The sequence below is a fragment of the Chamaea fasciata genome, unplaced genomic scaffold, assembly GCF_029207755.1.
Source record: "Chamaea fasciata isolate MVZ Bird 193981 ecotype frontalis unplaced genomic scaffold, bChaFas1.0.hap1 SCAF_2, whole genome shotgun sequence".
Classification (NCBI taxonomy): domain Eukaryota; kingdom Metazoa; phylum Chordata; class Aves; order Passeriformes; family Sylviidae; genus Chamaea; species Chamaea fasciata.
Genome location: NW_027094087.1, coordinates 76288138 through 76766744, shown reverse-complemented (window position 1 = coordinate 76766744; position 478607 = coordinate 76288138). Strand labels below are relative to the sequence as shown.

The window sequence follows — 478607 nt, the reverse complement described above, 5'->3', positions numbered from 1 at the left end:
TCCAGCAAGTAATGTCTCCTTAGGAGCCGTGGGTCAGCTGTCATTACAGCTACCGGAGACAGGGTCAATACAGATAGTGGGGTCTGGAGAGATTTTCAGGTGGCCAAATGAAGGTGTCTGCTTTAGGATCGAACTAATTGCTCCCCAGGCTCCACCAAGGGTCAGCATTGATCAGATCACCGTGAGTTCTAATGGCACATCAGACTCCAGCTCTCCAACAGCATGGTAGGCACCCAAGAGGAGGTGAGCCAAATTCCCGATTTCATAGGAGATACGGTATCAGAAGGCTGAAACTAATTCGGCACCAAATTTTACTGGCATTTTCAATGAAAATAAGTCATGCTAGGCATTTATAAAGGTGACAGTGCTTTGCAACACAAGGTGTGTGCGCTTGGTGTTCGTGTGGTGATGGAACTGTGGGCCTCAAAGTCACATTTACCTTACTGCAGTACAAGACTCAAAACAAGTACCACTCTGGAACTGCGAAATGTGACTTGTCAGCTAGGTAACAATTTTAAAGTAGGCAACTAATAATAATAATAATTTAAAAATAGGTAAGTCATATATTTCTTATGTTCCAAAAATTTTGTTATATACCATAAAAATGCATTTTAATACCTGTATTCAAATGCAACTATTAGCTAGCACTCAGAAATGCTGAGTTCCTTACTCTTTGTAAACAGAATCTCTTAAACACTGCCAAGGGGTCATAAAAAGACCTTATGCTTTGGTCCACAAAGACTTCAGCTATGGTCAGCATATCAGCATGTGTTTTTAAAATGGCCAATTTCCAGAACTAACTTCAGATTTCTGTTGCTTACTTGTCCTCTGTACAAGGCCTGCATCAGACTGGTGGGATTGGAACTCACAATCCGCTCACAGAGCAGGAGGTATGCCTAAACCAGTCAGGAGGAAGAGACAAAGAGATAGCTCATTGGAAATCCTGACTTATCCCAAGCTGAGGTTCTTTCCTCCGAAAAGAATCTAAATTGGATTCACAGCATGAAACCTATAGTGTACTTTGTGTCTTTGGCTACGGACAACCAGCCTATTCTCTGCTGTTAAAGCACAGCTGGAAGAAATGATTTGCTACAGCAATTTTCCTTCTTTCTTTGAAATGCAGATGACTCTGGCTGGTGTATGCTACATATGCAAACTCCTTCTTCCGAGTGCACTGCTGAATATCTGTAACCCCACAGAAGTGACAGGCAACCCTAATTTCTAAGGAATGGAAGGTAGAGAAGAAGGTGCAAAGCCTGCAAAGCTTGTAATAGTTCCAGTGTGAAACCTCTTTGGGAAAAGCTTGGGTGCCTCCTGAAGCTTTAGGGATCTAATGAGGTACTCCTGATTTAATTAATTACCATTTTGAACTTTTTTGACTAACCTCCACTTAAAGTAATTAAGCCTTTTTGTGGATCTGGCTTTACTATAGGTGAGGATAAAACCTGAAAACTCTTCTAGTATTGCCTGTGTAATAGGCTTAGGAATGTTGTTTCAGTGCTGAAGATAAAGCTTGCTTTTATTTTTTGTCACAGTCTCACGCAACTGAGTGACAGAGCAATCATTATTTAGAAGTTTACAGTCCTAAGAGCCAAGACCTAGTGTTTTTCTGTTTCATAGGCTCTGTTTTGAAGATTTCCCTAGATTGATGTCCTGCAAGGTAATCATATTAGAGGGATTCTCCTCTGCAACGTCAGGCGCTGGAATTGGATTCAAGTCATAATCACTGAACATACTAGAGACTTAGGCATGTATTCCACTGAATGAGGATGCATTTGGGAAACGTTTAACGTTGAAAGCAGCTCTGTGGACTTGTTATCATTGACAGATACAGCAAAGCTGAATGAGTAGCAGTAGCTGGCAAACTTCTCCCAACAGCAAACCGAAACTCTTGCAGATTTGTCAAAACTGCTGGAATACAGGGCGCTGGCTCTCAATTTATTTTTGCCCTCAGTTATAGTGCCAAGCAGAGAAGTATTTTTATGACAACACTGTTGCTGTCAACTGGTAGCATGTCATAAGAATTAAGCAAATTATTTACATTGTTTAAGTATACAGTGTTGACTACTTCGGAGTTAAATGAAATCATCAGTCCTCATGCTTGCCTTGGAACATATCCCAGAATAGGAAGGCTAGCACTTATCTACTAATCTACTCAGAACAAGCTTAGAAGGCTTTGACACTGCTCAAATGTCAGCTTGAATATCTCCCATTTGTTTATTACACGTAGTTAGTGGGGTCAATGTGGTATGGTCAAAAGAAAGTTACTTAAATTTCCTGCTCAAAAGAAAATCCGAGCAGACTGGAATTTAGATTTCTAACTATTTTCTAACATGATTAGGTTGCTTTCTTCCCTGAACTTGTGATGTTTCTGAAGCATCTCCTTATTACTAATTAATCTCTAACAGTCAGATGCTCCTCTGGCATATAGAATGAAGGACAGCAGCAGAGTAAAACAGGGTGGAAATGTAACACCTCACTTAGGAATTTTCTGACTAAACTCAGTGCAGGTTAATGATGCTGCAGGTTAATTGCAAGTGTGTGTTCTCTGTCTCTTTGACGTCTAGGGTTTCCATGGCATTCATAGTAGCTCTTGCAGTTATTACAATGACCTGAAATTTTGACAGATACATAAAGAGAGGTTAATGCTAAATTTAATGATTTCAGTAACTTCTCCCTACAGTTTCTAACTTTTGTGTTCAGTTACAGAAGATGTTAAGGAAAACAGCTGTGCAACGCAGCTGTGCAACACACATACCCTGCAGAGGAAAATTCAGCAGCAGTGCAGCTTGCTGAGAGCATCTTGCATTGAAACAGGAGGAAGGACAGAAGGCAGAGACTCACTGGGCTGAAATCAGACTGATTTGACCTGTACCTTTCCAGAATTAGTGAATTTCTCTCACTCCTTCAGAAGTGAACAAAACTTTACACAGCAGCAGACTTGCTGTCCTCTTAAATTCTAGTGTGATCATTTTATTACAGAGTTTTGGGGGTTTTTTTACTGTAGCTAGAAGATACAAAACGTTTCCTAGCTTAGTTCTTTCCATGTAGAGCTGGTAGGCTTACAGTTAATAAGGAGCAAAGGAGTGGCTGAAGGAATATTGGGCTTTGTTGGTTATTTTTGCAATTGATTTTGCATCACACTATTATTAAAAAAAAAATTTAGAATACTCAAACATGTTCCATTAGTTAAGGTTCTTGCAAAACTTAAAATGTCATGTTAAACCTGAATGCCATCTCAGTGTCTGGTAACATGAATGTGAGCAACTATTGCTTTAGTAGCTCCAACACATCACTGTCTTGTTTTTCAGCTGGACCCCGTGAGTGGCAGGCAATGACAGTGCAGTAGCAGTTTAAGGTACTGGCTTCTCTGGAGCTGAGCCACATACACTTTTACACTGCAGGTCTTAACCATCACTTCCCGTTTAACCATCGGTCACGTGATCCTAAGCACTGGCACCAAATGCACCCAGATTTTGGCAGCACTGTGTCCAAGGTGCAGCACCAAGCAGTTGGTCAGCAGCTTGGTCTCTAAGTACTTGTAAAACACTGCCTAAAGGTACTTAAATTCCGTGTTGCATTTGTTTTCAATAAATTTATTTCAGTAAAGGTTGAGATCCTGTGAAAAACAAGAACATATGGCAGGCATAACCAGGAACCAGATCCTAATACAAACGTATTAGGGAAGCAAGGTTAAGGTAGAATATTAAAAACTCAAATTAAAATCAGCAATTAAGAAGCATCAGAATAAATCTGCCTATGTTCATGTTTTATTTCACTTAGATGAGATTTCTTGTGAGAATTAAAAATACACTGGTCCAGCTGCCCTTGTTTGAGCAGCTATCACTGCATTTTAGATTTGACGGCCATTAATTTACTGCAAAGTAAATTGTGAAACATAGTGAGCATTAGCAAAATGATAATGTTTAAACATAGTGCTCAGAAGACCCAATTAAGGAATCCATTAGGAGGGCAAATAATTATGTGTAGCATTGCATAACACAATGTACTTTGCTATCTGTGTTTTCTGATGCATACAAGAGATCAAGCACTAGTCATCTATTTCAGACTGAATTTATGTCAAAGAGTACCTTTGAGATCTGGAGCATATGCTAAATTACCCAAGATAACTATCAGTGATAGCAAAAACACTTGAGCCTTTAAGATGCAGAAAATTATTTGCATTGTTCCACATAGGTATGACTGTTCTGAAATTGCCTATTCTGAAAATTAGATGTTAGAAGATATTTATTAGGTTTTTAAGGGCTTTCCTTCTCCCTGATACCTACCTATATTTCTCTGTTTCTCAGATATCCTCATCCTCTTGCTTCATATCCATATTGTAATGCTATCTGTGTATCTCCACACAGTGCAAAGATTATTAATCACCTGTGTTTACACTTGGAGGCAAATCTATGTTTAAGGGAATACTTGATGAGCCACATCATGATGTTATCAGACCTGCAGGATAACACTGCTAAGGGATTAAAAAAAAAAAAAAAAAACAACTTTAAGCAGTTCTCATTATCTCATTTGTATTTCAGTTAGATTTGAACATGGAATAATAAATTTGAACATGGAACAAATAGTCTTGTCTTTTTTTCACTTAATCACTGAAATCAGAAGAAGTTTGTGTTCATATAATTTTATTGAAGTACAATGATCTCTCAGAAGAACTTGCAAAAAGTTAAAGAATGTTCACCTCAGGCATGTACTTGCAGAATATTTGCAATAGAAATATGTACACCTACACGAAATAAGCATTCCCAGGTTTTCATTTCTCCTCCATAAATGTTGGTAATGGCAAAGTTAGGTGTTAAAAAGCTTTAGCATACAAAAGTGTAAAATTTTGCCCAGCTGTGTCCTTTAAATTGCCATCAAAAAACCAAACTGCTTTTCATTATCAGAAAGAGGAAGTACTGTAAAAACAATCGCTCTATTCAAAAATAATGTTTAAGTACAGTAGGGCTCTTAAAATCCAAAAAAATATGGTTTATTACAATTATTCTTGATTCTATGCTATAATCTTTCCAATATGGACCATAATCTGTTTGCTGCTACAGACATTTTAATGCTAGGTAGATTTCTAAAATTGAAGATTGGATCTAGTCAGAGACTGAAATATTAAACTAATTAAATGCAAAAATTGGCATTCTTATTGTTCCTTTAGCTGCCTTCTCTGTACATAGGAAGTATTTCTTGTTTTACTTGCTGAACACAATTTATTATACTAAATATATTTTTAAAATACCTAGAGCACTTTATAAATTGGAGAACTACAAAAATCTGTGGCTGTGAGGCTAGTTGTAGTAGAAATCACCGGCAGTGGCAAAGAAATCGTTCCTGGCATGATGACTCACTGAGCTGCCATTTTGGGCTCTTCCTCACCTCACCCAGGAGGTGGGACGGTGTCACCTTTGGGTCAGCTGGAACCACTGTGAGAGCAGTTTGCCACTGAGCTCCCAGGACAGACTTGACTGGGGTGTTAAACCAGAGAAATGAGCACTGACATTTCGTGTCACCACAATTTTGGAAGTAAACCCCAAAACGCCTGGCTGATGCAGCTTCCAGGGGATCTTCCCACATGGCCTTCAGCCTGAACAGACCAGCCTGGGCTGCAAGCCTCACTGCTCTTGGGTGGCTCTTCTGAAGCAAATGCAGCTGCACTGAGGAAAAATGAGACAGCTATTGGGATTTCATTGCAATTCCAGAGGAAGAACTGGAAGGCCCTATTTGAAGAGCTGTGTAAAACACACAATTAATCTTTTCTATTTTACATGTGCTGGAGCTCTTGCGACAGACTCCTCTGGGAACACAGGCAATGTTGGGTAGCTGGGTATCTGGAACCCAAAGATGTCCTGCTGGCTCATATACTGATCTGGCAGTTGTGCTAAAGGTTGTGTTGAGGCCATTTTTGGCCTTTAAGAAATAGTTATGAAATACTAAATCTGCTCATACTAAAGCTCAAGTTTATTGCTTTGACTCTACTGTAAACTAAGCAAACTTTTCAAGTGGGAGAAAAATAAACCAGAAAAGTCAATACACTCCTTTTTATGTACCAGGCATGCATTCATTGCAGCATTTGTTCCCTTAGTATATATTTGCTGTCTGACTATTTATACTAGTAACTATATATTTTCCACATGTCATGTTACACAGGTGACAAGAAAGGGTTAGTACACATACTTCATGAGTACTGGACAGGACACTGCTGTTGATTAATTTTGTATGTGAGTGTATACTGTAAAGAAAGTTTTCCCAGCCATTCTATGGTTTTGATTCCAGATTTCATGGTAGTTAGTCCTTCCACAGCAGCATGCTTGAGGTCTCAATAAAAAATGATTTGAACATATTGTGCAGTCAATATGAGTAAGATCTGATATGTTTGTGTATACAGGAGAAGCAGCTTTTCAGCTGAATTCAGCATCAATGATTTTGCTGGTGACAAGTACATTTGGGGGCAAAAATTTGGCATTTGTATCCTAGGCTACCTCATACAAACCCCAGAAATTTTGCTTGCTTGTAAGTTAACTGCTTTTTTCTGAAGGTCGTTGTGTAGATAGACACCATGCCCAGGAAAAGCATCAATTTGGGGGTTAAGTATCTGCATTTGATGCAACACTTAGAAGCGTCAGTACATTTTGCTGTGAAACAGGAAAGAAAGAAAAAAAAAAAAAAAAAAGAGCATGTCAGCCCCAGGTGATTTATGGCCTGATTCACAGTGCCCTGAATTCAACAGCCAGAAGCCTGGTATGTCTTCAGCAGACTTTGGCTCAGATGGGTGCACTTTAAACTTCCAAACCGCAGACAGTGCAGCAGCAAGCTGGGGCAGATGGAAAGTGGCCATCACAGCCGGGATGATTCAGGGAGCAGATGGGCTCTGCCGCGCTCCGGCTTTGTTTTGAGAAGAGAGCGGGAGGATACAGAGCTGACATCCAGTGGGAGGCCACCTTTGCTCTACATGGACGGCGATGGCATGAATGGAGATACCAAGGCGAGAACAAAAAGAGAGAGGAAGGGAGTGGTCCGACAGGAAGGCTGGGTGGAATGTGCGGAATTAGCGCAGGGTGGAGCAAGAGACAGGAGAAAAAAACAGAGGCACACTTGGGGTTATGCAATTTGGCAGGTCTTAACCCCTGACACAGGCGGAGGAGGGATCCATAAAAAGCTCTGAGGAGGAGGAGTGGTAAGGGGGATTGACAGGAAAGGTAACACCAATAGTACGGAGCCCAGGTGGTCTGTGCAGGGTGGCGTGATGACTTAAAAAAGGAGAAAGAAAAGCTGAAAAAGAAAACGAGATAAAGTGAAATACTAAATGAAGCATTACTGAATTATCTTGAAGAATAAGCCTCTTTCTTTTCTGTGAGTTCATGCAACAAAAGGGTTTTCTGAGCTGCACTAACTAGGGTGTTCTGTATTCTGAGTAACTTCATATTCCTCACAAGGTACAAAAGAAGTGCAAAAAGTGTCTTTCCTGTGTAAAATGCAAATATTATAGAACCTTCTGAGTGTGGGTGTAGGCAACACGCAGCAAAACCCTCCAAATAACGGGCAGGTAGGTAACTTTTCTTGGAGAGTACTTGCCAATAAATGTTTCATGTACGTGCACACACAGAACCACAATACACACAATCCATAATCTGCAGGCTAAACTGGGGGGGGGGGGGGGGGGGGGGGGAGAGGGGGTGCTGGGAGGCTGCTAAAGAGATCAGGGTACTGCTCCAGCAAAAAACCCCACAGTTTAAAACCCTCCTGTAGTTTCGTCTACAATTGGTACTTCTGTTGTAGAAAGTGCTAATGAAAACCTGAGCTGATCAGTGACTGTCACAGTAATGGCACATGCTAAAAAGCCCTATCAGCAGCTTCAGCCTATGAGAATGAACCCTTCCCTGATATGAGCAGAAAATGAGATCTCTGTGCTATGTTAGGAAAATTCCAAATATAATTTAAATCTTGATTGTATAGACTTTGAACTGAAATTTGATGAGTCACTGGTGTTTGGGTGATTACTACAAGCACTCTTAAGGAAGTTCTTTGCAAGTGAGAGGCTAATACTTTTTAAATCCAGGGGGCATGAAACTCGGCTTCTCCCTTCTCTGAAAGAAGCACAAGGAAGAAAATCAGTAAGTAATCACTTAATTCAAGTGACATTGTGCAACCAGCAATGGTAAGAATGTGGGGTGGGGCCTGAGAAACACTATTGACGTGGAAAATTATAAAAGGTGTGTGTCTTTCATCACGTATTAGGTTTCTTCATTTTGTCTTGCTGATATAGTAACAACAAAGATGATCTTCTCAGACATAGCCGTAATTAAAAAGACATTGGCCTGGATTCAAGATGAGAATGTTTTAGACTTTGAGAACAGAACTGAGATCCAAAGGGGTAGTAGATTAGTCACTGCAGAATTAAGAGCTTCAAGGATTTAATTAGAGTGTGGAGAAAAAAGTCATATAGACTTTCACAGTGGGTAGAGGTAAGGGTAGAGTATTTTCTCTTTCCTGGGTTGTCACATCTAAGAGGTAAGCTGAATTCATGAGAAAAAAACAGACAACTTTGCCAAAACCCAAGTGTTAATATTGTCTTGGCTAAACCACAGCAATTATGGTCCCTCTGTCAGCACCCTGGCTGGCTTTCCCACAGATCTGAGGAATGAAAGAGATTTGAATAGATTTACAAATAATAATTTACCCAAGGAAAAAAGAAGAAAAGCAAGTATGTTTAAAAGGAACTCTAGATTTTGGCCTATTTGAGAAGATGATTAAACAACAGATGTTCCTGTTTCCTACAAAGCTTTATTGACCAATAACCCTGCCCCCTTAAATCACAGTGTACAAATGACTGTCTTGGTTTTTATTCACAGTATGATAACAAAATGGGGTAGCCTGCCTGCTAAATCACTTCTAGGCCTAGGAATCTTTGCCAACAGCTTTCATAATCAAACTGTCTTCAGACCCAACAGGGATTATTTAATCTCTTTCCTGCTGTGACAGTGCTCATAATTTGACTAATTGGCTCTGCATATTCCCACTGCCCAAACATGAGGAGCGGGCTGCTGATATGGCTCTGTCACAGTTTCTTTGCAGAGATCCCTGGTCTTTCAATCAGCCATGCTGCTTTATGGCAATAGAGAACCCTAGTTAAATTGTGTGGGCTCAAAAGAATGAAAATGGAGGCATGACCTCAGCTGCTTATACCACTTAGACACACATAAGTTTATGGGGCTGGATGGGATCCACCCAAGGGCACTGAGGGATTTGGCGGAACTTGTAACCAAGCCATTTTCCATCACTTACCAGCAGTCCTGGCTCAATGGTGAGGTCCTGGTTGACTGGAAGTCAGCAAATGGGATGCCCTAATTACTAAGTGTAACACCCATCTACAAGAAAGGCTGGAAGGAGGATCTATGGAACTACAGGCCTGTTAGCCTGACCTCAGCGCTGGGGAAGGTCATGGAACAGTTCATCCTGAGTGCCATCATAAGCTATTACATAATTAATATTACTGTTCTCTCTTGCTCCCCTGCAGCAGGTTGTTACAATCTCTCTGGTGATGGCTGCCAGCACCACAACACAGCTGGGAGAAGAAACATGTAGGTTGGCTATTAGGAAAATTTTCTCCACAGTAGGGGTTGTCAAGCATTGGAACAGGCTAGCCAGGGAAATGGTTGAGTCACCATACCTGAAGGAATTTAAAAGACGGGTAGATGTGGCACTTAGAGAAATGGTTTAGTGGTGGACTTGGCAGTGCTGGGTTAATGATTGGACTCAAGGATCTTAGAGCTTTTCCTCAACCTGAACCATTCTATGATTCTGTGATTCTATGATTCTATGATTCTATGTTCTATGACTTAAGTGCCAGGGGCCAAATGCCTCATCCACTCTCCTCCCATGTGAAGTGTCTGCTTTTTTAAGGCTTCCGGTGTGGAAACTCTTGTGCAATTGCTATGAGACATAATTAGAGTTTAATAATTATTTAATATCTGCCCTCTGCATGGACTTTCCTATTTTACAAGAAAAGCTGTCTTGAGGTTTAGCATAATCTAACGCAGAGTAACTTTTGCACACAGAACACCGGTAAGAGACTCAATATTATCCCTTGGTGCACAGCATCTTTCTAGCACTTGTTGTTTCAGGCTTTTCCTTCATGTAAACACGTTTGACAGAAATTTTCATACCTTGTGCTCACCAACCAAGAAGATGCTGGGAACAAGGCAGTGATGGTAAAGAGGCTGCTCTCCAGCCCAAGATTACAAGTGGAAATCAAATGTGGGGCTAAAGTGCTCACTCACCAGTCCACCATAACCTACATCAATACTACCTCCAAGAGAAGCATCATCTTGCACAGGAGCCGAATTGTGGTGCTGTCCTGCTCAGCTATTTCATGTTTTACACCACATGACCCATGAATATAGCACTCAGATGGGGTTATTTCTGCAACCCGGGTCAACAGCTTGGATGGTTATATGAGATTTTCTCCTTGTCTCTTAGTCCCATGATGAGGTTATATGCTGATTGTACTTACTTCCTTTTCAGTTTTGGCTGTCCTTTGTGTAGACAAATACTCAAAAATGATGCAAAAGTAAAGGTTTGATTCTCCTCTCATGTTAATGTGATTTTAGATTTTGTTTTTACACGAACAAGCTGGTAGCAGTGTGTGTTTTCAGTGTCTGCCTTTGCCATTCTACCTTAGTACTGCAGGCACTGCAAAATAGAAAAGCAGCTCAGATGTATTACACCGTCCCATAGCTTTATTGTGAGATTTAGTACCTTCTGTGATCTTCTTTTATGTGATATCCAGATTTTTTCAGAGAATTCCTACTTTCATGTTTCCAAAGGAAAGGCTTTGAGGCCTTAACATTGCAAAGAAAGATTTGAAAAATGTGATGCAAGTTTGGCCAGAGATTCAGAAAGAAAACACCAGAGTTAATAAAAGGCACTTTATTGTCTCTGGAGGCTTACTCATGTGTTTTGGGAAATGCAATTAGCAGTATTTTGTAGGGTCACCTCCACCCTACTTCACCTATGCAAACAACTGTACCCATAATAATAATTATAAAGCATTACTACTCTTAATTTGTAAAAGTAGCAATGCTCTCTCACTCAGACCAGCTATGCAAAGGATAGAGCAATAATTCTGTTTTGTTCTCTTGAAATTCTTGGGCAAAGTGATAGTGATGTTAAAACATAGCTAACTGACACAGCTCTTCTTTGAGGACATCAGAAGGAGTCAGAAGCAGCAGATCAGAAAATGATTAGTTTTAAGAAATTCATTGTGGCTGTGTACCTTCAAAATAGCCTAAAGTAGGCAGAAACTCTGTGTTCAGACTATATGTTCACTTCTCTAGGTATTCTGGGCAATATCATCCAGCCATTGTCTTGGTGTGCACAGCTGACATCCTGCTTTCTGTGTGCCCTTCTTAAATGGAAACAGGGAGGCAAGAACTCTTCAGAAATAATAAAGATGCCCGTGGGGGCCATTCACTTAAGAGCTGAACGCAAGGATCCTTCTGGATCCTTTCCAACTCAAAATATTCTCTAATTCTTTCTCTGAAGCAATTCAGTTTGGATAAAATGTCAAAAGAATGAGGTACTTTTAAAACAAATCCACCAGCCTCACAGGATAAAATACTGCATGACTGGAACAGCGAGCAGAATTGTTCAATGACATGGAAAATGAAACAATATAACAAATCTAATGGAATTGGCCAACAGTTTCTTTAATGAGTAAGCAAGATTGTATTCAAAACAGCCATTCTCTCCCCACCTGTCAAAATTAATCTCCGAGTTGAAAGTCTCATATATTTGATGTAGATCATTAGTTGGATTAAAAAAATCTGGCTCCATCCATTCATTCCCTTGAACCAAAATAACATAATTGCAGTTTTCACTCCAAAACTGAGAAAATATATAACTTCCTCTTACCACTTTATACAAAAACCATCTCACTTACAAAACGTGCGAGTTTTTAAACTGTGTTAAAGTTTATTTTGTTTAGGCATGCAAATCTCTTTCCTGAACACAAACAATATGTGCAGCTATAATTTTCCTCGCAACTAATTCACCCTCAGAGTTGTGGGTGATTAAATGTCTTTACCACATTTGATTGGCAGAGAAATAAGCACTTTTAAATACATTGTAATTGGGCTTTGGGGTTTTTTTTTGTCTAGCCTTGTTAGAAGCTTAGTTACCTTCCTTGGAACTGATTTCATGAACACACTAACTAAATACTTCTCCGAGTTGTTTTGTTAAGCACAGCTAATTAATGCAGTGAAGTACAACTGAGTTAAGTAGAAGAATCGCAGCTCATAAATAAAGATAAGAAAATTAAAAGAGGCATGACTGATATGCATGTAATTACCTGCTTGGGAGGCAGCCTGATCTGGAAGAACCTGAAGAGATTTGAGAGGCAGGAAATCCTGTCTCATAAACCTCATTCCACCCATGACTTGGGCTGCCACAGGCAAGTTGCTCTGCCTCTCCTTCCCCAAAAGGTTGTCACTCAGAGACAGTCACGTAAGGATTTATTAACAGAATAGACAAAGCAGCTGAAACCCTCAAAGTGTGATTTTGGTCTTTGGTGAATATTAGAATCATAGAATAGTTTGGGTTGGAAGTGACCTTAAAGGTCATCAAGTTCCAAACCCCTGTTGAGCAGGAACACCTTTTGCTAGACAAGGTTGCTCAGAGTCCCACCCAGTCTGACCTTGAATACTCCCAGGAATGGGGCATACACAGTGTCTCTGGGCAACATGTTCCAGTGCCTCATCAGCCTCAGAAAGAAGAATTTCATTCTCAAATCTAATCTAAATCTAAATCTACCCTCCTCCAGTTCAAAACCATTTGCCTTCGTCCTATAGCTACAGGCCCTTGTAAAAAGTCCCTCTCCAGCTCTCTTGTACTCCCTTTTAGGTATTGGAAGGCCACTATATGGTCTCCCCAGAGCCTTTTGTCTTCCAGGCTGAACAGCCCCAACTCTCTCAGCCTGTCTTCATAGAAGAGATGCTCCAGCCATCTGATCACATTTATAGTACTCCTACACACGTACTTGCTCCAACACCCTTCTTACCGTCGGGATCCAGAGCTGGATGCAGCATTCCAGATGGGATCTGACCAGAGCAGAGGGGCAGAATCACCTCCCTTGACGTGCTGGCCATGCTGCTTTTGATTCAGCCCAGGATATAACTGGCCTTCTAGGCTACAAGCACACATTGCCCAAGTTGAGATTCTCGTTCACCAGCACCCCCAAATCCTTCTTCTCCAGGCTGCTCCATATTAAAGGAGCTGCTCCAAATTTTCTTGCACCATTCTCCATATCTTGTCCAGAAGTGTGGAAACAGAAACTCATAACTTCTCCAGTGGTTACTCCTTGAATGTTAAAAAATTCTGACTTTTGTTACTCTAAAGTAATGGATAATGAAACAGATTGTAGGAAAGGAATATTTATGGTAATGTGCATGATCCTGAAGAGAGTGTTGCCAAAGAGCCGCCAATAGCATAGAATCCAGATTTCATAGGTCTTTCAACCATGAATAAGAAATTGGTGTCAAGCCTCAAAAAAAGAAGAAAGTTTCATGTCCCACTTATTGCCAATTAATAACCAATAAATCTGATTTTATAACTCTATGTTAATCCAGAAGTTTACTCAAAAGCAATGTTTATAAAAGGATCTCAATGCCTGTTTTGTGACATTTCACTCCTACAATAGACAGAGGAAACAAAATCTGAAAATGGGGAAATCCGAGAGGAAGTAAACTGGAGGTTGAGTCAACACTGTAACCTTGCAGTCAAAGGGTAGGTGTAAAATCCTGAAATGCACACATCTGCTTCAATGAGCTTTGCTGATCCCAATCCACATGCATTTTGACAGATATGGGAGATTCCAATCATTTCTACAGCACGCCTCAATATTCAGACTTTGCTGTGTGTGAGGTGTCTTACAAACGCAGCTGGAATATCCATGTTTTCCCATGTTACAAAGGAACTACCAAGTCGTAATACTGTTTATATTGTCTCATTTAATAACACCTTAAGTCTGAAAACATCACCTTTCTAACCTACTGGGGTTTGGTATTGATCTGGTGAGAGGATTCCTGTGCGAGCTCCTTCCAGGAGTCAGTGCACAGGTTTTAGGGCACAGGAGGAGGAGAAACACCTTTTCAGGTTCCTCACAGCACAGTCTGTAAATGCTTTCTCTTTCCAGTCTATTTAATTCAGGGAAGATTTTAACTTCCACTCAATTAATCTAATTTATTTAGGCCAAGTCACCTTGCATTTGTGCCAGGCCATGGCACTGTGGCTTCTCTTGCCGCTATAACTCTGTAACATGCATTCGCAAAGAAGTCTCGAATTTCCTGTTGGGGTGGATAACTGCACCTTTAGAAGGCTGGGAAACAAATAGGTTGATCTCTTTCAGAGTTTTCTGTTCTGAATCATCACTGAGCAAACAAACACTGTAGTGAAGAGAAGAAACCAAGAAAATGTCTGAGCAGGACAGAGAAGCTGCATATTGGTCCCTAAATGCTGAAAATGTCAGGAAATGTAGAGGATAAGCAGGGATTTTTTTGACCTTCATCTGAGAGGAGAAATCAGAGGTGTCTGTAAAAAGTCAGAATAATGAAAGTTATTTTGACTTTCTTGTTACAAAATTTCTCTCATCCAGGTACTTGAAAGATAATGACTGTAACAATACTACAGTTACAGCAAATGGAAACCAGCCAGGTCCTGGCTTTGTTTCTGGCAAGGAGTTGAAGCACTTTGTACCTTTGATACCGTTCCATGAAACCAGGGGGATGAATCATGAAACAGTATTACAGAATGTGAAAATGCAGAAGTTACGCATGTTTAAAAAACTCATTTCATCAGGAGGTAGGTAAAGAGGGTAAAAGACAGGAGAAGGTTGACTGGTCTCAGGCTGACTGTTTTGAACAGTTGACTCAGATGAAGCAAGGTTATTTGGATCGGGAACATAAGACTGGAAAGCAGGAAGACTTGGGTTAAATGCTAACAAAACTAGAATTTGTGAAACAGAGGAAATTACCTAGCCCAGCTGGAACATACAAGAGGAAGGGCAAGGGCCTCCATAGATGCCAGACACAGAGATTTCAGAGCTCTCCAGCAGAAAAACCAAGAACCAGAAAGCCAAGCATGGATCAAATTTCAAATCCTTTGGGGGAAAAAAAATATTAAGGAGCCATACACATTGTAACAAACAACACGAGCCAACACAATATCTGGCATTAGGATGGTGGCGTAAGATCTGCCCAGGATTACATCACTCTGCTTGAGCTTGCCAGCAGAAGCAGGTTGCTCTCAGCAAGCTCTGAGGGATGACAGCAGCCCTGCTGGCTCACAGGAATGCTTTGTGCTGCACAGAATGCCAGGGGAATGAATGAGTGAGCAAAGCAAGGGAGGAAAGAAGGAAGCATTGTTTGGAGAACAAATGGGATATTTGCACTCAGGTGTGTGAGCCAGTGTGATGCTAAAGGCCACTGGTACTCAGGAACATCTCCAGCAGTAAAAGTCTGACAAGGGAAAAAAATCTGTTCCCACCCTGGCTAAGCTGGTCATCAATAAGAGGGATGCACTACCCTGAGGAGAGTGGCCTGGCAGAGACTCAGCCAGGACTATAGGACGGTTGTAGCAAATCCAAGTCCCTCCTTGCAACAAGGACTGCTACACTGAAAGGCTTTAAGCAGGAGGCTAGTGGTGTATCCATTGATTTTTACTGTTCACTCTCTCTCTAGGTGAATTTGGAGCCGGGCTAGTTGAAGAGAAACGTTCAGTAACATTTATAAAACTGACCACTGGAGGGAAATTCCTGGAAGGAATTTCCTGGAGGGAATTTACCTACTTGCTGCTGATGGCTTTGCAAGCATCTGTAAAGCCGGGGGTGGGCAAAAGGGCTGGCATCCAGGGACTGAATCCAAAACTGGAAAACTACAGGATTACCTCTAGCAAGAGGGAAATGCATAAAATACCTGCCACGAGAAAAGTGCTTTTATCAAGGTTGGTGAGGCTACAGTAACAGTGGTGGGCCCAAGCCCTCAGTGATACTAATCAGCAAGGGATAGGATTGCTGCAGACTTAACAGGATCTCTGGCATTGCTCTGTGCAAGATGTGTCATTTCCTGTATTTCATAGCAGCTGGCAACTCTTGGGGACTGTCAGTAAGCAGCTTTTGTATCTAAGTGGATAAAGGGCACAAGTCATACCTGCAGTACTGCATTCAGCCAGCCATGTGTTGTGCCCTGTGTACCTGACCTGCGCAGGCCCTGTAGCCTTGTAGCCACCCGGACTGGCTCTCCATCCCAAGGCACTCAGTTGGCCAGGCTCACTCTTCACTCAGGCTGTGTAGACAATCCACACAGGATTGTCGGATACAAGGCAGAGTGAATAAACATGGCCTTTGTGAGTCACTGTGCATCCCAAGAATGGAATCTGTGGAGAGCTTTTCAAAGACCCACAGTTATTGCAAGAAAAGCAAAATAACTCTTTTGGATTTTTTTCCTGACCTCATCTGGATGTGGATGTGACCAGCCCTGGCTTCTGTTCAATGTAGCCTGAAACAAAACTATTTGTCCCATGAAGCCCTGTCTAAACTCATGCTATCACAAGTATAAGAGCAAACATTTTAAACCACGCTTACATTCATTTCTTTGACATACCCTTGGACTCTGTTGTATCAACTGCTGACAGAGTCAAGGACATGACACCTGTGTAGAGGTGGCCTTTCTTGCTTTTTTTTTCTTTTCTATTTTTAGTATTTTAGTCACCTACTAATTATCAGAGCTGCTAACCCAAGCAGATGTGGTTGTCTCGGCTGTCACCGGGAGGGAAGTGGCATTGTAAATAACAAGATCCAGACCAAATAGCACTTTAGAGATCCAATTGCAACAAGCCAATATACAAGTAGTGACAAATAGGAAGCCACTGCAGCCTTTCAAGCATCAAAGCAGAGCTTTCACAAGGACTATCACCATTGTCAGCTATTTCATTCATACCTCTGAGTACCATCTTACATAGAGTATGCTGCAACAGATCCTTCTCAGAGCTGCACGGTCAGCTTTAATGAGAAAAGGAAATGGTAGGCAGAAATAAAGTAATTGAACTGCCACAGTTATGGCAACCCTAAGAGCAGCTGAATCAATGAGGAGGGAAAAAGTGTATTGAGGGTAATGAAGACTTTGAAAAGGAAGAATGTCACTGAGAAAGGCAAGGTTAGATAGAAGAGCAAAACTAAAGCTAGATATAAGGGGATAAGCCAAGGCTTGGGCAACCAGAAAGAGATCATCTTCACAGAATTAAGCATATACTTAATTTGACTTCTAAACCAGCTTACACTTAACCAGTTTTCCAGTATGAATAGTAGCTGTTCTTATCACAGCACATATCCCCTGAAATTTTGTGTCAGCATCCACTGAATGTCAACCAACATAGAAAACAGTTCTTTCAACAAAATCATTGTGCTTTTGATATCTAGAGAAAAGTGACTGACACCTACAGCACATCATCTGTTGGTAAGAGAGTGTTTGAACTGCTTATTTATTTTACAATTGGACATCAATGTTAAATCAAGTCTGAATCTGCTAGCAATTCTAATACCCAAACTTTGCAGTTTTTAGGATTCTTACCATATTTTCCAACAAAAATTTTCATTTCAAGGGGGCTTTTCAGAAGCACAGTGCTTTTTATGGCAAGTAGAACTGGCAATACTCTTAAAATAGACTTTAATAGTAATCAAATCACTGATTTTGCTAGATGTCATTGAATATTATATGACCTTTCATTACTTTATGTAATAACTTACAGTTCCTTTTTCCATGTTATGTTAACAACTGTAAATTGAAGTACCATTTTTAATGTATTTATTAGAACAGGAGCTAGTTCTGAGTAGAGATAAGTCATTCTTTGACACTTCTGTTAAAAGCTTAGCAACAACAAACTGTATTATATGAAGCCCTGTTTCATTTAACCAGTCAAATAATTGAAGTACATGTAAAATACTTTAGAGCCTAATGTTATTAAACTGTACAAAGTATGTCAACAATCCGCAGAATTCTATTGATTCAAATACTACCTTGAGTAACTTTCCTACCTTTTTCCCCTCCCCTTTCTTTTTAAGTGTATGAAATCCAGGCCTGATCTAAGGACTCTCAAAGACTACATGGCAAGGGTGTGTTGTTAGTGTGTATTTCTGAGTATAAAACAGAAGAAAGTTTATTCCACAGTGCATCTCCAAATGAAAAGTACAGAAAAAACCAGTTTGAAGTGTCAAAGGAAATTACTACACAGGAGGAGTTCAGATCACAATCCTGTATTTGTTTTGTAAGGAGTATGGGTTACATGCACTGTCCTGACTTCATTGACACAACAATCAGGAAGAGGTGCTACCCTGTGACTTTAAAACTCATTTTGATTGTACGGTGTGAGCATGTCTTATCAATATCCCTGACAAGGTTTCAGTTTCACACTCTTGTCCTCCTCAGGCTACAGCTTGGGAGGGAATCTCACATAGGGGAGTGGAGGGGAGGAAAGTTAGGTATCTAAAAGATGGATGTCCATATCTACACCAGTTGCATTTGGCTTCCTTTAGCACTGAGGATCAGAAAGGGACACCTGCAGGGAGCAGCTCATCTCACTCTAAGGCAGATGGCTGAAGTAGATCCAACCAAGTGCCCTCTGGAGATACTTGTTGCTGTCCTTTATCTACGTGGTGGGGTTTAGGCAACTATTTAGGTGGTGAATTGCATGTACCCCAGCTTCAATGTCTACGTTGTTTTGAAAACATAACCAAACCATCTAATCTGCTTAGGCCTTCGCTCCATGGAAGTCACATGCAAAGCCTCTGGTGGGATCCCAGGGTTACTGGAAATTTGCAGCTTCCTCAAGACTGCCGATGTAGCTCTCCAGGACTCAGCATGAACCCAAACAAGCTCACACCTCTTCTAACGTACACCTGGGTATTGCCATAGCCAAGATGGTCTCTGACTGTGCTGCTCTTAAGGTACTCTGGTGAGGCATGCCAAGGGCATTCTGCCAACTCTTTGCCACCTGAAAAATAGTTACATGATTATAAAAGACACAGGTTTAACAGGCTTTGTTACCCCGTATCTGAAGTTCAGATTTTGCAGTATCCAACCACCACAGTACTTTCTCCTTAACATTTTTCAGCAATACACCATGTCTGGCACAACCCAGTGCCTCTTCCATGGGGTACTGCAGACCTAACTGACTTTTCCACACTAGAGTTTACACTGGCATTGCCACACCTGGAGATGACACAAGGTATAGCTTAAGGGAAGCTCAGCCTGTGGAAAGGCTCCTGGAGAGCTGTCTGGGAATGCCATGCTGTGGTGGCAGCTGGGGGGGTGTGTATTGCTGGGGGGAAGGATGTTGTGGGGCTGCCCTGGAGCGATGCTCACACCCGTGCTCAGGGAGCTGGCCACTAGGTTTCATTTGGTCCTCTGGCTGCTGGAGCAAAATATTCTCTTGTGTGGAAAGGAACAGCCTGATTCCTAGCACATTCATTCTGTTCTTTAAATCAGAGTTATTCACTCCTTCCTGTCTAAACCAATAGAGTTGTCGGCAAGGGAAGTGTTAATTTTCAAAGCAGAGGTGACACAGGGCAGTAGTACTATTACCATTTACCGTGATTCAGTGGAGCTTTATAATACCCATTGTGATGTGGTATTATAAAAAATGGACTTAATTCAGATTTCAAGTTCATTTTAACAGCAAGTAAAATGTTTGGCTTCCAAAACTTGCCTTTCTGTAGGCTGAATGTGCTTCCGTGCTAGCAGCTTCCAGGAAACTCTTAGGTTACAATTACAAGAAGTTAAAACTGCAGCAGCAGGATTGTTAACTGGAAGTCAGAATTTCCTTTACACCATTCCTCTTATGCTTAGTCCTAAGGCTAGCTTAAATGCTTAAATACTTTGTTTCTTTTCCTTTTCTGTTACATTGTTTTGGTATACTTGCAACTCTCTCTCTCTTTTTTTTTTTTTTTCCTCTCTCGCTGGTCCTAACCTCTAACTGGTCTTTGGTCTGTATATTTCACCTTACACTGGATTATCTACCTAAAGCAGCATTTTCCAACAATTCTTTCAGTTTATGGCACTTTCTCTTTTAAATTTATTATGAACATGTCCAATTCATTTCCTAATTGCATGGATTTTTCTTAAAATGATATTTTAGACAATTAAAATTATGAGTGAAGATAACTAGAGCATAATAGAAAATCTAAAGAAACTGAGGCATGATTTAGTAAGTCTCAGCAAGCAAGGAATCTAGGGATGATACTTCAAGACAGATGGTATTCAAAACTGAGCTGCGCTCTGCAAACTTACATGACCTCTTTCCTTTAAATTAAGATGCAAGGAGATGACCCTGAGAAAGTGAGAAAGTGAGAAAGTGAGAAAGGACAGGGCTGGAATGCTGACTGAATGAGCCACAGGGACAGAGGACAGTTTGTTTGATCCTCTCTGTCTGTTATTTGTACATAGATCTGAAAGATGATAAGGGCTGAAGACGCTGCCCAACATATTAGGTTTTTTGTGGGTTTTTTTTGAAAATAAATGCAAGGCTTGTTGAAAGCAGGAGCATTTTTATTTAGTGGAATTTTACTCACTGTTACGGGATTGAGCAACCATGCTGAGAAATGGAAACAAAATTTGTCAGAAGAAATGACAAACACAAGATTTTATGTTTGCTTACTTATTATATATGTAAAATACATATTTGTTCATATGGTTGGTTGCATCCCAAATGTGAGGGTTTTTTTACAGACAGTTTACCACTGCTGCAGCCCCTGGAACGTGCCAGGAAATCTGTGGCCCTGTGTCTCCTTACAACTGCTTTTGTATTTGGAATATAAGCCATGTTAACTCCTGAAGGATTTATCAGTTTAGAGGACAGCTGGGAAGTGTTTAGGAGAGAACCTAAGGACAACATGGCTCCGAAACAAATCCGGGTTTGGCTGCTCCATCTTCTGACACGTGAGACTTTTCTACAGAGAAAAAGACTCTGATGGAGGAGACAGTGTCTTCCAGGGACCTCCAGAAATTACTTCCCCACTCTACACCGAAGGCTTTGAAGGCTTTTTTTTTCTGTGAATTTCTCTTGCCTAACAGAAGAAAAAAACATAGTATATTAGTGGATGAATGGATGGAATATGTATTATCAAAAAGCAGCCAAAACATTCCAGCAGACACACATTTTTCCGTGAGTAAAAAAAAAAAAAAAACAACAAAAAACCCCAACAAACCCAAACAAAAATGTATTACTCACATTGCTTAATAGGCTGCTGGAAGGCTCTTAAGTTTTATGGTTGCTACAGATACTACTACACATAACAAGACAGCTGTGGCTTTCAAAAAGAGAGTAACCCAATCATTTTGTTGACAACTAATTTTGATCACACATGCAATCAAATGCAAGGCCTGTTGGGTAGTTTTTGGAGGACAGAAAAGTAATATTTAAGTGATGTAGATCTTATATAGCAAGCAAGATCAGTTTTAAATGCAGATTTCTTTTCTGTTTGTTTGTTTGCTTTTTTGAAACAACATAAATACATACCAAACAGTACATCAGGAAAGTCTAAGAAATCAAACCTAAAATGACCTTTTTCCTTTGTCCTCGCCAAGGAAGGCTGACAAATGTTCATGAGTTTCCATTTATCATATTTCATAGGAAAATAGGAGACAGTGGAATGTGATTCACTCTCAGGGATCCTCCTCCAAGACCAGTGTGCTTAACAACTAAACAAATTTCAACTGTCCTTCTAAGAAATCTGATTTTTATCCTAAGTCACATTGATCACTGATCACATTTGAAAGGTTTTGAATAAGGATTTGAATTATTATCTTGATTAGGAGATATTGCTTTTACATAGTGTTGCATCAGGTTATAAATTCAGTCTGTCATATAGTCCAGGATTGATTATGAAGTATTAAACTGTCTTAGTATTTTTATTTCTTAGAAAGATGTTTGAGTTTCCCCTTCTGTTCTGTACTAGTCATGATAATTCCAGCATTCCATTTTACTATTTTCTTATCTACTCCACATCCACAAATTCATTCTTGCAGCTGTTCCTCATGTGATTATTTCTAGTAGTGTCATTGTAGTTCCCCATGTGAATAAGGCTTATTGTTGTGGTGTACCATCATAGGCTACAAATATGCAAAAATTATAAAGGCACAGGAAACTTTCAAACACTTTAAATATTTTCTTTTGGTCTTGGATATGTACTGTTTTTCAGGTTTGCTTGGCTTTTTTTGTTTTGTTTAATTCTGTTTTAAGATTGCCCTGCAGCTATTTACAAGTTGCTTTAAAAAGTTTAAAAACTGCTTCCACCAAGTTACTTTATGTAAGCCAACCACAGCAAGCAGTTAGCAAGTAGTTTCAAAATCTGCCAAACCAAACCCTTTGCCAGTAGAAATTAGCAATTGTGCAGTTATTTTTAATAACTGCATGTTGTATTAAAATATAAATCTTTACAATAAGATATGCTGTAATATTTTTATTTTATGACAGTATACTGCATTTATTTGTGACAGTGTTTCTTATTGTGACTATGTTTATTACAAATGACAGCCAGAAGAACTGGCAAGGAAGAAAGCACAGGAACCAAAGCCTATGATTTTAGAGTATATATTTATACCAGAGAAACAAGCTCCTAAATACACTACTTGAACAGATACTGGACAAGCATGCAATATACAAAAAAAAAAAAAAAAAAGTTTTCCTTTTCTTGTGAACAACATATGGTGAAAACTGTTCCCTGGTGCCAGCAAGGATCTCTGCTACATCAGTTCCTCTGCCATGGAGGTAAAAACTGTGAGCTTTAGGACTCACCTATAGTGTAAACAATCACTGCTCAGTTGCTTTGCTGAGTACAGATCATGTCCTACTATTTATTTCTCAGGTAATTTATTTCTCTCCCTCTTGGAACTGTATCTAAACTGACCTCAAAACAAGGAGCACTTATCCAAATTCTTTGAGTAGGAAGAAGTTACCTACTCAGAATGGAAGAAATGTGAGCTATGTCAAACGAAGGGAATGAGCAGGCAAGTCAATAATGGAGGATTTGTGTTCGCACAGACTACTTTGAATTACAGTGTCTGCAGGAGACCTTATCAGTACTTTTGTGTGTTAAGAGGTTATCAGCCATCTCCTCTATGCTGCTCTAGTTTAAAGTGGGTGGGGAATCACAAACACTAACACTGCAAGAAATGAATTACTGATTTGTGTAGTAAGGGATGTAGTCTCATAATAATAAATACTGCACATGAACACTGATGAAGTAGCAGAATTATTCTGCAGTTTTAATGGAAACATCTTTGACAACATCAAAGAAGGACTGATTACAGATAAGAAATCCGGGAATCAGCATATGGTCTGGCTTAGCTGGAAATCTCCATCCCTACTGAGAAGAGAAATCCTCTTCTAAAGGTTTCAACAATTCTTAGACTGATATAAAAGAAAGATGTATCCCATGGCAGGCTCTTAAGCAGCTGCTGGTGGTCATGGCATGACATGAAACATATTTTTAAAGTAACACAGCAATTCTAACAGCAGTTCACAGAAAGCTGTGAAGGTAAATAAACATTTTAAATTGTAAAAGTTAAACTCTAAATAATTTAAAAATATGAGTTTATTGGTACCAAACATTATGCATCTATTTTTACTTTTGTTGAGTGTAGGCTTTATTAACTTGGTCCAAGAAAAACTGTCTAAACTGAGTTTAGACAAACCAAAATAAACTAAAACAAAATCAGAGCAGCCATGTAGAAGTCCTGCATCAATTTTCCATCAGGTTAAAAATCCCACAGTTGTCATCCTCCATTGGATATAGAAGAAAATTATGTGGAACTCAGTTCATATTGCATGACTAACTCTCCCAAAGATGTTAGCAATACTCATGGGTAGATTCTTACAACTAATGCTGAAGAAGGAATATTATGCCAGAAGCCTGAATGAAACTGATTGACTGATAAACTGAAAGAAATGTCATAATTGTCTTAGGAGTCAGTAGAAAAGACAGAAAGTGAATTAATTTGTATCCTGGTGAACTTGCATAGGAATTTATTTACATGGAACTATAGTTAGCCTGGTTGGAGTTCAGCCAGGTCATGGGAGGTACCATCACCTCCGCTTTTAAGAAAAAAAAGAGGCTGCATTTATGCTGTGCATCAGTGCAGAGAAAGATTTTGTTTGCTTATATTAATTCTGTAATATCTCTGGTGAACATTAGAAATAAAATTGAAAAAAGAGCTTTTAAAAGTGCACATGAATGGGTTGAAAGTTCATGGAATATTTACTTTGTCCTTCCTCAAGTTTCTAGTGGCAGAGTTACAAGAACTAAGCCTAAAGCACAGAGTTCCACTGAAATTAATTACATCATTCTGCAAAGCAGGCAATGGATGTAGTTTTATGAACAGTAACATGCTGGAAATTACCAAGAAACTTCCACTAAATGCTTCTTCCTTTCACCTCATGATATACCCAGATTTCCAGGTAAAGAAAAAACCAAAATAATTTTTGCATTTCCATTTATGAGCAGTAGAAACCTGTATGTGCACTTTTTTACTAATATAATCAAAATAACCTCAAAGTAATTTATGGTGTATCTCCTCAGTGGAAATACATATTTATTCTAGCTTACACTAAGCAGCTGTTTTCAGGTATTTGCATTTAGGATGAACTTTGTAGACCTAGGAACACCATCTGCAAAAAAAAAAGATGTTATTTTAAAAAGGCAGATTATGGATTTCATGGGGGAGAAGACATCAGTGTTGTATAATCAAAGTAATTTTTAAATGCTTGTACCTTTCTGTACATAAACTTTGGCACGCTTCTATGTTCCACTGGGGGCGGTGGGGAAGAACTAAATGCTGCTATTCAGAAATATCTGTGTGGACTGCTTGTATAATATTTGGAAGGGTAGATTAGCTGTATCTGGGACAAAGTCAGTCTTAGCCAAATGCAGCAAAAACACTCCACTATTCTTTACAGGCTTTGGGAGAATTTTAAAAAGGAGCTCAAATGAACCTACTCCAGCACATCATTGAATGGGTTAATATGTTTGAAGATGCTAAAAAATCTACCTATCAACAGTATTGTTTTAATTTAACTTTTACAAGTATAGAAAACTAGTAACTCATTTTAAATTACAGATAAAATGCTATCAAAATGGAGCTTTTTATGCTTCTGCCTTTTAGACCACCAAAAAAAAAACAACCCCACAAAAAAAATCCCCAAAAAACAACAACAACAACAAAAAACCCACAAAACCCCCTACAACTTCTCTGGATTTTAACATCCATTCTTAGGTTGTTTATTATTTGTAAAACCTCCAGACTGTCTGCTTAGCTAATATTAAGTGAGTACACCCTTGCTTCCTCTGATCTTTTAGCACCTATTCTGGCCATATCACAGAATAAGCTGAGTTGGAAGGGACCCACAAGGATGATCAAGTCCATCCTCTGGCCCTGCACAGGACACCCCAAGAGTCACACCAGGTACCTGAGAGTGTTGTCCAAACACTTCTTGGACTCTGTCAGGCTGGTGCTGTGACCACTGCCATGGGGAGCCTATTCCAGTGCCCAGCCAGCCTCTGGGTGAAGAACCTTTTCCCTGATATCCAACCTAAACCTCCCCTGACTCAGCTTCATACTGTTTCCTCAAGTCCTGTCACCAGTCACAAGAGTGAAGAGATCGGTACTTTCAGTGACCTTTAGCTCCACAGCTCTTTCCCAGCTGAAAGGATTTTCAGGCCAGAAAGGTTATGATCATCTTGACCTCCGCAGCAGCAAGAGCCAAGAAATTTTATAATGTGAGCTTTTCTTTGAGTCCATAACTTGAGGGACGACTTGGATCACAGGATTTAGAAAAGCTATTGAATCTTAATTTAAAAATTGGGAAATAGAGCTTAGTGAGTCCTTAGGGATAATAACAGATAACTCCTCTTGTGGCTAAAAGAGAAGGATGTTACTCTACATGAGAATAGTTTCACCTGCCATTTATTGGTTCTCACTGTCATCTTAGCTGACAGATTAAAGAGACTTTTAATATTTGAAATTCTCTTGCAAATCCTAGTACATTATGATCAAGGTTTTGTATAAGCTAGACAGATGCTTCTTCATTCTCTCACTGCAAAGCAGATTTTCCTGGCTTTTCCAGTTTGTCAATCATTTGTGTTAAAATGCAATACCACTATTTCAGTAAAAGTTGGACGAATGACATATATAACATCAACATTACTACTTCTTAATATTCCTTCACTTTTAAATCCAAAGTTTCTACCATAAGCATGAATCTTTTTGAGTTGTTCATAACCACACTATAACACCTCTATAATTTGACTTTAAAATATTCTTTGTACTTAGATGCCTTTCTTTCCTATAAATATTTATAGCTGCATATATATTTTTTTGGTTCAGATAAAGCTATGTTGCAAGTTTGGTATAAAAATATTTTTGAATAGAATATTAGCATTCAATAGAATATACCATAATGTTGTCATAGAAACTCATAATTATACAGGGATCCTTGCCAGGTAAAATACTAATACCATTAAGCAATAGGCCTAAATTTCAGCAAATCATGTTGATATTAGAAACTCAATAAATCTTTAATTCCTACATGTGATTCTTACTTTTGACTTTCATGATTTTGCCAAATATTCTCGTCATGTTATTTTAGCTCCAAACCTGCTTTGCTTTCCACTTCTAATGGACACAAAATCAGCTTCTCTTCTTCATTTCTGGAAAAAAACACAGCTCAATTATTACCATGAATGATTTAGAATCTGATAAAATTCTGTGCCATAACTTAGTTGGTGTTGAAAGTTTAAATGTTTTAACCTTTACTGGTTGCTATTTAGCACCCTTACTAAGTACTGATTGAATAAAACATTTGCAATTACATCCATGAAGTATTACTGTATAATCCAGGTTTCTATTAAAAAAATAAATGCTTTTATGCATTGGCATTGTTACTGAAAGCTGTGTATTTCAAACTAGCAGGGAAACTGTGCCATTGTCTAGATTTTTTCTTTCTTGATTCTTTATGTTTTAAAAAATTTATTCCCCTTGCCCTTTAGGCAATGATCCAAGACTTTTCATTCCTATATTTAGCTACTATTAGTCATTCTCATTGTTTCACAACTGTAATTTATTATTTCTGCTCATCAGCTTGCATATTTTTCCTTTTGTTTTATACACAGAATTGTCACTTTCTTTTTCTTTCTTTGACTGAATGTGTTTCGCTGAAAAGAAACTGATGATTGTCATAACCTCATTATTGGGGTATCCTGTATGGTTTTCTTAAGTAAACAATCATTTACCTCTTTTTCCTACATATACAAGTGTCATTCAGAGTTTTTTCAGACTTGGAACACTGTCTCTTTTCCAGGAAAATGCATAATATACATGAGAACTATTTATAGATAACAAACATAGTTGCATTGTGCCATTTTACATTCAAGCAACTGTTAAAATCTCTAGATTAGACTATTTTTATCTTGGTCAGAATTGTCAGAATTTAAAGCACCTGAGAGCTCTGAAAATAACAAATTATTTAATTTTAGAAAATAATCATCTATTATTTATATAAAATCTAGGGCATGTTTACTTGTGGAGGTTTGAGATCTAGACATATCCTACAGATTGAGATACAAAAATTAAAAAGGTGATCGTAAGATAGCTCATTTTAGCCAAATGTTTACATAGCAGCTCATCCAGTTCTGTATTCAGATAATCTCTCTCACCAGTATGCAATTTTCTGATTTATCAGCCCAAACATTGACTCATAAATACACCAGGTCTTGGACTTGTGAAAACAGAAACTCTAGTGATCTTTACCGAGCCTGGCAAGTCACACTCTCCACATTATGTCTTTCTCAAGGTATAAACTAGTTTGAACACTCAAGTTGTGACAGACATCCTACTAAAAAGTCCCAGCTCGTGCATTTGAATAAATGAGCCTTTGATGCAGGTCAGCAGAGTATCTGTAGGAAAGATCCTTCAAGGACAAAAACTCTATGTAAGATACAAATTCGTGCATTTGAACATTTTTTACCCTCTGTCTTTCTGAAGGAATTACCTCAATTACTTGGAATCTTATTAGTTACAGATGTATCTGTGAAGCAGCCAAAAACGTAGGCCTTTCATCCAGCAGGATTTCTTGAGTATGCATCCTCCTAACACAAACACTTTGTGCTCTTTTTTTTCCACCTGAAAGTCCCTTTACTCCTCGTCCACAGCACTCAGTCCCTCCCTCCCTCCCTCCCTCCCTCCGTCAGTGGTAACCTGTATATTCAGTGTAGAGAAGTGTTGTTAGTTTATATAAAAAGGTGCTTAAGAAGATAAAGGTGCACAAGCTCTAATGCTCTCCAATGCTCCAGGCATTTAAACATGTCTAATGCCTGCATACCTTCCAGCAGTGCTGCCAGCCAGGCTCTCAGCGGGAATTCATGGTAATTAAGCATGCTAGAGGCATCCACACTTTCACAGAATCAAATCCTTAGGGTTGGAAAGGACTTCTGGAGATCATCTAATCCAACCCCCCCGCCAAGACAGGGTCACCTAGAGCAGGTGACCTCCCTTGGCAGCCTGTTCCAGTGATCTGCCACCCGCAATGGAAAGAAATTCTCCCTCATTTTGAGGTGGCAATTCTTGTGTTTATGGCCATTGCTCCCCATCCTGCTGCTGGGCACCACTGAAGTGTCTGGCATTATCCTTTCAATATCTGCATTTGAGACATTTATATGCATTGATGAGATCCCCTTGCAGTCTTCCTTAGACTAAACGGGCCAAGCTCCCTCATTCTCTCCTCCTAAGAAATGCTCCAGAGCCCTCATCACCTTTGTGGTTCTTACTCAAATAAGGACACATGTGCAACTTTACCTACAAATAGATACTATTTGTGAGGGCAAAAAAACACAAAGGAAAGCCTCAGAGAAAAAGTTGGATGCATGAGCAATGTACATGCTCATGTGCTGTGGGTGCTGCAGCTCCAGCACCCATTTTACCAAGGTTTTGGACTCTTTCACTTGTACAGCTCCATGCGCATGTCTGTCTACAGGTACAGAACCATGTAATGGAGAAGGGTGAAGGGGACCACAATGGGACACCTGATCCAGCCTCCCTCCTCAAGCAGGGTCACTCCAGAGCACAGGGCACAGGACTGCATCCAGGCGGTTCTTGAATATCTCCGGTGAGCGAGAATCCTCAGTCTCTCTGGGCAACCTTTTCCAGTTTTCGGTCACACACACAGTAAAGAAGTTCATCCTCATATCCAGGTGGAACTTCCCGTGCATCAGTCTCTGCCCGCTGTATCTTGTCCTGTTGCTCAGTGCCACCGAGCACAGCCTTGCTCCATCCTCTTGGCACTCTCCCTTCAATTCTGATAAATATGGATGAGGTCCCGTCTCAGTCTTCTCGAGGCTGAACAGGCCCAGCTCCCTCAGCCTTTTCTCATAAGAGAGATGCTCCAGTCCCTCATCATCTTTGTTCCCCGCCGCTGGACCCGCTCCACGACTCTCTTGCACTGTATTGGACACAGCACTCAGATGCGGCTTCACTAGGGCCGAGCAGAGGAGTAGGATGACTCCGTCGCCTGTGCAGGTACAACCGGGAGCAGCTGCCGCAGCGCGGGCAGGCAGAGCCCGGCCGAGGCACCGCGACGGAGCCGCCGCCGCCGCCGCCGCTCTCGCCGGGGCGGGGCCGCTGGGCAGGCGGCAACTTCCGGCTCGGGCCGGCCCCGCCCCGCCGCGGCCCCGGGCCCGCGCCGGGCCAATGAGAGCGCGGAGCCGCAGCCGGGCAGGTAACCCGGCGGCCAATCAGGGCGGCGCTGCGGGAACAGGTGGGCAGGGCGAGGCCCCGCCCCCCGCCCCGCTGGCGGCCGCGCCAATCGGGGCAGGGAGGGAAGCGGGGAAGGAGGGAGGCAAGCGGGGAGGGAGGGGCTGCCCGCGGCACCCGGCGGCGGCGGGGCTGCGCTCCCTGCCCGCCCCCCGACGGCCACCCCCGGCTGTCCGGCTGTCCGTCCGTCCGTCCGGCGGCCGCGCCGGGAGGGCTGCGGCGGCCCAGCGGTGAGGGAGGGAGGGAGGGAGCGCGGAGGCAGCAGCCATGGCACTCGTGGCTCCGGAGACTCGGAAGTTCACGCGGGCGCTGAGCAAGCCCGGCACGGCGGCCGAGCTGCGGCAGAGCGTCTCCGAGGTGGTGCGCGGCTCCGTCCTCCTGGTGAGTGCGGCGGCGGCCCGGGCGAGGCTCCGGCCCGGGGCCTCGCGGGGCTGCGGCGGCGGTCCCCGAGGAGGACACGGGCCCTTTGATCCCCGCCGGGCTGTCACGGCGGCGGGCTTTGATCCCTGGCGGGCGTGCGGCTCCTCGGCCGCCCCGGCGGCTCTGCGGCGGGCCGAGGTGCGGTGCGGCCGCAGGCGGGGCGGGCGCTCCCGGCCCGGGGGGATGCGGCGCCCGGCGGGCACGGCTGGGCGCTCCCGCCCGCCCCCCGCAAACTTCACCTGTGGAGCCAGCGGCTGGCGCCCGGCCTGACGGGGCCGAGTCCATTTCGAAAGAGCGGTGCGAAAGTGATTTTTCATCTCGCTGTTCTCTGCTCTCTTTACAACTAAGATGCAGTTTTTTTGTTGTGTCGTGCGGAATGGAAGATGAGCGCTGGCAAATGCAGCAGGAATGTTTTGGCGTGTTGTTTATCCCGGCTGTCCTGTACCGTGCTAGCACATGGTTGCTGCTCTCTCCAGTGTGCGGTTGGACGCGTTCATTTAATTTAAAGTGCTGAAAGTAAATTTGTGTAAATAGTTGTCTAAATCGGGCGTTTTAGTCTAGAGAAGGCTGAGAGGAGATCTTACCATCCGTGCACGTAAATATCTCAAAGGCTGGTGTCAAGAGGATGGTGCCAAACTCTTTTCAGTGGTGCCTAGTAAAAGGACAAGGAGCAATGGCCATAAACACAAGAATTTCCACCTCAAGATGAGGAAGAACTTCTCTCCATTGAGGGTGGCAGACTACTGGAACAGGCTTCTCAGGGAGGTCATGGAATTCCCCTCTCTGGAGACATTTGAAACCCACCTGGGTGTGTTCCTATGTCACCTGCTCCAGGTGACCCTGCCTTGGCTGGGGCTTTGGACTAGATGATTTCCAGAAGTCCTTTCCAACCTTAGCAATTCTGTGATTTTGTTAGATGCTGTACTGAGGAAGCAGGTAATGACATCTTAAACAGCTCCAGTAAGACTTCAGGGTTTCTCTCCTGGCACTCTTATTCATGGTATGCATTTGTTTTCTTTGTGGTTTTGTTATCTCCAAGGGGAATGTTTCAGTAAGCGTTTAACTCTTTGTAAGTGAAGAAGTTTTGGTGCTGGGGTTCCTGGTACTGGAAGCTGATCTGTCGTTTGTTCTTTGCTCTTGCTAATGCTAAGTATGATCTTGTCTTTTTTTAAACCTCCTGTTGGGACAGTGTCTTGTCATAGCTGTGTGTTGTGAGAGTAACAAATGCTCTAGCTGTGATTGAAAGACAAATACCTTTCTTTTGAAAGACAGCTGCTCTAAAATTGAATTCCTCTACTTATCTATGGGTCACAGAATTTATGAAAGACCTAATATGCAGGGTTTGGAGTCTACCTGGATGCTGACAGCTTTCCACAGGGTGCTAGCACGTATACGTGGAGTGAACATCCAAATATGTTTACAGTTCTTCAAGGATCAAGTACTTATTGGCAACTGTGGAAGAAGACAGAGCACAAAGGAGATTTAGGTGTTTTCATGGCATAAATGTTTCTTTTGCAGTAGTCTGCAACCCTGCCATTCCCTCCTCTGCCTTTAGAAGGTTTTTCCTTAGCTCACTTATGACTAGTGTTAATGAGTTGGAAAATATTTATGTGCCTCTTCAATTAATTCAGGTTGATCAAATACATAATTGGGTGATAGCACTAATATCCCAGGTATTTTTATGCTGTCACATAAGCATATGTTCTGCCTAGTCTGCAGAATTTTATGGAGATTAAAGAAGTGATGGTGTGAAATGGTGTACTGACTTGATCTTATTCTGGGTAAGGTCTTCATCAGCATTTTAAAAAGCAAAAGGAGTGACTTACCATTCTGGTGACTTAAAAGGATCAAAAACCTGACATGAATGTTATGTTAGCTTGATGCATGATGCTGAATCCCCATCTCTCTCACACACCAGTTTGTGCTGAAGTTCACCTTCCTATTTCAGCTATATTATGCCCTGGCTGCTATATCTCTCTTAATATAAGTGCTGTTCATTTTATCACTGAACTCCGATGTTCTTGTGCACACACTGTTTAAGTAGTGAAATAAAAGGCTAATTATTACAGGTTTACATTTACGTTTTCTTCCTCCTGTTAATATACTGTAACTCTTTTTGTTGAACATTGATGTTTGGGATGAAATAGTACTTTTTAAAAGGAGAAATTTAGGTGGGATAGTTTTTTGCTATAAAAGACTTAAAAAAAATTCCATCTGTAAGTTTGACAGGTTGACCTGTTTCTGATTTGTTGGAGTTCCTGGGTTTTGTTATCTGAAAAATCTCTTTGGCTGACCTGGTGAAAGTACAAGTCTTACCAGTGTTATAGTAGTTGTGGAATACTCAGTTCAGATGTGGGTCTTTAAAGTAAAGGAGACCCACTTTCCTACCAAAACTGCCTCTCAAAGCTCTTTGATATAGCACTTACCCAGGATTTTTTCAACTGAGTTGTCAACAAATTGTCTTGCTTAAAACATGGTTCAGCATTGGTAACTAAAGGGATCTTACTGTCATCACTTGCTCATGAGCAGGTGCTGAGGTTTTCCAGTACTGAAAAACTGCAGAAGCTGTTTGCCATTGACTAGTCTTGCTGTGTAAAATCTGGAGGTAGTAATCAATAGTAAAATCTGGAGGTAGGAAAGAATTAATTCAAACTAGTAGTTCATGGTGGATGATCTGTTCAGATCTTTACAATCAACTATTGCTTTGGACTGTACATCTCTGCAGCAGAACGTACTAAGCAGTGATGCAAATCATCCAGTCATTGCTTGCACTAGCAGATAAATGTGAACTATGAATATCTCTGAGCTTGAGTAGATTCTATAAATTGCTATTGTGGCTACTGTTTAACAGTTCCATCCATTTTTACAATCAACAATGTATGGCTAGATTAAAAAGGGAAAAGAAAAGCTTTGCCCATCTTTAAATGAGGCTCATTAGATAACATAACTGAAATGTGCTTTTTATTTTTCCATTTTATTATTGTCCTTGAGATTTTATTGATGAAAGAAAACTGAAAACAGCATATCAGTAGGATAGTGTGGTATATCTTTAATTTTCAGATTGCTCTTCATTGGATCTAAAAGTCAAAGACTTTCAGCCAGCTGACAGACTAAATAACTGACTGTGTAGTAAAAAAACATGAAGCAGATGTAGTTTGCCAAACTAGTTTTCATCACTGAATGAAGCAAGCTCTCTTGTCAGCATTTGACATCTCATACATTCTCTTGGTATAGATGTAGTTTGCTGAACCAACAAGTACAGTTTGGTTGGCTGAAATGAAATCTTGTTATTTGGCAATCAGCTTTTCACTCTGTTGTAAGACACATAATGTATTTCTTTATTATTTGGATTCAGTTTTTACAATTTTCTGCTTGACAGTGGCATCCTTGCTGAATATCCTCTTGTGCATTGTTGATGTTGTTTTGACTTGAGACTTGTCATGTGATTTAATTTGATGCCTCTGGCCACCCAAATACATTTATGTCTGAGAGGAGAGATTATGGGGATGACAAGTGTGTCTCTTAAACCAGCAATCTTGCCAAGAGCAGTTTTCAATGCAGTTTTAGTATTATGCATAATTGAAAGTGATGTCTTTAAGTGATGATGAGTTACTCGAAGTGTGTTGCATACAGATCAGTGTCTTGTTCAATAGTATGTTAATGGTAACTCATCTCAGTGACAAAATTACTCTACATTAGGGTTATATGTAATAATATACCTATATCACAGCTGACATTTAAGGATAATAAGCAATTAAGATAATGTTTGGCACACGAAATTTGATCTACTTTTGCATAGCTGTCAATAAAATGCCTTTGTTGAATATGCAGATAATGAAAATGTTTAAATGTGCAAAATAATGCAGCAAAAGTTATTTCCCCCATGTCATAATTAATTTTGTATGGAAGAAACTTGCAATACAGGAAAAGAGGATGAAATATGAGAGATTCCCAAATTGCTCTATACAGTTCTTCTTTTTGATTTGGATATGTAAAATGGATTTTGATTATTTAAAGGCTAGAACTGTATCTTAAGACAGTCTTGGGCTTCATACTTAAGTTCAGATACCTGATGGAGCCCTTGAGTTCTAAAACTCTTCCACAAATTCACCTTTTCAGACATGGTAGAAAATCAGTATATCACAAAGGCAATGCTTGGATCTCCTACTGAGTCTTTGATCTCAAATTCACTCGTATTCTTTCTTTTCTTTAAAAGAAAACTTTTGTCAGCTTTGTCCTTCCAATCCTGATCTCTGCTTCCTGTGACTTCCTCAACTCCATAAGAAAAGATGGAGAGGTGCACTCTATGCTGTACTATTGCCAAGTTTTTAATAGAGCATTTCTCCAAAGGGCACTAGGAGGATTATTTAGTATTTATTTTGGGTTGGCATTTTCCTTTCTGATTCCAATATCATTTTATATGGCGTGTGCACAGAGGGTTTGCATGCTTCTCTCCAAAGCAGCTTGTCTGTATGTGATCAATAGAGTATTTGGATCCTCATTAACTCCCAGATTTCAGTTGTGGTGTGTCTAGAAAACAGAGTCAATGGTTTCCTTTAGGAAAGCAGGAAATGAAAAGTGGTAAGCAATGCTAAAGGGATGAGGGAGTACTGGGACCTTTTAGAGCTGATGGGCACAGAAAAGCAGAAAACATGGATAAAGCTTGAGCTTTCTGCACATGGAATGTGAAATTGTATGCATAAGGAATTTGGAAGCAGCAAATTGTTATGAATGGATTAGTGAAAGCAGGGAGATGAGAACTGACACTCATGATTTTAAAGGAAAAATTGTTGCTGACAATGAACGTCACTGTAACATATTTCATCTGGTAGGAACGTGCTAAAAACGGTGATGCTAATTTAGTCACTCTGAACTGCTGAACTTTCTTTACTTGGGAGAAAAAGCCTAGTTCTTGACCCTAAGAAGTTATTTTAGTTTATGGTGTGCACTGCTTACCTGTTGTAAATGCAATAAAAATTCTCAGAGAATAAGATCTTCTTAATAAAGGTGCTAATTTTATTTTTGCAAAGTGCAGTATATAAGCCTTTTCATTGGATACAAGACGATAGTTAGAAAACCTATTTCTGGGAAGTCTGATACTGCAAAGAAGACTTATTGGGTATGATAGACATTACTGTGGTTGTAGAGATTTGGAGGCTAGACTACAGTACTGAAGTTTCTATTAGGAAATACCATTAAACTTATTTGAATTTTAAAGCTCTTGCTCAGGAAGGCAATTTAAGAGACAAAATACAGGACAGTTGAGTTTCTGTGTGAACAGGTAGATGTTTAAACTTTCAACAACATTAGAGCATTATTGTAAGCTGCAATTTCTTTCTTTATTATTTTCTAGAAATGTTTCTTTCCTGCTAGACAAGGATAATTACGTTTAAGGTAGAAGAATAAGTGCTTTATAAGTGGTTGTTTCTAATACTGCAAATGTCAGATGTACATGATGCTGGTTTGGGTTTTCCGTCTTATGCAACATGGGATGCCACAGCACACCTTATCTTTCCTCTCTTCCTCCCACTCTTGCCCTTTAATCCTCAATCCAGGATGTTTCTATCTCAATGGAAGTAGAACTCATTACACCTACATTTAAACTTGGGGCTTTCGCAACTCTGTGATTATTATTTTTTTAAGATCTTGTGCAATAAACTTAAAAGCATATATCTCACTTAAAGTCATTGATTATGCTACATTATGCTTCAATGCAAATGCTTCAAAAAGGTCTGTAACCCTCATCTTGAAAGCTAGACCCTTAGTGTTTTTTCTGTTGCATAGGTGTGAATGCTCGAGTAACTTGTAAACTCATGTGGTCATTGAGCTCTCTGTGAGTAATGTGTGCCTGAGATCAGCTGACCATCAGAGATACGAATGTGTATGCAAGATCAACTGTTTGGGAACTTGTCAATTTCGCCAGATATTTGTAATTTTGAGGTAACTTGGAGATTCTGCCGAATTCGTGTGGGTCTGCTCCAAAAATAATGAGAGGTTATTTGTAAGTTGTTGAAGCAAATAAGGGGAGTTCAGTTTTCAAAACAGCAGGTAGCTTGATTGTGGCCTCCTGAGAAATGTAAAGTCTATATTGCTTTTATTTAAGAATTTTTTGTAATTGTTAAAGGTGTTTGGATGCCACTGGTTCTTTATGGAGATAAAAGGTGTTATAACATCTTCCATGCTGGTGTCCAGGAAGCTCTCTTTTAGACCTGAAGTTTCTGATGGTGGGCTTGGGTACTCCATCATTTTTACGAGAGTAAAGACAAATCCATTTTCCCTTGCCCCTCGTTAGATTGTCTGTGTCCATGGAAAACATTAATTATGTAAAGCAGAAAAGTTGCACAAGTAGTCCACGAATGACATAACCCTTTTCTCATTGAAGTATTTTTGAAATAACTTACTTCTAAAGACAAGAAGATTCTCCAATAATTCTGGTCACGTAGCTTATTCAAGACCTTAATTTAGAAGATAGATAGAGAGATTGATTGATTTGTGGAAGGTGGCTTACATTCTATCTTAGTCCAGAGGCACTGATGTCTTTGGCCTCTTAAATTTAAAATCTATGAGGTAGTGGTAGGTATTGCATCTTGAGAAAGCTATGGGGTTTTGGTTTTTTTTTTTTTCAATTTTATTTTACTGTAAGTAAAGTTCTTTTTGTGAGAATGAAAGTGAGCATGTATTATCTCAAAATAGAGATTTTTTCTGGCACTAAGAATGCAATAAATAAACACACTTTAAAAACTAACCCTTTTAACATTATGGACTAGATTTCTTGTATTAAGCAAGGGCTAGAATTTCATTGGTTGGATGGACTCTGCTTTGGAAAAAAAGTGCTAGGTTGTCTGAAGGTCTTCAGAAAGTTGCTCAGAAGCTCTGAACGGGGTTTTATGAGGAAAAGTCTCATGGCCCACAAGGGTTTGGTCAGAGAAATCCAACATCTGTTGCTGGTGTTGTCTTCTACTTATACTCCCATTGTGACTAGTTGGGAGAAATAGCAGCTTTGCTACAGATACATTAAGAAAATAAAAAGTCTTAATCTGACTGCAAAGAGTGAGGGACGGGATTCTTTGCTAGTGTGAGGATGGATTGCTGCATCTGTTAGAACAGTTTGTCAACTCCTCATCTGTGCCCAATGAATCAGATATAAGAGGAGGAATGGGGAATCTAGGCTCTGTCTTCTGCATTCTACTGCTGTGTCCAGAGATTCCTGGCAGTTCAAGTGAGGGGGAAAATGAGGAAGAAGAAACCAAAAACCCTTGTTAAAAAGTCTGGATCTGGCACCTCAGGCTGGTGAAACTAACCATTCCATTCTGTGACTAGGGCTCCGTGCAGTGTTACCTTGGGCCTAGTGATGAATATCCAGAACAAAAAAAAAAAAAAAAAAAAAAAAAAAAAAAAAAAAAAAAAGGCAGTGGGAAAGGTCTCTCCAAGGGATGGGATGTGAAGGACTGCCATGGTTCTGTCACATAGTCCCAGGCTGCCAGAGCCTGGTAGAGACCTTTGGAGGTCATTTGATCCAACCCTCTGCCTCAAGCAGCATCACCTAGAGCCAGTTGCCAAGGCTGTGTCCAGGAAGCTTTTGAGTATCTCCAAGGATGGAGACTCCACCACCCCTCTTGTCTGCCTGTGCCAGTGCTCGGTCACCCTCACAGTGAAAAAGTGCTCCCTGATGTTCAGAGGGATCCTCCTGTGGTTCAGGTTGTGCCCGTTGCCTCCAGCCCTGTCACTGGGCATCACTGAGCAGAGCCTGGCTCTCCCTGCAGGTATCTATATACATTGATGGGATTCCCCTGAGCTTTCTCCAGGCTGAACAGTCCCAGCTCTCTGATTGTCCTCATGGGAGGGGTGCTCCTGTTCCTTAATCATCTTTATGGCCAATTGCTGTGCTCTCTCCAGTACATCTGTGACTCAAGCAGATTGCAGGCTGTTTCAGACTGGGGTACTTGATGGTGTCAATGTTAATGGAGGCTTTTTCTGGAATTCTAGTTTTAAACCTCTGGGTCCAGGCCAAGTTTTAGGTTGGGGCCCTCTCTGAATAGATAGGCCCATTCCACTACAGAACCAGCTACATTTTCTTTTTCAGCTCGGTAGCTGATGAAAAGGATGCCAGGTAGCTTTAGAACAAAATTTTGTAATTCAACCCCTTCAATTGTGTAAAAAAACCCAACCAACCAAGCAAAAAACCCATGGATGTTCTGGTTCATTTTTCAGTCTGAAGACTGGGAAGAGGAAGAAAAAAGTCAGCTGAGACTGCACGTTGCCTAAAAAAATCAGATTCACAGTATTTCTGTGGAAAGGCTAAATGCAAAGCAGACCTTGTTCTGTGCAACGTTCTCAGTAATGATAGTTCAGAAAGAGTGTCAACTCTTAAAATTCTGAGCAAATCAAGGAAACGTGATTTAGGCTGGCTTTTTTTCTCCTAACTGTATTTATAGTACTCATGGAAAATTTCTTCTAGTAACAATTCTAGGAAAGAATACTGGGAAATAAAAAATGTAGGACACTGAATCTACAAAAGTAGTCACTTTTCAAAATGATACCTTACTCTTCTGAATTAGCTTAAAGTTTTCAGGGAAGAATGAATAGTGTTACAGTCCTTAGAAGTCAAAAATCAAATAGTCCCGTCAGAAGTTTCTTATGCTAAGAAATGTATTTGTTCATGCAGTGGAAATATCAAGTGACCTCACATAAAATTAGCTAAGCTACCTAAATATGCTTTGAAACACCACTTTTCCCCAAACCCAAAGAAAACAAGAGAAACAATGCCAAACCACCCAAAAAACCCAGGGAAGGCGAACACATAAATGTAGTCACAACAAACCTGAGAAGGCGTAATGCTGATCCATAGCTGCTAGAGTTCAGAGAAGCCTGTAATATAGATCCATCAGTGTAAATAAATAATCCTTAGCTGCTGCTTTGTGTACTTCTGGGTGCTTTTTGATACTCAGGTGTAGCTATTGACTTAAAAAGAAGTGGCATGTTGACAGATACTGATCTGGGTTTGGAAATTTGAGGCATAGATGAAACTGTTTTTAGTACTTCCAGGTACTCTGTAGGTGGGGAGGAGTTGCTTGTTGAATTCAGAGATAAGACAGGAGCTTATATTTTGACTGCTATAAAATTATTCTCCCAACAGAGTGGGAGAATTTAAACCAGAATAGATAGATAATGCTTGCATAATTTGAAGTAGAGAAAGCATTTAAAGATCAGGTTACATCAGAGCAGGTTGTAATACATTTCACTTGTTATAACACCCAAATTGTAAAGTAGTTAATTTCAGGAGCCTGGAATTCAATGTGGCTGAATTTATAGACATAAAATTTGGTTTCAGCCTGCAGATCCAGAGCCTTCACTGCCTTTGGATGCTTTAGTTTTGGCATGGAGATAGATGATCTTGCTACCTTACTGGTTACCCAACACACAGCTGCCCTTCATAGACTGAAAGGACTGCTAAAACATGAATGAGAAGGTAGATGCTCCACAAAAAGAGCTCTTTTTTTTCCATGGAGAGGTAAGTGTCAGTAAGGTAGTTCTTGTTCTCATTTTAACATGTTTGTCAAGAACTCAAAAGTCAAATGGAAATGCTGTGTGTATCAACATACAAAAAAGGGGCTTCAGTTCTAAGGTAATAGAGGGGTTGTCATCCATTTTCCAAGTTGATCACATTGACAATACTATTTCACACTCTGTTCTTTAATGTTGCATAATGGTCTTTATATCCCTTGGTTTCAGAAGAAGTCCTGTTCTTCACCAGAGTGCTGATTCTGACAGAGAATCTGCTTGCCCTTCGCTTGGTACCTTTCTGGGCTTGTTAGCCATGTAGCCATGTTGGTAAGAGACTACAGCCAGGCATTAGAATGGTACAGAACTGAAGCTTTGTGAAAATAAGATAGAAAGTGATCTCACCTAGCCCATGTCTCATTTTTCCCAGTACAGTGATGTTGTCAAGCGGTATTTCAGGCATCTTTCTGCCAGGCATGTTTTCACCCACTTGCCCTGGCACTTATATGTGCAGTGTCATGTTGTCTGATTTGGTAGGTGGTTTATGTGAAAATCGTAGTAGTATGTTTGTCTTTCAGGTTTGTTCAAGGAGGCCACACTGTCACTGTTTGCTAGTCCAAAAGGGATTTTAAATCTGTGTTGGTCCTCAAACGTCAGTGAGTTTAAAAAGAGCATTCAGGTTAATGAATAGATGGCACACATCATAATTATTTGAAGGATGCTATTCTGGTTTGCTTTGGAAATTGTCTTGGGATTCTTGCTTGCTAGGCTTGTTATCACATTGGAGTTATTTGCCTGGTGTTGTATATGGCTTAATATGGTTGTTATTTTCATTTCTTCCCAGCCAGAGCATACAACATGGTCCAGTAAGTTTTTCCTCACATTAAATATGAGGTTTCTAATAGGAAGCAAAATCAAATAATCCTGCTGTATACAGTCTTGCTCATAAAGTTCAAGGGACAATACATCCAGCATAATATTTTGGCATCAAATGATCTCCTGTAGGGGAAGTTGGAACTTGTTCCTGGCAGAGCTTGGAACGAAGGAAAGGAGAAAGACCTGAATCTGAATGACCTTAGGCAAATTAAAAGTAAAAAAAGGATGTCCGAGCCTGAAGTTTCTTCTGCTCTTACCTGAATACAGTAAGCTTGCTAAAAAACTAGATTTTAAATTTTTTTCCTAGTCTTCTGTATTGTTGACCATTATTTATTCCATCATGGTTTCCTCAGTGTTTTTAAAATAGTATCCTATAATTACTGTCTTGGTTTGTATCTCTCTAATGGTAATAATAATTTCCTGTTATGGTTATTGTATCAGTTACTTAAAATCACAGAATAATCACTTCAACTTTAGAAAGCTGAAAGTTACATGACCACTAGATGGAGTCCAGTGAGCATATTTCAAAATCAGAAATCCTGCGTTATGGCTTGCAGTGTTAAAAGGGGTAGGTGTTTTGTGCCTCATGCTTAGCAATAAATGCTCATTTATTCAGTTTAGATTGGCTTGGACAGCTTCCCAAAGTTCTTTGGGTTATTCTTTGTATGTCTGTCCTCAAGGTAAATTTGAGTTAAATTTGAACTTAAGGCACAGAACTAGCAGATCCTGTTGCTCATGTGTAGATCAAAGTGTATTGTTACTCATGTAAGAATGGACCTGTAAGAAGACTGAGCTTTCTGCAGCTCTCAAATATGAAACCTAAAACTATTAGTTAAGATGTTTAGCGTTTTGCAACTAGCAGGGCTATAAATCTCTGTGCATCTCTCCATCAGCGCCTTTGTAATACCTGTCATACATGTATGTAAGATTTGAAATACATTTCTTAGATTGCTTAATTTATGCCTCCTCCCTTCTCTGAATATTTAAAAGGCATAATAGACACAAAAAATACCTTGTCCAGGTAGGACAGACTAAATTGCTCCAATTTTCTATGCATTTCCTTTTGTTTTTGATGTAATCTTTGATATTCGAATCTTGTATGAATGATAAAATGCCTCTGATCTTCAGCCCGGTGCTATACTCAGTATTTCTAATGTCATGGTAGCTTTTAGTTTCTGTTGGATGAAAATCTCTCCTTAGGGTGAAGAGTGCACAGATGCTCAGTCAAAATTACTGGGAGTTTAACCATGCTGTTCTCAAGACTACCTCCTGGAGTAACTATACCGGCTTTCTTCTGAAGGACAGAATTCTCTTGGAGCTTTTGTCTTTCTCTGTTTCAGTGGTTAGTCTGTGGCTATCCAGTGTACCACCACAGATTCATGGAAATGCACTGACTGAAATGTAGAGCTCTGGAAGTCACCTAGTGCAATCCCTTGCACAAAAAGATCTGGTTAGAGCAAGTTGCTCAGAGACTATGACAATCTGGTTTTAATATCCACAGAGATAGAAATACCTTAACCCCAGCATCTGTCAGTCTTCAGGGTTAAAAAAAAAAAGAAAGTAAATAAATCCTTTTATGCAAATGGAGTATTCTATGTCTGTTTTCTCCTGTTCTGTGCCTGTATCTTCAAGAAGAGTCTGGCTCTTCACTCTAACTTCCCATTAGGCATTGCAACAGCAATAATATTTCCTTTTAGCCTCCACTTAAGGCTAAACTATGCAAGATCTCTTAGATTTTTCTCATACATGAAACACCATGATGGCCCTCCATTAGAGTTAGTCCAATCTGTCAGTATCTTTTTTGTACTGAGAAGCCTGCTCAGCATGTTCAACTTGCTGTTCAGCTGGGTGTCATCCTTGTCCATTCATCCATCCTTATCCACTGATCCAGACCACATCTAGCTAATTTGGGTACAAGGACGCTATGGGAGACTGTCAAAAGCATTCTTTACTGACAGTATTCAGTGTCCAGTGCTATCTCCTAGTCCACAGAACCAACCGTCACATCATGGAAGACAAACAGGCTGGTCAGGCATAATTTGTCCTTGGTAAATCCATGTGGTCTACTTGGAACTGATAGACGTCTCTTTATATGTCAAGAAATTGCTTCCAGGAGGGTTTGCATCGTAATTTTCCTGGAGGTTGGAGTGAATCTGACCAGGTTGTAGTTTTCCATATTTTCCTTATCATTTTGGAGAGCCAGATATGTGGGTTACTAAGGATAATCTGTATTCAAACTAGTTTTAACAAATCAAGTCCTTAAGAATTTTAAGACAAAATAAAACTTACGGTTGTGGCCACAAAGAAACTTACAGCATAGTTTCTTCTTTCTGAAGAAACGTTACTTCTTGAAGAGAATTACCTGGTAAAACTCTTCTATGAAATCTGCATGCAGCAATCATTGCAGAAACAGTTTTTGCAAAAACAACCAGCACCTGAACTTTCTGGTCCTCTGTGAACACTCCTATTAAGTATGAAATGTTTTATATACACTTCTTTTTACTCTTGCAGGGCGATTGGATCTTCAGGTCTTTTCTGCAGTACAGCTTTTTCAGGCAGAAGGGAGTATATTGCCTTTGAAATACTGTCATTGGATTGTTAAGGCACTCCAAAAATGCTGAGTGATGTTGGTTTTCACCTGTGGACTGAGGAGGCTTTAGGACCCCATCTGTAGTGTTCTGAGCCAATATACAGCCAGCTGCCAGATGAGAGGTAGTCCTCCACCTACAAATGCTGTCATGTTTTGTGAAAAGCAGAATTCAGTCAGGATGTGTTAAGATCTCTAAGGAACCAGACATTCAGTCATGTCAAGATGGCATTAGTTTGGGCATTTTAAATGTCATGGGCAACTTTGTAGGTAAAAATACAAGTACCTGCTTCTAGCGTTTCAAGAGATTAAGAATATTTTTGTGGCTCTTATGCTAGGACTTAGGTGCTTGAATCCTCCCTGAAGTACGTTCTCTTGCAGATATGAGGCTGTCTCTTTATGAAGTGTTTTCCTTTAGTAGTGGCCTTTCTCAAGACAGAATGTTTTGTAGTAACCCATTCAATTGGAGGATCTCCCTAGTTTGACCTCTATCCTCTTAACTGTTCAGTTTCTGTCTAAGAGTCTCTAAGTTCTCATTTTGATAGTGAGAATTTTATAGGATGAGCTGAAGATTTTATATCAACCCAGACTGATTCCCTGCCTTCGTATATGTTAAACATTGTCAAATGGAAACTTGTAAACATTGTTTAGAACTGTCTAATTGCTATCACACATTTAATTTGTACCTGTGTCATTGTGCTTTCTTGGAACTCACTTGGTTGTCAAAGGATTGCTTAACATGTTGATTTGAAATCCTGCAGTTCCCAAGTGCAATATGATTATTATTCATTTACTGTAATCAGAGGAGTGGTTAGGCCCTTAAAGCAATTTTGCTTTTTGGAAGGAAACTAGAACTTAATACTTTTCCAAAAGAACCTATCTCAAAAATATATGATTCTGAACAATCTGGAGCTAACACAGCCAATTAATTTTTTTTATCCTCATGGTGCAGTCAGTACAGATTGAATGTAGTGTATAGCAGGGAGGAGCTTGTTGTTCCCCATTAAATGAGTGGTTTGGCTTAGGGGTGTAATATTTGCAATGTATACTAACAAATAGCTCATAAGTCTGCATGCTTTCTGCTGCAGGCCTGTTTTCATAAACCAAGAGCAGGCAGGCATTAGTGTTGTCTCCTCCCTATAGCCTTACATTCCTCCCCTCCACACTCTGCCTTATGGGAAAAGACCTTTCCATAACCCAAGCTCAGCTAAAGGCAGTTTGCAGTGGCTAGTTTGCTGCTGCTATGTACAATCCTGGCTTCTTCATATATTGATTTGTTCTGCTTTGGTATTTTTGCCATTGGATTAAGACTTTTGCCTACCTTGAGCTGTCTTTAGCTCTCTTCAGTGGGGAAAGTGCTGTCGGACCTTTGTAGAAATTTTTCTGGCCTCCCATTTGTCCTGGTTCTGGCCAGGACAGGGTTAATATTTGCAGTGACCGGGAGGGGGCATGGCAAGTTCCCAGAGGTTATTCTCTACCACCTTATGTCGTTTTCGGGGGACAGGAGAAAGGGACTGTTGCTGTGGGGTGGTGTGATGGTGGTTCTGGTATTACCAGGGGCGCGTGGTGAGCACCTGTGTGAATCGTTCACTTCTTTCTTGTTCACTGTTATTAGTACTGCTGCTGTTACTGTGTTTTCTTATTTAATTGCTGTTTCCAGTAAATTGTTCCTATCTCAACCCGTGACCTTTACCTTTTATGCTTCCAGTTCTCTTCTCCAGCCACCCACGTCATGTAAGAGCAGGGGGCAGTGAATGAGGGGCACATGGTTTGGAGTATTTGAGTGGGAACAGTAAATACGGGAATACCTTTACTAAACCATGACACCATTTCACTTTGAGATGTGATACTGAAGTGAATAATATTGCTGCCTGGATGATCACTGCTTGTGCAGCGTGGTTGCTTATTACAATTGAAGGAATTTCCTTAATGAAGCTGGAAACTTTCACTTTGCACCAAATTAATAAAAAGTCCGCTTGTTGGCAGACTTCTTTGCATTGTATACTATTCAGATTTCTCCTGCTCCCTGTGGTTTCTTCCCACCCCTCATGTTCCTGTAATTATTTCCCTTTCAAGCTGTATTTGGAATCACAGAGTCAGAGAATAAGCTGAGTTGAATGGGACCCACAAGGATCATCAAGTCTGACTCCTGGCCCTACACTGGACCATTCCCCAGAGTCACACCATGTGCCTCAGAGCATTATCCAAACGCTTCTTGAGCTCTGTCAGGCTGGTGCTGTGACCACTGCCCTGGGGAGCCTGTGCCAGTGCCCAGCAACCTTCTGGGGGAAGAACCTTTTCCTGATATCCAACATAAACCTCCTCTGATACAACTTCAGGCCGTTCCCTCAGTCCTGTCACTGGTCACCACAGAGAAGAGATCAGTGCCTGTCCCTCCCCTTCTCCTCATGAGGAAGTTGTAGACTGTGATGAAGATGATTTTCATGGTGGTGTTACCATGGTGTTGATCCATGTAAGTTTCACTTGCAGTTTCTAAAATACTTTAGAAACATGATGTTAAATTTATTCAAAATACCTTTGGAATTAAATTTTCTCTTAATTGGTTTTGAATTAGAACACCTCCCAGGGTTATTTCCAACCTGAGTTAGACCGTGGTGTTTGTCTTTTCAAATTAATTTTTTTTGTCTTCCTGTTTCTCTGTAACCTACCTAGTATTTTACAAGTAAGGTAATTTTCTAGACAATGGGGAGAACTGTCTAGTGCGTGATAACTTCTTGTTAGCTGACCTGTTTTTCTCACACTCTCTTAAGGCGTAAGCTACTTTTTCTTTACTTTTTTTTTTTTTTTTTTCTAGAGGCATTTGCTGTTATAAAGTCTTTGAAATTGCATGGAAAACCCTCTAAATAGTGCTTTCTTTTAATGATCTCTTAACTTTTGATACCATGTTTGTAGCCTGAACTTTGTCAGGTCTGTAATCCTACATTTCAGATGGGAATGAAGTGGGCTTCTGCACTAGAAACAGTTAACTTGAATGTATTTTTGGAGAATGCCTTCTGTGGTAATTCCCATGGCTGTTTTCCCTTGCATGTTTGCAGGGATGTCTTTATCCAGCCTTAGTGAATGGAGCGCTGCATTTCCCTCACTGACCTACTTCTTCTTTTCAAAGAGGGTAGGATAGGTAGGGACACGTTGCTGTGCAAGGTTCATGGTTATGTATGAAGTGTCTCTCTGTCCTTCATAGTAGAATTTTTTCTACTAATAGAGCTGAATTCTTCACCATGACTTTCTTTGTTCTCCCTCATGATAAAGCTATTCATTATTAGCAGAACTGCCTTAAAACAATTGGTATCTCTCCCAATACGAGAAATGGTCTACCTTCTGCCTTTGTGCATATGGGACTGACAGGAACTACTTGGATCACTGTCAAATATTGTTGGGTTTTTTGTGGTTTTTTTTTTTTTAATTGATGTTTCTGCATGTTATTATTTTATCTAGGTTAGAAATGTAATGAGAAGCATATTGACATGTATTAGCTAGACAGATGTTAGGGAAAAATGCTATCAAGTCTGAAATACTTCTTGTAAAGTATCATTATAGCTTGCAAATATTTCCTTGAGAAGAAAACTTGCATGGGGACAAATCTGTGCTGACATCTAGAATCTGTTTATTCCTTCCCTCCATGCTTTTAATTTAGCTTGTTTTAACTCCATTGCAACAATTGTGATTTTGTAAGATCACTTTTTTCATCCAGTTTTACAATTTGATAAGTTAATAAATAAATACATCTCAGTGCTTTCAGTTTAGCAGAAACATAAAACTCACCAGCACTCTCTGACAGGGTGATGCAGCACTCTTGTGATGTGGATTGGGACAGTTATTTTTTTGCAAATTGCTTGCCTTTAAAAGTACTTTTAAAAATTCAACATTTCTTCTCAGTGTCAGTTAAAGATATTTATGTACTTGTACAACAGATACTAGTGCAGTATGTGAACCAGTGCCCTGTAGTGATAAATTCAGTCAATACAGGTGTGAGTCACTATAAAACCAAGAAATGTATGGATTTTAAATTTCATTCTGTATTTTTGTTTCAGAGGTGGATGTTGATCTGAACTAGATAGTATTTTGTTTTCCTCCTTTTATGACTATTGATTATTTGCAATCAAGGACTAATTAGTTCAGCTTTTGGCAGGTGGGACCTGACTTTGCCTGCAAGAAGGAAAAGGAAAAGTGAAGACAGTCTTCAGTTCCCTTGTGGTTTGCCTGAACTGATAATAGCATGCTCTGACGTACAGATTTGATTGAAAGAAGTGTATATAGCATGCTGTTTTCTTTGCATAGCAGCAGTGATTTAAGAATTTTCCCCTCACATTTTCAGGTTTTTATATTGAAGCTTTTTGTTTCAGACCTTAAAAAGCACATATAGGTCAAGTAAAGAAGTGTTTGCCAGTACGAACTCTGTGCTAAGCATTCTGGGAGACTGCTTTCTTGCAGCAGATGAGGATTCTTTGTGGCTGGCAGCAGAAACTGCAGCAGTATCTTTGCACTTTCCTTTCATCTTTGATTGTGTTCTAAGGATCTCTGAATATAGGAGCTCTTTCCATAACCCCTTGGAATATCTTTTCATCTCTGTGGTGGAGTACAGCACATGCTTAAAGCCTCCTATCTTCTACAGCTGAGGTATCCTTTGCTTTTCATCGCCCTCTGATTTTTTGTCTTCAGCAGCTGGATTTTTGGCAGTATTTGGCTTAAGCAAATAGGATTACATTTCAGTAGCTGATGGTTTCTAGTCGAGGAACATACTAAATGTGGGACATAATGAGGATTGTACAAAGAAATATTTCTGCAAAGCACAGGAAAATCACTCGAGTCGAGCAACGGAAGAAGACATTCTGCAAATGCAATCAGGGCTGCTAGAAATGCAAAATTCAACAGATTGGGAATGGGTTGCACGACAAGTGTGATTCTGTTTAAAGGCATTCGTACAGTTTTTGAGAGAAACTGTGGTTATATATGCAAACAGCAAGGGGAAAACAATGCCCTTGAATACACAGCATTCAGCTTGCCAGATGAAGATTCAGAAATACTGATTCATTCATTCCTGGTAAATAAAAACTTGTTTCATTAATAATTTTATCTGCTAATTGAAAGCTGAACTAAAATCAGAATAGCATGTTTATTTAACATCTGCTATGTACAGGCATGGATATGTGTCTTGTCCTGATATTGTAGGATGTTAGTGCATGTCTGTGGCATGTTATGTATGTGTGCATGCAGCTGTAACGTTAAAGCTTACAATTCATATTCCTTATATAATTTAGATTTGTATTGATAGCTCTGAAGAGTTTCCACTCCAATTGTTATAGAAGATTGTCTGCTGTTAGATCTTTCTAAACATACTCTTGGAATGTATTTGGCACTTGGACTGAAGAAGAACTGATGATTATGTTATTTGAAAAAACTAAGGAAGGCATTGTTGAGGAAACAGTAACCCAGCATTTAAGGTTTATTTTTTTCTTATGGATTTGAGTGTATTTTTTTTTCTCTGAAACCGTTTAACTATTATATTTCTGTTTAACTTACTGAAAGGGATACAGGAGCATTCTAGAAGGAAAAAAAATGGTTAAAGGGAACACTAACTGTTTCCTGATCCTGCTTTGCTCTCAAATGCTTTTTAGGTGTTTCCTGATGTAAAGAAACCAGGCTTTAAAGTGAGACTGTGGTCTTTGTACCCCCAGGTTACTGACGTGTTTGTGCGTCAGGTGTATTACATTTAGGCTTGAGGGGGTGGAATTGCAAGAGCTAACTAATGTGCATGGCTTGCTTCACAGTTGGGCTAGTTAAGGATTTGAGTATTAATTCAAAACAATTTGAGTTTGCTTGCTAATTGCTTTGTCACTGGCTCGGCAGTTGGGATAAGAGGGGCGTGGTACACTGAAATAGCTGGACGGATTTTGAGCTTGTTATCTTGCTGGCATACCCATGCTGTGCAACTGCAGCTATGGAAAGTCTCTAGAAATTTCATAAAGCTTTTGTTGCCTTTGTGCTGTTCAGATCCTTTTTTTTTTTTTTTTTTTTTTCTGAACTGAAATTTAAGGGAAAAAAAGAGGTGTGTGGTTGCACATGTGTGAATCTGTCTATATACATGTGTGTATATGTATGCACACATATGTATATTTCTCTACATGGATATACACACAAGCTTCTAGAGGAGAACACAGAATGATCTGAACTGTCTTCAGATGCTTAAAATAACTTAAAGTATGTATATTACCCTTCATGATAGAATTGCATTTGCTTAATATGGTTTGATATTACAAATAAAATGGCTTCCTCTGGGTATTAGAAGCCTTTTTACACTGTTAGTCATTTTTAAGTTAGCCTCATACAGAATATTGCTAGAAATTTGGTAAATTCTGTGTAATGAATACTTGCAATAACTTCGGTGACCCATTGAGTTTAAGACCTGACACCGTTACTGGCCTGGAATTCTACATATAGTTAGGCAAGTGAATGAAGAAATGCTTCTTTTTTTTTAATGTAATATGACTTACTGTAACTTAGAGTATGCAGTGAAATTTTTTGTATATATTTCTTCTTTGTTTCACATGGTACTGTTCCAGCAATAATTTTTCTTTAATTTAGTCCCACAGAATTGGTACCAACTGGCAAGATTAAGCACAAAACGTGTTTAATCTGCCATTTACAACTGAAGTTCCACATCTGTCTCTTAGGGGATTGCATTTTTTCCAACTCCAAAATGTCTGGATGGATTTTAAATAATATTATTTTTTTTTGAATTTTCCTGTCTGGCTTTGTTAGCTTGGTTTAACTGGAAGTAGTGGATTAAGATAAGATATTTTCCTGGGAAAAATACCTGAAGGTTAGTAGGGAGGAAAGTGCGGAATCGAGGGGTCAGAATGACGTCCTGTTCATTGTACTGGACCAGTGTAGTCCATAAGAATAAAAGTCAGGGTTTTACAAGAAGAAACCTGGATTGTGTTTAAAGGTCATGCTCTTGATAATCAGAACTGGCACTGGCTATTGCTTCCTTAGGTGTTGTCTGAGGCTGGGGAGCAGTTGCTTCAGACTTAGCCCTGAAGATTGGGAAGTGGGATTCTCTGAAGAATGGAAAGACAGGGAATGGTACTGCAATCCTGCCAACAGTGACAAGTGATTTTATGGAACTTGTAGAAGATCTAAGGCTTCTATATCTCTTAAATTACATGATGTCTGTACTCTTTGCTATGAAAGCTAGCTTCTCTAGCTCTTTCTCTTCCAAAGTGGTGGCTTTCCGGGGGAGAAATCATATTGCTCCTCACCGAGAAGCTGGGTCTTGAGGTGAAAGCTCCAAGAATCTCATCTCTGAAGAGAACCTGTACAGCCAAGACCAAAAAAGTGACACCAAAAGCAGTGTCGCTTGCTTGTGTTGTTTTTTATTTTGGTGATTGTTGCAACAGATGCAAGTGGGTGTGTGGTTTCACCTCTTTGTGCTGTAACACATACCTGAGCTGCAATGTCTTCGCTTAGCCTATTTGGCTGTACCTCCTCTATTTAGCCACTTGGGATCAAATATCTCCTGATACAGAGCTATTGTCAAAACACCAGTGAATTTCAGGGAGTCCTTTCATTTAACGGCACACTGACCCTATTGTAAAATCAGTATTGTAAAACCTGAAAATTTCCAGTGAATAGGAAACTCTCAGGAAGTAGCTTCCCTTGACGGAAAAATCACCTCCTCTGAGAAGAAAGTAAGGAGGCAGAGGCAGTTGATTTAGCATATGTTTTTCTTATTTACCCTTTAGCCCAGATGTCAGGAGGTTAATACAGTTTTATCTTAAGAGGGCCTGCTCTTTTGATTGCTTGAAGGAAAGATAAAGTCTATGTGAGAATGTCTTCTCAGGAGTACAGTTTATTTCTGTCCGTCTCAGATCATTCAAACTTTTAATGAAAATGCTAAATCTTAGCTTCAGGAACATTTCTAACCTTTCACTTTGTATTGCTTGGAACACAGGATCTCATAGAGTCTTTAGGTTCACATGGATGAGGATCTTTATTTTAATAAAAGATTATACATTTATGTATAATGTTGTTTGAGATGTTAAAAGTTGCATCAAAATTAATGAAATTTTATTTTCCCCAAATGCCTGTCTTGGGCATATTTATTTTTGGCAAGTGTTGAGAAAACATTTTAGTGTACTTAATTTTATAGTAAGTTGTAGGATATAGTTTCAGAATACTAGCTTGGATGCTTATCTACTTTACTTAATTTGTCTTAATTTTACTGTAATTTTTAAAAAATTAATTTTCAGAATGATATGGCATGTTATTTCTTTTTATATTAAAATTCCTTTTAATTTTTTTTTTTTTTTGTTATCACTGTATAAGCAAACATTATCTCAGAGTCAAATGTTAATGTACAAGTTAGGTCAAAACCAGCTGTTTTGGGTGGTTGACAAAGGTGGAAAATGAGCAAGGGTGAATGATGTAGTGATAATAGAACTAGCAAAATTTAAAAAGCTGGAGGCTTGCTAACAAGCCCCTTGAAGTATTCAGGGATAGAAGAAGCTGGGGTGAGTGGGCTACCTGCACCCGGAAGAGCTAGAAAGTTCTGAAGTGAGACAGACTGAGCTGAATGACATTAACTTTTTTTTTTAATATATTTTTCTGGAAATTGCAGAAAACAATTCCTTTTTTTTCCATGCTTGAAATGCTTTCTGCTCAGTTTGCTTCTAATGGCCCATTCAGTGCTGCCATTTCTCTCATTAAGCTTTAGAACCTTGCAGTTTGGTAAACATACTTAAAATGGTATGATAGCTGTAGCTCGTGCAAGATGGGGCCTAATAATTTTAAGTAGTCTTTAAATTTGTTATGCCTGATGTGGAAAATACTGTTACTTGAATTGCACTTGCACAATTTCTGAGAAGAAATGTGGGGCATTTTGGAATGGTACGTGTACAGCTTTTAATGTGGTAGATTCAGGTGTTGGCTGGAAACAGAACCTGCTACATTTTAGTAGCTGCAGTGTCTCGGTCTGTGTCACCAGTTGACTTGACAGCAGCGTCATCATTAGGTGTTCCTGAGTCTTTTGGTGACTGCTTTTCCTGTGCTACTCATGAGTCATCTGGTTTATTAATAAACTGTGACATCTTTAACATACACCAAAGTCTGGGCATGTGGGAAGATTGTCTAATGACAGCAGTGAGCTACATCATTCTGGAAATAAATGCACAGAAGACATTCAAGTTGCAGATATTTTGATTTCAACATAAACTATATATGGATAAATTTTTAAAAATACTCTTTTTCATTTAATATGTGTTGTGTTTTAAATAAACCTTAAAGCCTTCATTTACTCAACGGCTTATATTAAGGTGTGTTCTTGCTGTCTGAATTTGCAAATAAATATCAACTTGTTTATATGAGGTAGAAAGGTTTGGTAGAAATTAAGTAGAAATATAAAAAAGGAGAGAGTTCTAAGGAAGTAATTGTGCTGAGTAAGTGGAAGTTGTTTTATTTTAATATGCTCAAACAGCTTATGCAGCAATTCTGTGATGGTGTGGAGACAATTTGTATGGGTTAGTCTGTTGTTACACTCCCATAACTTGCTTCAACTTGTAACTGTATTACGAGTGGCTTTTATTCATCAGCAACAGGAGCATTAGGCTTCATTAGGCCTCTTAATGAGGAAGAAACAGATATGTATGAGTACAGCATCTAACTGTGGATGGGGTTTTTTTCATGAGTCGCTTGAATTAGAGCACTTCTTTTATCTCCTTTCATCTCCTTACTGCTCTGGCTGAATAAAAACCTGGCATCTGATGTGCTGACTTGTAGTTTTGGCTAAATCTCCTAATGGTTTCTGTAGATTTCTTTTGTTTTGACCTTTCATTAGATTCCTTTGGGAAGAATGCTCGAAAGTCCATCCCTCTGCCCTCTTAGCAGGGGAAATTGCAGCTCACATTCACCAAGCACGTGGTACCTACATCAAATACACGTCTTTGAAAGATGCATGAGGGGACTATCAGGGACAGGTTGGCAGGCATGCAGAAAATAAGATCAAGGATTTTATCTTCAGGAAAAAAAATCTTTAGGCCTGGGGATAATATCAGGATAGTTGGTCAAGTTTACATGTGTAAATCATTGTTCATCCATGATAATATATGTTGGACTAGCACAGAAAGATATCCAACCCAAAAATATGACACTAGTTTACATCCAGGTGGAAAACATGTTCCCTTTGAATGTAGCAGAAAGATATCTTGTGATGAAAGAAATCAAAAGGTGTGGAGCTAAAAAAACCCCAAAGAACAACACAACCCCATCAAACAAACAAAAAAACCCCAAACCACCCTGAAAACCCCATTAAAAAAAAAAACTCCTGAACTCCCCCTGTAAAGTGTTACATGGATTTAAGGAATAAGAAGACTTCTGTGGTGGAGAAGCTGCACGGGTGGGGCTTTTAAGACTAGAGTCTAGACTTAATGAGCATATGGAAAGGAGCTCACATCTCTGCTCCTCTTTCTCAATTAGTACTTCTATCCACTTGCTTTAGGAACAGCCTGAAGTGCTCATTTGACTCATCTATAGATGTAGGTACCCTATTCTGTCATGAAATTAAATGCAATTAAAGTAAGTCATAGAATCATGGACTTGTTTGATTTGGAAGGGACACCTTCCACTAGCAGGTTGTTCAGAGCCCCATCCAACCTGGCCTTGAACACCTCCAGGCATGGAGCATCCAAACTTGCCTGGGCAATCTGTGCCACTGCCTCACCACCCTCGCACCTGTGAATTTCTTGCTAACATCTCATCTAAACCAAATTTCCAGTTTAAAACACATTCCCACTTGCCCTATCCCTACAGGCTCTTGTAAAAAGTCCCTCTCCGACTGTCATCGGCCCCCTTTAGGTACTGGAAGGCTGCTCTGAGGTCTCCCCAGAGCCTTCTCTGTTCTAGGCTGAACAATCCAAGCTCTCTAAGCCTGGCAGAGAGGTTCTTCAGCCCTGTGGCCTCCTCTGGATCCGCTCAACAGGTGCGTCTTGTGCTGAAAGGCAAAGCTGGGAGCCGCCAGCTAACATGCAATGTTCTTAAAACTCTCAAGTGTGAAGTCCGAGACACTTCTGTATTTCAGCTGAGGGTCAAACAAAAGTGTAGTCTTACTTCAGCCCAAGGAGAGAGGTGAATTAGCATTCTCCTCTAGGAGCAAATTGTTCTTGGAAAAAGTCATGTCAGATTGATGCTACACGGTGGGAAGCCCCCCCACTCCACCCCCCCCTCCCCCCCCCCCAGGCTTGCTTTGCACAGAATTGCACAGAACTACTTCCATTTGAGAGATCTTCAGACCTGGGGGGTTGATCCACTTTTTGTGTATTTGTTCTGTCCTGTTAGTTTCTGATAGTCATGAAGTCCTGTCCAGTTAGGAAAAAAGCCATCTTTAGTCCAATACTGTTCTCACAGTCAGTCTGCTGGTGTATGTCCTGTCTGTAAGGACATATGTGAGAACCATACTTAATTCAGAAGTGCAGTTTTAATTTTGAACTCTCCTATATGAAACTCTACTGTTTTGTTTTCTTTTTATTTTTTCTGTGGGACTTTAAGGAGCGGTTTTGCCTGAAGACAGATTCCTACTAAGGTGGCATAAAATTAATTGCATTACAAGTTGATACTTCATAGATAATGGTATGCAGATGTGTGACATGGACAAAAGTTGATCTATATTTTGTTTTGCTCTACTGTGATTTTACACTTGTTTTGGTTTTTATTTGCCACAGTGTAAGAGTGTCCAGACTAAGCTACTGTATAATGAGATATGCCGTGTTTGTGTTGACAACTTTAGCCAGATTTTTATTCTGTGAAATAAAGCTTTTAAAAAGTGCATTGTGCAGAATCACTATGGACCCAATAGAGATGCTCACTGGAAGAATCCTTTAAACTTATACCACTATTAAAAGAAAGGTTTTCTTATTCCAGCTTCTTGAGTGGTAGTACAGACCTTTTTTCATTGATGCAACCTACCCATGATTGAGATCTCTTCTGTGTAGTATCTCAGCATTTCTGTCCTATCCAGGCTACTTAACTCTCTCCCTAATAATAGTGTGTTGAGAGTAATCTTACCTGCAATGCAAAATTTAAGATTGTATCATTCATACTGATTTAGAGATACCTCTACAAAGAGGGGTTGTTGTTCTCCCTGTTACAAAATAGGCTTGTTTCTTGCTTTGCCAAAAAAGTGAACACGAAAAGTTGCATAATGTGTAGCATGCTCATATCTGTGTCTTACACATTTTCTTTTCTCATCCCTGTTTCCAATTGAGAATGTTCTCCTTATTGGTGGGACCGCAAATTACACGTTTGTAGTGTTTGCCACAGAAGGAGTCTTCCTGAGTTTTATATTACTTTTTCTGTTTCATCCGACTGTAGCATGGCAGGGAATTGCCAGGTGAATTGCATGCTCCATTCCATCTGCTATCAGCCTTTTTCTTGAACTTGTGAATATGTTCTTCCAGGGAAGGGCTTATCTGCTGGTCACTTGTGAAACTTGGCAGCATTAAGATATGTATAGCTGCAACACTGAATCTTCCAGTGACTTGTGAAATGTTAGCCTTGAATACAGCTGCAAGGCAGGCTGCCAAGTGTGGGAGGGCAGTGCTGGAATATCTTGTACTAATACAGACAAGAGCAAGAAGTACTGGCTTTTAATGGTCCTTGTCACCCCGCTAAAGTGGGTCCATATTTTCAGATGAGCTGCTGTCTTAAAAATCCAGCCCAAACCAAAAAAACCCCCAAAAAACCCCAACCCCCAAAGCCCTAGCAAAACAAAGCATCAACCCCCCTCCAGTTATCCATCTTTCTCATTTTTGAATTTTTTTTAGGAGATGCTGTGAGTTGCCAGGGAATTTAGGGCCACAAAGTAGAGAGTGTAGCCACAGAGCAGAGAACAGGTGTAGAGTTTTAGCAAATAATACCACATCCTTCTCTTTTCCTGTATACAGGACATGCAAATCTATAGTAATATTATTCCTTCTCTTGCTCCCTGCCCAGCTGCTCTAGATTAAGGACAGTTCTTTCCCCAAAACAGGTTACAGAGGCAAGTTTGATGGCTACAATTATAGCTAGTAGGTTTAGTGATTTGATGCAGACTTTAAGTAGGACTTGAAGCAAAAGAAGGGCCATCAAACCAAACTACTTAGATTTTAGGTTGTTCCTACAGGGAGGTTGGGAAGTCATCTTTTCTTCCATTAAAGTTCAAAGGAAATTCTCATATGGTGCCTGTTCCCTTACCATAACTCACTTTTTATTGTGTGATATTGTGATTAGATAAACAAGTTCTTGAAGTGAAAAATGATTTGAAAGAATAACATAGTGTATGTGAGGAACTTGTCTTTTGGTCATGAATTGGCTGGATTAACCACTAGGATCTGCCAGAAATACTGAGAACTTTGTACGTATGTAATTTAGTAATTACTTAGGCTGTTCCTTAGGAGTATATGATGCAAGATGGGTGCCAAATGTTTGGCTGTTGGAAGTGCTGTGAAAGCTACTGTTGATAGAAGTACCAGGTGAAGTCCTTCAAGACACTATGCTTGTAAAAAGATGAATTGCATTGTTTATATAATACTGTGAGTTATTTTGCAGATAGGTCTCTAACTGGTATTTTCACGCAGTTTTGGGGGCCATGTTAGAAGTGCAGTCCGCTTTTGTACAGGGACATTTTTGTGTGTGCATTGTTCTCCTGGATTTTCTGTTGATCGTTATTGAGGTAGCTAACTGTGTGCCGCAACAACTTGAGTACTTTTTTGTTACTTTTTTATTTATTGCAGTTAAGGAGGCTAAAACTACGTGACAAGATGTTAAAAATTTCATGTCTTAAAGTTCTGGTTTTCATCTTTCACTTTTTGAATTTTAATGTGTTATCAGTAAATTGTTTGAATACACTACTTTATTAAAGTCGCTTAAGTATTTTGTCTGTGTGATGCCTGGATAAAAAAATACCTCTTGGGATTTTTTTTGTTTGATTTGCTTTGATATTTTTGCTGTGGTTTTTCGTTTGTTTGTTTTTTCCTCTCTAAGTATTTTCAAATTAATTAAATTCTTGAGATAATCACTAAGTCCTCAGCAGAAAATAAATGTTAGAAGTACTCATTAGTTTGGCAGTTAAGGTCTGTTTCATGCAGGATACAATCCAGAGGTATTGCCTCACACTTCTGTTTTTGTTAAATGAAAGAACCTCTTCTAACGGTATATCTGTGAGTGAAATGCAAGCTAGAAATTACATTAGTCATTTGTAAGGAAAAATGGCTTCTATACTTTTAAAAAAATGTCATAAAAATGTTAGCCTGTTTGCTTTCTTTTTGTCCCTCGTCACATTTTGAGAAGAATAGGAAGAATGGCAGGGAAAAAAAAAATCACGTTTATACTGAATTAAAGTAATTTAGATGCATTCAGGAGAAATACCTGACCAAGGTAAAATAATATTGCCATTTAGAAGAAGAATCCTTTGTTAAGTTAAGCAGAAGAAATACTATTTACAATATATATAAATTTTAAGTTTTTATTAGTGTGAGTGTTCAGCCTCTTGCATAATAAGATTGTGCATTTCTGGTTGCAGTTAAGTATAATTGCAGACCATCTCAATGAAACAAATTCCTGTTTGGCAGCTGCATCCTCAAGTAATGGTGTAATTTAGTCTAAGCTGTTCTGTGCTTCCGTTCTCTGAAAACAAAGGGGGCTGGTGCAAAATAAAAAGTGTAACTAAATGTTCTAGAACTATTGTCTACCTTGCTTTACACAGGAAGATCTGTTTTGTAAATTTGACTAAACTGCTGGTTTCCTTCTTAGCTCTTAAGGAAGCTTCATGAAGTACTGTTTTCTGGAGTTTGGTTTCTCAGTATGAGAGCGGCAGCTTAAAAAGTACATGGATTGAACTTGTATTTCCTAGAGAAAAAGTCAGAAACATAATAAATCATTATTGCGTGGACTAAAATGTTATTATTTCTTTCAGTCCACTTCTTAGAAATGTACTTGCATTGTGGATGGGATGGGCAAACTCTTGTTCAGATTCAGTTTCAGGAGCGGAGGCTGAAATAGGAGAATGTTATGCAAGTGTGAGAGTGGAGAGAAGGGGAAGAGAAAAAGGTATCAACGTCTTATGTTAGGTCTGAAGAATAAGGAACCTGTGCTTGAAGTTGTACCTTCTTAAAAATACTAGCAATAAAGGAGGATGCGTGTGCTTCTCCACAACTTCATCTGCTTTCTGCAGTTTAAGGTGACTTTCTCTTCTATTAGGGAATAGATAAAAGTTTATGCCAAGTTAAATTTAGGATGTGAGTTATATTGAAGTGAGATAACTAGCTGTCCCAAGAGAACAGAGAGTTGAATGAAGGTGGTGGCTTAGTTTCCACAGCTGTCTGGTTCCTTAGTAGAAAGAGTCTAAAATAAGGATGTGTTTCTCTGGGGAGCTGAGTTTTCTCTCAGATGTATTTTTGCTTGGTAAATACAGCTACTGAGGTTTGTGAACTTGGAGGTTGCAACTCATTAAGGTTGAAAAGAAACAAAAGGAAAACCAAAATATTTCTCTCAAAACCTGGAGAAAACTGCTCATCACAGTTCACTTTTTTTTTTTTCCCCCTAGAGGAATTTAGCTAAAACTACTGTGTGGGGAAGTTGGAGTAATCAAACCTTAAAAATTTCCAAAAATGTCAGCTCACTATGTTACATACAAAATTGCTTTGCAATTGCACAGAAATGATTCCAATAAAATTGCTGCTTCTTACTTTGCCACTGTATGTGTGTCCTGAACAGAGTTTGTAAATAGTGGTATGGTAAAGAGAGTAGGCTGGGTTAAAAAAGCAAAGTTGAGGCATGACTTGAGTTTATGTTGTAATTAAGGACGGGAATGAAGAGAGCAACCACTGAGCACTGTTGTAGCCTGGATATCTTGAGGCCAAGAGACACTTCTGCAAGCTGTTCACAAGACGAGGGTGACACCCTGCAGGGTTTTGTACTGGCCAAAGGCAGCAAGTGATGGCTGGCTGGTCTTCATGGCTGCTCAAGGTTCTCCCGCGTGTCTTCTCTCAAAATGTGTAAGGATTTTGTTCTTCATTGTCTTCTCTGTGTTTTTTGGCTGCTGATCAGTCATGGACACCTACAGTGTTGAAGGGTTTTGAGGAGTGAGGAATGAGCACAAGTAATGTGCAATACAGGAGCGAGCTAACTGGCTGAAGAGAGGAAAGAGGCAGAGGGATACTGGTAGTTGAAGAGTTAAGTTTTTTGAATTTTATTTTGAGTTAACACCTTTGTAGAGTATGTAAGATTTTTACTGTGAAGGCAATTTGGTGTTAAGCGAAACTTTTAATATGGGTTTAGCACTAAGATAAAAAAGGTCGTGCCTACTGTACCCCCAGAAATGAACAGTGTACCTTTTCAGGGCATTGATCATGGAGAATTTCCTTCGTTGGTGGTGGATTGTTGATAGCTCCTGAGTAAGTGACATTAATGTAAAAAAATGTAAACCCCACAATACTTAGGGTTTTATACTTCTAAAATGACACAGTTGACAATTAGTGACTAATTCTCACACTAGCACTATTTTTGAATTATTGAAACCTTGATTTTATACATGCTGTAAAAGACTCACCCTGTTTTACAGAGTAATTTTAGATATGCACATTCTCTTTTGTGTTTGGCTCATAACCTTAAGGCGTTAAAATGGATCCACCTTTTTTTTTTTTTTTTCCTTCCCCAGAGGAATACAGCGTGCTTAGGGGCTGGCCTTTGTCTGTCATGCATTCCCAGTGTAACAGATTTAGCAAACTGCAGCTGAGAAGTTAGGCTAGTTTGTTCTTTGTGCTGCTCGTGCCAGGGAAAAAGCTTTTGTTTTCACTGGATCACTGGCATGTCGATTGCTTTGATGCCAAAAAACATACAGTTTTGCTGCTGTCTGTATTTTCAATGAAAGAATGCAGGCAAGGACAAACAGAAATCCTAAGAAAGAGCTTACTGTAGAATCTCCACAGAAGGGCAAGGATGCAGGTCCTTGTGAAGTACAAGTGGAGAGTCCTGTGGTTGTGCTGGTAAGAATTCTTTAAACAAGCTGTCTCTTCCCTTTAATAACTGCAGTTTTCTCTGTCAATGAAAAACTTCTTAATCTGATGCCGATCAGAAGTTCCAGCATTCTTACTTGTGCATAATTTGTATTTAAGATTTAGGTTTGACTTTTTGTGTGTTGTCTGCCTTTTAAATGGGTTTTTGCTGTCCAGATCTTCAGTTGTCTTTAAGTGTGACTTTGGAATTTGGCTTTCAGACTAGCTGCTTTTCAGTCTCTTCTGTCTAGCATATTTATACAGCTCTTTGAACCTAGCATGAAAACTACGTATGCTTTAAAACTCTTTCTAGCACCTCTGTTTTTTAATTGCCCAGCATATCTCCCAATTAATGTATCTTTGAACTTCCTGAAGTGTGTATTTAACAGTTAAATTTTACTTAAATGATCAAAGAACTATCTAAATAATTAATGACTACTTCTATTAAAGTATCTGTCTATCTGTTAAAGGACTTAATTTTAAATTCTTTCAATGCACTTTATTTAGGAATTTGAAGTTTTAAACTAGCTTCTAGTGAAGGAAAAGGGAAATTTTCTGTATGTGGGAGAAATAATCAAATAAGAACTATTTTGTCTGAAACACTGCTAGACAGTTAGTTCTGTTGGAACTTCAATGGTACAGCAAGAGAACATAATAAGTGAGGTGTAGTGAATCCACCAACTCTCTTCAGAGGAGGATTGGTAAACTACTACTTACATATCAGTAGAAAGTAGAAGTGCTTTGATACTTCTTACTAAAATTTCAATGTTACTTAGTATTATTTCATGCTTAAATGCTGCTGATGAGGGTCCTCTCTTTATTTTTCTGCCTGTAGTTGAAGTTAGTGGGGTGATCCTCAATTTATGGTGTCCCCCCTCCCTCTTATTTGAGCTTCACCCTATGCATTTAAGAACTGAGCTAAAACATTTTGGCCATCTGTATTTAGTAATACTCATCTGTAACTTTTTGGGAATTGTTTCTGTATATAACTAAAAACTTACATGTGCGCTAGTAAGACAAACTTTCTTTTCCTTGTCACTAGTTGTTTTTTTTTTTTTTTTTTTTTTTTAGTTTTGTTCTATTCAGAGAATTGTTAGTAAAGTGTGAGGCTTTTTGGATGGGTGTGTTCCGATTTCTGGTCCAGATTTTCATCAGTACAATATGAGCTAATCTTGTGTGTGCTTTCCTGCCTTTGGAATGTTTAACTTTATTTAGAATTGTTTTTATTCCCCTATGAATACTCAGAGAGGATATTAGTGTTTCTGCAGATACTTGGAGTACTGCAGCTAATCAGCAAGGCATATGTGCTTGTTTAAGAAGAAAAAAAGTATAAAACAATACTGTGTTTACTTATCACCATTTATTAAGTACCTCCTTATAATTTTTCAAATCCCACTTAATTTAATGTTCATGGAATAATACACCTCCAGTGTTTGCTCTCAATTTTTCATTTTTGGACGAAGCGCATGCATTCAACACAAAGGTTAATTTTTAAAGGGAAGAACATTTAGGTTTTGCATAGGCCCCATTAAAAATGTATTCATTGTCATTTCAGTTGCTATTTTGGTATTAATCTGTTTTTAGATATATATATATATATATATATATATATATATATATATATATATATATACACACATACAAGTATATATACCACATACTTATAGATCCCTTTTGTCTAGTTATTAAGGAAGGCTAGATGAAGTAGTGCAAATAACCTGCAGCAAGTTCCAGACACAAAGCACAAAGTAAGGTGATAGGTTTCATTTGACATTGACATTTGAGTCCATTTTTATTTCATTGGGCTGTGATGTTGCACTACATTTTTAGTGGCACAGTGAAGGTAGGTACCCTGTCGTTGGTGCAGGGTGCAGTAAGGTAATAACTAAGACTGAAAAAGTTGCTGCTAGTTGCTCTAACAAATTTTAAACAGCAGAATTTCTTGTTTCCTGGGTTTAAAACCCGGGGATTACATTAGATAGCAATCCTCAAAAGCATATGGAACAGTAGGTTTCTGGTTTACTCTGGTAATACTTCTCATTGACTCTTGTCTAAAACATTCTCTCAAGTGTGGATGTATTATTCCTTTAATGCAAATATGATGTGATTTGCCCAGCACTCAATTTAAGTATTTTTTCTAAAGATGAGGTAGAATGAACTGTCAGGAAGCAACAGGTTTTTTTGTTGTATTACTTTATGTCGTATTAATTTAATTTTTTTAAATGTAGTTCACTGAGAGTCTGTTGAAGCATTGAGGGATCTGGGTATTTATAACTGTAAGCATCCCATATGTTATTGAAAACAATGTTATTTGATTGAGTGCTGTGCCTGAATTAACTTTTCCTGATTAGGTGGGTGGGTTGACAGAAAAGTCATCTGCTGCTCTCAGTGCCAGTATGTCAGTAAGTGTGCTCTCTTGTATCTCTGTGACTTGAGTTACATAGTGTCGTAACTTTGCTCTTGAGGTTAACAAGCCAGAGCCCATGGGAAAAGCATTTAGATTTTCCAGGTGGTGCCTCAAAACCCTCCTTGGGATGAGCTGCTGTTGTGCTAGCCCTTGTAGAAGTTATTGGATGAGTATGCCTGCTGTCCAGCTGCATTTTGATAGTCACAAGTAGTAAATGCTTATCAAAACAGATGATGTTTCTGGGAAGTTGCATCTTTTGGAGGTCATCTTTCTGCTTGGAAACTTGCTAGCAGTATAAAATGTAATAGTTAAAAGTAAGCTCTAGGATACAAATAATTCCTTGAATTAATTTTTAAAACCTCAACCCGGACAATTTATTTTATGTTTATTGTGGGACAGTAAGATACATGGAGCTGTTACCCATGTTTAGTATTAAATAATCTTGTTGTATGTCCACAGTGGCTTTCCTGAGGCCACTATTAAGAAATACATAACACCTATTCATCTATTTATACGCTGCTTCCTGATGGTGCCTGTAGCTCCATTTTACTCCTTATGGGAACTTGTTAATTTGCAGGTGTATAAGCCAAACATGTATTTATAAGGTAAATAATGTTTTGTAGCAGGAGGCTAACAATATTCAGTGTGCTTAGCCTTACCATCTTTTGTTTTCTGAGAAGAGAATTGGACAATAACAGTTGTCTCAATTTAAGCATGCAAGAAGACATGTACTGTGGGTTTTTTTTCTGTAATATGTAATGTAGGCAATCACTGAACTCTTAGCTTAAAATCTTTATTTTATCAGAGGAATTTTGACACTGCTTGTCCAAATATATCAACTGTATTCTAACAGATTAAAATGCTTGCTTGTGTGGGTGTCATGACTGCTGTTTTGAAATATTTCTTATTTCTGCTAAGTTTCCATGCTTATAATACTCAGGCAAAACCCTAAGTGGTACAACAGAATATTTGCTCTTTTATCTTTCAACAAATATAGCATTTGCTGGCTTGAGACCAGCCATGAACCCCTATGCTCTTAGCATTTTCCTAGATTACAGAAATAAAAGTGTTGTTGGCTGTACATTAATAGGAAAAGCTAATCCTTATTGGAAAGACTGATTTTAGTGCCTATAAACTTGACATTGCATTTTTGACTGGGCTTAGTTTTATCTGTGTCAGCTGATCCCTAAATCGTATTTAACGATCCTGTAACTACCCAACATATTTTCTTTTATGTTACATGAAATAATAGACTAGGTTTTTGTTGGGGTTTTTTGGTTTTGTTTTGTTTTAATGTAGAAGAGCCTGAGAGAGAATCTGCTTCCTTGCGCTGTTTTTTGTCTGGCTAAATGCCAGTGTCAGTGTGTTGTTTGTTGTTTTCTTTTTTCATATCTGAACTAAACTGATAAAACATCCTCTTCCTTTTGAATCTGACAAATGACTAAGAAAGAAATGAGTAGCATTTAGGAGAAACCCGAGGAAGCAAATTCTTCATTAATTTTTACATAAATGATATTTCTGAAAATCAAGTACCTTACTGATTAAATAGGAGAGGTCTGTATTTAAGACCTCAGTTGCAGTGAGCTTTAGATTCTTAAAAAGCTTCTCATGAGGGAGGATTTTTTTTTTTTTTTAATCTTGTGTTTACAGCATGCAAACAAAATGTAAGCAAAGCTTATATTCTTTTAAGATTCCTTTTCATGAATTTTATAGTGGCTATAAGCCAGTTTTGTGACTACAGGGCAAAGAGAGGTGTTTGCAATTAATTGGATGATTTTTAATGCTGCATTTTTGGGTTTTTAATTAGCTGTGTTAGACAAGTGTGTGTGTGTGTTTGCATGCCCATGAAATCATTTTAGTAGCATTGTATTTAAAAGTAATCCTTTTCCTCTGATTTTGCTGGTAAAATGAGAGAAGCCAGAACTAACTTTCTTCCAGTCTTCACCTATCATCTTCCCGAGAGAATTAACAGGAGGGTGGATGTAGCTCTTCAGCACCAGGGAGAAGTGGATGAGAGTGCTGATCTTGTGCAGCACCGTGTAAAAATCCATTACCCATTCGAGATGACAGCTTTCCCTTTCTACCAGGCTGTGGAATTGGGGCTCTGATCTATCCACTTGCTAGTTCAGATAGTAGATGTCCAGGTGTGTGAGCTTTCTGACAATATTGACCATGCACGTGTTTATTCTTTCTTTTGAAAAGCTCGCACAAGTGGTCTCACAGCCATCTGATCAGCATTTCAGGCACAATCTGACTGTAAGGGCCCTGGGTGGAAGGACCTCTCTCAAGCCAGATCACCTTCCAATCTGTCACAAAAACTCTGTCTCACTTGCTGGTCTTAGTATGAGAAGGCTCAGAAATGTGCCATGAAAGAGGGGAATGGTCTTTCTAGTGTCAGCCCTGCTTTTAATTCGTTTAAGCCAATTGTGAAGCCAAACCTTTTAAGCTAACTGCAGAGACTGACTGTATACACAAATCAAATGGTGTATTCTTCTCTGCTCATAATTTTTTAGGCACAGTTTAATTTGCAGTATTTATTTTTGTTTCTCCTAGAGGTCAGTCATCCTGCGCCACTCTCAAACCAAGCTGTCACTGCAGCATGCTGTGTATAATTTCTCATGACAAACTCTTGAGAGGGAATGGTCGCATTGGAAAAGCAAACTTGACTAAACAGTGACTGAGCCATGTTACTCTAGTAATCTCTAAACCTTGCTTTAACTAAAGAAAGAGTGTATTGCATCGGAGCTCAAGCTCAGTGGTTGGCAAGAGGGCATCTTGCTTGTCTGGATAGGTGGAGAGAAACCTGTTATGCTGAATGTGAGAGAAGGGTGAGCAGGGGGTGTTTTGTTTTCTGACTGATGTGTTACCTTGTACTTCATTTATAGACTAGTAGTGTTTGAAATGCTCTTTGTATTCCGTTATCTCTGTGCTTAAGGAAGAAAATTTGTAATGGACAAATGCCTTAGTGGAGAGTTGGATGAAGTGAAGTTCCTGTATTTTATTTGGAATCAGAACTGGTTATGGCAATCTGTTAGAATGGGGCTACTAACCTGAAATTTTGTGACGGGGTAATTTTGCAGTGCCAGTATATAGGAAATATTTCAAATAGTTGGGTGGACAAGGTGTTAAGGAAGTGTAGAGCACATAATTTCATTAGCTTGGGATTCACTGCAGCAGTCTGAACACTCAAATACAAACTTGCAAGCAAAATACTTTGTGTAATTAGTACATTGAAGAATATGTAATAATTTTTTAGGTTGTGCTTGCCTCATGCTTTTCTGAGCTAAATTGTCCTACCATTCCAGCTACGGATGGGTGCATGAACATAAATTTAAGCCTTTTCAGATGGACACTGACATTAGTTCTTGGCTTTGAGGCAGTAGCTGGGGTTCAGGTGGTAAGATCTCAAAATGTGTCAGAGTATAGTATGGAGTGAACTGAACAGCCCTTCTCCATCTCTTCTGAGGAGAAAGATGTCAAACAACATAATAATCATGGCTCTTAGAAGTATTGGTCTGTGAGGAGTATGTTGTTACATAGCTGATGAACTTCTAGTAAATCCTTCCTCTGTGATTGTAAATGGTAGCTATTTTTCTTACTAAAACTACATTTTATTTATAATTTTTGGTAGATTTTTCGAGACTTCGCTTTTTTTGCCTCTTCAGCTGTTATGCTTAGTTATGTTCCCACATTTTTCTTGCCAATAAAACTACTGTGTGGTACATATGGAGGAATCTCAAGTAGCTTTTGAGTACCCTGTGAACTAAGCCTGAAAACTTTGGTAACTTTCTCTGACCAAAGCTTTACTAATTCCTTGAAAAACAAATTTATTTGATTCACTTTTGGATGAAGAAAACACCTGTAGGATTTCTCATGAATATTATTATTATACTAGTGATTAATAGGAGTTACTGATATTTTGAGATATTTTTTCTGTATAGGACAATTAGAATTTGGAGGGTTATTGTCCTGAGTTATACAGAACAGTATAAAAAGCTTGTCTCGTTATTTTACCTGTAATAATGACAGAAGCTGGTTTTACTGCTACAGTTATCTTTAATTGTACATTACCTGTAAATCGGTACCACTGATCTTGAGGAAGTATAATTTGTAAAGTCTCTTGTGATTGCTGCTTGGCTTACATAAAATGTAATTTTTTGTCTGGTACTGTGATGCTGAATTTTAGTTGCAGAAAGTTCAAGCTAGATTGTAACCTCATCTGTGCATTAGCTTGCACTCTCCAAGGCAGAGCTGCCTTGTTCAGAGCTCTGTCTAAACCTGCTTTGCCATCTGACCACTTAACAGAATGTTAGGCAGGGTGCAGGTTTTTCTCTGTCTGATTGTGCAGGGGCAGCTGTGATTCCTCATCTGCAGAAAAGGTTTTAATGTGGAATCAATGCACAGTTACTGAGAAAAGCTACTTGTGCAATTAAGAGGGAAGTAGATGGCCTATGGGAATTTTGAAAAAAGATATGAAGAAGGAGGAATGTCAATTAGCCTGCCCCTGCTGCAGGTTACTGCTGAGTTAAAACACAGCTCAGTCTTTGAGCTAAGGTTGTTTTCATTCCTGTTAAACCCAGATCGGAGCTTCCTGGGCTGTATCAAGCAAAGGCAACCATCAACATAAGAGACTAGTAATTTTTTTATAATTTTTTTGCAGTGAAAATACATATGTGATTATGCTAATAAGCTCTGGCTTACTGGATTTTGTGAAATAGTTCTGAGGCAATCAGCATGCTTGTCTCTAATTGTCACTTGCACTTCCCCATATGGTGTAATATGACAAAGTCTGCATTTTGAATACTGTATGTTTTTGATGTAGATGCAATATAATTCTGCCAATCTTTTTAAAGAGTACCTTCTAAAATAAGTCAACAACTGTAATTTGCCCTCAATATACCGAATTTATTTTGTTTTTTTTTTTCTTTTTTCCTGTAGGCAAAGCCAAAACTTATAGAACCAATAGACTATGAAAATGTCATTGTTCAGAGAAAAACACAGATTCTGAATGATCCTCTGCGTGAGATGCTACTGTTTCCTTATGATGACTTCCAGGTAATTTAATCCACCCTGGTTTTGTTGTGGGGATTTTTTGTTTGTTTGGGGTTGGTTTTGGGGTTTTACGACAAGTTTTTAGTAGTAGTAGCCATGAGGTGATAACTTCCTATTTCTTTGTTTCTTAACTCTCTTTAGTTTCAAAAATCCCCACGAAGTCTTTGCCATGAGTCCCATTACCTTGCTTGATTTATTCTCCTTGGTACAGAAGAAATAACACAATTTCCTCATCTGTCCAGATTATAATATCTACTTCTGCAACTCAGTGATTTTACTGCCTTTTGAAGTAGATGACCAGTCACTTGTAGGTATTCCCCCTCCCTTTCCAATGTAGGAACTTGGAAGAATCCTGTCTGTTTAAAAAAAAAAAATCTGCTTTCTTTAATTCTTAAACTGATTTTTTTGCTCCCATTCTTAATAGTGAAGGACATGAACCTGCTCAAATGCAGTCTGCTACTCTTAGCTGCATCATCCCAGCCAAAATTGTGTTCTAGCAAAGTACCCATTACATAACAGAGTTTCTGACTCGATTAAGCCAGAGTTAACCAAGCTTTGTCATAATCTTTTTTTATTTTTTAAATGACCATGTTTATCGAAATAAATAGTTTATTTAAGTACACTTTAAAAATTTTTTTTCCTGTAGATCTGGTTAGGATAACTATCAAGCATCTTAGAGCCTGGAGTTGGAGTAAATAGTGAGAAAAGTCTCTTGTCCACGTGCCCATACCTGCAATCAAAATGTCTATTTGAAAAGTATGCAGACATCTGAACAGTCTGTAAATTAATTTTATTCAGCCAAGTAGTTGAAGTTAAGTTTGTTTACTGTGGGAAAAGTTGATGATGAGTTTAAATATTTCTACAGAAGGACATCTAAAGTCCTATAAATTATGTGCTGTATTTATAATGAATTTTTTGTGGCCTATTAGAGTGTTTACCTGAGTGCAGCTGGACTCTTTTTAATACAGTCTGGGGGCTTCTTTTTCCTTGATTCTGACACAAATAACTACATGTAGCCTTCCCACTCTGTGCTAAAAAATTTGGGGTTTGCGTAGCTACAGTTATTTAGAGAGGAGTTTGGGCTTCATGTGTTCACAGCCATGCATGGAAGTTTATAGGATGCAAGTAAGAATTCTTGAAAAGGATGTTGTACTGATACAAGTTTTTGAATACGGAGTCACTCAGAATGATTCCTGACACCAGGCGTTGGCTTCGGGACTGAAAAACATAAGTAGGCTACACCATCCAAATCCCCTTCTGTAGTGTGTCTCTTCAGCATCACAGATCAAGAGGAATCCAGGTTACTTCTGCTAAGTGTGCTTTTATCTGATTGCCTAGTTCACTTACCGGGGTCATTCCGGTGAACGGCTCTGAATTATCGATGGAGAAGAAGCATAGTTAAGAATATCCTCAGGCGTTCTGTCTGAGCAGTCTGGGGGCATGACTGAAGTGTTTAACTGCTATTTCTGGTGACCTTCTGCAATTCTTATCCTCAGGCCTGTATGAATGAAGCTAGTCCATAGTTCTCAGTCTCATCCTTCGAAAGGAATGACTGACTTTTGTCATAAATCGTAATGTCTTTTGTCATCCTTTGTTTGCATTCTGTCATCAGATTTTCATCAAGGCAGGCATTTAAGTGTGTGTTACATCGGAAAATTTCCTTCAAGTAGTCACCGTTTTGGAATATAGTCAGCTTTTCTGTTTCTTTATCCCTCATCAGTACAGTAGCAGAACAAATTTTCTGGGTTTCCCCAGTTTTGGCACTCATTTCATATGTGATTTGCATGAAGACTGGTTTATACTATCAAACTGTATTATCAAACTTTTATTTCCTAGGAAGACTTGCTGGCACAAACTAACTCCAAATATTTTTGTTGAACACATAACTCTTCTGTACCACTTTGATATATTAAGCTTGTTTTCAACAACATAAAGTATTTAAATCTGTCATTCAATGTATTAAGAAAATATTCCCAAGTCAGAGAACAGAAAACCCTTAAGTGCTTATTATTTTTTTTTGAAAATTAAACCTTTTAACCCTGTTCAGTTTTCCATAGCCATATTTACAGGTTTGAAATCACTAGTCATTATATAGTTGCCAATGTCATTTGAATAATTAAAAAAAAAATTAAGGCATATTTTTTGTGTTTGCCATTTGGCTTTGCATGTATTTTTTTAACTTCTCTTTCTTAACTTGTGGCTGTCACTCAGTGTGTGAGCAGCTCTTGGGTAAGCCATGGCTCAAATGTTTGATACTGGCTTTATCCCCCTCAAGAAAAAATTGGAATAGGGAACTAGAGCATTTAGAACTACCTGTAAACACACTTAGAACTGTTTATAGGTGGAAACGCCTACCATTGTCTAGAAACCTGTTCAATCTATTTCCTTTTAGAGCATTCAGTTTTTATCTTTACAAAGTTCTTCCTCACACTTGAGTTTAATTGATTACAGTCTAAAAACCTTTGCCTGGAAAGGAAGCTCAGCAGTGTAAATTTATAATGACATTAAGAGTAAGGCTATTTTGTTTAGCATGGCCCTAAAACTAGCACTTAAAAGCACAGAAAATACTTAGCTTGCACTACTAGATATCACTTCTAGAATTTTTGGAAGATTACAGAAGAAACTGCATGTTTTCAAAGAAGCACTGTTGATGATACCAACATTGAATTTCTGTTAAAGTGTAAATTATTTGGAGAGAAATTGGAAAGAAATATTTGTGCTTGATTTGGATTTTTTCTTTTTCAGGTAATGCAGTTAGACAACTGAAATTTAATTTATTAGGTGTGAGAAGCTAGTTCTAAAGGCGAACTAATACTAATTCTTACTCCATATCAGAAATAAAAAAGCACAGAAACTGGCTTTTTTTGGACCACATATAGCTTTCCTCTCTTCCTCTCCTCTTCCTCCTGATGAAAATTATTTGTCTTGTGAGAGAAAGGGGGAAAAAAACTGTACAAAGGGGGAAGATAACTCTTTTTCTGTTCAGGTGTGACTGTTCTCTAAACGTGCTGTCAGAAGCAGCTCTAAGCTCAAATCACTACCAAAGAAACATTTGAGCAAGGATGGAGAAGAAAATGCTGCAGTCTTGGAAAACTCATAAAGTTTGAAGGATTGTTCTTCAGCCAGCTATCTTGTTACAGGAACCTTTCCAGATTTCCACTTAACTGCATTTGCCATTGTCCCAAACGTGGTTAGCTGAGGTTATGAAGCATGTTTTCTCTCTTTTTATATATATTTGGTAGCAGTTCATTTACTTTTCAGAAGAACATGATTTCTGTTCTGCTTTGTGCAGAGCTTCAAATCCAAAAAAGTAGGCTTGTAATTTTTTTCTGTCAAGTTTTTTTTCTTCATGCTATTATATCTAAATAGTAGCAAGATTTGCTTTTCTGTGGTTACCAGAAGAGCTCTTAATCAGCGACTTCCTCTTCATATACTGAATCTTTTTAAATTTACCACTTGAAGATTGTTACAGCTGCTTTTCACAAGCTCAAGCTCTGAATTTTCTGCCCTGAAATCACTTATCAGGTTACTCCCTACCTTGTTCTCAACAAATTTATAGGGGAAGACGTGTTTGGAGACATGTTATGCTGTTGGCATCACTGAGTTTGCTTTCATTGTTAGTAAGTGAGGTGTCGAAGCTTTCTTCATGCTTTGTAGTCTGTTCATTTTTAGCTGCATTTTTGTCCTCTTTTTCATTATGGTGCCTATACAATGTGTTTGTTAATAATGATGATAGAACCACTTTTCTGCCACCCATTGGAACTTCTCTGTTAATGTTCTTGCTACTCTCAGTCGCAATGCTGCCAGTTTTTCAAGGCTATCCCTCTTCCAGCCTCTTGCTGGGAAGAGCCATCTTCTTTATAACAGTGGATGACTATATCCATTGGATACTCTTGTATCTGAGTTTGTACCTCTTCATGGCTTGTTGGAAATTTCTCACCTGAGTTTCAGTAATTTGCTCAATAATGAAATGGCTTCTTAACTAAATAGCATTAGTTTAAAACAGGCCACCTTCACGGTGGCGATCACGTTAAAGTCGTATGCTCAACGACTGCAAAATTGGTGATGTTAATTGTGCAGAGGGTAAATAATTTAAACAAACCTTAACCCAAAGCAGTACTATTGTGTACTTGGCCATAAGTCACCCTTTATCGAAATCATCCTTTTTTTTAAAGTTCAAAATACCTAACTTTTGATTACTACCTTAATTTTTAAAAGACATTTTAAAGGAAAACATAGAACCATAGAAGGGTTTGGGTTGGAAACGACCTTAAAGATCATCTTGTTCTAATCCCCTGTCATGGGCAGGAACATCTTCCACTAGAACACCTTTCTCAGGGCCTCATCCAACCTGACCTTGAACATCTCCAGGGTTGGAGCATCCACAGCTTGTCTGGGCAACCTGTTCCAGTACCTCAGCACTCTCACAGTGAAGAACTTTTTCCTAATATCTGATCTAACCCTGCTTTCTTTCAGTTTGAATCCATTCCCCTTTGTCCTGTCAAATAACGTGAATGCAGGCTAAATTTGCTTGTAGCAAATGAAATGTGGGTGCATTCCCACCCATATTAAATTTGTCTTTGCAAAGTTATTGCAGTGTTATTTTGAAGGCAGTTTGGTGCTTAGCTTAGACGTCATTTCACCTTTGTTATTTTTGGGTTTGAGCCATATGGATTTAACATACTTTCCCTTAAAGCCTCTTAGCTTTTATTTAATGTGAGTTAAGTACTTCTGAAAATAGATATTATGCCAACTTTGCAGAAGTAAAACTAAATCCAGGTCATTCTATGAGAAGGCACATCTTCAGTAGAGGAAAAGCAAAATGTCCAAAAAAGAAAAAAAAAGGCCTCATTTTAGAGAGCACAAATTAAACCAGTCAAATAACTAATTTTGAAATGTTTAAAGTAATTTCTCTATTACTTTTTCCCTTTAAAATCTATTTTGTATTTTTCCTTAAGTCTTTAGCCAGCTGTTGTGAGTCGATTTTGTTTGGAAATTACTTTATAATACAAGTTCTGACACTTCCCTTGCAAAGGTTAAGTCATTTCTGATACATGGTTGTTTTAAGGGCAGGAGCTCACATACAGCTTGCCCCTTTCCCCCTGAATCTTTTAGAACAATTTCTCTCTCTGCGTCTGGAGCATGAGCCTCTGTGGTAACAGTCTCACTGACAAACCCAACCTCGTGACAGAGAGAATATCCATTGCAGTCTGCACTCCTTGTGGACAGGTTCACTATCCATATTCCATCAGGTTTTTCCTTGGTTGACTTGGTGGAATGCTCTTGCTGTTGTGGCCTATTCTGAGACCTTAACATCCTAAATCCCTGGGACTCAGTCAGAAAATTGTCATTAAAAGAGTCTGTGAACTGTGTGCCTCAGTAAGTGCGGGTGAGTCCTGGCTCCTGTTAAAAGTGGCCTTCCTTAGTTTTGACAGCAGAGTAATTGAAAGGGTTTTTTAATTTTCTTTGAGAGCATGAGCCATATGCTTCATTTGTTCCTGATGCTGCCATGAATCAAATGATCACTCAACCTCAGAGAGGTGAAAAGTTTCATTTCTACAAAACAGTTCAGCCAATGTAGTTGTGAAGAGAGTTTGTTGAGAAGACGATCCTTCCTTTCCTAATTTTTCTTTTGGAATATAATGTATATTTATGTGCATGCTTGCTTTTAAAATACTGTGTGGCTGCTTAAGTAGTTATTTTTAGGAATTTGCTCTAAATCACAGTACTTCACTCATTGCATTTCCTGGCTCTTCAATGCACTACTGCAGCTGATGGATGTGCTGAGGAGACGGATGCATTAAGACAGTTACTAATATGGACAAAATTGACAAGTCAGATTCTTCTGTTTTGTCACTGATATTGATGCAGTACTAAGATAAAAATCTTTCTTTGTGTGAGCAACTAGAAAAAAGCCCTTACTATTGTATTGATAGTTGTGTAGTGTGGGTAATATTAAAGGTAATAAGACCTTTAGAAATCTGTGAAAACAAGCCCCAGAAAGAGACAGCTGAAGAATTTAGAATCAGCTGTAACTGCAAAGTTTGAAAGTAAGAAAAGTTACAATAGTACAGCAAGCACGGACATAAAACAATAATCTGAGTCTTAGGTTTGGCTAAGATAGGTCTTATGGCTGCAAAAAAATATGCTTAGCAAGATAGTAGAAAGTTTTAGGCTTAATAATGGAATATTGTTTTTTGTTAATAGAAACCACACAAGTAAGCATTGTTTGAGGCAGGTGTACGTGTGCTGTCTGTGACTGGTTAGAACAATTATCTGTAAGCTTTAACAAGGTGTTGTTGGCTGGAAAACTTTTAAGATGCTCTGTAACAAAGAAATCTTGGGCTGCGGCTGGCAGACATGACCTGTTGCCATCCTTTAGCTCTGTAAAATCCTGTTATGAGACTGATGCTGCAATAAAGCTTTGAGGAATGCCTAGCAGTAGTCCTGTCCCATTCGTGCCTGAAGACCCAACATAGTGTAGCTGGGTAACAACAGCAGACATTTTAAAAGTATGTTCAGCAAATTCAATTCTACCAAATTATGCTACAGGGTTAAAAATTGATTGATCAGTTCATGGGTTTCCCATGAAACGTGCCTGGTAAGATGCCACCTTAGTGTCTGTTTTTTCTTAATATAATATTTCTTAGGAAAGCATAGTATAACTATGGTTGTGGAATATATATAAATTCTGCATGTAATTTTTCTATATCATATAAAGTATAAATACTTTCTCATCAAATATCAGACTATTTCATTGAAATAGAATAGACTATTTCATTGTCCAGAAATTCTGGTCTTAAGGTAGTTTGTACTCTTAATAGAAGTTGTTTATTTTCATAGCTTGTGAGAACAAATACTTACTATGGTATGAAGATATTTCTAGAATTAAGAAACCTTCATTTTTAAAAGCTGTTAGCATGTAAATGTGTACCTTCTTGCAGTTTGGTTTTTTGTTTTTTAACTGTATTTTGCAAGGTTCATTGGTTCCGTGAAGTGTTTTGGGATTTGTGGTATTTGTTTTTAATACCTTCCCACCTCTCCCACCCAAGGATTTAGCATTGTCACTCTGGACTAGATGAATGAGTTGACCATGACTATGGGATTACTTTTTTTCCCTTTCAATCTTTTCTGTAACTGAATACTTTTACTTGAATACCCTCTCCAGTTAATGGAGTGAGGCTTTGGTAATGACCAAGATAATCAATCACCTGGTGGATCAGACTCACAACAGAGATAAGTTAAGGTAATGTACTTATGCTCCCTTTGTTTTTCAGCATAACATGTGGAGTTTTGCTTGTCACATTTTTATCTGATCCTTCCTGGATGTGTGGAGTGTAACTAACAGGTGACGGACCACAACCCCCTTCCAGGCCCTGGCTCTGTAAACTCTCTTGTTCACCTCTTGTTCACCTTTGATAGGAGATTCTTTTCCACATAGTGCAAAAACAAGTTCTATTGCTGCATGGTTATTTTCATTTGTGGTCCAGAAGATTTTGTTAAGTTTTCATCTTTTTCACTTTACAAATGTAAAGTATCCTAAGGCTTACTTCAGCACAGGTCTGAGAAGCAGAATTTCATGGTCACCCAGAGATTTCCTGCTCTCTGGCACCCTTCCTTTGCCTCTCTGAGTTCTGGCAGAGGATAGGAATAAGTTCCAACTTGGTAGGCTGTAGTGTATATGGACTTCAGTGATCCACACTTTCTCTCTAAACCTGCAGTTAAAGAGTGCTAGTCTCATTTTTTGTCACTTAAGATCTGCAGTTAAATTAGTCTTTTATTTTGGTGTGGTTTTCTTACCCTCCTTGAATAACAGTTTTTATGTGTAGTAATAACACTACCTTAATGTCTGCCTTCAAAATGTTGGAGTTATGTTGTCATGGTAGAATTATTTTTACCTAGTATTTTCTTCCCCGTGTTGACAATGAAGTGGAAAAAACTGTCCTATGACATCTATTTCTCACCGATTCCAATCTTGCCCTTATTGTGAAAGAAGGAACATGTTGCTTGAATGAAAGCAAACTCTCACTAATTGACTATTCTGGAACATCATATTCATAGGATGTTTTCTGCTGAGCTTTTCTTCACTGTAATAGTTTAACTGAGTGTGGCTGTAATGTGTCATCTTCCCTTTAAATGCAAGTTTCATTAATTGCTTTTGCTGTTTATCAGACAGCATTATTGCAGCGGCAGAGTCGATACATTCGTTCAACAGTTCCTGAAAATGCAGAGAAAGAAGCTCAGAGCCTGTTTGTAACTGAGGTAATGCTGTAGTTGCATGTGTGTAGTAACAATATTATACCTGACTTGTTTTTCTTCTCCTTCATTTACTAAATAAAACAAACAGAAAAATAAGCCCTGGAAAAATAATGAAATATCTATTGCCATTTACTTGTCAGTTATTTCAAGCCAAATTTCCAGGAAAACCCAGTATTAAAACCCATTTTTCCATTGATAGCTGGAAAAGAAGTTTTACAGGATAGCTTTTAATTATTTTGTTTGCGTCATTGGCTTTTGCAGATGGTTCTCCCCCACCTTCATTATGCTTTTGGCTTTTCCAGATGAACGTGGGTGATTTCAATACATAATATCCACTAGTAAATCTGGAATGAATCATTGTGACTTGTTTTTTCTGATAAAGTGTCTCACACCAGCCATTCTTACTTTGTTCAGAATAATCTTGTACAGATTGCTGGAACAGAGGTATCCAGAACTGTAACACTTGTGGAGGCCAAAATTCATTATGACTGAATTCAACTTGTATGCTATATGTAGACGAAACATCCTCATCCCTAAAGTTTCTCAGAATTGCTTGCTTACGTTGGCATTCCTTTGGTTTTGTGAGGTTGCTCTTCGTTTATTGTTATCTTGAAGCCTTTAAGGAATTTAAGGTTCAGTTGTTTTTCCTTTTTTTTTTTTTTTTTTGTATTATCTACTGGTTTTCTACTAACATGCTTTAAGCTGATATTTTAACATCTGAAACAAGTAAATGCCTGTTGTAACTCCAATAAAACTGAAGGAGCTCCAGATGGCTGAATCTATATCAAAGTGATTTATCCACACTGATACATACTCTTAATACCTAACCTAAACATTTCTGAGATAAATTTGAAGAGGATAGACAAGAGGAGGGAGGAGTATTAGAGGTAATTCATGAAGTTTAATGAGTTTCTGCTGAAACAATTGCTTGGCAAGTATTAAACTCGTATTTTGAAATAGAAAGAAAATATTTACGATTTATTGGATGCTGTGTTTGTGTATATGTAGCATAAAATTTTGCATGGAATGGTTTCTGTCAACAGATCTTGTCAGTTTTATGTTACTTTGTTTAAAGCCAAGATAAATCAGTACTTTTATGTTGTAACAATATGGGTGGAGTAAAATGGTATTTCCTGTGATCCAAATCAGAACTTAATGACATAATTGCTTTTCAACCACTGCAAGCATACAGTTTAAATTTAAGTATTAATTTAATTGCACAGGAAGTATAAATTCAAGGAAAAGATGTTTCTGGCTTTCTGTATCAGTATGTACACAATGGAATATTCTATTTTAATAAGATGTCTACTTTTGTGCTGAGTTGTCTAAGGGCTCAGTCACGTTTTCAGCTTCAGCTGAGTTTTCTAAAGGCTCGGCCATGTTTTCAGCTGCAATAAAATGCTGGTTTAACTTTTTGGATCACTGAAGGTGCTTAATCCAGATGCTGAGTGCATTCACCATTTTCTGGTTTTATTAAATACATGTCTAGCAGACGATAACATTCCACTGAAACATATAACTTGTTCCAAAAAGCTAGATTGCATTAGATTATTGCAAAAGAAAAGAAGTGTACAGAATGTTCAGAGATTGATATGTAACCATAATAGTTCAGAAACAGACATATCTTAAGAGGTTTTCTTGTGCTCTGTCCATTGAATGCCTTTAATCCTCTTCCAGTTAATACTGATACTTGGTTTTCATTTAAACAGTGCATCAAAACCTACAATTCGGACTGGCATATTGTTAACTATAGATATGAAGATTACTCAGGAGAGTTTCGACAGCTTCCAAAGTAAGTACGTTATGTTTAGTAGTAGGATAAATTGAGATTGTGAAAGAACCTTGCATTTAATATAGACTTATTTATTAGAGAAGTATATTAATATCTGTAATATGTAAAGTGAAATATGCTATATCCATGGTTAATGGTCAGTAGAGATGATAAAGACTTGTTGGATGGAATTGATAAACTTGAATCTATAATATCATGTTGAACCATTTTCTGGGAAGGTACTGTTATAACATTGCCCTTATTAACAGGCAAGTCAAAACAAGACACTGACAATGTGAATTTAAGTATGACAGTTAAAACAGTCTAATGTTTAGATGAACCTAAAATGGTAATATCCTGTTTTCATCACTGCAAAAGCAGCTTTTGGAACTGCCTTTAGGAGCTTGGGGAATAGAACCTAACTGAGATGGTTAGAGCAGCTTTTCACAGGATGATTCAAAGTAAAAGCCTAACTGACATCTGTTACACTTTCTAAACCATCTGCTAGAAAAATGTTTTTCCACTTTTTCAAAATTTTCTAGGAAGAGTGCAGAGATTAGAACGTTAATTCTAAGAATGTCTGAGAGTAGCTAAATACTCTGAATACCCCAGCACTGGAAGATCTGTGTCTTCCCTAACTGCTCTCCTGCATTTATCAGCTAAGAAATAGTTACCTTGCCCTGTGGAGCATTTTGATCTACTCACAGGTTTTGTACAAGTCAGTACCTGTTTTTCACTAGCCCTGAACAGAAACCACAATAGGAATTTAAAAAAATGCGTTGTCCTGCAAGGAGCCAGTGGTTGCAGGTATGAATTCTTACTCATAAGAAATTAGGAGTGCAGTGAATGACAAAGCATTTGTTCTCTTCAGTTACACATTGGGACAGTGACAAGCAGAACAAAAGGGACATGGAGGCCAGATGTACTAATGAGGAAAATTGCTTGTTAAGAAATGGAATTAATGAAAAATACATGATTTTACTTCGTTATTCTTGTGCTCTTTGTGCTTCAGCAGGAAAAGAACATCTTAATTTTTGCATCAATAAAATATGTAACTAATCACAAAATTCCTAGTACTTCAGAAGCTTTTTCTTTTGCAGTAAAGCGACAAAGCCAGACAAGCTTCCTGTTCATTTATATGAAGTGGATGAAGAAGCAGATAAAGATGAGGTGAGTTAATAGCAATTCCTTACTTTCTCTCGTTTTCATTAAAGAATGTTGGGTGTGTAGAGGTTGTGAGTCTGGTTAAGTGTTGATGTAAGTAGATGAAAACAGAGATTAAATTGAACCACCTTATTGGGAAACAAATCAGTTATTTTACCTATCTCCTTTCAAATAACCTTGTTCTCTTGAGATCTGTCTCCAGAGAAAAAGTTTTGACAGATAATAAAATCGAATTTTAGTACTTGATGACATATAGTCCTTCAGCTGTCATAAAATATGTTTTATACTGTGTCTATGTAGACAGGTTTCCAGAGAGAAATGTTTCATGCAGTTTAATCATGGAATTCAGTAAAATCATAGGTGAATCTGTTCCAGCACAACAATGGCACACACACTTCAGCATGGATGACAGTGTAGCATACAGTGTGAGCTAAAATCAGTTCATCACAAATTTGAGTATAGGGTAAGACTTGGAGAGCTTTCATGAAAACAAAAGCTTAAAAAATTGACTAAAACTCCAAGATATTTTCTCTTGTGTCATTGACTTAGGGAAAGGAGAGATGTATAGTGTCAAGCAATTTTCAAGTATATTTCAAATGCCAAAGACTTTTTTTTCAGCAACAGCCTCTGTTATTTTTGTGATTTTTTTTTTTTACCACGCCCTGTTTCAAAACACACTTTTAAATGCCACTGTTTTCTTTTCTTATGAGTACTTGACCTCTTACATCTCAAACAGGAATCAAAATAATTTTTCTATTTTGTGGTTTTTACCTCCTTTTTACTTTACTTTTAAATTCCTGGTGTTCAGAACTGCTGCCTATGAAATGAAAGGATTAAATATGAAGAAGTTGTTTGGCAAATTCGTCTGAGTAGATAGATTACCAATCAGAGAGTCCCAGGCTGACATTTATCCAGCACTGCTATTAATCTGCACTGTGATATCTGGGCAAATAGCTTTAGGCATCTATATCCAAAACTACCTATTTGTAGGATGGGAATAATTATGATTATTATTATACTGACATTTAAAAGACTTGGCATTATTTACTGTGATAATACTTCTGACAACAGAAGTGTTTTAGAAAACAGTGAGTTTAACACTAAAAAATTAAATGGATATATAATTGACTATAATTCTTACCAGGAAATACATTATGGGTAGATTTAATTAAACACTTAAAAATATAATTCAGCTATCAGCAGGTAGTATGTGTTTTGCTAGGAAGTGTAAGTAGAGAGAACTGCCTGTCCTCTCTACTTACAGGAACAGGGTATTTCTTTCAGAAGTACAATCAGTGGAGGAGAGGTCTGCTGCTCTTTGAGGAACTTGAAAAATAAACACAAGAAAAAGACATGCTAGGAGGAAAAGGGAAGTTAGTGGGACAATAGAGTGGGGGGACCATAAATTCTTTCATCAGGAGAAGACTTAATGCAAGAGGTTTTTCTTTCAGACGTTAATATCTTTCTATGCCAAAAAGCACAGATGCAAACCTTAGATTGAAAGTTGTTTGGTGTTTTTTTTTGCGTTTGTTTGTGTTTGAAGAAAGCTGATTTATTAACAGAATGATAGAAAACAAAAAGCTACAAATGATTAAAAATTGAAGGAAAATCAGATAAAGATTAGTTTATTCATGCTTCACTTAAAAGGAGAAAATCACCTATCCAAAACTAATTTGGGCTATCAGGCCATCAGGTTGATGTTTGCAAATGGAATTTTTCAATCTGGTATGGGATCAAGATATGGGATTGTTTTTGTTGTAACAGTTGCTGTTGAAGTAAACTTTGGAGCCAAGTTTGTGGGAAAGATCACTTTAAAAAGTTCAGCACAGTGTGCAGCAGTAATGATAAAAGTGAGGAAATTACCTTACCAGTTGGAAACAGGAAGTATGTTTTCAGTGTAAGAGTTGTGTGTTAACAACTGGATCCTGGGTTCCTTTGTATTAACAGATGGTCAGCTGGAAAGATTCAGTAGCTTTTTGGCTCTGTAGGCAGGAATTCTGCCTGACAGAAAGAAATGGTGTAACTAGAGAGGCCCAAATGACGCTCGGTTTTATTGCTAGAAAACAGCATGCAGCTCAACAGAGTTGGGAAATTGTGCACATCAGAGACTGAGAACTGGAGTCTTAATAGAGCTAAATCTTAATTTTTCTTAACTCAGGTAATGAATGAATTTTAGTCATGTGAGGTGATCCTATGAATGGTTTGTACAGTTACAGAAAAGCGTTGCTTGTTTTGTGCCAAGTTTTGGCAGTAACTCATTATCTACTCATGACCTTACACTTGTGGAGATGATTTAAACCCACCCTTTCCTTGGGGATAACTCATGCCAGGGGAGGTGAAAAGTCATATAGAGTCACACTGGAAACCCAGTGTTTTAAGTTGTGTCTGTGTCTTTTTTCTTGTACAAGAAAGATAGTTATGTAGGTAACAGAACAGTGGTGGAGACTAATTACTTGAAAATACGAAAAAAAGGTGACTGTGTTGCTTGGTCAGTGAGACTCTTTCGGACACGTGAAAATTTACTGAGTATTTCTATTCTATGCCTTTGGGCCATTATATCAGATGCTCTGATTGTTGATTACCATGTCATCCTTACTGGGCTTACTTCAGTAGTACAATGCTGACTATAAATTTTGAAAGGTCAGATTGATGCATCTTTTGCCTTCTGTTCACAGTTTTTTGAAGTTCACATGTGCATATGCTTATGAGTATGCAAGCTAGACAGACTAAATAAGTTGTAAATCAATTACCTAGTAACTTTTTAGAGAATGTTCCTTGATTCAGTTCCAGAAGCATATTCATATTATTCCATGGTTTGGTTTAATGTTCAGTTGTTGAACTAGTGCCTGTTTCCCCATTATGTAATCAGTTTTTGTTGCATGTTTTCTTAACAGCCAAGAAAAGGAATGAGAAAAAGTACTTGAGGTACTCAAAGATGTTTTGTGAATTTGTTTTCAGCTGGATGCTCAGCTAATTCTGAATGTTTCAATAAAAAATTACCAGGAGTATCTCTCCTCTAGATGGATGAAAATCCTCCTACATGTCTAATTCATTCATAGTTTTGTTTCAAAATGGGCTGCATCAACTGGAAACCATGGTAATGTCAGCTTCACAGTACTCTAGAAGATTACTTGAAATTGGTGATTAGTATTTATTCTGTGGCAGTTATAAATCTCTTTTTGTTCTGTTTTGATAGCAGAGTGCTGCATTTTGGTAGTTGCTAACATCCTAAGTTTTTTGATGCATTCAGTTCCCTCCACTGGCAGATGGACGTGGTGTACAGGCAGTGGGTGTGATGTGTGATGCTTGCATTGCATCTGCTGTTTGTGAACTCTCCATTGCTGCCAAGCTCAGTCTTGTTCTCTCTGCAGAGCCTGGATTCTGATCTGTAAAAGGGCAGATCCAATTCAAGAATTAATTCTCTGCAAATTCTTAAGAAAGTAAGGCCTTTGAAGTACTGTATATAGAGCAAAATGGTTTGAGAAATCTTAATTGACATCTTGGATAAGCATGTGTTTGCATTGTTCTTTCTGGCAGTAGAAATTGGTAAAAATTCTAACACTCTGTGGAAAAGGTTACAAGGTAAATGTAAGTAAATGTTTTAAGTTTTGACTGTTTGCTCGTTCCCCTGTTTCATTGGGATTTGTCTTGACAAACATTTAGCTATCTATAGGCTGGATCATCCTGTTGGCTGTAGATAAAGCCTGTAGAAGTGGCCAGATTACATTTTAAAAGTTAGATGAGGTCAATCTCATCCCTGGTCTTTAAATAAAATAATGGAAAAGCTATAGAATTTCAGCAGGGACTCGTGGTACATTGTTATCATTATGTTATGAACATAGTTACCCAAACTTCTAAAATGACTTCTGAAATTATTGATAAATACTACATGGACCGTGATGCAAAAGTTTACTTTTTTCTTCTTTTTTCCTTTTTTCCTTTCCCTGTATTCCTGTCTTCATCTCCAGGATGCGGCATCTCTTGGGTCTCAGAAGGGTGGAATAACAAAACAAGGATGGCTGTACAAAGGCAACATGAACAGTGCAATCAGTGTGACTATGAGAGTAAGTTTAAGAATACCTTACCAAAAACTGAACAATGATATTAAATATCCCTGTGCCTTGGAGGGCTCAATTTGGGGTATGTGGTTTAGTTCTGAAAAATAAAAAAACTGTATGAAAAGAAAGAGGGAAGCTTGTATCTACTTCATATACCTGAAACCTTGCTTTTGTTTTATTATATGTAAATCAGAAAAAAAAAGCCATGAAAAATCTAGTGTGTGGGAGGAGTTAAATTTTCCTAACTGTATCCTGGTGTGATTTTAGTGGAAAAGGAACTGTGTAATATGGGGGTAAAGGGATGGGGTGTTATTTGTTTGTATTATTATGTTTTATATAAAACTATAATTTTTTAATTTGCCTCATGTATATTATAGAGTCAGTTTTAAATACCTTTCAGTAGGTCAAAAGTACTCTCAATTGATATAGTACAATTGTGCTGCAGATATCATAAGTTAATTTTTTTAATTAATAGTTTCTGTTTTCCCTTCTACAGATACTGATTATGTTATCTATAAATAAAAGCTTTTTTTGTATTACCTACTATGTAAATAGCACTTATGAGTATATAATATTAAGCTAATTAATACTAGTGTTGTCACTGTTCTTCTTCTCTCCTTTCTTTTCACTAGTCATTTAAAAGAAGATTTTTCCACTTAATCCAGCTTGGTGATGGATCCTATAATCTCAATTTCTACAAAGATGAAAAAATATCAAAAGAACCTAAAGGATCAATATTTCTAGATTCATGTATGGGAGTGGTTCAGGTAATTATAATTCTTCTGCATGTTTGCTAATTAGTTCTGTATTTATTAGCAAGTGAAATTTTATTTAAAATATAGATTAGTGTTGTTGAATGTCGATAAATACCTATTATGCAGAGGAACAAATAGGCACTTGCCAAAGCAGTGAGCAAGGTTTCAAAGGGCAGGAGACTGAATTTTTGAAATCTTTCTGAAAAGACCATAAATTACTAGTTGATGTCAAGTATTTAGCAAACCAAATTCTAAGGCAAATGCACAAAGAGCCCCAAACTTGGCAAAGTAATGACAGCATAAAATTGAAGTTTATTTCAGTTAGATTTTGTGCTTGCATGAGCTGTAAAATGTTTTTCATAGCTTCTTGTGTGGGATTTTTGTTGCGAGAATTGTATTGAATTCAAACACCCTTCCAGATGCTTTCGTTTGACCTTTATAAGGTTACTTTTCTGTGCTTTTCTTTATTTTGAAAAGTTAAGGACTTTGGTAAAATGTTTGTCTGTAGAAGGTGCCAAAGAAAAGATTATGTTTCTTTTTTTGTGTGATTTTGCTATGTATTTATAGTACAGCATGTAACTGTTCTGTTAGGCACAGCATACCTGGAAAAACCCCATGGGTCTTAGGGGTTTTTTTGACTTGTACAGAAATAGGCAAAGTTTAATAAAAATGTATTGCTTAAATAATTTTTTTTGTAGTATGAAGTTGTTTGAAGATTTACTCAAAGAGATAAGACAACTTTACAGAGTATTTCCCCCCCCCCCCAAATATCGTAGTATTGTTTTTTTGGCACACATTTAATACGTAAGTCCTATGAAAATCTTATAACTGTAATAAATGTTATCATTTTGCAAGTTCTGTATGTAATTTTACAGGAATTACTTTGCCTGAGAGATACAATTCTGGCCAGCTCCACTGAAAGGAATTTGTGTTTTTAAAACAAGCCAACAGACATAAAAGTGGTTCCTAAACATGGCTGTAATCTCATCAATATATAAAAATACTCATGGAGGGTGCAAAGAGGACAGAGCCGGGCTCTGCTCAGTGATGCCCACTGACAGGGCTGGAGGCAATGGGCACAACCTGAGCCACAGGAGGATCCCTCTGAACATCAGGGAACACTTTTTCACTGTGAGGGTGACCGAGCACTGGCACAGGCTGCCCAGAGAGGTTGTGGAGTCTCCATTCTTGGAGATCCTCAAAAAGCTTCCTGTCCACAATCCTGTGCTAATTGGTTGTGCTTGAGGAGGGAGTGTTGGATGAAATGACGACCAGAGGCCCTTTCTAACTTCTAACCGTTCTATCATTTTAGGATTTAAAACCTGAAAATCTCTTTACCTCATACACATTCATACTGTTCCATACTTTCTGTTCTATGAATTCAATCCAATTAACCTCAAGTTTCCTCAGACTCTGCCAGAAGCTTGCTTTTTAAAACAATGTATTACTGTTCCTTTGTTCTTCTGCAAGTAGGGCTGATACAGTCATCTTTAACTAAAACTGTACTTTGGATTCTTTAAAATTTAGAGTTGACTGTGTCTCTAATGCTATACTATATTGTACAGTACCCTGTGTTCATCTTGGCATCTGGTCTTCAAAACTGCATGTAAAAATTTGAGACTAGTTATGAATTGGCATCAGGTGCAAAATCAAAACCAGTTAAAGCTCACTTCCAAGAAGCCAAGTAGTCATCCAGTGGGTAGAATAAAGGGGTTTGGAAATAACTGTTTTCTTCACTTGAATTTTTGGTGGGGGGCAAGTAAATGCTGATTTAAACTATCAAATATTGTACATAACGCCCCTAATCCAGACATGTCATCTTATTATCTTATGATATGTTCTATATCCTTTCTGGCTGACGTTATTGTTTTACTGTTACTTATTGGTGTTAAATTAACATTTAAGAACTCATACAGGAAAAAGTGGTGGTGGTGTCTACACAGTAGAAATTGCACTTCCATTTGACAGAAGTGGAAAATAAAGGAAAAGATTTGTAAAGACCCCAGCCATATTACTTTTTAAGTAGTCTGACATGGAATTCATAGGAATAGTTTTTCTTAGGTAGTTATGCTTCCAAGCTTTTGTTCTCAGAATGAAACTACTTATTTCAGAGTCAGTATTTTTAATGAGGGGTGATAAGTTCCTATTGCATTGCTATAGCACTTTCCTGGTTTGTGTTCATTCAGTGCATTTGCTTACTTATTTTTTCAAAGACACTAGATGCCTGAGAGAAAAATACTGACTTCACTTATAGACATGAAGTTAGACCAGAATATGCTTCTTCATCAGATCTTGTATCAGGAGGAGTGCTGAATTTGTGCAATAGGGGGGCTTTGTTTGCTTGGGGATTTTGATTTTGGTGTATTTCTTTTTTTCCCCAAACTTAAATAGAGACTGGAATTCTTGGAATTCTGTTCGGTGCTTTTGGATCTGGTTTTGTTTTGTTGGGGTTTTGATTTTAATATGAAATTATATAGAGACTTTTCTGATCAGAGATGTGGAGTGCATCATATATGCCGTGTATCTATTCACACATCCAGCCATATGTATAGGTATAGTTGCTCTAATTCAGTGTTTTCTGAAAGCTGAGATCTGTGACATCTACTGCCTGTATCAAGGCTTTATACCATGAAACACAGAGGTTACGTTTCTCAGGCATTTATTTCAGCACTGATTTCAACTGGTGTGATTGACTAAGGTCTGAAGTTCACACTTTTGTTTGTATGCTTGACAAAAACTCAACTTTGGTAGAAAGCTGACTGTTTTGTCAACACGTAGTTAGTCTGTTAATTGAAGAATCTGAGATACAGTGAAAGTAGAATGTAATTTGGCATTTAATTTAACTTAAACAAAAAATCCCCAACCATTAAGCCTGTCTTAGTGTTTAATGTTTATCTAATGCATTATCTATTTCTAAAACTAAATTGATGATAATATAGAATTTTCATTTAAGATTTTTGAATTCATTCCCAGAAACATGAGTCAGACTAAGTAGCATTTGAAACCCTGGTTTAAATTGTGCAAAGAAGGATGACAGAAATGGTTGAGGAAAGAAGGAGGAACTGATTACCAGCTTTATGTATATCTAAATGACTAACAGTATCAGGGCATTTGGGGTTGATGTGGGTTATAATTTTACCTCCAGTATAAAATCCCAGTCTGCAAACAGTTGTCACTGAGATATAATAGCGTTTCGTGCTTTTTGTTTCCTTTTCTTTTCAGTAGGCCTTAGTTAGCTTCATTTCTAGGTGATCTGAGTACATAAAGAGTTGGTATTTGGAAACTGCATCTTTTGGGTTTTTATAAAATGATTGCAAGCAGAGTGGTGACTGGCAACTGGAAGACAGGCTGTTCTCTTTCCTACTTGCCCTTTTTGCAGTGCTGCAAATAACTTCAAAAGGTCAAATGTCAGAGAGCAAAAAGTATCATGATGATACATTTTTCAAAATATCAAACTATTTTTGTGTAGAATGTCTGAAATATGTATAACTTCCTTTGATGGTGGTTAGACAGTATGTGAAGTGCTACATAGGTCTTTTATTTTTTTATAGAACAATAAAGTCAGACGTTTCGCATTTGAGCTCAAGATGCAAGACAAGAGTAGTTTCCTTTTAGCTGCAGACAGTGAACTTGAAATGGAAGAGTGGATAAACACTCTGAACAAAATCCTTCAGCTTAACTTTGAGGCTGCAATGCAAGAAAAAAGAAATGGCGAGTCCCACGAAGGTAAGCAGGGTTTCTAGCAAGGCTAATGTTATGTGACCATGTCTTCTTACATGCCTTTTGGAAAGAAAGGCTTTAATGTGGCTGCATTTTTTTTTGTTTTCCTTGGTCATAAAAATTACAGATCTTTCTATTGTCCGCTTCAACTGATGTGCATTTTGACCTGGGCTTTAAAACAGTACTGTTCTGTATTGATTCGAGTTGAGTCAAGTCCAGAAAATAATTATGCGACTGATTGAAGTCTAGAAAAGTAGAACCCACAATGTGAAATCAGGACCGAAGCAATGTAAGGAAGAAAAGAAACTTAGGATGGGCTTATTTTGAATTGTGTAAAATGCTGCTGAAAAAGAAATACTCTGTTCTGTGGTACTGTAGGTAGAAATCGTGATTACAGCATGGGGCTTAAATTTAAATATAATTCCTTTGACCACAAATATTTCCTGCAAGTATTAAAATAGACTGCTTGAGTGTAGAATCCTCTCTCTTGGAGCCCTTTAAGAATAGGTAAGGCAAGTATCTGTAAGGAATGTGATGTATGTCACCAGTATTTTAGTGGCGAAAGGGTAGTCTGTATGTCCTCTCATACACTTTTCTTCTTGAGAGTGTATGGGGAGGGAAACTGGTGTGAAACCAACTGTATGCATATCCAGAAGAACCTGGAGGATATTATAGAAGGTTGGTTTTTTTTTTTTTAGATAGTACAAAGTACCAAAAGGGATCATTAGAGTTTAAAATGAGATATCACAGTCTTCAAAGACTGTCAAAATTTAGTGTGACGTTTGCAACAAAAGCAAGTCTGCAAAGGAGAAGCATCTAGCTCTGGGAAAGACATTTTAGTCTGTGTTCCTTAGTTGACCTTAGCACTGCAAGATGTTTATAGCTAAATGAATGGCTGCTTTGTAAATCCAGTAACTGTTGGTGAGTAGAGCTGGGAACCTAATGAACAGAGGGAACTTGTTTTGAAATCAAGTTACAATGCATTGTGGAAAGTGTAATGGAAGTTTGTGCACTGCGTATGTGCTTGCCCCATGCAGATATCAAAATTAAACTTAAAGATGTGTTCTGGTAAGATTAGAAATAACTGCTACTTTAATGATTTTTGTAACTAGTTAGATCTTTCAAGAAATCACTGCATCAAAATGATGCAGTTGTCCACCGCCTATTTATGTTAACAATTGTCATTTTTGAGGGGGTAGGAGATTTAAAAAGATAAAATTCTTTTGCTATGGAGTTTTGTGAGCACTTTGGAATTTTTATATCTATTTTAAAATGAGGTTTTATAATTTCAGATGATGAACAAAGCAAACTGGAAAGCTCATCAAGTAGTTTTGATAACTACTATCCTGAAATTGCCAAGGTAATATATATTGTAAATGTCAACTTGGGATATAAAGTACTAAATAAAAGTTAGCCACATGAACTTTCAGTAAAGGTAAGGCATTGGCTTGTAGCTTTCAGTTGATTTGTGGTGCTTGGAAAGCTTAGAAGCTCTTTTGTGAATAGGTGTGGCTATTAAGATTCTTTATGTTCTGCTTTTGGAAGGAAACAAGATACTGTCTTGAGGTTTCCTACATAAATCTTAATATGCTGTTTAAATGCAGCACGTCTTACTATTTTATTATGTTGTTAATTCATTATATTTTGTATTGGTTTGTTGCATTCAGGTAAGTGTTAAAGTGTTTCTGTAGAAATCTAGTTATACTAAAGACAAGTTTTATTTTTAGACTTAAAAATCCAGAGCAACTTAATAGCAGTGATGAAGTGAATGTATTTTAAGATGTTTGTGTTTATAATGAACTGGCAGGTCCATGGATGCTTCCTGTGTTGCCATGGTTCTTGCTTTTCAATTTTGTTCGTAGAGAAGTGTGATAGAAACAAGCATGAAATAAAATGCAGCCTAATAAAAAATAACAAAAACTCTTCCTCAGCCCATTTGCAGACTTTAAGTTAAATCAGTGAGTTGTGTGTTGCAGTTGGTTTTGTAAGGGAGAAATTTTTGTTAAATCAGCCAAGAACTGAAACTGGTGACCTTTATTATTGAAGCTGCAGAATCCAAACTCTTTCCTGTCACTTCCTTACCTTTTTTCTGTGTGGTACAGCCTGGAGTATTGAAACTTTTCTGGAACATTCTCTGGAATGTTCTCCCTTTCTTTCCTGAGGATCTGCGTGACCTAGTAACTCCTCCTGAAGGTAGTGCAGCTTATGAACTGAGAATAAGCAAAACAAATTGTATCTACTACAGTAGCTAACATATGAAAGGATCCAGTCAGAAACATTAGCAAGCTTTTAGTACCTAAATTGGTTGGCTGACTTAATTCTTTCTGTTACCACTTTGTAATCTATTTAGCACATGTACTCCAAAAGCTGTTATGTGATAATCTGGCTCCAGCTGTGGCTGTACTTGGAAATTATTTGGGGTTGTGGTGCATATAATCAAGGCTTCCTTGGAAGGGCTGTAAGCATCAAACAGCATTTTTGCATGAGGCTATGAAAATTTATTTCAGAAATAAATATGAAATTAGATGCTCTTATTGTGTGGAAGATTCTTCTTTCTTTATAGTCGGTTATTATAGTGCTTATGGTCCATATTCCTTCCAGAGGGAACTTTACTTCAGGGCTGCAGCACCTGCTTATAGTTTTAGTACTACAGTTGCCCCTTCCTGTTTCCATAACTTTTGGATCAGAAGCACGCCGCTCTTAAAGCTCGTTATTTTTTACAATTATTATTTTTGTGCAGCTCTGTAAGCACTGGCATGTTTTGTAATTATTATTATTTGTTCCATTGTTATAACCTATTTACATTTTTGTTTCCTTCAAAATATTTTTTTTAATTCCCCCTCTAATTCACCTTTACTAAACACTGCCTTTCCAAATAATTTGCTCTAACGTATTTTCCTAGACTTTTTCTTTCCTGAGGAAAATTGCAGGGAAAACTCTGCCCATTTGCATTACTCTTTGTGTCTTAACTTGATTGCTTTATATAAATTATGTTTGTCTGGAGGATTTTTTTTGTCCTTTATTCTTTCTTGCCTTGTCTTTTCAGCTGTTGTTTGGATTTGGTTCTTTTTTCACCAGTGGAAGCCCTGCAAGGCGTTGGGCTTTCTTTTAGAAGAGTTTATAGCTGCTTTATTATTTTTGTTGGTTCTAGGAGGAGAATTTCACAATAGCTGACCTCATATCCTTATGAGGAGAGAGAAATTCCTTCAGGGGTGATTGTAGAGCACCTGACAGTAGGGGAAAAAACAGACTTCCTAGGAAGGGTTTAACCCTTGTGAGTACATACATCTCCAAGCCTTCATTTTTCTATCAACAGCTGGTAGTTTACAACATAAACTAGGATGGTATTTTTCACTTCAGTGCATAGATGCGCACTCATCTATCTCAATCTGTCTTTCCTTCCTATTTCATGTTCCATTTATCTGTACTGTAACTACCAAGAGTGAATGAAAGGGTTTTTAGTAGATTTTTTTTGTGGTTGGTTGGGGTTGTTTGTTTTTATTGCGTTTATGAATCTTGAAATAAATTAGACCTCTGAAATGGCTATGACTGTCATGATCAGTGTTCTCAAGCACCTCATTTACTGTTATTGGTCCCAGAATATCTTGAGGTGGGAAAATATTGTCTCAGTTTTACAGATGAGGAAATAAAATCACAGAGCCACTGCTGTGCTATAGACAGGGTTCATGGTAGCATGCATTTTCAGTTCTTGAGTTCTGACAACTGCCCCGATCTGTCAGTCAGAAATGCGTATAATCATCTGGTCTTCGTGCACAAAACACTAAAGAATCTAAAACTATTCAAGATGCTTTAGCTGAAGCAGTTTCTGTCTAGCTCCTATGGCTAGGTAATCTTCCTCCTCAATTCTTGCCACTGAATATTACCTTTGCAAAATATGCACACAACTTTCTTGCCATCCTTAAACTTTTTCACATTTCCTGTATTTCTCAATTATACCAGTTGTTCAACAAGCTAATTCTGCCTGTACTCTGCTGGTATTGAGTGTCTGGGTCGTCTCTTTCACAGCAACTCTCCTCTTTTCTTCTTTTTGTGTTAAAGTCAACGAAGTAAAGTAAATGAAAACCATTGGAGCATTTATTTTCAAAACAGCAGCTCAGAAGTTTTTCTTCTGTAATACATCCTTTAAGCCAAATTCTTTCTAAAATTCCTGTTATCCACCTAAAAATAGGGTTATAAGCTCTTAGAGATTGTTCTTTTATTTTGCTTTGTTTTTTCTTTCTCTTGAAACATAGTAGAAGTTGCTTCAGTTTCCAGCAAAGCAGATGTAGACAGTAGATCGCTTCCTGCTGATGGTCAGTGATGAGCATTTTGGGTTTGTAACTTCTTTTAACCCATACAGGCTGATCCAAAAAGAAACACCTGCCTGTAATGTAATATTTTGCATCCTTGTTTAGCCAGCTGCTAATTTAAGAATGGCATTTCTCCTGCATGGGTAATTTTGGTACATGCATCTGTTCATTTGTCATGTCCTGTGACTTTAAAAATCACAGAATGCTCTTTAAGTAATACCTTTTTCAAGCAAAGGTAACCTATGTATACCATCAGTTTTCACACTCTATTTTTTTCCACTTCACTTTTGTTTTACTGTTAATAGGTGGGTATCGACAAATCCCAGGCAGCGTACAGTGAACTCTGCAAAGTAACTTTTAAATGTGAGGGGTTTATCTTTTGCAAGTTTTTTGGGTTTTCTCCAACTACCCACAGGAAAACCACTTCTTTGGCAAGAGAGCTCAAGAAAAGTTAAAAAAAAAAAAAGCAACCAAGAAAAAGAATAAAGAAAGCGAGCTATGATGGTGTTTCTTAATTTAGATGATCTGTTGTTTCCTGAGCAATCTTACGGTCTCAGGATAGCTCTGAGCTTTAACCTGCAGTCATACGATGTGTTTTCATTTAAATAAAATAGGATTATGAAAGTTATTGTTTAAGGAGGCAGTTATATAAATTACACTGAAGTGTACTTCCCGTGAGCTTGGAAGGTTATATGTTGCTGATGTAAGGTTTTATACTTCTAGAGCCGGAGAAAAGCATTAGAAGAAGCTCTCACTTTGTGCTTAGTCATGTTTGATCAATGTAAACTAAGGAAGTACAAAGCTCAGTAAGGGAGAAATTAATGCATGAATCAAAAATGTGTGGAGCTTTGAACATCACACAAAAAGGCGTGAAATTGAAGCCCACTTCAATAGTGTGATATCAAGACTTTTTTTCTTATTTTGAACAGAGTACCAGAGAAGCAGAAATCAAGCTGAAAACTGAAAGCAGAGTTAAACTTTTTGCCTTGGATCCAGATGCACAGGTTAGACTTCTTACAAGGAAGCAGGGGTATTTTATGTTGATCCTTTCGAGATGAAAGCAGACTTACTTAAATTTTTCTTTTCTCTTTTTAAAGAAACTTGACTTTTCTAGTATTGAACCAGAAGTGAAGCCATTTGAGGAGAAGTCTGGAAAAAAAATTCTTGTAAGGTGCAATGATTTATCTTTTAATTTGCAAAGCTGTGTTGCAGAAAATGAAGAAGGACCAACAACAAATGTAAATAATTAATCTAATTACTTTCTGTTAATTCAGAAATGAATGTCCTAATGTTTGGGTGTCACTATCCTTAATGGCAGGGATTCCTTGCTGTGATTGAGAAATTTATATTATGGGGATTTTTACTCTTTAAATCAAAATGAAGGCCTAAATCCTACAAAAAAGTAACTTTACTGCTAATAGTTTTGTTGGGTGGTGGAGAGAGAAATTTTTCTTTTACTGTCTTTTAAATGTTGACTGTAGTATCTTGGGTGATGATGATATGCATTCATGAAAATGTTATTTATCTTTTTTCAATACACATTTTTAATATGATCTAGATGCCAGCACTGACGCCTGATTTTTTTTTTTTTTTAATGTTTAGGTAGAGCCTTTTTTTGTCACACTGTCACTATTTGATATTAAAAACAACAGGAAGATTTCAGCAGATTTCCATGTTGACTTGAACCACGCGTCAGTAAGGCAAATGCTGTCCAGTGCATCTCAACAGATGATGAATGGCAGCGGTGATAGCTTACACAGAATTCAGGACATTCATGAAACTGTCTTGCAATATCCAAAGCAGGTAAGAACTAGGAACCTGAAGAATTAGTAGGATTTTGGATACAAGTTTCCTACATGATTTCATTGGCTTTCTATTATGTAATGTGAAATGTGCGTTTTCCTTCTGTATTTATCTCTTGTTTTATTTCTAGGGAATATTCTCAGTCACATGTCCTCATACTGACATTTTCCTTGTGGCTAGAATAGAAAAGGTATTACAGGGAAGTATTACACATTGTGCTGAACCATATATGAAAAGTTCAGATTCATCAAAGGTATGTTATTTTTCTTCTATGGCATGAAAAAAATGCTGAGGAAAACCAGATTGATTTCAAATTAATAACTATAAATCAAAATCTTTGTTGTTTTATAGTAAATTCATGTAACTGGATAATTTGATTTAGTAAGTTGTAGTTATTTCTAGAAACTATTAGTACATTATAGATAAAGGAACATTTTATTGGAAATATTTATTTCACTTTTTGTAATTGTGACAATGTAATTTTTAGAATGTCTTTAGTGTAAACTGTTTTGACAAGAGAATATTGGACTTTGGTGTGAAAGTTGAGCTGAAAATTGTTGAACAGTGAAATACTATATATAGATCATAACTGCATGTCTCTCTTAGTTAATGCATCTTACTTAGTGTAACATAGTTGACATTTTCTTCCTCTCACTTTTTGGTGACAATAGTTTGCTGTAAATTTATCTGCACCCTTGCTGGTTTTTTCGTCCAGAACTGTTGAGATCATTAAGCTTCTGGTTTTATGTATAAAATGCTTTGCAGATTTGATAGAACCCCAAAAGACTTCTGGAAATAATCCACTGGAACATCTTAAGTTTCCAGGAATCAAGGATGGCATAATTTTTTGATGTTCTCTGAAGCATATCTGCAAAAAGTTTTGTTAGTTGCTACTTCTCGTTTGTCAGTAGAGAAGCAGAGGTTCCATTTTTTTTGTTTTACAGTTGTGCTTAAATAGCCAGACCAGCATACAAGAGACAAATGTTTTTGTAAGAATTGCCAGCCACTGTTGACGTTCTGCCTGTTTTCAGCTAACAAGAAGAAGTTAACTTTCAGTCTCTGCAGGGCAGCAGTGTTCTTTTTTGCGAATTTGATGCTATCTATGCTGCATATAAAAAAAAAACTATGTATTTTTCACTTGGTCTTAATATAGATCACCCTACTGATTTGTTTTTCCTGGAATGTGTGAGGTTTTTTTTTTCCCCCAGCTATTGTTGGAAAACAAGCAGCTTTGTATTTTAGGAGTCTGGTTTTGATGTTGACTGTTACTGAGTTAAAATAAACCTGAACTGAGTGTAGGTGATTTTGGTGTCCTTGGGCCTGAGCCGTGTGGGGAGGTTAAGTAAGCCCAGGTGTTCCCACATTTGATGCTGAGTTCTGAACTTGTAGTTGCCCTGTATGATGGAAGTAGACAATAGGAATGCTCATGGTTGTATTAGCTTATGCTCTCTGGCAGTCAGTCACTTATAATTTGATACAAATAAACACTTAGTTGGAATTTTTCTTCTGTTCTTGTTCTCAAGGACTACACTGTATTAATCTGAAATAAAATAGAACAGTACCAGCTATATAGGCCTCCATGTGGGTCTAGTGTAGGGAGAGAGCTCCAGTTCCCTGCCAAATTACTACTCTGTACAAGAAAGAGGGAAAATGGAAGCAGCAAATTCTATAGCCAAAAAAATTTTTTAAAAATCACTTTTTCTTCCCTTAAATGTTGAATACAGTGATCTAATGATCATTGTTTACCAAGGTTTTGTGCTTCTGAATGCCATTTCCCCCTTTTTACAGGAAAGGGTAATGAAGAGTTCTCTCAAACACACGAACAGAATCAGCTCTTTATAATATCAACAGCACAGATCAGGGATAATATTCAGGAAGTTTCACTCTGTAGGTGGTTTTACATCTGGCAAAGAGTTTTGCTCTGTGTGGACACATGGGAAAAGCTGATTTCTGGAAAAGAGAAGGCCAAGTGGTTCAGCTCAGTGTTGAACATCTCAAAGCAGTGGGTTTCTGACTCTGATTGTTGTATGTGCTGGTTCTGGATAGTGGAGCTTTTTTGTTTATTTAAATGTTAACAAAATGAAGAATTTAAACTTTTTATGAGAGCAGTGTTGCAATGTCCATACAGAGGGTTGTCCATGTGATCTTCGCACAGCTCTTCCCCACAGTCTGTGTGTATTTGTAGTACAAGTCTTGCAGGGTATTGTACCACTTACTCTGCAGGAATGTGTTCTGGTACATAGCATGAGCACTGGATATAGGTGGGGGAGCAAGTGAGAGGGGAAATGTTGGGGGTTTTTTTTGGAGTTGGAGTTCTATTTTTAAAAACAGTTTGATTTTGCTCTAGCTTTCCATCTGTATTCTGTCTACAATAATATTTCTCATGCTTAATAAAATATTTCTTATCAGAAGTGTAGATGGGTCTGTTTTCACCCACAAAATGCTGTGAAATCAGCCAGTTGTACTTAACCTGAAGTGAATAGTTAAGAGGCATTATTAATTGTCTTTCCCCTCACATACTTAGGATTAATCTATAACCCTCTAAAGAAGATTTTCTAATTCATATCAGTGTCAATATATGGGTTTTTTCTTGTGTACTAATGGTTCAGAAAAATGTAGCTTTTCAAATATGGCTATTTCTTATGTCCTTTGTAGGTTGCACAGAAAGTTTTGAAGAATGCTAAGCAGGCATGCCAGAGATTAGGTCAATATAGAATGCCTTTTGCCTGGGCAGCTAGGTGAGGACAAATCTTGTCAATCTGTATTTTTTTCCTAACTTTTCTCTAACATGGTTTTTTGCATCTCCCTTCTTGTAAAACTTAATGGGCTATTTGAATTATTGCTTTTTTTTTCTTTCAATTAATCAAAGATTTCCAACAAACTTGCCCTTCAACTCTGTAGTAGGAAAAAAGTTTTGAACATTCATTACATTATTTTTCAAGCTGTTGATATTGCCAGCTGTTTTCTGTTGTCAATATTGTTTGTTATTAAGGATGAAATGGTTCACACTTATTTGTTAGACTGAGCTATTTATATGTTAAACTCACCTACAATGACAGAAATATTCAATGCTTAATTAATATTAGTGAAGGATGGTGCAGTATATTCTGATTTTTAGAAAAAGTTTTCCTGAAAGGAATTTCAACACTTTCATAAACTCAGCTGAAAGCAAGATTTTTACTTTCAGGACATTGTTTAAAGATGCCTCGGGAACCCTGGACAAAAATGCAAGATTTTCTGCTCTCTTCAGACAAGACAGTAATAAACTCTCAAATGAAGACATGCTGAAATTGTTAGCAGATTTCAGGAAGTAAGTCTGATTTTCCCACTTGAAGAACCAGAAACAAACCAACCTAAAACCCCTCACTCCAGCCCTAGGCCACACCATATTTTGTTATAGTCTTGAACTGCAACATCTAATATTTTGATGTATGTATATATACATGTCTTTCACATCAAATATAGAATCTGTATAAATATAATTAAGGCCTTCAAATAAGTTACAGATCTTTATTTTACACTGTTTGGGGGCTACAAACTGGACTGAAGTATAATCAACAGGTAGCATGCAGTCAGCATCATATCCTGAAGTTTCTCTGTGCTAAGAGTTATGTTTGCACAATATGCTCTTCTGTTTCTCAAAGGAAAACAAGTATGAGCATAAATCATCTGTTCCTTGACCTTGGACAGGAGGTGCTGGCTCTCAGGGAAAGGGATTCAAGCGAGTCTCCAGTCCATCTTCCTTGGGAATGTGTGTGTCTCAGGATACCTAAATAACTGAACATTGATTATCTTTTTTTTTACAAAGTATTCTTAAAGACTTCATCAGTTTGTGTGCAAGGCTTATGAGTATATAACTGACAGATGGCCATGTTCATGAAGTCGTTAAACCCCTTACTGAATAGGATGTAAAATAATAGAGCAAGGAGTTAATTGCAGAAGTGCTGTTAACTTGAACAATCACTAAGCACAAAAGGCATGGGCTATAGTTTCTTTCTTCTTGCTTAGCAAATCTGATAAGGAGATGAGGTTTATAAAAGATATTTTAGCTCACTTTTAGCAAGTGGCTGAAGGTTTTGTTGAGCTTGACACAGCAGTGAAATTGCTCTGTATACTGATACTCCTTGCCATAAATGATGTTACTGGAATTGAAACAAACAGTAAATTAACCTGCCACACTATTTGTGAGTTAAGGGAGTGCTTTTGGTTATTTCAGCATCCTGTTTGTGGAACCATGTACAGTATTTCACTGGAATTACAGTAAGAAAGTGGTTCTAATGTCTAAGGCAAATCTATTGGAATTAGAATCCTGCCTTCAACCAGAAGTTTGCTTCACACCATGGGATTCCTTTTTGGGAAAACTTTGCATCCACTCGCTGTGAAATAATTTTAAAAAATCATGCTGCTGACTGTCTTTACTGTTAAAGGGTTCTGCATGGTTTTGGCATGGAAAATACTTGTACTTCATGTTTCTGAAATAGCTACATGATAACGTCTGTAGTGGGTGGGTTTTGCAGGGTGAACTGTTAGTCTAGAAAAAGGAGGAGATAGAAACTTGCTGATTTCTCTTCCCCAGGTTTATCCTACTACCATGAATGCTTATCACTGTCCACTGAGATTTAAAACTTCAAGGTTCCCTCTTTGATGCAAATGATAGTGGGTTGCTACATGGCAAAAGTTGCCTTTGACAAAGTGTTTCATTTTGATTTAAATAAAGAAAAAGTCAAGCTTTTCTGTGACCTTTGACATATTGTGTGTCAAGTCTTTTTTTTTTTTTTCCCTCAGAATTTAAAAGAAGGGAAAACTGTGTATCTAGGCAAAAAGCAAGACCAGATCAGTCATGCACCCTCAAACCACCTTTCCTCTCATACTCCTATTTCAGGATATTACTTTTGCCTCTGTTTCCTATTATCTTTTTTTCTGGCATCTGATTTGCGTTTAGCCTGACTTTGAGGTGGGTTTTTTTTTTTTCTTTCCTTCCTACAGACCTGAAAAGATGGCCAAACTTCCTGTTATTTTAGGAAATTTGGATGTTACAATTGACAATGTGTCACCAGATTTTCCAAGTGAGTATTAACAAACACTGTTAAATGGACATTCAGGCTTTTTCCTCTTCAGTTCTTTATTTGTTTTTTTCAATGTATTTTCAGATTACGTTAACTCATCATACATTCCCATGAAACAGTTTGAAAACAGTACCAAGACACTCACAGCATTTGAAATAGAGGAGTTTGTTCCCTGTATACCAAAATGCACTCAGCCTTTCACCATCTACAACAATCATCTTTATGTTTATCCAAAGCACTTAAAATATGACAGTCAGAAGTCTTTTGCAAAGGTGAGTAGAAGAAACCTGTACCACCTTCTTTCTTAGATTTAGTTAAGATTGTTTACATATTTGTTTCTGTGATGATCCTAAAGATTAATTGATTTGGTTTATGTTTTTAACTGCTGCTTTAGGCTAGAAATATTGCAGTGTGCGTTGAGTTCAAGGATTCTGATGAAGAGGATTCTTTGCCTTTGAAGGTCAGTCTTTTCATTTTTGTGGCTGACAGAAGTAAATAATGAGCAGTTAACTAAGTAACACTAGTACTGGATTAATTGATCTAGTTTGGGATGGTGGCTTGAGAGTAACTTCTGGATGGCTTGCTTGTTTCTGATAAAAGAGATTTCTTAAGAGTCCTTAGAGCATTTCATGTCTTTAATATTTTTTTTACTAAAATTCCAGGAATAAACTTGTTGCAAACAAGGGTAGCTTATACTTACTCCTCAGTAAGTTAAAACATTAAAGATTTATATCAGCTGCAGAGCCAAGTTCCTTTTTATGAGTTATCACAGTGTATAAAAGGTACCTGGAAGAACAGAAGTAGAGAAATGTAGAGACATCCTGAAGTGAAATCGCTGTGTCAGCTCTACTGCACAGCAGGCAGACTAAACATCATGTAAAGAAACAAAGTCAAACACAGGTTAAAATATTTTAAATTCTGGGTGAGACATTCTATGCTGAGAGGAAAAATGGATCACAGGGTCTTTTTGTTCTTTTTTCCTTTTCTTTATTTGTAGTGTATCTATGGTAGGCCTGGTGGACCAGTGTTTACTAGAAGTGCATTTGCTGCTGTTCTGCATCACCATCAAAATCCAGAGTTTTACGATGAGGTAAGCTGCCTTTCTGAGGAAACTTGTACCAGGTCCAGTACTATGTAAGTTTCAAAATATAAGAAGATATTAGAGGATTGCAAAGTTCTCAGTTAAATCAGGTCCTCTTTCTAAGGAATTTTTTTAAGTTTTGTGTGTTTGATTTGTGGTCTAGCTTCAAATAACATACAGCCCAGAATTGCTTTTAAAATGTAGAACCAGTGACATATGTCAGTGCTCTAGCTGAAAACTTCTACAGAGATTTCTTTGCCTTTCAGATTAAAATAGAATTGCCCACTCAGTTACATGAAAAGCACCATTTGTTGTTCACCTTCTACCATGTCAGTTGTGATAATTCAAGCAAAGGGAGTACAAAGAAGAAAGATGTTGTTGAAACACAAGGTTTGTACCCCTTTACTTACTAATGCTTTGCTTTCAGTAATTACTAGGGAAATTTTTTGAAGTATGCCTATCTGCTAACGCATAATTTTTGTGATCCATATATGTATATATATTGCTTTCTAATGACATAGTACTGACTGAAAGATTTAATAAAATATTTCTTCTAATTTAAATGTTTCAAATTTTGGTTTAGAGTGTCCATCAAACGTATAGTGTTTTTGATAATCAGCAGCAATTACTTAGTGCTTTCAATGCTTTGTGGTTGTTTGAGTTCAAATCATTTGGCCTTTACCAATAACATTTTCTGTTTTATGAATTACATGCCAGAATTATTTGGTAAGACTTTTGTTGTAAGGGTGTGTGTGAAGTTTAATAATATTTAAAATTACTTGCCTTTTATGTTCTGTAGTTGGGTATTCTTGGCTTCCTTTGATAAAAGATGGAAGAGTGGTCACCAATGAACAACAAATCCCAGTGTCAGCAAATCTTCCATCCGGCTATCTTAGTTATCAAGAAGTGGGTATTGGAAAGGTACGTTGTAGAAAGCAGCTCTAATCTTAAAAAAGAACCCAAACATTGTGGAGAGAAGGTTTGGTTGTAATTCCCCAGTCTGCTGATAAGATCAAAGTAATTTTGTTGTAGAATTTATTTTCTTTTATAGTTGAAATGGAATGCTTAGCTAAAGTCAGATGTCTGACTTAAAGGAAACAAACCCAAAGAGACATGGGAGACAAAAAAAATGTATTAGGGCAGGTTGAATCAAATTCTTGTGAAAGTCAGAAAGTTAAGTTGTTACATACTTACTTCTGTTATTATTTAGCTGATATAATTAAGAAATGCTTAAGTTTCATTTTCTATAGTAATAATTAACTAGAAGTTACAGTAATTTTTAAACATATAAAATTATTTTGAGTTTATGAAGGTATGCAAATAATCTGAAGTCCTTTACTAAATTTCTTTTAGCATTTCATGCTGTCTCCTTTCAGTAAGTCCTTTATTCCTGAACAAGTCTTATTCTCACATCTTGATTTTTGTGATCTCTATACTTCACAAGTAAAATTTATGGTTGTATTTTTCAAAGCAGAAAGCTTGCATAATTGAAGTAATACAAATCATACCAAGGAGGATACAAACCAAAAATGTGATAGGGAATTTGACAAAGAGATTGAAATGCAGAGACAAAATTGACTAATTTTGGAGGAAGAGACCTAAAATCAACAGCAAGAGGTGCTGCTCTCCTCCTCTTCTACCACCTGGTCTTTTTTAAACTCTGCTGTAAGCTTTCCAGCCATCGTCTCTTTCACATCTTTCATCTTCTCACGTTGTAGGTGTATTCTTTATGCCTCTGCTGTTTGTCTCTGCTCATGCCCATGGGTAGAAGGTCAGGACCAATATGACTAGGTGTAGATTTAGCAATAAAATCTTTCTTTAACTGGCTGTCAGGGTGAGCATTCTCATTCTCAGTTCTTTGGAAATGGGATGAGAAAGAAGGACTGGCTGCTACCTATCAGTGACCTATGTTAAGTTTTAAACTTTGTGAGTATCTGTGGAAATCCTTGAGTTATTTTTCTGAGAAAACCAGTAAATATTTCTCTCTAGTCAGAAGTTTCTTTGCAGTGGTGTTAGGGAAACATGAAATCTGTGACTCGCAGGGAATCAATTTTGTTAGCCATCAAGGAAAATACTGTGGGACTTGTAAAAAACATTTTAAGCTTCATAAATGCTTTTGGAAATATTGCCTGCATAATTTTGCTTTTTTTATAACTTTATTCATTGCACACTGCATTTCTTCAACCTGTTTTTTTCTTTTTAAAAGAAGTGTTGTTAATGGTACTGTTAACTGTTTTACTTTAATATACTGCTACATTATTTTACTTTTCCCCCTCATGTGTGTGTGCAGCATTCTGGTCCTGAAATTAAGTGGGTAGATGGAGGCAAACAGCTGTTAAAAATATCCACTCATCTGGTGTCAACTGTGTATACACAGGTGAGTTATAAAACAAATTTAATTAGAGAACTTTTTAGGAATGATGCATGTTTATAGTATGCATATACAATATATGGGAAGATTCTTAAACTCAGTACGCTCCTCTCTTTTTTGTCTCTTGGGCTTTTCTCATGGTCTCTTTCTTTTATATCAGATGTGAAAAAAAGAAGATCTTAAATGGAAGCTATTCAAAACATGAGCCTTTTTTCTCTTGTCATCCATTCCTGTCTGAATTTTCCAGTTAGATGAGAGGTCATAGTTGTCTAAAAGCTGTTTACTGACATGTCTGCGAAGCAATGAGTCCTCTTAGACCTTTTCATGGAAGACATATTATGATTGGTTGGGATAATTAAGTATGCTATTTTCTGCATGTCAATAGGAAGCAAATGTAGGTGGCATTTTGTATAATGGGTATTCAAAAAACACTCAAAATTTCATTTAAAAAAATAAGCCTTAATAAGTCTTCAGAATAGTGCTCTTCAACTATTATTTTTGAAAATTGAATCTATGGACAAAGATATGCATTTATACATATAAATATTTTTAACGGATTATAAATATTCATGTTAGATATTGTTTAATTTGTTGTTCTTTATGTCTTTGACAGGACCAGCACTTGCATAATTTTTTTCAGTACTGTCAGAAAACAGAGTCCGGAGCTCGTGCACTAGGAACTGATCTTGTAAAATATCTTAAGGTATAAAATGGCAGTGAATAACAGATTATATAATTCATTTATACTTTTGCAAAACCTTGGAGCTTCAGACATTTTATAGGTGTCATTTTTCAGTGTGAGAATTAGTACTGTGACTATGACTCGTATTAATGGAATATGCTGTGGAAAAAACCCCCGAAGATACTTTCTGCCTTAAATAAATTTACAATTGCAGTGGAAGAGGAAACCACAAAAAACTAATGAGACAGTATTGGTCAGGCTTATGTGTGGTAATTTCAAAACACTAATGGTTTAGTTTGACAAAATAATCAAATTAAACTGTTTTTCTAAAATTTTGCTTAGAAGATCGTCATTGTCATTTCTTCAGTTCTCTTTGAGGATTAGATCAATTGAGTGCGTGGTTTCCATTTCAGTTTTTTCTGACACAGATCACATAGGAAGAAAGACCATTTTATGTCTTGAATAGTGTGGATGTGCAGGCAAACAGTCAGAGACAAGACAACACTGAATGGAAATGTTTGACATTTGTTGTCTGCATGCATGTTCATCAAATACATTCTTTTTGTCAAATTCCCTTTCATTCCAGGGAATTTTGTGGCATAATATTTCATAGGATAAATTTCATACACTGCCTTTTCTGTTAGGGATTAATGGATTACATTCATAGGATCTTTTAAGTGTGATGGAATGCAAAGGCATATCAGGAAGAAATTGTCTTTAATAATTCACTGTCTCCAATTTCCATTAAGTTGTTAGGGATTTTAGTTCATCCTGTGTTTTAACATAGTTGCTAGTTTTTTGTTTCGCAGTAACTAGTATAATTAGTATTGCACTTAGCACAGGTAAGAAATCTGCATGTTTTTGTGGAACTTCTGTTTGCTAAATGTCTACGTTGGTGGATGAAACACCAAAATATCCCAATGTCAGACTCAGTGTGCTGTTGGGTGCGTGGACAGACTTTTCACTGAGTCATTACCTGGAGTGCATTTCAATGGAAAAGTACAAAAAGCACTTCTAAAATGCTGTTAATAACTCCTAACTTGTATCCCTAATTTACTTTCCTGTAGCAAACATTTACTAAATATTTATATTGGAAAGTAACCTCAATATTGCTTTCTATGTCAAATTTTCAGTGATAAACACCAAGTGGTGCAAGCAGCTTGTATTTTTGGAAAAAGACTTGTAATAAATTTTATGGTTTCAGGTTTTTTGATTTAAATGCTGTTGATTCACAGGAATGACAGTATTGCTACTCTGTTTTAGAGCCTTCATGCTATGGAAGGCCATGTGATGATAGCTTTCCTGCCAACTGTTCTAAACCAGTTGTTCAGAGTTCTCACCAGAGCAACTCAAGAGGAGGTTGCAGTCAATGTGACAAGGTAAAGAATTTTAAGTGGTTCATAGAGTCTATATGATGACTGGGTTATCACATAAATCTTTAACTGAGGAGCATTTTTGCTGTTGCAATCATAGTTCTCTTTATAGGTTTACTTTTTGTCTGACTTCTGTTTAGGGTTATTATCCATATTGTTGCTCAGTGTCATGAAGAAGGCTTGGATAGCTACCTGAGATCTTATGTAAAGGTAGGTAAAAGTAAATTGAATTTTTCCTTTTTTTTATTTCCCTAAGAAAGAGTATATTTAAATTCAGTTGCATCTATTTAGTATTATGCCATAGTTTCATATTTAATTCTGTTTTTACTCCCCTAGTATGCGTATAAAGCAGAACCCTATGTTGCTTCTGAATATAAGACAGTACATGAAGAGTTGACAAAGTCAATGACAACAATTCTAAAGCCATCTGCTGACTTTCTTACAAGTAACAAGCTGCTTAAGGTATGTGTTGAACTGTGTTTAAATATGTATTTATAACTATGTGTTCTTATCTAGTCATAACTGAAGAACAGGAACTAAGTGTATTGAAATAGTTGTTGTATGCATGTGGCAATCTTACTGAATGTTTTCTTTTCTCTACAGTATTCATGGTTTTTCTTTGAAGTTCTGATAAAGTCGATGGCTCAACATTTGATAGAAAACTCTAAAGTGAAGGTATGTCAACTTTTGCAAAAAAAATATTCACGGGAAGATCTATATGGTCTCTTCTTTCTCCAGTCGCATTTCTTATTGCATATTAGAAAGAAAGGGAGAGAAAGAAGCAGCAGGAGAAATCAGTTGAAATATTAGAAAAAACTACAGGGCTGGATTCAGCATCAATATAAAAGAATAGGAACTCTTAAAATCCATATAGTAGAGCAGTCTGTGTAAATCATCAGACTCTCAATTAGGAATTCGTAATTCTTGTGGTATGAAGAAGTTGGAAGTAGTAGATAACACTGTGGATTTGATGTAAGCACTATCCAAAAAAATGTGGGGTTTTTCGTGAGCAGTACTGTAGATGTGATATTAAATGACCCTGAGAACAGTGAGTCATGAAATTTACAGTCTTCTGTATGTAATAAGAGGTATCAATATTTAATTTTGCGTTCTCTCCTACACTGAAAGGAGAATGCTAAAACGTCAGAAATGCATTTTTCCACAAGCTTAGCCTGTAGGTGGTGTTTTTTGCATTGGTGACAACTTTTTAGTTTATTTACTTTCGGATTGAAACAAATCTTGAAAGTTCCAAGTATACAACATAGTCTCAGCTGAGTAATGTATCAGGTTGTTGTGATATTGTTGTCACTATTTTCACTGTGCATTTAGAATATAACTGGAAGTCTGAAGTACACGAGGGAAAAAATAATTGTACAATGATCAGGAAAAAAAGCTTTATAGTTCTACACTTAATACTGTGTGGTATGATCAGTAGAGTTTGAGTCCCAGTTCAACTAACCTCATTGTCACCTTCTCTTTAATGTGAAAGAGAGAGAAGCAGAACTTAATACAGTTTGAAAGTATTGTCACTCCTGAACATTGCTTCTTGATTTACAAGCCCCTTAAATATAAATTATTTAGCTGGATTTTTTTCTCTCTTACTAGATAATGTAATAAATGCAATATGCACTCAGAAATTTCCTGCTTGTGATAACTGACAAAAAGAGGCATTTCTATGTGCAGCAAAATTATTTCTATGGCAAGAATTACGTTTAATTACTGTCCAACAAAGACTGAGCTACAATGGCATTGTAGGACACTGGCATACTCACCAACACAATATTTAGGTTTTTTTTTTTTATTTCATGCATGAGAACTGTTTATATTTATAAAGGGATCTTTTTCAGCCTTAATGTCTATTTCTTAATTTTTTTAAAACCAGAGCTGGAGATTTTGGGCCACAATTCAAACACAAAGGAAGCAAATTATGTAACCATTGATTTATGTGGGGCTTTGACAATGACTTTTTCTGTCTAGGAATGTTGGATTTAGTGCAGTTCAAAAAACTATTTAAATAAAAGTACTTAACCACATGTATGCTTTGATTTCAGTTTTCAAAAAGAAAAGACATAATGACCGTATAACTGAAACAATTTTTGTCAATGTCATCAGCCTCACACCACATGTCATTAAGTCTCTTCACACGAAAGACAGAATCTTTAGTAAAGGTTATAAGATGTAGAGAAATAAAAGAGACTCTGCAGTGCCAAGAAGCTGAAGAGCACTTACTGCCCAATATTTGTCAGAGTGTACAAATTCATTGACAAAGATAATATAGGTGGTGAGTGGAAAGAAAGAAATTATGAATGAAAAGGAAATCTTTTAAGCTTATTGGCAAACTACCCAACAGTATGAGAAAGGAGTTCTGATTGTGGAAACTTGAAAACACAGAGAGTAAGATTTTGATGCCTGAAGAGCTGAGATTTTGAAGTCGCTGAGGAATAAGAGAAAGAAAGAAGCATGGATTACAATTTCCTCAATGGTGAAAGCTGTTATTACCAAAATAGTTGCAGAACAGCAAAAAAAAGGAGTTTTTTTCAAGACAGAAAAGACTGTCTGATAATGTATTTAGTATATGTGAATCAGCTGGTGTCTGCTTTGGAGAGGATGATGGATAAAATTAAAAGATTTCCTCTTAAGCTTGTGGTGTTTATTGCAGTATATAAAAATATTAATACATTATACTTAGAAGCTTTTATATGTGTGATTTATGTCATTAAAGGCTGCCTTGCTTGAGTTTCAGTGCACGTTAGAATATTTTATTTTAAACAAATGATCCTTCTCCCCCTTCAGTCTAGAAAATGAGAAAGTTCAAAAGCTGTTTCCTCTCTCCCTGTCAGGTTATCTATATGTTATCTAAAGTAAATTTTCTGATATATTCTAATGTTATAAACCATATTTAATATTGCATCTGAATTAATTTCTAGCTGTTGAGAAACCAGAGATTTTCCGCCTCCTTTCATCATGCAGTGGAAACAGTTGTTAATATGCTAATGCCACACATCACTCAGAAGTACAGAGACAATCCAGAGGCCTCAAAAAATGCAAACCATAGCCTGGCTGCCTTTATAAAAGTAGGTACACAAGAGATTTGGACTCTGTGGTTATTCTTTCAATAATATTGCTTCTGTATGGATTTTATGGAATCTTAAAACCAACTTATATAAAGCTGAATATGCATAAAGCCTCTTAAATATAATTTTATATCCATGCTAAAATGCATTGAAGTATAATTTGCATCTTCTGTAATCAAGATGACATCCATTCAAAAATTTGGTAATTTAAGAAATGAATTTATATTTTATTCAAAATATATTTTGATTTTTCTTTTTTTTTTTTCCCTTTAAAAATATCATTTGGGTTGCCTTCAAATCCTGCAAAGGTTTTCAGTACTGGTTTATTTGCATGCATTTTATGTGGAAAGACTTTCAGTGTCTTTCATTTTTCAACCAATAATATCTACAAGGGAGAAAAAAGGATGGGAACTGAAATGGTAGATAAAACTTCTAGTGGCATGACATTTTCATTTCTGTCAAGATAGAGTTCTTTTTAAACTGCTTTTTAATTGTGACTTAAGATCAACACTTTTAAGGAAAAAATTGGGTATTCATACATGTACACATATATTTTGTTTGCTTATTGTTTTTTTTATATTCAAACTGAAATGTCTATAATGTTTTTGGAAAATAAACTCCTTAAATACAGAAAATATAATTACTGAATGCAGAGACAGTAGTAAATCAATTCTGTCTTGGTTTTACTTGTTCTCCCCAGAGGTGTTTCACTTTTATGGATAGAGGCTTTGTTTTCAAGCAAATCAATAACTACATCAGCTGCTTTACCCCAGGAGATCCAAAGGTACTCAGTGTTTTTAAACAAGCTATTTTTAACTGTTTTCTCTTCTTGATGCATGGGGATAAAGTCCTGCATTAAGTCATCAGACCTTTTCTCTGTTACATTAGAAGTCCCTGCTCTGTGCCTAGAGCATTTTTTTTCCATCAAACCACTGTTTCCTATTTCCCACTGATTCCCATCTTCAGGTGCAATTTTGCCACCGTAGAGTGTATGAATCACAGAAGTAGTAGGATGTGGGGGTCCACCACTAAGCAGATTTTTAAGCATGACTGCAAGAAGTCTGAAGTTGGAAGAGTTGATATGGAGTATCTTAAGCTACACTTACTGGAGTGGGTAAAGCATGTATAAGATGCCCAAACAATTTCTTCTGTGTGTCCAAACTTTTCTTACATCAATACATAATAGGGTTGTAAACTTTGGACAACGGGAATAGTAAATAGGACCATTTGTTATGTATGAGTTATTCTGGATTTATTTTGTGCTGACATGTGGAACTTTGACAGGTTTATATCCAATCACTGCATCAGTTCTTTAATTTATACTTCCTTTTTTGCAGGCTCTTTTTGAATTCAAATTTGAATTTCTTCGTGTAGTCTGTAATCATGAGCACTATATACCTTTGAATCTACCAATGCCATTTGGAAAAGGCAGAGTTCAGAGATACCAAGGTAAATTCTTCCCAAGTAGTGTATGGGATATTTCTTGTATGTCAGCTTTTTTATTATTAGATGTGTACACTGTGTAACTCAGGTCTGTGAGATGATGGAAAGCTTGAAATTGTTGAATGGAAGTCTAAAGTTCCAATCCTTCCATTGAAAGTTAAAGGAAGTGCTTAGGTAGCGGAGTAATCTTTCCGAAGAAAGACATGATCAACTTTTTTTTGTACATTCATTCAGGTTTAAAGGGACTTGAAGAAGTCTGTAGCCCAATTTTCTGCTTTGATCATGTTAGGCCTTCCTTTCTCTAGAAGTGCTAGTCCTTCCACAGCTGGTGCCATTGCAGGAAGTTTGTCCATCCCAGGTGCAGAATTTTGCATTATTCCTTATGGAATTTGATTGCCATTTCTGTAGAATCTACATTCTTCTGAAATGTGGCTCTGCCCTTTGAGCAAATGGACTGTACCTGTCCACAAGCTTCATGAGGGTGTACTCTATCTCTCTTTTCAGGTTGTTGATGGAGCAGTATTAAGTAGGATAGTCCTTGGGAAACTCCTGCGGGTGTCTCCAAGTGGGGTACAAACCATTAACCTCCAGCTTTTGATTCCAGTGATCCCACATTTTTTTCACATTTGGGTGTCTCTTCACCTAGACTGAAGTGTCCCAGCTTGAATACAATCACCATGTCAACATCTGCTATTCTTCCCTCAAAACAGACCAGTCTTAAAACATTATTTATCCTGGGTAAATTTGTTTTGGCCATTCCCAGTCATGCTCTTCTCCTTCACTTGCTGAAAAATTACTTCACCATAGCTTAACAAGGGGGATAGTGAGCTATCTTCCAGTGGTATCCGTTAACTCTCTTAGCATCTCATCTGGTGGTGTGGATTTGCATCTCTGCATCTTTGGAGGTCTCTCAGAAGATCCCTGACCTGGTCCTTATCCACTTGAGGATAGTCCCTGGACTGTTAAGGCCTGGAATCATGTCAGCAAAGGATAAAGTAACGAGGTTATGGAGCACTTCAGCCTTACCCGAGCCCGTCTTCTAAATCACAGTCTCCATTTAGGAAATATCCCAAGTTTTCCATATTCAAGGGTTTAATGCTAATGTAGTGGTAAAAACTCTTCTTCTTGTTGTTCATGTCCATTACCAGTTTCAGCTGTAGCTGAGCTTTGGCTTTCCTGGCACTCTCCCTGAATACTTCTATATTCCTCTTTTGTAGCTTGCTCTCGCTTCCACTTCGTGGTTCCTTTTTTTTGTTGTTGTTCTGTGTAGAGCTCAGTTGTGAAAGTCCTCTGTAGCCCAGCTGGGTTTCTTGTACATCCAGTCTTGTGCCAAAACAAGTAATATGTTAGCTATTGCTTCTGTGGCTGTGGAGACACATTAATTTCTTCCAGGCACTGAATACAGCAGAGATCACTAAACAGAGGCAAGGAAGGTGCTTTCACAAGGAACAAGTAAGCCTGCCTAACATATTTTTGTAGAATAGGCTTCTTTTTCTGGAATATTTATTCAGTAGAGTCTGCTAGTTAGTAAAGTTGGGTATTGCTAATTAACACTTGCATCAAGGTAGAGCAAGATGAAGCAAGATTTGAGACCACGAGCTGAACAGCTGCTTAGAACTTCTTTCTATCTTTGGCTTTTTCAGCCTTCAGGAGTGTCTTGGAAAATAACGCTGCATAAATATTGTCATAGAAAAGAGACTATGAGTTGCTGGCTTAGGGAACCTTAAAAATGAGCAAAACCAGAGAAGACAGTGTTTCCGATTGCACAATAAAGAGGAGTATAAAATGCTCCCTGGGAACTAGGAGTTCAGCCAGGAAAGAAGACCTTTATGAGAAGTGTTTCTGGCTGTGTTTTGCTGTGTTGAGCAAAAGATATCTCAGGTGATGTGGCTGGCTCTTAAAGTGAGTTACAAGAACGCCTGTGAAATGTCTGTATAATGGCTGTGCTGTCTCAGATATCCTTCTTTCTGGCTTAAGGGATTCCCTTACTGAGAGAGTTCTTTGGGAAATGAAAGTGCTTTGAGATTAGCATCTGGTTTTTGATTGTGCAATGACAGTGAACATGAGAAACTCTTGGACACCTCAGCTGACATTGTAAACATATATACATTCTGATAAATTCAGTTTATTAGAGCCGTTCAAGCTGAAGTTTCTCTTAAGATGTCAAAAATTCAATACATAAATGAATTGGATTCTTTTATTACATGAAAAGTACTTTGAAGAGGGAGCAGTTTGCTGTGTCTGATGTGCTGTGTTTTACTTCAGCCTTAAGTTGATTGATAAATTGATTTAAATGTAACCATTCCTATGTGAAGTTTGTATTTTACTTCCAGACCTTCAGCTGGACTATTCATTAACCGATGAATTCTGTAAAAATCACTTCTTGGTTGGACTGCTTCTAAGGGAAGTGGGCAATGCCTTACAAGAGTTCAGAGATGTGCGGCAGATTGCCATTAGTGTGCTCAAGAATTTGATGATAAAACATTCTTTTGATGATAGATATGCTACCAGGGTAAGTCTATTGCTATGCTAGTAGTACAAAATATTAAATATTAGGTGTACACATGTACAGAAAGTTTTTTCTTTCATAGGAGTAAACCCTTGTAAATTTTCAGCAAAATTGTTTCTGTTCAGACTGTAGGGAAAATTGTATCAAAATGAATCTGCACATTCCATCTTTTTACCAAATGAAATGACAAAGCACCTTTTAATATAATTATATGTGGGTTTGCTTTTTAGCACAGTGCACTCTAACTGCTGTGCTTAAAGTAATCATATTTTTACAAGTGTGTCTTAAGCTCTTCATTTCATTAAATATTAGCTCTTAATATATTGCAGCTGTCCTTCCATCATCTATTATTTATGAAATGGGTATAAGAAAAACTACAAGTCATGGTGGTAAATTTTGAGCGATTTTTAATTTTCTGACTCTTTTTAACATCAGCAGTGCTGGGGAGAAGCCAAAAAAATTGCAATGAAAAGTATCATTAATTCATCGAGCTAACATAATATTACTTTACTTGGTTAGTCTTAGCTGAAATGAAATTAATTTTGTAGTTTTTCTTCATTATATTGAGACAGTAAATAAAATGTGCTGATCTTCTGTAAATTAGAATGAAATACATTGTTGATCACTGCTTTTGCTATTGATGAATTTATGAATGTGAGATCTGGCTTGGCAAATATTTATTAAGTGCTTTCTTTTTGTGATTTCGAAGTGAATAGATTAAAACTAGTCAGTGATTAAAAATTAAAACTGTAATTTTTTAATGACCTGTTAAACCTTATTTAGGGCCATCAAGCAAGAATAGCCACTATGTATTTGCCACTCTTTGGTCTGCTTATAGAAAATGTTCAGCGGATCAATGTGAAAGATGTATCTCCATTTCCGGTTAACCCTTCCAGCAATGTGAGTGACAATTCCTGTTTGGTATTCTGAATTGTTTATATCATAATTTATTGGTAACATGTATATGAAACACTGCATACTCCTGGGAAAGGAGCTTCATAAGCTTCAGAATTCTGCAATTTTTCAATGCAGTCCAACACTGAAACAAATGGACCACAAAAAGACTGTAATTTTCTAGAAATTAGAGAAGAACTTAACCCTAAAGGTGTCTGATTTTGGAAGAGCTATAGTAGAAGAGGGCTACAGGAGAATTAATTAAAATGTAATTTGTGAAGGGTGTATATTGATATGGTTGCCCACAGTTATTTAATCTATGATTTAAATATTCGTGTATTTTACGTTTGTCGTTATCTTCTTGTGTTCCATTTAGTATTAAGAAAAAAAATCTCACAAACTCTTCCAGCAAGATAAATATTTGGGTGTTTGAAATAAAAGCAATGTGAGTCTTTTTTACGTATCTGTTTTATAATGTTTGAAATTCAATTGAATACTCATTTCTTCAATGTTTCCTGAGGTATCTTAAGTTCTAGGGAATCCCAAGCTTGTGCAAATATGTGAACCACCTCCATTCTTTTGAGCATATTTAATAGAATTTAAAATTCAAAGAAGAAATACTTAACAAATATTTCTCTAGAAGATGTGTCAAATTCACTAAGTCCGTAATATAGGAAAATAATCACGATTTCCTCTCTTTTCCAAACAGAGCACAAAGGATGATGCGCAGATTTTGCCGACTGCAAGTCAGTTAGTAACACCACAAAAGTCAGGAAACACATTGGATAACAATCTTCCTAAAGATCTGTTTGGTGTTATCTCTGGCATTGGTAAGCACTATAAAAAAAATAAAATAAAATAATTAAAGAGGAACTGTTTTATTTTTTCAGTCTGTGCATGAAATCTGTCTTTTGGGATCTTTTGGCGTTTGCTCTTCTATGTGAAACTAAAGCTGTTTTCTGGAGCAGGCTGCTTTTTTTTTCCCTATCAAAGGTGATAGTTAAGATATAAAAAATAGGAAAGGGCTTTTTATTATTAAATAGACATTCTTCTTCATGGAAATGTGTATGTACTGTTACAGATGTTTTTTTATGCATGTATCTACATAGTTGTACATAAGTCTTTGTATATGTGCTAACATATATAATTTGTTGAAATTCTAGAATAAGTTTGTCTTCATTAAAAATAACTAAATGGAATTAATTATTTGCCTTCTTAAGAAATATATGGTGATTTTAAAAGTCTGACTGAACTATGGAGTGACTTGTATGTATTGTTTGAGATTTTTATGTTGTTTGTGGTTGTGGTTTTATTTTTTTTTTTTAGCTTCCCCATATACCACATCAACTCCAAATATTAATAGTGTGAGGAATGCTGACTCAAGAGGCTCTCTTATAAGCACAGACTCGGGAAACAGTCTCCCAGAAAGACACAGTGACAAGAGCAATTCTCTTGACAAGGTAAATAAAAAAAACCAAAACCAAACCAAGATAAACCCTAAAAGTGTGTTTCTAAAATTTCATCTTAAGTCTCATAGAAGTTCACTTCTCTGATCTCCATTGTGAATGGGCTTTCTAGAATAACTTCAAAGCAGTATTTTATATAAATCTTTTGTGGAAATAATTATCTTGTGAACTCCTTTTACGTTGCATTTACTGAGCTGTTTCACAAAAAATGCAAACAGATTTTCAGTGCAGAGACAAAAGCAAGCTGTTGTTTCCTTTGCTAGAGAAAGGCACTAGATGAAGTGTATTGAATTTTGGAGAGGATTGAATTCTAGTTAGAACAGCTTCTTTGATTTTGTGGAGACCATCACTCCATCCCTTTCTATGCTCAATATACTTAGCATTTTTAGAATGTTGAAAAGGACAGTTGTTGTGCTTTCTCTGGGTGATTTCTCTTGTCTTAGTTCTGACTTTTCTAGACCAGTTCACTTTAAAGCTGTTACAAATTAGGAGCTCTGGCTGCAGTAGCTATGAGGTATTCAGTTCTGTCTTTCTAGAGTTTGTGTCAATACTGATCACGTTTCATTTTCTTAGCTCTGGTTGTGCAAGTCACAACATGTTAACTTTTTCCCCTTGGCCCTGACATGCCTTCGTGTGGCAGAGAGAGAAGCTTCTCAGAAGGCACTCTGCTCATGCTTTGCGCCCAAACGGAGAAGAGGAAGAAAATTCTCACCCTCCAAAGAAAAACCGTGTTACTATGGATTTTTCACTTCTGACAATCCCAGCTTTGCCAGAGAAAATTTTGCATACTACTTTCTCTCTTCAGTTACAAGAAGTATCTGGTTTTTGTGCTTGGTATAGTTAAGCTTCTGAGTGAAGTGTGTGGTCAGTAGTTTTGCCGCTTCTTTGCAACAGTTGAATCTTAAACTCAGTATATGCAATTTGACCATGTAAAATATGTTCAAATGTCAAACTGGAGTACATGCACGTGATCTAGTTTAAGTATTAAAAATCCAATCAGTTTAAATAACTGCAGAATTTGAGTCTTGGAGTCTTTGACAGACCTGAAAGTTCTTCTTTGATAATGACCAAGGTAATAAAGAAATATTTTGATATACACTGTTGCTAAATGGCAATGCTGTCATCTATTACTTAGTTGTCATGTTGTTAACTACTAATGTGTAGTGTTTCCACTGAGTAAAGGGATTTTCAAAGGAGTCAACATCCTTTGAAAATTCTACTCTGGTCTGCCAGTTTAGGTAACACAGGATTTATGTTTTGCATGCTGTTAATATTTTCCCCAAATAAGACTTGATCCTGGCTTCTTATTTGTTGCTTTCTGAACTTTCTTTCTAGTAGATCAGTTGTTCAGTGCATGATATCTCCAAGTTTTTGCTCACTGCTTGATATCATTATAGTGAAGAGCCATATTTTTGTTCTAATTTTCTTTCAGAATAATCTGTAGCATTATGCTGTGGAATCAGAATAGACTGGAAGGATATCACTTTCTATTTTAATTTGTGCATACTTTATAGGTTATTGACATGACTTTAAACTAAGCTTCTGAGTAGCTGTAGTCCTATTTTATCCATGTATATGTTCAACAGTCTTAGTGGGACTATTATCTAGTGCTCTGGGCAGTTTCTGAAAGTGTAGGAAACAGAAATTCTGTTTCTGCTCTGTCACTCATTGATTGCCTGCTCTGTTACAGTATCCAAAAAGCTGTAGATTAGCACCTCCTTGTTCACCAGAGATATTTCACATGAGGTCTTTAGAATCTGCAGTTATCAGGCTTATAGAGGTGTCCACCTTCTCCTAAATCACAGTAACTTCTAGTATTCATCATAATCTCACGTTCAGTTTCACTGTGCATCCATTCCATGACTAGTATGTGATTTACACATTTACTGGTATCAGATTTACACAGATTGTTTTAGGAGAGGAATTCTTTAATGCAACAAAATGCATAAAAAGGGCTCAGCAGTCAATGGCTGTGATTGCTGTGGAGTGTTTCTTCATGGTTAATATGTCTCCTGCTTTCAGTTAGGAGTATTCCAGGAAGGGTTGTTCTAATGTCACTTCTTGCTTTGTTTGCAAAACCAAGTGCTTTTCTCCCTTGAGTCTACCTTTGTATTTGTAAATTTTTTTTATAGTGAGAGTTGTACAGATCAATTATACCAGACTGTTGACTTTACTGAAAACTTATTAAATGTCTGGTTCATTTTCAATTTGCGTAAGTGGCATATTGGATGTGAGAATTAGGCACTTTGAAGGGCATAATTATAATCTAAACAAAAGTTTATACAGTGTATCTATAAAAGCTTCTGACTGAGGATTTTGTACCAATTGACTGTGTGTAAATTATTCTTTTACAAGTCTTTGCCCAAAGTTCAATTTATATATTTTTACCATTTTTATTTTTTCATTTTGTTTGGTGGTATATGATTTGAAAGACCAATTATAGAGCATTTTTCTTTTTGCACAGATGATGAAACTGTGTGTTGCTGATAAACTTTCCACAAGTGTAGGAATTACATTAAAAAATGAAACAGGGAGAGGGTTTTGCTTTTGGTTGGTTTTTTTTTTTTGTATGTTGGGTGAGGGCAAGAGTAAGTTACTTAGTATTAGTCTTCCAGAATACATATTATTGCCTTTCATGTATGTTTTTTCTTGAGGTTCTTACATCTTTAAATGGAATGAATTTTGTAGAGGCAGTCCTGTCTACAGTTCAACATAAAGTCTCTTGAAAGGCAGAAGAGCATATATGTATTACCTAACAGTAGCATTTGGTTTTCAAGTATTCAAACTAAGCAGAAGGGGCAGGCTTTATTTCTACTGTGTGAGTACCTAGGTATAATTAATTTGTTTAATAATCACTCTTAGGTGACTTTTCCTTTTACTCTTAGGGGAAAAAAATATACCTAGAAGGAATTAAAAACAAGCAAAGCAAAGAGGCTTAATTTGGTGTGTGTATCGTGTGTTTTAGTGACCTGTCCCTACATGAAACATTTTTGTGTTCATTCTGAGATCCTTTTTCTGTTGCAGGAATTATTAAAGCAATTGAAAACAATTTATTTTGTTATCAGGTTAAGAACTCTTCAGCCAATATACATCTGTTTGCTTTTCAGAACCAACAGAGCAGCACTTTAGGAAGTTCTGTTGTTCGATATGACAAACTTGACCAAGCAGAGATCAAAAGTCTGCTCATGTGTTTCCTTCATATTTTGAGAAGCATGTCTGATGGTAGGTAATTCCTTCTGCTTTTTATAAATTCAAAGTAATTTGCTGGATTTGTGCCTGTTATTTCAATAACTTTTCAAAATCAGCAGAATATTTTAGGTGTAGGTACTATGATTGCTGTGTTTTACAAATATGTGTGATCACTCAAACCCTGACTGAAAGCTTGTAAGCATTAAGTACTCATTATTTATTCAAAGTGTGAGGTCAACTACAGGACTTTTTGAGAAAGTGAATATTTGTGTGCAATTGTACAGTTTGGTTTGGAAAACAGAGGTGAAGAATTATTCATTGTTCTGGAGAAGTGTCTTGGGCTAGTTCATTCCTCCATTCTGCAGAACTTTCTGTATTACAAGGAACTGAATGATTTGTTTGTTGTATATATTTCCATTTCTGGAATATGGAGGTGTTAGTGCTTCTTCATTCTCCTGGGATGTTTGTGAAATGATCCATTGAATTTTTGAAAGAGTCATGTTATCCTGGAGAAGGTTATAGAGGTATAGAAATATGGCATGAATGGCACATCTTACTTGTTTGTTAGGATCATGCATCTTGGAATCATCCCTGTCTGTGATCAAAGAAAAAATAATAAATTTTAATTAAAAATAAAATGTTGTGACCAATCTGTAAAGAAGCAGATTATAGGACTAACAGTCTGAGATATTCTGAAGTCTTACATTGTTACAGGGCTGTAGGCACTACAGGCTCTGCAGTTATTACTATGTAAAATATGAAATTGGATGGGAATATTATGGGTTTGTTAATTAACATCATATTGCAGAAACTCATTTGGAGAATTGATATGTACATTTGTATAATCAGCTTTAAGGTAAACTTCAAATAGTAATTGTTATCTTTTAAATTGTTATTGATTTTCCTAGATGCATTGTTTACATATTGGAACAAGGCTACAAAATCTGAACTCATGGACTTCTTCACGATTACAGAGTAAGTTTTTGTTGTGCTTGTCATGCAGCTGTGTCTTTTGCTGTTCCATTAACAACGTGAGTGTGGATATAAGCATGCATAACTGGTTGGTTTTTTGGGGGGGAGGGGAGTTGTTTTTTTTTTAAATAATGTTGTCCTGATCTGTTCAGAAGTCTTTAACTGGATGTTCACAATTGCATGTCTGTCCAATTCCATGATATTCTCTGGAATCAGACTATGCAGAAGGGATGTCACTCAGGAAGTTCTTGAACAAGTAGTGCTCAGAGTATTGCAGTGCTCATGGAAGAGGAACCAGCTGTCTTGACACCTTTCTGCATTAAGCTGTGTCTTGTAACATCAGCTGTTAAATAGTAAATATATGGTTGCATAGCAAAAATGATTGAATTGCATAACTTCAGAACCGTGCTCCTAGCATTCCTCATGTGTCCTCTGCTATTCTCTACGGGAACAGATACAGGATGAGTCCACTGTTTGTTATCATCAGCTTACTCTCCATCTGAAAAACTTAGAATCTAAAAGACAAGAAGATATCAGAAAGGGGAATTGAGGGTTTTTTTGTGCTCAGAATGGCAAGTTTGGGGAAGGCAAACACCATTCTGACTTTACAGGTTGAAGGCAGCTAAGCTACTCAAGGTCTCAGTAAAAAATGGAGCTGAGTTGGAGAGGCACTAAGGCAGTCTTTCCTCTCATTCTCAGCTGGCACATGGAAGACAGAGCCTGAAAACTGGCTTTCATTTTGGCTTTACTCTTTAAAGAAGAACTTTTAGAACATGTTACTGGAGGAACAAGGGATGTTGCATTGTTTTCTGTATTATTGGAATAAATATTTACAGAGTGAAAAGAGTAAAATAAAATCAGTATTACAGCCTCCACTCACACCACTTCTCTTGATTTGAAGATATGACTTCTAGTTAAATTAGTCATTAGTGTTGTGCACTTACCAGTAATATAGATTTTTTTTAATGAAAATTTTTTGTTGTTAATTTGTCTTTGTTATCATCTTGTTATAAAAGCATATTCCCTTTTGAAAATAGTTCTTTCAGAAACCCTGTTGTTATCCTAGAATCTGGAGACATTAAATAAAATGCAACAAAATTTAAAAAGCCAATTTGTAACCAAGTGGGTTTGCCTGCCATGGGGGGAAGCAAAATGGTTTGCCCTTATTTTGAATGTTGACATACAATTTTCAAATTTTATATAAATAGGCAATGTCTGGTTATCTCTTTGCTTCACTCTTCCATGTTGGTTACCCTGGCTTCTTGTCCATTTGTGGATAACTGTGACTGTGAGACACTTACCTTTTCTTGGCGTGGAGTCTAGAAGGGAATTTTAAGGCTAGGAGAAATAAAGAACTTCTATGATGTAGGAGTTTAAAGTTAACAATAATTGTTGAATAATTCCAGCATACGTAAGTCTAATAAGGTTTTTTTAAGTGTGGGTTCTCTCATTTGTGTTATCTGCAGAGTGTGCTTGCATCAGTTCCAGTACATGGGAAAACGATACATAGCCAGGTACTGTGTGGAATTTAAATTTCACTGTCTTGAGCCCTAATAATTACACTGCATAAGATAGGCCTTGAACCTCTGTAACAAATAAATTGCACAAGTAGAAGACTTATTGTGAAATGATGCATAAGATTTTGAAGTAAGTAACTGGTTACCATATTAACAAATCTGTATCCTGTCTGGATGTCTGGTGTTTGTTTAAGAATGATCTGTGAGCTGTTTGTTAACCATGACTTTTAAATCCACTCCTTACATGCTATCTTTTACAGTATTTTTTTCTTGAAATAATGTCTTTGGGAAAGAAATTTTATGATGCTTTGTTTATTCAGTTGGCCAGAAAACCACATAAATTGAAATGTTTTAGAAATTTTGTATATATAATGTTTTTACTTGAAGGTGAGTAATGAACATTCCAACGCTGCTGTTTTTAAATCTCAAGTCCAAAGAAAATCTGTGGAGTCAGAAACTTGTATTAATTTATTTTAATATCTTTGCATTAATTTTTTTTAATGCAAAGTGGTTTTTAATGAAGTAAAAGATAGCAACTTCTTTAGGCCTTACACTGTGGTTGACAGGGTAATACTGTTATAATTAAACTGGTGTGGTTAAAACACTGGCCCTCTTGAACGCAGTGAGAAAGTTGTTGCTGACTTTGAATGGTAATGCATTCTAACTATAATGTTAGCTTTTTTGGTTTTAATTTAGATAATGTGAACCTTCTTCTACAAGCTTGACTATCTCCTTGGAGATTTTTCTGGGAAAAAAACCCAAAAAGGTTCACATAACCTAAAAAACTCAAAAATAAATCTGGCTTTCTGAAGGTTTTGAATATAATCTTTGTGTTCAAATGTACGTCAAACTCTGGATTTACAGGAGTAAAAAAAAAAAAAAAAAAAATCAGGCTTTTTGTAAAACTTCTTCCAACTGCTTTGTTTGACTAGTTTGTAGAGAACACTACCACACTTCCTTTTTGTTTACTGATCACCTGGTCTGTGTGCTGCATGTTAATGTTGAAATTGTTAAGCTATTGAAAGCATCTGGTGTTGTGAATTTTCCCGGGAAATGTAACTTTCATGTCTTTCACATTGTCACTACACACAGTGATTGCACGTACTCTTAAAATACACAAATGACATAGAATGAAAGAGAACAGGGGATTCTACAATTCAAGCACTGGTTTTCATCATCTCTGGTGGTGGTACACAATAGGAAGTTAGCCTGTACTGATTGCTAACACAGATCACTTTTCTGTTTTCTTCATTTGATTGCTGCAAATTTAACAAAGTCTATGGCTCTTCTCCCTTCCTGCTTGGGTAAGAAGTATTTGATACTATCTCAGATAATTCCTGCTCTCCTGTTGCATGTGTGCTTTCTAATTCTACTGCTGTGTGTCCTAACTTTTTTGCCAAAATTTTGCAATCAAAATAGAGAATTCAGTTTTGGTTTCTGAATATTTTCAGAATATTTATGTTTTCAAATATTTTTTTCCCGAAAGCTCTGAAATAAATTTGGCACTTTAAGAGTGGCTGCTTGTGTGCTTTTGCTTTCATGCTTTGAGGTTTTAAGAAAGAGTTTGCTGTGACGCCTTTTTTTAAGCTACCTATTTTTATTTTATAAAGAAAACAGTGAATAGGTTGCATTATAATTCTTTCTGTAAAACTTCTTGTGCTTAACTAACAGCACTTCCTGTCTTGCTGCAGTTTGACATGTCTAACTTTTGCTTCTATCCCATTTCACCCATCTTGCAGGAACCAGGAGGGGTTAGGATCCATAGTTCATGATCGAAAATCTCAGACATTGCCTGTTTCCCGTAACAGAACAGGAATGATGCATGCCAGATTGCAGCAGCTGAGCAGCCTGGATAACTCTCTCACTTTTAACCACAGTAAGTCTCATGACATGATAACATCTGTCATCCTCAACCAGTACCACAACACCAGAGACAGGTCCCAGAGCCACACCAGTGCGTCCCAATGACTTTTACTGTTCCAGGTCAAATGAATAGCTGGAAGCAGTCGATGGTCTGTTCTCTGCTTTGTGATAGAACAATCACTGCTGGCTGATGCCATAACATGGAGCATGGTTAACTACAGTGTACCTTAAAACTGGATTTTAATATTTGATTTTAGTTGCGTATGCCTGGAATTTGTGCTGCACATAGTTACAAAATTTGCTTGGTTTTTTTTCTATTTGCTTTATTAAGCTTCAATTTTTTTCTCCTGTATGGTCTTATAAATTACTAGTCTAAAATTAAATATATGTATTCTGACCGTATCTCCATGTTTTGACATCCCCTAAGAAGAAGTGAGTTTCTTAGAATTTCTACAAAGATTGTGAGCCCATGATTTAGTTTGTCTGGAAGTGAAAAAGCGTCCAATAATGAAGTGATTTTTCTGTTTTCAGTGTGAGAAAGATATCAAGTATTCTTGGAATTTCTGTAGACAATGGTAAGATTTAATCAGGTTGAAGTCAGCTTGTACAGACTGCTGTATTGAAAACTAAATCTGCTTGTGGCCTATCTTTTTAAACATTCTGCTTCTAAATTGCAATATACTGTATGTAAAGTATTCTAAAGCATCATTTTTCGATTTTCAGCTTCAAAAAAACAATGAAACTGGTTGACTAATCCAATTAAATACAACACTGGTACTGAAAAGAACTGTGTGCAGTAAAAAAGTTAATTTGAGTTAACTGTATTTTCACTGTGTTCATTCTTTGATTTCTCAAAGCATATCTAACTGTCCCTTAAAATCTTTTAGCTCTTTTTCTGTAATATAAAGCAAAACATAGCTTAATTGCACAGGACTTATCACATTGTCTTGTATAAAAGTGAAAAAAAAAGATCCTACTAAACCTCTCTATTCATAAATGCATTATGACATCCGTTTAAATGTAAGAAATGCAATTGCTTGCTTTTAAAATGTCAGACAAGTATGTCTGTGGAAATTACTTTTTTCTTCCCTTACAATCAGTCTGCTGCTGCTGTATCATCATAATTTCTACATGGTTGTTGATACACAAAAAAAAGCCATTACACTATGTGGCTATGCATTCAATACAGTATAATACTTTGCAGATAAAGACTGGTTAAAAAAAAAAAAACAACCTGAAAAACAGATAACATGTCCCTGTGCAAAGAGATTTCATGCCTTCAGAGCTCAGCAATGTTTACTGATGTTTTAGGAAACAGTGAGCTGAAAGATTTTAAAAGATGCATGCTTATATGTAAAAAGAAGCTTTCTGTTCTTTTCCAACTGAAGGAAATTATGGAGGAAGGTGTCTTATTCAGATAACTTTGTCTAAACTGATGATAGATGGTTTTTTATATGAACAGTTAATAAATATCAGGATATTACACATTGTATTGACCAAAGTTTTACAAATTGAAAATATGTTGCTGTAAAAACCACGTCAAGTGTGAAATTGGTTTTTGAATCTTTGGTCTTTTTGTTGTTAACTTTCAGTTTCGTTTAGCTGTCAGTCTGCTTCTATCATGTATCCAAAGCAGCATTCAGAGCTTGAATAATCTTGAAAATGTTTTGTGTGGGATACATAAAGAAAGGAAGTGTCTGGTGGAAAACGAAAGGAAGTGTCTGGTGGAAATAGTTGCTTTACTTGTTACTAAAATCAAGATTCTTTGGCAAGATTGTTGTCTATTAGTGTAAATTATGAACTTATTTTCTCCCTTTCTAACCACATAAGCTAGAAATAGAACTGAAATACTGAAATAAGTGATACCCTTCATCTCTGAGAAATTTCAGTTTTGTGCTTCAAGAAAGAACATATAAATCTAAAGAAACTGGTGGTTATGGGTGTACATGTGTAGTTCAGACAGGGAAGCAAGAAGGTGTGGAAAGAAGTGGCCAAGCGTCATTATAAAAGAGTATGGCATTTCTTCTGTTCTTTACTTGATCTCCACAAGTTTGTCATCCTTGTCATTGATTTAGTGATGCTAGGTTGTCTGTAAATCTAACATATAAACGTGACCCAGACCAAATTTTTATAAAACAACCCAGTCACGTTTATCAATCTGGTGCTTAATGACCAGTGTTAGGGAACATAAGTGACACATTATTATCAGTGCTGAAGCAAAATATGTTTTTAAAATTATTAAAATACACTATGGAGCTAGAAGTGATAGAGTGCTTTTACTAAATACGGAGCTATTGCACTGTATTGCCACAAGAGCAGAATTCATTACTTGGGTGTTAAACTGCATATAAGTACAGAATTGTATTCCTTCAACTCTTACTTTTTTGCATTTTTGTCCTGGTTGACTTGTGACTAACTGAGAGACCATTGTAACATCACTAAATTGCCAGAATTTCATGTTTTCAGCTGTAACTTCATCCTACTGCAGTACTTATCAATATATGTGTGTGTATATATATATAACTGTGTAGCTTTATATATATACATATATACATGTGTGTATACATGCACATATATATGAAATATCACATAGTTTTTAACTGTTTAATGCTTCTATTGTTGAAATTCTTACTTCATGTATTTTATGATCCTGTGCAAATTATGTTAGAATAATTATCTGACTACATTTGAAACTATTTAAATGCATATGAATTATTTTCCTGTATTGAATACTAACTTCTGTCAGGCTTTTTACTTGTTAATCTTTTCCTAGTTCAGCAAGTCTTTTGGAAATAAGAAACATTTAAATGAGTGTATCCAGCACTTACCCTTCATTTGGAATTTCTGTAGGCTATGGCCATTCAGATGCAGATGTCCTTCACCAGTCTTTACTTGAAGCAAATATTGCCACCGAAGTTTGCATTACAATTCTGGACACTCTATCATTATTCACAATGGCTTTTAAGGTTTGTTCATGACTTGGTGTTAACTTTTCCCATAAATATCTTTGAGAAGAAATACTTTTTAAGATGATTTTTAAAATTATATTTTTATAGTCTAGTTAAATAGCATTGCTATTTTTAGCTTCTCTAGCTTTGTCTTTTATTGTTTTCATGTAAAACTGATAATATCTCACAGCAAAATGCTTTGGCTTCAGCTGCACATCATATACCAGCAGCAATCTGTGGGAAAAGCTCCTTCCTCAGCCCAACTTAAAAATTGTTCTAGAAGCTTTGGTGTCTACCTAATATTAATGGTAATAGTGGCTTTTAAAGGCCATGTGAGATGAAAGATCTATGGCAAAACCATAATTGGACACTCTCAGACTTTCATATTGAACTTGGTGGCTTATTATAGCAATGCGCTCCTTAATAGTGATTTGTGTGTTCCTCTTCTGTAACTTTTTTCCATTTGTCCACAAATAAGACTTCTTTTAGTTGTATCAGTTGCTGTAGCTCTCCTGTGGAATCTTTATATAGCATACCCACTTACTTATCCCTCTTGGCTGTTTTTCTGAGGTTTTCCAGTCTTTAAAATCGAAGCCATAAAAAGGAGAGATGATAACTCTAGCTTGCTTCTCCTCTTATTAAGCAGTGTATCCAGATTCTTGCTTGAAGATTTAAATTTAGTGTCTTATCTTTAATCTAGTTATGAAAACATGAGCTTGTTTACAATGAGATTCCTTTTTCTGGTAATGTAATTAATAGAGTTTAGAGTCAGTTCTGTCCACAGACCTGGTGACAGAATTGAGAATTAAGATACGTAGCTATAAAGATTTAAAAAGGAATGAACACTAATCCTTTAGTTATCAACCCATCATGCTTGGAATGGCAATCCTTCAAGGTTCTCTGTGTGTTGTACATTGAGAAAGTAGGCAAGAGTATGCCAGAATAGTCTCAAAGATCCGAACAAAACAGGTAGGAGAATCAGGGGATATACAATAAGCTGCACTAAAATACATAAAATCAGAGTCATATGATGTTTTGGGTAGTAAGGGGCTTTCAAGACATCATCTAGTTCAACCCTTCTGCATGGGCAGAGACAGCTTCCCCTAGGCCAGGTTGCTCAAAACCCCATCCAGCTTGGCCTTGAAAAAACCTTCCAAGGAAGTGGGCAACCTCTACTTCCCAGGGCAATCTGTCCCATTGCCTCAGCACCCTCAGTGTAGAAAAGGTCCTCCTTATGTCCAGCTGAACTCACCCTCTTCCACTCCTTTGGAGGCTTGTATACAGTAATGACACGGAAGAGTGGAGGGCACCGAGGTGAGTTGCAGAATGGGCAAGACCTTGTAGAATCAAGTTGTAGTAGGAGATACTGCTGTGAGAAAATTTCCATATGAGCTGCTAAAGCCAGTGTAAGCAAAGTCTGTGAGTACTTTGAGTGTGCCCTTCAAAAAGCTATTATAAGTAATGGATTTAATTAACAGCTGATAAAAAAAATTGTGTTCTGTAAGTCTATTTAGAGGACACTTCTTTTGTAAGCAAAATTAAGTGTTAGAAATACCTAATTAGAATTCAGGTATGTGTGTGTTATTAAACATCTTGGTAATGCCATAGAGGTTATATTTTTTAAATGTCCTGCTTTTTGATGACCTGTATATGTTCTTAGATTAGTATGAATGTATTTCTGTACAAAACTCCTAAATTCTTGCTCTTGTTTTAAAGAATCAGCTACTGACTGATCACGGACATAATCCACTGATGAAGAAAGTATTTGATGTATACCTCTGCTTCCTTCAAAAGAATCAGTCTGAAACAGCATTGAAAAATGTATTTAGTGCTTTAAGGGCACTTATTTATAAGGTAAGAAGTTTTAAGAATTTCACCCTTAAGTACTTGTTCAGTTCTTTAGTTAACAATATATTGGGTAAGAATTTAAGAACGAACATCCCAAAATAAAATTGGTGAATAAGGACTGCTCTGATCTCAACAGTGTGGAATGCTTGTCCTTGTATTTGCTGTAAAAATTTCTTTGTGTCATGAGCTACTCTTAACTCTTGGTTTTTTCCACAATTTGAGGACATGAATTTATTTGTGTTTTTCTCGACATGCTTATTTTATCAAGATCTGACTCTAGTTTTGAAGAATAAAAACTTTGTTTTCTTCTTTTTCCTCAGTTTCCTTCTACATTTTATGAAGGTAGAGCTGATATGTGTTCTGCACTGTGCTATGAAATTCTGAAGTACTGTAATTCCAAGCTGAGTTCCATTCGTAATGAAGCTTCACAGTTACTGTACTTTTTGATGAGAAATAATTTTGACTACACAGGGAAGAAGTCTTTTGTTCGAACACATCTGCAAGTTAGTATATATTTTCTTTTGTTTTCTTTTTTATTTAATATTATAGATACACAGTTGCATACCAGTGTGCAAAGCTCTGTCAGATAAAGACTTAAAAGAATTTATTTGGGGTTCAAGCAAGGCTGGTATTAAGAGTAAGAAGATGGCCATAAAAATATATTCAGTACAGGGAAATACTTAGAAACAGTTGGATGACCCTGTGTTTTGCAGGAAATAAATTTTGTCAGTGCAAATGTTCTTTTTTGTAGATGTTATTTTGTTTGTCAAATGGGTGCACCCTGTTGCATCTGAAGAAGGAAAAGAATGCAGCAACAAGCACATAAAAGTCTAAAATAAAACAAATCATTAGAAAATGGTGTGTCCTGACAAAGCTGGGAACAGTAGTTTGCCAGTTTAGTGACCTCTGCCTAGTTCACCTAGCAGTCAGTCATGTGTCTTGAATTTGCACAAGCCTGTTTTATCTTGCCTATGTTATTGTACAAGTAATTGGGAAAAAACCCACAAACATTATTTTATTTAGGAGAATGATTTTTCAATTAAAAAGAACAAAACTTCCTTTGTAATTGCCTCACAGGTACATCTCAAGAGTATTTCAAGAAATATGCACTAACAAGATATTTGTTTCTGTCAAGGTTATTATTTCAGTAAGCCAGTTAATTGCTGATGTGGTTGGAATTGGAGGAACTAGATTTCAGCAGTCTCTTTCCATCATCAACAATTGTGCCAATAACGACAGAATTATTAAGGTCTGTTTTTATTCCTATTTCCATACTGTAGAAGGATGCTTGGAGACTCTTCCATAGCATCTTTTCCAGTCTTGTTTTATCCTTTTCTTGTGCAAGGACTAGGAAAACATAGTGGTTAACCCGACTTTCCCATGTTTTAGCACACTACATTCCCTTCTGACGTTAAGGATTTAACCAAACGGATTCGTACGGTGCTGATGGCTACGGCTCAGATGAAGGAACACGAGAATGATCCAGAAATGCTTGTAGACCTCCAGTACAGCTTGGCAAAGTCTTATGCCAGTACACCTGAACTGAGGAAGACATGGTTAGACAGCATGGCAAGGATCCATGTTAAAAATGGAGATCTTTCAGAGGTAAGAGAAAAAATAAAATCAAATTAGTTTTAGCTCTGTAATAAGTTTAAGTTTATAGAAGGGGAATGTACTATATGTAGTTGTTAGCATGTAACATAATAAGTATTTTTAATCATTTTTAAATTGTTACTGGATTGCTTTCAATAGCTGTTAAGTTTTTGTCCTATCCAAGTACATCTGTAAGTAATTTTGGGTTATTAATGTAAGGAACATGTTTAACTGCTATAGCTGACACACTGCTAGGAATGGAATGCACAGTGCAAGCCATGGAAGAGAGGCCTTTTGCTTAAAAATATCTTTTTTATTACTTGCTTAAACACTTGAAGCCACTCCTTGAATTCCCCTCCAGTTGCCCTTACAGAATTAGCTTGATTTTATTCCAAATTACTTACTAAAACAACTTATACTGTTCTTAAACCTGACAAATAATTTTTTGGGTTGTTTGAAAAAAAAGGAAAGCTTTCTGATTTTACTGTGCTCTTAAAATATTCAGTTTTAGGAAAAAGGAGAATAGGGTGTGGGGATTTGTTGCATGTCTTAATGAGACATTGACATTTTAACTGGATACAGATTAATTTTGTCTCTTTCTGGAAGGTTTTTCCTTCTGCAAGTAAATTGCTTTGTATGAAATCTTTGCATTTCATAAACATCTGTTAGAAAGAGCATCATGTAGGCAAGTAAAGATCTCCAAGATATGGAGGGTGCTATTTTCCTAACTCAATTCTTAGTACTAGAATTCTCTTCTTCCAGATGGTAGCAACACAGAAGGCATACACATTACTCTGTTACTAGCTTGTCTTTTGTACTGAACAGCTTCAGCTAGCTGAGAAGACAAGGTCTTTCAAACCTTTTCAGTTGTGTTATTTTTTTTTAATTAAAATCTTAGAATATTTGACTATGCAACTAGATGAGGACATCTGCAAATCATTAAGTTCAACTTGATACAAAATATGAGTTAGAATTTCTGGTCGATTCTTACCTTTTTCCTTCACCTCCACCATTTGAGGTTGTGCAACTTCCATATTTAAGCTGTTCAACTGATACTTACAGTTAGAGTAACCTTTTGCTGAAAGCCTAAGCCTTTTTAATAAAACAAGACTCTCAAATCTTTTTTTTTTTTGTGCTTTCTGTGGAGGAAACTGGTTGGTGTCAAATCCATTAAAAAATCTCAGATATCTGAAAATTATTGTGTCCCTCTTTTTTTTTTCTGTTTTCCAAACTGCAACAACCAAATTCCTTCAAATTCCATTCATAGGTCAGATCTCTCTTGCTGCTTTCAAATGGCTTGTCACCAGTTTCTTCTGCATTTTTCTTGGTCTGGAGCCAAAAAGCAGACAAAACAGGTTAGCAGTAGTGTTACCAAATGTTGAGTAGAATCATTAAAATACCTCCCCCCAGAAAATGAGATTCGCTTGTTTTTATTACAGCATGATGTTCCTACCTTGTGATTTGTGACCCAGGGTCATTCTTAGATTGTGAACTGCTGTCCATGCCACTCAGTGCTCTGGTTAGGAAGGAGTGAGTGCACTTGCACTGTTACTGTTTTACATAAATGAGGTGGAGAATTCTTACACTTGTCATAGAACATATTCTGCAAAGCAGCAAAAAGGAAAACTGAAGAAATTGTCTTGTACTGTTGCTCACCTTATACCTTGTTTTTAATAGTCCCATTTTGATTGTATTTTAAAAGATGGTTACTATTTCTGTTTTAGGCAGCAATGTGCTATGTCCATGTAGCAGCACTGGTTGCAGAATATCTCACACGAAAAGGTATGATTTCAAAAGCTTATTTTAATGTATTCAAATATATATATTTTTATTAGAGTTTGGGAAAATCAATCATTTCCTTGAGGAAGTTGTAGGTATTTCCGTGTTTGCCAGGGAAAAAATTCTGACTTAACCAGGTAGCATACTCATGTACTTAAGAGTGTACTTGCATATCTAAGGGGCAGCATTTCAGATGAAGTCAAAGTAATATTTTTGGAAAGTAAAATTTTTTATTTTATACCAGAGCTGCTAATAGCTCAAATCAGATCCTTTCTAAAGCAAAGTTATTCAAGAATATTCTTGTTCTACAAGCAGTCAGTCTCTCACTGCCTCTTGGGAAACCTGGCATTGCCAGAGGAGTCAAAATAAATTTGTACAAATTTTCAGATGTTCAATCAATAATAATAGTGCTGAGGATGTTTCACCTTGTTGTGGTATCTTCTGTGCCAGCAGCTATTTGTAAAAGTGGATTTTGATGACCCTTGAGATAGGGTAGAGCACTACCTTTCATCTATAGGATCAGAAGAGTTCTCAGTCAGGGATTGGAGATATGGCTTATATTAACAAAAAGAGCTCTCCTGAAGAAAATGTCAGGAATGTGTTAAAACTGATTTTGATGTTGAGACAGTGTTTTGGATTTGTGGGCACATTCATATTCACAACTTTTTAGCTTTGCCTTTGCATGGCAGTTCAAAATGAAGCAAAATCATGAGTCTAAAAGATGCCTTGTCTCTGTACTTGTTGAGCTTCTTGCCAAATGCTTGTGTCGTGTATAGGCTATTGTCACCAGTAGGGACATGGAAAAACCACACTCACTCAGGTTGAGAGGTGAGCAGAGAAAGAGGAAGTTTATTATGATTTGGGGTTTAAATAGGATTTGGAGTTTGATCAAGGATTGGAGGACAAGAAGAACACCTTTCTGACCCCAGTGGTCAGTTCAACAGTCCACCACAGACTGGTATGAAAACAATCTACTTGTTTATGTTACATTTGTGAGAGACTCCACTAGAAATATGTAAACATCATCAGAAGGCTTGAAGAATTAGGGCGACAGGCTATTTTCTTTGCTCCAGTGATTTCAGAACCTTCTCTGAGACCAAATCTGAAATAAGCTGCTAGGCCAAGTCACTGTGTCCAGTTGGAAGCCTGATGATACCTGAGAACTAGTGATAGTCTCTATCAATTTGTGAGTCCTTTGGGTGTTCTGCTGTTTTTGTATACTGTCATATAAAATTTATTTCCTCTCAATAATACCAAGGGTCAGACTTCTACCTGTGGTACTTCTAGGAACAGAAAAGCCCCTTGCGTTTGAGGCAATCATTCAATAAAAACTCTGATGGTCAGAACTGAGCAGAAAGAATCTATGTAGGAATGAGTTGTAAAATAAATATGTGCAAATCCTTATGCTTCCATAATATTTACTGATTGGCCTTGAGGTTTTAATTGATACAGAAAATGCTGTTTTCTTAATTCAGCAGTCTGATGTAATCAAAAAAGAGCTAAACAGTATGAGTTAAAGACATGGGTTTCATGTTGGAACATTCTATACTCCATTTTTGTTAAGTATTTTTTTTCAGTAAAGGGAGTCAGATTGGTATTTAGTTAGTTTTTTTTCCTGGTTTTCTGTGTTTGAATAATCTGCTTTGCCACCCCTTGATCATTTTTTATGGTTAATGTCATTCATATTGTTCAGACTGGAAAGAATGACATGCCAGGTCCTGCCCCTGTACGCAGTTCCAGCATGACTTCATGGCAATTTAATTAAATCCTGTAAAAGTTACCTTGAGTACCTTAGACTTAGGGTGGAGTAGATTAGACACAGATTTAAGATAAAGTGGGAAGATTCAGACACTACTTAGTTTGATAGGTAAGGGTCCAGATATTAATGTTTTTGGGGTTTTTTAAAACCCAATTGTACATTTACAGTAATATAAGGTCTTGTATTTTAATAATGCAATGGGAGGCTGATCTATTTCTTTATTTATTTGGTGGTAGGTATATTTAAACATGGCATCTGCTTTATCCAGAATCACAAAATGGCCCAATGTTATCCTGCTGGAGAAAATTAAATTTGTCTATATTTCTTTTTCAATGACAGGGATGTTTAGGCAAGGTTGTACTGCTTTCAGAGTAATCACACCGAATATAGATGAAGAGGCTTCAATGATGGAGGATGTTGGAATGCAAGATGTTCACTTCAATGAAGTAAGCAAACATAAAAATGTTAACATTTACATACTGAAAGGACTGGGGTTTTCTACAACTTTAATGTTTCAGTCTGGACAATTACTGATCTAAGGGATATAATAATTGTTTTCTGATCTGCCATTCGTACCTTAAAGCTGAAATAAAAAAAAAATCTGTAAGGTGTCCCAGATTTAGAGAATTTACTATATACATGTATTACAGTGCTAGCATATCAATTCAACACCACTTGCAGAATAAAAGCAAAATGGGGTTTTATGCTAGTTGCCAGGATGAACACTAATGTGAGTTAATTATTAGAGTTAGCAAAATCTGTTGTTTTGTAAAACAGACATGGATTTAGAGTATTACTGCACCAGAAATCATCAAAATGTGTTCAATGGTTTTTGCTGTTTGCAGTTTCCCTGAGCAAATCTGCCATAACAATGAAAGTAGTTTTACTGACACCAGACTCGTGTCTATGTGTTTTTTCTGGCTGAAGTTTCACTCCTTGTGTCTTTGCTGATCCATCTGTCCCGGCTCTAGAGTTAATTTTACTAGTAAGCAGCCTATATGAAAATATTATGAATAACCTTCCTCATGAAAAACTATGTCTGCACTATGTATGTGCTGGTGTAGTTGTGGAAGAGAGGGACAGACCACTACTGGCAGCAGTCATGTTAGAAAACGCCCTGGTTTGTAAGCGTAATTGTACAAGAAAAGTATTTTTCTTTGGCATTTTAATTAGTGTATGGTAAAGCTGTATGACAATATTATTTGACTGTGCAAATTGTTTTGTGGTTTGTATTTTTTTTTTCAATTTTTGTGCTGTCTTTTTTAAATCATTGATGCTTTCTGATCCAGCATGAAATATAGCATGTTACCCAAAGCAAAATGCAAGTTGCTCTAAGTTATTGAAGATCAGGAATTCTAGTGACTACTGCTGATGAAAAGTTTTGTTGGAAATTTCTGTCACTGTTTTCCTGCCAGACCATTTGTCAGAGTTAAATTGTTATGCATTTTTTTTTAAATGGAATGTCTTTATTCTTTTTCTCATTAGTCACTCCCTGCAAAAGGAATATACTGCTTTTTCTGGGTCATTGAACCCTACACAAATTTATTTCCATCTCTCAGTATTTCCGTGGAACAGAAGTAAGCCAAGAGTGAAATTATAAGCCTGTACAGCTTGCAGAAGGATCAAACCAAGCCAAATTTCATTTTTCCCTGCATGCAACCCTTTCTAAACTTAACCATGTAGTACTCTAAATGATGAAGTATTGAAAAAAGTTACTATTTTTCAGATGACTTCTGAAAGTTATCTGAAATATGGGAAAATGATTATAGGGGAGAAGTAATAATAGTAATAATAACATGAGTAACAGTAGGGAATAAATATTTTGCTTTAGCAGACTAAAAATCATTTTAGAAGCACTTCAGAAAAGGTAGTGCAGTTCCTTCAGGAATAGGAACGTACCCATAAATGGATTTTTTCCTCAGTGTCTTCATAAGTAAGCAGAACTGTATTGTCTGAGAAAAAAAATGAGATTAATTTGGTACAGAAGTCAAAAAGCAGAAACATCTTTCAAGCTGTATTTTGCTACTACTTTAAAAAATGATGCTCTGATGAGAGTTCTTCCTATACGTGGTAACAAGCCATGTTGAATTTCTTCCCGTAAAACTTGAGATTTCCCTTTTTGCTAGTTATTTTAGAGTTAAATCTCCAAAGGAGCATTTACAAGTATTGGAGGATCAGAGAGAATTCCTTCATGTTTCCGAAAGGGACAAAATATCTTTCATATTCTCCAGTTTATAAAAACAATTCCTAATTAAGTGAAATCTTTCTTAAAACTTTATATAGTTTCTCATTTAAAAAAAAATTAAATTTGGGGATTCTCAATTTAGTTCTCATTTTAAAAGAATTCTGTCTGATGAAAAAACCAAAATTTAGGGTTTGGAATTTTCCTTTTTAACAAGGCTGCTGTGTGCATTTCATCAAAACAGTTGTTTGCCTGTGACATTCCATGAGAGGCATTATCCTGACTTGCAGATGGGTAAATGAAAGAGCCTTACAGGAACACAGTGTCCTCTCAAGGCTGTACAAAGAAAAACAAAATCTCAGTTCAGGCTAAGCAGCAGCTCTGCAGAAAGACCTGGAAGTTCTAGTGGACAGCATATTCAATGGGAATAATCAGTGTGGCTTTGTGGAAACAAAAGCCAATGCAGCCTCTGTTGTGTTTGAGAGGATTGACTCAAGAAGCAGAGAGAAGTGAGTTTTTTCCCTTTTATTGTGGCATTTGTAGAGCCCCATCTCTAACCTTGTGTCCAGCACTGACCCTCAAAAGTCAAGAGAGGTGTCAACAAACTGGAAAAAGTCCAGCTCCTAAAGTGGTTAGTAGAAGAATCAGAATTTTCCAAGAGCGCCATTAAAGAGCAAGAGGCTGTTCTCGCAGGTGTCAAGGGAAACTGATTGCATATATGGAAAAGAGCTTTTCCCATGGGAATGGATGAACATTGCGACGTGGCGCAGAAATGTTGTGCTCTTTTGCTCCTTTCTATCAGCTGTCCCACTTGAAGCGCGTGCTCTTTATGTTCTTTTTCTTTTGTACACAATTTTTTCTCTTCTTTGCTGCATCTGGATGCCCTCTGGTGTCTGAATTAAGAGTTGAGTCATAAACCAGTATTTGTGTACCAGCCCTTGTGGTCCAGCAGTGACACTGGTCTGTCATTTGTCACCACTTGGCTGCTGAGAATGGAGATTGTGGGGAGTCTGCACAGCCCCATAATTTACTGGGGGAAAGGAGGAAATGTTTTAAGGTCTGTTGCAGCACATGGATAAGGGTGCCATTTTTTAGTCTCTTTGCTCGCAGTATTAAAAACTGTTTTTCTTAGTGATGTCTTTAAGCTGACTTAGTCCTCAACCAAAGGGAAGAAGGAGGTGGAACAGAGTAGCTTCTAAGCATGAAAGGAGTTTTTTCCAGCTTCTGGCCTCATCACTGTGATGCAAGAATTTTAGAAGACCCAAAGAAGTTTGAAGAATATCTAAAAGAAACATGCTGTTTGTAAATACAAGGAGTATGTGTGTACACTCAGACCATTCTGTCTTGTTTTGTTTTCTTTTTAGCAATTTTTGATTGCCACAATAACTTAAATCAGTAAGTGTAGATAATTCTGTTTTGAGGCAAGATTTCCCTTTTCACTGGGAAGAGCTTTGGTATAATTATTTGCTATGCTTTTGATGAGTACTTGCTTCACATTTTCAAATATGTATCCAAATCTAGGATGTGCTGATGGAATTGTTGGAGCAGTGTGCTGATGGACTCTGGAAGGCGGAACGCTATGAACTCATTGCTGATATATATAAACTTATAATTCCCATTTATGAAAAACGGAGAGATTTTGAGGTACTTAATTCATCAAAAGTAAATTTGAGCAAGAAAAAAATCCTGAATTTTCAAGTCAAACTGCATGACACATTGGACATCACATAATAATTTGAATGTGTTGAAATATTTCATTTTAATTTTTTTAAAGAAAGTAAATATTTAAATAATTAAAAATTAGTCTTACATACTGTCAGTACTTAATACTACCATTCAATAAAAGAATGTTTTCAGTTGTTACTGGCTACAGGGACATCATTTGTTATTTTAAGACAGAAAAGGTCTTTGTTCTTCTACCTCATTACTGTTTTCTTTTATTTTTAGAGGCTTGCTCACTTATATGACACCCTTCATCGAGCATACAGTAAAGTTACAGAAGTTATGCATACAGGCAAGAGGCTGCTGGGAACTTATTTCAGGGTAGCATTCTTCGGACAAGTGAGTGTTACTTTCACTGGTCTGCTCTATGCAGTAAAAAAAAAAATAAACTGAATTTATTTTACAAGGTTTACTCTTTCATCATCTGTATTGATACCGTGACATAAAAAGCACAAGGAATGTGTTCCATATGAAATAAAGAAACAGCATTTACTTCTAAAACATTTATCAATTCCAGTAAAATTCTTATAATTTTCCTCAGTAAATTTTTTGCCTTTTTTCCTTTTTTCTTCTTTTGTTTACTACCTTAAGGCAGCGGTAAGTTTTCTGTAATGTCAGTTTTTAGCAATGTATTGACTTAATGTCTGTAGTGCTACAGTGTGGTTTGCAAGGCTGCTTCTTAGATTGGTATGCATTAATAGCCATTGCAAGTCAAAAAGTAACATCAAGCTCCATTTAGAGAATGGATCACTCTTTTCTATGCATCAGTACTGCATGCTTCAAACTGAAGTTCTGGCTGTGTATTGGGCAGCTTCACATCCTCTGGTACGTGTCTAGAATGCCTCTGTATCCCTATGGTATCACGCAGTATCAAGTAATACACTCTCTACATGCATATAGCCCAGTTGCTTAATTGTCCAGCTGAGCATGGAGAATTGTAAAATCCTCTGAGCAGTATAACTTCACATGTATTCTGTTGTCTTTTATGACTTTATAGCAATACCAGTTTACAGACAGTGAAACAGATGTTGAGGTAATTACAGTAACCGCTTACAAAACAAACAATGCAGTACCAACTACTGCATTTCACCTTAGCTTGGTGTGGGTATTTTTGTCAATCTAGCCTGTGTTTATACATGATATGTTGTGCTTTTCTATTTTGTCTGTTTTGTTTATGATAAAAATATTTATTTTCTGGTTTCAAACATGAACTCAACATGGCTTGTTGTTTTAAACCAACAAACTGTTTCACTTCCCATGGACTGTGCATTTAGTTGTGGTTTTAAAAACAGTGGTATGTAAAATAAAATAAAGAAGTATATACCAATAGACCATCATAAAATTAAAATCTTTGCATTATTAAATTTCATCTTATGGAATTAATTTTTTATTATTACCTAAGGAAAATTTTCAGATTATTTTTATGTAAACTTTTGCCAAAATAGTCACTTGTGAATCAGATAGTCCTGTTGGGCAAGATTACCAGTTTTGGCAAGTGAAACAGTGCTGCAAGTTCACTTTTAAATAAAAGTGAAGGAAACTTATCTCAAAGGCTTGGCACACCATAGAACTGCTACAAACTTTTAAAATTTAAACTCTGTGTTTCCATTATCTTTCACTCATGTTGTAGTAGAGAATTACATTTTTCTGTTGTTTTTGATTCTCTTAGGAAACCTTTTTACTTTGATTTTAATTTCTGTCTATTTATGTTTGCTTGAATACTAATGTTAAATGTTTATATTTCCTTTGAACCACACACATTATGTCTATCTTAGTCATTGCCTTATGTGTTTTATTCCCCAAGATTTTGATTGCTTCATTTTTTACAGGGTTTCTTTGAGGATGAAGATGGAAAGGAATATATCTATAAAGAGCCTAAACTCACACCTCTTTCAGAAATTTCCCAAAGACTCCAAAAACTCTACTCTGACAAATTTGGAGCTGAAAATGTCAAAATGATTCAGGATTCTGGCAAAGTATGATTTTCATTCTCTCTAAAAATTCTAATATATTGCTTTCACTAGTTTACTTGAAATACTGTGGGATCACTGTCTGTTACTCATTTGGCACACAAGCATCTGCATCTAAAAACTCTGCTGTTGGAAAGGCATGAGAGGAATATTGTCTCCTACTAAGTATGCCTTTTAGAACAACCAAAAAGCTTAATTTCTGTAGTGTTACCTCTCAAAATAATAATTGTATCTTAGAAGAAATTTATGGTGATTTCCTTAGACTTTATGATGATTTCCTCTTGGTATAATTCCGTGGCTCTTTTTGTTCCTTCATAAGGATCCTTTTGAATCCTTGATTCAAAAAATTCTGCACTTTTTGGCCTTAAAGTGCAGCAATGGTGGGGATTTCTATACTGGAACTTTAAAAGGAGAGGAGAACTTGATGAAAGTGCTGGGTTTCATGATCACAAGTGGTTAAAAAAACCCCAAAACCCAAACAAACAAAAAAATCCACAACATGCTGTAATGCATCTGGCTGTCTTTCTTCAGAATACTTAAAAACTGAATACAGGAAACCGCTCTGAAAGGACGAAAACTTCCCATGTTTTCAACAATTTAGACGTTAAGAGACCAAATTTAATTTCCGGAAGTTGTGTGACTACTATTAGATCCATTTTATTCACAATGTAGCTATTTGATTTTTTTTTTTTTTGGTCCTCCTTTTAAGGTAAATCCTAAGGATTTAGATTCAAAATACGCATATATTCAAGTCACACATGTAGTTCCATACTTTGAAGAGAAGGAGCTGCAGGAAAGAAAAACAGATTTTGAAAGGACTCATAACATTCGTCGCTTTATGTTTGAGATGCCTTTTACTCAAGGTGGTAAAAGACAAGGAGGGGTGGAAGAACAGTGTAAGCGACGGACTATTCTGACAGGTATCATTTTTATTCTTTATTTATTATGGAATGCTTTGACTGGAAACATTAGTTCAGATGGTCTAATTTTGTTCTGTATGGGTTTTTTCATTTCACTTAACTAAATCCTTTATAGCTATCAGCTAAAATTCTTTTCATATTTTTGGCCACAGCCAGGTTTTTCAGATTGATTTCTTCAGTGAGGAATCCTCAAAATTATTGTCTCTTTTTCCTTAAGCTTCCAGAATTCTGAATCTGGAGTCTGGCTTTCCTTTTTCTTAGAAAAAGACTATTTTGTGTTTTCTCTCTCTTAAGTATGAGTTTCTGTATTAATATAGTTATAAAAACAAATAAGTGACTTTATAATAGGGAAGTGACTTTATAGTAGTAAGGGACTTTATAGCTGTCCATGGCCAGTACTTGTGAGGAAATAGAAAATACAGCTTCACTATTTTTGATTCTTCTCTTTGAGATTTGTGAATGCTAAGCAATTCTTTTCATATAAATTAAGTTCCAGTGGTTTATTTCTTGGTTGTTGTTAGTAGCAGTAATGACAGTGATCTTTCTTTGCTGTAATGCATGTAACGCTGTGCATATTTGCATTTCAGTGTCTTGTTTCCCTGTCCATTTGGTAGTATTTCTAATTATAGAAGTTATTAAATTGGGCAGCTAATTACATCAAAATGAGATTTTAGCATGAGATTCTCTCAAAGCACACCTTATTAAAAAACCTTTTCCTGATTATGTTGAACTTGTTTCTGTCCACAGCTATACATTGTTTTCCATACGTGAAAAAGCGCATTCCGGTGATGTACCAGCACCACACTGATTTAAACCCAATTGAAGTAGCCATTGATGAAATGAGTAAAAAAGTTGCAGAGCTTAGGCAGCTTTGCTCTTCAGCTGAAGTAGATATGATCAAATTGCAGCTGAAGCTACAGGGAAGTGTCAGTGTTCAGGTAAGACCTTTGCCATGCAGCTGTTTCATTGGCTTCTGTCCCTGAAAAATGATAGAAGTAGCATTTTATAATTGGTTTCTATTCTGTACGTTCAAGAGTGTCCTAAATTAGAAACATGCTCACTGTCTGCAGCTATTTCCTAAACAGGAAAAGCAATAAAAGTATTTCATGTAAACAACTGATCAGAGACGGTTACACTAAAGAATTAAGATCCGTCTCTGTAATATGTTGCATTCCAAGCCTCACCAGATTTTGGTGTAAAGCTGAAACTGCTAGAAGGTAATAGATGAACCTGAAGATAAATTAGAGTATTTTGCCCAGCTGTAGGTCAGCACACAGTAGGTCTGGCATATTTTTGTAAGAACCCTATGGAGATAAAGAGTGAATGATAATATATAGGAAGGAGATAATAGAAAATCTCATTGTGCATGCTTTTTTGCCTAAGGCAGGCAGGAACTGGAATGTATAAAGAAGCCATCAGATTCACCAAAATAGGGTACCTGAAGCAGGTCTAGCATGTAGAAGTGAATATGGAAAGGATCTTCAAAAAATGCAGTGACAAAAGTGCTGCTCTATAATTTAAAACTGATTGGAAACAAAGGAACTGTTAACGCAGTTATCTGATATGACCAACTGTCATATTCAGCAGAAAAGGGAACAAAACTAAACCAAGGTTCCAGAATCAGTAAGTTGTCAAGCTAGTATTTGGGGTGAGGAGGGAGAGGCTCGTATTGGTGAAATGAAGGAATAATAAGGATGAGTCAGAAGTCACTGAAACCACTTCTCCTGTAGCTGCCATAAGGGCACAATTAAACTTCTGCAGGTTCTTGCAGAATTCTCAGCATGGAAAACTGTTTTCAATAGAGACACAGACCAAACAGTATTGGTTTAGCTCATTTTCCCACCCTAATTTCATAAACAGAGGTGACAGAGTGGCAATATCTGCAGTTACTTTGCCATATCATTGAAGTGGTTTCTTTGTGCCAGGACAGGTTTATAGCACTGGAGAGCTCTCACTGCTCCAGTGCTCCAACTCCAGCAGTTTTCTTGTTTTCTAAGTCCAGCTTTTTTGAAATCAATGTATTCTCATAAGAAAATCAAATCTAGTAGACACCTGTGGCATCTGTTATTGCTAAGAGAGGATGTCAGATATCTGACTGGTTTTTAATTCTTGTTCTTTTTAGGTTAATGCTGGTCCATTAGCATATGCAAGAGCTTTCTTAGATGACACTAACACCAAAAGATATCCAGACAATAAAGTAAAGCTCCTAAAAGAAGTTTTTAGGTATGGCATGGAAGGTTTGGGATTTCTTGGGTATGGGGAAGAGGGAAGAAAAAGATGGACCTTTTTTCTTAGACTCAAAAAAATTCTTTTTGAATCTTTCAACTTTTAAAGCGTTCTGATTCATTAAAAACATACTTTAAGCTGACATTTTAAATCAATCTTTTGGATTTCTATTTGAAAACTTCCTCATTTTCTCTAAATCAGGCAATTTGTTGAAGCCTGTGGGCATGCTCTGGGTGTAAATGAACGACTGATAAAGGAAGATCAGTTGGAATATCAAGAAGAAATGAAGGCCAACTACAGAGAAATGGCAAAAGAGCTTTCTGAAATAATGCATGAACAAGTATGTGCTGAAATTTTTATGCATACTATCATTCAGAATGTTACTATAGTGTGAAAAGAATAGGGGAAATGAATGTAATGCTTTACACGAAAGGATTGTTTCTTTTTTTCCTTCTATCGGAATATAGGCCTGTCATGAAATTGCAGACCTTCATTTTTTTTTTGCTTCTGTATTTCCTTGGTACCAGCCTGTTTTTTAGTAGGCAAGGAATATTACGATAAAGATAAAACAAATGTAATGAAATTAATATATATGATCTACAAGCTTAGCCCTTTCTTGTTTGATTTTGGAGGCATAAATAATTGCTTTTGCAACAAAGAGTTAAATGTCTTTCAAGAGGTATTCCAGTACATTTTCTTGAGGGAAGTCCAGTACTGACTAGCTAGAAATATGGGGGAAGGAAAACCAGAACTTTTGTTGAGTGGGATGTACCACTCAACCTTTGCATCTGGGTTCCGTGGTAGAAATGTCTCATGACTTCAAAGGCAAAGATATTATTTCCAGGAGGACAGGAAGAGCTGAAGTTCAGTGCTCGATCCCTGCCTTCTTTACATTTTTATTCATCATATTCATCACTTCAGCCCCCTTTTCTTTCATTCACTGTTACTTTTACAACCTTTTTTCAGAACCACAGAACAGTTTATAATTCTTAAGAGAGATTTGCCTTTATTCTACCTTTGCTTAGATGATACCCAAAACTTTTATGGCAACTTTTTTCTGTTCAAAAATGTGCCACTTGTGTAAAGTTCACTTCACACGCCTCCTTGCTTTCCACTATTTCCCAATGTGGTTTCTCAGGTACTGTATTCTGAGTAGCTCTGTGATATTATGTAATTATGATGAAGCACATTGGCCTTATTTTCTTTCACCTATTTTGATATCCTGACACAGAGAAGAGTTTATGACACAACTAACTCTTTTAAAGTATCATCAATAGAGAACATTGTGAACCAAAGGTTATAGGAAGTGATATCATTTTTCCAGAATTATGTGGTTAGCTTTTTTTAATAAAAAACAGTAGTAGAAGAAAACAGTTTTGAAAGATTTGTGGAACAGAAAAAGAGTTTGCCTAGCTAACAGAAGTGAGACAGTTTGACTGTATTTCAATGGGATTTATTGATCAGCAGAGGAGGGTTTGGAATGGAGGATAACTGATTGAAAAGTTGATTGAGATGAACGAGGTACATGAAAGCGATAGAGAATACCCCCTTGGAAAGGAGAGGCAAGTGTTTTGGTCAAAAAATTTAATGATGAATACAAGATTAACATTCCCCTGGTGCAGAAAAAAGTAAAAGGATATAATGAAAATTTGTACACAAGAGAAAGTACTTTGAACTCAGTGCAAGATGTAGATGTTTAAAAAATGCTGAAGTATGTGAGTTTCCAAATATTGCTGATAAGAAAAAGCATGTCATGAAACATCAGGAGTAAATCACATTGCCCTTTCTTCTCTTGGTTTACATTTAGACAAACAACTGATATCCATGAGATACTGTGAACAGAATATGAAAGCACAGCACTGACTGCAGTAATAATGTACTATTAGCCTACCACTGTGTTCTTATACAAATGTAATTAGTTTTACATAATTAAAACATGCAATGTTGGTGGTAGTTTTGCTTTGCTTTAGGGTTGGTGGTTGTTTTTTTTTTCAATTAGACTGATAGCCTGAAGGCTTAGAAACATGAAGGTCTTCACTTAAATCTTTAAAAATGTCTCTTTTATGTACCTGCCTATTGCTGTTTTGGGAAAAAAGAGCTTTGCATCGCTGAATAAACTATTAGCTGTAATGTAACACTGCAAGGTCTTAACAACTGCAAAAAAAAATGTTATAAAAATGCATAAAAGAATCTTAACAGATTTTTTTTTTCTCCTCTGCTGCTTGCCAATATGATCAGATGGGATGGTAATTAGTTTTCTCTGCTTTTGTTCTCTTAGTTTGTCTAATCTTTATATAATTCCTTTTTTATGTTATTTCTAATTTTCGCATCAATTTGTTTATAGCTGTTAAGAATGAAATCTTTTCGGTGCTTTGATAGCTTTTTGTAAGAAATGCTCAAATCATACCTCTAAGTCAAAAAAGGAAAACCAAAAAATGACAAGTGAGCTTGTTGTCCCTATGAAACTCCTGAAAGTTAACAGGAGGAATGATAGAAACTGTCCAAGCATCCTCTACAGGGGACAGCGTAATATCTGAGTTAGGAGAACTGAAATTGGAGAAGTAACTTCTCCTGAGTTTAGGAGAAGATGTCTGAAAAGAGTAACCATTTCCGAAAAGTTTTGTGCAGTTGAAAAAGTATTGGGAGGCTGAGTCGATAAGCAGCACATCAAGAAATTGGTTATCTGTTTTAGACATGCCTGTGCCATTTTGTAACATTTTGGTAAATCTTTCATTTTAAGATTACTCCGGTGGAAGAAAAGGCCAGTGTCATGCCCAACTCGCTACACATTTTCAACGCCATAAGTGGGACTCCGACAAGCACAACAGTTCATGGGATGCCCAGTTCTTCTTCAGTTGCATGATTGTTTTGTAAAGGAAAATATGTTTGCTTCTTTTCAAGTTTGTGGATTTGTTTCTTTGTGTGCAAACTCAGGATGACCTTGAAGCTAAATGTTGGGCACATGCAAACTGCGTAGTTCATACGAATGTCTGAGCACACTTAGCAAATAGCAGTTACTGGTGATAGTCTTTTAGAGTAAGGGAGGCGCACATATATATTTTTTAATCTTGCTGGTAAAATTTAAAAGTGTTCACAATGTCATTGCAGAAGTGCGTGTTGGAAAATTATGAAGTTGAAGTTAGCTTCTGTTTTTCGTTAGAAAGTATTATTAAAATGAATTGCACATTATAAAAAAAAAGTGTTGTGGGATGTAATTTTGCAGATATATAACATTCAGGTGTTCTTTTTGTGTATGGCACATAGAGATTCCAAGTACAAGAACTATTTTGGGGCTAGACAGAGACACTAGTTTTTGGGGTTTAATGCAACTGACAATAGTAGTTTTTGTACCATTTGGCAAATTGTTGTGCTTTATTTTATACCTTGTTGCATTTTGGAGGTATGCGAGCTTAGGTCTTACTCAACAACTAAATACAACCAAAGGTCTGTATTAATGAACACTGAGTTATACTAAAATATCAATAGCAGTAAATTGTTATGTACATATTGTTTGTTAATACAGTCCGTACAGTCTGTACATAAATGTATTACATTTCTAAGCATTTTTTTAATATTCATACCAGCTCTTACCATTCTGCTTTCAGTTTATTTTGAAAATTTGCTCATTCCAAGTATATGCAGACTTTACAGTTCATTTATCCCTGTATATAAATAAGTGCAATATAAAGATGTATACAGTCTTTGCTATGTTAGGTTTATATGCAGTTATTAAAAGAAAAACCTTTTTTGCCAAAGCAATGGAGTATGTAATTGGTAATCATGGTTACTGTGGTAAATGGTGGTATAATTTAAAGCTTTTTCCATATTCTTATTCTTTTAAGACATTAATTTAGTAATTTTATATTTGGGGAAAATAAAGGTTTTTAATTTTATTTAACTGGAAGCACTGTCCTGCTGTAATTAAACATTCTGTACTACATCTATATTAAAAGGAAAAAGGTAGTGACTTTTCTCACTGTGTGCTGTGGTTTTTTTTTGTTGTTGTTTTAGATTCATCCCTGACATTTGGGAAAAATGAAAGCTTGATTTTAAAAATTGGCTTTTTGCATCCTGCGTATGAGATGCAGACACTTGTAGATCTTATTTCATATTCCTTGTGTATAAAGGGAATTAAATTATTAGTTAAGACATCAGTTTCAAGTCCCTCACATTTGACTCTAGTACCATGTCACTGTGACTACAGGTTATTATTCTCCAGAACAGTAAGTATTAGGAAGTCTTCAAAACTTTTCATCACATGACAGTAGAAATCATCTTTTCTTTATAACATAAGGTTTACTGTCATTTTTCTGTAGCACAGCATGAAACACATATGTTGCCATTACTCATCAAAGGATTTTTCTAAAGCAGCTCATCCTGGCAGTGAAATGCTGGATATACTCTGCTTTCTCTATGTTTCTGAAACAAAATTTCTGGTTGTTTAAAATTCTTTTCCTTACAGAGGAAAAAAATCATACACTTCTAGACAGTGAACTCATAATGCTGTAAGAGGCAGACCCTTTTGGTCTCCTCTGCCCTAAATACTTCATGCTTTTGTTCATCTGTGGAAACAGGTTTAGGAACACCTACCTCAAAAGGTATTTCATTATCGAGAGAATATATCCTGTAAAGCTGTTTTGCCATTTGGGAAGACTTCTGTATGCATGTATTAGAGGTACTGTGTAAATCATGACGGCTTCTTTAAATTGCCTCATTTTTTCTGACTTTTTCCACTTTGCTGTGGGAGCAGAAGTGACAGTTTCCCATTTGCACTGAGACCTCAATTGGATGATGACTTATCTATAGATAACTAACCTATAAATGTAGTATGTATTCAGAATTCAATATATATATTTTATATATATATATATATGCACACACACACCTAATTATATGTGTAACTGTTTTGCTGAACCTTGGCCTATGAAAACCAGCGAACTGTAGTTGACATTGCTGTAGGTTTACATGGGGTTAAATCATTAATGATTAACACATAAACAGTGTGTCTCTAGACTTAATCTCTTGTGATGCATTCAGATGAGGGGACACACCCTTTACTGGTTTAGCTTTATATATATTAAGATAAAAAATGTGGGTGTTTCCCAGCTGAATAATTCCTTCTGTACCAGCTTCCCTTCTCTGTTGTTACTTCTGTAACATGTAAATTGAGTATCCAATGTGGGTCAGTTTATTTAGAAACACTTGGGCTCTCTGCAGGTTTTTGATTAATTTTCTTTACAGTAACTGATATGGAGCTGTGTTTTGGATTTGTGCTGCAAACAGATGTTGATAACTCAGGGATGTTTCAGCTGTTGCTGAGTAGTGCTTGCACAGAGTCAAGGCTTTTTCTGCCTCCCAGCCCACCAGGGAGCAGCAGGCTGGGGGTTACACAGGGATCTGGGTGGAGGGGACACAGCCAGGAGAGCTGACCCCAACTGACCACAGGGGTGTCCTGTACCATATAGGTGTCACGTGCAGCAATAAAAACTGCAGAGAAAGTTTGCCAGAGCAGCACTTGCTCAAGGACTGGCTGGGCATTGGTCAGCTGCTGGCAAGCAATTGAGGGTTTTTTGCATAATTTCTTTTTCTTGTTTGGGGGGGGGGGGGGTTGGGTTTGTTTTGTTTTGTTTTTGTTTTGTTTTGTTTTTTCTTGGAGTTTTTTTTTTTTGGTTTTTTTTGTTTGTTTTTTTTTTTAACTTATTAAACTATCGTTATCTGGACCCACAAATTTTCTCACTTTTACCCTTCTGATTGTGTCCCCTATCCTGCTGCAGAGGATTGAGAGAGCAGCTGGATGAAGTTGAATCACAACAGTCCTATTTTGGCACCCAGCGTCAGGCTTGAAGGGTTTGAGATAACAGATTTGACCACTGCTTGTTATAGAAGGAACTGATAATTATTATTTGTTTGACAGGTGTTGGTCACAGTGTTGATTTACTTGTTCACAGTATTATTTTATCTAATCACTGCCACGTTCCCTATTTTTTGCTGTACATCAAATTTGAGAGCTTGTTAAAGGCTGAATTTGCACTGTATCATTTGGTTGTGTTTTGTCTGTGAGAACTATGATAAAAGAGTTGGCCTTTAGCCTAATCTGGTATTTGGACCTTGCATTGTTGCCTTCCCTGCACTTTGGGAACCATCTCATTAAGGCAATGAACAATTAGACATTTTCCCTTTTCCAAGAACCACTTGGTGGATGAAACAAAGAACGGCACCTTCCCCTTCTCTTCCTGTGGGGTAGATATTTTCTCCTGTTTTACAATAACTCTTCAGTATCTTGAATACCTTTTGATAACTAAAGTATTCCTACTGGCATGTTTCACGTATATTTTCCCAGCTTTTCCTAAGGTTAATTCAAGAATATCACATCACATGGGGGTATGTCCCATGGCAGTATGGTCATGGGTAGCCAGGCATGTGGGAGAATATGGGCAGGTGACAAAGTTTGTCACCTCTGACAGCCTAGGACTTCACCACAGAACAAGTGCAGGGCCTTGAGGTGATCAGATATTTGGTAAAGAAGGATAACCTGGCTATGGCAGAAACACAGCTTAGCACTCTGCCAGGGCTGACATTTGGCTACTGCTTGGGAACCTGGAGGGGGAGAGAGGGTCTGTGGATCTGAGGACATACAGACTCTGGCCAAAGAATAAAGAGAGACCCCTCCACTCGACTGACACATCAGTCTGGCACAGCCTGTCGTGCTCTGCAGGGAACAGGAGGCCAAGCCACAGGAATCAGGGGGCAGGTTGGGCTTAAGGACAGTAAAGATAAGGAGGTGCGGGGACAAATGAAACTGGACCTTTCCGATTCATACGCTTCAAAAACCCTTTTTTAAGGGGCTGAGCGTGCCCTGTTTTACTGTTGCCACAGTTACATACACAGCAGCAACTTGTAACAGGTCATGGGGGTCTTTGCAGTTGGGTCTGAGGATGGACCTGATGGTAAGCAGTAAATGAAACTTAACAGAAAAAGTTACAAATATTGTATTAAATAATATTTAAGTAAATAGAATTCTTTCAAATAAAACAGTGTTATTTAGATGGACCTGGCTCTTAATGAAAATGCCTAGTCTAGTAAGTCAGGCAAGGTTTTTTCTTATACCCAGTTTCTATTATCTTTGATTTCTTCATGAGAAGACTTCAGTGCATAGGAGGCATCTGAGTCACTGTCTGTCACGAAAGTTGGCTGTTAAAATTTGTGAAGACTGCTGTTCAGTGGTTTGTCATGAACTGAAAAATTCTGTATTTAATTGTGTTCAGACTATGGGTCCTGGAGCTTCCTGGGGGAAGAAAAAATTGAAAGCTTTGGCAGATAATGACAAAATTCAATTGCTTTTATGATATTTGTGGAAGTGACCATTTTAACATCTTTAAAGTATTTGGATGGTGGGGTTTTTTCATTTCTTAAGTATTATAGTGAATATATGAGTTATTTAAAAGCTTTTAGATTCTAAATAATCCTTTGGTCTCAACACAAATAATGAATTTAAATTATATCTAGGGACTAGGCAATATATCCCTTTCAAGTTAACTGTAGTAGATACTAGGGTTTTTTTTCTGGCATTTTCTGCTTAAGAAGGATTTCGTAATTTCTTTTCTCAATGCAAAACTTGCAACTTTTTTTTTTTTTTTTTTCAAAAACAAGGTGTGATGGATACTAGTAAAATAACTTGGGAATGCTACACCTTGTTTAACTGCTCCTTGTTGTAAATGATGAAAAAAGCACTGAGAGTTTTTCTAGCTGCATGGTTCTGTTTTGCAGCTTGGATTGTGCTATGAAAGATTACCTGGAAAGATGAAAAGAGTGGGCTGAAGGGATTTAGGTAAATAACCTTTCACTGTGAATCCTTAGAACGTCTTAATTTTTTGTACATCTCTCTCTGTCCTGTAAGATTCATTGACACCAGATACCTGAACAGCAAGTGCAGCTTCTTGGGATAGGGGTTTTTGTAGCTAGTGCTGTATAATCTGTTTATAACTGTGATATCTGACTCCCAAAAATGTGGAAGTTTGATGTGACTGATTAAGGTGGGGAACATGAAAATTGTGAACATAATTGGCAGAACTGCAACTGAGGCCTTCAAAACACACTCATCTCCCAAAATAAAAATTCTTTGAAGTTAGGTTTGTTTCAATTTAATATTTTAAGAATTTGTGTAAGGTTTAAGCATCTTTATACAAATGTAATTTTCAAATTAATTGAAGTAACACATCAGATTTTTTTTCCAAGTGTATAAGGGAAAGCAGATGTCTATGAGTCTGGGACAGTTATCAGACAATACAAGAAAATGCTGGTAGCCACTGAATAAGTAAATTTCAGTTAGCATTTAATGTTTGAAAAAAAAAAAAAAGATTCAGAAGCCTGAAAGAAGTCTGAAAAAAAAGTGACTGCATCATTTTACTCCAGATTACATTATTAGCACCAAGATAGAAGTGAAACCTCTGACAGAGCTGGTAAGTACTCTGGGTTTTTTCAGTGTCATGGACTTTAAAAGGAAAAGATAAGAAGTTCCCAACCATGTACAGGTAACTGTAAGAAAAGCACCTTAGTTCAGCAAAACTGTTCAATTCATTGTTCATTCCATACCTCTCAGAACTGCATGGACATTGCTTGGGGAAGGACAAGCCCAGAGCTGTGTTTCATGTAGTGAAGCTTTAGTAGCCACGTTACCCATAGTAATCAATAACAATGCACTAAGGGGACCAATGCCTTTTATAATTGGTGTAATGAGATGGAAGAATTGTCAACATGACTACTTGGACTTTTTAAAGGCCTGTGACAGAAAAGAAAATCTCTCTTCATCAACAACAGCCTGTTGAAGGGTTTTTTTTTCTGATTGCTTAAAGCTTTTTTCTCTCATTGTCACCAGTGTCGGATCCTTGTTCTGCATCCGTAATTTGAAACAGCTGAATATTTTCTCATCACAGTGTGCTAGGAGACTGCAAAAATACACAATACACTGTAAAGCCTTGGAAAAAAATATTGTGTGCCTAAACAAATTATGTGACACTGACTTTTATTTTTTTTACTTATATAGATGACAGAGATAAAATAGAGGAGGTGACACCCTACGCTAAAATTGCTTGTTGTCTGTTTTGGAGATACTGATAATTCCAAAACGTAGGAACTGAAACAGAAATGAAGGAATATACCAGCTGGTAAAGAACGAGGCAGCAATGTATTGGTGAAGAGCTGTACTGTTAAAATGTGTTCTCAGAAATGGAGGATTAACTTGCCTTGCACATCTGCAGGGGAAAAATGACTCACAGCCAGTAGTAAAAAATGCTTATAGAAAAAGATGCAGGATGAAATTAATGTGACAAAATTCATCTCAAGGCCAGAATGAAAGGGAAGTTGGTATTTATTTAAACACAACCCATGTTAGACAGTCATGTTTAATCTGATAGATTTCACCCAGCTCTATTTTCACACCCATGTGCTCACAAGCACCAAGAAGCCCATGCCAAAGTAGCCACTCCAGGCAGGTTGGAGGTCCCCGTGGGAGAAAAGGAGTGGTGACCCTTGAATAAATGCCATGTCTGGGGTTCTTCCTTGGCAGTGGAAAACTTGTTCGTTGTGCTGGTTTGGGCTGGCATGTTGTTAATTTTCTTCACAGTAGCTGGGATGAGGTGTTTTTCATTTATGCCTGACACAGAGATGGTCACTCAGGGATGTTTCAGCTGTTGCTGAGCAGTGTTTGCACAGAGTCAAGGCCTTTCCTGCCTCTCAGTCCACCAGAGAGCAGGCTGGGGGTGCACAAGGATCTGGGAGGAGGGGACACAGCCAGGACAGCTGATCCCAAATGACCATAGGGACATCCCACACCATATGACATAGAGCTTAGGAATTAATCTGGAGGGGAGGGAGGTCAGCCAGAGCAGCAGTTGCCTGGGGACTGGCTGGGCATCTGTCACTGATGTGCAATTAGGCTTTTGGCAACACTTTTCTTGATTTAGGCCTTTTTTTATCTTTCCTTGCCTTTTTTTAGCTTGGCTTTTTTTTTTTTCTTTTCCTGTTTGTTTGTTTGAAGGGGGGCATGATGGCAATTTGGGGTTGGTGGGGTTTTTTGTTTCGTTTTGTGTGTCTTAGGTTTTTTAATTTATTTATTTGCTAAATTATGTTTATGTCAAGCCCACAAGTTACTGCACTTTTACCCTTGCAGTTCTCTCCCCTGTCCCACTGAGAGGGGGATGAACATGTGCCTGTGTGGAGCTGAGCTGCCTGCCAGGGTTTAACACCAGATAAAAATAGCAGAGCCACCCAGGTATTTGTATCCTTCAGCTAGTACAGTGTGATGTTCCATCATGATCTTGCTTACCTCATCACCCATAAATCGTAGGGAGGGTTGTTACCTGTGTGTGTTTCCTTGTTTCAGTAACTTTATGGCCTTTTCCCGTGCTGGGGTAAGAAGCAGTGGGCAGACACTGTGCTGGAACTCTGCTGCCATCCTCTTGCTATCAGACCTCGAGTCCTCTGCTGACAAGTCATCCTGCCACAGCCTTATCAGAGCTCAGGCCACCTGGTTTTGATGTAAACAGCACATTCCTCAGCATTTACTAGTTTAATTGCTGTTAGTCATGTCCTCAGTTATCAATTCATGCTGTTCCTTGAAACTGCTGCTACTGCTCGTGCTTTCACATAAATCTTACTCATATTTCATTCAAACCATTCTTAATGTTTCTGTTTCAGCTCCCTGGAGCAGTGTGGCATGAGCAGGGCTTTATAACAGAGCTGTGTCCAAATGTTGAAGTGCAGCCTGGCAAATGTTTTTAGAGACCATTGATGGAGTCTTTCTACAAGATTTCCCAAACATATTGGTGTCATAGTGGTACTATTCAACATTTTCACTGGCATTCCAGAAACAAATGTGTCAAAACCCTGCCTTATTTAAACTGCATGAAAACTAAGGTAGTGGTTTATTTTTATCATACCTTTAAACATAGTATGCTAGTGTCTATTGCTTGTGTTATCACCTACAAAGTCATGCTTCTAGGAACAGGAAAAAAACTTAAATACACACATTATGTCTTGGTAAATAGCACCAGTGAAATGGATTTAGGGAATCTTCTGAACATGGAGCTTCCCATAAAAATGTAATTCTGTGGCAAAGAGACTACTGCAGCAAGTGGATGTAAACAGAATGTGTTATGGTGGTTTTATCCCCTGTCCTACAGAACCTCTGAAAACACTGTTAAACCACTCTGTTACTGGGTCGACACTGGGGCTGAGGTTTTAAAATGTTGTACTGAAGAATTTATATAAGAGCCACAAAAATCCATACTCAAGGAATACGTGATAGGAGATTCAGGGGACAGCGCTTCAACTTACCAAGGAAAAATTTGAGGAGTGTACAACCCAAAACCAGTTTTTACTAAGTGAATAGAGAATGCTGCAAGGTTTTTTAGTTTGGTTAAGGAAGATGTAAAGCTAGGCAAATTCAGATTGGAAATTCAAATCAGGTTCTTAATCCCTGTCAACAACTACATGAAGCACTATCAACAGTGCTCAATTCCAAAAGTATTGAGGTGGTGTTGTTTAATTACAATTTTATTTCAGGTATGGTTAACCTGTGGTTCAGGGCTAATGGTCACTCTTAGGTCTAAGTGCTAAAACCAAACCTTGAAATTCTGAAATCATGAGCTGTCTTAAGCTACTGTTAGTTACCTTTAACCTGTTCTGTTTCATGGCTATTTTATAATAATGGTCTGGAAAAAAACAGAGGAATGCAGTCTGTAACATGATTATTTTAGAAAGCAGTCTTCTGTTAACTGGGTTTTGACTCAGGACAGCACATCAGTACTTACCGTAAGACTTGTGTTCAACAGCCCAGTTTCAGCCTGGCATTAATCACAGCAGGAACTTGCACCACAAGCACTAGTGAAGCAGTTTCCAGGCAACTACACCCTAATATTTCTAGTGTTTGAAGTGATTTGAAATTTATAAATGATGAAGTTCCTGAGATGCTGCTTTGATAGAGCAGTGTCTTGCATGAATGCTCTAGAACTTCAATCTTGTTCCTTTTCTCTGCCTCCACTTTACAGGTAGCAACGAGAAACTTTATCTCAGTTTTGGGTGGTACTTATCAGCTTCTATAAGACAGGTATGTCATTTGGTCCATGCAGCATGAAAGTTGTATTTTGTCTCATCCTGTCAAAAGCAACAAAGTTGTTTTTGAAGTTCTTAGAAGTTCTGAAGGGCTGAAGTTCTTAGAGGCTGGAATTCCTTAACTGAATTTCACCCATGATGTGTCTTGTGTCCTGATTGGTCATTTTAAAACTCTTCAAACTTCATATAGCCATTTGGTGATGTGCTGGGAATGGCTGCATTGGAGCTGTTCTTGTTCTGGCTCAAGTTCTACATACCTGACTGGGCCTGTACTGCAAACTGAGTTAATTTGAATTAATAAGCATGTGACAGAATTTTCAGTATACTTTGTTGTCTTCTTTAGTTGTAAAAGTTGTTTATTGAGGTGTGGTCCTCCTGGAGCTTGTAAATCTTTCATTTGGGCTTTTTTTTTTCCCTTCTACCAAATTGCAAGTCAAGTACACTTGATACTACACTGGAGTTATCCGTCAAAAAGTTAAATATTTGATAGAAAGCATTTCAATTTAACCTATTTCAACACCATTTGCTTAATCCATTTATTTTGTATATTTTAATTATTTTTATTTCTTTCAATTAAGATTAATATGTATTAGCTTGACTCTATCCTAATTTTATCACTATATGTAAATTAAGACGTGAACAGATCTCCCTCCTTTCCTAGCAGGATGTGTTATATTGCCATTGAAGTTTACAGATTCCTGCCCAAAACCTGCACTAAATTCTTCTTTGCCTTTTTTATATATTGCATGCAATTTACGTGTACAGTTGTCATCAGAACTATTTTTCAAGTCCTGTATTAAAGAATAACTGGTAATTTTTTAATTTATGTATTGGCAATATTAGCATCTTACTATCATAGAATATTTTGAGTTGGAAGAGACCCACAAGGATCAAAAGAGAGATCATCCATGTTCCTCACCCTGCCTCAGGCCTGGCTTCTCCCTTACTGAAACCTTAATTCTTTAAAACATCTTTGCTAGGAGAACTGAACCACTATATAAAAGATTGGCTTTGTTTTATCATCTCTGTTCCTTCTGTCTGTTCTGGTTACCAGATATGTCAAACTGCTGTTAAAAAACAAACAAACAAAAACAAAAATAAAAACAAACCCACAACAACAAAATAGTGAAGTAGTACAGGGAAAGTTAAATGGCACCTCTCTATCCCAAATAATTTAAAACACAATTAATATGATTCCAGCTTCACCCCGATACAAAATGTGGCAGCACCTGTTGGGAGGATGTGGCAATGGTTTCATACCATGCAGCTGCATTGCATAACAGCAGGAGTGAAAAATACATGTTTAATCATGAGAAGGGAAAAGATAAGTCACGTGCAGTGTGTCCCTTCTGCCTGGTCTGACCTTTCTACCTGACTTTTGGGTCAGCTCACTTTCAGCAGCCTGGCTGCTGAAATGTTTTTGGTTCTGTCTGTATCATTGCTTTCTTTAGATCAAGTCCACTGGTCTTTCTCCTCACCAGTTCATCTGCAATGCCCAGTCTCTGAACACTCCTTTTTGGCCATTTTCATTCTTTTCAGATCCAGTGACGTTTCAGGGAGGAAAAAAAGGATGTTTTCTTCCCCGTGGATAAGCCATTTAGCCACAGTCCTTTGCTGTGTTCAGCTGCTCTTTTCAAAGCACATGTCAGCAGCATTGATGTTCAAACAATAGTTATGGTCAGCACCAGACAGAACATCTTCCTGATATGTCATGGTTCATCTCATTGTGTTTAAGATGAGCTAGACACAAATACGTTGAACTGTGCAACTGTACTACAATGGTGTCCTAAATCTCACCTCAATCCATTCTGAACATGAGCATCTTGCACCAGAGGTGTCTTCCTGCTTGTTAATAACCCCATGCAGCAAATGGAGGGTGTTAGTGAGGATTCTTGGTGGGACAGCATCCATCTCTGCACAAGATTTCTGAATATACTTGGGGTTTTTTTCTGTATTTGCCCTATGAAAAACATCTGGGGTCTCAGCTGAGTGCAGTTGAACACTTTTTTTTTTTTTTTTTTTTTTTTTTTTTTTTTTTTTTTTTTTTTTTCTGGAAAGGCTTGTTGGCCTTCAGAGGAACTCATCAAGGGTTATTGGAGGGAGCATTTCAAGCCCCAGGCAGATACCCAGCATCAGCTGTTACCAAGTCAACCATAAAGGAAAAGGTCAGTGTGAATATTAACAAAACCAACTCTGGCTGAGAGGCAGTGTTAGAAGTTTGAGTCATCTGAGAACAGATAGGAAGAATAGGAAGTCGTTTTAGTAGAATGCAGGAACTGCTCCTTGTCTCCAGGAATTGTAAGTGAATGGATATGGGAGCAAGAGGATGATACTTTGTTCTTTAACCATATTTTCTTGTTCCCTTTTAAGAATGTTCTCAAAACCCAGATAAAATCTATCTATTTCAATATGAGGCTTAATGCATCTGTGGATACATCTTTTTGGGATACACCAGTAAGTAACAGAGAGGTGATAATAGAGCAGCAGTGTGATTTTGTTCTAGCTTTTACCTGTAACTAGCTGGGAGTGTTTTAAACAGCTTTGCCTTTGACCAAATGTAATTGCTTGTTTATGGAAGAAAGCACTACATTGCAGGCTAATCTGTTCTGCATCATTTTCCAAACAAACAAAAAATAGAGCAATTAATTCTGCTTGCATGCCCTTCCCCTCTTTTTTTTTTTTTCTTCTTTTGCTTTTCAGTATAGATCATAGGGAAAGATTGCTCTGCTTTTGCATTGTGAAGGGACTGCTGTTATGTTTCCCATATATGTAGTGTATCTAGGCTAGGTTGAGCAATTTGAAATCTTTCTTTTACAAGGTTTTCGTGTAGCATGTGTGTGGGATCACTAGATTTACAGTGTGCTGATGATCTCATTATAAGCAGACTTGATATTTTAGAATACAAGACACCATCATATTATATAGCTTTTTAAGGGTAAAGAAGTAAAAAAATAAAGTGTGAAAATCTGATTAATATCTGTAAGATTGATAGCGATTCTGTTTTTACAGATGGAAAAGTTTAGATGATTCACTGAAGTGTCAGTGTGTCAATAGCAAAGAAAGAAACAGCAAAGCTGAGAGTTCTGAACTGCTGTTTTCGATACCAACAGACCTGTTACAGTCTGATTAATAACAGCTTTTTCTGCAAAATTTGTTCATTTATAAAAATGCACATTCAAAAAATAGCTATACACGCTGCAAAATTTGACAGCTCAGAAAGCAGTGAAAATTAAGTCTTGCTCAGTGTGTGGAACAAGATATAACCTTTGATTAGGCAGCATATTATCTCTAAATATTTAAACTACTATAAAAATAGTGATAGGTTTTTGTGATCATTACCCTCTCCATACCTAGGAGCCATGCTTACCAGAAGAACCCTGGGCTCAATTTTGTGTCTCTTGCTACAATAAAGATATTGAGGTGCTGGGGTGCCTGCAGAGAAGGGCAGCAGAGCTGCTGAAGGGTCTGAAACCTGCATCCCATGAGGAGTAGAGGAGGGTTGTTGGATTATTTATCCTGGAGAAAAAGAGGCTCAGGGGAAACCTTCTCACTTCCTACAGCTGCTTGAGAGGAGGTTGTAGCAAGGTGGGGGCGGTCTCTTCTCCCAGGTAACAGGTGGCAGGAGGAAACGGTCTCAAGTTGCAACAGGAAAGGTTTAGACTGGATATTAGGAAAAAAATCTTCACTGAAAGGGCAGTAACACATTGGAGCAGGCTCCCCAGGGAAATCATTGAGTCACTGTCCCTGAAGGTATTTAAAAGATGGGTAGATAATATGATTCTTAGAAGTGGAAACTGCAAGAGCTCAATCATACAAGAGCTCAGTACCCTTTATTCTCCTTCCCATTGCAACCTTCCCTCAGCAAAAGGATTTTAGGCAGAAAGAGAGAGATGGCAATTTGATTTTCAATTTAATGAGAGGAGGAGGGAGAAACAAAGATAAAAAGTCCCACTGGTGGAAAGGAGCCCATCGGCCAGGATTAGAGTTCTTTTAAACATCTGAAAAGAGATGTTTCCAGCCTGAGCTGCCAAAAAGTGAGTCTCTGCTCACTCTTTTCAGGATAGCTTTCAGCACCAGCATTGCAGTAATTTTCATTAGAGAACTAAAATTTCTGTGTTGCTGATGCTACTTTTTTGACGAGGAATATGCTACAAGGCCATAGACAATCATTTATTTGTTGGTATCTCCAGGAGATGTTTCTGACAAAGGGAACATGTTTCAATGCATATGAATAAACATGTACTTAAAAGAAAGAAATGGCTGGGTGTATTCCAACGAGTGTAGCCTGAGCAGGAAGAAGCCCAATCATTTTGAGGAGTAGTCAATAAACTCCCAGGCTTTGCTTTTGTCCTGACATGAAAGTATTCTTATGGCACGTGTTCAAGTATCTGTGGGGTCTCCTCTGAAATCCACACTCCAAAGTTGTCAGCCTAAGAAGTGTATTAGTCTGACTGTATTTACAAAGTTATTTGTAAGTAGAGGCTGAAAAAACTCTTGGTACTCTTTGGCCCTTTACAACTGGGTCCCCAAAGAAAAAAACGCAGTTGCTGAAATGCCTAAATCAAACACACTTCACTTCATCTTTAGAAAAAACATTAACCTTCATGGTAAAATTCTTAATGATTTCCTAAAAAAATATTTCCCTGTCATTAGATGTGTTCCCTATAATTCTGCATAACAGCATTGCTCAAAGGGAATATGCTGCTTCTCTTCTCTCTCTGGTTCCTCTTGGAAGACAGTTTCCTGCTCCTTGGAAAAGATTTTACAGTGAGGGAAGCAGCAAGTGACCCAGCAACATGTTATGCTGACAAGTAGATTATTTATGTGCTGCAGTTTCAGTTTATGAAATATATTGTGTAATTTCAGGTGGTTTATGTACTGTCATATTGTAACCTTTGTATTGAATGCATTCATTTTACCCAGATGCCTTTGCAAGAAGGAAAAAGCTATCATTGGCTGGATTTCTGTTGTGGTGGTGTTTGCCTTTTTTGTTGTTGTTGTTTTTGGTTTTGTTTGGGATTCTTTCTTTCTTTCTTTCTTTTCAAAATCTCCCACTCTTCTAAGAGGAAAATGGGTTGACCTATTGCATTTGTTTACACTTCCTGTAAAGTAATAGCAGATCCTGGGCTTTCTAAGTGTGGGAAAGTAAGAGGACCTCCTTGTTCTAGAGGCTGACAGAACAAAGTAATTGGATTGTGTTGTGGCACTTTTTGGGAAGTGTCAAGAACAAAGAAAGTAAGACTATAACGACATAGATCAATCCTAACATGTCTTTTTGTCCAGTAATTTGGACAAATATCACAAAAATAAGGAGACTACCTAGAGAAGGTTAGAGGTGTTACTGGAAAAGACCAAAGAGAAGTAGAGACGCAGGGAAGCACTCAGGGGTACTGCAGTCCACAGGTGAATTAATCCAATTAAGCCCTGGATGCTGTGATTTTTCAATAGCAACAGAACTGACCAAGATTTCTAAGATGAAATACAAAAATTGACTTTATAGAGACTTCATGAGAGAGCAGCGAGATAAATGAATTTGTTAAAATCCAATTGCACATTAAATTCTGTCAGATACTGCTGTTAAAGTTTTAATTTAAATCTGAACAATACACAGGACAGCTCTGGGTAGTGAAAAAAAGAAAGCTTGGTAACCTGTGGGGAAAATATGAATGTGTAAATAACATGAAAATCCATTTCAGGAGGAATGAGTCCATCTGCCAGCTTCTAACAGGGCTCCAACAGGTAGACAGTGTCAGCTCTTGGTCTCCAGCTGCAGAACTTCCACATTGGAAAATCTGTCTCTAGAAAATCATATGATCTTGTTCTGTTACCTGAACTCAAAATATGTTATTTCCGCTGTGGACCTTGATGTCATCCGAAGTCAGGTCTACTTTGTACATCAGTGCTGCCTCACCCACCTCAAAAATGATGTGAAAATCAAAGGGTGTTAGGATGCTTTCCCTTGAAAATGTGAGCATCCAGTCTTGAAGGATGGTTTATTTGGGGGTGGTGTGTGTGGGGGGGTGTGTGTGTGTGTGTTGGGTGCATCACTTAAAAATAATCCTTTAAGTATCTTCACAAGTTAAATACAAATCTCTCATCAGTTCCTAAATGTTGTGTCAGTTTAACTCCAGTCTTTAACATCTGCTTGAGTCAAAACACAGATTGGTCAAGAGATGACACTTGTACTTGCGTGGTCCAGTCAACAATATGATTCATGTTGTAGGGCTGGTTGCATAAGTTGACAGGATAATCCAGCCAGCTCTACCTAGCAGCTGCTGTGTTGCTGACAATCTCATGTGCTCTCCTTATGAAAAAAAAAAATGAACACAACTTGTCTAAAAACATGCTAGAACTGAAACTTCAGTGGACACAATGCAATGAGAAGAGAAAAAATTCACACAAAAATGTCAGGTCTCACAACACAGATCTGAAGTTTCAGAAGAATAACACTGTGACAATACAAAGAAAAAAAAACTGTTGAAGAGATGTTTGGATTGTTTCAAGATCTGCTTTGAACAACATTCAGCCTCCTTGAACTGCCTTAGGTGAGAGAGGGTGATGCTGTGAGTAGGCAAATTCAAATTTAATATGAAAAAGGCAGTAATGCATAATTCAGAATAAAAAAAAAAGCTTTCACCTTCCAGTGAAAGGCTTGAATTCTAGCTTGGATGAAGGATACTCATACACTTGTTTGTTTGTTTTTTCTTGAATACAGTCATATACTTCAAGGGTAGAAACAGGTGTTTATCTGGAGTAGAAAGGAGTATGTAAAGGTTTTGAATCAGGAGCTCTTCTGTTCTGCCCTACTTCCCCTGCCAGCTGCCCTTAATACTTATGCTAACAGTCTTATTTGTCTTCCCCACATACCTGCTGGGAGTGCCCTCCCTTGGCAGGGAGAATCTCCAAGCCTCAGAGATGGGTTGCACAACATCTGACCATAAATCAGCATCAAATCTGGGATTACTGTGTGTGTTTCTGTTCTCCCTGTCTCATGCATTGCAATAGCACACAATGAGTGCTCTGCATTTGGTTGTGCCTGTGGTACAAAGATTCAGGCTGAAGGCTGGATCCACAAAGGCCTTTCAGGGCTGGAAGGGATGGTCATATCTCTAAGTCCATAGTGAAGATTTTGAACCCCTCCTTGCAACTCAGCTAAGGCTGGTTTCCATACAGACCTGGATTTCCAGAACCAAGGTTCCCTATTAAATCCAGGCTTTGCACAAAAGATCCCCTTCAGATTCCCCAAGGGGAAAACCCATGGAAGGAAACAGCAGCAAAGGTGGTGTCAGGATGGAGATAGATATAAAGAGAATTGGACAAGGGGTAAATCTGGCTCTACCGAGGAAACAATGTTATCAGAGTAAATGAAGGGGAAACAAAACAGAGTTATCAACCTCAAGTTGTTTTCGGCAAACATAAAAGGAACAAGCTCACATCTTGGCAGGAGTGATTCACAATGTACTGTTTACTATTAACTCATTAGGTCTACATCTGCCATATTAGTTAACTTTGCATGTTGTCACAGGCAGTGGTAATGAGCCAAAGACTTCTGCCATCAGTGTGGGGCAGCTCCAGGTAAATAGAGTTCATTTATTTATTTTATTAAGGTACAAGTCTGCGCTCTAGTTCCCGCTCCCCTGCTTTACCCTCCACCCACATTCAGTTTGTGTACATAAACACGTGCCAGAGAAGCCAAGTCCCTTGTGGGACAAAGCACATGAACTCTTTTCCTTTTTCTGGAGATGATTATTTTGAATGCTGCTGGGCTGGGCTGGCAGGCTGGGTTGGTAGAACCCTCTTTCTCTGCATGTCCCTGGTCTGGTTTAGCAAACTCCTGAAGAAGCAAGTCCATATGCTTTGGGGCCAGAGTTGCTTCTTGCATGCAAATTGAGTGAGCATCTCAAATACCAACCTATGTGTGCACAGCAGCCAGTAGCTGGACTGCTGCTGCTTGAAAGCACCTGAAACTGCTGCAGACCATTCAGAGACCCCTGGTGCCCTCCTTCCCAGCAGTCGCCATCTCCCCTAGACCATTCCACCTATTTTATTTGCTCTGCTAGCAAAACATGATGCAATGCATGAGAAATGTCATGCTCAAAAGAGCAAACAAATCACTTTGCCCCCCGAGATTCCTTATCTGGAAAGCAGGAATAAACTTTCCTTGAAAGGATGTATGATCTTGGGAGGAGTAGTTACTGGAAAGTGACAAGTGCTAGTGTTTGGCTACTACTGTCGTGAAAGCCAAATGGATTGTGGTTGTAGAGCAAGATCCATTAGCCTTTGTTTAGAATGAATGAATGTACAACCCCACTCAGTTTGCAGCATCCAATGCAATACTGGCTATCCCATGATTGAGCTGCACACCTCTGCAACTTCTTTATCCTTATTACAAATCTTCCAATCTAAAAAAAAAGAGTCAAAACCATCTATTAATGTTTTTAAGACACACACAATCTAAACAGATTTGCCCTAGTAATCTGCCCTAATTTTTCTTTAAAATACTTCAGTTTTAATTCAGGTTGTTAGTCCTTAAATAATGAATAGTTGTTATCAACAATTCAGTGTTATGGACTCACCTCACCAGCTCCTCTGAAAAGATTGTGTTCTTCCTACCTAGGAGATGCAAGGAAAAAATCTTACAGACTAAGCTACAATCTTTAACTGAGGAGTATGTGGAAGGATCCCTTGTGTGGAAGGATCATTACAGCTGGGGACACACAGCCTGGAAGGTTCCTGCAGAGCACTGATGGCAACTTCTTGACACAGAAGGTGGAAGAGCCATTAAGAAGACCTCTGCTGCTGGACCTCGAACTTTCTAAGAAAGCAGGACTGATTTAAGATATGAGAGCTGGGAGTAGCCTTGGTTGTGGTGACCATGAGATGATGGAGTTCAGGATCCTGTGTAGAAGAAGCAGGACAGTATTTTATTACACCTTAAAATATGCTTCTGTGAGTTCAGAGTTTTGTAGACAAAAAAGCAGAAATGCATTTCTGCTTTTTTTTTTTTGATGAGTATTTAACAGCCTTGCTGTGCTCAGATTCCTCCTAGAAAGGGAGGCGAACTGGGAAACTTATATCCTCTGAGAACAAATTCTGTCCCTGCAACAAGTACAGCCATAAAATAGCCCCACAGAGATCAATCCTGTGGCATCCACTTACCAAAGGACAGCAGAAGCCAATCCACCTCAAAAATAGCTGTGAAGCAATTGTGTGTACTTTTATCTCTTTCTGTGGGACAAATTAAAATGTGTACTCATCTGGGTGAATTCTTGGTGGATTAATAGAGACCTTGAATATTGAAAGATTACCTGAGTGAATGCCAGGGTGGTCCAACTAGCTCATTTATCCACAACTTTTGAGAAAACAGGTGTTTTTCCTTAATTTCTGCATCCCACTTGCATGTTGCTTTCTAGGAAGAAACATCAAAGGCCTACTCTCTGTTTTCACTAAATGCATGGGTCTGTGTAAGATGTGCCTGGGAACTAACCTTTTACCACCACTGGTCATGCAATGGGAACTTTCCCATTATTCAGGAAAGAAATTACATCTTCAATTCCATGCTTTAACAGAAAATGGTGGTAATATCTCAATTATTTCTGTAGATGAGTGAGCCATCAGAGGTTTCAGCATTCTTTGCTGCACTACAGATTGCTTGTTTTGCTGGAGTAACCATAATAGAGAAACGCAACACTGCCTGTGCTGTGTGGCCATATATGTATATCCCGCTGAGAAGTGATACATGACTAGCATCAGCTGTGTCAGTGGAGCTTATACAGCAAGATTTATGTTTCTTACTGGAGAACTTGCTATAAATATAGCTATAACCACCTACTCATGTTTTATCTTAAAAAATCTATTCACAAATTTTTACAGTCAAGGATACAGGTAACTGCTAAGAGGTTAGAGCTCCTTTGAGTAGATTACCCCCATATAGATACAATTTAAGAAATCCAGGTTCAGCTGTAGCTCTGTATCACAAATCAGAGCAGCCTTCTTTAGCAGCTGAAGTGGTGACTGTAGATATTCCAAATTGCAATGCATTGCAAAGCTTGTTTGATTTGTACCCAAGACAAAATGAACCTGTTCAGCAGCCAGGTAATTATTAAGTGGATGCAATAGAAAATGCTATTGGATTGGTTGTGTAAACTAGAGTGTATCACTGTATCTTCAAATCTCAAAGAAGGAGTCCATTGTTCTTTCAGAAAATTCTTTTTTTGGCAATGTCTGCTAATATTTTACTGTTTCTGCATTCTGAGTTCATTCAAGTCTTAGGAACATGTAGCTTCGCTTACCTACTCTGCTTGTCAGCCCGGCACTCTGGCTCTTCTTCACATGCTAAATTTCTCATCCATTTATTTCACATACATGGCTCAGTAAGGTGCATGTATGAAATGTACATCATGGTGTATTGTTGTGCATTCTCCCAGCTTTCCCCATGGCTTGGTGGCACAAATGGCACATGGGACGGTCTGCTGTGGACTGACTGAGTCGAGAGCAAAGTGGGTCATGGAAACACAGACTCACAGAATGGTTTGGGTTGGAAGGGACCTTAAAGTTCTTCTAGTTCCAATGCCCTGCTTTGGGAATGGACACCTTCCACTAGACCAGGTTGCTCGAAGCCCTATCCAGCTTGGCCTTGAACACTTCCAGGGATGCATCCACATCTTCCCTGAGCAACTTCTCAGATGCATCAGTCCATGGGAGCCGCAGGTCAGAATCACATGGGAACCACGAATCGCTAGAAACTGGCGGCAGCAGCAGTCTAGGAAATCTGTTTCCTTGGCTCGAGAGGAAGGAACAAGGCAGAAAGCTGCCCTCCACATAGCATGTATTCCATTTACTTGCTTACTAAGTTTTCCATCACGCCGTGGACATCAAAGGGACAACGTGGAGCTGACGGCACTACACAGCGCTCGGTTCAGCTGGTGACACTGCCTCGGTGCTTCCTGCCGGCCGGAGAACGAAGCAAGCCCCAGCAGCAGGTGACAGCCCTCGTTTGGCAGCCGTAAGGGGAGCGGGCGGCAGGGAGGAGCGCTGGGGCTCCCCGGAGCGCTGCGCTCGGGCAGCCCGGGCCGATGGCGGCGGATCGATGCCAGGCGAGCCCCGGGCCGGCTCGCCGCCGATAGCGACCCGCGACCCGCCCCGACACCTGCGCGGCGCCGCCCCGCACCGCCCGGGGCCAGGCGGGGCCCCGCCGCCGCCCTTAAAGCCCGGCCGCCCCCGGCGGCTTCCTTCCCTCTTTCCCTGCCTTCCTCCTGACTTTCAGCCCCAAGCGCTCCGGCAGGACCTCGCCGGCGACATGGGTAGGTGTGGCGGTGTGGGATGGGGCGGCCCGGAGTGGGTGGCGGGGTGGCGGTGCCCGGGCCGCGGGAGGGATGCCGCCCCGGGATGAGCTTCCCTCCAGCCGCTTCCCTTCGAGCCGGGTGACCGTGCCGGGTTGTGAGCTGGCAGCATGGCCAAGGGTCTCACCCGGCCAGGGCTGGCTCTGCTGCTCGGTGTCGGTCTGAGGAAATCCCCGGCAACTCTTGGGTCTCTGCTCTCCTCTTCCTCCGGGGCAGGTCTCCTTCTGGCAACGCTGTGTCCTGGTTTATACCGCCCTGCCTTGAAACCAGAGTGAGAGCCGAGAGATGGTGCCTCGGTCTCTGTAAGCTCTGTGAGCTGAGCTCCTGGCCGCTAAGGTTTATCCTATACTACAATTTTAAGGCATGTGGAGCTTGAGATCTGACCACAAGTTAAATGGGGTGTTCCTTGCAGATGTTGAACAATGCTTTTTCACTTAGAGTGTTTGCCTAGGGTTGACCTAGTGTTTTTTAAAATACATAGATACACAGTTGGAAGATTCAGATAAGGGTAGAACTCATTTATCTAATTTATCCTGAAGAGTTTTTCCTGTCTAAACTGCAACACCAAGTAGTAGAGATACAAAACCAACTTTTTTGCAATGTATCTCTCCTTTGCCCTTTGTTGGACCTTTGGTCCTGCAGTGTCTGAGTACATTGATGTCTCTCATAGTAAGCAGTTTGTGGGCTGGAGAAACTTTGTCTCACAGAGAAGGAACCTGGAATGCCCAACCTATATCCTATAAAAACCCAAAACCAGCCCATGAAAGTGCCATTGCATCTTCAGCAAAGCAAACCTGTGTTCTGGGGACGAGCAATCATAGTACTGAGCAGGCAGAACTTGTCAATGGTGCTACAAGGGGTGAACTGGGGTCTTGCTGGCTTGGGCAGACAACCAGGAAAATGGTGATAGCTCTGTGAAGAGAAAGAAATGGGATGCAGCTCTGTCTGCTCATTCAACATCAGGCTTGCTGCATTATAGATTTCCTTGGATGATGTTTGTTTTGGTGTTTTTCTGGAACAGCAAGGTGTGAAGCAGGGACTCCTGGAAGGGGTTGTCCTGATGGTAGCAGCATCCTTGTGAAGGTGCTGTGGGGGCTGCTCCAGGGAGCAGAGGCAATAAGTTTATCTGTGCCCCCCCAAGTCAGGTGTCAGGTCTGTAGGTTTGCTTGCTCTGGAGCCAGAAACATCCTAGATGACAGTATGGGTGTGTACAGGAATGTAGAAGGAAGCATTTCATCCAGGCAGAGCTGCTGTCATGGCTGCATGGGGCGAGGCAACGTGCTCCCATCTTGTCACAGACTGGGAGCTGCAAGAACTGCAGCATCCACTACATCCCTGTGTCTACAGGGAAGGAAGCACACTGGTGGGAAGGGGTTGGAGCTATAAGCTAAAGCCTGCCCCACCTGACCTGCAAGGCTGGGAAGAAGAGAATGGCCCACTGGTAATTATTTAGATGTGGTGCTGAAGCCAAGAACTGAGTGGCTGCTGGCTTTACATGTCTTAAAAAATATTAAATATCTTAAGGGAATACAAAGTGCACAACTGTTTAGAGCTTTCTATGGAAAAATGCAGAGCTCTTGGGTATTTTGTGGTGAAAATGAGCAGTTCTGCAGGTCATTCTTTGTGCGGAAAGAATAAGAGGGGCTGAAGGTTGCCCCAAGGAGGGACTGCTCCAACATGCCTTTAGCAAACTTCAGATATATCACCGAAAATGATGCAAAATGGTGGGTGCTCTGTGCTTTGTAGGTCAAACCCTGAAGCTGCCTGACAGTGGAGTCGTCAGTTTAGGTGCCTGTGTTGAAAGGCTGGCTTTAATGCTATCTGGAGTTTCCCCAACCTCCTCTGTAAAATGAGACCAGAGGGCTAAAGTCAAAATTGTATCTTGTAAACATTGAAGTAAGATGATGTTGTCTGAAAAAAATTGCCTCTGTGATGTCCTCTGTGTAAGGTTTCTTGCAGAGGTGATACTTTTGCCATCAAGAAAGCAGAAAAAAATCCAATCCCAACCAACAACCAGATCCTAAATATTTTTTGCCCAAGACTTAGCTAAGAGACAAGAGTCAGCTGCCCAAACTGTTTTTCTCTGTACATGTTATAAAAAAACTGGCAGTGTGATGCACATGTGCTGGAAAGGCCAACAAGTGGAAATAAGGAGCTGATATAAAACTGGGCTATTGCTGACACCTCAATGTCCATTGGCGTATCTGCTCATGTGGGTTGTGGAAGGGACATTGCCAATAGCTTAAACAACTTGTGTACCTGCATGTGCCCTGAACTGGGTATGTTAACACTTTCAGAATGTTGCTTGCTCTCTAGGAAAATACATTCTTGAATCACCTGCATAGTACTACTGTCTCTGTTGTTAAGGTATTTGTCCACAGCAGTGAAGGAAGGAATCGGAATAATCTATTTAGTGATTTCTGAAAATTACTTTATTTAGTATCATGTCAAACACTACAGTGTTGCTGTCAACTGTTTTCATCTGTTGTGAACTATGGACTAAATTAATGATTTTCATGAACATACTTTTCTTACAGAGATGTATTATGACCTGAATTGATTTACAAGCAGGGATTTCAAAGTTCACTTCTTGTACTTGGTCTTATCATAATGATAATGAGCTTGCTCATGTGCTTTCATGGGAAAATGTTGACATCTACTATGTGGGCATGGGGCCTTTATCTGACACAGCAAAAGCTCAGCCTTCAAGCCTCTCTCCTGAGCTGAGGAAGCCCTGCAGGGCTCTACTTGGAGCGTTGCCGGGGTAGATGGCCTGCCGAGAGCAGCTGGGAGTGACTTCAGGGCTGCAAGTAGCTGTCTGCTCTTGCTGCCCTCAGTGGGACCCCCCTGTGCTTCCAGGTTTTCCCAGGTTAATATTCTGGTTATGGGAATGCCTGCTAAAGTGAGTCACTCAGCTGGGGCTGTATATTCAGTCCTCCTTTCAGGACTTGACCTCCTTCCCTGGCAGGGCATCTTGAGTCCGTTCTTTATCTTGACTTGCCTTTAAGGTAACATCCCCAAGAGAGAGTTGTAGCAGGACTAGTCGTCTGTGGGTTGGTGGTTTACCACCACCTTGAATGATGTGTGGTCAGCAGCCATGGGATGCTTTGACTTATCTGTCCTTTTGAGCTTCTCCTGGGAGTGTACAAGTTTATGTGCACCCTGAAAAGCCAAAGCCTATCAAGGGAAGTTTTGCCTAATAACTGTGGAAAGTCTCCCTGCAATAAACTGAAAATTTACTCACCATGACCAGTACTGTGTTTATATTTCACTATGTAATTAGAGTTAAACCTTTTTTGAATCTTCCATTGATTTTAAGGGAGTATTACTTATTAGTTGCCATTAACTTGTATTTTGCCTTTTTTCCTCCACAGGTGGAAAAACTGTTGGCAAGTCGGTAAGTATTGCTTTCCCTCATAAAAAGTTGCTCTACTGACTGTTTTTGGGTTACATTGTTTTAGTAATGTTAGTTGTGCCCAAAATAAAAATCAGCCTATAAACATACATTAAATGTATACAATAATGACTTACTGGCCAACATGTGCAAAAGCAGCCTAGTAATTTATTAAGTTCTAGCTAAGCATTAGTTTACTCATCTCTGTGATAAAACATCTGAAGAGCCTTTGCTGACTGAGCAGACATTGGTAGGGTGGAGATTGGTCCCTGGAGCCCATCCTGCTTGTGGCTGACTTATCATCCACTGCTCTTGAATCTTTGAACTGTTAGTGACATGTGTCTCAGCAACCCTAACTCTGCCTTTGCATTTCTTATCTTGCAAGCTTTTACTTGCCAGTGGCTTTTACTCAGCTTAGTGGCTTCCACAGCAGCCAAAATCAAAGCTGTGCAGCAGGGTGGTGGCATCCCTAGGGCAGGGCAAGGTTACAGAGGGCATTATAAAACATAACCTTCAGGTTACCTTTATGGTGGTGGATCTGGTGTTCCTGACCAATGAGGGTAACAACAGAAAAGGGTTTGGTAGATATGTGGTGTATGGGCACATGAATACTGTAACAGGGGACAGTAAAATGCAAAGCAAGGGCAAGTACACGTCATATATTAAGCAGGATGGCTGTCTCTTCTTGCTTGTAGCATCTAGTAAAAACAGAAGGCCTGTCACCTGAGAAAGATCCAGTTGCTTTCTCTTGCCTGCCCTTGTCCATGCTCAGCTCCAGCTGTGGCATGCAGACCCCCTCCAGTTTGGGGGCAGCCAGTAAAAACCCACCAGTGGCTGCTGTGCCAACATGGGCAGGCAGGACAGTTCCACCAGGCAGAGAAGCACTAGTGGCTTGAAACAAAAATCTAGCCTTGCTGGATTGTGACCTCCTAAGATCGGCGTGTAACACCCGCCTAAAGAATGAGGTCTTGGGTAGGGTGATGGCAAAACATCGGGGAGGTTTGTGAGAACCCCAAGTAGTCAAAAGATTTTAGTGAGGTTTTTTGAAATTCGGATGGAGATGGGTCCCACCAGCTCCTGGGCCAGGACTGCTCTGTCTTTCTTTTCCTCTGTAGGCAGGACAGACATGGGGAAGTCTTTGCTCTGCCTCAGGAAGAGACATTCCCTCCTCTCCATCTGGGCCATTCCCAATTACAAGTCACGCAGCCTGGGTTACTGTTTCAGTAACTAATGTGCTGAACCAATGCTTCAGTGTGTGACCCTCCATCCCATGACCATTTGCATGGCTTAGGGGAATGCTCTGTGGACAGGGCACAAAGCACTCTTCTGTGTGAAGAAGAGCCCTCCAACACCTGTGTCCAAGCTGGGAGCAGCTGTCTTAATCTCCCAGTGCCTTCTGCTGAAGGAAATGGGCAACTTCAAGAGAATTTTATCTAATTCTGGGATGCATGTAAATAGTCTTCCTTTGGAGACACCTCTTTCTGCCCAAGGAGGATGTGATAAATCAAGAGTGACAAATTTAGATTTAGGACTCAAAACGTTTGTGCTCTAAAGCTACAGGAGCCCCACCTGGCTCTTGCCTCAGCTGAGATTGGGTTCTTGCTGTGTAACCTGTTATCAAACCGCAGGTAGGATAATGCAGTATGTACTTGGTTCTGCAAACAGCAAAGCTCAACGCTGTTCAGGCTTCTCAGGCATCCTCACGACTGAATCAGATCAGTCAACAATGCTCCTGCCTCTTATTTTCATTTCTTTTACAGAATTCCCCAAAAAAGCCTGTTGTAGCACCCAAGTCTCCAAGTGTTGTGTTGTTTGTTGAGACTTTGCTGGAGACACTGGCTCTCTAATTTACTTGTGTCAGGCATGATTAAGGTTTTTCTTTCCTTTTGATCTGCAAAGTTAACTTCTTCCTGTTTCACACAAAATAAAGACGAGTTTCATTCCTAAACCTTTGCAATCCAAACACTGCCATTTTTAAATTAACTGTGTGCGTGGAGAAGAACTGTTTTGCCTCCGGAATGTTCTGAAACATCTTTAAAATCTGATTTTTTGCTACTTGTAGGATTAAACTCATAAAAAAAATTCAAAGGGAGGATTATGTTTAAATTACATCCCCATTAATTTTAATAGAAATTATATAATATATTCATCCACTCTACAAAGACAAGTAGGTGATCAGAAATTAAACTTCCAGGTCTAGTGACCATATCAGATTTGTACTTGATGTATGCCTTTTAACCATTGTCTCAATGGCAAGAACTGCTTGATGATGACCATGGATGTGCCTGTTGCAGCAAGTGAAGGCTCGGTGAATATGGCAGCCAAAGCCATGCCATTTTAGGTCAGGAATAAAGTCCATTCTATTATCAGGTCTGAGAAATGAAGGATTCTTCATCAAGCAGAGTATTTTTAAGGATAAAGAGTTTTCCTGAGAGATTTGTTTGAATGAAAAGTTTAAATGTTTATTTGTTTTAATTACAGGCGCCTAAAAATAACCCCAATCTTCTAACTGGTATACTGCAGGGGTTTGGCATTGTGCATTTTTGGTTGGCTTCGGGTTTTGATTTTTGTTTTTCCAAAAACTTTGGCTTTTTGAATATTTTTTGATACCAGTCAAGATTGCTGTAAGGGTTATGTGCTGGAGACCTCAAAAGTCAATAGTGCAACACTTGAAAGTCGTTTCTAGCCTTGCTAAAGGTCTCTTGCAAAGGGCAGGTGAGAAGTGTGCAGACCTCTGGGGACCAAGAGAGTAAAGTGAGAACTGACTCCTGGTTCAGGTAAACTACTGTCATGCCACAGAAGCCTGTGCAGCCTCTGGACCCTGAGTACCTACTAACACCCACTGAGTCCATGTTGAGCTTGCTTAAGCTGTGGGTTGCAGTGAAGAGTGTAAGTCTGGGTTGCGCAGCTCTGAGCTCACTGGTCTCTTGCCTCCAGGTGCTCTGCCTTGGCTTCCCTGTGAGCATCTTCTTCATCGTCATCAATGAGTTCTGCGAGCGGTTCTCCTACTATGGCATGAAAGGTATGTCCCTTGTCTCCTTGTGCTGAGCATTAGCCAGGCCTGACCTGGGTTTGTAACCCGTTGCTTTGTTGTTCTTCCTACAGCTGTGCTCACTTTGTATTTCACACGTTTCCTACACTGGAATGACAACTTTGCCACTGCCATCTACCACACATTTGTTGCTCTGTGTTACTTGACACCGATCGTTGGAGCAATCATTGCGGACTCTTGGCTGGGAAAGTTTAAGTGAGTGCTTCCTCAGAAAGCAACCCATGATCTTGAAAGGTCACCTGAAATCAGTGGTGCTTAAACCATCACCTATAACTGCAGCTGTGAAGAACAGCCTCGGTGCTAGTGTTGACTACTCCAGGATAGTACTTTTTTATTTCACCAAAGCTTGGGGTTTTAATTGATTCAACTCAAACTTGAAACTGCACTGTGAATTAACAAATGTTCCAGTTCTGCTAGTTGGTTAAGCGTGGTAACATGTTTTCCCAGCATGTTGTATGTTTTTCCTCTCACCTGGAAAATATGTAAGCAAACCTGAGGAGAGTATTCACCAAGCTGTGCAAACAGGTACTGAGCCAGTCTCTTTACCTGTTGCAAGGGGCCAATGAAATAGTGAATTGCTGTGTTATCTGGTGTTAACCGGGCCTTAGAATAAGTTTTAAAATCCTATGTGATTTCAGAATTGACAGATTAGTGGGGGGTTCTTACTGAGTAGCAATCCTTTCTCTAAATGATGTCTTCTGTGTCTTTAGCTGCAGGCTAGTTGGTCAGGATAGTACCACTGAAGTGCTTTGAAACATAACCAGATTATTTCCAACAGCTTTATCTCCCTTTCCTTTCCTGATGTTTTGATTCTAAAAGTGTTTACTTTGCTTGAAACAAAGCACAATGAAGATTTTATGGAGGGTTATGAGCCATGAATGTAAGCAGACTTGCCAAAGGTCTCCCAGAGATTAGAGATGTGCAGTCAGCTGCACTGTCTTCTTCTGCTGTAGTGACAGCCCCTGGGAGCCCAGGGCTGTGACCACGGCGCTGTGTGCTCTGTGCAGCTGCTCTGACCAGTGCAAACTCACTGCAACTAGCAGGATGTGTTACAGATTGCAGCCTAAATATATTGTGAGCTCGCTTGTTTAGATGCTGTGGTTTATTTTTGAAATTTATTTTGGCTTTTACTTGTTTTATCAAGATGAATCTTTGCAGACTTTGCATCTCTTCTCATTTGGTACTTGGATATGCCAGTGCCACAACTGAAAGGCCCACACCTTTAACAAGGAGCTTGTTAGGATGACTTAAACAAGAGCAAACATGCTTTAGGGTACAGCATTGGGGTTTAACACCCAAAAATGCAGCAAAGTGTCATGAGGAAGGCTTAAACAAGAATTTAAAAAACTCTAAGATGACAAGAGGAAGAGGAAGTTACCTTAGCACTGTTAAGCACTCTTAAAGGAGAGACTCCAATCTTCCACAGTCCATGTACTTTATGCAATGTCTGTCAAGGAGCATGCTGGGACCCACTCACATATTGTTGGATCTGAATTTCTTGGGGAAAATAGTACAGAAATCACAGTTATTATTTTTTTAAATTGTGTGCCATCAATGCACTGCCAATTATGTAAGTCTTTGCAGTGGCTTTATAAGCCCAACAAACAAAACGCGGAAGTTTCTCTCCTGATCAGCTCAGGTTCAACTTCAATTGGAAACTTTTTCCCAGGTTGTTAGGTAATTAAAGTAACTCTATGAAAGTGCTATTAAAAAAATTACCCATTCAACTGTATCTAGTAAATACCATTAAACAGCAGACTTCTATTTGCCCCACTTTATAGATTTTTTTTACTCTGCTATGGGCAATGGCAATTTTAAGTCAGAGAAAGCTTGTTCAAAGGGAGGGGAACTCAATATCCCTCTTGTGTCAGGGTGCTGCTCCAAGCTTGCTCTGAGGATATCTTGCCTATGTCGAGTAGCTGGATTTTTCTAGGTCTTTGAGCATTGTCCTTCATGATCAGGCCTTACACTGGGTTTGGGACTACTCCTGAAAACGGGGTTTGTAAATAATTTCACGTCATTGCATTGTGTTCTTCCTGCTTTTACTCCAAACTGGAGACCTACGTCTGTGCCCGTTGACCAGAGGCCCACCCAAGGACACAAATGAACATGGGTTAAACTACAGCCACGTACTTAAGGTCCAGCAAAGTTAAAATGGAATGTGTTTTTACTTACAAAAAAGAGGATTGGACCTGAAGGCCAGGTTAGGGGGGCTGATGATTATGCAGTACTATCATCCTAGGCACCTCCTGGCAGAGGAAGTCCGGCTGAAAGCCTGCAGCCTGCACTCTTCAGTCTTGTTCTTACTCAGATCTGAGTGTAAAAATGTTGGTGCACTTACAGCCAAGACAGTGGGGGTATAGAGTTGTTATTCACAACAGCGTTTCAGGGGAATTTCCATGTTTGACACAGATTTTTGATTTTTCTTTACTCCTGGAACTAAAATATAAAATAACATAGCGAATGTCTAATGATACTTAAATCAGTATAAATTTCAGATTTTAGTTTTGCAGAGTAGTCCATTTGATCTTCAGCATATAAAAAATATGAAAACAACATTATTGAGTCAGTCATTAAATAGGCAACCACTGAAGATATTTATATATTTCCCATGACCTAGTGATACCTATAGAATCCATTTGTTATCTTGCCTTGCTTAAATAATTAGAGGCTACCTAGAATAATTATAATAATAAAAAGAATAGAATTATTGTGGCAGTGATGTGTGGCCAGATTTTTATAGTAGCTTCTGACAAGTTCAGTTCATAACTTACTGGATCTGTTAGTTGTTTTCATTACCAGGAATCTTTAAAGTAAGCAGAAGTCTGCATTAGCTGTGTAATTACCTGTGTGTAAGTGTGTTAACATATCTAAGAATATGTATCTTCTCTCTTGACAACAGGACCATTCTCTACCTGTCCGTTGTCTATGCAATTGGGCAGGCAGTGCTGTCTGTGGGGTCCATAAGTGACCTGACGGATCGTAACCAGGATGGCTCTCCTGATAATGTAGCAGTGAACATGTGAGTTGCCTTGTACACCTATTTTTTTCCCAGGCTGGTGAAGGATGGGACAATTTAAATTTATGCTGCTTGAATTTCAACTGTCTTTCAACCAGTCTATTATGTATGCTGTAAGAACTAACAGAAAATTATTTTTTTTTTCTTTTCTCCTTTGTTCCAGTGCTCTGTCCATGATTGGCTTGATCCTTATTGCCCTCGGTACTGGTGGGATCAAACCTTGTGTGTCAGCATTTGGTGGAGATCAGTTTGAAGATGATCAGGTAACAATGTCTTCCAGATTTTCAGTTATACAGACACTCTAAATAATGTTTGATTATTATAGTACTCTAATAATATGCATGTTTAGCCAGGTGCATTACTGCAGGGTTTTCCTGAGGAGCTGAAGAAGGAGCTGGTTAATTATTTGTCTTGAACTTTGAAACCAGAGGTGCTGATTTTTTGATCTAGGTTCATCATTGTGGTTGTGGCTAAGCCTTTCTAAACATCTTTCTGTTTTTACTGTAGGAAAAGCAAAGAAGTACCTTCTTTTCTCTCTTTTATTTGTCCATTAATGCTGGAAGTCTCCTATCTACTCTAATCACTCCAACTCTCAGAGGTAAGGTCACATGTTTGTTGACAATTGTTAAACACCAGAAAAGGAGTGTTGGATTGCAGTCCAGTTAGGTTTAAATTAAAGTTCTGTTCTCTGACACACTGGAGTTATCTAGCAAATAAGTCTTCAGTGTGTCATCCAGCTTCTCAGGGATGAGGTACTCTCAAAAACAAGCCAGCTGAAAACCTCAATTGCCTTTAGGATCAGAAGTACTAGATCTGAAAAGACATGCCGAAGCTAACAGCCTCTATGCCTAATGCATGTTTTAATTCCACAAAGGTACAAATGTGTCAGCTCTTCCAATACCTTAAAAACTACCACACTAGAAAGAGTTGTATTGCTTCCTAAGAAAGGAAGGAGAGAGAGAGCCTTCTCTTCTGGAAGCATGCCCTTGCTAGTACAGAAGCATCTGTGCATGCAGGAATATATTAATCTGTGTGAGAAAGTAAATAATTTTTCATATTGTTAAATAAGAAAGTTATGTTCTCTTTTGCTTGTAAAGAATAGCATGATCCTAAACAAAACCCAGCAATTTGCTAACCTATATGCACAGGGATTTCTGTGACAAGCTTGCAGAGGTGGTGCCGTATGGATGCACTTGCCAGCAATTTCAAAAGGCTGCTTTTCTCAAAAGCAAAGGAACAGCATGTGAATTCTGGAATAACCCAAAAGCACTGGGCTAAACTTCTGGCCTTTGGATTTCTTGCCTGGAAAAGACTCTGTAGAAGAGTTTTAGATGTCTGCTTAATGCAAATTCTATCCTTTCCCAAAAAAATGAAGTAGAGATGGATGACGGACAGCATGTAGTTTACTTCCTTGCTGATACAGGGTGGAAAATACCTTGGAAAAAAATGACAAATTGAGCTGAGGGAAGTGATTAATTGTTATGTCCTGCAGAGGTTTAACCAGAAGAATAATACAACTAAATCAAGACATTAATTATCTGCTAGCTAATTTTTTTTTCCAACCATACTCTAATGCTCCTCTTAGAAGAAGTATGGTGAAGAATGTAATAATTTTGTTTAGTCTTTTATTTTATATTGCTGGTAGCTATGTTTGTACTTGGAGCATCCCTTTAGGATGTGTGCTTGAAGTCGATAGAGTCAAATCTGTGACCGGTGCCAAGGAGGGGAGGGGGCTGGTGATTGGGATTTTTTTTTTCAACAAACTACACTTATGTTACTGGAATCTTTATTTATGAACGTAGCCCAAAACTTTTGTAATCTAGTTCCTTTCTCACTAAGGACATGCTTTTGACCCTTCTAGTGTAATTCTTCATGTCTCAGTGTAAAGCTAGATATAAATTTCCTGTGAGGAGATCCTGAGAGGCATTAGCCTGTTTGCCCTGGAGAAAAGAAGGCGAAAGAGGCATTTTATCAAAGTGCAAAAATACCTGATGGGAAAGAATAAAGAGGACGGAGCCAGGCTTTCCTCAGTGGTACCCAGTGTCAGGTCGAGAGGCAATGAGCACAAACTGAAACACAGGAGGTTCCCTCTGAACATCAGGAAATGCTTTTTCACTCTGAGGGTGATCAAGAATTGGCACAAGCTGCCCAGAGAGGTTGTGGAGTCTCCATCTGTGGAAATACTCAAAAGCCATCTGGACACATCCCAGACAACTGCTTCCAAGTAGCCCTAGTTCACAGGGCACTTGGCCCCATTGATGCCCAAAGGTCCCTTCAAACCTCAACTGTTCTGTCATATTTAATTCCTCTTCCCAATAATGAAAGATAAGTTGGATACTGATCCTCCACTCTGACAAGGTCAGCAGACAGGTTTGTTGTTCCCCCATGATTTAACAGTGAATGCAAAGAACAGAAACCATATGGAAAATATCAGCAGTGCTGACTGGGACTTTTATTTGATGTTGCTTTTTGCTTCAGCTTCACAGTGTGGCATTCATGCCAAACAGGAATGTTACCCACTTGCTTTTGGAGTTCCTGCGATCCTCATGGCTGTTGCCTTGGGTAGGTGAATCTCTTGCCATCCTGTTGCCTCGGTAATTAGATGATAACAATCTGAGAAAAATGAAGATGTGATAGAAATCTCCAGATATTGACCTCTAATACCTGATCATTTCTGCAATTTTTGACTTGTATCTTTTTCTTGTGTGGGGAAGTGAGTGGGATTAATCTGAAGCACTCACTTTTACAGAAGAGACTGATTTACCAGGAGAGTCAGATGGGGCTGGGGTGAGGCATGACTATATCTTTGAATTATGTACATTATGTAAATTACTGCCTATGTTTCTTGGATTACTGGTGTGTTCAAATAGATCTTTTGAATGTAGGGTGAGAACTCTCAGAAAATGTGTTTTGGACATTATGTCTAGTCCAGGATTGTAAACTGTATGAGATGATTGTCCCTGCACTGGAGAGATCCCATACTTGATATGTCAGTACTTCGCAAACACCTGATTTTTTACCAGCTATACTACGGGTCACTCCCTGAGCCTTACTGTTGACCAAGAAACTGGGGGTACCATTATGTACTACAGTATCCCTCATGGTCCTTGTCCTTTGAGCCCACCTGGCTACCAGTGACCTTGCCTTGCCCATGAGCCTGGTCCAGGTTGGACAGCGGCTGTGGGGGGTTTGCCTGTGTCCTGCCCTACATGTGGGACAATGAGGCCGAGCAATGGGCCTGGGCCTGGGAGCAGAGGACACCTTGGTGTGTCCTGCAGTTCAGGTGGAGCTGCAGCATCCTGAGCTCCTGAAATAGAGCCCCTACAGCAGGACCAGAGTCAAGGACCTAAATGGCCCTTGTCTGGACCATCCCTCAATCAAGCTCCCACTGAGAACTTACTGTAAGGGTTTCCAGATTTAGTTCTTTTGTCTTGAATAAAAACAAACTGCTGGTATTCATTTGATTGGTTTTACTGTATGATAGTATGTGAATAGGCAATTGCATTGCTTCTTAGGAGGCTTATTCCCACCCTGATTAACTCCTTGACTTACTGTTTCCATACCAAATTATTTGCCACTATTTTAATTTAATCCTGAGTTGCTTTTGGTTTCTGTTTGCATATTGTAGTTGTGTTCGTAATTGGAAGCAAAATGTACAAGAAAGTTAAACCACAAGGAAATGTAATACTTGAAGTTTCCAAATGTGTTGGAGTAAGTACTGCTTACATTCCCCAAACCCCTGGCAGCAATTCTTAAAACTGTTCTGTAAATGTGCCTAAATCAGAAGTATGTCTTAATATAAGGAAAGTTTCTGAAGTTTTTTGCTTATTACAGAAGGCTTCTTACTGACATCTCCAGATTTAGACTGCCTTTTTATGCATATCTTGATTTATATGTGCATTTATACACCTAGAAAACAAAATAAGGTATCATTGTTATGTAAAAGCTTATCCCAACTTTTGGGAATCATTCCGTCGGTGTTTGCACACCTTTATGCGGAAAGAGACAAACATGCCTTGAGTCAAGAGCAGAGCTACTAGTACATCTTATCAGCAAAATCTTTTTACTTTTTAAAAGAACATTATTTACAATGTAGAGGCTTATTGATCCCCACTGTGTTAAGGAAGTTCAGGGGGTTGCACATCAGTGTGAACCTGCAAGGAAAGGAGTGGAATCTACATGAATAGCACAGCATGTCCCAACTTTGGAGTGCCTCCCTCAACTTTGAGATCACATTCATGTACGAGTTTCTTCATTGTCCATTGTTGTGGTTTGTCATTGGCCAAATGCCAGACACCCATGAGAGTCATTTGCTTAGCTTTTTTTGCTCTAGCTGGGCAAAGGAGAGTGAAAAAAATTGACAAAGGGCTCATGAGTTGAGACAAGGACTGGGAAAAAAAAAAACACTCCAGGGGCAAAACAGGTTCAAATCTGAAGGTATAAAATAGATTTACTGTTAACAGAGGTAGAGGAGGACAGCGGGAAGCAAAATTTAGCTTTTAAAACACATTTTCCTCCACCCAGTCCCTCTCTCCTTCTCACCGACAGCACAGGAAGACAGGGCATGGGGTTCTTGGTCAGCTCATCATTTGAGGTCTTTTTCCATTCTCTCAGAGAGAGGAGTCTTTTTTCTGCTCCGCTGTGGGGTCCCTCCCACATGCAGTCATTCCAAAATAGTTGTGGCATGGGTCACTCATCCACAGGGCGCAGTCTTTTAAGGATAGGTTGTTCTAGCTTGGAAGCAAGGGCTCTCTTTATCTCTGGCAGCAGGGGCTTTCTCTCTCTTTTCAGATCTCCCACTAGACCGCAGCTTTCTCTAACATTCACCTGCTCCGGTGTAAGCACTTTCCCCATGGGCTGCAAGTGGATTTCTGCATCCCCTGCAGGCTTGATGCATCACAAGGGGACAGTTTGTTTTACCATAGTCCTCACCATGGCTTGCAAAGGAATCTCGGCTCTGACACTTGAAGCCCTTCCTCCCCCTCTTTGCTCTTCGTTGACCTTGGGTGTCACCATGTTGTTTCACCTCATGTCCTCACTTCCGTCTCTTTTCTGACTAGAGGAAAATCTGTTGCTTGTAGGTACCATTGCCAACAATTTCCAGTAATTCAAGGATTGTTGCAGGATCCCACAGCACAGAGAAGTTGATCTTGTCTAGGTCCCGCATTGGGGAATTGCTTGTCATGCTTGTGCTGTCAGCCTGCGGTCCTGCCACCTTTGTGTCTGTGCTGGTTGTGCTGTGGCACTGGTGTTATTCCAAGTCTCTTCATGCAGGGCACTGAGGAGGAGAAGTTGCTGCCACCTCCCCTGCCCTTTTCACTTGCAGTGTGGTTAGTTAGGGGCAGTTAGGCAGGGCCACACCGAGTCAGTGCATTGCTGCAGGGAGCACTGACATAGCACCTCCCCACCACTGGGGAAAAAACCACACGTGTGCTGTTTGGATTTTCTTCTTAAATATGTCATCACAGAGGCATTACCAGCCTCTCAAATTGGGCCAGTAGCTTGTCCATCTTCAGACCCATCAGAGATGGGCTCTGTCAGACATGGTGGAAGCTGTGGCACTTCCCCACTACTAAAATATCAGGCTTTGCCAAACCAACACATCCCTACAGATCTGCCAGCTTTATACAGCCCAGCCTATTGCCTAACTTGTAAGCACTGTCAAAACCAAATATCTGTAGGTGACTTTGGCCATTGCTTAGAGTGCTGCTCCTAAGGCCCAGCTTGGCTGTGCATGTTATTCCATGCAGTGAATCTCAGGAGCTTTGTGGGACCACATTTCTGTATATTCAATGTCAAGGTATGAGACATACCTACAAGATGGAGCTTCTCCTAGTAAAATGTATTCCTACAGCCATTCATCTCTGAAAACCTGTGCATATGACACTACTCTGTTTACTGTTGTACATAAGTAAATCTGAAGAAGGCAGATCTTCCAGCTTCTAAAAGCAACCTACATTGAGAGAGACTGCTCTGGGCTGTTTGGTCCACCTATTCCCAAGTACACGTTTTTGTTGTGTGAGGCCTTAAAACAACATTCCCCATGATGATTGGAGCAGTTAACAGAAGTCAAGTCACCTTTAGCACCCTCTAAACACAAGCAGTCAGGAGCATCATCTCTAATGGCAAAGCAGTTTATAGTTTAAAATATTTCTAGCCCCATTAAACATAATTCTGTCTCTCCTCAGTTTGCCATCAAAAACAGGTTTCGGCATCGCAGCAAGGAGTTCCCCAAGAGAGAGCACTGGCTGGACTGGGCAAGTGAGAAGTATGATGTAAGTACTGGTGGGGCCTCCTGTGCTGTGACATATGCTGACCCTCAGCTTCTCTCTGTCTGCTCTGATCCATTGCCTCATGCACTGGGCAAATAGTTTTGGGCTTCTCCATCGTTCAGTATCTGATCTGACCAAAGGTCAGTGCTCTCCTGGCATTGCAGGTTTTCTCCTCAGCTCCTGTGGGAGAATGCAGAGTGACTCAATGCTCTGTGTAATCATAGGCTGTCCAAGGAAATTCAAGGGAGATGTAAAAAAGACTTTCCCTTGCCAAACAAATACAAACATTTAAGTTTTTTGGTTAGAAAAATAGCAAGCATTATCTTTCCTTCTCTGCTTCCTGTATCTCATGGCTGCAGAGGGGAAAAGGGAAATGGTGCTACCTGTCATGGTTAATGCACAGGGCCATACTACTTGTCTTGGTATGAAACATCAGAATTAGGTTTTGGAATTTCAGTTTAAGTAGGTAAACACTGCATCACCTCCAGCCTCAGTAGAATTGCTTATCATGATTCTCAAAGCCCATAGTGCCCAACTTGTCCCTTGCCTGCTATCCACTCTGCCCTGTTGCCAATGGCAGCACAAGCCTTAGCCTGTCACCTTTATTTTCCTTTTGCCTATATGCTTTGTTCTTACGTGAAATTCCTCAGTTGCCTATCGCTCAAATGCCCTCTTCCTAGAAAAATAACGTGGCACTAAGTGCTGACTCTCATGCTGCCAACAGTGTACGTGCAAAGAGGCCCAAGTCTCTCTGGTATCAGTCACCTTTAACTAGCAGCCCTTCCCACACACACGAGCAGACTTTGTACTATTTTTATAGAAATCATCAGATGTATCCACATCATGCAAAGTTGCATGTGTGGGTAAACATGACATGATGGGTCCTTACCTGTTGCTATTATGTGAGTACCAGTCTGGAACTGTCTTTTTTTTTTTTTTTTTTTTTTTTTTTTTTTTTTTTTTTTTTTTTTTTCCCTACTTCCCTTTTTTAAACCAATTCCTCTTGTGTACTTTTTTTTATTTTCTGCAGAAACGACTGATTGCTCAGACAAAGATGGTGTTGAGGGTGCTTTTCCTTTACATCCCTCTCCCCATGTTCTGGGCAGTTTTTGACCAGCAGGTAAGTAGAAATTGTTTGGCTTGGTAATTAGAGCTGTGCCATGTCAGTCTACACACTCTGAGGTCATGAGACATAAAAGGTGCCTATGGGAGTGTGGAAAAACAAATTCTTTATCCTGGTTTTATTGCAAAAGGGCAATCACTGAGTCATGTCAGTACAAGATGATCTGCAGCCAGGGGCAATCTCGGTTTATCTGAGTACACCCAGGACAGATTCAGTGACTGAGGCCTCTCCAAATCCTGTATCAGCCTGGGGCTCAGGATAAATCAGTAATTTAAAGCTTTCTTAGTGCTGTTGTTTCTTCAGTTGTCAGTTGAAATTTAGGGTCCTAGTGTAAATGAGACAGAGAACCAGGGTTTAAATGATCTGGATGTCAGTTTGCTTAATCACTACCGCCTTGTTATAAATACCTTACACCTTCAAGCGGAAGTATAAGCCTGTAATTCCTGTTCACTTGGGGGACTGGGTGCTCAAGACTCACAAAAGCAGTGTTCATAGTTAAGCACTGAAGTATGAATTTAGGAAGATACTTGAGAGAACCAGGGGTTGAAAGCTGGCTTGGAAGTTTGGTCCAGACACCTATATCCTACTACTTCAGTCCAATGCCTGTAAGCTGTAGCTGACAGTGTGACCTGTTAAAATTAGGCAGCTCTGCTATGAAATTCAGAGCTCAATACTCATTCCATGGGTAATATCTCAGACAGTGCTGTCAAAAACCTGCCAAAGGTTTTTGACCTGCTGTCAAAAACCTCTGTCAAAGAGGGCTGCAGGCAGGTTAAGCCCTGGCTTGTCTGCTGGCTCTGGTGTGCGTGAAGAAAGGATGGATGTGTGGGCTGCTCAGGCTCAGGCCGGCGGCACATGGGCCCCGGGGTGCCTTCTGTGCACAGCAAACAGCAGTGCCCTGCACAGGATGGCCCTGCCCTCTCTCCAGCTGATTTCTGCATCTAAGCTATTTTCTGCCTTATTTTATAAAACAAGTAAAAGAAGCAGAATGGGCCATGAGGCTCACTTTGTTCAAAAGTTTACACTGCAGTATAAGAATACTCCCATAGGAAGCTAGCTTTACTTTTTGCTGTATTGCATGTCTTTTCCAACCCTTCATTTATGAAAACAATTCAAAAGGAACTTTAGAACATTGATTTACTGTGACATCTAATTTTTTTTCTTCTCTTATTAAGGGGTCAAGATGGACACTGCAAGCCACAGCAATGAATGGGGATTTTGTAGGTTACTTTTTATTCATTTTCTCTTGAAATGACACTATTCAGACCCATTTTATTTGTTGTCACAATATTAAAAACTATTTCTTTTTTTCTTCACCAGGGTTTTCAAATTCAACCAGACCAAATGCAGGTACGTTAATTTTCTATCTGGCTATTTCAAGCATTTCTGAAAGATTATACACATATTGCCCTTACTTATAAAAAGCATTTTGAAAAATACTTAATTTTTTCTCGTGTTCATTTTCCCCAGATTGTGAATCCAATCCTGATTGTTACAATGGTCCCAGTTGTAGATTCTTTGGTTTATCCTTTAATCAAGAAATGCAAGCTGAATTTTACGTAAGTTGATGCAAATGTCTGACTTCAACAGAGGCTCATTTTAGTGGTTTCTTTAACTGGCTTTTCCAGCCCTAATGTAACAAGAGCAAGCATTCAGCTAAGGATGAAAGACAAGTGTATTTAAAATGGTTTAATATTTTAAAGAAATTAAAATATAAAAATCCAGAATACTGCAGATGGTATGTAGAGGCACCACAGACTAGAAGAGGAGAATCTAATAGAAGAGTAACAACGCTTTTCAGTTAAGGACAAAATCTTTTGATCGCAGGAGAGATGATCTTGACTGTTTTCCGTATCCCCTATGTCTACCCTCTCTCCTTCCTGAAGAATAGGAGGTAGAGATGCAACATACATCTAAGCATTTGCCATGTTTTGGGCTTAAAAGTAACTGAGACCTGAGACATTTCCCCTTCAATCTCAGTTGGGAGTCTGGCTCACTAGATCTGTCTAGGTGGAGCTTTGGGGGCATTACACATTATTTTTCGATATTGGTGATGAAGTGATTAGCAGTTGTAAAAGTGCTTGGAAAGGCAGAAGAGAATAAAGTTCTTAAAACAATTTTCAGAGAGCTAAGGTGCAATGGTGTTTTTCTGTATAGCTGTGAAAAATCTGGGGTGGGTGCTGTGCTGGAAACACTGTCATTCATTTGTGGATATTCTATGCTGGATAAATGATGCCACAAATGAAATAGATACCTAAATCTATCCTTACAGCTTAACTGCATGCCAGTAGATGTCTCCTAATTCAACAAATTTCCCTGATGGTTTTTGTTCAATCTTATTTAAACACAGCGATGTGGAGACAAGTTGTTACTCTTTTTTTTTTAAAGGCATATCTTCTCTCTTTCTTGTTTTACATCCAACAACTGAATTGGATTGGGTTTTTTCTTCCCACAAAACCAGATTTTTTCAGGAACCTAATAATTATGGTCAGTCAGTGTTTGAGCACAGCAGATGCAGAGTAACATGGTATTAAGATGCTGCAGGAAAGATGTATGTCCTGATGGTGTACCTACGAATTGAGAGGTACCTAGCTTAGCAGAACACTTTCTGTAATAACATCAGCCCTTCAAATGGTGATAATGTGCAAGTTGTGGCCTTTTAAGTTTCCCAGAGTGGAAGGAAAAAACAAGCAGCTGAAGGTTTGAGTTGGCACTTCCCTTAAGTCTCACATGTCTTTTGTTGTACTAGGCCCCTGAAGAAGATGACTGTGGGAATGTTCCTCGGCTCTATGGCTTTTGTTGCTGCTGCCCTTGTGCAAGTTCAAATAGATGTAAGTTCAGCCACACATGAGTATTTACTATTAATATTTAGTTGTTAATTCAGGAAAAAAGGTGTGTTTAAGGGGAAAATGAACCAAGACTCCTAAATTTGGAGCCAATCATATAAGCATAGAAGTAGAAGGAGGGGAAAGACATTGCAATACTGTGGTTGGTGTAGTCAAATTAACTTGCAATGAACACCATCCTGCAAAACATCACATTGCAGTTAATACAAATCATACATTAAAGGCAACCTCAATCTTTAAACTGAGACTAAAATCTGAAAACCACACACTTGCTTGGCCTACCAGAGGACGACTTTGTATGTTTGACCTCTTCTGATATTTAGAGTGGAGGTGAGGTATTACAGTCTGGAAAACATCATCACAGCAGGAGCAAAGATGATACTTGTTGAAGGAACAATTTGCCTCCCCTAACCTTCCTTGACCCAAAGGGAGCTGCCATGCCTGAACCCGATGAAGCTTTCGCCTGTAGCTGGGAGATTGGCAACACCTCTGGGTGCCAATCCGTTGCATCCCAAGATCTGAACAGCTATCCAGAGGTGTCTGTTGTGGATGACAGACTTCTTTCCTAAGGCAGCTTGTGAGACTAGTAACAAAACCTGACTCAAGTTTCTTTTCTTCTGTCCTATAGAAAACCTATCCAGTTTTCCCTGCAGCTGGGCAATCTCAAATCAAATTAATAAATCTGGGTGCTGTTCCTGCAACAGTTCAGTTCCAGCCTCAACTTCAGACTGTGGATGTAGCACCAAATGAGGCAGTAAGTAAGGGGAGATGAGAAATATTTAAAAATTAATTAAAATTAATTAAGCTAAAAAAAATCTACTGGAGTAAGTCGGAGTCATTTTTAACTCACGGTTCAAAATGGATGGAAACAGTAACTATGTCAATATCTGAAGTATTGCTACTTTGTTTTGTCAAGAGTAGGTTTTTTTCCAAGAAACTTTCATAAACTTAAGTGACTTGGAACTAGTTGAAAATTTCACTCTTGTTAAAAAGGTTCCATTTCCTAAAAGTAGCTCCTTCCTTCAGTAAATATACAGTCAGCTCTTGTGAGTTGCTGCTATTACTGTGAGGAGTGACTTATCTGAACAGGGAGCTGCTTCTGTGGCTACATCACACATTAAGCTTCAGATTTTGCTGCCAAAGAACTTTTTCAGGTTCTCATACAGCACAGCATTGGTAGTTCTGCTGACAGCAAAATTGGGTGTTTCTGATGGATGCTTTTGATAAGGGATCTTAGAAAGTGTGTTCTCTAATAGCCTGGAGTTCCATTTCCCTTTAAGAGGAGAGATCCTTCTCCAAACTCCTCCAGATTTGCCTCACATGGAAACAGTTGTGAGGAGAAGATAAGGTCACCCATACTGTATACTGACAGGGGACTGATGTAACCATGGTAGATACATGAAAATGAAAGTTATAGAATGCTCTAGTCCCTATTATATACACTTTACCATCCAGATGTGGATTATAAAGTGCTTTTGATAATCCTATAAAACAAAGGGCCCATTTTAGTGTAGCACCAACATGTTTATTAATGGTTTAAGTATTTTATGTTGATCAAATGTGTTTTGAATATTTTAAACATGTCACTTCTACTTTTTGGAAAATAATGCATCGCATCTCATGCTAGTGCTACCTCTGTGGCTAAATAGAATTTCACTTGGTCGTTATGGTAAGCCTGATTTATCTGGAGCAAGATACAGGAAAATGTAACAACTATTCCATAGTGCTTGTGGGAAGCTCATGTAACTTTGAAGCTTGTGTAACAAATTAAATTAATAAAAAATAACGATCAAATGGAATTAATGCTTGATGTAGAAAACTGATGAAAAATGAAAGTTAGGGTATGTTCATTATCTGTGACACTTCAGAAGTAATGTGTAAACTTCTGACCCTCCCCAGAGCCCATCACATTCCCTCAAAAGTGTAAACAAATATGCAGTTGCACAGAAATCCATAGCAATTTGTCTTTGTAGACTGGCTACATGACATTTGAGACTTCTGAGCTGCAATCATTACACATAACTTCTGGAAATGTAAATGAAACTAAGCCTTTGGGGCTGCTAAAGGGAGGACGTCACACTTTGCCATTTAAATGGAGTCTGACGGCGATCGATGGTAATTTGGTAAGTCTGCTTATTTTTTAAGATATATATCAATGTTTTGACAACCATCTATGTGGAGTGTGTGAACTGAGAGGACAAGCACTGGATAGCTTTTTCCTTTGCCTTATTTTCTGTGTCTGCAGTACCAGTAAGACTGGTGAGCTGCAGAGAGCACACGAGGATGTCATTTTAAAAATTTACCAATTTATTATGTACCTTGACAACTACCCTTCCACCAAGACTGGGATGTGTGGTCATATAGTGTTTTCTAGTAGATGTGTGCTAGTAGGACCCTAAAGAGGAAGGTCTGGAGTCCTCCTCTGAAGCCTCTGTTAATTCCCACTGCTGTGTAATGCTGCATGTTTAAGCTGTTCTTTGATGCCAACAATATATTTTGATAACGGTCTTTTCCTCCAGACACATGACAACATCACATCAAAACCAACAAGCGGAAAAAGTCTTGTCAGGTAGAGGTTTTTTTGTGTCTAAATTTTGACAGTAGTGTGACTCTCTCTTCAATCTGTCTTTTGGTGGACTCTTCTTGTTGAAGTGTAGTTTTCAGTACTGTAGGAACTCATGTCTTGCTGCACAGGTCACTTGATGTTTTAGGGGATGGGATAGCTTCTGAGTTATGATTCGCTTAAGTTATCTTGCACACCTGCTTTGGGTATAATTTAACTAAAATTGGAAGTGTATGCTTCATCCCATTACCTAGACTTTTTTTATTGGACAAATGGCATGGATTACATATCTATACCTCCTTTTTAATCTTAGGTAAGAAGTATCTTCCTACTTCTCCCTTCTTTGCTTTTCTTCTACATCTCCCACTTGTAGATGCATTACCTACTGGTTGTAGTAGTGGCTGGCTTTTGATGTTCTCTGAAGGCAGTGGGCTCATGAGGGGGTCTAACTGGCTTTCTGTATTAGCTACATTTCTGGGAGATTTAGAGTTGTTTCCAAAATGTTAATAGATTAAAAAAAATAATATAAAAAAGAGTGCATTAAATGGGAGGACTTGATACTTCTTGTGCTGCCAATATATAATTAAAAGTAAAACCTGTATTTTTTGACTTATGCATGTTTTGTGTAGTATTTAATCGCTCTTCTGTTTTAAAGGTTCATAAACAATTTCCCTTATACTGTCAATGTTACTATGGGTGACATGGATTTTGGACCACTGGAGCCTCTTTCTGTCAGTAATTACAGTGACGTTCCAAAACCAGACATGTAAGCATTTTCCTTTATCCTAATTTAATCTCCTAGACATACGTGTACCAGGGAAAAGGGCACAGAGCTTTTTCTAAATAAATAATACACACAATTGACTACACCTATGGTCTGAACTGTGGGGTTTGTGTTTTTTCTTTTTCAGGGTATATACCATTAGTATTTCAGCGCCTCAGATGCCGTATTGTGAAACTGTTTCAAAGACATTTGGATATGGCGGTGCCTATACCATTTCAACAGATGATGTGAGTTGCCACTTGTTGGATGGCCAATATGAGTTACTTTCCATGTTGATACTTTTCTTTAATTAAAAAAAAAACTTATAGAATTATTCCTCTTGTCTTTAATCCTTTTATTTCCTCTTGTCTTTAAGTATACATGGTAGAATTCTGGTATCTTAAACAGGACATAAAACCATTGTTAAGTATAAAAATAATCATGGTTATGAAAATAACATAATGCAAGAATTCATGACCACCACTAATGGCTTTAAATCTTTAGCCCTGTTAGACACTAGAGATTTGCATGACGACTGCTGTAAAAAAGCTATGCTTTATAACTCGGTATTCAGTGCTTTATATGCAATATTTATTTACTCTGAACTTTCAAAATGATTATAGAACTGCTTAGAATGCCTTAACTGTGCACGCTCATTATTACTGTTCCTAACATGCTATTTTTATTTCCAGTGTGTTGAAAAGGAACTTAAAATAAAATACTTTGAGGATATGGCACCAAATACAGTCCATATGGCTTGGCAGATCCCTCAGTATTTTCTTCTTACATGTGCAGAAGTACTGTTCTCTGTCACTGGGCTGGAGTTTTCATACTCACAGGTAGGTATTCTTCTTCTTATGTTACGAATCTTGGTGCAAGTTAAGATCATCTTTGATGTATTGTTTTTTAAGTGGTGGTTCTGTGCCGTTGCTTGGATCAACTCTGTCCCTCACAGCTCCTAGAAGGTTTGTATAGACTGATGCAAGTTGGCTCTGTTTCACTAAGATTTGGTGTTTTCCATGAAGCTATGCTGAATTATATGATTTGAAGACTTGACTACCAGTCCTCAAATTTCCTTCTCACATGTGACTTTCCATTGAAAATAAGTGCAACTGTACTGCTGCTGTAAAACCAAACTGGAGAGCTCTCAAATATAAAATGTGGAAGTTACGGGCACTTTATCTCCATACCAGTTTACTCCATACAGCCTTTTTGTTAGCTTTTTATTAGTGTTTAGTTATACACTTTTAATTGCCTTGTCTTCTGACTCCAGTTTATTAGCTGTGTGTATTTCTTCTCTTAATTCTGAATCTAGAAACTGCAGTGATGGAAATGTTGTGAGGTGTGGTTTGCTAGGTGATGCACTCAATTTCTTCATGTCACGTGTGCCATGTGTTCCTGAGATGTAAAATATGCCTGTTAGTTATTCAGTGTGTATAAACTAAAAGGTGTTAGTGTGCTAGTGATCTCTTGCTTCTCAAAGCCTTCTCCAGACCTGTTTAGCTCTGTAGCAATTTTTAATGTCAAAAAATAAATAAACAAAAAGCCTCAACCACCACCAAAACCTACCAAACCATGAAATCCTCTTCCCTGCAGAGAAACAGTGTTTATTGTAAGGTAAAGAATGCAGTAAATGCATCAGAAAATAAGTGTTACCACCAAGACTTAAATGTCTGTCTCTACAGGCTCCATCTAACATGAAGGCAGTGCTGCAGGCAGGATGGCTGCTAACTGTGGCTGTTGGTAACATAATTGTCATTATTGTGGCTGGGGTGTCCACAATCAAAGAGCAGGTAAGCATGCAAGCAGTAGGTGTGCTATTATATTACGCAACGAGAAAGCAGTTCTAATCCAGGGGGGAATCATGGCAGATAATGCAAAATAGCTTTTCAGCAAAGGTTTCTGCTTACCTGTTGTTTGTCATCTTTAACTCTTGTTGTCAGGCTCCTTTGCTTGCAAGCAGCAATTTCTAGCATCTCTGCAGTAAATTTCTTCTCACAGCATAGAAAGTCTGTGAACTTTTGAGCTGAAATTCTGCATGAATGGAATCAAAACCTACCAAAGTTCTGTTAATTGCTAATGAGCCTTCACCTGCATACCACAGCCTTGCCATATCCCTTCTTCTGGCTCTGCTGGTTTCAAACCTCATTCTTTGTGGCATAAAAGTTGTGGCTGTCCTGGTGAAGAGCAGTTGTACAAGACTATATTTATTACTGATGTTCTGTAATGAATTAAAATGGCTCTCTGAGAGAGGGAAGAGCTTGTCTCTGAAACAGTTCTGGCAGTTTGAACTAAATTAAATCAGAAAGAGCATGAAACAGAGATGTTGAGGCTTTTCAGTTTCCGGTCTTGATCTCTGCCCATATTTGTGGTCACTAGGTCAGCAGCAAAACTTTTAAAGTGGAATTAGAACAGTGCCAGCCTGGTTTAGAGTGAGATTATCTGACAAAAGGAGGGGACTGAGTTTCCTTCTCAGTCTTTCATTCAATTCCCAGTTCCTCCAGGGAAAGGAGACTGCAGAATTTTTCAGCATTCACAGAATTTTGGCCTTTCATTGAAGGTAGAAATGCTGAAAGAGCCTCAATTCTGAGTTGCTTTATTATTTATTAGATGCTTAATTAACACTTAATCTTGTAAGCCATGTGATACTTGTTATGTATACTCAGTTTCACATTCTGAGTTTACTTCCTGAAAATACTAAAATGGTGTAATACTCTTGACAAATGAATATTGGTGGATAAATTCTTCTTTTTTTTTTCTTTTTTTTTTTTTTTCCAGTGGGCAGAGTATGTGCTGTTTGCTGTCCTGCTGTTGGTAGTTTGCATCATTTTTGCTATCATGGCTTCTTTTTATACCTATGTTGATCCAAATGAGATTGAAGCCCAGTTCAGCAAGGAAGAAAAGGAAGAAGACAAGAAGGATCAAGATGTCAATGAAAAGGGAGCTGAAGCTGATTCTCGAATGTAAAAGGTGTATACAAGGAGTGTCTTTAAATTATGGAAATCCCATTCACTCTCCTACAGTCTGAGGAATCAGGGTATCAGTAATAACACCTCTGGATTACATGTCTGGTGGGAGACATTTAGCAAAAATGTTTTAACTTAAAGTGCAGCCTCTTTAAGGAAGCAATAGGAAAATGAGTCTCTCTTGTACTGAATGTGGTATCCTGAAGAAACTCCAGCAGAATTTGCACTCTTAATGTACCTCATTCTTAAATATTATAGCATTGGAATATTGAAATCAGACTTGGAACTATTGGACCTTTCGAAAAGATGTATTTTTATATTGTATTTCAATTTTATATTGTGAAAGAAACAAGACTTGCCAAGAAGTGCAATTGAAGCCAAGCTCTCTGCATGATCTCTCTAGCATCACTGTTACTTGAAAACAGCAGGTCACACGTACCTTAAATTCTTTTGTACTTCCTTATAGATAATGGGAGCAAAGCTCTGGCAGTGATCAGATTAAAATGTTGTTTGTGTTCCAAGTAACTTGGATGTGCACTGTAATATAATGCTTTATCTGCCTGTTAACTACTCATTTAACTCATGTTATGTCTTTAATTAAAATCAGAAGTATCCACTCACTTAAACTGATATCAGCAAATGACCTTTGGAACAAGCAAGAGCAATAATACCTGTGTTATAACAAAACAATGAAAGTATTTTAAGAATATGGCTTACAGTTGCATGTTAACAAAATTCAATACCACCTCCCTGCTGCCTTTATCTACACACTCCATCACTTAAAGCTAATGGATCAGTGCTGTTTCTTTCTATCTTAATATACCATAACAGTTACCAAATTTATCCTAGGGGAAACTAAATTTTGCTGCTTAATGGGACTTGCTCCTGTAGTCCTGTGCTCCATGTTATGGAGTACCAGTGGTGTGCATGTTGTTTTGATAATTCTCATTCTTTAGGGTCTACATACTACACTTTTTCCAGTAGCTTGGACTCACTGGCCCCTCCAGTAGCCTGGCCAGACTTTCAGCTGCTTTCATATCTGTCTTCCAATGCTCTTATCCTATTTTACAGCAATTCCATTTTGGCATTTGCAAATGATGACACAGGCATCCATATTCAAGCAATGGGTGTTGTGCTTGCACTGGATGTGCATGGGCCCCTGTGCTCCCTGTTCCCACTGGAGTTGCTGGCACCTAGGCTTCCATATGCACTGAGAACAGAGTCCCTCACTCACAAAGATAGTTTCAAAAGGCAAGTCCAAGGTGCTCTTTGCTTGTGTTAGAGGTAGTCCTGTTACCCCGTAGCCTGTAATCCCCTCTTGGTCTCTCAGGTCATCTGGGGAGAGCCTTTCCCATGGATATGTGATACTGCGTGTCACCCAGCCAGTGGAACTGAGGGTCTACTGTAACAGCCACAGGAGCAACTGGCTCCCTGCCATCCTCTGAGGAGTTAAGGGAATTTTAATACCAGCTTTATTTATGGCAGACTAGCCAGCATTTCTTTTGCCATGCAAGTTAAGCAAAATAAATTATCTCCTAACTGTATCCAATAGAATAGCATCTTCTACCTAGTACTTCATCAGTGCCAGGTGGAATGTTTATTTATCATTTTAACACTACCTTTTATTCCCTTTGGAATACAGTTCATGTGTCTAGTTTTTATACAATAAGCTGCTGTCCCTTAGTGCTTTAGCAAACCCACTAACTTGTCTACAATATGATGGATATGGTTTATGTCCAGAAAGCAAATAATACTGTAAAATTAGCTAGAGAACCTTTCTGATGAGGAGAAAACTATCTGTAAGGTAGAATGGGGACTGTTGTGTGTGACAAAATTTTAATCTCATTTTCAAAAGGGATTTAAGTGTTTAAAATGCCTGCCTGGGTAGCTCAAGTCAGCATGGCTGTGACTGTGTCCAGAAGTCGTGTGCAGGGAATTGGTCTTTGGGCTGAAATTGAGTGTTTTCAGTTCCTTAGTTTTAAGCATTTAAGAGGTACAGTTAACCTCTAAATGTGACAGTGTTTAGTTTAGCATGCTGCTGTCTAGACTATCAGACTTGCTGAGAGAGTCTTTTGCATATAATTTTCTGTTACAGAGAAGACAGCCTGAAATGAATCAAATTAACAGTTGATCATTCAAAACTAACAATATGCAAGAGTAATGAATTATGAAATCCTGTTCTAGCAATCTAATCTGCACTCATGTAGGGCCAGGTAGATACAGAAATGTGTATGTCTGCGTGCTTAATGGTATTACAAATATACTGTAAAGCTTCCATGTTTTTTCCATATTCCCCTTTAGCTCAGCCTAATGGCACTTGACTTAAAATAGTTCAATATCATATTTCTGAGCTACGTGAATCCATCCTCTGCCATTTGCTGTTCTTAAAAATTGGCTCATTAGCAGCATAATCCTTGGAAAAACTTATCTGTAGGTATAAACAAAAGTATATACAAAGTTGTTGGGTTTTTAAAAATTTCCTGGAAGCAATTGCAAGCCACCTATACGTACTCTACAACTTGCTCTTAGCTCTTTCTTTCATAGCTTGAAGTAGTACTTTAGCAAAATATTCACTGAGCATCGTGCAGAGATTACAATACTGGTAATAAAACAACTTGGTCTTGCCTTAAACCGTGAAGGGGAGACAAATTAGCAAAGGGGAATTAACAAGTAAAATCGTTCTCCTCCACCAGGAGGTTCAGGAAAATCAAAGATGCCTCATTTCCCTGTAATTCAATCAATACTGTTCTTCCTACAGACACCACTGCAAGACAGGATTTTGTGTAATTTAGCACAGCACAAGGGTAACATGAGAGCAATTCAGTGGGTTCTCTAGTGTTGCTGTTAGATGTTATCCCTTTCCCATGCTCATTCCTAATCCTGAGTCAAAGCTCTGCATAAACCACCTTAACTCCAGAGGTAGGCTTTAGTCCATGTCCCAGGGAATTTAACAGCTGCTCTGACTGTACAGGGGGGACAGAGAGAGTACAGGAAGATGAGCAAAAGAGGCCCTGTGCTTTTCACACAGTAGCTGTGTGTTTACATGAATGATAGAATCATTAAGGTTGGAAAAGACCTGCAAGATCATCAAGTCCAACCTTTGATCTACCACCACCCTGCCCACTGAACAATATTGTGGAGTGCCACATTCAGCTGTTTTTTGAATTCTGCCAGGGATGCTGACTCCACCACCTCCCTGGATGGCCCATTCTAATACTTAACCACTCTTTCAGTGAAGAAATTTCTCCTTACATCCAATCTCAACCTCCCCTGGCACAACTTGAGGTCCTTTCCTCTCATCCTATCAATGGTTGCTGGGAGAACAGACCGATCCCCACCTGGCTACACTCTCAGGCAGTTGTAGAGGGTGCTAACATCTCCTCTGAGCCTCCTTTTCTCCAGGCTAAACAACCCCAGCCCCCTCAAATGCTTCTCACAGGACTTTTGCTCCAGAGCCTTCCCCAGTTCCATTGCCCTTCTCCAGATTTGCTCCAGCACCTCGATCTCCTTGGAATGTGGGACCCAAAACTGAGCACAGGACTTGAGCTGTGGCCTCACCCAGTGCTGGGTACAGGAGGGCAATCACTCCTTTGGTCCTGCTGACCACACTATTGGTGATGCAATAAGCAAAAAAACAGGATGCTGCTGGTCTTCTCGGCCACATGGGCTTGCTGCTGGCTCATGTTCAGCTGGCTGTTGACCAGCACCCCAAGGTACCCTTCTGCCAGGAAGTTTTCCATCCACTTGCCCCTAGCCTGTAGCGCTACAGGTGCTTGTAACCCAAGGGCAGGACCTAGCACTTGGTCTTTTTGAGGCCCACTGCCCATGGATCCCTGATATCCAGATTCCTCTTCAGAACCTTCCTACCCTACAGCAGATCAAGACTCCCATCCAGCTTGGTGTCATTTGCAAACTGACTGAGGGGGAATTTGATCCCCTTGTCCAGGTCATCAATAAAGATATTAAGCAGGACAGTTTCCAATACTGAGCCCTGGGAAACACCACTGGATGTAATTCCATCCACTACCACTCCTGACTGTTTTTTACCCTGCAAAAAGAGTGCATCTGCCAAAGCCATGGCCTCCCAGCTTTCCCAGCAGAATTCTGTGGGAGACAGTGTCAGAGGCTTTATTAAATTCTCAGTAGATAACACCCCCAGTCATTCCCTCATCCAGTAGGCAGATCAACTTGTCATAGAAGGAAAGCAGGTTGGTCAAGAAGGACCTGCCTTTCCTAAACCTCTGCTGACTGGGCCTGAGCCCCTGCACGTGCCATGTGATCACACTCAAGATAATCTGCTCCATAACCTTCCTTGAGCACTGAGACCAGGCTGACAGGCTGCTGGAATCCTCCTCCTGACCTTTCTTGCAGCTGGGTGTCACACTGGCTAGCCAGCAAGTACTTCCTAATTATTGCAGATGCTAATCAGACAGGTTTGCCTTTGCTGGCAAAAGATGAAAGAGCTGGTTTTCTCTTCAATGCCAAAATGGTCACAAGACCTTCTGAAATACTCATAAGGAGAATGTCTGTTGTGAAGGTGGCTCGCTCTCTGTAACACTATTGCTGTATTCTGGGGGTGAGGGAGAATTAAAATTTGATGATGGAAGATGGAGGTGGAAGATGGAGGTGAAAGATGCATAACTAAATAAAATGATGAATAAAAAAACTGTGCAAAAGCTAAGCATGAAAAATTGAGGCATTGTCACAGTACCCGTTCTCAAACTGCTGTTGCAATCCCTCATTTGGTCTGCTGCTGCTGTAAGTGGCAAATAAAACTCTCATGGGATTAAGATGAAATTTCAGTTGTCTGCCTGTAGCCCTCGTTTGTGCCTGAGATGTTTTAATTTTCTGAAATTCTTTTCCCAGGAAGTCTTCTGTAAACAAGAGAACTGTTTTTGTACCTATATTTACATTCTTTCCCTAGGAGGGACTTCTTTATGTCCCTCTGGTCTGACCAATGTAATTAAAAAAGTTTTTTCACCAATCAAATTGGTCTGTGTAAAAAAATATATAAAAGAAACACATCCCAAAAAATTAAAAAGTCATTTTAACCTTCTGAAATTCGGAATCCATGTCGTTGTAGTGTACAACAGTATCATCTGGTCATGTGGAAATGTGTTTATCCTCCTCCTGTGAGATTCAGAGGACTGCAATGTATGTCCCTGTCTGAGCTTCTTTGCACCTTAGCCCATAAAGGGCTTTTTTTTTTTTTTTTCTTTTTTTTAATTCTAAGTTGAACATAGTCCTTTCCCAGCTGGGAAACATACTTTATTTAAGCCTTGAAAACTTAAAAAAACCACCAAAAACCCCCCAAAAAAACCCAACCAACCAACAAAGAAAAAACAACCAATGCTCCCACAGCCATACCATCCTTCATTGGTAGAGAAAACGGGAAATATTTTCTCCTTAGATGGGAGTGCTATTTCCTAAAGGTCTTATTGTACAAAAAAATAATTCAAGCAAAGGTTAATTCAATTTTTTCAGCTCTTTCAGGCTGGTACTTTAGTTCAACAGAGTGCCTGAGGCCAGCTCTGTAACCACCTAAGTGAACTAATGTTATTGAATGCATTTTCACTGAAATCTGATCCCAAACGTGGGTGGGTAGGAGTAGAACACTGCTACACAAGTGTACTCAAGTTAGAGCCGTGGATATCCCAGGGTGAAAGGGCCTGGCTGAGTGCTGAAACTGGAGGGGGAGATTTTGTTTAAGAAACTGAGCAAGGAAATTGGGATGGGTGGGAAGAGAGAAGCTCCAGATTCTCTACATCTTCCCCTGCTGTCTTGCAGGGAGCAGGAATATGAGACTAATAGTCATATTCTCTGTCGTAGCATAGCAAGATGTTACTTGCACAGACCATCTCCTCCCCCTGTTTTGGACCAGGCTGTGATCACTCACCAACACATTCCTGACTGAGTTACAGAAACTCAAGCTGGGGTTTGGCATCTTTTGGTTGGTTGGTTTTCATTTTAAGATGTTTATTTCATTCATTCATTGCAAGTGTGACTCACGACTTCTCCACTACAGCTTCAGAGCAGATGGATCCTCCAGCACCCACAGCACACAGGTGATGAACTCTGCTCCCTCCCTGATTTGCTGCCACCCCTGTTGTAGGGGGCAGACCCAAGATGCTGTTCTGTGCCACCTATTTCAAGCTCAGGGAGCTTGGCGGAATCAGGAGGAATTAAAGAAGTCCAGAGCCATTTCCCATCTGGCTTGAGGCAGCTTGTGGAACAGGAAGGATTTGTTTGTTTTGCCCGGACTGGGCTTTTTGCAGTGAAGCGCCAGCCAGTGACTAGAGACTCCAGGTAATATTGGTAGATATAAAATACACGACTCTTTCCTACCTTTATTTAACCTTTGTTTCTTTGTCAATTTACCCCTTGTTCGGGTAAATCTTCCCTAAGTGCTGCCCGGGATTGCTCCCCAGGACCTCATTTTCCACCACCAGGTGGCAGAAAAATACAGTGGCAGGGAAGGTCGGGAAGGAGATGCATATCCAGAAACCCCACTACATCATTAACTTAATCACTTTTCGCTCGCAGGTATCACAAGTTTCAGATTATCCTGTGAAAATACCTAGATCACTATTGTATCATATCAGACACATAGATCATAGTATCGCTTTTGGAGACCATAGGGTTGCTGGATGTTTAGGAAAATCAAAATATTTGGGCAGATTTTAGCAAGAGAGAGTTTCTTGCAGCATTGGTGGAAATTGCCTCTCTTACAGACTTCTAAAAACTTATTAAAATTGCCAAAATCCCACGTGGTATTATAAAAAAGAGACTTTGATATTGAAGAATAGAAAAGAACAAGAAAAAAGCTGATTGTGCTGCAGCAACCCAACACTCTTACTCTAAAATATGATAAAATCACTGGTTACAGTTTCATGTTGTGCTTAATCCAATTTAACTGAAGGACTCAAACACTAGGCATGAAACTATGCCCTAAGAAACAAAGTCACAAGCAAGTTTAGGGTTTGTTTGGGGTTTTTTTGTTTGTTTGGTTGGTTGGTTTTTTTTGTAACTGAGCAAAATGTCAGTCAGGCAAAGCAAAACTGACTTCTGTGGGCATAGCAGACTAATCCCCAGAGAAAACAGCCCCCCCAAAAAACCAGCACCCTATTAAATAGATGGATGGGTAGACACTTCAGCAAGCCATTATTTTAAGTGGATACAAATTTGGGCCGAATCGGGCTGCATTTCATTCTTACAGACTGAGTATGCACTGATTTCAGATTCCTGTCTCCTGCATGGCTTCCCAGAGTGTTAATCTGTTGTACAACTACTCAGCTCACCCTGTCATTAACAAGAAAGCCATAATCACTGCATTTGATAGGAGCCCTAGCTCTCCAAGATGACTCTTTGTGAGGCCATGCCAGCTAGACACTGTCCATTAAGGGAATTTTTTGGAAGAGCAGCTCATTCCTGAATAACATTCAGTTTCAGACATCTTCTTAAGTGTATACAGATGCAGGCTTTAGAGCTATCCTGCAAACTTCAGAGTTAAAGTCGGACATGCTTTGGGTATAGAAAGAAAAGAGCTTTGGGTTTAGTCCTTGAGAGGACAGCAAGGAACATCCATAGCCTGTGGGGCTAATGGCTGCTGCTGCTGTTGTAAGTGTTGAGAGAATTTGAGATCAGCCCCTGGATGGACCCTCAGGCAACTGATCCTGGGGAGGTCATCAAAGCAGAAGGGATTTGCAGTGAATTGTGATTTGGATGGGAGAGCTTTGGGAGGCAGGACTGCTCAGAGGAGATTTGCATTACACAAGCATCACATACTTGAAATAATTTGGGAAGGACTGATGTGGACGTTTGAGATGCTCAGTGACAAAGCTTTGGGATGGGAGGAGTTAGAAAAGTCACTGGATGGCAGCTCCTGAGGCACTTCTAACAAGATCTTCAACTGGGGCCAAGGACCTGTGTGCAAGGACTGTCGAGGCTGCTTCTTCCTGCTCTGTCGTCCACTGTGTCTGCCCCATGGAAAGCAGAGGAAACTTCAGCTTAGGATCTCTGTAGGGGAAAGGTGTGGTTTCCAGCTCAGATTAAGGCAACAAGAAATGATGCTAGTGCTGAAGAAAGACGTAATTGTTGGGAGGGACAGTCTTTGAACAGTTAAACACTCTAATGATGTTGCACCCTCATCTTCACATGGACTTCTTGAGGAGCCTAGAACATAATCTTAAAGCTAAACTGAAATGCGTTAAAAATAATCTCTGTAGAAGTTGGTTGAACACTCAAGTCATTAAATAGAAACACTTCATATGTGTAAAGATCAGAGACGCATCTTCTGAAAGTACTTCTTGGCTTAACAGTCAGAACATAAAAACTATGTGATCTTGTGTTTCTGCTGGAAGAATGATATGAAGACACATGGTAAAACCATGAGCTATAGTGAGGAAGAGGTTAGAATTTTTTTTTTAACTTTCATAAATACAAGTAACTGCAAGCATAGGGCTGTATTACATTCTTTGAGAAAACTGCTCATGGAAATGAGTCAGTGACAATAGTGTCAACCTACATGCAGGTAAAAAGGAAGATGTGCCATGGGCTGAGAAGCCTGTGTACTATCTACAAACATCAGAAATCAAGAGTCCAGTAAAGCTGATGAGAATCTTTGTGCTGACATCAGTATGATATCAGTGCACAGAACCACATCACCTTATATATATCTCTGATTTTACATATGTATACTTATACACATTATATGTATATATGTAGAAATACACATAATGTGTACACACACACACACACACACATATATATAAAGATCTATAATACCTGATCCACAGTACCTGTGAGTTGGTACTGAAGAGTTTGTCAAGAGAATGGTAGGGAAGGTCATGAATTGCACCTGGACAGTTAGGGAATGTGCTCTTTGGGGCAGGATATATTCCAAGGTCCAAGATGCAGAATGAGCTGAACTGAGAGTAAAGGTCTAACAAAATTGCAGTATTCAGATAAGAAACTAGAACCTCTAGAACCTCATCCAGGAAGAACAGACTGTGAAGGTGAGTTCTGCATACTGAACGTAGCACAAATTTGCATTTATCCCAGTCTGTACACAAAGTGTCTAGAAGAGTCATCTCTGTATTTCTTTGTGATGGTAATTCTTGGTAGCAATTTCAAGGGCCCATATGTGTTTTTCTCACTTAAGCTTCAACAGAAAAAAATGTAGATTTGTGGCCTTCTGCAGCTGTGATGTTGAGGCAAACCCCTCTGCTGTCAGGAGACAGTGGGATGGGAAGATGTCAGCTCTGCTACTCCACTGAAGTATAAATAGAAGCCTACAGCCCATAGTTCACCCGATAAACTTGCTTCTGTGCAGGGAAGAAGAGTAGTGCTGATGTGGAACAGCACGATCTGCTCTTCCTTGCAATAAAAGCATTAGGTAGCCACTGCCTCAGCTGGCAGAAGAGATATACTCAGTCCAAAATCCCCAGGAAGCCTGCAATCATGAAAAAGACAGGAGGAAAACTGAGCTGGCAAATGTAGATGCCAAGGGAGTGCAAGGCTCTGGGATCTTGCCAAAGGTCTGGTGCAAGTGGAAGGTTGCAGCTAATTTTTGTGAATGAGAGGAAGTCTGCAGGAGGAGGTGGAAGATGGCTGGATCGTGTCAGAGCATAGTGAGCTCAACAGGAACTTACTGGGTAATTACTTTTAGAAAGCTAAATGGAATGGGAATGATGGGCAGAGTAGGAAGGTACATGCACAGGAGCTGGATTTTTGTGGGGCACAGTTACAAGCTGTAGCTGTCCCCCACATATACCTAGTGGGGATGATGGCAGATTCAAGTGCTAGAAAACAGCTCATGGCCTAATAGAAACCTTTCCAAAATAACAAGATCACTTTTTATGAGGGTATCTGATTTCTGGCTTTTCCTTTTTGGGTGTTAAATTTTGGGCCATGAAGGCTGCAGGCTGAGGGTCTCTGATTGCCTAACAAAGAGGTTTATTGTCAGCCAAGTCATCCCTCCACTGTTTCCTTCCGTATATTCTCTGTGAAGACTGGTTGCTATGAATACGCAGCTCTGGGCTTAAACCACAGGCAGGAGCATTCATTCCTGCAAGCTGAGAAGGTGGCTTTTGTGGTATGACAGAACTGGAGCCACCATCCCACTCCATAGAGGACATTCTGGATGGAGTTTCACCTCCTAGCTCATCTGAGCTAACTGTGGGCTACCAGAGAATGGGAGGTGTTGGCCTCCCTCCCTCACTCCCTCACATATGGTGTCCCTGCTGCATGACACCCAGAGACTGCTGCCACAGGAGATTAATCCTGCAGGATGTGGATGCATTTCCCATGGGATCAGTGAACTGATCCAAATCACCAAGCGGGCATGTGATTGCTAATGCAAGGACCGGAGCCAGGGCTGGGAGAAAGGAAGAGTGGGATCAGCACTTTGGCAGTAGACTGAAGTTAAGTTGGATTAAACACAGCACAAAGCTGTACTCTGAAAAACTCATCACATCATGATGATTTCATTTGGTAACAACACCCCAGAGTGACAACTAGTACTTGCAGGAATCCATATGTTCATTTATTCAGCAGATGAATACAATACACTTCTGTCAACACAAGGTTTTACAGGTAACAGCTGGTATATAATGAAATTAATGAAGAGTAAAAAATGAGATAATCTTTACATTAAAATAGTCAAGTAGTGCAGTCAGTTGTAAGACTGCTACTTATCAGTTATCAATGAGATACAGTGCAGCTTTTTCTGCTGGGACAACCGTAGCCTGCAAGTAAACATTTCACAACTGCGTTGACATGGACTGTCCAAGGTGCGTGTCTCAGCATGGTTACAGGGTCACAGAATCACAGAACAGTTTGGGCTGGAAGGGGCCTTTAAAGGTCATCTAGTCCAACCCCCCCTTGGGGACAGGGACATCTTTCAATAGAGCAGGGTGCTCAGAGCTCAGTCCAATCTGACTTTAATGTTTACAGGGATGTGGCATCCACCACCTCTCTGGGCAACCTGTTCCAGTGTTTTATCACCATCACTGTAAAAAACTTCTCCCTTCTATCTAATCTAAATTGATTCTATTTTAGTTTAAAACCATTAAAGGTCACCCTTAATGGATCCATTTAGTCCAGGGAATTTGCTATTCTGCTGTCTACACAGACATTAACCTGAGATAAGAACTGATGTCTCCGTTATAAAATGTGAAATGTGAGAAGAAGACAGAGAAGGTATGTTTTGTTCCCTTTGCATATGTTTGGCTTGTGTGACAAGGGCATAAGAAAAAAGGCTTACAAAAAGCAAGATATAATGCAATGATGGTTCTCAGGGGCAGAGGTATAGGACAATAAAATCAATCTCATGTTTCTTAATGAGCTCTAGGTCTCCATCTAATTTTAATTGTCTGCCTGGAATACTAAAATACTTTCAGGCACTTATATTCTGCTCATTATAAACAGCATATAACACTCAAGATGTTTCTTCCATTTCCTGCCTCATTCTGGCTTATCCATTATGATTTTCAGTACTACAAGAAAGTGAACTTTCTTCTATTATGAATCTCAAAACCCTGCCATTTTCTTCGAATGATATGAATATCATCACTGCAGGAAGGGAAATATATATACAAAATGGCATGTTTTATACAAACATAGGGGGGAAAAAAGGCTTTTTCTTTGGGGAACGTTATTTAATAAGCAATTTTTTCCCCTTCAGCATTCACAAGACCTAAAGTAGAATGCCATTGTTTGAACTTCCAGCTCTACTTCTGTAATTGACAAAACTATTTTCTGACAAGAGGGTTGTTGAACCAGAACATAAATGCACAGCCAAATCTAGCTGTGGAAGGCAAGCTGTGTGCTTTTGAAACTACACAAGCTTCCTCTGCTGGAAGAAATACACAGCTGCAGGGTTACCCATGGCATCTTGAGAGGAAGAAAGGCTCCATCAGGAAGTTTGTGGAAGGAACACCTTTTCCAAATTGAAATTGAAACTGAAATTTTAAAACTTTTGTGGAAACAGAGAAAGCCCCAATGTTTTGTAGGTGTATCATTGCTGCATAGTTTGGAAGTACAATGGAAACTAATCTTGTGGAGCATACACAATCAAAGGCAGGGAAAATATCAGTCCTGGACCACACAGGGATATTTTTTGTTATTTACAGAGAAACGTGCTTTTTATCACTAAACATATTTTTTTTAAATAAAATTGCATTCTGCCCTTGTCTGGTTCCTTGGCCCATTCCTGGGAGAGTAAGTTGCTGTTTGAGCAGATCTCCCAGTAAGGAAAGCCAAAAGGACTGGGCATTGATCTGAAAAGAGAAGCCATAGTCAGGATGACTCAGTGTGCAGAAATGAACGTTAATTATACCTCTGGGGTTTAAGTCACTGATTTAGGTATTTCATGTTTATAAAGTTTTCCCAGAAAGCTGCTTTTCTGTAGGGTCACATTGAGGATATTTACAGCACTTATATTCTGACACTCTTCACTGGTGAAGAAGGACGTTTTCAATGCTGAGCCCCCATCTGCTGCTGTATCACTCAGCAGTCACTCACTCTGAGATAATTTTCAACTCCTTGGACTTTGTTTTAGTTTCTGCCTCATGATGATTGGCAATATGAGACTGCCAATTTTCTTTACTCTCTTTCCTAGCTCATTCATGGATATATTGAGCAAGATGGGTCCCATATTGGTCCTGCTACAGCCTACTGGTAACACCCCCCACTGTGAAAGGTTTTTGTCTTTTTCTTTCCTCTCTGTCATCAGTTAGAGACCTTCCTGAGGACCTCTCCTCTTGCTTCAGAAACACTTAAATTCTTAAAGGTCCATTTGTGAAGAGCCTTGTTAAAGCTGCTGTGCATTGTGTGATACAGACAAGAGTCACATGTTTACTTTTTTAAATTAAAAAAGAGCTGGGTGACTGGTGCACCTTTCATCTTAGAAAACACCAATGACCTTACATTGTTCATTTGAGACGTTTCAGTCTTTGTCAGTAAGGAAAACATATTTTCTTCATAGATATTTACTAAGCAGAAGTTGACAGTCACAACCTTTACAATTATGTAATTATATTTTTCTTTTGTAACTCTTTTCTTACTGTTGGAGACTGAAATGTTATAATTTATGGCTTAAACATAATCAGCGAGGCAGAAAATCTCTGCATATTCAAGGTATCATGTTAAATTGAAAGTAAACCAGTTATTGAGAAGTTGACACATAAAATAAATTGAATCTTTGAATGCTGGGAACATCTGGCTTCAAAAAGATATATCAGGGAACTGTCTTAATGATAAGAAGTGTTTATTTTTGAAGTCTCAGTCATTGTATTGGGATGGTTTGCTAGCATAACATGTAATCATTCTATTTTTAATAAAGATTTCTGTAATACTAGCCTTTCTTTTGACTATAATACACAAAATCTTCTTTTTCTCATAAAAGATTAAAAAAAACCAAAAACACAAAAGGTTGAGAAAAGGAGAGGAAAATCTGAAAGGCTTCTATTATTTAGCCTGTGAGATGGAGTTGAAATTTAGACTGAAAGATTACCATTTACAAGAAGAACAGCAAACACACACATTCATTATTTAAAAATTATATTCAAAATTATTTTAAAAAATTTCTACAAGTCTTGGGAGAAATTGGAAGAACATGACATACAGTATAAAATTTAGAAGCTGGTAAGATATTAGACCTTCTAATACTGTGTTCTGACTTCATTAGAACTTAACGTGGACTGGTATTTGGTTTATGACTGAAGAGTTTTGAATCTACTCCTTTGTTTTCCTGCATTTGACAAGTGAATCTGCCCACAGAGTTTATTCCATGGCTCAAACAATAATTTTTCAAGCACAGAATCTTATTCTACATACAATGTTGAACTTCAAAACCTTGAGATGAAATAAATCCATGATGGTATACAAGCAATAGAAAGACCACACGGTGACCCCAGGCCTGGAGCTTATGTGGTGGATATCACTTCAGAGCAGCATGGGAACTTGTTTGTCCCTATGTGCCTTGAGCTAGAGAATCTACAACCTAAATGTAGAAAGGGAATTAACAAGATAAGCCAGAATCATCTCTACCAAATCAAGTATATATTCCTTGTGAAAATTAAGTCCCAAAGAATATATTCACAGAGAGAAAGTTACAGTTGTACACCTTTTATAATACAAAAGAGAAAACTTGTGTACTTCTTTTATTTTGACTCCACACTGAATGTGCAACTGCAGAAAAAGTAAAGCAGCTGATAAAATTCGTATAGTAATGACTATATACAAAAAAACCCCAAAATAAAACTCCATAGGCAATGGTAAAACTGACATCTTCTCAATGAGGATTTTTAATATTATGTGATGTAGCAAAAACTCAATGGTATTCAGGAGACAAAGGAAAAGGTTCACTTGTAGCCCACTGACTCTCTTCTTAGAAAGCTAGAAAAACTGCAAACATTGGAGGAACCATGTAGATATTAAACTTAAAAAAAATTGCAAAAATGCTTTAGAAAACAATCTCAATTGAGAATTTTGATACTGATTCTCATGACTGTTATTTGATTTTTCATTGAGGTAGAACACAAACGAAAAGACTTTATATTTCTTTGAAAATTACATACCAGTAAACGGTAGAAACTTCTTCATATTTCCTGAAGACAAACCCCACAGAATCTCAACTCCATCCAAGCGTTAAGGAAATTATCAACTACTTCATGAACAACTGAAAAAAGAATTCCAGTAATTCAATTTTCTATACAGACTCTAGCCACTGTCTTTTTCTGTTTCACTGTACTCAAGGGCCAGTATATTTAGTTTATTTTCTCAGGTAAAAAACCAATGTGCTTGTGTGTGGGCACACTTATTTGCCTGCGTGAGGCTGTTGGCTAATTTTATTTGAATCATACTTCGAGGTGGAGGTCTTAGGAACATTTATTTGTCTCCAAGTTTCAGGAAAACCAGATTGTGTAGCATTAACTCAGCTCACATAAGACAACAAAGGATATCATAACTATAGGGAAAATGTCAGCGGAAGTTCCAACCACTTTTCAATCAGACCATTTTCTATTTTCAGCTGTTTCTTGCAATTAAGAGATTTGAACAAACTCTAGTGAATTATCTAACGAAAAGCAACTTATGCTGCAGTGCATGCTCACATCATTTTAAAAAACCGCTTGAAAAGACAGCGAACCTCGCTGCCCAATGGAGCCCCACGGGCTGACAGGTTTCAAAGACTTTAACACTCATGAAACTCCCTAGGCTTTTTTTGCCGGGGCGGATAAAAAGAGAGAATCTTAGGGCATTCCATGGCACATGGGAAGCTGTGTGACTGAGCTCTTAAATTCCACTTGTAACAAAGAATAGAACATTGTCGAGTTCTCTAGGGACTTGCATGTACGCAGAACTCGCGTGTGGGAGAGACCTCAGTGCTGACCCACTCTGCTCCCGCTGAGGAACTGCAGGAGAAGCACGACTGGCATTTTGGGCTGGGGCTTCTGCAGCTTCTGACAGGAAGGCAAGCGCTTCCTGGCAGCGCAGCCTTTAGTGGAGCGCCGGCGTTGCGGAGCCTTCCCCGGGGCGCCGGGCGGCGGAGCGACCCCGGCCCCGGCCCGGCGTGCGGAGCTCCGGCCGCGCCCATGGCGGCGGGCGGGCAGGTACCGCGCCGGGGAGGCGGGCCCGCCGCTGCCGCTCCGCCCCCTCCTCCTTCGCCTCCTCCTCCCGCCTCAGGTTTGTCATCTTGTCGCCGGCACGGCACGGAGGAGGAGGAAGAGGAGGGGTGAGGAAGCTGCTGCCGCCTTTGCATCCGTGACGGGGGCCTGGAGAACCCGGGCTTGGGACGGCCCCCTTCCCTCCGCCGGCGCCCAGGCGCTGCTCGCCCGGGGGAAGGGCCGGGAGGAGGAGGAGGAGGAGGAGGAGGAGGAGGAGGAGGACGGCGGCGGTGCTGTGTGTGAGAGAGCGTGGAGATGAGCTCAGCTCTGTGCCCTGGAGCCGCCTGAGACCCGGCTCCCTCCCAGCCTCCCTCGCCGCCGCCGCCATGGCTCACTCCCCCGTGCAGGCGGGGCTGCCGGGGATGCAGGTGAGCAGCTGCCCCAAGGGCAGGCACGGACACGCACCTCGGGCCCGGGTGGATGTAAAGGGGGGGATTCCCGGGGCTGGGGGGGGGGCAAGGAGAGAGGAGAAAGCGCCTCTTGGCCCTGGCTCGGCCGCGGGGGTTGGGCTGGGGGCAGAGGAGCGGGATGGAGACGAAACGTGCTGTCAGCGCTTGGCGTGCTGCCCAGCGAGGTCCCTCCGCCCGGTGCCTGCCCCTGCCTCCCTCCCTCCCTCCGTCCGTCCTCGGCAGCCGCTGTGTCGCTGCAGGCGTGCGGAGCGGAGCGTGGCGTGTGGCCCCCTCCCCCGGCCGGGAGTTCTCCTCCGTGTTTTAATTCCTGAAGCGAACCGCGGCTCAGTGGGCGATTTTCGGCCCCGTTAATTTGAGGTGGGTAGGGAAAGCGTACGTGAAGCCAGTCCGTCCAAGCGGGGCCTGGAAATGTTGACCTTCAGCGCATGCTGCAGTGCCCATGTCCGGGCTGCTGCTCTGAGGTGGGTGCTCGGAGATCGCGTTTGCCTGCTCTGTTCAGTTCCGAGAGTTGGTCAGCTCCTGTTGTTATACGGTGGAATTTGCTCGTTTATGTCTTAACTATATATTTGAAATATCTAGTGCGGTTTTGTGCTGACTGAGCTGGCTTCCCCCCCGCCTCGTTTTTCTTGGTTTAAATGGAAACTGCTGCCAGGAAAACATTAAGGTCATTGGTATCTGTGTGTTGTTATTCTGATATTTTTCCACATTTGATTAGAAACTTTCCTGCCCTTATCTCCAAATGAACAACGTACGAATGACATGTATGCGTTTCTCTCGGTTTGTCTCCTGGATTGAATGTGTTTGTGCATCATTTGGTTTAAGTATTGATTTACCGTGGTTTGTTTTATTGTGAGTCAAAGTTCTAAGTCATGAATCTCTTTTATTTGCAAAATCTGAGTATTTGAATTGAAAATGTTACGTGCTTGGGCACAGCACGAATTATATGCTCATATGTAGTACTGGATGCCCCGTAGCCTACGTAGGCCCAGTCTCTGAGCTAATTAATTTGTTGCTGTGTAGGTGCTGCTGTTGGGAGTTCAAGTTCACCTTCCAAATATGAGCAGTTTGCTGATTGCCAGAGACAGAGAAATGAGAGTTTCTTGATTGACTATGAATATTGTTGGGGCTTTTTTTTTGTTTTTATTATTATTCCTGTGAGACATATTAGAACCAAGACAACTGCCTACTTTGAGACAGACTCTATAACGCTTTAGCATTTAAAAGTCAGATTTGTAACTGCTTGGAAGTGAGAGAATGAAGATTTTTTCCATCAGTTTGCATATACTGATGATGTATGTCACTGCATGATCTGAGGACCTGTGCTTTTCATTGACTTGATTTATTATTTAGTTTGTAGTACTGTTAGCTGTACTAAATGGGTGGATCTTCAGGGTTCTTGTTAGTCCATGTAATTTGGGACTTCGCTTCAAGTAGTTTTATTCAAAATGGCATTATTTTTCTCACAATTTTTATTCTATTACTATGAGAGTTGCTCAAGTTTCATAGTCTAAAAAAACCCCTCTGAATACCAAACTAGAGATCTGCTGATAGGTAGAGGCATAAAGTCTGTGAGCAGTGTGAATGCTGCTCACTAATTTTCTGTGCCTAGTTCAAGATGTCTATATCCATTTCCATCCTGTCAGAATTTATAATAGTTTTATAGCGGTCAGTTTTCAGTACACGATTCGCTTTGAATTTACTTCCAAATGAAAGTTCTAAGAGTCAAGTACGTACAATGTATAACATTTGCTTAGATAACAAAAAGATTCGGAACTTTGTCCATTGTGTAGAAGAGAGGAATAGAGCTTAGTTTTCTGAGTTATAATTAAATTGCCTAAATCATGGGACGCTCTCTTCTTTTTCTGTAGTGTGATCCCTCCTCCTCACCTACCAGTTTCTGCCACAAATGGTGGAAGCAGTGTCAGTGACAAGTTTTGCAGCTTTCTCCGACATCTTTTGCTGTGCTTACACAAGAGAGCAGCCATTGTGCTTGTGTGAGCAGAGTAACCTCTTGACCCCAAAAAATCATTTGGAGGGACATCACTTATTAATGCTGTTTGGTGTGAGCACGGTAGTGTCAATAGAGCAGAGGAATGAAGGATTAATGTATTTCTCCCTGAACAAGAGGCCTGATCGATGTTTGAAGAGTGATGCATAAAAAGTGAGTGGGTGCAGAGGGAGCCAAAGGAATGAGAAACTGTGGAGGAAATGTAGGATGGTGCTGGAAGGTTGTCAAAACCTGAGATTTGCTGTCTGCTGCACAGTGGGCATGTTGTAACCTGAATAAAAACAGACTTGGGTTTTGACCTAAATTTCTGTGTGTGCAGTTTAAGTTTGGACTCGAAGTTTTTGCTGTTGTGGTTTCAAGGGCTCTGTGTAGAGATATGAGTTTGAGTGTGCAGGGTGAAGCTGCATCATTACTTAACTGGGGGTGTGTTGTCTTGCTTCTTCATGCCTTATGGAAGTGGCCTGAGGAGGGTGAGTGTTTGCTTGTAAATGTGTGAGATTCCTGCAAGGCTGGCTCAGAGTAAGTGTCTATGACCTTGATTTTCAGACTGGCCTGCATTTCAAGGCTGTGGTAAGCTTCTGGAGCTTCTTTATGGAAGCTCTATTTTAAATAATCAAGTACTGTGTTTATAAATTTATGGTAATAAATTCCTGTGGTGCTTTTGAAATTCCATAGTCTTTAAGACAAGCCTCTTCTGTGTGATAAACGCCTTTTTTATCTTCCTCCCTTTTCAGGTTTTTGGGGTTTTTTTAGCAGTAACAGTGTTTATGCAGTAAGTTATTTTTATTCATTCTTCATTGTGTTTTCAGTACAAGAGCTACAGGTTCTTCATGCAAAATGTAAATAAGCATTGACATTCAAGCTGTCTTGCTTCAAGAAATGCTAGAAGTTTAACTAAATTTAAGTGGGAGCTTGACAAATGAGCAGAGAAGGTTGTTAACTATAAAGGCACCATTTCTGGCTCAGAAAGTGTCTAAAGTGTCAGTTTGCTGGAGACTGGAAGGGTGTTTTGGGAAATCCTGCTGTTGACTTGTCTATTTTTGTGCTGTTCCCAAGATGTTCACTTTTGACTGTTGTAGGAGAAGTGTCCTGGCCTTGGAGGATCCTTTGTTCTCATCTGGCATGGCTGTTCTTTGGTGGTTACACGCTGTGGGTGTTGCTGTCTCCCTTATTGTAACTCATTCTCCTTTTACAATAAACTGTTTTAACTACTTCCTGTGTGAGCTCTGTGTTTGGTAATTGCAAAATATTGTGTTACTAAACCAAAGGCACTGTTGGAAAGGCCACTTAGCTTCTCCTGCTTTCCATTTGCAGCTTCTGTGCAGGGGATTAGCTTTCCCCAGTTTGATTTTTTTTTTTTTTTTTGAGAGTTTGTGCTCACTCTTACTGTTTATGTTATAGTTTGACAGATACTTTGCTGTGACTTAGGGCATTTAAATACTGGACAGGACAGTTATGATCTTGGCTAATCAGTTTTAAAATATCCTGAATACAGATATCATGGTTCTGTGACATATTACAAGCTCAGTCCTTGGGTGCCAGGACAGAGGAGTTTTAATCGATGGAAATGAAGTGGGCTTCTTCTCACTCTGGAGTCCAAGGCTGTTTCAGGGCTATGTAATAGATGTATGGAGCTGTTTGAGAGGAGTCAGAAAAACCTATTTCCATTGGGTGGCCTTCCAGAATAGGTAAATAGATACAGTTATGGTGACTGTGTCTTTCAGGATCCTCACAGACGAGTCAGGCTGGCCCTGCGTCATGGCACTTTTCCTGTACCAGTTTCATGTTTGCGTAAGGTACCCTCTTGGCCAGCTGGCATCTTTGTTCCCCAGAGAGACAAAAGGCTACTGATGTAGCAAACACATTTAAATATCTGGCCTTGTGTTATGAGTGGTGTACAAGGCTCTGATGTCAGCTTTTACATAGTGGCATCTTTTGTGTTTCTGAAGTAGAAAATGTAAGTATGTATCTTGGCTGCGTTTTCAGAATTTGGTTAAATTCTTCTGGTACTCCCTTTCTTGGGGGTGGGGTGGGAAGGGGAATAGAAGATGCACAATGCTGATGGACAAAGTCAACAAGGCATCTAATATAAGGTATTAATAATATGAAATACTGCATCCATCCTATAATAATTTGGTCCCTGCTGTAGAAAAATAGATGTGGACAGCTGTAGAGGGTCGAGGGAAGGGCCACAAAGATGACTGGAGGATTGGGAAACGTTTCACATGGGAAAGGGCTGAGTGACCTGCATGTGTTTAACCTTGAGGAAGGACACCCAGGATTGAGACATTATCACCGTTCCAGTATTTAAAAGGTGTCTACAGAGAATATGGAGACTCCTTTTTTACTAGGAATCACATGGAAAGATGAGGGGTAAGAGGTACAAGTTACCCCTGGGGAGGATTCTGACTGGACACAAGAAGAAAATTTTTCACAATTAGGACAATCAGCCACTGGAATCATCTTCCTGGGGAAGTGGAGGATTCCCCAACGTTGGACTCCTTTAGGACTTGCCTGGACAGAGTGCTGGGCTGCCTTGTCTAGACTGTGCTTTTGCCAGGAAAGGTTGGACCAGATTTCCCTTGAGATCCCTTCCAACCTGGTATCCTATGATTCCATGATTGAGTTTGATCTGGTCATTGCTTTTGTGATGATACATCTTTTGTGGAGTACTGTTTAATTCAGCAGTGTTCTGTGTGCCTAAAAGTAATAATTCATGTGGATACAGCTATATAATCAAAACTGTTTTTACTTGTATACTCTTTGTTGATCTGGTTAAGTTTCCATGTGCATGTGTGCACAAATGTGAGACTCTGCTGGTTAGAAAGTACCTTTAGCCTAAAAAATACTGAGAAACCATAATCCCATGCTTTTATCTGATACATTAGATCAATAAGAAAGTATTCTAATTTAATACAATTAAACCTGTCAGCAATAGTTATGCACGAAAACCAGATGTATAAAGAACGAAAATGGCAAAACCAAAGAATACTAACTAGAATACTTAGTTCTCTTAGTATAGAACTGAGAGCCTTCTGCAGTGTAACTTGATAAAAAGTAAGGCTTGAATCAGGAGAATTTATTGTATTTATGGTTGCTCTGCTGGGCAGCTTCTTGAGGCAGACATCTGGGTTTTCTGTCAGATACAATGGGTGCAAGACGAGTCCCCTCTCAAATTAGGGGATTGCTGTAGAACCTAAAATTTGCTATTTTCCTTATTTTTCTCAAGTAGTATTAATGCAACATAACTTTCTATTAGCCTCTAATAGCATTCTTTATTCAGCCATTTGTCATAATGATGGGGTTTTCCCTAAAGAAAAACTACTTTATTTTTCTTTTTATCAGTAGCTTAGCTAATGAAGAGTGATTTTTACAGCGTTTTAGCTTTTTAACAAGCGTAAATAAGTGAAACATTATTCTGAAACTGTTTTTGGGGCATTTTTCCTTAGCCTCCTTCCTCTTGGTGTCTAAAATACATCTTGTGTTTCACTGCCATACTCTGCCTACTGTGGATACTTGTGTGTTGTTTTTACTGTGTGCCCAAGGCATGGAGGGATTTTGAATTGCAATAATTTACAGTTTAGAAGTGTAATGGATGGAAGGGAGGAAGTCAGGTACAAGTTATGAAATTTTTTAGTGATGTTGCACTAAAAACTGAGAAACTTCAGAAACTAGGAATAAATTCCAATTAAATATGCTTTGTGGAAGCAGGCTACAGTTAGGTAACTATTCACTTTGGTATTAAACTCTTAGGATTGTACACTAAGCAGCTTTCTGAATGAAAAATATCAGAAAACTTCAGACTGATTTGTGCAGGGGACATTGCACCCAGAAAATGGTATTGGTTAATAAGAAATCTGGAAGCATGCTTTGTATTTTTATGTTACTGATAAAGAATCAAATATTTTATATTCTGAATCTAAGATAAGTGCACCTTCCTTGAAAATAAGTGGAAAGAGAGTAATACAAGGGCTGAGGGACACTTTTATGATAGGCTAACTTTAGGCAACTTTTTTATTCCTGCTGGAAATGCGCTTACACCCTGTTTCAAGCTAGGTAGGAATCAGAACAACAGAGTTGAATTTTGTGACAAATATGAGTATTAATAGGCCATAGTGATTCATGCTAAATGTTTTTACCTTCAATGTTGAGATGCAAGGTTTACAGCTTTATTTTTTGCTTCCTGTCTCACCTGTTTCAGCCCATGGGAGTTTCACAGCAGAATTTATGGCAGTTGTTCCTTTTTCTCAATAGTTTAAGTATCGCTATTGCTAAATCTCTGTATTTTTGGTATATTGTATTTCTCCCAGGGAAAAGCAATTTCCTTATGGTAATGTGTCTTCTGAATTGAATAATTATAGTGTTGGCGATGGAAAGTGAGAAATATGGAATGTGTATGAAGGAAAAAAAGAAAACAATCACATGTTACTTTTTATAATTGACAAATTCTCAGTGAAAGAGTTGGATCTTAGTTCTACACCTAGTTATTACAGATAAATGCTTTCATTTTAGTCTTTGTACCTCTCAGTCAATGTTTTGATTATTTTTCTTAAAATAAAAATCAGTTGTTGCTTTTCATGATAATTATAAGATGGCTATGGTAGTTTGTCTCATTTTAGTTTATTATTGATAAATAAGACTGAGAGATGGCTCAGATTTGGTTCTGTTTTAAGGCCTCTTAAAAATGTCTTTTTTCTTTGTTTAGATAAAAGTCACAGACTATAAATCCAAATGCTTGATTATGTTTTGTCTTTTTGGGTTAGTTGGCTGCTCTTTGAAAGTCTGGGTAGGAATTGATAAAACTGAACCACTGAACAGTTTCTAATCTGCCTACTGCCTCGATTTTATTTCAATTTCACACCAACTGCAGGAAATAATTTTGTGTGTTGTATCCATTATTCATATATGGTGTATATATCTTGCTGAAAACAAGAACTTGTGAGCTTCTGAGAAAGCTGAAATGCTGGATAGTAAACTTTAAAGCTTCTCCTTCCCAGAGGTAGTTTTTTCCCTGATGCAAAACCATCTTATATGGGTGTTTTGGGGAGTTGGTGCTTGCTTATTTTTTTTTCCCTTGGTCATGGGTTTATTTCCTGCCCCTTGCCTTAGTAGCCCAGGTTTGTGGGAGGGCTGCATGATTTGAATTTATGCAATTTACCCAAATTTACCCATCTCTACTACTGCCCCCTGTGTTGCTAACTTTGTGGGGATCAAAATAAAAGGGGGAGGTGAAGAGACTTCAAATGGTTTTTGAAAGATTGCAAGTTGTGATCTAGGGAAACCTTTGCAGTGCCTTCTTGAAATGAGGGGCTGTGTGAAGGGGAGTGACATCAACTGTGCCTGCTGTTAACTCTAACTGGCTTTAGGCTCAAAGTTCTCTGAGTATGTGGAAAAATTTCCTGTGTGAACTTCTTTGGCAGATTTCTGTTCTCTGGTTTGACCAAAGAAAAAAGTTAAAGAAATTATGTGCTGCAGTGGTTTCTCATTTCTGAAGAAAATTGAAATTAGTGCAGTAAATTTAGTGGCAAAACTAATTATTGATGTGATAGAAAGTGCATCACAGAATAGCTGAGATTGTAAGGGACCTGTGAAGCACATTGAGTCTACCTCCTGCCCAAAGTAGAGTCATCAGATTGCTCAGGACACATCCAGCCTAGTTTTGAATACCTAAAGGATCCGCAACCATACTTGGGCAGTATCTGCATCCTAATCTAGTGTAGGATTATCCTTACATTAAGAAAGGCTGGGGTTTTGCCTCTGTGGTTTTTTTGTGTTTCTTTTTTTTTTTTTTTTTTTTTTTTTTGGAAGTTTAGATGAAGTTTCCTATAACTCAATTTCTGGCCATTGCATCTTGTCCTTCTGCTGGACACCACTGAGAAGAGTCTGGCCCAGTGTTCTTTCGTCTTTTCCATCAGGTATTCACACACAATAAGATTTCCAGTGCCCCAGGCTTCTCTTTTCCAAGCTAAGCAATCCCCAGAAATCTCTGAACCTCTTCAGATTATCATATTTTGGGCTCAGTTTGGATAGGGAATGAGAACTGGACTGACAAATTGGAAGTTGATTTGATGAAATGAAAAGTATACAAAATGAGGTGTTAAAAGATGATTGTCTTCTTCGAAGAGCTGCATACAGAAATTACAGTTCTGCAAGTAAAATCAGTTGCACAGTTAAGCTTAATAACTTGAATTATGGAGATGCTTTATAATTCTTGTAAGTTAAAGAGAAATATTTTTTAATGCTTTTCTACAATAACTGGAATAACTCTTTATAAAAAGAGGTTAGAAATAAGATCTGGAGTGAAATGGGGAAAAAGACTCCAAGCTGTATCTTCTCAGAAAGATTATGGATAAAGTTGGATCTAGCTAGTTTGAATTACAGTAACATTTTCTATTGAGCTTTAAGGGACAGTTAGTGTGGATGGGAATTGGGGAGTCATAAAAACAAATATGTTGCAAGATGTGTGTAATCCTGGCTTTGAGGAGGGTACTGCAGGGGTGGTGTCAGAGTGGCTGATGCTGCTGGTTTCTCCAGGACTGTTCTCGACAGTTGCTGACTGAAAAGTGACCTTTGCATAGAAAAAGGCAGTGCCTGTAAAAGACAAAATTTAAAGGCACCTGTTACACGTGAGAGGCAGTGCTAAAGAGCTGTACAGCCCTGGGGATTGGAATTGCTGAACAAAACAGCGTAAAGTACAGCTTGTCATAAGTATGAGTATTACAAAGAGCCTTTGCAAAAGTCTGGGAGCTCATTAGTTGAAAATGCAGAGCATTAGGAAGAGGTGATTTGATTTAGTTGGTTGCAGCTGAATTCGAGCCATGAGGCCAGATTGAACAAATAGGATCTGAGAATGTATTGGACTATTTTTAATCTGTAGAAGTAGGCAACAGTGTTGTTAGGTACTAAGAAGAGTTAACTTTAAATGGAGTATGTTTTTCTGGCTGATTAAGGTCAAAAGTAATGAATCCAATGTGGAACAAGTACAGAGAGATTACTCAAATTATTGTATGAATAGTGGCTTTGCTTATGGTGAAAAGGACTTTGTTCTGCATGGCTGAACAAGCTGGACAGTGAGACAAGATGGTTGCAGTTTGTGTTCAGAAGTGTGAAAAAAAACATTTGAAATAAAAAGCAAAGTAATCCAAGTGTCTATGGAAATTGAATGTTCTGGAATCATTCAATCTGAATGCTCCATGGTTTGTTTTTGAGTTGTTGCAGTCTGTATTCTGTGACAAGCTTTTAAAAAAATGTTGTAGTGGTAGAGATCTAGTTCTTTATCAAGGTGATTGGCGTTACCCATTTGCAGTAGATACTGATGTTCTAATCTGTGGTTTCTAGCAATATTTGATGTGCTCCATTACATGAAGGTTCTTTTATCAGTTCCCATTATTTTAATATTAGTAGGAATAAACTCTATGCTTAGTAAAAGTTTGCAAAGAATAGAGTCAGCAAAACCATAGTGGCAGTATCTGGAAGTAATTTTCTGGATGTAGTTGTGTAGAGAGAATATTTATAAAGCTTTTTGTTTATTTTGTCTCTGTTGGAAGTATTTACAAAACTATACACAAACAAATTTGGCAAGAATCCTTTCCAGATGTGATCTTGGAAAAATGAGTGGGAATTGGCCACTCATGAACGTTCAGATTCAAGCAGTTCATTATGTATCTGGAGGCCTGATCTCTATATTTTTGAATTTTGGTCATTAAAGAGACCAACTCTTAGTTTTTGCAAAAAACACAGGTTGCCAGTAGTTTAAGGCTCTCATTTCAAACACCTGGTGTTCTGAGAAGAAAACTGAGACCTTCTTACAGAGCAAGAGTGTGTTGTTTGGGTTTTTTGAAACAACTTATGTTTTTTGAAACTACCTCCTGTTGCTCAGAAAATTCAGGAATGGAGTTTTAGAACAAAGGAATGAATTTACAAAAGTTGTGAACTGGGAAGGAAAGGTTTGTTTTTTTAGTCATTTCACAGGAAACTTCTGAAATACATTATTATTGATAATGATTTTGATCCTATTAAGTCCTGTTATTATTGAATAATTAGCATTTCAGAATGGCTGCAAAATTTTGATTATAAAAAAATCGAACAAACAGATGTTCCCTTCTTCTTGGATCTTCCAGGAACAGTTATCTTTCTCACTTTTCTGTAATTGTAATTCTTTTTTACAGAGATTTGCCTTGTAAAACTGCCAGCCTACTTCTAGAATCCCAAGAGCTTGACACTAAAAAAGAAGCTGTGAGGTTCCTGAAAGTCTCTGAAGACTATGGTGTTGTGAAACAAGGGTCTTTGGTATATGATAGTCATAGATTGTTAAGGGGAAAAGGGAAAATAGGGGATGTATACGTACAGCCAGCATAACTTAAATAAGCTGCTGGCCGGTACCTCCTGCATTTTCTCCATATGAACAACTGCAGTGCACTGCAACTGAGCAGCACTAGCTTTTTAGTCTCAGGAGGTGAAACATGGAATTTTTTAGGCAGCTGCAACTGGGATTGATTTGTGACTTACCCAGATGCCTTTGTAAGGATGTAATGCTCAGATTCCTGTGGCTAGTGAATGAAGCTAGAAGGCTTGTGTTGGATGGGTTAGGTGTGCACAGCTCTCTACAGCACATCATCTCAAATTCCAACACAGAATGTATGAAAGTGTAGATAGATAATTGTTTTCCATGAGGGAAAATATCTGATACAGGTGTTAAAGTTATTTTTATTCATGGAGAGTTCTCAGAGAAGGCTGGTTTAAATATTGACAGCAGAGCATTCTGTGAGGCATGAGAAGAACCAGTATGCACAATTTGGTTTGTAGTTTTGTGATCTGTTAGAAATTGCCCCTGGAAGTGTTGGTAAGGGTTAATGTGCAACTAAGGGATGGCTGTTTGTGGGAAAACATGAAGGGCACTGGTCTGGTTTCCAAGGGGGAGATACATATATATACATATATATTGTGCATGTAATATTCAATACTGTGTAATAGTACATTGTTCTCATTACATTGAAATCAAAGGAGGAACAAGCTGCTTTTGGTGGAAGGGATGTGGATCTTTTGCTCCATTCCTTTAATGGCAAAAGGGTGATGTAACCCCATGCCCTTCTGTTTCTTTCCCAAAACTGTGGATAAAAGGATGGATCAGTAAGATGTAAAGCAGGGGGAATTTCTTGGGGCTGGTAAAGTCTTGCAGTAGGTACACTTGCAGTATTTTTGCTTTGGGCTGATCTCACCAGTGATGTGTTCCTGAAATGATTATCTGGAAGCTGTGATGTCTTATGGCTGACTTTAAAGTGCTAGAAGTTGTTATGTACTCCCAGTTCATGCCAGATGATGATAAAATGCTCTGAGATCCAAGTGGGTTTATCTTTGGGTTCTGTCAGTGCCAGCTACCTGGTCCTCAAAACACCTCTTTCAGCTGTGAAATTTAGATACCTCCAGAGAAACTATGTTCTAGGCTGTCTTCCTCTTGCAGCTCTATGGGTTAATTATGTAATCTTTGAGATGTGAGAGCAGAAAAGTATAGGTGGGAGGTGCTTTATAAGCTAAATATAATTGTTAAAGAAAATGTTATTTCAGTGCTTGTCAGTGGTAACCTAGAAATTCTCATTCCCCTCTTCATGCCACTACACAGTTGGGCTAAGTATAAACTGTGGTTTTATGCTTATTTATATATTACTGAATTCTTCTTGTATGAGCTTTTTGCCTAATCAATGATGTATTTTCACTTAGCTAGCATAAGTGTCATCCTTTTAAAAACAGAAACACGTCTTTTAAAGTATTAGTTTTATTTCTTAAGGACAAGATTCTAAGTGATCTTATCCTATCTTTCTTGATTTCATGACTGTTCCCTCTATTTATGACTTTTCCAGTTAATTCATAGAATAGTTTGAATTGAAAGAGACCTTTAAAGGTCATACAGTCCAACCCCTCTGTAGCTGTAATGTCTGTATTTTTTGTTAGCTAATGAGACTCCATGCTGTTAGCCTAAGAAGGTATGCTGTGGAATTTACCATCTCTGCTCTGAAAGTGAGAAGTCTGAGCAGGAGTAGTGAGCTGAATACTTAATAATGGAGAAAAACCAAATGTGGCAGCATGGTCCACCTAAGTCTTACATTTGCATATTTAGTGACTTGTGGCTTTTATGCGACTGCTCAAATCAAGAAAGCTGGGAACAGGATGTTTTTTAGGAGTGAATGACTTTATGCAGCTGAGAGAAGAGGAAAAAGATAAGTAAATCCTAATTGAGAAAACCTTGGCATCAGGGAGAAGGAGGAAGCATGGCTATTCATGCAGGTGATCCTTAGTGGGAGATAATTGAAGAAGATTGTTTGTCACATCAAACAAAAGGAAACAGTGCTCTGTGCACTGAAGAAGGTAAAATCCTTAGGAGGATGACGTATGAGAAAAATACAAGAAAATGGATTCTGGGATCTAGGAGGGAACCAATTTCAAGAGAAAAGGGTGGACAAAAGGCTTACTTTTATTGGTAGTGGTGTTTGATCCATTTGGTTTTAATAAAAAAGCAAATCTTTGTAATGATCTTTCATTCTGGATAGTCTTTATTGACAAAGAAAAATAAATTGAGAGAGTAGCATTTTCTGTTGCCAAATAGGATAAAACACTGACACACGGATAGTGTTAAATTTGTTCTTTATATACAGCAAAACATAAACCTGTCAGTGTGTGCATATAAGGGATTTAGAAAGAACATGACGATTATGGAGGTAGAAAAAGGTAGCTAGATAAATAGGAATATGTGGGATTTGCAGTGTTTGTTGCCTTTAAAAAGACCACATTTTGTTTTAGTGTTACAAATACTGAGTGACTTTTCTCTTTATATTTCTTTTTAACAGACTCTGAAGGCAGATCCAGAAGAACTGTTTACGAAACTGGAGAGAATTGGTAAGGGGTCTTTTGGTGAAGTTTTTAAAGGAATTGACAATCGGACTCAGAAAGTTGTTGCTATAAAAATTATTGACCTAGAAGAAGCAGAAGATGAAATAGAAGATATCCAACAAGAAATCACGGTGTTGAGTCAGTGTGACAGTCCATACGTAACTAAATATTATGGATCCTATTTAAAGGTAAGATACTCACAGATGGTGGTGATTTGATTTTACAAGTAATTCTTTTCCAGGGTATCCAGTCGTGCCTGTTTTTGTTGGTGAGGTTTGTCAAACCTGGACTGAAGAAAAATGTGTTTTTGTCCTTTCAATGCTAAAGAAAGAATGAGTTACTATATTTTGTGAAGTATGTGACAGAACTTAATAGGAAAATATGCGCATCTGTTACTATTTCGGTACAAAAAACCCCTTTAAATAAAATGAGTTTGTTGAGCTCTAATATATTTAGAATCTCTTAATATTAAGCTATTTAAATTCAGGAAATTCAACCTAAGTCTGCATTTGAATTATCAAAACATTAAAAGCAATTAGTATCAGCTGTTTTGTGAAGCTTGAAATTTTTCTTCAAGATTTGATCCCTGATCATTCTAAGCTCTTAGGCTGTCCTTTTGATGAGACTGAACCTAGCCTTGATCTGAGTGATTTAAAAATTAAAATGTGAAAGTAAATTATTTTTCACATTAGGCATAAGTGAAGCTAGTGATGGAAAGGGTTTCTGTTGGCTGTCTTGTGAATCTGTTTCCCTTTCCTCCCACTGCCATATTATTAGTGCCAGGATTCAGTTTGAAGTGTGCCAGATAGTTTGCTCTTTTGTTTAGGTTTTCTTCTTTTTGCTATTGTTTTTCATTGGATGGATGTAATGATTTATTACATCTTGAAGGTAGTGGAAATATCTGTAAGCTTTTGGTATTTATTCCTTCGGCAGACTTTGTTCCTATCTCAATAGCTCTTTCTTTTGTGACAGTGAGATGAGAGTCTAGATAAGAGATTGTTGTCTTGGCAGGATTTGAAGTTGGGAGTGGGCAGAAAATAATTCAGTCTGCTTTTGCTTTTGTGGAAGTATTCTATTTATCAGCAAAGACACGAAGGTTCTGAAAGGGGGACTGTGCTTTATCTCTCTATCTCTGAGATTGCCAGTTAATTTCCAAAGAAATAAAGACTTTTTCTTGATCTGGGAGATGCATTACTCAAGAGACAGACAGTTTTTTCCTTTCTTCCTTGTGCTCTGAGCCAGTTTGCTTGGATATCTTATCAGTGAAGGGCTTTGGTAATGGTTTTTAGACCTGATAACCTGTTACCAGAACTGGACTTACATGTTATGTGTAGGTTTGATCTCAGAAGCATCAGAAGGCAGTTAATTGAGCACAGTAAATTGGATAAATTTTTCCTCATGGCTTCTACTAATACTTTTGAAATTACACTGTCAAGGATTGATAGTTAAATTAAGTATGGCAACTGCACCACTGTGCCTTCCTGGTCTGTCTGCTCAAACAGTTGTAGCCCTTCCCTGTGACATTCTAGTTCTGTGAGCTGTCCCATCATGTCTTGGTAATTGCTATGAGATCAAAGCCTTGTCTCTGCACACAGATCTCAAATTCCTGCTGCTTGTTCCCCATACTGCCTTCATTGGTGTGCCAGCACTTCTCAGAGGTATTTGAGTGTGTCTGTGTCTCAGTAGGGGTGCAAGGGAATGTCATACAGTCCTTTCCTCTTCTCCTACTTTTCCTAGTTCAAAGCTCACTTTACCAGGTTGGCCATTCTGTTGACAAAGGCTTGTGTGACCTGTTTCATGTGGTGGGTTCCATCTTTTCCAGTCAGCAGAGTCCTAAACCAAAACCTTGTTGCCAGCACCAGTGGTGCAGCCAATTTACTTTGTAAATCCATCTACTTCTCCTCTGGTCATTTACCCAAACGGGCATAATCAAGGAAGAGACTCCCTGGGCCTCCAGACCCTTGCCCATCATCTCCAAAGCCCTGAAATGGAATGTGATAGTTTCTAGTTACCCTCGGTGTTGTTTATGCCCACCTGAGAAACCAGCAAGGGGTATTAGCTCTTAGAGGATTAGAAATAGAATATAAGAAAAAGTCTGATGGAAAAACCTCTTACTAGTTTTAAAAATGTGTAATTACAATGAGGCTGAAAAAGAAAATCCAGTGTTCAAATTTAAACTAAGTGAATGTTGATGTTTTTTGAAGGTGTTATGGCAGTGGTTGCTTTTCCTAATGGAACGTGACAGGAGATTGTAGGGCTCTGTACCCTGAATGAGTTTGGCTTGGTCCAAGTGTCAACAGGGATACTTGTGCTAATTGTTGTGAGGGGGACCCTCTGATAGCTTCCACATCCCTTTTTCTGTTCAGTGCAGTGCCCTGTGAGTTTTTCAACTTGTGTCAGCTTTCTAAGATACTGCACCAATAGTGGTTGTGTGTGACTCAATTACTTTTGCAGTGAAGTACAGCTCTTTCTACAGTTAGCAGAATGTGCAACTACTCATGTACTCATTGCTTCAGTTCTTTGTGAATGTGTGTTGTTTGTAAGACACTTGGTACTACAGAACTTTTGGTCTTCAAAACAAAAAGCTCATTTCTTTATGCTGTTAAAAATTATTGTGTGGTGGTTATTAGGTGATGCTGAAGTGGTAGAATCTTTGCAAAGGAAACATTTTGCAGTTCTGTTTGCTTTCTAAAATAAGTGTCAGGTCTTGTTAGCAGAGAGAGATAATGTGTCATCACATATATATACACACGCACAATTAATATTTAAATGAATTGGTTCATATTCTTGGCTACAACTCTATTTGCTGCAGGTCTCTGTTGTATTTGTAAGCCAGGACTGCCATATGTAGTTCTAAGGGTCTGACCATCTTTTAGCTCTCTTTCTGACAGTGCAGATAATCTGTCACTGGGAATGTTCAACACATTAATTTTCCATGTGTTGGGTGATTAGGAGACATTGTTTCTTCTGTGATTGGACAGTTTAGCACTAATTATGAGAAAGATAATCATGTCTTGTCACAGAACAAACTTCTTTGAAGTAAGCTAGTAGGAAAACAGTAGGATCTCAGTTTATATTGCCAGCCACTTCACCAGTTATCATCCTCTAGTCTGTGCAGCCTCATGTGTCGACCATGTTTCTGGTGGATGTTGGATAAAAAGAGATACTGTTTATAGGGAACTCTTAATTTGATTTTCTATTAATTATTTTGGCAGACCAATTGAAATGATTTTTGGAATTGCTGTCCATTCTCTAGGTAGGCAGAATGTTTTGGGCTTGAGATTTTTAATATTTGCTTATTTTTTAATAAACCAAATAATCTGTCTTTGAGAAATCTTTATATTGTTCTTCATTCTGTGTCATCCCACGCCTTCTTCCATTAAGCTACGTGATTATATATGCCATTGTGTTCAGGAACCTGTTGCTTGAAGTTTTAGAAGGCTTATATAATACTACTGTGCTTGCCTGAGGCCTCTTGCTGCCTTGAGATGATGTGAGAAGAGCTTGTCAAGCTCTTGGTGCCTACTGCATGATGTACATGGCAGGACAGCTTGAAATAACGATTACAATTTAATGAGTAAATGAAAGTTACTTTGCTCTGGTAACTTTCTAAAAACACTTTTATTTCTAGGTTCTACCTAGAATAGTGTGATATACCCAAAAGCCTTGTTAAATTTTCTTACTCTGCAATTCTCTGTATATCCTAACTGAGTATTTTGGAAATGTGTTTGCTTTATGGCAAATTCCTGTTTCGCATCCGGAAACTAAGCCATATCTGTTCATATGAAATATTACTGTTTTAGCAAAATGATTCTTAAATAGGAAGCAACTTATTGCTCCCATAAAGCAATTCCCTTAGACTTTGTTCTGTGCATCTGTTGTTGGAGGTTTGTGTGCAGTTGCTGTAGTCAGAGTTCATGCAAATAAAGCAAAAGCAATCGTGAAGTTTAGGTTGTCATTCTGAATATAAATTTATTTGTGGTACACCTTTTTGTCAGAAATCAAGATGTATTTATATAAAACAGAAATGGAAATGCCCTTTTCTAAAGGCATTGCTCTTTTCAATACAATGTCTTAATATTCCCATTCTATTGGGGAAAAAAAAGGTCTTTTGTCTGCTATAGGATATAGTAAGTAACTGCAGTGTTGCTCATAAAATAAATTGTAGTTTCATGGTTTACATGGTGCAGATATCTACAGGGATTGCCATTCCTTGTCTGCCATGTTGTGTTAAAAACCTGTATTAATGTTCTTTGCTGTTTTCCAAATGAAAGGTTCATCTGTTCCTCTATGATCTGATTGAATGTTCCAAGAAGAGGAGTAGTTCTTTTTAGATTCTTATAGAATTAATTAGTGAAACTTCTCTGGGTCTGTTTACTGTTATAAACTTTAGATTAACAGCATCCACATTCTTCCTTGTAATGGATTAGGGATTCTTTTGGTTTTGTTTATTTTTAAAAAATTTCTTAAAATTTGGCTGAAATTTGCTGTCTCTTCTGAGTTTTGCTGTACTGGAACTCTTAGGAAGTATTGCTATGCTACTTATTTTAAAACTTTTTCAGTCTAGAAGCTTGTCAGCTCTGCTTTTTGCATCTTATTCTGCTTTACCAATTTTTCAAGAGCTTAGTTAGATTTGGTTCAATGGTTGTTTCTCCTGTCCTTGTTGTTTGAAATCAGTTTTATTTTCAAGATTCAGATGTCTCTCTGGTAATGTTTCTTCAGTTTTGTTAATATCTTTAAGTATGGCTTTATTATAACTTAATAATGTTTTTATATTTCTTGATCTTGTCTTATTTAGAAATATATGAGCAAATTAATATGTGTTTATATTTAAAACATTGAAGATTAAAGACCCTTGACTTTTTTGCATATATGTATGTGTACATTACACTCAAAGCTTAGGTTAATAAGTGTGTATTGTCAAAAGCTGAGATCAATGTGTTTATATGTATATTTATGTTAAAAATTCTTTCATTTCCTTGTGTTAGACTTCTGTACATATCTATGTAGTGGCAGAGCAAATAATTAATAAGTAGTTTCATCATCTATTGTGACTAGGTGGAAATTATATCAAACTGGTATTGGACTAGTTTTGTAGTATGTATTTTAAAAAATATTACTGTATTTTAAAAAATATGACTCTCTCTAAGCTTGTGTTTCTTCATCCTTCAAATGTATTTTTCTAGCACACTTTGGAGCTTCATGAATACCCTCTTTTGATCTGTTTAAATTTATTGACCCAAGAAGAATAAGACTTACAGTATATTCCCCCCCTTTATTTCACACAGACAGATTCCCATTTTATAAATGTATTTTAAGAATTCTTGAAAAAAAGTTTATAGGAAGCAGTGATAGAAGGTTCATAAAGGATAGCTGCCAATAATTTTGAATTTAGGCCTTATGGCTTTTTATTTCATGTCTAGGATGTAAGATGCCTACTGCTGAAAGTCAAGCGGGTGTTTCTACAGACAGCAAGAACACAGAAAACAGCTTCTGGTTAACTTTTATGAGTGACACAGTCTACCCTAAAAAAAACCAAAAGTGCTTTTATGACGCTGAATTAACTGAACTCTGTTGTACAATGAGTTCTGGCAAATGAACTCCAGCAAGAACAAAAAATTATTTATGAAAAATGGTGATTCTGAAATTAATCTGTGGTTTTATATTTGGTGATCAGATGAATATGAAGTTGGTAAGCAGTGCTGTGGCTGAGCTGTAGCAAGTCTTGTGTTGGCTAGGGCTTTGTTATAAACAGGATCAGTGATACTCGGAGTAACACGGCCAGTTCACAGTGGGCAGCAAAACTGCAATGCAGTCAGTAAAGAGCTTCCCAGGACCAGTTTAAGGTTTGGAAAGCCTGTATTCCAGAGGATGACAAGTTCAGGCTAGGTTTTGTTTTTTCAGAGGAGGTTGGAAGTGACTCAGTATATATATAGGAAAGCCCTTCTGCGTTTAAGTGCTGATAGTTTAGTGCTTTCTAATGAGTTATGCTGAAATACGACAAGATGTACTTGCTGAGTGGTTAAGATAAGCAAATTTCATATGATAATCTCATGCACTGTTTTAAAGGGAAGACAGCTTAAATATTGGAACAGCTTATATGAGGTGGGTTTTATGCCTCTAGCAGGTTTTTAGGTTTTTTTAGATCAGTATTTGCTGAATTTAAAGAAGCCTGAGCTTGAATGCTTTAGGTGACTTATGAACTTTAATGTGGATGTGTTGAATATTCTAGGTAATGTAACTTGGAATGTGGGTGTTTATGTGGGACTTCACTAAGTTTAAAGTTGATGTTCTTTTGCTTTACAGGTTTAACTGGTTTATTTTAACATTTACGAGCATCTCTGAACTGATGTGACCTTAAATATATGCTTGCTGAGGGTCAGCCAGAAGTTAGTGGACTTGGTGCATTCTGTTGTCATTTGATATAGCAGGCAGCCTTTGGCAGGTTTCATCATGCTTATTGGGGTGGGAGACGGAATAGAGATTTTTCCTGCTTAACTTTAAGACTGTAGAATCCACTGCAACAAAGGTGCTACCTCAACACAGGCAGAAGTAAAACATGTGAGTAATTTCTTGATGCTCCGTCATTGTGCTTTGTGCCCAGCCCCGCAGTGGCAGCTCATGCCCTTGCACACCTGACTTTTGCAAACTCCGGTCCCTGAACTCTGGATGGGCGTCAGAACCATGGAGTCATAAAATTGTTAAAGTTGGAGAACTTTCAAGATGAGGCCCCACCATAAACAGCTCCATGACCGCTATGTTTACCATTAAACCATGTGTTCACATTTTCTGAATGCTTTCAGGGCTGTGACTACTGCTTCCCTGGGTACTCTGTTCCAGTGCTTTACAACCCTTTCTGTGAAGAAATTTTTCCGTGAAGAAATTTCTCTGCCTGGTACAACTCGAGGCTGTTTCCTGTCATCCTGTCACTTGTTACCTGGGAGAAGAGACCAACCCCCACCTCACTGCAGGCTCCTTTCAGGTGGTTGTAGAGAGCAGTAAAGTCTCTCTTGAGCCTCCTTTTCTCCCCCACCTCCCCAGGCAATCCTCTTAGGCCTGTGCTCCACACTCTTCCCTAGCCCCATTGTCCTTCCCTGGACTCATTTAGGCAGGGTTAAATGAAAAAAAGCCATGACTGTCTTTCATTTTTCCTGCTACAATTGCAGCCATGTTGTCATAATTGCATTTTGTGAGGGGTTGAGGCGTTGAAATGCCTTCTTCTTTCTCTTGACCAAAGCTAAAAGGAATTGTCTTCACCTGTAGGACTTTCTGCAGCTAGAATGAGAGGAAGGCTGGGGGTTGTGGAGGTGGCATCTGTCTGGACTGCTCAGAGGGAGGTAGCAAGAAGGTTTCTGTAATGGTTCTTGATAGGCTCTCAGACCTTGTCAGTCTGATTGAGAGAATGAGTAGAAAGCTTCGATTTGATAGAGCCCCTCATAGCCATAAGTGAGACAAAGGCAAAAGGATGCCAAAGAACCCATAAACTCTGTTTCTTGAGTCATGTTGTTTTGCTGTGAAGTCCTGTTTTCATATTTAAAATAGCTTGGTCCCTTCTTATTTCAGACCTGTTGGCTTGAATTCTGAACCTTTGTTGCCTATAGTCTTTACTACTTCTGTCTTTCCCTGTAGTCACTTGCTGTGCTCTTAATGAGAAAAAAGTCCCTTGTTTGCATTGTCTTTATTCAAAGGTACTGTTTCAAATTATAGTTTTAGAAGCTTGTTATTCTAGTATTTTCCTTTAGCAGTTGAAGGGATTATTAACACTTTCTGGAATCTGCATCATGTTGCCCTATTTCTTCACATCTGTTGAAAAATCTGCCTGGTAAACAATGGTAACTTCAAGAATTTTGCTGTTCATCAGTTCTGCACTTTTAGCCTTTTATGGCAAAGTAATTCTTACTGTACAAATATATCAAGGTTGGAAAGCATCACCTAGTAAATTTCCAAGAAAACTGAGAGTCTGTAGTAACTATATTTTGTATTTTGTGTAAGTACTTAACTGTATCGTGTTATTCTGATCTTGTTTTAAATAAAAATTTAGAAAGCTTAATGTAAAATGTCATTTATTGGAAGTAATATGTTTGTGTTGTCCTTGTGATGGCCTTAAAAGCTGCCTCTGTACGATATGTGTGTGTAATTTCACATCTCAGTACTTGCTTTTAGGCAGATCTAACAGGTATGAAAAATAGGCAGCAGCAGTATCTTGTTCCCCATCCTGCTTACATGGCCCTGCCATTTTGCTTGTGTTGGATCTGTTGGCTGCATCATGATTTGGTTCACTCGGGGAACAAGTTTCCTCAATGTCTTCTCCCGTCCCCACCAGAAACAACCTGGCTCCTGAGAGGAGCAAACCCCAAACAGTAACAGGTCGGCCAGTTCTGACTTTTGTCTACAGAGCTGCTAGGTCAGGTGCGAAAAAAAATATATATAAATTAAAAAATGGTAGACTTGGGTGGCCTAAAAACTGGGAGGTGTGGGGAAAGAAAAGTTACCGCAGTTTTTGGTAATGGCTTACTTCTAGATTAGCTGTAACATGAAGCCATGTATTTAGTTTGACTATCCAGATCAGGATGATGTAGCATTGCTTTCTAACTGTATGTAATCTTGTGTCAAATGTCCTTCTGTAACTTGTGTGTTAACTGCTACACTTCGTGCAGCAGGCCTCTGAAATAATTTAAAAGAGAGTATTAATGTGGCATTGAGGTGCAAGCTTTTTGCTGCTGTTGCTGCAAAGGGAAGGTCCAACTCTGCCTTGCAAGTGGCCACAGGGGCTGTTGGAACTTTCTCTGAAGTGGTTCAACTCACTGAGTAGGCAGGGGGCTAATCACCTCTTTTTTAGTTATATTTTTAAATATTTTGTTTTAAGGATTAGAGCATTGTACACTGGTGGTTCAGATTAGTCTAAAGTTTTATGCAAGCCCACTGCCAATAAATTGTTTATGGAGCTTCTTCCAGCAATAGAGCTGAAAAAAAGAGTGTGTGTGTATGTATTTATGCCCAGGCTTAGGTGCATTAGTTTTGTGGGCTGGTTCCCCATTTTTTTTGCTCAGTAGACTTCCTGGAACAAAGCTTGTCATCTAGAATCCATCAGGTGGCTGCCAGCCTATTGTTCTGGTGTTCTCATGAACATCTAAAACGTTTTGGTTGAAAACTTTTTGCCTACATCCATCATAATCTGGTGCTCTTACATAGTATGTTTTTGTTGCATCTTGAATATGAATGTTAGGTAGTCTGTATTGCTCAGTTAACTTTCTTTTACTTAAGTATACTTTGGCATTTAGACAGCTTTTTGGGTCAAATTACTTATTCTAAGTGTTCTTGTGCTCTGTATGCACATAGTGGTATAAAAGCAGAAGAGGCACGTTCTTTACACTTAAGGGACATTATGACATGTTGCAAAACATGTTAGTAAGCATTTTTGAATGGTTGACTGTTGAACTTTCAAAAATTGTTATTTGGAAAAAGTTGGTTAGACTCAGAAATGCTGAACTTCAAAAGGGAGGTTTCCCAGTGAATAGGTTTAGGCACTGTAGTAGTTCTGGAACATTGCAGTTCTTGTATTCAGTAGCCAGTGTTTTTAAACAAATTCTTAAGGCTCTTTCATTATACTATTAAATTCTAAGCTGTTGCTAACAGTTGGGATAAAAATGATCATTTGAAGGTAGTGAGCTTTCTCCCTTTCTGCTTCTTTCAACAGTTCCTTGAAGAATCAACCTGTAAGAACAAAAACAAAAACATAAAAGAGGAAGGGAGAATGGAAATTATTTATGTGACTAGAAGGTGTTTTTACCAGTAATTAGAGTTAGGGTAAAATTTTTAAAGACAAAAAGTGGAAAATAATAAGGGGTTTCCAGAAAAATTACATGTTTTTGGGACTGCAGTGATGAGCTTGACAGAAATCTGACTTGAAGATCCTGAGCTATTGTAAAGTTGATGTATGTGTACAATGCCATTAGTAGTAAGAGTTTTGAAGAATTGGCCTGTGTGTGTTCTGTAAAGGGAGTAGTGGAATTTATTAGCATGTGAATGCAAAAGGCATAGGAAACGAGGCTTATAACTTGATAGGCTGCGGAGCAGGGGTGCAGACGATGTTGGAAGTTGTGGTAAATGGTAAAAAAGGAGTTAAATCTATAAATGGCTTGATATCTGGGCTAAGAAGTAAATCTGATTTGTAACTTTCATTTTGAATTTAATTTGATGTAATGGGTAAACAGGAACAGATGTAAGCATTAGAGCAATTATGTTTTTGGACAATGAAGAAGAAGGTGTTCTTGTGCCTCACGTTTGCTGTTGGAATTTTGGTTTTGATATAGAGAAGGGGGTAATTATAAATCCCCTGAGTCCTATTGATGTGAACTACTCCAGTGAAGAAGGTTTAAGATACACAGGTGTTGGGTGACATTTTGGTGGGGGGAAATTGCTAATCTCAGTATTCATTGGCTGCAAGGTTCTTTTGTTAGTTCTGCTTTAGATGTAATGCAATTTATCTGACATAAAGAATTTTGTGAACTAATGCTAATTTACTTTTGGTTCCAATTTCTTGATTTGCTTTAGCTTCCATTTTTCTGTTTTGGAACCTTGTAGAGTTCATCAATCACCAGTATCACTCAGTAAAATTCAGTTCCATTTGGAGCTTTGATTATGAGTTGCATTTTTGTGTTACTTGCCTTCTTGGTGACTATTTACAAGAGGTGAGTAGATGGTCTGTTGGGATTGTCATAGGACCACATAAGTCACTCATTAATCCTTGTGTGTCTCTGTAAGTGGACTCCCTGGGAAAAGATTTACCCCAGTTAGCAGTTGGGGTTTTTTCCCCCATAAGACAATGGCTTGGTAGATACGGTTATGAAGTACTTATTTACCTGGTGGACAGGGAACGGAAGGATTAATCTTGTCAGTCCCACTAAAAATAAAAACCGTAACGGTTAAAAGGCTGTAAGGGACAGAATTTTTCAGTTTTCCACCACTGTGTTATGAAGCAAGGCGAGGAAAAGTGGCTGTAGGCAGATGGGAAGAGGAAGAGCATGGGTTCGTATACATTTAGTATTCCAAAGTAGTGGTTACCCATTCCTATATGAAGTGAAATGTGTGCTGTTCTTCTCTTGTTGTGTAAGCTTCTAGAATTTACTAGCTAGGAGCTGGTTTTGCAGCCAATTTAAGAAATATGTGTCTATATACGTCTACAGTGCCTCTACTGTACTATACTTTGGTAGAAGTTACAGATCCAGATTGCCCACTAGCTTGCAGCTCTGGGAAAAAATCATGTCCTTAATATGACATGCCTAGGCTTGTGACAGCTGGGCTGTAAAGAATAATTTCTATGGTGGAAGGGCATGTGCCCAGGAAATGTGCCAAGGAGGCTGTGAATATGGACACTGTTAGAGATGACTGACATTAGGAGAAACATGGAGCTCGTGGCTTTAGCATGTTGGCATGCAAACACAAAAGTCTGCTAAATGCTCTGGAGAAGGAATCTTTTTTCAGCGCTGTAACAGAACATTCATTGTTGTGAGTTTTTTTGCAAGCAAGTGGCTCTGCAAACTCTGCTAGAACTGGCTTATGGCAAAAAGGATGCATTTAAAGATTAATTGTATACTGCTGTGGTGATTGCAAGAGGTAATTGTTGAAGACTGTGTACTGCATTAGACAGTAGAATTGACTAGTATGTATGTCTAGGAATTAAAATGTGACATTTTTTCTTGAGACTTGAAGAAGGCAGGAGTTCCAGAGCATTTGAGAATGATTCCAAAGGCAAGCAGCTTTTTTATACATGTATACATGCATAAAATACTGTATACTGAGGTGGTTCTGCTTAGTCCTAAGTGTCATGTTACCTGTGGTTTTCATGGACTTCACAGAGTCCAAACTGGAACGAACAGTTCTCTTTACTTAGTTTCTGTTCTGCATTGGCTACCCAGCAGATGCCTTTATTTTTTCCTTTGTGGTTGAACATGTTAGATAGCTGACAAACCTTGATGAAAGGACGTAAATGCGCCACATGCAAAACCACAATGATTTCTTTGATTGCAGGGACCTTTTGGCCAGCTTGCAGTAAGGAGTTGTGTTTAGAAGAGAACCTTTGGGCTCCTCCGTATCTCCCTCCCCTCAAAGGGATGGCAGCCCCAGGACAGCTAGCATTCATCCTGACGCCAAGACACTTCAAAGGAGGTAAGCGCCTCAGAAACGCTCCCCAGACAAAATACTTGTCAGTCCTGCACCCCAGCGTGGTAATATTCTTTACTACAGCATTGCCATTGTTCATGGCTCCTTTGGAACAATTTTTTGAGAACTATGTGGGGCCTCATCAGCTGGTTGCAGCCCCCTTAAGATTCACAAAGTTGTCCATTGCTGTCGATTTCCTTAAGAATGTGCCCCCAGTGGAAAGGAAAAAGACATGTTACACTTCTGGAGTGTAACTCAGACATGAGCTCCCTCATTCCCTTCGTTTTTTTATTTTCATATTTTGGATGAGGTCCAAACTTGAGCTTTTCTCAGTTCTTGTTCCTTAAGGTTAAAGTTGGAGGAAGAAAAAAAAGAAACCAAAACCAAATGCTGCTTACTTCACACAGTTTTAAACCCAGTTTTAAAATAGATTTCTGAATTAGCCCTTTATATCCAGATGATTTTCACGTAACTCTTTGTGTGCTTGAATTTCTAGTGAGCATTATTCCAGAGAAGTTCTGTAGAAGTAAATTGCTGCATTTTATTCTCCTTGAGGGAAATAAGTCCTTAGGAATTATTTTTCCATGTTGGAGATGCTACCTACATGAAACACAGACTTCCAAATGCCTATGGAAAAGTAATTTAGTGGAGAAAACCATTTAAAATAAACAGAAATTTACTCTGATATCATAAATTTAAACACAAAATGCCCATGGTAGCTTTTTTAAGCTGTTGTTTTGTAGAAGCAAACTTTTCAGGGGTGACATTGACCCCTTCTCCACCTAATTCAGCTGAATTGTATGAATACTCAGCTCTAGATCTTTTCACATTTTTATTCCAGTAATATATATTATGGAGTAATATATATTATGTATATTTTATATATGTGTGTATATATATATATATAATTATATATTCCAGTATATTCTTATTATATGAAAACTAGGAATATGACTGGAATCATAAGGAAGAACCTTGTAGAGGTTTTGGGTTGTGTTGGGGTTTTTTTTTTCTGGGTTTTTTTTTTTCTTTTTTTGTACAAATATTTGGGCTTGTAGTAGACCTTTAGTGAAGATGCTCATATGTTTGCTGAACAGCTACTATTTTTTTTTCTAAGGGTGTGGATTTGGGGAGTATAATTGGCACTCAGACCATTTAAGCTTTAATATATTTAGATATATTGAAGTAGTAAAGAGATGGATTGTCCTGGAAAAGAATATTCCGCCTAATTTTGCACTTACATATGTGGACATGAAGGCAACTTTTCTTTCCCTCATTTGATCTGCCTTTTACTGTCAGTGAAAGTGGAGTTGGTTGTGTTTGGAGGATTTTTTGGGTATGGTCTTTGTTGGTGTTTTTTGGTTGTTGGTTTTTTTTTTGTTTTGGTTTCTTTTTGGGCGGGGGACATATTTTTATATAAATTTGGTCTTATGCCTGCTTCTCTAGAAATACAGCAAGGAAGAGTAGAAACAGGACTCAATTGCTGGACTGCTTTCTGGTCTAAAACTGTCTGTTGATGGACATCTCTTCTGGTAAAATGAGAGACCTAGCTAGAGACGGGAAGTGTTATATTATTTGGAGGCTCTGGAATTCATGAAATACTTAAAAATTCCTTTTAAAGGTAGAACTAGTTCCTCCTATTGTCAGTTTTTCCTGGAGGAAGCTGATATTCAAAGCAACATTATTTCACTTTGGAGCCTTTCAAATTGATAGAACTACTCATTCATTTAGGAAGCAAAATCGATTTCGACTGTTTTCTTCAGTAGTATATGAGATAATCTACTTCAGAATGGCAAGATTTTTAGCCATACTTTATTGATTAATAGTTTATCTTAATCTGTGTTTCATACCATCTACTTTTGCGCATCTTACACCTCGAAACTCCAAGGTGGTATATTAATTTGCAAGGTTAAAGATATTCATGGCATCTGTTGGTGTTTCAGTACTTTTTCACATTTCTAAGAAAACGGGACAGTACTTGAGGACTGCTTTAAAGCATGGATTGTTAGTTGTGTCAGGATAGGGTGGGAGAAGACATTTTATCCAGAGGATGTCTTTGGTGGTGTACCTGTGTCTGTGTAGTGTTGTTATCTCATAAAACAGTTTCTCTTGTTCTTTGAAACCAACAGTTTCCATGCCATGTGACTTTCAAGTGCTTGGAAACAAGTGTCTTTAGAAGACACTAGAGTTTGATTTTACTTCATGAAATCTGTAATAACATAAGCAAATAGTTTTCAAATAATACACCAATCTATACAATTTCATGTTGTAATAGTAGGAGGAATTAGATGGAAAAACATTAGCAGGCGATTAGGTTGTCAAAGAAAAGCTCAAGTGAAGGATTAGGTGCACTGTAGAACTCTGTTCTTCACAGGAGGTATTGGAATGATGGTGGTATTATTATTCCTTATTAATGAAGGCTAAAAATTTTCTGTTCTTGCAGATACAGAGGAAAAAAACAGTGCTTACTGAGATTGCCTTCAAGAACAAACTATGCTGTCTTAGAAAGATGATGTGAATTAGCACAGAAAGATACTTTTTCTGACTTTGTTTTCTGTGAAGACAATTCCACAAAGTTTTGAAAACATTATAGCCTTTCCTGAAACTGTTTAACAGCCATAGGACTGGAGTTTTGGAGTAGTAGGATTGATTTCTCCATTTGCAGTGGAAAGGACTTTATTTACTTCTTACACTAACAGAATTGGGTACCTATAATGTTCAAATTTTGAGAAACTTATTGTGAGTATCTGACTTTTGGTATCAGTCGATTCCTTGCTGTCTGTTGGAAGAGTTATTCTATGACATTGAGCAACCAGACTGGTATTTGGATAAGCTGCTTGAAGCTCAGGGGTGCATTGCTTACCTTCTCTCCCTTTCCAAGGATTGTGTACTGAAAAAAATGGAATAAAAGAGCAGATAGTGGTATGCTACTCATTCTGTGCTGTTAACATATGGCAGCACTGGGTGTAGTTCTGATCAGTTTTAAATTGAGCCAAAAATATATAGTGTGTGTATATATATATGTGTAACATTTATAATTAGTCAAAAAGTGACAAGAATTGAGGTAGATCTGAATTTTATTCCTTAGCAAAATTGTTCATTTGCTGAACAACAGTAGTAGCCACCTTGTGCTTACTCCTGAAGAACTCAAATTTGGCAGTTGGATCTGTTCTAATAATTCTGTGGGTCTACAAATTGAACAGTCAGCTATTGGAAAGTTTGCAAATCCTGATTAATTTCAAGGATGTAATGGCAATACATCAGCTCATAGGTGTCCTCTCTCTAAAGCATTAAATAATTTTTTTTCTTGCATGTGTATTTTTTGTTATGATAGAATGAGCTCCAGGGCAATGACATTTACAATGTTTTGGAGGTCTTGATACTTATTGATACATGTTTTCAGATTTGAGATAGTTGGTAACCTTCATTGTGGAAAGTTTTGGGAGCAGGAACCACAAATACATAAATGCCATTTCCTGGCGTTGCCTGAAAGCATAATTTATGACATCATACAAAAACCTGTTTTTTTTTGATGCCTGATCAGTATCTTTGTGTGTAATCTCCCAATGTCCATGTGTGTTAATAAATAATGAGAGCTCAAATACCAGGGTTCTTCATCCTGTATAATGAGATAGTGGCTACATTTATGACTTGGTATTGAAAGGAGAGGGTGAATACATAAGATGGTCCCTGAAGCTGTGCTTGATGACTGTGAGGAAAGGAAGGCACTTTGAAGAATTCAGATATATGAACTCTCGAATACCTTAAGGTGTAGTTAGTTCTCTGGTTAATCAGTCTCCCTCTTGTTGTGAAGGGTGTCAGAGCAGTAAATGTTTTCAGATTCGTTTTAGACAGGTAGTTTTGTGCTTCTGTCTTTGGTGGGTTACATGGCTTGTTTTGGGGCAGACCCTTCTTTTTTTTTTGTGGGTGTGGGGTAGGTGAAAGCATCTTTGGCATTACATGATTTTGCCACCTGGTGGCTTTGATGAACAGCAGGGGCTTCAGATGCAGTTAAAAGCACAAGGGTGAAATGATCCTGAAAAAATCCTTCTTTCTTTCAAAAATGGAGGGAATCAGTTGTAAAGGTGGCTTAAAGTACATGTGGAAGACCAAGATCCATGATGTCTGCATCTCATGCTTTTTCAAGTCAAGCATTAAAGAATCAGTATGCAAGTATTTTAAAGGACTTCTGATTGCTACACCTGTCAGGCTTCTCTGGGTTTTTCAATACCAGATTAACAGAAGACAAATCTCCACGTAAGGGTGACTACCTGTGGCAGAAATGCAATATAGAGGAGTTATCCTGTTGTGTGCATTGCTTATTTCAAGGTTCTTTTCATCTGGTTTCTTATGCTTGGAGAATTATGAATATCAATACTAAATTTATAGCAGTATTCAAATATTAGAGTATTTTCCTGGCCCTTATTACTTTGGTGTAACTGAAAAATTTATTAAACAAAATATCGCACATCAAGTTGTGCAGTGAATATCAGTTTTGGTACTAGTTTGTTCTTTTCAGTTCAGTTGAAGTTGTGTCTTTTTGTTTTTCAGTATTCTAGGTTTTTCTCCTAATGCAGTGATGGTAAAATTTCTGTATATAGGTCAATTTAGCAGATCTGTTATGTTATTTCAATCAAGTATATTATTTCTAGCTTCTAATTGTTCACAGGTGTTTTAATGCTTGCAAATAGAGATTCTGAGTGGAGTTTGAACATGGCTTGTGTCCATAAATAAACAAGCTTTTTACACGTTTATAAATACACTTTGTTCTGCTGCTAATGGTGTGCCATGAATTTAAGGTGGGAAATGCCTTTTTTCACAATGAATTCAAGTTGGAAAGTGTTCTTTCTCAGAGTGTGGGGAGATTTTATTTCACTTAAAAACAAACATATGCTTACTGTTGTTACTACAACTTTTCAAATTGCACAGGTCATTCAGTGCACTTACTTCAGGGTCCTTCCAGTCCTTCTCTTTTGTGACTGTGTGAGATTTTCCTCTGCAGTCTCTCCTTCCCACAAGAAAGGAGATTTAGAAAAAATTTCATCGCTGTATACTTGTGTTGATTACTTTAGCTTGGTCTCTCCTGTATAATATCATTGTGCTAAGAAATGTGTATGTTCTTCACATAAAAGAAATATGAAGCATCTCTGAAGGTAGACCTCTCCCATGTTTATTCAGATTTTTTTTTTTAACTTTGTAGGGACTTAGAAACAAACATGTTAATCTTGATTACTTGTTTCTGTAAGTCTTCTGCCCTGCTCAGATTTCAGTTAAAATGTACCTTTGAGACTCTATAGGAGTTTTTTGGATGGATGGCCTTTTTTTTTTTTTTTTCAGTGTACCGTCTTCAATTTTTATGTACTGGAAATTCTTTGCCTACTGTATCTGCGCATACTTTGCAAGTATTGAAGTAACTTGATGAAGGAAACTTCATCAGAGGGAAAGTTGCTATTGTAAGGTTTTCTGTGGTTCCAGAGTTAAAAATCAAAAGTCAGACCTCAAGAAGAGCAACAGTATTTAGGAAAGGATCTACAGAAACTTAAGAGTTTCTTCTAGATTCCAAAGCTGTTCCTTTCTTCAGTTTCATGGTATCAGAGGAAAACCCCTTGTTTATGCTGTGAAAAAGGAAATGTTCCATGTGCCCTCATTAATCTGCTCATCTAAGTTGACAGAGAAATAATAATCCTAAATTTGGATGGATGACTTACCATGGCTTCACTGTATTTTGAAGAAAATTCTATGCTGTGTTGTGGCTGATGCTTCAAAGAAGAAAACTGGTTTGTTTCAGGTCTTAAAATGGAGTGCTGAATGTTGCCGGTGTCAGTATATAACTGTAGTATCTTCTTGAAAGTATAAGTGATTATGTGTAATATATAATTACTCATCTAGGCTATGGAGGAAAATGTAGTGCTTTCAGAATTCTGTTCCTGAGAGCAAAATGGCAATATATACTGAAGAGGGTGAGAAGTTCAAGCAAAAAAAGATTTTGGGCAGCTTTAAAAAGGAAAGTAACAGTAGGTGTTAGGGAATGTGAAGCAAGCCAGAGATACTTGGAAAAGAAGGAAAGACAGAGGCCCGTTGCTGTGGTGATGCCAAAGACAATTGATAGTAGCTCTGTGCTGGCCTTGTGCTATTGTTTCAAGGCATTATCTCTGGTTTGCATGGCCAGGTTTTGGTAGTGGGGAACCACTGGGGTAGCTTCTGTGAGAAGCTGCTGGAAGCTTTCCCCAAGTCCCTTGGAGCCAGTGCCAGCTGGCTCCAGGATGGATGTGCTGCTGGCCAAGGCTGAGCCTGTGACTGTGGCAGTGCCTTTGGGATAGCAGATTTAAGAAGGGAGGAAAAAACCTTGTAGTAGTTTGAAGACAAAACAAATGAGAGGCTCCAAGTCAGAGATACAATTTAATAGGAAAAAAAAAAGAAAGAAAGTAAAATAAAATAGATGCAATAATACAAAAGACCACTGACAGAGTCAGAATACAACCTGAGCGTAGTGATGGAAGCAGTCCAAATGAGGTGGTCTTCCTGAAGCAGTGATCCTGTAGAAAGGTCTGGTAGCTCGGGTCCTCTGAGAATCCAGTGGGTAAGCGCCCCTCTGGTGTTCAGAGTCTCAGCTTATATCCAGGCTGGAATGCTTGGTTTCTCCCTCTGGGCGGAGCATCCCACAATGGGATGGTGAGTCATGTGATAAGGCCTGATGGGCCCATTAACAGTAGGTAGTCCAGGAGGGAGTTATCTGTGAGCTGTGTAGCAAAGGTGCTGATGGCCCATTAACAGAAGATAAGCCAGAGTGGAGGAGGCAGGGAGCACTGCCTCACCTGGTTTCAACAGTTCTTGAAGATGGTGATAGAATATACTTCAACCCAGGACATTATCCACCCCTTATTCTATTACCATCTACATCATCCCAAATCAATACCTTCCTTAAACTACACACACACACATATATATATATAATGAAATCCTACACACAGTTCTCACTTAAAATAAGGTCTCCTTGTGGTACACAGTGGGTGTCCCCATCCTTTTGCATCACCCACCAAGTGTAACCAGGTCCTTGTGCAAAGACAACCCCACGGATGGGTTTGCCCTTGCCCGAGGTGGGATTAATCCAAACAGTCTTTCCTAACATACCTCTCATGTGTACCACAGGGACCCTATCTCCATCCACTGTATGCAAGGATTCAGACTGGGCAGGACCAGCTCGATTGATGGACCCTCGGGTATTGACCATCCAGGTGGCCTTCGCTAAGTTCTGTTCCCAATTTTTGAAGGTCCCTCCACCAAGTGCCTTAAGGGTAGTTTTAAGCAGTCCATTGCAGCGTTCCACCTTCCCGGCAGCTGGTGCATGGTATGGGATATGGTATATCCATTCGATTCCGTGTTCTCTGGCCCAAGTGCTTATGAGGCCATTCTTGAAATGAGTCCCGTTGTCTGACTCAATTCTCTCAGGGGTGCCATGTCTCCACAGGACCTGCTTTTCCAGGCCCAAGATGGTGTTCCGGGCAGTAGCATGAGGCACAGGGTAGGTCTCCAGCCATCCAGTGGTTGCTTCCACCATGGTGAGCACGTAGCGCTTGCCTTGGCGGGTTTGGGGAAGGGTGATGTAGTCAATTTGCCAGGCTTCCCCATACCTATACTTTGACCATCGTCCGCCATACCACAGAGGCTTCACTCGCTTGGCCTGTTTGATCGCAGCACAGGTCTCGCAGTCATGGATAGCCTGGGAGATGCTGTCCATAGTAATGTCCACCCCTCGGTCACGAGCCCATCGATATGTTGCATCTCTCCCTTGATGACCAGAGGCATCATGAGCCCAACGAGCTAGGAATAATTCTCCTTTGTGCTGCCAGTCTAGATCAACCTGAGATACTTTCACCTTGGCAGCTCGATCCACCTGCTCGTTGTTATGATGTTCTTCATTAGCCCAACTCTTGGGTACGTGCGCATCCACATGTCGAACCTTCACGGTCAGCCTTTCTACTCGGGTGGCGATGTCCTGCCAAATCTCAGCAGCCCAGATGGGTTTCCCTCTGCGCTGCCAGTTGGCCTTTCTCCAGCGGTCCAGCCATCCCCACAGAGCATTAGCTACCATCCATGAGTCAGTGTAGAGATAGAGCCTTGGCCACTTCTCTCGTTCAGCAATATCCAAAGCCAGCTGGACAGCTTTAAGCTCTGCGACCTGACTCGATCCACCTTCTCCCTCGGTAGCCTGTGCAACTCGTCGTGTGGGGCTCCATACAGCAGCTTTCCATTTCCGGTTAGCACCTACAATTCGGCAGGAACCGTCGGTGAAAAGGGCATATCGTCTCTCACTCTCTGGTAGCTCGTTATATGGTGGGGCTTCCTCGGCCCGTGTCACTTGCTCCTCCTCTTCTTCAGAGGATAATCCAAAGGTCTCACCTTCAGGCCAGTTTGTTATAATTTCCAGAATCCCAGGGCGATTCAGGTTTCCAATACGGGCGCGCTGCGTGATCAGGGCGATCCATTTGCTCCACGTGGTGTCGGTGGCGTGATGTGTGGTAGGAACCTTTCCCTTGAACATCCACCCCAGCACCGGTAGTCGAGGTGCCAGAAGCAGCTGTGCTTCAGTACCAATCACCTCTGAGGCAGCTTGGACTCCTTCATAGGCGGCTAAGATTTCCTTCTCTGTGGGAGTGTAGTTGGCTTCGGATCCTCTGTAGCTTCGGCTCCAGAATCCCAGTGGTCGTCCCCGAGTCTCACCTGGCACCTTCTGCCAAAGGCTCCATGACAGACCATGGCTCCCGGCTGCAGAGTAAAGCACATTCTTCACCTCTGATCCCGTCCTGACTGGGCCAAGGGCTACCGCATGAGCGATTTCCTGCTTGATCTGGGCGAAAGCTTGCTGCTGTTCTGGGCCCCAGTGGAAATCGTTCTTCTTGCGGGTGACCAGGTAGAGAGGGCTCACAATTTGGCTATACTCGGGAATGTGCATCCTCCAGAAACCTATGGCACCTAGGAAAGCTTGTGTTTCCTTCTTGTTGGTCGGTGGAGACATTGCAGTGATCTTATTGATGACTTCAGTGGGAATCTGACGCAGTCCATCTTGCCACTTCACTCCCAGGAACTGGATCTCTCGAGCAGGTCCCTTGACTTTGCTCCTCTTGATGGCGAAGCCGGCCTTCAGGAGAATCTGAATGATCTTCTCTCCCTTCTCAAAGACTTCTGTTGCGGTGTTTCCCCACACGATAATGTTGTCAATGTATTGCAGGTGTTCTGGAGCCTCACCCTTTTCCAGTGCAGCCTGGATCAGTCCATGGCAAATGGTGGGACTGTTCTTCCACCCCTGGGGCAGTCGGTTCCAGGTGTACTGCACGCCCCTCCAGGTGAAGGCAAACTGAGGCCTGCATTCTGCTGCCAGAGGAATGGAGAAAAAGGCATTTGCAATATCAATGGTCGCATACCATTTTGCTGCCTTGGATTCCAGCTCATACTGAAGCTCCAACATGTCTGGTACGGCAGCGCTCAGTGGTGGTGTGACTTCATTCAGGCCACGGTAATCCACTGTCAGTCTCCATTCTCCGCTGGACTTACGCACGGGCCATATAGGGCTATTAAAGGGTGAACGAGCCTTGCTTACCACCCCTTGGCTCTCCAGCTCACGAATCATCTTATGGATGGGGACCACAGAGTCTCTGTCGGTGCGATATTGCCGACGGTGCACTGTTGCTCGGGCGATCGGCACCTGTTGTTCTTCAACTTTCAGTAGTCCCACAGCAGAGGGGTCGTCTGAGAGTCCAGGCAAGGTACTCAGTTGTCTGATGCCTTCTGTCTCTAGAGCAGCTATGCCAAAAACCCAGCGGTATCCTCTTGGGTCTTTGAAATATCCATTTCTGAGATAGTCTATGCCCAAAATGCATGGGGCCTCTGGACCAGTCACAATGGGGTGTTTCTGCCATTCTTTCCCAGTTAGACTTACTTCAGCTTCCAGTACAGTCAGCTCCTGGGATCCTCCTGTCACCCCAGAAATGGAAATGGGTTCTGCTCCCACGTACCTTGATGGCATCAGAGTACACTGAGCACCGGTATCAACCAGAGCCGTATATCTTTGTGGGTCAGATGTTCCAGGCCATCGGATCCACACAGTCCAGTAGATCCGATTGTCCCTTTCCTCTACCTGGCTAGAGGCAGGGCCCCCCTATTCCTGGTCATGGCATACATTGCTCTCTTCTTGTAAATATGTTTCTGAGGTTCCTTCAAGAGGATCAGTCATATCGTCATTCCTGTACCGTCTGGAGTTCTGTGCACGAGAGACCGGAGCAACATTGATTCTAGATGGGCTCTTTGTGGTAGGTGTTTCTCTTTTCAGTTCACGTACCCGGGCTGCTAAGGAGGAGGTGGGTTTTCCATCCCACTTCCTCATGTCTTCTCCATGCTCCCGAAGAAAAGACCAGAGGTTACCTCGGGGTGTGTATCCTCTCTCCCTGGCTGGGGAGCGCCTGCTCCTAATGGCAGAGACTCTCATTGGCTCTGGCTGGATATGGTAAATTTCTTCCTTAAGTTCTTTTTTCAGTTTCTGATGGCCTTCTTCAATCAAGTTCCGGACTTGCTCAGCCAGTCTTGTTTCCACAGACGAGACATGGGTACGAACTGGAGCAGTGACAGTGTCCTCGTAAATTCTTAGTTTATTAGCCAAGACACCTACCCTGTCCTCACCTTCCCTCCATTGCAGTGTTGCCAGGTAACGTGAGTACATCTCGGGTCCAAGCCGTGCAAATCTCAACCACATCCGTGATGTGCACTGGACACCATCTGGGTTTTTAGGAAATCTCTCATCTTCTGAAAAAATGATTTCCAACACAGCCAATTCCCTCAGGCATCGGATACCTTGTTCTATTGTGTTCCATTTTCCTTGGTGCACTTGGAGGTCTTCTTTACAAAGGTATCTATCCTTCACACTTGTTAGCAGTCGCTGCCAGAGGCTGAGAGGTTCTTGGCTTTTCCCAATCCCCTGGTCAATGACCACATCCCAGGACAACGATCCCAGTTGCCTGGCCTCACTTCCATCCAGAATGGTGTCATTGGCTGCAGCGTCCCAGATGCGGAGCAGCCAGGTCAGGATGGACTCGTTGGTCTGGCGGGTGAATTCCCTTCGCAGGTCACGCAGCTCACCCAGAGATAGAGAGCGAGTGATGATTTCTGGCTCTGTCTCTTCTGCTGATTGTGAAGGTCCTGCCGCACCCTCATCAGTCACTATGCGGACTGATTTGGTCCTTGATTTCTTCTTCTGAACGGGGGCAACTGCTACTGGTTTAGGCTGTTCCGGTTCGGTGATGGTTTGTGTGGAGATGCTGATGGCACCCTTAGTCCCTTTCTCCTCTGTGACAGTCTGCGTAGATGTGGACACTGTTGCCTCACTTTTGGCTTCTTTCTCCTCTGTGACGGTCTGTGTAGATGAGGACACTGCTGTCTTGCCTTTGGTTCCTTTCACCTCTGTGACACTCTGTGTAGACACTGATATTGTTGCTCTGCTTCTTTTTCCCTCTTCCTCTTCCTTCAGAACACGCTGTATCACACCATGTAGTGTTTTGATTCTAAGCATGGTGCGGGCCGTGCAGAGAAGACAAACCAGGACTAACAACAACATCATGCTGTCCTTGGCATCCAGAGGGTATTCCATATTTTCAAAAACTGCTGTGTCATGCCTGAAAAGCTGGAAAAAATCATTCTTCACCCCTCCCCACAGGGGCTGGGTGAGATTGTTGAGGCCCCAGATGTAGCATCCTAGACCAGAACAAGAAAACAAAAGTGGGTGTATATTCTGAATAATGTTCATTGCCTCGGAGTTTATCAAGCAATGGACATAATAGACCACTAAAGCAATTTTAGTACCATACCCTGGTCTACGCAGGAGCATTAAGACTGGCAGATAGTACCCCAGTTGTGGAAAAATATAGAGAAATAGATATAAGACACATGTAAGCATGTTGAGCATCATAGCGAACAGGTGTCTTCTTCAATACAAAATTGTAATTCTGACTTTTCTCAGTGTCTTATGCCCCACGTTGGGCGCCAAAAAATGTAGTAGTTTGAAGACAAAACAAATGAGAGGCTCCAAGTCAGAGATACAATTTAATAGGAAAAAAAAAAGAAAGAAAGTAAAATAAAATAGATGCAATAATACAAAAGACCACTGACAGAGTCAGAATACAACCTGAGCGTAGTGATGGAAGCAGTCCAAATGAGGTGGTCTTCCTGAAGCAGTGATCCTGTAGAAAGGTCTGGTAGCTCGGGTCCTCTGGGAATCCAGTGGGTAAGCGCCCCTCTGGTGTTCAGAGTCTCAGCTTATATCCAGGCTGGAATGCTTGGTTTCTCCCTCTGGGCGGAGCATCCCACAATGGGATGGTGAGTCATGTGATAAGGCCTGATGGGCCCATTAACAGTAGGTAGTCCAGGAGGGGATTATCTGTGAGCTGTGTAGCAAAGGTGCTGATGGCCCATTAACAGAAGATAAGCCAGAGTGGAGGAGGCAGGGAGCACTGCCTCACCTGGTTTCAACAGTTCTTGAAGATGGTGATAGAATATACTTCAACCCAGGACAACCTGCACAACTGCAGCTGCTGAGAGGAGTGAGTGTAAGTGAGAGGAACAGCTCTGCAAACACCAAGGTCAGTGGAGAAGGGGTGGGGCAGGAGGTGCTCCAAATGCTGGAGCTTAGATTCCCCTGCAGTCTGTGTTGCAGGCCATGGTGAGGCTGCTGTGCCCCTGCAGCCCATGGAGGTTCAATGGGAACACAGAGATCCACGTGCAGCCCGTGGGGGAGACCCACACCACCCACACAGGTGGATGTGCCTGAGTGAGATGGGACCCTTTGGGAAGCTCACACTGGAGCAGGCTCCTGGCAGGACCTCTGGCCTTATGGAGCGATGAATGCCACTCTGGAGCAGGTTTGACAGGACTTAGGACCCTGTGGGAGACCCACAGACACTTCCTAAGGACTGCACACCATGGAAGGGACCCACACTTGGAGCAGTTCATGAAGAAGTGCAGCCCATGGTAGGGGCTCACGTTGGAGAAGTCCATGAAGGACTATGTCCTGTGGAAGCAGGGCAGGAGCATGAGGAGCCCTGCCTCGGAGGAGGAAGGAGTGGCAGAGGCAACATGTGATGAACTGACTCAATACCCGTTCCCCATCCCTCAGTTCCACTGTGGGGAGGAGATGGAGAAAATTGGAAGTGAAATTCAAGCCCACAGAGAAGGGGCCAGGGGGAATGAGTTTTATGATTTGGTTTTATTTGTCATTATACTACTCTGATTTAACTGGTAATAAATTCAACTGATGTCCCCAGTTTTAGTCTGCTTTGCCCATGAGGACAACTGGGGATTGTTCTCTCCCTGTCCTTACCTCACCCCATGAGCCTTTTGCTATATTCTCTCCCATATCCAGGTGAGAAAGGGAGGGACAGAGTGCTTTTGGAGGGATACCTAGTATCCAAGCCCCCACAGACATGAAGTCAGTATATATAGGTGTCTTGGTTTAGATAGACAGGTATCTGCCAGGGAGGGTTGGAGTCTCCCTTAAAATGTAAGCCCCTCCCCCCCTTTTCCAAATTATCATAAATTTGCAATTAAAAGGCTGTCAGGCAAAGATTTTGGGAATAGGTATAGCAGTTCTTTACTAGGGATATAAAAATACAGAAGTTGTAGTACAGAAGAATAAGCAAACAGATAAACAAACAAGAAATCCTAGAAAAAACCCTGACAGAGTCAGAAATACAACCTGACACCCTGTTGGTCAGGGTGTTGGAAGCAGTCCAAAGTAAGCCCTCCTGGAGTGGCAGATGTGCTTCTGTTGGAGTAGAGATGGTCCCGTTGAAGAAAAAGGGTCCAGTAATGGTGAGATGGGTCCGGTCTTCCTCCAGGGATCCGGTGGAAAACTGGATTCCTAGTGGGACTGTGGCTCCTTTTTATCTAGGTTAAGATGGTTTGGCTCCTCCTCCCTGTGAGGAGCAGCTTACAATAGTGCAGTGTAATGTGTAATGTCATTGATGAGCTCTTAATGGTCCATTAGCAGAAGACATTCCCATGGAAGTAGTGAAACAATGAAGAGAGATAAGTAGCACTCCACCATCTGATAAGTGACACTGACCCATGTGAGCAAAGATAAGCAATTCTGCTCCACCCAGATGGAGTGGGAAGGGTGGTAGTAAGATTTGCTACCATAGTAATTAATTTTATTTGAGTACATCATATGAATGTATTCAGATACTTCATATGAATGATGGAAACTTTAAAAATAAAAACCCAGAACCATCAATGAAGTTGAGTATTATTTCTGAGGCAAGGGGGAACCGTAGAGAATTAAAAATAACTTTGAATATAGGGATCCAGATAAAAAGATGCCATAATTGCAATAGATTGCTGTTACTTAGCTTTACACTAGGATGTGGATACAGTTGTGTGTGTGTTTCTTAAGTGTATTTCCATACTTCATTTGTTTTAAATGTAGAATTACTGAGGTTACTGGATCAATAGCTTTTGTATTGTAAATTCAGACATGTGGCCTCAGGCAGATGATGATGAAAATTTCAGGAGCAAAGACTAATTGAACTAGAAAAATAATTGAAATGATAGATGATGGTTTAAAAAGACTATGAGTAATACAACATGTAGTAGTGTAATTGTGTTATATGACTGTGTAAGTAGTAATTAAAATCATATTCTTAAATATTTTTGCTAGTTATTTTCTACCTGCAATTTCTAGTTTTCAGCTGGAGAATTTGGTACCTAGCATTCTAGAGAGTTTCTCTTTTGGGAAATTGTATCATATTTTGAGTTATTAACTCTCTAAATCCTTGAGATAATTGAGATAATAGAAAAGGGAAGATGCATCTCTTGTTGACGTCTGTGTGAGGTGTTGTGGATATTTGGGGGGGTTTTCCTTTTTTTTTTTTTTTTTTTTCTTTTTCATTTTCTTCTTTTCTTCCCTTTTCTTGAAAGGGTCAGGGTTTTTTTTGCTTCCTTTACTTGTTCTTTCCCAACCAGGCATTTCCAGTGAACTAGAAAGTAGTGATGCAGTTGACATGTTTGTGTTTAGGTTACTATTAAAATGAAGTGCAAGTTTTGAATATTGAAGAAATTTTGTGTTGCTTTAAAACACATTTTGTCAGCAAAATATAAATAAATAAAAATTATATTTTATCAAGTTTAGAATGACTCACTATAAGACACATCTCTGTAATGTTCTTGTTCTGGAGTTGCTAGTACCTGGAGCCTTGAAGGGACAGGAAAAACATGAAAAAGTTTTAGCAGGAAACCAAGTATTTCAATACTGTAAGGGACTCTGTCAGGATGGGTTACAGGTCTTGGAATATTTGTGGTGTCTGCAGAAAGTGAGCACTATCAGGATGTTGTTTGTCAGTATGTTGTCTGTCAGTATTGAGATGATTATATTTTTAAATTACTCGTTCTTCCAAAAAAGGTGTTCTGGCTCTCCTAAAATATTTTTAAGAAGACTGTGTTTGTCAAATAGCATGAGTTGATTCCTGAAGAAAGGTATCTAAATTTAGCTGAATCTGTGTGTTAAAAATAGTGGATGATGAAGGAATTCTAATCCAGAGTCTTATCTAAAAATAGTATGGTATGTTTAACTGGAGGTAGGAAAAATGAACATTTACCTACAGCAGGTGCATTCTGAGTCCAGAGAGGGGGTGGATGTGGTGAGCTATAGATATAATAATGTCTGAAAGACTTAAGTGAGTCCTAAGGCCTAAAATTGGAATCCCTCAGAGGATTTAGACAAAGTTATGTCCTGCAATGCATTTACTGCTTCTCTAAAAGTTTGAATCCATCCATATAGATGAAAATGGCTGTGAGCCATTATTTTTATGTGAAGTTTTATTCTGTCAGATAAAGTAAATGAATATTGTTGCTATTTATGGGTTGCTTGCTCTGAGAGATATCTATATTATTATGCTAAAAATCTTGTGAAAGTTTAGTACATACTGTAGAGGTGAAACTAACAAAGCTTAAAATAACTTGATAATCATAAAAGCCAAACCACCAGTATGTTTTGTGCAATTTCATTTGAATACCTATGTAGCAGATTGGTGGTTTTGCTTTATTGTGTGTATTAAGGCCGGTACTGCAAGGAAAAGCTGGACTAACTGCTTCTCTTAGTGTATTTGGGAAAAAGATGCTGCAAACAATGGAAATAAATTAGATGGGCCGGTCTCTTTATCTTAGTAGAGTGTTTTGTATATCTTGTGTTAAACAGTCCTGTAATATGCAAGATTTTCTTTAGGAATATAGTAGCTTGATGTTGTTGTTAGCTTTTCTTTTACTAGCTGAAGCTAGTAAGTTGTTATAGTCATCTTAAACAATCTTCATTACTACTTTGCTGCTTCTTTCTTGAACACAACTGTGCAAAATTCTATACCATATATCAGATGCATAAGCATTACTGGAGAAAACCTACTTGACTGTTCAAGAAAATGAAACAAGGCATAAAAATGAAGAATAAATTCTATTTCAATTTAAACTAGACAAGAGTCAAACTTACTAAAGAAAATATTTTGAGGTATCTGTAAAAATAATGATGATCAACAAAATCGTGATAATATTTTCTAAGGAAAATAAATACGTTATATATGTAACACTACTTGATATTTGGAATGTCCGTAATTGGAATTTTAAAATGAAAGTGCATTCTTCTCCATGCACACACTCTTGAGTAAATAATCCAGAGATACTTTTGAGGAACAGCAAAATGTTAGTGGTGTTTCCAAACTACAGATAATTTCTTCAGCAAAAAGAATGGAACAGGTCCCATTAACTTAAGTTACTACTTCTTTATTTTTTTTTTTTTTAACCTTAAAACATTTTTTGTTGTTGTTTTGCAGGATACAAAATTATGGATAATAATGGAATATCTGGGTGGAGGCTCTGCTCTTGATCTAGTAAGTAAATGATACTTTTTTTTTTGTTATTTCACATAATTATTTTCCTATCTTATAATTCTGGAAATTATAATAGATTGCTTGGCTGTGGCAATGTTCCCTTTCAGTAAAGGAGAAAAGTATTTGTCAATGCCAGAAGAATGTTATTTTTTATGAGGTATGGCTGGTTATTTGTGTAAATAGAAGGGAACTAAGCAACGTAATGTTGGAAGCAGGATATAAACATCTTAGAATGCTAATCTTCAGTCAGCCAGAGAACACTAGTGCCTGAAAATAGTTTTTTATATCTCTTAATTCTGCTACCACAACTCTTGTTAGTTTATACATTTTAATGTATCTTCCTCACCACCCTTTCCCGCAAACAAATAAACAAAAGGTTCCCTATTTGAAATCTTTCTGAAGTCTAAACAGACAGAAATACAGTTTAGGCGGGTATTAAAAATAATATTTCAGAGAAATAGGAGAAGCTCTGGACTCTATGGAGGGTGGAGAGGCCTTGCAGGGAGCTCTGGATAGACCAAAGGGCTGTGCAATCACCAAGCATGTGAAATTTTAACAAGAGCAAGTGCCTCATTGTGCACCTGGGATGGAGTACCCAGGTTTGAATTGTAATTTGAAGGGGTCAGTGCAGATCATGTTTCTTGTGACTGGATGCTGACATTCACTTTAGCTATTAAAAAGCACCCAAGGTTCCTCCCAAATGACACACCTTATGTTTATTGTGGATTCTCACTATACTAGTGAATATAGTGGATATTTCCTAATATAGAAATAATAATAATAATGCAGTTTGAAGTATGAGAAAATTGTTATACCAATTGAGGCAGAATGTCTTTGTAGCAGAGTTTGCAGTCATATGGAGTAACTGATAAATGCTTGAGGAAACAGCAAAAGGAGCAAGGTCACGGCAAAGGGATTTTGCTGGTGACATCCAGAAGACAGGAGTAGGTATTAAATGTGCACTTCCTGCAGTTGTCTGTTTTTGAACCCATTTATACCTTTAGCTTCCACATCTGTTAGGAGTTCTGTGGCTGTGTAAAAGTTCATGATATTCCCCATAAAGATATCATAAAATTGTTTATTTATTGTTGTGATGGCTTTTTTTCTTCCTGACAGAAAAGCAATTAGAAATCTTGTTTGATTTTATAAATTAGCTATTACTTTCTTTGTATAGGTATAAAAGAGCAGAATGAAAACATGTAACCCTATTTTATTCCTTTTTTTCATCACACAAATATCACTTGTGTGATGACTATATGTTTATTCTCTAAGTTTGTTGCCTAGAAATAGTAGAAAGTCTTTGTTCACATCTTAAAATGTTATTGAGGAAATTGCACCACAGAACTGAAAACATCACGTAAGTGTCTATGTAGCACCTTTAGTGTGCTTCATTAATTTTCAATTTATGTTCTCGTGCATGTGCTCCTAGTTCTAACATGCACATTATGGCTCTCAACTAGAATCTGGCAGGCTTTGCCACATTTTCGTACTCGAGGCAAGAATTACTGGGAACCTTGAATTTCATGTTCAGAGTGCAGACATGTCAATCTAGCTGGGTCTTTTCTGTACTTGAATATGCACTGGATGATTTCAAAATCCCACCTCACAAGAAAAAGTACATGTAATGCAACTGCATGTACATTTTTGTTCAAACTTTGAGTATAATTCAAGTTTGTGACCAAGGTGACAATAGTTCAAGCTTGTGACGAGTGCCAATATTCTCAAATTTACTCTGTTTTCAATAATTCCTCCTCACTAAGGTGAGCTGAATCTGACATAAGAGGTTTTCCCCCATTAGATGTGCTGTGTCATGTTACCAAGTCTCAAACTGGTGCTTGCAGTCTGGCTGGAGCAAAGCTTTGAGAATGTCTTAGTGAGTTTCAGGTAGTGGTAAATATTGTGTGTATTATCAGAGCTAAGGAAAAGCAAGTAAGATTATAACTAAAGCTGCAAAGATAAAGCAAGTGCATTGTCTTTGTTACATGAAATATTACTTCTGTTGCTATGCAGGAGGATTTCTGAGGGATGTACTATTTTAAATTTTTATCTGAAAATCCTTATCTGAAATGCTTTCCTTCTCACAGAATGAAGCTTTAGAGGTACAACTTTTTGACTGTGCTTCAGTGAGTGCTGTTGTGGAGTAAACTAGAACAGTGGAATAAATCCAGTATTAACTGTTGGAGACAAAGTTTCAGTGTCTCTCTTGAGATGCCCTTATTGTTTAAGGAGTCTCTCTGGGTAGTGACCTTTTCTCTGTTATTCTCACTTTTGGAATTTTATCAGATGTAAAGATCTTTGGGATCATCTAACACTACTGATTCTTCTCATAAGAAGAATTATTTGGAATCTTTTAACAATCAGCAAATTTATGTTTCCAGTATTACATGAAAAACGTTAATGTTTTAAAATATATAATGTTCTCTCAGCCTATCAATTTGAGTTGTGTTTTAGAGAGTTTCTCAAAATCCAGTCTATGTAGTCATAGACTGATTGATGTAGTACCTTGAATGCCTTAGCTTCTTGCTCAGGCTTTGAGATTTAGGTCCACATAGGGTCTGTGGAGTTGCACATCTAAGTTCAGTGTAGCGTTAACAATCAGATGCTTTTTAAAGGCACAATATATTTATGACCTAACTACAAAGCAATAACTTGAGACACTGTATTTATGGCGCCTTGAACAAATTTTGCATAATATTTTGGATAAATCATTTCTTTGCCTGTTGTTCATTAGGCCATTTAGTTTAGAACCATGTGTTTTTAAAAGGAATATTGTATTTTGTCTCATGTTATGAAGTTAAAAAATAGGAAATTTTGAGGGGTGACAGAAGTAATAATTTCTTTTTATAGTCACAGTGTTATTTCTGTTCTCTGTTTGTCCCTTTTTTATACATATTCAAACATTTCTTGCATCTCCTAGTTAGAACCTGGCTCACTTGATGAAACTCAAATTGCTACAATATTGAGGGAGATACTCAAAGGACTTGATTACTTGCATTCGGAAAAGAAAATCCACAGAGATATTAAAGGTAAATTATTTTATTATTTATGATGAAAGAATATCAGAAGAACTCCTGCAATCTGAATGAGCACCCCTACATTGTCAAATGTCAAATATCTTCATTTCTGATATTTCCTTTTCTTTATTCCAGCTGCTAATGTATTGCTGTCTGAACAAGGGGAAGTAAAACTGGCAGATTTTGGAGTAGCTGGACAGCTAACAGATACACAGATAAAGAGAAATACCTTTGTGGGAACACCATTTTGGATGGCACCTGAAGTAATAAAGCAATCAGCATATGATTCAAAGGTAAGGTACTTCAAGGTGCTACCAAATTCCTTTCCTTTTTCTAACATGAATTACATGGGTTGGTCTTCAGAACACAGCTAATAACTTTGGCTGTGTCCACATGAGGGTGTGTTCTGGTGACACCTAGCAGCCAAAAGCTGTTGGTGAGGAAAGATTTCCTAATTTGTATCCAGAGTTTAAGTTTCCTAGTTTATTAAGACAATCCAGATGGCAAGAAATGATGCAGTGTTCACGAGTACATCCCATCATCTTTTATCCCACTCTATTGATGAGTATTTTTGGCTGTTTAAAAGTAGAAGAGGGCAAATATATACAAAATGTTAATATTCTTCCACTTGTTTTTAGAAAAAAACAGCCAGCAACACAGTTGAAGAAGATGAATTTGGTGGATATGAAAGTGTTGTTTGAAAGGGCTGTTACTCATCTCTGGCAGAATGTGCTGCGTGGGCCTCTGCTACTCTGACTGTGTTCTTTCAGATTTGTCATTTGAGAGGTGTTAATATTTAATACCAAATTTATGTATATACATGATTTTGATTTATCAGAGTGGGTCATCATCAGCATACTGAAATCTTAATACAAGCATGATATATCAGCTGTAATACATAGTAAAGTCACAAAAGAAATGTGATTCCATTACTGTTCTCACTATTCTCACCAGTATGGCACTGCGTGTCCCTACTTGCCAGGAAGGAATATGCCCATCAATGCCAGCTCTAACCTATTGCATTTTTCAAAGTTCACTGTGTTGGTTACTTGTTTTTTATGCTTCTATTTGTTTGAGGTACATATACAGCTCTTTGCTGCCCCTGCCTTCTCCGTGCCCCACATCACATGACACCAATGTTACCAGGAAAGGCTCTTTGCCCAACCTACTGCTGCAGCTGAAGCTCTGAAACAAAGGTCACCCTCAAGACCAACTTGTGTTGAGATCAGTGCCCTTTATGAGAATTAGCAGTATTTCCTTGTGTTCTCCCCTGAGCTCATCTTCCTTGACCATCTCCTCTGATTTCCCTGTAGGGATTTGTTGATTGGCTGTATCTCCATGCAATGAGACAGGTTGGGATGTTTCTTTCCACTTGCCAAGTCTGACTCTGGTCTAGGCTGTAGTATTGCTTAATTCCCTATTTGATATCTTTGTGTAAAGAGGCTATAACAAGCAAAATACTGTAGGGCCTGTAGAAGCTTAAATGACCCCAAAATCTCAATTTAAAGTTGAGTAAACTTTTTTTGAATGGTGGTTGGTGTTTCTTCCCTTTGTGTGTTTTCATGGGGAATTTTTAGTTTGTTTGTTGGTTTTGGTTGGTTGGGGTTGGGTTTTTTGGTTTTCTGAGGTTTGGCTTCTGGGAATGACCATCACTTGGACAAAGTATGATTCAGCCCTTACGTTTTCCATTCTGGCTGTTTCAGTCTGCAATGTCACATGGACATAAGAGTCTTGGATACTCAATGAGGGATTCCCAATAAAAACTTGAAAGGGCTCTAGTTATTGGCTGTGCTTCTGCTTCCTCTTCTAATTCCTGTCTTATCTGAAAACATGTTTTCTTAAAATGCTTCATTTATCACATAACAAGTTCTCTGTTCTTTCTACTATAAAACTTGTACTGTAAAAAAATAGATATTTAATTTGAAAATGGCTTTCTCTTGCACATAGGCTGTTCTCTTTGACTTACAAGAACTTCAAAGCCAGACTGAATTTTACTCATTAGATTAGAAGAGGAAGGGCTTATGGTAGTACTGCAGTAAATAATAGTTACCAGTGACTTGCTGACTGTCATCTGAACTTGGAAGAAGAATTTTTGTTCGAGATTTGAAACTCTAAGAATCGCAACGTGATAAAACTTAACGTGGTGTCACCATGTCACATGCTTATCCCTCTCCATTTGGAGAGCTATTTGCGTTTAGTTTGGGTTTCATTGTCACAGTCCAGTTCATCCTAGAAATGCCTAATTAGATACACATGCTATTGGTACTTCCTTTCTTATCTGTGAAAGGGGAGCATATGGTTCCAGAGGAATATGGGAGGAGTTATTTTTTATGTTTTCAACAGGAATGAGCTTCTAAAATCCATCTTGGACTTAAAAGAATCTAGTGTGCAGCCATGGTTTGCTGCACTTTTTGTGTTCATTTTTGTAGAAGAAGGTCACTAGCAGTAGAGTTATAAATACATTAGAAAAAAGGAAGTATTTATCTACATATGTGTGTGTGCAAGTGAATATCTATGCACTCATACACATGTAAATTCGATGTTTATACTTGCATATACACATGATCCACCTGTGGCTGAAAGTCTAGCAAAAGAAAATCTATCCATTTATATGGCCTTAACGCTTCACTCTTGAGAAACTGAAATTCTGAATAAATTGGAAGTAATAATGCTTAGTTGTTAACATGAAGACTCATCTTCACAGGTGACATTTTTCTTTTGTAACCAAGAAGAGCTTTCCTGCTAGAGGGAAGTTACTCACAATTAGGCTTGAGGAGAGCTTAGCTGATAATGCTCTTATTAAGATAAATGAAACTTGGTGCTCATGTGCTTATGTAATTCTTTGTGCTCAGGAACTGTTCTGTAACATGGACTAACAAAATGGTATTTCATAAATTTGATGGTATGCTAATTGACTGTGATTTTTTTTTTTTCATTCTCACTTGCAAAATTAAGTAACTAAGCTCGTAACAGTAGGGTATTGTCTGAACAAGGAAGGAGGAGCTTGTTTCTGGCCAGGCAGTGTGGTTGTGGTAGTGGAATGGACGTGTGCAAGTCAGTCAAAGATAACCATGAGAATCCATGGGGCTGAGACAGGTGGGGTTGAGGGGTACTTAGTAAAGACAGCAATAATAAATGAAATCTCTGCTCTATCCAGTACCTGGAAATAGATCTGTTTACAGCATAGCAAAATTCCAACTGCTCTGTTTGGGAGTAAAACCAGACAGCTCATGTCAGATTTTTCCAGAGAATAAGTCTTTATTTTGCTTTGACTTAAAAAGAAACAGAAAAACACAAACATAAATATTTTTAATTGGTATATTGTCCTTGGACCAGACATTTCTGTGAAATTTTTTTTTCTTTTACCTTTCTGACAGATACATTATCCATTCTCTTGACTTTTGGGTCTGTGATTTCAGCAAAACATAAGAGAATTATAATGCATTACTTCACATTACTTCAGGCAGATTTGCAATAGAATTTGTTTCAAGGGAGACAGCATTCCCTAGAAAGAGAAGCACATTTTGATGGTGCAAGCTTTCAGAGGCTACTTGAACCAAAAAGCTGTATATTACTGTTCAAGACTGCATTTCTCTAGCCTATGAACAAGAATGATGTCTAAAACTAGCATTAAACTCCAAGGAAGTTATATTCTAATGTATTAAATTTCTGATGGTTGTTCTAGCTAATTTATGTTGAGGAAAAATCTTGTGCAAGTTAAAACATTTTACTTTATGTAAGAATTTTAGACTTACCCCATATTTACATAGTGTACTTGAATATGGTAGATAAAATGCTAGTTTATAACAATTCTGCCATTGCTTTTTGGTGTAGCAGTATTCATTTTTTTAAAAATTAAACTCTACTTAGTAGAACTTTTATACTGAAGAGTGGAGACAACCAAGAAACTGTTTACTTGGGCTGTGTGGCTAATCACAAAGAACAATGGTAACAAAACCAATTTACACATGAAGTTATTTACAATAAAGCTTAAAAATCTACAAGTGTGGTGGTTTTGACTGGGGTAAAATTAATTTTCTTCACAGTAGCTGGTATGTGGCTGTGTTTTGGGTTTGTGCTGCAAGTGTTGATAACTCAGGGATGTTTTTCTTATTGCTGAGCAGTGCTTGCACAGAGTCATGACCTCTTCAGCTTTTCCCCCAGCAGTGAGCAGGCTGGGGGTGCACAAGGAGCTGGGAGGGGACTCAGCCAGGACTGTTGATCCCTGGGTGAGCTGGCCAGAGGGATATTCCACACTATATGGCCTCGTTCAGCAATGAAACGAGGGGGAAGGTGGGCTGCGGTCTGCTGCTCAGGGACTGGCTGAGCATCTTTCTTTTGCTGGTGAGCAGCTGTTTCCACTTACATCACTCGCCTGTCTGGGGTGTTAGTTCTCTCTCTTTATTATTCTCTTTTTCATTATAATTTATTATAATTGTTATTTTATTTTAGTTATTAAACTGTTCATAACCCACAAGTTTTCTCCCCTTAACCCCCTTCAAATTCTCTTCCTCCCCCATTCCACCAGGGGACGGTATGAGCAAGCAGATGTGTGTTGCTGGTTAAACACAGAGTAGCAAGCCAACACCCTGTTATTTTCTTTCTCCGACCTAATCTTAAAAACATTCTTTCTTACAGGCAGATATCTGGTCATTAGGCATAACAGCCATAGAACTTGCAAAAGGAGAGCCACCTCATTCAGAATTACATCCAATGAAAGTTTTGTTCCTCATTCCTAAGAACAATCCTCCAACGCTGGAAGGAAACTTCAGTAAATCCCTCAAAGAATTTGTCGAGGCCTGCTTAAACAAGGACCCAAGCTTTGTGAGTTTCATGTTTGTCAGTGTATAGTAGAGGACTTGACTGCTTTACATGAATTGCATGAATAAGTGTCATTCAGCTTCTCCAATATGGTGTGACAGAAGTGACAGGTATATTTTTAGATACTGTATATATTTAAAACCTCATTTGTATCAAGACTAAACTCTCCATGTCTTTGTTTCTGTAATGAGTCACTCAACACTCTCAAACATGGTAAAAAAACCCCAACTCTCCCTTCTTTTCTTTTTAGAGACCTACTGCAAAAGAGCTTTTAAAACACAAATTCATTTTACGAAACTCCAAGAAAACATCTTACTTGGCTGACCTCATTGACAGGCACAAGAGATGGAAGTCTGAGCAAAGTCATGATGACTCGAGTTCTGATGACTCAGATACGTAAGTTTGATGAGTCTATAAAATGTCCTTTGTGAGGAGCCAAGGAGTTATTTTTAGCACATATATTCCTGTGTTATGTTATTTGCAGCTTTTCAGCTTAGTGGCCTTAGTAAATGAATGCAGTCTTAATTTTAGTATTGCCAGGGATTTCATGCAAGTAACAGTCACTGAGAAAACCTCTGGCCCATATTCTGTGCTGCCTTCTCTTTTATGTAGGGTCCAGGGTTCTTCCTAGACATGAGACCAGCTGTTGTGCAGGCAGAAGATCTTAAACTGCACAGCCAAGTAACACTGTGCAAATGAAATTCAAATGCAGAGATTGTTACAACTTATTCACACATGGATTAAATATCTCATAGTAAAGAAAACACAACTATTCTCTGCAATTCCAGGCTGAATGCTAATGGCAAACATCAGGTTATTTTTTGGGTGACATTACAGCTGTATATTTCTTTACAGTGTTAATGGCTTCATGCCTTCCAGTGACTACAGTTCCAGTGTCTTAACTATTTTTCTAGGCAGGAAAAGTGAAATAAGTTTTCTAATTTCCTCCCCTTTCCCTAATGATTAGAGGTACTCTGCTAAAGCCAGTTTTCAGATAGCAATAAAACACTTCACGTAACTCGTTAATGTTACTTGGGAAAATGTTTTCAATCTGTATTTCCCCACTTCCTTACATTTGGTGAAGTGTCTTGGTTTAAATTTTTTAATTTACCCAAATGAATATTTACCTTAATTTTCACACTGGTCTTTATATGTTGTGGCCTGCACAATAGAATCCTGATCTTGGTCTTTACTGTAGTTTTTATATTTAGTGTGTATATTGATTGAACATCAACACTAAGTTGTGGTAATAAAAATTTATTTATTTATTTATTTATTTATTTATTTTCCTTTCCCTTGAAGTGAAGCAGATGGTCAGGCTTCAGGTGGGAGTGATTCAGAAGAGTGGATCTTTACAATAAGAGAAAAAGACCCCAAGAATCTAGAGAACGGAGCAGCCCAGCCTTTGGAGTTGCAAAGAAATAAGGTGCTCAAAATAAGGACTTTATAATACAGAGAGATGATTCTTGCTTTAATATTTTAGTGGGGTGATTTTATTTTATGCTTTTAAAAGCATTCATATTGTGAAACTTCCAGAAGTTTTGCTAAAAATGTATTTTCTACAGCTTTCACAAAACTTCCTCAGTCTTAAAGTTTGGGCATTCTGTTAATGTGCCCTTTTTTGTAGTTGACTAAACATGTACCAAAATATTTCTCTGGTTTGTGAAATACAGCCACTGGAGGAAGTCCAGGCAATATTGTATTTTTAAAATCTTCATTCTGTATAGTAAGCTAAAACCAGTACAGTGCAAATCTAGGCTGGAGTTTTGGAGAAGGCATTTTGGTCTTTTAAGGAAAAAGACTACAATCTAACAAAGAATAGAATGTGTCTGTATCCAAACAAACAAACAAAAACCCCTAAACCCAAACAACTCCGAATAAAGGATGTTTAGGGACTGCTCTATTATATTTTCTGCAATCTGTGGCCAGAGCAGGTAGTTGCTGTCCTGTCTCTGAAAAGTCTGGAGAAATACAAGAAAAATATTATATCATATGGGATGAACCTAGTAAATATCACCATGTCTATGATTTAGTTCATGCTCAGTAGGATTGTGGGAGTTTGGTGGTTTTGGTTTGTGGTGGTTTTTTTTTTTTTTTTTTTTTTTTTTTTTTTTTTTTCTTTTCTTTTCTTTTTTCTTCTAGTTTTGAGCTTGCATGCATTTGAGGTGCTGAAGTCTTAAATTTTAATTCAGCCTCTATTTTGCACAGTGCTTTGTAATAGTATGTTGCAGAACATTTTCCATATATGGAAACAGAGCTTTCATAAACCGTAGCATGTTGGAACTACATTTTGTCTTCAATGAGGATACTTTTTTCAGAAACAAAATTGGTCAGATTTTTTTTTCTTTAAAGGAAAAGGATGTCCCAAAGAGGCCTCTATCCCAATGCCTGTCTACAATTATATCCCCTTTATTTGCAGAGGTAAGTTATTGCTTTAAAACTTAGCAATTCCAAAGTTTATCTGAAAAAAAAAATGAAAAATATAATGAATGACACCTAAGGTTGCTACTACCCATTTTGAATTTGCTGTGTTAAGTTTTAGTTGTGCCTTTGGTATGTCTGCTTCTGAGACCTGTATTTTGCATCTAACAATATTTGATATGCATTGTAGTAGCATCAGCCATGCTGGCCTAAAGCAATGAACATGACAAAAAAAAAGGTGTGTAAATGTTTGAATTCCAGCATTCTATTTTTGACACTACTTTATGTATTTATCTTACTGCAAATTTCAAGCTCTTCACTGTTCCAAGATACAGTTGAGGACCACATCATCAAGAATTTCACTTTTGAATTTCGATATTGAAAACTGTGTTTTGTTTCAATTCTCAGTTTTGTACTTTTTATACTTTTCCCCCAAATACTTAAAAACAACTTTAGAAAAGAATATATGAAGGGTAAGAGAAGAATTTATGAAGATATGATTATTTTAAAAAGCTGATAAAATTATTGCAGTGTTTATGTATAAGCTATCGGTGTGCAAGTATGGATACTAAAGTATAGGAAGCACATCTTGAAACCAAACAGCAGTGAGTAAATACTGCTTTTTTTCTTGGGATACTTTGTTGTCATTTTTGACTGTGAGCTTGCTGTAAAGAATGTGTGAAGATTGAAGACGTGTGAAGATGAATGACATCCTGATAAGTACTGTAAAGACAAAGTTCTGCTTGGAAGAAGTCTTCAGTATGTGAGGTTGTGTGATGAAAGTCAAATGCTGATGTTGTGAACACTGACGATCACTTCCTAACAAGCTTCTGTATTATATTGTGTATAGAAATATTTATTAATATCTTTTTAATATATTTCTTCCTGGTTTCCTTTCAGTTAAAAGAGAAGAGTGAGGTGTGTGGTGGTAACACAGATTCCATAGAAGAACTGAGGAAGGCAGTTTATTTAGCCGAAGAGGCTTGTCCAGGCATTGTAGATACCATGGTGTCACACCTTGTGCAGAGGCTTCAGAGGTAATGAAACTATTTCAGTATGGCTTACAGAAAGCTGCAAATCTGATTATATAAATATTTGGCTTATGTTGCATTGAAAGAATTAATTTCTGTTTCTAATGGAAAAGAAAACCACTTGTGCCTGGAGTTTGTGCAATTGTGTTTGCTTACTGGAAAAAAACCTAATTGTATCAGCAGTTCTAATTTCTAACTTCAGGTGATAGCACATATGTATGTTCATCCTGTTGGTGTGCTTATTGTGTGTCAAATGAGACTGGACAGGCTTTCTTCTTTGTAGTTCATTTAAGGGACACACACTTTCTTGGTCTCTGTGTGTGTGTTGCAGAGAACACCTGTCACTCTTAGTTTCTTTTACCCACATGGATAAATTGACTATTTGTTCAGTTGGTCTGTGTTTCTTTCACTCACATAATCAGTGGTTCCTTGTTCATTCATTAAAGACAGTTTCTATGGCCTTTTGGTGGCACCTCCAAAACCAGTATTTGGTCAATTCAAAGAGCCAAATTTAATGAGGTTTTCTAACTGCCTTGCTTAGGAATATATTATGAGCAAATACTGAATTTTCTGTTCCTTTAAATGCTTCACAAGAAAAGATAAGGGGCATTAATACATCAGAACTGCTGCTGGAAGAGGCTATAAATGCAACCTTGAATCTAGGAGCCCACAGCTGTTGTGAATCTCACAGCAGCCAGATTGGATTGCTTAGTACTAGAAAAAACTCGTGTCAATGATTAATCATGGACAACTACATGGAAAAAGATCACCCTGAGCAGGTGTCTCCCTTACACTGTCTCTAAACACAGCTTGGTAAAGTTTAGGAATTCACAGCTCTGAGGTTGAAGCACAGGATTTCCAGGCTGACACTTTCTCCTTAAGTAAAAACCAATGCCAAGAAACCTGCAAGCAATTGTGTTTGTTGGCTCTATGGGCTGTTAAAAATGAAGCCCAGTCAGCATCTCTAGTGCTGGAAGGTTATTTCTAATGCCAGATGTCCTGTCCTGTCTCATTTGATCCTGGCAGACTTGAAAGAGTTGCTGGAGCTTCCATCTCAGTTTGTTTCCATTAGGGGTTCCAAAATTGAATCCAGTCTCTTTCATCAGCGAATATGTCAGTGTTGTATTTTTATCAATCTGGTACAGGATCTTCCTGGAACTGGAAACCTCAAAGACTTGCTGCTGCAATTGAGGCTGAAAATGACCATGTGGAGACAGTGCCCAGACATGGGCATTTTTGGGGATGCTGGAAGTGATCTTACTTGTTCTGTCTTGACACCAACATTCATCACTTTTGTCCTATGAGAAGATTTCAGAACCCTTTATATAGCATTGCCTTCCTTCTGTTCTGCTTCCTTGGACTGTTACGGTTTTTCTTGATCATAATGTCTTAGAACAGTGAAGGCAGGCACTTCATTCTCTTTAAAGGAGAGAAAGAATTATTAATAGAGTATTTGTCATTGGATCACGTCTGGGTGAACTTTTCCTTTTTTTCAGGGATGATATTCCAGCTCGTATGGGATAATGAGTTCAGAAAGGGAGTGAAAGAGTGAATAGCAAGAAGTCCCACTAAAAATGAGCTTGAATCATTTCATAGCTTAGTGGGTTTCCCTTGGGGATAAAGCTATTTTTTGGAGCTAGTCAAATTCTGAAAAAATAATTCCTTCTTGTTCAAGTGCTGCAAGAAGTATGCTCTATTATCATTGGGTCATTCAGTGTCCTCTCAAATTGGTAGCTAATTACTGAAGATAGGTTTCTGATGACATTTTCACTCCCCCTTATGACTGGTTAGAACTGGATTTTGTAAGTTTGTCTGGATGAATTAATTGGGACCCTCAGAATAGCTGCCCAGTAATGTGAGTGAATCCTGTTACCTTCCCCCTCCAGTTTTGATCTTAGATGTTTGATGGAGGTTACTGGAAACTTAATGTGATTAAAAGGTGTTCTTATTTCTTTGGATGATTTAAGTATCTGCTTAGATCAAGAAATAGAGTTTTCCTGGCCCAGTAATATTTTGAAAAGATTTGATGTAAACTTGCCAAGTATGAAAGCTGGAGTCACTTAAATGTTCTTCCATCATTAAGTGCTGCTCAGTAATACACTTGGGCAGAGGTTGTTGCTGTTTGTTAGGAAAGCAGTGATACTCTAACAGGGTTGTTCAGTTCCACAGCTCTTCCTTTAAAGTGTGGTGGCAGTGGTGAGTGCCATTGTGCAAGGAAAAAGGCCAGAACTTCAACGACATGAAATGGAGTAACTTCATTGCTGCTTCTTGTAGAATGTTTTTGAATGCCTTTTGAAAGCTTTTGAATGCAATTTTTTAGTTGCAACAGTAACTGTTTCTTTTCCTCTTCAGATATTCCCTTGCTGGAGGAAGTTCTTCATCCTATTGACATACTCTTCTTTCCCAGCTTTCCTGAGACAGCAGAGATCCCATGGTGTCTGCACTGAAGGCGTGCACCCTAATGTACTGCCTCTCAGTCTCTGTAAAGTTCTTGGGAGGAAGGACATTCCTAAGAGTGAAAATGAAGCCTCTTGGATGGAGGCAATCTTTTTCAGCTCCTTAAAGCTCTAATTTTTTAAGTGATAATGAATATATTCCAGGGAGGTGTCCTTTTGTAAAATCTGAAATGTATATTTAGGTTTGTGATAGAGAAATTGAAGATATTGAGAAACCTCAGGTATCTTGCTTTAAGAATTCCACTGGGAGATGGAACATGGTTGTTGGAATTGTGTACAGATATGTATATAATGTATTTTTTAACAGAAAGCCTTTCAATGTGCATAAGGAATCACTGTGTACAAAATGGTAAAGTGCTTTTGTAGATAATGTTAGTGGGGTAAACATTTGACAGGCCATAACTGAGTATTGCCTTGCCTTTATTACATGTAAAGTTTGAATTATGTGATAAGTGAATCTCGGTTAGATTTTTGTATGTGAAGTATTTGCCATTGAAAGAGTTAATCCTGTATTATAGAACCTTCTATTTGTACCTCAGCACAGACACAATTTTATTCTGTTTCTCCAGCATTTCTTTCTTTTTACTTGTATTCTGAGCGTGACTTTCTATTTATGGTACTACTTCTAGTTGTTTTAAATTTCATACACCTGGTATCTCCAAGCTTTAAATTTAAATTATTGTTTTTCTTAGAAAATGAGTTCTTTCATATCTTCAGTTTCAAATTGTGCCAACGTGAATTCTGAAATAGTTCAGTTTTAGTAACGGATATTTGTGAAGCTTGTGAAATTCAGACACAGTCTTTTTTTCACCTGAACGTGTTCAAATGCTCACACAGTTTTTTATTCCCTTCATTTATTCTGAAATATCTCCTTAAGGTGTAGATTCTGAGGCACTGGCAAGTATTTCTTTATCATGCCTATTTTTGTCATTAAAACAAATGTCTTTCAGCATAAAAGAAAAATTATCCACAGATTCAATATTTGGTCTCGCTGCCTCGGTCTGTGCATCTCTTTACCGAAACCGATAGATGTTGGACAGCGAGACTGTGAAACAGCCCGAGTGCTGTGTGCTGGGTCCTGTTGCTTGCCTCTCCAGAGAAAAGTTACTTCTTGAAATTCTGAATTTTGAAATTTCCACTATTCCTGTGAGGACTTCTAGATAGCTGACTTCAGGTGTTGTAGATCTTGAAAACAGTAACACTAATTCATTAGCTGTATGCACAGTTGATTAGGTTATTAGTTGAATAGCTGCTGTTTTTTTCCCCCCACAGTATCACTCTGACGTTTACCTTGGTTGGTTTCACCAAGACTATATTCAGGTACTTCTTATTCCAGTAGCTAAGAGAGCAAATTTTGCCTTCTTCTAATGAAGGAATTGATGACTTTATGCTTTGCACGACAGTGAGGTAACTTATATATTTACTTTTTCAAGAATATATAGATGGGAGCTTTGGAACAGAAAGGATTAACTTTTAAAAGTACAGGCTTATCTGCCTGGCTTGGTACAAGAAACCCAGGTACACTAACCATTGTGGAAGCTGGTAAGGTCTCCTTCCAGGACTTCTATCACCATGGTAGCCCTTAGTCTATGCATATTAATAGCCTTAATTTATTAATTTAAGAATTTAACAGTAAGAGGACATTGTCTTGCTAACAGAGTTAATAAACTTCTGCCCAGATTGAAAAAACAGTTGGAAGAAATGTGGGTGTGTGTTCATCTTGTGGCCATGCTTTCAGGCACTACTCATTTGCCAGCCTAATGAGGTAATGGGTTTTCTCTATGGCTAAGGGAATTTAAAGTAAATTGAACAATGCTAAAGTTTGAGCAATGTTTTACAACTTCACTTTGATTAATATCTTGAATTATATTGTTTAGTGTGCTCTTAAATGTTATGGATAGGCTCACTCTTGAGGAAACAGATTTAGCACTGCTTTTGTGAAATGTGCATCAGAATGTAGTGCAACAGGAAATTTACCTGTTGTTGTCTCAACATGAGAACATTCAGCCTTCAATAGATCGGGGTGCTATGACTGCACAAGGAAATCAATAGGTGTGTTTGCATTGGAAATATAAATTGATCAGTGTAAGCTGTTCCCTAGTCATCTGTTAATGTAAGGACTGGAAATTAAAGTGAGCTTACTTGGAGTTGCACAGAACTGTGAGACATAGTGGGGGAGTTAAATTTATGCTGCTGGCTTGAATGTTGAGAATTTCTCAATCAGCAAGTTGAATTAAATTCTAAGTGACACTCTTTGAACACTCATTTGAAAAGTTATATATATGTGCTTTGAGTTGCATTTTAGTTGTGTTCTAGGACTGTATGTTGAGGAAGTATTTCTCTGAGTAGATGGTGGCAGAATTTGCTTGATGAATGTGTCAGAGCTTAAGATGAGTAAGACTTATGGTGAGGGCAGGTGGCCAAAAGGCTTGGGCATTTAGAAGAAGACAAGACCTCATTTATGGTAGAGATGTGTATTTTTATATGTAATATACAGATTATTTAAATATAGACTATCTTAAACTGAGATTCACTGAAAAAAAAAAGTGTGCTGTAATCTTGAATGTAGAAGTACAATCATTTGCTATTGATAAGTATTGATGCTTTAAAAATCAGGTCTATACTGGTAACAGAAGAGGAGCTTCATTTGAAAGAAGCACCACCTCAGTTTCTCAGAGAAAAAGAACTGTATTGATATTTTTGAGAGGTTTTTTCATGCTTAAGACATGTCTGTGTTACAATGTTGCACTGATGATTTTTCTGTGCAGGTAGTACTTCACTCAGTCTTGACTATACTAAATTACAAGCTATCCCTATTTATGCAAACCTTTAAATTAGTAGAACTGCTTATTTGTCAGGGATTTTATGATTAGAAAGTAAATAATTTCACTGTTTAAAAACAATAAAATCAGTTATTTGAACTGAAGGCTTGCTTTTTTGTAACTCTCAGATCTATTTTTTTACCTTAATTTTCCCTGTAGTTGCACTTTGCAGTTGCTGGCCAGTTTACTGAAGGATGAGATGCTAGTGCACAAAACACTCTTGGTGTAGTAACAAAGCAGTAACTTCACTCTGCAGTGCCCTGGTTCTTTTGCAGCTCCATCACTGTGTGCGAGCTTGTGGAAACAGAAGTTAAACTGATTTTTGTGGAATGCCCTAACTGGCGTGTTCTGCCCCGGCTGTGCATGAGGGGTGGGTGGACGGGGAAAGTGAGGCTGGGTGTGTTGGCACCTCACTGCAAAGCAGCTGGCTCAGTGTGAGTTCCCATCCTCCTGTACCCTGGCACCCCCATCATCTGCCTCTTTATGTGCTATTAATGTACTTGGGCAATGTCTTCTTTAGCTCTCACTACTTTATGTGATGTTCTGTACTACTTTTTAAACTGTGTGGTACCAGTTAGTAGTAGTTTTAGATAGTAACCTGACTTTGAAGGAAATGTGGTTTTGCCTTCAAAATGTCACCATTGGAAGATTATCCAGAGTGCTGATAATGCAAGAATCAGGACAATTGCAAATCGGTTTTGTAAGCTGCTGGGGAGGAGCTAAAGGCATAGCACAAACCTGCTTCCTCTTTTTAACTGTGCTGTGCAGATATGCTGGTAACTGCACTGAGCATATGCCATGGACAAATTGTATGCGAGGGTTTCGTGCTGCCTTTAATGCATGATTACAGAGGACCATTAAAGTGTGTGTCTTGTTTTCTGTAATGTTGCTGTCTGTTTATAACAGTGTATCTGAATTTTACTTTTGTCACTCTACACCAACACAGTAAACCTTGTACAACTATGTGACCTAGAAATAAAGAAGGAAAAGTTTCATGAGATGTTGCCACCTGAGTGGTCAGTGAGATGAGATTCAGGGCCCCTTCCCTGGAGGGGATGCTCTGTGGGCTTCTAGAGCAGTTATTGCCCATGTGTCAGTAATGATATGCAGAAAGTTTATAAATCAGTTTGGTTTTTAGTAGTAATCAGCTCAGAATTTGCAGCACTTGCAGATGGCAGTGATTTAAAACCCACCTTGTAGTCTCCATCCTGCCAGGCCAGTGAAACTGATGGAAGTGCTCACAACAAATTACATTTGCTCATCCCCTGCAAGGATTGCACCTTTAACTGGTGACAAACTGTGTGACAGCTGCATGCCTGTAGTTGTACTTCATAACTATCTTCTACCGCTAAAAACCATGTATGTGGCACATTGCCCGTTATTTTGTCCCCTACCAGCTTTCCTGTGCACCCAGCGTGGAGGCAGTGTCCCATCAGTGCTGTAGCAACTGGAGTTGTGCATCTGCCTACCAAGCATGTTGGTAACTGCTTTTGAGGGCTAAGACCATGTAATTGGTCCTGGATAGAAAGAAAGAATTGGCAAAATTGGGCTTTTTCAGGTTTTTCTTTATCCTGTTTCATTATGGGCTGATGGAATGGTAGGCTATTACACCTGATTTTGTCTCTAAAATGAATTTTTCTTCCTCTTTAGTCAGAGACTTTTATCAAGATTTCTGCAATCACAGCGTGTGTTCCCCTGCCTGCTGGCTTGTCTTTCAGTCTGTCATTTTTGTCTGGTTTCAGCTGAATTTACAAAGGCATTAAGGTGTCAGTGTTGTGCTCTGAAGAGGTAGGTTTGAAGTATACTATCAAACACATCTTAACAGAGGTTAAATTAGACAGCAGAGATGGTGGAGATGCTTAATCTTGTTGAAAAAAAACCACAGGAGTCCAGGCTTTTTTGATCCCTTTGCCTGTGGTGCAGCCTCCTGAGGCAGTAAAGTCCCTGTTTTGTTTTCATTTGTTCATTATTGGAAACTGGCAACTATTTCATGGTGAGTAATAACAACACCAGCAGTAAATCTCCTGGAGTGCCCTGTTCGAGGTTTTCCTGCAGCTGAGAGAGGTGTGTTTAATGATAGCTCCTGACCTGGCACACAGTGACCCTGCCTCTCTGCAGGCCCTGCCTGACTGAACAGGCAGTGATACGATGTGAGTCAGGGTTAAAATAAGTGGTTGTACATTACAGTCTTCTAGTACGTTGAGTTTTATTCACACGCGTGGACTCTGCCTGTTTCCAAGATACAAGCATCAAGACAATTGATTTTATTCTCACTATCATTTTCAGTTTTGGGTTAACCCTGGGAATAGACACCTAGAAAAACGCTGATGAGTGACAGCAGTTCACATGGTTTCATTTTAAAAAGGAATTAAAAATCACACTACTAGAGAAGAAAAAAAGTCCTGTCTTAAGCTTTTTTTTAATAGGAAAAATAATACAGAAAGGTGAAACTGGTGATTAGGTGGGTACTCTGAAAATTGCACCCACAGCCTAGGTTGGTCTCTGCCATTAACAATAAATATCACTGTATCTTGGTCTTTGCCTTCTTTTCTCTTTCATTTTTACACAAAGTGAATTTGGAAAATGTGTTACTTGATTTCTTTGGAGAGCTCAGAATGAACTACCACAGCAGATAGCAGGTAATGAACATTGAACAAGCCCCAGGGCTCTACATTAGAATTCGGTTTTGGCCAAATTAAGGGCATGGCCCTCAACATAATTTCCATTAAAAAAAAAGCTCTTTTCACTGTTACGGATAACAACTCTAAAGGGCAGAGGCAGGGCCCTGTCTTGTAAGGTACTATTATACCACGAATAATTTTTGGCAGGACCAGGGTCTGCAACCTTTTACTTCATAGCAACATCAAGTGCTGTTGCTTTTTCAGCATTGTTTTCCCAGACCAGTAAGGCTGCAGCTGAGTTGCTGTTCATCTGTGCTGTGTTATTTCTTCTTTTCCTCACTACGCAGATCATTGCTCATATTCCTGGTCAGTCCTGAAGCACTGGAATTCCTGTGTGTTACAACAGGGCAGGGTTACAGGCTTGGAATGGACAAGGCAGTGGGACCTACAGCTGGGAAAATGGGCTTCAGCCTTTCCTGCCTACTTTCCAAGGTAGTCCTTCAGCACATCTGAGCCAGAGGCAATGCTCCAGGGTAGGTGTGATTATTGTACTGCTATGGAGAATCAGGGGCAGTAGCTGTGGAAAACAGCAACTGCACCATGCTGCCTGCCCAGGGGCTGCTGCCTGTCCTAAGGGGTTTAGAGCCCACCCTCATCTTGGACAGAGGTATGTTTGGGGTTGGGGGTAAGAGAAAGAAGGCTTTACTGTCTCAAAACAGGCATCTGTACAGTGGTGGTGTGAGGTATTTTATTCCCTTTTGTTGTGAGCAAAGCTGTAAGAAGCCATTTTACACATTGCATACAGACAAGCCATTAACAAAGCGAGCAGCTGGATGAAGAAAAAGCAGGGCTAGAACCTTGCCAGCTTTGTTTCCCAGACTGACTTTCAGGCCCCCTCTGCTTAGCACCATGCTTCCTCCAAGGCCTGTAATGGTGATGGGTGTTACCAGCACATCAAACTTCTGCTAATGGAAGTTTTACATCACCCTAGTGACAGTGTTTCTTAAAACATCAGGGAAGACATCTAAGCCTTGTAGATACAATGCTGCCAACCTTCTCAACAAGCCACCAAGCTTATCCAAAATGTGGTGCCAGCTGATGTTAAAGCCAGGCACACGAAATGGGTAATTCTGCTGCAGGTTTTGTAAGTTGCTCTCTGTCTGCCTGAGCCCCAGGGGAGAGAGGGAGAGACTGAAATTGCAACAATAAACTGGAAGTCAATTTGGGATGTGTAGCAAGCAGGATGAAAACTTGGGGCTTCAGTAGTACCCCCCAGCTTGGAGCAATTTAGTTACCAAAACACTACAAACGAATCACAAATAGCTGCGGTTCTTGTAGCATACAGGTTTTCTTTCAAGTTCGTAAAACAAACAGCAGAATGTCACCACAGCCTTTAATTTCTTCTTGTACATAACCATTCACAGTACATAAACAGCCCAAATAATATTGCACTGGATTGTTTAAAATTTTTTTTGTCTTGCTAGTAGTACTCACTTTTCAAAGCCAACAGATGAACAATTTGGTCAACTTGCACCAAGAAAATGGTTAGATAAGAACCCCATACTTCCTTTATACCACATGGATTTGTGACCCCACAGGGAAATGAGAATGAGCTGTAAACTGTTTTCTTGTAAAACATAAAAAATTAGTAAATTGTTGCTGATTAAATGTAGAAAGACTGGGAAAAAAGCATGAAATCTGAAAGTTCTCTCATTCCTGTTAGACTGCTTGCTGTATATATAATTATATTCTATACTGTGAAAATCCATCTACATTTAAAAGCCCAGCAGTCTACAGATTAACATGGTAAAAAAAAAATATATTTTTATGAGAAGAGAAAAAAATAGTGTTTGCCTCAGAGGAAAAAGTTTTCAGATTTCAGTCATCTGGGAGTTTTTTTAGGTGCAATCTTTGAGGCAACAAAATGTCTTTTGGCATTTGGCACTCTAATAAGGACAATATTTTAATACTGGCACAAGCTAAAAACAGCACAGAATGACAAAATACAAGACATGAAATGAACCGCAGCCACTGGGATGATGGTAAGCTAGTTTGTATATACGGAGAACTTAAACAGTTTTGCTGAGGAATTGTGAAAGTTTCTGCAAAACCATACTTATTCTCTTCTTTTACCAAAGTGTAAGTTTTCCTAAACTTGGAGGGAGAAAAAGAGTTTCAAATGTCCTCTAGAAAATCAGCAGCTGCTGGACAATCAACACAGCGGCTTGTTCGGCCATCAATAGGTGTGAGGCTCTTTGTGACTCAGAGCTCGAGTGCGTGAGGCAGAGCTGGTGGCACTTCGGATCACTTCCATCCATCTGTGAGGAGGCGACAGGAGACACACAAACAAAAGAAAGGTCAATTCCCAGGGGAGGATTTCTTGAGATACAGTCTGTGCTATTGGTTGTACAGTTGGATTTTCAGTGCCTGCAGGAGCATCTTCCTACATCACCCCTAAATCTATCTGAAAGCAAGAGAATCCAGACAACTGCCACAACTATAAGGAGGTTGAGAGTGAACAGACAGCAGGTATGGGACCCAAAACTCATGAAGTTAGTAGTGGTTTTACTTGCTCTGCAGACACCAAATATCTTTTTTCTGAGTGGTCCAAACAATGAGCAATTGAGACTAACCATTCTTAATTTGAGAGAAAAAAAAAAAACAAAAAAACACTTTAGCTGTAATGCCTGCTTCTTTTTCCTAGAACTGATAAAGGCATTTTGGATTTTTATTTTATCACCACTTTCCCACAATTTGCTTGTTTATAGTTTTGGACTGACATGGCTAAAAGTTAAGCACAGCTTTCTTTGATGAAGACATCACGATCTTTGACATGTTCATGCTTCATATAAAAGAGGTAAATTAGTTCCCTGTATGAATAATCACAAACCACAAATTAGGAGTACTGCCTTTTCCCTGGCTGTCTATATGTATCTGAAGTTCAGTGGGAGATCTAAAAATTACATGGTGAAGTGGCATAAATCTGTAGTAGGAACAGCTGCTTCTATAAAAATTGGAATTTTGTTTCAGGTGTGGATTTTCCATGCAGCTGTTCTAGAGGAAGCAAAGCTGTTCTGAAGAGCTACTGAGGTGTCTTGTGATCTGTTCACATGCTTCCTGAAGTCTGAGACGTGGAGCTCTCCATACAGCCAGCCTGATCAATTTTGACTGGATAATTCTAGGTTTTGCAGTAATTACTATTACTGCTTCCATATTATCACAACCAATCACTTGATTTTAGCAGAGTCAGGTTTATAATTTCTTTTATAATTTTAAAAGGTCCTTTCTCCAGTTGTGCTGAACCACTTGCCTATATTACTGAACCAGCTTAATAAACTTTGCATCGACTAACCTTTGGAAGGATGCTCTTGGAATTTAACAAAATTTTTCTCTCACAGAAAACCAACTTACCTTTCAAAGGTGTATTCACTTTCAGCCCTGAAGTAATACACATGGGATTTGAAATGTAGCTTGAACACATAATCTTTGTGAATGTTTTCAGATTCGGAAGGAAGGGTAAGTGAATATCCCAATAAAGGAAGGCTGGCTAAAGGATGATTGTCCTGAAAAGATGAGACAGAAAGTGCTGTGAGGTCAAATGCTCTTAAATAGAGAGCACAAAAGTAAATGGAAAGCAGATACACACTTATTTAAAGATCACTATGCAGAAAAACACCAGATTTATACAACTGCAATAAAATTAATTGTTGGATAGTTTCAGTTGGTCATCATTACAGACCCTTTGCATAAGCATCTGGTGCAGGCTCATGCTATCAGAATTGAAGGAAAGCTGGAGTTTCACTACTTTCACATTGATGAACATAAGGCTCATCATTTGGCATTGGCAGGGCCCCTCACAGGTTCATTCTCAGCTTGCAAACACCTATTCCTTTAGAGCTGTGCTGGCCACCCAGCAGGTTCACTTGCTCAAGTCCTTTTACTGCATGGCAAAGGATTTCTTCATCCCTCTTGTGTGTAGAATATCCTCCAATTCCTCCTTTAATCATTAAGGATTTCTGTAACAATGAAAGAACCACGGAGCAACTCAAGTTACTTTGTGGTTATGCCCTGACAGGGCAAACAGATTCAAAGGTCTAACAGATTCTAAATGGACATCCCCTATTTTTTGCAGTAGGATGTTTGCTCAGGTGGATTAAATCATTGACTGCTCTTTGGCATGTCAGTAGTGGTAAAAAGAATTTTTAAGTCACCATCAAGTTTTTAATTGTAGTGAGAAAAGCCTGGTTTAAACTTGCCCCACAGCTTCCGAGCAGTGGTGAGCTCTGCTGTGCTTTCAAGAATGATCTGTACTGTGACTTGAAAGCTTCAGGAATGAACTGACACGGGAGCAGAGTGAGAACAAGCCTTGCTCTGTGTGCCAGTGGCATTGAAGGCTCCGTGTGCAGCCATGACCAGTGCACCTGCTGCTCGAGCCTACAGCATCCATGACTGATATCCACTTTTCTCTCAGCTCCTTCTTTGGTAAAGAACCTCACGCTGTCTTCTCCAGCCACTCACACTTGCCCAGTGGGTTACCTGGTGCGATTTATAGAAGAACATGCAGAAGTTGGTGAACACCACCCAAAGCTTCTGCCACCCGTTGCTGTTTTTGAATTTTCTTAGCAGATTTCCAGACAGCTGGTTCTGAAACAGATCAAAAGCAGCCAAGTGAAACAGTGAAAGGTGCCTGCAGCTTAGTTATTGTAAGAAAAATTGTTTGTTTTATCTGTTTTATGTGACCTGGTTGTAAATGAAAATGCTTTGATTGACTGGACATACTTTTCTTCTGCATTTTTCTACTGCTGAGCAGTACTTTATGTGTTTTTTCTTTGCAGCTGGATACTTCCAAAAACTCAAAGCTACTACACTAATTATTTTATCAACTGAGGTGGCTTTTGGCAAATCTGTTACTAAACCTCAGTCTTGTGAATCCTACTCTCTTCTTTTAGAATGATATTTAAATAGAATGGAAACAGAAAGTCTGACATGATTTGTGATGTAAAGAAAAATTATGACATACTTTAGAATTGCAGATAGAGATTGATTTCTCCGTACCCAGGGAGTTCACATGGTACTTTTCAAAGATTTCAAAAACAAGGACTGTTCACCTTATTTTTCGCTGATTTTTGGATAGTTTAACATAAAGGAGGAGAAAGCTATAACCAAGTACATGTATTTAATGCCCGGTTGAAGCACCTGCTCTTCACATAGTGAAGATGGAAAACCAAACATCATTGTTCCTTGCAAATGAAGGGGGGGTTCTCAGTGAATTATTAATGACTTCCCATTTCTTGTTGATTTTGAGGGCTCCTGCCTGGATCACAGCAGCTGTTTACATCATTCTCTTTATCTAATGCAGAAGTTAGTAACTTAATCTACAAAGCTTAATAGTCAAAATCTAGGGTTCCTGGTGTAGCTACTACAAATAAAGTATTCTTAAAAAGTTCTGTTTTCACCAGCCTTGGATATGCATTAAAGCCTTTCCTGTAAATCATCCTGTTCTCTGATATCTGGACTACTGCCTCCTTGCCCTAAGTTATGGGTGAACTCCTTAATTTTCTGTTACCTCATTACTCTGGAGGATATCATAAAAGGACAGGCTTTGCATTCGGTACCAGCAGACATATGAAATGGAAACAGGCCGCTGATCACTGATCAGTCCAGCAGGTAGGGAGGAACAGTCACTGACAGAGAGAGGATCTTCTACCACGAGAGAGACAGAAAGGAGGGAGAGACACAAAGAAAATAAACGATAATGCTGAAGTGAGAGGCACTGACAGGATGACGTGAGCATGAGCGGGACCTGCCACGCATGGAGCAGCAGTGGAGCTGGAGATGTTTTCACAGAACAACGCATGGCTCCAGGATGTGCTCGGTCTTCACTGCTTTGTGTTCATTTGAGGCACAGGGAAGGAACAAAAATGAGCAACAATGAGCACTGATCTCAGACCCAGTTAGATTTGCCTAACTAAATGTTTTAATCATTAGAATGAGTCACTGGTGTAAGTTTTATATCTATTTATAATAAGCCTTCTGCTTTAGGGAAAGATACGAGACCTTGTGCTGAACTATTCCTCCCTTGCAGGACATAAGGGTATGAAGAATGGAAAATGCCACCTACGTGGGACCAAAAGGAGGCTCTACAGTCAGCATTTTTTAGTACAGAATAGTTTTTGTCATGTTTCAGCAACAAACTCACCTCCTGGTTGAAAACAGAGACAGTTACACAAACTATGAATATGTTTGTCCTTGCATCACTATGTTCTACATCAGTATCTCTTCTCTAGAGCAATGGTGGCCTGTCTGAGGGCTGCCACTCAAGTGCAAATCCACTCAGCTTTAAGATTCCTTTTTCCATTTTCATAGAGCATGAATTTCCATTTGCTGAGGACTGTGATAAAGACCTGCTGTGTAGAGCTCCTTGGACTCTCTTTGGTGAAGGAAGAACACCTCAGCAGGCTTACCACCTCATCCTAAAACCTACACTGAGCTAGGAATCTTTCATTTCAATCTTTGAAAAGACAATGTCTGCACCTTGGCTGTTGTACACAATTAACGAATGTGTATCGAATTGGCTTAGCTGTGATCAGAGGGGTAAAAAAGGTTTTGGTTTTTTGGTTTTCTTTTTTTTTTTTTTTAAGGTGGAAAATGCAAATAAAGGAAAAGCAGATGAGACTGAGCAATGAAACAAGGTTCCAGAAAAGATGGCTAGGTAAAGAAAGTAAGTTAGTAATACACATAATTAAAACTCTGGCTGCAGTAGCTAAAGACAATATCCTTTCCGCTCGAACAATGACTTAATGCCTCTGTAACTGAAAGCATTAAGACAGTTTCAACTGCTTTACATTTTAAAGGGGATCAACTTTTTTTTGACAGCTGCTTCTATGAAAATCACTGATTTTACAGAGGTGCACTACAGGAGCAGATCTGTGCTTCCTGAGTGATGGTTTATGCCATCATTTGAGAATATGGGAAGGTGGTTTAATAGACAAGCCTCAAATTTCCCCAGGAGGAGACAAGGGAACAGTGCACTTGTTAAGGAGGAGCAAAAAGGAAATTGTCATTCAAAAGCGAGCCTGGAGCTGCAGTTCAGGTTGTTCTGAGGCAGATACCTCCACAGCAATACTAAAGTCGATCATTGAAACACTGGTATTTCTGTGCCAGCAGACGTGCACCGTAGTGTTGCCACGGTGTGGTGACTGACGTTCGAGTGAGGTGCGGGATGCACTGAGGTCGTCCTCAGATTCCTGGTCTACAGTAGTTTCATCAGGAGACTCTATGAAATGCAGGGAAAAAGCATCTTTCTTCCTCTATGCAACAACATATATAATTGGAAAAATTAAACAAATCGATTCTGTCCGCAGTATTGTGAACTAATTTTAAAACACCATTTGCGAAATAATTTTGTGCAGATTTTAAATAGATTATCATCCTTTATACAATTAATTTACGTGTTTCTGTTAATGTTAGAATTAAAGGCTAACTACCATGCTTTGTCAGTGTTTTTAATTCCTTCCAAGGACAGGCACTGCCCAAATAGTTCCTGGAATCATTATGCTTAAGTCACTTCTCTATTCAATGAAACTTTCTGCTAACATCAACAAGAACATTATCACACATATCAATGTATCTATACATATATATGTATATAAATCAACTTCAAATGTCTCAGTTTGACCTGTGGCCAGCACTTTTCACCACCTTCACCACTTAGAAGCAACCACCAATCACACTGACAAAAGTGAATAAAACCTACTCTCTGGCATTCACTTACTATTGTCAGGTGGGCTGCTTGCCAGTAACTCTGGGGCAGGGCCACTGCTTTTCTCTGCCAGGTCTATTGCCATCTGGATGTCCTCAGTCCATTTGTCCATTTCAGCACGGGTACTAACAATAAAAATTCAGGTTTTATTCACTTTCATACAGGCTGAAAGCAAACTCTAAGAAACAGACACAAGCTGAGCTTACTGTTTCTTGAAATAAATAAATTCAGACACAAGATGCTACTTTTTTATCCTGATAACTTAGTTCCAACTTGCACAATTGCCACTCTGTAGTGTCCCATCCACATTTTTCTTAACAAGTGGCTTTCACAAAAGAATATACCTTTGAGGAGACTGTTTTAGGAGCAAATACAAACAAAATGATGCCTCTCTGTCCCACTGTGACAGCTGCAGAGAAATAAAATTCACATGTGGGCTTTGTCTCCACTGAATTACCTTGCAGCAACAACGATGGACTGGTGTTGACCTCGTAGTGTCAGACAGTGAGGAACTCCCCATTCCTCCTCACTTTCCTCCATCTGCGAGATAAAAGGCCAAATGCAGTCAGATTGCAGGAAGTACATATTTCTTTAGGTGAAACAGTGAATTGAACAAGCTCTTACCACTGGGAAGAAGAGAACTAGGAGAAACGCTCACATACAAATTTGAGCTAGGTATTGAGGAATAAACCAGTGCCTTGCAATTTGGAAGAATAGTAAGTTAGTTCTGCAATAATGTCTTGAACCAAAAGCATGGCTTTGTCTGCTTTGAGTCAAAGAAAATAGCGGTGTTTTCATCAGAAGAGTGATTTATTGTACAAAAGGATGTGTTAAATGCTGGGAGTGCTCTGGAAACTGTAGCATAGCACAGTTCTGCTGAGAGCAAGTCCAGGCCAGATGGCCATCAAAAAACGAGTAGATTCCCTGAAATGCTAGATAAAACTCAAAACCTTGCGAGTGTTTAGAGAAAATCAATTGCTGTGGTAGTGACAATTTAACTCAATTCTCAGGAGAACAGTATAGAATTGATACAAACCAGTGAGATATTCCATATAAAATAACAGAGCAAATGAAAGTCTTTTGAAATCAGCAAAAATATTTTTGAAACAACACAAGAAGAGGTAAATAGGTGCTATAGGCTTGAAATGGCTGTTTTCCAGAAAAATTGCAACAAGAGCTCCAAATGACATTTTGCTGCCAGATTCCCACTACTTTGGCTTTAAGATACAGAGCTGGAAACATTAGGAAATGCATTTTTCATAGCAATTAGATTGTTGCTAATGTTTATTTGTCTTGTGTGTGTCTATACTGAATTGGTGATTAATTAGTTGTAAGAATCATGGTCAAATTAATGGTTGAAAAAAACAAAGAATCCATCTCCAGAAAAGTTTGCATTGTGAGGAAGCAGCCCTCAAAAATGCCTTTTCCCCCCTCACTTTTGCTATGTGATCACCCCTGTGCAGAAGGCTGCAGGAACAGATGCTGAACCCAAGAGATTTAGAGAACACCCTCCTTTGCAGCTGTTTTCAGCCCAGCAGAAATTCATCAAGCAATTAAGATGGGACCACAAATGGCCACTTAAGCACGAATCCCTTAAGTTCTCACAATACTTACTGTCATGCCATACAGTGGAAGATGCCCATGGACTTTAAACTGATTGGATGCTGTGAGGCCTCTACTTGTGTACAACAGGATATCATTAAACTAAAAAGCAAGGATAAGCATCATTAGAATGGTGTTGGTTGGCATGTAGGTATATGGAAAAAGAATCAGAACAATGAATACAGGAAGGCCGAGTATTTATATGGCAATCCCAATGCATGAATCCAAAATATTGGCTTCCACAATATTCCACTACCTAGTGTTAGCATCTATTATCTTCCCTGCCCTCCCTTCCAGCTAGTTTAAGATCTGTTTCCATAATTTTCCACTTCAGATATTTTCTGATGCCTTCTAATGTTCCCTTTGTGATCTCTGGGTCAGAACTATCAAGCCACAAACAGCAGTGAAACAAAGCAGTACGTTTCACCCTGCTGCACTTGGAAGCTATGGAAGGTGTGTGTTTCACCAATATTTTCTCCGGCTTTGAGGGAAAAGGTAAGTAAACCTGCCCAAGAAGTGTGTCCACCTCAGCCCTTATAAGCAGAGTGGCTGTCTTTTACTCCTTCTATTCAGAAGGAAGCTGGGAGACCTGTTTTAAGGTAGATGGTCTTAGGTTAAAATTACCAAGGTGAAGAGAATGAGAATCTCAATTTGTAGAGTTTCCTGCAGGTAACAACAGTTGTCCAAAGCATGTCAAATGACTGCCTAGATTTTGTTGCCACAAAAAGAAACAGACTATTTTCACTGGGTCAAAGGGTGTTTTTCTCAAACCAGATGGTTGCATCAAGAAAATCACTCTGTGGTATGTGAAACAGAGCTCTCACCACAGACCTCTACAATGCAGCAGCAGTAATTAATGAAACTTTGTGGATCAGCCACTAGAGGGGGATTTAATTTTGCCAATGATTACACATGTATTTGGAATCCCACAGTACTGACCCAGGATTTTACCTCTAAATAGATTCTGGTGCTTAAGACAGAGAAAAGACTTCTTTGACAGTGAAAACAACTGACATGAGAGCCTAGTTGTCAGATTTTTAATGTTTTATACAGGTGTAATACCAAGGCATCATCTAGAATCTGTTGGTATGCAAGAAAGTATGCACTATATTTATTAGGCTTCCTCCCCAGTGCCTTTAAAGGCAGAGGATAATCCTACTCAGGTAGATTTATCATGTTATGTCTTTGGCCATTTGAAAGATTAAATGTCAAACACTTTGTAAAATCTAGCACACTCACAAGTTTTTCTACACGGCCACTGCCTTCACCTTTTGAACACAAGAAGACAAGGAAGCATTTTTCTGCCACACTGCACTGACTCTTCAGGGTTTTGTGTACTAAAAATTCTGTGCACTCTGCTGGGCATCCCAAGGCCCCAGCACCAAGGGCAGTAACATGAGGAGCTTGGGAGCAAATCAGCTGGCTGGGAAGAAAAGAGAAGAGGAACTCTCCAGTGGACTCTTGCGGGTCAGAGACTGAGTGGGATCACCATAATGTCAAAGTGGTGGGAGGAGACAAACTTCCCTAGTGCAAAACCTGCAAAATGTATCTCCAAGTACAGGCAGGTCCATCAACATGCTGGGCACTCATATTGGAAGTGGATTTTTTAAGGAAAAATTTGGTTCTGTAATGTGTTCTGAGAGCATTATGTGAATTATTGTTCATATCACCAGGAGTCACTCTTTATCTTCTTTTCTGAATATGATCACTATCCCTGGTGCCACTTTTCATTTTGTAATGACTCAGCTTTGATTTAAGACAAGGTACAAGGAGGTATTATTTTATCATTATATTCACATTGTCATATGAAAAATAGTTTTATCTTTGTAAGCAGCAGTTACAAAGAGAATATTGGATTTGAACACAAATGTAGGTTCGTAACAACCAGCTGCATGGGTGATGTACTATGTTAAATTAAAAAAGGCTGTTTAAAAATTCTGTAGTTTTTAAAATTTTTAAAAATACTGTAATTCAAAATTCAAGTCTAACAGTTGTGTCTAGTAGATGTCTAGAGTTACATTTCATTGTACAAAGAAAAATTGTCTTCCTGCTTACCAGAAAAAACATCCGTTGCTGTAAACCTTTTCCAGACAACTTACTAAGACTTCCCAGTCTAATAAACTCCTGTGGGAAACAAATACAAAACAAAAATGTATCTCCTGCAGAAATTATGATTTTTTAGTATGCAAACAGAAATATGACTACTTGGTCATACAAGTGACTTGACTATCAGTTACCAAGACTTTTAATTTTATTAAAAATGTTATAAATCTAATTTATAGCATAATTCCTTTCTGTTTGTAACTGTCTTTAGGATGAACTCCTTTCATTCATATTAAGAAAATTCAGCTAAGCAAAATTGTCTTTACCTGACATTAATTCCTTCAGACAGCTCTCTCTTTCATCAGTTTTTAGTGAGTATTTTTCACAGCACAAATGACATAAAAACGAATGATATATGTGTTCTTGGTTAGCCACTGGTAATCTTCTGTGGTGCATATGGCATACATTGCTCTCATTCACTGCAATGTAAAACCAGCTACACGACTCAACATCACCATTAGCAGCAGACAAAGAAAGACATTTGTCTGGCAGTGTGAGTTATCCCAGCACCATCCATGTCATGTAATACAGCACATTAACTCAGACCATAGTGTTTAGGGATGGAAATAGAGGAAAAGTAGCACATCTGAAACTTTGAAAATGCTGGATTTCCTGGGCTTACTGTGAACTGTATAGTAATTCACCCTTATATTTCTCTGAAACCCACAAAAATATCATCTTTCAGTCACTCCCTCCAGCTTCTACTAAGAGGTTTATTTTTATTTATTACAGTCTTTCTAAGGTCATTCTACTCATAATTGTGGATGTAAAATCCTATATTAAGCATCTAAATCACCTGCACCTTAGGAATAAACTGGCTCAGATCAACCTGTCCAGAGAAAGAATCCAAACGCCTTAGGCTTGCTTTGGTGTGTCCAGTCCCCCACCTGCACTGCCTAAGGGCTGAAGGATGGAAAAGTGGCTAGAGGTGCTTATCCCTATACCAAAAGTAGGCTCATGGCACCAGAGAGGCCACTGAAAGCTGTTGTTGGCCACCAAGGAATATTAATGACAATTAGGACCACGTGGTATCATCCTATAGTCCCTGGCAGGCTTGGCACCAGCCCGGCCAGCGGTGGTGATGGCACGGATCCAGAGCTGCAGGTCACTGCCACCTGCAGGGACAACCAGCCACGAGGCCTTTCACGTCCAGTAGAGGAGCCAGCTCAGTAGCAGACATCCTGCTCTGGGACAGTCTGAAGAGGATGGGGTTACAGTGGCATTTGCCTCCCAGCCCTTCCTGCACCAGGGCAGGGACTTGAGTCAAGCCAGAAGAACAGCCAAAGGGCTGGAAGCAGTGACACCCTGGGCATGTGCCAGAGCATGGTGGCCAATGCTTCTTGTCTTGGCAGGCAAACAACTTCTGCCCCCCCTCTGCCTTTTCCTTGAACTTCCTAGGACAGGAAGACTGCTTGAACTTAAAATAGACTAGGGCAGCAGAAACACCCGATGACAGCATTTAATTTCATGTGATAGAGAGATGCAGAGGCTGTGAAACATCCTGAGGGACTTGCCAAGGATGTGAACAGTCTGTGGATTACTAGAAAGAAACATGAACTGTGGCAGCTGCTTGGAGACAGGGAAGAGGTAAAGGGAGGGAGTGGGGAACAGCCACAAATCCAGAAATACCTGTGCTCAGCACTGCTCTCCCAATGGCACATCAACTTCAAACCTGAAGTTTGAAGTTCTGGTCTTGTGTTTTACACACTGAAGTCAAGGGAATGGGGAGGAAACTCCAGCAACAGACAACACTCGAGTTTGCACACACAGATATTCTGTGCCTAAGAAAATAAAAAAGGCTACAAATATTATACTGTGGCTCATTTGTTCTGAGCCTTTGATTTTAAAAAGGAACGATAAGTACGAAAGAGACGTTGGTATACTTATAGCACAATTAAAAGTGTTTACTTAAGGCAACACTATCTCCAAAATTATTGCCTAATGTTACATGTAGGCCAAAGAGACTGCTCCTCCCCAGGGTTATGACTTTCAAAGCAAGGCATGGTGAAAGGGCTGAAGTTCCTCCAGCACAAATGCCTTACTTGCCTTTAATCTGTCAAGCTCTAGCATCAAGGGCTGGGAAAATATGCGCCGCATGAAATGCGCAACTGCTCAAGCTCTGAATGCTGTGATAAACACTACATTTTTACTGCCTCTGTTGCAAAATATGTTTGGAATTGCCTATAACTGTCCAAACCTATATGAAAGACAGAACTTAAAAAGTCAGTAAAAGGTAATAAAGAGAATTGCTTTTTCCTGCTTTAAAGGTGCTGTTTCCAATGGTGTGTTGGTTTTGGCCGGGGTAGAGTTAATTTCTTCACCATGGCTGGTATGGGGCTGTTATCTTGGATTTCTGCTGGGCACAAGTAGCTGAAAACAGGGTTGATAATAAAGAGATGTTTTTGTTACTGCTGAGCAGGGCTTACACAGAGCCAAGGCCTTTTCTGCTTTTCCTACTGCCACACTGGCAATGGAGTTGGGGGTGCATGTGAAGATGGGAGGAGACACAGCCAGGACAGGTGACTCAAACTGACCAAAGGGATATTCTAGACTATGTGACATCATGCTCAGCATATAAAGTGGGGGGAAGAAGAAGGAAGGGGGGAATATTTGAAGTGACGGTGTCTGTCTTCCCAAGTCCCTATTACCTGTGATGGGGCCCTGCTCTCCTGGGATGGCCGAACACCTGTCTGCCCATGGGCAGCAGTGAATTAATTCCTTGTTTTGCTTTGCTTGTGTGAATGGCTTCTGCTTTCCCTGTCAAACTGCCTTTCTCTCAACCCACAAATTCTCTTGACTGCTTTTACCCTTCTGATTCTCTACCTGGTCCTGCTGCTGTGGCAGTGAGCAAGCAGCTGTGTGAGTCTTGGCTGCTGGCTGGGGTTAAATAATGACATTTGGCTTTATTATGTTTACTTCTGAGAGTTTTTGGTGACAGAAAAAAGTTCAGATGAGGAAAGACAATTTCACACCTGCCCCTAATAAGCAGGTTTTGAAAACATACCTAATGATTTGAAATTGTATCAAATCTTAATCACAACTCTATTACTTACCCTTCCAGGGATCACCAGATTGTCCATGCCTATCAAGTCTTTCTTCAGTTCATGCAGCTTCTGGAAGTTCTCCATCTTTATCATATTGCCATGGAGCTGAGCCACCATTTCAGAAATCTCAGCCAAAGCAGCTAGATGGACAAATCCATAAAGTGCTTATTAAAAATTTACAAGAATGTTCAAAAAGAAATATGGCTTTTGTCAGCAGTACCCAGCTCATGAACCTTCTTGTGATACTCTTCGCCTCTACAGCATAAAGCTACTCAGGCAGACTAAAACCCACACAATCTCTGGACATCATCTTATACAGTGGAAGGGGTGGAGTGCTGTAATGAAGAGACAGTCTATTTCCCAAAAATTTGCTCTGTTTTAGCCACAGTTAAACACAGCTTTATAGGAAGAGTATGGTCAATCCAGACCACCAATGAATGGATTCTCAGAAAGGACTTTAATTCCTACAACTCTGATCAACCTAGGGATGTTCTTTATGCTTGAAAAAGATGCATTTTTCCCCCCTGCTTGTAACACACTGGGTCAGGTCCATATTTGAAAACAGCAGGAAATGGCAGTGTTGCTTACAGTGTCATTTCAGATGGGAAACACCTTGGGGTTTGTCCTCAGTCCCATCAACGAGAACAACTAAAGGGCTGCAAGTCACTGAGTCACATCATGGCTCTTTCTCATTCTCTCCAAAGACACCATCAACTCCCTGTGCCATCATGTGTGGGAGCACCAACCTTGATACACCTGGCTGAGTGGGCAGTCTCTGAATGGGCCAAAAACACTGGCTGACTTCAGTGCCAGAAAAGCAGCTACAGTCATGTGTGTTAAAAAACCACAGTCACATGAGTAGTAACAGTGGTTCCATCTTCCTTCTTACATCATTGCTCAATACACAGTTGACCCACTTGCCAATGGGAGACTTATGCTCTCTTCTGGGACTCAATTCACTTTTTTTTTTTTTTTTTTGCTTCCTTTAGACTCTGACCTTTTAAAAAAATCTGGAAACACCTTAGTAAGAAACTGATCCCAGAGTGATGGGGTCTCTAAGTCACACTGTCCTCATGTTTTCTTATTTTCACCTGTGAAACCTATGTTCATATCCATTTCAAAAGTGAAGCAGGAATCAAATTGCTACACTCTCTGGAGAGAGGAGAATGGACACATCATCTCCATCCTCTGGCTGTGGCTGAAAGAAATGCAGGCACTACTCACTGCCTTCTTTGAGATCATTCAGGGAGCAGCAACATTTGGGCCAACACCTGTGTCACACAGCACTCCAGTGTCACAAGTCTCTGTGGCATTTCTTACTGCCACAGGTGAGGTTAGCTCTGCATCCTGTGCACTGCCAGCTGTGGGTCTCATCCCACAGAATCTGAGGGAGCTCAGTTCCCATGTTATGCTTGGGAGCAGCTGTGCTGAGCACTGCTCCCTGCCCAAGTTCTTCCATGGATCTGCAGCCATGTTGTACAGATAAAGGAGTTACCCTGAAACACACAGAGCTCACAACAGGTGTGGAGACAGGCACAAGGAGGAAGGAGAACAAACCATCAGAAAGAAATGGCAGGCAGGAAGTTCAGGCTACAGGAGGGCAATTTCTTCATGTGTGAAAAAAAACCAACCCCAAATCCAAAACCAACCCATGCTGGCTGCTTTGAATTCCTGAAACAAATCACGGATGTGGTAACAGAGCAAACTGTATTCTTGGAAAAAAAGACAACACTGAAAAACGTAACAACAGCAGCCTACTGGGTCAGACCAAGGGTTCACCTGGGCTAGTATTTTGTGTTATTAGAGGATCTCTAGGGAAAGCTAGGAACAACAAAAGCCCATATGGTATCTTCTCTGTGCTCTCTCACAACCTCCCAACTGTTTTCAGTTCAAGAGACATCCTGAACCTGCTGTCATTTCTGTTTTTAACAACCCCCAGCAGAATTCTCTTCCAAGTACCTGCCCAGACTGTGGCATATTGTGTATAGAAGAGCAACCTTAATCCTACTGTTCATGGTGTTCTGAGTGATGGATTTTGCAACTCAATCCTCTTTTGATGTAGGCTTAAAAAAAAAAAAAGATTTTTTTTTTTTCTCCAGCCATACACCTTGAATGGATTTGGATGCCATTCCCCAGCTCCAGGAATTGACATCTTTTCTCTTACTTACCTCTTGAATCCCTAAAGTCTATGTGGCTTGGAGGATAGTGCTTGCAAAGCCTCTCCATTATCTGCTTGTAGTGCATAAGCCTGTGTAATGGTCTGAGGAGGAAGGTATTGAGAGGCAAGTAGCAGACTTTCTGTAGTTCAAAATCTCTGCAAAAGGTCTCCAGCTTGCGGGAGTTCTTGATCCCATTCTCCAGCTCCATTAAAATCTCATTGTGCTTTCGCAGGTGAATTGTCAGTTGCTTTCATGCATGGAAGAAAAGAGGAGGCTCTTAACAATCACTGAGAGACATGACTCAGCCCATACCTAATCCAATAACACATCCAACTAGCACAGCAGTGGGGATTTTGCAAACAAAATCACTGTACAACACAATGGCTCTGATACTCACTTGTCAAGGAGAAAAGGCATGACTCATTTGAAGTAGACACCCCCACCCCCTCTGCATTCCCAGGAAAACTAAAGTAGATAATTCAACAAAACTAACTCTCTTATCAGTGAGAAATCCAAAGGCAAGGAGATGACATGAACACAGCTCATGCAATTAGGTGCAATGGGAACAGCCAAAAAAATGTGAATGGGATTTTCTAAAAGGATGAAGGGATTTAGATGCCCCAGTTTTGGGGAACTGAGATGCAGGCAAATGGACTTCTGGCTTCTGCACTCCTCTTATTAATGAGAAGTTGCATCTCTTGGGAAACTCAACAAACACAAAACCAGAAGTGCTGCCCAACAGAAACGGGGCATGTTACAAGCTCTTCATCCTTGGACTACAACCTCTTCTCCTTAGTGCAGTCTCTAAATAATCCCACTGGCAGCAGGGGAGCTGCACACCAGCAATGAATGAGGTTTGCATGAAATATGTAACTCCATTTAGGTCTCAGTATCACACATATTCACAACTCCCCTTTAGAACAATTCAGCAGTTTGTTTAACAATTTACACAGGGAATTAATTGTGCTTTGCAAAAGGTGAACTGGTTCTTCAGGATGTACAGAGCTTCTCTGTGCAGCCAACTAAAGTCTTCTGTTTTATGGTAGAATATTGAGCAGCAGCAAAAAAAACTGAATGCATAAATTGAATGGACTTGAGAATACATTCTGGCTTAATCTGAAGCTTGTGCTTTTTGACACATTTCCAGTCAACTCTCTCTTTCCTGTGATTTGTGACATGTTTACCAGAAACATACCTTTCCTAGAGCCAAGCTGCTTGCTCCACACACTGTATATTAATTTTACAAGTCTGTGACTCAGGAAAAGACATAGCAGACCCTCTGGGCTGCTAGAGAGGCTGCCCATTAATTACTTGCTCTTAACTTCTTTCCTATGTTAATTAAACACGTAGTGTCATTTTGCAGATCTTTTAACAGGTCTCATGATAACTAAATACAGTTTTAACTAATTTTATTTCTGTTTCTTGTGCAGTTCTTTTAAGTTAAACTAGCTTTTGTCTCTTTACTCCGCATATCAGTTGATCAGTGGTGGTGGATCTCAAAGCAAGTGAAGTAAAACCCTTTAATGGGAAAGGGAAAATGGGAAAGATAAAAGCACGCTACCAGGTCTAAGTTACAGTGAGGACTTTAGACTAGTGCCCCAGAAGGACCTGCAGACAGCAAAAGACAGACAATTTAATGCTGCAAGATACCAAGAGCAGAGACAAAGTCTGTCCAAAGCTCTCTGGTATTCTAAAAACTGTTGGTGAAGAGCCGCATACTTCTTGAGAGCAGAGATGGAGGTAGGAAAGTCCCCTACTACATTTCTTCCAATGCACGTGAATTACATCTTGAGGGGACAAAGCGGTTCCTGGCTAAGCACACGGCAGAGAGAGTAAGGATTGGTGACAGGGCTGTCTGTGTTGGGGATGGTAAATTGAGCTTTCTGTGTCCCCTGCTTCTGCTTTATAATCGCTTGTACGTCACTTCACTTCTCCATGTCTCTCTCTGTTCTTCTGAAAGATGAACCAAGTCCTAGCGACCATCTCGGGAGAGCTGTAATGATTAAACTGCCCTTTCCTCCAGCCAAGGACTCAAGGCTGCTCCATTTACTAACTAGAGAATACCCAAGCGGCCATCCCCAAGGAAAGGTTTATTGGAGAGTTTCAAAATCACTCTGAGATCTGCATGCTGAAGGTGAAATGCCATGTTTTGTCCCACACCGACCTGCATGTGTAGACACATTACAGTAAGGTGAGCTTACATCCATGCTGTACGAATCTGTAGAGTTTTTCACAGGCTCCTGTGCCTGCATTCCATGCTAATTTCTCAGTAACAGAGAGCATTGAGAATACTGCTCTGGCCAGACTAAGAACAGTTGCAAAGTCTGCTGAATGTTACACCTAGATTTATGGTTTATACATGTATTTTCACTTCTAGTTTTAAAGGCATCAGAGGCAATTATTCTCATGATTCAAAAACCTTTCACCTAACTTGGCACTGCAGTGCACAAATATAACTTTCCCAAGTCAAATCAATATCCAGCTTACGATCACTAATCCTGCAGTAACCTAACATGAACATTTGCGTGAAAAAAATAGCCACACCCAGCATTTGAACAGTCTCTTCAGCCACACAAATTCCAAAGTTTTGCCTTCTTATTTGAAGGAAAAAAGAAATAGAAATGAAATATTCCTGAACTTCTGTGTTTGCTGCTTCTGTTCTTACGGGAGTGGAGAAAAGGGGCTGGACAATTCAAAATCAGCCTGCAATTCTGAAATGCCAGGGAAATCTACTAAATACTTGCTACGTCATCAAAGGAAACTTTCATAGCATAAGCCTTCATTACAACTGGCAAAAACCAGCACAAGAGGCAACATCATATGAAAATGAAAAATGTTAATCTGTGTCAAAGCTTAGTAGTTAAAGGATCATTCCTACCTTCATACTCTGAATGTTCTTCAGCATAACATCTCCAATTCTTTGGTAATCTCCTTTAATGTGAGCATTGGAGCGGCCTTCCCTGTCAGCAACAGAAATGCCACACACTTCAGTCATGCAATAAAACTGCATAATCAGTTATAAGCACTGAAACCCAATAGCTCATTTCTTTTAAAATCCTGACCCCTGTAGTCCTTTCTCTCAGAAGTGTGTGAGGAATCTTCCTGACAGACATGTAATTCCCAGATACAGTACATCCAGCCTGGCTTTCACTCCTAACAACAGAGAGGGCAGGCACTTTACAGAAGCATTAGACTTTTAAAGGAAATTGCTAGCATTTTTGAACATACCAGAGAAGGCTGGAAATGGTTTGGGAAAAAAGAAGACATCAGAGTCCCATGAGAATATGTGATCTTAGAGCAGAAGGTTAATTCTGTTCAGATACAATGACTGAACCCCAGAACAGGACCTGGGGGGGTGTTCCTCCTCTGAAAGGTTTTCTGCTTGTGCAAGGGACAGTGGGGCCAAAAAAAAAAAATCCATCCAACACCTGGCTTCGACTCATAAGTGTTACATACTGGCAGGAATTTTCATTATTTCACTTACGGTATTACAAATGCAAAGTGCTGCCTCCCACCCAGCCAGCTGCACTTTGGTGACTGCAGCATTTGGGAGCAACACAGCACCTGATAAAAAAGATATTCCTGTATCTAAATCCATGTGTGAGACAAGCAAGGATACCATGTTCTGAATGAAACCAAACACAAGTTTTTTGAAAACACAGGAGGAAAAATCATGACCATAAGAACCTGTGACAGATCTGTTTCAACAAAGCTATGCTTTCAAAAGAAAATCACTAAGAGTGTGAAGGCAGAAGCACTGTCCTCCTCCCCTTTCCAATTTTATCTTTTAACAGACAAAGAGACTCCACTGATAAACAGGGGATTACTCCATGTCCATTTGAACAACACCCAGTTTCATAGGCTGTCTTTAATGATTTCCTATTGTGTTAACCCTCCCAGGCACTCACATGCCTATTTAGGCAAGGAAAAACAGTTCTCAACATGATTTTTAAATTTTTTTCTGAACACAAAGGTTACACTGTTGGTAGGAACTTGGGTTGTGTACCTGGTAACTTTAATTACCATTGCAGTTTTGCAAAAACATTATGTAATATAAACATTGCCATAGTCAAATCATGCCCAAGAAATGTCTAAACTGAAAGCAATAGCAGAGGTATGTAAGGACATCACAAGACTACAGTTTTCACATTACCTGAGGACAGAAGTACCATTTCTGTCTTCAGGAAGCCTCTGTCTGTCAAATCATCTCTACTCTGTGCTGTTCCTTAATTCTCCCTTCCTTCCTGTCCTACCCATCCAGCAGCTCTCCCCACTGAGATTTCCTCTGACAGGTTGTAAATAAAACCTTCCAGCCACTAAAGCTCTGGTCCAAGTGGTGTATATCCAAGTGCCCCTGACTGAAAACCACAACCATTTGAAGTCCCAGGCAGTAGCCCCACACTGGCAGGAAGCAAGGGAAGGCCACCCTCCAACCATGGAGCCAGCAGGCAGCATCCTCTCCCAAATGGTTCATGTTGTGCCTCTACACACAAGCTCAGGAATATCAAAGTCAGATGAAATTGTGCTGCTGCCAGAAATGGCATGGTACTCAGCAACTATCTCTATAAGAATTCTTGCTTTATGTGTTATTCTCTTGTTCTCTGGCACTGCCTGGATCCTTTTCCAGGTGTCTACATTTGATTTAATCTAATGGACTTCGGCAGTTGTGTACCTTTCTGAGTATGAAATATAGAGTTATCTACTTACTGCCAAGATAAATACTAAGTACATCATTACAGACTGCTTTTTCTAAATAGACACTGCTTTTCTGATCTGAAGGCTACAATACAGATTGGCTAGAATACACATTGCAAATGTCTAATCTACTAGCTAGCTACTCAGCCGAGCCCAAGCCTCCCAAAGTCACAGGGAGTGTTTCCAACAGCTAATAATAAATGGGGTTGTTCATGGAACAGTCTGGTCCTTATTTCCTAAAAGCTGACCCACCGGACCCTTTCAGCACCACCAGCACTGACTGCTTGCACAGCATCTCACCACATCAGTCACATACAAAACATCAGGAATGATCTCCCTTCATTGGCATCAGCCAGACTTTTAGGGCTCTCACAACTTTCTCTGCATCTTAGCAGAGTGACAGAGACAGAGAGAAGGGGGCTCCCCAGAAGCAACAGCCTCTCTCCAGCTGTTGGCTGAACAGCGAAGAGCTGAATGGTACCAGAGCCCTCAGCCCAGGCCGACAGAGATGACCTGTGCTGCACACAGATGCATCCTGCTGGAAGAAATAAACCCAGGGTTTTCTTAGGAGAAAATACAGAAATGTGAGGGCTGCGTACTGCTCCTTGTTCCAGCCACTTTTCTTGCTTTACTTGTTTATCTCCAAGCAAATAAATTTCCCTTGCAACAGAGATGATTTTCCCACTGGGGATGGTGCACAGGCATGTAGGCTGCAGTGTGGACAGAGAGGCAGGGAAAGCTGAAACTGGGCGGGAGGGAACATGACAGCTTCCCATCTGCCTCCTAAAACCCAACCCTCACTCTACTAACCCAGCTCCATGCTGGGACCCCAGAGCAAACGCTATGCTACACTGCCACCTTCCCCAGCTCCTCAACATGCAAATCCCAAGAAAATGAGAAGAAACACCAAGAAAAGAGCATCGAAATACACATAATATAAAAACAAAACCCAAACACACAACATATCAGATGATGTCTTACTGCTGCAACAGCCCAAAGCACAGGAGCAGAAAAGAGAGCTCTCCCTGTGGTGTATGTTTTGAATAACAACACTCAGCTTGCTGAGAGGGAAGGAGCTGCTCATTTGTTGTGCACCAATGACTAAATTGTTCTTCTTACTCCTTGTTTTCACGGGTCACTGTCTGAACATGCTATCTATCTGCCAGTGACAAGGGACAAAGCTTAGGGCCTAGGGTCTCACAGCTTTTCATCAGGAGCTGATTTATGATGCCCGTCTCCATAAAAGATGTAGCAGCTTTCCCCACACATAATGTGCCCTTACTCCACTGACATTGTGGGGGAGGTCTAAAGCCACTGAAAATCACGTTGAAAAATGCGGACATTATTGTATAATAAGGTCATTTCCCATTTTTATCCAAGTAGTCCCTTCCTTTTTACAGTGATGCAAGTGTACAACAGCAAGACAAGTGGAGACTGACTTATACCTGGTAAGAAATTCAGACACTACCTTATATGTATTACTCCAAACAGCTATCAGCTTGACTTACAGGGATTACACAAGCAGTCCTGTCAGATTTTCGAATTACATGAAGTTCTTAGTGTATGTAATTGAAAAAATAATAGAAGGAAATCTCAAGTCAGCCCATATCCTCAATCAGAAGGAACAGAAATTCGATGGGGATGGTGGAAAGGCAAAAAAGAAGAGAAAGATACCTCAATAAAGATTTTTTTGAGGTAAACACTGAAGTCTTTGATTGCAGCCCTTGAATTGCAGCCAAAATAATAATAAATCGATTGTAACAAATTATATTTACAATGTGTGACCTTGTGTACATGCTCAGGAACTCCCTCCTGAATATGATAGTCGGTTCTTTGAACACCTAGACACTTTGAAGTTTCCTATGACTTTATTATTAACTAAAGTTCTAATATTAAAAAATGTCTTAAACATTCCCCATTACGACTGCCTTTTAAATAAGAGGAACGTTTTGTAATTGGAAAAGAAGAGTCAATAAAAGCAAACACCCCCTCCCTTGCTCACACCCTGCTGTTACACAGCGCTTTTTACTGCCCTGCCTGCTCCAGCTGGCACTGCAGCTGGACTTTCAGCAGTGAGTGGTGACACACTGCTCAGAGCCTAAGAAATACATTGTTGAAGCCATCAGAGCTTCCCAGAGTCATGGAAGGTGTGCATACATTTAAAGACTTTGGGATGGCTATCCCTGTTGCGGGAGAAACCCAACCTACAGCAAACATGCATCAGTAATGCTTTTAAAGGTAAGGGATCTGAGCAAGTAACACCACTGCATGAAAATATGCTGTAAATGCAACAGCATTCCATATCTTGCTGTGGAACAGCCTCAGAGCTGATCCTGGGCATATCCTGCTGGGAGGGCCACAGAGATGGATGCAACATGGCTCTAACTCTGACTAACAGATCCTGGATGTGCTACTTCTCTCCCACGATTTCCAGTTAATTTGGGCGTAGCACAGCTCCAATCCCCAGAGGTACCCAAAAGTGACTTCAGCAATGAAAACTATCCTCACAAAATCGAGCCCAGTGTGCTGGCATCAAGCCCCTCTCCATGTCTCGGTCCCAGGAATCCACAGTGCGTAACTCAGAGGTTTGTACTGCAACACATACCTCATTCCTGTGCACAGGACAAAGACAGTTTTGAAACTGCCTTCCTCATGCCTCCTCACCAGGCATGCAGAACCAGCACAACAGCCAGCACTCTGCTTTTGAGAAGGCAGATAAGGACTGCTGCCTTGTTTATATAAACTGTCTATCAGGCTGCTCTTCCTGAGCACAAGTATTTCTTCTCAAACAAAAAATGGTTAATAAATCAACATTTGGCTCATCTTCCTACACTCTGAGTGCTTTTTTATTACAGGTCTTCAATTTAGCTTCCACAAATCCTGATTGTGCCTTCTCCTTTCATATGCTAAGATTAAGAGCCCTTTCTTTTGCAAATTACCAGCCACACATTCCCATCTGGTAACACTGAGCAGCAGCTTTCTTCAGAAAGATCTTCGAGTCGAACTAGCAGCTTCCCTGGGAGAAGATGAGTCTGCCTGCACTTCTGGGAAGTACATAACGCTCTTCTTTCCTAGCACATGGATAAGGCCCAAAACACAGATTTGTACTACCTGATGGGCTTCCTTGGGCAGAAACAGCTATCCTGGCTTGCCCCAGCATTGCCCTCTATGCTGCTCAGTGGTCAGAAAAGGGGGATACTTATGGTTCTCTATTTACCACTTTCTGTAATCATTTAAAGCAATCAGTGTGGAAACTTGGGGAGTGGAAAGATGAGCTCAATTCTTTTGGATGGAAAATGGTGCTTGTGGCCCAAATGACTAGTTTATTACACAGCTGGGATAAAAGAAGGAGTAGAACCTAAATGACTTCTCAGATTCAATTGCCCAGAAGCTGATGAAGTATGTCACACTCTGGCTGCACTGCCCACTCCTCTTCCTCCTTGCCATAAAATCTCAATGGTCTTGGGAAACAGGAGCCAGCTTGAAGTCATTGACATATGCCTCCCATATTTTCTCCCAGCAAAAAGGCTTGAGAACTCCTGGCCTTGCACCCAAAGCCTTGCTGAGGAGTCCTGGCAGGCAGGACCAGCATCTGGATGCCCAAGTGCCGGATGCAGCTCTTCTGGCACTTGCTCACAGAACAGCCTGATGTGTGCTGTTCCCTCTCCCACCTGAGGCAGCCTCCTGCTCTTTTCCTCTTCCCTTCCCTCCTGTGTGAGAGAAGGCAAAGCACCATGCCTGCCTGCATCCACCAAAGGTCATCCTTCCTATCCTCACACCACACGGCCTCCAGCGGGGTATTTCACTTGCTCCCAGGAACATGGCCAGTCTCCAGAGCTCAGCACAGTTGGGGCAACTGAGGAGACGCGTGTGCTTCTTTACTGGCCCTGCAACAGCACAGGCAGGGCTGGAAACATGGCCCAGAGCACGGTATCACTCATCTTAGGATGCTGTGCAATAAAACCACCAGGAATCTTCTCAGTTTCATGGCCACAAAGAAACTCTGGCTGAGAAAAATGCACTGACTGTCAGTGTCAGAAACAATCTATGTCAGGTTAAAAACTATCACTAGGCCTTGGACCCTGAGATGTGCTGCTCTGAGGAAATGCAGCACTCAAGAGAAAGACGGGTGAGAAAAATGGGTGAACTGTGCAAAGAAACAGATCAGATCTGCCAGAATCTATAACCAAGTCAACAGGATACTTACTGGTGTTTAAGATGTTCTGTAGAAAACAGCCTGCCCCTGACTGCAGATTCTAACACTTAGACGCCTTCAAGCAAGCCAGAAATGTTTTTAATAATGTAAACAACCTGAGCTTCCTCCAGCCAAATACTAGAAGTCTATAGATGTTTTTACAAATTAAAAGCATGGAGACATCTAACAATTGTCATGTGCAATCCCCCCGAGCCTTGCTCTCATCAAAGCTCTTTGGCATCACCATCAGTATGATCCAAGGCCTAAGAGAGCAGGGAATGACATCCTGTTAGATCTTCCAATATGGAGCATGAAGTCTGAAACAAACCTTATAGAACTGCACTTAGGTCTGTGTAGAGTGAGCAGGCCGAATTGCACTTTAAGTTGATAAAACCCAGCATTCTACTCAGTAGGGGAACAGAGATGACTGGTTGCAGGAGGCTCCCTCTCTCACAAGCTCCCACAGCACATGTTGGTAGCCAGGAGTTTCCAGCAGCTTGATGAAGTCCACAACCCTTTCATTCAAGGGCCCTTTTTTTTGTTGGACATGCCTGACAAATGCAGAGGAAGCTCATGTCTCAGGACAAGTGACCCATCTTCCTCCTCCCATCCACTTTGCCTGGAAATTTAAGAGCTGACATGGGTCAGATTTAAATGAGCTGGCTTGAATCCTGCCCACAACTGCCTGCAGCTGTGCCACCAGCTCAGCCAGGCCCACGATTTGCTGGCAGCTGGGACTGACCTGCCCTGAGGTAGTGAACACAGCCAGAGCCCTAAAAAAACTGCCTTAAAAACACCTGGGGCTAAAGAGAGAGGTACCATTCTGGCAGTGTGGACATTGAGCTAAGTCACCTTGACCATGCTGCTGAAGGAATTCCCTACCACACTGCCACCAGCTTCTTGTAGATGCTGAGGGGCTGTTTAATTTTGTCACTCACTGTTTAATTAAACACTAATCTCTATAGGATAGAGTTTGTTGCTTGTGGCTTACCTCAGCATCTGTGGCATTATATAGAAACATCAGCACCTCCAAAATAATATACCTGTCAGCAAGTCTGCCTCCCTTCCCAAGGCACGTACTCAAATCATCCAGAACTTTAACAACAATCACTGTCTACAACAGGGGTATTGCATTAGGTGCATCCAGGCTGTTGGTTGCAAACTGAATGCAGGAACGTGACTGTTTTTTCTGTCAAGTGATTCAGAGCAGCCGACAGAGAAATCCCAATGGCTTTACACTAACTGTGGAAGGACATGCAATAGCTGAGCTGACAAAGTCAGAACGAGGTGCCCACCTGGGACAAAGTTACCTCAGCAGAATATTTTTGAACAAATTTGGATTGCAACGTAACTTTGTAGCAGATCAGCACTTTAAATCACAGTGTAAGTGCAGTTAAAATATGATATTAGAAGCTTTAAACTGAGGTTTACCATCCTGTGATACTTTATGGAGAAGCTGAAAAACAGAAGGGTTACTCAGGTCTAAAAGAAGCTAACTGAAAAGGAGAAACAAAGTGAAACCATGGAAAGTCTAGAAGCCTAAATACTTTTTCTTTCTTTTAACATAACAGGTCCTTCCCTCCACTTACTACAATGTCACCTTTCCACAGAAGGCTGTGCAGCCATCATCCAATTTTTGAAAAACACCACACCTGAACAGGAGGTTTGCATCCACCTCTAATGGCACCAGAAGGATATAGGGGGTATTTCTATTTCAACGTGTGCCCAGGAGTCAGCACCCAGAGAGATTAGTCTGGTCAGACAGAGAGCAGAACTTGGTCTTTACTAACTGCATACATTTTCCTTTTCTCGCCACACATGTTAATCCCAACTAGTTGGGGATTAACTCCAACTACTGTTAATCTTACACCAAGGCTGAAGAAACAATCAGTGTTTTATGACATCTGAAAGAGCCTTCTTGGAATACCTGTAATAAATGCTGCTTAGTGCAATGTAATTAACACCAGTAGCAGCCCAATGAAAAAATGAGCGATACAGGCAGGGTAACGGTGCAGAACATGTCTTAGGAATAACTATGTTAGTTATATATAAATACATATACCAAAAAAAAAAAAAATATTAGGAGTCAACCTAAGTCCTAGGTGAGGATGTCAGCTCTAAGAGGCAGCACTACATTCCCCTCTTTCCAGAAAACACTTGCTAATTCTGCAACTGCACAGGGTGGGTTTGGATAGCACTAGTCTGCAAGGTGCTGTGCCCTCTTTAATGATCTCAATACACCACAAGAGCGAAACTCACACACTCTGAGACTGTGTTTTGCTTTTGTTTTGATTCATTAGTTAAAGAGGCACCCGTCTTAATTAAACTGATTAACACCCATTAGGTCTGCCTGCTCTGTTCTCAAGTGATTTTCACTGTCACTTTTCTAACTGAGAAGAAAAAGCTCAGCTCCCAGAACCAAAGATAAGTTAAAAAAAAATGCCTACTCAGAGCAAGACAATCTAGTCCAGACAGGTCTAATCAGAGCAAGCAGAAGGCTTCTGCTTATGCTGCTGCCTCCGCTAAGATTTCAGTAGTCAAATGAATTAAGAGCCTTGCCAGGGAAGAATTATTCACTTCATAGTAATTTCGTAAAAATGCCATGTTTTACTGTCACTATTATGTTATGAATAGATAATTTTCAAGCCCAGTGTCCTCTTCCAACACTATCAATTTGTAGAGTGCACTGTAGGCCCTGTGCGTGTCACAGCTGTGATGCTGCAGAACGAGAAACTGGTCTGTGAAATCCTCAGCCTGTACCTTTTTTGACAGAAACAGAACCTGGTCCTTCGCCTCTCCCTCTTTATTACTGATAAGCCTTGCTTGCAGCATGTTCTTCAAAAGAGCTGCCATGTAGAAACACTGACATTTGGCAAGAGAAAGCTTCATCCAGAATTATGATCTCATTTGCATATGTCTGCAACTGAGATATCTGAACAACAGAGTTTGTCAAGTAAACATGAACAAAGCACGATTCAATAAACCCTGTCTGTTAATAACCAACATCTGTGACTTTCACAAATTATGCACTACAGTAGATCACAAGGAGTTAGCAAAAAAGGAATGCAAAAATGCTAAGCTGCATGAAAAAAATACAGATAAATAACAATCAACAGTCTTACCACAGAGCAAGTCTCTGCTCAATTTCCTTGAGAAAACCAGTGTGAAATTTGTGCAAAGGTTCGAAGTTGGAGAAAATTAGATTTTTCAGTGTTTCAGGCATGCAATCCTCTTTACTCACTGCACTCTGAAACCACTACAAAGGAAAAAAGAAGCAAAATTATCAGTGGGTGGAATTCAGAAGGTATGATCATTTTCTGTCTTTATGTACCTAACCCAAATACTCCTAACAGCTAAGCCAGCAAGGACCTTATTTAGCTGGCACTAAGAATACAACCCAGACTATCCCTGACATTCCTGTATGCTGAACTGGTGTTCTTATCAGAGATCAGACCCCGCACAGCTGAGAAAGGAATTCTCTTCCCCTTTGCCATCACTGATCAAATCTCGAAAGTTCTTTTCAAACCCAAACTGGTTAGTCAATACAAACTGAATTTGCAAGTGCTGGAGGTGCAATAGAAAGAGCATTACAATACTTGTAAACAATTCAGTAAAAGAAAAAAAAAATGCTCTGCATTTTTTTTTTTGCTGAGTTCTGAGTTCCATCTGAAATGCCTTTGGCAGGAGTTGGTTCAGTAAGCACCCACACCCATGTTGCTGTGTGCACACAAGAAGACTGTGCACTCTGCAAAGTGAACAAGCAGAAGACACTGCTGTCACAAAACTGGAGCAGCAGTGCCAGGCACTGTAAAGACTGAAACAGGCTCCTGCTCAGTCTTGCTCCATTTTCTCTTTATTTCATCCTAATAGACTATGGGTGACATAAAACCCCAGGACTAGGCAGCTTGCAAAGGTAGTAATGCCTATTATCTTCAACATGGTAACGCTGCTCACTCTTTACTGCCCTGAGGGGTTCCAGCTATCTATGGTCGACTTCCAGCAGTGCCTAGAAGGCTGTTGGGACCATAGAAGACTGTTAGAGCAGTCTTGCTTGACACTGCATCAGTTGGAGCTGAGCCAGACCTGGGATAAAAAGAGATCCCCCCAAGCTTTCCTCTCCCCTGCTTTATCCCAGCACCAAGCAGAGCTAAAGTTGAAGCTCATCTACCAATTCTCAAAATTCACGCACAGCACTTGTTCCTTTTCCAACTATGTTGGCTACTTGTTGACTTTCAGTGGCCTCCTGGGCCAGTCATTTGTGGAGCACAGCTGATTCAACTGTATGCTAATCATCAGGCCCATCCCTCTTGGTGATCCAGCACATTCAAATTTTCCTACCACAAGAACGAATGCTGGGCTGGGAAACGGGCTTTAGCTCTGAAGAGCTAAAACTTCCTGTTTCTGCAGCCACTGGGTGAAATATTAGATGAAAACAGCGTATCTGCTGTTGGGACTGCAGCAATGACTGCGGAACTGTCCCACAGAGCCTGGCCTCTTCTCCCAGCAGGCTGGCTTCCCAGAAAGCAAGGGTAAGTAGCAGTGGGGCCACAGCTACCTTGCTGCCTTTTACAGGCATGCTATATTGGCTCTGTCTAAGCTGGGGTCTGATTAGCTGCATCTGTCATGTGGGATCCTGGAACAGACAAGAAGCTGAGGAGAAAGGTTCCCAACTGGTTCCCAGTCCCTGGTTCCCAACTGGTCCCAACACTCACCCCTCAAGCATGTCCTCCTTACTACAACACTCAACACAGGAGTGGGCAATGCACCTCACTGGGTGATTTAAGAGCTGAGAGGTCTGGAGCTGGCCAAAATGCCAAAAAGGGGTTTGGATCCAGTGCCATTTCACAGAAAAATGGTTATTTCAGACCAGCTTGCACACATTATTCTTGGAAGTGAAATAAGACTGTTGCTGTGTGTGCAAAGATGGCAGCTATTTGCCTTGGTGATTTTAACAATCGCACTCTGATCAGATGCTACAGATGAATGAGTCATTTAACACACAGTTTAACTTTCTGAAAAATCAGAATCATTCAAATAGGTAGTCCACAATATTTCATGCTAAATGGAGGGCGTTTAATACAGTAGAAAACACTTATATGTGCCCCTAAGGAGCTACTTCAGTTTTAAGAGAAGCCATTGAAAACCCACAGGCATTTTTAGTAATTATAACCACAAAGCATGAGAGCAAGAAAATATAACTGAAGTGTGTCCCAAGTTCCTCAACCTGATACAGTTTCTTACTGCATGTTACTAACCACAGAGCAAACCTCTACTCTCTGATTTCTGTGTTTCTTCCTCCCCGGAGGAGAACTCCCGTGCACAGCAGAGAACACCTCAAGTGCAGAATATAAAAGCAGCACGGAACAGCTAGGATGTTAAATGGAGCAGATGAAATACCAGCAGTGACTGGAGCTTCACGTGCTTCGTGAGTAATGCTCAAGCAAACATACCGATGTGATGACTTCAAGGTCCTTCAGGTATGTTCGCTCTGTAGTCGCCACTTCTTTAGCAATGAAGTAAGCCTTCTCAGTTGGGAACCTCTGTAAATTGCAAGTACATTAGGTTTGCCTCTGCTTTTATGGAGAAAAAAAAACTGCAGATAATAAATCACAAAGAGAGTTACAAACCAGTGACCCTTGCTTGTGGTTATGCTGTGACTCATGCTTGAATGTTCCTAAGCCCTGAAGCCCTAAAAACAACCCTTCCTTGCAAACACAAGAGAACAAGAACTTTCTGTGGGTTTTTGAGAGACTTCTTTTTCTGCCAAAATGGTTTCTAGTGCTTTGGGGTGCTGATGTTCCTTTCAGTTTATTTTTGGAGCAGGAGATATTCTGAAGTTCATGAAGAAAACCTTGTAGGCTAAATGACCATTTGAATCAAGTGTCAAATTTGACAAAATGACAAAAAATTGTGTCTGATTATTTTAAGTTTGACCATCACGATGGTAATCCACAGGAAAAACATTTCCAAAAAAATTTCAAACCTGTAAGATTTTCTTGGCTGGACAACCTAACAGTGGGAGAGGGGAAGGATTTCAGATTAAGCTACAGATTTAAAATTTCTTAATTCTGAAGAGCCAAAGGAACCCAGCTGACCTTCCTTTGTGTTGCTCAGGAAGCAAAAAATTAAGAAAAAAAAATCCATAGATATTTCCCTTTGTTTCCTCCCTGAAGACAAACGGTACAGTGGAAACACTGTGAATGCCCTGCAAAGGGAGTCTGTGTGGGCATTTCCTAGTCAGGATGCATCCCCATAGGAACCATCATCAGCTGGAGTACACAGTCACTGGCTGCTCTATCTTGGACTGGCACAGAGAGTCCTGACTCTATTAACTGAGTCTCAGATTTTCTTCTCGAATTTCTTTCACACATCTTGCTAACTATGCACAGTGGGAAAAGAGATCTTCCTTACACAAACTCCCACTTTCCAGCAAAGCCACCAGAGTTTCTTTCTCCCTCCTGAGATGCTCCAAGCTGAGGAGAAAAAAACCCGACCACAGAAGGACAAAAGGAAGTCCCTCTCATCCAGCAGCAGAGGAGGGATGAGCCAGCAGGCACCCAGAACACCCGAGCTCAAACACTTTATCTTCAGAAAGCAGTTTTGGATGTGATGCTCCCTTTTGGTTTTGCTGCAATGATGGGTCTGAGCCAAACACTCCCAGCTGAACGCTGCAGGCTGTGGCTCAAAGAGAGCATTTTCTACTCCCACAACCAGATGCTCCCAGTGGTGCTCCTAGCTGAGACAGGGTTGGATACTCTCACAACAGGCTCAACACTGTTCCTTTTATTTCTGTCACCCAGAAATTTTCTCTCCAGTAAGACAGTGGAGCTGACTGCTTTGTGACAACAAACTACCAAACTCAACTCCTTAAAAGCAAGTTAGATTTACAGGAGACCCATCCAAACAAGCTTCTGAGGTTGCAACCAACAAGAAGGACCCAGATTTACCACAACACATCAGAGAGAAGAGACAAGGCCAACTTCATCTGCCTCACCTTTCTTTTGACCTCTTCCTCATCATCAGCCCTGATGCATGACGGGTCATTCAGCAAAGGGCTGACCAAGGGAGATGACTGCTTGGCATCAGGGCTCAAATTTGGAGATAAAGTCATATTTGCCACTGATGGTCCTCCTTGGGAATTGATGGAAAGCTCTGAAAGGTGAGGGCTGCCAGTCAGAGAACCTGCTAAGAAAATGATAAGAGAAATCAATTAGGACAAGCTTTCTCAAGAAAGTGCCACAAAGAGTTATAATCTTAAACTGCAGCATGTGAAATTATGCTACAAGACATAGCCATCAGGGTCCTCAAACTAGCCCAAATGGCCCTGAAGCCAGAGGAACTGCATCCACTTTCATTCACCATGGGACTAGTTAAGTGTCTTTTAGCTGATAGAACTGGCTGAAATTACTATCTCTGTAGGGAAGGGATCAAGGCACAGATGACTGAACTGCAGTTCTTTACCATGGGAGTGGTGAGGCAGTAGAACACCTTGCTCTGGGAAGCTGTGGCTGTCCCATTCCTGGCAGTGCTCAAGGCCAGGCTGGATGGAGCTCTGACAAACCCGGTCTAGTGAAAGGTGTCCTGCCCTTGGCAGGGGGGCTGGACTAGGTGGTCTTTAAGGTCCCTTCCAACCTAGGCCATTCCATGATTCTAAACATCAACTTAATATAAAAAATTTAATCATTGTAATCCACGCTATAAAAGAGAATAAATACAACAATACAGGACTCGTTCCAGGAGTGCCATTCTTCCCAGCAAAGCAGAACTTCAAACACTCAAATCAGTATTTCATAGGGAACTACAGGACACAAGTTAGTACAAATTTATCTAGTTGAAGTCTAGAGAAAAAGGATGACTTTCTACAGCAGTGCTGCTGCTAAGAGCAGTCAGATCTAACATGAAAGGAGAAAACTACTAGTTCCCCAATTTCTACACACAACACGAGTATGTATATTATACCTTTTAAGTCTTTCCATGCTCCTCTGATTGTTTGGGATGGAAATGCTAGCATTACATTTACATAAGAAAAGCAATACTTTTAATGCACAAAGCATGACAATTTCAGATTTTCACAAATAAAAAGTCCCATTCCATTTTGGATTAAAAGTATTAAAGAATTAGACAATTAATTACACTTCCATGGATTCATATACACTACATTAAATTACTGAAATTAGCATTTTGTCTTCTGGGAGGCAGCCAGATTAATGACTGCACAGAAAGTTTGATAAAAAATGCCCAGTGTTCTCCCAGTTATCCCCTCCTCCATACATCTGAAAAGCTAAACCTGTTTTAGAAGAAGAATCTGTCATGTGGAAGAACATTTACAGTCTGTGCCATTTTGGCATCATACATTAAAATCCAACCAAAAAAAATGTGACAAGCTCTTGACTACCACAGCTAACAGGCTAAGATTAAATGTAAAACACATACATTGCTGAAAATAATTAGGGTCAAATACAATTTACTATCATGTGATTATGTCCTCCCTAAATTATGATAGGCAAATGTTCCTGTTACTAAAAAAACACAGCTGAGATACTCCAGTAAATATTATATGAAATAAATATAATTAGGCTAGTAGTAAAACCTATTTATTTTCTGGAAGAACTCAAGATTTATTGCTAGAACATGAATGTTTTCCAGTTCCAAACCAGTTCACGTTTATAAATCATTCCTTTGAAAAGAGAAGGAAAAAACAGCACAGTTATCAGTTTATGTAATCATGACAGTTATGTAGCCTATTATAAATCAAAGTCAAAGCAGTATTTGTTTGAAATAAAGGTCTGTATTAATTCAGCTAGCAAGAAAGGATTTACCAACAGTTTCACACTAAATCAATGTTCAGTGAAATTTGAGAAAATGCCACAGCTTGTTACACAAATGTCAATTTTATTGACACTAGCACACAACTGTATACAATATTTTCCAAAGAAATGGAATTCATCATTGAGAAATAGTGAAACAGATTAATAGCAAGGTTGTAAGGTTAAAAGTACTTAACTACATTACAAAAGACATAAGAAAAGTGATATTACCTCAAACGTGGAAACAAAGAAATTCTGGCACTATGCCTGTCATACGACAGTGAATAAATGATTTGCACCTCTGTGAGAAGTTCACAGCATTGTAGTCTAGAAGTTAAATAGCACCTATCTGTGATAGATATAGATATTTTGACATATCTACCTACCTATCTCTAATCCTAGATCTAAGTTCTGATGTACTGTAAGTTTTATCAGTACAACTCAAGTATTTCAAACTACAAAATATCAAAAGGACAATGAATTAGAAAGACACCCTATCTTACAGTTGGAAGACATTAACCTGGGAGAAGTGTAATGGAAAGCATCACAAAAAATGTGCCTGGTGGCTCACAGCACAGCACGTACACCCAACTGATAAAAGACTTTGCGTGTCAATGCATCACTGACATTCTCAAAGTTATTCTGCAGCAAGCTGAAATGCTGCATCCTCCCTTTTGGTACCAAGGTGGGCACGAGCAGTGACCAAACCCAATCACCACCACCTACAAGCAAAAGCTCAGTCAGACCCCACCTGCCAACACACTGAACAAGTGAAAATTGGAACTAGTTGTAAGAAAATGGCTGCATTACAAAAAGGCATCAAAATGTTCTTCCATCAGTACATTCTGGGGCCTAATGACAACCAACACAACCATAGATATCAACACACTGGATGTTGCTCTGGGAAATGTGAGAAACAAGTTCGTTTTGGTGTGAAAACGTCAGTAAGCCATGAAGAAATGAAAACGGAGGTTCTTCCCTCCCACATCAGCAATCAGTCAGGACACGTGTCATGCTGATGGGTCATGGCAGTGGTACAAAGAGACTTTCTCTTTTTCACAGAGGTGAGGAATAAATAACCTGAATTAACAAAAGTGTTTCATCAGATCTCCTGCCACAGAAGAGTGTATTCATACAGGCTCTACTCATCAACTACATACTGCATAATATAAACAGAAGCAGAAGGGAGAAGACCAATCCTATTTACAAGGTACTGCAACCCCTTACAATTCACCCTACAGGATTCATGGATTAACAGCCAATTATTAGCCTGTCATTTGCCAGATAGCAAATGCTACTGCACACTGGAGGCCTAAATGGTTTGTAGCTGGTAACATGGAATTGTCTTCGCTCACACTTCAAGTGATTTTTATTTAGATTCCAGAGATGGGCCATCTTTCAAATTTAATGGAGTCAGCTGTATACACACAAACCAACAGAAAGTAAAAAAAGAATGTTTATCTGAGGATTATTTTAGTATCTTATAAAATTATATCCTTGGAGGAGTGGGTAGGAATTATTATGCACATGCTTCAATTATTTTCTAAGCAAGTGTTTAAGAAGAGAAACCAACACTGGTTGATGACAGTGGCAAATGATGAGAATGCATTTTACCATGGCATGCCAGACTGGCCCATCAATGTCAAAATATCTGGAGTGGTTCTTAGTTCCATTGAGCCAGTCTACTCTCCTGACACCAGAGAAAAGTGCTGCAGTAGGGAAGGTGACAAAAGAAGCAAAACTTGATTGAAATCTAACATGGGAAAAAAAAATCTATGAAACGACAATGGCATTTTACGTGGCCACAGGACATGAAAGTATTGGTTATCTTCCCAGCTTTACACATGTCTCAAATCGCTCCCCATCAACATACATATTCCATGTGCCACACAAAAAGAAGCCAGCACCTAGAATCAAATACTTAATAGCTATACCTTTGTCAAAATACATATCAGTTGCTTGCTGCAATTTGGTGGTAGGAAGGCACAGAGTGCTGGCAAGCTGCGGGAGCCCTGCCAGAGAGGGACAGGCTGGGCACTGCCCTTGGCCACCAGACATGATCCATCCCACTCACTGTACCTGTGCTACTCTTGTCACATACAGCTGTGAACCCACAGGGGCTGAGGGTGGTGCCTATGGAGTGCTCGGTGAGTGATACTGCTTTAAACACAGCTCACATCAAAGGAAAAACAGTTAAAATCAGTACTTTCCAGATGATGAAGGAAGTTTCTCCCAGAGGTCAATTCACATCATAGGTGACCTGAACTGCTTGCTGCCTCTTTGTTGACTACATAGGCAGCATAAGATGACTTGAAATCCCTGGTTAGAAACTAAATTAACACATGGGAGCTCCCCTCTTTGTAAGGGAGACAAATGGGACTCAGTGGATCCTGAAGACACTCCTCCTCCAGTCTTTTTCTCCTGAAATTGCAGAACAACAAACTCAGGCCACTTAGTGTTCTGCATCTGCTTCAAAAGGGACAGTTCCCATTCATACACACTGTTCTTTAACAGAGAGGGGGAGTACAGCAGTGTTAAGATGGGAATGTACCTTTTCTGTGGAGTACCAAGAAGTGAAAATGACTCAATTATGGAAACTGAGAGAAAACATCAACCATTACTAAAGGTGACTGAAATTCTGCTGGAAAACTTCACGTACCGCTTAAGATCTCATCAAGAGTTTTATAGTTCTCAAGGTTGTTACTATTATTATTAGAAATTAAAAACATGTTAAGAGCCAGAAAAGCACCTTTCCCACCCACTATCTGGAATGTTGTAGGGCTTATTCTCTCTTACTCCTGCTCCAGTGTCTGCTCTACAGTCAGGGGAGGCTTGTGACATCCATATCCCAGTTACTCAACTTTAATATCAGATCAGTGTTTTCTAAACTCCAGTCTGGCAAATGAAACACAAGTTGTTTCCTCTTTCTCCTTGGCATTACTGAGCATATCACTTATGAAGGCTCTTTAATAAGAAAGTATCTGTCAGAGTTGCCATTGCTGTGGCCACACAGTCTAGCTTAATTTTCTATTTTCACAGTGGTTGCATAGCTCTATCATGTATCTAAACGTTTTGGTCAGAGAAGATGCATAGTACAAAATGGCATGGGGGAGAGAGAGCACTAGATGAAGCAGCAGGAGCTTTCATATGCACTTCACCAATCATTAAAGTACCTTAGATTGAAGAAGAGTTTAATAATGGTGTCCATCCCTTCTCTCCCCAGCTGTGAACCAGGCACAGTCATGCTGCTGAAGAGTTATGGGATGGAGATTCTGCTCTGTTCTCCCTCAATGTAAGAAAAAAAATCGCACTGATGTCCACAAAAGCTTGAGGGGTACCAGTTCATCAAGCTGCACTTCTCTTCCCCATTACATGAATCAAGCTGGAGCAGTGGATACAGTTTGTTAGTTTGAAAAGTAGTTATACAACAGCCATAAATTCGTGTACAAACATCCCTGAATGCAGTACCAAAGATTTTGAGGAGGAACAGGAATTAAAAACAAACTTGTGAAGAAATACAGTGTCACACATAACCACTAACTCTGCCTGGCTTGAAGAGGAACTTGACAGGAGGAAAGGTTCACTTCGACTTCACAGCTTCAAAATGCATGCCCATGGCAGTGAGCAGAATTTGGGAAAATGGTGCACCTTCTCAATGAACCAATTTCCTCATATTTAGGACAAAGCATCAGCCAGCAATTGGACATAACAATTAAACCAGTGACAGTTTTACAGCAAAATACCAGTTAGAATGAGTAAAAGCCTTCAGGTACAAGTGAAACTAAAAATAATAAAAAAATTAATTCCATGCATACACAGTTAAATGGCTTGACATGCTTATAGTCTCATCAAGCTTGGTGTTGGTTTAGTAGCCAGCAACCTCTCAGCTGGTAAAGGTCCATGCTTTATTGGTGTACTGCAGTATTAGACAGCGGTGGGTGTGAAATCAGACAGTAACTGCTGTTGGCCTACATCAGGGTCTACTCACATCTTAAGAACAAAGAGTGAGCATTACACTCTGGGGAGAATACAAGGTCACTGGGCATCAGTCCTTTGTCTAGCCTTGATCTCTCCAGACAGAAATAGAGCAACCTATAGAAGGTTTTCCTGTTGTACCCAGGGTTAGGGTTAGTTTGCCTTTGTTTGCCTTTAAACCAACATGACACAGTGCTACAATAGAATTGGAAACCTGCAGCCCCCATGTAAGCTTATGCCACAGATACTGTCCATTCCAAGACACCTCCCCAGGACTGCAGTGATCCTGCTTACGAGCCATGGCAGACAGCCTTGACTGCTGGGTGCAGCCTTCATTAGGAAATGAAGGGCAACCTGATTGTGCTCAATGGAGCCCAAATGCCCTGGAAAAGAGACCTTTTCCCCTCGCTTCCCTCCTCTCTTTTGCTCCTCAACATGACGTGGTTTCTCAACCTGAGAGTCACAACATGGTGAGGGTTTTCATTAATTCTGAGGCGAGGAGCGCTCTGTGAGGCAGGATCACTGTAATAGGAGGAATTAGGTACTCCCAATACAAAATAGGCATTTCTGCAGTAAAAGGACATTGAGACAGTGCTCCAAACAATGCAAGGAACAGAAGATATACCATGCTTTGAGGATAGACAGAACATTGAAAAGGCTTTTTCTCCCAGAGAGGTACATGCTGACAAAACAGTGCATACAACGAAACAAAAAAATGTTTCTCTTTAAAAGGTATTAAACAAATGACAAAAATGAGAATGAAGTCCCCAGCACTGCCAATTTTAAAAATTAATTTTTACTATTGAGATTTATTTTTAAAAAATCTATGCATGTGCACACACAGAAATCAGGAAAGGGCTGGGTAAGTGAAACACTGCCAAGCTTATGAACTTTTGTTAGTGGGCCCAGGTGATTTTTTTAGCAGGAGAAGGGAAATATACGGATTCAGCTAATCAAATATTTTGAAGTGCCTCATGGAAAAGCAACAGGCAGGAGCTCTAACGTTTTCTGAACTAAATGGAAAGAACTACCTCTGATCTTGCTGAAAACCATCAAAGGCAAAAGCCAGTTCTCTTCTCAAAACAAGATTTGCAGCATTTTAAAGAAAGCATCTAATCTAATTTTAACAAGCTTGAAAGCTCTTGAATCAGAAAGCATTCATTTTCCTTCAACCTTCCATGTTCAGTCAGTGACAGCTGTATCATTACTGCCTTTAGACTTGATTTTTATCAGTGTGAACTGTAGATTTTTATGGTTCTCAGGGGCCAAAACTTTACAAAAAAAATCATCAATGAAAATTACATCTTAAAACTCTAACCATTCTTGAGCATATTTACCATTATGTCATGCAAATTTATGATCCTAAGGTCTTTACTCCCTTTACTGTAGTACCACCATTATTTACACACATACTTGTGAAAAACATGCCTGTGAATACATAGCTCAGCCAGGCACACAGGCTTTCCAGACTTCATAACATTTAAAAGAAAGTGCTCACTGCTTTTAGTAACAAACAACATAAACCAAGCTTATTCTACATGCTCTTTATAGAACACAGAATTAGAACAAAAGACAAAACACTGCAAAACTGCTACATGTCACCCAAACTAGGATATTTGTTCATATGATGCCTTTGATTTTTAAGTAGAAATACTGTATTTAAAAATATCAACGGCACCACACAGCCTAGCCACAGTGAGAAACACACAAGATACCTTTGCTCAGGATGCACATGTTGCACAATAATTATTTCCCTTACACATAAGTAACTAAGATATGTGCCTTTGTCTAGGCATACTTCAGTAACTATAGAAACTACTGAAATGGAAGAGGAAAAATTTTGCTAATGTCAGTTTCCTAGGATTTGAATTCCCTTCCTTTCTAGAACCTGACAGCACGGGCAAAATTTTTTCCTAACGTAGCTTGATTGAAACCAGAGTCTGCTGCTACTCACACTTGAGGAAAGTTACACACCAGTCTGAGCCTTCGGTCCTCATGATGTTCACTGTGCATCTGCCACTTACCATCAGCAGACCCCCAACCATCACCACCAAGTAGGAAACACCAACAAGCAGCTGGATTTCTGAGAAAAGGACTCTTCTCCTACCACTAGTGTCTGACAGCAACTAACAAAACTAAGGCCTACATATTCAAAATTGTTCCAGAAGATTCAATTTCCCTCATATATTTAGGGTTTCTCTTATTTTTTATGGAGAAGACGACTGAACCCCCAAATGAAGTGGAAAGAGATGAGCTAAAGTATACAGAAGCTGCCTTAAGAAATTACACTATTCAGAGAGAGAGAGAGAAGCATTTTTGGAAGACTAAAAGGGATTTTGGCTTACTTCACCTTGTTACATGTTTGAATAGAGAACCTCTTTACTTCACATTCGCTGCTCTTTCCAGCTGGTGACAACCATGCTGCTGAGTGACAGGGATTCTCCAGTGATCCATATTTCTGTGCACAAGGCTGTGACACTCAACTTCCTCAAACATGAGTGGAAGTCAAGAGAAACTTGGATTGGCAATTTGTTTTTCATCATTAGAAGTTAAATTGCAGCAATTAAAATCTCATTCTGAAGTCACCTCTGACAGCAGTCTAACGGCTCATTAAGATAAATGAGATTAGTTAAACAAACATGGAATTTCACAGAATTTATAGGTCAGGCATCTTTATTTTTTTTTTTTTTCTGTTAAAAGCTGTTCCAGAAATAGCCACAGTTCATGCTAATTGCATGTAGATCATACCGATGAGATATGAATCACTGGTTTTACCAAAATTCAAAATTGGGTCTGCTTCATCAGTTCAACTGATCAACATAATTATTGCTCTCTGGGTACCCTATAAACTACTGGGACTTTAAACTCTCAGAAAGAGTGGAAAGCACATTATGCCAAAGGGAACTGCAAATAAATAGGGCTATTCATTTTTTGTGTTCTTAAGATGTTTTCTCTTCTTCTCTTTTCCTTGTCTTCCTGGAGCTCCCCAGAATAAACTTCTAGTGATTACAGAGACTCTATGTTTATGTGCTTATTGTGGGACCGAAGAAAACAGAATTTAAAACATCTCTGCCTCTTAGTGAAGAAAAAGAGGGCCTATAAGCAGCTTTTAGATGTGTCTCACCCATCTTCTCTTTTACCTTCTCTGGTCACCACCAAGTACTTGCATGTACTGATAGAGAGGTCAGAACACGAACTTCTGTCATGAATGTTCTTCCTTCAGAATGAACAGAGCTGCTTCAACTAATAAAAGCCTCACTGCAAACAAAAACCCATGCTACAAATATTCAGTGGAAAAAATACAGGTCCTGAAGTAGTACTAGCCCATGTAGTGAACGAATTCACAAACCATTGTTTTTTCACTGTTTACTGGGTTCTACTGATTACATTCAACATTACCAATGCTGCTCTGTGGAGACAATTCTTTCTAGTATTGTATGTCCTTTAATTTTGAAGAAAACTAGTAGACTGATATGATTTTTCAAACTGTTGACATGCAACTCTTTCACTATGCTCATCTTCCTATAACTCAGCTCTGTAAAGATCACATAAAGTAAATGCAAATCAAGCAAACCTAAAACTTCCAGTCACATGTTCACATTTTTCACCCACGGGAATTTCTCTTCGAGGTTTTCTTTGATAAAATTTGTAATTAGCGTGCACTGCAATGGTTAGTGGGATGGTGCCTGTTAGGCAGGCTATGAGCCATGGGTGAAATGGCAGCATTAGGTGTAAATCATCTTCAGAGAACACTCCTCTCTGTCATGCACAAAGAATATATTTGCTAGGGGAGATGGACTTAAACTGAAAACAGTGCAGTCTAGGCCGTTCAGATATCAATTATTCAAAGCTCTGTACCTGGAATATATTCCATGTAGTTCTCAGCTCCTACAACAATTTGCCACTCTCCATCTTTCCTTCATCTATCTATTGGCAAAGTTAATATCCTGGGTCACTGAGAAAAATTAGATTCTAGGAAAGGCTGCCATGAAAAAAAAAAAATCCAGAAGATCCCAAGAGGACATCACAGGTTTGAGCTGCTGCTGAGTAGGTGAAAACTTAAAATTGTCTGACACGACCTTTCTACTGCCATTGTAGAGGACGGCTGAATGTGGTCAAGTAGTTGGAATAGCAAAGAATGAATCAGAGGCCCTTTTATCCAGATATTACCTAGATCTGCACGTTATTATGGACAAAGCCCTAACTGCTCTTGCAACTCATCTCCATACTTACCCAACCACATGGACAGAGTTGATTCATAACCCAACAAGAGGCTTCTTTACATCCTCTGGAAAGACAGGAGATGGGTAGTTCAGGACTACACAGTTCAGACTGGATATAGCTGCTCAGTCTCACTGGGATTCAGCTGCCTCATTTGCACCAACTGCCTAAGGATATCTGGGCACTCAGTGTGTTTGGGGCTGAAAGTTCATTATGGACAATAAAAATTTTAGAACGGTGAATCAAATGTACCATCAGCCACATTCCAAAATCTACTGGAATTGGTGGAAGAATCTGTTAGTTACCCTGTCAATAACTACCTGCTATACTTGAGATGAAGGTATGGTTAGATCACTGCTGCTGTCCAGTGTGTTCACATTTATAAATGCTTGCAACAATAAACTAGAACTGACAAGCTCCTCTTACCATGAGCGCTTTGTGAGCCAGGACAAGAATTCCTCCATCTCATCTCATCTCATCTCATTTTCAATCTTGCCCTAAAAGTTTCTGGTTTTTTCTGCAAGGTCCTTTTGATAGTCCCACAGAAACAAATTCCCAGATGAATTTTAAGGGGCTTGATCCTTGATAAAAATATAAGTTTAAAACTCCTTTCTCACTTCATTCTTGGCAAGGGCTCAGACATGAACCACATGTCTGGTGGAGGAATTTGGCCCACAGACTGTTTTAATTACAACCTTGTCTGCTGATATTAAAAGGAGCTTCTCTGGCATTAGAATGCTGCAGAAGTAATTAATCCTAAATTAAATTATTTCCTATGTAATTTATAAACTTTACTTATTTTAAGTGGAAGAATTCCATGTGTTAAAACAACAACTACTTAAATATTCAAAGCTGAAAAAATGCCAGAAGACAGAAAACTCCTCATATTGCATTTTTGAGGATAATATTGAAGTGGGGAAAGAAGAGCTGTTGAGATACTTTATTAGGAACTAGGCTAACTCCAGCTACCCAGCAGGTCTGTTCTTAAAAAGTTATGAATTCAATATCTTTGTAGACATATGAGAGAAGAATCAGGCCGGGAAACAGTATCTGAATGGATGCAAAAACAGCAAACACCACTTATAAAATTTTATATTCACTTAAATCCAAAGAATGTGAAATCTATTCACTTTTCTTAAGTAGCAGAAATGACTGCATATCTTTTTGGTGAAAATCCATTGCCTGAATTCTGATTTTGTTGGCTAATGAAGCAGGTACTTCATCCAGATTGCTATTACTTTACTTTATACCTATTGGTACTTTTGCTGCACAGCCAATAAAAAATAAATCAAAAGGAGAGTCATGCACCCACTTCCCCATGCTCACACTATCTGCTAATGTGAGCTTCGACTACTTATATTTCATTTCATATATTGTAACTTCAAGGCAATTATTTTACAGCTATACTAAACCCATCCTGTTTTAGAATCATATACAAGCAATTTTTCCCTAATTATCAACCTCACCATTTGTAGACTCATGCTTTTAACTACAGGAATAAATGAGAGTATTCCCTGTCCCCAGAATATCAGTATCTAAAGAGATGCTTTAAATCATTCCTGTTCAAGAACGAGGTATCTAATCTCTAAGAAAACCAACACACTAAAGTAGATGAGAGTTAATACTTATATTTACACAAAGATAAATTTTACTTTCAAAACAGTATATAACAACACATGCCTAACTACTGTAGATATACTTTTAAATAACCTTCACTCAGATTAAACTCTGTTAAAGTGTGCATAGACCAAGGCATTAGAAAAATTAAAAAGACTTCTCATTTTATAGTTTTTGTAAAAACAATCTTGAAAATTTTATATTATCTAAATTTACAAAGTCCCGTCACTTTTTCATCAGTACTTATGTGAATGGATTTATCATTGCTGCATGTATGAACTTCACAATGCAGCTCACTGGGAGTGACCTTCAGTTCAGTCAATCATGTCGTTCATCAGTTAAAATTCTGGGATTTATTTCTATTCTTCCACAAGAAAAATATATGAAAGTTAAAAATAAGGCCAATTTTAAAGAGCACATCTTGTCTCCCAGATCTAGTACAGAGGTCCATACATCTGGATTTCCATACAGAGGACCTCTTTCCATACAGAGGACATTTCATCTGGATTTTCTTACTTAACTTGGAGAAACTAACATCAGATTTTATTAGGATACCTTAATTCTCAATGCTTTTAGCCCGTGAAAAGTAAGTATACACAGAATTAGTCTTTTTGTCCTTCTGCCCATATCCACTCTATGGATAGAACAGAAGACAATCACCCTGGAACACAGTTATTTCTATCATTCTCTTGTCAGGGGATGAAAAATTTCTGAGGTGGCACTACTAAAAAAGTAACCTATGATAGACTAATTTGATCCTGCACAGATAAAGATTTTTTGTGATCAAAGCAAAAAATAAAACAGCCACCATGTCCAAACCACCCACCACAGAACTTTGATGTCTCTATAATAATTTCACTGAAAGTATAAGCGATTAAAAAATTTCTTGCAAAATATCTCTATATTAAACTGATAAAGGATAGAAAGGATTGCCTTGCAAGTAATATTCATACCACTCTTAATTAGATCTGTTTTGATCAAAGTTTTTTCACTTGAATTGGATCTTTCATCCTTTTTCTTGCCCAAGGAAGAGCTTGGAGTTTCAAAATCTCCATCACCAAATCAGCCTGTTGAACCCACTTAAGAAACAGACAATACCGTCATTTTTCTTGACAATACTGTCATTTTATACATGCCTGATTTGTACCCTCAGTTCATCAGATTATAAAATGAGCTATGAAGAAGAGTAGACCAGACACATTCTTGCTATGAAAAAAATTTCCAGCATATTTCAAGATTTCAACAAGTCCTGGTCTTGAATATCAAGCTGCCTGCATTTGGCCGCAAATTTATTTTTTTATTCTCCTAACTCTGTTGAGGCACTCATAAGTTGCTCTCCTTATATGGGAGAGAAAAAGATTGTAACAGACATACAAAAGAGTACAACGTACCTACTTGATTTGATTGTTTTGTCAAAATAACTAGTCAAATATCAAAGCAGCTACAACATATACCTAAAATAAGACTTCACACAACGAAGAGGTGAGAGTATAAAGTCTTACAGAGGTACCTAAATCAGTAATAATTTTCCTCTCCTCCTGCCTTTCAGAGGAGATGGAAACTGCTAAGCATCACAGAGACTTATTATTGTGTTCCAGCATCCTTTCCCTCAGGCTGGTCTGTACAACAATAATGTCTGAAGTAGCCCATGCACTGAAATTATTACCAGCCACTCATCATGAGCCCCAGGAGATGCAACCACTCCAGTGAGCAACCACAGTATCCCCTGGTCTCATCCATGCTGGTGCCTAGCAGCTGAAGACCTGCACACCATCTTCATCACTCAGGCCAACAGACACATCCTCCTCTACCTCCTCATCAAGTTGAAGGCTTCCAAAGGAGTACTTATTTCTAGGCATGGGAGAGGAGCTCAGCACAACGGGGTTTCCAAACACCAGGGGGTGAGTGAAGGGATTAATGACCTCTGAGTCGGAATCACTAGATTCCGTCCCACTGCTGGTGGAGCCCTCCATCATCTGGATTGCAGCCATGTGATCCATCATGCCAGTGGCACGCAGCGACTGCATCACTGGGCTCTGCTTGGACTGTGCCCCAGCTGGCATACCGTTGGCCATCATTTTGCCTTCTGGAGAAGACATCTTAGCCACCCCACCTCCTTTGCAGTATCTCTCTGATCTATACTCCTGCCCAGGGGTTGAGGATATCTGGCTTAGGATAAATGGATCTGTAACTGACTTATTGCAGAGATTATGGGTTTTCTGTGCACGAGGCCGTTGAGAACCTGGAGAATATCTGCAATACCCATGGCAGTTAGTGGCGTGGGTGTCCTCCTCCCCTGTCCTCGCCCTGCAGTTGTGCCCATTTTCTGAGACATAACCCTGAGAGCCAGTTCTACTCAGGCTCATGTTTGGGCTTGACTCTTTGCTACTGGGAGGCAATGGAGTGGCCAGTGGACTACGGCTTCCCGGCCCTCTAAACATTTCGTCAACCAGAGAGCTATGCCTTGGCATCCTGGGGCTTCCCCCAGGGCAGAAGGAGAGATTAGCTGTGTTATCATCAAGGTACTCTTCAGAGAGATACTGGGAAGACTTTAGAGAAGCTGAGGAATCCCTATATCTAGTTCTATTGCGATTTTCATCTCTGTAGTGAATATAGGCACCACTGGTCAAATCACCCTCATAATTGTCATTTGTTTGGGAATATGACCGGGTTATTTGTCCTCTGAGGAGATCATACTCGCTATCTACATCACTGCAGTCAATGAAAGGAATGGAGGTGCTGCTGCCATGAGCAGCCCTGGAAGCTGGACCTGTGCTTGGCTGCTGTGATTGAGGTCTGTTCTGCTGCATCCTATCCTTAGCAGGCTCCTCTTCTTCCTCCACTGTTGAGACCACTGCTCCATCCACCCTTCTGCCTTCCTTCGGACTCTTCTTCAAGGAAGGGCTCTTGTGCTGTCCAGTGTCTTCTGCTGAAGATTTCAACTCCTTCCCTTGCCGGCAGCTCTGCACTGCTGCAGCATCATTGTTGTCTCCATAGGCTCTAGCACTCTGGAAAGACAATAGAGGGAAGGCAAGGGGGAGACAAAGGGAAAGACGAAAGGGGAGGGAGGGTGGGAGGGAAGAGGTTTGGGAGGGATGGGAGCCAGAGGGAAAAGGCTGCATGTAATTATGCACCAGAATTTTGCATCTGCAGCAACATGAGTCTCTTGGAAAGAAAAGAGGTAACCCAAGTCTGCAAACTAATTAAAATTTTTAAAAAAAAGAGGTTTCTGAACTTGAAGAACAGAGAAAAAAAACATAGGCTAAACAAGGGAAGAGAAGGCAGACAATGCAGTGACAATGTAAAAAGGGGTATTTGAGGTGTTTCCATGCTCTAAGGCAGCCACTAACACTCTAAAAACATCAACCTGTTTGCACTACTCTGGGAAGCTGGAGGAAAAGATAAAAAACATACGACAAATTCTGCACAGCCTACTTAGATCCACTAAAGAAGTTATGTGTGGGCTTTTGAGCACCCTGCCTTTACTCCCTGGAGCATACCTGCCACTGGTTCATAGGCTGGCTTTTCTGCACACATCTGCCCAGCAGCCATGCTCCATCTACCTGAGCTTGTCTCAGCAATATTAAAAGGCTACAAGCTATTTGAAATGGGCTCCATCTGTAACAAAATTCTCTGAAGTTCCTGAATTTGCAGAAAGGAGAGAGTCTATGAGTATCAAAAGGAAGTGATGCATGGAAGGTGAAGGTTCAGGTAGCATTCTTAAATGCATTAAGCTAGTAGCTTGCTCCTGACATTTTAAGCTCTACCTAACATAAGGTTTTGTGATGAAAGGTTCACCTCCACAGACACAGATGAGCACAGAAAACACTGGCAAGTGGAGAAACCACAACAACTGAGTCAGGAAACTGAAGCTTCCTGACCTGCCTCCTCTGAAGGCTGTCCCAGGAGAGCCATCAGCCCATATCTTTGGAGTGTTTGGGATGTCAGCAACTGGAGAAACCAGAGCCAAAGAGTGGAAAAGGGTGAGGCCACTGGCACAGTTTGTGCTTGTGGGATTGCTGCTTTCTGTGTTTACATGTGTGGCTATGTGTTCATGTACTGTATATGTGCATTCACGTGGGTGCCTGCAGTGAATACATGCTCAGCCTCACTACCAGCTGGACCTGGGAACTTGCAGCTGCTGCAGCCCCACCACTATTGGGCTTTTGGACTTGTGAACTCCTAGCACATAGCAGCTGTCAGCAAAAGATAAATACATATGGTATCTACCAGAGATAATGGCTTAGAAGGCCAGAGGTGCAATTTTTCTGAGGAAATAATTGTTCTCCTCCCTGGTTAATACCTGGTTAATACTAACCTAACACCTTGAAATGGGCAACCAAGACCTCTCAGCAAAGAAAATAATTACACTTTCCCTAGATGCAATAGCCAGCTATAACCAAGGACCCCTGGCAGCAACACTGAGGGTTGCCATTTTTCAGATGGCCATTAGTACAGCTCAGACAAGCTCACTATTTATATTTGCCTGGTTGTCTGTAAGCAATGCTGTTTCACTCAGCAGAACCTAAAGCTTATGACACCCAAGGCTCCTTAGCTCCCAGTTAAATGGTAAGTGAGCAGAAAACTATGCTCCTAGGGTTTCAAAACAGCAATCAGTGGAGGGTAATCTAACAAGAAATGTTTAAAAGGATTTCATTTCCAGGGTTTCATCAACATCACTGACTTGTTTTGGCACCTCTGTATGCTGTTCTGAAGGCTGTGTAGTCAGACTCCTGATGGAATGAATCTTGCTGTGTTTCCTGGAGATAAAAGGAAAATCACATAAAGAGCCATTTCAGGGTTTTTTCTACAAACAGGAATCAAAAAACATGCCTCTTTTAAAACAAAACCTTTGAATAACAGCTTTCATAAAATTTTGCTCCAAAACAGATTAACATTCCTTCTTTCTGTAAAATTTTAATGTGCTATGGGTTCCAAACATACCACTGTAAGAAATGAGGGAAGCACTGAAGCAAAAATGGTCTATCAGGTAAGCATGATTCATAAGCAATGAACTATTGTCATGGTCTTTGTGGCATTTTGGCCATTACTTTCAGCTCCCCATGAGCATGATGAGTTCAGACAGAACAGGATCTAGCAAGCTGGAAGACTTTCAGTTTCCCTGGAGACCCCTCCCTTGAGCTTGGCCGTACTTTTTCTTACTTTCAGCTTTATTCTGAGCCAAATACGTCTGTTCACATACATTAACCACATCCCAGCAAAGAGGATGCAAATCAAATTGGGAGAAAGTTACCTGTGATAGTAGGACGTTCATTGCTGAAAAACAGATTGAAGACTACTAATTTTAAGTGAACTGTAAGTTTTGAAACTTCTGCCAAAACATTCAGGACCACGGGGCATTACTCATGTGATAAACTGTCAAATCAGCAGAGAAGGAATTTTTGCCTTGGACTGGTGCCAAGATCTCAGACTATAACTAACTGGAAATCATGACTTTTCTTAGATTATAGCATATTAGGATAATAAATTCATTTCCTCTCACCTTTCAAACTGCACTTTTTTGTGCCCTCCCTCCTTAACATAGTCAAGAACTTGCTTCTGAGTCCGACCACTGGAAGAAAACCAGAGTTAAAGTATTTAATACAATATACTACCTGGTCATTATAAACTTGCATTTAGCTTGCATATAAAGTCACAGCAACCAGAAAAATATTTGTCACTATCAGCCGAAACTCATGTTAAGATCACACAGAAGGAGACCTGGTCAGATATACACAGATTTTTAGCATTTTGCATGTTACTTGCCTCTTTTCTTTGCTGTGGAGCTACTTTTTGAAGTTGTTTCAGAACTGCTTAAATTCAGTCGTGTGGGCCCTATAGGGTACTACATTACTGGGAAGTCACTACAATGGAAAGTGAAGCAGGGGTTAAGCTTTCCTCTCGTGAATTAATATATTCTTGAATCCTTTTTAGTCAAATACCAGCCTTATCAGATATTGGTAAATCCTGGAACCAAGATGAAACCCCCTGACATGCACTTCATTCTTTGGTTGTGTCCTGGGTTGAGGAATATTCTATCATCTTCTTCATGAACTGTTGAAACCAGGTGAGGCAGTGCTCCCTGCCTCCTCCACTCTGGCTTATCTTCTGTTAATGGGCCCATCAGCACCTTTGCCACACGACTCACAGATAAGCCCCTCCTGGACTATCTCCTGTTAATGGGCCCATCAGGCCTTATCACAAGACTCACAATCCCATTGTGAGACGCTCCGCCCAGAGAGAGGAACCAAGCATTCCAGCCTGGATATAAGCTGAGACTCTGAACACCGGAGGGGCGCTTACCCACTGGATTCCCAGAGGACCCAAGCTACCAGACCTTTCTACAGGATCACTGCTTCAGGAAGACCACCTCATCTGGACTGCTTCCATCACTCCGCTCAGGTTGTATTCTGACTCTGTCAGTGGTCTTTTGAATTATTGCATCTATTTTATTTTACTTTCTTTCCTTTTTATTCCTATTAAATTGTATCTCTGACTTGGAGCCTCTCATTTGTTTTGCTTTCAAACCACTACAGGTTGCTACTATAAAACACACCTGTTCTGCAGAGATTTAGTCTGGAAATCCCTTTCTCCCCTTCCGCGACAGGGTATGAAGTAGTGAGAAAGCCCAGCGCTGTCTATTGTGCAAAGCTATAAACTCCAAAGCAAACTGAAAGCAGCACAGGAAACCCACAGCTCAAGAATTTTCCATTGAGAGCCAAATTCTTCCAATTCATTACAGGCTTTCAGGGCCTGGAAAAGGTTACTGAATGTAGTAACACAGATTACAGTGAGTGAAAGATGAAGCCAAAACCTGCTTTCCAAAGCCTGAGGTAAGTTGGATGCACCTACAGTTTTCCATCTACTTCAGGGAGAAACTTAACAAGTTATAGCTTGTTTACCCAACATAAGTCCTTCCATCTTAATTAATTTACTTTGCAGGCAGCAAACAAAGTGGGAAGAGAGTCAGAATGGCTATATACACACTATGTTCTTGTGCAAGGCATCTAGAGTGCATCATTCATCTCAGCAAAGAGCATTTCTGGCTGTACAGCTTGTATCAGCTTCACAAACAAAATAAACTGTATGAATAAAAGGATTTCCCCTGGCATACACAATGCAATATCTACAGTGATGCTTCTGCCAGTGTTACAAAAAGAAACCTCCAAACAATAACCCAACTATTAAAAGCTTTCCTACAGGTCTGGCAATATCACAGGTATACCTGGTCTTATCAGACATGGTCATCTCACATAAATCCTTTGTGAGCATAACATAAAGGTTCCTGCATAAAGCCACTGCTTTTAACTGCACAAATATGGGTTTATCACAGGGACATGCAACAAAAATACAAATCTCTACTCTGATACATAGGAAAGACCCTATCCTAGGAGCAGAGGATTCAAAGAATCCCCAAAAATTGCTAGGTAGTGTTGCTTAGGACACAGGTGAATTTTCTTGTGCAAAACCAGCTGGACCCTATATACTTAATATCTTACTTCCAGAAAGCTACTTTGCAACAGCTACTATAAAATTAATTCAGGGTTTTCCCCTACAGTGTTCTTCACACTATTCTGGCTGAGAAGATGCAATAGAAAATGTAAAGGAGCAAACTACAATGTACAAAAGGTGAGTTGAAAATAACAGGTTTAATCTTAGACCATTATGGATGTGATTTTGAAATGGAGAGGCAACAAAAGTGGAAAGAATGCATGTCTTACCTGAACCTAAATGAAGAACCTCTAGAAAAAAGAACAGGTTTAGGCTTTGGTTTAGGTTCCTCAAAAAGCCTGAAAAAGGCATGATGCTCCACACAGATCTTCCAGAAAGACTTGCAAAAATCTCGACTGGCCATAAGGAATTCCAGGGTGTCCTGGAATGAACTCTGAAAATTGGGATAGCATTTGCAATGTAAGCTGGTAAGCAACATGGATTAGAGAAGTGCATTCACAAATCAGGTGCTATACTAAAAAAAAACCCAAAAAAACCACAACAAAAACAAACCCAAAAGCTTCTTCCCAACTTACTAGCTTTCAGGTTTAACAGGCCCTATCCTTCTAATGCTGAGACATCACTGGTCTGCCTGTTAGTATCAAAGCTATTGCTCAAACTTCCTTTCATTGACAAAGATGACAGAGACAAAGCAGTGGTCTGAATGTTACTGAGAAGTTGTTGATTATATGCTATACTTAAAGAATTGATGATACAGTACCAGTTGCAACCAGAAGATGACTCTGGGACATTCTATTATGATTGATTCAGTTTACATGTCCTTTGCCAGGACTGCTCACCTCAGATGCCAGGTTGATGTACACAGTGCCAACAGTGAACACAAGCAATTAAAATGTTCATGAGGTGTTAAAAATCACGTGTGATCTGTGAGTAGAAATTTATCAAATGACCTTTCATTAACTTCATCAACTCCTAACAAGGACTTACATTCACATCAGGCCGTAGTTTGATAAGAAAACGTTTCCTCTTGAAGCTCAGCTTTCGAACCTTAGCCCAGTTGAAGGCATTGATCTTGGTGTGACCCTACAGAGAACAAAGCCAGCTGGATTTAATCATTCCAGATACGAATGGAAAAATCTAAACCACTAAAGAAGCTTGTCATAAATTAATCATCTGTTCACTTAACTTGAAATGATGATATTTCTTATAACTCATCCTCTGATAATGCAAACCATAAACATCTGGTGCAATGACTGAAGGCAGGCACTTATGGTTAAACTCTTGCAATACAGGACTAGTTACTGTGAAAATACCCAACCCAGTATCACTGCACAAGACAGGGTGGACCAGATTTTGCTGTCTTGTGCCACTATGCAGACTCAAGATTTTTTGTGGACTAAATCACCTTCCAAAGGTGCCTCACTCTATTTCCACCAGTGACAGAGAATGTAGGGAATTCAGACACGTCGCCTCACTTTGATGAGGTAGATTTCCTCCCTCTTTTTATGTCTTCAGGGCAAAATAAATATCCCTTTAAATATTGCTGTGGAAAAACAAGCAACTGCAGGTTTTGTATTGGAAGTACAAAATACTGTGCGTATTTTGACCTTTCATGGGGAACACCAGAAGCAAAAGCAATCTAAACAAATTATTTGTCTCTGAAGAGCCACAAAATGATTTTCTGGGAAAATGCAAGCAATACCACAAGCAAACATCAAGAAGGAAATTATCTTCATAATACTACAACTCTCAGCCACTACAGCATTAGCCCCTAGCCTCCAGAAGTTTCATTCTCAACCTATGTCAGCAGGTATTGGAGGTACTATGTTGAAATATTCACTATAGCAGTTTGCTCAATTAGGACTTCAAGGCAAACATTCCTAGAGCACAGCACGGAAGTTTCAGATAACTACTACTGGATTGCTAAATGCTGAAACCCACGTTGATTTGGGTACCATCACTAGACAGCTGTAGGAGTAATGACAGTGTAATGATCTCTGCTAAGTCAACCAGCTGTCTAAGAATCACATAATTAATCTACTTAAAATAATCAGCAGCACTGACACTGATTTATAAATAAATGGCAGACTTTAAGTCTGAATACAGCTTATGCCATTTCGAGAGTGAACCTTTATTTTCATTGGGGTCATTCTAACGAGATCCTCATATTTCTTATAAAAATAAGAACTTAGCTCTTGACCTATGAAGTGTTTGAAGGAAGCCCTAAGCCTATTGACAGACACCAGTTGTTGGGCAGACTCCAGCAGGTCAGAGCCCAACTTCCTTTTCAGCATTCAGCCCTGGAGCTTGACCTAGTAAAATTTCCAAGTTTTTCAGAAACTTTGAAAACAAAACAAAACTGTTTTGGAACTCCCAAACACATTAGGTAAAGAAGACATGACTTCAGACCTTGACAAATCAAGCCTTGGGTCATCAGCCTGCAGCTACACTTTACAAAAGGATCTCAGCTGCCTGCTGGGGCTCTGAGGTCCATGCTGCTTTCTGTGGACACACACTTTCACCTTGAAAACAGTCTTAATTTACAAGGCTTGGCAATTCATTAATTCAGCTGATGAAAATGCTGTGGTGGAGCAGGGGAAGGGCCTGAACATACAATTGTTTGAGTTATATGCATTTTGCTTTTCTAATACTGTCCTAGCGTTCTCATGTTTCAAGCTATGCTTCAGTTTTGGGATTCTACTACCAACTCATTTAGTCGATCAGGGATCTTTTTAATTTGCTGCCTCTTTTTGGCTGTTTGTTAGGTTGGGATTTTTAAATCTTATCTCGGAGCATTTGGGTCAGACACTTCTGGGCTTGTTTGTTGCTGTTACTTTTCTTTATGAAAGGACTCAATGTACTTTGTAAGGCTGGAAACACTAGTATTTTCATTTCAGTCAAACAGTTGAAATGAATAGTCTTTTTTGACAGTTGTAAAAAGGGGCATTTTAAAGAACAGTGTACTTACTGTTTTTAGCACAGAATCAGGTATGCATCTAAGGTGAAAGCAGCTGACACCAGCTGACTACCTGTAGCTCCACCATTGTAAAAGCCAAATTTGTTATTTACATAAGGGGAACTGCAGAATAAGAATTTTTACAAATTTACTAATGATGCTTCATGAGTAGTTACTAGACTGACTGGGGTAGGAAAGGAGAGGAAAGAAATAAAAGGAAAACAGTTTGGATCTTTAAGTGAAAGAAGTAAGAGCCACGGATTTAGCAAAGATACAACGGCCAAGGCTGGTCAAGAAAATTGCAAAAACTCTGATGAAGTAACACTACAGGGAGTTTGTATTTACTGCCTTCATCCTTCTGCATGGACTCCAGTTGTCTGTTGTTTCACTTGTCTCTGCTTCTCACCCATTTAATGTGCACCATACCTGCAAGACCTACCTGCTCCTACATGTAGGAGAAGTCAGCATGAACAACCCGCAAATCATGAGCCATGGCTCACTTTGCATCTTGAACAGCACATTGTGGGTGCAGATGGAGTTCTACACTGTGCATTCACATAAGGTAGGAGTCCTGGAAGTGAAGGACCTAATGCAGCTATAACAGGCTTAAGATCATTCTTAGAAAAATTTTGGAAGTCCCTGCATTTTCCCAACTGAATACTTGTAGACATGGCTGAGTTCCTGAATTCTTACTGCCATCAGAAATCTCTCTGTTTTATGAAGTACAAAATCATGTCCCGAGCAGCTCTAACCTGAAACACCAGAATGCCTGTGTTGGCAACAGCCAGGTTGATTTTTGTCCCCTCCCTGTCCTTGGCTGGATGCAAGCGTATCCCGTACATCTCCAGCCGACGGGCAATCTCCAAAAGCTGGAAGTCAGACTCTGCTGGTGTCTGTCCCCTTGAGAAAGAAAACAGACAACACTCACAAGCTTGTCACACCTTTTAATAGAGATCAAGAGGTCCTCCAGAGAACAAAGAGACATTTGATCAAAGAGACTGAAAACTGTCAGAGGTATAATATCTCCATGGTTTTTCTATGTCCCCAGACTCATATCAACTAGAACAACAACTTCGTCTAAACAAATATCAAATCCACAGATTTTACACTCTATTATAAATTTTGATCCCTCCAATTCTGAGACACCTGATACAGCTAGATTTTAAACCATTAGCTCTAACAGAATTTACTACCTCCCTTTGTTTTTTCCACTGGAAAACATGCCATATTCCTAAAAAAAAAAATCATGAACTGAAGCGTGTAATGATGCTATTCATTGTAGAAGTGAATGTAATACTGAAATGAAGTAAAACAGAAGTAATGAAAACCTCACCATAAATGTTGTGGAGCCATAGGCACCACCATCATTAATTGTGATGAAATTACACAAAGCTTTGATTATTACTGCCATAGAAACCACTACCACTTGCCTATTATTCAATCTATCTCAAAAATGAAACTGTTCACATCTTGAAATGTTTTCGACAGCGAAAAAATACTTTTCTATGCCTTATTGGTACTTCTGTTCACCATCTTCCTAGTACAGGTCTTTTCTCCAGACATTAGGATACCAATTTGCATCATCATCTTGAATTCTGTTCCCCTAAATCAATAATCCTGCAAGCACTCTGTGCTTTTCCTAAAACTATCACTAAACCCCTTCTTCAACTTATCTCAAAATATGGCATGGAAAGGTTGAAAGGCAACATTCAGTGTCCTTGAAACCAAAGGACTGCTGTCAGAAGTGCTTGACTGATCAGTCGTGATTTGCAATCATACCTGCATGCACAAAATCAGCAGTAAAGCATTTTGTATGAAATAGACTGTAAAATAACAGCATGCTTGAATGAATATCGAATCAATTGCGCTTTAAACATCTTGTTATGATGATGGGAAAAAGGCAGGCGTAACCTTCAGAAAGTTCATAGGCTTTAACAGTTTTTGAGAAGCAATCTTTGAGAAACTCAGAGGTCCAAAGCTCTTTTGTACTTCAGATCTAGCATATACTTACCATTAGAACTACTCTACAGGAAAAGAAGGCCAGTAACAAAAATAAAGAAGTCTTACATGTGGTTACGGTGAAATTCCATGATTTTGTCTTCTAGTGCTTCTTGATGAGGTATATATTTGTTCTTCGCTAAGTGTTCACGATCTATGGTTTCATCAAAATCCCCAATCTCAGCTGTGGAGAATTTTAAGAGGAGTCTATTAAAACACTATATTACATCTGAATAATCTGGTCAATCCAAAATACCCAGACAGCTGGGAAGAGGGCAGAGAAGCAAACACACTTCCTTGCAACCTGTGTCACGGTTTTATGATTCATATTCCCACTACATTATCTTCCACAGATTACTCTCTTCTCCTCTGTGTTAGTATTTGATAAGTGAGAAGAAGCCCCAGGATTTCTCCCATCTACCACAACTAAGTTGTTGGATGTCAACTGAAGAGGTGAAGCCATCTGTGCTACCTTGACTTGTGTGGGGTATAAGGGCAGGGGTAACAGGGAGGGCAGCACTAATTGAGCAGAACTCATCCATCTCTCTCACACTCTCTCATGGTGCTCAGATGCCTCTCCATGCAGAAGCCAAGCACTAGCTTCCTGTACAGGCCCATGTCCCAAATGGTAACCTTTGAGAGAAAGTCAGAAAGATGGTTCTGCTTGCTTGTTTTAACACCATCTTGTAATCCACCTCATGGGATTATGAAACCTTTGTCTTCCTCTAATTCTGCAGCAGTTTGAGATACATTCTGTCTCCCTCCTCCTCAAAGCTGCTCCCATCTGCTGCAGTTATTCAACACTGTGTGTGCAACAGTATGGCACACCCACCTTCCATTTTGCAGCCCATTCAGTGAAATTTCCTTTTTTTGGCAGGTGTGGGGGTGAGGGGCAGGCAATCTATCTGTGGGTGCCAAATTACTATCTTGTTGTCTGCTATTCTTGGAATGTCTCTGAAAATCTTGCTGGTAAGTTTTTTCACTGAACAGGCATAGCAGCTTCTGCCTGCAAACCTGATGGAGTAATAGCAACATTGCTGCAACAAAGGCTGCTGCTACCTTGGTAACGTCAGGGAAATTAAAATACAGTGCCCTCAAATTAAATGCAGGTTGCAGTCAGACACGTTGCCGCACAGCTGACCCAGGATATGACAGACCCACACTCAGATACACCTGCTTCATTCTTGCCTCAGTTCTGCCCATGAACATGAACCCTTGCATCCAGCTCTGTTCAAACTAAGTCTGTTCAGAAAAAGGAAAGGTTTCAGATCACATTTAAAACACTGTACTTCCGACAAACTGGGATCACATGTACATTAAATGCACGGGGGAACAGCAGCCTGGTGTTTGCACTGAAAATGAGGAACCAAAGCATCTGTGAATGACAGAGCAGTAGCTTTTTTGACCCAAACTGCCTGCAGACACATGATGACATTTTTTACTTTGAAGGTCAGAGGTGGGAAAGAGTTGAAAACTGAGACTGTCTGATTTACACCCCCTCACTCACCCCATCTGCTCTCAATCATTCCTTAAAACGGTAGAAATACTACATACCCTCTGAGAATTTTCCTTTTTAAAATTGTCCCATTTGTCCCCATCTCAGAAATAGCTCTCTCCTTCCAGTTTTATTCATCCTAGACTTAAAAATCTTCAAGGTTTGGTTTTAATCCTACCCCAAATAAATGGCAAGTTTCTGTTCTTTAATGAAGCCATAAACCCACCAAAGTTTGCAACATCTCAAAAAACATGGACCTGATTCTTCAAAATGCAGTCCAAAACCCCTATGTCTGTGTACACAGATGAGCTTAACACACCTCCTGTAGGGCTTTCTTCAGGGTCAACAGTAGAAGACACTTCAACTCTACATGACTTCTAAAATTTTCTTAGCATTTTTCAACTGCTAATCCATTACCAAAATTGTCTTCCTGGTTTACAAGTTACTTCTGAATTTGTTCTCTCTAACCTCGTACTCCACAAGCTTTTACTTACTGCCTTACCCTCCTTTTCCACCTTAAATGACTTTCTAGCGGCACTCCATTGAGAATGAGAGGAGGCTATACTGTAAATATTGTCAGCCTCACATGTAAATTCTTTAAAATCGTATGGTGTGATTTAGCCAAAGACTTATTTACACTGCTGATGGTTTTTCTGTTTCTGCTTTCTGTTACCTTGCAAGTGCATTACACCACACTGCATTCTGTCTGCATTAGCACTTCTGATACGTCTAATGCTTTGTATTTTAGTTCATTCCTTTTTATGACAGAATTATAGAATTGCTTCCTTTGGAAAAGACTTCTAAGATCATCAAGTCCAACTGCTAACCTAGCACTGCCAAGTCCACCAGTAACCACATCCCCAAGTGCCACAGCTACACGTCTTTTAAATACCTCCAGGGATGGTGACTCTAGCACTTCCTGGGGAAGCCGATTCCAGTGCTTGAATTTCTTATTTCTATGAAGAAATTTCTCCTGCTATGCAAACTAAACCTTCCCTGGTACAACTTCAGGCCATTTCCTCTTGTCCTGTCACTTGTTATGTGGGAGAAGAGGCTGACCCCCACCTGGCTACAACCTCCTGTCAGGCAATTGTAGAGAGTGATAAGGCCCCCCCAGTCGTTCTGTTCTCCAGGCTAAACAACCTCAGCTCCCTCAGCTGAGAAGACCCTTGCTCCAGAACGTTCCCTACCTTCCTTGCCCTTCTCTGGACACACTCTAGCACCTGAGTGTCTTTCTGAGGGACACAAAACTGGACACAGGATTTGAGGTGTGGCTTCATCAATGCTGAGTACAGGGGGACAGACAATCACAGCCTTGGTCTTGTTGGCCACACTATTCTTGATATAGGTCAGGATGACACTGACCTTCTTGGGAACCTAGGCACACTCTGGCTCATGGTCAGTGCATCTTCATACCTCACACACTCACTGTAGTGCATCGTTTGCAGTATCCAAGTGTCCTCTCACTTCTAACACTTTTTACAATGCTCTTAAGGTAGTTTTAAATTGAATGTTTCAAATAAAAATTTCATTCTGTAATATACATGCTAATTTAGCAGAAACCTATTTGCTGTCATATTGTGATTTTATGATAAGTAACAGTCTGTAACACTGACATAAGCTTGCATACATAATATATGGGCCTCCTGGAATCAGATATTCCCCATGGAAACCACTCATTGCCACAGCATTAGTAAGACATACAATAACTAACCTACATTCTCAATCTCTCCCTTTTGATACCATTACTCTCATCATCTGTTTACTCTGATTTTCATTGCAGACAAATACATAATATTTCTTTTGCTATTGAAAAATAAGCTAGAGACAAAATAAATAAAGACAGCCATGCAGGTAAGATACAGCTATAGACTCTTACTGGAGAAAATTTTCACAGAAAAGCATTCATGAGACACAAGATGGACAAATAAAAAAGACAACTGCAAACTTCTAGCAGAGGTTTCTAGCAAACATGATCATAAAGCAATAGCTCAAACGAAGAGAGACACATGCATTAGGGTGTCCACTGCTCAATGTCTTTCTTTGGTGCACAGACATTTAGTAGGAAAACTCAGCCTCCTAGAATGCAGTTTAGCAAACGAGACTCAATTTCCCCATATGATCAAGATTTTTTTTATTGCCTGAAATTAAAGAAAGTTAGAACTAGCTTAACTGAGAAAAGAAATACAGCTGGATTACTGGACACTGTAACAGGAAAATATAAGAGACAAAAACCTCACGAGTCAAGGATTTTATTTTTTTAAGTCTGTGCTGCCAAAATCCTCAATTTTAAAATGGTATGAGGATGACAGAATTTCACAGCATCTTACTGCTACTCAGCCACACTGGTCAATGTGCGTTCTGCTATGACCATGGCAAACAAAACCATAAAACACCTGCCTTTCCAACAGCAATTGATGAGAAACCACCCTAACTCTCTAACGGACTATGACAAAGAATCATGAGATTTATCTGCCCACCTCCAAAGAGCTTCCAAATGTCTTTGTTGACTGTAATTTCCATACAACAGCATTACAGTGGAAGTTCACAATATGGAATTGTACGAGGACCATGCAAAACAATGTCTATTACAACCACTATACTTGCTGCTAAGTGGTTTTTCCTAATGTTATTCTCAAGATGAGTATCCATAAAGTCTTGAAAGGAAAACATAGTCGTTCAAGTGATGTGGAAGCTAAAAGAAGCTTTGATGTCATGAACAGAATTAATGTATGATTCTACTGGACAGTGTTATTATGCATACTCTGCAATAAAAAGGGGGGGGGGGGGGGGCTTAAATCTATTGTTTTCTTTTCTTCCCTATCAGTTTCCTCTTAGGACTGTGATTTAGTCTGGCATTCCAAGCATGTTTATTTACTACATTCTCTAGACAGCATACAGATCTCCAGGAATTTGAATACCCTGCTGACATGATGCAAAGTATAATAAAACAGGATTTCAGCAGAGTTCAACATGTTTGCCACTGCCCACAAAGTCTACTTTTTAAATGGTCTTTGGTAGCCTAACAAATGCCCTGAAAATTCAAATCCAGTGACCAGAAACTCTTCTTTATTTGAAACAGCAAAAGATCTCTATATGAATGCCATTATACAGAACTACAATAAATTGTCCATATGGCTTAAACCTGTCCCTACAGCAGCTACTGATCGGTAACCCTGCAAAGCATGTCCAACCAATCATCCTGTTTATCTATCTGGAAAGAAGAAAAAAGGGGACTTACACTGTACTATATGTGAGATTAGGAGGGCAGTGCTGGTATCATTGCATGTTAGCCTTCCCTGTGCCAGGTCCTGCTTCACTTGCAATGCAAATAGGTACCTGCAAAACAAAAGTGAGCAAAGACTTACACAAAGCAGGAGGGAAAGAGAGGAAAGTATCCCAGCTCTGGCTTTGACTGCATGTTCCCTTCAAGTTTTGGAATCTACAGAAGTGATCTGAATTACCTAAGTTTAGAGGGTAAGTAAAACACAGCAGATACTACATTACTGCCATTACAGCTGGACATGGTGGCTGCTTTGAAGAACCAAGATATCTCTTCTTCTCTCTTCCTCCCTCCGTTTGAAACCAGAGCAACGAGATATGACAGTGCTAGCAAACGTGATAGCTATTAAGTACTCAGCAAGAGATAATGCAGCTGCACCTAACCATGAAGAAATGACAGATAAACCAGTGATGTAGAGTTATCAGTTGGTTCTTGTAGAACACAAAGTGAACTCTAAACTTCTACCTTGGCACTTATTTGGGAGTGAGGCACAAAATCTTGATCAAACAACTCTAGCTAGCTCTGATACCTTTGTGGCCCTAATATCTGCACTGTCCATATACCAGCCCTTTCTAACATTGCCAAAACCATTTCAGCTATGCAGAGCAATTCTACACTGCCAGTTTAAACACAGGGACAACAGAAGTCCAAAACATTATTTTATCATTTAAATTTCTCTTAGCTTCAATAAAAATTGGCTTAGTTCCACTCAGTATCCAATTCTTCCCTCTAAAAAAAACAAAACCAAAAAAGACAGCTAGCATTTTTCCTATAGCTGATATGAAACCTGAAGTGGTGAGATGCATTTTAAGAAATCTTCCAAAGACTGCAGTTCCTCTGGAGAACTCATAACAGGATCTCAATAATTTTAATAAGATTTGATTTTAATAGGTTCAGAGAAAAACTCTCATTTAAGTGAGTTTCTGAATGAGAAGATGTAGGTACACTAAACGAAAAGGGCAAGCTGATTTGAGGAGTATGGAAAAATACTCTGTGTGTACATCCTGAAATAATACCGCAGATCTACATAACATCCTTTTGAAAGCTGCAGGTATCTGTCTACCCTTACAAAATTCAGCCTGGTAGAGGAACATAGCACAGAAATGTTATAGTCTCTTCTTTTTTAAGTGATGAAGCAGTTCCCAGTGGATATGCTTTCACATTCTACACACTGCTGTGTGTGTATATATATATATATTTTTTTTCAAGTCCCTTAGCATACATATTTAAAATCTAACAAAAAAATTCATTAGGATTAAGAGACAAATCTCCAGGTACATAGAGAGATCACCAAAAATTAATTTTCAGTTCACATACTAAGAAACAGATATGCAGAATATCTATTCAGAAACAGAAATGTTTCATTAATAACATCATGTTGCAACTTTTCATTCATCCCTTTTTTCTTTTTACTCTTTCTTTTATTCTTTCATCTTTACCAAGTAAATACTCCTTCTTCCTACCCCACATTTCTACTTTTCTCTTTCCAGGCCATCAAGCAATATCAATAATTTATTTTTTTCGATTCCAATGCTCTATTGCCAAAATAAAACATGACAAAGATAAACAGTATACATCAGACTTGTTCTTTATAATGCTAGTCATAAGGACACCAGAGTTCTTTGCAAAAGAGGACTTTGTCTTTTGAGAAGATTGAAAATAAAAACTAACAGTGAAAATTCTGAATCAGAATGGAAACATGTAATTAAAAGCTAATAATACTGTAGACTAGAAAAAGAGTGAAAAGCTGTAGTGAAAAAAATACTGCAACAAAACAATGTTTCTGACCGTAAATGAAGGACTCTAGTGAGAAAGAACCTTAACAGGCCCCTCATACACATATTTACTCACAGAGAAATAGGAACTTTTGTGCCAATACAGTGTGAAATTAAAAGCTTAAATGAAGCTTCTAAAATGCATTGAAAAACATTTAAACATTACTAGTAAGGTACTCTGTCTGCAGATGTGTGTATCTTTCTCTACATTCTTATTTTTCCCTTTATTCCTTCTTCTTTGCATTTCTCCATCTCCAAAGTCACACTTCCACCTGTGCAAACCTTTGGCATTTGTGTTGGCTATACAGACAGGGCCCAATGCTGCTGCAAAGCAGCAATTCACACAAAACAGCTCTCTCCCAAAGGAGGGTGCAGAGTCACACACGTCCCTTGGCAGAGGGGTACCCCAAGGCACCGATACATGACTGCATCATGCCAAACTGACTTCTCTTGGGGTTAGTAAAGCTCTTCCAGGACTCCATATCCAAGGATGCAAAGGACTCCTGCACTTTGCAGAACCTCTCAGCACAGACTGCAGCTGAATCTTAGGGCCTATTTTTTCAGATGCATTCAAGGCTGGGAAAAATAACACCAAGCTAAAATTAAGAGGCAGTCTTTGATCCTTACCCAGTCATCCCAAATTCCAAGTTCTCCTCTCTGTCCATCAGAGATTTAACAAGAAGAAATAGTCACACAGCTACTAACCTTGTCAGTTCCTCCTGCAGCTGAGCATGGTCAGGTGGGAAGAATTTTACCACAAACTTTACAACAACGTGCTTCGGTCCTAGGGAAGACGTCAAAGAAGTTAACAAACATCAATAACATGCTGGCCAAATATGCACAATGATGTACATGGGATGATTTCAGGTAACCTGCAGTGCATACAGACATGCTAACCTCCTGTCCTCTGTTAGTATGCAGGATATTTGGAGAATGCCCAATAAAATTTACACACAATAAAAGAGAACAGTAACTTGGTCAAGGGCTACTCTGCCAAAACCAAGTATGTTTTTAGCAATTACATCAGTTGATCCAATAAAATAAGTCTATCTATTTCCCTTGCTTCAGAACAGGAGGGAGCTAAAATACACTCTACTTTTTAAGTCCACTAGCAAGTTATTATTTCTGTTTTAAGAACAGCACATTTGTTCCAGTTCTTAAGTATGACCAGTGACAAAAGGACCTGTCTGTCTTTTGAGAGGGAGAGATGCCAGAGCATACACTCAGACTAATGTGACCAGAAAAGCACCTAGAAAAACTGAATCTCAATGGCAAAGCTCAATAAATTAAAAAGTTGGCTGATATTTGAAAGGGAAACAAAATAATCAGAACCTTTCCTGTTCACTTCAACTCTTTCCAGAGCTGGTGGCTATTTACAATTTCCTGTTCTTTCCTACCACCCACTGTAGCTTCCCCTATCCAAACTGTTTCCCCATCTTGGTCTCCAAAAGTCACAGGTTCTGCAGCAATGTCCACACAGTTGTCATACATCTACCAGCCCCTTCCCAGTAATAAAGTCTTCCTGTTCTTTTTCTTCTATTCTGATTCCTGCTACTATCAGTCAGCCATGTACATTCCTTTCGTTCTTCTTTTACTGCCCTCTTTATCTCTAAAAAATTGTTCCCTCCACTACCACCAGTGCGTCTTCCAGTGACTGACTAAACCCCAGCCTCCCATAGGGTGGGGTCAGCCCGTTCATATGCTCATGTGACATTACTTCACATCTTCTAAGGACAGGCCAGAATTAAAATATAATTCCAAAAAATTTAGTGCAGAAGGTGGAGAATATAAAGATTGCAACCATCAGAGTCCTAATTTATTCAAGTACTCTCAGACTGAGGAAAGAAATGTTAACAAGGAAATACTTACTTCTAATCTGTTTCATAACAGGCTTCAAAAGGTCAAGCCACACCTGAAAACAAAAGAGGGTGGTATTATCATCTCTAAACAAACTACCAGAGAAGTATTTTTTATTGCAATACCTGGATTATCAGTTACCTATTTACTTTTTTCCAGTGTGGTCATTATGCTTTCCTTAATTATACATGGTGGATTTTCTCCCCAAAACTCTGGGAGATGCTCACGAAACAGCACAGTGAATGGGCACAGCTTTCAAAGCAGTAGAGACTCAGAGAGCTGGGAAACAGTGAGGGGATCTCCCCTGCACTTGTCCCAGACACCAACAATCAAAGCATATGTGGTCAGGAACCATTAATTTTGTGGAAAGAGCAACTCAAATGAGGCATTTAGGAAAAGACAGTCCAACATTGTCATCGAGTTCCAAACCCTGAATAATCTTGAGAAAGGGAAATGAATGGAGCTGGTGCCTGCCTTTGAGGCTGGGAATGCTGGACAAATGGAGAAATGAGATGGCAGCAGCCTACTGGTATGAGGGACCCAACAGGAATCCCAGTATGAGGCCTGGGCATAATTGTGGAGCTCTGTTGCTGGGCTCCATGGAGATGAAGGAGTCTCCCTCCCACCACCTGCAGGGAGGAATGTCCTCTCAGATCACAGGTGTAAAGCAGACAACAGGACAAGGCATGGGTGGGAGAAAGCTTACTTTCGAGCTATGGAACATTTTCTCTTTTCCATAAACCTGTGAAATTCAGGCCCAGGCATTCTTGACTGGGGACAGCGTAACTTCTGCACGTAGTTCACCTGACAACCCATTTTCCAGGACAGTGTGTGAGTCTTTCCTTCAGCTTTCAAAAGCAAAGCAGTGGGTGGAAATACAGTTTTGAGAACCTATCTCCCCATCCTGCAGTCTCAGGTCAGAAAGGCTGGGGCAAAATGTTACAGAAAGCCAAGGGACAATCGTGCAGAAGGTAAAAGCCAGATGATTCACAGGGTCTGGAGACAGCTCACAGTCCTCAGCTGGTAACTACCCATGGCCATGATTTATATTTTGTGGTCTCACTAAATTGCACAGGGCCTCCCTTGAAGACATCTGGAATTTGTGGAAGAACACCCTACAACCATCGCAAAGGTTAAAGCCATTAAAAAACAAATTAACTGAGTCTTCCTCTAGACAAAGAGTATGTATTAGAATTATTACTTCTTTGGCCTTTAATAATTTTAGATTATGCAGAGACAGAAACATACTCAAAATATCCATTTCCCAAAATCACCCAAGAAGCCAGACAGGAGCAGGCCTGTATCACTGCTGTGTAACTGCTCCAATGCCATGTGCCATTTTTAGCATTACTAATATGAGTGATTCTAATTAGCAAAGACCTCACAGCCCTGCCGTTTCCCACACTCTAATGTTACTCAATACAATTCTTCTTATGTTTCTTAGTTTAGGAAAGTCTTTTTTTTTTTTTTCAGAGGTTAAAGTAACTCTGTTATCCAAGAACAGCAATACAGTTTTCATCACATGTTAAACTGGTCCTGAAACACTTTGACACTTGAATAACTTAAAACTTTTTGTTTCAGAAAGTTTGCATGTACATAATCTGCAACAAAGTTCAGGGACTTTGCCAACTTCAATGAGAGGAGGAAAAGACATCCTGATATGAAATAACCAATTTAAAAGATTATAAGAAAAATGTCTTTTACTTGATGCCAAAAAACCCCCAACGTCTCTCTTCTCTCCAGAGGTGGTTTATGACACAGCATGAGCACACAAGTGCACCATTCCCTTCTCTACTTTCCCAGCCATTCTACTAGCAAGTTATCCTTGAACAGACTGCTGGATACTGCAAATCCATGTACTGAATGCATGTAGTGAGAAAGGTGGTGCAAAATGACAATGTCACCACTATGGCCAAACCCAAGCAATCAAAACTGCATCATGCAGCTCCCACACCATATCTAAACACCATCAGTCTGAGACTGGTTTATAACTGGAAAGGAAAACTAAAGTGAGGACTTAATTAAGATTAATGTTTTTCATTTTCTCCAGAACTACAAGGCTAGGTCATTTATTTGTTAAACAAAGGCTGGCATTCCACAATGGTGACCAGATTTCAGCAGCTGGAGAATTGGGGCAGACATCAAGTGTGATGAAACTCTGTGAAACCCCAAGCTTGGCGACAGTGCCTTGTTTTTCTCCTTGTCCCAGCAGGAAGTGGAGCACTCAGACCCTCCACAATCATCTCCCGTACAGATCTTGTCTGCTCCAAGCATGGCATGCTTGAATGTATACAGCTGCCAGGCAACTTGACATACCATTGTCAATATGTCAGATTTGAGGTCTGGAGCCTTGCATGTTGAAATAAACAGAGCCAAATTATGAATATATGACTTCACATACATATGATTACATCCAAACAAATACGCTCTAAATATTTATTTTTTCCTTTTACACTACACTCTACACTGGAAAAGCAACTCATTCTCTTCAGATGATATGAATATAAAATATAAAATACGCATGTGTGTTTTATTTCTCAGGCATACCATTAACTGCAGGATTTTTTAATTGCACAGTGGTTGAGTTCTACGTTATGGCCTTTATGAAGCTCAGAAAATTTTAAATCCCATGGGAACATTCACCTCAATTGCATCATATAAACTGGTTACAATAATTTAAGTGTAAATAATACCCTCAGAGTGCTGCTCCACATTGAAACAACAATTCATAATCAAATCTTCTGCTTGAGAGTTTCTGCGAGTTGCTTTCGGGTGGTTGAAGGCATTAATTCCACTGACTTTCACCATTCTTGGGGCACAGCTGACTGGTTTGTGGAGCTGCCCATTTTTGAGAAGTAAAGACTGGACCAACCAGCAAGAATGTAGACTGGCTCTCTCAGATATTTGGCTAGTACTTCTTTTTGCAAGAGTAGGGGCCAGCTGAGTTACCGTGCTCAGTGCATGGATGTATTTTCCTTCATGTGGAACTGGCACTGTGCTTAACGTTTTTTTCCACCTTCCTCTTCATCAAAGCCCTGCATACTCCACTGTGACTGTCTGGACATATTTCCAGCCAGTCAATTCCTGCCACTATGAGGGCCTCAGGCAGTGGCAGCACCTCAATCTCTCCTGTGTTCTGCTTCAAGCAAATAAACCACTTTGTTTTCACAAGACTGAAAACTGTTAGTTTACTTCAGGTCTCTGAGCAAAACGCAGACAATCATCTATTTAAAATTTAATGACCTGTGAAGTAGAGAAGGTTGATCAAATGACCTTCTCTATTTTCTAAAACACTAAAAAGCAACTGTACATACAAAATTCATATACAAAAGATGTTAGAATTTGGTTCAGTTTTACATACATACATCAATAATGACAGAATGTCATTATTAACACAGCTACATGGACCCTCTGCTGCAATGGTACTGTACAGTTGCACTGCTTAGAAAAGTTACATTAAGCTCTCAAGTTACCTCAAGCATTAGCCAATGGTATCTGGCAGAATGCTAACCCTTCTAGTGAACTGTGTTTTCTGTAATTCCAGCAGCACACTGTGAAGCAGATCTCTTCTAAAGATTAACATCCATTTAAAAAAAAAAATCCTGTTTAATTATAGTTAGCCTAGAACACTATGACCACTAGCATTCTGTTTTAAAGTCTATTGTCTAATGTCTGTGCCCCAACTAAGGCATGACAGACAAGGGACTCCGACTGTTCATTTCACTAAGAAATACTGTTCTTTATGCCTATTTTAGCTAGATGGAAAGAACACAGATTTTTTTTTTTTTTTTTTTTTAAACAATTGCCCTAAGTCATCCCTTTTAGGTCATCCAGACTACTGATGCAAAATTCACCTAACAGGCATGAAATCCAATGTACATCAGAATGTACTGGCAAAGCAATCAAGATAACTAGCACACATGCTATTAGGTTACATGATAAGTCTAAAATAAAACAAACTTCAAAAAGAAAGTCAATAAAGACTAAGAAAGAAGTCATCAGCCTGTGGCATTCTCTGGTACATGATATGGGTAGTGCAATGCCTGAATGTTGCAGCTGACCTCTCTCTCCTGAGTGTCAGGACCAGGACACCTGCTTGTGCCACACAGTTCCCCAGAAAGGATTCAAATTTTTGGGGGGTTCTTGGCTTTGCTTTCCTTTTTATTAACCTTGTAATATTTCATCTATCCCTTTTCTTGCCCCATAATGTTTTTCATGAACTCTGTCACAACTGTTGCAACTTTTCTATCAGCAGAGAAAGTTTATTTCTGCACTTCAAATCAAGCAGGACTATAAAATCAAGAGCTGAGGCTCTGTAACAGTCCAGCTTTTGGCTTCTGTACAGCAACTTAGAAAAACAGAACACTTTCCCAACTTGCGTCTGAATTAGCCATTACTTTCAATGCAGATGAAATCTGACAGGAACAATCAGGTTTTAAAAACATTTCTTCAACTCCACTAGGCAAGAACAAAACTTTTTTTAAAAAGTCCTTTCCCTTTTGAAGACTGAGGATTAAATATATCTTACAAGTAAGGAGCAGAAGGAGAGAATACAGTGCGCATGCAGATAAAAAACAGCTGAAAATGAATCCTTTTACGTACCATCATCTTTTTATGATCTGGAAATTCAAGGCCAAAATAGTCACCTTCAACAAGGTTCAGGTGGTTGCAAACAGCATCATGCAAAACTTTCCCTGGAGCTCTTTGCTGTAAGAAGAAAACAAAGCCTAGGATTACAAAGATGCTTTTAATTAGTGGCAGAAAAATCATTATGCTAAGAAATTATTCATCAAACAACACTGCCAAAACTGTTTACAAAATCAGTGGATATTACAACCATAGCCACAAGGCAGCTGACAATAATTACACTAGTTTTAAAGCTAAAGACTATATCCATCCATCCATGGATGGCAGCTCTGAATCCATCTTTAGCACACTTTCAGTTTTTGAGGGAAAAGTACTGCGAAATAGAAGAGGGGGACTTGGGATATGGTTTTCTTATGTCCACCAAGGCTAATTTCTGCTGTGAAATTTTATTTTATCCCACGGCCCTTCGAATGATGTCAGGTGGTGCATGTACATCTGTGTACAACACAGTGAAACCAGGACAGACCCATCATACAAAACACCAAGGACTGAGGTTTTGCTTGATACACAACAGGCTCAAACCCTGGGTTCTGGATTCACGTGAGCTTATCCCAAGCTTCCTGCTGGGAGGCACTGAGGCTGCTCCAGGCCTGTCTGTGCTACCCTGGCAGAGCTGGCAAGTAATTTGGAGGAGTCAAACACACTGAAAGCCTTCCCTCTATAAAGACCAGATGTTCTAGCCCAATACTAGCTACCAGAGCCATTGCTCTGCTGATTGTAAGGATTCTTTTCATCAGCCCATCCATTAAATCCACACCTGCAGAAAATACTACAAATTACAGTTCACCAGCAAGTCTTCTGCAAAAAACCCGTCTCTGTATAAAAAGGCCAATCACTGAAATCAAATATTTTTGTTCCTTGGACAAATGCACCTATTTTAACTAAAGAGGCCCTGAAACACATGTCTACACTCACTTCAGAACAAATAATAATGCATTCAATTGCACAAACCCTGCTGTTACAAGAGAACAATCACATCCTGGACTATTGGTCTTGCATTCAATCTACAGACTGGCCCCTTCCCTTTTAGCCCAGTAAATAATAGAGTAAAATGAAAGAACAGTAACCAAATGAAGAAAAGAACCATTACAGGTGGGTTGACCAGCTCAGAGCCTGAGCCCAGGCCCTGGCATCTCCAGGCAGTGCCCATACCAACAGCTCATTTGAGAGTGGGCAGCTGCTACAATCCCACTCTCTCCCAAAAGCATCATAATGCAGTCTGGTCTCTGTTCCACTGGAATAACTAAAAATAAAGACAGGCTTTTTCCACCTAGGGTAATATACTAGGTGGAAAAAGCATCTTTCCAAAGGTAATTTATCTAACATTCTCTAATATGAACTGTGAAAAGTAAATACCCAGTAGTCAGGCTTACACCAGAGAAATTAAAGTGATGACGTTTTTCTAGGGAAAGTATAGGATATATGCGCCACCACAGCAGCACTGTCACCCTGGTCATGCAGGACACAATGACTGAACCCTTCAAGGCTGGCTGGTTTTTAAAGTCTGAAGGAAAGAGCCAAGCTCACTACTCCAAGAACTTGCTGAACAGGTTTTTACCCAACATATTCCCAGTTCTTCTTAGAGACCTAAGCCACCAGGAAGCAACATTCACTCAAGCTATTAACTGTTTGTTAGCATCTGTTGTAGCAAAGATTAACCTTGTGAATGCCGTCAAAAAACACAAAAAGAACAATCGCAGATAAAAGTACAAATTTTTTTAAGCATTCACCATAACCTTACAATAACTAAAGTAATTCAGAGTAAAATGCCAAGATGATGCAAAGAAGGAAGGGAAAAAAAGACCTGTTTTTCTAGATGGAACACTTTTGATCAGACACAATGGCATCCAAAATAAGTCTCAAGTACTGGTATACTTGAATGCACTCACTTCATGTTCTCCAGCTTCATTAAACCAAAAGCATTCCCAGTGTTCACCACCCAGCCTGCACTGACCACTGTGCCTTGTATGTCAGTTCTAATAGAAAGCTTCCCATACTTTCCACTCCATCTTATCACTGTACATAGGCACAAACAAACAGACACCATCTCAATGAAAGAGCTTCCTGCTAAGTGCATTTCATTGGAGGCAGCAGAAGAATATTAAACACATTAAACTGAGTGTAAGAATGATTTTACTTTACTGCTCTGAAAACACACCTACAAATAATTTAGAAGTAAGTACTCCTGCTTCCAGACTAGTCTCAGGTCTTCACAGTTTGGCTGGGGCTGCTAGAGAGAGCAAGAATGGGTTTATCAATTATCCTCACAGCAAGAAGCTTTCCTACACGTGCACAACCAAAGAAACGGTAAGATGCCAGTGAGTATGTGTGTATGTCTAGCTAAAGTATTTCAAGGACTTCTGTCTGACAAAGACCAAACTTCAACTTTCTTCACAGGGAAAAAAGGTGTCTCTGAGCGGAGATTTTTGACCAACAGGAACAAAGGCAGAAAGTGCACTGCATTACCACACCTCTCCAGGTTAGCTGAGAACACGGCTGTCTGATCTCAGACCATGAGTAAAAGCCTCCGATTAAAACCTGCTGAGTGTTTTCATAAAGGTTTTTTTCTTATAGGCATTTAAACGATGGAACAGCAGTCTTGTAGTATTTATGTCACTTGGCATTTTCTCTGGAGTATGCCTCAATAAAATGAAATGCTTCTTACTCTAGTATTTGTAAATATTATTATTCTAAACTCATTTTATCTTTGATCAGTCTACCTCGAAATAAAATCTGAGAGTTCTTTCAAATGAAACGCTGTGCATATAAAATCTGCTGAGATTTAGAGCCTGATGAAACTCCAGTCTTGCAGGACCAGAAGGAGAAGTACAAAACCCACAAAAGCAGGAACTCACAAGGTTTCAGAGAGATCTTGATTCAGTGCAATTCCATGACATCCCTACTAAAAAATTTAAACACACTAAATTAAAAGCTCAGTCCACTGGGTATGGAAGCAAACCAGGAGTCATTCAGGGCACAGTAAACACGAGCTGACAGAGGCAGCATTCAGGAATGAGTGCACCACACCGATGACATCATCTGAAGTCAGCAGTTGTGCCTGACTTAACCGTGGTTACAGGGCCTATAAGAAAACACCAGTTTTCCACAGAACTTGGAAGGCATTTTCCAACCATGAAGCATGGCCCTGCTGCCATGCCTCAGAGAGAAAAGTTCTAGGCAAGCTTCACTGGCTCCTGTTCCACAGCCCCATGGCAGCACCTGCATAAGCCAGAGCTTGTCTGCTTCCCCTGCTCCATACCAGCACCAGCCTGCTCCATGGGGGACACTGACATGGACGCAACGAAGGCTGGTGGCAAGACTGTACCTCCAGATTACTTGCTGCCACAGACACCCTCGCCCTGTGAGGCAGCAAGGGAAAGGGAACAGGAGGGCATGGTACACCGATGGAATACAGCTGGGGGAGGGTCACACACAATCCCAGGAGCTGGGAAGTGCCTGCAGCAGGTGGCAGTCCCCTGCTCCTGTTTCCGTTGACAGCCAGATTCCTGTACAATCAATGAAAAAATACTGCAGCTCCAGAGAGCAACTCTTCCCACCCCAAATCAGCTGTCTGAGCACACTGGCAGGGAACTTTTCCTGAGCAATACAGGTGTATCTTTCACCCTGAAAACAAGGAGCCCTGACATCTGTTTTAACAATGAGGTGAGCCCCAGTCAGACTGATATACCAGAGAACTACTATTTTTCTCTTGATGTGGTATTTACTTACACCAAAATAATATTATAAATTTATTACAATGAAAAGAAGCTCACTGACTTCCAGCTACACATCCTTATTGCTTAATGCATTTTGAACCGGTCTTTCATTTAGCTCTGTGAAATCACATTTTAAAAGTTGCTTTACATTTTCAGGGAACGTCAAGTTCTAAATTATGAATAATGTGCATCACCACATTTAGCTGCAAGCTGTGAAGTCAAACTAGCCTGCTTTACGCATTATATATTCCATATTTTGCTATCTGCTCATTATCTCAGTCCTACTCAATTCAGCCTCACTCTACTCTCACCAAAATCCAAAACAGTATGCTGCTTATGATCTTCCAGTGGTGAATATTTTAATGGGTTCAACAATTCATGTTCTAGCAAACACCAATAACTTTTAAAAAATATCCCTCTACATACTTGTTTAGACCATTCTCTGACACAGACTGAAATACATTTTGATTTTTTTTTTTTTAAAAAAGAAAGTACATGGCTGTATCTGGAAGATATCCAGAGCTTTAAAAGAAGCAGGTTTGGACACATTACACCGCCTCCTACAGTTAATTCAGCAATTATTTCACTAATTATGTACCAAAAAGCAAGTATATATGTTTACGGTCAAATAGAGGTTTTACCATTTTTTATCTGTTCAGCCAAATAATCTCTGATCCCAGCTTGAACACAATCTTTGATTGAAAGGTTTTTCTTTATTTGTTTGTTTTGAAATTACTGAGCAGTAATACCAGCTTAAAAGAACCAAATAAAATAAACATTTTCTTCTGAACATTGAAAAATGTAAGTCCCATTTCTGATTGAAGTTACAAATAGTTTCATGTGGAAACACAGACTACTCTGTTCTCTTTCTCTTCTTCAAAACTGCTGCAAATGGGTTGGAAAGAAGTTTGGGTTGCTTTGGGTTTTAATTACACTTCCTTGTACAGTAGTAGCAGCAGCTCATAGGAGAGAAAATAATTCTTTTACATTCATCTTAAAGAAAGATTTGATTTCCTTATTCTCACCTGCCACCACATAAAGGCAGGCATTTCTTTCACTGATACCCTCTTCCTATCACATTCTGAGTGTTCAAATGGTCTAAAATGAAATGTGACAATTTGGTCATGCTAAATATTTTACAATACTTAAATACTATATGGCACAAAGGTTAAACACAAGGTTTAAAATGTATTTGCTCTTTCGCGGTTAATCACCAAAAAAATTCCTTATACCGACCAGCCTTTTATCAAATCAGCCAAATCAGATGGCCAAGTTATTTTTACACTCCAATTTAACAACTGTATTGAAATGATTGTGAAAACTTCATTCAGTAACTTCATTACTTTTTCTGAAATCATACACAGTTGTAATCACTACTAAAAATAACCCCACGTTCTTAACTGCATAACTTTCTCAGTTATTTGAAACTGTTAAAAATTATGTATGTATCTACAGTTTGAAATGAAAGAAAACCAACCAAGAACTCTTCATGATAAGGAAATGGTATAAAAATCACTTCACAGATGAGATTGAGCACAAGGTTCTTAAAAAAATAACTCTGTCAGAAATTTATACTTCAAAGAAGGCTCAAAAAGTACTCACAGGAGAACAATGCTGTCAGCATCTGAAGACAAATTTCTTATTTTAAACAGTTCTCCTTTCTGGCATAAAATGAAATGCATAATTCATATTTAGCAGAAGTCTATTTCCTGAAAGATGGGATTAAAGGCAAGAACCACTGGTCTGAGTGTTGTCGCTTGCTCTGTACCTAATACTGTCAAGACACTTGGAGACCCTCTGCCCTTCTTCTCCTCTCCTCTCTTTCAAAGCATAGGTGTTAATCCTATAGGAAGGATTAGATGACTATAAAAATAGCACTGGACCACAAAGATAGCTCTGACACCTTGGCTTACTAGTTTTTACCTGGCTGTTCAGCTTAGACTGGGTAGTTGAGAAGTGTTGGAAGAAGTGTGATCCATTACTCCTACAACACCAGGCCAAAGAACAGCAGCAAAGTGACACCTTTGAACAAAGCAGCCACACACTCCCACACCACTACTTTCAAGCAGTGGACCTGCAGCCACCAGGCAGCCATCTCATTTGAAAACAGAGTGTAGAAGACGCAGATTTTTATGGTAACCTAAAGGCACCTAGCTCCTTTTAAGATACTTTCAATTTGAATGTAGTTGAGGGCTCCACTCCTGGCACGTATCCCACATGCTTTTGCACAGACTGTGCACACACCATCAAAGGGCGGATTGAGGCCAAAAGCAGTAACAGAATGAGTCTCTTATGCTGCCTTAAAAACAGGCGATTGATCATCTGCTGCATGTGTACAATGAGACTATTTAGTGTTCTTTCCTTTCAAGATTTTAGTGGACTGCTTTAACACTCACCACATAAGATGTATTCCCTTAATACCAGTGGTTGCCTTCACAGTCTCTAATGTACACTTTTACCTTTCGGTCAGTTTTGGTGGTGGTGGCACCTTTTTGTAACCAGCACAATTTTAAGATATGATAGTTTTTACTTCAGGTATGTTATACAGCCCTTAAAAAAATGCAGCTGCAAAGTTAAACTTCTGCGCCCCCCCCCCCCCCCCCCCCCCCACCTATCAGCTATGACAAACTTCAACAACTATTTTAGGAATTTCATTGCTATCCAAAAATAAACACAGCAAACAATTAGTGAGGCAAAGAATACAAAGAGAAGGGGCTTAAAAACCCTCTCATTTGCTTGCACTTCTGGCATGGTCTCCAAAAGAAAACTGCAGTTTTCTACATTTGAAATATGGACTTGTTGTTGTAACCATGGTCTTGGATTTCTGATCATGACAAACTGGTTGATACATCAAAATATTTTCAAAAATAGGCAGAAGGACTATAGCAGAAGGACTGCTCTTGCTACACCTTAAACTTTCTTCCAATGCCCAAAAATCAAATTCGGTAGAAATAGCCAACAGTAAAATTCAGGTGAACAGTAAATACTAAATAATCCTCTTTAATAGTTAAATGCTGTGGAAGAAAAAAGGAAAATATTATCTGGCAAAGCTAATGCAAAGTTTTATGATGAGGCTATTTTCAGTACTGCTTGGTTAAGCTTTTCCTATAGCAGAGTCAGACTAATACAAAACTCAGCTACACTAAATCCTCAGGTAATTGTACATCTCTGTAATTACAGTACAGTAAAGCTATGGAATTGGAGCCTCTGCTTGGTCTGTTTTCACTTGGCTCAAAATTATAGCTTTGCACCTTAATGGGCAAACATCACCCACACTGTATCTACTATATATGCCATTTCAGTGTGCATGAGAGGACACAAAAATGGAGGAGAGATGGGCTGGGAATCTTCAGGACTGAGCTTTTCACAGTACAAACCAATTTACCATCTTCAGGTGTGATCCTCCAATAATCTGATTTCTTTGCAGTTCTTACAAATACAAAGTGATACTAATACTGATTTTATTCACCATCTTTCGATTATTCAGATTTCTAGTGGACAAGACATTTGTTACTGCAGAACTGGTAGCAACCACCACAAAGCTAGTGGAGAACTTTGTAAAGAAGAAAGAAGAAGAAAGAGGCAGATTCTTGGAACCTGCAAAATTTCCTCCTCAGGTAGCTGCAGGGACAAAATTCCACAGAATTTGTTTCACACATTCATCCCTCTTTCATCAATGCCAAAGAAAAACTGTAACTCACTGGCTAAACACCACGAACCATATAAACCAAAAATATTCAACTTTTGGCCACAGTAGTCTAAGTACACATCTGTTTATTACAAAATGGTACTCATGGTGAAAAGCATTAACAAAATACTTCATGATTAGTTTCCTGGTTCACTGGCTCCTTTGGCTCTGTTTATAGTATTTAAACTCGCTGGCATCCAACTCTCCGTTAGAAAGCACAACTGATCTTGTATTAACTTTTCTGTACTGATTTTACGAAATCCTACATTTCACACATATGCACCTAAAATTCACTTTATCAACTTAAAAGGGGTGGCCTGATCTCATCTGCTTATGAATTCATCTGAAAAACTTCATTGTTACCCACCTAAAAATCCTCTAAGAAATTGTCCCAATGGGGACAACACATTCCTTCCCATGAAATGTGAATCCCGATCTCAGTAATGCCAAAAAACCCCTAAACCCAAAAAATATTGAGCTGCAAAAACCGGTCTCTGCAGAAACTAATTAGTCCTCCTGGAAAAAAAACAAACCTTGTTTCTTGTAGTACAACCATAACTTCCTTGAGATAGGTGTAAAACATTTGTGGGAAATCAGCAGTGGCAGAGCAAGTCTTTTAAATAACTGTTTAAGGATGCAAAATTTCACACACCAACAATTATATTCTTAGACTTCCAGTGGGAAACTCTTGGCAGCACCACTGTTACTAAACCAAAATTACTTTCCTTGAACATCATTAAAATGCACAGTGTGGACAAGAAAAATGAGGCATTAAAAGAACAATGAGAAAACTTACTAAAAATATGTCATCTTATTCCCTAAATGAGCTCCTGTAAATGCTGAGTCATCTCTGCCTAATTTGACTAGCAGAACTGAAAGTGGTTTGTGGCTGTTCTTTATCCCCTTAGCAAGGCAACCATCTACTGCTGGAAGACTATTTTCCTTTCTGAGGAGTATCATCCACATGATGTATTCCAGCCTCAGAGCCTTGACACTGCATGGTGATGACTTGCAAAAACCAGAGCCAGTCCATGAGGAATTTAAGATCTTGGTGTGAGTTGCAGGCCAGATGCATTAAACAGTGCTTTCCTCATGATCAAACTACTTTGCATATCAGCACATAAGAAAGGTGGAAGGCAACAATACTTTTGTGCTATATGGCTTTTTTAAAACCAAGTGCACGCTAAAAATTCCTCTCTGAAAAGTTGTGTCTAGTTCAGAAGGCAAGAAGCGAGAGAGTCACACTAAAAGCCATTCCAACTATGTCACCAAAACCCTTAGTGGAGACACAGGGATGCCAGAAGGCATCTCTCTGACAAAGACTACCTCTGAATTATCTATGTTTAACTGAGAGCCAGGGGTGTAACTGGGCAGATGTCACCATCTGGCAAGAGCTGCATCTTCACCGTGAAGTTCTGCCCGTGGGGATGCGCCTGCCAGCATTCTGCAGTACAAGGATGCCCACAGAACAAGCCCAGCATGTGCACTGTGGGCACTAGCTTTGGAATACACACCACAAGATTCGTTTTCAGAAACTGGATGGGAGCTTGATGTGAAGCTGACAGAACCTCATTTTTCAGAACGTTTTTCTTTGTGGAAAGCTGTTTTACTAAAGCTCAACTCTGGAACCAAGCATATACCTGTCAAATAAATGTTGATATTACTTTCTCTCCCTGCAAGCAAAAAACTGAATGAGTTTAACCCCCGGCCTTGGTGCTATTTAGTGGCACACTGTGCTCGTTGTTTCTTGGGAAGAGCTGCAACTGAGGCACAGAACACTCATTAAAAATACCTCAGATTGAATTTCATAGCCCACAACTTTTGAAAAGGAATATAATGGCACCATTCAGTGCTTTCAGTGTAATTCAGCAGCGTAGCAGCCAGCATGTAATTGGGGATGGAAACCCCAAACTCCGTGACACCCCTCACCCCTTGCCTCCCACTTTTACCACTCCTCTCTCTGCTTCAAGGCAAAAATCATTTAACCACAGTCTCAAGTTTTCTTTTTTTAATGTTAAATGCTTGCTTTTCTGTTTTGTTTTCTTTGCCTGCTCATTTTTCCTAATTTTCTTTACACATAAGCAAACACTTTGCTAGAATGAAGGAGTAGGCAATTCTTAAGTCATCAAAGGTGAAAATAGAACCCTTATATACAGACTGGAAACATGACAATATGAAGTGTTATGAGAATATGGGAGTTATTACTATAAAATCAGACTGAGATGCAAAGCAGCTATTTACTATATCTATTTGGATACATTTTAGTTCAGCCCTGATTGTAGTAAAATCCTTTGAAGAAAATAATTTCATTTAAATGCAAGAAGTGCAAGACCTGGAAAAAACTCCACAACAAACCCCAACAAAAAATAAGAAGTAAAACATTAAATCCTAATGTCTAAAGCAAAACCAAATGCAACAGGAAAAACCTTTTCATCAGTCTCAACAATACTATTAATCTCAGAAAGAGCTTACACCATCCAGGACTGTATATATATATATTTTTTTTTTTTATCAGAGGCAAGAAAGTTGGTACATTTTAACAACAACTGGATACAGCAGTTTCCAAAAAGGACACTCACAGATGAAGCCTTCAGGCTGTGGCTGCTGCTAACATATAATGTAATTATTTTACACTCTAAATCTTTACACCCTAGTCTTCTTTGTCTTCAGCTGGGCCACTGCTCCAGCTGGATGCAGTGCTCTGACAGCCAAAGTGCAAGGCAGGGTAAGGAAGACAGCCTTGGATGCAATTTAAATAAAGTTTCTGTAGGATCCATTTTGTACCAGCCTATCTTCCAAAATTGATGTGGACTATCTAAAGAAAAGCTTGTCTGCAGCATTCTGCAACTGCTCCAGATTGGACATGGAGTAACTGAAACAGAGATTATCTGAGTTCATTCCTCATGAGCAAAATGCATACTAACAACACATTTTCATGGAAGCAAAACTTGCAAGGCCAAAACATTAGTCTCAAAATAAATCCCTTATTTAAGTATCTGAAAGGCAGAACTTTTGAGCAGTTTTTTGTCAGTCAAGTCCCCAATACACAATAGTCCCTGGTTTGGTTATGCAAGACCTGTCACCAACCTGATGGATGCATAGGAACTGTGTTAAAGATTTCTCTAAGCAGCCTCGAAAGACCTTAAAACTGAATGTACCTGGAGTCTGATCTGTCTTTTAAAACAGGCAAAGACACAGGAGAAGAAGTGACAACTGTCTATACTCCTAGGGTGTTTGCAAGGGGAAGGCACAAGCTCTGTTTTGAGCATCACTGAAAAGTGCCACCTTTAGTTTGGGACACAAACTAGAGTGGACAGATGAGTTAGGGGAACTGGTATGGTAAGAGTTACAATAATGGCTGCTGCTACCAGCAGATTTCAGAGGCACCTCAAAATGATGCAGTCAAGTCACAGTTTCAAGGGAAGATAAAAAATAATTACCTCCCCTTTTAATACAACTACACAGCTTTCAGTAAGATCCTCAAGAGCTTTCCCCCTCTTTCTCTGCAGCCTGCCTGCAACTTGCAGTGCCTCCTTACACAACAGATGCTCTAATAAATCCATCCATGGGTCACCTCAGGTCTCTGAAACGTGGAACTGTAGGAGTCTGATGAATGGTTCTGTTAGCAAACAACACATAGCTGTAGCCCTCACTGGGGAGGGCACAAGTGGAGTGGTGCCAGTGTGTACTGTGGAAACAGTGACTCCAACTCTAGCCGCTTCAAAATCCAAACCTGCTGGGACTGACCTGTATGTTCAACCCAGCATCAAACAGCAAAGTAGCACAGACAGAGCAGAGATCTGCTTATACATTTGTGGCAAACCAGGGAAAGAAGGGATTTGTGCTCATATCTCTGGGGCACCAGGAGGTGAAGAGGAAAGAAAGGCCAGCAGGATTTCTAAGATGTACATGGTGTCTGTTAACAGCACATGGTCTGAGCTAGGCAAAAGCCTCTCCTTAATCTCCAGAGCGCTTCCTCCTGGACTGTGAGCAAGATTTTACTTTTACCTGTGTTGAAGGTGGAACACTCACTTTCACCTGTTTTCCCACCACTTCTCTGTGTGTGTGTGTGTCTGTGCATATATATGTGTGTGTACCTTACAGAACTGCCTGTGCCTGCAGTTAGTGTGAAATACTTCAGAGACAATAACTTACACCCTTCTGCTTCACTGCTCATTCAGCCACACCAACTGCTCAAGCTAAGGAGATTCCTAGGAGATCTGCTCTGTGTCACTAACATAGAGGCCTTGAATATCAAAGGAAAGCATCATTACTTACTATCACAAGTGCATAAACACAGTCCCTGAAACACAACTTTTATGGATTCTATTTTGTTTTAATGTGCAACAATGTTTTCTTTCACACTCTGTTCAAAAACGTATGTGGTACAGAATTAGTTACTATGATTTGGGCTTTGGACAAAATTGCTGAAATACATCTTTAGGCACAGCACGTTTAAAAAGGCGAATGAGCCATTCAACTGTTTTTTTCTTAAGGCCAGAATACAGCACTGCCGTATTAGATACCACCTAGATATAAATGAGCTTTATCAGCAACAACAGACTTCGTGGGAAACAGGCATTCACTGTTCAAGGTACGTCAAAGAGAAGTCTTTGGGGATGTGCTATCAAAAGTCAAACATCAGGCAGCCACAATGAGACTTTTTTGACCACATTTTCAGTCCTATGTTGAATTCCTCCAGAAAGAGTTTCAATCCATTTAACCTTGAGGATAATGTGTGTAACTGGAAAAGCATTTGATTTTATCTCATTTGTGGGTTTTTCTTACTGCTGAAACCCCAATCCTTATGTCTTTAGAGACAGCATACAACTAATTTTAAATCTACATTGGTAAATATGCTTTGTTTAATATTAATACCCAGGTAACTCAGAGATTCCTGGGCTATGGGAGAGCAATACATTTCATTTACAATGTAACAACATAATTGGACCATAGAATCATAGAATATGCAGAGTTGGAAGGGCCTCACAAGGATTACTGGAGTCCATCTCCTGGCCCTGCACAGGACAACCCAAGAGTCACACCATGTGCCTGAGAGCATTATCCAAACACTTCTTGAGCTCTGTCAGGCTGGTGCTGTGACCACTGCCCTGGGGAGCCTGTGCCAGTGCCCAGCCAGCCTCTGGGGGAAGAACCTTTTCCCGATATCCAACCTAAACCTCCCCTGATGCAACTTCAGGCTGTTCCCTCAGTCCTGCCACTGGTCACCACAGAGAAGAGAACAGTGCCTGTCCCTCCCCTTCCCCTCATGAGGAAGTTGTGACTGCAATGGGCTCTCTCGTCAGTCTCCCTTGTCCAGGCTGAACAGACCAAGTGACCTCAGCCACTCCTCATACAGCTTCCTCTCCAGGCCCTTCACAATCCTCTGGATATTTTCCAACAGCTTTGTATCTATCTTATTTTGTGTTGCCCAACACTGCACACAGGAGTCAAGGTGAGGCCACAACAGTGCAGAGTGGAGCAGGACAGTCCTCTCCCTTGATTGTGCTACAAGTGATTATTACCAAGATGCCTGGTATGAAACTTACTGAATACACTTCATATACTTACTAAATATACTAAATATACTTCATCTTTGCCTATTTCTAAAATGTTTAGGTTATCCATGTTCTCACCAGCCCTCAAGTGAGGTTCTGTGCCAGCATATATAAATACTTTAGTGATATCCACCAAAACACTGTCTTGCTACCAGCTTCAGGAATGATCTTTCTTCATCATAATTTACTTTGAGAAGTCAGACAACCCTGCCAGACTCAGAATAAATCTCCTTAGGGAAAGAACTGTTGTATACAGAAGACCAAAATGGCATTGACCAGTAATTACTGCTAATATGCTTCTTGTACTGGCCTTGATTTTTAATCACAATGTGTAGTAACGCTTGACAAAAATACCACATGACTAAACCAGGGAGAGAAGTAACCTTGATGTGGCATTAAGGAGCCAACCTTATCAGCCTTTGTTTTTTCAGACTGTAAGTATTTCTTAAAATTGTTGCTACCAAACAGCTTGAGGCAGCTTGTCTACACTAAAACATCAAGCATAGGCTTTGCAGGATGAGAAAGGTTAAGTGAAGGCACATGTCACTCGCATCCTTCTGGCTTTTTAACTCTTCCCAGATCGTCAATACTCCTCGACAGGTCCATTCAAGCTAACCAAAGGCACCAACTTCTGAGTGAGTCACAGTGGGAGACTCCTTCAGACCACAGAGTGAGGGGGAGCTGAGAAGGTTGGCCACCATGTCCCCAGGTAAGGCAAAGATTTTTGATCAAACAAAGTGCTGCGGTTCTGCTTCTAGCTACTCAGAGAACACAAAGAAAGATAAAAAGCCTTCGTGTTTGTACTAAAATAGCAGGTTTTAAATCATGCTGAGGAAATGCAAATATTAGCAAATGAAGAGGTCTGTCATAACTGGAACTTAAATCTCATCCCCTCTACTGGTAATAAAAATCTTACAAAGCAATTAGTAGGTGCTACAGGTAGCTACAGAACAATTTGCTCCAAGAGCAAAGTGCAGTTTACTCAGGTGACAGTAGGACATAGAGATTAGACCAGTGACAGGTTCAGTGTGTGGCTCTCACCCTGTAGGACGAGCATACTTGGACACCATCTTGCCTTTGGAAACAACTAGTATTTGCAGTTTAGGAAAGCACAAACGCCAACAGATCGTACCTCCTGCTGCTCCCATATGCTGGCATGTGCCCACAGCCACAAGCTGCCCCTACTTTCTCTCCATAGCCTACAGGGAGAGGGAAAAGGGCTGAAAACAAGAAAGTGATCCAAAAGAAGAATTGAACCCCCTCCCAGGTAATTCCTTTCGTGTAACATATCACAACTATAAGGAGACTGTGAACAATTAGGGCCAGGAAAAGGTGAGTTATGCTCATCACTGTCAGTAACCATTCATTCCAAGCCCACACACTTCCTCCTCGCTCATAAAGAAACATGATTTCCCAGAACTGAAACAGTGCTCTTCACTCCATTCCTTGCTAACCAGGACACAATTTCATCTTATTTACTAGGGTGGATATTTATCTCCATGACCCTTAGAGCTTTCAGTTGAGATTTATCCATTTTAACAGCAATTAAGCATCCAGTTGCCCTTCCTTCAGGTCAAGTGAAAAGAAAGAGTACTTTTGGGGAAACACTTAGGCCAGGCAAAACTGGACAGATGAAGCTGGCCCTCATCTCATTGCTACTTTGCTTCTCCCCTTGGATTATATGATCTTTAACATGGTGGTGTGCTTACTTCTTGTTATCATTAACATTCATGAGGTATTTTGTCTACTTGCTGTTAGGAAACAGATAAGTGCTTACATAAAAGATATTAAAGGACATAATCAGCATATTTTAAATAGTCTTCTGAAACTGAATTCAAATGACTAAACTACTAAAGACAAATATTTCTCAATTTAAAAAAAAGGTAGTTCACATCCATTATGAATGGCTAGCTCTCACCACCAGCTATTTCAGGATATCCTGACATTAAATCAAGTATTTAAGGAAGGGCTTATATTTCTTTTTGAGTGATGCTGAATATATCTGGATTTCTGCCCTTGCTGGAGATTTATAATTAGGGTTAGGATTATAGTGAGTAATTTTAAAAGCTTGAAAAATCACAAGATCTGTTTGACATCACACATGGATTCAATAACAAACATAAAAATTCTACAGACCACATACTTGCCATTATGTAAAAAGCCATTAATCCTGAAAGCAGTGGAGACTTGAACTTCCCCCAGCACCTGCACTTCAGCAGAAACACAACCAATGCTCCTCTACTCCTGATAATTATGATCAAGAGATGACACTATTAAAATCCACTTCACTTCTCATAACTGCTGGCAACAGTGTCCCCAAATGTCCCTAAATACACTTGTGTACCCAAATGTGCCTAAATATGCTTTTAAAAATGGCAATGAGTGCATTAAAAGCAATGGATTTCTGTCAGAGCACTCCCACAGCTGTGCCAGTGGTCACAGTGGAATTCAACTCACCCAACTTCAGCTGTCTAAAAGTTATGTGTTATGTCTAAACTTATAGTCTGGCTTGTCTCTCCACAGCTGGACATGAGAGAGCTATCGTGATAGGAAATTCATCTTGTCTGGAGAGAGATGGATCACACACCTGGGGTGCATTGTCCATTGGCACAACTCTCACCCCACCAACAACTGGGAGAGCCTTTCTTACACCTTGTGAATCTGATGTTACAACAACTAAAATGAGATGAGATGAGATGAGATGAGATGAGATGAGATGAGATGAGATGAGATGAGATGAGATGAGATGAGATATTCTTATTTAAAACTATCGCACAGGTAGGATTTTTTGGTGCCACACTTTTTGCTTGCAACTTTTCCACATGCCTGAGATGCCATACATGTGGCATTTGCTTTCCTAGGAAACAGAAGAAAGATACATTTTTATAAAGCTGAGAATTTAAGCAAGATAATGGTCTTTAGAGGCCTGAAGAAGACAACACCTGACAAAGCAGGAATAAAAACAGTAGGATTGAGAGCGTATTACAAGGACAGGTTCTCAGAGCTGAGCTACAGCACAGGCTATAAGCAACAGTAAAATTCTCCTTTTTCTACATGTGTTGACCAACACTTACATTTTGCTTCTAATTCTGGTTTGTAAGTCCCAAGATTTCTCAAAACAAAAATAACCAATTCCATTCAACAGCATGCTGAGGTGTTCTTCTGGAGAAATTGGCTGCTTGTGGCTTTGGGTGGGTGCACTCATTGCTGGGTAAAAATCTCTCAGGATTGCTGGGCCTAGAGTGGTGGTGAATGGAGTTACACCCAGCTGGTGGCTGGTCACCAGTGGGGTTCCTCAGGCCTCAGTACTGGGGACAGCTCTGTTTCGTATCCTTACTGATAACCTGGACAAGGGGACCAAGGGCACCCTCAGTCAGTTTGCAGATGACAGCAAGTTGGGCAAAGTGTTGATCCACTGGAGGGTAGGAAGGCTCTGCAGAGGGATTTGGACAGGCTGGATAGATGAGCTGAGATCCATGATGAAAGTTTCAACAAGGCCAATTGCTGGGTCCTGCACTTGGGTCACAACAGCGCAAACTGTTGTATATGAGGAACAGTTTCTTCATTGAAAGGGTTGTCAAGCAGGGAAACTGGCTGCCCAGGGAATTGCTGGAGTCCCCATCCCTGGAGGTTTAAAAAGACCACCACATGTAGATGTGGTGCTTAAGGACATGGTTTAATGGTGGACTTGGTAATGCCGGGCTAACAGTTGGACTTAATGATCTTAAGAACTTTTCCAACCTAAATCATTTTATAATTCTATGAAAAAAAGGCCTTCCATGTTATTTTACACTTAAAGCGATGGCTTTAAGGAGATTCAGAGTCTAAGAGCAGCCGAATGAATAAGGATTGAATTTTAGCTTAGCAGAACCACCCTGTAAGGTGCTGACAACCTGTGCTGAGTGACTCCCCAGTGCTGCAGACATATGGAGATGCTCTTCAGGAATTGAGCAGCTTGTAAGGCCAGCCAGCTGGAACCTCCCCCAGTATTTTCCAGAGCACCTGCGGCCCTATGGGCAAAATTTTGCTAGCAGAAAATTACTCAGCAGTGGTCTTCAAAAACAACGAAGAAACTCAAGTAGAAAAAATGTAAACCAAGCTCTTTATGAGCAAGTTGATGCTTTAGGTCTTAAAATAAATACTGAATAATGGGAACAACATGTCTGTCCAAGAGCCATACTTTTCTACTTGTGAAGAACTGGCATTATGAATTAAAAGTAACAGTTAACTAACCAATACACTCAAGTCTCTGATTCCAGCACGGTCACACTGACAGATCGATAAGTGATTCGGAAAGATACAACTCCAAAACCCATTATATAGCTGTGTAGTTGCATTGAAAATACATGTAGCCATGCTTTTTTTCCTTCACCACTTAGTGCAACAGGCTGAAAAATACCCACAGCACACACACCACACATGCAGTTATACAAGGGGAGATTTATAGCCCTGTTTTAATGACTGCATTTGCCACAGGCAAAAATCTGCTTACTGTTACTGTTATTTCCAGCAATAGTATACCGTATTAAATGGACAGAGGTTTTTTTGCAAAAAGACCCAAATCCAGCATAAAACATACATTAACCTTTTATGTTGCTGCTAAGTGGTTTGTGAAATCTGGTTTTGTGATTACATTTAAGATGTTTTGTGCAGTCAGTATGAGGCAAGAATCCTACAGAGGGGCTAGACGGACCTCTAAAGATTCACAACAGGCTTGAAATACTGCATGTAAATCACAGCTCCAAAGGTCCATACACCATAAAACGATACACAAATAAAAACAAACAAACAGAAGAAGGATCTGCTTTCTTGAGAATATCTGAAGCTTTTCAAAGCTGACAACAAAAACAGGCTAGAGATTCAGACACCTACAGCACTAGGTCTTTAACAAAACCATACCTCTAACTTCTAAATCGTCATATAAGTAACATGCCAATATATAATAACACAATTATATGCTAGGATGCCAGGAACCATGCTTTGGAAAGAAAAGTATAATTTGCTAAGTTTTCAACAGGTGTCATGAACTCAAGACTCAATCCTGCAGTTGAAGCAATCAATGGAATACTCAGCATACAGGATATGTTACTATTTATGATGGTTCTTACATGAAAAGAATAATTATTCTTCATAGAGAATCCTAAGCCACTGCTGCAACACCAAGCATTACATTTTTAAACCATCAAACACCTATAAAAAGACTGATGGAAAATATTACCCAAAATTCTGTGCTCAGACCTTTCAATACTTACTATTCTGCTTTACTTTTCTGAGAAGTTTCACTTTTCATACTAGAAAACCCCAGAACTATAGACTTAGGTGCCTTACAACCACACACCTTGAACCAGAAATTCCTAATGTCTTTGGAATGTCTCCCACCTCAAGAGCATCACTATGTCTGGATTAATTTGTGAGTAAAGTTTTCACCAAACGGGGTTGTTCGCATTCAGCAACAGAGCAACACATTCTTCTCTTTTTTATTTTTCTTTTTTAAGAAATAAACCTTTCAGTGACTGTGCTGGCTACTATATGGCTGTTTTTTAAACACATGGGCTATGGTCACAAAGGCATCAACCATGTTAGGGAGGCCAGCCTTTACATTAAAACTCTGCCCAGAAGTTACTGCTACTGAAAAACAAGTTTGTGTCCTTAAGGCAAGAAGTAGCACAGGGGAGGTAAAAGGAGGAGGTTCCAAAAATCCACTAGAACTTGGTGGCAGCCCTCTCTGAAAATTCCCCTACACACTCAAAGGAGAAGGGCCAAAACTCATTTGGTTCTACTTCATTTCTGATGGGTGCACATACATGTTTTACTTGTAGTCTGTGCTACAGAAAGGCACACACTATCACAGACAGGCACATTTCAAAGTCATACAAAAATAAATAGAAGATCGAGCCTTTCCCACTCCATAGCAGTTTACTCGCTGATAGAAGTTCACATCCAGTAGAATGAAAATCAACCTTTGATTATATCAAGACTGAAATGATAAATATTACCTTTCCTCAGCCTCAGAAGCCTATCTTCTTTTTATTCTTGACATTTGTTTATATGGTTAAAACAAATAAATAACAAACCCAGCCTTTTAGCCAAGTACCATAACAAAGAGAAACAACTAAAGCAACAGCTGGTCTGAGTTGAATCTGAGTTTACTGAAGCTTTCAAGTCAAAAGTCTGAATGTCTGCAACAACAAAACCAAAGAAACTTACTGTAAATACCCCAAGAGGTGAACAGAAGTCTAAGTAGGAGATCTGAGGAAGAACTTGAGCTTAACTGAATGGTCAGTTTCTGAGTTACCTTGATTTTTTTTTTCCCCTCACAAATAGGCAGAGCCCAAAAACAGTCCCTGCCACTAAAGTGGCAATAAACTTCCTAACTAATCCCTGGTGCAGAGACTTACATAGGCGACGGATTTTTTCAGGTGCTGCTGGGTTGTAAGAGGATGTCACCTTGTCACCTTCTTGCACTAGGGCTGGCAAGCCTCAGCAGCAGAAGGACCCAAAATTCCTTTGCCTACAAACTTTAGTGTCTCACACTCATCACAGAAGTATGAAAGTAATGAAAGAATTCCTTCACTGAAGGTGCAGGGGAGAGGAGGAAATGTAAGTGGATTTTAAAGAAATCTTGTGCTGAACAAGAGCAGAGAGCTGAACATCAAACAAACTGTACTTTGGGTGGGAGGCAAACAGAATAAAATAAAAACAAGAGTGCACACAGTATATTTCAATGTTCTTTAGTTTGCCACTTGATCTTCAAAGTGGTAGGTCTTTCCTCAAAGAGACTGATGCCCAAAAATGTAAAAACCTTATGCCTTTTTAACAAAATTTCTAGGCTATTACCATTCTCTATGTGCAATTCAAAAGCAAGGTCTATGAAAGCAGAAAAAATTCTAAGAGAAATAATTACGAATATATCCAATGACACCAAGATATCCTGAATAAATACGTTTTTGACAAAGGCATCAATACTCTTCCACAAATGCAGCTGAAATCTGGTATGTCTGGTCACATATTGCTGTTTCTACATACAGTGATAACCATCCAGAAAAGTAAAACAAAATAAACCCCCACTATTATTATGATTCAAGTCTTTTTGGTAAAAACTCAGCAAATCAGTCCCAGAAAATCTGGTACTGTGAACTGTCATGCAATTAATCTGGGTATACAGTCAAAACACACTGGATTGGTGGGCATGAAAAAACATTAGCTTAGGTATTTAAATGATGAATTATCTCCCTAAGAGATGACTCCTTAAGACTGTGCAGTTAAATCAGGGAAGTGGTAACACAAGCAGCAACTGGCCATCGAGACTCCATGATCTTGAGGGTCTTTTCCAGCCTAATGATCTTGTGATTATATTCTATGATTTTCATTTTGTCATTTCAAACTTGTGTCCTTCATTGTGGACATCTCACTTGCCAGCCACTAGGAAGCATGATTCTTTAGGAACCAGATTATCAAAAGATTGGTTTTTAAGAGGGAACAAATAACCATGGGAAAGGTTTTTTCTCACTTCCAGGCATCTCACTTTTCACCTTCCCTGACCCAGAATTTGAGACACACAGGTGAAAGTCTGAGATAAAGATAGAAGCTTCCATAGAGCTAATCCATCAGAACCCTAATTACCAAAGGTCTGACACAATGTCCCATATGTTCACAGACATCACTTTAAGTACATCAAACAAGCCCAGGAGACGGACAAATTTCCAACTAAATCTTTCACGCGACTGAGGTGCAGGTCTTCAGCTCAATCAGCATTTAAATTGTCACTGAAAGTCCCAAAATGTCAGTTGAATTTTTATTCTTAGCATTCAAGTTTGAAAAGTGTGTTCTCAAAGTTAGAGCTCATTGAAATGTGAGCTAATATAATCTACAGTGATGACCTGGTACAACCTCCAGAGAACACCCATTCTGCCTGAGTTTTTATACTGTTTCCACTCCAACTTTCTATACAGCACCAGTTACACCAGCAACAGGATACTGGGTTAGACTACAGCATCTGGGAGGTAAGCAGCATACCTTCCCCACTCTTTTCTCATACTGCCATTAAATCACTTTTCACAAATTAAATTCTACTTAATCTTTGGAATGAAATGTTAATCAAAAGCATATGCATACCTTTGATTACACTGATTTCCAGGGGCAGTACAACCTTATCTTGTCCTAGAGTGTGCTACTTCTAATGTAACTGAGTCAATGTTTGAACATTTTGGCAGGCCACTGTGTACTGGGGATGGTTTATCAGCTTAAGACGATTGGAGGTTATACTGATTTTCTCACAAAATGATGAGAGTTTGCAATGATGAAGGTGACGTTGACCACACCCAAACAAAAGCCAGGTGTCAGGAAAGCAAGAAAAAGCAAAAATAAAGCTCATTTACACCCTCACATCAGCTGCAGCAGGATGTTAACACAAGAGCAGGTGGGTATTAGCCTGGCCATGAATAAGTTCAGACTAGAAACTAGAAGGCATTTTTAATTGTTTGATTAGTGAGGTTCTGGAAGAGTTTTCCACAGGGAATAAACAGGGTCATAAACATAAGTACTAAATACACTTAAATTAAATGTACATTTAAATAAATGTAGTCAAAACAAACTTCAGATGGGATTATATCATACGGCTGCTTGCAATAAGATAGGACTATTCCCAGTAACCCAGAAAACCATGTCCCGTCCCGTATTCCCAAAGACAACCTAAAGGAATCAAGCAATGCCAACTCATGATTTTCTCATGAACACAGAGTTTTTCTTCTCAAAGCCCCCACTACTCAGGCTGATGGGAGAATCTGTTTTACATTTGACAAATGAATAAATAAAGTGCTAGCCTGGGGTTTGAGGTGAAACACTTTTAAAATATGAACTCTTCAAGGTCAAAAACCAGAAGGCAAATAAAAAGAACAAAACATCTGTTACTTCTTAAAATCTCATGGTTTCTAAGCCACTGGAGGCAGAGGGAGGCTGATTCATGATTTCTGCATGCTTAGGTTGACAATTCAAAGAGGCAAAGTGTGAAGGAGTTCAAAACTCAGTACACAAAAGCACTACGATGCCTAAAAATGGAAGAGTGTAGATGGCTAATTTAAACATTCAACTTTCAAATAAGAGTTTGTGAGAGTTGCTGCTTTAGAGCAGGAAGCAGCTATGAGCTTTGACCACAGCCCTCGGGTTGCTCAAAAGCCCTGACTCAGCCAGTCCTGGCCACAATGCTTTTTGTTTTTCAGCTGTTTTGAGGTCTTCTTCCTTGGTTTTGTCCTGATTCATTGCCAGTCATAGTTCCTCCTGCTCTAGAGGTTGGTCATTACTAAGCATATGTCAGTAGACCAATCAAAAAAAACCCTTTAAAATTATGCTGATATGTGAGGCAAATCATGGACTCTATCCTCTTACTATCAGACTCCTAAAACACCAGCTAATTTGCTCCTGCACTTCCCAGGTTTAGGCTTGCTTCTTCATCTGTTTTTAAAAGACAATCTACCTCTCAAATGTTTACTTACATTGGCTCTGCATATCTGCACTCAAATGAGACCCATGTACTGCAGTAGTATTAAAATTAATTGTTTGTTACAATTATAAAATTAATTTCTATTATTCTCAGCAGACTCCTGAGAGCAATTTCTCAAGGCAGGATCTAACCCAAGTATTTTCTAGAGGTAATGAGAATGATTGAGAGTTCTCATGTTTTTGAAGATGTGGGCAGATATGAGTTTCAAGCACAAATGGTGGTATGCTGTCCTGTTCACAATACCTTCTCAGCTGCCCTTCCTCTCTGGCCTCACCCCTTCACACTTCCCTGATAGTTTTCCAGCTTTGACTACTCTGTCTCTTTATACCATCTGCTACCTTTGACATGACACAGAGAAGCAGGAATCTCGTCCTAGGGTACACCATCAGGACACAGCTTACTGTGGTCTTAACCTTACTATCACCTTCACAGCTTGAACAAAGTGCAGCTACAAGGGGGAAAAAAAAACCCTGATAAAAACTAGCCATCCTCTCTGCTAGACTAACAGCAGCAAGTCCTGCACTGCTTGCAGAGCAAAAATGCTTCAAAATTTGATTAGATCCTTGATAGGAAGATCCAACCCCCAAGATGTTCACTCTCTCTTGTGACGAACAACTCAATTTGCTTTGAATTTCATGCAAGGCAGGTGCCATTCTTTACACTCAAATTATACTTGATGAGTTTGAAGGCACTTTGGACTCATGTTAGTGGGTAAGCAAGCACTCCATTACTGTCCAAAGAAAATATTTTTCTAAATAAAAAGAGAGTGTCAGGTGCTGACAAGTACGGGAACACATTCCTATATATTCCAAAACAAAAATTCAGGAAAGGTATCTCAAGAGCTTTGATAAACTGGAGGCATTAGGAAATTCTTTTTTAAATGGGCTACATAAAAGAGCACTTCAGTGTACCAGTAGGAAAAGAGTAAGTTGTTGTTTTACACTTGTTTTGTTTTTCAGGTCTGTCAAGTCATACCCAAACTCTTCAGCTTTTTCTAGCTTTATCCTAACCTACGTTAATGGGCAATATGAGTCAGGAGTTAATAAATAGCAGCCTCTAAACCCTTCACAAATATATTCCAGCAAGGCACAGACCTGGGCTTTGGTCTTCTGTATCCCAACATCAAGTACACTTCATATCAAAACCAAGTTTAGTGAGAAAATACATGCACAACCTCTGGAGCAGGGAGGTGAGCTCATGACTAAAAACTGAAGCATTTTCTTAGGCATGGTCCAAAGCCAAGCCCCCTCAGACTGCTCTCCTAGAGGCCACAAAAACACAGATGAGCATTGAGCACTTTCTTACTTTCAGCTGGCTGGGTTCAGGGTCCTCACTTAGTGCAAGGAATGACATTTAACTAAAGCACTCTGCTTCTGCTTGTCTACATTTCTCATGGCTGTTCGTCCCTCTCCACGTGCCTAATGCTCAGCAGAGTGAGGCAAAAGTTTCCCAAAGATGCTGTAACATGAAGTTACCAAAGAACCAGTAGTAAACAGTTGTCACATCTGTGAATAGAAAGATTTATACGTTAACTTTCCCCTGCCAGGCTCCCCCTGTATTTTAGAGGGTAATTATAAAAACAAAAAACAGGACTATTTTTAAAATTCATGTTAGTTGGTATTTGCTGCTTGTACATTGGGGAAAGGTGGTCACTAGGAAACAGTCTGAGCCATCCACTTCCCTCACATACTATAGCAGAATTGCTGCTTCAGACCTTGGAAGCAGCTGATGACCTTGAATTAGCAAGAAAAAGTTAAATATTTTTATGGTAACAAAACAACTGTTCTATGAGTAATAGCTTTATATTATCCTAAGGGCCATGGTTTTGTTTATAATTACTCAGAAATAACTTTTTCATAACATAAACCCTCTTACTTGAACAAATCTCTACAGCTGCATTAGCCTGTTGTGTCTGCAGTCCAGAAAATGAGAATTCAGATCCCTTTCCATATTTTTTTAAACATTGTTTCTGAATGCACAATCAGAGGAAAATTACACAGGCGTAATCCAGTCTGTCCACCTCCCAATCTGAACAACAAACTACAGTACAGAAGAGAAGCAGAAGAAAAATCTGCTAAAATCTTCAAGAAGTCCTTAATCTATAATTAATGTCAACAGCATCTAAAGTCTGTAATTCATCCATCTCACATTCATATTTTAAAGGTACAGTAGTTCTGAATTATGCTGGGTATGGAGACAATTTAAAAATTAAAGAAAGAGCATTATTTCCTTATTTTCAACAGATAACAATATAAATAGCATTGGCTTTCACAAGGTAGAAACTAATTTTTTCTTTGAAATTAAGAATTGTTAAGCATCACCTGTTAAAATCTCTAACTTTTAAATTTTACTTTCAATAATCACAGAATCATATAGTTTGCAGAAGTTGATCACTAAGTCTAACCACTAATCCAGCACTGCCAAGTCCACCATTACACCATATCCCTCAGTGCCACATCTACATGCCTTTTAAATATCTACAGTGACAGTGACTCCACCACTCCCTGGGCAATCTACTCCAATACTTGTTTACGCTTTCTATGAGGAATTATTTTCTTAATATCCAATCTAAATCTCCCCTGGTGCAACTTGAGGCGATTTCCTCTTTGCTTCCTAAAGAATGACTGTAATAATTTGCAAGCCCATGTTCCTCAACCCACCACAGGCATTGCTGTGAATTAATTTTTCTCATCAAGCCTAATATCCAGTAACACACTGATGTGCTGTGCATTTTTAAACCCATACAATGACTTTCTGAGTCATGCTCACTCATTTAAAAAAGTTGTAGCCACATTTAAAAAGCAACCAGTTAAGAACATTTCACAAAATACTCAACTCACTGTTGGCCACTGTGTCTGCAACCAGTTCCAACAAAACCGTTGCTCTAGTAATGAAACTATCACTCTTCCTCCATTTCATCATCTTTCTCCTAAATTCTGTGTACTTTGAATTACATTGTAATGTAAAATCTCTGCAACCCAAAATTCTTCAATAAAATAATCTTTTTGACTCTGTTTGAATTTGTCTGGTTCTAATGAAGGCCTTCAGGTTTACTCCCAGTGCTTGCAGGACTCAAAGTCCTTACAAGAATGACCTTCACTGAGCACAGGACTCTGTTGCCATCAGTTAAGAGAGGGAATACACTTCAGGTTTGCTATGGAAAGGGATACTCATAATCCAGTAAAATACCACTTCCTCACTGGGATAAAGAACACAAAAGGAAAGAACTGCATTCCAGCAGCAGAACAGGTACCAACATGGCTGTAGCATTTGCTGCTGAACCATCAGTACTGGAAAAATCAACTGGATATGTCCAACAGTAGGAGGAATTTTGTTAGTCTTTACAGTACACTCTGTCAACAAAAATTTGAAGATGGCAACTCTAGGCAGCCACTAACAATGAAGGAGACTGGAGGCCCAGGAAAAGGCTGGATTGCTAGCAATTCAGTTTGGATTCAGTTTTGATGCAATGATGCTTGCAAGCACAGACACAACTGGTAGCTATGCAAGCTATAAAGGCTTCTCTGACTGCTTAGGTAACTTATTTTAAGTAGATCGTGCATGAGAAACATGTCACATGCCATAGAAGTGGATAGTGCCATCTACAGTTGGGTTGTCAGGCATTTTCCATTATTAAACAGTTTTCAGCCCCTTTTACAATTTTCCTAGTTCATGTCCCATCATAAACAAATTTTCTTAGGAGCTTTCAACCACAGCAGTTTAGGTACACTACTAAAAATTAGAAGTGGGAAACACTCACTGTACTGCAAGTATTTAATTAAAAAGTTTCAGGTGGTATCAGGCTGCTGAGAAAGGGCTTAAACCCTAGACAAGGAATAGCCTACTGTCAGCACCATTGCACGAAAAATTATCATGTTTTGAGAAGGTCTAATTTATGGCCTGTAACACCTGTATCAGAATGTGGAACAAGACTGCAGCCTTAATTCTACAATGTGCTTATGTTTGAAGGCTCCAGTTCACAATGGGAACATTCTTTTTGGCGTTTTTATTCGGCAATTTCAGACTTATTTATTTTAAAAAATCACTTCTTCTCCATCCCAATGAATCAAATTCTCCGCAATAAAATGACTGACACAAGCACACATCCACCTCCTTCCGTCAGAAAACATCCAAAAGATTGACTGAGTGCTGAAGACAGTTAACAGAGAGAAAATTATTATCATATGATCCTTCTGTCTTTGCATCCAACATTGTCTCCTAGAAGGACTAAATGATTTCAGTTTCTCATAGTCTGAAACTAATGTAGGATTTAGCTTTATGACCACAGAATCTACTGATGCATCAGATGTTTTGGCAGTAGAGAGGAGCACACAATGAAATTATTTTGAAGCTGTCATTTGCATACACCCAGACAGGCATGCTAAACCAAACTGAGATAGTGCTCCAAATCCCCATGGAGATTCATACATTTCAAACCCTTTCTCTCCCTGTGACTACACTGCTGTGTCCCATTAAAAGTCATCTCAATCACAGAGAAGCCTGCATTAGTAATTCCCAACAGGGACTGCAGCTTCTTGTTTTATCATCTCTCTAATGCCCAGGAGAGCTGTGCTGGGAAGCCCAGCACCTGAATATCCTCACACTGATGACAACTGAAGACTTTTGTGTTTGACAGCCATTCTGGAATGGCCCCTAAAACCAGAAAAGGGCAAGAGTTGAAAACTCCTTTACACAATCCAAACACAGAGGGAGTGTAACAACAATTTCTTTAGCAACACGTGAACAGGAGACCAAAATCAACCTTTACTGTACTGCAGATTAGAGCCATGAGGGTTTCCCTTTTTCTGTATTCCTAGCTCTGAAGGCATAAGCCCTGGAAGCTCCTAAATTAGTCCAAAGTCCTGGACTTTGCCTACCCCAGAGGCCATACATCCCATAAAAAGAGCTTCCCTGGGAGACCTTCACACAGATCTAGGCAAATCTTCACAAATCTTCTTCTCCTCAGAAGGACAGAAAAGAGTATTAATCAAAATGTTATTTCCCTGCCCTCAACAAACTTGTAGAAATGTTAATGCTCTTTGGGTAGGATTAAACTGTCTAGTCACCTCTTCGGAGGTAAACTGAATAAGGCAGTGTCTGCCTGATGATTAACCAAGAAGAAACAATCTGTCAGAGGAAAACACTCCTTTCCCTTTGGCAGGATGACATTCACATCTGAAGGTGAAATATTTTCCTGTGCTGAAATAAATCTCAAACACTGTCACTCGACAAGTGTACTCTATCAAAGCAAATAAATGGCATTAATGTGTGCAGTTCATTGCTAGCTCTTCTTTTAGAGCACGTGGTATCATAACTTTGCAAAAAAAACAAGAGTCAGGAACCAGGAACACAAGAGTCAGAAACCAGGAAAACAGGAGTCAGAAACCACGATGCCCAGCACTGGCTGGGATACATACAACTTGGCAGTACCAAACACAGACAAAAAAGGAAGAGTTTCTGAAATATGGCTTGAAGTTTGCTACGTTCTTAGACCCTTGCTGGTGGCAGAACCTCTGAGGAACAGTTGGATTTGTGGCCACTATCCTACCAAGCTCCTGTTCCAGCTGGCTTTGTGCATAGTGCCCATCCCTGGTACACCCAAGTGGGTTTGCTGGATGTGGGTGCCACTTGGAACAAGCAAGCTTTCCTAAAATGAGTTGACCCTTTTAAACATGTTATGCTTATTTCTTGCTCTTTAACCTTCTGCCTGGTGGTGGGATGACCCCAGCTGGTAGGTGAACCCCCATCCAGTCACACTTACCTGAAGACAAGAGTTTTCTTCTTTCCCTTCTTAGGCTGGTACTTGAAGATAACTAGTGGCAACATGCAGCGTTATACAGCCTCTATGTATGAAACTCCCCCCATCTTTTAGAGCAAAGAACAGTCTCCAAGAATCTGTACTACCTTCCATTTGTCAGAAATGGAGATTCCTATTTCTATTACATCAAAACTTTTATGCAGGGTACAGGCCTGTAATGTCTCATACTCCCAGCATGATTCCTGCAGTTGGCCTCCTGCATTTGTCCAAGCCATGCTTTTTTACACACCGGCAAATTCATCATTTTCCCTTCTGCTGCACATGGCTGTCATTTGGGCTGTGGCTCCTTGGCAAGACCTTCCCTGGAAGAGCTGCTTTCTGAGCAGCACACTCTACTGCCACGACCAGCTTCTCCTCTGCAATCCCAGCATGCCAAACCACCTCCCTGCCTCATTATATGTCTCTCTGACCTGCTTTCTCTCAAGCTGAATTTTAGGCAAGTTCATCGTTCGGAAGACATACGCCTGTAGAGCCCAGAAAAAATAATTGCAGGCATCCAGTTATAACTTCAGCTGTACTTGAAACATTGCTTTTGACATACGGAATCATGATTTTATCACGTAAAACCAACTCCATATTCAACGTGGAAAATATGTAACATTCCTGCAATATTACACACTCCCTCTGGAAAGTACATGCTTCCTGAGAAGACCCTCCTCTTCAATCGGTTCACAAGACTTTGCCCCTCCCTGTTCTACCATTACAAACAAAAATGAAAATAAAAATTCTGTAAAATCTTTATCCATACTCTGCTTATAGGGACTGTAAACTGCTAATTAATCCGAGAATTGCATCTTCTTTTCCTATTGTACAGCAATCACAAGCTATTTAGTCTCTGTTTACACTTCTATTAATTCATCAAGAAAGCTACCACAGATGAGAAACAAAATACTGCGTTGGAACAGCTTTGTCATCTCTATTCTACAATTACAAAGGAGGGGAAAAGGCAGAGCACCACGTTTTGTGACTCTTTGGACACTGAACCCTCAAGTGGACTGTGCACTAGCAACTAAGCAGTACTCAGAACGAAGGAAGCAGCTACAGGTTCCCCTCCCTTTCCCATTCAAGGATTCATAGTGTGCTACCACACCAAGGGCAGAATCAGGCACAAGAGGAAACATCTCATATCCCTCTTTATCAACATCACATGAATCTTTCTAATCATAAATTAAACATAACGAATGAGATAAACATCTTGTTCCTCACTCAGCTGCCAAGAGGAAAAAAATTATGGTTACTGTCAAATACCTCACTAAGATGTGTGAAGATCACTCAGGCAGGGTGCAAAGGAGCTAAAATTCCACATTACACAAAGAGAAATGAAAAAGATTGGGGACATTTCTGAGCCTGGATTATGCTAGACTTCTCTTCCTCCTAAAGTATGCAGAACTCCCAACAGTGAACTGAAAAATGCATAATAAACATAGATTTTGTTAATGGCACATCAGGAACATTGAAGTGTCACTGCTTTTTTTCCTATTGAAACCAGAAAGAAGTAACATATTCGAGAAGGTTTATTTCCTTGTAATCTACCCTTTACAAATAAAATAATTCTGTTACATCAAATACAATGTTTTCCCCCAAGCTGCTTGGAAAAAAACAACATCAAAATGCACTATTTCTTCATTTTAGGGCCGTATTACCAAACATTCCCCCTGCTGCTGACACCCTGGTTCTCCCCTTTCTATCTTGTCTCCTGTCTCACCACAGGTCATTAGAGAACCTTCCTTCATCTTCCATGATGCAGGCTGGAAAGACAGACACAAACACACGGAGATCTTCCTTCATTACGGCTTAAACACAGTTAAGATTGTTTAAGTGGTTGCTTTGAAACCTACACTATAAAAATCAGATTGAAGAATAAAGGTGTCATTCAAAGACAGTATTTTCAAAACATGGAGATGCGTACTTCCCACAACACAAAGCTGACAAGGCCTTCTCAAATAAGCTCAGTAGACAAGAAGGAAAGTGAATGTCTTACATTTGGTGAAAATACTTTCCTTTTCTGCACTGTGATCAGTCTATTGGCCTCCCTTTCCACTTAGCAATACCACTTTTTTCCCCTTAATCAGCCCATTGGAGGACAGCTGCCAAACCCAGCTGCACTTCTTCAGCAGAGGGCAGGCAGTGCCATTTACAGATAACTTTTCTCTGGGCACATCTGCTCTGTGAATGAGCAAAACACAGATATACACCAGGGCTTTGTACCCACTGTCTCTCTCCTTTTTTTTTTTTTTTTTTTTTCTGTTGGGTTCCACATTATTCTTCCAAAATAGATTTTCCTGAGCATTTTCCACACATCCTCAACACCCTGAGGTCTTCTGAAAGAGCACCCGATCTTTTGCCCTCACTGAAACCTTTGCATCCTGCTTTGGTAAAGTGTACCCTGAGAACTGCCCTTTCCCCCTCAGGTAACTGGTGCAAAGGCATTGCAGTCCCAGTTAAATTACCACTCTGTACTTACCTGCTGCATGCAGCAGCTTCAACTCAAGCACAATTTGCACTTCTCACAACAGCAACTGAGCAGAGATCAAAAGAGATGATAAAGAACTTAACTTTGCCATGCTAGTGCTTGCTCTCTAAAGCTCATAAGAAGTTACTGAATTATTTATTTGAGAACAAAAAGAAAAAAAAATTATATTTGAAGGTGGCAAATGGCCTCATTTTCAATGCTGTTAATTCAACATCCCTAATAAGCATCCCAGAGAAAAGGATTTATTAGCCAGAAAATGAGGTTTCACAGATTTTACTTTCTCAGTTGAGTATTATGCCTACTATGGGAGATTAAATGTATGTAGAACTATTTATCATTTCTTTTCCCACCCAAAAATCTCTTGCAATCCACTAAACTCCTTATAATTTAATTTTTTTTAAAGTGTATCTTAATTTTGTTGTATCTTTTCTTCTCCCTGGTTTTACTACACTGGGGTTTTTTTGTTATTACTATTTTTTTTTTCTTTCCAGCTTCTTTACTGCACTTTCAAATGACTTTGTATTTTGCTGCTGCCTGTTTTTCCACAGGCTGTGCATCCCTACCTCCACCATGGTTTCTGCTCCTTTCTACATCCCCTGTGTAAGAGGGTTTGCCCAAGCAGGTCCACCTGGCAAGACCCCCTCACCTCTCCTCCCTTCCCTGCAGCCCAGCCTGATCCACTCATACTGGCCAAGAACCAAAAGCCAGCTGCTGCAGGCAACCCTGCAGTGGCCATTCCCATGGAGCAGGCAGCTGCCAGGCAGGACTTTTACCTCTCTCAAATGAGCTCCGTGCACATTCCCACAGATGACGTGGGATTCTGGAAGAGCAAGGGGGAAGGTAGCAAAGTGCAACATTTGTAAGCATTTTGGCAAAACCTGGACCAGAGCATAGAATCATTTAGTTTGGAAAGGTTCTCCAAGATCACAAAGGCCAAGACAGCACTGCCAAGTCCACCAAGTCCACTGTGTCCCTCAGTGTCACATCTACACATCTCTCCAGGGATGATGACTCCATCACATCCTGGGTTGTTCCAATGCTTAACAACCCTTTTGGGAAAGAAATTCCCCCTAATATCCCATCTAAACCTCCCCTGGTGCAACTTGAGGCCATGTCCTCTCATTCTGTCTCTTGTTACCTGGGAGAAGGGACACCCACCTCAGGCGAGGCAGTACCAGGCCAACCAACAGACCACGGCTGAGAAGGTCATAATATGGCAACACAAGGATGCAGTAAAGGGAAGCCACGAGATGCTGCAAATCCTGACTGCCTGAGACACTTCTCTGGGGCCCTCATGGCACCTTCCATGTGAATCCTTCTGGGCTCACAATGGTTCCACCCAACTCAGCCACCAGCAACTCATCCAGTGTTGCCCAATCCCTCCAGACACATCTTCAGCTGCCTGAAGGAGTGCTAAAATCAAGGCCCTAATGGCAGCTTAGGTCAGGAGGGCTCTCAGGAAAGTCAGCATAACCTCTGCAAGAGCACCACATCTTTCCTGACAGTCATCTCCTCCATTTTTCTCCTCCTTGCTTCTAACACACTCACACCCAGGCAAACAGGAACACAGTCAGTCTTCTTCATGTCATAGTTGCACTTCTTCAAACAAGGGAGTAATTCATATTTATCCACCATCCAAGAGAGTACCAGAGTGAAGAAGTCAAGTGTTTCCTGCTCACTTCAAGGAATCACCACAGGGAATGTCTCTAGTAAGCCCTGTTCCACTCCGCCAACTCTTACTCTTTTAGACATGCGTCCTGATGATCTCCCTAAAACTTCAGTATCTGGAGTCACATTGTCTGATACACTGACAATCCATTCAGAAAAAAAAATAATTTGCCTTGCTTTCACAGTTTCGTATGAAAGACTAAAGACCAATCCAAACATAATTTTAAAATATCAAAAACACAGAAGGGGAAATACTTTTCCCACTTTTTACACTTGCAGAATTTATTTTCTGATTTTTGAGTACGGCAATATCATGTCCTTGGACAGACCAGGCAGTACTCTGTCCTGCATGGCCAATAACCTGCATGTACCAGCTCAGAAGTTTCTCTCCACCAGTGCTCAATCACCCCATGCTCCCCATGGGCTCTTTGAAGAAGGAAAGGTCATGCTTTTCACATTTGCTCTAATTCACTCTAGATTTGCCTTCTGAAAGGGATAAGAGTAATAAAGCATGACACACCAGGCTCTTTCCTATACTACCCTTCCCCCTCCCACTGACTTTCATGTTCTTTGTTGTAAACAGATGCCTCTCTTTTCCACTTTGGGTAGGAGCTTGCATTTTGCTAAGAGAGAACAGGAAACTATCACATGGTGAAGCAAAAGAGAATTTCTTCCCTAGCCCTTTTCAAACACTGGCTGAACTTTAATCTTTTAGAGATACCCATGATTGTTGTTCCCCATACAATGCAAATCAGGTGCAGGTCAGCAGACTGGGAAAAATCACATAGGAAGGAGGATTATTGCTTATCCTCCATTACCTACAGCAGCCCTGAAATTCTAATTAAAAACAGTTTTGATGTCTCCCTCTAGTACCTGAATGAGATTTACGCAGAGGCAGAGCAGGATGACACCTTTCAGAGTGACAGCTTAGTGGACTGAAACTTTAATGAACCCTGCTCATAGACGCCAGGCCCAAGCAGCCCAAGAGCTGTGCAGTGAAGCTGAGACACAACAGCGGTGCTGTGCCTTACAGTCCTTAAACTCCTGCCCCTTTTTTATTGAAGCCTGTTGATTTCAAAAAGGAATTTTAAAATGTAAGTGCTAGATACACACAATAGTTTATCAGTTATCACCTGTAATGCTCCACAAAATGTACTGCGTAAGATAATGTTATGCACCTCTGTTATCTGTGATGGCAACGTTCCTGCACTAACTCACTGAGTATACTCTGATTTTGATCCAACAAGGAACAGAAGTTTAATAGCCAGGCCAAAGAAAAACTGGGAAGCCTAAACAACACCTTGTAAAATCAACAATTACCAAGTCGAAGAGCCATGCCAAGAAAAGGCTGGGAGGTGAGGGTGCAGAATTCTCTCTTTCATTTTCTTTCCTTTTTTTTTTTCCTTAACAAAGAAAGAAAGAAAAAAAAAAAAAAAAACAAAAAAACTTAGAAAACTGACACCTACATGCAAACGCTGCTTCAAAGCTTTTCGCACAATCTCCCAGGGCAGAACAATAGTGGCTCTGTGCTCATAACCAGCTCAGGCTGTTCCAGGCAGGAAGAGGGTGCCCTTGCCTTTTACAGCAAATGTTTTTTCTGTCTGACAGTCAGCTCCACGAAATCTGGCTCAACCTCTTGAAAATTCAGTCTGTGAAGCAGGACAGTGGGCAGCAAGTAGGTACTCTAGTGACTGAGGCTGTGATTAGATGCTTTCAGCAACATTTGCCTACCCCAGTCCTGCTCAATTTCTGCAGCACTCAGGCTGGAAAAGAGGCAGAACCACATTGAGAGATAAAGCTGCATTTCAAAGCAGCCCTTGTTCCTCTGATGTCCTTAACGTGCCAGCAAAAGGATACCTTGCAACAGGTAATCACTATCTTGTTAAGTAAGAGGAAAGCTCAGCACTGCCATGAGAGCTGTCTACCTGCTAAAAAAAAGTAAAAATCTGCTGTCTACTGTCAGGTCTATTAAAAATAGTAGGCAATTAAAGAGGGTTGGCTTACTAAACCTCCACAGGTTCTAAAATACTGTTCTCCACAGGTTGCCCCAAGAAGGACTGACCTAAAAAAAGGTTTAACAGATTTCCAAAGACTGACATTGATCCATTCAGAACTTTAAACATGGTTCTTTAGTTCTGGACTCATCTCAGAAACAGACATTAAAAATATCAACTGTTCTTCTGTGAAAACCAGTTCTCTTTCCATCAGGAAAACAGAGCAGGGACAACAGCTCAGTCAAAGCGCTTTCCTTGCAGTGAGCCAGGCACATTTCTGCAGCTTCCCCCCAAGTTTTATGGCATGACTTGCTTGTTGCCTGACCTGCATATGAACACCCCTATCACACCTCAAACTCATGCAAGCATCCCTGCTGAGCACTTTGGCAGGTTCAGTCCCATCCCAAGGTGGCAGAAAAGGCCCAGGGAGAAAACTGCAGGAGTCTGTACTGCCAACAGCTCCATTCCTCTACAGCTCTGAGCAGTTGTGAGAAGAGGGCAAAGAAAGCTGCTGGCTTGTTGATCTCCTGCCAGAAAGGCACTTGGGATCATTGTTTTAGTCTAGCATGCCATGTAACATATATAAAAGGCCACTACATGATTGTTTCAATCAAACACATGGTTTTAGGATGGAGGGAAAACAAAACAAAGCAGCTAAGCTGTTTATATCAGTAACAGCAGTTGTATACAACCATTCACTTTGTTAGGCTCTTCAAATCTCAGAACTCTGGTGGCTGAAGCACCCCATTATATTGGAAATGCAGCTTTCTCTAAATGAACACATGCAAACTTTTGCTCCCAGAGTAGCAGATAAATTTAGTACTCCAGAAGACTTGCAGGACTGTTTTTGTACCATGGTAGAAATGGAACTCATGGGAGAAATGTGCACTCAAAAGATTTTATTACAAGTTCTGCACTGTTGCAGATGTAAAAGAATTGTTAAGGGTTAATACGTAAGGATCCATGACTTGCATGTTAAAGTGGAAAAACTTCCTGACAGGACAAAAACATAATCCAAATCCTTCCTCACAGATCTAAAGCCCTTAAGGAAATGTAAGATCTATGTCAAGCAACTTACTCTAGACATGTACTTCCACATTCTGTAATGTAAGTGGAGATTATGACATGATACTGTCTACAGTAAGTGCTCCATACGAACTATAAGGTTTGACTATAAGGTTTGACCACTTACAGAAAGTGTAAATGATACAAAAAAGAGAAACCAAAAGCAACCAACAAAAGAAAAAACAACCCCAAAACCCAAACAACTCCAAACAAACACCACCAAAACAAAACCCAACATAACCCTCCAGAAATAATGATTAATTGGAAAAATTTGGAAATTACCACTATTTCAAAAACTTGACGTTGCATTTTAATGTAAAGGCAATGAAACACTGGTTTTGCCACAATATTTAAAACATTCATTTGCTCCTGACTTCCACACAAGCTTGTTACTCTCCATTGGGATGCTCCTTGCCTTCACATTTGAGAAAGAGCAACTGCCACAAAGGGAACTGATTCAGTTAAAATAAATCCCAGCAGGTCGTGCCTTCTGCCAAATGCTCGTGGCTTCTCAGGACAACTAAGCAAATGGACATATTTCTGTTAGGACACCTGTGACAGCAGAAATGTCATCAAATCCATAAACAGTTACTGAGCTGCCAGAACAAATGTCATAAAACAAAATTAAGGCCCATCATCCAGTTAAAAGGATTTCTGAGAGCGATTTACAAGGGCAATCTATACACGCTTACCCTGGGCAGTGTGTGATTAGCAGTGCTCTGCCACAGCTCATCTGGCATCTTACAGCCCTGGGCTACATGGGGTGGGGAGCACAGCCTACACTCCTGTTAATAAATACCCTTTCCCATTCCAAACTCCAACTTCAAAGTGCTGCTTACGCCTCCTCAGAGAGAAAGGCTGAGTGACTCCCCTTCAACTGTACTCATCTGTGTCAAATTTCGCTATCAGTAAGTCAACGTGTAATTACAATCATCCATCCATAAAAGCTGGGGGATGGAGAGAAAAAAAGGGATTTGTCCTTTTTTTCAGGTACTAAGGAGAGAACTGGGGATTTTCCAAGACTCCAGAAATCAAAGAACAAGAGGGATCAAAAAACTTCTGGCTGTCGTTTCTTCCGATATGTATCTGGATCCACACAAACACATATATGTCAGTGGTACACCATGGCTTTAAATGCTAACAGGAAATTAGCAGATCAAATGACCTCCATTTCTCAACACAAACGTGCTCGCACCACCAGAGACATCTCAAGTGAGTCGGTCTGGACTAGGATCCACTTCTTGGTCTATTCACTCTGGCAAGATCAGCTACTGGATAAGCATCAGAGAGATGCTTATCACAGGGACTCCGCTGCCTCACTGCTTCAACAGAAAACCAGCTGCCTGAAAGCACCAACAGTGTAGGAAGCAAAATCTCAGTGTCTCCCTGAGTTTAGAAGAACCATATCATTGGCAAAGAGCAGACCCCTGGTGAAAGCTGGTATCTCTTATTTAGCCAGCCCAGAAGCCTGTGAAGAAAGCCACAGGAAGCTAGTAATTAGCTCGTCAGTGTCAAAAAACCCCCAAAGGCTACAACCCTTCTACAACAGAGAAAGTTTCCAGACGTAGTGATTACTGTTATACACATAAAAAGTACACACATATAAACATTCACAAGACATGCAGTCCACCTTCTGAGAAAAAATAAAAGCTGCAAGGCTGACATGAAGGATACCTAGCTTGGAACAGAAGTGCTACAAATACGTAAGGTAGAAGTTGACCAAATATCAACATTTTTAAGGTCATAATGATAATACTGCAAATTTATCAACAAAGAATACAATCATATTTCAAAAAGTGTCTTCTCTCAGCGTGAAAAGAAATTTACGTGGCCCATCAAGCAAACCCTGAGTCATCCAGATCCATCCAGACAGGAAAAGTAGGCGTCTGTCCAAAGATAAAATGTACAAAACCCAAAATTCAAGTGCATTGATTTGATCCCATGCAGATTTAGACAAAAAGAAGAGAAAAGCCAAACCTTTATCTTGAGCTGACAAAACAATTTAAACTGAGTACTATGCCGAAACCAAATAAATACTATTAATAATACAGAAGGTTTTCCTGGCTAATGGTGGCAACAAATGCAAATAAACTGTGTAAAGTCAGAGCAGACTATTTTAACAGCACATGCAAACCTCTCCAGCATCAAGGACAAAGGAAGGAGAACAGTGGATCATTTACACTTCCCCTTATGCTATCAGCCAACACCTTGTGATTTCTCTTTTCACCTAAATCAGAACTTTTCTAGGAGAGACTGTGGAACAGTCATTAAAAGAGAAAGCCCAGTGGTACTGGCAGAAACACAGCCAGAAGGAAAAGAAAATATTCAAGAGGCAGATGAAGCAATGACTGTAAACAGGTGACATTCCTGCCACCATCTTATCTGAAACAATTGTTGGCTTACAACACAGTAATAACCAAAAAACATTTCTGGGAGAGGTGGTATGGGAATCCATCCACATCACTTCCTTGACATCTTTTACATCCAGCCTCCCTTGTGTACAACCTAAGAAGTTTTGGCTGTTGGTCTGGGAAAACAGTACAATCTTTTAAATTCTTTCCCTGCCCACTGTATTCAGAAATAACAATATTTTTTACAACTGGGATTTATATGAACTCTGCAAAGTGCTTAGGTCCTTGAAGAACAAAATTACTCCCCGCACTGTGCAAAGAAAATTAAGAAGCAGCCTAAGTGAATGTAAACTTGCAGTTTTTAGAGATGTCTGCTGAAGCTGCCATAGAACAACCTTTTCAGCATTGCAGTTGGGTTCTAAACATGCAAAGCTGCGTATTTCCAAAAGAAGACAAAACTCCAGGTATCAAATAGCATTCTATCTCGACTCCTCAACTTTCTTTACTAATGTGGAGTCTAGAAAAGACCAAATAAAACAGCAGAAAGAAACATGAAAAAGAACATAGAAATTTGGTTCTTATCTAAGATCTGAGGTATCTGAGAGATTGAAAAGAAGTCTCTTGGTGTAAAACACAACTTCCAGACCATGTCACCGAGGTGTATTTAAGCTGTTACTTCCTGAATACGTAAAACAAGAACCTCTCATCAAAAAAGTGCTCCCATACATAAACAGCTTTACAAACCATGAGCTGGAAAGTGAGTGGGAGAAGAGGGAACAACTTCAAAACAAAAGTGGAAGAGCTGGTGGGATTCTTTGCTTCCTTCTGAAAGAAACAAAAGCAGCTGGAATGAAGCAGTGGAGAAAATTAAATCAAGGAACACAGTGCTAAGAAAAGGTGAAAAAAACCCCCTTCTGATGAAAGCCAGGCCCTTTGCAAAGGGCTGTGCAGCTCTCTTCTACCACAACCATTTGAAGCAGTTTTGCTATGAGGGGAATGTGTTCTGCATCCCATTCCTGTGCTCACAAGCTCTGGGCAGTTCAGCAAACACTTATGTGCATAAGGTAAACATAAAATAAAACAGAAAAAGGGCTTATTTGCTTTTTGCTTTGACCAGCATCATCAATTACCAGTGAAACACTAAAAATGTTGGGCCATCTCAGTTTACTTTTCCATGTTAATTAACAGTAGAGGTCAACACAAAAAAATCGTTCATTAAGGATATGAACCCATGTGATCTGACCCACACTGGATGTAGTTAACCACATGCTTTCAGTGATGATGAAAATCAATCTCTCTCACATGTTTCACGACCCATCAACATCCTCCCCAGGCTGAATCTCACCAACAGAGCAGACCCAAGTCCACTCTGACCTCCTGTAGAAAGGAGCAGGCTCATCCCAGCTGTCCATGCCGCTGTCATCTGAACCCACTGAACCATTCAGTGCACAGGATAACCAAAAGGGACCTCAGGGGCAGGAAAAGCATGGAGGAATTAGGCTATAGGCTGATCAATTCTCTGATCAATAGGAACAGCAACCAATTTACAGAACTGACTGTACTGTTAATTGGTCTATATAAATGGAGGGGAAAGAGGAGGGAAAGAACCCAGATGGGTACAAGAGTAGCTCAAACTGGCTGCAGCATCAGTTGCAAGCAGCCATTGTTGCTTGAATTAACATGGCACACTTTCATCCTGAGGCATAATCTGTAGGAGGAAAAGGAAGTGGGTTTTTTTTTTAATTAGACAAATTGTATTGTTTGCTTCTTTAATTAGGCCAAGGCACACAACTGGGGAGGATGAAGGGAAATCAAGCCATGTTTCCCCCTCGGTGAGGCAGCTGTGACAGCAGGGCTGAGCATCAGGTGTGGGTAGTCATGTTGCCAGCATGGAGAGGACTGGACGTACCGCTGGAACCACGGCCTCGCTCAGTTCTCATGAGCACAGCACAGAGCATGCTCCCTCAAGTCACAGCCTCAGACCTCAAAAAAAAGAGAGATCTGTTCTTACAGGGTGTTTTTGCAGACCACCATGCCAGGCTGTTTTCCTTTTAACATTGTAACCCCACGTGTAATGTTTTAACAGTTCAACCCACATGCACCAGGCGGACCTACCTGGGTTCCTGGCTGTGGACAGACACAGAAGCTCCACTACTGAGCCCAGCAGCTCATTAGCTGTAGGGAACTCAGGGCTGCAACTGTTAGAAATGCCATCTATTCTAATGCATGACTCTCCCAGCAGCCATGCAAGGAGCTGGGCTCATTTGTGCGCCTGATCTCCTGGGGAGCTGGATCCTGGCACATCCCAGCAACCTTTCCTGGCTGCTCTCAAGGTCACAGCTGGCATACCAAAGCAGGCATGCCTGAAACCATGCAGTCCCTGAGATACTTTTCCAGTCCCTAGAACAGCAGGTATTTTCACCTATTCACTTATATCTCCACTTGGCCTGCAGCAGAGGAGGCACCTGGGCTCCTGTATCTCCTCCCTGGGGCAGGACCTGGCTGCACAAACTACCCCAGGTGCCTGTTTCCTTAAGCACACTTCTCTAGGAGGCCAAAAAATTGTTCTCACAAAAGTAAACATCCAGCCTACTGGCAAAGTGGAAGATACTTTCAAACTAATGGATTATCAGTTGTACTTGATTGCTGAGCACCAGGACAGAGCTGTAACTATATGGCTGTGATGCTGTGCAACAGCCATTTTGGAAGGTTTTAAGCAAGTACAGAGCAGGGCAGAGTTCATAAACTCCAGCCAATAACAAAGGAGAGAGAGCATAGATTTCCTCATGCTGCCTTGCCATTAATCCAGAGGGACCAAATGTGAGATGGAGAGAGAAAATTTAGATGGTACTGACAATACATACACTTACATATCATGTCTCAAATCTTCCACCAAGAGAGAAAATTACCAGACTAATTTGTTAAATATTTTTTAAACTTAGCAGGCCACTGCTGTACTAAGGGATGGTAGCGATATGAATCATATTCCACCTAATGACCATGTGCCAAATAGACTCACATTTTCATTAATCCCTGGAGCCTTCACTAGGTCTTAGAACCATTTTTAGCAGCAGAGGGATCTAGAAATTACACAATAAATTTTGATCCGCTCTGATGTTCTTGCTTACTGTTCTGCAACTTTCACAGTATTACAAAGGCATAGCCTACTTCACTGTTGTAAATATGCAGCCCCATATGACTCTTTGATAAAGTAATCTTTAGGCTATTTCTAAGCACATTTTATTTGCAACAGAAATAAAATTAGGCAGTTAAGCTAGCAGAAAATAAATCAGACGAAGTGTATGAACTGATCCAGTGGCTGAACTTATGACAGTTCTGTCTTCCACCTGGAACAACTAAGAGATGGTAAAAATCACTTGCAAGCATGCAGCAGAGCAGAAATTATCTAAATGCCAGCTATGTGAGATTACCTGTACTACCACAGTTATTTTCTGCCAAACAGGGTTTGCACAATCAGCTCTTACTCTGGCAAATCACTCTGGCAGTGCTCTGACAAAAACCCTCTGAGGTGCATGGGAATTCAACTCCCCAGGAACATCTGAGAGGCTTTACATGCTGTGTGCATGGACCTAATACACTGATTCTACAGAGCCTAGGATTACCCTCAGCTTCTCAGGGCTGCAAAAATACCTCCATGGATGTTCAGCCAAGCATGTATCAATGCAAAGCTATACTCTAGAGTCTGAGGTAAACTGAATGTTCTGAGGTGTAGTTAAGGAGCTACAGTATGGAATTATCAAGAGGCCAAATGGCACAGCTGCTGCTACACTGACAGAGCACGGTGGCCAAACCAACTGTGGGAGTTATAACATCAAGAGCTGTGTGACTGAGGCAGAAGCAGGCACAGCAGGTGGCAAGACACTGCTGTAGGGAGAAGGACCTAGCACACAAGAGAGAAAAAACCTAGAAGTTCTGCTGGCCCCCCAACAATAAGGACACAGAGACAGAACAGCAGCTAGAGGGAAGTAGAGATTCAAATTTATCAGAACATACACAAAGAGAATGAAGGTGGCGTTTTACCATCACCTTCCAAGTCTTTCAATATCTACCAATCCCACCACATGAAACTTCAGAAATCTGGATTGTTACGGAGGTCAAGCATGTATACTGCGGTGTTAGAGCTGCTTCGTCAAATACAGTTTATGAAAGGTGGGGAACCTTTTTGAAACCACCAGTTTTCACATGATGTAAGGGTGTAAGATCAGCAGGTGGTGGACATCAGGTTACTGTGCTTTGGGGAAGTTTAGCATTAGGTTTGAAAAGAAGGCTTAACTCTCATTCGCAGCAATATAGTACTACTTTTAATGAACCAGGTAATTAGCAACTCTGTAAAAAGTTGGGTATTTGTGAGTGTTGAACATCAAAAGCACTACATTCATTTGCAATTTAAAAGGCCAGAATTGGCAAGATCCTGTGCACTCTCTGCTCCCATTTGGAGCCAGTGGAAATGAACAGCACATAACAAAAAACATAACATAACATAATCTGACTGTCTTAGGGTCAGAACCAAAGGAAGAAGCATTCATCTGACTTAAGTTACCACTTCGCTTGGAAAATACTTAAAACTTTGGAAATTACAGAAGGAAAGCCAGTACTGAATTCATTGCAGAAATCCTCATTTTCAGGAAAGGTGCTCTGGGAACACACAGCCACAAAACCAGCTACTTCACATTTCCAACATGCTGCTGCAAACTGCAAGTTCCTGAAGAAATAAAGGGAAATCTTGAAAGCTCTTTAGAAATTATGAAGATGCAGTGCTGAACCTCTTACAAGTCAAACAAATTATGTACCTTATTACCGACACAAGTCCATTATTAATTCAATCTGCAACATCCAATATGCTCATTTCTCTCAACTTCTGCTTTATCCTTTTCAATCCTCTTCACACAGACAGTGCTCACCTTGGCTAAGACTCTTGGCTGACTCTTTTTAACACAGTATCCACACAAAAAGAGAGTCAAATGCATGTATTTTATATTTCTTAATAAGCTAAAAATTTACACCAGTAGGTCAGGGCCCTTCCCCTCTCTTCTGACCAAACATTTGATTTCTGACCTATTGTGACAATGGTAAATATCAGACTTGCGAAGTCTTTCATGGGCTTATGTGTTTTGAAAGGTGCTCGGCACACCTTTCTGACCTCAAAAAGGCAAGAAAAAAATGTATGAGTGTCTTGTGTATCAACTCAAATTCTAATGTTGTGGAATACTACCAGGAATATTTCTCCAATGACCCTAGTAGACAGATACAGTCAGAGAAAAACCCAAGACTTAACAACGCACAATTCAAGCTCTGTAAAAATCTGTGAGGCAGCAAAAGAAAGGAGCCAAGATAGTGCAGGTGAGCAGGTTCTCCACTACATCCCTTATAACTGCAGGGAGGAACAAACCAGATAGCTGTAGTATTATCTCACAAGTATTTTTCTGACAATCAGGGTATGTCCAAAAGGGAAGGGTGCAGTTTTTCAAAGAGTGAAATTGCCAGAAAGGGAACTGAAGAACACTTGGACTCTGGAGGGATTTGTCCTGTTTCCATCATTAGTATTCCACTGCTCCCTGCAAAGACCTCAGAGACGGCAGAACAACTCGTGATGTTTGCAGCCTGCCACTAAACTCCTAGGTTTGGATTTATGCCTTGGAGTCTTAGGACTGGCATAACTAAATCTGCACATTTATATTAGTTATACATACAAATTCAATTGCAAACCCAGAATGTGAAATGACCTATGTACAGATCTTTCATTCTTACAGATTTCACCTTTGCACCAGTGGTTATTGTTGCATGGAGAACAGGAGTAATAAAAAAAAAGTTTACAGAACAAGTGTCTTGGTTTAGGAAGACAGGTATCTGCTAGGTAAAATTACAATCAGAGGCTCTTTGGCAAAGATTTGGGAAATAGGAATAGCAGTTCTTTACTAGTATGTAATACAAAGCAAACAAACACAAAAAAAACTCCCCCCCCACCAAACAACTACAGCATTAATGACAAACGACAACAGTACCCAGAACCTTGAGGGCTTTGTTTCACAAAACCCAGAGCAGTTTGGTTTCGGTGTCCCTGCAGGATCCTCAGAGCACCAAGCTGGAACAGTGGAAAAGTCCCGGGCTGGTAGCTGGGATGGCAGGGTGTCCCGGCAGGCAGGGGCAGGATGTCCCGGCAGCGCAGGGGGTGCAGGGTCACGCTGCAGCAAGAGGAGCAGCGCTGAAGCAGCTCGACGGCGAGGCAGAAAAAACGGCGGCTGAGATCCTCGAGGAGCGGCCGACACGCGTCTCCCGAACCCGGAAGCAGAAAAAGCACGCAGCTGCCTCAAGCTGTGTCTTTTACCTGCGTTATCTCCCCCTTCCACCTTTTGTCCATCTCTTTGTTTCAGCCAAGCACTCTCAAGTATCCAACACCCGGTCCCCTTGGCAACCCGTGGGGAAAAAATTCCCCAGAGAAAGAAGGAACAAACCCAACCCCCAACATTATCCACCCCGAATTTTTTTCCCATACAAACATATTACATTGAGTTTTAACTATTAAAAATACATATATATATATGCAAATATGGATGCAGCCACATTGTCATGGATAGTTCACCCCAAAACAAGGTCCCCTTGAGGTATGCATCGGGTCTCTCCATCCTTTTGCATCACCCACCAGGTGCAACCTGGTCCCTGAGCGAAGACAACCCCACGGATGGGATTGTCTTTGCTGGAGGCAGGATTAATCCAAACAGTTTTTCCCAGCATACCTCTCATGTGTACCACTGGAACCTTATCTCCGTCTGTCTTTTGCAAGGGCTCAGATTGGGCAGGACCTGCTCGGTTGGTGGAACCTCGAGTGTTCACCAACCAGGTGGCCTTTGCTAAATTAGTATCCCAATTCTTAAAGGTTCCCCCACCCAGTGCTTTCAAGGTAGTTTTAAGCAGGCCATTGCACCGTTCAACTTTCCCGGCCGCTGGTGCATGATAAGGAATATGGTACACCCACTCAATGCCATGTTCTCTAGCCCAGGTGCTTATAAGACTATTCTTGAAATGAGTCCCATTGTCCGACTCGATTCTCTCAGGGGTGCCATGTCTCCACAGGACTTGTTTTTCCAGGCCCAGGATGGTGTTCCGGGCAGTAGCATGAGGCACAGGGTAGGTCTCCAACCATCCAGTGGTGGCTTCCACTATGGTTAGCACATAACGCTTGCCCTGGCGGGTTTGGGGAAGGGTGATGTAGTCAATCTGCCAGGCTTCCCCATATTTATATTTGGACCACCGCCCACCATACCATAAGGGCTTCACCCGCTTGGCTTGCTTGATTGCAGCACATGTCTCACAGTCATGGATAACCTGAGAAATACTGTCCATGGTTAAATCCACCCCTCGGTCTCGGGCCCACTTATAGGTGGCATCTCTGCCCTGATGACCCGAGGCATCATGGGCCCATCGGGCTAGGAACAACTCTCCCTTGTGTTGCCAATCTAAATCTATCTTTGACACTTCTATCTTGGCAGCCTGATCTACCTGCTTGTTGTTTTGGTGTTCCTCATTAGCCCGACTCTTGGGAACATGGGCATCTACATGGCGGACTTTCACAGGCAGCTTCTCTACACGAGTGGCAACGTCCTTCCATTCATCAGCAGCCCAGATTGGTTTTCCTCTACGCTGCCAGTTGGCCTTTTTCCACCTTTCCAGCCAGCCCCACAGAGCATTGGCTACCATCCACGAATCAGTGTAGAGGTAGAGCTTTGGCCACTTCTCTCTTTCAGCAATGTCAAGGGCTAATTGAACAGCTTTGAGTTCAGCAAGCTGACTTGATCCCCCTTCTCCTTCAGTGGCTTCTGCAACCTGTCGTGTGGGGCTCCATACGGCTGCTTTCCACTTACGGTTCATTCCCACGATGCGACAGGAACCGTCAGTGAAGAGAGCGTAGTGTGTTTCTTCTGCTGGCAGTTGGTTGTATGGAGGAGCTTCTTCAGCCCGTGTCACTGGTTCCTGCTCCTCTTCGTCCGTGAAACCGAAGTTTTCTCCTTCCGGCCAGTTTGTAATTATCTCCAAAATCCCAGGGCGATTTGGGTTTCCAATACGGGCACGCTGTGTGATGAGGGCAGTCCATTTGCTCCATGTGGCATCGGTGGCATGGTGCGTGGAGGGAGCCTTTCCTTTAAACATCCACCCCAGCACTGGTAGTCGGGGTGCCAAGAGGAGTTGTGCTTCTGTGCCAATCACTTCTGAGGCGGCTTGAACTCCTTCATAGGCGGCCAAGATCTCCTTCTCTGTGGGAGTGTAGTTGGCTTCAGATCCTCTGTAACTTCGACTCCAGAATCCCAGTGGTCGGCCTCGGGTCTCCCCTGGCACCTTCTGCCAAAGGCTCCAGGACAAACCGTTGTTCCCGGCTGCAGAATAAAGCACATTCTTCACATCTGGTCCCGTCCTGACTGGGCCAAGGGCTACTGCATGAGCAATCTCCTGCTTGATCTGGGCAAAGGCTTGTTGCTGTTCAGGGCCCCAGTGGAAATTGTTTTTCTTGCGGGTAACCAGGTAGAGAGGGCTCACGATCTGACTGTACTCAGGAATGTGCATCCTCCAAAAACCTATGGCTCCTAGGAAAGCTTGTGTTTCCTTTTTGCTGGTCGGTGGAGACATTGCTGTGATCTTATCAATGACCTCAGTGGGGATCTGCCGCCGTCCATCTTGCCACTTTACTCCCAGGAACTGGATCTCTCTGGCAGGTCCCTTGACTTTGCTCTTCTTGATGGCAAACCCGGCTTTCAGCAAAATCTGGATGATCCTCTCTCCTTTCTCGAACACTTCAGCTGCAGTCTTTCCCCACACAATGATGTCATCGATGTACTGTAGATGTTCTGGAGCCTCACCCTTCTCCAGTGCAGCCTGGATCAGCCCATGGCAGATGGTGGGGCTGTGTTTCCACCCCTGGGGCAGCCGGTTCCAGGTGTACTGCACGCCCCTCCAGGTGAAAGCAAACTGAGGCCTGCATTCTGCAGCCAGAGGAATGGAGAAAAATGCATTGGCAATGTCAATAGTGGCATACCACCTCGCTGCCTTGGACTCCAGCTCGTACTGAAGTTCCAGCATGTCCGGCACAGCAGCGCTCAGCGGTGGAGTCACTTCATTCAATGCACGATAGTCCACAGTCAGTCTCCATTCTCCATCAGACTTGTGCACAGGCCAGATGGGGCTGTTGAAGGGTGAGTGGGTTTTGCTGACCACCCCTTGGCTCTCCAGCTCACGGATCATCTTGTGGATGGGGATCACGGCGTCCCGATTTGTCCGATACTGCCGACGGTGCACTGTCGAGGTGGCAACAGGCACTTGTTGTTCTTCTACCTTCAGGAGTCCCACTGCAGATGGGTTCTCTGATAGTCCCGGCAAGGTGTTCAACTGCTTAATGTTCTCTGTCTCCACAGCAGCTATTCCAAAAGCCCATCTGAGTCCTTTGGGGTCTTTATAATATCCATTCCTGAGGAAGTCTATGCCCAGAATACATGGAGCCTCTGGGCCGGTCACAATCGGAAGTTTCTGCCACTCCTTCCCGGTCAGGCTCACCTCGGCTTCAACCAGAGTCAGTTCCTGTGATCCCCCCGTCACCCCGGCAATGGAAATCGGTTCTGCCCCCACATGTCCTGATGGCATTAGAGTACACTGCGACCCAGTATCTACTAAAGCTTCATATTTTTGTGGTTCTGATGTGCCAGGCCATCGAATCCACACAGTCCAAAAAACCCGATTTTCCCGTGCCTCTTCCTGGCTAGAGGCAGGGCCCCTCTAGCACTGGTTATTATTCCCTTCTTGGACGTACATGGTAGAGGTTCCTTCGAGGGAATCTGACACAGCATTCCCACCTCCGTAATACCTGGCAGCTTGCTCATGGGAGGCTGAGGCTACCTTCATTCTAGTGGAACTCCCTCTGTTAGCGTTTCTCTCCTTGAGCTCACGTACCCGTGCTGCCAGGACAGAAGTAGGTTTCCCATGCCACGCTCCCATGTCCTCCCCATGGTCCCGCAGATAAAACCACAGGTCAGCTCGAGGGGTGTACCCTCTCTCTCTCGCTGGGGAATGTTGGGCTCTGATTCTGGGGCCTGTGACTCGCACCGGTGCTACATGGGAACTGTTCCTTCTCATCTCCTCTCTCATTTCCCTCATCTCCTCTTTGAGTTCCTTCACCACCGCAGAGACATGAGCCTGCATTGGGCCACTGATCATACTTTCATAATTTCTGAGCTTGTTGGCAACAGAACCCACTGTCTCTCGGTTATCCTCGGCATTAATTGTTGCGATGAATGTGGCGTATTGGGATGGTCCATGAGTTGCCAGATTCCACAACATGTGCCCTGTGCATTTAACCTTGTCGGGGTCATTATCATGCTGTCCGGTCCTCCCAAAAAGTACTTCCAATACTGCCACTTCTCTCAACTGTTGGATTCCTTCCTCAAGGGTCTTCCATCGCATTCTATTGTTGTGCTCTTGCATTCTGTCTCTGTGGACAAATCTCTCTCTCACACTCATTAGAAGTCGTTCCCAAAGGGGAAGGGGCCTTTGCTCTCTTACAAATACCTGATTTATACCTGAGTCCTGGGTCAAGGGTCCCAAATTCCTTGCTTCAGCACTATCCAGTTGCACACCTGTACCCATAAGGTCCCAGACTCGAAGTAGCCAGGCTGTATAAGCCTCACGTCCTCGTCGTGCAATATCTTTTTGCAGATTACGTAGACTTTCATATGTCAGGGACTCAGTGATGATCTCAACTTGTGGCTCTTCTGTGGACTGTGAGGACCCTCCTTTCTTACCCTTAATATCAGGATCTGACGATTTCACTTTACACTTCCTTGTTTCCACAGGGGCGACTGCTGCTGGCTGTGGCTGCCCTTGTGGTTCAGCTGGAACCTGGACAGTTGTAACATCTGTGGGTTCCACTGCTGCACCATCAGTCTCTGCCTTCTCGGGGCAGGGGGAGGGTTTTTCATGAGCTGGGGAAATGTACTCTTTCAGCATTTGGCCTATCTCTTTTACCAGAACCTCAACCCAATCCGGGTGGGTCCTTTCTGAGGCAGGCTGTGGGGCAGAGTCAGGCTCTGGGGTATCATCCCTATTCTGTGGGCTAGGTATCAGGGTGGTTATCCAGGTCAATCTTCCCTTATCTCTGAATGCTAAACAGAATACGCATATTAGCAGCACCAGCCATTGTATGATATCATTAGCATTCAGAGAGGATTTAAACCCTTCAAAAACTGGTGGGGCAGACCCAAAGAGATGGGTAAAGGGTTGGGAAAAAGAAACTTCCCCCGGTGTCATTTCCTCACAGTAGGTACCATTGTTAAAGTAACTCCAAAAACACACAGTTAGTGTACGATAGCCCTGAATCCATGTGCCTGCCTTCCAGAGGAAATTAAAAATCCATGAGTTCTTCACCTTATTAAGCCATAAAATAAACTGGATGACAGTCACAGTAGCCTTAGTTATAGGGCCCATGTTTAGATAAGGGCCTGCAAATGGAAGGAATACAGCCACAACCACATGCCACCCAAACCAGGCTAAGTTAGACCACATGATGCAGCCTAATGAGGTTTTTATATCCAACGCACACAAAAGAAAGTACTAGGTTAGTTAAGAACTGCTATTTCTCTTCCCTTTTCTTTTCTCAGTGCCCTCAAGCCCCACACTTGGGCGCCAAAATCTGTCTTGGTTTAGGAAGACAGGTATCTGCTAGGTAAAATTACAATCAGAGGCTCTTTGGCAAAGATTTGGGAAATAGGAATAGCAGTTCTTTACTAGTATGTAATACAAAGCAAACAAACACAAAAAAAACTCCCCCCCCACCAAACAACTACAGCATTAATGACAAACGACAACAGTACCCAGAACCTTGAGGGCTTTGTTTCACAAAACCCAGAGCAGTTTGGTTTCGGTGTCCCTGCAGGATCCTCAGAGCACCAAGCTGGAACAGTGGAAAAGTCCCGGGCTGGTAGCTGGGATGGCAGGGTGTCCCGGCAGGCAGGGGCAGGATGTCCCGGCAGCGCAGGGAGTGCAGGGTCACGCTGCAGCAAGAGGAGCAGCGCTGAAGCAGCTCGACGGCGAGGCAGAAAAAACGGCGGCTGAGATCCTCGAGGAGCGGCCGACACGCGTCTCCCGAACCCGGAAGCAGAAAAAGCACGCAGCTGCCTCAAGCTGTGTCTTTTACCTGCGTTATCTCCCCCTTCCACCTTTTGTCCATCTCTTTGTTTCAGCCAAGCACTCTCAAGTATCCAACACCCGGTCCCCTTGGCAACCCGTGGGGAAAAAATTCCCCAGAGAAAGAAGGAACAAACCCAACCCCCAACAACAAGACAGTGACATCAAGAAATTCTGTTACCGATGGAATATTTGTCTCCCCTCCTCCATCCCAGTCTTGAAGCCCATCTAACTTTTTGATCTCACACTTCAGGCTGCCTGGCCGAGCTAATGGAAAAAACCCCACAACTTATCTCCCATCATGAAAACCCCAGTGATTCCCCTCTGCTTCTCATAAGAACATCTGGAAAGCAACACCATACGAGAGATTTGCTCAAGGGTAGGAGGGCATGAGAAGCGAAAACTCCTTCTGAATATTTGTGCTATATTTAAACACCAGACCAAAGCATACACTTGGAGTGAAAGTCTGTTTCTCTGCTATGAGAATGCAGATCCAGGCACTGAACAAGGATGTGGTAAGTTTTTCATAATATGCCCCAAGCAATGGCATTACTGCAAGACTGTAAAAGTGGAAAGTGCAGTGCCTCTATCTTCTATTGGAATTGTTACAGGGACAAAACATGGAACAAAAGGAAATTTCAATAGTGCACTGGGGAAAAAAATCTCGAAAAAACCCCTCTCTTTTCACACAGAAAGTTCACCTGTTTTGAGGTACAAGTAGGAGATAGATGTACCTCCTACAAAGGAGGTGTAAGCAAAGCAGGAAGGATGCAGTAAAATCAAAGCAACTCAGACAAAATTTCAGAAGGTGTCACAGTTTGGAATTCAAAATTCACATAAAACTGGAGCAATATCAGAATCAATTGTCAGTGAAAGCAGTGAGAGCTACAGGTCCTTAACTAAGTTGGGGAAGGAACATCCAGAACAAGGCACATTAATTTTATTGTTTAGATCCATAAGTTTAGGGAACCACCTTCTGAGAAACAAACTGACTTTATTTTCTTAGCATCATCTCACCTTAACTTGTTGTTTGTACAATCAACTGTTTCCCTTCCCCATTCTAACAGGAACAAAAGCGTTGTTCCTACAAAATGGCACCTAGGAAAGATCAAGACCAATACAGGAGGACTGTGCAGAAAGCTGACTTTTTGGGGATGAATATTTCCAAGGTGAGTAGTTCATGTAATCAAAATCGTTGTGGGAACTAGTCACCACAACTAAATTCATAAATATCAAAATTAAGTCTTTACTAAAAGTGCAAAGAGCTGCTCAGCCTGAACTGCCAGTACTACACAGAGCATTTGAGACTAACAGCAGCCTGTTCACGTGAAATATAAAAGAAGTTAATGCAGCTTCTTGCATGAACTAAGTAGGTGGGAGCTACACTAACTCTCAGGATTAGGGACCCTGTAGGAGTCAACAAGCAAGCTTACCACGGGAGCTAATTGCCTTTTTATTTTCCTGTACGACTGGGAAACAGTGACTTTAGTCATTGCCAATTCAAGATAAAGATATGTCTGTGTGACACCTACATGACAGCCCAGCTAATTAGAGCACCAGAAGAGATGTGCCACTGGGAACACAGAGGTGTGGGCTGATATTCTCTCTGAGGAGGACAAGTCCTTTTACACTGAGTGGGAACTGCTACCACAGTCACAGTGCTGTTGCCGTTTCCACATCTCCCTCGGCTCCACTCGGCTGTCGGATGCAGCACAGATGTGCTCTTGCTCTTGTCAAGATGACTCTGCTTACAGTAACACAGAAAGTATTAAACAATGACAGACATCCTACATGCATGATAACTCACACTGAGTAAAGTGAAAACAGCAGATTCTTCTGTTTTCTTTTGCTTTCGTGCTTTTCCAGTGTCTCAAGCAGTAGCTAATCTGTAACACTGAGGGCAGAGGGTTTAATGCCCAAGCTCATAAGTAAAGGCAATGCTTCTGAAATGTCTAACAGCTAAAGGGGGAATTGTAGGATAACACTGTATGGTTTAAAACACCACACTTTTTTCTTCCTTTACAACTTTTCACATGAGCAAAAATAATTTAAAAATTATGGCTAGATCTTATACTAGGTGTATGCTAATCGTGTGCCATTATTAATTTTAAAATCCATTCTCTTCCTAATTAACAGGCATTTACTTTTATCCTAACTCATAAACACTTGATTACCTTCCAAATCAAAAGTGAGGGTGTCATACTGTATTCGGAGGTTTCTACAGAGTCATCCACACCTTGCTCTGTTGTACTTTAGCATGTCTGGTTTTTATTGGAAAAGGGAAAGAGTAGCAAAGTCAGTTTTGCAGGTATCCTGGTTAATATGGAAAGGTTTTACTGGAGAGAAAAGCTGGGCCTCATGCTAAATTTTTGGGGGTTAGAGGAGTGTTCAGGAATTTGTTTTCAAATGAGCTCTGCAAGTTTGCTCAGCTTGAACACAGACTATCATGAAAGTCACATTTTGCCTGCTTCATTTCTTCAGCTGGTTGAGTAAGTCCTTTCAGTGGTTATAAGATCACATTTTTCCAATACATAAAAACTTGGCCACAAGACTGCCTCTTCCCAGTCACTAGGTGATCTGCACACACAAGTAATATTTTTTAATCTCACATCCAGTTATATTGGCACACAAACTTTCAGCAATGTCAATTACATTGTACAGAACTTGTAAAACAGTATCTAACTTCGAACTTTTTTGTGTAAACTGTCTTTTGGAGCATTCCTACATGAGACAGCTATGACTTTTCACTGTATTTATGTTCACATGAAGTCTCTTCTGGGCCACACACTGAACTACAGTGTTAAGTTATCCTGGTGCAACATGGAAAGTTTAAATTAAAACCTGCCTTTCTGCTCCTTACTCCATTAACACACATGCTATTGCACTGTAAAATCTAGCAACAACAAATAATAAAAATTTCCATTTGTCCCTTGTATATAAGAATTATAGAGAAACTACAATTGCTGTCTTGGTTATTACTGAAGTAACTGGATGTAATTAATTAAGTTGGTTGTATTTTACTCATTCTTAAACATCACACCATTGACCAACTTATCATAGAGACAACTAAATTACTATATTTATTTTCATACTGAGAAATGTAAGTAGAGAAACATACTGTCATTCATAGCTGGACTTCATGCAGCTTAGAAGTTTAAGGCAAGGACTCACTATACATGTAAGGTTAGTTTGCATTAAGACTGGCCTGAGTTTGAATGCATTAACTAAGCATAATAAGCCAAAAAAGGCAGAATTCCTAAATGTCACCAGATTAATAGCAACCATTAAAAAGCAATACAAGATAGAGTTGTATCTTTCATTTTATTCAAGTCTTCCTCTAAAGTTATCTTCTCCAGAGTGGAGAGGTTTATAAATGATGAAGGGGATCATGCCCTTGAAATCCTCCTCGAGCACAGCTTTAAAAACAGAGCAGAATAATCCCCTTCTGCTTCAGAGATGTTTTAACTTGGACCTTTGCACAGATAAACTAACACATCTACATCTCAGAGAGTGGAAGAAAAATACATGTAACTTATAAAATGCTTCTGTGGCAAAATCACAGGGGAGACACCGATAAAATACAACCCTCTCCCTACCGTTCTGGAAATGCTGAAAAAGCAAAGCAAAGAAAAAAAAAAAAAAAAAAAAAAAAAAAGCAGTAATGTAGTGTCAAGCAATTACCTTAATCAGAAAGAAATTTGTAATGGCTGCACCAAAGACATCTGCTTCCCCTCACCCTTAGATTTAAATATCTCTACTACTTTATGCAATTTTTTTTCTTTTGTTAACAAACTGTGTGGGCAATCTCTTAGGAGAGACTGCCACGATACCAACAAATTTGCAGTAAGGCATGATTTGACACTATGCTGAAATGCATATTGTATTTTGAATAGGAGACAGCAACTTACCAAATCATTTTCTGATTAAAAAACCCACCAAGCACTGGCCATCAGGAAAGATCTCCAAAACTAACAGCCGCCAGAAGTAGATTTCAGAGGGACAATCACCATCTGCTTCCAACCAATATGGCCAAAACAAACTTATATCATTTTGCAAACTGTGTAAATTCAGATACTTTTACTCTGTACTTACTTTGCTCCTCCAGTTTGTCTTCTCTGAAATGTTTAAAGTCTGACAGAAAAGAGAAAGGACCTACATATATGAAAGAATGGACATGAGAAGAAATACCACCAAGGAAGCTTCAGCTGCCAATGTTTCTTCAGCTGCCAAGCTTTTAACTTAGTACTTTCTTTTATTTCGCCTCTGCATGGAGAGCAGATGGATTCACACTCCAGTATCTGGTGGCATCACAAATCAGTGAATCTCAGCTTGACTGAAGTCTTGGAGGCAAGAAACCGATTAATTATTTTAAGCTTGCAGAAGCCAGACAACCCAGAGGAGTTCTGCCAAGCAAATATGGAATAGAATTTATGGATGTAGTCGTGAACTTCTGATAAACTGACACTGGTTGGAAAAGGTCTGGTTTGCTTCAGAGTGACGGGAACAAGTTTGCAAGAAGCATAAGGAAAAATTGTGACGGATGGCTGGAATAACTTCCAATTGCAGCTTCTTTCTACATGTGTCCCAAATCCTCATTTTTACCTCTGTTTACTGCTGTTGAGTAATCCCCGTGCAATGTTTAGGATAGGTCCACCTGCTGCTTGTACTTGTACATGTCCACCTGCATGTCAGCACTGCCTCTCCTTCACTTGCCGTAGAATGCTTCATATTACATTTTTCCTCTATTACCCCAACACAATCACCACTTACAGCTTTCTCTCTGAAAGATTTCCTTTTATCTGAAGTAAGCTTTTTTTCTTTTCCCTTATTCACTCTTGCAGCCCTTTTCTGAAACATCCACAAATTCTTCAACTCTCTTCTCCAATGCCATGCACCAAATCCAGCCACTACACTCCAGCATCATCTCTCTTAATGCCAAATTCAGATGTGGTACAGTCTTTCAAGACCTGCCTGGCATTTTCCTGTTGATGGATTCATGGAGCACACTAAATGTCATGATGGAAGAACCACACTTGCAGCTTTTGCTTACCTGACTATTAATTGTGATCCTGTACCATGTCATGTTGGCTTTTTGTTCTACAGATGGTAATAGTGATGGGACTACAGGATAAAAGCAACACAACAGTAAAGAGCCTGCAGGGAGCCTGCAAACAGGGTTTTTTTGCCAGGTATTCCACTGAAGGGTACTAGTACTAGGATTGACTAAGTTGGGATTGATTAAACAGGTTCTCAAGTTGAGCAACACATGTCATCTCTTGCCCTCCTCCCACTAAACACACACACTCCTTTAATACTGCACCCATTTAAGAAGACTTTCACCAGCCTCCCTGCTTAAGCACTGCATAGCAGACACGCATAGAATGAGACAGCAGCTGGCTGCTCCCCATTTTCTGTGTGACAGTGGTGATGACTGACCAACAGGTAGACATAGCTAAAGGTAACCCCAGTTTGATTATTTACAGGTTCCCAAACCCAAACCTGATAAGAGTTCATAATGATTAACAGCCAGCTGCTTAACAGACTCGCAGCAGTCCATAGTTCGTAAGGAACAAAACCAGTGGTGCTTCAGTGGGAGATCAGAGCAGTGAACAACAGCTCCCACATGCTCAGCTTCAGGCAATTTGTGCAGGGGAAGGAAACCCCCAAGTCCTCCCTCAATGGAGCTGGCTAATTACACTTCATTTCTGCTATCAGTGCTTCTGCAGTCCTCTCCTCTACTGAGTAGACAAATTTGCTGAAGTTAAGGCTTAAAATGTCTTTTTGTATCTTTTCCTTTATTTCATTTCATTCAGTTTTCTGTTTGTTTCCTCTTTATTGAATTCAAGAAACACAAAAAGGTTTTGCAAAGAAAACGTGAGCAGACTAAGTCATAATTTGCAATTCTAGCATCACTAAAAAAAAAGCCTCCTGACTTCCCATTTATACATTCCAAACCTTTCTCTCAGAAAGGCTCTTCCTGAGATTCCTTCTGCACCTTCCCAACAGGTTACTTACCTAATACCTACAAAAAGTAGGTATCAAGTAGAATTCATATACAGTAGGCCCCCAAGACTATTAAGTCTCATCTGGAGCAGTTTAATAGAACTGCTTCTCATAGGAAAGACAGCAGCGGAGACATTTCACCTTTTGCAGGTGCGAATTTCATACCCATCAGCAAAACAGTTATTTTAAAAACTTACAAGCTACAATACCTCTTGCAAGTTTATGAAGCTTACACAGAGATGGGAGACATGAAATTCTGTGCATTAACAGAACAAAAAAGCAGCTTCACAGCACTCACTACCTGTAAGTCCAAACAGACAGAGTTCACACAAACAGTAAGAACATATTACAGAGGCTTGTTTGCCCCTCTGAACATTAACAGCATGCACCATGGATTTGCAGGAAGATTATTTTAAAACATTTGAAGCCCCATTGCCAAACTGTTTCTCAGCCTAGCAGTTCTGTCCAAGCACTGAGTCAGGACCTGGACTCAGTGATCTTTCTAGGTTCCTTCCAATTCAGGATATTCTATGATTCTGTGAGAAAGGCTTAAAAATTTTTGCTTATTATTTGTGAAAATTAAAAGATTTCCCTGTAAGCTCTTTACAATACTGTTTGTGGACAAACACCTGTTACATACTGTAAGTCTCAATGAAAAGTAATGTCAGAATTCTCTAATCATGGTGCTGGTTTGCTCTATAAACTGTTCTGATGAGCATCCAGTTTAAATGGTGGTGGAACTCCTGGAACTGATGGACTGGATATGGAGAAGTTATTGGGAAGAGGTATTGGAAAATAAACTAAATTGGAGTAGCTCCACTTCCCCTGCAGACATGCTGATCTGAAATAAGCCACTTTATTCTGAAAATAATTATTTCCCTCACAAAGCTCAGCGGTATTTCTGGCCTTGAAAGAACTGGCTCCTTTCAGCTCATAACAGAAAGAACCACAGAATATGAACTTGATGCAAATAACCTGTTCAGAGGAAAACTAAGAAGCTGGTTGCCTTGGTAGACATGGAAAAAAAAAAACAACAACCCTCTGTTTTTTATCATAACATTAACCCAAACAGTAATTTGTCTTTTTACAACTAATGAGCACCTCAGTGCTGTCAAAATTCATTTTGATGTGGTGGGCTTCTGAACAAGACCTCTAAGTAGCTGCTTGCTGGAACGTGTGTGGGGAACAGGCCCCCATTTGCTTCTCCTAGGACGGATAGCTGGGGAACAGCTAAGGTTTAGCACTGTGCAAGAACTAGGACAAAGCTAAGTAGAAGTTTACTGGCAACAAATTGCCAAAACCCTTGGAAAAGAAAAAAAAAGGAGTAAATTGTGGCTCCCTAAGCACAGCTCATTCCTTGGGAGTCCTGCAAGGTTGCTCAGCAACGTACCACAATTACTGTGGGTCAAGTCCTCAGGACATAATCTAGCCTATTGACTCTAATTCAACTGCCCCAGCAGAAGGTACTGCCAACTGTGAGCAAGAAGAAAACAGAAGCAATGCAGACTGGAGAGTTCTCAAATCTTCGGAGGAAATTTTAGTTTCCAAACGTTTTATCCAAATTGTTCTGATCTGCTCAATTCAATTTGTCTGTTCTATGGTCATTCTGTGCAAGAGGTAATTCAGAAACAAATTTTAATTTCAATTTAATAGGAAAGCAAGAACCAAAGTCCACTGATGCAATGAGACATTTTTGAGTTCAAGCCATTTTTCAGTACCCACACTCCTGCTACAGATACTCTCTCAAAAAACTCCTAATGCCTGATCTTGGAGGAATTTGTTATAAAAATACTTTCCACTCTATCAAGCATGGTTGTTCATGACAAGCTTGACCAGAAAGTCATCCTTCCCTCTTGTGGTTAACTTGACCATTCCAGAACTCAGTCACCTAATACATTACCGGGAAACTTTGCTGTGAAGATACAGTTTGAATGTATCACACATCCCTCCAGCCTTTTGGAAGGACAGAATTGCTTTGAGATGTGTGTCTGTCTGTCTGTCTATCTATCTGTTTCTTTAAGGGAAGGACAGCTATGAATAGAAGATGAGACCTTCAGACGGCATGAAGTTCCACTGAGTATTTGTTCACTGAGTAAAGTTCCTATGTAAAACACAGCCTTTCTGACCCAGGCTGCAGCATTCACAGTGCAATCAGCAGCAGTCAGCAATCCTTCTGCACAAGTGTTCGTAGCAGAGTGCCCAGAGTTTTAGCTTTGCTATAAAAGAGGGAGCTTGCATGGGCTGAAGGAAGACAGATTCCTTCAGAAAACATTTTTCCTCTCATTGGAACTGCAGTGATGACCCCTAAGCCCAGGCTTCCAAGGAGTATTAGACCACTCATTGAAATCCAAGCGTTATTGTGGGCTGGGGTTCCCCCTCAGAAAAATATATAGAGTGGATTTTAAACCTATTATTTTAATTACAAATTCCCTTTCAAATACTTGTGCAATTTGCTACAATTCCTTTCTTAGGAATGAAATCTAGGTTTGAAGTTCACTATTTAAACTACTAACAAGAACAAGGAAAACAAACTCACCACCTTATTCCAATAAACAAAATGTGTAGTTGTGGGTTTAGGATTTTTGATGGATACAGGTTTACAACTGATGGTCCAAAAGCTTGAACAATCCTAGCTCTGGTATTTCATGCAAGTGTCTGTAATAATGACACTCAACACAGTTCCCTGGACCTGGCAGTCCATGGGCACTGCATCCCAGCCTACTAATCAACAGCTGCATGCTGCCAGATGGCCAGACCCCACCGAACCTCAGTTAATTACTAAATACAGCTTCCCTCATGAAGCTATTTCAGCAGAAGCCATAGATAAAACCTTTGAGTACAAACTCACACAATTGTAAATGCAGATATGTGCAATTGTAAACACACCTATTTCAGCTTTTGTCCAAGGGGAAGGACCACAAACACATAATATGAGAGCTCTGAAGCACAAATCAAGTGAAGGCATAAGCATTTTGCTTGTGTCATTACTAATACAGGCATCTAAGCATCTAAACTAGTTTCTCTGAGAGGCTAGTTTGAAGTACATGCCTTTCAAAATATATCCGCGGTCTTTCTGTGAAGGCTAATGATAATTTTATCTCTTCTGAGCCTTGCAGTAATAAATGCTGACAGTCCCAGATGCCAGGTCCTTGGTGAGAGCATCTGTTTGTTTATTCAGGATTAAGTTAAACTACTTAGCCACCATTATGGTAAATCCACCTCTCCTACAGACCTTCTTTAGAATACTGAAGAAAATAATGAAACACCACATACTGCTGTGAGATCAATTGCACTCAGCAAACTAAGAAACCGATGACAATTTATTCTTGGTGTGGAGGGGTGAATAGACTGCACCAAACATCCCCCAAATAAGAAAAGAGAAAGGCCACATTACATGCTCTTTGTCTTGATTTCATCACATCACACCTCAATGCTGTGGCAGACTTTCAACAAGGGACTATAAAGCTTGATCCTGCAGTCTTTGTCCAACAAGAAATGTGTTTAGATACCTAAACAATTGTGCTCAGTTACACACAAAAGGACTGGATGTCTTCTTTTTTTTCTTCTGAGGCAATTCACAAGTAGCCCCTTTACCATCTTTCTTGAAATGTAAAGACTTTTTGATTTAATTTCCTCTTCCTTAGGGGCATGAAGGAAATACTGTGCTCTTACTGACACAAATGCAATTTGAGACTTTAAATTACCAGACCTGTAACACTGGTGCCATTCCTTCACACTGGCAAAATATTCTCATGTATCATATAAAGATCTGAAGCTGTGAGTGCACCAACATGTAGCAAGACCACAGGATATGTACGAAGCAAAGAGCAAAGAACATATTTGAAAAGGGGATTTTGCAGGCATGCTGCACTGTAATCTATTTAATTAAAAACAAAACAAAACAAAACAAAACAAAAAAAAACACCAAAAAACCCTGAGGATGGCAGAACTAGCTTCCATTCTGCCATTTAAGGCAGCTGTAAGATTAGCCTTTAATTACTAAATGATGGTGCAAAAGCATGAGACCTGCTCACCAGCTGTTTCTGCAGCACAAGCAGAAACGGTGTCTGGCTACACCTCGGAATACTGGGGGAGTAGGCAAGAGTATCTGCATGGTGCTGGGCTGGAGTGACTTTAAGTGTACAAATAAGATTTTGGAGGCTTTTCTTCTCATGAATAGGCGATGGCACTTCATAGATACAGAAGCATGAGCTGAAGGATTAAGAGAATTTGGGTTTAGGAAGACTGCAGTCTAGGACCTGGCTGAGAACCGGGAACCCCTGACTGCACAGGTACCTTCTGCATTGCTGTTCTTGCTCTCTGCCTTGTGCCATCAGCGCTTCACCCAGAGCTGGAGACGATGTGGGAGGTGTGGCCAGCTGGCTCACAGCAGCTGCGTGTCCTGCCAAACACCCAGCTGGAGGTGGGTGACAAGACCACCAGAGGCTGTGCCTCTGTGGTTGGGAACCCATCCTCAGCTCTCCCCATCAAAGGAGAGAAACCACTGCACTGATGTCACTCGGCAAACAGCTTCTAAAAACCTCCCATGCTGTGCAGAGACTGAGCAGACTTAGTGCATCCTGAGACAAAAGCTGCACTGGCCCAGAGTGATTGGTCCCCAGAGGAAAGGCTCTGCAGTGGGAAAACCCATAGGAAGCGAGCCCAGGCCGGGCTGCCAGGAGACACTCCGAGGTCAGGGCAGCAAATGAGCAGTTTCCTCTCCACAAGATGCTGTGCAATGCTTCCCCCACAAGTTCACGAAGCAGAAAATGATTGCAGGCAGGAAAAACATGACATTTAGTAACATAAATTGACAAGTTCTCAACAGGAACAAAACTATTTTTTCCACTTTGTTTCTTTATATAAACAATATTTGATTTTTAACATGCAAAAGACTGACAGCACACCAAGCATAAAATAGATTGTGATCTCCGTAAACCAGGATGGCTGTTATCAGATTGGCACCAAGCAAGGCCATTGTTGGAGCTAAAATTACCCCTCAGGTCTTGAATACACTCCACCAAAGGACACCATGTCCCACTGCAACGACACACTGCCTACACAGACATCCACTAGAGGAGCCAGGAGACAAAGGTCTGGGAGAAGTGGAGACGGGACGCCTCAACAGGTTTACGGAGCCAGGTTGGCCCACTCTCAAGATCTGCACTCCAAACATGCAGCAAACATTTAGGAGAAGAGAAACATAGTGAGTATTTCTGGATTTGACTGTGCTACCAGAACACTGGTTGCTGATACCCTCTGATACTCAAAAAAGCCAACATTGTTTATCTAGACCAAGTATGCCCTTAATGCAACAGGTAAATGAGCACCAGTGAAAGCAGTGATGCCTTAAGTTTTAGCTTTCATATTTTCCAGATTCTGTACAGCATTAGTGTGTGTGTGACTCTGAACTTCATATAAAGTGTTAGCAAGTTTTCTTCAGAGTGTAGTTGGACAAAACAATCCTTTTCCAGCTTGAAAACCAAGGACACCATTGGAGCTTCAGGCCCAAGAAGTATGAACAACAGCAAACTGAGGAAAGCAAACTGGGAGGATGGAACTTCACAACCCGAAGCTGCATTGTAATTAACCCCAACATGTAAACTGACCAAAAACTTATAAAAGTGTGGAAACTCATGGCAGGTCATCATCCGTCTTGCGTCCATCTTGGGTAGAGCCACGGCCGGGCTCTTGTACTGCCCAAGGTGTATCCTTTGAAGACCTTTTAATAAATACTTTATACCTTTAACACTGTCTAGCCTCTGCTCCAGGCAGCTTCTTCAGGCATCAAGAGCAGTCACTATTGCGCTGATTTTCACAGTACTACTTATTTTTCTACTCAATCAGAAACCTGAAGGACAGGGAAAGTGGTTAGCACTTCCTGCATGCAGAGGAAGTCTGTATGCAGACTTCTACACTACTTCTTCTGCAGCACCATTCCAAAATTTTCCCAGAGTTGTCAAAAAACTGTTTCTTTAGTACTTGTCTTACATACAAGTGTTGAAGGGCATGTATCTTCCCCGACACTTTCATTGTCAGAGTAATTTGACACATAACCATCAGGAGGAGTCTGGAGTACCCAAGGTAAGTTTTAACACATAGGTCTACAATGCTAAGAGAAAACCAAAAACTTAACTTTCTTTCTGTGAATTTGCCTTTGAAGGAAGAATACCAGAAATTGTTTAGAACCTTCTTTTTTTAAAAGACACTTTAAAAGCATATATCTTTGAAAAAAAATCTAACATGACATGAAAACAACTTGCAAAAAACTTATGACTCCCCAAGTACAACCTGAAAAAGAATTGCTGCTTAACCCACAAATTGATAGCTGGGCCCTGGAAGAAGTGGAAAATAACCCAGGAAAACCATTTCAAATATGGTTTGCAATGCAGTACTTGCAAACTGCATTATACCATGCATGTCTAGGCTTAGAGTTAACAGTGGGCAGCAGAGAGGGCAGAGCTAGGATTGGTGATAGGGCAAAGTAAAGATGGGATGTAAAGAAGATGAAGAAACCTGGAAGTCTGAGTTTGCTGCTAAAGGGATGATTCTACTGCAAGGCTGTGTAGGTGCGGGTGTGGGACTGCTGCCTGTGGGAATAGCAGCTATGGCTCACACACTCTAATAATTATGATCATTAATAACAAAAGGATTTCAGGCATAGATAAAATTTGCTACATAAATCTTACGCACAACCAAGTGTGTGTTCCTTATGTAGGATCTTACACATGCATTATGCCCTGCAGGAAGGCATAAGCAAGCAGATATATACAGAGGGACTTTTCTCATGGCAATTTACTGGGTAAGCGCATTATTTGCAGCCTAAATGGTCATTATTCCTATTCCCAAAGACTGAACAATGGGGAAGACAGAAAGGTTTGTAATGAGGTGGTTACTCATGCACCTCTCATTCATTATTTGTTTTACATTATATCACACCAAAATATTTAAGTATACAAATAATTGGCACATTTTTTCTTAGAATCCATGGACTTTTAGCAATATAGAACTAAATGAGGAAAACGAATAAGTGGACAATTGCAGATACAAGTGTGTCTGCAATGGTGTCCTGCCACGTAGAAAGGAACTTGTTTAATTATCAGAGTTTTTACTAAAATAAAAAGCTTTGATTAGCAGCAGACAGTAGGGCTCATAGAAGTCACTGGTTTATTTTAATTGGCTTGAGACCCTCATAGCATCAATTTTTCCACACATGATCTTCAAGTTTTTTACTCTCCAAGATTTAATTCTGCTATTGATAATCCCTTTATTTACTGCAGCACATCTTGAATAATTAAGTGTCTTAAACTTCTCTTTGTTTTGCTTGGGGTGGAAAGCCAGTGAATGAGTTTTCACTTAAAGAGTGTGGGGGAGGTGAGTAGTGGAGGAGAAAGACAACTTCTTCCTGAAGACTAAGGGGGAGGATTAAACAGAAATTGCTCAGGAGAAAGTCAGACACTGAGTCAGAGTAAATGAAGGGAGCAGAAGCAGGGCTCCTGGCACTGAAATTACTGTGTGACAACAGAAAACAACCTCAATTCCTATTACTCCCACCAGGCATTAAAGAAGGAAAATGATAACAGCTCGGGAGGCCCACGGCCATGCCAGGCTGCGGGAGACCAGTCCTGCTGGGGCAGGGCTGGGGCAGGGTTATTGTGGGGCGCTGCAGATGGGCAGGGACAGCCAGGGCCAGTGGTGCCCTGGGGGGCCCTGGCACCCAGGCAGAAAGGAAGCATCCCTGCCCTGCTGGGCCAGCCAGGGTGTGGGAGGCGGGCCTGGCATGGAGGGAAAGGCTGTGAGATCCTTCCCAGCACCGACAATATGGACACAGCTCAGGGTGCCACTTGGGCTCATGTGACTGGAATCCAGCCGCACCTGTAGCTCACAACAAACCAAGCCCGACATTCCTCCAACATGCACCGAAAAAAATGGTGAAACTGATTTTTTTTTTAAATTTTTAATTAAAAAATTCCCTTGTACTTATTTCAGTGCTAATAGACAACCTGTTCCCCGGGCCCTGATCCAGCAAGGTCTGTGCCTAACATCAGTGGTCTCGTCATTTTACAGAGCTACAAACGTGGCCACATGTATGCACACACATCAGGGCATGTCGTGCATCAACAACTCTGGGATATCAATACTACACTACATAGTAATTTAAATGTGTAGTAAAATATGTCTTGCATATGCAATGAAACAATGTAGATGAAATACGCCTCCTTCCCCTGAAAGGTAACTATTTTTAATGACTAAGTTAAGATAATGCATTTAAAAGATAAGGCTTGCTGGATAAACAGAACATATTCAAAGACAGCTCAATTTTTTACCATTCAACATCTTTTCTCAGTTAACTGCAAGTTGAATGACAAACTTCCCTGACTGCTAATGGTGAGAAAAACTAACAACTGCTGTCCTGCCTAAAAACGTCCACTCCTCAGCTGGCCAGAAACCAAGCGGAAATTCCAGATCAGGAGGCAATTATTTATGTATGTCTCCTTCCAACCACCCTCCTCTAAACCTTAAATTTGCTTCGAAGTGGGAATTAATCCTGCCTAGGACACTTTTAAACACTACTGGATCTTTACAATAAGGTCAGTGACAGTTTTTGTTTCAGCTGCACTTTTGAAATTTTTGTCCATATTACTAGCAAATTTACTTTTATAGTGCTTGAAAGAAAATAATTCTTCAGCTTTGGGGCGTATTTTTTTTTTAAATACACCATCACACTTAAACCAGAAATTACATTTCTGCCTACTACAACCTGCTGTTGCAAGTTTTATTTAAAATTCTTTTGCATTTTAGAAGACTTTCTTTTTTTTCTTTTCTTTTTTTTTTTTTTAAATTCACAAGTACAGGAAAATGCCATTTTTACTTTAGGCTCTGTCTGTTCTCCAAGAGAAAAGGATCTCACTGACAAGCATTCAGTATCACATTTTCCCCCTACAGTCTTTGTGGATAAACAACAACACTCATATAATCTACTGACTAGATCTTTTACTTTTGGACTGAAATAAATGCTCCTTCTTGTGTACTGGATTAAGAGAGACTGAAAAAAAATATCTCCTTTTAATTTGTTTCCCTTGACGATGCAGAACAATTCTTCACTTCATGCAGAAAGTGTTCCTCCAAGTGATCCAACTTCAGATCAAAGTATCATCTTTTCATACAGCTCTTGAGAAAGGCTACAGTATGTGCAGTAACATTTGAAACAAGTGATACTTTGCCAACACTGGGCATAGGCTGTAAAAAATTTAAAGGGGGAGGCTTTAATTTGAAAATACCTCTTTTGGGCTGGTGGTTTTGAAAAAGGGAAGTATCTCTTAAGTCTTCAGGCATCCAAATGTATTGTTTTCAATTGTATTCAGATCACTTGTAGATCATTCAAGTAATCTATACATAACTTCAGGATGCTTTAAATCACTACCGTAATACTTAACTCTTGCAGTTGAATCCCTGAGGAGCTATAACACACAAAATACAGACAACAAAACAGGCCTCTTATAAAGCTTGCAGTATATCTCACTTGCATTGAGTAAAGCTCCCAGAGGAATCCTCAAGCACAGAGGAAGACACAGTTCAGGCAGGCAGCCATTAAATGAATCTCAATAATCAAGAGCATGATCTGAGCTGAAGATAACAGGTGAGCAGTGCCAGACTACTCTGAATTAGCATTTCTCAATGGACAGGCTACAGACAATGAAAGTTACCCCCTGTGCTCAGCCCAGCAAAGTAATGTAAATGTTTACAGGGCAAACTGACATGGATGAATGATTTCCTGAGATTATATGATCAAGCTGGACAAAACATGGCCCATTAAAAAGAGTTTGCCCAAAGGACAACAGGGTCAGATCTGGCAGCAGCTGTAGGGAGCTGACGGACATGAGACAGGAGCTAACGGAGACACAAATTTCAAAATATCATTCTTGATCTGAAAAGGAAGCTCTAAGAAATGCCAGGGACAAGGCACAATTTGCAGCTACCCAGTGACACCAGTCACCTCAAATAACAAATTACTTCTATGAGAAAAGGCATGTTTTTTTCTGCTTCTTTAATTATCTGAAGCAAGTGCATGTGTAGAGTCATAGATCTGGGATAACCCACAGACTGTGAGAATTGTAATTTTCCAAAGTTTCTATATGCTTTCACCACAGGGCAGGACCTGCGAGCAGATACCTTCACCTTTTTTACAGACCAGAGCATTGCTCCATTACATGCAGAAATGTCACTGCAAATTTCATCCTCCTCCCTGAAACCATCCAGCCTAGTGAGCACGATCTGTGCCTCATTTACTGTGTCTGCAGCTGGTAATTCTATTCAACCAGCTCTGCTTGCTAGAAAAATTATCATTATAACTCAAACAGCTTTGTCTTGGAGCACCATTGCCATTCCTTTTTTTTCAGTGGGGAACAACTCAGTCGTGCTCCCATTCGCCACAACAGTGCTTCAGTGTTCAGCTGTCAGTTTATGAAGGCTAACAACAGGTGGGAAACCTACCTAGTTTTTCAAGATAGGACCTACTGTCTTAAGAGAAGCCAAAACCTAAAGCTAGTCAAAGAGTTTATAAAGAATTTAACGGAAATGGAACACAATGGCAATAAATATGTAATTCAAAGATCCCCTTTCCATGAACTGAGTTAAGAGAGATTTAAATATACTCAGAATAAGGGCCCTACAGAGACACTATATTATGCATACGAGTTTTGAATGGAATGAAAGAAAAGCTAATAAATGGATAGTAATAAGCAAAACGGTGAAAATTAAACTAAAGAAAGCCTGAAAGGAGGTTTTTGGGAAAAAAAGGATGGCAAACAGTGCTTAAGTGTATTTTCACTTTTTGTCTAATCTCTGAAAATCAAATGTTCCATAAGAAAAAGCAGCAGATGCAGAACTGAAGCAGATATACAGACAAAGGCAGCAGATGTACAAAGGAACGTCTGATGACTTTTTTGGGGTTTTTTTCATCTATACTATTAGCACTTGGCTCTCCTAAAAACAAACAAGTAAAAAATCACTTACACTAACACAAGCATTTAGAACAAGAGATGTTTTTGCCTTGTCAGGAATGACCTCTAATGCTCTTAGAAACCTGGCCTTTAGATATTCCCTGATTGAGAGCAATTTGCTTGTCACCCTGTCCTCTGGTAAAATAAGTCTCATGGAGCCAAGAACATAATGCTGAGTAATCAAAACGTTTAGGGTTGTTGTGCACAGTCCTTTCCATGACGCCTTTCTATGCATTTTGATTGTATCTGAACATTCTATTTATTCTTACCTCACTTTCTGATATGCTACAGGCTACCTCTCTCTCTTTTCGTGACTAGATATAACAAAAGCAGCTGCTTGAAGCCTATTATCTAATTATCTTGTTAGATCCTGCAAGGACTGGGATGCTCATATAAGCAGATCACAAACGTTTTAGCCTCTCGGACCATTTCTTATCTAGCACACAAAACACTGTTGTACATTCTCTAAATGTGCTGGATGTTTAAATGAGCTGTCAGAAAAGCCTTTTCTTTGTCACTGTCATCAATCATGTTGTTTTCAGCTAGCAGTATCTCCCAGTTTAGCAAGAGCTGTAGGATTAGAGTGCTTCACCAGATCATGGCCAGGACACAGCCCAGTACCTCAGCAGCTCTTCCAGGTGTCGTGGCCTCTGATGACACTGAGATGGCAGCTGACAAGACGCCCATTTCCACAGGGCTTCTCTTGCTCCTCTGTCTTTAGCTAAAATTCTTGCTCTGAGCCTCAGGAGCCAGAACACGCCTGGATCACCATCAAATTGTTTTGGATTACTGACTATCTTGAAAGACATATCTGAATTGTGTGACCGAACACCCATCAGAATGTAAAAGAATTGTAAGTTACAGAAAAACTGTACCCAGCACACGGTTGTGGTGCCCCTGCATGAATGGACAGGAAAGCACTCCATGCAGAACAGTTGTCATTTGTAACAATGGTACTCTTATAATCACCCCAGGGATCTCCATCCCTTAAATACTGACAATACAGGTAAGTATGAATATAACATTGCAGTTAAAAAACTCAGGGTCATTACCAGGTCAAACTGTTCTCCCATTGCTCTGCCAACTTCACCTTTGCCATGCTGATAGCCTTTCAATTACTGAACTAGATGAAGCTGACCAATATGTAATGTAGTTGAAAAAAATGAAGTCTGTTGTCTCTAAACTCTGCTGGAATGTCAGGTCCTGGATTTCTTTTAAAGCAAATCCAAAAGTAATTTGAAAATCTCTGAATGCATTCTGTCAGCTTTTAAAGCTCTAACCAACAATTTATATTCACACTCCAGAAGGAAGAAATAAGGAACAGAAAACTTTGGACTATTATTTTCTCCTTTCCATGTACTTCATCTACTTTTCCAATGCAAAAGAATAAGCTTCAAACTCTTATTTTATCCCTTCAACCTATATATGAATGTTGATTCAATTCTTCATTTTCAGGAATACTTGAAAAATACTTGTGAAACACCCCAATACACATTCTGATTTGAACAGATCCACGTTGCAGATAACAATAAAATGACACTTTCAGACTACACTTCTCATGAAACAGAGGCTATTTTTAACTATTGTGCTATATATAAGCTAACCTATATTTCAATGCAGCCTTTGTGTCCAGTCTGCCTGCTTGTAATAGGCTAGGAGAGAAGCACACAGTTCCACAGTGCATGATCCACTATGGCAAATCCTATCAACAGTCAATCCATTTCAACACCCAGCCGCTCATGTGACCCTGCAGAGGAGAGCAAAGTCTTTAGTCACCTCCCAGCTAGCTATGATCTACCAAGCTCGGAGTCCAAGAGAACACAGATTTCTTCTCAATCTCCTAGCACAACTACTTTATGCCCTGATTAATTTTGATTTTTCCTGCAATTACCTTAGCAAGCATAGCTCTTGATATGGTAAAAAATTACCTCCTGTTAAGAAAAATAACAGAAATATTTGATTCCTTATCTTCCTCTGTAGCAGCAAGTATTGTAGTGGAAAAAAAATACAATTAATTTTGTTGGCTAAGCTTTTGATTACCCAAAGGATTTTTAAAACCTAATGCTGAGGGCAAAGATTCCAATAAAGGTATTAAATGTAAGTAGTGGCTGTTGGTAGCCTCAAACTTTCTTGCTTATACTGCACTACTGTGCTAAATGCCTCTTCAGTCTCTGGTCAGGAAAAACCAGAATGAGAGAAATGTAAAGGTGTGAAATATGGAAGATGTATTTGATAAAGAAATGCAATTTGATTCTGATTTTGCAGCTTTGAGAGCAGCTGTGGCCTTCAAATATGAATTCCGGGACAAATTACAGTTTAGGTAAATACACTGACAGAAATTCAGCCACAAAGATTTGATGCATGTCCTATGTTGAAAACACACGAGGCTCCTTTGTGAAGCAAAGTAACAATGGTATGCTTAGACACTTAATTAGCAAGGAAACATCAAGCTAAGACCCTTAAGCTTTCCTACTTGTCATCCATGTTTATGCTTACTTTTGCACAAAGTACTAATGTGTGCAGCCTATGTACATTGCTAGCATGACATCAAATGTACTAGTTGTGCATTTGATGGCAAATGCACTACTGCTGTCAGTAAATACTCAGGTCTTGGATCTCAGCATGCCTTTAAATATAATTTTCTGCCCCTACGAACCAGTACACACATTTATAATTCTATTAAACTGCCAGTGTATTTGCACATAACTATTTATCCTCTTGTAGTAATATTTATCTGACAAAAGAAAAGTGAAAAATGTTTTTCTAAGTTTTATATGCACTCAGCCCAGGAAATACTAATATGCTCAGCATATTCAACTTCCTTTAAAAGAAGATGAAGTTGGTACACTAGTAATTTGATCTATGAACTCTCAAATAGGCATTTAACCGTAAGTTTCAGTTAACTCTGTTTTCACAAATAAATGATGGGAGAAATTCTGTTAGTAATACAATACTGATTTTTTTTTTTTAATACTTGTTGGTAAAGGAAAGCATTGTGAAAGTGATACAAGGCAAAAGCAAAGAGCCTGGCTCCACCCCATCACACTTTAGCAGAATGGGGGAACCACAGCACACAGATGCAGAGGTGCTGCTCTACACGACACCACAACTGCTTGACCCTGCAACATCCCCTGCATAAACCCCCTCCAAACTACACTGTTCAGCACTTTCCTTTCCTCAGGATAAACTGCCAGACAATGCCAGGGTAGGAGCTGCAGATGCTCTTCCGGGTAAGAGCCTTCCAAAGCTTTTCTGGCTTAATTCCCATACCTCTCTCCTTCCCACTCTTGCTGCTCCCCCAGGAAGGTCAATGAAAACCTCTAGACCCAGCTGATGGACTGTTGGATGTTTGCCTGGAGAAGGCAACAGAGAGAGGCCTTCCAAGCAGAACTGTCTTCCAGCGACAGGTCACTCGGCAAGTTGGGCCATACAATGGCAGAAGGGCAGCACAAACTCCGGGCAGTGAGAGCACAGGCAGCCAAGACCACACGGCTCAGGCTCCTGGAGCCCATTTCTCAATGAGTCTCAAGTTTCAGCTTTGCAGATTAGCATCATGAGCTTCACATACGTGGCAGAAATTCTCTGGCTGTCAAAGTGTTTCAGGGAACTGACTCAGCTAAGACAACAGTCTGACAAAGGGAAAGGGAAAAGGAGAAGGAAGGAAGGAAGAAAGAGGAGGAAGAAGAAGAAGAAAAAAACAAGAGAAGGGGAATTATTGCTGGGGTGGATTACATCCTGATCTTCACTGCTGAAACAGCTTTGCTGGCACAACATAAGTATAACTAAGCACTCACTCTAGGAGCTGGCACATCAAAACCATAACTCCTAATACACTGTCACTATCAAAAATTATAGCATTCTGTAATACAAGATCGTGACAGATCTTTACTGCAGAGAGATCTGTACAGCAGATTGATTTGCTAGTATTTTATAGAAGCTGTGTTCTCTACACAAGGTATACATAAAGGTCAATTAGGATAAATATCCCAAGTGCAACTATAGAAATAAACAGTATATTTTTGTAGAAATAAACAGTATATATATGTACAAACAAATAAAATTCAAAACCTCCAAATGCTCAAGACTGTGCATGCAATGACTTTTATTAATGCATGTCAGTGATGCAACAGGGCAATGCAGAATCAACTGCAGGGCAAGAAACACGACCTTATTTTCTGCATTCCAGCTGATCACTGTGTGATCTCTAAGTTTCTGTTACAAATTATCCAGTCCTGCTTCAAGTTCAATGGATACACAAGCCGACTTAAGGCTTTTAAGCAGGGGTTTTGATTTAGACTTTGAAAATTGAAGAGATAATCAGCTTATCAGCTTTAAAGAAGAGAAACTGAAACACACTTTTGTCTTGCTTTGCTTGTTTGTTATAACCAAAATCTACACTTTCTGTTCCTTGAGAAATAGCTTCAGTAAAGTAACCAAAAACTTTACTAAACCAGACTGAAGCACAGAGTGCCCACCTGTTGTGGAAGCTTCAGTATAAGCCTATCTGTAAGCAGACAGATAAATGCATACATGGTTTATGGAGGAGACAGACAAATGCAGTGCAACATTCTAGTCCTGTGCCTGCTTCTTGTTTAAAAGTATTCACAGAAGTGAAATGGCAGTGCAAAGCCCAAGACAGTCATTTGGAGATTTAAAGGTGAACAGACTTTGCTGGTAACACAGCTTATGAAACAGAGTATCTCAGCTGACAGGCATTTGAACAAAATTCACATCCTGTATTTTATGATGAGCACAACTGCAGAGGCCACATGACGATTCTTAGGGCTAACTCTCCCTTTGTAGGAATACATAGAAGTTTTCTTTCCATGTAGAGAAAACGTTCTTTCTCTAGTAAGTGTTATGAATATTGATGATATAGACAACGATCTCAAGAAAGGTTTTAAATACTGAAGAAGGTAAAACACCCGAATCCTTCCCCCACCCCCAACACTCTGCTTTATTTTAGTACATAAGTATTTTAAGCTCAGTCACTGAGACCAGAGAACTGTCCTCTGACAGCAAACTCTATTGGAAAAGCCTTGGCTAGAAAATTAATTTTAAAAAAAATCATCTCTAGGTACAGTGTCTGAGAGTTCAGAGCTCATTTCCACAATCATGTTACCACTCATAACGAAAATTCTGTGTCTCATTTCTCCCCCCATTCCCAGATTCTCGAAGAGAAATAAAGCCTAACGTTATTAATACTGAGGCTAAGGAGAAACAAAGCCCAACTTGTTTCTGAAGGACTTTGAGATCATTTGTTTTGTAGGTGTTCATTCTCCATAAAAAAGCCTGTGTGCCGTGCCCAAGAACCCTCTCGCAACATGAAGAATAAGCTATATGTTTTTGCAGGCTTCCAGACATATGAATAGTGTCCATACAATAGCTTCCCTTGTTAAAGGCAAATAGTTTTCAGAGCAATAAAACTGATGCCCAACAGACTCCTTGCTACATATTCATACACTGTCATCACCATAGGAACACAGGGTCCTTGACCATAATCTCCATGCATCATCTCCCCAGTTGTGATCATGCACAGCCCATGCTTCACAACCTACATATTTCCAGCTCCCCCCCCCAGCCGCAGCAACATCAGCTCAGCTCATGTTCCCTCACTGCCCCAGGAGTGAGAAGCAGCACTGAGTCACGGCCCAGCTGTTTTCACACCAACCCACACACAATGCCACTGACAAGCTTACCTTACACCTTTTCCCTTAGATGGGGTAGTTATTTGTGTGCATCTCTTCAAACAAACCAAGGCTACCAACGAAACCTGCCAGAGATTAGCAGCATTAAAACCTCACTCTCTCTGCCAAATCAAGATAATTGATCATTGGCTTCAAAAAGCTCAGTGGAAGGCAGATGGATAGATACAGCCATCCTATAAACTTCAGTTCCTCAGGAAACCAGGCTAAAAATAGCTCATCTCAAATGCTTAGGGAATGAATTGAACTCAAATTAACATAAATACCAACTGGAATGTTAAAACGTGTTGGCTCTTAAATACTATCTTTTAGAAAATGGAATCTCAAAGGGTCAAAATTCTAACAATATTTATATGTAGCAACAGACGAACATTAATTTATTTACAGGGTCCCCAGTGAGAATAGGTTACAATCTAGGGTGACATCAGTGCAGATGAATGCAGGATACTACAAATGACATGACTGTGCAGGAGTGTTTACCATGTCTCCTTTTCATTCCACAGATCATTAGCTTGTCACTGTGGGTAAAGAAAACATCTAGACTTCAATTCCCTCTAACAAAAGTAGATACTTTCTTGGGCTTTATAACTGCTTCCCAGTTTTCCAGAATGTTTTAAAATTTCTTACTGTACAACATGTTAGAATCTATTTGCTTCACCTGTAACAAATTTTGGTTCAAACCCTTCAAAAAGTTATGCACAAGGCTGAATTTTTAGTAAAACAAACTACTCAGAAGCAAATATAATCTGAGTTAATATTTACCAAACCTGAGGACTGGTTTTCTTATTGACAGCAGGTAATTCCAAATAACACTACACATTCCCAGTGTGAGGAACAGCAAACACATCTTATGCAAACTGATGCTTCTTCATGATGATGTCTCATGACAAATTTAGTACCTACTGGATCCCAAATATCAGCATCTCACTTCCTCTAGCAGGAATGTTTCAGATAGAGTACTTCTAGAATCCACATGCCAAAACTTTCTTTCCTCCTTTAATCACAAGAATAAAATAGAGCAAACCTATGCAAAGTCCTTACATTCTCTTCCTCCAGGCAGCTCAATATTTTAATTTCCCATTAAAATAAATTAACATGCAAATTGTTTTAAGTCCAGTGATACTAATAATCCTAACCTTCTATGGAGATCAATGAACAAGAAATGAGGACCTTAAATAATTGTTTCTATCTTAACCATTTACCTCCAGCCCTCAGACTGACCAGAATTAAAGGTATCACTAGGTGTCCTGGTTGGATTAAAACAAACAGTTCAGGTTTGGTTCTGACTCAACAAATGTAGTATTTCCCAAAATCCTTCTTAACAAAACTTTCATTCTGCTCAACTATCTAGATAACCAAGAGTGAGAACCGCACACAAGCAAAAATCTAACATTACTGAGTAAGACTTCATGGATTTCAGAGAACAAAAACCTTATGAGGGACTGAAAAGAATTCTAATTTATATTAGCAGTAGGCTCCCCTGAAAAGAAATTTGACTTGTCTTTTCCAGACTCAAGTCTGGAACATCAGCTTATGGTCTATAATAAGTTTTCACAGATTAGATGGTGAAAGCAAGATCAACCCAGCTTCACTGAGGGGTGAAGAAAAAAAGTGGTGAAGAAGAATCTTTGAAATTATGCTAACTTCCCCATTACCGCTAAGTCACAACAAAAATTGAGGAGAGCTTGGTTTGCAACACCTTCAGCAAAGCCTTTTTACCCTTTGGAAGGGAACTGCAATAACAACTACCCAATTGTCCTGGAGAACCATAACACTGAATTCTTCGAAAGAGAACCATTTACAGGGGAAAAGAGTAAAACACACTGTCCATGAGAAATGAAAAACTGACTCGGAACAGGCATTTGGCACAGTGTAAACAACAGAAAGCAGCAAAGAAACTATCTAACATTTACCAGAGTAAACTGTACATTTTTAGTCTAAATACATTCAACACGTGGGAAAATCTTTATTAAACTGCAAGGCACAGAAACATCTGTTTTGATTTAGTTTGTGCTACAGCAAACAAACATGAAAGACCACTGCCTGTATCTTCCTCTGGGGCTCTTTTCAGGGAAAGGAATACTGTTTATGACATTTGTGCTACAATCAGAGAATTACAAAATAACTTAGGTTGCATGGGAGCTCTGAAGATCATCTGGTTCAGCCTTCCTCCCATCTCATCAAAGGAAGGCCAACTTCAAAGTTAGATCCAGTTTTAAAGTTGGATCAGGTTCCTTAGGGCTTTGAGCATCTCCTCTCAGGATGGAGACAGCACAGCCTCTCTGGATAACTAGTGTTTGATCACCTTAATGGGAAAAGCTTTTTCTTTGTCACAGATGTATTACTGACTCATGTTCAACTTGTAATTCACCAGGACCCCGGAGGCCTCTCAGCAAAACTGTCTCCCTGTCAGTGTGTCCCAGCTCTAACTGGTGAGCGGGCTTATTCCTCCCAGCAGCAGGACTTTGCTGAACTTTATGAGGTTCCCATTGGCCCATTTATCCAGCCTGTCAAGGTCCATCTAAATGGCAGCACAAGCCATTGGTGCATTAATCACCACTCCTAATTTTGAACTGGCTGCAGACTTTCTAAGAGTGCATCCTGCTCCATCATCTAAGCCCTCAAGAAGAATTTTTAGTGTTGGTGTCAGTGTGAAACAGTGACCTGCCTCAAGCTGAATGTTGTGCTGCTGATCTTGAAGCACCAGCAGTTCAGACAGGTTTCAGTTCTTTCAGTCCACTCTCCCACCTACTTACCTGACTCATAATTCACCAGTGTCTATGAGACTGTTAAGGGAGACAGTATCAAAAGCTTTGCTAAAGTTGAGATAAATAGTAGTCAACCTTTTAGCCAAGCCTTTTTCCATGAGCCCTCTATACACAAATTTCAAGACCCTCTGCTGCAGAGCTCTGTGACTTTAGGAGCATTCAACAACAACAACAACAACAAATCAAAGAAACAAAGCAAAAACATTAAAAGGCACAGCAAAGCCTTTCTCTCTTGCTCAAAACTCAGAACCAGTATCTCAGAACAGTCTTAAAAAACCTCAACTCCACAATAAAACATATTAAAATGAATTAGTTTAAAATTCAGTGAAGCCTCTGTATTTGCATTACATTTGTCATGAACTAGGGAGATGAACAAGGACATGATTATGATGATGCACAGCACCTCATAACTTAACTGAATTTCTGTGGCTTCATTAACCATTTTTGTTGAAAAAGTTCAGAGAAAAATTCAGGGTCAGGCAAACACCCTTAACAAAAAGCACTGTGCATATTTAAAAACCCAGCAGAATAACAAGTGAACTAAAATGGTCTCATCTTAAGAACAGAATGAAACTTCAGAAATATGTGGAACAAACTTCTCATTTACACCACTACAGGTCATTACTCTATGCAGGCATTATTTTTTATGTAAAAGTTTAACTTCTTTGCTGTAGCTCTCTCCCCAGAGGGGCCTGAAGAAAAAACTCCAACTCTGTCAGAATCTAGCAAGACTATGATCTAAGAAGCAAGACTTTTATAAGTGCCAGTGTAAACTGTTCCTATGCAGCCAGGGTAGCTTTCTAGTGTCAATCACTTCCAAAGTAGACACGATTCTGAACATGGTAGCAGTAACCTGAACTACTTCTCACCCACCATGTGGGAGGACAAGAGTCATCCCAGTAGCAAATCCTTTCACAGGCACGAGGGAGAAGGATGTCATCACTTTTTGGATCCCTGACAAGGTGGGGAAGGCACCTGAGAAAAGGTGAAGAATCTTCATGTGGATATTCTGTATGTGCTGCAAGTTGAGTTTTTTAATTTCTAAATGTCATATAATCTATTGTCAGGAAGGTCAGAGAAAGTTAAAACACTTGAAAGATTTTTATGAACGTAAGAAGTACCAACATGATTCTTAAGTCTTCCCAAGTGGATGTTTAAACTGGTGGGTTTGGCAAACCTGTGAATATTTCTGCCTTTTTTTAAACATACAAGTTGAAGAAGCAGCCACAAGCTTCACTTTTTTTAACTAGTGTGGTTTCCATTTTTCTTTTCTTGTTTCCTCCTGAAAAAGATTTTAATATTTGAATGGTTTAAATGAATCTTCAGTCTCAATCCCTCAGCTGCCCTATGAGTGACTATGGAGAATCCCACTGGCATTTTCCTGGCCAGATCATCTGCAGAACATGATCTTTGCTTAAATTATACTCAGATGCATTTCCTTAGAGGGAAGTTTTTCAAGTGATTAATATGAACTTAATGGATAAACAGCTTTTGAGGTTTTCTTTCTTTCTTATTTTAAGCAGCGCAAACCAGGTGAACTTCTGGAAAAACACTGTACAATACAGACACAAATCAGGACAAAAGACAGAACTAAATCCTGCAAAAAATATAACAAGGGAAAGTGACAGAAGACGATACCGATGCCACATCCACAGGAAGAGCTTATTACTTTAATCATATGGTCCTTAACTAAGCTTCATTGCTCAAGATTATACTAAGTGAATCGCCGAAGTCCTAAACATGCCCTAAAATTCATAATGAAGCAAGAAGAAAGGTAAAGTTTCCTGAGAGATAAACATTTTAATCATGTGCAGGTTTTGTTTGGTCTCTTTTTGTTCGTTTTTTGTTGTTTGAATAAGACCTTTCTACTCTGTCAAGCCCATTACATGGCTGGTGTTAGCATAGTTTAGCTCTTACAAAGGGTAACACTGAGATTAATTTACTGTTTCTGCTCCTGAGGGTCACCTGCTCCACACTGCACGTTTCAACACACTGCACTTCTTTGTTCAGAAGACAAATCACTCTGAATGTTCACTGCAATACACTTTACTACTGTCAACAAAAAGATACAACAGTAAAGCAGATTTTCACTAAGATGTATTAACTCACTCCAAGCAGCTTTCATAGACAGGAACCCTGGTAACCATGAATATATAGCAACAGCTACAACACACCCACTTTCATTTAATAACTTTTTCTCATTTTGATTTCCTTTATTTAAGAGTTGGTAATCTAAATATTATAATCTCTTTTGTTGAGGGATGAGAAAATAAAGAGCCTTATACCACAGGAAAATAATCCATTATCAGATACAACCTTCTGGTAGCTTGCTGTATTAATGTTTTGCCCAGGCACTGACTACACTGATTGACTGAAGTTCCTGTATCTACCATGTGGCAGAAACAAAACCAGAACAAATGCAACATTTAATCAGAATATTTAAATAGGTCTGTATCAGGTAGGATAAAGATTACCAGTGTATTCTGAAGTATTAAGAGCCCTTCATGATGTCAACCTGCAAGTGCTCCATTTTTGTTTGTATTTTGAAAGCAAATCTTATGGGAAATGACATTCTGGCCTCCAGACACTATACTGAGTTCAGCTAATTAATAGGCTACACTGATTTTTCTTCTTAAAGGACGCTTGTTTTGATTGATTTAGAAAAACAAAATGACATTGTTGATAGCATTAGAAGGGTGAGATTTTAACTCTGGGAGAGAAACACAGTGCAGTAATGTACTGGAAAAAGCAGAACTTTTCTTAAAAAGCTATGTTGAAAGGTGTCTTTACCTAGATGGTTCATCTGTTAAACATTTTTCAGAAGTTAGAAGCTTTTCTAAATCACAGTGGTAGCAGTAAGAAAGACCAACTTCAATGACAATTGAAGGATTCAGAACCACTCCATTCATGTGTTGTTTCCTAGATAGGTGTATTGAAATGAAATGTGATATAATTGCCACTAAATAGAAATCAGAAAAACCCTTTCTGCTTTGATATTTTGTTTCTTGATTAGAAACAAAATTAGACTTAGATAATAAGATATAGGCTGTTCAGTCTTTAATTGGTGTGAAAACAATTGATGTCTTTTACACAGAGCTGCTTAGGGTCACTCTTCAGTTTCATGAACACATAATTTCCCCCAGACTTTCCATTCCGAAAGCATGTGCATTAGCTAGGAAACTGTAAGAATACAGAAGCTCTCACAGGTTCAGATTTCACGGATATCTATTAGAAAATATTTGTATTTGCTTTTTACATGTACAGAGTTGTATCCACATGTGAAGTCTATCAACCTACTGTGGGAGTCTTCCCCTGTCTCACCCCCAATACTTATTCTGGAAGTTGGAAGAAAACCAAAACTGACTCCACTGAACAACCTAATTCCACTTTATGTATGTTCTGTATTATACTGCATTTCCAGGCAGTGCTTTAGTATACCCTGCATACACTTTCTCATGGATAAAATGGGAAGATAAGAGTCTAGTGACATTCTTGCAGAGACCAGAAGAACCAAAGAGAACCTCTGGAATTGCAGAGAACTTATTTATTTATTTATTTAAACTCTTGGATATATTCTCTGAGAAGTCACTGCATTAAACACCACAGCAGAAAGAGATGATGGTTGCAGAACCACGAAAGGCAGTGTATAATTTTACAGAACTTGTTGTTCTTCTTCTAGCCAGGAGTGAAGCTGCAACTTTGTGAGGGGCAGAGGGAAGAAAGGACTAGACACAAATTACTAGTGTCTAGTAACACTACTAAGAGTACTAAGTACTGTTAGAAGTCTTACTAGACTTACTTAGTACTAAGTAGACTACTACTAAGTTTAGTAGTCTTACACTGGACACAAGTAAGGAGCTCCTTACTTGCACCCACCTCTCTGAACCACTGGGGTATGCCAGATGTGCACTTGCCATTCAACACTGCTGAGCTGCTGGGGAATGGGGCTGAAGCACGTGGACAGACAATGTGCTGCAATAGCCCAATTTCCATCCCTGAACCAGCTTTCTGACCTTTCCCCATCCCTACACCAGCCTCAGCTTTGATTTCACTACATGTACTGTAACTAATACAGCTCTTCCAGTTATGGCCCTCCCTCCTGGCAATGCCAGGAAAATATAAAGAATAACTCCTCTATGCTCTTCTGCATCTCACAGTTTCCAGGGCTGCTGTTAACAGTGTGTGTATTAAACCCGTGGTGGAGGCCTGTGGCTCTTGATTTAGCATTTTCCATGGAAGGAGTGGCCATATTCTGGCAGTTACCTTCTGTACCTGTGCTCCCCACCAAGGGGAACTGAGCCTCAGCCAGGGCAAGGAGCTGCTCTTCATAGTGAGAAAACTCTGGGAGGCCCAGCAGCAGCACAAGTCAGCGTTGCTGGGCTTTGCTTGCTCCCGGAAGCACAAATAAACCAAACCTCAAAACAAATTATTTCTCTGTCAGATGTCTTTCTCTGCATTGCCACAATGCATACAGAGGGATTTACTACAGAGATACCAGCTATTTGTATTAATAAAGTTTCTTCCAACATACTTTCTATATTAAATGTTATTTGCTGAGGTGTAAGAAAGCACAGTCAGCATTCCCAAACTGCTCCTGCGGAAATTATTTAATCCAAGAAGGACAGACACAGGAGCAGGTGAATGAATAAAAAAGACACTCGTTACATTCAAATACAGCAATTTGCAGACAGAAAATCAGGATACACTACAATGTTCTCTGGAGCAAATACATGTCAGTGTTTTCAGTGAGATTACAGAGAACCTGACTGGTATTTTTAAAATCACCTGTATTGCTTTATCAACATGTATCCGTGCATGCATAGCAGGGAAAAAAGCCATCACTGTGTTTCCAAATCAAAACAACCATACAGCTTCTACTCTCTTTACCACATAAAAAATAAAACTGCATGATCTTTGCATTCCTCTCCTTGGTATATTGACTTAAGATAGAAGAGAATAGTCTGACTGAGATTGATCTGGGAAACACATTTCAATAGAGATGCTGCCCCTCGACACAAGGGATTACAAAAATATTCTTCATGCATACATTAGTCACCAGATAAAAAGAATTTGTAAAATCAATATAGTGAAAAAGAAACCAACAGAACACTTTCTAAAACAGATATTTTCTAATCCTCTAGCTAGGCACACTCTTATTACTAAAAACGCTGAGCAACCTGCATGTACTCAGATTCACTGCCTGCATACCTCTTTCAAACAAAGTGCAATTATTTACTAACACCTCAGAAAACTTCTGATTCCAGACACACCATCTTGAAAAAGGCAGGCTGCGTTCACAGGGAGCTACTAAGAGTAATACATCATAAACAGTAAATTTACAGTATAAGTCTTTGAGAGGGAAGAAGGGCCAGTTTACAATGCAACCTCTGGGAAAAAAAAAAGATCAGAGTATCTATCATCCTAAATCCTTTCTTGTGCAAAGATCAGAAACTGCTCAATTTCATCCATGTCCTACCAAAAGCAACCTCCAAAACAGCTATTTCCTGTGACACACAGAAGCAAAGACTTCAGCAATCACTAATATCTACCCTGTGCTGTTTAGTTACAGCAAGAATGACCAAATATTAGTCAAGACCAACAGCACAGGGACACGCCTAACTGGGGCTCAGTGTAATCCTAAAGAATTTGCCAGTGAAATTTACTTGCCTTTACAATCTTCCAAGTTTGTCACTTTCTTCAGTTTTTGCTATGAAAGTCTCTTAAACTACACAAAACCAAGTCAAATACTGAGATAAAAATCCTTTCAATTTTACTGAAATAAAGATGATGATTAAGAAGTCACATTTTATGCAAGCTTCCCCTTAAAAGGAACAACCAAGTTGAAAAAAATTGATGGGGAAAAGGGCTTATTGTCTAACAACTTTTAAAGTTTTCACTTCCTTTGTTCCACGTAAAACACAGTTCAGGACTAAGCCCATTTCTTCCTTGAGCTGACAATTTTGAGTCTTCATTGGAGAAGACAAACATCAAAAGCATAAAAGTGTGAATTTGCAGCTTAGTGACAGGCTTTGCAAGTTATCTATAAAGTCCCTGCTCTTCTCCAAAAGATCTTGTCTAAAATGTTGCTTGGATATTTTGCACTTTTCATTGTTGGTGAAATAGGGACCACAGGACAAAACAGAAACAAGTTATTAAATTTTCACCTTTAGAACAAATTTAAAATTAGTCAGATCTAAAAACTGTATATAGATGCCTTACTTAGGACACTCTAGTTATGGTATATTGTACTCCTTCTTGCTAATCAGGCCTGAAGTCATGAAGAGAAATGAGAGAAATACAAGCTGAGATTTCAACCATACAATGCTATATTTACCAACTGCAATTAGTGAGTTTTCCCATTCTGCAGTTGCATTCTGCTGGCTTTTCAAATCCAGTGGATAATAAGACATAACCACAACCACCTGGTTACATATTCAAATTAATTCAATCCAGATATAAATAGCCTCAATGTAAAAACATGAATTCATAAACTGCTGAGAATTCAGTATCTTAGTTCACTGCTGGAATTAATTTCTTTTCAACAGACTGGTTGTCTAGAGAATACCCATAATGCAGTAAATGAAAACATGTGTGTCACTGCCAGCAGTGAGAATTCATGAAATTGTAACTGATGGATATTAAAAAACCAGATCCATGATGGGAAACCAATAGTTTGGCAGACACTGGAATAAGAATGCTAAAGCGAAAGATTCCTTGGTTTGGCTGTATTTTCCTCTCACTTAAAAATGAAACAAATATTGTCTCATATGGAGGTCAATACCCCTTTATGGGATATTTCCATAAAGAGATGTTTTAAAACCAGAAGATTCAGTTTTTTGCCCCATTGCAAAAAGGTGAGCAGTGGATTAACTATAAGAAAAGAAGACTTGCCTATCCTTTTAATTTAAAGTATATGCATTGGAGTTTAAATCATAAAAATTTCAAGGCATTTTTAAAAATAACAAGAGTAGTCTGAGAATTTGTTAGTACCCTGTTCTACAGATATCTCAAAAGAATTATACTTACACTTTCTTAACATTTTTTACAGTAAATTATTCAGGAAGAGGGATACTAGATGCTTTACAAACACTTAACTTTTAATAACTTTCCTGACCTTGCCAACAGCTGCTAATAGCCGCAAGTTATGCAGATAATTTGTCTTGGCTTTGCATTTGGGGTTCACTTCCCTTATTAAGGCATTTAACTATCATCTCCATTCCATAAATATTTTTGACTGTCACAGTGCACCTGCCAATCAACAATTTGGGTGTGTAGATGCCAGGAGGTACCAAAGTGAAACAGAAGAATCTGGGTACAGACAGAGAATGCAGAACAGCACAATAGATGCTGATGCCAGCTACGGTTCTGCTTGCATTCAAAACAGCAACTGCTGCCTGGTTTAGTAGGTCAAGGTTAATGCGACAAAAATAATCAATGAAGTTAGTAACTCAACATTTCTGACTTACTAAAACCCTTACTGGGAATGTTTGCAACAGAAGTCTTGGACCTGAGCTATTCCAGACTCAAGGAAAAGAATCACTGCAGTGAAAGGGCACTTCCATCCCTCTGTAGTGCTATGCTCTTGTAAGCTGGGGGGGGCGGGAAGAGAAAGACACATTAAACAGAGTGGGTCTGAGTAAATGTTATGATTAATCAGAGACAGTTTATTGAATAAAAGCATCCCAAACAAATGGCACATGAGATAAACTCAAGCTTAATATAGCTCTAGGGAAAAAAAGTCCCAACCAAGCCTAGCATCTATTTATCAAAAGGTTTTGTAGCTTTTGAAGCCTCATCCCAGAGGATTACACTAGTGCTTCCAGGTATCTTTCAACTGTTAGAAATAAATGCAAATGCTTTATCTTTGGCAAGGAACTCTGCTATAACAATCACAATTTCTCAAATCAGAGAAAACAGTTATTTTGTGATTACTTCACTCAGCTTCATGTGAGGCCCTGCAGAGTGACTGCTAGTACAGCCATCAACCACCTAAAAATGGTGAGGGTGACCAAGCTGTGGTACAGGCTGCCCAAAGAGGCTACGGAGCCCCCATCCCTAGCGGTTTTCAAAAGCCATCTGGACATGGTCCTGGGCAACTTGTTCTGGGTGGCCTTGCTTGAGAAGGAAGGTTGGACCACATGACACCAGGTGCCTTCCAATCTCAGTCTGTGATTCCGTCATATACTAATAATATACTATAATGTCATTTACTGATACACACACTTTCTCTTTAAGTAGTATACAAATATAACTGTTTGGCTGATATAAAATCCAACTACTGCTCCAAAGAAGCGTGAACACCAGTTTGAGGGAGGTGATTCTTCCCCTCAACCCTACTGTTTTGAGACCCCAGATGGAGCACCACATCCAGCTCTGGGGTTCCCAGCATAAAAGGGACAGGGAGCTATTAGGGCGAGTACAGAGGAGATGATCAGAAGCTGAAGCATGTTTCCTATGAGGACAAACAGCTGAGAGTTGGGGTTGTTCAGCCCAGAGAAGATAACGGTCCAGGAAGACCCTGGACCAACCTTCCACTAAGTAAAAGGAGCCTGAAAGAAGGCTAGAGAGGGACTTTTTACAAGGGCATAAATTTATAGGACAAGGAGGAATGGCTTTTAACCAGAAGGTAGAAGATTCAGATTTTATATTAGGAAGAACTTTTTTCTTGTGAGGGTGGTGAGGCACTGGCACAGGTTGCCCAGAGAAATTGTGGATGCCCCATCACTGGAAGTGTTCAAGGCCAGGTTGGATGGGGCGTTGAGCAGCCTTGTCTACTGAAAGGTGTCCCGCCCAAGGAAGGGGGTTGGAACTGTATGATTTTTAAGATTCCTTTCAACTCAAACCATTCTATGCTGAGTGATCTGGAATTCAAAACAGGTTACCTGACTGTAGGAGAAAAAAATGAGACATTATGGTAATTGTCAGGTTTATTTTGCCTATTAACTGTATTCTTTTAATGCAACTTGCAGAGCTAGATTTGTTGCAGAAGTCTACAGCAAAGCTATCTCCCTCTCAGAAACAATAAAGAGTTTCAGCTCCTGCACTAATTACTGAGTGCTTCTTCTTGTCTGTGACTTCCTCTGCCCCCATGCAAAGGGGAAAAAATAGACTAAGGCCAAGATTCTTCTCTCTGCTCTTGAGCTTTTCCCATGTGGTTAGCAAGAGTTTGTGACAAACTGGCAGAACATTCTTGCTCCCCTTCAAGTAGCTGTCCTGTTGTGAGAAAGTGCCATTGTACAAAAGAGCAGACAGAACTGGGATTCCTGGTTAATTTCCTTTTTCAGCTGGGGACATTAAAAGTCTGACAACACACAGAGTAAAAAAAAAAGAAGGACAGAGAGACATTTAAGTGCTCCCAACACTTGGACCAGAAGTAAAAATAAGCAACTAAAGTTTCCTATTTTCTTCTTCCCAATGAAAGTAGAGGTGATTTTTTTTTAAAGTTAATCTCTCTCATTATATCTGATTCTTCAAAATAACAAATTCTTTTAAGTGTTTTCCGTTTTGTAGATCACATACAGATTACTCAGTAACAAATAGCTTATAAAATTTTATTATTAAAAATATACTGGTCTTCTTGAAAGGAAAACTATAAAATAGCTACAGATTTTTAAAAATTGAATAAGCAATCAATATCCTGCTGAACAGGATAGAGGTCTTTACGATGCACTACCTGTTCCGGAGAGCAGTGGATGCACGTGTTTTGAATGACCCCTCTGCTACTGCAGTTGCTTTCTTACAACTGGGATTTCAACCCTTACGTTTACGTTAACGTGAGATTAGCAGTGGTGTGTGTTCCTCCTTCCCTCTTTTCCTCTTTCACACATACATGGCTTTGAAGTCTCAAGCAGTTGCAAGTCTAAAAACAAGGACTGAAATTCCTTCAGCTTGCTAAGAGAAACCTGAGATGTATCCATTGCCTCTTTCTGAACAACTGAAAAAGCACAATAAATTCCCAACCTTCCTTTCTGCCTTTGCCCGAGGAGCTCTATGAAGCAAGTCTGCAAGCTGCAAAATAAACCTGCAAGCAAAGACTACCCAGTATGCCTGACAAAAAGTCAAGAGTTACATTCAACATCTCAATTAGTACCTACACTTACATCACACAACTACATTTATATATAAAGTGTTCCTATATTTTTAATTACTTCCAGCATGACTACGATTGCTGCTAATCAAAGTTAAAGAAAAACAGACTTCAGATGAATGTACAACACAGTTGTCACAGCTCTATAAGGTTCTGCTGTGTTGACGGCAGACTGGTTATTTGCATCAAACAGTGCCTGATAACCTTTAATTTTGTGAACTGGACAATAAGATAGCACTAAAGTCAGCACCTATTATAATAACCTGCAATCTTAAACTGGAGCTTTAACTACTTTGTTTCAGGGTTCAAAGAGTATGGTGTTAGGGTTGGTTTTTTATTAACACATATGATTTCACTGTGAACAAAGGAATCAGAGCTTATTTTAATTTTGCCAGTTTAGGAAGGGGAAGTAAACTGATAGCAGCATTCAAGTGTTTTTTCCAACTCTACCCATGAGATCTATCAAAAGTAAATTAGGGGAAAGCAATTCAGAGCAGTATTTCCTGCCTTTTGAAAGGTCAGTCCAGACCATGTGAATATTTAGTTATCTTCATAAATGGTGACCTGGATCTTGGACATCAAAGGTTAGTATGACTGTGTATTCAAAGAACTATATAATCTCAATGCATGTTGAATGCTGAACCTCTATGATGTTTGTTTCAAACACCTTCTAAGCACACAAGACTGCAACACCAAAAATCCATACAGGCTTCAGTAGAGTTACTGTTATCTTTATCTTCACCAATCACAGTAAAACTGAGAGAAGGTCTGTACCAAAATACAGTGGAGGTTACTGAAGAGCTTTACAAACACAGAACCCAGATCTGATTTATCCTCTGAGTCTATATAAGAGGTCAGGACTCCTTCATTAAATTACTAGAAGCATCTCCTGGACCAGCAGTTTCAGCGCTTAAATGAGAAGCTTCACTTATCAGTCAATGGAGCATCTACACAGCATTTCCTGGGAGACTTCATTAAAGCAAGCATATGAGGAAGAACAGGCTATAAAATAATGACCTGAGGCTTGTTTTGTTTCAAATACTTGAAACTCAGCATATTTGGTCATCCACACCCAAAATACATACCTATTTCTGTGCTAATTGGTTGTGCATTAAGGCTGTTTTCACCTGCTTGCTTTTTTGAAATGGATGATTGACTGGACAGTGTTTTGTGTTGTTTCAAAACCTGGCTTAATGAAATGGTGAGCACTGTTCTTATGTTCTCTCTTTCCCGAATTTGCTGATTTTAATGTGAAGTCCTTTCTTTTCAATATCTTTTCTGGTGACCCACAGAGACATTTTGAATTGAGCTGTACTTATTAGGTCAAGAAAGGACAATCAAACTACGTCCAGACTCCAGATTTTGTAAACTGTCACAGCACTGTTCTAACCACTGAGACACCACCATTCCATGTGCTATTTCAAGCAGAACAAACACCAGTGTAGTTACTTCCCTTGATGCAACCTTAAAGTAACCACATTCTTAAGCTATCCCAATGCACAGAGGCTCTTGGATGGCAATTATTCACATTAGAGTCAGCCCTTTACCACTTTCCAGTTGGTGGCCTGGGCAGACTTGAAATGTGTGCTTTCTTCTGTTATTTTTTTGGTTAACAGCCCACCTAGTTAAAACACTGCATGAGTCTGTGCCTCTACCCTTCCCCGGCAAGCTCGGCAGGCGCTCTGCCAACTCCTCCTTTTCAGTTGTGAGGGAGAACAAGAATATCCTGCTGCAGCAGCCAGCTGGCTACCTTCTCCTGTCAAGGACTTAATATACTTCCATAAAGTATTCAGCTGTTGCTGGATGAGAGACAGAGTGCTCTATAGTGCCTTCTTCAAACAGTCCTCCTCCTTGACTGGCACAGACTGAATGGATGAAAGAACCATATGCAAAGAAACAGGAATGAGGGCACAAACACAGCCTTCATTCTTTGGATAATCAAAAGTCACCTAATTCATCTTAACCTTCAAGCCAAACATTTTCTCTCCAGGACAAAGGCTCACCAGATGAAAGTTCAGGCGAACTTGAAAAACCTTCAAGCTACTTACAAGTTTTATTGTCCTCTCATTATACTTAACTCAAGTTTGGCTCAATAAAAGCCTTCTTGTATCAAGGGTGAAAACATTTCCATTCTCTTAAAAAGACTGCAAGAAAACCAAAGACATCCAATCTTGCTTTAAACATGAATATTCCCTTTCAAAATCTCTATCTCAAACACTGCATCACTAAGAAAGTGAAAATGAAAGCGTGGAAGAATAAGTAGCACTTGCCAATTCTTACCTTATTTTCTTCATGAATAACAAATTTAGTCAGCACTGGAACTTCCATTGCCATGGCAGCAGGAAGACTACCTTTCCAGTAATTTGGTAATGACCTTATTGGTCATTTCAGTCAGATGCTGGAAAACTTGCTCCAGCTACTCACTCTTGCCTCATTTCCCAGCCCTTCTAGAGACAGCCTGTCCTGCAGGTGCCACACTGCACCCTCCTCCCTCTTCTGCCCAAGGGTCAGCACTCACACAGCAGGCAACACTCAGCATCCTATGACAGCCCTTCCCTGGCAGCTGGCAACAGGCTGAAATAAGGGCAGGAGCCTAGGAAATGAGAAGTTGAGCCCTGGAATGGGAAAAAGGGACCGGGAGAGCAATGGGACTCCTGCTCTGGTGTGGAGATGGGGTCAGGGGAGAGAGGCAATAAACAGATGTGAAGCCAAGTAGATTAACTCGCTCAAGCAGCTGTGGCAGGAAGTGCCTGGTGAGAATAGAAATCCCCCAATCTTTCTCCATTCTGAGAACTCAAAACATTAAACTGCCTCTCAAACAAACAGGTTTCAAAATTAAAACAACCCCAAATCACTCTTTTGTCGATACTTGCATTTTCAGAAGCCTGAGTTCTTTTTTAAACTGCAGCAGCTTGCAATATTTAAAAGCGTGGAACTGACATAAGCTGATTTACACTATCTTACTGTTAAATTTACCACTTAGGTTTCACTTTGGAAGTCAAGTGTCCCCTGTCTTGGGATATGTGAAATGGCCTGTGCTGAGTTGGTTACTTTGGGTATTTTTAATGAAGGTATTTTCTTCACTCAAATATGTTTTAGACTATTGTAATTTGGATTCAATGCATTTCTTAAAAGACCGTTCTCCTGACATCAACATTGATAATGCCAAAAAACAATTAACAAATTGGTCCCTTTCTGCCCTTACAGAACATGGAGAGTAAGGAGCAGGCAGTTATGTTTTGGCTGCACATACAACTTCATGGCTTTAATATGCAACTGTGCCTTAGCAGAATCTTAGGTACAGCTTCTAGTTCAAATTAATTATATTAATGTAACAGACTTGCAATTTGCAGTAATTTTTAAAGAGATGCATCATTAACTTTCTGCTGTATGTAAGCATCAATAGGCAGCAGTTAAAAAGAGGAGCGAGTGAGGGGTTTGCTTCCAATTCTGACAGACTGCACTGTGCAGTCACTGTTAATTTCTAATGCTCTTCCTTTATCTGACTGCGTCATGCTGTGATGTTTAAGATACAAAAGGACCAGATCTCCAGTGTTTAAGTACAAACCAAAAAAAAAAAAAAAAAAAAAAAGAATTCAGGTAAGTTAAGAGATTTATACAAGTACAGCATAATGCTTTCCCCCTACTCTTAGTGAGCTTTTTTATACTTCTGCATCTTCACACGCTCCTTTTTCCCACCTATCCTACCCTTTTTCTATCATTCTCTTGTCTGCACTTGATCTGCCATTAAAGCAGATTTGCCCTTCTCTAAACAAATCCTTCCTCACCTCACCCTCTTCTAGTCAGTCAATCACCAAAACACAATCGTCACAGATAATAATAACTGGCCCACTTCCGTGATGCAGTTTAAACAGAATAGTTCAAACCTTATGAAGCTGAGATTAATATTACTTTCATCCATTTAGAAAAAGTAAAAGAAGAAGCAAACAGCTTGAACTTTCTGCCACAAAAAGACTGTGGAGGCAGGAGGCATCAGCAGATCCAAAAGGGGCTTTGGATGCTGGGGAATTAGTAGAGAAAGGCAGAGGAGTGAGTGCTTGTGCCGGGTTGGGAGACAAAATGTTAAGCCAGCCTTTCTCAGTGCAGTGTTTATGTGTCCATGAAATGATTTTATCAGAGAGGGTCAGGCAAACAGAAAAAATGCAAGAAGAACACAAAGCCTACAAGTTCTATTATATCCATCATGCTAGAAGATGTTGCCACATCTTCAGCCGTACCCCAGGGCTACCCTTATAGATATAATTTTATCCTTACAGTTGTTGGTTGCATCCTCATAGCTGCAAATAAAAGAGGACAAGGGAGCAATCCCAATGTCCAGAAGTGGACACACTGACCCACAGGTCAGGATGAGCCCTTGCTCAAAGCCAGCCATAGCTCAGTCAGCTCTCCTCAGAGCAGCCTAAGACACAGCCAGAAACCCAGCTAAAAATTAAGGAACATGGAAAATCATGGGCCTTGGGCCACAGCTCACTCTCTGGTCCTCTTAGACACCAGTAAAGGAATGTAAAAGAAACCCACTCCTGGACTGAAGCCAGAAAGTGAAGGCAAAGACATTTTCTTCAGTGAGAGGGTGCTCCACTTGGTGCTACAGTGCTTTTCAGGGCCATAACTCTACAATCGTGACAGAAGAAGAAGAGTTAAAAACAGCTTATATGCTGAGGAACAGAGTATATACATACCCAAGCACTTCATATCCCAGTGCAGTGGTTTCCAGGTGATGGCAGCAAGCATCCAGGAATTCATGGATCATTTCTACAAGAAGGGAGTTCATTCATGTGGTATGGCCTTCCACATGCATGACCTTTCCAAAGGAATTTGCACAACCACTGGCCAGTCTTTTGGGGCCTTCAAATGCCCCCAGAGGAAAACAGCAAAAATTGGTGACACCTGTTCACCTGGGAAATATCAGTGTGAGGATCTGATGGCTCCAAAGGACAAATGGATTACCTGTGAGTAGTACTGAGATGTCTTCCAAAGAGGAGGATAAGTTATTTATCTTCAGAAATAGTCATAACTCACAGTCAAATTAGCCAGGCATCTTCCATTAAAATGTGTAGCTAATGTTTAAATTTGAAATTTAAACATTAATACCTAAGCTATCTACAGATTAAAAAAAAATCAGTTCGCGTTAATTATTTTAGTTATTTAATCCTTTCATGCTACTTTATTGTCAGGTGAACAAGTTTCATTTTCAACTAACTAGTAAACAGGCAGTGGCTAGTGAATTAATTCTGAGTGCTGAAGGAGTTAACCTTCAGTTTAACTCTCAGTAAAATACTACCAGTGAGGCTGAGGACTTTAGCTATTTTTTTCTTCCCCCATGGCATCCTAAATAGAAGTTCAATGCAAAACAAAAACAAAACCCAAAAAAAACCCCAAAACAAACAAAAAAACAAACAAAAAAACCCAAACCAAAACAAAACCCCAAAAAACCACCACCACATCCAAAACATACCTGAATTTTACTTCACAGCTATGCCTATGCAGGAAATCAATCATTTCAGTGAAACAAGCAACAACAGCACTAGATGACCCTCAAAGACTTGTTCCCTCAGCTGAAGGGAATGATGAACCATTTCCTCAGTAACCTTTTGTCACTTCTCCTGGTTAAGCTGTGTGTATACCATCTTCCCTGTGATGAAATATAAGCAGCACAGATCTGAAATGTTCTGCACAGAAGTGACCTTTCACTGAGAGGCATACATACCTGTTCATAGTTACAAAGGCATATATATCTGCTCAAAGTTACTCGTTTCATGGAACAGATACAGAAAGAAATGGCAAAGGCTAGACTCAGCCTACGTAGGAAAACCAGAAAGATTACTTGCTCCTAATTCTATTTCTCTAACAACAGCAAGCCAATGTCTTCACATGAAAAGAAAGTCTGAAAACTTAGCTCTTCCAAAGTTGGTGTGAATCATGAGATCTTCAGAAGGGTTTGTTGACTTTTTTAAAGTAGATGCAGTCATGAAAGTCTCTCCTGTTCACAAAGCCTGCTCCTCCTGCAGCTTGCTATTTCTACCTTGCTCTTTCTGAGACTTTAGCAAAGTCACAGAGTTGAGTATGTTGTGACACAATCAACCACTTGAAGAGTTTGCTTTCCACTTGAATTTTATTTTTAGAACCTCCCATAGTCTTTTAAAGCACACATACCCATACTTTGACATGAAGCAAAAAACTACAAAGAAAAGCTGAAGGGTCTGACAAACACTAGGACATAAGTAAGCTTATGACATGTTTCTCATTTATGAAACGACTACTGCCTCATTTCTTTTACAAGCCCACAGATACAACTGCAAACACTCATTTGCCGCACAGAAAACCTAAAGGTTTCTATCTCAGAACTACAGGTCACAGACTCAAAAGTTCAGGTCTTCAACTGGTGACTCTGAAATCCAATTAAGGCTATCAAAGAAAAAAATAAAAATTCTAAAACACATTAGTTCTGAATTCTTACAGTTCAATGTTTCTTGGAGAGCTTGAGCAATCTGCTCACTAATGGCCCTGCCTTGAGCCAAGAGTTGGACCAGACTACTTGCAGAGTCCCTTTCACTCTGTATCATGCTAGGAGTGAATATACAAGTGCTTTCATTAGAAGTATTTTTTTTTGCCAGCCACCACATGTTTATCATTGACTGCAGAGGGGTTTCTGAATTACTCTGGAACATCTAAGAGCAGAGAATACTGAGCTACATATACTTCTGGTTGCAGAGTTACTCTGTGTGAATCCAGTAATAAAAACTATTCGATAATGTCCTTTTATATTTGCTGAGCGGTATCTTTATATAAAAGCTTTGACAAAACCTTCTCTTTTACATCAGTTTACATGTATTACCTTGATTAATTCTGCAAAATCCCTCTTACTTCAATTCTGTTCACCAAAATGGTTGCATCTGAGATTCATTTCAAAAGGCAGCACACTCAGAGGAGACTCTTGGATGACACCACCATATAACATAACCCAGCTTATATTCAGTAACTCTAGTCAACCGGAGACAATATAAAGTGGATGAGGATCCAGATCACCCCTGCCAGCAAGCAGAAAGGCAAGGAGCTCCCAAACACCCAGTTGCTCCAGATCCAGGACCTGCTGCTCTGCCCGAATGTGCTCCTTGCAAAAGACCAGAGAGCTCCACCAAGGAGCTATGCGACCTCTCCTTACAGAGGATACAAAGATGAATCTTTACTGAGAAACGACAGAACTGAAATGTTAGATGGGGGTGAGATGACAGTAGGGAATAAAATTGAGCATCTGCACCAAGGAATGAAGCAATGAAATGTGAAGAGTCACTGAAGAGCAAAAGGTCCCCCTTTATGCATGAAGAACTAGCCTCTGAATGCTAAGCAACATCTACACACAAATAAATATTGCCCCACTATCTACTAAATGGAGATAATTGCAAATTCAATAAGAACCGTATGAAAATATAATGGCATGAGAACAAGGCCAGAATTATAAGAGCAAGGCAAACTGAAGGGAAAAAGAAATTACTCCAGGTTCAACCAGAAAACCAGGTAAGATAACAGTGAAAGAAATGAGAAGAAAAACTCCCTGCTGCTGTGCTCTGCATGAATATTTGCATCTGCCAACAGCCCATCAAAAAGGAAATTGGCACTAAGTCATAATTCACCATTTGCTATTTATATTCTGGCAGCATTATGTTTGTGCAATTTCTATCAAAGCCTCCATTTTAGGGATGGGGATAAGAAAAGGAGATATTGTAATCTAATTCTGCAACTGCTGTTTGTATTTTCTGAGTTATCTGGCACTTGATGTGCACCTCATGCATCACTTTTTATTCAAAAATTGACATTATTTATCCAACAATGATTTTAACACGGTAGCCTGATTCAGATACACACAAAAGCTTTGGCAGACATTTTCAGCCATGCATTTTATGTGATTTACACACTGGCATGCAAAAGACAACATTTAATTGTGCATGCGTATTGTAATCATAGCCTGGTGAAGGCAGCTCATTGGAACAGTGGAGATAAGTTTACACGTAAGCAGCATATTAGTATGTTTCTGAAGGCTTTTCAATCTGGGAACTGGTGGAGCCCTTTACACTGTACCAAGGTAAGGCACACTGCTTTAATCACTGCATCCTAGCTATAAAGGTTTCTTTAGATAACTTTAAGCTAGTCAAATTTCACTTCCAAACCACAAATTATCTTAAGTAAAAATTGGATATTTCCTCCCACTCTCAGAGTTTGAGTATGAATGAGAATGTGCATCTGCCATTGCAGAAAGCATCCCTAGTTCTGACTGTAGATACAGCCTTTACAAGTGATGAGCACTTTCTCCCCTGTGCAGCAGTGCAAACGGCTTGTAATACAGAGACCTGATACTGCACAGAGGAAGGACATCATCACCGAATGAAGCGGGGCAAAAACCCAGGAGATACACCCAGGACTCCTGCATCTTTCCTGTTTCTCTGGAGAACACCAACAGCAAGGAATTGAACCGGCAGTTACAAAGGAGCTGCAGAGAAGAAGAGAGAACAAAAAGGATAAACAATATAAGGGGACATGTTCTAGTGCATAGAAAGGAAGGAAAAAAAGCTACCAAATGAGAAGAGCAAGAAAGTGCTAGAACTTGAACTAACGTCAGCAGTTTGTGTTATCACCAGGCAAAAATTGTCAATAGATGATCATGATCAACTGAGAATAAACAGAAAGAGAAATGAATGGACAATTTAGAACATTTTGCTATTCTTTTATCCTGTACCACATAAGCCTCTGTTTTGCACAGATAGCTTTCTGTTCAGAACAACGTTGGAAAGCAGCTGCACAGGGATCCCAAAATCAAGATACCTTCATCCCTCAAACAGGGTAGAGAACAAGTTACAGGCAGATATGCTTTTGAAATTTAAGATACCGAAAATCAGTGCTCTGAATGGCCATTCACCATGCTCTGCGACAATCACAAACCAGTAGTACTTTACATATGAGCCCAAGTTTTCTCTTCTTTTGCTCAGTGCATAACTATAAACTGGGTGTGCTTTAAAATGTCCCAAGTCTAACATGACACTGTGCTCTTGGCAAAGCATCACACTTATACTGCACTTCTCTAGCTGTGGACAACCATACTTTTTAAATCCAGAAGGTGGAGAAAGGCAGCTGTTTTCTCCCAGAAGTTTATCCCATTCATTTGCCTCTCCGGAACATATGTCCAGAAGCATGGACAATTGTTTTTCATAAAGAGCTTAAGGAAAGTAACTTGAGCTCGACCACCTTGTGTTAACAAAGAATGGGCTTAAGTAAATCATGTCATGCATGTTTACCACTGCAGCACAGCACCAGTGCACTCTTTCTCCATGGCACACTTTATTTTGCAACTTTTACACTCTTCCCAAAGGTAAGTGATATGGGAAGAAGCTTGGTGAGAGGACAATCCCCATGGCACGAACTGTTGGGAGAAAAAGAAAAGAAATTTCTTCTCCCATAATGCATTCAACCCTGTCTGGCTGCTGATTCTGCTTGGTTATAATGATGATGTTAACCATTATATCCATGTCATTTGACTGCATGCAGGTGGTGAGGATGTTCCTTGATATCCAGCTGATCTGTTTCAGGTATGAGGGATCCACATCTACTGGATCTACAAATAATACATCACAGCATTTTTCCTTTAAGTTTTTTAAACTGTATGATTCTGTTTTACAGTTAAATGCTACATAAATACGGTTGGACTCAAAGGTCTTAAAGGCCTGTTCTGACCCAAATGATTCTATGACTTCCTGTTACCACTGGAACAGAAGAAAGCCAAGTGTAGGGATATACATGCACCTCCAGAGAGCAATTAATCCCGTCCTAAAACACACATTTGAGATAGGCACGTCCTACAACACACATTTGAGAAAGGCATGATGAGCAGCCTGTTCAAGGTACCATGCATTCACCCTAGTATGAATGAAAATGATTAGCTGAGGCTTTGGCACCTAGCTTTTAAACATTTCAAGGATGGAAGAGGTGAACCTCAGTCTCAGGGGAAGGATGCACACAAGAGGCAGTACAGCTCTCCTCCCACCTCTGACCAGAGGCAGAACACACCTCCCATCACCACTGAAACAGGAAAACCTAGAGGTAGCAAAATCAGAGTCTGTACTACTAGATACCCATGCATGTAGACTTTGAAGAGGGGAGATGGCCAACACCTCCCACTGTTCCTTGGACATTTGTCACCTCCAAACAGGTGGCCCAAGGAAATGCCCCGTAACTGGGGAGGATGGCCATGCTCCCCACGCAGACCATCAACCCAGCCTCACCAGTACTGTGCAAACCAATTTAGAGGTGTAGACACTACTACCAAAATTCACAGCATGAATTCAGTGACGCCTTCAGTCAGGGCAGTAGAGTTCACAAACGCTCCCACACTGCCTCTGCATCCACAGCTGCCCTTCCTGTGCCAGCTCCATCCTCTGCTTTGTGCTGGCTCACACACTGGTGCCTGACTTGGTGAGTCAGCTCAGTAAGAGAGGTGAAAAGGCAATATTTGAGAAGCCTTCCATGATTACAAGTTAGGCTAATTTATTCAAGAAAATTACATGCATTTCCCAGTTATCTTCAAATACATCTATCAAGTCTGAGAATGGACTGGATTTGTTGGCACTTAAAATTACATTCCCACTTACTCTATTCATTCTACAGAATCTTAACAAAGAAATCAGCAGTTTAAACAGTCTGCTGCCTCAGGTTACAGAAGTTTGCTTGTGGATAATTCTCTCTCCCACTTTGAAAAGCACATAAATTATTAACACACTGCACTAAAATACCCTGTCTTTCAAGAAAGACATTCTAAACATTTGTCAACAAAAATCGGTTTAATGGGTAGCCACTAACAATATTCTGCTGAGAAAAATACAACTGATGTGTTTGAGAGTTGAAGAAAAATCACTTTTCTTGTAATTTCAGAAGACCCAGCAGAGCTGGCGTGACAATTAGAGAATATTTAAATGCTTGATATTCACTGGAAATAGTGTGACAGCAATGGCCAAATAATTTCAGGCACGAGAAGAAAAGAAAGTCTCAGACTGATGAATAACTGACATTTGACCTGCTGTTCACTTCCTAAGCTGGAAAAAAAAAAGTGATTCATAATTGAACTGAAGTTGAAGCTGGCTAAGAAAGCATAAAACACTGTTTTACATTTCTGCATTGCCATACTGCCTCATGATCTTTTTATTAAATTGTTTATTTCACTGGTTATAATTGCATATTGAGGAGAAGCATAAATACCTAGGACAAGGCAATTATCATAACCCACAAATGCTACAGAAAATAATTCAAACATTTATAAAACTGTGGCTGAGATTTTGAATTTAATAGGTAACACAGCACTTGTGGAAATTTATAAGAAAGCACATGTAATGTTTGTTATTAACTACTGAGACTTTCTAATATTTAACTTTTCCTGGCACACATTCTGGCTTGAAGCTGGTGGGAGCACAGTTAATAGACAGCATTTTCCCCTCAAAGGGAATATGAACCACCACCATATGACTGCATGAACAAACCAAACCAGCCAAACAAAAAATCCCCATCCAGAACATTATCCTTAAGGAAAAGACCCCAACAGGACTATGAAGTCCTTCTCTCTGAAAAATTTGGGATTGAGGCAGAGAAATTCCCTGCCGAGGTACTACATCCAAACTCCAGTGGAAGATAAACAGTTGTAGATCCAAGACCATTTGGTCTTTATTCTGTATTCTCAGGTAATATGAAGCTTTTCTCTTCCAAGAGAAGAGCAAATTAAAATGTAATGTTTAAAAGTGACATTTATGAAGGATTACACCTTTACCCTGCTTTCTATTAAGAGACTCCTGTTGCTTAAGAAACCCATGTTAATCCCCCAAAGCAGAAGACATTTTCCAAGCCTGCATATTTCACAAAGCTTGCGTCCATTCAAAGGGAAAGGAAGTTGACACAATACAAAAAACAGATGTTTAATAAACTTGAGTAATTGGACAGGCAAGCATGTTTTGGTCATTCCAAAAGACAGCCACAAAAAGGAAGCAACTATTCTCTTGCAGACACAATAAAGAAGACTTTGGTTTGGTTTTAATTAAAGAGATCAGATCCTAACCAAAAGAAGAATCCTAACCTCCTGCGACATACTTTGATCTCACCTTTGATGCCAAAAAGAAAGAAACAGCTCTCATTTGCTATTTAGCATCAATAGTATCATCCCAGTCACATCATCTTCATTCACTCAGAGAGTAGGATATGATCAGTGACAAGCATCGTAACAGTCAGGGTTAAATCTGCTCTGAGTCACCAAATCATCCCGGCATTCTAACAAGAGTATCAGTCTTGTCCTCAGCATTTCTTAGACAGGAACAACACTGACTCTGCGTTTAGGAGCAGTTTTAAAACAGATTACTTCTGGCAATGAAACAACTATAAAAGTAAATATAAATGGCATAGACACTAAGTATGAAAGGTTTTGGGTTTTTTTTTTTTCCCAGAAGGATCTGAAGTAGATGCAATCATCAGCTATTTTTACCGATCTTTAAAAACTGTTATTTCAATTTCACTGCTTTGAATCTACAGGGGAGATCATATCAAAACAAACATATGAAAATCTAAGTTTTGCTATGGCTTTATGGAATAGTCCCGTTCGATTTCAACTAACTTAGGTGAGAAATAGAAGCAGAAGAAAATCAAGTAGTACAGAGCTGTACACCTCCACCTTCTATTATATAATACACAACCTATGTTTCGCAGTGCTGGGTTTTGCAAGTCTTCAGGTTCAAGTGTCAACCTTTCGAAATGCCCAAGATATATCTATATATGATTATCATTATGTGTACACAGGAGGAAAATGTTCTTCCTTCTCCACATTAGTCATTTTAGCTAAAGCTGTTATCCTCTTACCTAGCAGAAAGGAAATTTGCTCATTCTATCAGATGGACATAACTCAGCCAAACACTGGCTGAAACAGAATGCTGTGTTTTGGACCTCTGCAGTCTCCACTTAGCATATCTAACTAATTTTTCAGTAAATACAGCCAAAGCAGAAATTAGAAACAAAAAGCAGGGGAGAAATATATTCCACACTTGCACGCCACATCATGACCAACAGCTGCAAGTGCTGGATGATCGTGAACTCTTGACTCATGGGTTGATTTTCAGGCACTAATCACCTGCAAATGCAGCTGACATTTAGCCCTTGTGTGAGAGTTTGTGGCAGGTAAAAAACTAAAGATACAGAAACTCAGTCATAAAACCCTGAATAACTTAAAAGGGGGGAGGATGTTCTACATCATTTATCTTCTTATAGCTGAAGAGACAAAAATGTGCTCGAAAAAGATAACTGATGAATTTTATACTTTCCTTATATGTTAAAGGCAGGAAATACAAAGTCAAAGTTACGTAATTTTTTTTTTTTTTTAAACATCAGAGCCTACCTTTCCCCCTCCTCCTTCAAGCATGTGTACCCAGCCAGCTAACTGGATGTGTGTGAAAGATCCAGGAGTATCTATTCAAGTGTTCACTAGCTTTTTGGAATACAGGAATATAGGAATGTTGGAAGATTCTGCAATGAAATATTGTTTGTTAACAGCATGTAGCATAAAAGATTTTTGTTATGTATCCCTTTCTTTTACAATACTGCATTTACAACAATTGATGAAAAGGCCTTCATTGTGGCTTCTGTTTTTGAAGTCTCCCATGCGGAATCTCTCCTCATACTATGTGGAGTTTTTCCCATTAAAAAATATACTTTACGGGTCCAAATATAGGCACATGGATGTCTCTCCTCTCTTTTTTGTTCATTTGGGGTTCTTTTCTTGTGAGAAGTAATACAATGAGCCAAACATGATATGACTATATGGCATCAAAGCACTAACAAACACCTAAAGAATTAATTTTCCTTCAGAAATTCAAATGACAGTGGAGTTACCTTACTTTTAAACAGCCCAAAGAGCAGCAGCATGGAGGGGCAATTGAAGTAGGTCATATTTTCCTCCTGTTTTGTTATATACAGAACAGACATAAAAATCTGATGGATTTGGCACTCATAGTAACAAGTCATCTGTATACAACATGAGAAAAGGCATTGCTTAAGAGCAAGGATACTGAATCATGTCTCCTGGAATATAATTTAAAAACAAACCAAACCAAAATTCAATAAACAAGAAAAAATAAACGAGCACACAATAAAAACCTAAAACCATGACAACATTCAAACAAAACAATAACAAACCCAGTAAAAATACCACATAGATAAGGTCTTACAGCTAATGGGATGGTGGTACTGAAGGTATAACAAGAGTAGCACAGAGGTAGGATTAGACAGATGGACAGTCCCAACTACTTTACTAGTTCCCCCAAACTCAGGAGGATGTAGCAGCAGTATCTGTTTCCATTTTTACATAGACTTCATGAGCAAATAATAAATTGGCATCAATAAACTTCATACCATCCTACAAGGCACACTACAAGCATCAATAAAGCCACTCAAAGTTTGGCTCACTTCCTAACACAGAAAGGTTTGTGCAGCAAATTTCATTCCTGAAATTGTAGAAAACACAAATCCTTCTCAGTTTATACTTGTATCATATTTGCAAAGTTATTTTCATAATTGTAGCAGCTCAGGTTTTGGGAAGTGTAGTTCAGATCTTCAACCACGCAAAAAGTCTTTAATTCTCCACTGAAAAGCAAGCCCACAGATGTGCTTAGGCATGTATGTTTAACATCTTCTGCCCACGGCCACACTTGCTGCTCCTAAAATATTTTGTTGAAATGGTATCACTTTCCTTTTCTGTGTAAACGGCACCAATTTGGCTTAAAACACGAAGCTTATAAATAGGAACATGGGGTTTCCAACATGAATAAACACCTCAATTTAGATGTATCAAAACTTATGCAGTTTTGTGAGATGGGATTAAAACAATTAATGTATTTTAAAGCAGACTGAAAACAACGTGTATTCCTTCATTTTACCATGCATAGGTTAAAGACAAAAGGCTTTAGAAAAGATTTGCTGTAAAAGACTTCGTATCTAAACATCCTGCATATTTCACTACAAGGTTTGACTTTCAAACCAACTGGGCTTTCCTTGAGTAGTGACGGTTATGAAATAAAAGTCTCTGAAAACAACCATATTGAAGTGATCTCAACAGAGAGTTGTTTAAATCCCCAGGTCTTCAAGGTGTTGCTGAAGACAAAAACAGATGAAATGCTGATTATCTTCTAATATTAAAGATGAAAAAACACTGTTTTCTTGAACTCCCAGAAGCAAGGATGGAGTTATAGGGTGCATTGCATCTACATGATCTTCTATTTTCTTCCAAACAATTTAATGAAAGACCTAATCTCAAATTGGTTTCTGTTAAATGTCTGCACACCATTTTCAATTTTCAAAATACAGTGAATTGGCGTCTACAGACAGGTAAAAAAAACCCCAAACTTGTCTCTGGAATAATAGAGTTATTTATACCACATAAAAGAGCACCAAAATTTTATTAGTGTTTGATGATTTAAACTATAACTACACTTTTGAACAGCAACAATTATCTAAAGACTGCTTTAACCTAAAGACTGCTTGCTATGGCATTTGGCAGGCGTTCTGAAAGGCACAGAAGCGTAACAAGTTGCTACATACATGGGCATTTCACTTGATGTAAGGTTCACATATAACCTGCCTGTCCAGAGAATTTACCTTCCACTAAAATAAAATCTGAAATTGAACACATAGTTGCAGTTGGATCACGAACAGCAGCAGAGAGCAGATCAAAAAGCATCTGCACGTACACAAAGAAAATAGACAAACAAAATATCTTAAGCAGGTCATAAAAACATTATAAACATTTTAAAATTATAATTTTGCTAATCAGAATTCCTTCATGTTAATAGAGGGATAACATTTTTCCAGGGCATTCTATGTCTAAGACCTCTGTATCTCACTGGTGATCATCCATTTTACAGAAGGGAAAACTGAGCCAATGAAGGCATGGAAATTACCATAGCTACAGAAAATGCAAGTAACAAAGGATGAAATCTGAAATCAGGTTTCTGCTTTCCTATTCATTGAACCCTGAAGACTTTGAAAAATATACATTCCAGTACACTTCCATAACAGCAACAGTGTTCAACTACATTACATGTTAATTGTGTAAGCATGGCATGTTAAAATCATTAGCGGCTACTAACAGATAGATCTTGGGAAACTGGATCAGTCTTGGTATCAAAACTAATTCTAATTGATTCTACTGATCACAACCACACACCAAATCAGCTCTGTCTCCTTGGCAAGGACAGATCTAGATTAATCTCAACAGGGTACAGACAAACTTTAGATGAGACTGCTTTGCTTCTTTCCTTGCACTCAACTTCTGTGAGAGCATTCAGTGCTTGTAAGAGTGATATAAATTACGGAAAACTTTGATGACTTCAAGTTAATATCCTAAGGACTTGCCAGAGGAAAGACAAAAAAATCTGTATAGATCTACAGTTTACTGGATCAAGAAAAAAACAGCAGCAAGGAAATACATCAACTGTTCAGAAACTAGAGGAAATCACTAAGGTAGTACTTGAAGAAAAAAACCCACCAAAGACCTTAACCTCTTCTGAAGCTGTTCAAACAGAAATGGAATTAATAACTGTAAACTACAGTTCACTTCCCTGTTTAATGTTATTTTATTGCACTATTATCTATTTAATCCTGATATACACAACAGCCATTTTCTCAGCAACACAAATTCATTAGCCAAAGAATTACAGCTGAAATAAAAAGAGAAGTGGTTTGAGAATATGCATTATCAGAAATACCTAAATAATCTTTAGCCACCCCAACCTCCACATCCTTACCGGAATGTCAAAAGTTTCTTGTGTGTCATCCAGCATCTGAATTTTGATAGAGACAAGTTTTCCTGGAGGTGTCATAGGTGGTTTCTGTCCATGCTCCAAAGTACTGATCCCAGCATTTTCCTGAGCTCCTAAGCGGGATCCTGCTGTTGGTCTCTGCTCAGTTTCACCCATGTTTCAGGAAACGCGTTTCTTATATCTGATAAAAGAATAAGGGTAAAGAAGACCGTATCAGTCATAAAGAAGATGTTTTGCACATAAGCATCATGGTATATATGCTTACAGGTAGTAAACTGTATGACTATTAACAAAAAGTAAGAGCCATCACAATTTTTTCTTAATGTCTCATATGAAGACAAGAAAATCAGACAAAATTTTTTACTTTTCAAAATATACGGGCTAATCACCTCCTGAGGGTGAGGCTGATAGACAGGCCACGGTACTGCGCAAGGGAATTTTTTTTTTTGTTCTCCTGGAAATGTAAACAAGACCACATTGGAAATAGAGCATGACAGAACCCAGATTTCAATTAATTATGCAAATTTTTTATTATTTATGAATCAGGCTGTTATCACCCCCAGACAGGATTCTCAGAGAAGGCAGGAAGGCGAGATGAGCAGGTGGGACAACCCAGCACTTGCTGACCACGATTTCCTCTTGGCTACATCAGAAATTTTTCCTTCCAGCCTTCTCTGGCCCTTTGCAGTTGCCACCTAGATAAGGGTCTGCAAAGCAGGAAAGCCAAGGGGTACAAGATGACATCAATTATACAACAGGGGACCAGAGCTGCTCTAGACCTGGGGCCTGGCCTAATACCACTGATGAGTCAAGAAATGTGAGGACACACTACTGGGAAGGCCAGAAAAAAAGCCAACACTGATTGGAAAATTCTTCATTATTGGCACAACTTTGAACCATCTTTTTTAATTCAAGCACCATTAGTTTTACTTGTTGAATGTTACAAATCACGTTAGAATTTTACTTCACTTTTCCTACCCTGCTTTTTGACATTCTAGTTGGGTTTCTGATGAAACCTACTTCTACTGTCCATTTATCTTTCTTGGTAAATGCATTTTCATTCTGCATGACTTTTATACGGTGATCAACGACCAAAAGATGTAGCACACAGATGGGCACAAATGGAAATGTAACTTTCCAGCTGAACAGAAGCATAAGAAGAGTACTGCCAATCACTGTCTGGCTTTAACTCTGAGGTTACAATTATTGAGAAGCTTGTATGGGAAAAAAAGGAAGCACAAGACAGCCTATGAATTTGTGAATTCATCACTAGTGCTACAGGATACTATAAAGAACAGAGACAGGTAATAAGAAACCAGTTCCCACCATAAGGATAGAATAAAAACAGCCCTGTCTTTGGCAGGACACACTATTTACTACACATTACTCTTCCATGTCCTGACTAATCTGTTCCCACTGATTTTTTACACTGCAAATACCTAGGCGTAAAAAATTTTAAAACAGAACTTGGCTTAAAAGAAATCTTAGCTGAGAAGGAAGGGAATTAAAAATTTTGGATCCCACACTTCTAAATATCAGCTCAATGGGCACAAGTGAAAGAGAAGAAAAAAATGCAGGCAAGCTTTTGCAACAATTTGGCAGTAACCTGCCCATCAAAGTCAGAGTGAAACCTACCCAAGCCCATGCCAACCAGAGAGGCAAAATTTTCCTCAATTATCACTGCAATCTAAAAATCTATGAAGAATCAATTATATTTATTTTATTCTTTAAAAAAAATTAAATATTTTAATAGGGCAGGCAGTGCCAACAAGAAAGCTGCAGTTCAAGGCAGGAATTCCACAAGAAGAGACACCAAGCTCTATGTAGAATGACTCCAGGCCCCTTTGCAAATAACTCTGTTTTTCCTGTGTGTGGAGTACACAGGGTCATCTAAAAAGGTAGCACAGGCACCCAGACTAGAAGTGCACCAAGATTCTGGTCAGAGTAAGAGCTCTTCTGAAGTCACTTCATGCCCCAGACAGCACCAAGGGGGCAGACAGGACCTCTACAACTGCTGTGTTACTACAGAAGTTACTAGCTATGTTCTTTCCATTAAATCATAAATACAAAAATCAATCCAGTCAGTTCAAGTGATACCATTAAATAGTCCATGCAAGGAAATATTACAGACATTGAACTCTTCTATAAATGTTCTTCTGACTGATGATACAGTGGCCCACACACATAATCAGACAGGCCAATAAACCTAATGAAACACATAAAAAACACTTAAATTTAGGAACCAAAAAAATTATGGAGGAAAGGTACAAGCAGAACCTCTCCATATATACAGCTGAGAGATTTTTTATTATTATTAAGTTAGTAATATAGAAATTCTTGTTTTACATATAGATTGAACCATTTGGTTATAAACACACACTTTCATCTGAAAGCAAAGATCTAAGAACCATTGGCAACCCTGATCACAAGCATCTGCTACTTGGAAAATTAAAAGAAGACCTTTCATTTTTTTAACCTATATGCCTAAATATCAGCATGCTGCACTGGAAGTTATTTAGGGTCCTTTTCATAGTGACACTAGTCTCACTATGCTGGTGTCATAACATCGGCATAATATTTTTACTATACCTTTATGTAAGAGGCCTTAAAAATTACCCTCTCTAAAATAACACAGCACATCAGTCAAGCTGTATACCTTCCTCTATATCACTTTGATCTAGGACACAGTGAACTAAGGTCACAGAACGCCACAGAAGAGTATTAAGCAAACACTGAGCAAACCTGAAGGGATTAGGATGTCTAATGTCTGTCATGATGAAGAGATGGATCAGGTACAAACGATAGAGAAATTCAAAGACACTCTAGTAGAAAGACAACAGTAAACTGGTGAAGGTATTAATCAAGAAGAAAGAGCAGCAGCCACCAGATTCTAACATATGCAGATCTAAGCAAAATGTATATGGAGACAGACAACGTGAGCAGAGAGTGGCAAACAAAAGAGGATTCATCTGAACTCTGAAAATTAAGTTTCTGCCTGCTCTTTCTGACAGCTGTTGAAACCCAGGGCCAAAATCAAGTTCAGGTTCACTGGGATGTCAGTGCCCTTCTCAGTAGTGCTGGAGCACCTGCAAGATGGAGAGTCCACTGCAGAGAATGAACCTGTATCCTTAACTGGTGTGAGACAGCAGAGCTGTCCATGGGGGAGTCCTGTCCCCTTCTGCTCCTTCCCAGCTACAACCCATACAGTCCTGCCTGATGCTGAGCACTGACTCTCACCTTCCTCAGACTGAGCCACAGCACCTCCCTAACTCAAAAGAAAATAATACAATGTTTTGCTCTTGGCTAGACCAGTAAATTAAATCAGCTCTCGGCAGGCTGGAAAACCCAATGCCAGGGTGAGCTAAGCCCAGCCAGCTGCTGTTGGGCCACTGGGCTGACTCAAGCTTTCTCTACTTACAGCACCTGGAACGCACAAAAAAACCCTACAACTGCCATTAGACAGGAGATGTTTTTTTGTTCTAACCACACATTAATAACCCTTTTACACAGATACTAAAAGCCTAGATTAAAAATTTAAGGTCTATATACACTTATGCAGTATCTGGACAAAGCCACAATATGGTTCAGCATAAAGCCACCTTAGTTCTCCATGTTCAAAGAACACACATTTTATAGCATTGGAAAGGCTGTGGCAAATTAAAATTTCCACATATTTTTCTTTGGCAGGATGAAAAAGTATCAAACTCACTTAGTCTAAAGGGAGCTACGAGTATAAACAGCACTTGTTGGGGCTGGGGAATGGAAGACAGGGGCAGGAATAAAGTGCTACAAAAATTACAAAATACTGAGAAAAATAGAAGCAATATGTTGGAGTAGATGCCACTGTGATCTCTCACCTACTCTGCTCTTTAGGTCAGACCAGGGCTCAGATTTTGATGCAAGAGGCTCCCAAAGCCTGAAGGCTCCTGTTACAGGAGAGAATGGTACCATGTATCTAGGCCCTTTCCACTTCTTTTCCTTTCCTTTATGACACATTTCCACAGCATGAAACAGAAGGAAGCACAGTGCTCAGTACACTCCTCTTAAAGTTGGGGAAGTCTGAGACACAGTGGGGTTGTGTGAGTATAGCCCTACCAAATAGCAGACCTGTACACCTTCAGTAAGAGAAAATTCTATACATGCAGCATAAATTGTCAATGATGCTGCCTTTTCATTAGAACATCAGAATTACCATAAAAATGAAATCAAGTATCTTGAACCCATATTAAAAAATAGTAATAATATAACAAGGCAAAAGGACCAGGAAGCCTGAAACTAAAATTCAGACTGAAATGATGGGAAGCAGACAGAGGGCCAATACAGTTCAGGTTTTTATACTGTGAGGCATTATCCCACTTAATTTCCGCAAGTCCCTGGTAGAAATGTACAAAGCAAATATGATGATTTTAAAAATTACATTATTCATGTAAATCACAGAATCATAGAATAGCCTGTCTTGGAAGGGACCTAAAAGGATCTGGGAAGTCCAACCTATAATTTCTTCAATAAAACTCAGCATTTTTGCAGACACAAAGAAATGGGAAAAGCTCTTAATAGAAAAATAGCTCAAGCTTGAAGCACAGTAGTACAGACACAAGTGCTAGGTGTCTGTTTCTCTGCTTGCACCCAGCAGACTAAGTTTGACTCAGACTCTAAAGGAAACCTTGCAGCTAAAGGGATTTGTGTTCAGTTTCTTGTCTGCCCTTTCTGCTCACATGCACAATACTCAGATAGAGAAGGAAGGCAACAAAAATTTCCATTTTTCTGTAGACTGTCTTCTAGCTCAAAACAAAAAAAGTTAACATTGTAAGTGATGGCTGCTTCATGAAGTCAGAAGCAGAGAGGCTCAAGGTGAGGTATGGTCAAGATCAGCAAGAAGATAGGTCATGCCTAGTCCCCTGTACAGTCAGTGGAAAAGGGGATGGAGGGTGAAACCCTTAACCAGGCTTAATTTCTAAACACAGATTTATCTTTTTCTTCTATTTCCTGTCCCTAAAGATGCAGAAAATTAACCCTGAAAAACCTGCCTGACCAAGAAAACACCACGGCTGCCTATCATAAATTAGACAGAGACTTGCAGAAGAAAGTCTTAGAATCAGATTCTTCAGCATTCTGCAGACTTTTTAAAATCTGCAGCAATAAGAAATTCCCTCAGCTATGCAAGACTATCTCTAAAAGAATAAAATTCATCACTTGTACTGAAAATGAAGAGAGCCCACAAAGTTGCTTATCTTGTTCAAACTCTGAAAACCTCTAAATAACACTTTCTCATGCCTTGACCCAGTTTCTGTGGGATGGTTATGCAGCTGGACAGACTAAGTGCTCAGGTTTGTAAAGCAATTGCGTATGCTTAGTTAACACCAAACTAGCTAGAGCCTGAAACTGATGCCAAAATTAGGGACCTGAGCAGTAACACAAAGCTTTAAAAACTCTAACTTAACTATACCAATAACGTAGCCTGAAGTCGAGAATAATGAGCATTTATGACTGTACAGGATAAAAAACACCTCTTGAAAGTCTATCAGCGCAGCATTCAGAGTGTCCACGTTAAATTCTGGCTTTAGGGCCATTCAGCTTCCAACTGGAGCTCATTTGTCTTCATTGCATTCAGGTCCTAAAACTGTCTGCAATTCAGTGGCACTAGCAGCTGTCCCAGATTCCAATTCTGCCAGATGTCAGTGAAGAACGGTCCCATCCTGCACAAATTTGATGTCTGCTATCTTTTCTCCTCAGCCACACACCTGTCAGTAGATCTATCAACAAGTGCAGCAATAGATAAATCTGTGCTTTTCCAACTGCCTCTGTGAAAATCCTCATCCCTTAAGCACAAATACAGACTGTTCTGTGAATTAAACCAATCTGGTCTACAAATACTTTATTTCAACCCACAACATTACAATTACTTTTGATGGCCATCAGTGATATTGAACAAGTCGGCAGACATATTGATTCACTTTGTGTTACATTTCTGGACAATGTTGCATTAGAAACTGATTGCAGGCAAGAAACATTCCTTCTTCCTTGCATCTCACACAAGCAAGCAAAGCCACTGTACTTATGTAAGTGAGCAATTAAGTAAGCAAAACTTTTTACATTCACCCTCTCAAAGGAACTCCTCAGAAATCTGTTCATAAAAGTTACTCTTTGGACTGACTGTGACTGTTTCCCAACCTCTGGAGACCTGACTTCACTTTGTTCTTCACCACCCCTACCTGGCACCCCTGTACCATGATCAACATCACCTACTTGAATCAGGAATGCCAACATCATATTCAAAGCAACACAGCCAATTTTAAAGTTTTTAATTCAGGTTTTAAATCAGCACTGCACAAACAGGTAATTCTGGCTACTCCTGGAAGGAAAATTAGTGTTTCATCTGCTAAGCCAAGGGGATGATTAGCTCCAATTCCTCAATTAGTGACTCTCACCCAACAACTATATTTCCCTCCACATCCAAAGGCACAATCTGAGCAAAACAGGGATCTTGTGGAGCCATGAATCCCTTAACAGACCAGAGGGAGGTATTTCCACACAAATGCTTCATTTGTTATTAGACAAGTTAAAATTTGAATTAAATACTGCCCACTTGCTTTGCATTTACTGCATCACCAGTTAACTACCATGTATGCATTTATAACATACTTACACATAAAATTCAACACTGTTTTGCATTGAAAATACATCCCTGACACTTTACTTTTCCAACTGGACAAGACCACAACTATTCTACAAAATTTCTGCTTTATCTTGGGCAAAGGGGAGGATATTCCTTCCTCACTGTGAAACTCCCAACCTGCTTTCTGAGATGTTTTTCAACCCACTGACAAAACTGCCTGCATAAGAAATTATGCTTAGGAAGAAGCTGTAAGCTACATATCATATACTTACATACTCCATTTTATTTACACCTTGTCTATTTTGCATAACCTGCCAATTCTGTCACTAAAACCTATGAAAAAGTAAAATTCAGCACGCTCACACAAGTAACAAAATGTGATTTAAAAAAAAATCCATGGGAGAAAAATATTAAGAGTATAGAGTACATGAAATAGGTGACCCAGCTAATCCTTCACTGATGATAAAATGTGTTGTAGAAGTGAGAAAGTACATGTTATCATTTTATGAAGACGTAAAGCATTTTAAGGTTAAGATATAAAAGCATCACCATGTGGGCAAAAAACTATTTCACATTATGAACAGAAAGACGGTGGAAGCTTTATTGCCACGTGGTAAAGGCTAGGAACATGTTAAGTAGAGTCCAAGAAAACCTCTACTCTCGTGTTTCCAACCAGCAGAGTTTCCTGATTAACCGGGTCATCACCTGAGCCCACAGTTTGTCACTAGAAAACACAAGTGAAGTGAGTAAGAACTTTAAGCAGTTTGGTGGTTCAATAGTGGTACAAATCAATCCTGAAGCCATTAAAAGCATTTTCCAAAACCCTTTCATGCCATCACTCTGCATAAATAAAGCTGTTGCACCAGCTGGAGTGCTCTGGGCTCATTCACCCATACAACACCTCGTGTGAAAGCCAAGCCGAATGTGCTTATAGTAGAACAAAGTAATCTGATTTACTTCCAGATTTAACAGAATTCTGAAAGGGATCCAGCAACTCATACCCAGCTTCAAGCCCAACGCAGACGTTTTCCATGAAATAAAAACATGTCAAAAGAATAAATAACACACTACATTAATACTACTGTTCAGCAGTTGGGGGAAAATCTGATACAGCCCTGGTTTTGAGAAATAAACCAGCTCAAGGGAAATGCTATTTCTCTGAACCAAGTATGAGTATACAGTAGAGGTATTCACACTGCCTGAATGCAAGCCAGATCCTTCAGAGAACTGCTGAGCACCAGAGACTAATTCAGGCATTCAGTGGCCCTTCAGAGGAGCTTCTCCCCGCACTGAGCACACAGACCCCTACCAGAGACCAAAACGCTGTGGTCAGTGTGCCTGGCCCTGCAGAGAGCCATCAGAGGTGTCACTCCAGGTAGCCTCACACCTGTGCTGGCATGCTGCATGAGCAGGGAGCCCAGGAGCTGCACACTGTGCTCACTCAGGGGTAGGCACCCCTATGGCCCAGCGCCCCAAACCAGAGAGTCAATGACATCAGTGCTCAGCATTGATGCCTATCCAAACATGTTAAATTGAGGCTGTAATGGCCTTGACTAGTTTCCTTTATGCCCAAAGCTTGTGATCAGGCTCCCACAAAATTGCTACATAGCTTGTGCACCAGGAAAAACGCATTTATGGCCAAAGTTCTACACTCAGTATATAACCCACTATAAAACCAGAAAAGAATTCCTGACTTTTGAAATATTTCAATGTCTGTTCCCAAAAGAGACTTTATAAGTTTGTAAAACTGCTTGTTATAATTAAATATACAATGATTGTTTTGTTTGGTTTCTTTTTTAATTAACTCTTTTTATATAAGCCTTTATTATTCTTGACCAAGGAAACACCACACTTAATAATGACACAGTACCGGCAAGAAATACTTGTACCATGAAGAAAAAAATTGCTTTATGTACTGTTGTTCAGAAAAAAACTTAATATATTCACTTGCATCCTGCTGGAGATAAAATGGGTCATGGTGTGTGATTGTATAGTATTTACCCTCGAGTGTTTTATAATTATGCCATTATTCTTCCTTCAAAAATTCTTTTTAAAAATTACTTTCGAACTTCCTTAGGTTCCTAACTCATTTCTGTTCGTGCAAATACTTCAATCCCTTTCAAGTGAAAGACTACCTGTCCTAAGCATCACAGTCCAGACACTGCCTGCCCTATGACAGCTCTCCTGATCTTTCAAGATAGGGTGCTTTTGTGTCTTTAGATAATTGACAACACTGCGTTTATTCTGTGAACAGCTATCAGGGACACCGTGAGAGATACACGATTATACTGTTGTTACAGACACATCCTCATTTTATGTTTGGCTAAAATGTAAGTATTATATATGCTGCATGAAGACAGACAAGGGTGGGGTCTCACATAAGACAGAAGCAGCTATATGAGGTGCTGCTATGTCTGCAGAACAAATGTCTTTTCCCACTGCAACTAACTTCACAATGAAAACGAACGTAAGTGTCCAAAGCACAGCACTATTAGAGCAAGCTTTAGAAGCTGCACCTAGAGAAGGGCCTTCCTGTTCAACCACACCATTGTCTCTTTATCAACAAACCTGTTTCAGTACAGATTACATCCCTGTGATAACACCTCAAAACTAATTACTCACCTACTTGGAGGTGTGAAAAAGCATTATCTGCGGAATCTGTATTTTTTACTACTAAAGGGGACAGTGGAAAGCACCGATTCTCTTCTTCTGTTCTCCTCCTTGCAGCATTGGCAAGGAGAGATAGCAGAAACACCGCCAAAGCAGCCCACCAGTCTGCACTGACCTCCTCAAAATGTCATTGGAAGTAACACTCCAAAACAGCCTTCACAATCCAAGCAAGGCAGAGAGGTGTAGGGCTCAGATCCTTTTTTAAAATTCAGGTATCACGAGGCAGAAGCTGAGAGTGAAAGATTAAGCAGAAAGAGGGACACAATAAAGAATACATTTCAAATAATCCAACGTGAATGCTGCCTGGAAGATTTTAACAGGTCTTCTGACTCAATACAAGGCTTCCAGTAAAGCAGCACGGCAGAGGACACTGCTGTGCTGGGCAAAGCAGGCATGCTGGGTATTAGATTGCTCTTCCTTCCCTTGGAGAACATCCTATACTCCTCATATTCCTTTCTTGGCTCCAGAGTCTCAAGTAACTTTAGATTATGCTGAACACGGAAATCGGTTTTTATACCCATATCCGATGGTAGCACGCAGCACATTCTCGGCAGGCAAAGACCTTTAGAGAGTCAATACCCAGGATCACCCAGGAGGCTTTCCTAGCTGAGCACACTTGAACCTCACACACTCTCCCAGTGGCAACCCAAGAACTGCCCACAGAGTGAGTGACCATGCGCCAGCCTGGGGACAGAGGAGCCCAAGACTCCTTTCATCTCCATGGCTGCCCAACTGGAGCAGGTCCAGGCTCTGGAGCAGATCCAGGCCCTGGAGCAGAGGGAGCCCATCTTCCCTGTGCTGGCCATGGCCGGTCTGCCGGCACCCGGGCAGCAAGGAAGCAAAAGGAGTACATCTGGAGTGCAGCAGGGACAAATGCCAGGCCTGAGGGAGACGAAGGAGCAGACTGGGACAGGGGCCCAAAACAGGAGGGAGAGCAAGCTCAACAGGCAGGGAAGGGAGCCAGGGATCTCTAGGCAGCACACAAAACAAGGCAGGAAAAAGGAAAAAGTTGACTAAACACAAAACCAAACATTGGACAAGGATGGGGAAGGGGCACCCATTCAGGCAAGGTGTCTGCAATGACTCAAGGGAGGTGAAACTGCAGGTGAAATATAAGAGAGTAAGAAGCCAAAACTGAAGAGGTGTACCAAAATGGGTGAAAGGATTGTCAGGAAGGGCAAGACAAATGAGAGAGGGGAAGTATGTCATGTCTGATAGAAAATAGCTTATTTCCTTGTGTATGGACAATGACATCAGGCTTTACTCCTGGCAGATTCCTCCAGATTGATTCCAAGCCTGTCAGAGGTCAAGAAGTATTTGGACAACATCCTCAGGAGGCACATGGTGTGACTCTCAGGGCTGGCCTGTGCAGGGCCACGAGTTGGACTCAGGGACCCTTGTGGGTCCCTTCCAACTCAGGATGTTCTATGATTTCCTTCCAGAGGTGGGACCAAAGTCAACAGCCCTATCCTGCATGTACACAACAACTCAGAGCTCTCTCCCTCTCAGGGTGAGAGCAGTGCAGAGAAGCACGATTGTCTGCTTCCACTGCTGCTCCCATCTCTGACCCCAGTGACAGAAATCCCCAGTGAAGGGTGTACACCCAACAGTCGCTATGTCAGCTTTCATTTTCAAACAGAACAGATTCTCATTTTCCTCTTCAAATAAAGGAATACTGCACAAGAAGAGATGAGAATCAGGAACTGTTTGCATTAAAGCATGTCATCAAACAAGTTACCCTTTTCCGGTTCTTGGACACCATGACCTTTACCATTTCCCTCCCTGGATCTGCCAAAAACCACTCTGTCTATTTCATTACACAAGGAAGCTCAGCCAGTAGCAGGAAGCACTCAGGATTTCTTTTTTCCGCCCTGATCTATCCTCAAGGCTTACTAACTCCTTGAACTCTACTGTTAAGACAGAATTAACAATTATCTTTCTGTCCTTTCTGTAGAAAAGGCTGATCTACTCTCTCGAAAAGTACTTAGTCTAACATCATGATTGATTGAGGAGGAGGCATCACAGTATCCTTACTTCCGTAATGGGGAATTACAGACAGAAACCCCAAGTGTTCAAGACATGTAGATACTTGCTCCACTAGGAGTTTAGGGTCTTAACCCATTTATTGATCTAGGTCAAACAATGAAAACCCACGGCCTCTGTAGGTCCAAAGCAGGATTCTTAGGGCCAAATCATGCTTCAAGTATTTCACAGCCCACAGCTTGCTTTAGACACGACTGCAGGCTACATCCAGGAGCATGAGGCTTTCTGAAAATCAGCTCTCGCTAATTTTCTCAAGCTTATCAAGAGTTTAACCATTTTCTGGGTGTTTAAATCACTTCTAACAATGCAGGGAATTGTGTTGAGAACCAAGTCCAGTTCCTTACAAGCAGGAGGCCATCACCATCTTGAGCCACCCTTGCCTTTCAACATCTCCGAAAGGCAAGGAACAAGAGTTTTCTCACAGACAGTGCAATAGGTAACAGTGCCCTGCGGTAGGAGAACTACCACCACACCCAACAAATAACTCCATACAAAGATTGTTACATGGGGAAAATGCAACTAAGTAATCACACTTGTGTTGTAAATCACAAAAAGGGAGAATTACATCTTTACATTATGAACTTCTGCTTTGCAATATTAATCATGTTCTTTAAGCAGCATCTGATCGATAATGATATTCCAAGTATTAAGATGGGGTGACTTCTTATGTGAAATTTAAAGAAAGCAAATCACATGACTGGCATTACCTTGAGAGTCAAAAAAACAGTATCCCTAATTTTCATAACTCCTGAATATGAATATTTCAATTCCCACAAGGTCTACAAGTGAAGCATCTGCCTTCAAATTACACCTCATTACCCAGACAAAATAAACAGTATAGGATTTGCTTTTGGCATTCCTTTCACCCTGCCCCCAACTGCTCCACTCCTGTAGATGCACCAGCAACCTGAGAGCTCCTCCAAATATATACACCCTCTGATTCCAGCCATCCACCACTCCCAGTCACACACAGACACACATCCCAATCTCTGCATCTTTCAGGGGACGAGGTTAGTACTCATGCAAAGCTCAGCACACTTCAGGTGCATGCACACACAGAAGCCTTCCCATGTGGAGCACACTGGTGCCCAGTGTTGGAGGGAACAAAAATGGATGTAAAATGACATAAGTGTTGGATAGATCGGAGGGGAAGGAAACTATCATCTACCGTGCATTGATCTAATATTGGCAGTTGTTTTATTTTATGTAAATTCATGCACAGAATATTTTCAGGAGTTTAAATCACCACAGCAGAAAGGTGGTCCACTTACAGCATATTTAAACATCTACCAGGTATGGAAAATTCTCCCCTCTAGCATCAGACAGGATTACATTTTCAAAGGACCACTAACATGGCCAGGCTCTGCAATCTGGGCTGGCCTGCATGAAGCAATCTGCACTTTTCCCCAGGGAGCACATCACTGAACATAGACGTAGTCATGCTCTCATCCTTGGAACTTCTTTAGCTCATGTTTGGATTGGGACATTGAAAAAAAAATCAACAAATGTGAAAACAATGCATTGCTACCCCTTAGAACCAGGAACCTCTGTATTTGGTGAAAATCCCAGTGTGCTTCCTCCAAAAGGATGACAAACTCACCTCCACTTCAAGAAGAAGAGATGTTCTTCAGAACAAAGCAACAGCCTACCTGATCCACCTGTCCTGTACTGGTGATGAACAAGTCAAGGCAGGTTCCTGCCTCTGAGGGAAGGCTGAGAAGACACATTTCCCTCATCTGTATTTGGGGGCTGCTCTTCTTCTGCTCTCCAGGTGCCAAAACAGGCATATAAAATACTACAGAGTATCACAGGGAGGAGCAGGGAAGCATAGACACATGCTGCAGCTGCCAAATGCAAAGCAGCACAGCATACAAGCAACAGAAAAGACTTCCAGAAGTTTCATCTCTTCTGAACAGCTGTACCTTAAGCAGTCCTATCTGGTAGCACCTTCTCCCTAAACACACAAATTTTGTCCAACACAGCACATGGACAAAGAAGACATAACTCTGATTGATTCAGAAATAGGGGAAAGTCTGAAAGTATTTACAACCAGTAAATAAACCAAGAAGAGAAGGAATTAGCAATACACTGCAGTCCATTCCCTAACGTATTTGCAACCAGACATCACATCAGCCTTTCTCCATTCAGTCCCTACTGAGGAGGGTCAGGGCACCCTGACCACAAAAGCAGCAGCAGGAAGAAAGAAAAAGCCTGGTACCAGCAGCAACACAAACAAACTTACTGCAGTTTCTCTTGGGCAGTCAAAGAAAAATGGTGATGAGAAATGGATCAGCAGAACCGACACCTTGTTCACCAAACAACCCACTAAGAGACTACACGGGGGTTTTCCCCTTTGCAATTCAACCCAGGACACTTTCCCTTTGCTCCAAAACCTGACACTAAAAGACATGGGTTGAAAAGGCTGCTGTGGGGTTATTTACTTGCTTTCCAACATAAATAGGAACGCTGTGAGCCTCAGGAGTGGAACACTGAGTACAGTACCCCCCCCCCCCCCATTAGCTTCTGGAGCTTCTGGCCCAGCAATTCAACAGGAAGCAATGCAGGAAATCCAAGGCATCAGTGTGATTCCAACCCATGCCCTTCCTGTCTGAGGGAAGAGATCTAAAAGCATCTAGGACTCCCGCTAACAGAAGCAGTCAACACCTCTGTTGAAGGCGAGGGGGGGCAGAAATTCAACTAAAGCTAAACATAGTTCAGCCAGTAGACATCAGAGGAGACCATATTAATTGCCAAGCTATGTTCCACCTCCATTTTTGTGACGTTCAAAGACAAACAACACTGCAATCCGGAGGTAGTGAAGCCATGCCCAAGCTCTGGGAACACCAGCCAAGGCTGTGTAGCTCAGATGCCGTCTCAGCAAGTACACCAAGAAGGGAAAGCAGAGGTCACCCAGTTTGCCTCCCCTAGCTCCTTGCAGCTGCAGCCCAGGCATTGCTGTACACAAAGCAGTATTTTAAGACTTGTCCTGCTAGTTACATCCACGATCCTTAAACTGTCTGCAACATCCTAGCTGTGATGTTACAGGAGACACAGTAAAGCTGCCAGCCAGACTCTGGAATAGGATGCTATTCAGGCAGCAGCGCGGGCTGCTAAAGGCACATCAACATGTACTCTGCACTTCCCCTGCTCAGCACAAGGCAATGTCAAGGTTATAATTATCCAAGGTATGCCCAGGATGGTCCCTCACACATCTTGGACTATTGCACCCGTTTGTAATGGGCTGCAGTCTACCAGAGTGGCACTACTGAAGTATAGGAGACAGGAGCAGGAGGTAATAGCCTTGGCACGCTACCATTGAAGTCACTCCCCAATGTATTAGATACTATGATGAACTTTCCTCTTTAAAACAAAACATCAAACAAATCTGCCTGACCTGTCAGTCAGCAAACCACAACAGCAAAAATATACAAACAAAAAAGGAAATTCCAATTAGTTAGAGCTGGGGGAAGCAGGGAAAGGAAGAGAATATTCTTTACTGAATCTATTTTTAGGCTATGTAAGGCTGTCTGAAACCATGGCAATGAACCTGCTATAAAATCCCCTCGCCAGCTCAATGTTTTGTTTCCTTACAGACAAGGATAAATGAGTCCATACTATGGATTAAATGGTCTAAACCAGAAATGAATAAACAATCAGGCTACTGGAAATGCATTTGTTTGTTATGAAAACTACTGGTTAAGAGAGGGAGGAGCAGCTGATCAGAGAGACCAACCCATCGGACAATCCCATGTCTCATAAGCAATCCTTTATAGTCCTAATAAACAGCACTGAGATGGGACTGGCCTCCAGACTGCATCTCTCCACCTCCACCATCCTTGATTTCTGGGTGTATTTTGACATTATCAAGTGCACCCTCAGTGCCCAGGTTCACTCTTCAGGATGGGCCCCCATGGTCCAGCTGTGGAGGTCCATGTCCCCATCCCACCATTACCTTTCTTTCACCCCATCAGCAGCCCAGTGCTGGGATTAAGGCTCAAAGGAACAGGTAATCTGGCAGCAGCACTGAGACAGCAGGTACCGAGCACGTGAGGGCTGCAATTGTTTACCCAGTTACTTTGCTTAACTGTACACAAAATTTGTAAGAACTCTGTAAGGAGTCTACAAGCCTTCCAAGTCCAAGGCAGAGTTTTTGCAAAAGAATTGAAGGTTTAGGCTTATCTTTACTGAAGCACAAACATTATTGCATGAAACAAAGAAATTGAGTCTGACCAAGTTTTTACCCCGCTGTTCATATATACTCAATAGAAGTGCCACCAAAGAAAGGAAAGATGTCAGGGTTCACACTCCTACCAGGCTGATGGAGAACACCCCCTCTGTCTTCCACTCAGAATTGCAAGTAAAAACTTTGGTTTGTATTCTGATTGGTTTAAAAGAGGAAAATAATACCTTCACAGTTATCCTACAACTTAAACATGGGGTTATCTCCCATGCTATTCAGTGTTGTGTGAAAATGAGAGCAACCACTTGGTAAAAATGTGCCTCTAAGATATTTGATTCCGATATGTCATTTTCTAGTGCTTACTAAAAAGAATGAAAAAGAAAACAAGCAGATAGTTTAATTTTCTTAAAATGCATACTCCCTTGGCTTTGTAAAAAAACCCAACAAAACAAGAAAGCTGGAAGAAACAATACTTCACTCTTTTGCCATTTAAATGAGAGTAAAAAATCTACCCACAGCTGAAAATTTAGAAATTTCAACAATTTAAATAAAATATTTCAGAACTAATAACTTCCATTAACACCTTTATATCTGCTGCCAAAATAGCTCATTCTAAATTCTTATGTGGTTGGTGGTATTAAATTCATCCTGGTTTTTAATCTGCTGCCATGCATGCCAGATTGGCTGCCAATCTATGCCACTTTGGAGGACTGAAACATCCTACAAAGCACAGCTCTGCCTTCGTAACAGCTTTGCTTGGTATGTGGGGGAGGAAGACAGAAAACATACCTATCTCAAGACAGTTAATTAGATACCCAGTTCTTTAAAGACTGACATCCCAATTATATTTTGATTCTACAGGCTACCAAGTTTTCCGCATGTATCAGGAAGAAGGGGGGGAGGAACATCTCCAAATCTTTAGAACTGTTACTCGGCAACATTCAATGGAAAAAAAAACCCCACCCAAACACATAAAGGTAAGAATGCTGAAAACATTCAAAAATGCAAGATTTCTTCCCTGCACAGACCACAGTGGACAGGTAGTCTCCTCTGCTCAGTGCTGTTACAGCACACCCATCACCCAGGCAGTATCAGCTTCCAGCATTGCTAAGCAACACCACGCCACATTACCTCAATTGATTCAAGGGAGGGAAGTTGATTCAGGAGCCACTGAAAAAGGCAGAATATAGATAAAAACGGCTGCACAAACCTCACACACACAGAAGCCGGGATCCGGCAGTCAGAGCAAAAAGCAATTAAGGAAAACCATGGGGACACACACACAAACTGAAGAACAAAAAATAACCACGTACATAAAGACAGAAGAAAGGGGGAAATGAAGTTGGTAAAAGAGAAGAGCGCTGCTGTCTCACCTCAAGTATTCTAAGGCTAGAACAATGAATTACCTCTTTCTTTACCCAAAGTAAAAAGCAGTAAAACAGCCAGAAAGCCATCAGAGGCATGGCAGGCTAAGTCTGATCCTCATCAAAAACAGAGCTTGCACATGACTGAGGATCTTTGTTACAAATACTGAAGATCAAATGGCAGGAATTAATATGAAACATTCAATTATGAACTGCTTCAAAATCAAAACACACATCAAGTCTTCAGAACAATAAACATCTTCCCTTTAATGCTGATCCGAAGTTCTATTCATGTCTTAAACATTTGAAGATTGATTTAAATCCTGTTATGAATACAATCCAAATCAGAACAGTTTATATTAGTATACTAAATAAATCCATTATCAATCCAAAAATCTGAAAAAACCCATTTATGTAAGTTTTTCAATTGAAACAGAGATTTGTTCTGAGTGATAAGAACTGTGAACAATTACATTCAACTACACTGTCCATGCAAATAATTCATGCAATAAATGCCAATTCATATCTATCTATATATTATTACTGCCATGGCTTCTGGACCTGCTTAAGCCAACATAGACTAGGACTGAGGTAGAAAGATGTGCTCCCCCATGGCTGTATATTGCTGCCTTCCAGCAACCTCCTCCTTTTCAGCTCCTGTTTTATACATGGGAAGTACTCAGGGCACAGAAGGAAAGTCTGCTCACCTACTGAGCAGGGCCAAGGGACCATGGAGACAAACTGGCCACCACTCTGCCAAAACTCAGGAAAATACAAGGTGTGAATGGGAGCAAGAAGAAGGTACAGACACAAGACTGTCAAAACCACAGCAACATCAGAGCAGACTTTCGGACCAATGGCAGGTCACCAGATGTAGATGCTACTTACCCAGAAATTTTGAAGGCACTTCAACATACCACCACAGAACTATTAACCATGCTGCCCAGCTTCCCTCTAAGACAAACTCAAAAAACAAGATATAAAAAGCTGAGGATGTACTGCCAATTTCAATAAAAGGACTCCAGGGAACAACACGCTGGTAGCTACAGGCTCACTTCTACACTGACAAAGTTGACAGAAACTGTAGAACAGATTAGCAGGTATGCAAATAAACATGACAGAGGAATGTCATCATGGCATGACTTCTTTTACAAACTTGCCATGACATATACAGGGAAGTGTGGTATGTATGATATGTATAACATGCTTGGATCTCTAACAAACCTTTGACAATGTCTCTCACCACAGGCTTTTAAAGAAATTGAACTGTCATGGGAGAAAATGGAAGGTCCTCATGTGAATTAACAATTGGTTAGATTAAAAGAAACAGCACAGGAATGTACCACCAGTTTTCACAAGAGCTCTGGTTCTGCATTTGTGCTACTCAATATATTCATTATTTATGTGAAAAATGGAGCAAGCAGCAAAATTATAAAGCCAACTCACTGTGTTCAGCTGCAGACAGATTTGTCAGGTATTTATTCACATGCACCACAAAGCCACAGCCAATATAGTGAATGGAAACCTTACAATTTAATTAAAGTCAGGAGCTACACACCCACAGACGACAAAGTTCAGTGCTGGTTGGCAGAGGGAGCAGCAGGAGTGAGTAGCTCAGGAACACCTGACAGGGAACACCACAGTAGCTCTGCACCTAGAGATGCTGCACCAAGCAATTTTCAGAGAAGCATTCTGCTGAGCAAGAAAAGATTCAAAGAAAGACAGCAATGGGAGGTCTGAAACAACTTTAACCTAAGGAGAACTAAGCAAATAAGTGCATTTAGATTAGGAGGAAATATGGATGACAGACATAAAACGATGAATGGTATTACAGAGAAAGCAATAGGAAACCATGTTTCAGAATAAATGAATTAGGCAGTATAACAAAGTTTATCACACAGCTTGTCTAAAAACAAGAGGAAAAGGAGGTACATTTTCCATACCACAATTAATGGCATTGTCACAGGATGTTATGAAGGCAAAAATTTAAAAGATATTAATACACAGTTAGATGTATCCACAAAAGAAAATCTGTCAAGGATTTTTAAACAAAGGAGCAGACATGACTTTCTTGCTCAAAGTCCTTGAACTACAGCCTTCCAAAAGCTGGGAGAGATCACTGTTTTACTAACACTTTTCCCCATAAGTATCACTACTGACTATTATTAGAGGTGGAATGCTGGGCTGAGCCAGACCTCTGTCTGGAAATACCAGGGCTAAATCATTTCATTGCTGGAAAACCCCATCTTCTGAGAACGAACATACATAAGCAGCACCTGCTGAAGCCACAAGTCAGACTAAGATTTGCTTCCTGTTGTAGAGCTGTGCTTGTTTTTCAACATGTTCCTCTTACATGAACACAGCTATGCCACATGTTTCTGGACATGGCTAGGTCTAGGTCAGGTTAGGAAGTCTGTAATTTTGCCTGCATCGAACAACCAGATTTACCTACTTCTGTTTTGTGGCCTGGTACTAAAAACCTCTTTAGGAGCTGAGTTATGCAAGAGGAGCTTCTGTCCCTCATTTCAGGTGGCTGAGCTCAATTACGGTGCTGTGCTGGTGAATTTGAAAGTCATTTGAGAAGCTGCACACTTCCCAGAAGTCAGCAGCAGAAGGGGATGAGGAAGATAAAGGAGGAAGAAGAAAGAGGCCATTCTACTTCTGCAGGGATTTAGAAACTGAAGGCACTACAAAACAGCATTAAAGCTCATTCTGTCTTCATGCCCCTGCCATGCTTGTAGCTCTCCTCCCTAAAATGGTTGTCAGGCAAACTATGAATCTGGTAGATGTCAAGAAAATGACCTCTGGATGAGATTTATGAGACATTAACAGATTTATGCACCCACTCATACGATGAGATACCCACTTGCACAGCCTTACCACCACATTATAAACACAATTTTAGTTCATGCAGCAGCTACACTGTTGCATTTCTCACCTGTTGATAAAAACATGCTTAAAGTGCCTTAAAAACAAGTATATAAACTTTGGTTCCCTTGCAGAAAGTGAGCTTCCAGAGAGAAGTGAATTTGCATTTTTCACTATCACCACCCATTTTTAGTTGGAGTAACTAGAAAATATTTAGACCGTATATATGTTATTTCTCTTGGGAGAAACTGATTGAGCTGAAACCCATAGAAAATCCTTCCCTTGGGAAGGAGGAATCAGTCATGCAGAAATTCCCAACTTGAAATCTCTTTCCAGATAGCAGGCCAATCAACAAGCTCTCTCTTACTTCGTGCATTCTTGCTCTGCTTCACACACTGCCTCTTAGACTTTTACGTTCTGCATGCAAGCACACAGAACTTAAGAAAAAAATAAAAATTCAAACTCCAAGAAATCAACCAATCTGTTCCAACACTATATTGGGCTGCCATTTCAGCTAACCCATAAGTTCTACAGTGTGTGGTGGCTCTCCTGTTCTGCACAAACCATTTGAAGCCAGGGGAACTGGAGATCCACTTCATCCACTGCCCTGACTCTCGGCTGTACACCCCCATTCTGTGAACCACATAAAACCACTGGTTCCTACTGGCTCCCATGACAGGCTTGCAACAGAACATCTGCCCACATTTTCCCTCCTGCACCAAAGATAACACCAACAATAACTCAGGTGGGATTTGGGATACATTTGAGCTGCTTGTTAAACAACAAAGCTCAGCCAGCAACATGCCTTGTGCTGCTGTGCAAAGAGGTCAATTCTTCATGGAGATATCAGCACCACTTGTCAGATGACAGTAAATCTGTTAGTGCTTATTTTATCATATTCTTGGGCTTACTTGTCTCCACTCAGTGATACTCCCGAAAATTTCAATATTGGCTCTAAAATGACTGATTCAGTGACTCATCCCTACTTCTCCACTGTGATTTCACAACAGTGCCACTCACCAAAGTGCAGCTCCATCCAGGGCATCAACATCACTCAACTGCTTCCCTACCTCTTCTGGTGACACCGTGTTCCCACGACACTCTGCCTTATCTAGAGATTATGCAAAACCATGAAAGTGTTTGGGCTACAGCTCTAGTCTAGCTCTTGGTACCTCACTTCTCTTTGCATAACTCTGAACTACCACTAATTCTGAGACTATTTCTTAAATAAAAGCAGCACTGCTTTGTTTCCAAATTAACAAAATGAGGCATGTCTCCATGAATGAATGTTTCACTGATACTACTCTGTAAGTTAGCAGTGCTAGATACAGATCAGAATATATGACTCCAGATCATTTAGTAGCAGGTAAATTTTATTCTGGAGCCACTTTCAGGCAACCAGTCAAACAGGACAGAAACAGGCCATTAAAATGTGTGACCTGTACTTTCCTATACACACCCAGAATCATGTTGAGTCAGCCATGCACCACCACCTGGGATTTTTATGGCAAGCATAACACCTTCAGGAAAACCAGACCTCATTAGTATGGTCAACTGTTTGGTCCAAATAGAAGGTTTTTAAAACTATGTTACAGAAGGAAGATGCCAGCTTTTCCCTCTCAGGCCACCCTTACCTTGTTCCATGTTCTCATGCTTTCAGCATTAACACTTCTCTTTCTATACAACACATATAATCAGAAATCAGCCTTAACAATTTCCTATGTATTAGAAATCCTTTGAAGCTATTCTTAAGAAATATTCATCCATCTTGGTTTTTTCACCACCTGAAATTTCTTTCATGTTTCCAATTTCAGCAGGTTATAATCCTTGTATTTTTCAAACAAACCCTACAAAGAGATGGAAACAAGTACCAATAATGTCCAAACAAAAACTAAAAAGGTCTCAGTAAGGTAAAGATAAGGCCTGGTTGTAAACACAAGGGAAGTAGCTAGCTGAAGGGAGAAGAGGGGCACGAAAAAACACTGCCAAGGCCCGTCACATTATCAAGAATCTTTCTCTATCCTTCAACTTCACTAAGATCTGAAGGCAAAACAGCCTTTGACTACAAACAAAAGTGGCATCTGAGGCCTGGACTGAGCTCCGATCACTCTGAAAAGGAAAACTCAAGCGGAGCCCTTCTTTAGGTGTATATGAGAAATGTCTGAGTTTTCAGTCTTGCCTTTCCAAAGAAGTATCTCTAACATTACAGGGTATCCTTTGATTAGACTCATAAAAAAATCTTCCTAATCTCTGCAAAGGAAAAGAGAGTTCAGAAGCATGAAGGCATCTACTGTTGCTTATGTAAATGACATTTTGCTGTAACAGGTTTTTAAATAAACTGTCTGCTCCCTTCCTCAAAATGCTGAGATTATCACAGCAAGGAAGAAAAGTAGAAAATAAACATGCCCACAACAGCATACAGTTTCCAGGAATTGTGGTTAGGACGAAAATCTGCTTGCAGTTTATTTCGTTTTCACCCCAACAAGTGAAATGGCAGGAAATTCAAGTTCCCATGTGCAGGGGACAAGTCTCTTCTGAATACACAACCAGCCATGCACAAAGCAGCCTGCAGGGGAAAGTCAGGTGAAATTCCCTCAGAGACAAGCACATTGGAAGTGCATCTTCCATCTCGTAAGATGTTGAACTTTTTAGACCAGGACTAGTAGCAGTAGCATCATGAGCCTCACTTGGCAAGAACTGGTTATTTTTCTCAGCAAAACACATGTAATAACAAAAAAAAACCAAAAAAACAAACCCAACCTCCCTAAAAAAAATCCCAAAAGCACTCCACCAAAACAAACCAAAAAAAATCCCCCAAAACCCAAACTTTTTATGCAAATGTCCTTCATATAATTTAAGAAAGACAACCTTATGTTACAGCCTGCACCTTGGCAGTGTTCTTCCACTCTTCTCCATGACTTAACACATACTCTACTAGAAAGACAAGAAACTTGGTCAAGTCAACAACAACAAGACAGCACAAGATCATATTTTTAAAGCATTTTTAGATAAATTTTTTGGTTCAAATGAAAGTAAGATAAACAGAGGACATAAGTCATTAATGAAAACTAAACACATCAGGTAAAAACAAAACTTTACATTAAAACTGCTGTTGCCATTTCCCTGCAGAAGTCAATTTCCATCAGCTGACAAATCTCAAAGATTCATTTGCAATTTAATAATGTGTTTGCCTTTACTTCAGTATCTCTTTTTCCACAACCAGTAGGTTTAACAGCATTTACACGCTTTTTCAGTGTTACATAATATTGATTATATGTACTGCTCTTAAACCTTAGAAATTAGTAGGGAACTTGTTTCTTTATACCAAAATGTCAGTTTTACTACAGCACTTGGAAGGAATTAAATTTAAATCACTAAGATGCTCTAAAAGTCAACTCTAAAAACGCATCAGGGGAAATAAAATAACCAAACCACAAAATTTTACCACAAACAAGACTGCTATTTAAAACAGAATGATTGATTTTATATAGAGAGATTAAGATTTCAGGATCATAATTAATTTTTCAATCCACTAATATTCAAATATACTGAAATACCAAGAAGTTCCTTAATTATCTAAAAGACACTAAGCTTGTGAGATATCTGATTTATGTGATTTCTTCAGTTAGATACCTGAAATTTTCCTTGTACTTCAAGCTTGGATGCACATAATCCAAATTTTCTGCCAACTCTGCAAAAACAGCCTGTAAGAATGCGGGAACACAGAGATGATTATCCAGGAATAAAGCAGAGAAGTAGCAGGTGTTGGAAGAGAGCCCATTTACCTAATGAGAGGCATGGAGGTTCTTCCTCACGCCCCTCCAAGAAACACCACCTGGAATATTTCTGCCTGGAAAAAGTGATGTTTCTGGGAGATCAAGGGAAGGCTGTACACAGGCAACTTATGTCAACTTTCAAAGTACTTATGGAATGGTACCAAAGAGGTACCAACTGCAAGTGTGAACTGAACAGTTCAGGCTGACTCTTGAGGGGAGGTGTGAGCAATCCCTGGAAGGTGTGCAAGCAGCCAAGCTGTGCTCAGCAGCTCATATGTAGAATAAAAGGTTCACACCAGAAAGGACCTGAAGACCTCACCATATTAAAATAGACATTAAATACAAATCAGACTGTTCTCTAGCCTTGCAAAAATTTTTATAAGCTCTTCTTGCTGCTAAGAGATTACAGACTTAGAACTCCTTTTGCTCAGTAACTGTACAACAGTACAGAAAAATTACCAACACACTCCATCTCTGCAGTAAGGGACGATGGATATAGGCAAGAAATCAAAATGTAAAGAAAAATGCCACAAGAACATGAACTATGTGCTGGTGTCTCACAAGCCCAAATTCTCCCCTTCTCACAGAAAGATTTCCCTGGATCACCTTTGGCATGCTTAGGAAAACCACACTATTCTCAGCATATGGAATGTAGCAAGGCCAGCAGGAGCATCCCATGGACAGCAGATAAGCTGCTCCTGTCCTTCAGTTATCAGCTGTGTTCAAGGCCAAACCCTGCAGTTTCATCACCCACATTATCTCCTGGGCTTGCTCTGATGGATCATGGGTTTCATCCCTATCTACCAAGCCCATACAGTTTTTCCTGTTTCACCGCCTCAAAAGTTCAGACTCTAAGTGAATTACGCTTCGTTCACCAAGCCAATTTTCAATGAAACTTCCAGAAAAAGCACTAAGGTTGCCACTAAACAAAGCAGGCACAGAGTCATGAACTTGACATTGCATCCTTCTTACAATCAAGTGTGAGTCTTGTAGTTAACTAGAACTGGTTAGCAGTCAGTTAGGAAATACTATGTGTACAACTTAGGAGGCTTATGGCTCTGTTCTTATCTTTCTGAAGTGTGTAAGATGGGGAAACGGATAAAAACCAACTACCTATGAAGCCATTAGGTCTTGCAAGTTTTTTTTCTTAATGGAAGACAATGTAATGAAAAAAAAAGTATGCGTCTGAGTATTCAATCCTTCTGAAGTTTTTCCCCCCAATTAGTAAATTCTAAGCATGAAGCAGAACAACCAAATGCAATATTGCTTTAAGGGAAATAAATAGAATGTAACCACAGCCCTCAGCTTGCAAAGTGACTCTGACTTTTTGCATGTTCTGCAAAAATAAGATACCCTTTAGGCAGCTCTCCTAAGGGATTCATTCAGTAAGGAGCCTTCAACGTTGCATTCATCTAACGAAAAAAAAAAAAAAAAACTAGTGGCTGTCTCAGTAACTCAGTCCTGCCAGGAAGCAGAGAACCTCTGTAAATGTATATAAGGCACATTGACACCTTACTGAATTCCTGTAGTAAAGTCAAACTTGCTTCAAGGGTCTTAAAATGATCTGAAGTACATAAATAAACTCCTTATTAAAGACAGTTTTTTAAAACAAGGCTGACACTTTAAAGCTTTCACAGTCTAACAGGCCTCTAACATCTTACAGAACAGAATCTATGCTCAACTAACATTTCTGGTATTTTACTCCCCTATTTTGTCTCTAGCATATCCAAGAAATTCCAAGATATGCTTCTGCTACCATCCTGCAGCTCAAAAGCCAGACAGACTAACCAAAATAGGTCATCATGCCTTACTAACACAGATAAAATGACTAAGCATATGGTAACAAAAGGGAACCTTGAGGTTTTTAATCACAAACTGCTTCAGCTCAGCATAAAAATAATGAGTAGTAACACTTCAAGAAAACAAATGTATTTAATATCTCCTGTATCGTGGAAGAAAGCAGTTAGATAAAAATCACTTAAACTCAGAAGATCTAATGCCAGTGGTCCAGTAAGTAGGTTATTCATGATCTTTCTGGAAAGCCAGCTGCTGCAAGGAAGAAAAATGCCTTCACTGTGAGTCCTCCTGAAGTGATCTGTCCCACAGGTAACAATTCCCTGCTCTAGAAAGGGACAACCCAGGGCAGAGAAAAAGCTTCCCAGGGAACAGAGGAGACTGACACAGCCAAGCAGCAAGAGAGCAAACTATTTGCAGAATAATGAAGTGTGGGAGCATGTATGGGATGTGGTCTGCAAGCTGAGTGGGAAGATGAAAGACATAGGAAGAAACTAGAGCAGTTAGAAACAGACCAGTTTACCAGCAGGAAAGATCCCCAACAGTAAGATCACAAACTATGAAGTTGATTTTTCTTTTCCTTTTAATGGAAGTAGTGGTATTTCAGACATCTGAAAGATGCCTGAACAAAAACTTGAGTCCTTATAGGGAGCACCCTTGAACTAGATTATGGATACAGAAAAGCCCATTGCCAAGATCCTTACTAACACTGGTTCCAGCCTGTAGTTACCTAAAATACTTGTCAATCACTGAAAGAACAGCTCTGCAGGCAGTGGGAACACAGAAGTTCATCCTACAAATCACTGAAAAAAATTAAGCAGGTAATATCAAGGGTAATCACCATTCAGAATGTAAGGGACTGTCCATTATAGAGTAAAAGGTGTTTACTGATCAAAGTGTCTCATGTTAAATGAGAGAAAAAAGTATTGAGTTGTAAATCCATAGGGGGGAAAAAAAGATTATTTCTCTTTATGGAAAAAACTACTGAATAAAATAAATATCTAAATAAATCAGATCATTAATAGTCATATTCTTTCAATGGTTGATAACTGTCTCAAAATCAGTGTATTTTTATCATACACACAGAACAAAGTGTATGTAGAACTTACACAACGAAGAACAGAATTTTTCAAAACCATTAGATTTGAATCTTGTGATGATCACATAGAACATTTTTAACTGACTGTATTCAGCCACAGGGGAGCAAAAAAGCCTTTAAAACATCCATTAAGATAAGTGTCCAAATCTGGGCTTGCCATTTGCAGTCTAAATCATACCAATCACAAACAAGATCTGTTACATTTAAAGGCTTCATGCCAAAAAACCTGAAGTTTTATTGGGCCATCAAAATGCCAGATGAGACTCCAAGGATGCGCATTCCTTCCTCACTGTTAAGAAAGCTGTAGGACTAATGGGAAAAGAGTATTACTCAAAACTTACATACTTACACTTTTGCTGAAGATATAAACAAACACCTAACAAATTCCAGGACTCTATGGCAGAAGAAGTTTTAGCTATAAGCTTACTGAAACTTAAAAAACATACACACTGTGTCCTTACATTTACCTTACCAATTGAAAAGATGAATACTACGGATATTAAGGATAAATATGATGGAATGCTGTCACAGATAGTAATTGCATTAAAAAAAAGGAGTTTGGGAAATAAAAACATGAATAGAATTCAAGAAGGAAAACAATACTGAATAAAAAAATCAATATAGCCAGGTTTGGAGACAAACAAATAATCCTTAACACCTGAAAACCTGAAAAAAGTAGCATCAGTAACATCCCACCTTCACCAATGGAATTACTCAGATGGCAAACTCTTTTCCCTCTATTTACAGTAGAAAAGCCATAGATTCATTAATTTCTAGTAATCAAATGCATTTCCCTAATCAGCTTTGCAATGGCAACAGTATGGTTTGTTTTGATTGGGTTTTTCTTAATACACTGTTGCTAAAACGAAGACAGGAGGAATTGTTCTTCCCAAGTATGCCAACAGCAGCACACAACATAAAGAAATAGAATCCCAGAACCTCAGTTCACATCATGTTTTTCTTCTACCCTGAAAGAAACGAAGCCTTATTAATGAATCAGAAAAAATCCCACAAATACTGCTAAAACACTAAGAGTCTATGCATATGGGAATTTTGTGGAGGTGGAAGACTGGGAAATAAAAGGTGGACAAAAGAAACTGGCACAAAGAAATGGGTTAGTGTTTTGCTCTCTAACATGAACTAATTGCACACTGGGTAAGCATAATCCCCCATGACATTCCATGTGTTCAAAGGTCAAGACTTTTGCATTTCAACTGTCCCCATCACATGTTAATCCCTGAAGAAAACAGTCTGAAGCTGTCCCACAGCACAGACACTCTCAAACGTGAGGGTTAAGGATTCTGCACAGTGAAATATTGGACCAGGCACACCACAGCCCTTCAAGGAGGACAGATGAGCACACAGCACAATTAAACAAGAAGTATGAACAATAAACACAGAGCTAAGAGCTTCTAAAGGCTATGCCAAAGTTTATTCCAAAATAGCAGAGACATGCTACTAACACAGTCTTATTCACTGTATTTGAAGTACTCTTTTCACCTATGTTGTGCAACTTTAAATTAAAAGCAGAGCCCCTCTCTCTTGTGTTTTAGGAGCATCTCTGGAAAACAAGACTGGCACCACTGGGAAAGCACACAGCCAAGTGGGACCCCTGCATCCGCATGATTAGCTGCAGAGGAAACACTCCAGCCACTGCACCAGATATTAAAAATCTTTGTTTCTCAAACACAAATATATATGTGTGTGTATATACATATATACATACATATATACACATATATATACATATACACACACACACACACACACATGTCTATATCTATATCTGTATCTATATCTGTATCTATATCTATATCTATATCTATATCTATACCTATATCTATATCTATCTAAGACGGAGCCCTGAAAACAAGCACCTGGGCGGTTGCTATTGCTCCCTCTAGTCCTCTAGAGCACAAGCAATTTGATTAAACTTCCTCAACAGGAGAGCACTAAATAAACACTGTAAATTAAACAAAACTATGCTGATGATCTAGTTGCAATTACTTCCAATTGATTTGAGTCTTTATTGTTCCCTCAAGCTTTAAACTTTGTAGATAAAAAAGGGATCAGGCCTTCCTGGAGGAATACCAAAGAAGGGGTTATGAAACTTTCTTTAAACACATTCAAAAGCAACCGGACTACCTTGTCCTCCTGACAAAACTGCAATTAAATTTAACCTGGAAGTTTAGTGAAAAAAAGCCAGGCTATTCCAGGGTTTTCCATAAGCAAGCAAGTTAATGCTTAGAACTCACTCACTGGTTAATATACATACATACAAACCAGAAATTGCTGCAGCATATTTTCTTTCACAGAAGCTGGACACTGCCAAAAGACTTAAGGAAACCTCTACCTAGCTGATTCAACAGAATCCAGCTCTTGAAGATTTCAGACTCAGATTCTGAGGTGAGCCAAGCTGTCACTTGATTGCAGCAGGAAACATATGTACATGAGTGAAGTGGGTTTGCTTACTGTGATACAAATATCCCATGAGAAAACAAAAGCAGATATTCTTATTCCACTCCTGGAAACTCCTCTGCAGAACAACGCTGGAGTAACCTGCTGATTTTAAAACATCCTCTTAGGTCCTGAGATAGATAGATAGATAGATAGATAGATAGATAGATAGATAGATAGATAGATAGATTTTTATAGATATATATTCTCTGTGTACATATATAAAATTCATTAAACCAACCTAATAATATATACATATATGTAGGTTGGTTCAATAATTAGTTTTCAATTAATAATTTCATTAATGGACTCAATCTCCTTGTAAGAGCTAGAGCTATTATTCTGATTAATCTTCTCTTCCATGTCTCCAAACCACATTTTCCTTGCCAAGCTGGAACCATTCTCAGATCACTTTTTTTCTGAAATTCTTTCTTCTCTGATGTTAGCCCAAAACTGCCACAGATACAAGGCTTTAAAACTTCTAGACACATTTTACATTTTTCTGTAGACATTTTTTAGATGTATAGCTACCATTTTCCCTTCATGGCATACATCCAAGCATCAGTTCCAATCCTGGTGTGCTTTTAAGTAGAAAGAACTTTGTTCAGGTTAGAGCAGGCATTTTGTTTTGACAAAAGCAGGCAGAAAAGTACAATACAGACCCTTTCTCAGGACTTTTTCTATCGAATTATATTTACACCAGAATTAAAATTTTTGAGCTTTCTTGAAGGACAGACATTATCTCACCCCACAGCTATAAATATCCTCATATCACACTATCACACAATTTTGCAGAAAATTCAAATACAAAGATGAAGAGGCATACCTAGCTGTTATTTTCTTTACATGATGCAGGAAGGGGAAAACGCAGTTCTGTTACTTACATCCATCTATTGTGGTAGACACTCAAGGAGCTCACCATCTCTACAGCTAACTATTCCAGCTTTTAATAGGTTATTCTTTCTTTGTGTATTAGCTGTTCTCATTATATCACCTACTTTCTGCTTAAATATTTCACATAATAATATAATGCATGTATGTTCAAACATTGTTCTCACTTTTGAGGAAAAGAACTTTGAAAGAAATTTTAATAGTTTTATGTACTGCCCAAAGAAATCCCAGTAACAGATTTAAGGGAGCCAAAGTAACCCTAGCAAATACACAATTAAAAACAATATTGCCACCAGTTTTCATACTTTCAGATATATGTCTGGATTTTCTTGAATATATAGATTGTTGGGTTTGTTAGGATTTTTTTAAAGCAGAGAAAATGAAAGGTCTACATATTCTGGTTCCAGAATAAGGAATTTTTTCTGAGCTCCCTCTTCTCATCAGATGTAGAAAAACATACACACACCCTAGTCCATCACAACGGTGATCTAATTTTTCAGTCATACACTTGCAGCATGCTGCTATTAGTCCCTAGCTCGCCTCCATCATGTCCTTTCCCTTCATTCAGGACGACAGCAATGGCTTCCCTGTGTTGGGTTTTCTCAAGCAGAGAGCTACCATCAAGTGTTATTTGCTTGTCCATTGCTTCAAATGATCCTTGAAGCGTTATTACAACTAGAAACTGCTCCAGTGATTCCTCTGGTGCCTCAGTGTGCAGATTCTGCACACAAAATTAAGGGACAAATGCTTCAGTCCAGGGCATTGCCCAGTGGATCATTTTTTGGTTCAGAATGTGAAATAGACCTTGATTTGCATTTTAAAAGCTGGACAGCTGGAGTTAAAGTCATGCAGATATCTTGCTCTTCCATCATCACTTTGGTACTTCATTAGAGAAAGTCACACTACTTCATGGCTCCAGGACGCATTCCCAGATAACTGCGGGAAATTGCGCTTGCTGTCAATAAGGGCAAAGTTTTTGATAAAGATTCCACTTTCTGAACAGGCTTCCTTAGTGTCACATTTATTTCCTCCCCACGAGAGGCACCATGCAGAAGTGCTCACGCGTGGTGACCAACAGAGCCGATAAACATTGGTTTCCTCACAAGCCATACTCTTCCCTCAGCCCTCGTGGGGTGAAAAGCCAGCGTGCCCAGCTCCTCCACACACTCCCTGTCCTGCCAGACCCCTCTCCTGACACTGTCCTATTTCCCCCCTGCTAATTAAATGGCAGGAGGCTGCACTAGCTCCGGGCAGTACCCGTGGCCACCCAGCCACATATGTGCCGCAGGGACAGCTGACAGGACGCACAGGTGACCTCCAGCAACAGCTGCAGGGATTGCTCTCCTCTACCCACCACTCACTTCTTAATTAAGCTTCGGTGTTTGCCTAGCATGGCTGAAGTTGCCGGCCAGTTGACTAAGGTACAGACAACATTAGAACGCTCAGAAACAAAAGCAGAGCACTACCGTTCAAGCCTTAATTGTAAACAGTATGACAAAAAAAAAAAAAAAAAAAAAAAAATTGAGTTGGAAAAGCCTGCCCCATAAAGTTATCACCGACAACTTCTCCTCTCTCACAGGTCTGTTTAGAAATTCTTCTCTTGGAGGTTCACTTCCGACTCACATGTTTTAGGCAAATGGATCCTATACCCCTGGAACTGTGCCGTTTGTGACTTTCCTCAGTATTCAAATATTACTATTAAAAGCAGAGCTGTGAGCAGCACTTAATTAGAATGCCTTTTAAAACCTTTTTTACATTCAACTGGTAGAGCCACTTGCTCTTCTCTCCACTGCAATACTATCACACCATCTGCTTTGTCTTTCTTTTATTTATTTGCTATTGAGACATTCTGAGGGTATTTTTTGCTATCTTCAAGTTGAATATTTATTGACCACACATTGTAGATACACTTTCCTTTTTGCTCATTTTGTTTCTTTTAATGGTTTCTAGTATTTTCTCTTTCATAAAACCAAAAATTATGATCAACATTTCAAAGGACACAGGAGAGAAAAATGGCACTCTGCACCAAAACATTAAGCAATGTTATTTCCCACACTACACCAATCAATTCAGCCAAAATGGCGAATGAGCAACATAGGTTACAATGGCATAACCACACAGTAGATCCTCCCACATGCACCAACTGATGCCTCTGTTGAAAAAGCACTACTGAATGTTTAATGTGTTAAAGGCAAACACAATGACTTTAGGTCTTACCAACACAGTGTAAAACAGATTTTCAGGAGGAATTCCGATCGTGAAAAGATAGGAGCTGAGATCTTCAAATTGAAAAAGACTGACTATTAGCCAAGGAGGCCAATCTCACAGATTCACACAAAGTTTAACTTCTAAAATGCATGGAGACTATTTGGTTCATAAAATTATACATACTCTTCATTCTCTAAAAGGTGCAGCAACTGAATATCCCCTTTCCATTTCTCCCTTTAATATTTTCCATATTTTTAAGAGCCTGAACACTAACCATTTCCTGGAAAACAGGAAACTTCTGAGGAAAAAAATTAAAACCAACACAATTTCTGTAGATTCTTACTTTTACAAGAGCTTTACCTTCCTTTTTAGCCTGGGTGTTTAAGAAAATAACCTCAGGCAGAACAAACTAAACAAATCCTATTTTTCCTTAATCTGAAAAAGACGCTGCTATTATACAGAGCAATAGCTGGCCAGAGACTTCTCAGTCGTAATCACTCTTATTGCAATCATAAGACTGCAAAGAATTAACAAAATAAAACCAAATCAAATTAAGTTCACTTTGATGGTAAACCACAAGCAGCAGCAAACTCCAGAATAATTGGAAATACGAGAGAGATGGACAGAAAAAATATATTTAATCCCCAAACAACATCCCATCCTCCCTTTCCATAACACAGGAAGACCAGGGTGGCCAGGGAAATGCTCCAAGTCTGTCTGATACCTGCTGTGATCCCAGAGAATCTGAATTATGTGAAGCCCTCTTCCAACTGAACAGTGAAATCAACACATCCTCTTTTCCTCTTAGAAATTTAAGATTTATTTTCCCTTATTTGTTAATGCAAGGAAGAACAACTCCTTTTTAAGTAGCATTAAAGTCTACTTGGGATTTCTGCCTCTCTTTGTGCAATAATATGTTTTTAAACCCAACTCATAATGAAAAAGGGCAACCAAGGAAGACATACTTGCTATTTCATACAATTTAATGGTATCCTTCCCCTCCCCTGAACTTCCAGGCCAAAATCAATGCCACATAAACCTGCTGAACAGGAAGCCTAATTATTCTAACATGTGCAACCAAAGCGATAGGGAGTTTCTCAGTAAAACTGATAAGGAGAGGCATAAAAGCCTAATGAGCAGCCTGCCGGTGCTCCATTGCTAAGCTAGCAAAGGTCCCCATGGAACACCTTTAGTATTGTTCAGTGGACAGACAGAGGCTGGGACACATCCAAAAATAACACTCAGAGATTGAAAGCGTGAACACGTAACATCTGCAGCTCAGGTTCTTAATCCAGGCACAGAAATAAATTATTACAAAGAGTGTAACCAACAGAAATATGACAGATGTGGCGCAGAAAAAGCCAATTAAATGCACTCAGGTTACTGAGCAGATAGTGTTGTTGGAATACACTGACAAATGTCTTCTTGACCCATGCCTGTGGTGCAGGTGACTGAAAATAAAGGCCCTTGATTAAGGAGACAAAGTCATTAGTATTACTAGTGACCAGCAATCAAACTACTGGGCCTGCAATAATCAGGCGTGAAAGACGCAGAAAGGCCAGAGGTGGCCAGCAGAAGCAGCAGCCCCAGCCCAGAAAAGGAAGCATCCAACAATACCAACTCCCTCCTGTCACTGCTCGGGTTTCCAGTTCACAGGTCAGTCATCTTTTGACCTACAAAAATATGTGTTCTTCCCCAGTAGTGTTTTGTGCAAGACAACCCAGGTGCCCGAGTAGCTTGTCCCTGAGGCAGCGATGCCCCATCCCTGCTGTACACAGAGCACAGTGCCTGAACTCAAGCACAGTTGTTTCAAACAAGGATGGCTTGATACTGGTATCTCTGTTCAGAAAGTCACAACTTCTCCTCAGATAAAACTGGCCATGTGACACACCTGCTGCTGAATTTCTGTAATATATTGTGTATTATACACCTAAATATCTGGTGTTATAGAAATAGATGCTCTGGGGAGACCTATACCCAGGGGAGGAGGGGAAGGTCCCCTTCGTTTGCACAACTTAGCCTTTTCACTTCTGTTACCCCAAACGAGGGAGAGAATTTGAAACAGCAATTTAGAGAGCCTTACAAGACAACAGGATCACATGTCAAACGGGAGTGTAATCGCTTCTTAACATACTTCCATTACGGCAAATTCAGTCACCCTGCAAGGTCCAAACCATTAATTTCACCGCACCTCAGAACAGCATATTTGGAAGGAAATGAGATTGAAGTCATTGTTAACATTGCTACTCATTTGATAAATCTTGTGCCATTGTGGAGGTCAGCAACCTCCAGCGCTGATGCCAAGGTAGCCAAAACCCAGATTTTAATGGTAAGCACCAGAGCAGAGCAGAGGCAAGGCATCATCAGTAAGGGCAGCTGCGTCTCAGAGGCACAGCCTCCCACTTTCCAGGGGGCTTTTACCACTACACCCAATTTATAACCTGGGAAAGAAAACACTGCCTGCAAACACCATCCCTGCCTTACACCAAAGTATCACCCAACCCCCCATTTTCCTCATGCTACTAACAAACTTATATTGTACAAAAATCTTCTCCTGTAAGTCTCAGTATCCAGATTTCATGGCTTGAGAAAGTTTTGTTCTCCATATTACACAGTGACACAAAACCAGATTTTGCTGTACAGACTTCACTGCATAACACTGAAGGGCACGCTACAAAAATCAGTTCCCACACGAGATCAACAGAAAACAGAACTTTAGCACCTTCCTGAACTTCATCAACAAAGCTTCATTTTATTTGAGTACCAGCTAACAGAGACACCATTCTTCTTTTTTTCTTTAAGTCCTTTTTGATAACCAGGCACAAGGAACAATTTCCTCCATTTATATTTCCAGAATAAAGGAAAAAGAAATGTAGTTGCAAAGGATCATCCCTGCTTCTCAAATCCCCCAAAAGGCATATCATATTTTCCTTTCTCATAATATTTAATCAAGTCTACTTCATTACAGCCAAGGTCAGAAAACTCATCATGCTGCAATTGATTACAAACAAGATAGTGCCCATAACCCACAATGACTGACCTAACTGTCTGATTTGCCTACATTTCTGCAGGCCAAATTTTACTGACATTTTGCACAAATTGAAAGCTGACTTGAGCCTGATGACCTTTTATACCTCTGTAATTAGTCTTCTGTGCCTTTACAACCAGAAAAACAAGCTTTTCCTTTACTCTCCCGTGTTCAGTGGTCCATCTGCAAACTAGAAACTTCACCATCTACTCATCCAGTCAAAAAAGTACACAAAAGAAAAGAAAAATATAAAGAAAGAAAATACACAAACTACAACCTTTCAAAGTCATGAAATAGAGCCTGGAAAGGGCCTTTTAAGATAAACATGCCAATTTCTAAAAGAAGAACCAGAAAAAGCAGAACTAGTTGGTAGACCCAAATTCAATAAACAGCATTTCTATCATGCTTTTCTAAAAAAGACCATATAAAATAAGGGCACTGGCACAGACAAGAACCATGAAAAAACAGTTAGGGGATTAAAATAAAACCAGAAATCAAACCCAGCAAGTTTAGTCCCTAACGCTAACAGTGTAGCACGGAAAGTACAATGCTAATACATTGATTCAGCACTAGAATTTAACCAAGATTGATAACACAGAGGTTTAACTGCTGAAAACATCCACTAAGAGCTTCATTTATGTATATAATCAAGGTTTATAACCCAATCCTACAGTTACAAAAAATACTTCCTAAATATGAACATAAGCTTAAAAAGATGAGTTGAGCCAATCCTCTGGAAGTTCTGGATCCAGGTCCCCACTGCAGTCAGCAAGATGCAGATCTGCTTTTCCCCAAACAAAACAGAGGGGAGGCCAAGGTCAGAGCACTGACCTGCACTTCATATTCCAGTCTTGGGAAAGAGGAACAGACAATCACTAACAAGCAGGGAACAGCCAATATTGTTCTCTGCACAGTTTTTTGCGTTGTAAAATCTGAGGGGACGCACTCAGCTGGCAATGAGCACTTGATTCTTTAGCCCACTGTCAGCCCTGAGATTTCTCTGCCCAAGAACCAACTCATCCCGGCAAACATCACAAAAACAATATGGTCCTGTGGAGCACCTTCTCCAGCTTCATGCCCTAACACATCTCAGTTTGGGAGTCTCCAGTCAGTCCCTTTAAGAAAAGCATGTCCAAGAGAAAGTAAAGACTTGATGCAAGGATATTTCAAACCAGAGAAGCATGTCTTTTGCAGAGCTCCATCACGAAGCATACATAATCTACAAAGCTGCCAGAACTGGCAACCTCGTATTCATCAATGTCAAAAATTTTTATTTTTTTCTTTTTAGAAGAGCTGCTAATTATCATCACACATGAATTTTTTAAGTGGAAGTTTAGATAAATTAAACTTAGTAAAAAATCCAAAAATCAGCAGGGGAAATTTACAGAGTAACTCTATAAATTCAGAATTCTCCATCTGAATTTTAATGCAGGAATACATCTCATAGGGCAAGTTTTTCTTTTTCCTATTTCAAACCATCACATTTAAGTGGTGTTTCCCCTCAGGTCATTTATCTTCCACAATTTTATTTCAAAAAGTTTGGTTACAAGTAGCATGTTTAAAGATATTGATTACAAAATGACTAATGAACTGTGTCAACCTGGGAAAAAAAATAAAAAAAGGAAAAAATCCAATTTGAAGACCAGCCATTAAATAAAAGACAAGCTTGGATATTACATTCAATCTCATAGCAACTTTTGGTATTTTGAAGATCTGCATTACTGTTTTTTAAATATCTTGCCCACCTTCCTAGTGGGTTTGGTTTATTCAAAAAACAGTGAAGAAAAACAATGATTTGACAGTACAAGACAGTGTGAAAAACAAGCTGAGCAATACAGCTTTCTACCCCCTTCCTGTGATGACAAGCTGGTCCTACTGCCAACTACCCCTTCCACAGGGATCCACAGTTCTACATTTGAACTTAAATCCTTAGGGATGTAAGAATTTGCACCATGTTTGGACTGATACAGCCACGTCTAACCTTTCAAAAATAGCCATCCGTAATTCCATGTATTACATATAATCCCTCATCTTGGTTATTTGCAAAGGAAAGGAGAATCTGCCAAATGCTGGAGCAAAACCATATCTAAGAGAATGAAGTTCTGAATTGGAACGCAGAAACATTTGGCGGGATTCCTGAGCCACAAAGAGTTGTTACCCTTTGCTGAGCACCGAACACGTCTGATACTGGAGAAGGCCGGGGCAAAAGGGGAAGAGCAGCTCTCATCTGGCCTCGCCAAGAGCCCGGTGCTCACTTCATGTGCACGGCAGGGTCAGTGCGAGCCCCGCAGCGGGCACTGCACACACACCCAGCGGGCACTGCACAGACAGCTCCCGCCCTGCCCTGCCCTGCCCTGTCAGCCAGCCCCGAGCTTCGAGACCCCGGCAGGTCGGACACGTGAGGAGCAGCTAAGAGGATTTCGGACTTTCCTGGGAAGCAGGAGCATTTCTAAAGGGCTCAGATCCACCAATTAGCTAGATACCGCAATTCTCGCATAAACATCCAAAAGTAAAGAGGTATGTTATTCAAAGAGAATTTCTGGGGCTTTTCTTAACTGACCTCCTTCAGAATTTTTTCTTGGCTTGATTCCAACATCAGCTGCTTGCTGTGAATTGGAAGCAATGTCGAGCAGGAGTCAAGGTATCTGAGAGATACGAGTAACAGAACAGCTGATCGATGCTGTTCCTTTAGAGCGATCACCTTTCCACTCTCGAGGGACAAATCTCTTTGAAGGTAACCCAAGTAAGAAGGCTGTGACCGAAAAAGATACGCTACGCAGTAATTTCATGCCGGCAATCAAGCAAATCCGGCAACTTTAACTCAACAACAGGGAGTTTACGCGTGCTTTAAGAAGAGAGAAAGCCGCCGTATCACAAAAGCTAAGTAGGCCTACTGCACATGAGCTCCCGCGCTGGAAATAAACTGCAGTTTACGCTAAACTTTCCCCAGCGGTTCCCGGCTCTCTGAGGCTGACCGTAACGGAAAGAAGGCAACGTTCGCTTTGAGACCGGCGAACTCGCCAGCTCGGACACGAGCAAGGTGATGGCAGAGGAGCTGAGGGCACCAGGCTGGAGGCACCTCTGCGCACCCCTGGGTGGGAGGGAGAACCAGGCGGCTGCAGCCGCTACAGCCACTCAGGAAACCCAGGGTGGTGACCCTGACCAGGGGCGACCGGGAGCCCGTCCCGTCCCACCCCATCCCGTCCCCGCCAAGCCGCCCCGGACCGGGGCGGGAGGGAGGCGCGGCCCTCACACGCCCCCCGGAGCGGCACCTCCCCGCCGGCTGCCGGCTGGGCTAAACCCTTCCCCGGGCCGCCGCTACAACTCCGCCCGGCACCGCACGTCCCTCCAGGGCTCCCGCCCCACCGCCAGGACTGGGGACCGGGTCCCAGCCCGGGGCGAAACAAAAGGCACGGAGGTGCGCTGCCACCCTCGCCACCGCCTGGGCTGCGCCCGGCCACGGCAGCCCGGGGACGCGGGGAAGGGCGGGCGGTCCGGGCGCCGCTCTGCGCGGAGCCTGCCCGCGGATTACCCGCGGTAATGGGATTACGCGGGGCCGAGCGAGGTGTCCGCCGGGCTGTCACCGCCCGGGAAGGGGGCGGCGGTGCCGGGGGCGGCGCTCGGGGCCGCCGGCTGCCGCTTGCCCCGGCCGCCCCGCGGGCGGGTCCCGCCGCCCGCCCCGCAGCCCCGGCCGCTGTGCCCGGCGGGGCGGGAGCCTCCCGCCGCCGCTCCCGCCCGGCCCCATTGTTTGCCGTGCCGCCCTTACCGTGCAAGGGGCTGGGGCGGCGCGGGCTCCCGCCGGCTCTCCTCGCTGCGGCTGGTGCAGGGGCAGTCGCGCTTGGCCGCCGGAGGTCCGAGCCATTAAAAGCTCCGCGGGGAGGAGGAGGAGAAGGCGGCGGCTGGAGTGACGGCGGCAGGGAGAGGAGGACAGCGAGGGGCTCGCAGGAGCAGGGTCGCCATGTCCGGCTTGGCAGCGGGGGGAGCCCACCGGGCCGGCGCGGAGGAGAAGGGAGGCAGGCGGCGACGGAGGGGCCGGTCCTGCTGCCGCCCGCGGACCGGGGGAGCGGGAACTGGACGCCGCTCGCCGCCGCTCTGCCGCGGCTGCACCTCCCTCCCCTAACCCTGCCCCCTCCCGGAGGGGGAGCCGCCGGCGGGAGGAGGCGGCCGAGAGCCCCCTCCAGCGTTCGCGGGCGGCGGCGGCCGCTCGGATCAGCGCTGCCGGCGGCGCAGCGAGCGGGGTGCCCGCCCCGGCCGTGGTACCCGGGCAGCCCCAGCCGGAGAGGAGTAGAGGCGCGGCGACCACCGCCCTGCGCCGCTGCGGTGCCGGGGGGGCTCCAGGTATCCCCGTTCTCCTCTACCTCCTCCTCCCGGGCACCAGAAGGGACGGGCAGCGCCCAGGTGGCCGCGGTGTAAGGGAAGGGTTAAGCCCGGCCGCAGCCCCGGGGCACGGGAGGCCCCGCAGGTCCCTGTCCCTTCCTGTGGATTTTGGGGACCATGGGGCGTAGGCGCCCAGCGGGACACCCCGCAGGAGGGCTGTGGCCTGCCGCCCTTCCTCGAAGAGGGAATTGCTCGCCGACAGTTGTGAGGCTGTGAGAGTAGGCGGGTCCTGCAGGAGGAACCAGGACACTGCTTCAGCGGGCTGTGCATTGATGGGTACCCCAGCTCTTCTGCTTCAGGAGCGAGGCTTCAGGAGCCAGCAGAGAACAGTGATGCCTTGAGAGGTTACCTGGAACAGAGACTAGACAGAGTTAAAGGAATAAAGTATTTATTAAAACACCTTCAAAGGTTACACTTTGGGCAGTACAAGAGCCCGGCCGTGGCTCTGCCCA

The 478607-nt window shown here is 39.7% G+C and overlaps 4 protein-coding genes and 1 long non-coding RNA gene across 16 annotated transcripts; 3 read left to right on the top strand and 2 right to left on the bottom strand.

Annotated features, from left to right (window-relative positions):
• Positions 1-20315: 20315 nt before the first annotated feature.
• LOC136285338 (uncharacterized) lies at positions 20316-29688 on the bottom strand. Its single transcript, XR_010719425.1, has 3 exons — positions 29132-29688; positions 26654-26761; positions 20316-21121 (listed from the first exon to the last, which is right to left on the bottom strand). It is a non-coding gene; the product is annotated as an uncharacterized lncRNA (long non-coding RNA).
• Positions 29689-30125: 437 nt separating this feature from the next.
• Positions 30126-144002, top strand: DOCK9 (dedicator of cytokinesis 9). 6 transcript variants are annotated; one of them, XM_066176394.1, is made up of 56 exons: positions 60043-60275; positions 67630-67746; positions 75916-76005; positions 77712-77794; positions 78874-78943; positions 82906-83001; positions 83628-83762; positions 87302-87476; positions 88763-88830; positions 92710-92784; positions 92878-93018; positions 93383-93583; positions 93714-93836; positions 96239-96321; positions 96771-96893; positions 98570-98649; positions 98734-98921; positions 99044-99109; positions 99647-99739; positions 99997-100120; positions 100530-100651; positions 102021-102107; positions 102715-102804; positions 104047-104162; positions 104297-104366; positions 104493-104618; positions 104760-104831; positions 107084-107230; positions 107931-108014; positions 108568-108679; positions 111007-111185; positions 111966-112082; positions 112786-112906; positions 113403-113536; positions 114018-114056; positions 114183-114356; positions 116650-116764; positions 117640-117706; positions 119170-119217; positions 120960-121096; positions 123934-124049; positions 125748-125885; positions 126200-126382; positions 127015-127128; positions 127269-127484; positions 129197-129254; positions 131350-131456; positions 134714-134836; positions 135140-135259; positions 135912-135947; positions 136744-136890; positions 137594-137804; positions 138552-138742; positions 139927-140027; positions 140232-140370; positions 142771-144002. In XM_066176394.1, the coding sequence occupies exons 1-56, from the start codon at positions 60162-60164 to the stop codon at positions 142891-142893; spliced, it is 6525 nt and encodes a 2174-aa protein (XP_066032491.1). In that variant the 5' UTR covers positions 60043-60161; the 3' UTR covers positions 142894-144002. The 6 variants fall into 6 exon arrangements, with proteins under 6 accessions (XP_066032487.1, XP_066032490.1, XP_066032491.1 ...); XM_066176390.1 differs by lacking the exons at positions 60043-60275; positions 114018-114056; positions 114183-114356; positions 135912-135947 and adding an exon at positions 30126-30239 and having other exon boundaries at positions 135140-135253; XM_066176392.1 differs by lacking the exons at positions 114018-114056; positions 114183-114356; positions 120960-121096; positions 135912-135947 and adding an exon at positions 121615-121658 and having other exon boundaries at positions 60045-60275; positions 135140-135253.
• A 19389-nt stretch (positions 144003-163391) lies between these two features.
• On the top strand, positions 163392-190006 carry SLC15A1 (solute carrier family 15 member 1). The gene is made up of 23 exons (XM_066176388.1): positions 163392-163444; positions 166858-166880; positions 169815-169899; positions 169983-170124; positions 172832-172951; positions 173112-173211; positions 173456-173546; positions 175427-175510; positions 176577-176659; positions 179137-179223; positions 180251-180340; positions 181519-181563; positions 181664-181693; positions 181814-181902; positions 183093-183174; positions 183818-183943; positions 185163-185312; positions 185709-185758; positions 186408-186518; positions 186664-186763; positions 187208-187354; positions 188201-188308; positions 189294-190006. The coding sequence occupies exons 1-23, from the start codon at positions 163441-163443 to the stop codon at positions 189480-189482; spliced, it is 2136 nt and encodes a 711-aa protein (XP_066032485.1). The 5' UTR covers positions 163392-163440; the 3' UTR covers positions 189483-190006.
• A 15381-nt stretch (positions 190007-205387) lies between these two features.
• On the top strand, positions 205388-264190 carry STK24 (serine/threonine kinase 24). 4 transcript variants are annotated; one of them, XM_066176383.1, is made up of 11 exons: positions 205388-205514; positions 218406-218636; positions 247470-247526; positions 250444-250552; positions 250676-250833; positions 255179-255364; positions 255612-255757; positions 256664-256787; positions 257714-257782; positions 258683-258819; positions 261166-264190. In XM_066176383.1, the coding sequence occupies exons 1-11, from the start codon at positions 205473-205475 to the stop codon at positions 261200-261202; spliced, it is 1296 nt and encodes a 431-aa protein (XP_066032480.1). In that variant the 5' UTR covers positions 205388-205472; the 3' UTR covers positions 261203-264190. The 4 variants fall into 4 exon arrangements, with proteins under 4 accessions (XP_066032480.1, XP_066032481.1, XP_066032484.1 ...); XM_066176384.1 differs by lacking the exon at positions 205388-205514 and adding an exon at positions 205920-206017; XM_066176387.1 differs by lacking the exon at positions 205388-205514 and adding an exon at positions 217881-217926.
• Positions 264191-267443: 3253 nt separating this feature from the next.
• On the bottom strand, positions 267444-477866 carry FARP1 (FERM, ARH/RhoGEF and pleckstrin domain protein 1). Of its 4 annotated transcripts, none has more exons than XM_066176379.1 (27): positions 477545-477866; positions 438770-438965; positions 336311-336415; positions 331721-331763; positions 330557-330635; positions 328035-328132; positions 323368-323482; positions 322053-322200; positions 319332-319427; positions 318614-318777; positions 316396-316464; positions 315577-315652; positions 313663-313900; positions 299267-299457; positions 297723-297812; positions 295395-295528; positions 286261-286342; positions 283392-283629; positions 281233-281363; positions 278132-278200; positions 276089-276178; positions 274932-275014; positions 274487-274599; positions 273825-273988; positions 271249-271356; positions 270124-270275; positions 267444-269030 (listed from the first exon to the last, which is right to left on the bottom strand). In XM_066176379.1, exons 2-27 carry the CDS (start codon positions 438938-438940, stop codon positions 268949-268951), a joined length of 3129 nt encoding a protein of 1042 aa, XP_066032476.1. In that variant the 5' UTR covers positions 438941-438965; positions 477545-477866; the 3' UTR covers positions 267444-268948. The 4 variants fall into 4 exon arrangements, with proteins under 4 accessions (XP_066032476.1, XP_066032478.1, XP_066032479.1 ...); XM_066176381.1 differs by having other exon boundaries at positions 315589-315652; XM_066176382.1 differs by having other exon boundaries at positions 299267-299454; positions 315589-315652.
• Between the last annotated feature and the right edge of the window lie 741 nt (positions 477867-478607).

What these genes read in the sequence shown, in the direction of transcription:
- DOCK9 (XM_066176394.1), top strand. Translation starts at nt 60,162, where the DNA reads ATGCAGGCAAGGACAAACAGAAATCCTAAGAAAGAGCTTACTGTAGAA. An exon ending in AAATGGCGAGTCCCACGAAG is followed by an intron (nt 87,477 to 88,762) that starts GTAAGCAGGGTT and finishes TTATAATTTCAG; the next exon opens with ATGATGAACAAAGCAAACTG. An exon ending in TGTGTCACCAGATTTTCCAA is followed by an intron (nt 98,650 to 98,733) that starts GTGAGTATTAAC and finishes ATGTATTTTCAG; the next exon opens with ATTACGTTAACTCATCATAC.
- SLC15A1 (XM_066176388.1), top strand. An exon ending in CGGCGATCGATGGTAATTTG is followed by an intron (nt 185,313 to 185,708) that starts GTAAGTCTGCTT and finishes CTTTTCCTCCAG; the next exon opens with ACACATGACAACATCACATC. An exon ending in AGCGGAAAAAGTCTTGTCAG is followed by an intron (nt 185,759 to 186,407) that starts GTAGAGGTTTTT and finishes TCTGTTTTAAAG; the next exon opens with GTTCATAAACAATTTCCCTT.
- STK24 (XM_066176383.1), top strand. Translation starts at nt 205,473, where the DNA reads ATGGCTCACTCCCCCGTGCAGGCGGGGCTGCCGGGGATGCAG. An exon ending in AGTTCTGATGACTCAGATAC is followed by an intron (nt 255,758 to 256,663) that starts GTAAGTTTGATG and finishes TTTCCCTTGAAG; the next exon opens with TGAAGCAGATGGTCAGGCTT. An exon ending in TATCCCCTTTATTTGCAGAG is followed by an intron (nt 257,783 to 258,682) that starts GTAAGTTATTGC and finishes GTTTCCTTTCAG; the next exon opens with TTAAAAGAGAAGAGTGAGGT.
- FARP1 (XM_066176379.1), bottom strand. Translation starts at nt 438,940, where the DNA reads ATGGGTGAAACTGAGCAGAGACCAACAGCAGGATCCCGCTTAGGAGCT. An exon ending in AAGAAACTTTTGACATTCCG is followed by an intron (nt 336,416 to 438,769) that starts GTAAGGATGTGG and finishes TTCTTCTTACAG; the next exon opens with CAAAGAGCTCCAGGGAAAGT. An exon ending in AAAAAAGTGCAGTTTGAAAG is followed by an intron (nt 315,653 to 316,395) that starts GTGAGAGGAAAT and finishes TTTTATCTCCAG; the next exon opens with GAAACACAGCAAGATTCATT.